General features: G+C 42.1%; 8 protein-coding genes, 1 long non-coding RNA gene and 1 pseudogene across 18 annotated transcripts; 8 read left to right on the forward strand and 2 right to left on the reverse strand.

Moving 5' to 3' along the window:
- Positions 1 to 12,551: 12,551 nt before the first annotated feature.
- Positions 12,552 to 284,912, forward strand: MCF2L (MCF.2 cell line derived transforming sequence like). 3 transcript variants are annotated; one of them, XM_074964021.1, is made up of 34 exons: positions 12,552 to 12,609; positions 27,363 to 27,561; positions 168,634 to 168,717; positions 181,034 to 181,148; positions 225,200 to 225,290; positions 239,793 to 239,912; positions 240,241 to 240,357; positions 240,894 to 241,043; positions 242,458 to 242,582; positions 247,995 to 248,109; positions 248,768 to 248,887; positions 249,667 to 249,858; positions 250,139 to 250,330; positions 256,321 to 256,480; positions 256,626 to 256,702; positions 257,198 to 257,274; positions 260,328 to 260,394; positions 261,228 to 261,343; positions 263,331 to 263,400; positions 266,325 to 266,417; positions 266,532 to 266,624; positions 268,280 to 268,405; positions 270,277 to 270,498; positions 271,255 to 271,347; positions 272,664 to 272,742; positions 272,899 to 272,965; positions 275,097 to 275,209; positions 275,693 to 275,785; positions 276,653 to 276,712; positions 277,074 to 277,148; positions 281,378 to 281,505; positions 282,202 to 282,314; positions 282,461 to 282,564; positions 282,685 to 284,912. In XM_074964021.1, the coding sequence occupies exons 2-34, from the start codon at positions 27,384 to 27,386 to the stop codon at positions 282,762 to 282,764; spliced, it is 3,705 nt and encodes a 1,234-aa protein (XP_074820122.1). In that variant the 5' UTR covers positions 12,552 to 12,609; positions 27,363 to 27,383; the 3' UTR covers positions 282,765 to 284,912. The 3 variants fall into 3 exon arrangements, with proteins under 3 accessions (XP_074820122.1, XP_074820131.1, XP_074820143.1); XM_074964030.1 differs by lacking the exon at positions 276,653 to 276,712; XM_074964042.1 differs by lacking the exons at positions 275,693 to 275,785; positions 276,653 to 276,712; positions 277,074 to 277,148 and having other exon boundaries at positions 12,553 to 12,609.
- On the forward strand, positions 251,529 to 253,629 carry LOC141994058 (uncharacterized). Of its 2 annotated transcripts, none has more exons than XM_074964062.1 (2): positions 251,529 to 252,155; positions 253,125 to 253,629. In XM_074964062.1, exons 1-2 carry the CDS (start codon positions 251,756 to 251,758, stop codon positions 253,472 to 253,474), a joined length of 750 nt encoding a protein of 249 aa, XP_074820163.1. In that variant the 5' UTR covers positions 251,529 to 251,755; the 3' UTR covers positions 253,475 to 253,629. The 2 variants fall into 2 exon arrangements, with proteins under 2 accessions (XP_074820163.1, XP_074820155.1); XM_074964054.1 differs by having other exon boundaries at positions 251,530 to 252,155; positions 253,122 to 253,629.
- An 8,691-nt stretch (positions 284,913 to 293,603) lies between the features above and the next one.
- On the forward strand, positions 293,604 to 296,986 carry LOC141977909 (E3 SUMO-protein ligase KIAA1586-like; annotated as a pseudogene).
- A 15,215-nt stretch (positions 296,987 to 312,201) lies between these two features.
- Positions 312,202 to 325,266, forward strand: F7 (coagulation factor VII). The gene is made up of 8 exons (XM_074944795.1): positions 312,202 to 312,304; positions 314,993 to 315,153; positions 315,528 to 315,552; positions 315,643 to 315,756; positions 318,330 to 318,470; positions 322,253 to 322,359; positions 323,484 to 323,604; positions 324,725 to 325,266. The coding sequence occupies exons 1-8, from the start codon at positions 312,202 to 312,204 to the stop codon at positions 325,264 to 325,266; spliced, it is 1,314 nt and encodes a 437-aa protein (XP_074800896.1).
- Positions 325,267 to 328,526: 3,260 nt separating this feature from the next.
- F10 (coagulation factor X) lies at positions 328,527 to 349,554 on the forward strand. Of its 2 annotated transcripts, XM_074963898.1 has the most exons (8): positions 328,527 to 328,664; positions 332,135 to 332,295; positions 334,618 to 334,642; positions 338,740 to 338,853; positions 340,961 to 341,092; positions 343,138 to 343,433; positions 344,675 to 344,792; positions 348,200 to 349,552. In XM_074963898.1, the coding sequence occupies exons 1-8, from the start codon at positions 328,586 to 328,588 to the stop codon at positions 348,745 to 348,747; spliced, it is 1,473 nt and encodes a 490-aa protein (XP_074819999.1). In that variant the 5' UTR covers positions 328,527 to 328,585; the 3' UTR covers positions 348,748 to 349,552. The 2 variants fall into 2 exon arrangements, with proteins under 2 accessions (XP_074819999.1, XP_074820008.1); XM_074963907.1 differs by lacking the exon at positions 340,961 to 341,092 and having other exon boundaries at positions 348,200 to 349,554.
- Positions 349,555 to 374,592: 25,038 nt separating this feature from the next.
- Positions 374,593 to 387,341, forward strand: PROZ (protein Z, vitamin K dependent plasma glycoprotein). Its single transcript, XM_074963922.1, has 8 exons — positions 374,593 to 374,662; positions 376,598 to 376,761; positions 378,535 to 378,559; positions 379,440 to 379,553; positions 382,460 to 382,591; positions 385,384 to 385,472; positions 386,194 to 386,317; positions 386,824 to 387,341. Exons 1-8 carry the CDS (start codon positions 374,593 to 374,595, stop codon positions 387,339 to 387,341), a joined length of 1,236 nt encoding a protein of 411 aa, XP_074820023.1.
- A 2,062-nt stretch (positions 387,342 to 389,403) lies between these two features.
- On the reverse strand, positions 389,404 to 413,550 carry PCID2 (PCI domain containing 2). The gene is made up of 15 exons (XM_074944800.1): positions 413,318 to 413,550; positions 412,998 to 413,084; positions 410,640 to 410,729; positions 407,625 to 407,698; positions 406,702 to 406,769; positions 406,105 to 406,144; positions 405,445 to 405,499; positions 402,153 to 402,256; positions 395,680 to 395,755; positions 395,423 to 395,564; positions 393,757 to 393,857; positions 391,974 to 392,047; positions 391,696 to 391,821; positions 391,350 to 391,473; positions 389,404 to 390,313 (listed from the first exon to the last, which is right to left on the reverse strand). Exons 2-15 carry the CDS (start codon positions 413,031 to 413,033, stop codon positions 390,224 to 390,226), a joined length of 1,200 nt encoding a protein of 399 aa, XP_074800901.1. The 5' UTR covers positions 413,034 to 413,084; positions 413,318 to 413,550; the 3' UTR covers positions 389,404 to 390,223.
- A 6,727-nt stretch (positions 413,551 to 420,277) lies between these two features.
- Positions 420,278 to 500,662, forward strand: CUL4A (cullin 4A). 4 transcript variants are annotated; one of them, XM_074963934.1, is made up of 20 exons: positions 420,278 to 420,458; positions 422,439 to 422,554; positions 436,229 to 436,332; positions 440,630 to 440,699; positions 442,584 to 442,657; positions 442,914 to 443,076; positions 447,064 to 447,153; positions 448,014 to 448,096; positions 450,162 to 450,229; positions 467,967 to 468,085; positions 470,446 to 470,638; positions 472,165 to 472,269; positions 476,265 to 476,375; positions 477,329 to 477,414; positions 478,425 to 478,532; positions 484,374 to 484,487; positions 486,003 to 486,108; positions 493,387 to 493,559; positions 494,405 to 494,557; positions 499,445 to 500,662. In XM_074963934.1, exons 1-20 carry the CDS (start codon positions 420,308 to 420,310, stop codon positions 499,538 to 499,540), a joined length of 2,283 nt encoding a protein of 760 aa, XP_074820035.1. In that variant the 5' UTR covers positions 420,278 to 420,307; the 3' UTR covers positions 499,541 to 500,662. The 4 variants fall into 4 exon arrangements, with proteins under 4 accessions (XP_074820035.1, XP_074820062.1, XP_074820053.1 ...); XM_074963952.1 differs by lacking the exon at positions 420,278 to 420,458 and adding an exon at positions 434,192 to 434,325 and having other exon boundaries at positions 422,441 to 422,554; positions 499,445 to 500,656; XM_074963943.1 differs by lacking the exons at positions 420,278 to 420,458; positions 422,439 to 422,554 and adding exons at positions 433,663 to 433,914; positions 434,192 to 434,325 and having other exon boundaries at positions 499,445 to 500,656.
- Positions 496,903 to 503,997, reverse strand: LOC141994022 (uncharacterized). Of its 3 annotated transcripts, none has more exons than XR_012640996.1 (3): positions 503,509 to 503,997; positions 498,056 to 498,163; positions 496,903 to 497,204 (listed from the first exon to the last, which is right to left on the reverse strand). It is a non-coding gene; the product is annotated as an uncharacterized LOC141994022 (long non-coding RNA). The 3 variants fall into 3 exon arrangements; XR_012641002.1 differs by having other exon boundaries at positions 498,056 to 498,166; XR_012641003.1 differs by having other exon boundaries at positions 498,056 to 498,166; positions 503,504 to 503,997.
- A 4,843-nt stretch (positions 503,998 to 508,840) lies between these two features.
- On the forward strand, positions 508,841 to 542,515 carry LAMP1 (lysosomal associated membrane protein 1). Its single transcript, XM_074963985.1, has 9 exons — positions 508,841 to 508,996; positions 525,676 to 525,794; positions 529,347 to 529,566; positions 529,693 to 529,851; positions 533,431 to 533,642; positions 535,925 to 536,047; positions 538,446 to 538,515; positions 538,720 to 538,890; positions 539,702 to 542,515. The coding sequence occupies exons 1-9, from the start codon at positions 508,951 to 508,953 to the stop codon at positions 539,839 to 539,841; spliced, it is 1,260 nt and encodes a 419-aa protein (XP_074820086.1). The 5' UTR covers positions 508,841 to 508,950; the 3' UTR covers positions 539,842 to 542,515.
- The last annotated feature ends 4,095 nt before the right edge of the window (positions 542,516 to 546,610 follow it).

Raw genomic sequence — 546,610 nt, forward strand, 5'->3', positions numbered from 1 at the left:
TCAATTAATCTCATACAAGTACTGTACTGCAATCTCTATTGTGAAAGTGTAACTTAAAAAAAAAAATCTACATTTGTGTTTGTTACATAACTGCACTCAAAAACAAAAATGTAAAACTTCAGTGTCTACAAATCCACTCAGGCCTACTGCTTGTTCAGCCAATCTCAAAAGACAAACAAGTTTCTTTAGATTTTCGGGAGATAATGTTGCCTGCTTCTTATTTACAATGTCACCTGAAAGTGAGAACAGGCATTTACATGGCACTTTTGTAGCCGTCGTTGCAAGGTATTTAAGTGCCAGATATGCTAAACATTCGTATGTCCCTTCATGTGTCAGCCACCATTCTGGAGGACATGCTTCCATGGTGGTGGTGATTGTTTAAAAATAAAATAATGCGTTACATTTCTCCCCCAAGTAGTTCAGTCACAAATTTAAGTATGTCCCCCTGCTCTGTTTTACCCACATTCTGCCATATATTTCATGTTACAACAGTCTCAGATGATGACCCAGCACATGTTCATTTTAAGAACACTCACTGCAGATTTGACAAAACACAAAGAAGGTACCAATGTGAGATTTCTAAAAATAGCTTCAGCAGTCCACCCAAGATTTAAGAATCTGAAGTGCCTTCCAAAATCTGAGAGGGACGAGGTGTGGAGCATGCTTTCAGAAGTCTTAAAAAAGCAACACTCTGATTCAGAAACTACAGAACCTGAACCACGAAAAGAGAAAATCAACTGTCTGCTGTTGGCATCTGACTCAGATGATGGAAATGAACATGCATTGGTCCACTCTGTTTTGGATCATGATTGAGCAGAACCTGTCATCGGCATGGATGCATGTCCTCTGGAATGGTGGTTGAAGCATGAAGGGACATAGGCATCTTTAGCACATCTGGCACATAAATATCTTGCAACGCTGGCTACAACAGTGCCATGAGAACACCTGTTCTCACTTTCAGGTGATATTGTAAACAAGAAGTAGGCAGCATTATCTCCTGCAAATGTAAACAAACTTATTTGTCTGAGTGATTGGCTGAACAAGAAGTAGGACTGATTTGACTTGCAGATTCTAAAATTTTACACTGTAAAAAAAAACAAAACAACCTTTTGTTTTTTAATGCATAATTCTACATTTGCAAGTTCAACTTTCATGATAAAGTGATTACACTACAGTAATTGTATTAGGTGAATTGAAATATACTATTTCTTTTGGGGGTTTTTTACAGTGCAAATACTTGTAATCAAAAATAAATATAAAGTGAGCACTGTACACTTTGTATTCTGTGTTGTAACTGAAATCAATATATTTGAAAATGTAGAAAACATCCAAAAAAATTAAATAAATGGTATTCTATTGTTTAACAGTGCAATTAATCATGATTAATTTTTTTAATCGCTTGACAGCCCCGATTTTTTTTATTTATATATATATATATATATATATATATATATATACACATACATACACACACACGTGTGTGTGCCTGTGCAGGGGTGTGTGTATATAATATATGCAACAGCACATATGCAGTAGTAGTAGCAGGCTGGCTGCAGCTTTCCATCTCCCAGAATAAAGCAAATAACCTCTCCGCATTCAGTTTCTGAAAGTGACAATCCAAACAAAGATTTGGAATGAAGTGAGAGCTATTGGGCCATGCAACTAAACTGATGTTTTACTGCATATCTGTTTTTAAAATTCATGCATGTATATTGCTTTTTGTTAGTGAAATGGGGTCAGGAAAGGCATTTAATGGCAGTTTTCACCACTAGGTTTTGTTCTTGAAACTAATCAGTTTATTGTAACCCACTGATACATTTGAGTGAATTGTTCATTTGATTCCTTCACCCACCAGTGCACTTCAATACAATCTGAGGTAACGTCTCTTGTTTCATTAGGGACTTGCATGGGCACCAAAGCAGTCTGGTGAAACACCAGGGTCGTCCATCTATAACAAGTTAAATCTTCAACAGCACCTTCTTGATGGAAACTAATTTACTGTAGGCTAGAATGTTTATAGGCTATTCTAGTTTCTCTGATTCATTCACCCTTGAATTACTCAGCTTTAGAGTAACCCTGAAATCAAGAGCCTCCATTATTAATGGAGAAACTGCAGCTATTTCCAGTGAATTCTCAGGATTCACATTCTGTTTCTTTGTAGCACCCAGTACAGAAGCTCAAAGGCTAATGTTTTCACCCCCCAGAAAGAAGGATTTCTAGTGCCTTCTAACCCTGAGTGTCATGTTTGTACAGCACTCTAGTACATTGTTGAATAAAAAGGCAGACTAGTGTCATGATGAAAATAAATGTTGTGCACATCTTGCTTAAACATAGAACATTATCGCCTGAGATCCCTATGAGCAGGATTGTCTGTGAGGTCACTTGTTTTTCCCCTCTCATTTTGCTGCCTTGCAGTGATTGTAGCTGCTAATGCATCTTTTGTCTAGTGCTGCATTATCCAGGTTTCTTTTGCTTTTATTTTGTTACTTTCAGCTTTTATTGTTTAATCAAAAATAATTTGACACCACTTAATCATTTCTTATAAAATCATATCACTACTCCAGATCAGTTCACAACTTAATGAAAAAGAAATTGACAATATTTTAAAACTATAAACATAGAACTGTAGGAGTGGAAGAGACCTTGAGGGGTCTTCTAGTCCAGTCTCCTGCACTCAAGGCAGGATTAAGTATTATCTAGACCATCCCTAACAAGTGGTTGTCTAACCTGCTCTTAAAAAATCTCCAATGACAGAGAGCACAACATCCATAGGCAATTTATTCCAGTGCTTAACCACCTTGATAGAAAGTTTTTTTGAATGTCTAACCTAAACTGCCCATTGCTTCTTGTCCTATCCTCAGAGGTTAAAGAACAACTTTTTAATATATTTGAGAACTTATGTCTTCTTCTCCAGACTAAACAAACCCAGTTCCCCCCCCCCCCATCTTCCCTCATAGATCATGTTTTCTAGACCTTTAATCATTTTTATTGCTCTTCTCTGAACTTTCTCCAATTTGTCCACATCTTTCCTGAAATGTGGTGCCCAGAACTGGACAGAGTACTCCAGTTGAGGCCTAATCAGTGCAGAGTAGAGCTGAAGAATTACTTCTTGTGTCTTGCTTACAAACACTCCTGCCAATATATCACTGTGGATGGTCATTAACATTGACCCTCACATCCTCAAGTGTTTCAACAAAACAAAGTCTTTCCCACAAACCTTGGTGCTTATTTCATGAAAAACTGATTGTTGCTTTTTGTTGCTTAATTTTCCTGTTACTCTTTTCTCCTGTGTACTATGAATTCTCTCTAGTATATTGGCTCTCCACTGGATAATAATTACAAGTTCCAATAGTAGTGTGATAATGCTGTACAGTTAAGGTTGTATGGCAGATGGGCAGTTTCTGGTTTTGGACAGGATGTAAATAATAAAAATTAGTTCTGCAGACTTCAGACATAGGACAAACATTTCTTATAATTTCCCTTGAAAACAAAACCTTGATATCACAAAATGTAAGCTGTTTTTTATTCCTGTCTTTCTGTTTTGTAGTCTATATGCTATCCATTCTTTACATGTTGGGCTAGGCCTACTGATTTCAGCAAGCATTGTTTACTTCAGGCTTACCTTGCAACCAGCCAAGTTTCACATGGAATGCAAGGACCTTGTCAAGGTTCCTTCCCCACTCTGAACTCTAGGGTACAGATGAGGGGACCTGCATGAAAACCCCGCTAAGTTTATTTTTACCAGCTTAGGTTAAAACTTCCCCAAAGGTACAAACTATTTTACCTTTTGTCCCTGGACTTTATTGCTACCACCACTCCAAGCGTCTAACAAATATAACCGGGAAAGAGCCAACTTGGCAACGTCTTTCCCCCCAGAATTCCCCCAAGCCCTACACCCCATTTCCTGGGGAAGGCTTGATAAAAATCCTCACCAATTTGTATAGGTGAATACAGACCCAAACCCTTGGATCTTAAGAACAATGAAAAAGCAAATCAGGATCTTAAAAGAAGAATTTTAATTACAGAAAAAGTAAAGAATCAGCTCTGTAAAATCAGGATGGTAAATACCTTACAAGGTAATCAGATTCAAAACAGAGAATCCCTCTAGGCTAAACCTTAAGTTACAAAAAGACACAAAAACAGGAATCTACATTCCATTCAGCACAACCTATTTTATCAGCCATTTAAACAAAACAGAATCTAAACGCATATCTAACTAATTGCTTATTAACCCCTTTACAGGAGTTCTGACCAGCATTCCTGCTCTGGTCCCAGCAAAAGCAACAACACAGTCAGAGAGAACCCTTGGTTCCTCCCCCCGCTTCCAACTTTTGAAAGTATCTTGTCTCCTCATTGGTCATTTTGAGTCAGGTGCCAGCGAGGTTATCCTAGCTTCTTAACCCTTTACAGGTGAAAGGGTTTTTCCTCTGGCCAGGAGGGATTTAAAGGTGGTTACCCTTCCCTTTATATTTATGACAGACTTACAACAAGACTTAACAGACACAGATCACACTAACAGAACTTCTTTCTTAGTTGTATAAGCACCTTATTAATATTACTAATTCCAGCATGCCTTTAAAATGTATGCTTTTGGAATTGTACCACCTGGACTGCCAAAAACATAAATATACTTTTAAAATGCATTATAACATTATAGACTATACTTCTAGAATATAGTTTCTTACTCCTTACCTGTGTAACTAAGCCTTATTTTTACATTTTTTTTTTCAGATGGAGGCATTCTCCAAACTTTTAATACATTTAATTGCTCTCTTCCATTTCCGCAATGTCCTTTTTGTGATAATAAAAAAAGGAGTACTTGTGGCACCTTAGAGACTAACAAATTTGAGCATAAGCTTTCGTGAGCTACAGCTCACTTCATCGGATGCATGCAGTGGAAAATACAATGGGGAGATTTATATACATAGAAAACATGAAACATGGGTGTTACCATACACACTGTAACGAGAGAGTGGTCACTTAAGGAGAGCTATTCCCAGCGGGGGGGGGGGGGGAGCCTTTTGTAGTGATAATCAAGGTAGGCCATTTCCAGCAGTTGACAAGAACGTCTGAGGAACAGTGGGGGGTGGGGGAAAAACATGGGGAAATAGTTTTACTTTGTGTAATGACCCATCCACTCCCAGTCTCTATTCAAGCCTAAGTTAAATTGTATCCAGTTTGCAAATTAATTCCAATTCAGCAGTCTCTCATTGGAGTCTGGTTTTGAAAGTTTTTTTGTTGAAGAATTGCCACTTTTAGGTCTGTAATCAAGTGACCAGAGAGATTGAAGTGTTCTCCAAATTGGTTTTTGAATGTTATAATTCTTGATGTCTGATTTGTGTCCATTTATTCTTTTACGTAGAGACTGTCCAGTTTGACCAATGTACACGGCAGAGGGGCATTGCTGGCACATGATGTCATATATCACATTGGTAGATGTGCAGGTGAACGAGTCTCTGACAGTGTGACAGATGTGATTAGGCCCTATGATGGTGTCCCCTGAATAGATGTGGGCACAGTTGGCAATGGGCTTTGTTGCAAGGATAGATTCCTAGGTTAGTGGTTCTGTTGTGTGGTTGCTGGTGAGTATTTGTTTCAGGTTGGGGGGCTGTCTGTAAGCAAGGACTGGCCTGTCTCCCAAGATCTGAGAGTGATGGGTCGTCCTTCAGGATAGGTTGTAGATCCTTGATGATGCGCTGGAGAGGTTTTAGTTTGGGGCTGAAGGCGATGGCTAGTGGCTTTCTGTTATTTTCTTTGTTGGGCCTGTCCTGTAGTAGGTGACTTCTGGGTACTCTTCTGGCTCTGTCAATCTGTTTCTTCACTTCAGCAGGTGGGTATTGTAGTTGTAAGAATGCTTGATAGAGATCTTGTAGGTGTTTGTCTCTGTCTGAGGGATTGGAGCAAATGCAGTTGTAGCATAGAGCTTGGCTATAGACAATGGATCATATGGTGTGGTCTGGATGAAAGCTGGAGGCGTGTAGGTGGTCTAAGGTGCCACAAGTACTCCTTTTCTTTTTGCAAATACAGACCAACATGGCTGCTACTCTGAAACTTGTCATTTTGTGATAATGTAATCATACTTTGTTAGGTGATGAAGATCCTGTCCCTTTTAAAGTCTACAGAATTGTTGCCATTGACTTCAGTGTTGTCTGGTTTACTCCATCCTCTTCTTATTGCAGCTTAACAGAGATTTTGGTGAGATTTTGACTTCTGTTTCACATGCTGCAGACATCTGCATTGAGATATCGGGCATATCTACAGTGACTGTCTGTTCACCTGAGAGATCACAGTTAATGCAGAAACCTCCTTGTACAGTTATTTTAAATTGCTTCTTCCTACATGATTTACCTTGCACTCTTCTCTGTCAAATTTCATCTGCTGTCTTGTTGCCTAATTTTTATTATTTATAGAGAGATTTATGATGCACCATTGGCACATAGGGTCTCTGGATACATTTATAATATAAAACAATACTTTCTCCCAAAGGCAGCTGCAATCATCAGCCACCTGCTGATTAGCCACTCTCCAGGCTTGAAAACATGGCACTCTAATCCAAACTCATGAAAATGCATGGGTAAACAGGCCAGCTTTGCATCAGGCTTTGGTGGATTAACAGAGGAAGTTAGTTCTAGATCTGAGGCCTCCCCACTGGAAAGACTGCTGCCTGTCCCCTATACCTCAAAGCTAAGGCCTGGCAGCAAGAGTACATCAGCTGCTTTCAAACAGTTGGATGGCAGATTGCATGCTCATAAACAGCCAAACAGGCTGCAGGTCACACCCTGAGTGTCTGTGTACAGCTGCAGGACTGGTCCAGCAACTCTGCTGTTGTTGACCAGTGAGTTATAAGTTTTCGAATGATACCTCACAAGCCATATTTTGTACATATATTATTACAATAGTGCATAAGGTGTGAATACAGACATGCATTTGGTCAAAATTGGGGAAAAATCATCTCCATAAAGATAGAAAACTAAGAAAAAAGGCATTTATCATTAAATAAGCCCCTTTTACAAATATTGCCACTAATGCTAATTATTCCATCTGTTCTTCCAAGTGAAGTTTTCAGTAGAAGTCCTGCTGAATCAAATAGTTTTCAGTCTTTGTATTGCTTTGTTGTTTATTACTCGTATTGGGGTAGTGCATAGAGGTTCCCATCAGGGCCTAAAGCCCCATTGTATCAGGCACTTTACTTGCATATAACAACGGACAATGCCTGCTGCAAAGAAGTGAAATAGCAAATATCTTATTAAAGTCCCTCTCACACTACAAAACCTTTTTTGATATCTGTCTTCTCTGCTATTTCATATCTTCTTTAACTGACCATCATTGGGGTAATAGAAGATCCACCTGCTTACTCATGAGGTTTTTGTGCTATACTGAAATATTTCTAAATTATTTGTTGACATCCTCGTTTCTTTTTGTTCGTTGATTCTGTTATTCTTATGCATCATCCATATCCAGTCTATGGATTTGAATTTCTTTTCCACTCAGCTTGTTTCAAATTAATTGCCTCATTTTCAAAAATCCCCCATCTTGTACTTGTCATAGTGCTACCCTTTTCTATAGGATAGCATAAGATGATAGTAGGTGTGAATTTATATTATGATTATGAATGCACACAGTGACTCCATCGCTCACTCCTGTCCCAGCTCCAGTTCAAGAGCTTTTGTCTTCCAGAACAAGCTTTTTCAAGAAGAAATAATTTGATAGTGAGAGATTTTCTGTAAACTATTCCCTGATAGCACATTGAGTCATTTCAGAGTAGGAGAGTGTATGGACAATTATGAAAACATCTGTAAATTCCATACCTGTGCCACTCAAATACTAAAACTGGTCCCTGGTGCCTCCTGCAACTAAGGAGTGGAGGGTGCAAAGAATGCCTGTGTAGCTGTTTACTAGCCAGAGGAGCAGCTTGAGTGAATACATGCTGTCCAGTCATAGAGGTTATATTTTTAGGCTCTAGAGACCTTAGTACATTCTGGAATGCTGTTACCATGAGGTTGGAAATTTTCAAAATGAACATGTAATCCAGTAATCAGACATTTAAAATAACACTATTGGGGAAGGGAGTAGGGAATAAGAAGCCTGGAATACAGGCTGTTGGGCAGGAAGACTGGTTTGAGAAGTATGCACTTTCTGAGCTACCCAGACATGCTCAGGGCCCCTCTGACACATTCAGTATGTAGTTTTCAAATATTCATAAACCAGTATGTTCAAGCTTATGAAAACATGTACTCTTTAATGAAGACTTTCACTTACATTCAGCAGAGTTGGAACCTTTAGAGCTACGGCATCGCCCTCTACCAGTTGAGCTAACAGAGTAACTGGTAGTAGGAGAAGGGTATCCTCTCTGTAGACCTGCCACTATGGGGAATGCAGTCACACATTTTCCAGCAGGTTTCATGGATATTTGCTAGACAGCAAGTGAATGGCGAGTCTCAATGTCTTAATGCTCCCCTCCAGAATCTGGAATTTATCTAGTGGTTACAGACCCTTCTGCTCCTATCCCTCCAGCCTCTCCTGCTCCGATCCCCAGGTCTTGCCCTGTCCCCTGCCACCTTCAGCTACCCCCCTGGGCTCCTGCCTGTTCCCTTCTCCAACTCCTGTCCCATCCTTTGCCCTGCCCCTATTCCCCACGGTTACCTGACTCCTGTCCATATTCCCCTCCTTTGCAGCTATCACCACCAATCCCTAGCTCCTTACCGGAATTTAGTTTCTGCCCCCCTCATCTCTCATCCCCCTCAGAATTCCATTTATCATGGCCTGCATCTCTCCCTCCTCTCCATCTGAGATCTTAATCTCTGCAGGTCTATCACTCCTCAGTGCCTGGGCACTAGCAGGAGGCACTGAGAGCAAAGGTGAAAATCTCCCTGTTCTCAGTTCTGGTGCCCAGTGCCATAGCAGCTCCAGTTCCCAGGTGAAGCAATTACAAGGAATTTCAGCCGTTTGTCCAGGATTGGACTATGGTCAGTAGCTGTATGAGGATGCCTTTTGGTTGCATGAAGGAGCTGTGAGGAGGTAGAGCTTGCTCAGTGCAGGTGGGACCTTCAGGGAATTTAGCTGGCAAACTCTAAGAATCCTCTGCTGAGCTTGTGCAAACAGATTTTTTGGAGGCTTGTAACTTTCCCAAATGTAGTGAATTTTCATGTGGAGGGCAAAAGGCTGACACTTGGATAAATATCAAATTTCAAGTCCCTGCTCCAAAGCTGGGAGGCACTAGAGCATCAACAAAAGTCATGGGCAGTAACATGGACAAAAAAATATTTTTCCCTAATCTCACTCCTGGAAAGGGCTACGCTATTTTAGCTGAAAGGTTCTTAAAATATTCAGCCTGAGGCAAACATCTGGCATGGAAAATATCAACCTGCACAGTTTAAGTTTGGCAAAGTTACAAGCAAGTGTAAGAAAGATAGGGTACAATAAACCTCCGTTAAACAGATTACTCATACCACCTTTCTTACGGTTCTTTGGATACCAATTGCTTAACCAAAGAAAAGACACTACAATTAGATTTGATTTTATAGAGTTTTATCATCTGCCCTTAACAATAATAATCGATAGTATAGGATAAAAGAAAGCAAAATAGCATTGGATTATTATTGGACTAATATATACTAGAAAAATTGGTAAACATGATAACCATCCAACTTTTAAGAATCACATCACACAGCCATAAAAGAATACAACATTACCATTCAACAATTATCCTGAGAAAGTGACTTTGTTTGGAATTTTGAGCGAGTGCCTCAGAACAGATCCTCACTTGTGCCAATTAGTTATAAACTCCAGTTATTTAACACAGCACAGGAAAACACCCAAAGCTAACGCATAAGTCAGTGTGGTCAATTACTCACATGCCACTTCACCTAGATTGCCTTCCCAATGGATCTATAGTCAACCCTTTTAACCTATACCCACCCATATCACATTAGCCCCAGGATATGGTTAACGCTCTTAAATATTTAACACTAACACCTATATTTTATTCACAGATTCTATAGACTGAGTACAATTCATGAGATTTTCTACACTTAATCTTATTTTGTATCCGTATTTACTGTGATAAAGCTCTGTCCTTGTCTCCGTGGATCCTGCATTTCCTGGCAGATTTTGCTAGCCTCAGAGGCTCACTGTGTCTCTCCACATAACTCTTCTCTCTCTAGGGACAAGGGTCATTCTACTGAGCCATTTGCATCCTAAGCCAATGAGGGAGATGAGGAGAAGCTATCCTCCCTTGCACAGTCTCGGTTGCCTCCCAGTCTCAGTAATTAATTGCGGGAGGGAGACAAAGGGGGGAACCCAAGCCTGCTCTCTACTCCAGGCTTTAGCCCAGGGATCCTAATAGTATCAGCTATGATAGCTGACCTTTTAGAAACATGACACATACACTTCCCTGGGCTACTTCCCTACAGCAGCCCCCCACTTTCTCAAGCTCTACTTCATCCTTACCTTAGGGCCTCCTTCCTTGTGCCTGATATAGTATGTACTGCTCAGTCTCTCTAACAGCACAACTTCCTCCCACAGCTCCTGACATGCATGCCAACCTGACTAACTGGGAGGCTTTTAACTAGTTTCAGCCAGTCCCTGATTGGCTTCAGGAGTCCCACTCAATCTAGAATTCTCCCTGCCTTCTGGAAAGTTCTTAATTGGCCCCATGTGTCTTAATTGACCTGGAGCAGCTGCCATTTAACTTATCCTGGTACTAAGGATTTGTTTAGCCTGGAGCTAATATATCTATCTCCCACTACTTTTCTATAGCCATCTGGCTTTGCCCCGTCACAATACCTAGAACTCAAAATGCAGTATCTAACCATTCATTTATAATTGACACATGGACAGTGTGTCACAATCCTAGTTAACAATAGTAACTGATTCAGTTTTAAACTTCCTCTATAACAGTCTTGCTTGAAACTTGTTACCAAACAAGAACAACACTGACAATCCTTAAAGCACCTTCACAAACATGTACACTTCTCTACTAATTAGGCACCTGATTTCAGGCAGTGCTCAATTGACTGATCTGGGTTGCCACCCAAGAGAAAGTCTGCATCAACCAAACTTTGATCAGCCATTCAGCAAAGAGAGATACTATTCACCAGGAGTTAATCCTGCAAACACACACTTGCAAGCTACCTAAACTGCTGGGAAAAAAAGACAGTTAACGTTACCTATTCAAGATAGGTACTTGGTAACCCCAGGAGGACTTCCAGATAGCCCAGGACCTCAGTCTTCTCCCTTTGCTTTCTGAAAGTAGAGGACCCAATGTGCTGAATGAAACAGGTCATTTTATCCTGTTCTGTTGGGCAGCATAACTTCTTCCTAGAGAAGTTGGTGTATCTCAGGGTGACCCATACTCTAATGTAGACTTGAAATGTCCAACCCAAATGAGTGTTGTCTCCCATCATCCAGCCAGAGAATGAGGCATCATTTTTGAGTTCTTACAACTGGCTTTTGAAAATTCCAGTCGTTTTGTGTAAAAGACCTTCTGTCATACCAGTTTGTGGAAGAACAGGCCTGAGAGCAGCTCTGATCATGGGAAGTATTAGGCAATCATAGCTACAGGTGGTGCTCCCTATAATTAATAACAGAAAACTTCAGCCCCAAAGCACACTCTTCAGAAAAGTTATGAGTGGCTGAGTGTGGGTTAGAATGGAAAACAAAAACTTATCACCATGTGTCCATTTGTTCAGCTATATAGAGAGAAATTTAAACAAAAAATCCAGAAGCCTTTCAACAATTTTAAGTTTTGGTTGGACTTTGAGTCAAAAAACCCCATGATTGTCTTCTCCCACTGAACATACTAGGTGAGTCCTGCTGGTTCAGTGGTTTCTCTGGCGCATTAAAGTGTGTTGTAACACAGCAGGTGCGGTCACAGGCCCAGCAGCAAAGCAAGGGGAAAGGAAGTTTGCACGGAACTAAGATCTTTTGTGTAACGAAGGAGAAACTACAGCGATTGTCAGCTCAGTGCAGCGCGGGTGGATGAAGTGGACAGACTCCTATTGCGAACAGCGCGGGGGAGCAGGGCTGCGAACAAGAGACTGGGACTTATTCCCCGCGTGCTCGGTCAGGGCTGGCTGCGTGACCTCAAGCAAGCGGTCGAGCTCTCCCGCGCCCCAGCCGCCGCCTGCCTGCCGGTCGGTCCCGCCCCCACGGCGGTGCGGGAAGGCAGCTTATGTTCCTGCCCATTGCTCGTATTCGTGTCACCGACGGAGCCCCCCACCCCCGCGACTGGAGGCGGCTGCATTAAAGGGCTGACCCAGGTGCGCCAGCTGCCGCGTCTCGCCGCAGAAGAGACCCGCTACCCCCGGCAAGTGCCTGAGCAACGGGCCGGCTGGAGAGCGCCCCGGCAGCGGCTGCGGGGCTGCGGCTCGCGGTTGCTCCCGCCAGCGAGGGGGCTGTACAGGGCGGAGTTGCTGCGCTCGGCCAGGCGCCTCCTGGTGTTCCCCCCCCACCACGCCCCGCCTGTGCTGGGCGGGTGCGGGCGGGAGCGGCGCTCATCTCTCCTCCCTCCCCCCCGCCGCCTGCAAAGGCCAATCATTGGCAGCGAGGCGTGGGCCGGCTTTGTGCGCGGCGCTCAGCCTCCGGCGGCAGCACTCGCAGCGCTCCCAGGTGAGTGTGCCCGGGGCGCGCCCCCTCCTCGTGCGCCGCACTTGTGGCTGGTCCCCTGGGGAGCAAACAGCGGAGCCTCCCCCGGCCCAGGTCTGCTTGTGGCTGCACAGAGCAGCCCGGGGGAGTTGAAGCCCCTCCCCTGGCTCTTCTCCGTGGGGCAGGATCAGCCGCTGCAGGGGGTCAGCGGGCCGGTCCCAGCGCCCGGCAGGCGCGCAGTGTGCGAGGCGCGGGCGAGGAGACGCGCGCCGAGGTCTCTTGCCTGAGTCCGGCCCATTCATTCCCCTGGCAGCGCGGCAGAAGCCTGCAAGTGCCCCAGCCCGGGCCGCGCTGCCCCTTTCGGGGCTAGGGCGCTCCGCCTTCAGCTGGGGCTGCCCGGGCTGAGCTGTAGCTTGGGACCAGGGCTGGGGCTGGCGCCACATCTCCGGTTGTGGTGTGGGTTAAAGCAGAGCTGTGGGGATAGTTCCGGGCTGCTGGGAAAAATCCGCTACGCGATTGTCAAACTCCGGGTAAATCTGATAGCTATTGCAGGGTGTCGTCTCTTCAGGCTGCATTAGAAATGAGTGAGAGTGCTAGGAAAAAAACAAACCTTGTATTGCTTTTTCCGTAGTTGAAAAGAACAAAGAATTTTTCACATCAGGAGGCACTTAAGTTAACATTTATATTTAAAAACCTCTCATTCGTTGTGTTGCTAATAATACCTGGTATTATTAAATGTGAAATAGTCTTTTTTTAATTACTTCTTGTGCTGTTTACATTTTATATTTCACTCAGTTTGTTTGGTCTCTCAAAATAGATTAGCCATCCTTTTATTTGTAGTCCTTTTCTAATGAGTAGTTCATTCTGGTTTCCATTTGGGAAAAGGGTTATTTACAATTCAAAGATTACAAGGAAAGATGTGTTTAAAAACATCTTTTACTGACATTTTAAAAAATAATGGGAACATTTCTTCCTTTAGGTTTTGTAAAAGATTTGCAAGCTCTACAGTTTGGGGCCGATATAGATCTAACAGTGTCTCTTTTAAGGCCCCAATCCTGCAAGTAATATGTAACTGAACGAAAGTTCTGTAGTGCCAGTGAGTTCAGTGGAATCAGCATTGCCAGCTCTTGCAACGTTTGGCTTGTGTCATAAAGCCCCAGTCCCTGAATTCATTAAGTTCATAAGGTTATGTAATAATCTCAGCTTTTATTTATTTTTTAAGTAAATTTCTAGCCCTTATTATTGCAAAGGAAAGGTTGAAAATGTGAACCATGAAGGCAAATAAATAGAACCCAAAGTTTATTATTTAAACACAATCTCATGGTTTTTAAGCCAATCTCATGAGGTTTTTGAATGGTTGGGGCTGACTACTGGAAGTACTTGAATACATAAGATTAATCACATGGCTGTTTGCAGAGTCAGAGTATGTGTTAGTACTGACTAAGCTTTTTTGATTACAAGTACAATGTGACTATTAAACAACCAGGAACAACTGTCATGACAGACGAAATATATTGCTAATGTCAAATACTGTATTAAAAGACAAAACCAGCTACTATTGATTTAGTTCACAACTCAGGAACACACTTGAGCACTGTCTTAAATCTTGTTTATTTCAATGGGATTTAACCTCATGTTTAACTTTAAGAATATGCTTGTGTTCTTCCTGAACTGGTATGCTTTGCTGACTCAAGAATCTACTGTACAAGAACAATTGAGCATTCATAGAAACTCTTTTATTGACTTCTGTATCTGTGGTGGAAGAAGGGCCCACCTGTGCAACACTGAAGAAAGTTGAATGTGTGAGTAGTTGGGGGAGGAGGGGGACCCACATGAGATACTAGGGCGGGCACGGCCAAACTGTGGCTTGTGAGCCGCATGCATCTTTTACAGTTAAAGTGCAGTTTGCGGCGCTCTCTTCTCCTCTCCCCCCGGCCCCAACCTCCTTTCTCCTCCCAGCAGACTGAGAGGGATTGGGCGGCAGGGCTTGTGGCTTCTGCCCTGTGGGGAGTATGGTCTTGGGGCTTTAGCACTGAAGGGGGGCATCAGGGCAGAAGCCCCATGCCCTGGCAGGTGCCACCCAGCAGCTCTCAAACTTCTGAAGCTTGTATGCAGCTCGGAGGGCCAGTAAGTTTGGCCACCCTGTACTACGCTGTAATACTGTAAACTTATTAATTTGAAATGTTAATTTTCCTAAACGCTTTTAAGTAATTTCTGTAGTTCTATTTTAATGCTGAAAAAATTATGTCCATTACCATCTGTTACAAGGTAATAGAACCTGCCTATTAAATCTATACAAGTTTCGTAAACAAAGCGTTCAACATCCCATTACTTTATTGAATTGAAAAAACAAACAGATCAGAAGTCCGTTAACTGATTTCTTCCTACAGGAGCTGAGTGCATGTTTTCCTCTGATCCTGCTACAGCAGTCGGATGCTGTCGAATGAACTTTATGCAGGGGAGAGTCCCTGACATTCAAACTTACTTTATCAAGATGATAAATTCTGATATCTCTGCAATAAGTAAAACACCAGTAATAAATCACGCAATATATATATTAATATTAAGGAAAGCAGAATACATTCTACATCAGGGGTATTGGATAGGCAGACCACAGGCCAAATCCAGACTGCCAGATGGTTTTGAATGGATCGCGAAATCCTTTTATTTACTTATTGTTATCGTTACTGCTGGTGTTCTGTTCTCTCTGGACTTGACCCTGACCAAGAAATTTGGACTTTGACAAAAAATAATTGATTACCCCTGTTCTACATTCTAAATTGAAGGAAATCTAGTCTGTTTTTTACGATTCACATACTTAGCCATTGGTGAGCCTGTGTTAAACAAATCTGTGTGTAGAATATTGGCAGCATCCTATTTGGGTATTTTTGTCATATCTTTCATATAAGAATAATGCGCTATTGGTCGAGGCGTTCTCATGGCAAATTATCATATCAGGAGACTTATCAGTGTTTCAAACGAGAGTCTCAAACATCCAACCCACTTGATTTACTTAATTGATCTACATAGCATATTCAAATTCTGCAGTATTAATGTTTACTATTTAAAATAAGAAGTAAATTTCTAAGCCTCCTGGTTGTCAAGATAATGTCCATTTTGTGAACTAAGTGTAATCTGATAGTGTTTATCTTCCTCAGTCTACAGACAGTCTTAAAGAAAGACTTGGAGAGGTTTAAACCAGTGGTGGACAACCTGTGGCCTGTGGGCCACACGTGGCCTGTCAGGGTAATCCGCTGGCTGGCTGCGAGATGGTTTATTTACATTGACTGTCCGCTAGCACGGCCGCCCACAGCTTCCATTTGCCGGGAACGGTGAGCCACAGTCACTGGGATCTGTGGGTGGCTGTGCCTGCGGACGGTCAGTGTAGACAAACTGATTACCCCGACAGGCCATATGCAGCCCGCAGGTTGTCTACCACTGGTTTAAACTGTGTCTTTCTCTTTAATCTCGTTGGGGTGTAGACTCTCAAATCTAATGATGTTATGTAAATGTCAGTGCAAACTATTTCATTGCTAATAGATTTTGTGGGTGAAAGGAGGTAGGAGTGAAGTCTGTGTGAGGTGGGAATTGGGCATAGTTGCAGAGAATAAAATACAGAGGGAAGAAAGGAGACAAAAATGGGAAGGGAGCAAAAAGGTGGATGGGGAATAAGGAGGAAACAGTGGGCAAAAAAAGCAGCCCTCCTAAAGGGGGAAAACTCATTTTTCCAATGAGTGAGGATGTTGTGATGCTTTGGGGGTTAACCCAGATCAGTAAGGGATTATGTCCCCACCTGCCAGGTAACCCTGGCTTCTTCTGTGCTGTACAGTTTTGGCTCAGAGCCCTATCACCAATAGCAAGCTCATGGCACAATGGCCTCATCCTGGTTTCCACAGCCTGGTTACTCCTTGCCACGTGGCCCCAACAGCCCTTCCAGACCCAAGTTTCCCCCAAACTGTTTTCCCTGCACTGTTCAGTCCCTCTCACTGGACTCATAGAAGTTATTCAATTTGCTGTCTCCAAAGAGAGACAGAGGCAGGAAGGCTTCAGAGGGAAGGGACTGAACAGAGCATTGAGTGATCCATCCCCTGTCATCCACTCCCAGCTTCTGGCAGTCAGAGTTTTGGGGACACCTGACACAGAGCATGCATTTGTGTTCCTGACCATCTTGGCTAATAGTTGTTGATGGACCTATCCTCCATGAACTTATCTAGTTCGTTTTTTTTTTTAACCCTGTTATACATTTGACCTTCACAACATCCCTGGCTAGGAGTTCCATAAGTTGACTGTGTGTTGCATGAAGAAGTACTTCCTTATGTTTGTGTTAAAGCTGCTAATTATTAATTTCATCGGGTGACCCCTGGCTCATGTGTTTATGTGAAAGGGTTAATCGTACTTCACTATTCACTTTCTCCACATAATTCATGGTTTCTTTTTTTAGACCTCTATCATATACCCCTTAGTTGTTTCCTCTTTTCTAAACTGAACAGCCCTGGTGTTTTTCATCTCTTCTCATATGGAAGCTGTTCCATACCCTTAACCATTTTTGTTGCCCTTCTCTGTACTTTTTCCAATTCTGATATCTTTTTTTCAGATAGGATAACCAGAACTGCATGCAGTATTCAAGATGTGGGCACACCATGAGTTTATATAGTGGCATTATGAGATTTTCTGTCTTACCTATCTCTTTCCTAATGGTTCCTAACACCTTGTTTAATTTACATTGGAGACACAGTCAAGCCTGAAAAAAATAAATTCCTTTGTCTAGGACCAGCTGGGCTTATGCACCAGTGTTAAAGATGGAATTTGGCCTTCTCCAAGAAATTAATTTGGCTCCCCTTCTCTAATGTTTTAGGGTGGCTGCAAGCTGCATACTCCACTCAGTGTATGCAGGTAACTTTCATTAATGTTACAAAATTACACAATAAAAACTTAGGGCTTGTCCTCACAGGAAAGTTGCGTGCTAAGGTGTGAATTTCAAACCAATATATTCGTACTAGTATAACCCCTATTTAGACACTCCTATTCCAGTGTAACTGCACTTTTGTCAATTTAGCTTATGCCATTTGGGAATGGATTTAAGTTAAGCTAAAATAGGGTACTCTTATACTGGACTAAGTGTCTTCATGGGGTGGATGGGAGAATTATACTGTTATAACTGATGCATGGCAGGACGCAACATGGTGGAATTCTAGTTTCTGTCAAGGCATTTCAGCATATTTCTTAGAGATCTATGCAAGCGAGGTCCGTGGAAATTGAACTGTTTTGGTAAAGTGATATGGAAGGAGACCGAGAGCACTGAGCAGTGGGGGCACAGCACATTAGGTTTATGTTAATAATGCTCAAAAGGTAAGTACAAATATTTGGTATACCCAATAATTTAATTGGTATACGCCAATCCTAGACCCAGCTGCTTCTGTGGTGCACTTGTGGCACTCGCACCACAAGACCCACATGGGCTCCCCAAGAATGAAAATTAACACAGATCTTGAGGGCAAGCTCTCTCCTTGAGCTGCCACCTCTCATTTACATGTCCGTGCAATCTCCTTTTTAACTAAGGGGCCCTGATTTTTCTTTCTGCTGGAGCCATGAAGAAAATATTTGCAAATCTAGGGATCAAGCTTGCGAGGGAGTTAGGGTCAAATTCATGTAAGGCTGCTTGGGAAGTGGGCAACTCCTTTACATAAATTCACTGTCACCTATGCAGGTAGGAGATGCAGAACTGCTCGACAATGCTGATTCCTTTTGTGTTCCCTTTGCTTTGCGCTCCAGGCGGACTGTCCTTAGTCAACACTGTGTGTAGTCAGTTTGTGACTGTGTAAAATGGGTGCATGATTTGATGTCGTATTTTCAGTTGTATACAAGCAAATTATTTTCCTAGCATACACACTGTACAAATGGGTTCCCCAAGTTCAGAGTGTGCACATCCATGCTCTTGTGTTGTGGATGTTGCATTAAAAAATTCTTCTCTCGAGTTTTGTAATACTTTGTCAGATGTCTTAAACTATGTCATATTTTGGATTAATTTGCAAAACATGTAATTCACTTGTGGAGCTGTCCTCACTGGGTAGGAGGAGAGACTGAGAGAAACCACTTTAATGTATAAATATTGTCGATTTTCATACTAAGAAGAGGCAAGGCTACTGAAAGATAAAAAGATTAACATGAGAGAAGCTTTTTATTACACACAATTACACTTGGTTATCTTAATCCCCTTTAAAGACTTGTGAGGTCTCAGTTTTACTCACACTGTAGCTGCAACTGCTCTGAGATTAACTTTCCCTTATTTAAATCATAATGGGAGGTTGATAATCCTCTACAGGGGATTTTTTTTTTTTTTTTTTAGAAAAAGTTTATCTTGGAGGAATAGGAATCTCTGGTAGTTTAGATTAAAGTGATGAACACAGTATGCTTCTGAAGTAGAAAAAGAGCTCTTCAATCTTTAAAGTATCCTACACCTTTTAAAATCAATTTAAATATACCTTGGAGATAAAATATGCTTTCTCTCTCTTCCCCCCCCTCCCCCCCCCCTGCTCAGAGCAAAAAGTAAAAGGGATGTGGGGTGGAAGGTGGGGAGGGGGAGACAGCATATTTATGAATTCAAATGTGAATATCCTTAGGAAGAAGGTTGCCTTGGTAAAACTTAAGAAATAAGACTTGCCAGTTGTTTAATTGGCATTGTTTTGCTAATAGCTTTAAAATGCATTATATTCCTTATTAGAATTTCATGGAAAAAAGTCAGTCATCTGTCAGTAGTATGTCATACTGCATTTAGGCAGATAGTTGCTATATTGTTTTGTGTACAGTGCAGCCTTCCTAACTGAGAATCATGATTTGTAGACCATTGCAAGGAAGCAAACAAATATGAATGTGAAGAATATTGCATCGTGTTCATTCACTTATTTTGACAAGTGTACTTCAGTTTTATTTATAATACTGCATAGTTTTAAATAACAGTGAATGTACTGGAATATATAATTTAAAATAATGAAATGGTGGTACTATGAAACCATGTTCCAGCAATGTGCTATTAAATCTTTGCCGAAAATTGGGTACAAACTCAAAATTATTTGAGAGAATTACTGGGTTTGCAGATTAATTATCACTTCATCGGTGAGGTTCCACTATATTTCCATTAGTATGGATATACTGAGCATGGTGAATTATTAAATCTCTAAGTATGGGGTTAGGTCAGGGATCGGCAACCTTTGGCACCCAGCCCACCAGGGTAAGCCCCCTGGTGGGCCTGGCTGGTTTGTTTACCTGCTGCGTCCGCAGGTTCGGCTAATCGCGGCTCCCACTGGCTGTGGTACACCGTTCCATGCTAATCGGGGCTGTGGGAAGTGCTGCGGGCCGAGGTATGTGCTGGCCGCCGCTTCCTGCAGCCACCATTGGCCTGGAGCATCGAACCGCAGCCAGTGAGAGCTGCGATCGGCTGAACCTGTGGATGCGGCAGGTAAACAAACTGGCCTGGCCCGCCAGGGGCCTTACCCTGGCGGGCCGCGTGCCAAAGGTTGCCGATCCCTGGGTTAGGTAATACATTATCCGATTTCTTCTTAAAGCGTTGGAATGAAAGGTGCATGTTTTCTATGTGGAAACTGAGGTGTGGAATGTTGAAGGGCTCTACATTGGGACCAGCACTACTGTTTTTATGCTTTTTTAATGATTTAGACAAAGTTACTGTCTAATATGTAAGATGATACTAAAATAGGTGAAGTGGTTAAAACCCAGAGTGGTGTAATTTACCTAGTAATCTGGATAGATCAGGCAAATAGGTGCAGAGGAGAATTAGACACATTAATACTTTTTAAGTATAAAGTGTTGCACTTTCCTAGAAATAATGCACAAAATTAAATGGTGATCAGTGAAATAGCTCATGCAATATAGATCAGTTCAACATGAAACAGCAAAGAAATCCAATAGTACATTGGCTTGTAATAGGAGGGATGTTATGGAGCATATACTTCCCTCCATAGCTTAGGCCTAATCCTTTGAACTTGTGTTTTCAGGAAGTGCTCCTATAGACCAAATTTTGCAGGATCTAGATCTAAGGTCGCAAGATACTTTCGAATCTAAGCTCCCCTCTCCCCGTTCCCCCATGTTTTTGGACAGATAATCCATCCAGCATGAGCCACCACTTAGCTTTCAAGGAAATAAATCTTCAAACAACTTTGTTTTGGAGTGACATTTCCCTTCCTTAGGCCTGAGGACTGTTTTGGGTAGAGAAGGTTGAAGTAAATCCAATAAATATTTGAGTTATTGACTCTAAAATATGATTTTCATTCTTATAAATTGTTCTTGGGTGGGGTTTTTATCACTTTGAATTTCAGGAAGAGTTTGTTCTGGAAAACTACAAATGGTCTTAAGTCTTAAAGTTAAAATTCCAGCTGTTCAGCGAGTTAAGAGAGCTCATAGCCAACATATTGTGTGTGACACTTTCAACAGACATCAGAATAGCTTGGGTAGGTATTTGTGGATAATCTAAGCACTATACCCAGATGTGTATACATTCTTTTCTTAACCTGTGTACTATGTTTTTTTTACCATTCACTTTAATAAAGTCACAGCCAATGAAAGGTTGGTGACAATAGAACAGTGAGCTATGTTAACATGCTGAAAGACCATACAGATTTCATGTACTGTCTGGGTAAAACAGACTGGACCAGCTTTACCTCTTTGGGTGAGAATAATGAATTCTCATGTGTCCTGTCCACAGTGTGCAAGTCTTTGAGCACAATCTTCATAACCCAAGGTGTGCACACCCACATTTTCTCTCCTCAAACCATACTGCATATAACTTCCATATGTCATATACTTCCTGCAATAAGCATCTGTTACATATGCCACCAAAATACTTGCATTCATTGCACACCTTGCTGTACAGCTATTATAAATGCTGCAGGCTGGCTTTATGGACAATGGGCTTGATTCACACATTTCCTGACACGGAGATGGAGGTGCAGTTTGCAGCTCTGCCTTCAGGGATGGATTCATCCCCTCAGGTTTGCACTAGGGATGTAAAAGATTAAACGGTTAACTGGTTAACCGGTAAGCATTAGGCTTACTATTAATTGGACCTAACTGTTAACACGGGCGGGCGGCTGCACCGAGCCAGCCGGCTGCAGGGGCCCCACTCCAGCACCCGGGCTGGGTGGAACCCTGGCCAGAGCCGCCCCCGTTAAAGGATATAATTTCAATCATTTAACCAGTAAACTTTTTTAACCAATATTTATATCCCTAGTTTGCACCCTTCTCCTGGGGTTCTGCCAGGGCAAAGCAGCCTTAACTTATGGTTAGGGCTCTATAGGAGCCCTACGAGCTGTGGTGGTGCACTGAGTCATTGCGTCTTCTGGAAGCCCTGGCTATGTCTCTTTCCCAGCCAACAGAATCCACTTACAATCTCTAGGCAACCTTTTCAGAAGTCATTTATATTCTGATTGTGTTGCTTCGTTGACACATTGACAGATGGTTCCTAATTCTGCCCTGACTTCTCCCCTTTGCAACAACACTGAAGTCAATGGGGTTGCTTGCAACAGAAGAAAAGTCAGGGCAGCATTTGTATGTAGGAGCTCAGAGGGCAGGCAAAACTTTGAGAAGTGGAAATGTTGTTTTCATTCTGTTACATTGGGTACATGAAACACAAATCGCATATCACAGCTGGTGAGTACTGAGCTGAAAATTTAGTTGGTTTTTTTCCAAAAGAGTAATCTAGTTTTATTCCACCTTTCTGGGTTTGACTAAATCCCAAGTTATGAACACTGCATGACGGGGGATACTTCTTCAGTATCTTTGGAATGACCCTCATGGACTCACATCTGTCAAGGGCACAGTGAATGATGCAGGCACATGATAATAGCTCTAACATCCCAAAGTAATTGCATGTCCTTTTTCCTCTTTTCTGCCCTTTCCACGCCACTCCAAATCTCTCTCCAGTATACTTGTGACCCTCCACCAGTGCTACTTATCCGTCCATGAACTACATCCACCTACACTGTTGATGCCCACACTTCCATCTCCTGTAGTCCCAGTGTTTACGCTTCCTTCCACTACAACTTCTCTGCCTCCTGAGTCACTGAGCCTTTGACCCCCAAATTAAGTTTACATATTTTATGTTGTTTAAAATGAAGAAATGAACTGGGCAAACAACTTCATTAAGGTGGAGTTAAGGTTATAAATATGTATTTCTTTAGAATTTTTTTTTTAAGGAAATCCAAAGTGAAGGTTAAACTAATATTCATGAAGTAATTTCTGACCACTGAGGTATAACTGTGATGCTCTGTACCTCGGGGGAACACCCCACACCCCTGTGTTCATCCTTATAATATGATTGTGTAGTATCTATTTCAAAGTATGTCATGTCGTGTGTCTTCGGAAGGTTTATGATGTACTGAGCATTGTTGTTCTAGTAATTGTTGTGTTGTAATTTCATGTATATAGTTATGAGTCTGATAATGTGTCCTCATGGCTTAAAGCAAGCCCAGGCAAAAACTCTCAAGAGCAGAGGGGCAGTTCACACCTCATCAGGGCATGTATGGGACAAGCACAGCCCAGCCTCACAGGCACAAAGGACACTGGCCTAGGCAGCAACACAGGATCTGTTGGACTCTTGAGTGAGTCACCCCACATTGCTTTGGTCGGTTTGGGACTGCGATGAGGTAATGCTCACCTGACTCTAAAGGGTTGAGGTGAGGGGGCAAAGCCAAGAGGGAAGAAAGAACATAATAAAAGGGAGAGACATTTGCCATGCTCTTCCTCTCTCTTCCACCTCCATCTGCAGACATCACCACCAAGTGACTGAAGCGCTGATCAAAGGGGAGAGCCTGGCTAAAGGGCAGCCAGCCAGCCTGTGGTGAGAAGAATCTAAGTTTGTAAGGGCACTAAAAGTGTTATGATCATCTTAGAATGCATTTTGCTTTTGTTTCATTTGACCAAATCTGACTTGTTGTGCTTTGACGTAGATTAAGTGATTATATCTCTGTAATTAGTAAGTTTGTTCTACCTGAAGCAGTGCATTTGGTTTGAAGCATGTCAGAGACTCCCCTTGGGATAACAAGCCTGGTACATATCAATTTTTAGTTAAATTGATGAACTCCTATAAGCTTGCAGTGCCCAGTGGGCATAACTGGACAATGCAAGACGGTGGTTCCTATGGTTGTGTCTGGGACCGGAGATATTGGCTGGTGTCATTCGGTTGCACAATCCAAGGAGCAGCTTACATGCCAGAGGCTGTGTGAGAACAGCCCAGGAGTGGGGGTTCTCACAGCAGAGCAGGGTAAGGCTGGCTCCCAGAGTCCAGGATTGGAGTGACTTAGCAGATCACTGGTCTAGATAACACCAGAGGGGAACGTCATGGTAACCCTACTGTATTTCACTTCACTCTTGAGAAGGAAAAATTACTCTGATGGTCTATGATGGTGTCCTCCTCAAGGGATATTTTTCTTTTTTTTTTCTTTTTTAAATTTCTCTTGATTAGAAAATTCCAAACATTAGCCAAGAAACTAGGGAGAAATATTTCCTTAAATATAGCATGTGAGATAATCAAGAGAAACAATGAATAGTGCCATATCAACAAATAAAGTACAAAATGCTGTTACACTTTGTAGTATTTATCTTCTGCTGAAATTCCAGTATCACATAGTTATCTCTGCATGTGTAGTCTCTCTTGTTTTCAATGTTGCCTGTGATGTGTTTAACTCTTTTCAGGTGTTCAAACCAAATTAATTTATCATAATAATATTCATTTTTGTGAATCTCACTCTTGTAATGCTGCACACACTCCAATAGAGGTCTCCTAGAGAGTAAGTTTGTTTACTTGTATTCTTTTACCACTGGGAATGGCTTATTGCTTTTAAAAAAAAAATATTTATTGCCCTAGGGGTACAAAGCACATGCAGCTTCCATTAAATCAGTGGGTGCTCTGGATGCTCAGCACCTTAGAAAATCAGGTACTCCTGCTTTTTATTTTAAAAGTAGACTTAAAAGTACAGCAAAGCCTGCAATATTTGGAAAGTTTGTCATGAGGTGGAGGCAGGAGAAGAGGGAAGTTGTGTCAGCAACATGTTACTGCAAATAAAACAAGTTATTTTTATACACTGAGAAAATACAGCTTATAACAGTGTTTAGAGCAGAAGGGCTTTGGTAGGAATGATGTGTAGTGTGTGTGGGAAGTACAGTAATTAACTCTAATTAGATAATACTTAATCCTTCTCAGACCATTCCTGAAGGATTCGTGGTTAAAACATTGCTAGTCTCATTCTTTATTTACAAACAATCATTTTATTCCAAGCTAAACTTGCTGAGTTAGTTTTCTTTAAATCCTAAGATTATCTGCATTATACTTGAAGGTGACAATCCTGAAGTATATCAGTATTACCATCTATACTCTTGGATAATATTTTTATTCTGAGGCAGTCAAAGTCAGCATCTGGAAATATGGAGAAGGTTAAAGGAAAAGAATCAGCTAATATTTTCTTGCTATTGTAATAAGTGGAGATACATAATCCTAGGTCACATCCTTGTCCAGTGCATGCTAAATGTGAGTGTAGGAGATGTCACATGTCCCTTCTTCCTTCTTGCTCGCTTACCCAGAGTGACTTAGCAAAGCTATTTTGGTCTCCAGCAGCTTTGTTCCCTGCCTTTCCTTTGCAGATTTAAGTCAAAAGATGGCCAAAGGTGTTTACTAGACTGCTAGGAAAAGTCAGGGTGCTTCGCTGATGTAATGTGATGGATGTTGACAACAGGGGGCACCACTACCCCTGAAATGGATCTTGACTGGCTCCTGTTGGATTACAGTCCATACCAGTGAAAAAGGCCCACAGTAATTCTCTGCAGTACACAGCAGTTTATTAAGAAGGAATTACACAAGCAGTAAAGGATTATATTAAGCATCTATCTCCTATGTTAGACATTAAGAGCTATACATTCCTCTTAATGAGTGTCTTTCACAAACATACACAAACAGGCCCTGCACTAGCCTCACGCAGTTCCTGCTTGGCAAACAGAGAAGGTGGTCTGTTCTTCTTAGCCCTCTGGTCTGTCTCAGGTTCCTCCTGAATCAAGCCTTGGTTGCCTTGAGACCCCTCTGGTTCACAGTCCTACTCACAGAGCAGAGTTTTGGCTACTGTTCTAGCAGTGTTGCTTCTTCAAGGGTCAGTTAAGGAATCCCAACCAAGAGTAATTTACTTTGCTTGATTCTTACACTTCTTTTTTCCCCCTCAAAGGAGTCACACGTCTTACAAGTATGCTCAGTGGGCGTGTGGCTACTAATTTTTACCTAACTAGTGTTTTTGAAGGGGGGTTGCAGGGAGTGCTACCAAACGCAGATCCCACATTTACTCACTCAGTCATTCACTCTGGCTCTCTGCGTGTTGTCCTTGCTGTAACGTAACTACAACCAGGTTGACCTGTGCTCCATGCTGGAACTTTATGCATGTGATATTTACTTTTGCATGGGCCCATATTTGCTGACCAATAGGTTCAATATCGATCGTACATGCAGACTTTGCCAGTTCTCTATCACATTTGCTTCTGCTTAAAGGAAACCTGCTCCCAAGATCCTCTGCAGCCATTCAGCCATGTTTAAGTCATGTCAAGTTATGCTCACACCATTCACTCAGTATGGCCACACCAATTTGACACCATCCCAACAATGGAGGGGAAACTCCCTCTTGCCAGAGCCTTTTTTCTTTCTAGATTTTTTTCTCAGTGAAGAGCTCTGCGGAGCTTGAGAACTAGTCTTTTTCACTAACGGAATTTGATCCAATAAAAGATATTAACTCACCCACCATGTCTCTCTCATATCCGGGGACCAACACTGCTACAACACTATAAACAAATATAACTTGGCAATTATAAGTATCAAGAACTAAGATCTCTCCCACAATGTGAAAAATAATATAGCTTTATTCCCCGGTTAATGATGATTTATCTTTGATTTCAAGAACAGGTGACTTTGAGGTCAAGATACATTATTTCCACCCATCTGTTTCTGTAAATGCACAAACCTGCAGGTCTCTCTCCCATCCATAAACAGTTAAATCTCTTACCTGTTGTCTAGACAACTAACTTTTACATCTCCCCCTTCCCTCCAATTCTTCCCTTCCAGGAATAGGGCAACCTCAAGAGGCTCAGACCCCGTGTTAAAAGCCAAAACAAGTTAGTAATATAATGCATTTCTTCTTCCCTGACCAGGTCCTCCTCCCACCACTAAAATGCCCTCCGAGTTAATTTGTTTCCTAACATGTACCTTTCAAATCTGTAACAGTCATTTTACCTCTTTTCATGTTGCAGGAAATAATTTAATATTTAAACATTTATATTGTTTTGCTTTTTGCAAATCTTGTATTCCTGGGACATTTTCTCTTTTATCCAAGCAACCTTGTTCGAGAGATTTGTTTTGTATAAGCATTGGTCTCTCACATTGAAAGTATATAGAAGTATCTTTGGCTTCCATGCACTTGTTTTTAAGGTTGTATATTGTTTTCCATTAGGAAGTTAAAGTTTGTAGTTAAATTGACTTAATCTGTGTCAAGGCCTCTGGTTCAAGACTACATGAAGAAAGGGCCTTTTTATACAAGGAAACCTGATGTTAGCTTTGGATGAAAGCTAGTTCCATTCATCTGATATCCCGGATATACACCTGTCCTCTTAAATAAGTATAAAGTAGCTTTATTCTCTTCCAAAAATCAAAGGTTCTGGTAATATGTGTGTAGCGATCACTGTTTTTAAACTTACCTTGAATAATGCTAACTAGTTTTAATTTGTCTCACTTTTGGCAGAAGTCAACATAAGACACTTTAATGTCTGTCTCTTGGCACTGGAGGGTGATCCTATGTAAGGAAACTGGCAGCTGCAGCTGTTTCGTAACAGACGGCCAGTCTAATGAGAGGAAAGAAGAAGATATTGAGCCACAAATTGTGGTATCTGACATCATCCAGCTTGTGCGAGAGAAGCAGCAGGTGCCAGCAATGCAAGCAGGTGAGAAAAATCTACCAAATGTTGCAAACGTTTCTTGCTGGTGCCAAGCTACAGAAAACCTTCATAACATAATATCCAAGTGTTGGCTGGTGGGATGGTTTTAATAAACTACTATTAATTTAAAATGTTTAAACTTCAATTTCTAGTAATTTAAGCAAGAATCTTATGCTCGGCTTACACAGAATACTTATGCTTTAAATATCTTGTTGTTAATTTCCTAAATTGAAACACTTCAGTGGCTTCAGGCATGGTGGGTTGGTTTTTGGCTTTTAAACGAGGCTTCAGCGATTTCTAATAGTTCCTTATCCTTTGGACACTGTGGATATCCACAATTGTGTATACCTATATCTGGATATCTCTGCTTGGGGTGTACTTAAGTCAGTAAGGAAAATAATGTACTGTGCGTTCAAGACTATGGTAATTTCAGTTGTTAACTTTGGTTCCAGTGCTGCTCTTAAGAATTTTGCATTAAACTTCACTACAGACTTCAGTGAAAGCAGGACTGGGCCATTCTTCATCAATATTGTCAGTTCAATACATAGCAGATTCTTCACCTGAGGACTACATCCATCCCAAGTTTGACACTTATGTTCCAAACCATTAATCACAGTGCAAAAATGCTCAAATAAACTGGTTAGTCTCTAAGGTGCCACAAGTACTCCTTTTCTTTTTTCTTTTTAAAATTCATAGTTGCTACAAAAATTGTTTTCATTCTAAAAAGTCAAGATATAGGAACATATTTTCTTGAAACTAGATGGCGGGCACAGCTGCTGAGAGCAAGCATAAGACATTTCAGCCATGAACGTGATTTTTTGGGGGGCGGAAGTTATAAGATTATAAAATTAAGAGCTCAGCATGAAAGCTCCTTCTCCATCATCACTAACAGTGTTGCTGGCAACACTAATCAGACTAAAAGAAATTGAATCGTGTTTGTGGTCATTCTTAATGAAGTTTTGATTTTAATAAATTAGCCTCATTGATAATACAGAGTTCTATGACTGTCAAGGGATTGCTTAAAAATCAATTCTAGAAAGAATTACAATTACAAAATGTTTTACATATTTAAAACTAACCGTTTATATAGTGGGTTGCGTAGGAGGTGGATGATGGATTAACAGTTTCAATGCTTGTTCAAATGATTTCTTCAGGACAAATTAACCTCACCCCTTTGTGAGTTCTGATTTAAGAAAACCCATGTGAGCATAGCCCATTGAAGCTGAACACTCTTTTTGTGGGGGAATACTGCTATTAAAATATTGCTATGGGGAATAAATTACAGAACTTGTAATGGAGTATTCTCTTTTCAGTGGCCATTTTTTGGCTCTCACAACATGTATTGGGTTTTTAAATCTCTCATGCAGCCTAGTAATCTGTGATAGATCGCATTAGAGAGCATTCTCACTGCCTTTATTTGTTTAACCATCTGCTGTTTTAACCTCTTGCCTCACTTTCAAAAGTCAACCTCCCTATTGTATTATTAGGCATTATTTATATTGGAATATCTCCCAGGAGACCCAGGCAGGATTGGGGCCCCATTGTTCTAGGCACTGCACAAATGTAGAGCAGGGTACAATTTCTGCCTCAAAGGGTTTAGAGTCTAGATTAAGATGTGACGTGGGGAAACAAACAGTGGAAAGAATAGAGGGCAAGGGTAACAAGGACAGAAGCGTAATGCTGTGAAGTTGCATCTATAATCTATTACTGTGAAGTTGCATCTATAATACTCACTCTTTCCTCGGTTGCCTGTAGAGCTGGTCTGGGGGGGAAAAAGTTCATGATTGTTTTGTCCCTGTGTGGTGGGTTTTTTTTGTGTGTGTTTGTTTTTTTTAATGGAAGAATTTCAAAAGCTTTCAACCGATTCTAGTCAACCTGCCTCCTTTCCCTTAGGGCACAATGTCTTTAAGATGGCACTGCCTCCTCTCACTGCAGCTCCACCTGAGTCAAGCTCCTTGAGTGCTGTGCTTGCAGGCCAGTGTCAAATGCTGCCACCTCCTGCAAATTGTGTTCCAGGGCATGCTCATGTAGCAATGGTGTCTTTTGACTAGTGGGCTGACCCAGCTCACTTCCACGCCTGCAGGCTTTCTGGAGCCTGGTCTTTCTGCAGTTTTTTGTTCCATTCTCCTCCCGTGGCTTAGAGTGAGGTCAGGGTGGCTCTAGAATTTGTAGAAAGGTAAATGTGCTAGTATGGCATACTGGTGAAAACCATTATAAAAACAGGTTTCAGAGTAACAGCCGTGTTAGTCTGTATTCGTAAAAAGAAAAAAGAAAAGGAGTACTTGTGGCACCTTAGAGACTAACCAACTGGTTAGTCTCTAAGGTGCCACAAGTACTCCTTTTATTATAAAAACAGCAAGTAGGACTGCTGTGACAAACAGCTTCCAAATGAGGGTGCTACAGACAAAGCTTTTACCAAAGTTAAGACCTAAGCACAGCTCAGCTCGGGGGTTTAAAGACTCAAAATAAGCAAAGATCTGGAACAGAAAATAAAGCTTGAAAAATCACTCTGGTGCAAAATTATGCAATAACATATATTTACCGAATAGAAAATACTTTTTAAAATGTAAAACTGAATAAATGGGCTTCTTTTCTGTTTAGTTTAGTTTTTATGTGGAAAAATTACAAGAGAACTGAAAAAGCAGCTGAAGGCACATGTGCATCAGCAATTCATATAGAAGCACAAAAACGTGTTACAAGAATAATTAAAAACCAATTTAACCATTGTAAAGCTGTAATTCAGACTCTCTTGAAATGCTTAGCTGTTACATTCATAAACTCTTTGAAGAATGTTCTTGGCCTCAACTAAAAATGTTAAATTACATAGCTTTCCGCAAAAAGAAAAGGAGTACTTACGGCACCTTAGAGACTAACAAATTTATTTGAGCATAAGCTTTCATGAGCTACAGCTCACTTCATTGGCATCTGATGAAGTGAGCTGTAGCGCGCGAAAGCTTACGCTCAAATAAATTTTTTAGTCTCTAAGGTGCCACAAGTACTCCTTTTTCTTTTTGCGGATACAGACTAACATGGTTGCTATTCTGAAACATAGCTTTCTGTGTACAGCAACCAATAGATTTTCAGCCTTAGATTGTTGAGGTTGCTTGTTTTGAGATGTTCTAGCAGGTCTAATTCAATAAATCGGAAACAGATTTTCAGCTAACATTCTATTACCAAGCCACTGGTATGTACTCCTCTTAATAACAGCCTAATGGAAGTACAAGCCAAAAAAGAAATAACATATTAAGCCTTTATAAATTCTGCTAAATCCACTTATGCATTGCACTCAAATGATTCACCGCCAGGAGCAAATCAGGATAAATGCAAGAAGTGGTAATGTATGTTTGTTGCTCACTAAATAGTGATATGCAACTGTTTTACCATATATTATCCAGAATTGACTGCCCTCTCAAAAAGGGATAGGAAGTAATGCATTTGGATTAAATCCATTCTACTTTTGAATGTCCTGAATGTAACTAATTTCCCCCACCACTTAAAAAAAAAAATTTTGGAATGCTGAGAGTGCAGGAAAGATAAACTAGCCAGTCTAGCTAATCCTTTATTTATTCTTGCACTTTATTGGAGAAAGTCTCCTAAGAAACTTTCGTGGAACAGGTGCTATTCCCCAAGAAGCTTTACCATACTTGGTATTTCGTTGGAATTAACCTTGGTTTTATTTGGAAGGCTGCAAGGGACAATCTGAAGAGATTTTTTTCAAAGGGTTTATCACAAGAAATACAACTGGCATGTGTACAGAGAAAATATTGATTAAAAACAATAACCAGAATGGATGACCAGGTTGCTTGATTATAGAAAGAATTGTAAAATTTGTATATTGTCCTCAACAGTTCTGAGTCCTATCTTGGCTTTGTTTTATATTAGAAATCACTATGGGATATGGCATAGCAGCAAAAGGATTGTTTTAACTCTGATGAGCAGAAAACTGAGAGAGTACCAATATATAGGGCTTTAATTTGGCCTTTCACGCTCATTTAAGAATGTTGGCATATCTTTTATATAACAAAACAGGTTCTTGTGTATGGAGTTGTGCAGATGAGAGCTTGTAAACCTAGGTCCAGCAGATGGAAAATATCCCATTCATGTGTGTTTTGTTTGTTTTTTTTAAAGACTAGAGATGTGTGCAAATATCTGTGGGTGAAAATCTCTCTTTCCTCTCCCCCACTCCACTCCACTCCACTCCACCTGTGTGCCAGTGATCTGTCCTTAACCTAGAGGTGGCTGAATTTCATTGGTGAAACTATATGTATGTACATTGAAAAGTGTGTTAATTTGCATTAATGACTGGAAGACCTACTATGGATAGCTGAATCTGGTAAGTGAACAATTTTTTGTAGATTTGGGATAATGGTGATTGACTAATCTGACCACTGGCATAACACAGGGCATAGGATTTCCCTGTGTTTCTTCCTGCAAGTCCAATAGCTGTGTTTGAACAAGAACATACCCCTGTGGTGTGGTTTGTGGGGGCTTTTTTGGTTGGTTTTTTTTTTTAAGAAGATGCCATCTTGATTTAAAAATGTCCCTGTGATAGAAAATGCACCATGTCCCTTAGTCAGCTGTGTTGGCGGGGAACCCCCCCCCCTTTTTTTTTCCAGTCTGAATTTGTCTAGCTTCAACTTCCAGTCACTTACTCCTGAAGGAATTCTGCACCAAATAATTCTGTGCACAATATTTTAAAATTCTGCAAATTTTATTTGTTAAATAAATGTGGAGGCTCTGGCATGGCAGTGGCGAGCACAGCCCATTAGCCGCATTCAGGTGGGCGATCACACTGCAGCCTCCACCTTGGGACACAGATTCAACAGTGAGACTGTGCCTGACACAACGCAAGGGCTGGGCCTGCCCCAGAAACACCCCAGGTCCCTCCCCCTCTGCGCCAGACACACTAGGTTTGGGCAGGCAGATTCAGTCTGACAGAATCCAAGTGTAGAGGGGTTTAGTGTGTGGGGGATCCAGGTGAGAAGTGATAGGGTTCTGTGTGTGGAAATCTGGGTCCAGGTGCCTGTGGGGGCAGGAATCTGGATGCACAGGGGCTCGTTTTGGGGGGGGATTCTGGGTGCAGGAACAATGAGATGCTGCAGGGGGGTCCAGCTAAAGGTGGTTAGGGATTAGTGGGGGGGGATCTGGGTGTGGGAGGCTCAGCAGGATGGGGGGGTCTGGGTGCTGGGGGAATGGGGTGGGGGTCTGGGTGCAACTGGCTGCAGCTCAGTGGGGTGGCAGTCTGGGTGCAGAGGGCTGGTTGGGGTGGTGCTCATAGGGATGGGGATTTGAATGTGGGGGTTCTGAATGCAGGGGGTGAAGCTCAGCAGGGGACTCTGGGAAGGGGGGTGTCTGAATACACAGGGGTTGGGCAGACAGGGGAGCAGCTCCCTTACAGTGACCCCCTACGGCTGAGGAGCAATGGGGGGCAGGAAGTGCCTGTTCCATGCAAAGGAAGTGCGCTTCCCCCCTCAGACCAGCCAGGACTAGCAGCTGAGCCTGGCGCAGGGTAGGAGTCACTGGGTAAGACTGGGGAGAGCCAGGTGCAAGGGGGTGAGGCTTGGTGGGGGTTGGGGGGCCCTCTGGGTATGGATGCATGGAAGTTGAGTCTGACCCAGCACAGCGGGGAATCCCCCAGCCTTCCCCCTCCCCTCCCTGGTAGTGATTTACCTCTCTTCCAGCTGCTCTGGGTGTCTGCAACAATGTGCCTGTGGTGCTGGGGAGAGGTGCATGGCCTCCCTTGTGGCTTCCCTTTGTTTCCCTGTCAGTCTTTTTTTCTTTTTTCTGCAGGGAAGCAAAGAAATCTGTGGTGGACATTAATTCTGCACGTATGCATTGGCTCAGAATTCCCCCACGAGTAAGTCCATTGGATCTTGTTACATCTTTCTCTGTTTAGATGATAAAATTTCCGTTTCCTGTGTAGGTGTTTCTAGACTGCAGTCCACTCATTCCTGAACCTTCTCTTTGATAATCTAAATGGATAAACTCAAGGAGCACAGTTGCTATAAGGCATGTTTTCCAGTCCTTTAATCATTCTTGAATTGTGGGTATCAAAACTGCACACCGTTTTCCAGTAGAGGTTGCATCATTAGGAGAAAAAAGAGGCAATGGAACTGCAATGGGGTGCACAAACCCCACACAGACTGGGAAAGGGTAATTGAACTGCTATGGACCCAGTAAGCCCTGTCCTGCAACACCTGCAGTAGGTGTCAGGCTTGGAGGGAGGAGTTAAAGGGGGGGCTGGCTAGGCGGGAGAGTAGACTTCAACCTCTCTCTCTGTAAGAGGGAGCCTGGCAGGGGCCAGGAACTAACTACAGACTGCTGCCTTCTAGAGCATCCGTGAGGAAAGATAGGCTTGACATGGGACACTTGTTTTGAATTTGCTACCAGCAACTTGTCTTGTGTTTTGTGTTGCTGAGTATGAGTGCTGCAGGTGCTGCCCTGCCTGAAGGGGGCGACACTTGAATAAACAACTTTTGCACCTGACTGGGGATCCAGCAGTGGGTTGTTTCAAACTCAGGACCAACCTTGTAACAATAACCTCTCTATTTCTACTCCATATTTCCCTGTTTTATGCATCCAAGAATCACATTAGCTCTTTTGGCCACAATGTTGCACTCAGAGCTCATGTTCAGCTGATTATCCACCATGGACTCCAAATCCTTTTCAGTGTCACTGCTTCTCAGGATAGAGTCCCCTATCCTGTAAGCATGGCCTGTTCCTAAATGTATGACCTTCCGTGTGGCAGGCAGTCCTCAACTTGATGTTCAACTTATGATGAACGGCTCTTACAATGCTTCTGAATTGATACCCTGATTTGACTTACGACAATTGGTTTAGACTTTACAGTGCTCGGTCCTGCAACGGAGAGGATTGCGGTTCTGAGTTACGACGTTTTGACTTAGGATGCAATTTTTAGGAACCAAGTATGTCGTAAGTCCGAGGACTGCCTGTATTGAAATGCATGGTAAGCTGGGCACAAGCAAACAAAGTGATCCAGATTACTCTGTATCACTGTTCTATCCTCTTCATTATTTACTAGTGCCCCAATCTTTGCGTCATCTGCAAACTTCTAGTAGCAATGATTGTTGCCCCTGTCCCCCCCACCCCAGAGCACTTGATAAAGTTACTAAACAGTGGCAGGGGCAAGAACTGACCCCTGATGGATCCTGCTAGAAACACAGCTGCTCAGCAGCGATTCACTGTTAAATTATCTCAATGTAATTATTTTACTAGTTTTAATCCATTTAATGTGAGCCATATTGATTTTGTATCATTCTCATTTATTAATCAAGATATATTTCATTTGATACTGTAAGACGTTACAGAAATCTATTCCATCAACACTATTACCTTTACAAACCAAAAGTACTTTTTTTTTAAATACCTTAATTTGACAAGACCTATTTTCCATAAACACACTTTGATTGGCATTAATTATATTATCCTCCTTTAATTCTTTGAGTCCCATATCAGCAGTGCTCTGTGTGGCATGTGCGCATGTAAGATCCGATATACAATATATGTACACACAATGTACAGGTGGAGTTGGTGGCTTTCTAGAATACTATGAAATATTACGTACAGTAGTGTGGTATCTTTATAGTAAAGTGATGAACTCTTAGTAGTATGAAATTAATTCTTGTCCTCTGCTAAATATTAACTGTGAAGTTGGGTGATAATGTTGGGTTTTTCTTGAATTTTAGCAGGTTTGCAGACTAGTACAATGACGACTGGCAGGTCACTTCTAACTAAGTACCGTATATACTTGATCATTAGCCAGTTTGTTTATAAGCCAACATCCCCCCCTTCCCCCCCCCCCAAGATGGATAAGTAAAAATGGAAAAAAATTATGACCCATTCATAAGCCGACCCCATAATTCAGGGGTCAGCAAACTTTGGCTCCCGGGCCATAAGGATAAGCTGCTGGCGGGTCAAGATGGTTTGTTTACCTTGAGCGTCCGCAGGCATGGAGGTAAACAAAGTGTCCCGGCGCACCAGCTGCTTACCCTGAGGGGCCAGGACAGCAACTGGTGGGGAAATTTTTTTGTGGGGGAGAAGCTGGGGGTCAGGGCAGTAACCCCTGTGATCACCCCCCACATGACCCTTCACTCTCCCCATCCCTTCTCACCTTTAGGATCCTTTAGGCATGAGAGATGCAGTTTTTAACTTCGTTATGCTCGTATAGCAAATAGTTATAATTATGTCCTGAATAATTACTAACACATTCAGTTTAAAGTAAGGAATATAATATTTCCTTAATAGGATGCAGGCATTTTGTTTACTAAGGTATTCTCATGAAGATGGTGAAAAGAAGTGCCAGTTGGCTAATTGTTTCTTTCAATATGTCTATAAAAGCTCTTCAAGTTGGATTGGAAGCATTCTTATTTGTCACTATTTATCTTGAGGAAGGTAGCAACACTTTCCTTTGAAAGGAGATCTCATGACACAGTGAAGAATTCTAAACTCTGCCACTAAGAGTGGTTTTGTACTGACATGTTTGCAGAGAAGCATAAGCGTGGTAGCAAAGTATTATGTTTTTAAGATTTAAAGTGGCTTAAGAATTGAATTTGGAAACTCATTACTATTTAAAAAGCTGTTTGTTAAAGTAGGACTACAAATGTCCTTTGTGCATCAGCCAGGGATGTGTCGCTCCCCACAAAACCCTGTCTTCACAAGATTAAAAATACATTATTACTTTATTGAATTGTGTAATTTGACAAATGATAAACTTTTATCTGGTAAAAGCTTTGTTCTACCAAATAGATGTATAGTAGAAGCTTATATCTTCAGTTAGAGAGATTGTTCCATTATATTAATAATGTATTTTTAAGCCATGAGTTGATTGTGGCTGAGATCTAAGAATTATACATAATTGTTTTTAATGTATTTTTGTCACACTGTTCAACATTATTCATATTTTTTCCTCTCGTATCTATAGAGCTTGTGTTTTTGTTTTGTTTTTTCCCTCCTGCATGGGTATTCTCCATCACAGAGATGGTAAGGTTTAAAAACAAAACTTGCTATACATGCTTAATTCTTGCTGAATAAAAATAGCCTCTTAACTAGCCTGTTCCTTTTTTGGTATCAATTTAGGGTGAAATTCACCCTGGTGAAGAGGGCCTCTTACAAGATCCTCCACAGTTCATACCACTCAGTCCCTCAAAGTGTGTTTCTGCAGAGGGATCAGCTATGCATATATCTGGCTTAAATGTAGGTAAAGTGAATTTCACCCTTAGGAAGGTGCACATATCGTAGTGGAGTATGTGTGATGCCAACTCCGCTTCTAATGAACTTAACTTCCAACAGATAAGGTGAATGGAAGAAATATTGGTTGTTTTTTTTTTTAAATTTCCATTCCTAGCTATCCATTTCAAGGCAACTGCACCTGTATACCTCTTCCATGGTCCACGAAGGGTACCCACTTCCAGATTTCTGGCTCCTTAGCCGTCACTCTCTTGGGCAGAGACTCACATCTCTTTCCCTCCTGACGGGGTTGTTAAGGCTGCATAGCTCCTTGATCATGCTGTAATATTCGTAGCAAGCTAGTTTACCTAAACAGGCCAGCATCTGCACTTTGCTTTCTCACCAGAGGTTATGAATAGCATAATTGCGGGCAGTTATGAATTTTCACACCGGTCTTTCTAAGCAAGCACATTTATTCTTAAGGTGAAAACATTACAGAGAAAACTGTTGAAAACAATAAAAGAATCTACACATGTTAAAAAGCTTTCCAAAGGTCACTCCAGCTCCAACCTTGGAATCTTACAGGTGTCAGTCCTTCAAATCTACAGCTCTTTTTTCCCCATGGTTACAAGTTTGACTGTCTTCAGATTCAGAACCAGAACCCAGACTGAGCAGATCAGCCTGTTTCTTTATATAGTTTAGGCCTTTGAACTCTAACTTCCGGGAACAGGTAGTTGGCAGACAGTCCCCCTCATCTCAGGACGTATCTTCAAAAGGCTTGGTTTTTGCATAACTGGAGAGGGGGAATTTGTATTAACCTCCCCCTAGATATTCCCCAGGAAAAACACTTTTTATTCTTATTATTCCAAAAGTGTATTCTTGTCTGGCACAATGTCAGTGTAGTCTTTTGAACTCCCAGGCTCACATCACATTTTCCCCCTAGAGGTTACATACAATCCCAGCCCACAATAATACTTAAACTTTGCATTTAACAGTCACATACCACGGTGCTATCTAGACCAGTGGAGGGCTGTGTCACCCCTGCCTTGCAACCTTGCATGCCTTACAATGCCTTGCTGAAGTAGCTTGCACCTGGCCGCTTACAAACAGCCTTCTGGCATGCAAGCTACACCCTGCGTGTCTGGGTAACTGCAACCTGCCAGCCACACTTGGATTACACTCTGGCTTTTACCAGCCTGGGTTATACTGCAGGGTGACACCAATGCACTCAGTCCCAGGTTCCCCCCCCCGTCCCCCCTCCCCCCAGAAATGTAAATCTTGCACTGCACAGCCCTCTCCTGGATGGTCCAAATATACTAAGTCCACTATTCCTGTAAGGAATAATACACAATGGTCACTTCAATTTGAACACACTGGTTTAAATAAAACAGTAAAACAAGTTTCTTAACTACAAAGAGAAATTTTAAGTGAATACAAGTAATGATCCATAAAAGACACGGTTACAAGAAAAATAAAGATAAAACACTTTCTAGTGCCTAACTTTTAACAAACTATGTTAGATTAAAGCAGTTTCTCAACACGTGCTTGTAGTAGCATTATTAACCCAACTCTTCAGGTCAGGACCCCTCCCCCAGAGTCCAATGGCTGTTTCCTTTGTCTTCTCAGGTACAGTGAATGAGATGGGCAGGGCGAGAGAAATGGTTGTCTTGGGGTGTTTCTCCCTCTTTTTTTTTATAGTTTTTATTTTTTTAAGTCCCTCTTTGTAAAGCATTTCCAGCTGAGAACCAGGAGACAGGCAGCCTGCCGGAAGGAGGAGACACCATGCTGTTTCTTTGCCAAGATGCAGATCTCTTTGCCCTGTCCCCACTTCTTTGCCAAAGAGTGGCCACTTTGTAGGTAATGGCCCATTAGCTTTGTTGACACTTAGCTGTTGTCAGCTTGCGTTTTGTCTTTGGAAAACTGGTTTAACCACTCCCCAGACTTATTTGTGAAACATGCTTCAGTCATGATTTCAGCTTGTGTTTATAACATTACATCTAATGTTGCTATATGCATTTTACCATGATATTGCTGATCAGCAAGTTGTGAATTTTCAAATGATACCTCACATGGCATACTTTGTACAAAGATTATTACAATAGTGTGTAGGGTGTGAACATGGATGTATTCTGTCACATTAATACAATAAGGTTTTTCGAGGATATTGCAGGAAATTGCCATAGCACACTAGGTACTCCTCTGAAGGACCATGGCTCCATTGTACTTGGCATTGTACAAAGAAGAAAGTCCCTTAATTACAGAGCTTGTAATCAGCGTCTGTGTTTTTGCACTGACGCTGTGTGTGTAAGGGGCATGCTCTCTTGTATATTCATCATAGATATGCTGACAGTCCTTAATTCTAGGTACTACTGATACTATTATAAAAAGATTATACAGTCAGTAGTAAAGGGACAGACTTTATAGATTTTTTTTTTTTTTTACAAGTGTGTTCCTTTACTGATTATAGAACTTTCCTGTAATGGTGTCAGTAGTGCCAATAGTTAAGGAGTCTGTCAACATGTCTCTAATGAGCCAGTCTTTTCAGAAATTTATCAGCTGATGTTTTTCTGCTGTTTAGTATAAAATAGTTTTAAGTTTTTGGTACATTTAGTACTCTATATCCTCAGGGTGAGACATGCTTAATGGCTAACTGGAGCTATGCATTTAATCACATGGAAATAGACCCACCATATGGCTAGTCTGTAATGTCTCATTGCTTCAAATAATAATAATAAAAAGGGTTGAAATCCTGAAGTCCGTGGAACTTTTTGCCAGGACTTCATCCAGGATGTTCAAGTTGTGCAGGTTAAATCACACCTTAAACCAGTGGTTTTCAAACTTTTTTTTTCTGGCGACCCAGTTAAAGAAAATTGTTGGTGCCCATGACCCAACGGAGCTGGGGATGAGGGGCTTGGGCGCGGCAGTGAGGGTTGTGGGGTAGGGCCAGGAATAAGGGATTCAGGGTGTCGGAGGGGGCTCTGGGCTGGGGCAGGAGGTTGGGGTGCGGGGGGGGCAGTGCAGGCTTTGGGTGGGGCAGGGATGAGGGGTTTGGAGGAAACTCAGGGCTGGGGTAGGGGGTTTAGGTGTGGGAGGGGGTCAGGGCTCTGGGCTGGGGATGAGGGGTTTGGGTGCAGGAAGGGGCTCAGGGCTGGGGCAGGGGATTGGGGTGCAGGCTTGGGGCACAGGCTTACCTCCGGCGGCTCCCAGTCAGTGGCCCAGTGGGGGTGCTAAGGCAGGCTTCCTGCCTGTCCTGGCTCCACGGACTGCGCTGTGCCCTGGAAGTGGCTGGCAGCAGGTACAGCTGCTAGTTGGAGGCATGCGGCTCTTGCCTGCAGGCACTGCCCGCGCCTCCCATGGGCCGGTTCCTGGCCAATGGGAATGCAGTGCCGGTGCTGGAGGTGGGGAGAGCATGCAGAGCCCTGTGGACCCCCTGCCTAGGAGCTGGACCTGCTGCTGGCCACGTCCAGGGTGCAGTGCAGTATTGGAACAGCTAGCAACTAGCCTGCCTTAGCCGGGCAGCACCGCCGACGGGTCTTTTAATGGTCCGGTCGGCGGTGCTGACCAGAGCCGCCGCAACCTAGTGCCTTACATTCTGCGACCCAGTACTGGGGTCGTGACCCACAGTTTGAAAAACCACTGCCTTAAACTAATAAAACAATGTCCATAGTTAATACTGAAACATCTTTCTTGAATCCCCTGTTTGGCTAGGTATTACAGCATGTATGGTATGTAAAATCAAATCTTATTTGGGTAGGAATATTAAAGTCAGGACATTTTTTTTAAAAGTGTAGCAAAAACTCAAGTCTTATTAGCTGAAAAGGGGACCATCTACCAGAAAAAAAAAATCACACTTCAGGTAAAATTTCAAGCTATTTTTTTTATCCTAGTAAACGTGTATGTTGAGTAGAACTATATCTGAAAAGCCACCTCATTTGTCCTCTTTCAAATCCCACTACCATGATGCCTACATAAACATAGACAATGATTAAGCAACTTTACTGCTGTGACCACTGTCTTGCATGCTGATCATTATGGTCTCATTTCTTCCGTGTGCTCCCTCTGTTTCTAGTCATACATACTGACCCAAAGTTCATCAGACTATACTTACTACCATCTGTTAGTTGCAAGGGCTGTATTTTTGTTGTTTCTCATCTGGTTCAGTGGACTGGAAGTTATATTTAAGGCAACGTTTCAAGTATTGCATGCTGCAGAAAATAGTTCTAATTGCACACTTGACACAACTTAAGTGTGAGAGATATCTGAAGTACTGCTGCAGTACTCTTTCTTGGTCTATTCACATATACATTGTTAAAAGGCAAAAAAAAACCTTTTTCAAGTAGGGTTTGCCTGCATCTTGTGGGGGGAAAAAATTTTTTTTACTCTTATAATAAATAACACATCAAAAGCAATGGGTTTTCACATTTGTTCCTTTCCTTCAAAAGTTTCCTGCAGAAACTATTTGCTCACCAAAACTAATATTAATGGGATGGCTTAAAACCTCCAAGATAATTTAGCAGTTATAGTTCAAATTCTGTGTTTTGACTCACCTGGTTTTGCTACTTAAGACCACACATTCCTCAGAGAGGAGCTCACAGAGCAGCAGGGGGTTATATAGAGTTATAAGCCTTCGCTCAAAACTTCCTTGCTTTTTGCACACTTAAAGGGAAGCTGCACCCATTTTGATCAGGATGGACTTCAGAGACTTCTCGTGGTAAAAGAAGCATCGTTACCAAATATAAATATAAATTGAAACTTTTAGAATATTTTTGAGGCCTCTACAGAAGGCAGCTGAATTGCTGAAAATCCCGTATTTTATACAGGACCAATAAAAGCAATAAATAAAAAATGAAGGCCTCTAGGGTTCTATCCAGTGTATCAGATGCTCTTAAATGTCATCTGAGCAATTTCTTGTCACTTTTTTCCTGAGTGGTAGATTAGCATTTATAGAAGAAGCTAATGAGGGGGAAGGTCCCCCATTATATCTACTTGCTCATTTCAAAGGCAATAGTTTAAAATGCTCTGTCATCACTGATTCAGAGAGGGGGTTAAACATTTCTGGTTTGCTTCAAAGTTGGCCTAGGAGAGAATTGATTGAAGGTTATCTGACTACTGTTTGAAATGAGTTCCTTGTCTCAAACCACTTCCTCATCACCTAAAAACCATCAGTACAATTGGAGTCCTTGTTAGAAGCATCAGTAGAAAGACACATACTGAATTGCCTCACTCCTACGGGGCAATTGGGAAGGTCACTGCCTTGGGTGTGGCCAGAGACCTCTGAGCTGTTAGAGCTATTAATCCAGCCACTGTCGCATGTGCTAAAATATTAAGAAATGCTAGTTTATTTTTAAAAAATCCTGTTATTTTATACCAATTTGTTAGACATAAAATTTTCTTTTTTAATCAAATTAGGTATAGCTTTCTTTAAGTTTCTTCATGTTAGAGAAGTGGGTGGTTCTTTTGTTACGTACTGTATAAAAGATATATTTTTAAATGTGGAAGGGGGAAAAATCAAGTAATTTTCTTATGTAAACTGATGTAGCTTTCATGGTAGCAAAAGCTTCTATAATTAAGATTGCAATGCAATTTCTGTTATAAACCTTCACTTTAATTCACTCATCAGTTCCTCAGATATTCACCTTATGTGCAGAAACTTTTGATGCTTGTTCAGAGCTGAAATAGGAATATTTCTGGAAGCTTTACCAAATCCATTTAGTCAGTTGGCCAGATTTTCAGAGGCATTTAGGTGCCTAGTGGGATTGATAAAAGGGCCTAAGCAGGTTAGGTGCCTTACTCCCATTGATTTTTCAAATCTGTAAATCTGGCCCACTGTCTACTTTAGAAGGCAGAGGAACCCATTATTTCTTGTTTTTAAAATTTTATTTTTGTGAATGGATAACATCTAGAACTTTTAAAACTTTATACCTCAGATGTGACTCATCTATAATGACAAGTAAGTACATGGTAAGTTTAGGATTGTTGTAATTTATTAAAATGAATTGATTTAAAAGTGGTTTCTTTGTATAGATAGTAAAAATCTTGTATTAGATTTTGAGTTTTATTATTGCTCATGGCACTTAGGAGTTGACACAGTATGTTTTTTTTGTAATTTTGTTTTTTAAAAACTCAGTGAAATAATACATATAGAAAATCTGTAATACTAAAGTTATGAACTTGGGCCCCAATCCTGTATCTATTTGCTGGAGTGGACCTGTGCAGCATTCCACTAACTGACATGAGTCAAACTATCACCACCTAAGGAGAGAAAATTCATAACAAAAATTGTGTGTACACACACAAGCTGTACTGTAAAGTTGTAATCTTGCATCTTAGTATGGCTAGAAGCAAGTGTCTCCTCCCAATGGAAAGAGTTGTGCGGAAAAACTATATTTTTATAGATGAAGATTGATAGTTCTTTTTATTTTTCATCCTGTTGGACAAACTCCAGACAAAATGCTTATCATTATTGAGTTCTTTGTCTCTTTAAAAAACCTATAGTATATTTTTTGAATTGCTTATAGTTTTAAAAATGGTGATATGTCAAATATACTTTTTGCTCGAGGAAAAGGTTTGTGTTTTTTGTTTTAATAGCTAGAGTTTAAAAGCAGGATATTTAATCTGCAGAGTCACTTAATGAATTGTATTTTCTCAGATCAGTTTATCAGATTGGTTTGAACATATTTGATTATAAGGTACATTAGAAAAATTGTGATTCTTTGAAATTAGTTTAAATTGTTCATAATTAAATTACTGTCTAATTTCTTAAAATGCAGGCTAAGCTAACCAGTGAACAAGTTATTCTTCAAAACCGATAAGTTTAGCAATTGCACATGGAAATATATTTCTTGTGTAGGAGATCCTGCTCAGGTTACATCTGTTGTTTTTGTTAAGTTTAATCTTGTCAAAAGTGTATGACCTGTTTTTGAAGAAGCTCACCTGGTGAGAAGTACTCTCACAAATTACTAAATGCATTGGAAGAAAAAATAACCATTGTAATAACCCTCTTGTGTGTGACTTTCAGTCAGGAAGCACCTCAGGGTAGAGTTGTTCCTAGCTATTACCATGGAGATGGTGATTCATTTCTGCTTCCTCTTGAGACCCTGCACTAATGGAAGATTTGTCCGTGCTGAACTGCTGCTGGATGACCCCTAACTCCAGTAATCCAGAGGGGATTGCTGGTGGTGAAGGCAGGCTAGGGTGGTGAAGGCACTCCTTCAGTGCTGCCAATGAGGTCTGTGGGAGGTGGAGTGTTGGTCCCTAAAAGACTGGGAAGTTGTGCTGGTAGAGGCTTCCCCAGTCGTGCCTCAACAACTGATATATGATTGGGCTGTGTGTGGAGGTTGTTTGGCTACCTTTGACAGATCCCAGTTTTGACATCTGAAGTATCCAGAGGCATACTGACCCATCTAACATAAGAACAGCCACGCTGGGTGAGACCAATGGCCCATCTTGCCCACTATCCTGTCTTCTGACAGTGGCCAATGCCAGGTGCTTCAGAGGGAATGAACAGGTAGTAATCAAAAAGAAAAGGAGTACTTGTGGCACCTTAGAGACTAACCAATTTATTTGAGCATAAGCTTTCGTGAGCTACAGCTCACTTCATCGGATGCATACTGTGGAAACTGCAGAAGACATTATATACACAGAGACCATGAAACAATACCTCCTCCCACCCCACTCTCCTGCTGGTAATAGCCCATCCAAAGTGACCACTCTCTTTACAATGTGTATGATAATCAAGTTGGACCATTTCCAGCACAAATCCAGGTTTTCTCACCCCCCGCCCCCTTTTCAAAAACCACACACACAAACTCACTCTCCTGCTGGTAATAGCTCATCCAAACTGACCACTCTCCTTACAATGTGTATGATAATCAAGGTGGGCCATTTCCAGGTGGGAGGAGGTATTGTTTCATGGTCTCTGTGTATATAATGTCTTCTGCAGTTTCTACAGTATGCATCCGATGAAGTGAGCTGTAGCTCACGAAAGCTTATGCTCAAATAAATTGGCTAGTCTCTAAGGTGCCACAAATACTCCTTTTCTTTTTGCGAATACAGACTAACACGGCTGTTACTCTGAAACCAGGTAGTAATCAAGTGATCCATCTTGTCGTCCTTCTGGCAGTCAGAGGCTAGGGACACTCAGAGCATGGGGTTGCATCCCCGACCTGGCTAATAGCCATTGATGGACTTAACCTCTGTGAACTTATCTCATTTTTCTTTGAACTCCATGATATTTTTGGCCTTCACTCCTGCCAGTGAGTTCCACAGGTTGTGTGAAGAAATACTTCCTTTTGTTTGTTTTAAATCTATTGCCTATTAATTTCATTGGGTGACCCAATTCTTATTATGTAGCGGAATAAATAACACATCCTTTTTCACCTTCTCGCCATTCATGATTTTATAGACCTCTGTCATATCGCCTCTTAGTCATCTCTTTTTCCAAGCTGAAAAGTTCCAGTCTTTTTTAATCTCTCTTTATATTGAAGTAGTTCTACACCCCTAATAGTTTTTGTTGCTCTTCTCTGTACCTTTTCCAATTCTAATATATCTTTTGAAATTGGGTGATGAAAACTGCATGCAGACATACCATGGATTTTTACAGTGGCAATAAGACAGAAAATATATCTATCCCTTTCCTAATGGTTCGTAAGATTGTTAACTTTTTTTTGACTGTTGCTTCACATTGAACAAATGTTTTTAGAGAACTATTCACAGTGACTCCAAGATCTTTTTTAAGTGGTAACCACTAATTTAGATTCCATCATTTGGAAAGTTTTTTTGTCTTTAGTCATCCTTATAAAGTGCCAGGGGTGACAGATTCTTCCTAAAAGTGGGGGGCCCTGCCCCCTCTGTTGCCATGCCTTTGCCCTTCCTCTTCACCCCCACCCCCACCCCCGCCCCGAGGTCCTGGCCAAACTGGAAGCTGGGGTCAAGCTGGGAAGCTTGCCCTCTCCCCCCCACCCTGGGCAGGTGGAGGGTCCGTGGCTCCGCACAGATTCCTGCATGGCTCTACCCTGACCTGGCTCCAGCTTCCGGCCTGGCCTGGGGCGGGGTCTCAGGGGTTGAAGAGCTGCAGCCTGGCCATGGGCCGCCCCACCCTGGGCAGATGGAGGGTCTGTGGCTTCTCACAGGTGGCTGGGCCTGGGACAGGTTCCAGCTTCTGGTCTGACCACGGGGTGGGGCCTCAGGGAAGAGGAGGGGCAGGGGGCGGGGCCTGTGGCGAAAAGTGAACAGGCTAGGCCTGTCCACTTTCAAAAGAATTATGAAAGTGAGGTTATAGAAAGCAGCATTTACACTAAATGAATGTATCCCACAGCTTTTAAATGTCGTCATACATGAATATTTTTCTGTCCCTTATTTTGGGGCTTTTTTCACACAGTATGGCCCATATTTGAGCCTTGGCATATGACATATGGCATGTGACATATGTTTGTCAGTTCACTTTCTACCCCCTTTAAGCAGTTAGCCCTTAATGGACCTGCACGTAGTCGACTTCCTCTCTGAGATGTTTAAGTGAACCTTTTCTTGATATGATAGCCTGTAGTTGAGGCTGGTGCTTTTTGTATCACCCATTTAATTAGCCTAGTTATGGGGAAATTGAACTAGAAAAGCTAAAGTAAAGCTCTTCATTGCATACATTGGAGGCTGTTCAAATTTTTCTATTTGTGCAAAGTTCACAGGTCCCGCTTAAGGACAATATTAAGGACCAATGGGGATAATCCATTGCACTCTTTGCATCTGGATATGGAGGGTCTGGCGCCTAACCATAATTCCTTCCCATTACTTGGAATGCAAATCTCATAGCCCTGCAAATCTATCTTCCTAAAAGGTCTGCACTGACCTTGAATCCTACTTCTGCTCAGCCAGCAGGTGCTGCTGTTGAATCAATAGGACTGAGGCAGTGTAAGGGTGAGAGGTTTTGAAATATTCTGGAGACTTGGATTTAACACAAGGGGAGGGGGAGAGAGAGAGACAAGGCATTACTATAAAACAGCAAATATAGTGTACATAATGGTTTCCAGTAAGGTATGAAAATATTGCAGATTGGGAATCTGTTATTTAAGAGATCTGCAAGTATATTTATAGAAATTAATTTATTGAGTTATGAGTTGAATGCCCCAACAGTAAGATATGGGGTTGGGGGAGAGAAGGAACTTTACATTTGCCTTTTTACTGTATAATACAGTTTTGCCAAATTTGTAAAATTATTTTTACTTGCATCCTAAGAGATAGAAATGTTTCATCACTGATGATGACTATAACCAATGAAACAACACAGCTTTGCAAAAACAGTCCAGGGAGATTACTGATTGACCTAGGAGGCTGAGTAGCACATACTCCCTCCTCAGCCGCCCCAGAACCTGCATGGCACATAACAAGCAAAAACTTTCCCATGCAAACCCTGAAACTGGCATCTGGTGTCAGCAGCTATGCCAGGGGAGGCTTAGCCTGCCCTGGCCTATTATACCTGCTGCCCATGGAGCTGAAGTTTTCAGAGAGCTATCCACATGGACTTCAAGATCTTTCCTGAGTGGTAATGAATCCATCATTATATATGTGTAGTTGGGATTATTTTTTCCAATGTGCATTACTTTGCATTTATCAATGTTGAATTTCATCTGCCATTTTGTCATATAGTCACCCAGTTTTGTGATAGCCCTTTGTAACTCTTTAAGTCAGGTTTGGATGTAACTATCCTGAATAATTTTGTATCCTCTGCAATCTTTGCCACTTCATTGCTATATTTCCTTTCCAAATCAGTAATGAATATATTGAACCACGCAGGTCCCAATACAGATCCTTGTGGGACTCCATTGTTCACATCTCTCCATTGTGCAAACTGACTCTTTTATTCCTACCCTTTGCTTCCTATTTCTTAGCCAGTTACTGATCCATGGGAGGACCTTCTCTCTTAACCCACAAGAGCACAGGAGCCACTACTGCTGTAGGTAGCAATGAACAGACACCAGTGTCTGTAAATTTTGTTTACAAATTAGTGTAGACCCCGAATGAAGAACTGTGATAGAACATGCATGTTGATTAATTCAGATTAGACATTTATTTTTTAATTCCCCCCAAAACTTCACTTCTATCAACTTTTACCTAAAATAAGAGAATAAGTTTTCTAAAAATACCATCTATCACACTGAAAATCACCAAGTTGCCATTCTGTATCATTACCTTTCTTTTTCTTGGCACAATTCAGGTCAAAAGAAACAAAGTATACTGATCCTAATTATAAGGTTTAAAAGTGAAGTGATGAATTTGGTGCTCGCAGCAATAAAAGGCATGCCTGTGATGTTTTATGTGCATGATGAGATTTCGTGCTGTGCCTTTAAGGGAGCTTAGCTCGGGGAGAGTGGGAGCTAAGGTGGCTTTATGGCTGGACAGTCCTGGCACAATTTTGACAGGCCTGGGGGATGTACGGGTTTGTTCATGCCGCAGGTTTATTATTGCGGCATAAAGCCCCAGAGCCTGGGCTAATTGATTTGAGCTCAAGAAGCTCAGGCTGCCTGGCAAAAAATAGCAGTGTAGATGTTTCGACTCAGGCTGGAGCCCAAGATCTGAGACCCCTCCCCTCCTTGTGGGGTCTCAAAGCCTGGGCTCCAGCCTGAGTCCAAACGTCTACATTACAATTTTATAGTCCCATGAGTCTGAGCCCCATGAGCCTGAATGAGCTGACCTGGGCCAGCAGCCACGGCTGTGCTGCAGGTCTTTTATTACAGTGTAGCCGTACTGTAAGGTACATCAGCCTCTTTAGGCTGTTCTATGTCTGCAACACTGCCTGCAATCTGCAGCTCTGCCCCTTTCAGGACCCATGTTTCAGGGTTTGTGAGGGGATCCTTCCAATGCCAGATGGAGTGGCATAAAGGGGCACCGCATGCCTTTTACCCAGAGTAAAGAAGTCGGAGTGAGGATGAAGATCTCTCCCTCAAGGATTTGGGTAAATGATGTTTGCAAAAAAAAAAAAAAAAATGTTGCGGAATTCTGTTTTGCAAGTCAGCAAGGCTCTCACTGCAGAAATGTCTTTCCCTATTGAATGGTAAAGCATCTGCAGCCATTGGTTTCCGTGGAAACCAATTTTGCTGGGAACACACTGCACTAAACTGAATATGTCAGTTTTTCTGAACTTGAGATTTATGTTATCTCTGGAGTTTAACACTTGTGCGTGGAGTGTCTTATTTCATTTGGCTCTCAAACGCTGTGTACTATACCCTTTTTTCAAATTTACAAAGTAAATGGTCAAAGGAAGAGATTAGGTACACGCTTGGAATTTGTGACAAGGCAACAAGAAAGGTTGGTATTTATGAAGCTAAAAGTTAGGGGTGTCTTGTTTTTGAGTGACTGTTGCAGAAAAATATTTTTGACTTAACTGCCAAGTCAAAAGTTGCTTCTGTTACAACATAAGTTATTTTTTTCTTTTTAGCAATATTAGTTTAATGTTGCCTTTTGTACATAGCTACAGCTGCTTTGCGGAGTATGGTATTGGAGAGCTGGTGGAAGAGTTACTAATGTGTTTGTTTCCTAATAAGATTTTGGCAGGAAGTTGGTCTTATTTGTAGCTTGTTCAGATTCATTCAGTGTGAACTGCGTGACGTACTCTGACAGAATGGTATTTTGGTGTTGGTTGTAAGGTAAGTTTGATTTCACATTTCAAATAATGCTTGTTGCAAAGACTTACTTTGGCTTGGAAATTTGAGACTGGTAATTTATAAACATTAAAATATGCTAAATGAATTAGTGTGGTGTATTTTGCTTGACACAATACCTCTGGCAGAAGCTAACAAAATGAATAAAAATTGTTTAACTGAGAAGAGCTTGAAGAGTGAGTAATTGTATTTATGTATGTATATTCATGTTTTGACTAGAACATTTAATGTAGCTTCATGTGAATTACTGAGTCACGGATATGTGAGGTAGAAGTCAGTTTTGCTAACAGGAGGACAGACACAAATCTGTTTCCCATATGTAATTGGAAAATAATGCACAGTACTGAGAAAAGTGTCCTCTCTATAGAAACACTTTTATAGGTATGTTGACAAAACGTTGGTTACAGCTTGGCAAATATTATGGAGGCACCTGGTCATGATTTCATAGCTGGGGTCGTATTCTAAAGTAGGCTTAAAATGGGGCTTACATTTCTGTTTTTCTCTTAAAGGAGGCAATCAGTCAGTGTGAAATTTCACAGAGGGTTAGGTTTTTGTGCCCTTTACGAAGGGAAAAAACAAACGTTCAGACTTTTAATAGGAAGCCTTTGAACTTTGGGCTCAGGCTGAAAATTCCCCTGACCATCCCCCCCTTTCATTGTTGATGATTGCTATCTCTCTTGAAGTGTTGTCTGTCTACAAAGGACTTGATAGAGAAGTTGAACTATTGCAATGGGGATGTGGTGTGTGTGGGTTTTTTTTTTTTTAATGTTTGGATTTAGGATTTTAGCAGTTAGTCATGTTGCAGCTGAAAGGTTGTGCTTTGTGGTTGTGTGGGTGACTGTAGTGGGGAGGATACACCTGAAATCTTTTCCATAAGGAGCTAGACTTTTCTGTTACTTGTTCCTATGACAGAGAAGGATTCATGGACAGCTGCTGACACATTTAAAAAACAAAAATTCTCCCACTGCTTTTCTACCCCAGTACTAGTCTGTTCCCACCTCATCCAATGCCCACTATCAATTAAACATTTAAAAAAAAAACCCTCAAAAATGTCATCGTGAAGCAAATAGTGTTGCTACACACACACCATGACTGACACAAATCCACAAAAGTAATGAAAGGCCAGATTAGCAGTATATATCTTCTATTCTTCCATCCACAAGGGCACACCTTACAATTACCATAGCTATCATATACTATAGACCCTAGGCCTCAACCATAGCTGTCCCCCAGCCTTATAACAACTTTCCATCACCTCCTTTAACTGCCCTTCTGCGTACAACCATTTGCCAGTCTACAGTACTTTGTCCCAGCAGAGCTAACTGCTATACCAGACACCCACAACTACTAGTGTGAGTGAGGGCAAATATTCTGGTGTACAGAGGGTGAAAACTGGGTGGAGTTCCTATGAGGAACAAACTATTGGACAAAGCTTTGGAATGGATATCAAAGCATCTGATCTCAGCTTTTAAAACTTTTAAGATCTTCCTTTCTAGGTTATTTACCTTTCTTTCCTTTCTAAAGTTTCTCTTTATGCCAGATTTAGAAGCAGTTAAGTGGTTTCTGAGGCAGATGTTAATGTAGATCTGTACCTAGAGACAAAGCAGGTGGCTGTCCTCTTAAATGATTTTATTGCCTCAGTACAAATTTTGTGCATTTGGGATCCTGAGTTGTACTTCCCAGTGCATTACAGTGCATCGTCAAGCCCATCGCTGAATGTTTTGCCTTGATGATCACAACTTTTTTAATAGATTTCACATGTTTGGAATATCTTGACAATAAAATATCTGTCCATGTTGTATTGTACACATTAACAATATCCAGTTCTGAAAATGCTCTTCCTCTTCCAAACCTGCAGCAGATTCATAGAGGAGCACACCCTGTGTCTTGTGTTCTGGTGCAGTAGACAGGAAGCACCCCAGGGAGAATGCCTGACCAGATAAACTTGACACATGTCAGCTTCTATCATAGCTCTGCAATAGTGGCACTTATTATGGATGAGGATGAGCAAAAGGGAGTCTGGGGGCATGCCCTCTGTTGGCCTCCTCCCACTAGTTCTTTTCTCTTTCTGCACACACTGTGGCCCACTCCTTGTACTATCACCTGATCTTCATTTTAAAGGATAGCCTGTATTTCATGACTAATGTAAAGTCAATGTAAGAGACATTTTTGCATGACTATTGCCATCAATCTAATGCATGGTTTGTACCATGAAACATCATATGTTTCATTTTGTCCTGTATTTTTCATACAGTTCTCCTTCATTTCCTTGGAATGTAGATGGTCTTCTGCATATTCTAGTAAATCGTACTTGATGAGAAAAGGAGCAAAATGAGCACTATAAATATGCTATTTGGGCATGACATAAATCCAGTGTCATGTTGGAAGGAAATCTTGGTGCAGCAGTAAAGTATGACATTTCATTCCTTAATCTGGTGAATTGCACAGAAGAAATATGACAGGACTATGAACTGTACTCAAAACTCTGGGGTAAATAGTTTAAAAATTAACAAAAATAGATGTCGTTTCAGCCTGTTTAAAACTGGGCACCTTGGGGGAAAAAAACTCTGTGGTAGCAAACCTTACAAAAAGAACAGAGACAGAGTTTAAATATCTATTTAAATAGAAAAAGAAGCTCCAGGATTGTGCTCTGGTAATGAAAACTTCATTGACTTACATCGATGGATTAAGTCTTGGTGGAAACACACTGCCAAACTTTGATCACAGTTGGACAACTAAGTTCAAAGGAGATTCCTCCACAGATATAGATATTATCATGTTTACAACAATATGATCTGAGACTGGAATATAGCCCAGGCAACATGTTGTTCATGGCAGCTAGCCTATCACAGAAATTGCTCTCTAACACAGGATCAAGGCAAAGAAAGGGAAAACAAAACAGTTCAATTAAGTCTAATTGACAGTGTTTGTTATATGATGAAAGAAAATATGCACCACAAAGATGAATTTGTTGGTGAAAGGAATTGAACCGTAATTCCATCTTTCTTAAGATAGGTTTTGCAGCATGGACAAGGACATAACAGTATAGGGAAAACTGAAAAGCATGTGTATCAACCTAGCTTAAACAAGAAGATACAGTAATACTACAAGAATAATTCAAAAAATTGGGGCGGGGGGGAGAGGGAGCAAAATTCTCTGCTCTTCCAACAGAGTTGTGGTAGCATGGGGAAATTTGGAGACCTGCATGCTTGTTAATTATGCAGTGGTTTTTGAATTTTCTTGAAGTAGCAACATTATCAGATACAAGCACAAAAACTCATTTTATAACCCGTGTTTGCAAGACATGGTATATCATAGTAATTGCTGATAATGGACCACTATTTGAAGATTCATAAGGAGTAGCTGACAAATGAGAATTCCAGCAGCTCATTTCAAATTAAAGCTGTCAGCAATCAAATGGATTGACAGTGTGTGGAATTAAAATAGTAAAACATCTCCTCAGAAAGTCTCTAGGTAGGTGGGGGAAGAGCCATACCTATGTTAAAGATTCAAAGCAACACTTTTTGAAAAACCAGTAAACCTTCAGAGCTGCTATTCTGAAAGAACTTTATAACAGTGAAGCCTGTTAAAACTCCCTGGGAGCAACAATCTGATGATTCTATTCAAAATACAAAGCACAAAGTAGTGGCCTTATACCAGGGGTAGTCAATTCCCCCCCCCCCCCGGTCCAAATTTCTTGGTCAAGGTATAGTCAAGGTCCAGAGTCCTGAGAAATTTTTCACACTGCAATAACTATAAAAAGTTTTCGTGGTCCATTCAAAAGCATCTGGTGGTACGGATTTGGCCTGCAATCCGCCTATTGACTACCGCTGCCTTATACTGTAAAAGAGGAGCAAAGAAATTTTCCTGACAGATCTACAGCTATAAAAAGAGAGAGAAACTGTAATGTGATGAGCAATTTCTGTCAGGGGCATTTAGTATACCCTAATTCCTAGGAAAGGTCTAGTTTTTTTGAATAGTTGAAAACTGACACTTTTTTTTTCCTCACAAAAAGTATCCAGTGAAACAAATTTCATTTCATATGAAAACTTTTACAGTCTGATTTTTTTAAAATCCGTTAAAATGAATTTTAATTCTGAATTGAACACCTTAATTTTGTTTTGACAAAAGATGGAAAAATTGGAATTTTCTTCAAAAACCATCATTCCCTTAAAGTGATTTTTTTTTTTAACCAAAAACCAAACAAACAAAACTTCTCCCTTCCTTCCCACTACCACAACCATACCTGTTTGGACCACATGACATCTAGGTTTTCTCTCATAAATAGCAACCAACTATAACCCACCTGGGAAATTAATGTTCCCTTATTTAATGAAGGTGTTGTACAAGAAAATAAATGGATGGAAACTCCTTACAACAGGTAAATGTCAAATGTTTTGTTATCAAAAACACAGATAGAAAATGAAAGAGCAGTTGGTGGTATAACCATTATTCTGGTCATGCTGTTGGCCATCTTTGAAGAGAGAACGTCGTGAAGTGATTCTTGTAATGCTGAGTGTTAATTTAATTAATATACTGCAGTAGGACTGAGACCTTGATCAGGATCTGGGCCCCATTATGCAAGAGGCTGTACAAGCACTAAAACATGGACCAGTTACTGACAAAGGGGTGTGTGTTTTCAGTTTCTTCTGGTCAAACAAATAGGAAGCACTCTAAAGAATGGCCACAACCAATGAGAGGTTGTATTTAAACCAGCTGATCCAGTGGTAGCAGTCAGAGACCAAGTACCTACACCTCCGTGGTGGTGGTCTGGGTGCTGCTTGATTAAAATGTTCTGTTTATAAACATTAGCAAAGCGCACGCTTTCAGAAAGGAAGAAGCTGTCATCTCATTAAACTGTGAAGGACCCTGATTTTTCAGACAATACTCAGCAACCCCCCCTCAAAAAATCAGCTCTTGTTTTGAGGCATCCAGAATTGGTAGAAAATTTTGGATATTAAATCAAAATGTTTCCAGACCATCTTGTGTAGACTTCAAGTAAAGCAAATATTTTTGTTGTTAGGCGTCCTTTTTATGTTAAAAGGAGTGAGGATCAGTGCCCCCTCTGTGTTGCATGTAATTTATCTAGTTGACTGATTCTCTCTTCAGTTAAGGGTCTTTGCCTATTTGCTGTTTGCTTGTGTAGAATTATATAATTATAGCAAATTATTTTAGCCAAAAGGTCTGGATTTTGTAACACTCATCACCTAAATAACTTATTTGCCATGCTTGTTCAATTATAATGTCTTGATTTTATGACTACTTGACCCAGAAGTCCTACTGAAGTATATTTTGACTGTTTCTATGAAGCCGTACTTGTAATGACCCCAATGTATAACCATTCAGAACTCTGAAACATAAATAAAATAGAAGCCATGGTTTTGCTAGTTTTCCTCATGTACGTTACATCAATCATAATTAAGAAAATAATAAAATAGATGCTAACTTTAATCTTTAAGGCCAAAGAAGCAGGCTGGGGAGCTGAGATCCATATATCCAATTACTTCCACTTTCCTACACTTCAGCTTGCTCTTCTGCTGAAGCACAAGACAGAGCTCAGACCTTTCAGGACAAAGATTTAGCATTATACAGGATTACACTTGTGAGAGAGTGATATACAATTTTTCTTTTCTCTTTTTTTTCTCTTTTCTGTTTTTATTAAATTAGAAAATCTACAAACAATATTTACATTGGTTGTGAATATGTCTCACAAATAACTCTGATGTGGTAGCCCTTTGGTGTTTCTCATCCAAATATCCACACTTGATGCTATTACAAAATATTGAAGAAATGTATACCTTGTACCCACTTATACATATGCTTCCCTCTAACTTTCTCCTGGGGGAGAGTCCTCAGCCCTTCTTGCAATGTGCGAAATTTAAAATGTATATATGTCCTTTCAGTTTCTTACAGGTTGAGTGGGTGGTAGTTCCGTTGTCGTCTTCTAACTCCACAGCATCCCTTCAGCAGCAGTCTTAAAGTCTCATAACCATTGGTGACTCTGTGTCTCCTCTGGCTCCTAGTAAGATAGGAAGAACACCATCTGGATCCAAATGGATGGGCACAGTTTTTTTGAGACCCTGACCTTGCAGGGGACATTTCAGTCTTATTTCTGCGTGGCTCAGCTGCTGAGTTACACCAGGCTGTCTCCAACTTCCCCTATTTATAGCCTCTTCCTCACTGAGCTCCAGTTGTCTCAGTTTCAGATGGTAATTAGGAGTGTCCCCTGCCTGTCTGTTTGTTTGCCCACAATGAAAGCTTCCTTGATAGTTTCATTGTTTGGTGGTTGCCATCCTTGTGGATGTTTCTGCCTCCTTTGACAGTCACTTTGCCCAGTTCTAGCAAGTCTGTACAAGGTATGTCTACACTATAGCTGGGCCTGTACCTCCAAGCCCGGGTAGACACACACACTAGCTCTGCTTGAGCTAGCATGCTGAAAATAGCAGTGTGGATGTTGCAACCGAGGCAGCAGCAAGGGCTAGCTGCCCAAGTACAAGCCTGCCCCAGCCCCTGGTTCCACACTCAGGTGGCTAGCCTGAGATGCCATCCATACAACAATGTGCACGCTGCAATTTTTAGCATGTGTCTGTCGACCCTGGCTGGGAGGCACATTCCCAGCTGCAGTGCAGACATACTCCTAGAGACCCCAAAACAAAAACTCTGTAATCTACCCACTGTTTCTTCCCTTATTTACACCACTAATGCAATGCAAGCATGTAGGTTACACTACACTGACTACTGTAACTTTCTTGTTGGCTGACCTATTTTTCTTTTACTTTAAAATACCAATGTATTGACTTATAGACTTTGAAGAAAACCAAACGAACTGAAAGACGCATACTAGAAAAGAAAGTTTAAAATTAACGGTGACATTTTGTGTGAGTGGAAGAAGGGAAAAAAAATCTTTTTTTTTTTTCCTATGGCATATAGTCAAGTTCTCTGCTGTGCAGTCAAATTGATGTGGTACCAGTAGTGTCGTCGTCTTCTCTTAGAAATTCTTTTAAAATGACTGTTGTATGTAAAATCAACTGTAAGTTAAGTCTCACATTTCATTAAAGGGTCATTTGTCAAGCTCGTTATAGAATTAGCCTGGCTCTTTAATATGCAGATCACTAGACTAGTGAACGGGCAGTATTAAAGCAAATGGTGTTCTTGAACTAGTATGTTTTACCATGAGATGTGCAGTAAAATAGACACTTTTCTCCTTCCATCCAAATTTAACTCCCCAGAAAAGACCGGTTTTAAAGTCCAGTATTTTTTAGGAATCCTTGAAAGGTTTGGCTTAAAAAACCCCCCAAAACAAACAACTTTCAAGGTTGGTTAATTTAAATGCCTAATAACCTTGGCTGTCTTCATTTAAAAATAAAACTATTATCAGTGAGGGCAAATGGCATGTTTTTTGGCTTAATTTAGTTATTTTAACTATAAAATGCTAAGTCAAGGGAGAATGGATGAAAAACTTGAATAAATAATCACTGTTTTTTGAGGTTATTGCTCAGATGATCTTTCAGCACATTTTATTAATGGAGACTATTCTTTTACACAAGAAGTTCTGTCTCCTGAAACTCTGTTACTTAAATCGTGGAGGAAGCAAGCATTATTTAGTGATTAGAGCACAATTTCCCTCCAGCACCCATTCCCCCAAGAACATTTCACCTTGTGAAGTTTTCGGGGCGGGGGGGGGAAATCAGTGTGATGGCAATTGATCTTCCATATTCTTCTGGGTATAGCTAGTCTCTTCCCCTGCCACACATGTGCTCCCCATCTTTGGGTTTCAAGGGAGGTATTGCTTTCCTAATATATATAAAGGCATCTTCAAGGAAGGAAGCACAGCTCCCACCTTAGTAAATTCACGGTTTGCTGTTAATTGAGCTAAGGGGCATTTTAAAAGCCTGTTCCTGTGACATTCTGTCCGCAGAAGACGAGGTGGGTGCCCAAAGTTACTTGTGCATTTATGGTTGGGCTCGCTGGAGAAATCCTTCCCCCTGATTGTGGGACTGCAGGCAAAGCTTCCTACCACTCCTCTCTCCACGATGAGAGGGAAGAGAAAGGTACAGTACTCTCATCACAACCCATCTCCAAAGACACAGGGGAATTATTGCAGTATTCTTGGAGAAAAGCATGTGTGTGGAACAGAAACTGAGCCTACTGTGACATGGAGTGGTGTTTTGTCTTTACAATCTGTGCCCGAGAGTTGCATACCTTTGTGGGTGTGAGAGAAAGATGGGGGGGTTGTCTCTCTGTGACCCAAGAACCTCTTAATGCCAACTATTAAGGAGACGCAGAGGGGTTACAGGAATGTCCTGATTCTGGTGTGTGCATTCTGGTTCTCCAAAGAATGTCATGTGGTCTCACATGAAAGCCAGAGTCACACTGGTCATCAATGTAACTGTGAAATGTATGCACAGCTACGATATAAGAAGGGGGTGTGTGTGTGTGTGTGTATTGAAAACCTATTCTTAAAATCTGTATCAAGTTATTAGTCACCAACAAAGGTGAAAAACAGGTTTTCTATCAGATAACTGACAGATGAATAATCATATCTTCACATATAAACTGAGTGTTGTCCCATTCGCAGTGGGACACCTCTCACCACTCTGACCTGAACGCAAAAGGAGGTTTGTGAGGACTTCAGAGAAAAAAATTCAACAGGAAGAGAGAAAAGCAGAGGGGGAACCCTATCTGGTGGCTGCGCTTCAAAGATTTGCTCTGCTATATTTGGGAGATTAAGTGAAAGGTGGTAGGGAGTTTTCTTTGAGATAAAAGGACAGAGCTTTTTGCTTCATGGAAAAAGGTGCCTCAACCAGGCTTGGTTGAAGAGGACTTTGGGTGATAAACTTTAGACAAGTGAATAACTTGTTTAGTCTCTTGTTTCTAGAGTAATTTTAGTCTCTAGAAACTGACTTATGATTTCATTTTATATGTAAACATTTGTTTCCAATATTCTTACTCATTATCACTTGATTCTTTAATCTTCGATAAATTTTATTCTTGTTTTCACTATAAATATATTTAAGAACAGTAGTGTTCAGCAAAGTGCTGGTCCTGAGTTGTATCGGACAAGCTGGTACGTTCTGTTCCTTTGAGAATATCAGGCCTGGTAATTCTGTGAGCATTCAGTGGATAAGGGACTGGACATTGCAGGGAACACTCCAAGGGGTTGAGGGGTGCCATGTGCCTATTGCCACCTGGGGAGAGAGCGCGAGGCCTGAGAGGGCCTGGAAGGTAGTGCTTCTGCTGTCCAGAGGCTGTTAGTTTCAGGGAACTGATCCATCACAGACGGAGGCAAGACTCGTTCATGATAAGGGCTGTTGGCTATCATAGAATACCAGGGTTGGAAGGGACCTCAGGAGGTCATCTAGTCCAACCCCCTGCTCAAAGCAGGACCAATCCCCAACTAAATCATCCCAGAAAGGGCTTTGTCAAGCCTGACCTTAAAAACTTCTAAGGAAGGAGATTCCACCACCTCCCTAGGTAACCCGTTCCAGCGCTTCACCATCCTCCTAGTGGAAAAAGGTTTTCCGAATATCCAACCTAAACCTCCCCCCATTACTCCTCGTTCTGTCATCTGCTACCACTGAGAACAGTCTAGATCCATCCTCTTTGGAACCCCCTTTCAGGTAGTTGAAAGCAGCTATCAAATCCCCCCTCACTCTTCTCTTCCACAGACTAAACAATCCCAGTTCCCTCAGCCTCTCCTCAGAAGTCATGTGTTCCAGTCCCCTAATCATTTTTGTTGCCCTCCGCTGGACGTTTTCCAATTTTTCCACATCCTTCTTGTAGTGTGGGGCCCAAAACTGGACACAGTACTCCAGATGAGGCCTCACCAATGTCGAATAGAGGGGAACGATCACGTCCCTCGATCTGCTGGCAATGCCCCTGCTTATACATCCCAAAATGCCATTGGCCTTCTTGGCAACAAGGGCACACTGTTGACTCATATCCACCTTCTCGTCCACTGTAACCCCTAGGTCCTTTTCTGCAGGACTACTGCCTAGCCATTCGGTCCCTAGTCTGTAGCGGTGCATGGGATTCTTCCATCCTAAGTGCAGGACTCTGCACTTGTCCTTGTTGAACCTCCTCAGATTTCTTTTGGCCCAATCCTCTAATTTGTCTAGATATCCTGGGGGAGCGTCACACTCTTCCACTTGTGATGTACAGCTCCTCTCCTGGGACATAATATGTGTTGAAGGAGATCTGAGGAGCAATGGTGATAGCATCTGTTTGTCCTGAGTCAGATGGGAATTTCATGGGAGTCCTCTTAGATTCCTATTTCCCTTTGAAATTGGTAGGGTGATAGTTAGACATTGAGGTCTCATTCCGTTCCCTCCTACCCCCCAATAACCAAGTTAATGGGTCCCCAGGCAGAGATCTCATTGTCCCAGTCTGGGTGTTGCATGGGATTTTGCTTCTTTTCCCCAGGGCTCTGGTTACCCGCCTGGAGTTCCTGCCTCTTCCTCCCATTGCTCATGGGGAAGAGAGTGAAGTGAGAGACTCCTCTGTGCATGCTTGCAGGGGAGAGGCCTCAGATGACATCAGAGGGGAAGCAAGCCTGCTGGGACCATCCTTGAAAATGCAGCTAGTAGGTGGATGGGCACATTTTCATAGTGGGCACTAGGAATTAATAAAACAGTGTATGGTTTGTGGGTATTTTCTATTGCACATATAAAATACTGTGATAAAAGTTAAAATACAACAGTGTAGTAAATGTTGGGTTTGTATTATTTGGGCAAATCTGGAGTCTTGTTTACTCTGTGCTCCTGTATTAATTTTGCTAATGCAGTGGTCTGCTGTTGGGTATTTGAAATGCAGAGCTGGGGTTTTTTAATAACTTTTAGTTTATTTCCTCTTAGTCCTAGAAGCAGGATAGCAACTTGTAAAATGTAAAAATCTCCCTATTCATCTAACCTGTGGATCCAGGGACACCTTTGTCTTTGTAAAGAGCTGGGGTATTGCCAAAACTAGAATATTGCCATCTCTGTTTATGATCCTTGTTTCAAAATAGCACCCCAGATTCTTTGCGTAATAAAGACAAACTGGGCTCAATGCCGAGAGAATTCAGTCATTCAGAAAAATCAAGGGGAAAAACCAGTTCCACAAAGGAAGAGCTGGTGCCTAAAGAAGGATAAAATGGTTAGAAATGTACCAAACCATATTATGCCACAAATGTAGTTTTAAAATATCTGGAAGCTTGTATCTTTCACGGTGTGATCTTTTCCCAACCTAGGGTTAGGGACAAATATTGATGTTGACTAAGGCGTGCTGGAGCTTGTGTTGTAAAACATGCTACAGGAAGAGCAAGGATAGTCCAGTGGTTCAGGCTCCAACATGGGACTCGCGAGATCCAGGTGCCATGGGACCACAGACTCCCATGTTACCATAGGCAAGTCAGTTGGTCAATTTGTGCCTCAGTTTCCCATCAGTAAAATGGGGATGGCAGTACTACTTTGTCCTCATGCGGGTGTTTTGAGGATAAATGTTAAAGATTGTGAAGCATTCAGATACCGTGTTAATGGGAACCATGTAAGTACCTATGATAGGGCTGCTCAAAGTAAATTTCAATCTAGACTTGAGCCTTTTATTTCTTTGAAAGCAGCTTATGCCTTATGTTACTTATATAATTTCATAGATTTTTTTTTTTTAAGGCCAGATTGAACCACTAAGTTCATCTACTCCTAACCTCCTGCATAACAAAGAGCAAAGAACCTTGCCCAGTAATTTCTGCATCAAGCTTGTAATTTCTGTTTAATATCATGAATATATGTTTTTAAAGGAGATCCTGTCTTGATTTAAAGACTTCAAGTGATGGAGAATCCACTAAGTCCCTAGATAGGTTATTCCATTGGATAATTAATGTCCCTGTTTACAAAATTGTACCTTATTTTAATTTATATGTGTTAAGACAAATGTAAATAATATTTTATATTAATCATAGCTTTGTCCATTGCTGCTGCTACTACTGACAGCTAATATAGGTTTGCCATTACATGCTGCAGCTTGATAAGTAGATCTGAGGGTCTCTTGTTCATTTTGCAGCAGGATGGATTCCTAGCACTTGGCAGTTTATTACATGTGTACAGAGCCTATTGTACAGAGTTCAGGGTAACTGCACCTGTATTCCTCCTCTATCTGGTCCACTATGGCCATTCACTCTCAGGTTTCTGGCTCTGCAGCCATCACCTCTCTTGACAGATGCATGTTTCTCCCCCTCCTGAGCAGGGCATTTCCAGGCTTCATAGTTGTTGTCTGTGTTGTGGATTCCCCAGCAAATCAGACTGCCTCAGCACGCCTGGTTTGCCTTCCTTTTTCAAAGGCTATAAACAACCTAAGTGCCTAAAGTTATAAGTTGCTACACAGCTTTTTCTAAGCAGGCACATTTAGTCTTAAGGTAAAAGTATTACAGAGAAAACCTACTAAAAACCATAAAAGAACCTACACACAAACTAATAGACTTACCAGAGATCACCCCAACTCCAACAAGGACTCTAGCAGGTGTAGGTTCTTCAAACACCAGCAAGGGTTTTTTCCCTGTGGTCATAAATGTATAGCTCGGAACGAGCACCCCTATGAGTCTAATATTCTCCTTCATACCATTTGGGTCCTTGATTCTTAGAGACCATGGGTTTCTCTTCAAGGCGTAGCTTCAAAATCTTGTGTCCAAGGTGAGGCATCTGCATTCCCTTCTCCAGGTATTTTCTAGGAAATCCACTTTACTTGAAAAGTTGACATTGTTTCAAAGAGTTCTTTGAAGCTCCTAACACTTCCCAAGGTTTAGATTAGTCAGGTCTCCTCCCTGGAGAATTTACATACAATCCCACAATAATACATCAACATTTGCATTTTAATACAATGAATTCCTAAAATACTTAATTCAATAAGTTTTGTCCAAGATATTGCAGGAAAATGCCATATCTGTCACACCTATCAGTGGGGCTATCAACTCTGACAGTTGCTTTTAGGTGTTACTGCAATTTATATACTGAATAATAATAATACCTAAACCCTGATTTCTGATTTGAATCCTTTTCATGAAGTCTGATGCAACTTAGTATTTACTGGAGAAAACATTATCACTTCTAAAGATAGGCATAAACTGGAGCACTTGAGTCCAGGCTACCTTGAACTCCGGGGAAATTAGGTTCTGGACTTGGACTCTAGTTAAACATCTTTGTTGTGATTTTTTTGAAGCTGAATACTTGGTTTAAGTGTGGGAAATACTTGATATTCTCTCTTGGAAGTAGATAGAAGCCTGTAAAGAGGACCTAAGCGCTGCTACTGCTGACAGATAATGGAGGTGGTTCCTCAGTTCAAGTGGTAGCAGTACAACTGTTGCATTTACGTTTGAGGGTCAGCAAATGTAGGTCCTGCAAGGATATTGCCCATACTTGGTCAGTGGCTTTTAAATAACGATTCATTTGTATTTATCTGCATTTCTACCTTTGCATATTTGAAGTTCCTGTAATTTAGGTGCTGTACAAAGATCATGCATAAAAACAAAACAAAGGAGATCTGTCCTTTTGATTTAATTTCTTTTGCGCTGGTTCTCTGGGGAATGCTGTGATGAAACAATGAGTCTTACAGCATGATATTAAGATAGTGAAGGGCTCTTTCTGATTTCCTTGGGAAAGTGTTCTAGAACCTTGGGCCTGTTGTTGATGGCTTCCTGGAGTCTACACCTGAGCTCTTTCAAACACAGTATGCTGGTAATTGCAGCTGCCGTGGTGGCCCTGGAACAAGAGGTTGTCACTGAGATAATGTGGGGATATCAAGGTAAGGGCTTGGCATATCCATATCAGAACTTAGAAGTGGATCTGGTAATGCACTGGCTCTCCATACAAGTTGTGACTGCCAAAGAAATATACTCTCTTCAGCTTGCTCCATTTAGAGGATGGACTGCTGTGTTGTGTACCAGCTGCAGTGTCCTTGTCTAGGCTGAGGAAGAGTGAGTTACAGACAGTCCAGCCTGGAGGAGATTAAAGCGTGAATTACTATGGCTAGGCCATGATACAAGTGGAAGAGGTGGAATTGTCTTGCTAACCATAGATGAAATCAGAGCTTTATGATGCAGGATCACTGAGTCCAGCAAAACCTGTGGAGAGCAGATGCCGCCCAGTTGAGGATAAGGTGTTGGCTCTTGTTGATTCCTCAAGTCAGTGTGAAGAGAGAAGCAAAACCTTGTGTAAAACCACAAAACTTGTCCATCCTATTGCTTAGCTGCTAGTGCTGTAGGGCATGCAACTGTTCCTATTCTTTATTCTCTATCTTTTTGTCAGTGAGAAATCTTGGTGACCTGAATGCAGAGCAAAAAAAATTGGTATTTCCTACGTTTCCTCAGACAATCCAAATATAAGGATGGGAACATGGGATTGTAGCTAAAAATCTTAGATTATGATTTAGGAAATCTGGTTTCTGTTCCCTGCTCTGCCATATTCTTCCTGCATGACCTGGGACAAGCCACCTATACTCTGTACCTCTATTCACCATCTGCAAAATGAGGATGATAGTACTTCCCTACCTCACAGAGATTTTGCTGCCTGTATAAATGAATGCTTGTGAAGAATCAAGATACTACTGTGATAGGGGTCATATAAGTACCTAGATACGGTCAGATGTGAGAGAGCTTACCTACAGAGCAGATGGAGGGTGAAATCCTGTCCTTACTAGAGTTAGGGCAAAACTCCTATTGACTTCATTGGCGCCAGGATTTTACTTAAGTCTTTAGATATATTGTGGTTATGATTTTATTCCTATTCAAAGCTCTTTATTCATGAACAGCTGGGTTCACAGTCATAGTACCTTGTGTGACCCGAGGTGCCTAGGGTAGCCCACGCTAAAAATGCCAAGGTCAGGGAAGGCTGCAAAAAGGAGAGCCGGTTTCCCCCAAAAACTGGTGGTTAACACTGTAGTTAGATTCACCAACCAGACACAAACTGTACTCCTGATCCCTCACGTTTGTTATCTAGAAGCTAAATTTAAAAAAGAAGAGAAAAGAAATCACACAGCCCCCTTATTGCATTCCAATCTCAGGCTCCCAATCAGCAAATAGGTCCAATAAAGTGAGAAGTTACTTAAAGCTCTATTTATTGTACAAAATGTTCTTCTGAACCCCAAAAGGCCAGCGCCATTACCAGATCAATACTAGTTTGGATTTTACCCGAAATACCACCCTGCCAGCCAATCCTTTAGTATCTAAAACCAAAGGTTTATAAGAAAAGAAAAGAATGAGAAGAGAATTGTTACATGGTCAAAACAATCCTGATATGTAACTTCAGAATCCATATATCAGGTTATTAACAGCATTGGTGAGTTTGCTGGCTTGTAAAAATCCCTCTGGAACACATCCGTAGCTTGAATGGGTCATCAGGCCCTTTGTTTAAAGCTTCAGTTTGTAGAGAAGTTGCTCCAGAGGTGAGAAGCAGGACTGAAGACAAAATGGAGGTGATGCCGCTGCCCTTTTATATTCAGTCATGTGGCTTGTACATCCTTTGTGCCAAGCACAAGCTCACAGCACATGCACATGGAAAATTATTTGGAGTCCCCTGTCCATAGGCATGTCACTACTTTGTCCTGCTGACTCAAGGGTAGCCCGTGGCTTCTCTCAAAGGGTTAATTATACAACTGATGGTCTTTGATGGGCCATCAAGCAGGCTGGATAGTGCTGATGCCAATATGCCTGGGGGTGTTATCGAGATGCACAGCACAAGTTTGAGAGATCAATATAACACATATATGTATAACTCATGGTACAAAGATGATAGATACATATACACAAGCTTATCATATTTAGCAGATCATAACTTTTCCACTGATACCTTACATGACCTATCTTGTATAAGATTCATTGTAATTTTGTAATATTGGTATTGATAATATAAATGGTCGCTCATACTCTATACAGTGTCACACCTTGCCTCCCACCAAGGAAGCATGGCTGTACAGTCTTTCTGAAACTGTTGATGCCATGCTGTGAATTATTTGGTAGGGGCCACCAAAAGATCAGTGTGTCTAGCACCATCAACATGGATGCCAAGGACATCTGCTACAGTGTATTCCAGGTTCATCAGCCCAAAGTGCTGGAATAGATTGTTTATTCTTCAGTGGTCTCCCAAAAAAACCAGAATCTGCTAAGTGACCAAGCTGATGTGCTTTTAAAGATAAAGATTGAAGTGTAAAACCTTTGAGGGATCCATATAATACAGCTATAGATGTTCTGATGTACATAATGGTGGCCAAACATTTTACAGGTTTTCCATGTTCTACCTGAATTCAGGTGAAGGCTTCTTACTAGTAGAAAACTTCAGGGATTCCTGATTGTGCAAGAGTCTTTGAAACAGATGTCACTCATTGCCTGGAACCATGTGAAAATTAGGAAGAGGTAACTGTCATAAAAATTAAGGGAAGGGTAACCACCTTTCTGTATACAGTGCTATAAAATCCGTCCTGGCCAGAGACAAAACCCTTTCACCTGTAAAGGGTTAAGAAGCTAAGATAACCTCGCTGGCACCTGACCAAAATGACCAATCAGGAGACAAGATACTTTCAAAGCTGGAAGGGGGGAAACAAAGGGTCTGTCTGTCTATGTGATGCTTTTGCTGGGAACAAATCAAGAATGCAGTCTCAGAAACTCTGTTAAGTTAGTAAGTAATCTAGCTAGAAAATGCGTTCGATTTCCTTTTGTTTAATGGCTGGTAAAATACGCTGTGCTGAATGGAATGTATATTCCTTTTTTTGTGTCTTTTTGTAACATAAGGTTTTGCCTAGAGGGATTCTCTGTTTTGACTCTAATTACCCTGTAAGGTATTTACCATCCTGATTTTACAGAGGTGATTCTTTTTTACTTTTTCTTCTATCAAAATTCTTCTTTTAAGAACCAGATTGATTTTTCATTGTTCTTAAGATCCAAGGGTTTGGGTCTGTGTTCACCTGTACCAATTGGTGAGGATTTTTATCAAGCCTTCCCCAGGAAAGGGGGTGTATAGGGCTTGGGGGGATATTTTGGGAGGAAGACGTCTCCAAGTGGGCTCTTTCCCTGTTCTTTGTTTAACACGCTTGGTGGTGGCAGCATAGGGTTCAAGGACAAGGCAAAGTTTGTACCTTGGGGAAATTTTTAACCTAAGCTGGTAAGAATAAGCTTAGGGGGTCTTTCATGTAGGTCTCCACATCTGTACCCTAGAGTTCAGAGTGGGGAAGGAACCTTGATAGTAACACGCCTGCATTTGCACATGATCTACAGACATGTAAGCAAAGCTATAATTACAAATTGAATTAAATAGGGTATGAATATAACAGGAAAGAACAGTAGTAAAGAAAAGTTTATACAACTAATCTATCGCTGACGGGGCTCTTGAAAATGTACCAATACTACTAAATTTCTATAAATATTGCAAGCTACTGTGCTGCTTCTTGAGTAAGCCAGTGCAAAGCCAGATGGAAAACTAGTTAACCAAACTGAATTGTTTTTTTCCCCTCAGCCCATTTTCAGCTCTAAGGAGTAAAACTGCATTATAATGGATGCCGAATCCTGTTTTTATAAACAAAATGTGAACCAAAATACAAAGTAGGTGGTGTTAGGAAAAACGAATTCTCTTGCTGCTTTGAAGCTCAACATAGCTCTAAGAAAAGTCAGTGTAGACCTGCAGAAATTGGGTCAGGTGTTGCATTCATGTAGCCCTCTAAGATGACTGATATCATTAAGATCAGCAATATTATTTTATTCCTTGCTTATTTTGTTTTCCCTGAGCGTGTAGGAAATGGGAATGTAGACTAGATAACAATGTTTTCTATCCACACTTACCAGCTAACAGCGAATGAAGGGCATATACTGCAGTGCACTTCATGTAACTGGCATTTTCTTGTGTAGCACAGCAGTTTGAGCTCAATCTCCCTGCTGTAATATAGTCTTGCATAGGAATTGTTGAACCTTTCTTACTCGTGATGATGCATAGGCTGGAAAGGATCCCGCTAAGCATTCATAGCCTGGGCCGAGTTTGCAAGGCTGTCCGTTTTTTAGAATAATAATTTTAAACTTGAAAACAGTACATTTGATCTGAAATCATTGAGAACGTGGAATCCCCCAATGCCACTTTTCAAAGTAGAACTGCTCATTAAGTTTTCCTACACAGACCCCCAAATTTTGATTTAAAATGAGACCCGCTGAAGAATGCGAGTAAAAAATGCTAATGAATCAATAATCTCTACTACTCATTTTGCACAAGTGGAAACAATTTCACAGGATGCATGGCAGCAGTGGAGCAGCAGGCCCATTATGTTTACTGACTCTGTAGAGAGTTAAAAAATAACTTGTAAGCTGAGGGCAGACAACATAAGAGAGCCACTGCTGAAACAGCGCACTCCGCTCCTCTCAATGATTGTGAAATGGTGTGTGTATCTTGCATTTCTTGCTGCCCAGGAAATGGTGTAATCTCTGGGTGGCCTTCACTGTTCAGTACAAACTATGATTTCTTATTCCTTTTTGTATTTTACTAGCAGGAGTCAACAAGTCCATCTGATCTCCTGAAATCTGGAAATCCTCACAGAGGATTTCTTGGACATGGTGTTCCATGGCACATCCTGTTTCAAAACAAACTTCAGATGTTAACAGACAAGCTGCGGGTGTGTTGTGTGCTCTAACTCATTACCCAATAAACTCAGAACTGTTACAGAATCATCCTATTACTATGGATCTTCTTTCCCTTGCCAGGGTACATTCTTAAATGGATGTCAGATATATGAAATATATATCATACGACAAGCTTTATACACACAGTATTTATAATATAAAATTAATCTTGCTACAAAAACTTGATAAAGGGAATAAAGTTCATCTGTTTGAGTAAATAAACCCAAAGAATACAAAACAAATTGAGATGTTGTAGGCCTATTTAAACGCGGAATTACTGTATGCTGTTAGAGAAGGAGTACTTGTGGCACCTTAGAGACTAACCAATTTATTTGAGCATAAGCTTTCGTGAGCTACAGCTCATCAGATGAAGTGAGCTGTAGCTCACGAAAGCTTATGCTCAAATAAATTGGTTAGTCTCTAAGGTGCCACAAGTACTCCTTTTATTTTTGCGAATACAGACTAACACGGCTGTTACTCTGAAACCTGTCTATATGCTGTTAAACTTTGCAGAAATTAATATCTAAATAAGGAAAAATCCATATGACTGCAGAGAAAGACCTGATACATTGAGGGGTATCTCTTTTCAATTCATTTTATTACTCCGTGCCCTACTCACCTTTGTATAATTAGTCACCACAGGGATCCATGTATTTTTCTGGAAAGGACCATTTTCTTTTAGCCAGCTACATGGTGGTGTAGAAATTAAGTTTATTTAGCACTTTGCTTGTGCTAAATAAAACAGTCCTTTACAAAAATGAATGTTTGTTCTTTACTTATTATTTTAGAAGCAGAAATTTGAGAGAAAACAAATCATTTAAAAAAAGTAGTTAAAATGACATGAAGGTTTTGAGATACAGCAAAAAGCTGGACATTTGCACTCTTGTGAGAATAAGGTCACTGTTTGTTCTACTTCTTACAGTTTATAGAGGATCACATGAATGGCAATATTTAGGCAGTCAGCTGAGTTCAAGGAGGATGCAGTAACAGCTTTAATTCTGGATGTCCTTGCTCTATGTATAGTTAAGCCAGATCTTTACCACTTTAATTATTGAAAGTCTTATATTTAATATTTCATGTTTTTACATACACAAATATTAGAATCTAATAATATTTTGCTCTTGCATAGCACTTTTGATCCATAGATATCAGACTTTATAAAAAGAAGGTGGTATTGTTTCCTTTTCCTAGGTGGGTAAACTAAGGCACAGGGCGGTGAAGTAACTCCCCCTAAGGTGTCACGTGTCAAAGTATGCCTAGGAACTAGACTAGTACAATGGGGCTGATCCTGGCCCAATGAAAAGCAAAGCTCCCTTTGACGTCAATAAAAGCAGGATTGGTTTCAGTGAAAAAAAATAATAATGGAAATGATATTCTATTATTTTTTTTATTTTTATATAAATCCATCCTAAAAAGTGGATATCCAGCTGAGAGTGCATTAAGCATGATGTATTAGTTCAAAAATGTGGTATGACAGTCACCTGCTTTTTCTTCAAGAACCAATACAGTTATATAGACTTTCTTTAAACTGCAAACATGTGTGAATGTGAAAGAAGCAACATAGCTCTGGTAAAGCACATCCTATTATTACAAAGCAAACTTCCATTGAAATGTATCAGAAAAATTGGGAGAAGTGCTAGTAGGTAATCTAGCATTTCTCATTGCCAATGCAGAATTGCTCACTTCAGGATATTCTCCAGCACTTTTGCCCCAGTTTTAAAAAGCTCAGGTGATCAGGCATCTCTCGCTTCCCTTGGGAGACTATTTCAGTTTAGTAGATTTCATCATAAGGACACCTAAAATAGGTGTTTGTAGACTGAAAAACTTGCTGTGCAGTATAAATTGTAATGTTGACTTGACGCACGCTAAGGGCCTTATTTTGCATTCCTTGTGCAACCCAAACTCCTATTAGCTTAAGAGGAAAGCTGCCAGAAGCTGAGAGCAGACAACTGGGGATGGATCCCTCGCCTGTTCTGTTCATTCCTTCTGAAGCACCTGGCATTGGCCACTGTCAGAAGACAGGATACTGGGCTGGATGGACCATTGGTCTGACCCAGTATGGCCATTCTTATGTTCTTAGGAGTCGGTGCTCTAAGAATGTGCTGTCTCATCCTTACGTTTTATAAAGTAAAGTAGTGGCTGCATATGCTCAATTGGTTTTTTTTTTTTTCTAAATAGTAGATTGAATCCCATTATACACAATCTAGTCTTTTCATAGTTAAGGTTGAAATCTTGTTATGTTATAAGCATTCGTTTTAGCTATTCCGTACCCAGCCAAATTACCTCGGTTAGCAATATTGTTTTTGACTGAAAAATGCCAGATTTGCTCCAACGGCTAAAGAGATCTCTGCACAATTTAAAAAAAAAAATCAAATTTTGGGTGTCTTCTGGGTAAGTAGACCTGACCTTCCCATACTATAAAGCTGTCCTCGCACCTTTGAATAGCATCAGGGTATGCTCTGGGCAAAATTTCAGAGGAGAAAGATGCCCCTTGATGGCATATTGGGGTTTAGAAGAAACAGGCTAATTTCATAATGATCAGAATTGGGGACGGTTTCTTACAGATCTACCTATCATTTCTAGAATAGATCAAAGATGATAAAGACCAGGGTAATACAGAAGTTTTATTGTAAAACCAGTACAGTATATTGTAACTTGAAATGAAATGTAATATCTTTTCTCTGTCCAGAAAATAAGTCTATAAACACAGTTTTGAGATATGTCATGATTGTAGTCTTATTGTCTGTAGCTCAAAAGTTGCTTATTACTATTCCTTCAAATTCTCCACACAGCTACATCTCCTTTTATAATTATTGTAGCTGCTTGTAGTTTAATCTTTTTAAAAAGCTTATTTTCCAAGTATCTAAAGTTTTAGGTCCCCCTACCCTTTAAAGAAATAAGCTTGATTGTAAAACTTCAAACTTTACATATTTTAAATAACATTAAAATCTAGGACATAAGTTAATTATTGTTTTTAAAATACTTATTTACGAAATTTGGTTATGATTTGGCACACTGACATATCTTAAGTATCCTTAGGGCTTTATATGCAGGGCAAGAAGAAGTGGAGGAGAAATGTTTATACTGCAACCTTTATGCAAGTCGATCTTTATCCGGCTAGCTGGAAGAAAAGGGGCATTGCCCCTTTAAGGGTTCCCTGACAGCTAGTAGGAGAAAATGCAAAGTTTATGGGGATGGACAGGAAGGGAGGAAGAATTTGGAGCCAGGTCAGGACAGGGTCACTGTATTGCCCTTCCTGTTGACCAGAAGAGTGGAGAGGTATTTATACCGTATGCAGCCACGAAGAGGCTCTCTTGAGGCACACTGACAGGTATCTTACAACACCCCAGGGCTTTATAATGCTTATGCAGGGCAAGGAGAAATGGGAGCCTTGCAAACAATTCCGATGTGTCAGAGCAGTGACAAGGCAATAGGAACTGGAGGGCCCAGGACTAGAGAGAAAGATCAAGCCAGGAACTCCCTGGAGATCTTAAGTTCTACATTGGGCCAGTAGTTTTAATAATAATTTATAAAAGGCAATAGACTGAAAAATATGAGTAAAAGTTAAGGTTGCTACAGTGTGTGTGCGCATATGCTGAGGAATGTACAATTTGGGGGTGGAAATAGCAGTTGGTTGGAAATGAACAGTTAAGAAAAGGCTGATAAATATTCAAATGCACCATTAGATCAGCAATCTCTTTAAGAAATGTACATATGTGAAATACTGTGCTGCACATTCCAAAAGCAACCTTGCTCTAGCCCTTTATAGCTACCCATTATCCATTTATTAAGTTCAGTTACATCATAACTGAACACATGTTGACGCCTTTCATCTTCCTCTGGTAAATAAGTAACTTGATTAGACAAGCACCAAAGAAAAGCATCAAATACTTGGTGTGGCACAAGGCAGTATAACTGCAATTAATAGGATGAAAGTAAGGAGCCAGTTTAGCTGAATATCAGCAAAAGCAAGCATCCTGACAGTGAGATTTATTAGACTGAGGAATAGTCTCCCAAGGGAAGTAGTGGAAGTCATTGCTTATGACTTTAAAAAGAAGACTGGATACAAGCACTGAAAATTAACTTCAGGGAACAACCATACGGAGATAGTGTAATGGACTAGGTGACTTAGATCTTGTCCATATCTAATGTCTATGAATCCAGTGCCATAAAGTCAGACATTTTGGATTCTTGAAAACAGAGATGTAGAGGATAAATGGGCTGTTAGTGGACAGGATTTTAACAGCTAAGCTCCTCCAAACTATCTTGAAAATGGTTCTGATATCATTGGGGATTTTTTTTAAAGCAAACACTGAGGATATCAGGCACAAATGCAAAAAGTAATGTGTTAAATATAACTAGAAGAATGTAAATCTATTGTGGAGGATAGTAAAATTTTATTGCCCCTCTGTCTGCAATGAGTGAATTTTCCTATGTAGCAGTTGAATTGGCAAGAGGGTAAAATGAAGACTAATGCTCTCTTAAGAAAGAGGATACTGCTTTGTTCAGGTTTGCTGAATTGCTTAAGCTCATAGGGCTTGCTGTTGCTGTTGCTTCAGTGCAGCTCTCCCCAGTGCTTGCTTCAGTCTGATACAGAGATTTGTGCTACTGTCTCATCAGTGCTTCATATTAATTTTGACATGTAATAGTGATGCTGCAGACAAACCAGTGCACAGAGGAGAGAAGTTTAAGTGATCCTGAGGTAATTAACATTCATGACTCTGGCTTGGAGCAGCATCCGCCAAGCCTATGCATTGCAGGGGGGGAATGTGCACTCACACCTCCTTTTGTGCTGATAGGGGATCTGTGTGGAGTAATTGAAATGCAGGGCTGTGAAGCACTGCTGTAGTTTTTTTATTTCTGGAGCAGAGGGAAACATGTTTGCTGTGGATCTTTTTTGTTTCACCAGAGAATATGTTTGCTGAGAATTGAAGAAATGGCCCTAGAAGAATTGGTGCAGCGATTAAATGAGGTTTTCCAGTGCACTGGTAGGAGGAGCTGCTGGTCTGAAATAATGTTTTGTTGATGCTGTCAATGAATTTATAGGTGTGGGGTTTTTTTGTGTGTGTGGGTTTTTTTAGTAAATTCCTGTGACTTGAATAGCTTTCTTTATGTTCAGCTGTGTTAATGAGAGAGAAAATCTTTTGTTATTCACATAAGAGTAACTCGTGTTTACATTGACACTCACTATTTTTGGTAACATTTCATTGTGTTTAGAAAAGTTTTAGTTATTGGAAATTAATGAAGCCAGGTTTAGAAAGATCCTGTTGAATTGATTCTTAAATAACTTATTTAAGTTATTCTTACATAACTGCTAGCACAGGCAATTAGTATAAACCAGTCTGGAGTCTTTTGTGGTTCAGACCCAGCTGCAGCTACAGAGTGGGGGGCGGGGGGGAGCTGTAAAGCAGGCTTTAAAAAAGCAGATATGTGAAATAATGAAAATCTAAGGCACAGCAACCTCTATTTTAGGTAGTTCTAAATTGCACTTCCAGGAGGATGAAGTCATGACTCCACTAGTCATAGGAAATTCAGTGGTGCATCTAAATAGGAATAAAACCTGCAGCAAATATCTGTAAATGGTTTTAGGATTATAAAAAGATTAGTATGATTTCTGACAATTGCTTAGTTTTTAAAGGTTTCTGAAAATTTAAATATTTTAGAACTGAGTAGCAGCATATAATGTTTTGATCTGTGGTTGGATTGAGGTCCAGGAGAACTTTCATGGGCAATTGTTTATGCAGAAATGTGAACACATTATAGAATCTACAGCATACACCTTTGCATAACGGATCTAATGGTTATCTTGACAGTGCAGGGAAATATTTTTTACATCCTTTGAAAATATTTTCTTTTGCTAGTTATTCTTAGGCAGATTTTGCAAGTTTTGCATCTCCTTGTCGTCCAAAGTGTACTGGTGGGTTCTTAATACAGAAATTTCAAAGTATCATTCCTTGCAGATATTGAAATTTGAAGGATTTATTTTCTTGGGATGAACAACGCTCTCATGCCCAAAGAATGAATATAGTATTTTTCGTTCTTGCATACTGTCCTTTTCATTTTTAATCTGATAGTAGGAGATAATTTTCAAGATGGCTGACGCCATTTTCCAATGAAGAGATTAAATACCAAATTTGAAACATACAGATGAGCTGCATCAATGTTGACTAGAGGGTGTGCTCGTTTAATAAAAGGTATTTTAAGGGAAAAAGAGTTTAAGATGAGCACAAAACATTACATTGTAAGAAAAGGTCACTGTACCCATTGTTTTCTACTTAGATTGCTTCTCACATGCCTGTTTCCACCAGATATCTTTATCATTTCTCTGTTCAGAAACATTGGGTTCTCTCTCAAATTCACAGGTATTTCTTTTTTAATGCCTCTCTTAATTTAGTGTTGTATTTTATAAAACACAAAGCTGGTGACCTTATTTTTGTGTACTAGTCATCTAATCGCATAAGATGCTATGCAGTAACCAAACTGTTAGCTTAAATAATTCCTATATTAAAAATGTTTCTTTCCCTCTCAGTTGTGGCTGTACTTTGTCTAGGGTATGACCAGCTATAAAGCACACCTTAGATTAGTGGTGCCCAATGTGTATCAATATAGGTAATAGACTTGTGACTTGTATGGGAGGTTTTTCTTCCTGAACTTTATTATGAGTCTGCAGGCTGGGTGCTGGGCAGCCTGGGCACATTGACCGGCACATCTCCCAACCATCCAGCTGTGTGCATCCTAACCCACAAGAGTGCAAACAGCTCCCAGCCCTAATTTCTCCCACTGGGGCAGGCACTGACTTGTATTGCTAATAATTTATGCAAATGTATATCTTTATCTCAAAATGGGGTGATACTTTAAATAGAATGAAACCTTCATGGTTATATGATTTAGCTGTACTTGTGTGCGCTGTCTGTCTTCTCTCTCGCTCCATTTCTAAAGTGTCAATCACTAGTATCTAGGAACAGTCTTAGCAAAAAATACCCCTGCGTCCTCTTTTCTGCCTTCCACGAGATTGCATTTATAGGTAACCTTACTTCAGTTGTAGTACTATTTAAACTGAGCTTTGATTTTTTTTCCATCCCCTTTTTATTTTTTTCCTTAAGACTGATTTATTATAGTCTTCTCAAAGGGCTCTGTTGGCCACCTCCTATTTTTGCATTGTGCTCCTTGAGTAAAGCCGTCTACTCACATGACTTCCACTACCACCTCTCTTCACTGACAAAAAAAACTTCATTACTGCAGAGTTAAGGTTGCACAGTGGTGTCTCACACCCTTTCAAGAAGTCAAGTTCAGCAAAACTCAAACTTCTGTAAACCAGGAAATCTAAAGTTATGGTGCACACCCAGGTAACTGTAACTCTGCCCCTTGGAGCTGGAAGTAGTCACTGGGAATTTGTGTGTCCACTCCAGCTGCATTCACCATGATAAGTGCAAGTGTATTGAATGGTGGAGGGATTAGCTGGAGCAGCTTGGAAGAGCTGTAACTGTGATATGAAGCAGTTGGCAGGGGGAATGTGAGGCCCTCTGTCTGACCCCCTATGTGTGTGATCAAAGGAAAGAGATGGAAGTGTGTCTTGAGAGATCCAGTATGCCTTATTTCAGCACTGCGTTGTGTAGGTTGTGTCAGTAGCAGGGCACAGGGGTCTTCTTTCCCTGGGGATTGTCAGCAGTGAGGTGGGAGATGAATGTAATCTGTGGGTTTAATGAAGGGCAAGTGAAAGTATTGTGTTAGATGGCATCATGTCCCAAAGGGTGAGGGAGTTGTGAAATTTTGCAGATATGGGGTGGTCTTTTTGTGGTGTAAGCTAGGGGAATGTCTACACTGCAAGCTGGAGGTGTAATTTCGAGCGTGGGGAGACGTACGACGCTAGCTTTGGTTGAGGTAAAATGCTAAAATGACTAGCGGCGTTGCAGTAGTGCAGGTGGTAGGATTGGCTAGCCACCCCGAGCGCAGTCCTGCCCAGGACCCTAGGTACTCACGCGGGTGGCTACCCCAGCCAGCTGCCTGCACCGCAACAGCTACACTTCTGTTTTTAGCAAGTTAGCTCTATCAAACCCAGTGCGCATACATTTATCCAAGCTGAAATTTATACCTCCAGCTCAGTGTTAGCAATACCTTAAGAATTGCTTGCACTTGTGGGGGTACCCTGCCAGGCATCCTGACCCTGGAGACTTCCACAGAGGCCAGGTCTTGACTTGCTGGGAATGCGGCCTGCATATCCCTGTCAATGAAAGCTAGGCAGGGGAAACCACCAGGTGTGAGAAGTGTCGGTTGGTGGAAGCAGGCAAGAGAGCTGCAGGAAGAGGCTCATCTATGTGGCATCTGGGAGCCCGAGGACTTCATAAACAGGACACACATGGAGACGTGGGATGGAGGGTACTAGCTGACTATGGATAACTACAGCAACACCAGAGGAGGAAGGAGAACTGTCTGCTTTGCGAGGAGGAAATCAGCTGCGGTTCACCTCAAGCAATAGACAGTTCTCCACCCCCACTCAGGTCCCCTCTCCATCAAGGTGAAGAACTGTATGCCATACTGGCAACAGGAGGTGAGTAGCAGACCCAGTAGCTGAGGAGGAGGAGACATTTGCCCCCATAACTGGGAGGCTGATGGCAGCTGCACCCAAGGGGAGAAGACAGAGTGCTGGTGATTGGTGACTCCTTCTGAGGAGAATGGAGGCATCCATCTGCCAGCCTAGATGTGATGTCCCAGGAAGTGCGCTGCATGCCTGGAGCCTGCATCCAAGACATTACAGAAAGGTTGCCATGGCTTATGATCCTTATGATCACTACCCCATGCTGCTCACCCATGTGGGCACTAATGGTACTGCCAGGTCTGACCCTGAGCAGATCAGCAGTGACTACTGGCTTCTGAGTGCAAGGGTGAAGGGGTCGGGGTGCAATTTGTGTTCTCATCCAGGCCCCCAGCAGAGGGTCGGGGCCCGGGCAGGGATGTGCTCATCCTGGAGATGAATGCCTGGCTGCACAGATGGTGTCTATGGGGGGGTTTCAGCTTCCTCAACCATGGGATGCTATTCCAGGAAGAAGGTCTGCTGAGAAGAAATGGGGTCACAAGACCAAGAGGGAAAAGAGCATCTTCATGCACAGACTTGCCAACCTAGTGAAGAGGGCTTTAAACCCTCTTTTAGCCCTTCAGATTGGGCAGGTGACAAAAGTCCACTGGTAAATATATAAAAAAGGCTACCTTAAGAGAGGAATCTGGTGATAAAGAGAATATGTATATCAGATAACAGAGAATATCTGTAGGAAAGTGTAATCTTCAAGCCCTGGGCAAAAAGTGTAAGTTATACTGGCAGCATTCTCTTAAAGGCGTCATTAGCTTAAGCTGACAAACCAAAGAGAGCTAAAAGTAGGAGGAGTTCAGAATGGGACATGTGACATAGTGCGATGGAATAGACACATACAATTTTGTTGCTGAATCAGACTGAAGACTTTTCTGTACAAGATTTTCAGGTATCTGAAACCAGACATTATAATGGGAGATTTGAGCCTGCTTCATAGAATCTGTCTGGCAAGTGTGTTTTTTATTTGTTCATGATTTCTTTTGTCTCATCCTACTGTGCCAATAAAATCTGCTTTTAAGACAACTTGGATACTGTTAACTGGATCCGTCATTGGTGGGTCTTGTGGAAAGTGACTGAATTTAGACTTTGGGAAAGACAGAATCAGAAATGAGTTTTGGCCTGAGTACAAAGTCAGGAACAAGGGTTTTGTGATATCCAACATCAAACTGTGTTGTTGTATATGGAGGCTGGCACTAGCCAGTGTGAGTATGGAGAGATCCGAATAATCCAAATAACCTAGGCCAGAGTGTAATATTTCTAAGGTGCAGGGAGAGATTGATAGACCGCTTCCTAGCAGAATGTCTTCCTCAAATAATTACATGATAACATTTAATGTAAGAGTACACACTTTTGAGGATCACTGTCTAACTCTTTTTTCTGTCAATAGCCTGATTTCTTATTTAAATGTTTTACCTGGAGTAAAATAAGATTTGAAGAGTACGAAAGTAAAACATGCTAAGATGATTGGTGTCACTGAACAGCATTGTTACCATAGAGCACCTAAACACGATCACCTTTTAGTTTTGGGGCTTTCACTGTGTTCCATTCTTGTTGCAGTCACTGTATTACAGCACTTCTGGTAGTGAGCCTTGCTTCCACACCTATTACTGACAGTGCAAGTTGGTGCCTTTTTATTCCTCACCCACCTCTCATCAGCAATTTGTTTTCTCCCCCTCCACCCAACAACTGTTCATATCCCGATTAATTTAAAGGGAGGATTATTTACACTAGAAATTAGAGAGAGAATCAAACTAAACTGAAATGAAGCAGAGTAATAAACTTGTCTGATTCTAGAAATAACACTCACCAAGCTAAATTCTTTGCATTTAAAAACATTAAATTACTGTAAACAGCCCTGTCTGACTTCCGGAGTGGGCGAAGTCCCTTATTTTGATTAGTATCTTATCCCAGCCAGTGTCATGTCTTCTCTTCTTCAATCCTTTAACCCATGCCACACACTCTCTCGCTGGCTGCTTTTCAAATGCAATTTCAAACCATATTCTGGGCAGTGTAACACTCTTGCAAAACCTGTTTGGTAGGTAACTCCTCTCTCTCTCTTTTCTTGGTATTTCTACTGTACTCAGCACTACGGTGCCTGAGCGCCCTGCTGCTATGGCGGGAAAGCTGTGCCAAACATAAGGCTCTTGTGTCTTGTCAGGAAGACAGCAAGTTTTAGTGACCCTTCTTAGCATTTACATGAGGGAGTTCCATAGCTAAGCAGAGACTGCTTCCATTAATCTTGTTGGTGTCATAGTCATTTCTCTCCTAACTCTCAACGCTTGTGCACCAGCAGCCTGGTCAACCATTTTCTGTTAATGTCAGTGTTGAGATTAGCAAGATAGAAAGGTATTTATGCTGCTTAAAATCCATTGACAATGTGTTTCCATTTTCCTTTGGAAGAATTATGGGTTTCCATTATTTCAGTCTGCTCAATCACAGGTTTTAAATAAAAAAAAAAATGTAAACCAACACATAATGATTCCTAAGAGCTTAATATCTGGGCCCATTGAATTAAATGTTCAGTGTTAAGCTTCAACTCTAGAATCTCCCTGTCCTTCCCCCCCAAATTATACAGTGCTTGATTTCCACTTTGATCTAAAAGATGATCCTATCTATTTCTCTGCTTCAGTAACATCATTTTCTCTTAAATCAGTTTATTTGAAAACACTAGACTTTGAGCTGCTCTGAGAACAGACAAGACAGGAAGCAAGATGGTTATTTTTAAGAATAGTTCCTATCGTGTGCTGCTGTGGGGGGGCGGGGGGAGAAAGGAAGAGTTGTCTCAATGTGATGGGTGAAGGTCTTTAAATATAGACTGATTTTTTTTTTTTATTTTTTTTGTTGAGCGGTATGACAGGAAAGTAAGAAGGTTGTGTAAGGAATGCAGCTCAAAGAAGAGCACCATTATTTTCACATTAGGGGAGTGGAAATGTTTACCAATTTCTATGTTGTTAATTTTGCACAGTGTGCTTTGCAGAGTTCCAATTTATTGTATCAGTGAGAGATCCCTTCCTGTTCTTAAGAACTGACTGGACAGGGAACAAACGTTTCCACATCCTCCTCCTCTGATCTAGTATTTGGACACACTGATTACTTTAGGCTTAGATTGACATATTTAACTTTCTCCTTTATTTTTCTTTTTAGTTAGCCATTATAAGGTGCTGATCTAGTGCTGAATTAAATACACACTCCAGCTGGCATGTGTGGATTTCTTTTATTTTTTTATTTTATTTTTTTTTAGGCCCTGAAAAATTGTTGCTGGGGGCTTATGTAAGCTCTGTGTTGTAGAACAGAATTCATTTAATCATAACTGTTAAGTTTTATGCAACTGCATGTGTCGCGTATTATGCAAGTTACTTAATTAGCTAATTTGCACGCTTAGTCAAATTTGACTATGACCACAAACATCAGTGTTGAAAACACTGGATTTAGTGGTGGTGAGAGGGTGTTCAAGACTACGGTTCCCTTACAGGGTTTCTCCCAAGTGATAGAAGCCGGTGTAGGGAGGCAGGACCTTTATTCCTTGCCCCCCTATGTTCGGGCAAGGATTTGTGGAGAGCCAGAAGCACTTTGCATAATGAATCCAAAGCTCGCTGTGCTACTGATATATATTGGAGTATGCGTTAGTAAGGAAAAAGTTATTAAAAGGGTCAAGGTTTGTTCTCTGACACCATTACTGCCAAAACAGAAGGCTGTGAACACGATCATTAAATCTATGACTTCCTAATTGAAACACCTTAGTTTTAACCCTAGGCATTTTTTTTTTAAAAAAAAAAAGGGAGTGATTAAAGGATGTTCTCAGGATAAAATCCTGTTTTAAAAAATATGAATGTGTCACAAATAACATTAAGTGAATTTTTTAAAAAATCTTAATTTGCTTTTCACTCTTTGCTTGCTGTTAGTTTGCATTTTGTGCAGACTGTAAACGAGGCTGACCTGTTTCTAATTATTTTTGCTTTGATTCTGTCAGTGCTAGATAATATGGGCATTGCCAGCATCGTTGCAATTGCCTAGCTTGCTGTTAACGTACCATGTGTCCACATGCTGGTGTATGCATTTGACTGAAGTGGAAGGAAGTGGTAGGGAGCAAATGATTGAATTCACGGAAGTAGTAATAATAAAAGATAATTGTTCTAAAATTAAATGTGCATATGATACGTAAGAGTGCCGGGACTAGAGCTTCCTGAGGCACAAGCTCTTTCTCTATCCCTCTCCCCTCAAAGAGGGTACATGGGAGGTGTGGGGCCATAGCTCTCCATCTCTCTCACACCAGCCAGTGGAGTTAATTACCATGGAGAGGACTGCTCACTGCATCCTTCTTTAAAGGTTGCACAGCAGGCATGAATTACGTGCTGGGGAGATTTGCAAGGCATTTGGACTAGAGCTGGTCAAAAAGTGGAAAAACTTCACACGAAAATGTTTTCCTTTTCATTTTTATTGTCAAAAAAATTCCAAATTAACTTATTTTATTTTGGACCAGCTGTAATTGTGATCTGAATGCAGATCAGAGCATACGTGGCACAATCCAGCTTGTAAATAAATCTTTAGTATAGGAAATGCTTGACTAACTTACTGAACATATGATATACTACCTGTCTTCCTCAATTTGTTAACTTTTCCCTACCATGACTGTCCATTATGACCTGGGCGCCTCAAGATAGATGTCCCTATTAGGTTAACAATTTAAATAATCAGGATTTTCAGGCAAAGTGAGAGACAAATAAAAAATAATGGTGTTATCATTCCATGTGGGGCAGAACTTTCATAATCACTCACTTGTGACATAACTCTGGTCCCACAGAAGTTACTGCGAGTTTCATCATTGAGAACAGAGTTACACAAAACTGGAGCACTTTGAAAATCTCATGCATTGTGTAAATAGTATGTTGTACATCATGTGTGTAATATTTACTCAGAAAACTTATCACTGCTGAGTGCAGTCATCCACAGCACATCCAAATCCACACAGATTGAGTATGGGGACTGTGTTTTTATATATAATATATAAAATAAACACACACACACACAGCCAGAAATGTGCATGGTACTTTGTAGAAGAGCCATACTTGACAGGAAGGAAACTGAAATCTAAATTAGACTCAACAAAAGATGAAAACATCAGACAAGGATGTACGGTCTGGAAACATAGGATAGTCATCACATAAAATCAAATGCCTGTGACCTTATTTTACATAATATGCACTGTGATTTTGGTTTTAGTGTTATATTTTTGTGAGGGTTGGAGATGGAAGGCTTCCTGAGTGAAGTGGGTTTCAAATAGGTATTTGAAAGACAAAAGAGAAACCAAGTGACACATGGGATTAGGGAGGTCTACAAATTGCAGTGGGCTACAGGGGATTAAATATAGCAGTACCTGAGGAAGGAGGACCCAAATGGACCATGAAAGAAAGGAGGCACGGTGAATGTGTGTGTCAAAAGATGGGAGGGGAAGGCGTTAAGGTAGCCCCACTTGACGTGTCGGAAGTGGGAAATATGAGGGACATCTGTCTAGAAGCACAGGATGGAGGGTTGGGAGAAGGATGGGGGGGAAAAAGAATTTGTCAGATAGTTTGTTCCCCATACCACCATAAAGGCAAGGTCTAGACTACTGTGGTAAATCAATCTGAGCTATGTTACTTCATTCTGTGAATAACACAACTAAAGTTGATGTAGCTAGATCCATTTACCATGGTGTCTACACCACGCTATGTTGATGGGAGACGCTCTCATGCCAACTTCCCTTACGCTTCTCAGGGAAGTGGAGTACAGAAATAGATGGGAGAGCGCTCTGCCATCAACTTAGTGGGTCTTCACCAGATCTGCTAAATCGATGCCACTGCATCGATTGCATTAGCGCCGATTTAGCTCCATAGTGAAGACCTGCCAAAAGAAGCTGACAAGCTTTTAGCCCAAGGAGGGGAGGGTACAAGTGAATGAATAGTTTCAGCATTTCATGCTTTTTGCAGTAGTTCCTTTTTGGCTCTGTATAAAGCTGAGTAAAATAAAATTCAAGAGTTTGTCAGTATTGTCACTGTTGTGTCATCTCCCTTTAGGTTCCTCTTTGTACCCTCATTAGTCTTTCCATGACACCATTTTGATGAAGATCACGTGTCACATGGATACCCAGGCAGTGGCCTAAACTATTCTCTGCCTCACTCAGGGTTAGCTTGGTCTTACTGTGACAGCTTTAATAAGTCATGAAATAGAACTTTTGTTCCAATATTGCTACACTATTCACCTTTGTGACACTTTTTTTTATAAAACTGAATGGAAAATGACATAAAATAACCTTTGAAATTGCTCATTGTGATTTTAGTACAATGTAGAACTGCAGGGTACAACATGCTTCTGAAGATCTGGCCACTTCATTTAGGTTTGTAAATGTGAACTGTGCTTTTTTGAAAGTCTGGGCCTTGTAATCTACTTGCGATAGTGTGCTTATGTGATGTACTGAATTTTCTTTATCTAGCAATTAGTAAACCTAGAGAACTTTGAGGGTGGTGGGGAAGAAACTTGTATTGCATTCAGTCTCTACGGTCTATAATGTTGCCTCTATAATCATAGAATCATAAAAATGTAGTCCGGCCTGCTGCTCTGAGACCGGGCCAAGTGAACCTAGACTGTCCCTGACAAGTGTTTGTCTGTGTTCTTAATAACCTCCAATTGTGGGGATTTCCCAGCCTCCCTTGGAAGCCTGTTCTTGTACTTAACTATCTTTATAGTTAGAAAGTTTTTTCTAATATCTAATCTAAATCTCTTTTGCTGTAGATTAAGCCTATTACTTCTTGTTCTACCTTTAGTGGACATGGAGAACAATTGATCACCATCCTCTTTAGAACAGCATTTAAGATACTTGTATACTATTGTCAGGTCCATCCTCAGTCATCTTTTCTCAAGACTAATCATGTCCACTTTTTTTTAACTTTTCCTCATAGGCCAGGTTTCCTAAACATTATATCACTTTTGTTGCTCTCTCCAATTTGTCCATGTCTTTCCTAAAGTGTGGAGCCCAAAACTGGACACACAATCCAACAGAGCCTCACTAGTATCAGGTAGAGTGGGACAGTTACCTCCTGTATCTTACATTCAACACTCCTGTTAATACACCCTAGAATTATATTACCCTTGTTTAGCAACGGCATCACATTGTTGACTCATAATCAATTTGTGATCCACTATAATCCCTTCCCACCCCCATCCTTCTCTGGAGTATTACTGGTTGTCCAGTTGTTCCCCATTTTGTAGTTGGGCATTTGATTTTTATTTTCTTCCAAAGTGTAGTACTTTGAACTTGTCTTTATTGAATTTCATCTTGGTCTACCTGGGACTGAGATTGCATGAAAGACTGTTATGTCAAAAGATGTACAATTAAAAGAAAAGACAATGTAGATGGTTCATTTTCTTAAGCACTTGGAGAGGAAGGTGATCAGGAACAGTAAGCATGGATTCACCAAGGGAAAGTCATGCCTGACCAACCTCATTGCCTTCTATGATGAGATAACTGGCTCTGTGGACACAGGCACCAACTTCTTCTGGCGCTAGTGGGTGCTTGACCCCTCTCTGCCCCTGGCCCCACCCCGATTGCACCCCTGCCCCGTCCCTTCCCGCCCCCATTCGACTTCTTCTCCAAATCCTTGCCCCATCCCCGCCTCTTCCCCACCTCCTCCCCTGAGCACGCCACGTTCCTGCTCCTCCCCCCTCCCTCCTAGCACTTGCTACAGCTGTTTGGCGGCATCAAGAGCTGGGAGGGAGGGAGGAGCAGAGATGTGGTGCGCTGGGAGGAGGGGGCGGGGCGGGGAGCTTGGCTGCCAGTAGGTGCAGAGCACCCGCGAACTTTTCTCCGTGGGTGCTCCAGCCCCGAAGCACCCACGGAGTTGGCGCCTATGTCTGTGGACATACGGAAAGTGGTGGACATGATATATCTTAACTTTAGCAAAGATTTTGATACAGTCTCCAACAGTATTCTTGCCAGCAAGTTTAAAGTATGGGCTGGATGAATGGACTATAAGGTGGATAGAGAGCTGGCTAGATTGTCAGGCTCAACGGGTAGTGATCAGCGGCTCAATGTCTAGTTGGCAGCCAGTATCAAACGGAGTACCCCAGGGGTCAGTCCTGGGGCCGGTTTTGTTCAACATCTTTATTAATGATCTGGATGATGAGATGAATTGCACCCTCAGCAAGTTTGCAGATGACACTAAACTGGGGGGAGAGGTAGACTGGGGGGAGAGGTAGATATGCTGGAGGGTAGGGATAGGGTCCAGAGTGACCTAGACAAATTGGAGGATTGGGCCAGAAGACATGTGATGAGGTTCAACAAGGACAAGTGCAGAGTCCTGCACTTACGACAGAAGAATCCCATGCACTGCTACAGGCTGGGGACCGACTGGCTAAGCAGCAGTTCTGCAGAAAAGGGCCTGGGGATTACAGTGGATGAGAAGCTGGATAAGAGTCAGCAGTGTGCCCTAGTTGCCAAGAAGGTTAATGGCATATTGGGCTGCATTAGTAGGAGCATTGCCAGTGGATGGAGGAAAGTGATGATTATTCCCCTCTATTTGGCACTGGTGAGGGCAAACCTGGAGTACTGCATCTAGTTTTGGGCCCCGCACTGCAGAAAGAATGTGGACAAATTGGAAAAAGTCCAGCGGAGGGCAACGAAAATGATCAGGGGGCTGGGGCACATGACTTATGAGGAGAGGCTGAGGGAACTGGGATTATTTAGTCTGCAGAAGAGAAGAGTGAGGGGGGATTTGATAGCAGCCTTCAACTACCTGGAGGGGGGTTCCAAAGAGGATGGAGCTCGGTGGTAGATGACAGAACAAGGAGCAATGGTCACAAGTTGCAGTGGGGGTGGTTTAGGTTGGATATTAGGAAAATTATTTCCCTAGGAGGGTGGTGAAGCACTGGAATGGGTTACCTAGGGAGGTGGTGGAATCTCCATTCTTAAGAGGTTTTAAGGCCTGGCTTGACAAAGCCCTGGATGGGATGATTTAGTTGGGGTTGGTCCTGCCTTGAGCAGGGGGTTGGACTAGATGACCTCCTGAGGTCTCTTCCAACCCTAATCTTCTATGATTCTATGAACCCTTCCCGTATTTAATTGGCAGGCTGAGTTGTTTGTATGGTTAACTGGATTTTTGTATGGCTTGTAATGTAGTTTTTATTTTCTATGGAAGCTGTTCAACTCTGGCTGTTTCAGAAGAGGCTTTTTTTTTTCTTGGTTCACATTAAAACCTACACATTGTTGTGTTGTGGTTTTTTTGTTTTTTAGAGCCTATCTCATTTTCTTATTGCATTTAATATAGTGATTTTAGATCCCAATACTGCAACAGGCTCCGTGCAAATGGACTCCTGTGCCCACATGAAGCCAGTTATGAGATCAGGGCCTTAGGCTTCTTTACAGTGCCAATCACTGGAAGGGTCCAATTCAACTCCCATTGAGGTCATTGAGTGTCTGATCAACTTTGTGGGGAGTTGGATCAGGTCCTAAGTGCTTCCCTGGAAAATAGTTCTGCAATATGTGGATTTTGTGTTGTCTTGTTCTCTGCCTAACCTTTACAATTGAAGGAGAATCTAATTTTATAAGATAAAAGAGGTCATTTATAAAATATAAAATCACAGTGCAAATTATTTTAAACAAGATTTAACTTTAGTGTTACTGTATAAATTAATAATAGCTTGTATTTTGTATAATACCATTTATCCAGCATCTTCCCAAAGTTCTTTACGTACCTTACACAAATATACAAGGTCAGTGCACCATTTAACATCTCTGGCAACACTCTAAAGGTGGCAGTGAAGGTGAGTAACTTAATTCAGTGAAATTACAGGGAGAATTTAAATAGAATGTGGTTATCCAATTTGGAATTTGTTTATTTCCAGATTTGTACTCTGTGTGAGTAAATAGTGTGTGGGTGTAATGAGCAAGCTGCCTAGTCTGGGTATTGTTCTTTAACATCAGTATTCTGACAATCACAAAGAATCTTAAATGACCTTCGATAAGGCACATATAAAATCTTGTCTGAAGGAATACGTCTGTGACAAGATGGTGATCCATGAAGACATGGCTGAAAGCTTATGTACAGTAAATGCTTTATTTTAGTAAGCATTTATTTTTGTTCCGAGCCAGTAAGTTTTGCCCTCATTCTCATGCAGTGGTGATATGGTATACGTCAACGATGGTTATACAGATAGTTACATTAATCCAAAACACAGATATTAAATGAGAGAGAGAAAGCATTAATGCCTAAAGAAACGGAGGTATAATTAAGAGTGGACATTAAAGTGTCTATATATTAATTAGATATAACTTTGAAATTTGTTTGTGGAGCGGGGCGGTTACCCCGCTCTTGGGATAGAAGGAGTGAGAGCAGCTGAGAGAGGCTGGGTGGAGAGCTGGCCCTGATAAGAGGGCTGTGAGTAAGAAGCCGGGAGAGTTTCACTTCAGCCCTGGAATGAGAAGGACCTAGCCACCTGGGAGAGTCAGGGTACCTTCGACAGAGCAGTGCTGGGGAAGGGGCAGGCTGAGCTGGGGAGCTCAGGCCTGGCCACCTCCCAGGCTGAGCCCTGGCAGGAAGGCCCAAAGAGGTAATGGGGCTGCAGGAAGACAGCTGGGGCTAGAAAGGCAGCAGGTCCAACCCCCTTGCCAATGATGAGTGACCATTACAGACTGCAGTTTGCCCCAGAGAAAGGGGGCTAGATGACGACTGGCAGTAGCCACAGAGGCAAGGTGGGCATAACGGGAGGGGGTTCCCCTGGGAGGGGAGAACCAGAGTGTGGGGGCGCTGATGTGGGGCAGCACCCCAAGATAAGGGGCACCAGGGTCCAGGAGGGACACGGAGCCTGAAGTACAGTGGTGGAGACGAGGAAGCAGGTACTGGTAAGGAGATACCAGCCAGCAGGAGGCGCTCCGAGGCATGACTGAGCTAATTCCCAGAGTGACCAGCAGGAGGTGCTGCGGTGGTGAGTGTGCGCTATGCTACAGTTTCAGCAAAAATGAACATTGTGGTTTGAGGTAAAATGAAGAGATATCATGTTATGGAGCAAGGTGGTGGTAGTTCTTGTTTCTATATGACTCTGGTGCAGTCACACCTGCCATCGCAATTCCAAAATGCACTGCTGTTCTGTCTGTCTCCGACATGGGTGCAGAGAAAAGGCTTTCTGCACCTTCTCTTGATTCCAACACCCTTGCACATCGGTGTCCAAGCAGCCACAATATAGCTCTAATTATCTTCTGTTTTACTTTGATAATTTGCTAACTATTTATATAGTTCCTTTATAAAGGTAGTTCCAATAACTGTTCTTTACGTGCAATATATGCAGTTTTCTGAGGTGTGCAAAATATTTTATTGCATTTTACTGGTGAGGGACCCTATTTTAGGTTTGAGCCATACATTGGCACCTATAGATGTCCTAGTTACAGGTTTACCATCTGTCCTGGTAGGACCAAGACAATCCTGATTATGTCGTGGTTGCATTAGAGTCCATCAGACACAGGCTGTGCTTTTTTTATTACCCTGCATAAAAAGCCATGGAGTTGGGGACAATTTTTTAAACTGTGAAATATTCTACACATACTGATTTGATTACTAATTGTCTTTTGGAACTGTAGTACACCTCTACCCTGATATAACGCAGTCCACGGGAGACAAAAAATCTCACCGGGTTATAGGTGAGATCGCATTATATCGAACTTGCTTTGGCCCCTGTGTTCCTTGTTCCCTGACCACCCCCTCCAGAGACCCCTGTCCCTAATCACCCCCAGGACCCCACCCTCTTCCCAATCCCCTTGCTCCCTGTCCTCTGACTGCTCCGACCCTTATCCACACCCCCTCCCCCTGACAGGCCCTCACTGGCAGTGGAGGGAAGCAGAGCAACACGGCCCCAGCCTGCTCCACTCCGCCGCCTCCCAGCCACGGTGCTCCGCTTCCCGCTGCTGGTGAGTGCGGGGAGGTTAGGGAAAGGACTCCCCCTGTACTCACCGGCGGCAGGAAGCGTAGAGCTGCGGCTGGGAGCTGGCGGAGTAGAGCGGGCTGGGGCCGGGCTGCTCCGCTTCTGCTGGTGAGTGCAGGGGGGATGGCTTCCCCCAAGCCCCCTCTCCCGAGCGACACAGCTGGGGCTAGGGAAGTGGAGCAGGTTGCTCCTGGCCCCGCGCTAATCCCCCAGGCCACTCTGGGACTGCGGGGCCCCAAAAGTGCCCACCCCCAGCTTCTGCTTCCCAGACCCTGGAGGTGGGGGAACCCCTGACCGCCCCCGAGACCCTCTGCCCCTTATCCAACGCCGCGGCCTGACCCAGCACCCTTAACACACTGCTCAGAGCAGCGTGTTGGAGCTTTACCGCATTGTATGCGAACCCACGTTATACTGGGTCGCGTTATATTGGGGTAGAGGTAACATGCACGGTTATTTCAATTTAAAAATTCTAAATCACATTATACTATGATTGGTCTACTGTTGATACCAAAATCCTTATAAGATCCAAGAATGTATTGTTTTGTATTTACTTCACAAATAACTTCTTGCTGTACAGTCATTGATATGCAGAATCTGTGTTGGGTCTGAAATACTAAACTCTTACGATAGAATGTAGCTTCAGCAAGAAGTATTTTAAAGGAATGCAGTCATGTATGTTAAACATAACATGTGACTTGTGTTAAGCTTACAGTTTGTTAGAAACCATTTTGGATTATCATCCTGATTCTACCCCCTCTCTGCCCCCTTTGTTTACAAAAATAAATCAATACATCTCCAACAGATTGAGGAGAAAATGCTCAGACCTTGCTCTCGCTGCAAGGTTTTGAATCTGGATTCCAAAAGAACTTTTTCAACATTTTGGGATGTTCAGGTCCAGAGTTCTACTTTGGGTCAGCCTTTTTAATTTTTTTTTTTAAATCTTCAAAAAGAACATAAAAATACTTCAATTTTGCAGAGCATCTTCCATCTGATTACTTTATAGCACTTCTAACCATTAATGAATTAATGGTACAGTAATTCACACCTTATGTATGCTTGGTTGGACATTAGCACGGTTGTGCAATATTTTGGAGCTGTGCTGTTGAGTAATATATCAATTACCTTTTAAAATATTTAATAATCTGACAAACAGTTTATGGCATTTCTGACAAGGCCGTTGTTTGCATTTCACTCAGATAGAAACTGCACGGATATTTTTATTAAATTGTGTCCTTAAATATTTTTTTTAAAGGTAAGACAGCACTGTTGCAGGTAAAACTCTGTCAAAGCTGTACTAAAGTATATGCTTTAGTTCAACCAGAAGTTATGGCCTCAATATAGGAATTACTGGGTGAAATTATTTGACCTGTGTTATGCAGGAGGTCAGACTACATGATCATAATGGCCCCTTCTGGCCTTAGCATTTATGAAAAGCCTTGATTGTTTATGACGGCCAGGGAATAGCTAAGAGCTAACATCATGTACATCAGACGTGTGGATGTTTGACAGCAAGACATGGAAATTAAAGGGGTTTTGTATCTTTATAGGTTTAATAGATTTTGCCACTGAGTTCCTAAGAATGAACGCTACTCTGATGCACTCTACTACAGAGGGGCTCACTTTAGAAGAGAAAGGGGAGCTTGTTCAGATGATCCTTTAATGGAAGTGGGGGTGGAGGCACTAGATAGCCAATGGATTGTTCACAGAAAGGCCTTTGTGTGGAGATTACAACAGTATATATTCTGAAGATGAACAGACTCTTAGGAAGAAACCTTTTTTTAAAGAAATTTTTAAGAAAATTTCAAGTTATAAACCAGCAAATTTATATTAAGGTTTATCTTGTTCTACACCAGAGTTATTTTATGTTTTCAAATAAGAATTCTTAACTGTTTCAGATCTGTTCCTGGTTCTTAACCTTATTTTTGGTTTAATTATATATGAGAAAAAGCTTGTTGAACTGCATGAATAAAAAAAGATTAGCTTCATAAAGCATTATAAGGGGCTGGTATTGAGGAAGTCTGTTCCCAGCACTTGTCTGCATCATTTGTAGAGGTTCTTTGACTTTGTATAGAAGTTCAGCAATTGCCTATTATTTCCTAAACTTTTGTTTCCAGAAAACTGAAAGAAGAATACATAATCTGATGTTTAAGCAAGCTGAATGGAGTTGGTAAATTTGAGAGTGAGAGAGCGGACTTCACGTCTGTTCAGTATTTTATAGCATTATCCATCCATTACAAATGAACTTAGAATTTACTCCATTTGTCTTTGATAACCTAATCAGCTGCTTGTGCTTGATAGTACTGAGCACCAGTGACTTGTTCAATTATGTTCCATGAAGATACTGGATAGAATCTTAATTGACTATAGTAGAAAATTCTTCCAATAGAATTGCAAAATCCCATTACTTTACTTCCAGCCAGAAGTGTATTTATAGACTAGTACTGTTGAAGTTGGCTGTATAGCTGCACTATCCTAAATGTATTTTTCCAGCTCTTGCTAATACAAATCTGAAGACCATTTTTGTGTCTTTTGAAGGAGTTTGGCTGCCATGCTTAGAACTTGCTTGTGACCAGCTGGTAAATTATTTCATGATATTTCTACAGTGTATGTAAATAATTTAAATATTTTTTCTCTACTCTTTCCCATCACATCACTCTCAAGTAAACAAGATATAATTTTATTAAATTGTTCAGGGAGAAACTGAAACAGCCAAATAGCTAAGGGCCAAAAGTTGCTCTCATCCTTCTCTGTGGATGCACAAAGCCCTGAATTCCGCTGGACCATAGTGGTACTTCTACATATGTGAGGCAGACTGCACACATGGACTCTACATCTTCTATCAGCTTAGGGTGTAGTGATCCACAGCAACTTTTTCCAAGGCAGTCTGATGGGGAAGCGGGTGTGACCAGTGGGCTGACCATTACACAGATCCACTGCCTGAAACCCCCATGCTGGGAAATTACAATAGCTTTTCATAGGTGTGTGCTCTTCTAAAGTCAGCAGAAAGTGGCAGAGCTAGTGCTCTGAATTCCAGGGTGGATTGATTGAAATCACCAAACCTCAATTGAAATAATCAGTTTTAATCAACTTTTCCAGTTTTACTTTATTTTCTAAAGAAAGATGCATTCTCATTGGCTGGTCTAACCATTAGAACATGTTGATTTACAAATAAATAGAACCTTTGCATTAGATTTAGTACATCTTACTGATACCTTAAAGGGTAAAACACTATATATACATTTATTAAATAAAGAATCTGAAAATATTAAGCAATATAATTGCTAATGGTACATTTTTGAGTATGTTAGAAAATGGTGAATTACATATTGCTTATTTACTAGATAATTTAACTTTTTGCTCATGATTTGTATCAAGCTGCATTAGGATGGTAACTGGAATTTAAAAACAAAACAATATATCAAATTTATTTTTCTTAAACAAAACAAGCCCTTAATACAGTACATAACTATTGTGCCATATTTATAACTAGGGCCCTACCAAATTTATGGCCATGAAAAAGGCTTCATGGACCGTGAAATCTGGTCTTCCGTGTACTTTTACCCTACTATACAGATTTCTTGGGGGAGCCAGCATTTCTCAAACTGATAGTCTTGACACAAAAGAGGGTCTCAGTGGGGGAGGTCACAAGGCTATTGTAGGGGGGTTGCAGTTTTGCCACCCTTACTTCTGCACTGCCTTCAGAGCTAGGTGCCCAGAGACCAATGGCTGCTGGCCAGGTGCCCAGCTCTGAAGGCAGCGCCCTGCCAGCAGCAGCGCAGACATAAGGGTGGCAGGGTATGGTACTGCCACCCTTACTTCTGCGCTGCTGCTGGTGGCGGCGCAGAAGTAAGGGTGTTAATACCGCAATCCCTCTACAATAACCTTGTGACCCACCCATCCCCTTTTGGGTCAGGACCCCTACAGTTAAACACCGTGAAATTTCAGATTTAAATATCTGAAATCATGAAATTTACTATTTTTTTAAATCCTAAAACTGTTAAATTGACCAAAAGGAACCATGAATTTGGTAGGGCCCTATTTATAAAACATGACCTCAGAAGTTAGATATTCCCCCCATCCTCCAATTCTTTCTTTATATAGAAAGCAGCCTTTAACTCAGTGTGTGATAGAGGCTCATGGATTCTGTGTGTGTAAGATACATACTTATAATCTCTTAAAACATTTAAATTTTATATATATAATTGTTTTAAGAGATTATAATAAGCTTAGTATTTGGTATTAAATTCAGATTTCATTTTAAACAAGTTTATTTTATTTTATATTTTTTAAACTTGTTGTTTTAAATAAAATCTGATTTAAATAAAAATCAATTTTTATTCACTCTGCTGAATTCTGGAGAAGGATTCTGTTCCTCTCCCTAGTGATGACCTTACCGATCTTCTAATCAAAGCACCTTTACACTGCCTTTATTCAAGGTTCCAGGACTTTGACTGTTTACAAAATAAGTTGATCTTTTCTTTTTGTTGCAGTCAGTTGTTTCTTTTCTTTTTTTGTTTTGTTTTTGTTTTTTATGTGGGTTTTTTAAAGCAGCGATTGTTTCTGCAATGTCCAAGTATTATGGATTTTAGCAATTTTCATCATCCTACTTCAAATGTTTGAAGAAGGGGAAAGACATAATTTGATTGTGGTAGAAGTTGCTACTATAAATCTTTAGAAATGTCCAGTACAGCAGCAGTGTCTGTGTAAACTGATAGTTAGAGCTAAAATTGGCCTGAACTGAACCCCCATTTCTTTGTACCTGGATTTTGGAAAAGTTTTTATCTAGATCTGCATTCTGCAGGCAAATTATCAATAAATCAGCATTCTGTGATTTTTCTCTGATTGTGTATTAGCCCCAAAACTTTTCCCAGAATGATTTTTGTTTGATTGGGTTCACTATACTGTATGTTCAAAACATACTCTGTGTGTGCGTGTGTGTGTGTCCGTGTGTGTGTGTATGCGCATGCGTGCATGCGCGCTTATGATTATTGGGTATCTGTCATGGGAATTGCAGCTTCTATGACTTTCCCATTTCCCTTCCCTGCTTGGATACATCCCTGAGGATGCATCAGGAAATCCAATCTAATTTTGTAATAGGGGCAGGTCAATAGGTGTTGTGCTCTCCATTTCTGTTTTCCCTCTCTAGGGGTATAGAGCAGAGGTATTCAATGCAGTAATGCTCAGAGCTAACAGAGGATCCCCATGGTCACTGTCTCCATTTGTTACAAATGGGAGCAGAGACAGCTGATATGGCCAAGTCTGACTTGGGCGTTCTGATTGCCCAATGCAGAGGAACACTATATTGGCCATCTCTACTTCTCACATGATGTTTACAGCACAGCAGGGATGGCTGAAACAGATGTAACTTTGACTTGCAAATGGGAAGCACCAGTTATAATATTGGAAAAACAGTCTGGACACAGCAAATGTGGCAACTCCCTTATAAGGCCTGATTTTTGCGGGCAGGGAGATATTCATTGGGATGGACCCTTAGTTTATGGAGATCTTGGGCATGGAGGTTCCCAATTTCCATACCATTTGTTTGAAGGCATTACTCTAATGTAAGATCTTTCATGTGAGTGTAGATGTAGAATATCTTAGATGTAGGATAAGGTGTGGGTTTTTTTGTTTTTTTTGTTTGTTTGGTAGGGATTCATTTGTTGTGCCCTTTCTTTATTGTTGCTCCCATCTTGTCTGCAAGGCTTCTTCCATAGTGAGGTCATGTCATTTCATATCTGTGCGTTAAGTGTGTGTAGTTTATTGGTGTGTTTCAACATCCTTTGACTGGCCATTGACTGACTGAGTAGTACAGCAAATCACTTATGTGCTCTGTACATTTGGGTTCTGGAAATGCCCTGGCACAGTCATAGACAGTGCTTAAACCTGATTCAGTAAATCTCTGAAGTCTCTCTCTAAAAAGAGTCAAAAATCCCAAAGCAAGAAGAATTACTGAATGCAAGAAAAAAGCACCACTGAATACAAGAAAAAATTATATATTCAACTATGGGAAATCAATAGGTCTCCTTTTGTATCAAAAAGCTTGGCATGTAACACATTTCAGTCAGCTTCAGTGTCATGTTTGCTTACTGAATTAAAAACAGCACATTCAGGCAAATAATCCACTAAGGATAGAATGAGCTGCTCACTTTCTCTAAGAACTGTAACCATGGTAACTGCATCATCATATCACATTTGTGCCAGGCTTTGAGAGATAGAAAGATGGCTATTGATTCCCAACTGCCAGAGAGGTTTTCCTTTTTACACCTTGACTCTTCTTAGTGACAATTCCAGATGACCTAAAAAGGCCTAGTCTCTTACTCTGTTCATTACCTGTGGTTTTTAAGAAGTGACTGTGATAGTTCTCTAACTGATAAGCAGGCTGCAAAAAGAATTCTGATCAGGCAGTTTAGAATTAAAGTTTGCGTTTCTGATTTGGAAACTGGCAGACCTCACACTGACAACTCCCTCCTTTCCAGTTTAATGTTTCTCACAATTTTGTTTAATTATATATGTTAATTTGCGTAAAGACCCTGTTGGAGGCTCACTTGGGTGATGTTTGAAATAAGCAGTTCAAAATGAGTTCTGTGTGTTCATTATATTATGAAAATCTCAGCCTTTATTCAGTGTTTTACATAGCCCTTTATCTGATTTGTCAATCTTGCATCCCTATAGGTTTTGTCCAATGGAAGGAAAACACACAGTGCTGCATTATAGCAGTGATCTAAGAAAAATTCTTTTGCCTTCTGACAGTTCAGGGATTTTCTTAGTATTTCTTAAAGATCACTAAAAGATATATTATTTATAACAACATGCCATCTTTATAAGATATTAGAAGTAATACTACTTCTGTGAAAATGAAATATAGCTAATATTACACATTTACAATCAATGTAATACTGCAAAAATATGAAGAATTTCTAAACATATACTTTAATCTAAAACAGTTGTACCTAACAATATGCCAGATGAAACAAGTAAAAAAGAGGATTATTAAATGCAGGAAAAGGATTAGGACAAATAGTGGAAGAGGTATGAATGGAATTCAGGCTCACTTGACTCCTAGGTCAGTGTATATTGTCCTACCCGTAACCAAGGGGAACATTTTTTTTCCTGAGGAAAGCAGTGGTAGCAGGAGAAGCATCCTTTTTAATACTCCCTGCATTTAGCTGTGAGTCCTGGCCTGATTGGAGTAATTCAGCTGACTGAGAGGGAGAAACTAAATCGACTATGTACATAGCCACAAAGCAGCCATCCTCCATGGCACACTTTATTTATGTAGATTTATATAAACAAAACCTATCCCCAGTAGGGTTGCCAGGCACCTGGCTTTCGACTGGAATGCCCGGTCAAAAAGGGACCCCGGCGGCTCCGGTCAGCATTGCTGACGGGCCGTTAAAAGTCCAATTGGCCATGCGGTGGGGCTAAGGCAGGCTCCCTGCAACTGCTGTAAGCAGCAGCATTTCCCCACTCTGGCTCCTAGGTCTAGGGGCAGCCAGGTGGCTCTGTGCGCTGCTACTGTCCCAAGCTCCCACTCCGCAGCTTCCATTGGCCAGGAACCGCGGCCAGTGGGAGCTGCGGGGGCAGCGCCTGTGGATGGGGTAGTGTGCAGAGCCACTTGGCCACACCTCCGCCTAAGAGCCGGAGTGGGGGACATGCCGCTGCTTCTGGGAGCCGCCTGAGGTAAGCACCACCTGGAGCCTGCTCCCCTCCTGCGCCCCAGCCCTGATCCCCCTCCCGCCCTCAAACCCCTCGGTCCAAGCCCAGAGCGCCCTCCTACACCCCAAACCCATCATCCCCAGCTCCACCCCAGAGTCTGCACCCCCAGCTGGACCCCTCCTGCCTCAGCCCAGAGCCCCCTCCAGTACTCAGACCCCTCATTTCTGGCCCCACCCCAGAGCCCATACCCCCTCCCGCACCCCAACCCCCTGCCTCAGCCCGGAGTCCCTTCCCATACTCCAAACCCCTCAGCTCTACCCCCCAGCTCAGAGCCCTCTCCTGCACCCCAAATCCTTCATCCCCAGCCTCACCCCAGAGCCTGCACCCCCAGCCAGAGCCCTCACCCACTGCCTCAGCCCCTTCCCGCCCCTGAACTCCTCATTTCTGGCCCCACCCCAGAGCCTGCACCGCATCCTGGACCCCAACGTGCTGAGTCAGCCCAATAAAAATGAGCGAATGAATGAGGGTGGGGAAGAGCAAGCGAGCGACAGAGGGAGGGGGGGATGGAGTAAGAGGGGGCAGGGCAAGGGTGTTCGGTTTTGTGTGAGTAGAAAGTTGGTAACCCTAATCCCAGGCTCTAGGAGCCCCTGCCAACTATTTAAAAGTACCGATCCAACAGCAATCTGCAGCATATACAACAATAAGTTAGAATCATAGAATATCAGGGTTGGAAGGGACCCCAGAAGGTCATCTAGTCCAATTCCCAGTTAAATCATCCCAGCCAGGGCTTTGTCAAGCCTGACCTTAAAAACCTCTAAGGAAGGAGATTCTACCACCTCCCTAGGTAACGCATTCCAGTGTTTCACCACCCTCTTAGTGAAAAAGTTTTTCCTAATATCCAATCTAAACCTCCCCCATTGCAACTTGAGACCATTATTCCTCGTTCTGTCATCTGCTACCACTGAGAACAGTCTAGAGCCATCCTCTTTGGAACCCCCTTTCAGGTAGTTGAAAGCAGCTATCAAATCCCCCCTCATTCTTCTCTTCTGCAGACTAAACAATCCCAGCTCCCTCAGCCTCTCCTCATAAGTCATGTGCTCTAGACCCCTAATCATTTTTGTTGCCCTTCGCTGGACTCTCTCCAATTTATCCACATCCTTCTTGTAGTGTGGGGCCCAAAACTGGACACAGTACTCCAGATGAGGCCTCATCAATGTCGAATAGAGGGGAACGATCACGTCCCTCGATCTGCTCGCTATGCCCCTACTTATACATCCCAAAATGCCATTGGCCTTCTTGGCAACAAGGGCACACTGCTGACTCATATCCAGCTTCTCGTCCACTGTCACCCCTAGGTCCTTTTCCGCAGAACTGCTGCCTAGCCATTCGGTCCCTAGTCTGTAGCGGTGCATTGGATTCTTCCATCCTAAGTGCAGGACCCTGCACTTATCCTTATTGAACCTCATCAGATTTCTTTTGGCCCAATCCTCCAATTTGCTAAACCTTACAGCAAAATAATTCTCTCCCTTCATAGTTTTTACTCTCAAGCAGCATTCCTCTCCTGAAACCCCCTCATATAATGATGGGCTTTGCAGCGTCCTTGAAGCCCATGAAGTTTAGGCCTTTTAGAATAACTGGGAAATGAATTCCAAACTTGCCCTCATGGAGAATGCTTCGCCTCTTTTTTTTTAAATGAAAGAAGTGCCAGCTTGACTTCCCTCACTAATCTCAGTTGTGACAGAACAGCATGAGGAGAGAGGCTTATCAGGTTTTAGGAGCTTAGCAACAAAACTCGCGAAAGATGTACTGTGCACCTGTTAAAAGCTTATAACTGGAACCTGTTTACTTCAGAACACTCAAAGCCCCTTCTCTCCTGCTGTTTCTGTGTCAAAATTTGGCTTTTTAAACCCATCTTGTCCTGCATAATGCTGTTTTGGGTGGGAATGGGGAGGGTTAGAGAGAGTTGTTAAACAAGCTTCTCTAGAGTGGCTTGTGACCAGTGCCCCCATTATAGTTTATGTGTAATAAATAATCCCCCTTCAGCCCATCTCATTACCTGTGTGACCAGTACAAACTGCTACCCATATGCCATCTCCAATCATAGCATTAGCACACAGGTCATAACTTTCTTTTTTTTAATCCAATACAATGCTAGAACTGGGAAGTTCAGACCTACAATATGGGACGACGTCCAAAAAAGGCACATTTTAGGCTTGACGGCCTTTACCTTTTAGGTATTATTTCAAGAAATATAAATATTGCCAAGTTTCTCTAGGATACTGGAATCCTTTTATGGATAGAAGGGAAGATACATGATGGAATTTCTTAAGTTGTGAAATGTTTTTTGCTTCGGTTTTAAACTGAAGTCATTAAACTAATCTTTACTGTTTAGCCATGCCCTAAAAATCACTAATGTGGTTAAAAAATAAAGTTACGTTTTTTGAGAGAGGTAACTATTTAAATGCCTGAGAGTGAGGGATTGGCAGCTGTGCTATAGTGACACAATATGCATATGTAAATAGACAAGTGTAGAAGTTGTCAAGTTACCTCAGTCCTGAACAGCTTATATTCACCTGCTATTACAGTCGTAGTCCACCTTTGGGGATAGGCTATCAGGACTAAGATTGGACAACTAACCTAATTTTCACATGCAAGCTAATTCAGGGTTTGTGTCTGGATTTCTAATGAATTAGGTTGTGCTTTAATAATATATTTGCTAACCTCCAATATTTACTGGCAATGTACTGGGGATTTGTGATAAATGAAGGGGTGGGGGGTAGCTCCCTTTTATGGAGCCAGCCAGCCAGTTAGCTATAAAATGCCTCTTAGTAGTTTTCTCTACTTGCTCTACCTGTAAATGGTTAAAATGTCTCCCTGCATAGGTAAAAGGAAGGGAGTGGGCACCTGACCAAAAGAGCCAATGGGAAGGCTAGAACGTCTTAAAATTGGGGAAAAACTTCCCCCTTTGTCTGTGTTGTTCTCCAGGAAAGAAGGGCCAGAGCAGCTATGCTGTAAGTTTGGGCCAGGTATGAAAAATCATCAAATCGTATCTAGAAGTTACTCATTTTAAAACCCCACATATGTAAGTAGATCAGGAAACATCTAGGAAAACACGATTAGCTTTATCTCTGTTTATTTCTTTATGGCTTGTGGACTCCTTTGTGCTAACCCCAAATGCTTTTGTTTTGCTTGTAACCTTTAAGCTAGACCTCAAGGTTATTCTTGATACTTAATTCTTGTAAGTGGGTTTTTTAAATCTAGCAATAGCCTAAGTTTTCAAATGTATTTTCTTCCTCTTTGTTTTTAATAAAATTTTACCTTTTTTAAGAACAAGATTGGATTTTGTGTCCTAAGAGGTTTGTGTGTGGTGGTGTTTAATTAGCTGGTGGCAACAGCTGATTTCCTTTGTTTTCTTTCTCAGCTCTTCCTTGGGGGGGCGGAGGTGAAAGGGCTTGAGGGTACCCCACAGGAAGGAATTCCCAAGTGTGCCTTTCTGGGTTCTCAAAGGGGTTTTTGCACTTGAGTGGTGGCAGCATCTACCCATCCAAGTTCAGAGAAAAGCTGCAACCTTGGAAGGCCTCACTCTCTCAGCTAATGCAAAGCCAATCTCTTTTGCCTAGGGTATGTCTTCATCTTGTGAGTTTATTTAAAATATATATATGTATGTACAATCACATCATCCTTTGAAAGAGCTATCACACGTGTTTATAAAACAAATACAGTACAGTGCAAGATAATATACAGGTTCTGTAGTTAGCATACCTCTGTTTAGACACCTGAAACAAGTAAAAATACAAAATAGGAATCACTTTATGCTAAATTTCATATCTACATGTAATGGAACCAATTTATTGGACAATATAATATAATTCCAGTTGAGATGATTTTGTTTGTATGTCGGTTTTTCAGCAAGATCAATCGTCATTTGTGTGCTGTGAGCTAATTAACAGCTTGAGCTTTTTTTAACAAACATCTCTCTTGTGCTTTCTCCTCCAGTTCACTGGATTCTTGATCTCATTGAGCATGTGCTGCTGTTGAAGGACACACACAGCACCTTAACTCCCCCCCCCACCAAATATACAAAATGTAAACTGGCGTACACCCTTTGATTTAGAGTGATTGCAAAGCTGTGCTTGCAGCTCTGTCTGCAGAAACAGCTGCAGGTTTAAGGTATCCCTTCTGCAGGAGGAGTGGGAGAGAAGATGGACTCCTCCACAGAGCAGCGGATCCTTCAGCCCACCCCACCACCTGTGTGCTGGGAGCTGGAGGGCATATAGGGTATGTTTGCCTCCTGCGTGCCTTGCATCCTCTTGTGCACCAGAACTGCACTGGTGCTGATACCAGAACTTTTTGCACTCATGGAAGAGGGTCATTTTGTGCTACATCTGAACTTTTCAGAGCTATATGGTTAATACAAGGTTGTAGGAAATAACTTACTCATCAGTGTTGGGAAAATGACATCAGGGATTTCAAGATGTTCAGCAAAGATAAGACACCTGTATACACAAAGGTGAAAGAAATAAAGAGAGTGTCAAACAGCAAATTAATTTCATGAGCTCAAAGAAAAACCAAAATTATTTTACTGTGAGGGTGGGGGGGGGGGAAATGTTTGGACAGTCATAAATTCTCAAAGGAAGAGTCAACGATAACTTATAAAATGCAAGTTAATGGAATGATATTCTTGTGTGCAGCTGAAATTAGAAATTATTCAAATAAGTAAGTGGAAAAATTAAACCTGCTCCATTTCATGGTTTTGCTGATTCCGCCACTCTGTTCATAATCATTAACTGTAGTCACAGCGGTGTTCCCCTGTGCATATTACTGTTTACAAAGCAGAAAGAGGGGATCAGGTGCAGTTTAGTTAGTAGTACCAATTAATGTTCAAAGAACATAGCTATCTTTTCAAAACTGCTAATTAGCCTGTTGATGCAGTATAGAGCACAGAAGAAATCCTGTCCATGTACTTTTTTGTTATAGTAACCAAACAGCAAGGAAAATACTCAGATTATTTTTTCTGGTGATATGAGGATGGCTGCTGTTTGGGAAATGCTGCATCACACCATCTGTTTCCTTCTGATTGTGCATTGCCATGGCCATTGTTGTGATTAATTTCTTTGCTGCGAAGAACAAATTTTGAATGCATGAACGAAAATTTAAAAGCTACTTGTAGCAACGTGATTGTGGCTTAATGCCCTGATTTGATTGGGATTTTGCGTCCTTGGTACTTTTGCAGTGTGAGTCATAAACCTTTAATCTTCAACAAGAAAGGGTACAATCCATCCTTTGTGGCACAGGGTACATAGGAGGTAGGTGGAGAGAGCATAGAGAAATTTTGCTCCTGTTTAAGCGTAATGATTCCCCACATGGGACCTCAGCAGAATTTGAACCAAGAGCCTTCAGTCCCACAGCGCAATCCAGTACCCTTTGAACTAAGAGTAATTTATTAGCTGGTAGCAGTAGACAGCTGTTGGTCTCCAGGGAGTCAGATGCTATGGGGGAACATTGACACACATGGTTTGGCAGTATTCCGCATAAGCATCCGGCAGCTCAGGAGAATGCTCAGCTAGCACGCACCAGCGAGCATACAGCCCAAAAACAAGCAGTGGACTGCCAGCTATGGGGAATGTCCAGTTGGCTGGCATATACTGTCTGCAGCAAGTGCTAGCTGATCATGCATAGTGCTTCTACTCAGAAGCTGAGTAGCAAGCTGTGAGGTGCACTTGCTCTCCCTAAGCCACCCTGCTGTGTAACTGCATGTGACCAGCAACATCTTACTGCCCCTTCTAAGTCATTTACACAAGAAAAGGTGGAACTTTGCCCAAAGTGTGATGTTTTTTTATCTGTCACAAAATTTAAATTCCATTCTCACGCTTTCTGATATTCCTTAGTGACAGGTTTCAGAGTAACAGCTGTGTTAGTCTGTATTCACAAAAAGAAAAGGAGTACTTGTGGCACCTTAGAGACTAACCAATTTATTTGAGCATAAGCTTTCGTGAGCTGCAGCTCACTTCATCGGATGCATACTGTGGAAAGTGTAGAAGATCTTTTTATATACACACAAAGCATGAAAAAATACCTCCTCCTACCCCACTCTCCTACTGGTAATAGCTTATCTAAAGTGATAACTCTCCTTACAATGTGTATGATAATCAAGGTGGGCCATTTCCAGCACAAATCCAGGGTTTAACGAGAACATCTGGGGGGGGGGTAGGAAAAAACAAGGGGAAATAGGTTACCTTGCATAATGACTTAGCCACTCCCAGTCTCTATTCAAGCCTAAGTTAATTGTATCCAATTTGCAAATGAATTCCAATTCAACAGTTTCTCGCTGGAGTCTGGATTTGAAGTTTTTTTGTTATAATATCGCAACTTTCATGTCTGTAATCGCGTGACCAGAGAGATTGAAGTGTTCTCCGACTGGTTTATGAATGTTATAATTCTTGACATCTGATTTGTGTCCATTTATTCTTTTACGTAGAGACTGTCCAGTTTGACCAATGTACATGGCAGAGGGGCATTGCTGGCACACGATGGCATATATCACATTGGTGGATGTGCAGGTGAACGAGCCTCTGATAGCGTGGCTGATGTTATTAGGCCCTGTGATGGTGTGCCCTGAATAGATATGTGGGCACAGTTGGCAACAGGCTCAACCCTCCCTCAACCCACCCAGCAATATTGTTAACCTATCCGACTATACTCTCAGCCCAGCAGAAGCAGCTGTCCTATCTCGGGGCCTCTCCTTTTGCCCCTCCACCCCCACGAACATGATACAGTTCTGTGGTGACCTAGAATCCTATTTTCGACGTCTCCGACTCAAGGAATATTTCCAACATACCTCAAACAACATACTAATCCACAGAGACCTCTCTACCAACACTACAAAAAGAAGGATTCTAGGTGGATTCCTCCTGAAGGTCGAAACAGCAGACTGGACTTCTACATAGAGTGCTTCCGCCGACGTGCACGGGCTGAAATTGTGGAAAAGCAGCATCACTTGCCCCATAACCTCAGCAGTGCGGAACACAATGCCATCCACAGCCTCAGAAACAACTCTAACATCATAATCAAAAAGGCTGACAAAGGAGGTGCTGTCATCATCATGAATAGGTCAGAATATGAAGAAGAGGCTGCTCGGCAGCTCTCCAACACCACTTTCTACAAGCCATTACCCTCTGATCCCACTGAGAGTTACCAAAAGAAACTACAGCATTTGCTCAAGAAACTCCCTGAAAAAGCACAAGATCAAATCCGCACAGACACACCCCTGGAACCCCGACCTGGGATATTCTATCTACTACCTAAGATCCATAAACCTGGAAATCCTGGATGCCCCATCATCTCAGGCATTGGCACCCTGACAGCAGGATTGTCTGGCTATGTAGACTCCCTCCTCAGGCCCTCCGCTACCAGCACTCCCAGCTACCTTCGAGACACCACTGACTTTCTGAGGAAACTACAATCCATCGGTGATCTTCCTGATAACACCATCCTGGCCACTATGGATGTAGAAGCCCTCTACACCAACGTTCCACACAAAGATGGACTACAAGCCGTCAAGAACACTATCCCCGATAATGTCACGGCTAACCTGGTGGCTGAACTTTGTGACTTTGTCCTTACCCATAACTACTTTACATTTGGGGACAATGTATACCTTCAGATCAGCGGCACTGCTATGGGTACCCACATGGCCCCACAGTTTGCCAACATTTTATGGCTGACTTAGAACAACGCTTCCTCAGCTCTCGTCCCCTAAGGCCCCTACTCTACTTGTGCTATATTGATGACATCTTCATCATCTGGACCCATGGAAAAGAAGCCCTTGAGGAATTCCACCATGATTTCAACAATTTCCATCCCACCATCAACCTCAGCCTGGTCCAGTCCACACAAGAGATCCACTTCCTGGACACTACAGTGCTAATAAACGATGGTCACATAAACACCACCCTATACCGGAAACCTACTGACCGCTATTCCTACCTACATGCCTCCAGCTTTCACCCTGACCACACCACACGATCCATCGTCTACAGCCAAGCTCTGCGATACAACCGCATTTGCTCCTACCCCTCAGACAGAGACAGACACCTACAAGACCTCTATCAAGCATTCTTACAACTACAGTACCCACCTGCGGAAGTGAAGAAACAAATTGATAGAGCCAGAAGAGTTCCCAGAGGTCACCTACTACAGGACAGGCCTAACAAAGAAAATAACAGAACGCCACTAGCCGTCACCTTCAGCCCCCAACTAAAACCCTTCCAATGCATTATTAGGGATCTACAACCTATCCTGAAGGATGACCCAACACTCTCACAAATCTTGGGAGATAGGCCAGTCCTTGCCGACAGACAGCCCCCCAACCTGAAGCAAATACTCACCAGCAACCACATACCACACAACAGAACCACTAACCCAGGAACCTATCCTTGCAACAAAGCCCGTTGCCAACTGTGCCCACATAATCTATTCAGGGCACACCATCACAGGGCCTAACAACATCAGCCACACTATCAGAGGCTCGTTCACCTGCACATCCACCAATGTGATATATGCCATCATGTGCCAGCAATGCCCCTCTGCCGTGTACATTGGTCAAACTGGACAGTCTCTACGTAAAAGAATAAATGGACACAAATCAGATGTCAAGAATTATAACATTCATAAACCAGTTGGAGAACACTTCAATCTCTCTGGTCACGCAATCAGAGACATGAAAGTTGCGATATTACAACAAAAAAAACTTCAAATCCAGACTCCAGCGAGAAACTGTTGAATTGGAATTCATTTGCAAATTGGATACAATTAACTTAGGTTACCTTGCATAATGACTTAGCCACTCCCAGTCTCTATTCAAGCCTATTTCCCCTTGTTTTTTCCTACCCCCCCCCCGCCCCCAAACGTTCTTGTTAAACCCTGGATTTGTGCTAGAAATGGCGCACCTTGATTATCATACACATTGTAAGGAGAGTGATCACTTTAGATAAGCTATTACCAGCAGGAGAGTGGGGTGGGAGGAGGTATTTTTTTCATGCTTTGTGTGTATATAAAAAGATCTTCTACACTTTCCACAGTATGCATCCGATGAAGTGAGCTGTAGCTCACGAAAGCTTATACTCAAATAAATTGGTTAGTCTCTAAGGTGCCACAAGTACTCCTTTTCTTTTTGATATTGCTTAGGCATTGAACAGCTAATACAATGAACATGTACAAAACAATTGTTTTGTACATGTTTAAACTGATTTTCCCCTTGCCCCATTTTCTGTTTGTGTGTAATGAGTCTTTGGTTGAGGGTGATTAACCTAGCCCCACCAGTTTTGTACTGGTCCAAGTATTGTAGCAAATTAATAATCAACATGGAAAGGAATGAAATTTGCATAAAGTAAATCAGTGTGTTAGTTTTTCTGTGTCTCTTCTTAATTACCAGATTTTGCAATTGTCATATTTGTCAGTGGTTTTTTTCAGTGAAAGTTTAGCATTCGACAGGCCACAACTGTAACAATTCATCTTTCTCAACGAGGCAGATTCAACCTGTGCTTTCTTTTGTGCAGCAAAGATGCAATAGGAAGTTTATGCACAGCACTTCATCTGTGGGGCTCCTGATTTCCCTGTGCAAGTGTGGGTTTGTCAGCACAAGTAATTTGATATGAATCCTTCTTGCTCTATTTCTTGCCACCCAGCCTTCAGCAGCTCTCAGGGCTCAAACTGCGACTACAGGTGAAAAGGATGTAACCATTAAGAATGCCCTTTTCAGCCACCCCTAAGAGTTCCATTGTGTCATAAATTTCATTTAAAGTAAGGATTGCAGAGAGGTTTTTATCACTAGTGAACAAGATTTTACTGCTTGTGACAGGGTCGGGCCAGATGGCTACAGGAGAGTGATGGAAGGCAGATATATTAGCCCCAGGTTAAGTAGGTCCCTTTTCCCTGGGTAAGGTAACAGGGAAGGTTCCAGAACAATCAGGAACTTTCTGGAAACAAGTTAGACAGGCTGATTAGAACACCTGCAGCCAATCAAGAAGCTGCTAAAATCAATTAAGACAGGCAGGCTAATCAGGGCACCCGAGTTTAAAAAGGAGCTCACTTGAGTTTGTGCGTGTGAGGAGCTAGGAGCAAGAAGCTGAGAGTGAGAAGGCGTACTACTGGAAGACTGAGAAGTACAAGCATTATCAGACATCAGGAGGAAGGCCCTGTGGTGAGAATAAAGGTGGTATTGGGAGGAGGCCATGGGGAAGTAGCCCAGGGAGTTGTAGCTGTCACGCAGCTGTTACAGGAGCCCCTGTAGGCAGCTGTAATCCACAGGGCCCTGGGCTGGAACCCAGAGTAGAGGGCGGGCCCGGGTTCCCTCCATGCCCCCCAACTCCCTACTTGATATCAGAGGAGTTGACCTGCACTGTGGGTTCCACCAGAGGGGAAGGTCTCTGTCCTGTTCCCCGATCCACTAGGTGGATCAGCAGAGACTGTGGGGATTGTTCTTCTTCCTTTTCCCCATGCTGGCCAGTGATGAGGCTAACTGAGTGATCGGCAGATTTGAGCCACGAAAGTGGCCAAACTGAGGGCTGCCGTGAACCTCTGAGGTGAGCAAATCTGCCAATAAGCGCAGGACCCACCAAGGCAGAGGAGGAACTTTGTCACATGGTCTATTAGTATATATGATAGAATTAAAATAATCCCCACCAAGAGCAGAAACAGGTTTGCTGAGAGGCTGCTGTAGGAGTGGAATAAACTTTCCAACAGAAATTGGTTTTAAAATAAAAATGCCTCACCTGCCTTGTATCTCTACAAATATTCTAGGAAGTTAGTGATATTCAGTATAATGGGACTTGAAACAAGGATTCAACCTTCAGTTCACTTACAAAATTTCATAGAGGGATTCCTTTTAAAAAAAGAGAGGTAGTTGATATGCTGTATCTCAGAATATTTTTTCTGATATATATAAAATGGGATTGTGGTAAATCTGTTACCACACAAGGTATAGTTAAACATAAGTCAGTGGAAAGAATTGACTGCCAAGTAAAGCGGTGTTATCAATTTCCTCTTTCTCCCACATTGAAAGAGACACAGGAGCGGACAGTGCAGAATTTCCTGGTATGTTTTAAGAAAGCAGGGATCCATTTCCCCCTTCCTTCCTTCCCATTGTTAGCTGTTGATTAAAGTCCCAGGAAGATTCAAGTTTCTTTTTTAAGACCTTTCAGCTTGCTTAGTACGAAAACTCACTTTGACTTTGAAAGGCTCAGGTGCGTTCTATGCAGATTTTCTGTGTTTTAGGGGGGATGGAAATCCCAATCAGACTAAACTGGTGAAAAAATACACCATTTCTAGTGTACAGCATTGTATCGTCGTCAATATTTTCTTCTGATTTGCTGATATCAGCACAGTGCTGGCCTCAGGGGCATACAGGCTGGTGCAGACGTGGGCACAGAAAGTGTAGTGAGTGTCAGCATTAGATTTCTGCCTGGCTGAATGCTGATTTGTGAATGCATGAAAAGGACCTCCAAGTGCCCTTCTTCACTGAAAACCTAAGATGTCACTTTGCAACAGTGGAACATTCCTGCACTTCAGCGAAAAGGATGCGAACATAGAGGTGGTGTTACTTGGAAATGGAAAAACAACTCTTTGATACTGTGGGACAGTGCATGCTGCGGTAAAGAATTATCTAACTGGATGTGTCTCTTGATTTAATCAAAAACAGCATGAAATTGTTTTAAAAAGTTGCAGCTCAATACCTCATTGAAAAATAGGTATTGTTGAACACTTTTTTTTCTGTTTGTTTTTCTGCTAGTCTCACCTGCATAAGTGAGAAACTTTTTTTTTATCTGCTGCCACTGAAGATGAGAAAGCTGTGAATGTGTTATGTATTTATTCTCTATCAAGATATCATATGTTCAGTATTAAGGTGTTAAACACACTTGAAAGAATCTTGAAGCTTCATCTAGAAATTATCTTGGCATTTTCTGTCAGTGAGAAACAACTGCAGTAGTTTATTATACTCGATTTGGTAAGGAACCTGCTTTGGTTTCTGAGGAACAGCATGAACAGTACAAATAATTAACCTGCATCTATTTCTAGTTAAAACCTCTGTCACTTTTTCACCCCCCCCCCCTTTCTGTAGCATTTGAATGCCTCCCCCCTCACACACACACACTGGGATTACTGGAGGAGAAATTTTTTGTGGTGCCACTGGCATAAAAAGCTTATTTTGGATGTGTCGTCAGAACACAGGTCTGAAGAGTTAACTTTTTCCCCTTGTTGAATAACTTTGTGAAAATAGAAGAATACATCCATGTCTCTACCCGGGTTTTTAAGGGAAGGACGAGAAGGTCATTACAGATTACTAACAAGAGTCAGCCAAACCCTTCGCAATGTCTCATCCACAGTACTTCGTTCCCTTCCAAAGAGACACTCGCGAAATAACACACGTCGAGCATGGTCTGGTGAGATGTGTTCATGTTTGGGGGTTTTTTAGTTAAAATATTATATCTCTTATGTCATTGAATATTGAATTCTAAACTCCTAGACCTAAATTATGGTGACAAGTTACTAGGTTTTGCATTTTCTTTTTCTTAAATATTTTAAAAAAATGCATTAAAAGTTGGAAGTCAGAATGAAGAAAAACATGTTTCTCTTCAGTCTGGAAGGACTGTCAAAATAAAGTTGCATTGAGACATCGCAAGTCAGACACTTGTTTAATTGTCTTGATAATACAAGAACCACCTTGTGAAAGAAAAGAGGGAAATTATCTTATTTTTATATTATGCCTATGCCAGTTAAGAAGTATGAAGTGACAAATGCAGCTGGATTTCTGGTGGGTTATTTTGCTTTTTGTTTTGTTTTTAAGATCAGTAAGTGGTATGATACAGTATTTTGGTTACGGTTTTCATAGCTACAGTGATTCCTTCATTACTGATGTTTTTTCTTAAATATCGGAATATTGAGGAATAGGTATTTTCTAAATTCAGAATATATACATCTGTTAGAATCCAACAGCTGTTCAGAAATTTGGGATTTCTAGTGTATTATTATATACTATTTATTGAACAGTGTTTTGCCTCATCTCTCCCCACTTCCCTTTTTTTTCTTTCACTTTTTAGTATTTACTGGGATTAGTCCATCTCTTCGGAGACATACAGGAACAAACACACTGGAACATATCTCTGATTTTGTTTTTCCTTAGAGTCCTGGGTGTATTATACAATTGATATCCAGATAACACAGCTTCTTAATAGGGCTGCTGATTGATCGCAGTTAACTCACGCGATTAACTCAAAAAAACTAATCGCAATTAAAAAAATTAATCATGATTAATTGCAACTTTAATTGCATTGTTAAATAATAGAATACCGATTGAAATTTATTAAATACTTTGGATGTTTTTCTACATTTTGAAATATATTTATTTCAGTTACAACACAGAATACAAAGTGTACACTGCTCACTTTATCATTTTTACAGTGCAAATATTTGTAATAAAAAATAATATAAACAAAAGAAACAATGTTTTTCAATTCACCTCCTACAAGTACTGTAGTGCAATCTCTTTATGGTGAAAGTACAACTTACAAATGTAGAGGGTTTTTTTGTTTTGTTTTTTGTTACAGAACTGCACTCAAAAACAAAACAACACAAAATTTTAGAGCCTACAAGTCCACTCAGTCCTACTTCTCATTCAGCCAATCCTAAAAGAAACAAGTTTGTTTACATTTACAGGAGATAATGCTGCCCACTTCTTATTTACAATGTCATCAGAAAGTGAAAACCGGTGTTAGCATGGGACTCTTGTAGCCGGCATTGCAAGGTATTTACGTGCCAGATATGCTAAACATGCATATGCCCCTTCATGCTTCGGCCACCATTCCAGAGGACATGCTTCCATGCTGATGACACTCGTTTAAAAAAAATGTGTTGATTAAATTTGTGACTGAACTCCTTGGGAGAGAATTATATGTCCCTAGCTCTATTTTATGTACATTGTGCCATATATTTCATGTTATAGTAGTCTCAGATGATGACTCAGCACATGTTGTTCATTTTAAGAACACTTTTTCACAACAGATTTAACAAAATGCAAAGACGTTACAATGTGAGATTTCTAAAGCTAGCTACAGCACTTGATCCAAGGTTTAAGAATCTGAAGTGCCTTCCAAAATCTGAGAGGGATGAGGTGTGGAGCATGCTTTCAGAAGTCTTAAAAGAGCAACACTCCAATGTGGAAACTACAGAACCCGCACCACCAAAAAAGAAAATCAACCTGCTGCTGGTGGCATCAGACTCAGATGGTGAAAATGAACGTGTCAGTCTGCCGTGCTTTGGATTGTCATCGGCATGGACGCATGTTCTCTGGAATGGTGGTTGCAGCATGAAGGGACATATGAATCTTTAGCGCACCTGGCATATAAATATCTTGCAACATCGGCTACAACAGTGCCATGAGAATACCTGTTCTCACTTTCAGGTGACACTGTGAACAAGAAGCGGGCAGCATTATCTCCTGCAAATGTAAACAAATTTGTTTGAGCAATGGGCTGAACAAGAAGTAGGACTGAGTGGACTTATAGGCTCTAAAGTTTTACATTATTTTGTTTTTTAATTCAGTTATATTTTTGATACATAATTCTACATTTTTAAGTTCAACTTTCATGATAAAGAGATTGCACTACAGTATTGTATTAGGTGAATTGAAAAATACTATTTCTTTTGTTTTTTACAGTGTTAACATTTGTTATATAAATAAATATAAAGTGAGCACTGTACATTTTGTATTCTGTTATAATTGTAATCCTGAGCCCTGAGGTAAGTAGGGAAGCGGGATACCGGGAGGAAGCACGAGCAGGAGCGTATGAGAGTGGAGGGCTCCTGCCTCATACGGAGAACGAGGGCCGATCAGTGGGTTATCTCAAGTGCCTGTATACAAATGCACAAAGCCTGGGAAACAAGCAGGGAGAACTGGAGGTCCTGGCATAGTCAGGGAATTATGATGTGATTGGAATAACAGAGACTTGGTGGGATAACTCGCATGACTGTAGTACTGTCATGGATGGGTATAAACTGTTCAGGAAGGACAGGGAGGCCAGAAAAGGTGGGGGAGTTGCACTGTATGTAAGAGAGCAGTATGACTGCTCAGAGCTCAAGTATGAAACTGCAGAAAAACCTGAGAGTCTCTGGATTAAGTTTAGAAGCGTGAGCAACAAGGGTGATATCGTGCTGGGAGTCTGCTATAGACCACCAGACTAGGGGATGAGGTGGACGAGGCTTTCTTCCGGCAAGTCACAGAAGCTACTAGATCTCACGCCCTGGTTCTCATGGGCGACTTCAATCACCCTGATATCTGCTGGGAGAGCACTACAGCGGTGCACAGACAATCCAGGAAGTTTTTGGAAAATGTAGGGGACAATTTCCTGGTGCAAGTGCTGGAGGAACCAACTAGGGGCGGAGCTCTTCTTGACCTGCTGCTCACAAACCGGGAAGAATTAGTAGGGGAAGCAAAAGTGGATAGGAACCTGGGAGGCAGTGACCATGAGATGGTCGAGTTCAGGATCCTGACACATGGAAGAAAGGAAAGCAGCAGAATACGGACCCTGGACTTCAGAAAAGCAGACTTTGACTCCCTCCGGGAACTGATGGGCAGGATCCCCTGGGAGAATAACATGAGAGGGAAAGGAGTCCAGGAGAGCCGGCTGTATTTTAAAGAATCCTTATTGTGGTTACAGGGACAAACCATTCCAATGTGCAGAAAAAATAGTAAATATGGCAGGCGACCAGCTTGGCTTAACACTGAAATCCTTGCTGATCTTAAACACAAAAAAGAGGCTTACAAGAAGTGGAAAATTGGACAAATGACCAGGGATGAGTATATAAATATTGCTCGGGCATGTAGGAATGAAATCAGGAAGGCTAAATCACACCTGGAGTTGCGGCTAGCGAGGGATGTTAAGAGTAACAAGAAGGGTTTCTTCAGGTATGTTGGCAACAAAAAGAAAGCCAAGGAAAGTGTGGGCCCCTTACTGAATGAGGAAGACAACCTAGTGACAGAGGATGTGGAAAAAGCTAATGTACTCAATGCTTTTTTTGCCTCCGTCTTCACGAACAAGGTCAGCTCCCAGACTACTGCACTGGGCAGCACAGCATGGGGAGGAGGTGGCCAGCCCTCTGTGAAGGAAGAAGTGGTTCGGGACTATTTAGAAAAACTGGACGTGCACAAATCCATGGGGCCGGATGCATTGCATCTGAGAGTGCTAAAGGAATTGGCGGATGTGATTGCAGAGCCATTAGCCATTATCTTTGAAAACTCATGGCGATCGGGGGAAGTCCTGGAAGACTGGAAAAAGGCTAATGTAGTGCCAATCTTTAAAAAAGGGAAGAAGGAGGATCCTGGGAACTACAGGCCGGTCAGTCTCACCTCAGTCCTCGGAAAAATCATGGCGCATGTCCTCAAGGAATCAATTCTGAAGTACTTAGTCGAGAGGAAAGTGATCAGGAACAGTCAGCATGGATTCACCAAGGGAAAGTCATGCCTGACTAGTCTAATTGCCTTCTATGATGAGATAACTGGCTCTGTGGATGAAGGGAAAGCAGTGGACGTGTTATTCCTCGACTTTAGCAAAGCTTTTGACACTGTCTCCCACAGTATCCTTGTCAGCAAGTTAAAGTAGTATGGGCTGGATGGATGCACTACAAGGTGGGTAGAAAGTTGGCTAGGTTGTCAGGCTCAACGGGTAGTGATCAATGGCTCCATGTCTAGTTGGCAGCCGGTATCTAGCGGAGTGCCCCACAGGTCGGTCCTGGGGCCGGTTTTGTTCAATACCTTCATTAATGATCTGGAGGATGGTGTGGATTGCACCCTCAGCAAGTTTGCGGATGACACTAAACTGGGAGGAGTGGTAGATACAGTGGAGGGTGGGGTTAGGATACAGAGGGACCTAGACAAATTGGAGGATTGGGCCAAAAGAAATCTGGTGAGGTTCAACAAGGACAAGTGCAGAGTCCTGCACTTAGGACGGAAGAATCCATGCACCGCTACAGACTAGGGACCGAATGGCCAGGCAGCAGTTCTGCAGAGAAGGACCTAGGGGTGACAGTGGACGAGAAGCTGGATATGAGTCAACAGTGTGCCCTTGTTGCCAAGAAGGCCAGTGGCATTTTGGGGTGTATAAGTAGGGGCATTGCCAGCAGATCGAGGGACGTGATTCCCCTCTATTCGACATTGGTGAGGCCTCATCTGAAGTACTGTGTCCAGTTTTGGGCCCCACACTACAAGAAGGATGTGGATAAATTGGAGAGAGTCCAGCGAAGGGCAACAAAAATGATTAGGGGTCTGGAACACATGACTTCTGAGGAGAGGCTGAGGGAACTGGGATTGTTTAGTCTATGGAAGAGAAGAATGAGGCGGGGATTTGATAGCTGCTTTTAACTACCTGAAAGGTGGATCCAAAGAGGATGGATCTAGACTATTCTCAGTGGTAGCAGATGACAGGACAAGGAGTAATGGTCTCAAGTAGCAGTGGGGGAGCTTTAGGTTGGGTATTAGGAAAAACTTTTTCACTAGGAGTGTGGTGAAACACTGGAATGCGTTACCTAGGGAGGTGGTGAAATCCCCTTCCTTAGAAGTTTTTAAGGTCAGGCTTGACAAAGCCCTGGCTGGGATGATTTAGTTGGGATTGGTCCTGCTCTGGGCAGGGGGTTGGACTAGATGACCTCCAGAGGTCCCTTCCAACCCTGATATTCTATGATTCTAATCAATATATTTGAAAATGTAGAAAACACCGAAAATATTTAAATAAATGGTATTCTATTGTTTGTTTAATAGCACAATTAATCACGATTACTTTTTTTAATCGCTTGACGAAGCCTAAGAAGTAGGGCTATGCCTGGTTTGCCTATAGAGCTCATTTTCTTAAAGACCTTCATTGATTGCTTCAGTCATAAAAATGCAACTAAAGCCACTAAGAAAAGTTTGTATAGAAGAATAATCTGAATAACAGAACGTGTGTGTGTGTGTGTGTGTTCACACAAAATGAAGGTTTTGTAGTATATGGAACATGCCGAATTTACGTGCTAGCCAGTAAATGACCTAGATTTAACTGTCAAACAACTCAGTTTAGCTCAGATTAAACAAGAGTTATGTTTATTGGCAATTTACAGCAATATAAGGAAAAGTCTAAAATCTCATTTAGCTACATTTTTAACATGTAAGATTGGACAGTTTGGATTAAAAAACAACAACCTTTCCTCAAATTTAGGTCTTGTCTGTACTTGGAATTCAGCCGTCAGTGGCCAGCAACTAGCATAGCTGTACTGGTGCAACCTGAAACATAGACAGAAAAGCAGCCATTTCCATCAGTCAACCTTCTTCCAGTTTCAAGTAGTTGTAAGCTCTGCTAGTATAGAAAGCTACACGTTCTAGGATAGTAAAGTTGTCTCTTGATTTTGGCTTGTCTGAATCTCAGATATTCATACTATCCCTGAGAGAAATTTTGTTACGTTGTATAATCCTCTTTTAGTTACAGAATCCTTTTGTTATATGACGTGCAGGAGTTGTCATCATGAAACATGTCAGTTTCCTTAACAGAGTGTCCCTCTGCTGTCCTACCCAAACGTTGTTGTTGTTGTTCCAAAATACTTTAGATTTTTGTTAGAGCAGTCTTTCTGTTTAAAGTCGTCCCTTGTACAAAAGTTTAGTTTCCTTTTCTTTTCCCCAATTTATGCTGACTGTGGAGCAACAATAATTCCTTTTTTTTATGTTATCTGTATGTATTTGAAAAGGTTTTATACCATTGCTCTTTGGTCAAACAAGCCATGTGTCTTGTTAAAGATTCCCATACCTTTCTCGTAACAGACGTGAATTAGAATGTTAGCCGCAATTCCAGAGGAAGACATCAGCTATGTATTGTAAAAGGAAAGTCTTGGATTATGGATTGAGAGAATATCAATCAAATCATATATATCTTGTAACTACGTCAGGTAAAATTCATATTGAACAAATGGGCGCTTGTCAGAGTAACAGACTTAACATGGTTTCAATGAAAACACCATGCCACTGTTCGTGAAATGCAGATGTCTGACAAGAAAGCCTCAGTTGCGTCTTAACAATAATTTTATATCAACTTTTACTTGTGGGCTCTAAGATTTAGAAGTTGGTTAGCTGCTTTCAACCTTTTCTTTGTCACAAAATTAAACCACTCTTTCCCATCCCAGAATCCTTTTGTGCTGCAGTACTTCAAAGAATTTGAAATGAAGGTAGGTATCCACTCACTTTCACTCCCATGTTGGCTACTGGGAATGGGGAACTCCACTCTTACTCCACACCCATTGAGGCAAACAGTCCAGAAATCTGGAGACTTTATGCTAGTGAGTTATGCCGTGGTTTGTATATTTGATCTGAATGTCTCAAATTATCTTCAATTCCTTTTCTATTCACATTAATAAAGAAGAGCAAGACCAGCTACCCCATCTCTTCTGTCCTCCCTGGAAGGTGGGTCTCTCCCCTTAGCCCGGGTCCTAGCTACTCCCTTCCCTCTGTCAGTGGTGGATTGGAAGAGTCATTCCCCGGGCCTTGACCATTTTTCCTTCTCCCCCTTGCCTTGGCGGGGGTCACACTGCTACTGGGTCGGTCCCCTGGAACGCAGAGACCCAGCCTTGAGTGCCATTCTGCCCTACACACAGCTCTTTTCCAACTGTAGAGCTAGGGCCTAGATCACTATCCCCAGCCGTTGTCTCAGATATACAGAGGTCACAAGTGTTGCCTTACATTGTACTCCTCTCTGTAATTCTGATTATGGGTGGGTGATGGCAGCTGTCAAAGTGAGGGTTCTGGAGGACTCCAGCCATGGAGATGTGTGGCCTAAAGCAACTCTCCACAGGTCTGTGGCTCTCCCATCTCTATGGCAAGCGTCCCCTGCACACTGACCTGCCTCAACCCTGATATGGGTGACTTCCTCAAGTGGTGCCAGGGGTAGATCAGTCTCCATGGCCCATGCAGTGTTCTCTGAACCTGGCAATAATGGAAAGCATGGTAGCAAGTTTGTGAAGGGGGAGCTGAATGGAGAACCTCAAAACCTCTCTCATATAGGGGCCCACAAACATCCACTGGATGGGAACAAGCATCAGTTCCTAATGAATTTTGCATATATTCAAGCTGAAAGACCATAGCTCATTAGCAATATTAACACTGCCTCCAAGCCACTTATTTATTAGTTTATTGATGATGATTGATACAACGGTGGTGCTTAGAGGCACCTATTGTGCTATGCAGTGTATAAACACATAATGAAGGCAGTCCGTGCCCTGACAAGCTTACGGTGAAAGTAAATAAGTGCTAACTTAACTTATAAATAAGCACTATTGTAATACAGATATTTATTAACAATAGTAATATACCTATATTAAAATAACACTAAATTTGCAAAGACAACCACTTAAAAGTTAGGAAAGGCCAGAATTAAGATTGTCCTTTCTGTCTATGTGCACATGCATTATACTAGTATTTAATTACATGATTCCTTTTTCTTTCCATCCCTCTGTGGATTGTAATCAGGATTTGAACTCAAGACCTTCAGGCCCACAATACAGGCCTCTGTCACTTGAGCTCAAGGAGTATAACTGACAGCAACAGAAAGCTGTTATAGCCTCTATTTAAACTGGCCACTAGATGGAGGTGTGACACATGCTTTGCCAGCAGGTTTACGCAGCTATTTGCTAGACAGCAGTAGAATGTTGGAAATGGACTGTGGCCTATTGTTTGCAAACGGAATAGCCAAATACTTAGATTTGGCAGCTTATTTCGGAAAGGCAGTGTGCTTGAGATTTGGGTCTGCCAGATTAGAGATCTGGGTTCTATTACCAGCTCTGCTAGAAGTGCCATAACTGTGTTACCTTACATGTAAAATAGTGGGAAAGTATAGAAAACCTTGCTCAATAAGGGTTATGAAGTGTACAAGAAACATTAACAGCTGTCAATGGACAAAATGAGACCTGAAGAAGAGCTCGGTGTTGCTTGCAATCTTCTCTCTTTCACAAACAGGTTGGTCTAATAAAAGATATTACCTTGTCACTTGAACTCATCTTCTGCAAGAGTACAAGATATTTTGTGGGTCTCACTTGCAGACTACCAGCATCTGCTCAGTCCTGTCAATGCTTAAAATAGTAAACAAAACCCAAACCCAAAATATTTTCCTGAAACAAATACTAAGACTTCAAGGCTTAAGTCTATTGCCAACATGTCAGATGTTGTGTATATCTACAGTATATCTAAATATCCGGGGTGGAGGTAGAGAATATTGTGATTAAAGAGATAATTACAAGAAGCAGTGGAATTATTGCAGGAAAATATATGAGTAAAGTCATCTTGTCCCTCCTCTTGCATTTAAGGAACAAAGTTCAGTCGATAAGGAAACTATGTGCACAGCAGGATAGTGTGATCGGAGCCCAAGCAGGGTAAAGTGGAGGTTTTTTCCCTTTATGATTTTGCATCATCCTAGAGATGAACGATCTAAGAATTTCTGTCGCTGAAATGAAGAGCTATTATTTTTTTTCCGAGTGGTGTTCTTTGTTGGGTGCTCTGGTTCAGGGTAAGTCATAATAACTATAAAATAAGTCCCTGATCTTGTAACAGTAAATGTACAATCTGTTTAGTAGGGCTGTTGGACGTATGTATTGTGTGTGTGTGCGCACAGGAAGAATTTTGAGGTAAACAGCCTGGTTTATATAAGCCATAAAAATACATGTTTAAATAATCCTTCCTATAGATTTTTCTAGTTCATTCTTTGAATCTTGAAAACACATCTCTTCATAGAATACGTTGTTTGAGGAATCTAGACAGCTTGTGGTACTGATCAGAGCTTTAAAAATCCACTCCTCTAGGAAGAGTAGCGACTCTTCCTGGGCAAGTACCATCAAATTTTGCAGGATCTAAACTTTTTTGTTTAAAAAAACCAAACCAAAAAAAAAAAAACCCCCACAAGTTTCTAACACTCGTATTTGGAAAAGACTAGCTAGGTTTCGCTGTTGCTATTTAGATTCTTGTGGGCAGCAGTAAACCTAACAAGAATCACAGCTTGAGAAAGCTATGAGCAACTGCAGAGGTAGGAGGAATTGGAACTAATCACTGATGAGGGGGACCAAAAATAAAGGCTGCAGGAGAGGTGGCGTACCAGAGACCCCTGGCCCCACCCACCCATCTCTGTGGTAGGAGTGTGGGGCACTCCCAGAGCTCCTTCTCCCGGTGATTGTGAAGGTCTTCACGTTTATCAGATCTATTAGCCAGAGGCTTCTGCAAAATATGAACCCCTAGAGCAAGGTCCAGGGACAGCACCCTGATAGAATCCCTCCCTTTCTGAACAGCTGTGAGAGGAGCTCGTGCATTCTTACCTGAGCATTGCTCTTGGACAGTGGAAGATACCTGGACTGGAGGATGTCTTCTCTGTCAATATGAAATTATTAGTGTTTGGTAAAATATCCAGGCTGTGAATGGATGCGTGGATTGGTGTGAGGGTAAGCATGTGATGGGAAGGGAGATACTGATGGGGTCAATTATTAAAGAGAAGCATAGCGAGAGATGTGAGGACACCAAAATTCTGTCATTTCCTGACTTCTGAGTGCTGGACTTTGTAACTCTTAACATTCTTTTAACGTAGATTTGTATATATAACTAAATTGAGAATTGATCAATAATATGCTTCAGTTAAACACAGTGTATAGTTAACTATTTTACTCATTTTTAATAGATGAGGCATGACTTTGGGGAGGCATGGGCTGCTGATGGAGGTACAGAACTTTCCTCATCTCTAGGTCACTAGAAGTGAGAAAAAAGTTGTTAGCGTTTTGGTAACTGAGTGTTTATGTGAAATGATACATCGGTCTCAGTCAAGTTCTTCGTCAGAAAGCAGATACATAAAACCAGCACCACAACTGGCATCCTTCTGGCAGTCAGCAAAGAGGCTAAGGGCCATGGATACTGATCTGTTCTCTCACCCAAAGTCAGCATTTAAGCATATTGACAGAATTTTCTCCGGCAGTTTAGCTTGCTGCAATCTGTTTAGTACTTTTTATGTGATAAACTGGCACCTTCGCTCTCCAGAGCTGCCAGTCCAGCAACTAACATGGGCAGCACCAACTCTGCATTAGATCTTTCCTTGTAAGTCTATACTGACTGACTTTGCAGTATTGGAGGGATCAGACTTAAAAGAAAAAATTGATTTTTTTCCAGGCTTTGTTGTAGATTTCACTTTTTTAAACATAAAAAGTATATAAAGATTTTGAATGAGAAAAACAGGTGATTTGGAGTTTTATGATACTTGAAAGACAATCTTAGGCTCATACTGTGATAGAAAATAGAAATATCTGGAATGGGTGAAGTAAACCATAGGTGGGTTTTGGGTTTTTGTTTTTTGTTTTTTTCCCCTGACTGGCCTTGCATATAATGAACAAACTTCTGACATTGCCTTTAATAAAATATAGGGGGCACTTAAAATGCATAAAATAGAAATTGTAATCTATGAAAGCATTTTGCATTGCTTTAGTAAATGTCTACCTTGAAAAGGTGGTGATGTAATTTTGTTTGCGCTTGCAGACTAATTCTAGATATGCACATTTTCAGTTGTGGGTCAAAAGATATGTGGTAAAATCCTCGCCCCTTGGAGGTCAGTGGCAGTTTTGCCATTTACTTACTTGGGGCCAGAATTTTACCCTAGGTCTTTGAAAACTAATTTTTATATGATGAGAAATTGGAAGTATGATGGCTTTAGTGGTTGGCAGCTTGGAGGGCTACCCAGAGTACTGAAAATTTAGGGGCTGGAATCTGAGTGATTGAGTATTTATCTCTAGTTGCTCACATTTTGTCTTGCCAAGCCACTTCTTGACAAATAACCAGCCTTGATTGGACATTTTTTCCACTGCTGACAATTCTGTTAAAATTATATGATTCATATACTCCTGTAATCTCCTTTTCTTAAACAATTAGTAAATTCCAGTTTGAATGGAGAGTTTATAAACTATTTCAGAAAAGTTAAAAGTTCTCTAGATAAACTATGCAAAAGAGATGTCATACAATATATGGTAAGTGACTGGGATTGATTTAACACATTATCAGTAGAAACAAGAGCCGAACCCTACTTATTCGGAACTGAAGACCTTTAAGAGGTTTGGTGCGTATATATGAACAGTTATCATGTGAAACTTAATTTCAGTTCACAATTAAAATATTCTTTTACCATAACAGTTATGATGTTTCATTAATTATTCAGTGTGCTTTAAATATTCCAAGAGTTTGTAAAATGGTTTGATATTGTCTTTTAAATGATAGAAATACAGCTTTTAGTGCTATAGCATTGTGTGTGATGTCGAAGTAATTGTAACTGTGTTTTGCAAAGCATGTATGGTATTTGTTTTGTAATTAAGTTGTAACCATTGAGATACTAACCTATGAGGCTATCATTTTTATCCAGTCTGCTGATGATCCATCCAAGAAAACTGATGGATTCAGTGGAGTGCTAGACCTGATGTTGCTTGTTCACTGAAATTTCTTTATAGTGATGGCTTAATGGGCTATTCTAAGAAGCTGTCATCTAAATGTTTTACTGTAGGAAACTGAAATCAGTTGCCATTTCCACTGAGAGTTTTCTCTACAGTGTAATGTTGAAATCTGAGGAAGCAGAAATCCATTGACTGTATCTGCATTCTGTGTACCAGGGCTTTCTTTAAATTTAAAAAAACCCCTAAACAACAACAAAAAAACACCACCACAACAAAACACTTTTTAAAACACCTTATTTAAAATTAACATTTAACTTAAAATATTTATTTACTTTTACTACAAACATTTTGAAAAATGTTTTGTTGTACACTTTTCAAATGCATCCTTGGTAAACAAAATCACACTGTACTTATATCTGGGTTTGTCCTGAAACTCTTGAAATTGAAGATAGAGACATCCTGTTTGAATCTGGATTACTGCACTTTTAAACTCTCATCCTAATGAATGGCAATAATGTACAGTGTCTAGCTAATTTAAGTAATAGGAAATTTGTTCTTGTACATTTAGTTACTGAAAAAATAGAGCCTCTGTGAAGAAGGGAAATGGAATTGCAGAAAATGACACTTTTATTCAATTACAAGAGAGAAGTTTTATTTCTTTAGAATGTAGAACAAAAGTGACTTTCCGATAATCTTTGAAAAGATTTTTTTTTCTCTTTGCCAACAAGCAAAATCACTATTTACATTGTGGGCAGGGCTATTCCCAGACCTGGAGTATAATTTTACTGGTACTCTTTATCTCTTGTTATTTTTACATGTTTGCAATCTTTTATGCTTGTTGCAAGCTGTTTAAGTTACTCTCCCTATCCTAAAGCAATGGTTTGCGTGGTGGCTGTACCTACTTCCTCCTACTATATATATACTTGTTATGCGTAACAAAACCCCATGTGTTCATGAAATACGTTGCACAGATCTCAAAAGGTTCTCAGGTTCAGTACACCCGCACCACCTTGTTTAGGGAAAGTGGGCTGGAAACAGTAATCTTTTCGGTGAGATTCCTAAAATTTTAACTGGCGAAATTACCACAAGAACAGCCTGTCTTCTATTTTAGTATTTCTACCTCTGTTCCAAGCCAAAATCAGGAAGTACAGAGCCACACAACTTTCATCAGTTTGTTTGGTTTTTATTAAGTGGCATTTGTAAAATCCCTAAAAATATTATGCTTTGGACAGTTTTGTGTATATATTATACACGACTTAAATTTCTTGCAGTCTGGTTTTTGAATTGGCTATGGCATGGAGGCTCCATTAGCCTTCTAGGCTGGCTAATATTTTTTCTAAAAGCAATAGACAAAGGTCTGTTGTCCATGGGGGACGTGGGGGGGAGGGGTGGTTTTGTGTAGTTTTTTTTTTTAACATCTGTTACCAATCGGGTTGCCAACTTTCTAATGGCACAAAACCGAACACCCTTGCCCCACCCCTTCTCCGAGGCCCTGCCCCCACTCCATTCTCCCTCCCTCTATCGCTCGCTCTCCACCAACCTACTCTCACGCTTATTTTCACGTGGCTGGGGCAGGGGTTGGGGTTCAGGAGGGGGTGAGGGCTCCAGAGTGGGGCCAGAAATTAGAGGTTCAGGGTACAGGAGGGGCTCCCGGCTGGGGCAGGGTGTTGGGTTGAGGGCTCTGGCACACGGAACATCCCTGGCCAGTCCTACGTCAACAAGACGAGGGACGTATCGCCGCTTCTGGGGAGCCACGCAGAGCCAGGTAGCGATCCTGCCAGCCATGCGCCAGCCAGACTTCAAACAGCCTGGTCAGCAGTGCTGACCAGAACTGCTAGGGTCCCTTTTCAACTGAGTGTTCCGGCTGAAAACTGGATGTGATGGGTTGGACCCCCTGTCGGGTATTCCATCTGATATTCTGGGGTCACACTGAGACCGCCCGTTCCACTAGCCTGTGCCAGATCCTCAAGCCTTCTCTAGCACACACACAGATAAAGCCATACCCAGCTCCAGACACAGACTGAAATCAGTTCTGTGTGGGAGGATTCAGATCAGGGATTTACCCAGCACTCACGTGCACACCTTCTTTGGGGTGTAAACTCAAAATTATATTGTCTTGCGCTGTTTAGAGAGATCTGTACAGCGCAAGCTCATAAAAATTGCCCCTTCCCTCAATATGGAGGGAGATATGCACAGTTTTTTGCCCCCCTCCCCCGGATATGAATTGTACAGACTGGTTTATAGAAAACAAATTGAGGTTTATTAAGTACAAAAGACAGATTCTAAGTGATTATAAGGGATAGCAAACCGATCAAAGCAGATTACCAAATAAATAAAACAAAACACGCAAACTAGGTTTAATACATTAAAGAAATTGGCTACCAATAGTAAGTTCTCACCCTAAATGTTGTTTTATGCAGGTTGCAGAGTTTCTTGAAAGTAAAGACTGCTTGCAGCTTAAATCTTCAGGTATACCCTTCACAGGCTGACCTTTCTCAACCTGGGTCCCAGTCCTTCTCCCCAGATCAGTCTTAGGTATTTTCAGCAGTCATTCTGAGCAGGGATTCAGTGAAGTGCCAGTGACCGTGATTAACACACTCTCCAGCCTTAAATAGAATTTACATATGGTGGGAATCTTTTGTTTCCCAGTCTGACTCCCCACCCCCTCTTAATTGAAAAACACTGAAAGCCCAAGATGGGGGTCTAGTTCCAGGTGACATGATCATCTGAGCCTGTAGTGTTAAAGCAGCAACCCAGGAAGCTTCTCAGGTAGGCGGGAGATTAGTATCTTCGAAGTCTAATTGTTCTTCCTAACGCATTCAGGCTGATTGCCTACTGTCTGGTGGGCATTTCCCAGATGCAAACACTTTTGCAATTGATACAGAGCTTATCTTCCTAACTTCAGATACAGCAATGATACATGCATACAAATAGGATTATCATATTCAGTAAATCATAACCTTTCCAATGATATGTCACGGGACTCATCTTGCATCAAATACAACTTAATTATGCCATATTCATATCATAAAAATATTTCCATGAAGAATATGGGCATGATGTGACACTGGACACCTCGCAACCCTCATTATCAACCTTTGATCTCATTGCCCACAAGGTTTTATTAACTTGCCTGCAGTCCTTAACTGGGTGAATGCTGTTGCTTTTGTGTGTTTCAGCTCTTTCCTTCTAAAGGGTGATTTTAGGCTGGTGATTACCTGCTTCTAGGAATCTATTATATGGAGTTCTACAAAGTTTTTATTCTCCTCCTTCTCCTTTACATGTGAGTGTGAGATTTATTTTGTTTTTGATCTGAGGTGTCATTAGCATGAAGTGACACTCATCTGTCTAACTTTTAAAATCAGATGCGGATTTGTCTGTGATTTCCTAGTGTTTGGCTGAGATTAGGATTTGAAGGAAGGTAAAATGACTGAATCTGAGTCCAGAGAGGATGGAAGTGATGCTAGGAAGGCAATGTCTACATGGCACACCTTACAATGGCGCAGCTGTGCTGCTGCAGCCATACCACTGTAAGTTGTGTTGTGTGGCCTCTCTTTATCACTGGGAGAGAGCTTTCCTGGCGACAAAATAAAACCATCTGCAATGAGGGGCGGTAGCTTCGTCACCGGGAAAGAATCTTCCACTGACAAAGCGCTGTCCACACCAGTTCTTTTGGGCGCTAAAACTTTTGTCTCTCAGCGGGGTGTTATTTCACATCTCTGAGTGACAAAAGTGACAGTGTCGACATAGCCTAAGTTAGGAAAGGAGTCTGGAGAATATAGTGTGAGTAATTATAATTTTCTGTTGAGTAATCTTGTACACCCTTTCTCTGAGATGTTCAGAATTTGCCATTGTTTTTTAGATTCCCGAATGTCCTTGCTAGAGGCCAAAATCACATTTAAAAAAATAAAAACAAATAACTGTGACTGGTAAGAGGATTGTGAGGATTTCTCTCCGAATTGGCCCTTGTCACAATAAGTGTTCCCTGTGGTACTTGTAGATCACATTGCAATATTTTAAGCTACTCTTGAAGGGTATTCAGAAGCTTCAGCTGGTATGTAAAATTGATGTGATCCAGCTTACTGGTGTTAGTCCCAAAGAATTCTCTAACAATTGCTCTAGCTTCAGATTTAATTCTGGCTATGTACAGTTAGGATTAGGAATTTCCCTACACCATCCCTGAACTCCCCCATCCTTCCGTAGTAGTCAATTAGTTACATGAAGTGTTGCCAATTTAGTCATTTTTCAACCATCCCTATAAATTTGACCACCCCCTCTAATTTCAGTTTCCGGGAAAGACTCTGATTATGGCTGGCTGAGAAATCACCCCCTGAAGTCTCCGCAACAGTTGAAACACACACCATGGAAATAAATATTAGAGGACTGGTTGAAGGGCTTGTGCTCTGAAATGTGCATCAGATGTTGGTCCATTACAGTCTGACTGTTGCCCCTTTTTGACCCAAGCAGCTAGCAAACTTCGGGACCCAGGAGATATTCCAGATGGAAGCAGAAATTAATGGATTATGGTATTTAATTTGAGGCAATCTTGTTTGTTTACAAGAAATGTACATAATTTTGCTTCTCCGAACACAGGAGCAACCAAGAACAGAAGAAGCAGTTTCTCAGCTTACAGCCCCAAGTCTCTTTAGCCAAAACCAGACTCAAAAGCGCTCTCCTTCTAGCTTTTTCTGTGGTCACACCATATTCACAAGCTGCTGCTTGGCTTTTTTGCTCCCACCTCCTTTTGTTCTTCTCTGTTCTTGGTTTCTGTGTGTTCCCCACCCCCACCCCCTCCCACACACACACACAGTGGAGTAACAAGAACATTACTCTGGTAATAAAAATGTTATATATTAACATTTCCATTATCACAAATTTTATTTATACCACATTTGTTATATCTAATAATTCTTCTTTGCCCTTTTTGGTCCCCTACCTTTTTTTTATTCTTTGAAGTACATTGCTTATTTTGGAAACAATGACATTTGTATTTTAGCCTCCCCTCAGAAGAGGATTCACATCCAGTAATACGGGGTTTAAGGAGAAGTTTTAGCTTTTTTGCAATTCCAGCAATTCATAAGCACACTTGGTACAGGGATTGGTACTTTTGAGCAAGCATCTGATGTTAAAATAAAATTGTAACAATAGTATGTTTTGGAGACTCTTCTATATGAATTTAGCTTAAAATATTCTTTTAAATATACTTTGAAAATCTCTTTTTCACATGATGAAAAAAGACACTGCAAAGCTTTTTAATGCTTTGTGTATGTTTAGAATAGATGGTTATTTCAAGATTGGAAAGTAAAATCCTATAACATTATGTAAGCAAAATCTTAAACTGTGTTTTCTCTTCAGAAATATAAAGTGATTTCTTTCCTGAATCAGATGCATGGACTGAATAATGATAAAGGACATTGTTCTATTATTTCATGCAAATGTAGTCAGTTCAACTAGATGAAATGTATATGTGTCTTTTTAATGAAATCTTGTCATGCTTCAGATTTAGACGGTTTGTAGGTACAACAGAATGCCTTGTGGCAGAAAAACAGTCAGTTGGAAGAGAACTTAGATCTAGTCATCTTCGTTTAACTCAACCAGTGAGACAGCACATTTTATCTTACAAATAGCCTAAGGGGCTGCCCCCCCACCCCCCACGATTTCAATCATAAGGGTGACATTGTCATGCTGAAAACAATTTCTTATTGCCATCAGAAAGGAGCTGGACTGGTTTGGTCAACACACCCAATGCCTTAGTCGTACAGTACTGTAAGTCACTAATTTACTACCTGAACTACTGGAATTTGTCTAGGGTATTGGGATTAAAACTCCATCTCCTGTGAATAGAGCCATGGAATCTTTAATACTCACAAGAGGTCAGGATCTTGGTTTTATATCTTCTCCATCAGAAGCACCTCTGATAACACAGCACCTATTCATGGCGTTCTGGACAATTGTGATGTAGGACTGACTCAGATAAAACAAGGACATTATCTGAATCACCAGTACTACTTCTACAGCATCCAGTGATATGTTTGGGGGTTTAGGATTTATTTTATTTATTTATTTATTTATTTTTTGGAAAGCAGTGGAGTCATGGAGGAGGCATTCCGAAACCCTTTGTTAAAATTCTGCCACCAAATGGAAGGCAGGGTTGGAGTGATTTCCTTGCCTAAAGTTCATCTGGTCTTTCTGTATAACACTAAAACATCCCTGCTGAAAATTACTTACCTTGGGGACATAAAAATGATTCTGAAAAGCCATAGTGTTGCTTTCTGGAATTCCAGAATACATTAACTGGCAGATAACTCTTTGAAAATATTTCCCTGGGGAGGATACTCCTGAAATCCCCAACATGGTTTTAATTATCTGCCCCCAGTTTCCAATTTCACAGGTTGAACCCTATGCTTTACCATTAATATATTCAGCATATTTTTCAGGAGGCAAGAGCTATAAACATTTCCACTAAAGTGAATGCAATATAAACTTTGTTGTTTTTCCTTGCCTCCCTCCTTGGTTATGAGTGAGTGTGTGTGTGAGTGTATGCATTTTTTTGCTATTTAAACAATCAGATTCCCCAGTCCACCCCTCCCCATGTGAGCATACTCGGACTTTATGCACAGTATTTATCACAAGCTAATGCAGTGAAGTTGATAGTACCTTACTGCTTTGAAGTGTCCCATACAAAAAGTGGCCATGCCCAATCTTGGTTAGTTTGAGGGGTTTTTTTGGCACAGTTCCCCTCCACGCTCCCCAAAATTGTATAGTTGTTACATGTTCTAAAAAAAGTAGTAGTGTTTGCTAGATTCAAATGGTTACTTATACCTAGGCTCCGTAGAACAAGAACTTTAAATACAGGCAGATGTACTTTATAATATTTTGGTATTGCCACCAGCTAAACAACTGGAGTAAAGACTTGTGATGGCAAATGAAGTAAAATGACTAAAACAAGAACAAAGCACACCTGAATTACAGTTTGCCAGGTTTTGGAGTACACCAGGAGTATATTGACTAGGTTCTGTTCTTGGTTACTGGTGCAAATTTAGGATAATTCCATTGAAGGCCAGGACTTCAGTGGAGTTGTCCTAGATTTGACCTTGTTTAACTTAGATCAGAATCTCTGTTCCTTGGTGTTTTAAGGTTCCAGTAGAACTCTCAGCAGTTGGTTTTACATCCTTTGGGGAATCTGCCTGAAGATCAGGGTTCTGCTGTAGAAGAGAATGCTGATATCCCTCATTACCTGCTAAATGACTATTCCTGCACCTGTGCCTCTTTAAATTAGTCACAGCTGGGCTGTCTGAAGCCTAAAGATAGTCAGTTGTCAGGAAGTAGATGACCGAATCAGACTTCTCTCTGGACAAGCTGAAGAGGGAACTACTACTGGGTTTTTTTTCCCCACTGCCTCCCCCTCAGGGATGGTAAGAGCTTCTACCTTCATGAGCTGAGGAAGCACAAGAGACACAAGCTAAATTAACAAAGGCTTTCTCTACATGAAAGGAGGTGTGCGTGGACACAGGGCTGCAGGAGAACATCTTCAGAATCTTAAGAGGGGAAAGAGTGGAATCCTCTTGGGCCTCTCCTACATCCTCTTCCCCCAATGCACGTTAGGAGCTCTGTTCTAGGGATTTCTTCATGAGAAACCCTGCAACTTGCCATGCAGTTCCTTGAGAAATCACCTTCCCTGGGCTCCAAATTAGTCAAAAGCAGAAAAAACACTCTTGAGGAGTCTGCTTTGCCACCTTTTTCCTTTCCCAATTTTTCTCTGCTCTACTCTCTGTGTCACACATTTTGGATCCTGGTTATGCTTTACAAATTAGGTACATGCAGCAGCAAGGAAATACAGTGAGCTCAAGAGTGATGGTGGTAGTCAGGTGAACCAGACACTACTGAATGCTTTGGAGGGTGGATTTTAGTCAATGATACTGTACACCTTCTCTTGGATTTTCACTGTCTGTGAAGAAGAGACAGGACTTTAGTTATCAAGGTCATGTCTGAGTGATCCAGGCACAGAACTGGAAAGAGTTCAGTTTTACTTATCTTCGTTGAATTAAAAGCTTCCATATTGGAAGGAGGTATGCTAGTACGAACACTGCCATATTTTGAACCCGTAGTTTCAAGGATTCTTTCATAGATGGCAAATCCATCCCTTTTTGTCTTCAATATAAATGTATTCAACCAAAGTGAACAAGCCTCAGCACCCTGATGACCATCACCACTGATGAATAGATGACTTATTTTCTATCTAACTAGGTTCTTTCTTTGGATCCATCACCAAAGTAAAGGAGAACCTTAACATTTTTTTTCAGTTCTAAAGCAAGACTATAACTATGCCACTATTCCCATACCCCATCCTCGATTGGCTTACCCAGTCTTTGTCTTACTGCAGATGCAGGAGTAGAAAGTGATTTAAATACACTGTAAGTGACCAGTGATGCACCCTATAAGTAAGTTTACATCTCTGTGAGGAGAGTTGTAGAAAACAGATTTTGCTGGTGGTGGGTGGAGTCTGTGGGACTGAGAAACTTCTGTAAATGGCTGGTGGTTCAAATGCAAATTCTGGTATAGGAAAGAAGATGCAGTATCAAAGGATTGTTTCTTTTACTTTTCTGCTAGCACACACTCTAAAGAAATAAAAATTCACCATAACTAGCAAAATAACTCTTCATAGAATTTAATTTTCCATTTTAATTTTCATTTGAACTTGAAAAAAAAATTAAGCACATGTGTCTGTTATCTTTCTGAGAGTCTGAAGCCCTGTGATAATGATCATGACACAAATAAAATGGAAGAAAAATGTGGTAGTGGTGGGAAACGGAGGATAGAAATAAAATATCCCCCCTTTACTAGCACCAATAAAGCATGTTAGGTTTTTCAGTTTGTTTAAAAAAAAAAAGTGGGAGGGGAGCCAGAAACAGGAAGAGATGGGTGCAAATGCTTAGAATCTTTGCAGAGTAAACAAAAAGAAGAAGGAAAAAGTGTGGGGGAGAGAGATTTGAGGGCTGTCATATTAGTCACGTGTATTGGCTCAACTGATGAGCATGTGTCAGAGCTCCTAGAATTCATTTTGGAAGCTTCAACTCATCCTGATTGTGGCAGTCAAACGTTTCTTTGCTTTCCATTCTAGAGAAACACAGCAACACAAAACCAATTCAGTGGACCTTTTGGTGGTGGGGAAGGAGTATTCAAAGTCTGAAAGGGGCAAACTGCCAGTTTTGCTTTATGTACAAAAAGTTTATTACAAATCTATGATCATGAGGTTAGGGGATTTTATGGTAGTTTGCAAAATCTTATTTCCTTCCTCCTCCATCCCAACAGATTTGCACTTTGATTTTTTTTTCCCTATTGGTAGTATGTTATACTAATTACTGCTTAGCTGGACAAGCTGAACTATAAGGACTTTGATGCATATGCTGGAATGTAGTGTTGTGAAATTAAAGCTTTTGACTAACTAGACTGCTCCTCAGCTGAGGTGGTTCTGCTGCCTGAATCAGAGCAAGAGTCCCACCCATTCTGTCACACCTAGTGTAAAAGTAAACAGTGTAACAGTGCAAATAGCAGTTCTTAAAGTCGTAAGTGATAGCTTGTGCTTCTGTGGAGAAAGCTTTTAGTCTCCATGCTTTTACCTTGGACTGGCCAGGAAACACCACAGGAAAAGAAAGAAAAATGACCATTGTTTTAGGGTAATTACATTTCATGGACTGGCTGCTTTTTCAATCAGGTAAAGGTATATGCTTCCTGTTTGCCTCACGGAGAATAGGCATGGGACGCAGCGACAGCTGCTGTGTGTCTTTGTTATAATGTCCATAAACAATCCAAACTCTTTGCAGGTTTTTTATTTTTTTAAATTGTATGCAGCAACCTATACTTGCAGGATTTTATAGCTTATTAAAGTGGTTCTTTACAAAGACGGTGTCTATAAAGAAGAAGAGGGGTAAGTATTGTAGCTGGGTTTTTAGCTGCCATAAGCAGCATCAGTTTGGTTTCTCCTTATACTAAATACATGTAATAACTGAGATGCAAATTGTGTTTCAAAAGCAGAAAAAAACATTTGGGACCAGGATTTTAATTAATTTGTTATATTGGGATTTTCCTTCCAAGGAAGAAACCTGAGCTTTGGCCTCAGAATCTGAAGAGAGTCATCCAAAAATCTTCTGGAGGACAGAATTATCTGTGCTCATTTGCCATTCCCTCCTCCACTTCCTGCTCCCTGGCAATACTGCTCCAAATGAGCCCTCCACTGGCCTTTCGCTGATTTTGGGCTCCCTCTCCCTCATTTGGGGACTGTGGAACCTACTGAAGCCCTGGAGAGGGAGGGCAGGGCAATGAGAGGAATTCAGACCTGGCTTTTGAAAATGTTAGCTGGTGCATGGTGAGTTTTGGGGGCTACGTGGGGCTTGTGGTGTCCTTTTCAGCCTTGTCTACTGCTGGACTGGTTAGGTGTGTGGTTCTGCCAGCCTCTAAGGTTCCAAATCGTGAGTCAGGCCCTAACATTATGGCGATTGGCTTAGGAGAAAGAAATGTGGGGTTCTTTTTATTTGCCTGCTGGTTTTTGAGCCTTTATTGCTCAGGTTTTTTCAAGCTTTTCTATGCAACTGAGAGCTAGAAACATCTTTTTTTTAATTTCTGAGATTCAGCAGGAGATGGAGCATTTAAGAAAAACTTCAGATATCATGAGTTGGTGATTAATGTTGACAACATAGCAGTGACCGTGGTGGGGAATCTTGGACTCTGGGTGCAGGGGTGAGTGGCCTCAGAGCAGCTCCACAGCTGAAAGGAAGCCCCCTGATCTGGATGTGACTAGCATATCATGGACAGGGAGCCTAGTAAGGCTGGAGAGCTCTGGCGGTACCCACTAAGTGACAGACTCAGAATTTGGCCCATGATCCCCATCTTACAGATGGACAGGTAACTGAGGCAGAGAAGTTTAATGGGCTGATTTTTCAGGTCCTTTTACCCCCTGACTACATAGTTATTCTGTAAACACTGTGAAGGGTGTAATCTTGCATCCCAAGGAAGGCTCCATTAGTCACAGGTTTGTTTCTGATTGATTTGATTCATTGAAGTGTGGGGGAGGGTGGGTAGAGAGAGAGGAGCTGCACTTCCTCTATTTTAACAGATCTGTGTTGTTTACTGTTGTACATGTCAAATACATACATAAATATTTTTGAAATCAACACATCTTTATTAACCCTCTTACAAAAACAAAACATGTCAACTGTTCTTTCTGTCTTAGGTTCCCTCCTGTTACCGTTCTGACCTAAGACCTTTCTCTCTCCCATTTCAGTTTCCATTCAACTTTCTTTCTACTGCAGATCCATGTCAAAGCCAAATCTTTTTCTGGTCCCTTTCAGTGGCTCCCAGCCTTTTGCCACTGTAATAAAGGATCCCATCTGTCTCCACTTTATTTGAACTTCTGGCTCCCACCTAAGACATTTGGTGACCCTGCTGCCATCCAGATTGCCTCCCTCTCATGAAAGTATCCAGTTCCTGCTATCACTTCTTCTCCTGCTCCTTCATGTTAAATGACCCATATAACCTTGCAAGACTGGCATCCTTTATCCTTGGGCGAGAGATGCATGCCAGAAGGATGTTGAGTGTACAAGTGGAGGAAGAATATTCGCTTAATGATCATCTCAAAGGAGTTTGGGCTTGAATCAAAATATTCAAAGATAAGTGAAGATTCAGATAACCAACTCAGCTTTTGTATGCTTAATCATACTGAACCTGTGAACCTATTAAGCTTCACACATCAATACTGATAATTTCAGCATAGCCCTAGGAGTCTTCTCATGTGATTTCTTCCAGTGGAGTTTCAATGGCCAACTTTGGTAGTAAACATTTCCTTATGCTGTTACTCGTAACCATGAAACATAATTCCGAGTAGTACAATATATGGACCAAATTAAGTTAGAAGTGTTAAAGGTAGGTTATCAATTTGGCTGCTGGGATGAAATAACTGTGACCAAATGTCACCTGATAACATGTCATATGACCAAATGTTGCATGATAAATTTGGAATGAAGAAATGTCCCATTCTGAGAGCTTTTTGTGGAAAAACCCACAGTGAAAATCCTGCAGCAAATAGAGGTAGAGGTAGATCTAGGCCTAATTATATATTGTTCTAGGCTTAAATACTTAATAACCTGTTCAGTGGGGGACATAAATAGGATCCTTTGACTCTCTCTTGCTTTTAATTTTAAGCATTTCTTCTTATCTAAAAATTAGAACTGGATTTGGAAATGTGCTTAATGAATCTTGAACCAACTATACCTTTTATATCATAAAAGCTAGAAACTGCTTGTGCTTTATTTTGTAGGGGAGAGGTAGTGGTGCAGTGTAATCCCTGAGGGTGGCTTTCTTCTTCTGTGAACCTGGAACAGGGAAGTCCAGTCCCTAAAATAGTGTCTTGCCTCATTCTTTAGTTATCTGCTAGCAATGATAGTTTGTGCCTTTTCTTGAGAAACACCTTTTTTACTGCTATAATCATTTGCAAGGACTTCTTGTTTTTATCCAGCAAAGTATCAACAGTCAAAATATGATTGCTTAGTAGCTTCCTCTGCAATGGTAGCCTGTCTCATTAGTGGGGTCTAGATTATTTCAGGATTCACCGTACTATTTTAACAGTGATCTTCATATTTTGAAGTGGTGAAATAAGTATTGATAAGATCAGCACCGTCGTGCAGTCTTCGCGTGATAACACTACTTTTCTGAGGTTTTTCTCCCTCACAGTTTTATCAAAATTTCTGACTGAATTAAAACTAGGTACAACAATCAACACTTTCAAACGTCAGTGCAGTGAAGGACTTTATTTAGCTGTTTAGCTTTAAACAACCCAGTTTGAAAATTGGTATTGCTGTGTCAAGGTCTGGCAAGCAGCTGATACAGGTTGGCAAATAATTATTTGGACAGTGGACTTGTATTAAAAGGAACATGAATGTAAAAACTGATTTTCTTAAAGTGCTTTGGGATCCCTTGTAAACCATATAAAGTAAATGCAAATTATTGTTTGGTGGTATGAAAAAGAATAAATACCTTTTCTAGTTTTCATTCTTTTAAATACCATCACAGAAGGTTTCAAATGTTTTAAAACCCCTATTAATTTTGTCTTTTTAAATCAACCATTGCATTCAATTACAGTTGGCAAGAGGTGGCACACTAAATCTTTTCATCACTTTAAGAATCAACCCTATTATATCTCCTCCTGAGACATTTATTGTCAGGGAGGTGTGCCGGAATGTATTTTGCTGATTTTTATACAGTCTGCCAAGAATACAGTATACTTCCTCCAATGTGTTCTATAAATGACTCTGTGGAGAGATGATGTGTCATGTCAAATCAGGAAATTAAACTGGTGGTTATTATTATTTTATTTTTTAGGTTAATTGCTCTTTTAACAGACGCCCGAAATTGGCTGATAGTTCTATACTTAAATTTCACCAACCAAGTATCAAGAGTAAATTCCTCAGGCACTGTAGCAGCCTAACCGTGGAGTCACAGACGGTCCCCTTGGGCACTCTGATCTGTCTTGTCACCTAGGCAAGCTTACCTTTGTGATTGATGGTCCCTTACACCAAAAAACATGATATTCAGGTTACTCCCAGTCCCCAAAAAACAGTTACTTACCCCAGGTCAATTGCATCTCAGATCTCACACCAAAGACAATGCTTGCAGCCAATCCTGTAATAATCTAAAGATTTATTAACTAACACAAGGAACTAAGAGTTATTTACCAGGTAAAATCAGGTAAACGCACACATACCGGTATGAGTTAGTATTAAGTTTCGAAAGGTAAGAGAAGCTTCTATACTAAGCAAGCTTTATACGTCCTTTAGGGCTCACCCAGGGCAAGCAGTGGGGATCTTTTGCTTATGCTTAGTAATCCTTGTTTTTCAGAGCCCAAGAAGCAAAAAAATACAGTTCCTCCTTGTTAGGGCTTTTTATTCCTTTCTCCCTCCTGCTTCCAGTTGCGAATTCAGTTGCAAGTCTCCTCTTCATGGTCGGAGGAAGGGGAGAGGGAAGAAATCCACAAAGCCTTTTGTCTTCTGATGTTCCACAATGGTTCATCTGCTATTGATGTAGCTGTAGATGTCTGTCTTTTGTTAGGCAAGAGATGATATCTCCTGTTGGAAAATGCTTCTCTCCTGTCTGGTGATTTTACAGTTACAGAGCAAACATTCACATATTTCCTTATAACATGGAGGTAATATAAGTGAGGTTAATGCATGCAGCAACTTACAAGCATTTCATCAAGTCTAAACATGAAACTGATTTTTGTATTTAATACCTATTTTAACAACATTAATATTACAAGTGAGTCTGACTAGTTCCAGCTATGTGTTTTGTCAGTGTTCAGTTGAGACCTCGGGGCCTTGGCATAAACTAGCACCTGGTCTGCCAGCATCACAACTTCTTTGGGCTTCTTGTTGGACTACTTTAAAAATAACAAAACTGCAAAACCTTCTCCCTCCCTTGACAGTTGACACATCTTTATTAAACCCCTTTTCCCTTTCTTCAGTAGTGTGACTGTGATGAACTTTGAACCCTTCACTTTCAGGACATGCCGAGGTGTCAGGGTGAGCTTTATCTGGGTTTTGCATCAATCTGCATTAGGTTTTGTTTCAGAGTAGCAGCTGTGTTTTATTTGAGCATAAAATTTGTTAGTCTCTAAGGTGCCACAAGTCCTCCTTTTCTTACTAGGTTTTGTATCAATCTGATCTTTTTTTTTCCTGAAGCACACAATAGGAAGCAGAGTCAAAAATAACATTTTCAAAGGTAACTGCTTCTCTTAGTGCCCTCTTATCTCTTGCTCTTGGCTGTCTCCCTCCCACAACAATTTTATATGTAACTGAAGACTTCTACAGAACTAAAGATTCTGAAATTTACAAGGAACCTAATTTACTATCATACTGATATTCTGCTTTCACCCAAGATATTGGTTAGCTCTACAACCTCCTCTGCATAGGAATCCCTGTGCTCTGAAATCCTTGTCTGTCAATGCTTTTTTTGCCTCTGTTTTCACTAACAAGGTCAGCTCCCAGACTGCTGCGCTGGGCATCACAGAATGGGGAAGAGATGGCCAGCCCTCTGTGGAGATAGAGGTGGTTAGGGACTATTTAGAAAAGCTGGACGTGCACAAGTCCATGGGGCCGGACGAGTTGCATCCGAGAGTGCTGAAGGAATTGGCGGCTGTGATTGCAGAGCCCTTGGCCATTATCTTTGAAAACTCGTGGCGAACGGGGGAAGTCCCGGATGACTGGAAAAAGGCTAATGTAGTGCCAATCTTTAAAAAAGGGAAGAAGGAGGATCCTGGGAACTACAGGCCAGTCAGCCTCACCTCAGTCCCTGGAAAAATCATGGAGCAAGTCCTCAAAGAATCAATCCTGAAGCACTTACATGAGAGGAAAGTGATCAGGAACAGTCAGCATGGGTTCACCAAGGGAAGGTCATGCCTGACTAATCTAATCGCCTTTTATGATGAGATTACTGGTTCTGTGGATGAAGGGAAAGCAGTGGATGTATTGTTTCTTGACTTTAGCAAAGCTTTTGACACGGTCTCCCACAGTATTCTTGTCAGCAAGTTAAGGAAGTATGGGCTGGATGAATGCACTATAAGGTGGGTAGAAAGCTGGCTAGATTGTCGGGCTCAACGGGTAGTGATCAATGGCTCCATGTCTAGTTGGCAGCCGGTGTCAAGTGGTGTGCCCCAGGGGTCGGTCCTGGGGCCGGTTTTGTTCAATATCTTCATAAATGATCTGGAGGATGGTGTGGATTGCACTCTCAGCAAATTTGCGGATGATACTAAACTGGGAGGAGTGGTAGATACGCTGGAGGGGAGGGATAGGATACAGAAGGACCTAGACAAATTGGAGGATTGGGCCAAAAGAAATCTGATGAGGTTCAGTAAGGATAAGTGCAGGGTCCTGCACTTAGGATGGAAGAATCCAATGCACCGCTACAGACTAGGGACCGAATGGCTAGGCAGCAGTTCTGCAGAAAAGGACCTAGGGGTGACAGTGGACGAGAAGCTGGATATGAGTCAACAGTGTGCCCTTGTTGCCAAGAAGGCCAATGGCATTTTGGGATGTATAAGTAGGGGCATAGCGAGCAGATCGAGGGACGTGAGCGTTCCCCTCTATTCGACACTGGTGAGGCCTCATCTGGAGTACTGTGTCCAGTTTTGGGCCCCACACTACAAGAAGGATGTGGATAAATTGGAGAGAGTCCAGCGAAGGGCAACAAAAATGATTAGGGGTCTAGAGCACATGACTTCTGAGGAGAGGCTGAGGGAGCTGGGATTGTTTAGTCTGCGGAAGAGAAGAATGAGGGGGGATTTGATAGCTGCTTTCAACTACCTGAAAGGGGGTTCCAAAGAGGATGGCTCTAGACTGTTCTCAATGGTAGCAGATGACAGAACGAGGAGTAATGGTCTCAAGTTGCAATGGGGGAGGTTTAGATTGGATATTAGGAAAAACTTTTTCACTAAGAGGGTGGTGAAACACTGGAATGCGTTACCTAGGGAGGTGGTAGAATCTCCTTCCTTAGAGGTTTTTAAGGTCAGGCTTGACAAAGCCCTGGCTGGGATGATTTAACTGGGAATTGGTCCTGCTTCGAGCAGGGGGTTGGACTAGATGACCTTCTGGGGTCCCTTCCAACCCTGATATTCTATGATTCTGTGATTCTATGATGAGGTTTGTGTCTGCCTTTCTCACAATCTGAAAGGATTCAGAAAAAAGCAGTTTTAATCTACACAAACGTTTACACTTCATCTTTGCTTTTAGTTTTACGGTCAAGGTAATCAACACCATGCAAGTTTGTTTTAAAAAAAAAAGAGACCCAGAGAGAGAGACAGACGCAGATTCAACTATGCCAAAGTGTCAGGTTATTGTGTATTTATAAATGTTTGTTTGTTGACAGGATACATATTTCTGTTTTTGTGACAGTGGTTTAGCCCCCTCTTTCACTTTACTTCTGCTGTTTTTCCACAGATGCCATTAAAGGCAGTCCGTGTCTTTCCTCCATGTAATCTAAAAGGAATGTCATCACTTCTGTGTAGTTAAATATATTTTATGAGGACTCAATTTTCAGCGTGCTATGCTGCAGGTTAGACCAGTGGTCCCCAAACTTTTCACATTGCACCCCCCCTTACCTCCGTCTGTCTGTGCCCACCCATGGGAGATGGGGCCAGGAGCAGGACCATGGCTCTGCGTGGGGAGTGTGTGGACAGGGTAAAGAGACAAAGGCTGGGGCTGCAGCTGGGTGGGGGTAGGCCTGGGACCAGGAGTGGAGCAGCCACCGGGGGCCAAATCTGGGAGCAGGGCTGGGAACGGAGCTGAGGCAGGGGGCAGGGCTGGAGCAGGGCCCCCGGCCGGGAGCCAGAAATTTTCTGTTGTGGATGGATCCACTGACTTTCTTGTTGAAAGGTCCAGTGTGGATAGCTTTGAGAAGGTCTCAGATGAAGTGAAAGCTGTTAAGAAAGTTACAGTCCTATAACCAAGTGACTGTGTTTGGCCAGCTTGTTGGGGAGACAATGTTGTTGAGAAAGGAATGTCTCTGTGCTAGTTCTGTAAGTGAACATTATGTGGCCCAGGTCGAGATGTGGGCTCTTAACCAAGAGAGCCCGAATTGAGCGCTGGGAGAAGACACGATCCCAGTTTGACCCCCGGGGGTTTTGGGGTGGCAAAAGGGCACGGGCTGCATAAACATACCCATATGCAGCATGCAAGTGCTATTGACCACCCCCGACCTAAGGGAGGGCGTGAAACTGGAAGGGTCTGGTGTAACTCCCACCAAGGAACGGGAGAGATGCTGGGGCATCCATGGGACGTTGGTGGCTTCGAACTTCCCCAGGTCACCGGCTAAAGTGACCCCACTCAGTTCAGTCTCGAAGGGGGGAGAGATGTGACGAAGCAGGACTGTTCTTAATGTTTCCTCTGAATATTGTGGGGGTGCCTCAGTTTCCCCTATGCAGTTCTTAAGTATCTAGGTGGTGGGATAAGGGTGTATGATCATTGCAGAGCCCTAGAGGGCAGGTGTGTGCAGGGGTCTGGACACAGAGAATGGCCAACACCCTGTTTCCTAGCAACTGATGGCCTGGGCCCTTCCCCCCCCCCCCGCAAGGTGAGAGCTAAAGGGTTGGAGAACAAAGGAATCAGGTGACCACCTGGCCTGGGAAAGGGACAAAGCCCAGAGGAGGAGGGGCGGGAGAGAGTTTCAGTTTGGGGCTGGCTGGGGACGAGGAGTGAAGTGCAGACGTGGTTGTCTGGCTCACTGCCCCCCCCAAAATGGACTCGGCTGAGGGATCCTGTTCTCTGCACCAACAAACTGTTTTAGACCATGTTCCTGTCGTCTAATAAACCTCTGTTTTACTGGCTGGCTGAGAGTCACATCTGACTGCGGAGTTGGGGTGCAGGACCCTCTGGCTTCCCCAGGACCCCACCTGGGCAGACTCACTGTGGGAAGCACACAGAGGGGCAGAGGATGCTGAATGCTCCGAGGTCAGACCCAGGAAGGTGTGTGCTGTGTGTCCTGAAGACAGTCTGCTCACAGAAAGGAGACTTCCCCAGAGTCCTGACTGGTTTCGTAGGGAGCAGTTCCAGAGCATCGCCCAGGGACTCGGTGACAACTGGTGGCAGAGGTGGGATGTACTGCACCCCGTGGATGGCACTTCCTGCAGTAAGTGACGGGGGAGCAGTAAAACGAAGGGGGATTGACGAGGACCAGGCGTGCTGAAGGCTCAGAGAGGAGTGGTTTCGGGGGGTGGTTAACCCCTGGGAGTGTGTGACCAGCGAGAAGGACTGTGCAGTAATGGGGTCCCCCTGGGGACTGCGGTGAGCAGTCTCAGGGGCGGAGGAGCCTGCGACTTGGCCCTTGGAGAGAGAAGGACTTTTACAGTAACAGGGTTCTCCTGGGGATTGCAGCGAGCAGTCCTGGGGTGGAGAAGTCTGCAGCTCGACCCTGGCAAAGAGGTGGTGACCTCGGGAAGGCTGGCACACTAGAGGTTCTCTCTGGAGACCGTGGGGAGCTGAGAGCACACAGGCCTGAGAGTCCACAACAACTTGGGAACAGCGGAGTGATGGCCTATCACCATCTCCTTAAGAAGGACATTGTAACACTGTGCAAAAAGAGAGGGTTGAGCATTGGAAAGTTCACCAAAGCACTGTTAATCGTGCAGCTGGAGGAGGATGACCGCTCTAAGGAACAGATTCCTGACCCCAATGGGGCTATAGCACCACCCTTTGTGAGGGCTGGCCCAGGCCCTGCCATGCCCTCCTGAACGTTCCCCTGTGCCTCCTTTGCCACAGTTTGGGGATCACTAGGTTAGACTGTTGACTCTCATAGCTGTTAGTAATTGTCTAATCAGCCAAATATAGTGCTGAGTTCACACTAGCTGTTGCATCTGAGTGACTTTGTGCTGCTAAATAAGAAAGAAACAGCAGCATGCGCCCATGCATATATTTTAAGATTAATAGAATTTCTGATTTCCAAAATACTGTGTTGATGATAATGCCCTAATAGGGAAGAGGAGTAGCTCTGCCTGGGACCACTTTGTACTGCAAAAACTATAAATAAGGTAATTTTAATTATAATTGCTGTCTGAGGATTGGAATTCAAGGTCTTGATCCAATGTACAGACTCCTCTCTACATGCCTTCCAGGTGGTATCAGGTGATAATCTGTGTGCCAATCTGTTAAACTTCAAGAGGGAATGGGCATGGGCAGCGCATAAACCGTTGGCTGGGGTAGGCTAGCCCCCCAGCCCCACCCCTTCTGTGCCCCCTGCTGGAGCTCAGAGCCCCCCCACCATGGCCACCAGCCCCCACCCCAGGCTAGAACCTGGAGCGCTGGGAGGGAGGGCGGCACGGCCCCAGTCCCCTCAGCCCCAGAGTGCTGGGGGGGGGAGGGGCGCGGCGCGGCATGGCTTGAGCCTGAGCCGGGGACCCTGTACAGGGGGAGACGCAGAGCAGGAAGCTGGGAGGGTCTGGGGGAGGAGAGTGGCTGGGACCATGCCTGGCTGTTAGGGGAGACTGTCCCGCCCCAAGCCTCTGATACTCACTGCCCATGGGAGTAGGGTCTTATGGTTGAGGCAGAGGACTGAGAGTCAAGAGATCTGGGTTCTGTTCCTGACTTTGTCATAGATGTATTGTGTGACATAGAACAACTCACTTTAATATCATTGGTTCAGCTTCCACATTTGTAAAATTGAGGTAGTATTTAACTATTTCACAGGTGTGATGTGAAAATTAATTCACTAATGTTTGTAAGACGCTGTCCTGGGGATTGCAGTGAGCGGTCCCGGGGCGGAGGAGTCTGCAGCTCGACCCTGGCAAAGAGGGGGTGACCTCGAGAAGGCTGGCACATTAGGGGTTCTCCCTGGAAACCGTGGGGAGCTGAGAGCACACAGGCCTGTGAGTCCACAACAACTTGGGAACAGTGGAGTGATGGCCTATCACCATCTCCTTAAGAAGGACCTGGTAACCCTGTGCAAAAAAGAGAGGGTTGCGCATTGGAACATTCACCAAGGCACAGGTAATCATGCAGCTGGAGGAGGATGATCTCTCTAAGGAGCAGATTCCTGATACAAATGGGGCTACAAGAGGATCTGGGAGCAGCTGGAGTGGTAGCCAGGCATCCCCAAGATTCCTGTCCCCAACCAGACAGGGGTCTTCACGATCGGGTTCCCCATCAGGGGATCAGAGACGGACGGGATTGGAGCTGAGTCCAAGTGAGCAAGAGGACTGTGAGAGACAGCGAGAGTCCAAGAAAGAGCTGCAGAAGCAGCAGCAGCAGCAGCATGAACTGGCGATGGTGGAGCGGAGAGGCATAGGGGACCTCCCAGAGGTGAGTGAAGATAGACCCCGGGGTGCCAGTTCCACAGGGAACCTCGATACTAAATTGCTGCCCCTGGTTAAGGGCGGAGGGGATGTGGATGCCCACCTCACTGCCTTTGAGCAGGCTGGAGATTTGAACGAGGGGGATCCTGCGGAAAAGCCCCGGTGTCTACCTCCCTTGCTGGGTCCCAAGGCCATAGACTCAGTCAGCCAGATGGGTGGGGTGGTGGACAGGCTCCAGCTCCTGACCCCAACCTATATGTCTGTGTGGAGTTTCCTGGGGTCAGGCCCCTCGGACCCCCAGTGGGAGTGGAAGGTGATGGTCAATGGGGAGACATTCCTGGGGTGGCGAGATCCTGGGACAGAGAAAACTGTTCTCAGGCCCTGGATGGTGCAGCCCCACCAGATGCTGAAGGGCTATGTGACCTGCGTGAAGGTCCCAGGGATGAAGCCCATCGCCCTGCCTATGGCCCAGATCCTTGTGCAGACACAGGAGGGGTCAGGCTGGCTGGTTGTTGGGGTTCTCCAGAATATCAGCTGTGAAGTCCTGTTGGGGGGTGATGGTGTCTCTTTGAGACAGGATCCAGGCCCTGCTCCTCTAATGGCTGAGGATTTGAATTTGAATCCAGGGAATCAATCGGCGGAGAGGGAAATGGTCAGTGAAAATGCAGATGACCTGGCTGGCAGGGGGGAGGAGCTGCTAGGCTTAGGCTACCTGCCTGTCTGTAACCAGACCCCTGGGGCTGGGTGGGACAAAGAGACGTTCCCGGCCCCCCTGCACACCGGAAAGGGGGCTCACGCTGGCTCTGATGCTGTAAGGAGAGCAGAGAGCTCGCTGCCTGCCCCCACTGGAACAGCAAGGGCAGCACTGAGCAAGGAGGGAGATAAGACCCCATCTGAATGGGAGGGACCCACAGGCAGGGCAGGACGGCTGCCAACCAGGTTTGCCTTGTCCAGTGGCGCTGCTGGGAAGTGAGTCCTCGGTAAGGATGGAGCTACCAGGGACAGGGCTCAGTGGGGCTGTGACCCCAGGCCCAGCCAGCGAGAGGGAAGACTGGGTAGCTGAGTCTGCAGAGCAGAACAGCTGGATAGTTAATCTCTTGAGAAATGCAGGGGATGGCAGGTCTACTTTCATCTCTAGACACTTTGGGTAGGACTTGTAGTTTCTCAGGAATTTAACATCTCATTCCTTGTGGAAGTAGAGGTTGGTAAGGGAAAGACAACAGAACTTTGAGAGTACAGCTTGTAAAAGTGAACCTGAGAAGGATAGTTAACCTCCTGCAGGGCAATTCACAAGTCTTCACAGACCTGAAGTTGTTTTTTAGCTAAGAGCAACTAGAGGGGTTTTCTGTCTATTTGCCTGGAGACAAAGGTGTTAGTTTTTTGTTTGTTTTTTTTTAAGGATTTTTCTGTAGGCTGACAATCACTATCAGAGAACATAGGTATCCGATTACAGCACAACCTATATATATATTTGACAAGCCAAGATTTTTGTTTGTTTGTTTTATTTCTAACTCTCGGGTGTAAAGTTAGTTAAAAACAGAGGCTAACGTGACAGAAACCCAGGCACAACACAAATTGGAGTTAACCAGACTGGAGGCAGTGAAAGAGGTAGAAAAAGCCCTAGAGGCTGCCCACAGGAGAGCTATGGAGGCAAAAAGTATAAAAGAATCACCTCTGTAAACTCAGGATGGCAAATACCTTACAGGGTTATCAGATTCAAAACATAGAGAATCCCTCTAGGCAAAACTTTAAGTTACAAAAAGACACAAAAACAGGAATATACATTCCATTCAGCACAACTTATTTTATCAGCCATTTAAACAAAACAGAATCTAACGCATATCTAACTAGATTGCTTATTAGCCCTTTACAGGAGTTCTGACCTGCATTCCTGCTCTGGTCCTGGCAAAAGCATCACACAGACCGAGAGAACCTTTGTTCCCGCCCCCCCCCCCCAGCCTTGAAAGTATCTTGTCTCCTCATTGGTCATTTTGAGTCAGGTGCCAGCGAGGTTATCCTAGCTTCTTAACCCTTTACAGGTGAAAGGGTTTTTCCTTTGGCCAGGAGGGATTTAAAGGTGTTTGCCCTTCCCTTTATATTTATGACAGATGCTTTGAGTTTTTCAGATGGAAGGCACTATGGAAGTTCAAAGAGTTATATGTAAGATCTGGAGCAGTTAAAATATTTTCTATGGGGTGGCTGGTTTTTTAGTCCAACTCTAATTTTTAAAAAAATTCTTTAGGATCCAGCCACATTTGTGATTCCTTACAGATCCTGGAAGCATAATAGTGAATGCTAAGAATGAAATACCTGAATTTCTTTAGTTGTGGTTTAGTTGCACTCTCAAGCTGTATTTTAATGCAGTGTACTGTAGCAGCTTGTTTGATACTTATATTTAAGGCCAATGGCATTTTGGGCTGTATAAGATGGGGCATTGCCAACAGATCGAGGGAAGTGTACTTAATCTTGTACTTAGGATGGAAGAATCCCATGCACTGCTACAGACTAGGGACCAGGTGGCTCGGCAGCAGTTCTGCAGAAAATGACCTGGGGTTACAGTGGATGAGAAGCTGGATATGAGTCAACAGTGTGCCCTTGTTGCCAAGAAGGCTAATGTCATTTCGGGCTGTATAAGTAGAAGCATTGCTAGCAGATTGAGGGACGTGATCATTCCCCTCTATTCGGCATTGGTGAGGCCTCATCTGGAGTACTGTGTCCAGTTTTGGGTCCCACACTACAAGAAGGATGTGGAAAAATTGGAAAGAGTCCCGCGGAGGGCAACAAAAATTATTAGGGGGCTGGAGCACATGATTTATGAGGAGAGGCTGAGGGAACTGGGATTAATTAGTCTGCAGAAGAGAAGAATGAGGGGGATTTGATAGCTGCTTTCAACTACCTGAAAGGGAGTTCCAAAGAGGATGGATCTAGACTGTTCTCAGTGGTAGCAGATGACAGAACGAGGAGTAATGGTCTCAAGTTGCAGTGGGGGAGGTTTAGGTTGGATATTAGGAAAAACTTTTTCACTAGGAGGGTGGTGAAGCACTGGAATGGGTTACCTAGGGAGGTGGTGGAATCTCCTTCCTTTGAGGTTTTTAAGGTCAGGCTTGACAAAATGTTAAGTGGGTTTGAGATTATAGGCATTTCTGCCTCACTGAGGATGGATGTGTGGAAGGCAGACTAGTAAAACTTTTGTAGGTAAGCAGTTAAAATATTCCGTGCACTCCATTGGTCACTTGTTTTCTGCTGGTTCTGCGTGTATAGAATTGGTTGATAGCCTGGATTGCTGAATATAGAACTGAACTTTTTCCCCATGTAAATGGATTGTTGTGAACAGATATAAGCATCAATCAAATCTGTTTATTGCTGCTATTCTATTTTCTTGGCCTCTCTTGTTGGAAAAGAGCTCTTATAACAACTAAGGGGAAGGGAACCCAGGAATTTTCATAGAGGATATCTAATTGCTGCTGCTGCCATTCTCATTTATCTTCATACTCTTCATATTAGTGAGTCTGGATTGCTGCTAAATAATCTTGAGACCATTAATTAACAGATAATCTATCCTTCAGCAATTACTTTAAAGGATCAAGTAAAGCAAGACTGCTAAATATTAGTGTGTGAAAGGTCATACAAAAATAATTGGTCATAATGGATTTTCTAAAGGTTGCCTTTTTTTTTTTTTTTTTTTTTTTTTTGAAAGCCTGATGTAGGTTTTCACCAATGTGACTTTGTAAGTAAAATAGGGTTCTTTTCTGGAGAAGGGAGCTGTCTGTAGCACATTCGGTAGATTTATACATCTTCATAAGGAACAGATGCTTTATGGATTTACTACAAGGCAAAATATTCTGATCTATTTCAGTCGAAGATGCAAGGGTGAGATTTCCCTACTAAATATGAAATGCCCAGTTAAATTCCAAGGGATTTGCTAATCAGAATGGTCTTTGGGGAAGACAGCTGTCTGTTGGACAATATATTTCATTGTGTTGGGAGGAAAAAAAGATAGTTTTACTTGAGAGGTTACCATTTGTTAAATGTAGGGCTCCTAAAGGAAGGTTTGTGACATGCAACATTGAGAGCTTTAATTAATTTTTTAACACATTCTTGTTCTGACAGTATTTGAACAGTGAATGTGTTCACACTCTAAGTAAATAAACTGAGTGTAATACATGCCAGTTCTTTATACAATAAGACTGAAACTGATAAATATTCAGTAAACAGCTAACCCTGTGCCAGACCTCTGATCATGTTGAAAGGCACACTTGCTTTGCATGTAATTTGAGGAAAGGTATTGTATCCCGCAGAGCTTGGCTTTGACTGAACGATGGAATTTTGTGCTTGCTTTGTGTTCTGAAGGCAGGCTTACAGATAAATAGGTCACTGTCTATGGAACTGCTTTTCACTAAATTGATTTGTGGCAATATGACCTTAAGTCTGATCTCTTTGCTGTACAAGGATATTGCAGAATTGTGGCTCCTTCTGAAGAAAAGCACAGGTGTGTCCAGCTTTATATTTGTTTTCCGCTTTTTCCTAGTGACTTAATTGCACTGAAATTGCGTGTTACCTGCTAACTCTGGCAAATAACACTATCCTCTTGAGGAATATGTGAGGTGGGGTAAAGTGTAAGGGCACAAGAAATTGAACTCTTATGTTTTCAGCATTTGCAATATTGTATATACTGTCAGGGGTGGGGAGGGGGTTATGTATATGTAAATCTGCAGTGTATCCTTCTATTCTTAGATGTATTACATAGTATATCACACTTATCAACTATATTGCTTTGCAGTTGTTGCAAGAAACCAGTTTTGTTAGAGGTACTGTACATTAGTAAATCATTATAAAAATTAGAACCACTGTTACAGCTAGTGGGAAGAGGGTGCTATCTTGGAGAGCTACTCTGCTCTCCTTAGACTACGCTGCTTGAGCTGTAATTCTCACTCTGACAAATATTTATTTTTGTACTGATCTCCGTGAGAAGCCCTGTGCAAGAAGAGAAGCATGGGGAAGACAGTTGCTTTTTCAGGGCGCATTTGTCATTCTAACACTGTTAGCATCGGAGGCACAAACAAAAATAAATTATTTTTTAAATTCCTTAATTAAAGATTTCCACAGAAATCTTGTTTCACTTGGGAGGGAAATGAAACATTGAGATATTACTTGCTATAAATAGTGCAGCTACAGTCCATTCAAAACTGAAAAGCATGTTTTGTGGCAATAGTGACATCCAAAAATTACTTCCTTATTCTCCTTCCTCAATTCACATTTCCAGTTCTGTTTTCTATTATTTGGTATGCATGATTGTTGGTGAGGAATACCAGAGGAAGGACTGTAACTTGCTGGGATGGCATTTTACATTCCAAAGTTGCTGCTTTTCAAACGTCATATTTAAATGAAACTGGTATGCGTAAGGAGTGGCTTTTCTGTTTAGAATAATTAATTAAATTATCTGTGTGTGAGCCTTTACTGCACTCTGTGTTCATCAGTAGCCATTCCTATTACTGCACTTGGTATGGAGGAGCATACTACAAGGCATGCTGCATATGAATGAATAAAGGAATAATTAAAGGTAAGGCTAGAAAGATTAGAAGGCTGGGAGGATTAATCATTAGATGAAACTTTTAGTGTTTGTGTGTGTTGGGGGGAGGTGTCTATATTTAAGAACATGCTGTATATTTAGAATATATTTTATCTTGTAGGATCAGTGAATATTCTAGGTAGAATAAGATCATTTTATGAACTGTAGCTATCCAGCCTAGCAGTGACAGTGGTGTAGAATTTAAATGTATAGGTCTGAGTTAAGTGCTAAACAATGGTGAGAGTTTCTGCATATCATCACTGAGCTCCCTCTTTCAGTAAGGTTTGATTAAAGTTGGACAACATGTAAACACATTAGGAGGCAGCTTTGACTAGCAACTTCCAGGGCTCAGTTCTGATCTCAGATATGTAGCTACATATTGTGATCTTGTTCATTGTGGCCCAGATCATCCCTCCCTGGGATGCATGTATGATAGGGGTCATTCCAGAGACAGATGGAAGGGTCAGCTGTCTTCATGGCACTGTTACCCCCCTCCTCCAGACCCCATGAGAGGAGCTATAGGGTCCATGAAAGGGAGAGAATGAAGACTAGCAGGCTGGGGCAGGACTGGGGAAAGGAGCGGAGAGAGACACTGTCCTCTTTCACCTTATGAGGATTCTCCGGAAAGTAAAATATAGAGGTGGGGCCATGTTATTTTCCCTGCTGAGCTTCCCTGGCGGGGGCAGCCTGGTACCAAGGCTCCAGTGGAGCGGGCAGAATGATCGGGGCAAACAGAGGTGAAGGATTGTCTGGAGGATAGGGCACTATTGCTGGGACTCAGGAAAGTGGGGTGTAATTCTCTGCAGCTTTCTTGTGTGGCTTTGGGTAAGTCTCTGTTCCTCAGTCCCCACTCTGTAAAATAGAGCAGTAATAGTTCAGTATTTCAGGGGGGATGTTGTGAGGACAACAGTACAGATTGTGAAGTGCTCAGATACTACAATAATGGGAGCCATTATCAGCCCCTTCGATAGGACCAAGGGGCAGGCTGCCTGGGATTACAGTTGGTGCCTCCTGCATCTCCCAGGGGAGCCAGGCAGATAACTGGCTATGGAGGAGGGCCCCCTAATGGGACCGTGTGAAGGGATCCTTCTGCAGGTTTTCTCCCCAATGGTGGGGATCTAGGCCAGGAGAGAGGCTACATTCCTGAGTATTTGAAATCAGTATAAAGCCCTACAAACTGTAGGTAAGGGCAAAGCCAATGGCAAGGGCTCATTTGGAATAAAAATAGGTATGTTCCAGTTACTGATACATGCCACAGAACACAGGAAGGTCACATGTTTGGGAGCAGAGTGGAGGCTGAATCATCCACTTCTGCTGTAGCTCAGCATTTGGAGTGAACTAAGGCCCTTCTCGTAAAGGAAGAAAACAAAACGGAGCCATTTCTCTGTCTTAGAGGGAGAGATTCAGTGGAGTGTGGGGTGGCCTGGCCATGGTCAGAGCCCTCCTCCTGTAGCTATGTGGGATCTGCCATCCCTCCGGGAGGGGCTGCATCCTGCTAAGCCATGAGTTCTTAATGTGAGGACACAACCCCAGAGAGTCATGAGCAGGCTTCAGAAAGCAATCTGTTTCCAAGCTTTCTTTCAGAAATACTTTCCGAAGTTGCCTGATTGTGGCATTTGAATATTTTTCTCTTTCCTTGCTTTTTGGAAATATCAAATCTTCATTTGTTTTGTCTTTTTATCCCAGGCCTATACCCGACCCTTCAGTTTTTGTTGCAGTTGTCATATGGATTTTGTTAATCTTTAAGGTAATTAAGGCAGATGGACCTAGATAACTGAATTTTCTGTATCCTATTTTGAATGGATTTTTACATTATTTTCACAGTTTTGCAGGCCAAACACCTGTAGTTTAGGTTGCACATGTTTCATGTCAGTTGCTTGGTATTTATCATAAGACTGCTTTTGCATGTTTTTTCTCAACCCAAGAACATGAGTGATGGTGTGTTTGTTTTAATGAGTTAAAATGGTTTAGCCATTTTCAGTAAGGAAAGAGAATAGAAAACAAATACGTCTGCTGTCGTAAATAAATGTTTACGTCCTTTTTTGAATCTCTTGTACCTGAGCTTGGAGGCCATTGGAGCTTGACATCTGGCAGGGAACTAGTCCCTAGGGAGCAAATATGCCTTTTGATGATCCAGTGAGTCTAATAATCCTATTTAATTACAAATATAGCTCAGACAAAATCCCAAATCTGAACACCCTTTAACAACTGAGGAAGTTCAAATCTAAAGTTTGCTGTTACACCTCTTTACTGCATTTGATCTATTAAAGGTTCTGCCTCTCATCATGTAATGTTATCTGGAAAGAAGGGGACTCCTGGATAATGCTGTCTCTTTTTAAATGAGTTTTTCAGGGAGCTCTGAGATGGGCCTTTGGAATGTTGAAGTTGTCATCTTTTGGTCTCTGACACTTTTTTAAATTTGAACTGGTTTGAGCAACCTACATGATCTTCTGGGAGCATTTCCTCTTCAAAGCGCGGTCCCAGTGCAGTGTCTTGGGTGTTCTGTTCTGTGCAGAGAGCCAGGAGCCTTTGAAACTTAGGGTATGTCTCCACAGCAGCTAGACACCTACAGCTGGAATAATAATAATATAATAATAATCTGCTATTGGTTTGTTTTCAAGCTTTGCTCTTTAGGTTTCTCTCACACACACATGCTTGGAATAATCAAATGTAATTTCAACTTTCTTCCTATTACATGTGGAAGGAAGACTTTGCATCTTTCCGATCCTGGGTGAAGAGGAGAGTCAGAGAGAACTGAGAAAAATTTTCACTGTTAATTTGCTTTTCACAGTCAGCCTTCAACAAAAATAACTTAGAATCCTTGCTCAGAAGTGTGGAGTTTATGGCTGAATTCCATACAATACAGTGTACCTTCCATACAATTTTTTTTTAAAGTTTCATAAAAGGCCATATGCCAGATCAGACACTGAGCAGGTGCTCATCTTGGAACTCAAGGGAAGGGGGAGAAAAGATAAATCCTGCCGTGCCTAATGTGCCAGCCCATCTCCAACATGCCATCTGTGCTGAAGAACAGGGAAAACTTGGAGTATGTGAGATAGAGCCAGCATGGTTGGTTACTTCAGCCCCTGGGAATTCTCTTACATCGGGAATCCTTAGGTGCTTCATTAGAGAAGCTAGACTAGGGATCCTGTATCTGCCTCTATTTCTTTAACCTATAACTGTCAAACATGGGCAGTACTTTACAAATGCATTCAGATGGGTCAGGTAGAGCTCATAGTATTTATATTTTACTTGGATTTTCACAGGCTCAGAAATGCCAGAAAAGCTTGCCGTACTAACTATAGCAAGTAAATGCTAAGGAATGACTAAGTTACTTAGTAACTGCTTAGTAAATGTTTCTCTTCTTTCACACATCCACGCTGCTCTTTATAAATGAATCGGCTATTCAGCTGGACAATTTATAGTGGTGTTTTTGTAGATAGGCGCACTCTGAAGCGCAAGTACCACAAAATATATTGATCAGCAGGGTTGTTTTCATCCATTGATTGAAATTGCTATGCTTGTGAGTGTACAGGAACGTACCCTGTGATCAGCTTTCAGTGAGGTGAATACCCCACATCTGCCTCCCCGAATGGAATACAGCACAAGTTCATACTGGGGCAGTGTATGAAAATTAGCTCAAATCGTAGTGAAAAAAATATAGCAATTTTGCACTTTGGCTCAATGTGTTTTTGTAACCACGTAAGATTAAAAGTTTAAGGCAGACTGCCAGGTGGAGAACTAGGTGGCTGTGGTGCCAGGGCTTCCAGGCTGCAGGGGAGCCTGAAAGTACTGGAAACCCCCCAACTCTGAGACAGTCCTCCTGGCGGACTATCTGGGAACCAGCAAGCCTGTAAGCCTGGGCTCCCCAGCAGCCTGTCAGATGGCCTGCCAAAGAGCAGGGGATCCCCAGAGCTGGGAATGATTTTCCAAATAATCAAACATCACAATTTTCAAGTAAAACTGAAATTTTCCTCCAGAAAGTGCCTTTTCTATCAAGAAATCATTCCAACAGAAAATTGGAACTGATCAGGAATTATCTGTGCTGTCACTGATGTACAGTGTTTAGCTTCTGTGGCCACCTTGATGGTACATGATACCATGATACATTGCAGCTGAGATCCTCTTAGGCTCCCAACCCAGCCGTTTCCTTGAGGAAACTGGAGAAGGAATTTTGGAACTTGCTCCCCCAGCTGGTCCCGCAAAGCCTGATGCTGTCTCTCAGGGTATGCTGCAAGGAATGTGCTTTCCCATTGTTTTTCTCAGGGGGAGGACTGTTGATGGAGGATGGATTTAATGAGGAAATAGTGTTAGGGTATTAGGCTGGAAAAGACCGTTATGAACATATTTTTAATGTAATTGTGCAGTTGCCTCAAGTTTTAAAGGAAGATGTATTTTTTTTAAAAATCCTGGTAAAAACGACCCCCTATCATTTTGATAGGGCTCTTATCACTTTTTCTTAATACAGTAGGTCTCGCCAAAATCAGTAGCTGAGGTACTAAGAATTTTCTTTCTTCTTAATTCTCATTTTAGACTTTAATATTCAGAAAACTGTATTAACTTTGAGTCTTAAATCTGACTACAGCCAGTCAGTTAGAAAAGTGTAATATTCCATTCGATCCACAGAGGCCTGTTTGATAAAGTACTAAATTAGACACATTTGGGTCGAGTTCCATTTTTGTTCCATTAGCAAGTGCTTAAATGAGAATCTTATGTTCAGTCTATCATGCTTTTTTTGTGAACGTGTTTTCTCTTGCTTCTTCAGAAATATCTGTCATATGTGATTGTCATATGCAATTATAAAAACACTCATGTATTTAGAATAAGCTGAAATAGCGAAAATTAAAAAATGAACATTCCAGAAATGATTTTATTATACACTGTGTGCGCACATATACACAATAGTAATTGTTTAAAATATTGTCTATTTCAGACATGTTCCAGCTTATATTAACTTTAATTTTGTGGTGGAGGTCCTGAGGAATCTGAAGTTGTAGTACTGATGTAGATAACCGACTTTGAGATACACACAATCAGTGCTCCCTCTTCTCCAACTGCTCAAGGAGAATGAATTAATTATTTCTGAATTATTTCTAATCTCTTGATATGCAGTTTCTCTTTGCTTCAAACCTGGGTCTTCCATGCATCAGCATCACTATGCTGGGTCATAGTGAAGGTCTTGAGCACAGGTCTGTCTGCTGCTGACGACATACTGTAGCTACCATACATGATAATGTATATGTGACTTAGTTCATGATAGTCTATGAAGTAATCAAGAATTCCTGCTGTCATCTCACATTGGCAGTAACTACCATTACTTGGAACAGCACAGGGCATCTAAAAGTGCCATCAAGACAGTGTTGGGACACTTGAGAGCAGGATAAAAACCAAAGAGCATTGAAGCACATTATGATTCAAACCAAGATGACTAGACTCTGTATATATGAAAACTGGAAATCTTGAGGTGGTTCTGACACATCTGCAATTCTGTGAAAAGAATTCCCTTTTTTCCCCTCATTTTCTATCTTTTTTTTTTCCCTTTTTATCTTAACACAAAACAAAAAAGTATCTTAAAAGTGTTTGGGATAGTAGAAGCCATGCTGAATTTCCTCAGTACAGGGAAAAACAATAAAGGAGTTTTGTTTCTGATCTCTAAATTGATGTGTACTTATTTCTTCGAGACTTTCCTTAAACTAGAGATGATTAGTGTTTGAACATGTCCGCTTGAATGACCCCATTTTAAGTTTGTTCTGAATTACTCAAGAACTTCAGCTTGTTCTGCTGGGTGGACATGGGTGAAGTAGTAGAACTGACATGGTTTCTTCTGCCAGGATATGTGGTGTGCTGTTACATGCGGAGTATCTTGCAAGTACAGTTAAGCTAGACTGTAGATCCTAAGGAAAGGAGCAACCCTGAATCAAAAAGTGCCTCAAAGATGCAAAGCCCACATCTGCCTGGAGATGGAAGTACTTAGACAAGGTGAGGCTATGCACCAGTATCTGGGGCTTGGTATCGCAAAGAAAAATAGTAAAACATAGACAAGCATTTCTAAAATGATTTTAATACTGATTTTAGGTGTTTGGATTAGAGGTCCTTAGAGTAGCATTTGGAAGAATCCAAAAACCGAGTTGGCTACTGACACTATCAAAACATACATGTAAGTGACTATTTCATCACTGGAAATATCGGAACAGTGAGTGTCTCACGTTCTGCATTGGGTCCTGCTGTACTAGCACGCCGCTATCAATATGCACTTCAGCAAATTGTTTGCAAGAATGATCAGTAAGTAATCTCCATGTACGAAAGATGACCGTGATCATGCTGTGAATGATTCCTTGCCGAAGCCTCAATTTATGATTTTAATGAAGAACCAGATGGAGACTTTTTTTTAAAAAATGCCTTGTGCTCATGGTAACAGGAAGCCCTAGTTAGTGTGAGCAGAGCAGGTGGTAATCTGCATCTGTGCACTGTCTTTTTTTTTTTTTTTTTTTTCATCACATGCATTGCAAGTGCCTGCCCTGGAATGTATTTTTATTGCTGGTACAGTTGTCTCTAGGAATTAAGCTATGTGTTTTAACATATAGTCTCAACAAGTTCTCCTGCTCTTCTCTCAGTGAGAACAAATTAACAAGAATTTAAAACTCGCATTTGATGGGAATTGTTTAAATGATAGCACTGAAGCTTAGTGTCTCCACATTGGCTGCTGAGTCTGTAATGGAAGGGTAACTGTTTGGTTCATTTTAGTTTCTATTCACTTATAGCATTAACATTTACCTTTTAATCTTCATATCCTCCTTGCTTGAGCGGTGTGCTGAAGTTACTGCTAGTGCTGCTCAGCATAACTGCTGACAGTGCTTTCAAAATGAGCCTTCAGCAGGCGTTCCATGATCAGAATCCTCAGTTAGCAAAAATATCTGTCTTGTTAGAGTTGAGCCCACTACAAGGTTCTTCACCATGCCTGCCATTAATCTCTTTCCACTGTTTAACCACACCAAAAATACTCTATTTTTAATAGAACACTGGTGTCAAGCAATGCAAGATACATTTTTACTGTGGGATTGTTCATGTGTGCTCTTTGAACATTCAAAGTGCTGTGTAAGTGCTAAGAGTGAGTGAGGAAAAAAGTGGTGGGGTTCTACTCACGACACCACATGCTTTCCCCACTCCCCGGATGACTGCTCCCTTTTTCCTTCTTGGGTCAGCTGCGCTATTTCGCAGATGGTTGCTATTTACTTCCCCTTTCACCATTAGCTGCTGACTCTCTTCCACACTACCCCCCAGGCTCCAGCCTACCACCTTCTCTTCCCTAAGGACTCTCTTCCTGCCCTCAAACACTGGGGACCTCCATAGCTAAAAACATGAACTGCTACATCTTTAGCTAAAGAGCTGAGCTCCATTTAAAAAAAACAAAAATTAGAAGTACATGTAAGGGAAGGGAATCTCACAGGTGCAGCCTCTATGCTGATCTGCAGGGGATATGATCCTGTTGAAGCCTCATTTATAAACTATATCAAAACAAACATGAATAAATTATAACTTTATTAATATTGATCTTACATGGATTCAAAATGATCTTGAATACCATAAATAACATACATGTATCATTATTTAAAACATCTCACTAATCCTTTCACCACCCTCATTGAAATGCAGACATCTCTAAAGGGAAGACTGAATAACTGCACATAGCAATAGCAACAGTATGTCGCAGTTTCAGAAATGAAGATAATGAGAATTCCATATCCCGTTGACAATGGGAACTCAGAACTTAAGAGGCCAGAAGGTAGTTGCCCAAATTAGAACTCCTCCAAGATGCAAAGACTAGCTCCTCTCTTCTTGAGAAGTGTCATGGAACCTTTTAATGACCAAAAGTGGTCATGTAAAACCTGTTCAAGCAATAAAGTGCCTCATATCAGCATGCTCTGGCTTATAAGGGAAGGAATGCCACTTACTGAATTCCCAGGACTACTTCCTCTAGCAACCTGGGTTTACTTTCTTTCCGAGTATTGACAAGGCAAGACCTTGATTAGCTTGTACAATTTTACATTACTACCCTAGGTAGCATGGCAGCAGGCTGTTTCAGCCCTTCATAAAGTACATCCTTCCCTCCTGTGATGAGGCCCTTAACTGTATACTTCCCATCACTTCAAGTGGCTAAAGCAGGGGTAGGACCTGCTGCTGGGGGTTGGGAGGTCTGTGAGCTCATCCTGCAGTGGCGGCTCCTGTCCCAGAAGGCTGGCTGGGCTTGGCTTCCTGCTCTGGGTGTTGCGACCTGACCTCTGGCACACAGTTGCAGCACTGCTCAAGTTTGAATGAGTGCTGCTGTGACCCTGTGCATCAGGTTGCAATGCCACTCACTTGTATTTGGCTCTGCCTCCCTGCATTAGGAGCCAAGTTGTAACGCCCAGAGCAGGGAGCCGAGCCCAGCCAGCTCCTTGGGACATGATCTGCTTCAACCACAATGGGATTTGGGGGGTCAAAGCAGGACAGTCCTGTGAACCCTAGACTGTTGGGAGGTATGAAATCATGATGTTTCTTAATGAGAAGTAAATTAGAAGCTATGTATCAAATAAACTGATATTGGTAGGATTAATACCATGGAAGTGGAGTTTCTATAGAACATCATTCTATTTAAAAAACTCGGAATGTGAAGTTCTGTTTTATTCGTTGTGGCTCTAAAGAGAAACCTGTCTCTCCTGAATGGGTGGAGAAATATGAGCTGTCTCCTAACTGTAAGCGTCAATCAATTGTCTAGTTTTAAAAATAAGACTTTAAATATTTAAATGATTCAGCTATGCATCAGACACCTAATGCTGAATTTGAACTGACAGTGCTATTTGTTTTCCTTAGTAGCTGGAGTTTAAAGATACTTCTTTTCAGGTATATAACCTTGCTAATTTGATGGAATGTTGAGGAAGATGAAGCTTTAGTGTTTTTAAGTTTACATGCCCTAGCCTGACTTCAGTGTAGCAGAAACAAGCTATTTCTGATGGAGCTGTTTTATATAACTTACAGCTTTCCTTCTCATGGCACTTCATAAATTACTTTAAATGGAAAGAGTCCTATTGTGGGTAAAAATCTTGGGGGGTTGGTCACTTAGTTTCTGATCCAACAATAGAAATTTAGGTTGCAGTGGAGCTAGAGTTGGGTGAATAATTGATTTTGTTGGTTCGGTGGCAGTTCTGAAAAATTGGGTGGGGGAAGTGGTTTGTGTTGAACCCGATCCAAAATATTTAGCAGTTTTTGTTGAACCAGAAAAGTTAATTTTGGGTCTCTTCCAGAGCGGGGGTTTGAACATGGGTCTCCCATATCCTCAATGTGTGCCCTAACCACTGGGCTAAATGTTATAATATAAGGGGTTTGGGAAGTGGCAGTGTCACCACTCCTCCTCTGGCCATTTGGGAATGACCAAAACTATTTATGTCAAATGCAAAGTTAGCTTTGGGTCAACCAAAATGGCATTTTTCATCAGATAAAATATTCATCCTAAAAGTTTTGCCCAGCTCTAACTGTAGCTGAACGTTAATTCTAGAAAAGTTCATTTCCATTGAATAAATTGTGGCCTGCCGGTCAGGCTAATACTTAACTGTGAAACAATTCAACATGGTTACAAACAGCACACAAATCAACCAGGATAATGCACTACACGGTCAGGGATTGAAGAGAGAAACTCCTGTTGCATACTGGCCTAATGGTTCAAAACAACTTCTTAACTTGCTTTATTTGTGGAGCTAACAAATATCAAGACCGCTACAAGCAGCATTTCTAAAAAGAACTACAGTCCCTGTTTCAGTAAACAAGAGCTTTTAGGAGAGAGTTCCCTCAGTGTCTTAACTGGTTAATTGGACCCAGTCCCCCACTTTCAGGGCTACACAAAGAAATTGACTGTTGGTGATGGGAGAAGCGGAGATGAAGAAAGAATGGAAAATGAAAGGTTTTCCACCGGGCTTATTTTCCCACCTGAGGGAGTTGAAGGGAATGCTCTGCAAGTCATTCTGTTGAATATATAATCACAAGACTGGATGGTGCTTTAATGAAGATTTTCTGTTGTAGACTTTCCTAGTACAGTACTGTTTGTGTAACTTGGTCCGGAGGGGACACAACAAAAGTGTCCTTTTCCTGACCACATTGGTCCAATTTTGTGTTCTGAGAAGAAAAAAATTTTTTTTGTTTAATTTTCTAGTCAGACCATCAAAAGTATCTTATGGGCTAAGCAGCAAAGTTTGGGGGTTTTTTTAAAGAGAGAAAACAATCAACCCCAAACTATTTACAGTTTGTTTTCAATCATGTTGGACTTGGTTCAGAAGGACCATAATAGTTTCCAAGAGTTGTACAAAAGAACCTGCCTTGAAAGCCAACCTGTTTCTCCCTTTTTTTATTTAAAGTCTGTGTAAAGTAAAATACCACTGCATATATGAAACTGACTCCAAAGAGTCTGATCCAATTCCCATTGATTAAATGGGAATAGGATCTGACCCTAAACAAGGGAAAACAGATTATAAAATAGGATTATCTACAGATCCACCTAAATATTATTTTCAGCCTCTCCTCCTTGTTCAGCTGTGTTGTAAGAAAAGATTCTGCTTTCTCATATTAGAAAGCTGAACTTTCTCTTACCTGCAAAGAATTTGAGCTTGAGATGAAAAAGCACAGAGGCATTTGTACCAATAGATATAAATTCTAATGTAAGCACCTTCAATCCTTTCTTCAAATTTTTATTGTTCTAGCTAAAGGTTTTGGCCTTCACAACATCCCCTGGCAATGAGTTCCACAGGTTGACTGTGCATTGTTGAAGTACTTCCTTTTGTCTGTGTTTTGTCAGAACTACACCACTCGGGTGTGGATTTTTCACACTCTGAGCAATGCAGTTAAGCCAATTAGATTTCCTAGTGTAGACCTGGCCTTAGGCTCCAAGCCCCAGATCCTACAGACTTCTGCATAGGGCCTCCGTTCTGGTGCAGGGATCTGCACTATTATGTCTTCTGGCAGGACTGGTGCTCAAGGCACTCTGCATATATGCAGCATGGTTTATTTCACCTGAAATAGAATATTACTGATTTTAAGAAGAGTTCACTCTGTTTATGTGAGAGGACTTTTGGCACTGTTAGGTAATTTGATTCACCCTTTAAGATGACATCAGATAAAGATGAAGAGCTTTCCAGATGGCAAGCAGTTGTAAATTGCTAGCCATTAATGGGACCCATGGTCAGGACAAACTGAACAAAAGAACCATGCTGATGGAGTTGAAAAAAAAAAGTGTGAAGAGAGATACCTTCCCTTGGCAGAGCTTTATCTCCCCAGTCTTTTTCAGTGTACTCGGCCTCTCCAGAGAGGGTTGAGATTTGCTTCTTTTCTTTTCTTCCTCTTTTTCTTATACTGTGGCATGAGAAATAAAAGAAAAAAAAACATAAATTGATTAGTGGCTGGTCCCTTATCTCCTGGAGATATATCTTGACCTTTCCAGGTCTCTAACTGATCTGAGGGAAGAGAATTATTTATATATCCAGCTACAATCCCAGAAGGCCCTGCCAGAAACCCAGATTATAGTCCTAGCTGCCCTGGAGACAACTCCTGGCCTACCTTGCTGTTCTGGTCCTCTGTGTGAGGGAGGCAGCTGGAAGAGACATTTTGATCCACCCCATTGTGGGGGAGGGAGTTTTCAACTCCCCCCCACCCCACCTTTGGAATATTGGTCCCCAGCCCTAAACCAGAGTCAACAGTAGGATCACTCTCCTTACAATGTATATTTTTTCATGGTCTGTGTGTATATATAAAATCTGCTCACTGTACTTTCCACTTTATGCATCCGATGAAGTGAGCTGTAGCTCACGAAAGCTTATGCTCAAATAAATTGGTTAGTCTCTAAGGTGCCACAAGTACTCCTTTTCTTTTTACACACTGTAAACTGAGACTACAGCATCCTTCCCCTCAGTGACTGCATCTTCTGTCCCAAAGGCATTGTTATTAGAATGGCTTGGGAGGGAGTGGCCTAGAAGTCCCCTCTCAAACCTTCAAAGGCCAACACACCCCAAGACAGGACTTCTGGCAGTTACTGTAGACCCCCTACTTTGTGGTAACCAAATGAGGCTTCCCAGAGTCTGAGGGAGACACCTGTCTCTAGAATTTCTGGAGTAAAGCTTATAGTTAAAAGGGGGGTGGGGGAGGGGGGTTTATAGCATTACGTTCCCTCTCCAGCACATATAGTCTAACTCGGCGACCTGTGACAAATAAATGCTTGCTTCTCAGTTGGCTCCAGAATTTTTTCTCTGTGTTGACATACCGTAAGTTTCGTTGAAAGATTCCTAAGTCTCTTGTGTACTTTTGAGAAGTTTTTTTAAACATCTTTTAACTTTCTTGCTTTACCTTAAGTCAGAACTTGAACATATTGATCACCGATTGTTTTAATGTCCTCTTTTTAATGACAGGCCTAAACACCTAGGGCCAGATTTCCAAATGTGTGCTTAGCAGCTGAAGTGGGGGCTCGATTTTTTTCAAGAGGTCAGATCTTGCTTAGGCATCTACTTGAAGTGGTCAGACTTTCAAATGAGCTCCGCACACAACAGGTCCCATTGTACTCAACGTCTGAGTGCCATGGGATCTGTTGGTTGCTTCGCTTATTTGAAACTCTGGTCTCTACCTCACTACCCCTACCTACCTTTTTCTCAGTGTGGGAAAGACAGGCTGGCCAGAAATCCCTCCTGTGATGTAATTCTCCACTTCCTGCTCCCGTTGCTAAATTTATGTTTATCTAAAGTTAAGCTTTGCGGGGCATTATGGTTTTGAAAATCAGTGGCCACTATTAGAAAGGGCCGTGCTATGACCGAGGCGAGTGCAGTCAGCACTTTAATTCTGTTCAGTCACCGAGTCCCTTATGTATTTATTACATTTAGTACCTTTTCAAATATGGGGTTAGCAGATAAATATCCAGAACTGGGAATCTGATCTACAGCCCAAGGCTACTCTAAAGCTGATTTGTTTTTGGCAATCTCGATCATCATTTTTGTTTCGAGAATTGAACTTTCTTCTAGCTACAATAACTGCATCCCGGAGAGTCCTCCCTGATTGCTGTAAAAATCTGTTAGCTGAACCACAGGATTTGTTTTTAGAATTAAAATCCCATCCCATTTTAATTGATTATAAAAATAAGACACAAGACCTGGGACTTCCCTTTCAGGGCTAGGGTTGATGCTGTATTTGTGGGGGAAAGTACCTGGCCATCTGGATGAGATCTGCCTCTCCTAAGGTGGAATCCTGAACCCATTGATATCTGTGGGAGTTCCCAATGACTTACGTACATCCAGGTTTTTACCCCAAGCGTTTTGTCATTTTTATTGTGTTTGGTCTCCTGCTGGACTACATTACGGAGCTGAGATTTTGTGCTGCTGGGTGAAAAAAATGGATGTTACCAAACAGTACCATAATCTGATTCCTACTCTAATATAGCACAGACTTGATTGTGTTGCTGTACCGAAAACCTGAGGCAGCTTGTGGAGGTAGGATTCTGGCATGTGATGATGTTAGTTATTTTATTTTGCACTGCTGAATGTCCTCACTTCAGTTACCATGTTAATACAGCCAGAGGAGCGTCTGATTTTTGTGGGAAGAAAGTGCTGCAGCATCATTTATTTGGTGTGCTTCTGTTGTGAACTGAGCCAGTTAGCCTGAGATTTTCAGGTTGTTTTGTCCTCTGGTACTTTTTAAAAGTAATTTTACCGCTGTTTGATTCTGACTCTGGGCTGAAGAACTGTGCAACAGGACTATACTTTCGGATGGCAAATAGAAATCGCAGCTCTTTCTATATTTGTTTTCTTTTCCAATGTCACAAATGACATTTTCTATTTTTTTACTCTCATAATTTTTGTATAATCTTCTCTGGTGGTCCTCTGATCTATAAGATACTTTGAACCATTCAGCATAGGTTTCTGTCGAGCTTTGTCTTTGCTTTTTACTGCTTTTTGACCTTTGTTCTGGTGGTTCATTGCAGCATTTTCATGGGAGGGTATGAACACATCAGGAAGATCTGACATAAAACATTTAAAATAACTTCTGTTTACCCATTCAAACAATTGTCTAAACCAGTGGCTGTCAGCTTTTTCCATATTAGGATACCCGTTCCATTCATCAATATGGAATGGACAGGGGTGGTCATAACCCCACGTGTCAAACTTAAAAAAAAAAATTCTTGTTTTAGAAATTTTCTCTTTTTGACAACTAATTAGGCTTATGTTGGTAATTCAGAGAACTGTACTCTAGCACATTTGTACAACACTTGATCGATTTTTTTTTAGCCTTATATTTCATTCCATTTGAAGATCTCAATGTGCTTTACAAACATTAATTCCTTTGCATAACATCCATAAGAAGTACAATAGGCAAGTATTATAATCGTTTAACGGATGAGGATACTGCGATACAAAGATGTGTGACCTTGGGAAATTCACAGCACTTATGTAGCAGAGGCAAGAATAGAAACTGAACATGCTCGTGCAGTCCTATGATTTAACCACAAGACCATCCTTCCTCATATGTCATGGTGGTTCTTGATTCTAAATTGATTGTTTATGATGATCACTGTTCCTCTTTATTCTGTATTTGGGCGTCTGTATTTGTCTCTTATGTTTCTTTCTTAAGATGGTCTTCTATTTTAAAGGGACTTTTTTCTTCTTGCTTAATTCATTTGTCACTGAGAATGGCTTCAGTATCCACTGTGAGGCTTCTAAATATTGACTTTGGTGAGTTACTAAAAATTGTCTCCATTTATTAACCTTGTTACTAATGAAATAACTTTTTAAACATTTCATCCTTGCCTTACAAATACTGGTCCCAATCCAGCAACCTCTATTCCTGCCTATAGTCCTATTGATGTCAATAGGGCTACTGGCATGAGGATGAACAGAGATGAAGGATTATGCCTACAGTGGCTATTCTATCTATCCTGTATTCTGTGTAACTTGACAGCATCTTTCTAGTGCAGGAGAACCAGAAAAGGAAACTGACTAGACACAAAACTGAACTTGATTAAAATAAAAACGATAGTATTTTATCTTACTGTCTGACTTCAGTGAAATGCAAAGCTTAGTGTATATTAAATTAAAAAAAAAATCTTTCGAATAGTCTTAGGTTCAGATTCCGCAAGCCACGTCATGCAGCTGGGCCACTACACCCTCACTGACATCCTTGCCAGATTGGGGTCGAAGATGTTGTTTGTTACCCTCTAAACAACGTGCTTTTAAATTAAGCAATCTTGATAGTGTCCCTGTTACTTAGCAGTTTGTCCCATCATTTTAAGCCATATATTCACCACAGTCAGTCTTTGATCTGCTTGCTTTCTTTGTCAACTCTTTCATTCTGATTTACTAACTGCAGTTCACATGTCATATTTTGACGTATTGGACCATTCATTCAATCACATCTTAAGCACTCTAGAAGTGAGAACTCCCTCGTGCTTCCCTGGTATACAAGACAAAGATGAGGTGACTTTGGATATGTCTACACTGGAGCGGGAAGTGTAATTTCAAGCTTGAATAGACGTACCTGCACTAGCTCTGATTGAGCAAGCATGTTAAAAATACAAGGGCGGCTGTGGCGGTGTGAGCAGTGGGACGGTCTAGCCGCCCCGAGTACAATCCCATCTGAAATCCCAGGCACATACTCAGTTGAGGCCAGTTAGGCTGCCTGTGCATCATTAGAAGCATAAACCCCACATATTCCAGAGATGAGTTGAGCAAAGAGGTACTTCTCCCTCCCCCAGCATTTCTCATTTAATTCCTCTACAAACAGAATTCCCCCTCAGATCTGTTCGGAAGTATTGAATAATTTACATTCAATGTCATAAATCTATAATGTGATGTCATGAGTTTCGTTGTTACTTCAGATAAAATTAGTCTGAGGCAATTTTGATGACCAGTGATTTGCCTTTGCAGTTTTGATGTTCCCATCCTTGTTTTCTCCTAGCAACCTTATAAAGAGTGATATTTTATTACATTCTGAAGTATATTCACATGATAAAGTGCATGCAGGAAATCATTTTGTAAACCAGGTAGTTATACAAATTATGCATTACTTAAAATATGCTTTGTGCACTGAGTATGTTACTTTAGACCATACTTTTTGAAATTCAGGAACAATAGTAAGAAAAAGAGAGACGTATAGGAAGAAGAGGAGGAGGAGGGAGAAGGAAGAACTACCAGAGTCCAAACTAACATACCTGAGAGAGTTAACCAGCTAACGTATATACAGGTCAGATTGTTCTAAGCAGAGTTGGCTGAAACTTATGTCCATGCTGTGGAAAATTCCAATATTTCACAGCAGTTTTGTGTTCTGATTTGGAATGAGAACTTGAAATTTCCCACAGAAAGAACATTCCAAAATTTTGGAATTTGGAAAAATCTAATAGTTTTGGGTTGTATTCTTCCCCCACTCCCCCCAAAAAGGAAATGGAACAGCTGGCTGCCCTAAGTCCAGGGGAATCCTCAAGCTGCCCCTGAATCCATGGGGGTCAGAGGAGTGCCCTGCCATGGAGCAGAAAGTCTAGAAGCCCTGAAAGCCCCATCTTGAGCTTGTGCTTCCAGGGTGGCCAGGCTCCTGGCTGTGAAAGTCCTACTTCGAGCCTCTGCTTTTATGGTAGGGAGCCTGGAAGCCTTGGGGTCCCCAATCCTGGGGCAGTCAGCATGGCGGGTCTGCTCCAGAGCCACAGACCCTGCATATGTTTCCATAAAACGTTTTGGGTTGTTTGAATCTGCATTTTCTGACACAAATTCCCAACCAGCTTCAGTTATAAGTCTTGTGGTATGCATGACTTAAATGATTAATATATCAATTTGATGATGAAACTGGCCAATCTCATGGTTGTAGGCAGTGGTGTTTGTAGTCGTGTCAGTTCCGGGATATTAGAGAGACCAGATGGGTAATGTAATGGCTTTTATTGGACCACACCTGGGGAAGAGCTTGGTGTAGCTCAGAAGATTCTCTCTCACCAACAGAAGTTGGTCCAATAAAAAATATTACCTACTGCACCTTGTCTCTCCAATTTTACAATGTAATCTGTTGGTCTGTCTGTCTGTTGTCTCTAGGTATGTGTGTTTGCATGTATACATATACATGCACACACAACAGGTGACATGACAAAGCAGAGAACAAGATTTGTCACTCCTAAATATTTGCCTGGACACCAGGATTTACAGGGCTGATGGTCAGAAGAGCAGGCAATAGGAGAAAGCCATGGAGTGATTTATTTCCGCAATGTTCCTATGGAAAGGCTTTTTTGAAAAGATATGCAAAATAGTTTTAGAAGACCTTCATATATCCTCATCCTCACCCTGTGTGTTTGGGGTTGTGGGGGGAGAAGGAGGAATAAGCAAGGAAAGAAGAGCTTCATCTGCTGGTTAAGTAGGATGCAATGGGAAACTGTTTTGAATGTTTTCGGAGTATGTAATTTGGTGGTATTGGTTTAACCAACTAAGGCTCTAATTCAGTGATGGGATTCAACATAGGCACTGATGTTTTGGTCTTGGCATCAGTGAAATTAGGCTGTCTTCTATTTTTTCTTAGGCTTCAAAGGCTGTTTGGATGAAATTAAGAACGAGCAATCAAACTCCTTTATCTAATGCAAACAAGGACACTAACAGGATTGTTCACATGTGGTGATCAATGTGCAATTGGGGGCATAAAAATGTTTCCCTGAATTTTATGAAAAATGATACCTTGGATGCTCAGTTGCATGCCTGACTGCTCAATTTGTCAAAAATTGGGCATGCAGAATCTTATATTCAGTTTTACTAGGAGCTTAAATTTCTGTTATGAAAATATTTGTTTGTTCCTGCAGATGTTGGATACCTTACTGTGTTTGTGTATATTTTTGGAAAATGTAGGCTTTGAACCTGTAATTAGATCTGTATGGGCAAATTGGTTCACCTGTGCACATCTGTTTGTAGGGCCAGAATCCTAGGTTTTAAAATACGTGTAACACTGCAGATGGAATCTTCATTATGTTTCTGTTGTCCAGCAGTAAACTCCCCCTGCTTTTGTTAGACTGGATTTTTCTTCTCTGTGGGAGGGCTGATCATCCCAGACAGATCTTTCAAAAGAAATTAAAGAACTTAATTCAGTTATCTCCTGTACATATCAGACACTTGCATAACAGGAGGCCCCATAGCTAAATCATAGTTAACTGTTAAACATATCTTCTTGTGGATTTGAAAGTAAAATATGCAGAGGTCTTTTGGCCAACTAGAGGTTCACCAGTTACAGAAAGATTGTTTCAATCGCTGTGTGACCTTGAAAGAAGTTATCAGTGCTTCTTCTGCTAAGCTGCCAGAAAGAGAACAGTAAAGTTCTGTTTAATAAAATAAATTGCTACTTATCAGGAAGAAATGAAACTGATAATTCTTTGGCTACTCTTAAAAATAGCACTTCTCAGAATTCTGCTCGAGTGAGGTTCACTGAATTAAAAAATATTGCGTGCGTGCGCTTGCTCGCGCGCGCGCTCTCTCTCTCTCTGTTTTAGTCTTCCACAGATTTCAGTCAGTCTGTTGTTGCTGTTTTGCCACTTTACTAGTCTTTAGGTCCACTTCTTAAGCATTTTTCTTTGGTGGCTGAGATAATTGTAATTTTCTACTCCACACTGTGCATGATCCAATTGTAAGAAGTAAATTCCAATGATCTATACAGGGTTTACTCTTCTGAAGAGAAATAACAAAAAAGATCTCAAACGCTTACACATTTAACCAAAGGGAAATGCCAAGTTAGAACTGAAACTCCATCCTTACTTTGATTGATTAATCTAAGTATTAGGTATAATTAGAAACATGTGCTTTAATAAGGCACAAAGAAGTGCATTTTTGATTAAGTTCTTTAACTTTTTATTATTTCTGTAGGTTTCAAATCTGCAAAAAGCATAGAAATTAATTGAAGGTTTTATGTTTTTGATCCCTTGGAATGATATTTTTAAATGTTCTCTTATGTTGGCATCAGTGCTATTTGAGCTCCAAAAACATCCAGGTGGTTAGCACTCTGTTAATTATGAATAGACAGAAGACAATGAGCCATAGCTTTAAAATTTTAAATCAAAATTCCAAGTGTGTTTGGACTGGGATTTTGGTTTGAACCATTTATATAACGATAAGGGTTAGCTGTGAATTTTGATGCAGCTCAAAACTTGATAAAGGTTGCAGATTCTTCAGTTTTGGGGTGTTGGTACAGGCCCATTTCTCAATTCAGATCATAAATCAAAAGAATGTTTAGAAAATCGGATCACTAATTTACATAAGCAGTTATCTCTAAAGTTACACTTAAATACCATCCAATCCACAACAGATGACAGAATAGATGCATACTCAACATGTCTTTTAATTACCAGACTACTTGCAGTATATATTGCTCTTGTGAAAAATACTTCTCATTGTCCTATAGTTTTGCAGTGGTAGACTATGCGCCTTTCTCCATTAATGTTAGCTAAATACACCTCTACCCCGGTATAACGCAACCCGATATAACACAAATTCAGATATAATGCGGTAAAGCAGCGCTCTGGGGGGTGGGGCTTCGCGCTCCAGCAGATCAGCATGTCTGGCTCCGACATGCTGCTCTGAGTGGCGTGTTAAGGGTGCTGGCCTGGGGCCGAGGGGTTGGATAAGGGGCAGAGGGTCTTGGTGGGCAGTCAGGGGACAGGGAGCAGGGGGGGTTGGATGGTTTGGAGGTTCTGGGGGAAGGGCAGTCGGGATGGGAAATGGGGGGCATTGGATAGGGCGTGGGAGTCCCGAGGGTCCTGTCAGGGGGCGGGGGTGTGGATAGGGGTCGGGGCAGTCAGGGGACAGGGAGCAGGGGGGTTGGGTAGGAGGTGGGGTCCTGGGGAGGGGGTTGGATGGGTCAGGAGTTCTGAGGGGTCAGTCAGGGGGCGGGAAGTAGGTGGGGGTCAGATGGGGCAGGGCCAGGCTGTTCGGGGAGGCACAGCCTTCCCTACCCAGCAAGTTCGATATAACGCGGTTTCACCTATAACACGGTAAGATTTTTTGGCTCCCGAGGACTGTGTTCTATCGGGGTAGAGGTGTATGCCCAAATGTTATTTACGTAGCAAAAGCATACTCCAGGACTGGAAGCAGAAACAACAGGATAGTCTGAGTATAACTGTTTTTATCCCCGTTCAACTCTTCTCTCCTGGCTTAGACATATCAGGAACCAAACATATTTGTGGACCCTGTCACAGTGAGCTTTTAATAACCGCAGGTAGTACTAGACTGGCACTATTCTATTTGATCAGATCTACATTTTAAAATGGATATTATCTATAATATTATTTAGGGATTTTAATTGACAATTCACTGTCACACATTCTCAGTTCTGTCTGTCAGACTCAATCATGTGCTGGCACTAGTATTTCAATGCATATTAATGTGAGGGCAAAATGAAATATAAAAGACCAAGTGGGTGTCAGACACATTTAAAAACAGGTGGATGAAAATGAGAAATGGTGGCACGATGGTCCACAACAAAACAAGAACAATGCAGAGAAATACTTTCCTACAATCACAGGAGCAACAATATTTAATTTTTAGATTACCTGAGAGAATGAGACCACAGCAGGAAGAAAGAAACCACAAATCTAAAACTGGCACAGCCACACTTCCTTGTCTGACAACCATATTTGAAGTTTTAGCTGTGGCAGGAAATTAAAGAATTGGTAAAGCTTGGTTATATTTGTCATTAAGCAAGCTAAAATAGTAGGTATTAAAATCCCATGCTTCCAGGAATAATTTGATCACTGAAGGTATCAGGAAATATATTCTTCCACGTTTACTATAGCTCAGTTAACCCAGGTGCATTACCTGTGGGGAAGGCTCCTTACTCTGAAGTGTGTCTTACCCATCCGATATAAGTGCCAATCATTGCCCTGCTATTTAGACACCGGACACCAGGCTAGATGGACCAATGGTCTGATTTGGTATAGTAAATTTTATGTTCCTATCTTAAAGAATATACATTGTAAAACCTTTTATTATTCTTAAAAATATTCATTCAATTACATTTGGATTTAATGGCTAGTGTAGTGAGTGCAATTCTGAATGTACATGTTGCTTCTTCATGAAAACTTTTAGACATATTGAGAAGTCTGGAGATGCCTGCATAATTTTATCCAACATTCTGACAAGGTTACTCTGTGTACATTACAGCAGGGTTTCAGGGAGAGTTGACTACATATGAATAGCACCATTTTCTGCTTTTAAAAAAATTATCTGAGCAGGTTGTAATGAAATTTGAGTTTGAACTTCAAGTGCAAAATCAGATTTACCTCTATCCCATAGTATAATCACATCAAAAAATATTGGACTCAACAGCCATCCTATCCTCCTTACTCTCAGCAAAACTGTTACTTATAATCATTTGTGAATGTATCAGTCCTGCTCCACATGGAAAACCAAATGATTGCTCTTGCCAGAAGACTGAATGACTTTCTTCAAACATGTGACAGGTGTTTCAAAATTTGAATAGCTCTATGTGTCACTGCTCTAGAACTGAGAGTTTGTGTGGACCGTGATTCTCTGTAAAATGACATAGCATTGTTTTTTGTTTCAGAAGAAATCATGCATCAGGATATCATTCCCCTCTGTGCTGCAGATATTGAAGACCAGTTAAAGAAGCAATTTGCCTATCTGTCAGGTAAAGACTGGAAAGTTCCTACTGTATCGATTGTTCAAATGTGCGGTTTCAACTGTTGTTTCTCTCCATACTTTCACATAGTCACTGAACACTATTATCAGGGCATCCATCATTTTGCGATCTGTATTTAGAATTATTCATAAAGATATGCAATTCTGGAATTTATCAAAAAAAATTGAATATGATTGACACTTGAATTATTTATATCATCTCTAGTAGTGCTAGCTGGTTGGCTTAGTGGGCAACACCACAATGCTCTATAGATCTGTAGATAAGGAGACTCAGGTCTGAGGCTAACCTCAGATAATCACACGTGGGTCAGCAGGAGATGATAAAGTTATAAAAAACTGAAGGAGAACATCAGGATTTAGCCTACTGTATAGGGAACTTTGTGAACTGAGACTTGAAAAACTCTGTATTTGATTAGTCTTAACCCAGTTACTAAAAGAGCTTTTAAAAAAAAAAAACCCCTAAATATATATTAGATTATGTTGCAAACTTACTCACCTAGCGTGGGTCAAGAAACAAGAAAAAATTAGATTTCTTACCCTTTGACATGCAGAGAATGTAATCGTAAGTATACATGTCCCCAACAGATTACACTGAAAAAAATGCCCCATTAGTTTCTCCTTGCCCCACCCAGCTGCTCCCCCAACAGAACTAGACTTCTTCCGCCTTTCTACCCATCTCTCAAACCACCCACACAATGTTGAAAACTAGTGATTCCTTTCCCTCAAAAAAGGCCAATTCATTCCTAATCCCATCCTGTCCCCAAATCTCCCACCTTGTTGTTAGCCAGCCATATGATTCTGCTTTCTCTTTGTCCATGAGGGTTTATTCCTAGACACTGCCTTCCCATCCTCCAACTATAAGAACATAAGAATGGCCGTACTGGGTCAAACCAATGGTTCATCTAGCCCAGTATCCTGTCTTCCAGCAGTGGCCACTGCCAGGTGCTTAAGAGGGAATGAACAGAACATGTTTTGCTGAAGCCACGCCATATCAAGTAAGCCTGACCCCTTACTGAAACCACTGAGCAGGTCTCTACACAGAACTGAAATACAAAAGAGCGATGACAATAGTCAGGACTCTGTTTCTGAGAAACTACTGACAGTGCAGTAAAATCATACCATAAATGTGCCATAATGCTTACTGAAAAACATAATTTCAACTACACATACAAAATGATGGGTCTAAATTAGCTGTTACCACTCAAGAAATAGATCTGGGAGTCGTCATCAGACAGTTCTGTGAAAATATCCACTCAGTGTGCAACGGCAGTCAAAAAAGCAAACACTGTTAGGAAACATTAGGAAAGGGATAAGATAACAAGACAGTAAATATAATGCCACTATATAAATCCATGGTATACCCATACCTTTAATACTGTGTGCAGTTCTGGTCACCCCATCTCAAAAAAAGATATGTTAGAAACCAAAAAGGTACAGAGAAGGGCAGCAAAAATGATTAGGGGTATGGAACAGCTTCCACATGAAAGATTAAAAAGACTGGGATTTTTCAGCAGAGAAGAGACGACTGTTTACGCCTTCTCATAACACAAGAACCAGGGGGTCACTCAATGAAATTAAGAGGCAGCAGGTTTAGAACAAACTAGTGGAAGTACTCCTTCACACAACACACCGTCAATGGAACTTGTTGCCAGGGGATGTTGTGAAGGCCACAACTATAGCGGGATTCAAAAAAGAATTAGATCAGTTCCGGGAGGATGGTCAGGAACACTCCGCCTACCCCATGCTCTGGGTAGCCCTAGCCTCTGATTGCCAGAAGCTGGGAGTGGATGACAGGGGGTGGTTCACTATCTGATTGCCTGTTCTGCTCATTCCCTCTGGGGCACAAGGCATTGGCCCCTGTTGAAAGACAAGGTACTGAGCTAGATGGACCATTGGTCTGACCCAATATGGCCATTCTTACGTTCTTATGCCTATCCCAGTCTCTGTGGGAGTGAAGTTAGATTGGACTGGCAGCGGGTAGATAGACCCTGAGGTCGTTGGAAGGGGAGGTGCAGGCTCAACTGCTCCAGACCCTTCCCCCACTAGCCCAGCGCACATGGAGTTTTTGCCGAGGAGGAAAGGGGGACAGGAGAGGCGAGATTTCTCCATCAGTGCCTGCTTCCCAATGGCCAGATTGTGGGGGAAAGGAAAGCTGATTGGCTCCCCGAGTTTCCCCCATCCCCTTTCTGTACATAAAGCCCTTGTTGGTGTGCAGCAGCCATCTTGCTGGAGTTGCTGCCCTGCCTAATAATGGAGGTATAGTTTGAACTGCAGTTAGCACCTCCTCTCCATTAAAATGAATAAAGTTGTGGCCTTTCTCTGCAGAAACAGAGATGGATATGTTTCATTCTCCTGTGTGTCCTGATCTATGCAGTGCGTTGCTCAGTACAGGAGCATTAAATCTCATTGTGTTCATCGTTGCTCATTAGTTATAATGACTGTTTCCTTTCTATTGTACGGGCTGAACTTGAGGTTTATTTCTTCTGTGATGCTGATCATTTTTTTTAGGCTTTATCTACACTACGCACCTTTTAGCAACCCGGCTCTGCCGCTACAGCCATGCCACTAAAAGTTGTGCAGTGTAGCCGCTGTTTGTGGGCAGGAGAGAGCTCTTCCACTGACCAAAAAACTTCCATCCCCAACGAGCAGCGGTAGCTTTGTTGGCAGGAGAGTGATCCTGCCAACAAAGCGCTGTTCACACCGGCGCTTTTCGTCACCAAAACTTTTGTCTTTCGGGGGGGTGGTTTTTTTTTTTTTAAACACCTCTGAATGACAAAAGTTTTGTCGTTCATTTGCCAGCGTAGAGAAAGCCTTAATGTCTGGGGAAAAATAAGCGGAGGTATTTTGTCTTAAAGTAAAGACGTACTCGATATTGGAGGGGCAGGTTGGAAGTGAAGGACCCTCTGGTATTTAATGTAAAATTCTCTTGTCACATGTGAGGTCTGTGATGCTCCAAGGGCTTGTCCTACACTTAAAACTAAACTACAGTGTCACCGCTGCGCCATTGTGGTGGTGCTGCTGTAGCACTTCAGCATAGACCATACCTACGCTGATGGGAGAGGTTCTCCCATTGCTGTAGTTAGTCCATCTCCCCGAGGGGCAGTAGCTCGGACTATAGACGAATTCTTCCATCAGCTTAGTGCTGTCTGTGCGGGGACTTAGGTCTTCTTAATAATACTACTCCGGGTGTGGATTTTTCATACCCCTTAGCAGCATAGTTAGGGCCCTACCAAATTCATGGTCCATTTTGGTCAATTTCACGGACATAAGATTTTAAAAATTAATAATTTCATGATTTCAGCTATTTAAATCTGAAATTTCATGGTAGTGTAATTGTAGGGGTTATGACCCATAAAGGAGTTGTGGGAGGGCCACAAGGTTATTGTGGGGGTAGTTGTGGTACTGCCACCCTTACCTCTTTGCTGCTGCTGGAGGCGGTACTGCCTTCAGAGCTGGGATCTCTGCTCTGAAGGCAGCCCCACCAGCAGCAGCACCCAAGTAAGGGTGGCATGGTATGGTATTACCACCCTTATTTCTTCACTGCCGCTGGCAGGGCGCTGCCTTCAGATCCGGGTGCCCGGCCAACAGCCACTGCTCTCCAGCCGCCCAGCTCTGAAGGCAGCACAGAAGTAAGGGTGACGATACCACGACTCCCCTAAAATAACCTTGTGACCCCCCCCCTGCAACTCCCTTTTGGGTCAGGACCCCCAATTTGAGAAATGCTGGTCTCCCCCTGTGAAATCTGTACAGTATTGGGTAAAAGCACACACAAGACCAGATTTCACAGGGGGAGACCAGATTTCACTGTCTGTGACACGTTCTTCATGGCCGTGAATTTGGTAGGGTCCTAAACATATTTATGCCGACCTAATTTTCGAGTGTAGACCCAGCCTAAGTTTCTGTTTCCTAACTAGGGGCAAAAAAAAATGCTCGTGATCATGTTATGTAAGAAACAGTCTTACTAGATAACTGCAAGAAGGATTTACTACTTTTTTCCAACTGCCATGAGTTAAACCTATTATGAATAGAATAGATGCAATCCAATTGAATGCAATTTAAGATTCCTTAGCGCCCTCCCCTCCCCCCCCCAAGATTACTTTTCACACAGCCACAAGCATCTTCAGCACTCATTATGTCCACGGTGCAGTGGAGCTGAATAAGAGCAGCCATTTCTCATTCCAGTTTATTGAATTTGTACTTAACCCCTCGATCTGTTATGAGTAGATGTTGTTTTTGTTTTAAAAGCTAGTGCAGCTGTTTAATGATGGGTTGTGAGCATTATTTACCTTTTTTATTGCAGTTTATCCTTCTAGTGCAATTTGACTTTTTAATGCATTGTGTCTATTTTTGCACTCCACATTTATCCTAGTGTTCATATTAGTGTGCTAATAGTTAACTTTCAGTGCTTTCCGATACAGTGTTGCTATGGGTTCTGGGAACACAAGAGCACTGTTTAATATTCTGTCACTGACGTTATGTAACAGCTTACTCACACCTGCATTGTGACTTTGCTGCTATGCTGTTTAGGATATTTATTTTTGTCTTGGGAGTGCTGGGATTTTTTTTAATACTTGTTTGATCTTGTAATATAAAATAAATTACAACTGAGGAAAGTTATATAGATTTAAGAATATTTTTATTAAATAATTTCCCTTTAAGAGCTTTTAGGCTCTTATTTATTATTTATTGCCTTATTTATTTATTTATTGCCTTAGGTAGATACACTTAAAATGTAGCAAAAAAAGCAGTGCTGCATATAGTTGAATATGCAGTATTTTCTCTAATAAAATATATTATTTATTTAGCTCTGTGAAATACTTGTCCAAATGTAGGACTGTAACAGGAAGTCACTGAACCTCAGCACAAAGCCTTATCCACCCCTTCTGAGTAGAGACCACGGCCTTTTCCAAACCTCCTCTTGTGATCGTGGATACCTCTGGATCAGTTAACTCTGTTGCCTCTTTTTCCCTTAAGGGTAACAATTCTTTCATTTCCTGGGGTGGGCAGACAGCATTTCTCTCCCTATGTCAATAGCCCCAGCCAAGTTATACTTGAAATTAAACAAAATACTTTGTATTTAAGAAATAGAGAAATGAAATAGTAAAACTAAGAGAAGCTTTTAAACGTAACCCTATTTAGTCACAAGCTTTGAAAAATCATACTAGTACAGAGTGAGTTTAAAGACTGTAGCTGTTGCTCTTAGTATGCAGACATTCGTTCCACCTAATCTATGAGTAGCAGTCCGTCCAAACTCCAGTTTAGCTCCAGACGGGTCCAAGTGATCCATTTATGTAGCAAGTTCATGCCCACATCCTCCTTCCCCACAATTAAAATGTTGTTCCTTGACATGTCCCTTTATTTTTCCGTTTACTCATTGTTCTCTCTACAGAAGAACTTTTCTTGTTTTGGAAAGCATGTAACATTTTCATTAGAATGTTCAGACATTCGGCCAGCTGTTCCTCTCAGACATCAGTTTGAATAACTCACTCCCTATAGCGGTATTTTTCTTTTACTTCACTGTCTCTTCTATTTTACTTGGTATTTTACTCTATTTTTTTATCTTTGTTACTCTTTGATACACAATCTTCTAATTTCCTTCTGTGCTTCAAAGAGTTCTCTCGAGCCTTTGTTACCTTTTCCAAGGACATTCTCTCCCTCTGTGGGTGCTAAACACCTTGCTAGGGCTTTGTTCACTAGGGCTTTGTTCATTAGCACTTCATGTTATTTTCTCACTCAGATACTTGCTCAGATTTTTTTTTCTCCCCTGAGTGAGAAGCTGCCATATTTCCTTTATATTCACACTTAAACTTCCTGCAGTTGTTTATGCACAGGTACGTTATAATAGAATATAGATGAGTAAGAATAGACAGACAAGTGTATCTTATCAAAATATTATCTGCACAAATTAATTGTCACAAGCACCTTGAATATCATAAAACATGATAAAATACAAATGACTTCTGGCCACCACAAATAGTGAACCACTCATTCCAGCTGCCTTTTCTATGTCTCGTTCTCCGGTACAACATATAATGTCAAACAAAATGTAGATTAGATAATAATGGTAAGAGATTCACTATCTCCTTTAACATAACTGTTTTATAATACACACTTACACCTTTGTTTGTAATTCCCATATTACCTGCCTTTTCTGATAATTATGAATACTTATTGCAATTACAACTTGAAAATTCACCAGCAGAAATTGTAATAAAAGATATTACTTCCCCACCTTGTCCCGCTAATATCCTGGGACCAACACAGCTACAACAACACTGAGCAGATCTCACCGGTTGGGGATTCCCTTACCATGGTGGAGTCCTGAGCAGATGTACAGCTATGCCACCCCCATTGCAGCCCCAGGATAAGGAGGGGGTGTAAAACTCTGCTGTGCTCTGGCAGTTCTTGGCTGGTGGACAGTCCCTCGTGGGGCCCTATCCAGCCAGCATAAATTAGTCCTCATAGAACTGGCCACCAGATCAGCAACTGGCTCCTTTGCCCCAACTAGCTGAAGACAGAAGGTGCACTGTAGAGAACCTGTGCCCTTATTTTCATGTTCTTTGTAGTCTCTTATGACTCCCCTGAACAGAAGGAAAAGGTGCTTTACAAATTAAAGGAAATGACCCCAAACTACTTATTAAGCCTCTACCTGGTGGGAGGCATAACTGATTTATAGCTGTAGGGTTCTCTACATTTGATTCTCTTTGATTTTGTTCTTCTTTTGTCTGTTAAAGTAGACAAAACCCCCATTGAACGTGTAGCCGTGTTGAACCTGTTTTATAGTATATGCTTTCAACAAAATAAAAAATATAGTATGTTAAACCCTCAGCAAAAGAGAGACTAGAAACTACATGTGTGCAGACTAGCCAGAGCAAGCTTAAATTTTGGAATTTTGTGCTTTGATTTAACAGTTTTAATATTGTATTAATGCTAGTGCTTTGTATTAAATTAATCTTGTTTTCGAGGGGGGAACAGAATGAATCTAAAACTTAGAGGTCATCTTGGATATCTTACAGCTTCTGGTGGTTTTCAGAAACCAGACAGGTGTATAAGTTATTAAGATGAAATTTTGATGAGCAAAGTCAGGAATTAAACAAATCTATCGATAGATAGATAGATATAGTATACCAGGTTCTCAGGTGGCGTAAATTGGTATAATTCCTTTGACCAAAATGGAGCTGAAATGCCCAAACTGAGGATCTTAATCAATATGTTGTGGGGCGGGAGGAGGGGGAGGTTAAATCCACATTGTCAGTGGGACAGCTGTTACCACTTTCCTTGCATTGTTCCAGCTGCAGATTAGAGTTTTAAAATTTTAAAATAAAAAGTTAAAGTACTAAACTTACTTTTGGTGCCATACCCAATTTTTTTAAATGGATTATTTGGCCAAAAAGCATTAGATTTCAAATACATTCACAAATTTGGCTAAATTCTAATCCAGTATAGTTTGTAACTACAGATACTTTTGAATCCCTTTGGATTAAATGCAACCTAAGAAGAAACACCAATATGTGTAAAACTTCTTTCTTGTTCCAAAACAAATGTTTCAACATGTTTTTCTTCTCTGATCTTTTTGCTGTATAAGGAAAGCAATATAGTGAATAAGAATAATGAAGATTTTAATCAACTCATACAGTTAAAATTGTTCACGAGTATGTTAAGTACTTCTGTTAATAAGTCAATTTTTTTCATTATAGAAAATGGAAATTCCAAATCAGGAGGAGGCTTATTTCCAAACACTAGGTCTTCAGGCTTGCATTGACTTAGGAGTTAATTACATGAGTCCCAAGTGCTTGATTCTTCCATTCCTCTGTATGGAGTGATGCCAATACAGCCAAATTAGGGCTTTAAACTACTGCTCTAGATTTGGGCCGCTTAAGCATGCTAATATTTTTGGGTTTTGTCTACTTATATCAATCAATGGAAAGACACTATCCATTTTTTGAAAATCTGAATATCAGTTACAACTTCCCACCATGGATTTAGATCTGTGGAGCCCTGTCCTTACTCCTTTTAACTAATATCATTTGCTTTCTAATTACCCCCTTGCCATATCATGTCCATTACCCTTCCTGACCAAAAGGACTGGAAAAAGTGCTTTTGAGAATCCATCAGTACCATCCCTTACTCAAGTGGAATGGTCACTACTGAACGTTGCACAGCTGCCCTCCATCTTTCTCCTGTCATTTCACCAAAAAATCTGAGAAATCTTCGCTATTCCCAAACACTTCTAGCCCTAAGAAGAAGAATCTGTGTGCAGCTTATCTGTTTGGGGGCTTTTTTCTTTCTGTAAAATGATTTTTGATGCTAGCCTATGCTGCTCGTCTGCTATGACTGAATCGACGAGTGTATTAATCAACAATTTAAGCAGAGAATTCTTCTTTACTTGAAGTCTTTTATTCATTTTACTGGAGTGCAAGTAATTCCGTCACTTTGTGATTTCACGTTAGCACCATACTGAGATGAAAATGTTATTAATCATTTCTTGTTTGAGATTGTACATCAGATAATTGATGGCAACACGCTTGGATACCATTGTATAAGAACCTGAATAGAGCAGAGCGTCATGAAGTCTTAGTTTGCTATGTCTATATCCACCCTACAAGTCCTTCTGTAACCACGCTTCTCCCATGACATTTGCAAACCCTCATCCTCCTTTCATGAAGTGTTACATTACAGAAAATAAAATAAAAGTAGAACTTCAGTATGTGTAGAAAACACCACCACTTTGTCACCCATATGTTGTCTGTTTGGATTTTAAATTTTTCAAGGAAAGGACCTTGTCTTTACACTTATCTGAAAGGTGCTCAGCATGATTTTCGGTAGTATATCAACAATGAGAGAGACTGGGATTTTCAAATGAGTCCAAAGGAATTAGGCACCAAACTCCCATTGGATTTGGGTGTTTAGCTCTTGTGGCCTCTGTTAAAATTCCCTGCCCTGGTGTACCGTAGTTCTCTAGTGAAACAGTTATCTATTTATTTTTATTTAAATAATTAAAACATGCCTATACAAAGCTCATGGTGCTTTTGTGCATAATTAATATTAAAACTTAACTCCCCAGTATTATTAAAATGGTCAAACAGGAACTCTGCCTGACAGCCACCTACAAAAAAAAAATCCTTTCTACCCCTTTGTTGCTGCAGGAAATATAACCTCAATTTTCTCTAAAAAACCTATCAGATGTTGTATGCAGCCGGCCTAGAAGATTATCAAATTCAAGCCACTTCAGACTGAGGAGGAAGAGCAGGGTCCCGAGTCCCAGAGCCCTCGCAGAGAACGCTCTGCCGGCAGACCCCTCTCTTTTAAAACAAGAGGGATCCGACTCAAGCACCACAGCTGGCTGCAGCTGGGTCAGTGTGTCACAAAGAGAGAGGCTGTCCCTCAGATAGGCAGGTCCAGGCAGGCTCGATTAGCAATTGAGGAATTGGTTCCCATTAAAAATTGTTAATAGTTGAAAGAAGAGGAGTACTTGTGGCACCTTAGAGACTAACCAATTTATTTGAGCATAAGCTTTCGTGAGCTACAGCTCACTTCATCGGATGTATAGCTTATGAAAGCTTATGCTCAAATAAATTGGTTAGTCTCTAAGGTGCCACAAGTACTCCTTTTCTTTTTGCGAATACAGACTAGCACAGCTGCTCCTCTGAAACCTGTTAATAGTTGAGAAATCTAGGACTTTCAGGCTTATAAATGGAAGGGGGACAAATGTATTCTTATCTTTTTGACATTTTGCTTTTATCCTTCATACACATCAGAAATGAAAAAAATCTCACAAGTCAGCTGCCTGAAAATGTGAGGCTACTTCTACAGAATATTCCTCTGTTGTTTTTTCCCAGTCTGTTAATCCCTTGGGAAACTGTTGTAACATCTCATAGATTTTAGGGAGTTACACTGGCATAAAACTGGAGTTATGCAGCAGTGAATCAGGCCCCAAAGATCTAAATTGTAACTAGCTTCAATAGAATGCGCTGTTTTTTATGAATCAAGATTGTTCATGAGAGTAATAACTCTTGCAGATTCAAATCCCAGTGTTGGGAGTTACCTATAGGTAAATTGAAAAGGTCCGGGAAATGTTATCTGCCTTTCCTTCATATACATAAGATCATGATGTTCTGTACTCACCTAACCTAAATAGGAGTTGGTTCATGAGGATGCTTTCAGGCACGTGCAATTAACAAAATATTCATAAACACAAGTTAAGACTTATTAAAAGGTAGATGAATTTATGCCTCATTCATAAGCAGCTTCGCACAAAGAATCAAGATTTATGGAACATCAACATTTAAAAAAAAAAACAGATTACCCCAGAAAAATATATGGCGTACAAATAATAATTAGTACTTCAAGTCAAATGACTCCAAAATTGTTTCCTGCAGGAGGGCCCTGAAGCAGAATATCATTTAATCACATGCCTAGCTTTAAGCATGTGGTGATGTGTTGCTAGATAAATATTAGTGTTACAGTAAACTGATAGTTTTAAACTTTAAAACATATATTGCAACCACATTACTCTTTTTTTATGTTTGTTGTTTGCTTGTTTGCTTATGTTCCAGGTTTCTGGCTTTCTGATTTGTAGAAATTAATTGAGGCAAAGCAAACAGCCAAGAGGAATACAACAGGCTATTTATAGTGGATATCTGTTTAAAACTGCTACATTTCAGACTTTGGAAAGAAGACCCTCCTATAGTGAAAAAATATACTCTAGAGAAACCCAAACACTTACAGAGTTTAGGATTCTCTGAGATGTAGAAATAAAAATTATTTTGAATAGGAAGAATATTTTTACTAAAACTAATAGAGGAAAATATTTGCTCACTGGGAAGGGAAAAAGGAAAAGAGATTAAGATCATCAAAACTGACCTTGACTTATGTTTGTTTTGAATATTTATATGGTTAAAATTAACTTTCATATGCTAATGCTTGGCTGTGTCATAAAGGGTATGCTGCGAAGCCATGCTATTTGCACAGTAGTTATCATTTTTCCTCTTGGAATGCATCCTGGATGATTCATTTTTAATACAATTTACATTCAGGAGTTTTACAGAGATATCACGGTGTTGCATGAAAGTAAGCTGACCATAGTAACACAAAGTAATCAGAGTAACACACAGAGTAGTGATATATATGCTTTACTGATTACGGATGTTTTGGAGCGAAAAGTTTATTTTTTATCAAAATAACTCTATGAATGTAGATATTTCTTTCTGAGTTAGTCAGGTGCACGTAAATTGTTTCTTGTATAATCCTAAATTTACAGCCATGTTATAATTGTTGTTGTTATTATTGTTTATATTAATAATGTTTAGAAATAATATTATAGCTAATTTATTCACAGTTGTCAGCTGTGAGGTTGAGACAGAATTTCCCCAGGATATTGGCAGGGACCTTATTGATTGTTTTGTTCTCTACTCCTTTTGTAGCATTGAGCAGGGATAATCTTTTAGGATTAGGTGGGTCTGTCCCACACTTAACTTTGTGCAGTTGCAGGGGGTTAGAGAGCCTTGGCCCTTCTTTTATATATTAATTAATCATATTTGTAACTGCATATAGTGACATTTAAAAATACTTATCTATAAAACCTGTGGGAAATACATTTTAAACTATTTCACTTCCCCTTTTCTTAATTTAGATTCTTTGTAGTACTGGACAAATCACAAAAGGTTCAAATAAACACTCAGAAGCTCAGATGTTTAATTATGCTTTATCTCTTCCACCTCGGTCTGCAGAATTGGACAGGAAATCTCACCAGAAACAGACTCTTGTTGTTCTGCCACTTCTTCCAGACAAGAGTGGAAACTGGAAGTGTAGAAGCCTTGCAAAAATAAAACGCGGCAGGGGGAATTACATGAGCATTTTCAACCCTGTGAAAGGTTTGGCTCAGCTCTGAGTGAAGGTTCCGACTGACTTTAGTTTGGGTGGTTTTGTTTTGAATTGATAGGTTTTATTTTAAATAATTTGTCCATTTCTCATCTTATGTGGAGTATCTTTGCATTCAGGTAAAGTAAATTGTATGCAAGGCGCAGAGCCATCTGGTGTTAAAACCAGTTCACAAAGGGAACAAAGACACTTTACCCTTTTATTTAAAAAAAAAAAACCAAAACAACAAGTTGGAAGTACTGGATATGGTGGATTATATTTCCTAAATTGTACTTGAAAACTAGATTACTCAGAGTAAATATTCCCATTTCTGAGGACTACATAACAATTATTTTAAAAAAATTAATCAATAATTGGTTTGCGAGGAAATCTTAACTACATAAGGTGATTAATTACATATCAATACTTTTGCTTATGCTTTTTAGGTGGTAGAGGGGAAGATGGTTGCCCTGTTATCACATTCCCAGACTACCCAGCTTTCAGCGAGATCCCAGAGAAAGAGTTTCAGAATGTCCTGACATATCTAACTAGCATTCCAAGGTAGGTGCTTGTTGTGCCAGAGAAAACAGCAATGGTTATCAAATATGTTTACGTTCAATCACCTGTGTCATACAGGTTGCAAATTTCAGACTCTGTGACCAATTATATGGAGAAAAGAAACAATACAATTTGTCTTATGATGAATTATAGTCATTAAGAGTTTTTATTGGTAATATAGCTCGATACGAGAGTTAAGAGGTAGTATTTATACTTCACCGGCACGTCAGAGAAAATAATTCTCTGCTGCAAGCAAATGCAGTTTTTGAGCTATGCCCCTCTATTCTGTGAAAAGAATTGGCTGTGTCCTGTTGTTTCACTGCATTCTCAGTTTCATTAAAAATGTACACATGCTTGGGGCAACATCTCATTCTTGTTAACAAAACCAAACCTGGAAAAGCCTGCATTATTCTGTGGGATCATCTGTCTCCCTTCTGGACTTTTGAGGATTCCCTGTTGCACCAGTCACTATTTTACACCCTGTTACCTTGTTGAGGCCCCACAATGGAACGGCAGCCTTCCAGCCAAGGAAACTCTGGGCAGGACACCCCTCAGAGCATGAGAATACTACTTAGTTATTCCCAACTTCTTCTACTGATCAATGTGCATATTCTCTTTTTTCCCCCAGCAGCTGAGCACACTATCTTTGCAGAACTTTCATCTCCTTCTGGTTGTGGTGCACAAAAACTGGCCAAGCAATTTACCATGGTTCTTTTACATAGCAGTGTGGTGCATTTTATTAAGCCAGTGGGCCAGCCCACAGAAACCATGTTTTACTGTAAGCTTATTGTGAAATCAAGATTATTCCAATTTTTCTGACCTCCAGAATGAGAGAGACGCATTTTATTTTTATTATTCTTTTAAATTCTAAAATCATCTTTGTTGCCAAATATATCCCCCTATTCTCAACCATTGGTTTTGCAAGGGTCAGATGTAGGAATTGACTCTTTACTTGATCAACCTGAGGTTTCTTAATAATGGATAGGTTCTTTGTGTGCAGAGACTACTGCCTATCATGTTGACCAACATTTGTCGTATTGTTGACTTGTACTCCTCCATCCGTCTATGTCCATCTTTCATCTTTTTTCCTATACTTAGATGGCCCCTGTCTGAAGGGGCTTACGATCTTTTTGCTCTATGTTTGCAAAGCACATAACACAGTGGGGTCATGGTCTATGACAACGTCCCTAGGCACTACAATAATACAAATTATAAAAAACAATAAATCAATAATAGGGTAGAATGCATTTGTCATAAATATAAAGGGAAGGGTAAACACCTTTAAAATCCCTCCTGGCCAGAGGAAAAACCCTTCATCTGTAAAGGGTTAAGAAGCTAGGATAACCTCGCTGGCACCTGACCAAAATGACCAATGAGGAGACAAGATACTTTCAAAAGCTGGGGGGAGGGAGAAACAAAGCCTCTCTCTCTCTCCATCTGTGTGATGCTTTTGCCGGGAACAGAACAGGAATAGAGTCTTTGAACTTAGTAAGTAATCTAGCTAGATATGCGTTAGATTCTGTTTTGTTTAAATGGCTGAGAAAATAAGCTGTGCTGAATGGAATGTAGATTCCTGTTTTTGTGTCTTTTTGTAACTTAAGGTTTTGCCTAGGGGGATTCTCTATGTTCTGAATCTAATTACCCTGTAAGGTATTTACCATCCCGATTTTACAGAGGTGATTCTTTTACTATTTCTTCAATTAGAATTCTTCTTTTAAGAATCTGATTGCTTTTTCATTGTTCTTAAGATCCAAGGGTTTGGGTTTGTGTTCACCTGTACTAGTTGGTGAGGATTCTTATCAAGCCTTCCCCAGGAAAGGGCGTGTAGGGCTTGGGAGGATTTTGGGGGGAAAGACATTTCCAAATGGGCTCTTTCCCAGTTATATATCTGTTAGATGTTTGGTGGTGGCAGCAATAAAGTCCAAGGGCAAAAAGTAAAATAGTTTGTACCTTGGGGAAGTTTTAACCTAAGCTGGTAAAAAATAAGCTTAGGAGGTTTTCATGCAGGTCCCCACATCTGTACCCTAGAGTTCAGAGTGGGGAAGGAACCTTGACAGCATTACAAATATTTGGTCAACATACTGTACTACCCCAAGGTGTGTTGTTTTGTTGCATTATATCAACAATGTAAGAGAAATGTAATTATACTATACATAGCTTTCTGAGTTAGAAACAGCTCACTTATAAAAACATGATTATCTAGCACTGTCCCTTGAGCAGTGTTCTTTCCTCTGTGCATCACAATAATAGCAGTATGTGAGCAGGGGAGACCAAAGTAAATTGTGTATCTGCAGCTACTAGACTATTTTTGAAATAACTGGTGGTGGTAAGTGGCTTCTGTATAAACTGTTTTATTTACCCTGTACTCTTTTTAAGAGAAACATTTGTTTTTGCATATTGTTTAACTTTAGTCTCACCTTTTTTCATACCTTGCTTGCTACTCTGTAAAGAGACACCATAACTGTTATACACACCACAGTGTTACTGGCAGTGGTCTGAGCTGTACTTGGTGACTCTGCAGTGTACCAAACCGTGGGTAGGCCAAGTAAGTTGCCAGAGTTGAGAAATAGGTCTGACCAAGTGTGTCTGTAGGGGGCTGGTGCTGTGAAGAGAGAAGAAAATACTAAACAGGATGGAGATGTAAGGAACAGAGCAGGGAGTTAAGGAGGACTCACAGGGAAACACAGGAAGAAGGCTTTTTGGAGGAATGGGAAGCTTTGGGGAAGAGACAAGCATGAGAGGGGAATAGTTGGGCATGCTTTCATAGTGGGAAGGGACATGACTGAGCTGTGGGATCAAACAAGGTTAAAGCAAACTGACCTGGAGAGAGAGAGAGGGGCACTTCCTGGTTCAAAAGACAAACCATGTGCTGCAGGAGAACAATCCTGGATGTCCTTGGAGGACCCTGGCCCCATCCCAAAGCGTGCTCCATAGTGGTGAGGAAATGGAGGCAGGGAAATGCATGTGTAGGGTTTACTATTCTGTGCATATCTTGTGTTAGTGTCCTATGCAAAGTGTGTGTGTGCATGCGCATGGGAGACCGACCACATACCCCCGAGGAGGTAAACTCTAAAGCCATAGTGCCCACACAACTGGAGTTCTGACAGAGGGTGTAATTAAGCTACTGGAGGTCTAATGAGTGGGAGGGCAGCACTACTCCTAGGGGCCAGACTGTTGGACCAGGGGTCCCAGCTCTTAGGGAGGGGGTGCTAGACAGAGGGTCTGCACCCTGAGCATGTACCTAGAGACTCCAAGCTTTGGACAGTGCCTGAACTCTGTTCAGACTCTGAAGGCTTAAGGCCCGCTGGATCTGGAGAGTGCCCAGCTAGAAGGAGCTTTACCAGGGCTGTGTGCACGACAGTCCTCTTCATCACAACCCACAAGTCCTGCCTGCCCAAATAGTGGATACAAACCTGGGCCTCCAAGGGAAGGGAATGGTGAAGATGAGTGAGCCGGCATGATGCTGCATGTGTAGGTTTATATGTATAGATATTGCAAGCTAACAAAGGAAATGGGTTGGGGGGAGGTCCTCAATCCCTTAGCAGTTTGAAATATTATCTTAATTTTTTAAAACTAAAGAGACTACATTGAGTATTTTATTTAATGCAATGCAACTCCCTCAAGCGGATATGGCTGGAATTACAAGGTGTATTCATATTTTATAGATACAAGGATGTAATACAGTGAACAAAATCCTCTTGAGAGCATCATCTAATGTGCTTTGTAATCTTTGTAAATGTTAAATACAAAGCTCTTTTGTGACCAGATTTATCAACCGTATAAGTTTAATTCTTCCTGCTATAGCAGTGCAACTCATGGATTAAGGATGAGTGCTATAGATCAGTGGTTTTCAACCAGGGGTACGTTACCCCTGGGGGGTACACAGAGCTTTTCCAGGAGGTACATCAGTTCATCTAGATATTTGCCTAGTTTTGCAACAGGCTACATAAAAAGCACTAGCAAAGTCAGTACAAACTAAAATTTCATACACACAAAATGAGAACGTAAGCAATTTGTCAGTAATAGTGTGGCTGTGACGCTTTTGTATTTTTATGTCTGATTTTGTAAGCAAGTAGTTTTTAAGTGAGGTGAAACTTGGGAGTATGCAAGACAAATCAGATTTCTGAAATGGGTACAGCAGTTTGGAAAGGCTGAGAACCACTGCTGTAGAGTGTAGACTATGAATGATTGGTAGCTAATCCCTTTACTGCTCCTGTTTTGATAATGAGAGGTGGTGTGGGTGCGTATCTGTGTTTTAAGTTTGTCTGTTTAAAGAAGACCTTTAAAACCATTGTCTTCATTGTAGCTACTGATATTTTTGATAGATGATACTGAATAAAGTAGGATTTTATCTTATGTAAAGGGTGGAGTTTCATGTTTTTGTTTTGCTTTGCTTTTCTTGTAAAGAAAACTAAATTTAATCAAGCCACATCAAGTTGCTTTTTAAAAGTTTTTACAGTAGTGTAATCCCTCAGCAACAATTCAAGCAACAATGCATGGATGGCAACCTAAGCAACAATGTATGGCAGTATGGAACTTACTAGGGAGATGCGTCCTAACAAGAATATTTAAAAACTAAGGGCTTGACACTGCAAACATTTATACAGATGAATAACTTTAGTCACAGGAGTTAGTGCCATTTGAAATTAATGGCACTGTCATTTTAATAAAGTTATGCACATGCTTATGTTTTTGCAGGAGTTCGGTTTGATGTTAATAAAGTACTAGGAACCAGTACAGAGCAGTGACCCTACAGGCTTGTCTTCACAAACAGCGCTACAGCAGTGCTGTTGCACTGATACAGTTGCGTCACTGTAGCGCTTTAGTGAAGATGCTCCTCTGCCGACGGAAGAGCTTCTGCCATCAGCATAGTAAACCCACCTCCCCGAGAGGCGGTAGCTATGTCAAAAGGAGAATCCCTCCCATCAGCGTAGCGCTGTCAACAAAGGGGGTTAGGTCAGTATAACTACATAGCTCAGGAGTGTGGATTTTTTTTCACACCCCTGAATGACATAGTTATACAGACATAAGACTGTAGTGTAAACCTGACCTTAATCTTATAGCAGTTAGAAATATTCTTGGGTCTTAAAAAGAATTCCCTCCAGGGCTAATCTCCTCGTCTGGTGGAGAAAGCAGAGGAGACTGTTTCTTGCTGTCTCACCTCCTTACAGGGTGGGTACTGTGATCATAGCTGCTGCTGAGCTGTAGAGAGGAAGATGAGGTAGTACAGCACAGTGATAGTTCATAATTAATAAGTGGGTGAATGCCAGAGGACCCCAATTTACATTGTCCAATGTCAAGTATCAGTACCTTGAAGTGGTACAGGCACCCTTGGGATGTACTCTTAGGATATGTCTACACTGCAAGTAAAAACCCACAGTGGGCTCATGGGGCTGGGCTAAGGAGCTGTTCCATTGCAGTGTAGACCTTTGGGTTTGAGCTGCAGTCTGAGCTCTGGGACCCTCCTACCTTGCAGGGTCCTACAGCACGAGCCCAAACATCTACACCGCAATTAACTGCCCCTTAGCCCAACTCCCAGGAGCACAAGTCAGCTGGCACAGGCCAGCCCTAGGTTTTTAATTGCAGTGTAGACAAACCCTTCATAAGTTTCATCAAGGTGGGGCAGAGTACAAAGAAAGAGGCTTCAAAACACTCAAGGAAGTAATTTCAGAAGGACATACATTATTCTCTCCTCTCTTTCACTCTCACTCTTTTCAAAACATTTTTTTTCTTTACTGTAAAATGTGCTCTTTTTATCTCAGTAAGTTGACTTTTAAGGTGTGGGATACACCCAGAGGCAAATGCTATGTGTATTTATTCTGATCCAACACAGCTGTCATTTAAACATATGTTTTGTTAAATTATTAATGTGGACACATTCTCGGAATATACATTTTAAAAAGATATGGTGTAGCACAAGTCCTTAGTCCAAAGATATGAATAAATTACCCGTTGTATAGAATTGACAGGAGGTCTCAAACATATGGCTTTGCTTCTGGGTCCTTAGCAGTTTCTGCTGCCGCCAGACTATTAACAATGGTCAGTATATTCTGTGTGAGAAAAAGTGTGCTTTTTTGTTACTATTTTATGTTCACCTCTTTTTTAACAAATAAATAAATAAAGCTAAAATTTCTATTGATCCAAGAAACTTTAAGATTAAAACCCTAAATACCTAAGGTGGATCCTCCTGGAAACAGGCAGTTTCAAAGTTTGTATCATTCAAGAGAAATGGAAAAACTACAGTACAAAAAATCTACCAAATATGGGAGCCCACCCTGACCTCTACACTAACTATAAATACAATACACAAGATTTTTTATCTGCACGCAGAAGAAATGATCTTGCACAGCATCTTACTTTTCATAATTAACTTGCTTAGCCATGCACAGGGGTTAGTCCCATTTTTCTTTTCCTTTTCTGTCCTTTTAATTTTTATTTCATTGAGATAGATAACAAAATAATAAGCAATGAATAAGTTTCAGTTGACTCTACTTTTTCATATGCGGTAGCTACAGCACAGAGAGTCGCTGACTTTTCTGCGGGACCCTATGGCCTAGGAGCTTAGGCATTGGCTTCTAGTGTTAAGTCTGATGCTTAACTTGATATAATTTCTTCTTTGAGGGCTTGCTCATGTCCATTCTTCTTAGGTGAGTGCACGCTGTGTGCAGCATTATCAGAGATTATTCCCTCAGTGGTATCCAGAGGGCTGGCTCTAGCACCCTCTGAAGCCACTCACTTATGCACTGGCCTTGCATAAGTTCCTTCTTACAGCCCATGATGGTTGCTGGAAAGACCCTTCTTGCGGTGGCAAGACTTCTTCCCAGAGGTTTTTGGACTCCCTCCTTCATTCGTAGTTATCCTAGTTTAGTGTATATAGTTTTTACAAGTAGTTTTAGTGTATTTAGTTAGTGTAAATACATAGTTCCTATCGTTGAGGGACTTCTTTGCCCCAGGGGCCAGGCATGCCCTGGTCCCTGAGCTTCAAGCCTTACACCTCCTGTGGCAAACCTGTGTGTGACCCGAACTCCAGTTGCTTAAAGTGCCTGGGGGAAACCCAGGTGAGGCACAAGTGCCAGATCTGTTGGGACTTCAGACCCCACACTGAAAAGGTCAGGGACATGAGGCTGAAGGCTATTCTCATGGAAGCTGCACTCAGACCAATTTCAGAACCGAGCTGCTCCACTTCGGTGCCAAGTACTTCAGCATCGGTGCTAAGTGCTCTCCTGGCACCGAGCTCTTCCTGGCACTGTTCACCATCTCCGGTGCTGAGGAAGAAGCAGCGAACCAACAGAGGGTGCTTGCCAACACAGAAGAGAGACAAGGGGGGGGAAGGCAGCATAGTGAGATCCATGTGGGCCACTCGTCTGCTCCTGGGCCCGTGTCGGCACTGTTGATGCCTAGGGCATTGAGTCTGGTGTGGGACCCTCTGCATTGGTGGTGGGTGAACCCCCTCTTCGGGAACGCTATCGCACCAGCCCCGCCCCTTCTGCTCAAGACTCCCCTGTCCCCCGGCTAAAGGAGCCCTGGCCCTCGGGTGCCAGGCTGGTCCAGCCCCAGTGCCGCGCTTGGCTGCCAGTGGGCCCGAGCTCCAGGCTACCAGGTGGAGCTGAGCCCCCATCGGCTTCAGGGTAGAGGGGGAGTGAGAGCGAGGCCTCGGAGCAGAACATGGGGCGGCGGGGAACCAGCATCCAGAAGCAAGAGGGAACACCAGAGTGTTGGGTGCCTTCCCAGCACCGGGCCCCCCGGCACCTTCTAGAGGTAAACCTTCCCTGCTCCCAGTGTCCCACTCTCTGATGCGTTGCTGGTCTCCGGAAACCCACTGAATGGAGGCAGAAGCTGCACCACTCCACCATGCTCGCTGACAAAACGCTTTTTCTTTTGAGTCTGAAGGGGAACCTTATGTGCTACTGAAAGCCCACCACCCGTACCCAGTGTATGCACCACTGGACTTCAGTGCCAAGCCCCCGACTGGCACCTGGTCAACAGGTCACTGGTGGATGCAATGGCCTTTATTGGAACTTCTGGGGTTTTCTCCCAATACAGGGTCCTCCCTCCCAGTGTTCCAACTCACTGGTTTCAGAGAGATGGGCTACTGCTCCTGCCTGCTTGGGACTTGACCCTGACTCTGGTACTAACCTCAGTCCCAATGTCCACCGGAGCCATCTCCAGGATGTAGTTGAGGAAAACGAAGGAGCCCCTCCTCTGGTGGAAGCCGCCTCCTCCTCCTCCCTAGATGAGGCCATCATGGGTCTCAGTAGCTTGCTTCCACAGGATGATTTCAGGGCCTATCAGGACCTTTTGAAGCAGGTTGTTGCAAACCTGGGCCTGGAAATTCAGGAGCTCAAAGTGACATTGCACAGCCTTGTTGATATCCTGGCTGCAGCAGCTCCATCCAAGATGGCCCTGCCCATCAATAAGAAGGTGATGGGACCAGTCAAGGCCCTGTGGCAAACTCCTTCTCTGCCCTATTTGAGATGGGGGGTAGAAAAGAAGTATGTGCTGGCAGGCGAGTTTGAATACCTGTACTTGCACCCCCTCAGGTCTCTGGTGGTATCTGCAGCTAACGAAAGGGGCAGGCAGGGCCAGTCGAGCACTACCCCAAAACAGAAGGATGTGGAGAGATTAGACCTTTTCAGAAGAAAGGTTTATTTGATGGGTAGCCTCCAACTACATACCTCCAATCAGCAAGCTTTGCTGGTAACATAGGATTTTAATTTATGGGATTCCTTGACTAAATTCAGAGACTCCCTGCCCCAGGAGTCAAGGGGATGGATGACTTGATGATTATCTGTTCTGTTCATTCCCTCTGGGGCACCTGGCATTGGCCACTGTCAGAAGACAGGATATTGGGCTAGATGGACATTTGGTCTGACCCAGTATGGCCGTTCTTATGTTCTTAGGAGTTTGTGAACCTTTTGGAAGAGCCTAAGAACATAGCCAGGACCTCTCTCCAGGTGGTTCTGGATACTGCCAACTTGGCAGCCAGGATTATGTCCTCTGCGGTCACCATGAGGGGCAATTCTTGGATCCAGTCCCCTCCAGACGTGGCTAGTGTCAGTTTAGTCCCTGAGCAGACACCACTTGGACACAGTGCTCACATTTCCTTTTCTGGTCCTCGCCCCACTGGGCTGGTCGAAAGGCTAGAGATTGGTGATGAGGGCATGCCCATTGGTAACCTTAATCTCAGACATGTCTGACCTAGGGTAGAATGCCCACCTCAACAATCTCAGTACTTGGGACCTCTGGTCCAAGAACTCTCCGTGAACATAAAGGTCAGGGAACTCAGGGCAGTACGCTTAGCATGCCAAGTGTTCCTCCCCCAGATCTCAGGCAAGGTGGTGCAAGTCCTGACAGACAAAACTATGGCCATGTTTTACATCAACAAGTAGGGAGGGCTCAATCTTCAGCCTTGTGTCAGGAGGCCATCCGTCTGTGGGACCTCTGCATGAATTACTTCATCACTTCTCCTGGGAGCCTGGAATGGAGGATCACCTCAGCAGATCCTTCTCCTCTTACCACAAGTGGTCGCTTCTTCGAGAGTCACCAGATTCATCTTCCAAAGATGGGGGCCTCCACAGGTGGACCTGTTCACCACCAGGGAGAACAGAAAATGCAATCGGTTTTGTTCTCTGCCCAGACACAGCCTGGGCTTCCTTTCTGACATCATCTTGCTCTCATGGGGAGACCACCTACTTTATGCCTTTCCCCCAATCCCCTTGGTTCGCAAGATCCTCCTAAAAATCAAATGGGACAAGGCAAGAGTTATTCTGACAGAACCAGTGTGGCCACACCAACATTGGTTCGGCACACTCCTGGATTTCTCGGTGTCAGCTCCCACTCTGGCTCCTGCTCCCGCTCTGCCTCCCTCTTTGTTCAGACCTGATTTCACAAGACCACGGCCAATTACTTCACCTGAACCTCGTCTCCCTGAACCTAACCACATGGATGCTGCATGGGTGAACCCTGAAGAACAAGCCTGCTCAGAACAAGTTCGGCAGATCTTGCTAGGCAGTAGAAAGCCTTCCACCAGGGCTATCTACTTGGCCAAGTGGAAGTGTCTCTCTTGTTCCGCTTCTGAATGTGCTCTCTTTCCATCTCAATCTTCCTTTCAGTCTCTCTCCAACTATTTGCTCCACCTAAAACAGCAGTCGCCTGGTCCTCTGCTGCCAAACATACTTTAATGGACGAATCTCAGCCTTCTGCCTTCCAGTTAACAGCAGGTCAGTGTTCTCCCACAAGATGATGGTTTGGTTTCTCAAGGGGTTGGAAAGACTGTACCCTCAGGTCCACAAGCCGACTCCTCCTTGGGACTTGAACCTGGTTCTGTCGAAGCTTACAGGCTCCTCCTTAGAGCTGTTAGCATCATGCTCCCTGACACGTCTGTCCTGGAAGGTCGCCTTCCTGGTAGCGATCACCTTGTCCAGAAGGGTCCCTAAGATCAAGGCCCTTACGTCAGAGACATCCTACATGCTGTTCTTCCAGGATTCGGTCCAACTGCCAAAGGTGGTGTCACAATTCCATAACAACCAGGTCATTTTATTATCAGTTGTCTTCCCAAAACCTCACAAAAACATCAAAGAACAATGGCTTCACTCGTTAGACAGGCCCTTGCCTCTTATATTGAGAGGATTAAATGCTGCCACAAATCCACACAATTCTTTGTAGCAATAGCAGAAAGAATGAGAGGGCTACCTGTGTCAACCCAAAATATCTTGTCCTGGATAACTGCCTGTATTTGAGCTCGCTGCAAGCAGGCGAATGTCCCGCTTCCACCCATCTTAACCTCTGCATTCCACAAGAGCCCAGGCTTCGTAAGCAGCGTTCCTTGTGCAGGTCCCAATGCAGGACCCCTGCAGAGCTGCGACCTGGTCATCGGTGCATACCTTTGCATCCCACTTCGCCATCACCCAACAGGCCTGAGATGACGCCAGTTTCTTTGGCAGTCAGCATGTCCATGAACTTAAGCCCACCTACTGCTTGTGAGTCACCTAATGGGGAATGAACATGAGCAAGCACTTGAAGGAAAAATGGTTAAAATCTAGCTATGTATCTACTTACGTGGACCTTATCTCCATAGTTTGAGCACCTAATGTGTAAATAAATATATCTTAATTTACCTATGCATGGAAATGATAGCTGTTTTTTAAAAAAAAATCCAACTACCAAACTTATTTCAAAAGCTAGTTAAGGTTGTTAAGTAACAACTTATTCTTCATTTCTACCGCACTTGCATAAACTTTTATGTTAACTTGGTATGTTCTGCTCTTGCCTCTCTTGTAGACCATCCCTTTGGTCTCCAATTTGGGAGAAGGTCATTGTCCCTGGGTCCCAATTGCTTTAACTCTAGAACTCCACTCTTTATTTCAAGAAGCTCTCTTGAGTTCCAGGAACCTCCACTGTCTGTTACATTTTTAAACCAGATATTAGGGAACAACCCTGCACTGGATCTTTTGCATTTCATAGGTTCTGAGGTTCTGTTACTTCAGTTCTCCCAAACTTCAGGGAAACCCTGCTTTATTATTTATTATCTTTTTATATAGCACCACAGGTGTACATTGCTGTATGGTGAGTCAATGGCACCAAAAAGCGCACAGACTAACAGCTCAAGTTGATGCAATATGCAACAATTTTGCAGCTTCAGTGTCCACTTCCTTCTGCTATATTTTGGCTGCACTCACTCCCCTCCATCAGTTTACAACCCAAGGTAAAGATGCAGAACCAGCATCGTTCTGTTACACTCACAATCCCTTTCCCAGAGTCATTGGCTAAAGTGTCCCAGGGCTTCCAGTTAAATCTATTGTGCTTTGTATCCTATTCCTTTCACATGGCACAGCTGCTGAGCTGTTGGAAATATCATATGTTCCCTATGAAAGAGAAAATAATCAAATTTGAAATTTATGTTTCAAATGATTGCATTCAATCATAAAGCTGAATAGAATTCAAAAGTTTTTTGTACCATCCATGTGCCAGTTGTTCAGATGTGATGACATTTTGACAAACATTATTTAGAGCAGTGGCTCTCAACCTTTCCAGATGAATATACCCCTTTCAGGAGTCTGATTTGTCTTGCGTACCCCCAAGTTTCACCTCACTTAAAAACTACTTGCTTACAAAATAAGACATAAAAAAATACAGAAGGTGTCGCAGCCACACTATTACTGAAAAAATTGCTGACTTTCTCATTTTTACCATATAATTATAAAATAAATCAATTGCAATGTTAACATTGTACTTACATTTCAGTGTATAGAACAGTATAAATAAGTCATTATACATATGAAATTTTAGTTTGTACTTACTTCACTAGTACTTTTTATGTAGCCTGTTATAAAACTAGGCAAATATCTAGATGAGTTGATGTCCCCCTGGAAGACCTCTGTGTACCCCCAAGGTTGAGAACCACTGACTTAGAGAATGTCTCAGTTTAACTAGGTTTGGAATTGTTTTGAGCTTGGTTTGAGTGGGTGAAATTCACTTCTGTGCAGACAAAACCTATGTATTGATTAAATCCCACTTTTATATCCTCAGAGTTTGAGTGATTTAAGCAGTAAATGGCTTTTATAAAGGCCCATTGCCCACAGGTAAATTTTTTCACTCATTGAAAACAAAGGGCAAAGTGAGCATTGTAAAATGGTGAAAGTTAATTATTAAAAATATCAGACATGGTACAGGAACTCTGTCAACCACCATTGTTTCTCTTGTTTGAATCACTCAAGAATTTAACAAATGTTTATTTCCCTTCTTATCCTTGTCCTTTTCCATTTGACACATGGTGATTGGCTATTTTTCCTCCTCTGTTTCTAATGAAACTTTAACGTAACTTTGTCTTTTGGACTGGCGACACTTATTATTGGATAGATGTAAATATTTCTCGGGTTTTTTGTTTCATTTGTTTGATGTGGGTGCCACACAAGTCACATTCCAAGATTTGTGGATTTTTTTGAATTACAAAACTAGGAATTTAAAATCTGAACGTAAAATAGGGATTTAGAATCTGATTGCTATTACTTGCTTATGACTTTTAAAAAAAATTGTCACATTTTGAACCAAAGTATTAGTTAGTGTCTCCATAAACAGAAACTTTTTTGTTTGTGTAAAAGATTCACAATAAGACATTTGTTTTTAATTCCCTTTGGTTTCTAGGCTTTTTAAGCAAAGATAGGTATAGAAATTCTCCCTAAAACTCCTGGCTGTACATTTCAGTAGGAACAGTACTTGATCCCTGAGTAGTTGCTGTTATGATTGTTTGTTTTGCCGCACCTAGGAGTAATCTCAAGGAATTCCCTAACATATCCTGTATGTTCAGCTGGAAGATCCTGTGCTTACAGCTTTATTGTTTTGATACACTCTTTACTATGAAAGACAGCTGGATGTCAAAGCCAACTCCTTGCCTTTAGTAAACATTCTGTATTGTAAATCAGACTTTGTAAGGGGTGTGGTGCACCAATGAAGCAGCCCCATGCTAAGCCTAACCCCATAAATGCAGGCATTTCTTAAAATCCAGAAACATAAGAGAAACAAGCAAAGGGAGTTCCTCACAGCTTTGGAACTATAATAAATGCTACAACCTGAGCAACTCCAGCAGAAGATGAAGAGAAGCAGAATAGAACTACTCATTACTAGTGTAAGGGGACTGTTGGCCCGTTACTAAAACTCAGTGGGGGTGTTTTGGTTGGCTAGCTCCCAGTAGCAAGAGGAAGGGGAAGGGTCAATGGGAAATCAGGACCCTGAGACTGACAGTACCCAGGAGCAGTGGGGAGAGACCAATGCTCCAGGTCAGCGTGATTGTCAGGGTGGGCAGGCTAATGAGGGAGTCAGGAGGCCGGGGGGGTCTACTCCTCTGTGTGAGCTGGAATTGCCTGGAACAGAGTGGGGCCAAGCTAAGGACAGAGCAGAAGCCCAAGCTGAGCTGGGGAGCCGAGCCACAGTGGCCAGAGAGAATGCAAGAAGCAGCCCAGGAAGCAACTCCACGCTGGGAGCAGGGCCACAGCAACAAAAGCCAGAGAAGCCCAGGGAGCGGGTCAGTTGCTTCTGTGACTCTGCTCCCAGAACTCACAGAGCAGACCTGTGCTGGGAGGAGAGCTGTAGCAACCAGAGCCAGAGAGGCCAGAAAAGCAGCCCAAGGAGTTGTGCTGGAGGCAGAGCAGTAGCAGTGCTGAGGCAGAGTGGAGCTGGGGCTGGAGGAGTCCAGAGAGCAGTGAGCAGCTGGGAAGAGCGAGGAGGGACCCTGGGCAGCGGACCCAGCACAGGGAGACGCCCCTGTCCAAGAGGCATTGCAGGCCAGACTTGAAGGGGGATCATAACCCCAGTGGGTGGAGGGGTGGGAGCAGCTGATGCTGGGAAGAAGGGTCCTGTCACCAAGAGCCTGAGAGCATGTGGCCACCACTAGAGCAAGTGTCTGACCCGCAGCATCCCTGCAGCACAGCCAGGGCCTGAGAAGGAGGCCTGGGACATGTGAGGAACAGACTGTGAACTGCCCTGGTTGTGATGTCCCAGTGCCACAGAGTGGGGTTACGTGTTTTCCTTTAACCTTTCCCATTTTTCCTTATTTTTTTTAATTGGTTGGTGTTAGTGTATTTACCTGAAGTACATGCAATGATCAGTGGGTTACAGCAGTGTCCAGTGCAGAGAGAGCACCCTGGAGTGGGACACCCTAGCCCAGGGGTGGCCAACCTCTGGCTCTGGAGCCACATGCGGCTCTTCAGATGTTAATATGCGGCTCCTTGTATAGGCACCAACTCCGGGGCTGGAGCTACAGGCGCCAACTTTCCAGTGTACCGGGGAGGGGGCTCACTGCTCAACCCCTGGTTCTGCCACAGGCCCTGCCCCGACTCCACCCCTTCCTGTTCCCTCCTCTGAGCCAGCTGTGCCTTCGCTCCCCCTGCTCCCCCACCCACACCCCCAGAGCTTCCTGCACGCCAGGAAACAGCTGATTGGGAGGTGCAGGGAGGGAGGGGGAGGTGCTGATTGGCGGGGCTGCCAGTGGGCAGGAGGCCCTGGGAGTCGGGGGGCAGGGAGAGCTGATTGAGGGGCTGCTGATGTATTACTGTGCCTCTTTGGCAATGTACATTGGTAAATTCTAGCTCCTTCTCAGGCTCAGGTCAGCCACCCCTGCCCTAGCCCCTGTCCTAAGTGACCACAACAGGGTTGGGGGTCAAGCCCCCCAGGAATCCTGGGCCCAGCCTTGTTGGGGTTACCAAGACTCTGCCACACAGGAGAGTGGAAGGGGAGCCCTTGAGGTCAGGCAGGCCTCTGGGTAAAGGAAGTGGGAGTGAGGTCTCAGATTCTTTTACTAGCCCATTTCACCAGGGTCATATATAAGCCAGAAAAGTTCCCCAAAATAGCGGGACCATTCCCCCGCTTACACTAAGAAGCTTCACTGCTCCCTCTGACAGGGTTAACGAGGGTTTTTTTCCCCCTCTGCACATTTCTTTTCATGGTATGCCAATCTTAATCCTAAACAGGTTAGTCCCAGAAAATCACATAACTTTCCAGCTGAATTAGAGCCCTTTAATATCCAAGGTGTACTCCATTTGGGGGCAGGAAAAATATTGCTAAAGAAGTTTATAGTATCATTGTTTTTATGGATATACTTTCGAAGACTGTCAGTCATATTTACAGTAGCATTTAAGAGGTGCGACAGCTTTGGAGCCGCTCTCTAATTCATTAATTCTGTGTGCTGGCCTACTTATTGGGATGTTTGATTGTTCTCTCCTCTCCACAGAAGAGTTAATAATTCGGTACAGGAGAATAATACCAGTTGGTGTAGGGTAAGAAAATTAACACGGGTCAAATATCATGAAGTCTGGGGGAGGGGGCACAAAACCCACAACAATCACCGCAACCACCTTGGTCAAAGTGTTATCTGAGAAAGTGCTGCAAAGCACTACAACCCATATGGCATAGAAGTTCTTTCCTTTTTTTTTTTTCCTCAAATACTGTGGCAAAACAAGGCAAGGTCTGGAAAACCCCAAATGTGTACTGCTGTTTCTACTTGGGGAACACACTTACATGTGCAGGTGTAACATCTTACAGGCAGAGTTGCCAGCATGTGGGTTCACTGTGGGGGGAACAGTCTCTAAATTGCACAGTTCTGTTGCGATGCTGGGACACTGGTAAAATAAAAATAGTCTCTGGTGGTGACAAGTATGGGGTGGTAGCTGAAGAGGACCACTCCTGGCATGGACCTAGGGAGTGTTATTTTGATTGGCCTATGTTCTGTTAACCTAAATTTCCTGTGGCAATAAATACTTTATATTTTGTACAAGTTTTTTTTAATGATGTAATTAAAATAAAAGCAAAGTTAAAATTAGAGAAGGATGCTTTAAAGGCAGAGCCATCTTATACTGTAGAATTATACCTTGGTAGATTGTACCATAGAGGGTGAGCTTGCACCCCCAGTTCATACTTTAAGCATAGTATTAATGGTGGTTCAAATAATTACAACTACTATGGTCTTGGAAATGTGTTACTGTGTAATGAACTTTAAAAAAATACACAAAAAGACAGAAATATAATGCAAATAAACACATGCTAATGTAGAAAAGAAAAACAAAAGCAGTGGCATGCAGGCCTGGCTTGGCATGAGTGAGGCCTCATTTCTTGGGAGACAGAATTAAGAAGGAAAATGGGTCTGCAGGCTGGAGACAGAATGTCTGTAATAGCTAAGATAAGCGGGAACACCCAGGGAACCATTTGCAATGGACAAGATAAGTTGGGAACATAAAGGTGAGGTAAAGAGTAAGTCGTACATGGGCAGTGTGTGGGCAGAGCATGCTGTACGGGGATTGGTTCGTAAAGAATAACCAAGCCAATCCCAAAATGAGTAATGCAATGTTTAGTAAATGCAATATAACTAATAAATGTATATAAAGGAAGAGGTTTGGTTTGTAACTTTTGGTACATCCGATACCCGCTCCCTACGCTTGAGTCTGATCAACTCAATGTAGCTTTGCTGTATGCCAAATAAAGGAACCTAAGTGATGAGACTAGTTGAACTGAGTTCTTTGGGAACTGAGCGGAAGAGGTCTCGGGGGAATCCCAACACTGTATTGATTTGACATAAGAGTTTGTCTGGGTAAACAAGCAGGAAGGAAAAGAATGACTCTAGATAGCCCCACCTTGCAAATACTGATTGTTGTTAAGGGACAATGCCAGAACCATTGGCACTAAGGACTCGGCTCAGACTCCTGTTTTGATCAGAAGGGTCAAAGCCTGGGAACGCTGAAGAACAAAACTGTAGCAGTGTTGGAAAGGGGCAGCAGCTGTTTGTGGGAACCAGACTGAGACAGGACCCTCTGGGGTGGATTGAAGAAGTTAGGTCTGCCTAAGTTACCATTCAGGGATGGTAAAACTTTCGGTAGGATAGACGTGTGTAGACCGTTTTTAAAAATCCTTTCTCTAATGTTTATTACAACTGATAAAATAAACTTTGGTGGTAAGAAGGCTGTCTGATCACTGTATACTGCTGGTCACGGACTTCTGAAGAACAGAAGTGCTGGAACTCAAGCTGAATCTGCAGCTTAGGAGTGGTTGATGTGCAGAGTACAGTAGCCCGAGGCCCAGTCTAACAGTGGGAGAATTTCTACATTCCACCCCAGGATCGGTAAAGGCACCAGATCTGACATCTTGGGACAGAAGTGCAGCTAGCTCTGGAACCATGACATGGTGTGTCAACTTAAAGGATCACCCTTACACCTGACAATTGTGTGCCTATTATTGTTAAACTAACACCTAAGATCATTATAATTGAAAGATGAGAAAAGAAGCATCTATAGATATATTTTCGGTTGGCTTGCTCTTTACATTTTGACAGTAGTTTGTGCACAATCAATTTCACTGTTTCCATGTATTAGTCAGTAATCTCTTTCTTTGTGTACTTTTTACATATCTACAAGGGACATATCTTTCCTATCTGTCGCTGGAAAAATCTTTGCTCATGTCCTCCTAAACCAACTGATTTCATCTGTCTCAGAAGCTAATCTGCCTGAGACTCAGTGCGGACTCAGACCTGGAAGTAGCGCCATAGACATGATTTTCAGTATCAGGCAAATACAAGAAAAATATATTGACCAAAATATGAATCTTCAGTTTTTATTGATCTGACAAAAGCATTTGATATCGTCATTAGAGAAGGATTAAGGATGATCCTCAGCAAACTTGGTTGCCCAAAACTGGTAAAGATCATTCATTTATTTCCTGAGGGGATGCAAGGTCAGGTACTTTTTAATGGAGATCTCACTGACTCCTTTCCCATTTCAAATGGAGTCAAACAAGGCTGTGTCCCTGCCCCTGTACTGTTCAACCTCTTCTTCGCCCAAGTTCTCAACCATGCTACAGATGGGCTTAACAGAGGCATATACATCAGATGCAGATACGACAGCTCAGTCTTCAATCTTACAAGGTTTAAAGCAAAAACAAAAGTAACAGAACTACTAATAAAAGCAGCACTCTTTGCGGATGATTGTGCCCACCTAGCACGGGGAGATCTCCTGTGCATCATAGATCACTTCGCTCAAGCATCAAAATTGTTTGGCCTCACAATCAGCCTGGAAAAAACTCTGGTATTGCATCAATCATCTTCATCGCTCTGTGCGATATCCCCTAGCATATCCATTAGTGAAAGCCAAGTAAAGCAAGTTGACAGTTTTACCTATCTCAGCAGCAACATCTCCAGTGATGGATCTCTTTACAGAGATCACGAACACGATACAGAAAATTTCTCCGTCATTAGGAAAGCTGAAATTCCACAACATAACCCTCTCAACAAAAATAAAACTTTACAATGCTTTTGTACTCACATCTCTCCTCTACGGCTGTGCAACATGGACACCATACAAATGGCATATCAAACAGAGGCCTTCCATATGCAGTCTCTGAGCTCCATTATGGGGATCAAAATTACCAACCTGGAGGTTCTCCAAAAGTCAAATGCCACAAGCATCGAGGCCACGGTGATAAAAGGCCAACTACGCTGGGTTGGACACATCATTAGGATGCCTGAATATCGACTCCCCAGAAAAATTTTCCATGGAGAATTGGCACAAGGACATAGGAATCAAGGCCACCCCAGAAAGCGCTATAAGGACAGCATCGAGAACAGCATACACTTTGGTGCAGTAGAACCAGATTATCTCAAGACGGCTGTATTAAATAGATCAGCATGGCAACACACAACACTCAGAGCTTTCCAAGCCTTTGAAGAGGACAGATACAATGTTAGCTGCAAGGGAAAAGCATCATACTACTGCTATAGCTACCAAGACGCTCACCAATGACTTTGTCTGTCTGATCTGTTCGCGAGTCATGCTTTGGACTTCAGAGTCACTCCAGAATCCACAAAAAGAGCATGAAAACATCATCATCGAACCAATGGACTAAACACAGAAGGAAAGATTTTTTTTTAAAAAAAAAAGATAATGTAATTCTAAAAGCACAAAAATGGCAGGGAGACTATAGGACATTTGTAGTACTTGAAACAACTTGTAATTTTTTTTTAAATTGATTAAATTTCAGACTGATCGTGACTAACAAAAATGTGGTAAACTTTTCAAGTTTGACATATTTGAATAATTATAAAAATGAAGTCTGTGAGTTAACCACTCTAAAAAAGTGTTGCTTCAGCTCTCTGCAGCTCCTGTTTACATAAGCTTAACCAACATGGAGCACTTTTGACTATAGTGACCTATATATTTTTAGTTCTCCAGAAAATAGCCCCTCAAGGATAGTATGTCCTGCTTCAACCATCTGTACGTAAGACAAGTCTGTTTCTACTCTTCAAAAACACTGCAGTTCTTGGAATAGTTCTAATAAAGACAAGTTAATTTATGGTCTGAAGAATTTATCAATTTTTCGTGTACAATATGGAAACATTTTTAATTCCTTTTTTTTAAAGGATTCAGTCCACCAAAAAAACAGCCACAGTTTAAGTATGTAATTTTTTAAAAGATGCAAGGTCTGTTAAGCATGAACTCTTTTAATAGCTATTATTTGTTTGTGCAAACACCTGCTTAAATTTAGGCATGTAAGAAATCCTATTGAAAACAATTAAACTATTCACTCATGTACATGCTTGCAAGTTTGCAAGCTGTCTAAAAGGACAGAACTAGATAGTGTGGGAAGAAAATCAATATGCACAATACAAGCAGAATGGTGAGGGGAATGCCTGGTCATGTTAGTTCTTTATTTATAATGTTAGCTTTATATCCTCCACTTCATGGCACCACTGTAAGCTTTTGAGAATGGAAACCATCCCTACATATATGATGGGAAAGCATCTAGTGCTACTGTATTATAACTAATCAATAATAACAAAGTGAATATTTAGGAAGGATTTGAAAGTGGTTTGGCGAACAAGTTGATAAAGGGTGTTCCAGAATAAAGAGCAACATGGAAGATGTCAGAGACCAGTGAAAGAAAGACATACAGGATGCTGATACTGTTGGTGTAGCAGAGGGAGCGAAGGGAACAAACAAAAGAGAAGGTCAGGTCAGAGGTATAGGCAGAGGTTGTGCACTGTTGTGTGTTGCTGATGAATGATATAAGGGATTTATCAGTTAGATTTGAGATAAGGGAAGGCAGTATGTGGTGTGGAATAAGGTTCAGGTATGAGGGCACGGGGAGAGGATGACATGGATTAAGGTTCTTGTTCAAACTCATCCCTAAGACAAAAATCTTTCAATGCCAGGTACTTACATCATTTAAAAAGAATGTAAAACTACTCATCAAACCTAAAATAAATGCCATGTTAAGTAGTTACAGGCATTTAGGAATAAAGCAGCTTGCAAGAATATTAACCATGTGACACCTAGTACAATCCATGGAAACCATATGCCTAAAATGCTGCCTAGCTATTTTGAAAATGTATCCCTTAAATGTTGTTGCCATCAATATGAGTGCATTGCTTTATTCAGTTGGATAATATTTAATCAATGAGAAACTTTTTCTCGATCTAGAACAATGTTACTCCTTTGGCTAATTAAGCCAGGTGGTTGGGTGGAAGTGCATCACACAGTGATGTTGTCAAAATCAATCAATACCAATTTGTGTTGTGGAGCAGTCCGGAGGAGCCTATTGCCCAGCTTAATAAAGAATTTGATCTCTCTACAGGGATTAAGAATAGCCATCCTCCTTCTCAGGTGTCCTTGCCTTCTGATCTGCAAAATATTGATAATAACCTGTCCTAGTTGTATGTTATCGCTGGGGTGGCAAATACAATAAGCTGTTGCTGCTATTGTGGCTGGTACAATAATTAGATGGGGTTCAAAAGGCAAAAAAGGTGGAGACAAATGAACGAACATTAGGTATGTCCAGGGATGGAGTACCGATGGACAAATTTCAAGAGTCTGAAAGATCTGGATACGTCCCTACAAAGTTTTGCTTTAATTTTTCTTTGCCTCTGTCATATCTGACCTCTAAATTGTCCTGCCACAACACAATCCCAGACTTAGCTAGCCTATCTATAGCTGTCCCATGATCACCTTCCCAAGAACAGTTCTGCCACATTGTTCTTCTTTTCTTCCCATGTCATCACAGCTGTGTGACCTCCCTATTCCTGCTTCCCACTGAGGCAAATTACAGCCTCATCCTTTTCTATGCTACACACAATGCAATATTGATGAAAATTCCTCTGTTCTTGTATGCTACTCACACCTATGCTTTGAATGCCTGAACTATAACCGTACACATCCTAATTCAAAGAGATCCTGGAATACTTTGTGTGACTCTGAAAAGTACTTATGCAGCATGAGATCACAATGCAGGAGACCAATAGCAAGCACAACAGCAAATGGAGCAGATGACAGTTTTCATCAATGGTGCAATCAGGATAGAATCTAGGAATGGGAGAAGGGGCAGGGAGAAGGAGGAAGGAAATAGTGTTTTAAAGTGTATATGTAACTTCTTATCTGAACCAATGAGAACCTTAAAACAGGTTCCTTTTCCTTTAGATAAACAGGAAGGCCAAGGTTAGGGCTGGTTCAGATTTTTTCTGTGCTGCTTCATCCATGACTAGTAAGGGAAGGGAGTAGCTACCAAAAACAAAGCAAAGATAAGGCCCCGCAAGGCATATATTTTTAATGCACATTTCTAAAATATACTGATACTTACATGTACAGGATTCTAGTGTAGCATGAAAACAGGAAATTATAGCATGCACACTGCTGTCATAATACTATTCACTCAGACTGATTTTCTCCAATAGACTACTTTTATAACTTTGATTTTTAATATGACTGGTTCTGAGTTATGTGGATATTATGCTTTCCCTGTTGGCTGCTAGTTCATTAGTTGTTATGGATGAAGTTTAGCATTTATTGCCAGGAGTAGTCACAGAATTTTTTTTACTCTGTATTCAGTTTTTAGCACAAACCACTAGAGGCCGCTATTGGACATACAATGCCCTGAATGATATAGTTTTAAATTTCTTTAACAAACTGGAATCTCTTCTCCCCTTTTTCTCTCTCTCTCCTGTATATTCATTCTAATGGGAGTTCCTCCTTTATTAAGGAGCGCAGATCTCCAGAACTGTTATGTGACCATCATAAATATGCTTTTACCACAAGTTCATTGTAGATCATTTTTTAGATGGAACATTGCATGCGCATATATTGGCAACTTTAGGCTCGAATAATGCTCTAGCTGTGGTTGTAGGTACGTCTACACCTCAAGCTGGGCGTATAATTCCCAGCTCGAGGAGAAATAATAGCTCTAGCTCTGATTGAGCTTGCGTGCTAGAAGGAGTATAGCAGAGGCAACAGCAGGGGTTAGCTGCCCTGAGTATGGTCCCATCTGAGATGCTATGCATGTAGAAAGGGCAGCTGGACACTCGCACCATTTTGCTGCTCTGGCTACACTCTATATCTCTCCAAGCTGGGAATCATACACCCAGCTCATTGTAGACACACTCTGTGCAATGTGAGCTAATTTTTTCTTCTTCCTCCTTCCTTTGATGATCTAAAGTGCTGCAGAAAGTTCTGAGCTGACAATGAGAGAGAATTCAAATGATCTAAGACCCAATAAGTGATTAATTATCATTAACTCACATTTGTATAGTGGTCTACTTGTTCAAAACACTCTATAGGCACTAACTAGTTAAACCTTACAACATACCTATGAGAAAGGTGGATAAGTATTTGTCACAGATTGTCTCAGTTCAGGGATGCAAATCCAGACCATTAAGGGGTTGTCGTCTCAATTCCTGCAACCCTGGGTGCCTCAGAATGCTTTGCTGCTGTAGCTCCCAACCTTGGCTGCTCACAGACAGCCTACCAGCATGCGGGCCACATCCTGAGTGTCTGTGTGCTGCTCTGGGCCAACTGCTGTGACCTCAGCAGCCTGGCTGCAGCCCCACTGCCCCACTCTGGCTTCTGCCAGCCGTGGTTACAATCAGTAGGGTGACCCGAACACACACCGCAGTTCCAAATTTCCCCAGAACTATGTGCCCTGAAGTGTCCAGCCCTCTCTTGGACAGCTCAGAGATATAAGGTTTGTTTGTTTGTTCTAAAGATGCAAAAGTACATCACAGGTAAACCTAACTGGGGTGAATACATCCTTCCCTTTAAACGCAGCACTGAGTTGGTTTATAGTAAAATAAAACAAATGTATTAACAATAGGACCTAGGTTAAGTGATGCCAAGTAAAAGGAATAAAGTTAAAAGGGTTTACAAACAAATAAAAGTGAAAACTTGCATCTAAAAGTCAAAACCTTAATTTAGCAAGGTACTGGCTTTGTTCAAGATGGTTTCTCTCACCAGTTGTTGTTCTTCCCAGCCATGGCTGGCTTTTCCTGAGTCAGGACCTTCCACAAAAGTACAAGACACTGGCTTCCCTTGTCATCTTAGGTGAAGATCTTTACCTAAGCAGGCTTCTCACCTATATTCAGTTCCAGGGACTTCAACCCCCCTGTCCTGGGTTGAGGACCCATCTTTTTCATCTTGCAAAACCTGTGGCCTCTTGTGTCTGCCTAGTAATGGATGTCAAAGGGGGCTTTTGTCCTTGCTTATATCTCCCAGAGTTCAATGACTTTGTTTCAAGAGGTAGGATGATCTTATTCTGTTCTTCCGTTCCTGTGGGCTTTGCATCCCCTACATGATTTCTTTGTAAATGGGGCTTGCAATGTTTCTGATTCCACCATGCTTAATTTACATAGGAGACAGGTAGGTAGCTGTGGCATTCTCTCTTGCCTGGGCAGACTGTAAAACCTAATATCAATGAGTATGCATCATTCCTCATGTGTTTTAATACGTACATTTCACAATGATATTAATCACCAGCATGTCATTAGCTTTCAGGAAAGACCTCACTCCATACACTTTTATAATCTAGTAATGTAGTATACAGTCGATGCAGCTGCTTAACACTTGAGGTTCATTTCCCCACCCCCCATCTCTCCCCCCCCCCTTTTTATAGACCAATAAACCTTTGAAAGGGATTCTTCTGAAAAGTAAAACCCAGACCAAGCTTCTTGTGCTGGGTGTAGACTCCATGCTGTCTTCTCCCCCACTCGTTACTGTGATGGGCCTTTGTTTACGATACACCCACCCCTTTAACATCTCCCCCTGACACACCTGGGTTGAACACATTTTAGTTATCATTCCAGCATATCTCTATAACTCTTAATACCCATCATGACACGTAAATACATGATGCAAGAATATTAATGATCAGTAAGTTATTCGTTTTCAAATGATACCTCATAAGCATGGCCCTACCAAATTCACAGCTTATTTTAGTAAATTTCACAGTCATGACATTTTTAAAAACTTGAATTACACGGTTTCAGATATTTAAATCTTAAATTGCATGGTATTGTAACAATTCATGAATATGTATTTTAAGATGGCAAAATATAAACGAGTAAAGCCATCAGTTTAACAAAAGTAGGTGGGGAAAAAAAGTGCTGGTTTCAAGTGTCATTATTTGAATGTGAGCATGGAACATCCTGAAACTGTCTTTCTTCATTCCCTGTCTCTGCACTGAAAACACCTATCCGTGTTTAGGCATAGCTCTCTGCATCCATGAGTTTGTTGGAATTGTCAGACAGCGCCGAGCTATCCTTGCAAGATGGGAGATACTGCTTCCACTGAGTTCCAAAACTGCAGCACAGACGAAGTACAGTCCACTTCCTTCGTGATATTTTTGTAAGCAGGAATCTCCAGGCTACAATTCTCCCCAAAGCCAGGAATTGCCTTAAGCGAGGTTAAACTGCAAGCCTCAGGCAGGCAGCGTTGATGTGCAAGAGAGGAGACAGGAGACTGCTCCCAGCTTGTGCCCCTGAGGCAGGGAGTCAGAATTTTGTTTATAAACAGAGTGATTAACAGGTGATTAAGATAAGAAAGGTCTGTTAGAATGTTTCCTAAAGCTTATGCTCAAATAAATTGGCTAGTCTCTAAGGTGCCACAAGTACTCCTTTTCTTTTTCCTAAAGTTAAATCATCTGTTCCAAGCTTGGTGAACTGCAAAAAGTAAGTAGCCTAAATGATCTAAAGTAATTGTAGATTTTTCTACAGTTGTTTCAATTGTTGTATTCAAGAGGTAGAAACAAAAAGTTACTCAGGGATCCTCGGGGATTGGTCTTGGGACCAATCTTATTTAACATTTTTATTACTGATCTTGGCACCAGAAGTGGACGTCTGCTAATAAAATTTGCAGATGACACAAAGTTGGGAGATATTCCCAACACGGAGGAAAACTGGAATACCATACAAGAAGATCTAGATTACCTTGTAAACTGGAGTAATAGAAATGGGATGACATTTAATAGTGCAAAGTGCAAGGTCCATGCATTTAGGGACTAACAACAAGAATTTTTGCTGTAAACTGGGGACTTATCAATTGGAAGTGACAGAGGAAGAGAAAGACCTGGGTATATCGGTTGATCACAGGATGATTGAGCCCTCAATGTGATGCATACATGAAAAAGGCTAAAATGGTCCTGGAATGCATCAGGTGAAGTATTTGCATTAGAGACAGGGAAGCGTTAGTACCATTATACAAGGCACTGGTGAAACCTCATCTACAGTACTGTGTGCAATTTTGGTCTCCCATGTTTAAGAAAGATGAATTCAAACTGGAACAGGTGCAGAGAAGGGCTACTAGGATGATCTGAGGAATGGAAAACCTACCTTATGAGAGGAGACTCAGAGCTTGGCTTGTTTAGCCTAACCAAAAGAAGGCTGAGGGGAGATATGGTTGCTCTCTATAAGTACATCAGAGGGATAAATAGGAGAGGGAGAGGAGATATTAAAGTTAAGCACCAATGTGGACCCCAGAACAAATGGCTATAAACTGGCCATCAACAAGTTTAGATTTGAAATTAGGCGAAGGTGTCTAACCATCAGAGGAGTGAAGTTCTGGAGCAGCCTCCCAAGAGAAGCAGTGGGGGCAAAACACCTAACTGGCTTCAGAACACCACTTGATAAGTTCATCAAGGAGATGGTATGATAGGACTGCCTACAATGGTGTGTGGCCCATCGCTGTTTGCCTGTAGCAAAAAATCCCCAACAGCAGGAGACAGGACACTAGATGGGGCGATCTCTGAGTTACTACAGAGAATTCTTTCCCAGGTATCTTCCTGGTGGGTCTTGTTCACTTGCTCAGGGTCTAACTGATCACCACATTTGGGGTCAGGAAGAAATTTTCCCTCAGGTCAGATTGGCAGGGACCCTGGGGGTTTTGCCTTCCTCTGCAGCATGGGGCACAGGTCACTTGCAGGTTTAAACTAATGTAAATGATGAATTCGCTGTAACTTGCAGACTTTAAACCATGATTTGAGGACTTCAGTAACTCAGAGCATAGGGGTCTTTACAGGAGTGAATGGGTGAGATTCTGTGGCCTGCAAGGTGCAGAAGATCAGACTAGATTATCATGATGGTCACTTATGACTTCAGTAAACATATCTGAGTAAGAATATATATTACAATTTCAAACCTAACCAGTGTCCCTTAAATAACTTGCCACAAGATGTCAGAACATGTTAGTATTACAGCTGAGTTGTTTAATATTGAATTTTCTTTCTTGATATAGGAATTAGATACAGTGCTCCTGTCAGATAATTTCTAAGTTATTATCTGCAAAACAAACCATAGAGTTTTCAGTTGCCTAAATATCCCCTGGAATCATGGTTAAAGTCTCCCCTTCCCTCCCCTGCCCACAAAAATCTGAAATGGCGCCCTGGGCAGGCATGGAAGTTTGCGCGCACACACGTGGCTCCGTTGGCCTGACTGAAGCCTCCCTCTTCCACCTCCCCTTCCCCCTGAATATAGAAGTCAAACTACATCTATGGTTAAATCCACCATCAACAGGTGCATTTGTGCAGGATCAAAAATATGCACAGCTTTTAGGATCCCTGCTGCAGGTTGTTGAAACTTTAGAGACATTTTTTCTACATCACTTGACTCTTCCCCATAGCAGTAATATTGTCTGAGCTTCTTTGCCATGAAAGAAAACATCTGCTGAGCACTACATTTAACTCAGCAATGTCAGTGATTTTTTGCTTAACTGCACTTCAGCCCAGAATAGTATATCCATTTCTTTGTTGTAAGCTTGGTGGATTGTGACATGTTGAGATTTGAACCAAGTGATTAAGTCCACTAATCCTGTGGCATTCTTGGCAACAAACTGAACTTCCTCATTCAGCTGAGCATCGTTTAGAAGGATTGAAAGTTGTTTTAAAACCTGCATCTTCGGTGTCAGTGTCAGTTCTTCTGAGATGAACTCTGAGTAGTTCTTCAGGTGAGCTGCATGGTATTGTACAGCCTGAAACCAGGAATTCCAACAAGTAATTACTAGCTTTGGGGGAAGTGCCATGTTTTGTTCCCCGATTTCAGTTATGTTTGCAATGTACTGCCTGGGTTGAAGATTGTGGCTAGGGCGGTATTTAAAGATCTTTTTAATGTAGCTGACCAGTTTATCAACTTTACCAAAGAGACCTACAAAAAGTAGAAACTATGTCAAATTACAAAGGATGAATATAAACAACTAACTCAAGTATGTAGGGACAAAATTAGAAAGGCCAAGGCACAAAACGAGATCAAACTAGCTCAAGACATAAAGGGTAAAGAGAAAACATTCTACAAATACATTAGAAACAACAGGAAGACCAAGGACAGGGTAGACCTGTTATTCAATGAGGGGGGGAAATAATAATAGAAAATGGGGAAATGGCAGAGGTGCATAATTACTTTTGTTTCGGTTTTCACCAAGGAGGTTGGTGGTGATTGGATGTCTAACGTAGTGAATGCCTGTGAAAATGAGGTAGGATCAGAAGAGGTTAAAATAGGGAAAGAACAAGTTAAAAATTACTTGGACAAATTAGATGTCTTCAAGTCACCAGGGCCTGATGAAATGCATCCCAGAATACTCAAGGAGCTGACTGAGGAGATATCTGAGTCATTAGCGATTATCTTTGAGAAGTCATGGAACACGGGAGAGATTCCGGAAGACTGGAAAAGGGCAAATATAGTGCCAATCTATAAAAAGAGAAATAAGGACAATCCAGGGAATTACAGACCAGTCATCTTAACTTCTGTATAATGGAGCAAATAATTAAGCAATCAGTTTGCAAACATCTATAAGATAATAAGGTGATAAGTAACAATCAGCATGGATTTGTCAAAAACAAACTATGTCAAACCTTGTGGATAGGTAGACGTGGTATATCTTGACTTTAGTAAAGCTTTTGATACTGTCCTCGCATGACCTTCTCATAAACAAAATAGGGAAATGCAATCTAGTCTGACCTCCTGCACAAGGCAGGCCACAGAATCTCACCCACCCACTCCTGCGAAAAACCTCTCACCTATGTCTGAGCTATTGAAGTCCTCAAATCGTGGTTTAAAGACTTCAAGGAGCAGAGAATCCTCCAGCAAGTGACCCGTGCCCCGTGCTACAGAGAAAGGCGAAAAACCTCCAGGGCCTCTTCCAATCTGCCCTGGAGGAAAATTCCTTCTTGACCCCAAATAATGGCAGTCAGCTAAACCCTGAGCATATGGGCAAGAGTCACTGTATTAGACAACTAAGTCTAATACAGTGAGTGATTTACTGAAAACCTGATTCACCATATATAAGGTTCACCAATCCCAAAGGACCAGACACTTGTGCCCCGGTCAATATGAATCTCAGATCTTACCCAAATATCACACTGTCAGCCAATCCTTAACTACAGTAGAACCTCAGAGTTACAAACACCTTGGTAATGGAGGTTATTCATAACTCTAAAATGTTTGTAAACCTGAACGAAATGTTATGGTTCTTTCAAAAGTTTACAACTGAACATTGACTTAATACAGCTTTGAAACTTTACTGTACAGAATAAAAATGCTGCTTTCCCTTTATTTTTTTAGGAGTTTGTTTAGCACAGTACTGTACTGTATTTGCTTTTTTTATATTTTGGTCTCTGCTGCTCCTTATTTGCGTAATTCCAGTTCCAGATGAGGTGTGTGGTTGACTGGTCGTTTCATAACTCTGAGGTTCTACTGTAAATCTAAGGTTTATTAATAAAAGGAAAAAGAAAGAAGAGAGTTATAAATGGTTAAGAGATCAATGGACATACAAATGTATGTAAAGTCCTTAGGTCAGTTTCCTAGAAAAGATAGTGAGGCTGCTGATTTGTAAAAGTTTTTCTGGAATCAATTCAAAGGGTTATAGTCCAATAGATAGTTCATGTGTAGAGTCTGTTAGTTTTCCCATGAGAATTCCAGGGTAATCCAGGTATCTACCTGGAACCCTCGGTTGTATAGTTTAGACCTTTCCTGTTAAAGTTTAAGGAGGCCTGACATGAAAGTATCAGGCCTGAGGTTTGTCTTTTATAGCTCTTCTAGCAAGCTGACAAGCCTCCTCACAGAAATAGTCACAGCAGGGCTTTCCCCAGAGGAAGAATAGGCCATGTAGATAGTTTATGGACCATTTCTTTGAAGTTAATCTTCTATTTCCTATGCATATACAGGTAAACTAGTTACATTTATTTACATAAGGTAATTAACCAGTCCTCCATTATAACAGAGATAGTTAAGCTGAAGGCCATGTAGTTGATATTATTAGTTTCCTGCAGTATCTCACATCTTTGATTTTAAGGTTAACTGGACATAGATACATATATAATATAAGGCAATTAAGACACAAAAGGGAATTAGCATCTAAAAGCTAATTGGGTTAGATTGGTAAAATTCTAACAAGATACAGGTAAACACAGACCAATACACGTAACAACTATTCTTTGCCCTGGTCTACACTACGTGGGGGGAGTTGATGTAAGGTACGCAACTACAGCTACGAGAATAGCGTAGCTGAAGTCGATGTACCTAGATCGACTTACCGCGGTGACTTCATGGTGATGAGTTGACTGCCACCGCTCCCCCGTTGACTCCGCTTACGCCTCGCGTGGAGCTGGAGTTCAAGTTGATGGGAGCATGCTCGGGGGTCGATTTATTGCATCTAGACTAGATGTGATAAATCGACCGCTGATATATCGATCGCTACCTGCCGATCCGGCCGGTAGTGTACACCTACTCTTTGATTCTCATCAATACAAAGTGAATGAGTTGTGGATTACTAGCCTAATTAATGTTTCTTTGATACCCATACATAAGTGGATTGTCTTGATTACAGGTGCAAAGCCTCTTGTTAAGTTGTTGTGGGTCACATTCTGGTTGGCTGGTCTGCCAATGTCACAAATGCGCTATCTGCAGCCCTTCCTGCTTCGATGATTTTCCAAGTCTAAGTGGCGCTGAGCTGTTGGCTGCCCTGTGTGATCCTACAAAACAATTTGTCACCATTGACATATAGAAAATTTGGCTTCCAAATTCTTTCACGTGATTTGCTGCAATAATGATAGTAGGTTTTTTTTTATTTACTTTGGACACTCATTTTACAATAATTTCACTTGTCTCATGGTAGGCTACCAATTGAGACCCCTATGCTACAAAACCGCCCCAGATGCCCATATCTACCAATCAGTGAGTTGAATCCTAAGTGGTGTTTGCTGTCTTAAAGTATCAGTCAATAAATCCTGACGAGTTTATGACCTTTCTTTTTTTTATATTGAAACAAGATAGTAATCGTACCTGTAACGGTATGTATAACTGCACTGGATTTTACTATAGGGTAAAAGTATACAAAAGACCAGATTTCACAGTTTGCGATGCGTTTTTCACGACCATGAATTTGGTAGGGCCCTATTCATAAGGCATAGTTTGTACAAAGGTTATTAAAATAGTGTGTAAGGTGTGAATACAGGGGTGCTTAGTGTCAAAGTATTATTCCCATTTTATAGATGGGGAAGCTGGCAGAAAGGTGAGATGACCTGCCTGTTACTAGAAACAGCAAGCCAGTGGCAGATAAAGATTAGACTTTAGCAAGACGTGAATCCTATATTGCACTTGCCCCTCCACATCACATTCTCTTCTTTTGATGGCTTTCTAGCCTCCAACCAGAGCAGGTACAACTGAGCAAGACCTGCATATGCCAATTCCCATAATTTTGTGCAACATCATCCTTGAACGTATCAAACAAACAGTCCTTCTACTTAGAGAAGAACAAGTAGGTTTTAGACCACTGAGCTCATGTGCAGACCATATTATTGTTCGCAGACATTATAGAACAAAGTGAGGAGTGGTAAGCACCTCTTGTGATAGATTGACTCTTCTGTCTACATGAACATATTGCTGAATGGATGCAAGGTACAGTTATTAAATAAAAATCTATTTTATTTTCACCTAAAACAGATTATTATTTCAGTCATTTTTCAGGCAAAATTTGACTTGTATGTGTAACATGTGCCAGAACCTAAAATTAAAATGGAGTTGGCTGTCCTTGTACCTTGCTTCAAGATAACAAACACCCAGAATAGAGATCTGAGAATACTGAAAGTCTCATGAAATTGTAATTTAGGAATCCTTCATTTGCCAGCTGGTAGTGAGAGCAGGCCTCCAAAAGTTAATGTTCAAGGTTATTTAAATCACTTAATGTGAAATTAGATCTGAAACTAGACATTGCTATCAAAAGGATTTTCCATGTCTCTCTGTAGTGGCATCCTTCAATCTTCCCAGTGAAAGAGTTTTTCTCAAATTCGGGATCATAATCTTTTAAAAATACCCTATTGTTCTTCACTCAGGGTTTTTTTCTTTGCAGTGAGGGGCAGGGTGGAGGGACTTAAACATCTTGCAAGCTGAAAGAATTAACACAAAACTTTTAAAGAAATATTTCTGTTTTTGGGCTTCTCACATTCTGCATACATTTGCCATATTCAGTATGAAATTATGATGGATTATATACAGTTAAATTCGGGGTGATTCACCAAAAGATTAAATTTCTGTTCAAAGATCAGGATGATGCTATACATTTTTTGGATTGTAGAGTTCGAGGTGACGGGTCACCAACATGAATCAGATTTAAAATGTGAGGATATAGTTTGCTTAAGGAGACAGCTATGTACATAGCTCTGTGGACCTGCCAGATATTTAAAGAATTTATCTGGATCTTTTAATTTTATGCTGCAGTGACTTATTATTTATTGTTAGAAACAGTTTTGCCCTCAGATGTGTGACCTCGCTGAGAGTCTCATACACGCATCCATGGAAAGAATTTGGCCCTAAGTTATTTTCTGTCTAAACAGTTAAGTGTCATGATGATATCATACAGTTGTATTTATAGCTATCACTGGGGAAATGGTTTCATTATATTTGCTTTCTACCTATATTATTTCTTTGCTAGAAATATTCTGAGATGTATACCAACCTAAAATTCTTGTGTGCCATAAAAACAGTAAGACTGGGGTGGGGGGGAGGAATTAAAAAGAGAAGTAAATGTTTAAAGTGGGTTCAGTAGTATGTCAACATTAGAGTTTTGGAGGCCAGCAGCAAAATTACCTGTCCAAAAGGATGGATAACTTTCTGCTTTTGTTCTGAGGATTAAGATAGTGTACCACCCTTAATATATAACACCCCCCCCCCAAAAAAAAGGAGTGCTAGAAAATATAAGAGAGTCTATATTGATAGAAAATGTCCAGAGGCTGAAGATGCTAGCCAAAGAAGTGATCTTATAACCTTGTACAAAACAATCAAACAGCTCACGGGAAACTTTAGCTGTACTAGAGGCCCTGTTAAGGATGCAAATGGAAAGACTCTTAGTACAGAAGAATAGCAAAGGAAAAGATGGACAGAACATTTTCTGGCTATTTTAAATAGACTAAGCCCAAGCAAACTATTAGAAATATGTGATGAAGACCTACCACTCTAGACCTTGATGCGGATTTGGGAGATATTAAAATGGAAGAAGTTAGAAAAGACATCAGTAAGCTCAAAAATGGGGAAGCAGCTAGAAAGGATAACATTACTGCAGAGATGCTCAAAGCAAGTGATGAAACAGCCCCCCTGTCTCTTTGGGTAGAATGTGGAATGAAGAAAAGAACCCGACCTAGTGGAAGAGAGGCCTTATAGTAAAATTGCCAAAGAAGGGTGACCTTACCACCTGCAGTCACTGGAAATGAATCACATTACTGTTAGTCCTTCTTAGAGAAGAACAATTAGGTTTTAGACCAGTGAGCTCACGTTCAGACCATATTATTGTTCTCAGATATATTATAGAACAAAGAGAGGAGTGGTAAGCACCTCTTGTGATAAATTTTATAGATTTCCATAAGGCTTGTGACAGTGTACACAGAGGCAGTCTTTAGAAAATTAAGGCATACTATGGAATCCCCAGCAACAATAATTAGAATAATCAAGGATCTATATGATAATGCCAAATGTGCAGTCAGAGATGGTGACCATATCAACCAATGGTTTTCAGTGACATCTGCAGTATGGCAAGGGTGTATTATGTCCCCATTATTGTTTGCACTGGTCATTGACTATTCTTGAGGAAAGTAACCATAGAAATCAACCAAGAAATTGTATGGACAAATGATAAAGCAGAATTGGATGACCTCCTTTTTGCTGATGGCATTGTCCTGCTTAGTTCAGCACATCACTTAGTGGAAGAAAAGACCCACCTTCTGGCTGATACAGCAGAACAAGTTGGTGTGTTCATCAACAACAGAAAGACAAGATATATGGCTATCAAAGATTTGGAAAAGTAGTATGATTGGCACCTCTGTATGACACAAAATTACGGATTTTTAACATCAGCATTGTCTGCCCTCCTTTATAGAGCAGAGTCATGGAAATCTATTAACAAATTCATTTAAAAGTAAATCCCTGTGGAAGAACTTCACAGTCCATTAGAACTTTTAGAACATTAGAACAAAGTTTCTTTTAACATCAGACATTCTGAGTAGACCAAACCAATCTAAAGCATCAAATATGGTAAGACAACAGACATATTTAGGACATGGTTTAAGGATCCCACCAATTTGACTTCCATGGCAAGTGAAAAGGTGGACACTACCTAGAAAGAGAAGCTACAGTTTTTAGAGAGATATTATACAGAACAATAGGCAAAGAAGCCAAATCCATGAATATGGTACTTGGAAGCCTGAGAAAACCAGCACAAGACTGAAATATAGGGAAGAAACTATTGGATGTCCTATGCACCTGTGTGTGTGGGAGGATAAAGAAAAAAGAAAAAGATAATTGAAGGGAGCCACTTCATCAGAAGATTGCAAGGCCAGTCCTACACTTTCTCCTGCTCGTGGTAGATGACAGAGAAAGAATACTGTATTTTGCTTTTAAATAATTTCATCATTTAGGTATTATTAAAAATTGAGATGGGATTTCTTTTGTATACTTCTGACATAAAGAAATTTTAATGTAGTTATCGAAACTATTCTAATATTTTGTGTCACGGCCTATTCCTTAAGAAAACTGCTTAAAAACGTTCAATTAATACAGTTTTTACAAGGTAAAGTGTCTAAAATATGTGTACAGCATTACAAAGTTCAGTGCTCAATTTAGACTTCATGTTTTAAAACATGCATAACATATCATCTTAGTAACTGTTGACTCTAGAAAGTTTATGCCTTACCCAGGTGAAAGACCAAACAACATACATCTTCACCGAATAACATTACTTCTTAGTGCTTATTATTTCTAAAGTGAACCGAACTAGATGGTTTCCACGGTGAAGCCAGAACTAGTATTATGAGTTACAGAACTATTTCCAAAGTCTAAGTCCTGAAGCATTCAAAGTAGAGCTTTATGGAGAATGGAGAATTATTCCATCATTTATAGAAGAAGGTGCAAGACAATTTCACTCTTTTGAAGCAATAATTTTCCAAGTTAACTGCCCTTGACCTTTGCCTGTTTTAGATGGTTAGCAATCCTCCTTCATTGGATCAAAACATAAAAAACTCCCAACAGAATGGGGAGGTAAAGAGCTAGATAGAAGACATCTTATGGAGTTCACGTCAGGAAGTTTTTTTAGGCACTCAAATACCACAGTGGTGGATGCAGTATAAGAACCTAAACAGATTTTTAAAAAGCCAATTCTGAAGTGGTGGTAATCTTTGATGGAGAACAAATTAATAGTGAGACCTCTTCAGATACAGTTGTTCAGTGTCTAGCTAGTGGTCTTGATCTTGCAATTTGGGTTGTATAGTGTATTACCTTAAGCTATGAATTTCTTCTAATATTTTTAGTATGCTACATAGCACCCTAATATTTTCAAGTAAGTTACATAATACCCTAATGTTTTGCCTCTGACCTATTTTCTTTAAGCTGAAGTTGCTGTAGAGGAGAGTTCTGTTTTACCTAATTTATACCATAGTCATCTCCATGTTTTCGAGTGCTTTATAAAGCTTACATAGAGTGGATGAGTAGATTCTTGCTTCTCTTCTAGTTATTACTAGGACATATTAAAGGATTTATTGTAGTGTTGTGGAGCAGCTGTGACAAAAATATGGGGTTTACGTTTTGTCCTGGAAGTAGCCATTCTCATCAGCAGTAAAAGGAGAGTTCTAGAGTCACAAGCTGACTGGTGAGAGAAGGTTTTTCCACTGCTCCCGGGAGTCTCACACTTGTAGCCAATGCTTCCATTGTCTGAGGAATGCAGACATTTTAGCAGATCTTTGAGGTAGCTCAGGTCCTGCCCATTGAAACTTTTAAAGATCAGGACTCTTCATTCCTCCTGGAAACAAATCTTGCCAGTTGTTATCTGGTTTCTAAACACCCATTCCTAAACAAGGTAACTGAGAGTGATGATGTTGGTTACCATTCCCAGTCTTCTAATAAGCAAATGAAGAATCATCTCTGACTTCAGGTGGCCACATCTGCTGGAAATGCCTTTTACCATCGAAGGTGCCAGGAGACTCTCTGGTGTCTCTTGACACATGAAGATCTGCCTTGGCAATCTGTTTATCCGTTACCTCCAGGCTTGACCTCTGCAGGGCATTCTGTCTGGGAATGAAACCAGGGGTCCTGAGAGAGCTCTAGCTGGCTCAGAATACAACTACTCACCTGCTGAGGAACACAGATTGCTGTAAACATGTCACCCTGGTGCTCTGGTCACAGTGCTGGTTTCTCACTGAATACCGCGATTATTTATTATTTGTATAACTGTTGCTCCTAAGCACCTATTCAATGACTAGGACCCCATTGTGCTAGGTGCTGGTGAAGCAGAACAAAAGGATGGTCCTCGTTCACTTAAGTCTTACTGCCAAAATATTAGTTCAAGTGTTGAAAGTTTTAAATACCTAGCCCATTAGTATAACCAGGGAGAGACTGTAAGGGCAGGGAACAACTGACGTGGATTATCAATTAACTTCCATTTGTTTTTAATAAAAAAAAAATAAGCAACTTGTTAATATTGAAATAGACTTTATTAAATCCACATCATTTAGTTAGTTATTTAGGTCAAAAATGATGTAATCCTGTCCTCTGTTTGAAATGTCTGATCTCTGCTTTAGTGAGTTACTGTAGCAAGGCAATCTCTGTGTTGTTGTCAGTGTGGAGAGCAATATATGTAAGCAGTATTCATGCAACAGTATAAAAGCAGCAGAAACTTTTGACATCTCATATATATACCAGTTATTACCACCCATACCTTGGAGAAATGTAAGGATCTTTCAAATGATGAATACAGAATTGCTTCCACACACCATCTGGGAAAGTTGCTTTCTGAAACAGCATGTGCTATAAGCTCTCCCACCCTTTCCCCTGGTACATGAGATCATAAATCTTACAACAGAAGACAAAGGCAGGAGATGTCCCCTTAGCATAAAGCAGAAGGTTCACTGAATGAAAACTTCATCCATTGCTCTACACTGTCTGAGATATGTGCTTGCAGGGAAGGGAGTAAGGGGCTGTTTCAGTACCCCTCAGCCATCTGGCACTGCATTATGGGATACTGGCCTTGGAAAGGTGAGACCCAGCCTATGATATATATATTTTTTTTTGTCCCATTTACTTTCTTCTCCCTCTCTTCACCCTTCCTTCCGCCCTTTCCTGCCTGTAGTCTGGGAGCACTACTAATATAGCTGATTCAGTGCCTTTTTAGCTACTCTTTTTTTTTTCTTGGTCCTGTTCTGTTTTGTCTGCTTACAGTTGTGCAGAGGATAGAGAATGACGCTCACCCGTGGTGTGTTCTTCTTTATTTTGGGAAGGGTGGGAGATGGAGGCAGCACATTGTCTGCTCGGTGGTTTTTTTGAGTTTTACACATTTATAAATTGCCTTTCAGAATACAAATAAAATACATAAAAGAAACCTGTATAAACAAATATCAGGGTATATGTGTATTCACTGAAAACAGGGTCTGACCCGCTCTGCTGCTATTAAGGTTGCCCATAACTTTCTATTCTAATACCAGTTTCCAGTAGCTTATAATTTTCACACATGTTAATTATTTTGGCTGAAATTTCCCATGCTTGCTGTCCAGTCTGTTTGGAAAATTTCAACCCAAATGGTTCTGCAGTTTGAGACCTAGATGAAGGGAAAATCAGTTGTTCGGTCAACCTTTTATTTGAAAACTCTAGCACCCCCAAGTTTCGGAGCAGTGACTTGGAATCTGGCAGATGGGTGGCCTTTGCCATCCCTGTAAAAATCCATTCAAATCTGGCCACTTTTAAAAAATTGCAGTTCATATCTGCTCAGCGTAGATTTGCTACAGCTTCTCAGCCAATAACTCTGAATATTCTCTGCACTGAGCATTTTCCAGGCTAGGGCTGATTAATTTGTAGGTCTGGTCTGCTACGGGCTGGGGCCAGGCACCAGAAATGAGAGCAAGACTTCTCTCTCTTGTGCTGTCAGTGCCTCTCCAGCTTCCTCCTCCAGCCAGTGAGGAGGAAGCGGCCCGATTCAAATGCATAAGGGACAAGATCCAAATGGGGGGACAGGAGTAGAAGACTGGGACACAGAGTTGTGTGGGGAGACTGGGACTGGAGACTGACAGGCGGGGGAAAGAGAGAGGAATTGGGATGAGGGGAGCCTGGGGTTAGCTGGCCAACGAGACTGGGAGCCAAAGGGGGTGGGGACTGGCTGGGGAAGAAGATGGGACTGCCTAGGTGAAGAGAATGGGACTGGGATGATGGGGGAAGAGACAGGACTGGTACAAGGACAAGTTAGTGGGGACAGGATAGAAGGGATCAAGTCTGTGCCCACTGGAACACTCTCCTCGCCTGAGCCTGGAATGGAACCCAACATTCCAGTGTCTCACCATTCCTTTGAGGTTAGCAAATACAGGCAAGCTCATGAAGAAATTAATAATTCTGTATTCAGAGCAGGGATTGAATAGTATGCAGCAAATAAATCCTGGTCCACACATTGAGCAATGAGAAGGAAACAGCATATTGAATAGCCTCTCCTTAATTGATCGCCATCCACCCTGTGCACTGAATGAGGCAGGGATGTTGTGGAAAAAATAGCATATGATCATGTAATTAGACTGTAGCATAATGCATATGTATAGGGAGGTGAACAGGAAAAGGTGTGTAGGAAAAGACAGTGCTGCAGAGATTGCTAGTCCCTCTCTCCACAATTTGCTGAGTCTCTCTTTCTCTCTATCCAGATAGGTATTTGAGGGAACAATTAAAATCTTAAGAGCAGATCTGCACGCAATAGGGCCTTAACAGTATGTTCCCAGTATTACTTGGTAATGAGACTTGAATTTTGACAGCAATTTTCCCTTAACTTTCACTTTTTTTTTTTTTTTGCACTCTAGCTAACCATACAGCACTAACTTTGTTATCCAGATAGGCATTGTGTGTATTAACGCAAGTATTTTTCCTGAGGTTTGCCATTTACTTCATTATTATTTTTTATTAATTATATGTATTACTGTAGTGCCTAGGACCCCTGGGTCACAGACCAGGACTCCTTTGTACTAGGTGCTGTGCAAACCCAGAACAAAACAATGGTCCCTGTCCCAAGAATTAAATCGCTGGAGTAGCATACAAAACCATATAGAGAGGCAAGGATAGCAGCAAAAAGAAAAGGAGTACTTGTGGCACCTTAGAGACTAACAAAATAAATTTTTTAGTCTCTAAGGTGCCACAAGTACTCCTTTTCTTTTTGCGGATACAGACTAAGACGGCTACTACTCTGAAAAGGATAGTGGCAGAGTACTTTATAGATAAGTTGCATCAAAAAACTATGTTAAGAGAATGTTAAAGTTGCAAAGCTAAGTGCTCAAAATTAAGAAACCCCTGAATTAAAGTTCCCCTTGCAGCAACTACTGGTCCAGTGCATATTTTGCCAGGAACTTACGTAAAAATTTTCTGGACAGCCAAGGAATTTTGGAAATAGAGAATCCTGTATTCCGATTTTGACAGTGCAAAGGTGTAGACAACAGAGCCAAGCACATAGATTTGTCCATTCATTCTGAAAGACGAATTGGCTAAGTATACTTGGGTGTTCTATGTTAACAGAGCTGCTTTCTATTATCAGCTCTGCAAGATGTGGCTGTGTGCAACTTTTCCACTACCCTATCTGAGAAATGGAGGAAAGATATTTGCCTTCTTCCTGAGATAGGGTTATGAGGTCTTGCTCAGTCATAAGAGCTGTGAAATGCACAGAAGTATTAACACATGTCTGTGGAAGAGCTGGAACTAGAACTCCTCCTGGCTCCCAGCCTACCTCATCTTCCCCTATGCCTCAAGATGGGGCTATGCTGGCATCATGCCAGATGCTCTAGTTCTGTGCCTGTGATGCAGGAAGCTATGCAGAGCCTGGGAGCATGCTAAGTGAAGATGGCACATGGGGAGCTCTGTGTGGGACTTGGCACCATGCTTAATGCAGATGGAATGTTCAGAAATTTTAGAAGCAAGTTTCTGATAAACTCTACTGAACCTGTGGAAATGGCAATTTTCAGAGGTTTAAAACTTTGTCAAATCTGAATGATTTTTCCTGGGGACAGCAAAGGGGACACCTCAGTCCAGGAACATCCCCATTCCAAATTACAAGTCTCTGGAGGCACCCGAGCTCTACAAAGAATCAATAAAAAGGCATTTTAACATGGTCAAAAACTACTTATTTTCCTATATACTTCCCCCTTTCTTTTTTCTGAAACATTCAAATAAATTTCAACATGAGGAAGGGAGCAAGCATGGAAAATTTCAGCCTGAATGCTTCGTGTGGCAAAATTACAATCAACTGAAACAGGGAATTCTGAGTGGAAGGTGTTATACAACCTTAACCATAAGGTTCACTACCAGTTTCACCTATAATAAAATCCATGTGGTGGTAGTATTTATTTATTTATGTTATTTGTACTGCTGTCATGCCTAGCAGCCCTAGTCCTGGATCAGGACTCCACTGCACAAACACAGAACAAAAAAACTGTCCCTGGCCCAAAGTGTTTATAATCGAAGTACAAGACAAATGACAACAGATGGAGTACTACAACGAAACAGTATTGGTCAGTATGAGGGGTTGTGGTCTTAGCACACCAGTGAAACTTGACAGCGGTTGGACCACTAGTGTGCTAAGACCACAGCGAAGGAGAGTTTGAAGGCAGATTTTGAAGGAGGATAATCAGGTGGCTTTGGAGTTGTTTACGGGGAGCTCCTCCCAAGCATGAGAGGAAGCACACAGGTTTCTGCTTGTTTTGAAAACTTAACAAGTAGGTGATGGAGGCTGGCATGGTTGGCTGATAGGAGGCAGAAATTGACTTCCTGATAGTGAATGGGAGCTGCTAGGCTGGATAGGAATGGGTTCTGTAGTCATGTGGTAATGCATAGAACTAGATGAAAACTTGTATTATCATGTACTTTTGACCATCTTACCTGCCCTCTGCCTATTGATCCATCTTTCACTGGACTTAGTCTAACTTCCAAACCTCTGAGCCATTTCAAACAGCTGCCATTTTTAAAATAAAATTGCTTAAGAAATGCATGTATTTTTCCAGACTATGTGGAATTTCCTCCTCAAAATCACACTGGTAGTATTGAGTCTTGGACCAGTGACATGTGTAAGGTCTGATATCTTGAAAATCTTTAGAGCCATTAGGAGGAACATGGTTATGATTATTAGTAGTATTTCCAATTATTGTTTGTTTTGGTTTTAGTGCCCACATATGCTTTCCAAGAAAAAATGGTAAATTTTACACAGCCCTAGCTACTACAGTAATAGACAGTTAATGAAAATTCTCTTATAGGTCAAGTATTAAACCCCGCTACAGTGTTTTGTATTTGAAAGTCTGCAGCTGAATGTTCAGCAAAAATAGATGCCCTGCCTGGTGTATTGTGGGTAGAATTTTAAGACAAGAAGTTTGATTTCAATAGAAATGTTATTGCTTTGAAAAGCAGGGAAAGTGGGTTTCCTCCAAAATAGAAAAAGAAACAAACTCCAACTGTTACAATACAAAATTGTAAACTGATAGTGGTTTGGAGCCATACTGTTGAGATGGCCAATCTGAAAGCTATGTATGAATGGTCCCTGTGGCTCCATACAGGCACATGGATTTGCCTGTGCAGAACAGCTTGCAGAATCAGGGCCTTAGAATGGATGCAGGAGCAACCCTGAGGTTCCTTAACTCTGAGCTACTGGCACGTGTTGTGGAGATGACTCCCTTGATCTGCAGCAATGGAGTGCATCCTGTCATTAGGACACACAGGGATCAGTGTGCGAGTTAGCCATGTGTGGGGTCTAGCGAACCACATGGCCTCAGGCATTAACGTTTCCTTATCCATTTAATAATTAAATGATTTAACAATTCGAATCTGACCTAATTGGATATCAGCATTCCCTAGGTGGAGCATATAGGTTAAAAAAGTAAGAAGACTGATCAAAAATATAAAGACATAAAGCATCATGAATCCCAAAATAAGCTATAGCTCACTATTTGAATATTTGCATATTTTGCATAGGTTCATGTACTGGTAAATTTACAGGGCTAGAATCCACCCCAGATGGAGTGGATTGGTTAAGCTTATGAGTTAAATGCTCAAAAGCTGTATGTATCAATGATACAGACGCTCCCCGGGTTACGCAAGACCCGACTCTTATGCAAATTCACACTTACGGAAAAAGTTCCATAAGCCAGAAATAGGATTTTTGACTTTTGGAAATCTTTGCGTAATGTATGGGGGTGTACATTTCCAACTTGCACAAAATTTGACTTATGCAGGACTTTCCAAAACGGAACGATTGCGTAAGTCGGGGGGCGTCTGTACAGTTATCCTAAACCAGAGGTATGAGTTAAAGGCTGCATGTCTTGGGTCTGAGAAGCTCAGGGGCAGTTGAAGCCTTTCTGTGGTAAAAGAAAATAAATGTTCCGTTGATACATATGTTGTGTAGATTTTTTTTTTTTATTGTTAGTATTGTTTCTTTCCTTTCTCATTACTTTTGGAAGCCTAGTTTCACTTTTTTGTTCCTATAAATATTTAGCCCATGCTTTTGGCCAGTTTGCAGTGAGGAAAAAAAGGAGGGGGGTACTAAGACCTATAATGGTAAATATTAATTCAGGAGACCACAGTTGGATGCCTGGAATTTTCATCCACCATAACACACAATAGTTATCTCTATTGAATGTAGCTAACAATATGTAACTCATTTATGATAAACCATCAGTGCTAAATAAGCAAGAAATATTTCCATACCATTTTACAAACCTGGAATAAAAAAGCACCATCATTACAATGACAATAAGCAAACCACGATCATATGTAATATTTACAAGCACAGCATACAGAGCTCCCTACAAACTATATAGTTCTGCATCAATTTATATTTGTTTTTTTAAATTAATGATTGCTGTGTTCAGCTACAGTATATATTCTAGCATATACAAGTTGCCAAATATACCAAAAAATTAGCAATTCAAGTCAGTCTATCTTGTACTTGCCTGTCATTTTTCATTTCTGTTGTGATTGGCTGGCAGTCAAGTGCTGGCTTTACACAATTGGTTTTGATAGGAAATTACAAAAAACGGAGCCGATCTCTTTATTTGTACTCCGTGACTGTAGCACATGAAGCTGAACAGAGCAGAGAAACAAAGCTTATCTTTACACAAGGATTCAAGTGTGATCTTTCTCACAGATGTTTCCATTTCAAAGAAGTGCATCTTATCTTACCTTTCTAGTGTGTGACTTTGAACTCTTAGATGCCTTTGGGATTTTTTGTCTGGGTGAATATAACAATTGCCCTAAGAGAAGATTTCTAACATGGACGACTATGAGAATTTCAGATGGAAGGACTAATGTAATGCATGGATCACAAAAGCTTGAGTTTTTGAAGGGATTAAGACACGAGTAAAATAAGAAGCCAGTCCAAAAAAGGAATAAGAAAACAGATGGAAAAGGAAAATGATTTTGTTCTTATCCAGGAAAAGTGATACAGAAAACTATATGAAAGATGGATTATACTGGCAACAAAAATCCTGAATAATCAAAGGGGTTTATATTCCACTGAAATAATAATTGTTCAGGGTATGTGAAACCTTGCCTCCTGTGGATAAGCGCAATTTACGGCTTAACTGACTGACAAGCTGCATAGAATTCTTTTGGGAGTGCTGCATACTCCTAATGGTATATCAGAGATATTCATGTGTATATTTTAAATAAATAACTTGAGGCTCAGCACAAGAAAGGTTAACCTACTATTTTTTTTAACTGTGAAATATTACTAGAGAATATCAGACCGTTTCATCTGTATGTTTAACTACAGGTTTTTTTGCTCCCCCAAACTTAGTTTACAAGATGCTGGAATTGGATTTATCCTTGTCATAGATCGAAGACAAGACAAATGGACCTCTGTGAAAGCCTCCATACTGCGAATAGCGGTGAGTTCTTTTTTCAGTTAAGGCCTTTATGGCAGCTCCTTCCAGGTTGAACCTATCTCATATATAAAATGCAGTAAACATTTTTTCTTTTACCAAAGTGTTACAATATAATTTTTTGTTAGAGATACATTCGAACTGTTGTTACTTCTGTTCTGATTTAACCCATCAACACCCAGTGGTATGGCATACAGTATGCTTGTAATGTGGTCTGCAAAGTAGCTTCACCCCTACCTAGGTTCAAATGGAAAATAGCTTTTGCATTGGTAACCCAAAGCTAATAGAGCTGAGCCATGATCATTTCACTGATCAAATAAGCTTTGCTGATTTTAGGAGGAGGAGGATTTTTTTTTAAAATGCCAGTTTTGGTTTAAATTGAAACCGCCTCAGTATTTGTTTAAATATATGAAACTCCATTTACAAAAGTACATTTATAGGAGAAGTTCTGTGGTTTAATATTTCAAAAGGTAGATGCTACGTACATTTAAAATCTGCTAATTCTGGTAACAGTTTTTAAACAGGTTTCAAAGAAAACTCAGTAGCAGGTGTTTTAGGTTGTTTCAGCATGCGTTTCATAACTTTAAAAAAAAGTTACCAGAGTTTAACTAACATACTGTTCAGTTATTAATTTTTAAAAATTAAATATAAACAGAATTGTTAAACAATGCAAGTTTTTATTACATAAGCTGCAAAAGAGAGGCATATCTAATAATAAAAAATGAATATTCACTTGTATGCTGATCGGGTACTAATCATAACCCTTTCTTATATTTTTTGTCTCTTTCAATCTTGTCATGCTGGCATTAATTACCAGTATTTCAGAATGTTTACCAGTAAGTGCAAAAGCATAGAGCTGTAACCAGTTTCTGTGTAAGGGGTTCTCCTCGTGGGAGGTAAAAGCAAGTCAGAATCAAAGCTGCAAATTATTTGTCATCTTAGCATTGCTTCCTTGTTCCTGTGGCACTGCCACCAGGCTTCTTGTCTATTGCAGCTTTGCAATTTGTTTAAATAGGCTTGACAATATGATATTCCCATAATAGGACTTGTAATTTTCTGGATGTTAAAATATGTTTAATAAATCATCAAAAAATGCTGCAAAAATGAATCCTGATAGTACTTCATGAAAGTTTGAGATCCAGCATTAAGATTCCAGTACTGAGACCTGAAAAGAGTTGAGATCGGAGTGGTTGGGGGTGATTAAAGAAATGGGATTCACTCTCACAAAAATCCAGCTTTTCTGCTTGATGTTATAAAATCACAGTTGGTTGCAAAACTGCCTTTGATGTTTTTTTTTAGCAGCCATGATAAAGTTTAGAGCTTACACTAAGCTCTAATGTTGTGGTTTTAAGCACCAAGTACATATACAGTGCTCCATGTATTGAAGAAATGGGAGATTTTTGTCTTTCACAGAACATAGAACCTGAATACCTACTCACTACGATACATGAGAGACCTGTCTTTGCAATGGTTGCTGGAGTCTTTGCTTGAAGAAGGAAGTTAAGTTTTAAAGGCAGAACCTGGCAAATATGCGTAGGCTGTTGCAATGGAATCATAAATGTTTCCTTCTCTCGTTCTGTACTGTTCTGTGTGCTATTTTTAAAAAAAATTTTAAAAAAATCAATGATTCCTTAGCTGAAGTTGCACACGTGCTCAGCTTTGGCCTAATGCTGCTTCCATTGATGTCCGTGACAAAACTCTCTTTGTCTTCAGTGCTGAGCCCTTTTAAAAATTCCATTCTACAATCCCAAATAAAAATGTCATGGCTAGATAGCGATGACATTGTGACTAGACTGGATGTGTATCATGGGAGACATTTATGAACGTTTTAGCAACTGCTAACTAGAAATTCACTTTGCTAACAAGAAATGCACTCACTTATATTTGTTTGTTGGGACTGCTCCTGTATACAAGTTTTGTCTGCGGCCCATAGATTCATTTAATCATGAAACAAAAGTAACTTAATGACATGTTGAAATTTTGTTTCAGGTGCAGAGACTCTGCATTAGCAGTGGCAAACAAAGAGCTAATGCCCTTATAACAGGGCACACTCCCCGCTAGGGTGTCCTTTCATGGCTGCGTATGGGGATTAGTTCTGCCCAATGTGATGCCCCCTTCCTTCTCTCAGCTCATGATGTAGCCCCTCATGCTCTCTAGAAGTTGCAGTGTTTCCTCTTCATGGCTTGGCCCTCTGACCAGGCCACTATACAGTTTTCCCCTTCCAGGGTAACAAAGTCTCACCAGACCAGCTGTCCATTGCCATTCCAGATAGTGTTCTGATTCAAGACTGTGCCACTTTCCTACTGGCTGGTAGGAGAACTTGAGTCCACTTGCTACTCTGGGTTCCAACCCAGGGACCCTACTATAAGTAGCCAAGGTCTGTACCGTCTCAACTTTTGCTGCCATTTCCCTGGGCCTGTTCCTACTCTGCCCTCCACAGGCTTTCTTCTACACCACCCCTCTAGGTAAACCCTTCACTCAAGGTCAGGATGCCAAGGCTTCTGGTCCACCTCTGGGTTTCCTCCTTTTCTCCTCACTAGGCCCAGAGAGTGACTGCAGACCTCCCCACTACAGCCGCCTTCTGCTCTCACTTCCTGGCTTTATACAAGCCCTCTCCTACTTCTGTCCAAATGGCCTCCATCTCCAATTAGGGCTTGTCAGTCAAGCCTAAATCTCTCCCCAGGTGAAATTAGCAACTCTGGTTAAGTAGCAACTCTGAGCCACCTTAACCCCTTCAGGGTAGTGTGGGGTGAACACCCCCATCACAGCCCTGTTTAACTATACTGCTTTCACAACCTGAGAAGGTGGATAGGATTGTGCAAACGAGGCAAGACTTCTGCCTGAGGATTCAGTTAGGAGCAAAATATTTCAGCTGTGGAGTTTTATGTAACACCCCTTGATGGTCAGTGTTGAGAGACGAGATTATCAATGAATCTCAGAAAAGAGAGGCCCTCACACCAGAGTTGAAAAGTGGATCTTTCTTTCCCTATCATATTTTAGGGTTTTATACTGCCATCCATAAGCAGCGTATCTGAGGTGTCTTCCTCCAAAAGTCTGTTAGCAGTGGTGAAGTCCCTGATGGACTTTTCAGTGCCTCTGGCTCTCTTTCAGTTTATAAGAATATAACTTGGGGTAGGTTTTTTTAATTTTTGTTGTTTAATGGGTTGGAGGGAGTGACTGATGATGTGTGTGCCCTCTGTTTGATAGAAAAGCTTTATCAAATAGTAAAGCTCTGCAGCATTTCCTAAAGGTGACCAGACTCTTGATTCATCTAATCTGCTCTGGAAGTTTGTTCCATGGCTGGTTCCCCTTGACTAAGAATGCTTTGTCCCCACTTCTTATGCCCTTCATATCGGGGTTTGTGAGCTGCATTGTCCTGTAGGAGTGCAGCTCCGTTAGTGGTTCGTGGCTCAGTCTCTCATGTAACTGGGGCTTGATCTATTAATTGCTTTGAGGACTAGGACCCAGGCCTTGGACTGGTGACCAGTGGAGGGACTAGAGCATGGATCCAATGTGCTGACCACAGCCTAAAAAACCATTGAAGAGCCAGGCAGTCACATTTTGTACTATCTAGAATCTTTGCATTTTTTTTACAGTCGGCTTCAGGGGAATTAGGTAATCTAGACACTGATCTCTGCGGCCAAGGCCTGGGAGTGAAATTTCCTATTGAGCTGGAGATAAAAGAATATGTTATTAGTAACTGATGTTACAGTCATACAAGCTTAGTGATGAGTCAAGCAAACTCGTCCTGTTGAACCATTTTGATGAGTGGGAGCTGTATGACTTCATGGGACTGGGAGCTGGGGGGAAGTGTTCCAGCTAGTTCTTCACAGCATGCCCCCAGTCAACCACCATCACTTTGGGCTTGCATGGATTGAGTTTATACAAGCTGCTCTCCATTCAGAAGCTGATATTTTATAGGTATTGTGGTATCTTAGGAGTGGTAGTGATTGTGTCAGCAAAGAAGAATACGATTATGTTAGTTTTCTCTCTGTATATTTTGTTTCTGATTGTGTAAAACTTAGGTTTTTTAAAAGATAAAGCTGTTTTATTACACTTGTCTCAATTTAACTATTATTTCCTTGTTTTGTTTGTTTACATTGTGTATTTAACAGCACTTTGTGTATAGACATTTTCACTATTTCCCTGATATAGTCAGTCAGTTTTCCCTTTTATTACATGGGTTTTTAACACACAAAAAGAGGAGAGAAAAATACTTTTTAAATGGGGTTGTAAAGCCACACGCATTATCAGGGAAACTTGAGAACGGACCTAGTGCATAGAACTACTTTTAATTATGTTTTTTAAGCTGACTAGAATTTCAAATTAAAGATATCCCTCTAACTCATCTAACTCAAGCTTCCTGACAATAAGCCCATATAAGAGAGAATCATAGAATCATAGAATATCAGGGTTGGAAGGGACCCCAGAAGGTCATCTAGTCCAACCCCCTGCTCGAAGCAGGACCAATTCCCAGTTAAATCATCCCAGCCAGGGCTTTGTCAAGCCTGACCTTAAAAACCTCTAAGGAAGGAGATTCTACCACCTCCCTAGGTAACGCATTCCAGTGTTTCACCACCCTCTTAGTGAAAAAGTTTTTCCTAATATCCAATCTAAACCTCCCCCATTGCAACTTGAGACCATTACTCCTCGTTCTGTCATCTGCTACCATTGAGAACAGTCTAGAGCCATCCTCTTTGGAACCCCCTTTCAGGTAGTTGAAAGCAGCTATCAAATCCCCCCTCATTCTTCTCTTCTGCAGACTAAACAATCCCAGCTCCCTCAGCCTCTCCTCATAAGTCATGTGCTCTAGACCCCTAATCATTTTTGTTGCCCTTCGCTGGACTCTCTCCAATTTATCCACATCCTTCTTGTAGTGTGGGGCCCAAAACTGGACACAGTACTCCAGATGAGGCCTCACCAGTGTCGAATAGAGGGGAACGATCACATCCCTCGATCTGCTGGCTATGCCCCTACTTATACATCCCAAAATGCCATTGGCCTTCTTGGCAACAAGGGCACACTGTTGACTCATATCCAGCTTCTCGTCCACTGTCACCCCTAGGTCCTTTTCCGCAGAACTGCTGCCTAGCCATTCGGTCCCTAGTCTGTAGCGGGTAAATTGGATTCTTCCATCCTAAGTGCAGGACCCTGCACTTATCCTTATTGAACCTCATCAGATTTCTTTTGGCCCAATCCTCCAATTTGTCTAGGTCCTTCTGTATCCTATCCCTCCCCTCCAGCGTATCTACCACTCCTCCCAGTTTAGTATCATCTGCAAATTTGCTGAGAGTGCAATCCACACCATCCTCCAGATCATTTATGAAGATATTGAACAAAACCGGCCCCAGGACCGACCCCTGGGGCACTCCACTTGACACCGGCTGCCAACTAGACATGGAGCCATTTATCACTACCCGTTGAGCCCGACAATCTAGCCAGCTTTCTACCCACCTTATAGTGCATTCATCCAGCCCATACTTCTTTAACTTGCTGACAAGAATACTGTGGGAGACCGTGTCAAAAGCTTTGCTAAAGTCAAGAAACAATACATCCACTGCTTTCCCTTCATCCACAGAACCAGTAATCTCATCATAAAAGGCGATTAGATTAGTCAGGCATGACCTTCCCTTGGTGAATCCATGCTGACTGTTCCTGATCACTTTCCTCTCATGTAAGTGCTTCAGGATTGATTCTTTGAGGACCTGCTCCATGATTTTTCCAGGGACTGAGGTGAGGCTGACCGGCCTGTAGTTCCCAGGATCCTCCTCCTTCCCTTTTTTAAAGATTGGCACTACATTAGCCTTTTTCCAGTCATCCGGGACTTCCCCCGTTCGCCACGAGTTTTCAAAGATAATGGCCAAGGGCTCTGCAATCACAGCCGCCAATTCCTTCAGCACTCTCGGATGTAACTCGTCCGGCCCCATGGACTTGTGCACGTCCAGCTTTTCTAAATAGTCCCTAACCACCTCTATCTCCACAGAGGGCTGGCCATCTCTTCCCCATTCTGTGATGCCCAGCGCAGCAGTCTGGGAGCTGACCTTGTTAGTGAAAACAGAGGCAAAAAAAGCATTGAGTACATTAGCTTTTTCCACATCCTCTGTCACTAGGTTGCCTCCCTCATTCAGTAAGGGGCCCACACTTTCCTTGGCTTTCTTCTTGTTGCCAACATACCTGAAGAAACCCTTCTTGTTACTCTTGACATCTCTTGCTAGCTGCAGCTCCAGGTGCGATTTGGCCCTCCTTATATCTTTCCTACATGCCCGAGCAATATTTTTATACTCTTCCCTGGTCATATGTCCAACCTTCCACTTCTTGTAAGCTTCTTTTTTATGTTTAAGATCCGCTAGGATTTCACCATTAAGCCAAGCTGGTCGCTTGCCATGTTTACTATTCTTTCGACTCATCGGGATGGTTTGTCCCTGTAACCTCAACAGGGATTCCTTGAAATACAGCCAGCTCTCCTGGACTCCCTTCCCCTTCATGATAGTCCCCCAGGGGATCCTACCCATCCGTTCCCTGAGGGAGTCGAAGTCTGCTTTCCTGAAGTCCAGGGTCCGTATCCTGCTGCTTACCTTTCTTCCCTGCGTCAGGATCCTGAACTCAACCAACTCATGGTCACTGCCTCCCAGATTCCCATCCACTTTTGGTTCCCCCACTAATTCTACCCGGTTTGTGAGCAGCAGGTCAAGAAAAGCGCCCCCCCTAGTTGGCTCCCCTAGCACTTGCGCCAGAAAATTGTCCCCTACGCTTTCCAAAAACTTCCTGGATTGTCTATGCACCGCTGTATTGCTCTCCCAGCAGATATCAGGAAAATTAAAGTCACCCATGAGAATCAGGGCATGCGATCTAGTAGCTTCCGTGAGTTGCCGGAAGAAAGCCTCATCCACCTCATCCCCCTGGTCCGGTGGTCTATAGCAGACTCCCACCACTACATCACTCTTGTTGCACACACTTCTAAACTTAATCCAGAGACACTCAGGTTTTTCCACAGTTTCGTACCGGAGCTCTGAGCTCTGAGCAGTCATCAGAGCTCATCTTGTGCAGGATTCTGCCATTAAACCATGTTGGGTGATTCTGGCAATTTACACTGTTAATGTAGTTTCAACAGATATACCTGTCTGCTGCTTTATATACAGGAATTCTGACATACAGTGTCTTCTGACTTGCTATATACAAGTGAGTGTAGAAGGAATAAAATTGCATAACATTTTCTATTATTACAGGGAAATGTAGATATATTGAGTACTGTACATAAAATGAGATTTCACGACTACTCGTTGTAGTCCAAGTACTGTAAATAACTAAAATATGGATCTGACCTTGTCATGTGAAATGCGTGATACTAGTCCGTTTCTAGCCTTCTCTGTCATTTTGATGGTTCACATATTTGTCACGTATCATCTCTGAATGCAGTTATTTATTCAGCTGAAAAGAAGGAAGTCTTAAAAACTGTCTTTTTGGATTAGCCAATTGTCAGTCAGAATAGAACAAAGTCTCACGATGCCACTGCTTTTCTTTCTGACCTCTTGGGCAGAAGATCGAGTTGTACTGTAGTTCCTTGGGGAAAACATGGATTGATGAACTGTGAACTGTCATCTATAGAAAGTGGAAATTCTGCTCTTCCCAGGTGATGTTTACTATGCTTTTACCCATGTGTTTACCCATTCTACAGTTGCTCATCATCTTAGTATCCAGCATAGTAATGAAGCATGGAATGCTTCTTTATCAATCCTCCGCAAGAGCTTCTTAATCCTAGGGTGAGTTTTGGTGCCATAGGAAGCTTCCATTTCAATAACCTTCCAAGCTATCATTAAGATAATATATAAATTTATCCACTTTAAACTCTGCTTTAAACATAGCTGGATTTTGTTTTTGTTTGTAGGTACTTTCACTTTCCACAAATTGGAGCATAGTGGGAAGCTTCCCGTCACTTAAGAGGAAGGGAGCAGCTCAAAGGCTGCTTCCTCAAGTCTGGCCAGCTGGAGAGGAGCAGCCTACTTCCCAGCACTTAACAGAAGCCTTGGGGAAGCCAGTAAGTGGGCTGCTCCTCTTTCATTCAGCCAGCTGGCAGCTCTTTAGTGCTCCAGGTATGGGACACCCAGAGGACAATAGAAAGCACAGTACAATTCCTGGGGACGTAACTGATCTTCATTTACTGGAAGGCTCCGACTTAGTGAATGCACTGTATGTAAAGAAATTTCCACAAATCTGAAAGGCCATGCTGTTCTCCACGGGACTGGACATGGATGGTGTCAAAGCCAGGAATCTATATGTGTTTAAATGAACAAATGGAATAGATTACCCACTGGGACTAAGAGTAGTGTCAAGGGCTGTGCTGACCCCTGAATCCCTCGGCCAGTTTGTGTGGTTTTGCAATATTTTTTCCCCCTCCCATGCGATATGAAAAGCTCATACAAACACAAGCTGAAAGTGAGTAAGGCTCCAATGCGCCATGTGGATGACCCCACCATTGAAGCCAATGGACTCCATAAGGGCCCACCGCAGCCACCTGCATGGAATCTGCTTGCAAGATTGAGACCCACCTAACTGGCTCTGTACAAAGTGCAGTCAAACAACAATAAAGAAAGTATTTTTTTCTCTGCTCTCTTTCAGTTCTAATCATCTTAGAGGTTATTTCTGACAATAATAGATGAACATTTCAGCTGGAAGTATGATTTTTTTTTAAAAGGATTTTACATAATCTGAAAAACTGATGACCATTGAGGTTATCCAAAGGTGACGTGTGGGTCTTATGAGACCTCTGTATAATTGAGCTTTAACTTGCATGCATGCGCGCGTGTGTACATGTTTACATTCTGCAAGTGTCTCTAACTTGTTTATATTGATTCAGTGACCAAATTGCCACTTCTTTAACAACTGTGGCAGGATCTACAAACATTGACTCAGGCATACAAGAGGAGATTCCCTTCATTTTTTACTTATCAAGAAAATTGGCATCCTTTTCAGTATGAATTCCATTCAGAACCTTCTTTTTGGCTTCACTGTGCATTGTGACAAAGTTCCTGCTCTACCTTGGTGGGTCTCGCGCTAATTGGCGGATTTGCTCGTCTTGGAGCTTCACGGCAGCCCTCAGCTTGGCCATTTTTCTGAAATCACAGTCCAGGTCGACTCCTCCTGTGTCTGACCAGGAGTTGGGAGGATTTGGGGGGAACCCGGGCCCACCCTCTACTCCGGGTTCCAGCCCAGGGCCCTGTGGAATGTAGCTGTCTAGAGTGCCTCCTGGAACAGCTGTGCGACAGCTACAACTCCCTGGGCTACTTCCCCATGGCCTCCTCCCAACACCTTCTGTATCCTCACCATAGGACCTTCCCCCTGGTGTCTGATAATGCTTGTACACCTCAGTCCTCCAACAGTCTGCATTCTCACTCTCAGCTCCTAGTACCTCTTGCCCCTAGCTCCTCACACGCACACTACAAACTGAAGTGAGCTCCTTTTTAAAACCCAGGTGCCCTGATTAGCCTGCCTTAATTGATTCTAGCAGCTTCTTGATTGGGTCCAGGTGTTCTAATCAGCCTGTCTTAATTGTCTCTAGAAGGTTCCTGATTGTTCTGGAACTTTCCCTGTTACTTTACCCAAGGAAAAGGGACCTACTTAGCCTGGGGCTAATATATCTGCCTTCTATTACTCTCCTATAGCCATCTTGCCCGACCCTGTCACAGCATATAAATACTACAGGGAGTGGGCTGGTCCAGCAGTGTAGCAGCTATTTACTGTGGTAATAGAGAATGTAAGTCATGGAATGGATTCAGGATTCTCCTAGGCCGCTATAAGCTGTTTTATTGTAGCCTGTAGGGGTACATCTATACTGCAGCTGGGAGTGAGCCTTCCTGCTCTGTTAGACAGACCCACGCTAGCGGGGTTTGAGCTAGCATGCTAAGAATAGCAGTATGGATGTTGCAGCTTGGGCTGGAGCCCCCCTGACCCCCTAAGCTTGAAAGCACAAGCCCCAACATCTACACTGCTATTTTTAGCATGCTAGCTCAAGCCCTGCTAGCACAAATGTGTCTGCCTTGGCTGGGAGGCTTGGTTCTAGCTGCCATGTAGGCAGACATACCCAAGATAAGATCCACTCAGAAATTTCATTGTTAGCCTACACAATGTAAAGCACAAACATGGATTTTGGAGAAGGAGTCTTAAACAGCATTGCCTTCCTAGACAGAAGTGAGGCACCACTGTGTAAAGATGGTGAATGTTAAACATAAGAGATTCTGTCATGATTTAGTCATAGAGCAAGGTAATATCTTTTATTCGACCAGCTTCTGTTGGCGAGAGAGACAAGCTTTCAAGCTACTCAGAGCTTTTCCTCATAGGTATTTTATAATGTTAACTTTATACAGAACAGATTATTAAAGAGAAATAATTTAAAATAGGTATCTTTCTTTTCATGTTATGCTATTTGTTTAAGTATTTCACTCTGCTTGGACAATAAAATTAGTCTGGTCATTACCACTCATGTTTGTAGGTACTTTCAACTTTTGGTTCGCCTATTCGAGCATAATGGTTCACAACAGTGCAGGGCATGTTTTTAAATTTTAAAAACAAAAACTGTTTTTACTCTGAATTATTTTTAATTTAATGAAATAAAATCAATTATTTGGTTCTGTAATGCACTTCAGAAATTACAAACGCTGAATTTTGATTCTAAACTGAATTGTGTCCCTCTAAAAGGGCTGTGGAGTATACTTCCTGAAATAACGTTTTAGGGGAAAGTGTTAAACAGGTTAATTCAAGATTTTAGACTTGGAAGATACTGTTTGTGGAAATTATTCCTGGTTATTTAGGGTTTCTTTTTATTTTTCTTATTGATATCTGTGGGTAATAGGTGTGAGAATACCTTACAAGAAATTGCAAATTCCCATGGACACTGAAACTGTACTACCTTCAAGAAACAGAACTCGGATCAATAGAACCATCTAATAAAAAAGCCCTGTTCCTATGAGAAGGCCACTGTAGTGTGGGTTAAGCAAAGAGACTATTAGTAATAGTATACATTAGTTACAGAACATTAAGTATCTAATTCAACTGTTTGAAATACTATTCAGTGCATCCTCATTTCATGGTTTGTAGCATCCTGCTTGAGCGCCACAAAAATGGATATCATAGAGTCGGAATACCGTATTGCCTTCTGTGATGTTGAGAAGCTCATATAGTAAATTCTTGTACATTCTGTATATTAACTTGTTTTTACTGCTGCAGAGGTTTGCTTAATGGTTAGGCATCAGGAGTCAATCCTGCTTCCACTGAAGTCAGTAGTAAAACTCCAGTTGACTTTCAGTCTGATTCTGCTCCCACTGACCTCCAAGGGAGCTTTGCCATTGACCTGAATGGAAACACAATGGGATGGGGTCAGGCCCTAGGTTTGGGATACCTATGCTCGCTGGAATTGCTAGTTAAATTCTTAGCAGGTCGAGTCAGCTTTTCAGACATACAAGACAGATAAACTGGGTACCATGCATTTTACTGTGTTTCAAATGAGACCTTGAAAGCAGTGTTCCTGTCCATTTTGTGCAGGCACTAAATATCCCATGACACTTTTTGTAAGAGTAGAGGTTTGCTCTATTGTCACGTGCCAAAATGTCCTCTCCTATTATTGATGTGCAAAGTTGTATGCCCTGAACAAATCTGTAAGGTCACTACGCTCTCTTCATTCAAATCCCTCCATCAGACCCACTTCTGTTGTAATATCCACAACATATCAGTGATGACTAGGTTGTTCAGCAGGTAATAGCTGATTTTATTTTTATTTATAACTATGGGTAGAAGATACGTTAGGTGTTGCTCTGTTTGAACTCTGTGTAGCCACATAATCTTATGTTCATTGCCTTTGTCCTCCTTCCTTCCGTGGTTTATAAGACTTCTTGGTTTCATATTATTTCATATTAGATGGTACATTTTCAGGGCAGGACCTACATCTTCCTATGTATTTGTACAGCACCCCACATAATGGGCCTCCAATTCTGATTGGGGCCTTTGAGCTGTACCATAATTTAAATAATAAGAATAGCTGGCTGCTATCTTCCACTCCACAGGTGGCTACATTTCAGATGATGTATATGGTTTGGGAAGCATGGTAGTAGATGCACTATATAAATTATTATTACTATTACACAAATATTTCTTAACACCATTGTAAATAGTGTGTACGCATAAAAGATGGTTTCAATCACCTGCTCATCGAAGGGGTTCTGGTCATGGAATATACTGTATGTGGAGGAAGTATTACATCAGTTGCACATGGATGTGAATATTTAGGTCCTCTGGTGAGGTCAAAAGTTTATATATTGTGAATGCTGACTTGTTTGGCAATGTTTACCTTCCATTAGTGCTCTGATATTGACAGCACATCTTGGCTGCAGTAATTTCACTGCATCAATTGCCAAAAAGAGACATGGTGCCGGGAAATAATGTATCTTCCTAAATGACAGAACTGATGGAAATGTTGAACTGGTGAAGTTTCAGGAACCTTCTTTTGACACTTAGTGATGGACAGCAGAGGAAGATATGAGATCTTTCTTTCACACGCCTGGCTATCCTACAAATATCCAACCTATCTATGGGAGGGTAACACTATTCCTGGAATGACTCGCTTCATGGATCAGTACTGCCTGTAAGGATGTTAATACGTGATGCTGCTGTTTACTGGTATTGCAGCGAATTGATTGATATGTCTGTGTACCATTGCCATCTACTGGGTGGCATTTGAAATGTTCCACTGTGTCAGTTCCTTTACTGCTAACAACTAATGGCGATTCAGTCGATAGTGAGGTGTGCTTTTAGAGTCAGGTACTCCAAGGTCTGTCCATGGTGCTGATGTGACGTTCCAAATGGCCACAGCGTGCACCATAGTGATAACAGTGAAGTCCTAGACTGTGAGCTGTTTGGGACACAGACTCTGTCTTAATGTGTGTGGAGAGGACGTACCATGTTGCGGGTACTATCACAACATGAATAATAATAGCTTGGGTGACCAAGGATTTGTTAGTGTTGTATGAAAAAGAACGTACAGTAATTTTTTTCCTGCATATTGTAGGAATCTTTCTACCAATTTTCTCATTTCCTGACCTGGAAATCCATAGCAGTGTCCTCTGAGTATAAAATGTTAACTTTTTAAGTAAAATTGTTCTATATTTTTGCTCCCCTGTCTCGTACATTGTGAAGAATTTGACACTTATACAATAAATGAACATTAACCCATAAAAGTATGACATTAGTAACCACACCTTAAATTAATCCATGGTTTATCTTTGTTCTTAATAAGTTGGCATGGAGCACTATTAAGAAAGCACTGTGTGGTTTGTTATGTCTGCTTACTACACATTGGGCTTCATAACATATATGTTGCTGGATTAGAATGACATGGGGTTTTTTCTGTCCTTTCGTCTTTGCTCGTTCTAAAGTTGGCTAGTTCACAAAGTTAAAATGTGTTCTAGGAATGTCTCTTATGTCATGTCCTTGTCTCTGCAAGTCTCCAGGACTTTCTGAAAAAGGCATAAAAAGAATGCAGTTATCTAGATAGTGATGATATGAGCTCAGATAAAGAGGAACAGCAGGCACCTGCCCAACATGGTTTACAGTAGCAGTTCTCCAATGTTACCACTTCACATAGAAAGCTTTACATATTCCTTCAACTACTACCTCTCGACTGATGCCCTCCCTGCTACGCAGAGTGTCAGTTACAGGTGGGAAAGGGAGTGTGCAGATAGAAATGGAGGCAAGTGGAGATGAGAGCAAATATGTAGGCAAAAGTAGAGTTGTACAGAGCTTGCATTTAATGCAGAAGGAGAGGGGAAACTACTGGACGTTTTGAGTATGGAGTGACTTAGTCTAAGCAGCAGGAGACAAAAATGATCTTGATAGCATTGTTTCAGATAGACCAGCTGGGGTGTAGAATAAGTTTATACGTCTTTCCTGTATTTCCCTTTGATCAATAATGATAAAAAAAGATGAAAAAAACCCTCACTTGATTCAGATTAATGACTACTTAGTTTGACATTTTAAGCTAATGCCTGAGAGAGAGTCAATTATGGTGGTAATAGTTCACATGGCTAGCGATAGGCAAGGTGTGCAAACAGACCAGAAAAGATAATCACAATGCGTTCAAATGGCAATGGGAAAAGATAACTGTAAAAGAACTACAGCTGTAAGTTTTAATGAGCCTCCTTTTTAATCAATCTACTGTCCTCGAACTAGAACATTTATTTCAACTACACAGCAGTAATAATTGCTCTGGATGGTATAATTCATCATTCAAACGCTTCATAGTCCAGGGTGGAAAATAGTTAAATCCTAATTCCCATAGATGAGTGGGTTTTAAAATGTTCTGATTACAGGCCTTGTTGAGTTTTTATTCAGTGAAGCATTTACATAGGCCTTTGGTACACTCAGGACGTGGTTTAGCATGGGTTTCATATAGTCTAAAGATACATTTATAGACCCCAGTGATACAGAAATTAATGGCACAAACCTGTTTAATGATACTTACAGGCATCTTTCCCAGGAAACCTGCAGCTGGTCCTTGTTCTGCGTCCAACAGGATTTATCCACCGAACTCTCTCAGACCTCACTTTCAAATTCAACAGAGATGAATTTAAAATGAAGGTACCTGTAAGTATTTCTTTGCCTCAACTATACTAGCAGTGAACTGTTAAAGTACTTAATCTGGACAATGTGCACATCAGCAAATGGAAAAAAATGCTTACATGTTACTTTAACAATTTGTCTGTGTTGTTCCATGTTACATTTGTAACATCTTCCAGCATAAACTACTATTGAGTTGATGTGATGTTGTATACACGAAGGGAATAAATCCACCCTATGCTTTTTCCCTTGATTTCAATCTCCTGAGTAAAGACTGCAGGATTTGCCCCAAAATTCCTAATATGAGTCTTGTCATTTATTTGGCCATATTAATTCTACTCCTTTATGGTTGCAGATCATAATGCTGGGCTCGGTAACAGAATTGCATGGTTATATTGACAAAACACAGCTAACAGAAGACCTTGGTGGCACTCTGGATTATTGCCATAACAGATGGCTCTCTCACCGCACTGTAAGTCTTAGTTGTTTTTATTTTTCGCAGTTTAATGGGCCCTTCTGTGTTATACTCTGTCATTTATAAAACACATTCTAATTAATGCAAGCTGACATCAACTGAGTGAGGAGATGATCTCAGTGGAACTTAATCATTTTAGAGAAATAACATAAGTAGTAACTTTGGGAGTGGTTTTCTTAGGGTTTTGGAGCAAAGGAATATTGTTGTTTGGGAGCTGGGGGGCAGGGCCTGGGTGGGTGGTGGTGTTACAAGAGCGGGGGAAAAGCTCAAGTTAAAAAATTATTCCAGGTTATAAAAATGTTCGGAGAATGCATCCGATGTAAGCATAGAGAAAATATGCAGTTAAGAAGCTAATGGTGAAGGTGTTTTATTTACAACTTTTGCTAGCAAAATATTTTTTAAAACAAACTTTTAAGCCAAACTTTTTAGTTGTAATCTAAAGTTTGCATTTTACGGTGGGGGGGGGGCGGTGTGTGTGTGTGTGTGTGTGTATTCAGAGCATCAAATGTCTTTAATGGTTTTATATTCCAAAGGCCATAGAAAGTTTTGCCCTAATGGTTAAGCAAACAGCTCAAATGCTTCAGTCCTTTGGGACCGAATTGGCTGAAACAGAACTACCAAATGATGTGCAATCAACCAGCTCCCTTCTTGCAGCACATAGTGAAAAGAAGGACAAAATGAAGGTAGGTATGTCATAGGAAAATACCCTGCTTTTAGTTAGCACATTATTTTAATTATAACTAGCAATAAAAATACAATTGAAAAATTGGAGAGCTTTTGAAAATATTTGGATAATATTAAGAATGTGAGACCTTTGAAATCTTCTTAAAGCTGCCTGGCTATTATTTGAAGTTTAATAAGGATCTTTATTCCTTGCAAAAATAATCCTGGAGGCTAAGAAGATATAGCACGTACAAATTATGATGTTATGTTTCTGTAATGGAAATTGTTGTACAACCAAAGATGTAGTAATGGGGATGTTCATTTTTTTTATTTGTAGTAATGTGTGTGCATATATATGAAATTCTGATTAGGAATGGACAGACCAGTTCAGATAACATTTTTTTTTAAACATTAATAATTTGAACCAAAACTAGTTTGCCAGCAGTTTCAGAATACAGCAGCAAAAATTCTCTAGGTAGTTGTGGCACAACCAGAAGCACTGGAAATCTTGAGAAAGTGTCTGTCTGTTATCATGAAACTTCCAAAACAGGTTTGAGAGGTTGGAACAAGCTTGGAAAATGTTGAGGTTTAACCTTCAGTACCTTTAATTCATTACTTTTAATCATAGAAGATTAGGGTTGGAAGAGACCTCAGGAGGTCATCTAGTCCAACCCCCTGCTCAAACCAGGACCAACCCCAACTAAATCATCCCAGCCAGGGCTTTGTCAAGCCAGGCCTTAAAAACCCCTAAGGATGGAGATTCCACCACCTCCCTAGGTAACCCATTCCAGTGCTTCACCACCCTCCTAGTAAAATAGTATTTCCTAATAGCCAACCTAGACCTCCCACACTGCAACTTGAGACCATTGCTCCTTGTTCTGTCATCTGCCAACCCTTACAATAGCCTAGCTCCATCCTCTTTGGAACCCCCCTTCAGGTAGTTGAAGGCTGCTATCAAGTCCCCCCTCACTCTTCTCTTCTGCAGACTAAACAATCCCAGTTCCCTCAGCCTCTCCTCGTAAGTCATGAGCCCCAGCCCCCTAATCATTTTCTTTGCCCTCCGCTGGACTCTCTCCAGTTTGTCCACATCCTTTCTGTGGTGGGGGTCCCAAAACTGGACGCAGTACTCCAGACGTGGCCTCACCAGTGCCAAATAGAGGGGAATAATCACTTCCCTCGATCTGCCGGCAATGCTCATACTAATGCAGCCCAATATGCCGTTGGCCTTCTTGGCAACAAGTGCACACTGCTGACTCATATCCAGCTTCTCATCCACTGTAATCCCCAGGCCCCTTTCTGCAGAACTGCTGCTTAGCCAAATTACTTTATTAAATTGTTCTTGCTATTGTTCCTATAAAGAACACTTTATCTGTGGTACTTTGCAAGATTTCTTTAGAAAGACCACTAAAATGTGTTGTTTTTTGTTTTCTGCAGGAGGATTTGAGGTTAGCATTAAAACAGGGACGTGATATTCTTGAAAGTAATAGAAAGCCAGTTACTGAGAACCCAGACTACAAACTCAACCAAGATCAGCTTGACAATCAAACCACTGTGGAAAGGTGAGGTGAATGAAATATGGAGCTTACATTAGTTTTTATTTTACACATTTTTAATTATCTAGTATTTAATTTTTATACATGTAATTGGCAAAGTGATTTAAGGTGGTAAATATTTAGAAGGTGTTAGTGGGCAGTACCTCGTCTGCTCCAAATCCTCTGAGCAAAGTGCTGCAGGGTTCTATTTTGTCTCCTTGGCTGCTCAGTCTGCATGTGAGGGAGATAAGGCTTCAGTTTGGGTTTCAGTACCATCAGAATACTGATGACACTTGGCTCTCCATTCCATCTGGCTCAGATGATGCAGCTGATCAGCCGTCCCACTGTCTGGAGAAGATTGCTACTTGTATGAGAGATGGCTGGCTGAAATTCAGTCCAGATTAGATGGGTGATATTGTTTTGGGGGAAGCAGTAAGAGGGAGATAGCAGAAGTGATATCTTCTTTTGGGTGTGTCTGTTTACCTTTTATGACTAAGAACCTAGGAGTTGTGTTAGGTCACCAGCTGTTTCTGCATGTCCATATAGCAACTGTAGCAGTGTGTGCTTTTCTTCCATCATCATCTGGTAGAAGGTTGTAGTCTTTCAGATACAGACTTCATCAGACAGATTCATGTCCTTGATACTGCTAAATCAGTGGTTCTCAACCAAGGGTACGTGTGCCCCTGGGAGTACGCAGAGGTCTTCCAGGGCACATCAACTCAACCAGACTTTTCCGTGGTTATGCAACAGGCTACATAAAAAGCAGTAGAGAAGTCAGTACAAACTAAAATTTCATCCTGATAATGACTTGTTTATACTGCTGTATATATTATACACTGAAATGTAAGTACAATATTTATATTCCAATTGATTGATTTATTTTATAATTATATAGTAAAAATGAGAGAGTCATAAATTTGTCAGTAATAGTGTGGCTGTGACACTCTCTTGTATTTTTATGTCTGATTTTGTAAGGAAGTACTTTTTAAGTGAGGTGAAACCTGGGGGTACGCAAGACAAATCAGACTCCTGAAAGGGGTACAGTAGACTGGAAAGTTTGAGAGCCACTGCTCCAGACTGAGTAGTGCAATGTGGTCTGCTTGGGATAAGTTAAAAGGCCACCCAGAAACTTCAGCTAAAGCAGAACAGAATGTGGTTGTTCCTTGCTTAATAATGTGTGATGCAGGGCACATAACATTGTTCTATAGTCTACTGTGACTGGCAATGCAGTGTGTAGGTTTTGACCATTAAGCCGTTTATTATTTGATTCCTGGCTAGTTTAGAGACTTCTTCAGACTCATACCAGACAGTTGAGATTGGCTGGGACTATCCAGCTGACAACTGGCAGAGGCAAGAGGGTCTCAATGGAGGGCTCTTGACTCTGGAACTCTCACCCTTTGGGCTTAAGGGACCCACTTAGCTGACCTTGGGGACGTAGAGAGAGCGCTATATATTTACTCAGACCTTGCCTGAGAAGGTGATTGAAATGGAGAGAGTTCTTTTCCCTTAATTACTCCTGGGGGAATTCTGTGCCACTGCGCAATGCAGAATTTTGCAGAATTTAATGTTGTGTATGCAGAATTTCCTTTCTCCCACAAAAATTGACTGCAGTGCTTCTGGCCGCCAGTGGGGGCCACTGGATCCGGCAGAGTCCAGCTTGCACACAGAAGACACTACTGGGGGGAGAGCGAGCTAGAGGGTTCCTATCAGCTGTGGTTCCCCACACACCGTGAGGGAAGGAGACAGCAGTGTGCAGGAAACTCCACAAAGTCTGGGTCCCAGCATCAGGCTGTTTTTCCCTGAGCTCTGAGGTGCAGAGGGTGTCTAGTTGGGGCGGGACGCACCGCTGGGCTCTGGGGGTAGGAGGGTGGGTGTGTGGGCTGGGCCATGGGTGGGCTTTGGTGGGGAGGGGGTGTGGGTATCTGGGAAAGGGAGGGGCGGTGGCTGGGCTCTAGGGGGAGGGTGGGTGGGTATCTGGGTTAGGCGTTCCCTGCAGCTGGGGTCTGGGGAAGAGGGGGTGCGGGTATCTGGGCTGGGGAGGCCCCATGGCTGGGCTCTGGGTGCTGGGGGCGTATCTGGGCTCTGGGGGGAGGGGGAGGAGTCCTGGTGTCTGACGTCCTGGCTGAGCTCTGGAGAGGGAGGGGCAGAGAAACAGAAACTGGGTTGTCATAGGGGGTTCTTTAGCTCTCTACATCTGGGGGAATTTTTTGTGTGTGGATATATATATTGTTACAGACATACTTGCTGACAGGTATTTTGAAATAAATTACCAAAATAATTAGGGCTGTCGATTAATCACAGTTAACTCTCGTGATTAACTCAAAAACATTAATTGTGATTTAAAAAATTAATCTCAATTAATGGCAGTTTTAATCGCACTGTTAAACAATAGAATACCAATTGAAATGTATTAAATATTTTGGATGTTTTTCTACATTTTCATATATATTATATTCTGTGTTGTAACTGAAATCAAAGTGTGTATTTTTTATTACAAATATTTGCAGTGTAAAAATGATAAAGAAATAGCATTTTTCAATTCACCTCATACAAGTATTGTAGTGCAATCTCTTTGTCGTGAGAGTGCAACTTTCAAATGCAGATTTTTTTTGGTTACATAATTGCACTCAGAAACAAAACAATGTAAAACTACAGAGCCTGCAAGTCCACTCAGGCCTACTTCTTGTTCAGCCAATTGCTAAGACAAACAAGTTTGTTTACATTTACAGGAGATAACGCTGCCCTCTTCTTACTTACAATGTCACCAGAAAGTGAGAACAGGCATTTGCATGGCACTTTTGTAGCTAGCATTGCAAGGTATTTACATGCCAGATATGCTAAACATTCATATGCCCCTCCATGGTTCGACCACCATTCCAGAGGACATGCTTCCATGCTGATGATGCTTGTTAAAAAAATGTGTTAATTAAATTTGTGATTGAACTACTTGGGGGAGAAATGCATGTCCCCTGCTCTGTTTTACCCACATTCTGCCATATATTTCATGTTATAACAGTCTCGGATGATGACCCAGAACATGTTGTTCATTTTAAGAACACTTTCACTGCAGATTTGACAAAACGCAAACAAGGTACCAATGTGCGATTTCTAAAGATAGCTACAGCATTTGACCCAAGGTTTAAGAATCTGAAGTGCCTTCCAAAATCTGGAGGTGTGAAGCATGCTTTCAGATGTCTTAAAAAAGCAGCAGTCCGATGCAGAAACTACAGAATCCAAACTACCAAAAAAAAAATCAACCTTCCGGTGGTGGTATCTGACTCAGAAAATGAAAATGAACATGCATTGGTCTGCGCTGCTTCGGATGGTTATCAAGCAGAACCTGTCATCAGCATGGACGCATGTCCACTGGAATGGTGGTTGAAGCATGAAGGGACATATCAATCTTTAGCACATCTGGCATGTAAATATCTTGCGATGCCGGCTACAGCAGTGCCATGAGAATGCTTGTTCTCACTTTCAGGTGGCATTGTAAACAAGAAGCATTATTTCCTGCAAATGTAAACAATTTGTTTGTCTGAGCAATTGGCTAAACAAGAAGTAGGATTGAGTGGACTTCCAGGCTCTAAAAATTTACATTGTTTTATTTTTCAATGCGGTTTTTTTGTACATAATTCTACATTTGTAAGTTCAACTTTCATGATAAAGAGATTGCACTAAAAAAAGAAAAGGAGTACTTGTGGCACCTTAGAGACTAACAAATTTATTTGAGCTGTAGCTCACGAAAGCTTATGCTCAAATAAATTTGTTAGTCTCTAAGGTGCCACAAGTACTCCTTTTCTTTTTGCAGATACAGACTAACACGGCTGCTACTCTGAAAGATTGCACTACAGTACTTGTATTAGGTGAATTGAAAAATACTATTTCTTTTGGGGGTTTTTTACAGTGCAAATACTTGTAATCAAAAATAAATATAAAGTGAGCCCTCGAAACTTCGTATTCTGTGTTGTAATTGAAATCAATATATTTGAAAGTTGTAGTAAACATCCAAAAATATTTAAATAAATGGTATTCTATTTTTGTTTAACAATGCAATTAATTGCGATTAATTTTTTTTAATCGCTTGACAGCCCTAAAAATTATTGAAACTGGCGTGATCATGTAGTGTTGTTTTGACAAATAAAATTTGCAGAATTTTTAAAATATAGTGCACAGAATTTTTAATTTTTTGGCAGAGAATGTTTGATTTTTTGATGCAGAATTCTACCAGGAGTACCTTATGCATGGGTGAGGGCAGAGCTTTTGGTGTATCGCTGGCCTTTTTACATAGGCTTAAGGTTTTTTTTAAAACAATTGCTAGGTGCCTGATTTAAAAAAAAAATAGAATCAAACCTATAGAATTAAGTGTTAGATATTAAGGCTTTTCCTCTGTGTTTTGTCTTAATTTACTGCCAAATTTTAAGCCCTTATATGACCATAACACAGAGATACAAATTTGAACAGTATTATCAAAACATAGATAATTTCCACAAGATGGTATTTTAAGTTGTTTCTGTGTGTCATTTTGTGTTTCTATATATTTGCTTTAGTTCCAACATTTTCCATGCAGTTTCATTTTGAAGAGCTTGGCATTCCAACTAACAGTTTGGCAGAAGCAACTTCATTTCTCCCATCACTGCAATTAGTTATCTACAAGCCATCTGTTCATTGTTTTGAGTAGTTTATCCAAAATGTCCCGTGTAGCTGTGATATCAGAGGAAAGCTGGAGTGAACTACAGAATCCATATAAACTCCTCTTCTGAATTAATTTTAATTCAACTCCTAAATGCATTAAAATCTTTTTCAGAATTCTGGTGAATTTTTGTGATGCTGTAAGTGAGGCAAAATACACCTCAGACCTGATCTGCAGCCATCCTGTTATACCCTAATTACAGTAATGTACATTGTGAGGATAAGCACTCAGATACCATAGTGCTAAGTGCAATATTCATGTCATATACATAGGTAGACTGAACAGTAAAATAGGCATAAAACACAGGTTCAAACCTATCTTAAATTACAAGTGAAACAAGTTCTTATTTATGACAGCCACTACTACACACCTTGTATATAGCATAAAACTGCAGACTGATCGTCTCTGCGCAGGAGAGAGAAGTATAAAGGGTATCACAGACCAGAACTTAGACGTGGGTATGTGCTGCATCTAGATCTAGACATTGCTATCGGTTTTTCATAAATGCTAACATTCATGGTGGATTTCTGTTTTACGTCAATATTATTCAAGAAACCACTTACATGCAATATCAAAAATGAGGAAAAGCTACCTAGTAGTATAGGAACACCTGGCTGCTGTACTGCTAGCATTAGTCCATCTGATTGCTTAGAAAAAGATTACTTAAAGGGAGGCTTTGAGTTTTCCACTAAAAGATGCTATTGTCTCTTAGACTGTAACCATCACTTTAATCCTGAACTTTCTTTTAGGCTTCTGGCTCAATTAGATGAAACAGAGATTGCCTTTGATGAATTTTGGGCTAAACATCAACAAAAGCTTGAGCAGTGTATACAGCTTCGGAATTTTGAACAAACTTTTAGAGAGGTAAGGGTTTCTTGATGGTGTTCTAATATTTTACATTTATGTGACCTCCTTCATTCCCAAAGGATCCAAAAACCCTTCCCAGATTATTTACATTCAACACTCTCTAATCCTTAAGGCAATGTATTTTTTCCCTTACCTATTTATGCATCTCTCACATGCAATTGAAAGTTTTCTTCCAAACTTTTCTCTTATACTTGCCTTGGTCTTACATTCCACTATCACAGTATGTACCCTCTGGGCAGTCAATTACTGTCAGTGATACTTCAGGGATTACCATTAGGGTATGATGTTTGCAGTGTTGTTGCAGCCATGTTGGTCCCAGGGTTTGAGAGAGGCAAGGTGGGTGCGGTAGTACCTTTTATTGGACCAATGTCTGTTGGTGAAAAAAACAAGCTTTTGAGATGCACAGAGCTCTTCTTCAGATCACTAGGGAATGATATAAGTAGGAGCCTCCTTGGCTTGAATGCTTCTCTCTAAAGATAAAATGTATTCTCCTTACAGTGTTCTGATCTCCACTGACCAATGGGCACAGGTGTTCAGTGGTTCCTTCCAAACCAGTTCTCATGTAGCAGCATATTATGCTGGCTGTCTAGCACTGGTCTTATTACTGAGGCAGGTGAAATCACCTTCTTGGATATACAGTTGTCTCTCATTTCAGGTCAAAGCAGCTTTAAGTCTTGTGTCCGAGAGGTTATCTGCTTTCACTGATGTGGGAAACAGCTGTTCACATGTGGAGCACATTCTGAAGGATCTTGCCAACTTTGAAGAAAAATCATGTGTAAGTTCTTGTAATTTCTCCATATTTCTTAGTCTACAGTATATTTTTGCTTTTTGGAGAGAGAAGAGAAAAAGCAGGAATTAGTTACTGAATATGTTTTATGACCCAGAGCCAAAACTCAGAATTGGGTAGAATGAGTGTCTTTTCCTCCCAATGATTAAAACAACCAATGTCATTAAAATTTGGAACTGATGATAATATCAGAAAAATTAAAAATGTGACTGGCAAACATTTCTAGTGTGGACACACGAACGGAGAACATTTTTTTTCAGTTTTTCTATGTATATTTTGTAGTGGAATAGTTATAGAGTTATGTCCATATAGTTAACCATTGTAAGGTCTTGTGGTTAAGGCACTGGTCTGGGATTCAGGAGATGTGGGTTTGATTCCTGGCTGTTCCACAGCTTTCATGTGTGACTTTGAACAAGTCCTTTCATCTGTCTGTGCCTCAGCTCCCCATCTGTAAAATAATAATGATGGTACTTCCCACTGCACAGGTGTTGTGAGATTAAATCCATTAATGTTTGTGAATCGCACAGATACTACATTGAAGAAGAGCACGGAAGTATTTGGATATCTGGAAAGACAGGAAAACACCTTTTATTTATTGGACAATGCAACAGTTAGCAATTTAATAAATAAAATTATTTGCATGGCAAATAAATGCACTTTTCCATAACAGAATACATGTTTGAGCTTTATTTTGGGAGCTTTTTAAAGAATGTTAACCCCAACATTCTAACTAAATCTAGTATTTTTAAAATGTTTTGCTTTCTTAGGAATCCTTAGAAAAAGCTAGGGTGCTAGCTTCTCAAGGTGACCAGCTTGTTCAAAACAACCACTATGCTGTGGACTCCATTCTTCCAAAGTGCAATGAGCTCCATCATCTCTGTGATGCATTTGCTACAGAGACAGAAAAGAGGAGAGGTCGTCTTAACAAATCTCTGGAATTGCACAGTCTATTAGAGAAGGTAAATTTTTATGAAATAGTTCTGCTTCCCATCTCACTTGCTAATAATATTGCAAACATGTGATGACCCCATGTGTTGAGAAGTAAATAATGACCAGTAGAGGAAGAATGTTTCCAGTGTAAAATGGGCATTTGCTAATAGGGAGAAAAAAAAATCAGAAATCTGACTTCCCCCCTCACCTAGCTGAACATTTTGTAAATGTGTGAAGTATATTCTGCAAACCATTCAGTTAAGTGTTTCCACTGATGTATGTTCTTTCCTGTTTTTGTTGTGTTTCCAGTCCATGAGGTGGTGTGATGAAGGCATTTACCTGCTAGCATCACAGCCTGTAGACAAATGCCAGTCCCAGGATGGAGCAGAATCAGCTTTACAGGAGATTGAGAAATTCCTGGACATGGGGGGAAACAATAAAATCAAGGAACCGAATAAAGTTTACCAACTATATGAACCCATTCTCAACCAGGACCTAATGGTACCCTTAGGATTTATGCATGTGCACATACATTTACAGTCGCTGTTAATTTGAGATTTGGTTTCTTGCAGGGCTGATGTTAATGGTGAGCCACACAGCTGGCCTCCGAGGGCACTGAATTTTTATTGGCACTTTGAGCCTGATTGTTCATTCTACTCTCCAACTCCAACTGCAGTAGCCAGCAGCAGCACTGGGGGCCCGCTGGGAACTGCAGCACCAGTATTGCTCTAGCCCAGCCCTACTTTTGTGTGGACCCAGGACTGCTTTTATTTTTTGGGATATGGAGGAGGAAGGGATGTTCTTCCCCTTTACAGACTTCCCCTGCAGCAGCCAAGACCACCCACTAGGACAGCTTTAATGTAGGATAGTTAGCAGTTCTACCTCTTCCAAGGCACCGTGCACCAGTGGATGTGACTGAGAGTCACAAAACAAACATGCCTCCAACTTGATTGTGTGTCTCCCCCAATTCCTGCCTCTGGTTTGCTGCCAAAGATATCAGGATATGTAGCATTGCCCTAGTTTCTTGGATAATAGTGTTCGAAAGATATTCTATCAAATGAGTTCTTGTAGTGTGTTACATGTTAGCAAATAGTGATTCTAAGAAATGTGTACACTCTTTAGAAAAATGAATTGTTCTAAATGCCATGTCACTTTCATGTGTGACTCTTACGATTCTTAGCTATTCTATTATGTAATGTAATTAAGTTGTCCTAAATCCTTACGTGACGTAAGAGTTTAGGTCCCATTTTCAAAAGTGGCTCTAGCACTTAAGTCAGTGGAACTTAAATTTTTTCCATGATGATTAGGCTCCTAAGTGCTGAAGTCAGTTTTAAAAATAGGAACTTAGACTCATATGTCACTTACGTACTTTTGAAACATTTACCTTTAACGTGGAAGTTTGAATCAATCATTATTTATTTCATTTCCCTAAATTTACAACGTGGTCAGCAGTGAAATGTTTTGATGGTGATGTACACTAATGTAATTGGAACTGGTCTACACTACGATTTTATGTCGGATTTAGCAGCGTTACATCGAATTATCCCTGCTCCCATCCATGCAAAGAAGCCATTTTTTTCGACATAAAGGGCTCTTAAAACCGATTTCTGTACTCCTCCCCAATGAGGGGATTAGTGCTGAAATTGACATCGCCGTTTAGAATTAGGGTGCTATCCCACAGTGCACCGTTGTGACTGCTCTGGACAGCACTCTGAACTCGGATGCACTGGCCAGGTGTACAGGAAAAGCCCCGGGGAACTTTTGAATCTCATTTCGTATTTGGCCAGGCGAGCTCATCAGCACAGGTGACCATGCAGTCTCAGAATCAAAAAAGAGCTCCAGCATGGACCGAATGGGAGGTACTGGATCTCATCGCTGTATGGGGAGAGGAATCCGTGCTATCAGAACTATGTTCCAAAAGACGAAATGCCAAAACGTTTCAAAAAAATCTCTGAGGGCATGAAGGACAGAGGCTACAGCAGGGATGCAACACAGTGCCGCGTGAAACTTAAGGAGCTCAGACAAGTGTACCAGAAAACCAAAGAATCAAATGGACGCTCTGGGACAGAGCCCCAAACATTCTGCTTCTACGCTGAGCTGCATGCAATTCTAGAGGGGGCCGCCACCACTACCCTACCCCTGTCCGTGGACTCCGATGATGGAGTACTCTCCGCCATGCCTGAGGATTTTGCGGATGGGGAAGATGAGGAGGAGGACGAGCTTGAGGAGAGCACACAGCATACCATTCTTTCCGACAGCCAGGATCTTTTTCTCACCCTGACTGAAATACCCTCCCAACCGAACGAAGCCGGAAAAGGAACCTCTGGTGAGTGTACCTTTTTAAATATAATACACATTATAAAAGCAAGTGTTTTTTAATGATTAAGTAGCCCTGAGGACTTGGGATGCATTCGTGGCCAGTACAGCTACTGGAAAAGTCTGTTAACTTTTCTGGGGATGGAGCAGAAATCCTCCAGGGACATCTCAATGAAGCTCTCCTGGAGGTACTCTAAAAGCCTTTGCAGAAGGTTTCTGGGAGAGTAGCCTTATTCCGTCCTCCATGGTAGGACACTTTACCACGCCATGCTAGTAGCAAGTAATCTGGTATCATTGCATGACAAAGCCTGGCAGCATATGGTCCAGGTGTTTGCTGGCATTCAAGCAACATCCCTTCTTTATCTCTCTGGGTTATCCTCAGGAGAGTGATATCATTCATGGTAACCTGGTTGAAATAAGGGAATTTAATTAAGGGGACATTCAGAGGTGGCCGTTCCTACTGGGCTGTTTGCCTGTGCCTGAAAAGAAATCCTCCCCGCAGTCAGCCACGTGGTGAGGGGCGGGATTGGCGCTGAGCTGTTAGTGTTTGGCTAGCAGGGATCTTCCCTGATACCAGCCAGGCGGTGGGGGGAGGGGTAAATCGATCATCCCAGAGAATTGGATGCGGGGCAGGGTTAGTTTGATTGCTGCTGCTGCAGTTTAACAGGAAAACCACAGCACTAAATGGCCAACTCAACGTGCTCTACTTGGTATGGGAAAGGAGGGGGCTGCTGTTACGAAGTTTGCAGAAGCCGAAAGACAATGGCTTACCATGGCCGCCTGCAAGCCGAATTCTGTTGCTCGGCACTGCGTGTGTGATCTCTAACACCAAAGCCGCAGGCACTCAATATAAGATGCAAAATGCGACCTTGTACTTAAATCACATGTGCTGTGTAATGTGAATAGTGTTGTTCACCGTGAAAGAGTATAGCCATTGTTCTGTAAAATATATCTTCACTCCCTTTTTTCCCTCCAGCAGCTGCAAATGTTTCAAACCTCCCTCCTCCATCCCAAAGGCTATCTCAGATAAGGCGGCGAAAAAAACGCACGCGCGACGAAATCTTCTCTGAGCTCATGCAGTCGTCCGGCACTGACAGAGCTCAGCAGAATGTGTGGAGGGACACAATAGCGGAGTATCGGAAAGTGGCCGATGAACGTGAGGAGAGGTGGCGGCAGGAAGATCAGAGGAGGCATGAGGCAACGCTGGGGCTACTGCGGGATCAAATGGACATGCTCTGGCGTCTGGTGGAGGTTCATGAACGGCAGCAGGATCACAACTGCCGCTGCAGCCCCTGTTTAACCGCCCTCCCTCCTCCCCAAGTTCCATAGCCTCCTCACCCAGATGCCCAAGAACACGGGGCTGGAGGCTCCGGGCACCCAACCACTCCACCCCAGTGGACAGCCCAAGCAACAGAAGGCTGTCATTCAAGAAGTTCTAAAGTGGCCTTTTCCTTCCCTCCTACCTTCCTCCCGCACCCCACCCAGGCTACGTTGTGAGTTTTCTCCGTATTTTTATAATTAATTAATAAAGAATACATGTTTTTAAAATGATAGTGACTTTATTTCCTTTGCAAGCAAGCTGTGATCAAAGGGGGAGGGCAGGAGGCTTACAGGGAATTTAGAGGCAACCAAGGGGGCAGGTTTTCATCAAGGAGAAACAAACAGAAGTGTCACACAGTACCCTGGTCAGTCATGAAACTGGTTTTCAAAGCTTCTCTGATGTGCAGCGCTTCCTGCTGTGCTCTTCTAACTGCCCTGGTGTCTGGCTGCGTGTATTCAGTGGCCAGGTGATTTGCATCAACCTCCCACCCCACCATAAACGTCTCCCCCTTACTGTCACAGAGATTGTGGAGCACAGAACAAGCAGCAGTAACAATGGGAATATTGGTTTCGCTGATGTCTGACCGAGTCAGTAAACTGCACCAGCGACCCTTTAAACGTCCAAATGCACACTCTACCACCATTCTGCGCTTGCTCAGCTGATAGTTGAACAGCTCCTGACTACTGTCTGGGGTGCCTGTGTACGGCTTCATGAGCCAGGGCATTAAGGGGTAGGCTGGGTCCCCAAGGATACCTATAGGCATTTCAACATCCCCAACGGTTATTTTCTGGTCTGGGAAGTAAATCCCTTCCTGCAGCCATTTAAACAGACCAGAGTTCCTGAAGACGCGAGCGTCATGAACCTTTCCCGGCCATCCCACGTTGATGTTGATGAAACGTCCCTTGTGATCCACCAGTGCTTGCAGCACCATTGAAAAGTACCCCTTGCAATTTATGTACTGGCTGCCCTGGTGGTCCGGTCCCAAGATAGGGATATGCGTTCCATCTATAGCCCCACCACAGTTAGGGAATCCCATTGCAGCAAAGCCATCTAGTATGACCTGCACATTTCCCAGAGTCGCTACCTTTGATAGCAGCAGCTCAATGATTGTTTTGGCTCCTTGCATCACAGAAACCCCCACAGTAGATTTGCCCACTCCAAATTGATTTCCTGACTTACCGGTAGCTGTCTGGCATTGCAAGCTTCCACAGGGCTATTGCCACTCGCTTGTGAACTGTGAGGTCTGCTCTCATCTTGGTATTCTTGCGCTTCAGAGCAGGGGAAAGCAAGTCACAAAGTTCCATAAAAGTGCCCTTACGCATGCGAAAGTTTCAGAGCCACTGGGAATCCTCCCAAACCTGCAACACTATGCAGTCCCAGCACTCTGTGCTTGTTTCCCGGGCCCAAAGTCAGCGTTCCAAGGCATGAGCCTGCCCCATTAACACCATGATCTCCAAATTGCTGGGGACCGTGGTTTTAGAGAAATCTGTGTTCATATCCTCATCACCGCTCTGCCATCGTCTCCTCGCCTGGTTTCTCAGGTGCTGGTTCTGCATAAACTGCACTATAATGCGCAAGGTGTTTACAATGGTCATAACTGCTGCGGTGAGCTGAACGGGCTCCATGCTTGCTGTGCTATGGCATCTGCTCAGGCAATCCAGGGAAAAGGGCGCAAAACAATTGTCTTCTGTTCCTCTGACGGAGGGAGGGGCGACTGACCACATGGCTTACAGGGAATTAAAATCAACAAAGGGGGTGGCTTTGCATCAAGGAGAAACAGAATGGCCCCCTCAAGGATAGAACTCAAAACCCTTGGTTTAGCAGGCTGTTGATTTCACAGAGGGAGGGAAGAGAAAATGAATACAAAATAAATGTAGTCTATTTCTTGTTTTGATCCACTTCATCTATCTTTATACATCTTGCTGGGAGCAGACTGTGCAGTACGACTGCTGGCCATCATTGTCTCCTGGCTGCTCATTAAAAGACAGTGCAGTAGGACTGTCGGCAGGACTGAATCGCCATGAGACAAAACTTAAAAGGGTAATGACCTGGCTGAATCACTCCCATGTTTGCCCAGGCGCCCCAGACCTCACCAAGGTCAGTTAAAAGAGCACCCTGGAGTACGTTGACGGTGGCTACCAGTCATACTGCACTGTCTGCTGCCAAAAGACAATGAGCGGCTGCTGTGCAGCAATGCAGTACCGCGGCTGCCAACACCCAGGAGACATACGGTGACGGTGAGCTGAGCGGACTTCATGCTTGCCATGGTATGGAGTCTGATCGGGTAACTCGGGGAAAAAAGGCACAAAACAATTGTCGGCCGTTGCTTTCACGGCGGGAGGGAGGGAAGGAAGGGGGGCCTGATTTATATGTACCCAGAACCACCCGCAACAATGTTTTAGCCCCATCAGGCATTGGGATTTCTACCCAGAATTCAAATGGGCAGCAGAGACTGCGGGAACTGTGGGATAGCTACCCACAGTGCAACGCTCTGGAAATCGACGGTTGCCTCAGTACTGTGGATGCACTCCGCTGACTAAATGCACTTAGATTATTTGTGTGGGGACGCACACAATCGACTGTATAAAAACGCTTTCTACAAAACTGAATTCTATAAATTCGACCTAATTTCGTAGTGTAGACATGACCTAAATGTCTCAGTCTGGCATTATAAATTATATTTTAGTTAGAATGAGGGAAGAATTTTTCTTTTTAAAGTTTAGAACATTATTTCTACATGCTCCTTTTTATATGCTGTATAAAAGCTTCACATATTGGAGGTTATTGTACCATAAATGACAGTATGACTTGTAGGTTTATTCAGAATTGTGATAATTTTATGCTATTTCTACAGGAACATGTGCAAAAAGTTTTTCAAAAGCAGGAAAGCATGGAAGAAATGTTTCAAAAGAGACAAGTGAGCCTTAAAAAACTGGCAGCTAAGCAGATGCGTCCAGTTCAGCCAGTGGCACCAAGACCTGAAGTCTTTGTAAAATCTCCTTCTGTGTCTCCAGGTAAATTGCTGCAAAAAGCTATTAAATCAGGTTCCTGCACTATGCCAACGAACTTGAAGAGAATTTAAGCTGTTGTCTGTGGTTATACAAATGACCTGTGTCAAACCTGTTCCAGTTTAACAGCTGCTGTTTGATTCTAAACCAGGTCTTCGAAGAGGCTCGAACTATGTGTCCAACACAGAAGATAACATGCTCCGGAGAATGAACTACAGAAGACTAAAAGTAATTCTGAATTTGTTGTTTCATCTTGATCATTCTCTCCAGCATGCGTGCACGCAAATGCACAGAGAACTAGAGGAAGTCATAATGCTTTGTGAAGTCACAGAACTCAAAGAAATAAGAGAGCCCCAGACAAGAGCTCTGGTAACAAGTTTTGGTTAAAACAGAGTTCCATTTTGTCCTCTAGGGTTGTACGATTGCCCTGAGATCCTTTTTGCTGGAAAGAAAAGCAAAAGCAGAACCTTTCTAAGCTGGTGGGCTGGCTTCCTCTTTTGTGGGACACCCCATTTATCCAAATGTTCTGATGTTCCCCAAGATCATCTGATAAACTTTCATTCTTTTGCCTTTGAATTTGCCTCCTAGGTTACTTCATTGTTAATAGTTGCAGCATTTCTTGTAAATAAAGGGACAGTTCCGTATGTCAATGGTATAGCAAATAGACTGGGAAGTACATTTTCCTGTTTTCCTTCTGACATACTGTTTCATATTGTGTTCCAGAGTGAAATGAGTGAAATCCGTCAAAGCAGAGGTGGATCTGTGATGGATGATGAAGAAAACCTAGCTGTGTTACGAAGGTGGGTACAGCTTCGTATACAACAGCCAGTGTGTTATTCTGATTGGACTGATCAAGGTCTACCATTACTATTTGGTTCAGCAGATTCACATGGCTATGATGTAGCCATGATGGTGCGTAAAATGGACTTCCATCTTGCATGGTCCCTTACAAATCTTCTTCCTTCAGCAAAGAGTGATATGGGGGGATTTAGGTTTCTTAAACTCCTCAAAATTGCATCTTCCAGCCTCATTTGTGGTTGGTTTTGTCCTCTGCTTCCTTCAACCAGCTGCATAAACCTTCTGTAAAAGCATACCTTCTACTGCACATGGAGCATGACCCCACCATTGTAGTCGTCGTCTTCTCCACTGGCACAAGACTGCAACTTGCTGGGATTGTCTAAGTATCCCCTTGTTTGTGACCAGATTAAATCCGCAGATATTAAGACGAAGCTGTAACTTTTGAAAAGTGAATCTTAAGAAAACGGTTTAGTTTTACATTTGGTTACAGTTCAGAGAAGGGTCTGAGCTTTCATATGTTTCTCTGAATCAAGCCTCCAAACTTTGAGGTGTACTTATCATGGAAGCTACTCTAAACTAGTGGAAGTGAATCACTTGTGTTCTGTGGTATACATTGAACGATATTTTCCCATTTTCAGTCTGCAGATTGTATTCTGTTTGGACCATGTACCTATTTCACATCTTCCAGGCCAACTTTCCATGATAAATGCATTAGTGAAAGGGGATTTTTAAGGACTCAGTTCAGATAGGTATTAGAGGTTTGAATAGTTATCCAGCCTTAAATAAACTATCAAAGGTTTTGGTCACCATACTTCAAAATATTTTATATCACTTTACTTGAAATTTGTGTGGTTGGTTGATCTGTGTTTAAGCTGAAGGACAGTGTTGGCACAAGGAAAAATGCATATAAACTGGCCATCAATACATTTAGGCTGGAAATTAGAAGAAGGTTTCTAAGCATGAGGAGTGTTTCTGAACAGCCTCCTGATAGGAGTTGTGGGCAGCAAACAACTTAATCAGTTTTAGGAGTGCGATTGACAAATTTATGAGTGGGACTGTGTGATGGGGTTGCTAGTGGCACTAGGGGTCAGGGCTCAGCAGACCTGGGGGTCACTTCCAGTTCATGTTGTTTGTTGCTAAAATCTAAGTCTTCAGGACTTCAGCTAGTCTCCTGCAGGGGTCAGGAAAGGTTCCCCTTGCCCCAGTGTATTCTGGTTGGGGTTTTTTCTCCTTCCTCTGAAGCATTAGAGGTGGCCACTGCTGGAGATGGGACACTGGATTGGGTGGGCCGGTGCTTTGAGGTGGTACTGAGAATTCTCTCAGGGGCTTGCTAGCTAGTCCTTGCTCACATGCTGAGCATATGTGGGATCACGAAATAATTTCTTCACATTTTCTGCCTGTAGGACCTAATGGTTTGGTCTCCTACGGGCTGTGGTGCTTTGTTCTAGTTTTGGTTGTTGGGTGTGATGTTAGTGGCCCGTGATATACAGAAGGTCGGACTATACGATCTGTTAGTCCCTTCTGGCCTTAAACTCTGTTAGGGAAATCTCAAGGAAGTCCCTAGTATTCCTTTGTCCACATCACAGAACCACCATATGAATTCCAAAATTAGTAATCTTGGTCCAGTACAGATCTGGGATTGGCATAGCAGGGTTTGCAGGCTGAAGTGTATTGGCTCACCTATCTGAAAAACCCTTCACTATTGCTGACTGTAACCATCACTGTTACTTTCATGTGTTCATGAGCGTGTGAAACTTCCCCCACCCAAAAGCGTAGTGAGGAAAAAAAATCCATGTTAACTGTGGAAAACAAATGTGACAGACATATGGCAGGACATTTCTTCATTATATGCTGTCATAAATATAAAGAGAACGGTAACCACCTTTCTGTATACAGTGCTATAAAATCCCTCCTGGCCAGAAGCAAAACCCTTTCACCTGTAAAGGGTTAAAAAGCTTAGGTAACCTCGCTGGCACCTGACCCAAAATGACCAATGAGGGGACAGGATACTTTCAAATCTGGAGGGGGGGAACAAAGGGTCTGTCTGTCTGTGTGATGCTTTTGCTGGGAACAGATCAGAAATGCAAGCCTTCCAACTCCTGTTAAGTTAGTAAGTAATCTAGCTAGAAAATGCGTTAGATTTTCTTTTGTTTAATGGCTGGTAAAATAAGCTGTGCTGGAGGGAATGTATATTCCCGTTTTTGTGTCTTTTTGTAACTTAAGGTTTTGCCTAGAGGGATTCTCTATGTTTTGAATCTGATTACCCTGTAAGGTATTTACCATCCTGATTTTACAGAGGTGATTCTTTTACCTTTTCTTTAATTAAAATTCTTCTTTTAAGAACCTGATTGATTTTTCATTGTTTTTAAAATCCAAGGGTTTGGGTCTGTGTTCACCTGTACCAATTGGTGAGGATTCTTATCAAGCCTTCCCCAGGAAAGGGGGTGTAGGGCTTGCGGGGATATTTTGGGGGAAGACATCTCCAAGTGATCTCTTTCCCTGTTCTTTATTTAAACACTTGGTGGTGGCAGCATACTGTTCAAGGACAAGGCAAAGTTTGTACCTTGGGGAAGTTTTTAACCTAAGCTGATAAGAATAAGCTTAGGGGGTCTTTCATGCGGGTCCCCACATCTGTACCCTAGAGTTCAGAGTGGGGAAGGAACCTTGACATATGCTATAAATACTGATGCATAAAATGGCTCGAATATCAAATGACCAACTGAATTTAAAATGTAAAAATCTATCTTCAGTAACATATTGCAGCTCTAACCTCCAGCTCCTGCAGCACTTGCAAATGAAGTAGAACCCGGGCTTAGAGCATTTGATGTCACAATCTGCTGCATCAGTATATAATCTTCTGATTTAAACGGCATCCACCACCCCTCTATTTTTAGGAAAGACAGTTTGACATAAAATATGGATATGCAAATATACATATTATATTTATATTCAGCATTAATTATTTGTGTATGTAAAATAGGCTAAAGAATTTTAAATGGAGATTCATTGGTCTGGGAAATTAACAGGCCTTTCTTAATTATCTCTCTGTTAACAGCCATGTAATTAATGAACTTATTGAAACTGAACGAGCATATGTGGAAGAACTTCTGTGTGTTCTTGAGGTAAGTCTATTTATCCATATATCTGCTGGTGGAGCTACTCATCTGAGGAGCTGACACCTGCAGTAGTTTATCCTTAAATTAATAAATTCTAGCAAATGTACAATACAAAAAAAAATTGTTTGCCCTATGTATTATCTATCTGGAAATCACTTTTGGGCAGACTGCCCCAGTATCCCCAGGGCTTAAGGAATAGCAGTGATGGTCTAAAGCCACCTTTGCATTCTCCCCTCCTGACCTATGCTAGGTGATCAGACCAGAGAATCTGGCTCATCAGGCCCAGTGGATAATGTCTACATTTGAAAGTCAGACTTAAAACAACTTTGCATGCATTTCTTGATGTGTTAAAATGCTAACAGACAGGACCTGCAATGATTTTTGTTACCTGCGGTAGCATTATAAATGTGGATGAGTAAGAACAGTAATCTGAAATATCGGTGTTTAAGATTGCATAGTCACTATCGCTAGCTTTGAAACTATCAGTTGAAATGTATAAAGAGTTACCAAAAACTCTTGCAAATTACACAGGAATAAATGATGTGGAAATATGCTAGCTTTGCCTTGAATGCGGTGATTGTGTAAACTTCACTGCATTCTTATTTAACAAGAACATTCAGTAATTCTTCAAAATAACTCTTTAGAGATTTTTGAATGTATGTGTACAATCCTTCTGAACATTCATTTTGATGGCAGCAAGAGAAGAGCAATGTTGCAAGTGTTAACATTGCATAATTGAAGCAGAAATCTTCTGTGCTGTTTATCAGCTGCTAGTAGACTTATTTGTGGAAGGGAGACAGGTGTTGGAGCTAATTAATCTGCCTCTCTCCATGTCACAGGGGTATGCAGCAGAGATGGAGAACCCTTTAATGATGCATCTCATTTCACCAGGGCTCCTAAATAAGAAGGATATTTTGTTTGGGAATATGGAAGAAATTTATCATTTTCATAACAGGTTAGTGTTTGAGTTCAATCAAAAAAGCCTTGAGTGGATGGGTAAAGGGTAAGAGAATGAATGTTTTCAGTTGTATGTTATACCATTTTACATAGTACTGCTTGGGGGAGGGAGGGGTCTCGTAGTTTTTTTTAATCGTATTAAAGGACCCTGATGGTCCTTCCTCAGTATCTGATGGATTTAAATCCATATTGCATAGGAGAAAGAAGGCAAAGTATCTAAGGGAGACAAGGAACCTTGCATAGAGTTGTGTGAAGCTATCTAATATCTTGAAAAAGCATAAAACAACCAATGTTTTTCTGTGTGCAGTCTGTCCTTTCACTCACCCAATTAATGGAGGAAGTTAAACAGTTTCAAATACAAAAAGAAAAGGAGTACTTGTGGCACCTTAAAGACTAACCAGTTTATTTGAGCGTAAGCTTTCGTGAGCTACAGCCGATGAAGTGAGCTGTAGCTCACGAAAGCTTATGCTCAAATAAATTGGTTAGTCTCTAAGGTGCCACAAGTACTCCTTTTCTTCTTGCGAATACAGACTAACACGGCTGCTACTCCTGAAAAGTTTCAAATACAGTATTATAGAAACTGTCTTACAACCATTACAAAGTTACTGTCGTCACTCCATAATAACATGACCGATCCCTGAATATGGGGCGGGGAGTTTCCTGCCCCTAAGTATTAACTTCTTGCGTCAGCCACTAACCATTTTATCCCACCCTTGATACTCTTCTGTATGGTGATGGCTGCTGAATTTACACACTGTTATGTAAATTGAACTTTCACAGGAGTTTGAATTAATGGTTACTGTTTAGCAGATCTTCCCCCCCTTGGGCAGAATTGGAACAGATAGGAAAGATAAAAGTATAATTTCAAAAAGTTAAGTATAAAAGACAATTGCTACATTCCTTATACCATCATGTAGGATTTGGCGAACGATTTTTAAGGCAAAATTGCCAACGTGTGATCCAGTTAGATTTTTTTTTTAAGTTAAAAGTAGTTTCACATACACTGGCCCAGGGGCAAGTACAGTATGTGGTTTTACAGTCCCATTTTTTATTTCTTTAAATGTTTTTCTCACTCTTTTTGGGTGAAAAGCCCACACAAACAAAATGTGAAACTATCTAGAGGAAATAGCACAAAATGCTTCCAGATGCACGAAGTAAACAAACAGGAAAACATTTTTCTCCAATCCCGTTCAGTTATAGTAATCTTCTTTACCATTTCTAACAAGAAAAGGTTAAACAAAAGATTCAGAAATGTAATTTTTTAATTGGTGTCCCTTTCAAATAATGATTTGGGTGGATGTGTTTAGTTTTGTAGTATAGGTTGAACCTCTCTAGTCTGGCACCCTGGCACCTGACTGGTACTGAACCAGAGAATTTGCCGAACCACGGGAGGTCAAGGCAGCGTGCCAGCAGGTCTCCATAGGTGGGAGAAGTAGGGCTGTGGGGGCGCTGCACCACCCCCAGGCTTTGTGCCCAGCATGGCCCCCCGCCTGGTGACCCTGCTGCCAGCTGGGGTCCTGGACTCCAGCCCCTTGCCCGGGGGCTCAGATGCTGACCCCAGGTCCCAGCCACTGGCCCCAGGTTCTCCCCCTCCCTCCTGGAGCTTGAACGCTGTGAATCAGCTGTTCGCAGTGCTCCGGAAGTGCTGGGAGGGAGGAAGAGGAGATGGAAAGCGCGGCACGGGGGGAGGGAGACAGAGGGGGGAGCTTTTCGCCAGTGGATGCTCCACACGCACTAATTTTTCCCCGGGGGTGCTCCAGCCCCAGAGCTCCCACGGAATCGGCACCTATGCCGGACCCGGATGTTGCCAGACCAGGGAGTGCCGGAATAGAGAGGTTAATCCTGTACGATGTTACAGCTCTGATGTTTCCTAAAGTTTAGAAAATGAATTCTATGGAAAAAGTCTAAGGCAGTCTAAGTTATTACAACTGTTTTTTATTTAGGATATTTTGTCATATGACCTAACAAAGTTATCTTCTTTGTAGAATATTCTTGAAAGAACTAGAAAATTACATAGAATACCCAGAGCTGGTGGGAAGGTGTTTTCTGGAAAGGGTATGTATCTTATATCCAGTGTATTTTACTGCATGTTCTTGTGTCTCACCCAGCGCTGATGACTGCTTGAATTAGAAGCCCAACATACTAGTTATAGACCAATGTATTACTACAAAAGATGTGGGAGATTTTCACATGGCCATTGTTATTAAATCCTTTTCATTTAATTTGAGTGAGTAGCAGAGGAACCAAAAGGGTAGACATTAATTTGATTTATTTTATTTTCAGCTGCGGGTGGGGAGGCCGCGGGTAGGAGGAATTGTTTACTCTTGAATCAGTTCCCTTTTTTTTCCATCAGCTCCCAATGAACCACAGGTATGGTAAAAAGTAAAGTAGAGTTTTATTAAGCTCATGGTTAAAAAAACACATTGAAGATGAGTTCAGGATCAAGTCAGTAAAAATGACTGACTTGTTAGATCAGGTCTCTTCTGTGCAGAAAAATTAACTTTTTTCAGTTTCCTAAGGAACACATCTCAACATAATACATTGTAACCTTCAGTCATTGCACTAAATTAATACTTTGTACTTAAACTAATTAGTTTGAGATTAAATACAAATGAACCCCATATTATTGTACTTGAAGCATTCCTTTATGGCATCTAGATACAACAGTGAAGCGTGCGTTAAAAGTACTGAAATAGATATAAATCTCTTGATACTCATCTCCACTAGAGTTTTGGAAATTCCTAGGAAGAAACCTCACTCTTCTAAGGGCCACATCACACAAGCATGGTGTACCTAGATGGTCACAGGAACAATGTATCTGCTACCCTTACTGATTTTTCCCTCTGATAAATCAACACAGTCATGGCAGTAGTTGCACCCTAACCTAAACTTCCCTCTACTTACTACAGATTACTGCACAGGTGGAGGTGATGTTTAGTTACCTAACGCATTATCTAAAGGAATAGGAAAATGTAAAGGTGACTAATTTAGCTTTCACTGTTGGAATCAATAACAGAAGTTTGGATGAAATGAAAAGGAATTCCTTGTGGTCTTTTAATGCCATTTATCATTCTGGAACTAAGACTGTGATGCTACTCCCTCGGAGGGAAGTCATAGGGCCAAATTCAGGCCTCGTAAATGTAACCCTCTGAGGTCTGGCTGCAGCCTTCTCCATTTTCTGTTCAGCGTTCTTGGTTCACCTATAAGGGCGCCACTCAAGGAAACCCCTCATAGTAAAGAGTACATAAATGGGCTTTAGATGCAGTAGTCAATGAGCCAGTCCGCTAGAGGCCCATTGTGGTATTTCATGAGCATTCCCCTCTAAAGGGGTGACATAAAAATAGGCTCAGTGCCATTGTAATTTACTGAGTGTACCTGTTCATGCCAAGACTAAAATTGGGCCATTGTTTGCTGCAGCCATTAATACTTTATAATGCATTTGTGAGGGTTTTTTACAATACTGTTTTTCTTTGTAAATAAGGACAAATATCCATTTTTAAAATCGATGCAAATCCTTCAACTCGGAGGTTAGAATTGAATGACCCATTAACTGTTCCGCTGAATGAGCCAACATACCTTTTAAAGCATTGAAATGTTAGCTAACCGAGTGAACCATGTGGATGAATATTTTCAACGCTATTATAGTTATAAACGTGACTTGAAGCAGTTGTTTAACACCAGCGTTGGCTCCTAAAATCGTGGGCTAGACTCCATAAGTGTTGCTTTTAAAAAAAAATGAATAGGTTTGCTTGATTTAAAAACTAGCTTCTTCCCAAAGTTAAACTCAAACATGATATTCAAGATGCTTGCCACAAAGAAACTGGGCTTGGGATGAACTCAGCAAGGAAATTGAGCTATCTTCACAGAGGAAATAGAAAAGAAACAGAAAATAGAGTAGAGCTGGGTAAATACTACTACAAAAAAAAAACCCTAATCACAAATATTCATTAAAATAAAAACTTGCATTTGCTTTCCTAATATTCACAATCTGTAGCACTTTTGGTCAGAAAATGAAACTCACTACTCTGCAGAGGGCCAGCATAAAGCCTATGTAACATGTAAGCCCCATTTAAACTCTATGTAGAGGGCTGAAGAAGAAGTTATGTATTGCATAAGCTTTGTCTTGGCCCTCTGTACAGGGGCAAATTTGATCCAGAAGATGATAGGTTTATAAATACCTATGTGAATATAGGACAAACATTTCTCTACTTTAAAAAGTTTCAGTCATACAGTCAGGGAGCAGAAATAATACCACATGGCTTACATGATAACAAAAAGTAAAACCCTTGAAGACATTGAATAATGCACAACCAGATGGGTGATATGTTAGTGCAAAGTGTTTGAACACTTTGCAATAATGAATAAATTCATCAAATTCAAATCTGTACGCAGATAACTCACAAACAGAAAAACTGCAGAAGTATTTGAATAAATTATGTGCTACAAAGACTTTGCCCCACTCCACAAGAGTATACCACATGATTCTGTTGATGGTAGTAGCACTTATCATTTCTGATAAGCAAGGTTTGTTATGGATTAGTCATCAGCAACATTTACCACCTGGATGCAGCTGGTGACATAGCAACCTACCACTAAAGAGCACCTCTCTCTATTTTATTACTGTTCGCTTATAGTTACGGTTACTATTATAATGCTACATAGACTTATTTCTTTTTCAGATATTAGTTTAAATAAGGGATTTATATATATGGCTTGTACATATTTAACAGACATTTAATGTTAAACTGAAGCAAGAATTAACAAGAAAATGTTCTCTTGAAATTCTGCAATACAATGTGCAAATTAATATCCTTTAAAATGATAGTGAATATTTTAACAATATTTTTTGCCAATAAGGTTCCAGGGAATTATACTGTTGTTTGTCCTGGTTTTTCTTAGTCTCATAAGTAGACATTCCTAAGAATTTTAAGTAAAAGTTCAGTACTCGAATTCACAACAACCTTTTCCCCCAAATTCAGATGGAAGATTTCCAGATTTATGAAAAATACTGCCAAAATAAGCCCCGATCTGAAAGCTTATGGAGGCAGTTTTCAGACTCTGCATTTTTTCAGGTATACTTATTTGTCTCTCCAAAATATTTGTATTTGTAAATTGATATATTTTCTCAATGTTTCTAAGGCTGAAAGAAGAAAGACTTCATTAATAAAGTGCTAAATTCATTTTAGGAATGTCAGAGGAAACTTGATCACAAGCTGAGTTTGGATTCCTACTTACTGAAACCTGTTCAGAGAATAACCAAATATCAGTTACTGCTGAAGGTAGGGGATACAGAGTGGTATGCATGCTTATGCTTTTGAAAGTTTCACATTTTTTTAAAATTACTTTATTTTGTAATTGTGTGTCACTACTTGTCTCATCCTACCCAGAGAAAAGCCTAAAAGACATTAGAAATAAGAACATGAAGGCTGATGGACAGATCCCAGTCTGCTATCTTCTTGTTCCCTTGTCTTGTTTTTCTGATTCTAAAAGCAGGAAGTGGGCAAACTAGTGTTTCTGTCTATAGGCTTTGCTTAACAGTTGTTTTTGCCTTTATTCTCCCTCTGGGTAGACAGAAGGAGGACTAGGACAAATAAACTTGTAAGGAATACTTCCCATTTGCTTAAAACTTGTGACCATTGGAGGAATTTGCACCATGGCCTCCAAAATGTGCTCAGAAAAATGCCTCTGTAGTTAAATGGAAACTCTGCAAGATAATGCAGAGGGATACATTTCAGGTATCAAGTACTTTTTAATTGACACCCACTGTATGTTTTTAGAAAATACATGATAATGTTGAATTTTATGGTTTTATATTAGAAGCCTGAAATTTTTGAAAATGCTACACCAAATTTCCAAACATTTAAGACATGTCTGATTTTTCCATCATAAATTATTTAATGGACATTCAAAACATAACGTTTGCCATGCATGTAGATTACTTGTTTTAACAACTTGCTTGTGTGCGAAGTATTTAAGATTCCAAAATTAGCTTTTAAAATTATAGTACACTAATTAATTTATTTTAAAATAACATTGGATCAAATTTGCCCTGGTCACAAATCCATTGAAGTTTATCGAGCTATAACAGGGATGAATTTTGCTGACTATGTTTAAAATATGAAGAGTGGAATAATCGAATGATTTCAGAAGTCCCTCTTAAAATATTCTTAGTTCCTGCAATTTGACCTGCCTGAGTGAACCCTAATTCCTTTGTGATCTCCACCTGAAGTTAGTGGAGCTCCACATTGGCTACATGGATCAAACTGCAGGACTGGTGCCATAGAAGATGAAAAGAGCATCTTCACTTCAATGAAAAGTCTTTGGTGAAGGACTGCCTCTTTGTTATGTTTTTGGGCAGTGCCTAGCACAATGGGGCTTCAATCCGTGACCAGGACTCCAGGCCGCAATATAAATAATAACAGCAGCTTAAAATGAGCATGACCTATACTTCAGTTTTAGAGCTAGATAACAATAGATAGATTTTCCACAAAAATTTATGCCAATTTTTCCACCATTTTAATAGTAACTGTTTGCAAGATTGGGCTGCATAAGCCTTATTTACAGATATTTACCTAATTTATAATTTACTAATGTTTGTAAAGTGCTCTAAGTGTGAATTGTTAAGTCCTGTCAGTGGTAGAGGTGAGAAGTAGAATTTAGAACCTTCTGACTCCCAGACTTATATTTAATCCACTGGTTTTTAGAGATTCCCACCTTCTTCTCCTCAGGCTTTTTTCAAATGTGGCAAGTGGGAATTTTTGGTTGAAAATGTCACAAAGGACAAGATTTTTGTTTTGGTTTTTTTGCACAAAATTTAGTCAGATAATTTTGAAAATTTGTCTGAAATTCAGTGTTGAAAGTACACTCATCTTGATTATTAATAATTATCTATTTACAAAACTGAATGAGCATCACATCATTGTTTTTTCCACAGGAAATGCTGAAATACAGTAAAAACTGTGAAGGAGCTGAAGATCTGCAGGAGGCATTAACCTCTATACTCGGTATTCTCAAAGCAGTCAATGATTCCATGCACCAGATTGCCATTACTGGCTATGATGTAAGTGACAGCATTTTTTAATTATTTTTATACAGATACAAAAAGAAATGAGGTGTGTGTATAATAATGCAAATAGGATTGTGCAACTGTTTCCTTTTAACTAATATCTCAACTGTGTTGTCAAAAATAATGGGAAAATGAATTTCTTACATATTTCTCACCAATCTCATTATTAATACATACTTTTAACATGTTTTATTACAAGTCCAAATCCCACTTTGCAGATCCCAATTTTCCTCTTTAAATTTTCCTCTTCAAATACATACAAAGTGAGGTATAAAGTCTGTTTTATTCAGCAGTGTACCTCAGAAAGAAGAGAATAAGAATTGTCATGTCAGTTGTCCATTTCTAGTGTTGCACACTGCCTGACAGTAGACAGTGCCACACGTTTCAGAAGGAGGCATTGTTAACCCATGTGTAATACTTTATCCTTGGAGGGAAATTTCCTCTAGAGATGAACTGATGGGGGAGTTGTGTTGTAAAACCAGCCCCAGTAATGATAGCATCCTGTATCTTGGAAAGCAGTGACTCGGAAAAAGATTTGGGGGTCATGGTGGATAATCATGAACATGAGCTCCCCATGTGACTCTGTGGCCAAAACAGCTAATGCGATCCTGGGCTGCATAAACAGGGGAATCTTGAGTAGGAGTAGAGAGATTATTTCACCTCTGTACTTGGCACTGGTGTGACCTCTCTGAAATACTGTGTCCAGTTCTGGTGTCCACTATTCAAGGAGGATGTTGATAAATTGGAGATGGTTCAGAGAAGAGCCATGAGAATGATTAAAGGATTAGAAGACATGCCTTATAGTAATAGACTCAAAGAGCTCAATCTATTTATTTTAATAAAGGGAAGGTTAAGGGGTGAACTGGTTACAGTCCATAAGTACCTATTTGGGGAACATATATTTAATAATTGGCTCTTCAGTCTAGCAGAGAGAGGTATAATACAATCCAGCAGCTGGTAGTTGAAGCTAGGCAAATTAAGACTGGAAAATAGGTGTAAATTTTTAACAGTGAGGGTACTGAAACATTGGAACAATTTACCAAGTGTCATGGTGGGTTCTCCATCACGGACAAGTTTTAAATCAAGATTGGATGTTTTTCTAAAAGATTTGCTCTAGGAATTATTTGGGGGAAGTTCTGTGGCCTGCATTATACAAGAGGTCAGACTAGATGATCACAATGGTTCCTTCTTGCCTTAGAATCTATGATTCTGGAGAGTTCCCATTGATTTCAATAGGGTCAGGATTTCACCCCCAAGTTCCATTTTGTCTGAACCATCAAAATAAAGAGGTTCAGATAAGACTTTTTTTGTCTTTGGCTAATCTCACATCATTCTCTATCATATTTCTCTTCGGTATTTGATGTGCTGTTGGATATGTATAATGATGTTACGTGTGATTTGTTGATATGAATGTACACGTAATGGTGGATTCCTCATCCTTTCTTTGTTGAGAATGGTTAAACTCTAAATAAGAAACAGCATTGCTGCTCTGGTATGCTGCTTTTGTTCTCTTTAGGCTAATTTGGACCACCTTGCATCACATAACTTTGTGTAAATTCTTCCACTTTCAAGATTAGTAAACCAAACAAATTATGTATAAAGGATCAATGTCAACCATTTTTATTATTTAAAAAAAGCATTTTACACACACACACACACACACACACACACACAAAAATTACAAGGGATTTTCTGCTCTTCTATCTAATGCTATCAAACATTCTTGGGTCCACCCTCCCTTACTGATCGTGGGAGTTTCTGGCAACAACAACAGTATTGCCAGAACAACATTTTCAGATGGAAATGTGTTTTCAAGTTGATAGTGTCTCTTCAAAATGTAAACAACTTCACTGTTCTTGTTTCAGGGAAACCTGAATGAACTAGGCAAGCTTTTAATGCAAGGATCCTTCAGTGTATGGACTGATCATAAAAAGGGCCACTCCAAAGTGAAGGATTTGGCACGTTTCAAGCCAATGCAAAGGCACCTGTTCCTCCATGAGAAAGCAGTGTTGTTCTGTAAAAAGAGAGAAGAAAATGGAGAGGGATATGAAAAAGCACCTTCCTACAGTTATAAGCATTCCTTAAACGTAAGATATGTAGCAATCATATTAAGAATAAGACAAAAGTAGTACCTTAGCCTTTGAGCTGCTTTAATACAGTATATTACGTTCACCCACTGAAGACATTTTATACCTATAACTTTATTCGTAAACACATTATGTGCCCAATATAGTTTGCTATCTTAAACTCCTTAACAATTTTTTGCAGTATGGAATTTGCACTTTGAAGCAACTCTGGCCAATATTGTTATAATTTCTGCCTTTTATGCTATTTACTGTGTCTTTCCTGTCATCCCCATCTCTCCATAGCCTCCCTTTTTTAACTCCAATATCTTCTGTTTTGAGATTACAAAACCATATTAGCCTAATGTAGTCCAGATTGTGATCCCCTTATCCATATTAAATTGGTAATTGGGACTGCTGGGGGAATAAGGTCATCCAAAATGTAAGGGTGTCCAAATCTGGCCCTTAAATATGAGATAATTTATGGGTCTGCCGTGATTAATTTACAGAATCTCCCCTTTCATCCTGGCACATCGGTGACAGCTGAGAGTAAAGCCCTAAATCTCTCCTGCTTCAGCTGCATAATGCCCGAGTTGTACATGATCAATATATTCTTTTGTCTTGAGTGCAAAACCTCAGTTCAGTGCTGAAAAGATTACTCTGCTAAATAGGTTTAAACAGTTCAGTGTATTGGGATAAAAGGAGATGACTAATGGGCTTCTGTTACCATTATTTTAATTGATATTAAGCATGTCAACTTCAGTTTGTTGTGTTTGCCAGATGACAGCTGTTGGAATAACAGAGAACGCTAAAGGTGACTCAAAGAAATTTGAAATCTGGTATAATGCGAGGGAAGAAGTTTATATCATTCAGGTAATGGTGCTTCTCTTCAGTTTAAATGAACTCATTGGCTTTTATTTCTGTTTTATGTACTAATCATTTTTAATTTCTGAGCCATGCACTTACACAGAATAAATGGTGAGGTGCTTTCTATACCTACTGTATGTTTGGAAGTATTGCTCCTATTCACAGAAATTATTATTTCAGTCTTAGCAATGTCACTTGGACAAGGAGCCTAAGTAGAGACTTGCAGCAAGTCTTGTGTAGCCTGAAGAGGATTAAAACCTGTGAGACTCTTTTCTGGTTTGGGTATGAACCAGTAATGCTTTCCGACGTCCAATAAGAGAAGTAAATGGAGCCTATATACATCACTATACAATCCAGATTCAATTCACAAAAAAAGTGCCTGGTGAAGCATTTTTCATGTTCGTGCATAAAGGTCTGTGAATGTGTGTAAGGTTCATGAAACCAGATCCTCAATATGTGCAAATCACTACTGCTTAGTTGAAGTCAATGGAGCTACAATAGTTTACACCAGCTGAGGGTGTGGCCCACTGACCATAATAGGAGCCATTCAGCAGAAAGACAGGAAAGAGGAAAAATATAATTCTTAGTTTCTCTCTTCTTCTGATAAATTATGAAGGTAAAAAGTATTCAACGCTATAAAGCTTTTTGGGACACAATATGTAAGATGTTACAAGGTGTAATGGGTTTTTACTGTATTACTGTGTACTGGTATAATGAGAGGAGACTAGAACCCACACACAGAGGTGAATGCAGAATGTACTTTAAACAGAAGAGGCACTCCTTTTAAAAAAAAAAAAGAGAGAGAGAGAGAAAATAAGCGTTGTCTCATTTGATAACCTACTAATCTACAGCTTGCAACCCAATTGTTTTGTGACACAGTTCCGATGTCATTGACCGAAAAGTGGAGTAAAACTGTGTGAACTTATTCCCTGATCCTGCAAGAACTTACAAATGTGCTTAACTTTACACACCTGAGCTACCCATTGACTTCAGTGACACTGCTCAGGCATGTGTGTGTTTGCAGAATCCAGGCCTTTATGATGAAAAATATAAGATTCCCAACATTTCACAAAAACAATTAGCATTAAAAAAAAAAAGTCTTGTTAATTTTCTCATTAGAGAAATGAAGTTTCTGTGACCGTGACAAAAGCTCCAGTCCCCGCCCCCCAGCGAAAAACTTAAAATAACTCCCCTTCCCCCAAGGCCCTGAGAGAAAGTTCTGTTTATCTTTTCTTTAGGGCTCTTCCTAGGTGTGTTTTTGCATGCATTGTTTAGTGAAACTAGCTTTCAATATTTGATCACTGGTTTCTTTTTTGTGATAGGCACCAACCCCTGAAATTAAAGCTACCTGGGTAAATGAAATTAGAAAAGTGTTAACTAGCCAACTGCAGGCATGCAGAGGTAAAACATTCTCTTTATCTCTTTCCTTCTCCATTCTACACAGTGCAGTTTTGTACTGGAAACCCCATTCTATACATCTGGTTTGTAAGAAAATTCTGAATACAAAGGCTCCAAGTACAAATAAATTATTTTGATAGATACTTTTCTTCCTTGCAGAAGCTAGTCAGCACAGAACACTAGAACAGACACACAGTTTACCTGTACCTGCCTCAACTTGTACAAGGTAAGTAAATACATCATCGAATCAATTTGGTGGCCTAAGACCTAGCAGATAGTTACAAAATACATTAGGCTTACCGGTGAGGTTCATCTGTAGTTCTTTTGTCCACTTGGCCTCCTACTATACATTTTACTTCTTAATTTTTCTTTGGTGCTGCTGCTTTTCTACCACTGTAGAAGTACAGACCTGGGGTTTAAATAGCTTTTGAACTTTTACATATTGTTTTAAATGAAGAGCAAATAGCAGTGGCATGAACCTGAAAATAGCTCAGTCTGGTACACCTATACATGCCAAAGCAGACCAGATTGCATGCGCCCAGAATATAGCATTATTTATTATATTTTATTGTAAAAATTTGTATATTAAACTCCAAGAAACCAAGAAAAAAGTGCTATTCATCTTTGATTTGGACACAGCAGTGAAATGACAACTAACGTGGATTTTAAACAGCAGGCCACAACTTTTATTACACTGACACAGAGGAGGGGCACTACCCACCCATCACCCACGCTATCATTCACGAGGCATTTAATTGGTTCTAGTGCAGGGTTTATGGGCTCTACCATATAACCCATAACTCAGTCTTGGGATTCATCAGGAGAGGTATTTCCAGTAGGGGTAAGGAGGTTTTAGTACCGTTATACAAGGCACTGGTGAGACCTCGCCTGGAATACTGTGTGCAGTTCTGGTCTCCCATGTTTAAGAAGGACGAATTCAAACTGGAACAGGTACAGAGAAGGGCTACTAGGATGATCCGAGGAATGGAAAACTTGCCTTATGAAAGGAGACTCAAGGAGCTTGGCTTGTTTAGCCTAACTAAAAGAAGGTTGAGGGGAGATATGATTGCTCTCTATAAATATATCAGAGGGATAAATACCGGAGAGGGAGAGGAATTATTTAAGCTCAGTACCAATGTGGACACAAGAACAAATGGATATAAACTGGCCACTAGGAAATTTAGATTAGAAATTAGATGAAGGTTTCTAACCATCAGAGGAGTGAAGTTTTGGAATAGCCTTCCAAGGGGAGCAGTGGGGGCAAAAGATCTATCTGGCTTTAAGATTAAACTCGATAAGTTTATGGAGGAGATGGTATGATGGGATAACATGGTTTTGGTAGTTAAATATTCATGGTAAATATGCCCAATGGCCTGTGATGGGATATTAGATGGGGTGGGATCTGAGTTACCCAGGAAAGAATTTTCTGTAGTATCTGGCTGGTGAATCTTGCCCATATGCTCAGGGTTTAGCTGATCGCCATATTTGGGGTCGGGAAGGAATTTTCCTCCAGGGCAGATTGGAAGAGGCCCTGGAGGTTTTTCGCCTTCCTCTGTAGCATGGGGCACGGGTCACTTGCTGGAGGATTCTCTGCTCCTTGAAATCTTTAAACCACGATTTGAGGACTTCAATAGCTCAGACATAGGTGAGAGGTTTTTCACAGGAGTGGGTGGGTAAGATTCTGTGGCCTGTGTTGTGCAGGAGGTCAGACTAGATGATCATAATGGTCCCTTCTGACCAAAATATCTATGAATCAGTGACAGGCTCTCTTCAGCCTACTCCCCAGGACTCAGCTCGCTCTGAGTCCTAGCCCCTTCCTCTCCGCAAGTGGAACAGAGGGTGCAGAAAGATGGGGACCTTGGCCCACAAGGAAAATGTGCCAGCTGTACAGGGTTCTAGAGACAGCCCTCTCCTCCCCATCCTGGAATCTAACATTGAGATGGGAACCCCTTCTGGCTCCACAACTCCATTTGTGTTTCCTCCTTCATCACTTGCCTGTCTGCCCAGTGGAGTCAGCTAGCAAGCTGACTCCTCTCCATCATTCTTAGCAGACGGGATGTTCAGGGCTCTGCTAAGGCAGAGATCACCAGATTAGGGGCATGTGGAGGAGGAGTCCTGAATCCTTTCTCAGCCACAGCAGCAACCATAACACACATGGCTGCAATCATTGGGTGACAGTCCCCATCCTAGCTTTCCAGGGAGCGGAAGCTGTGGTCCATGCACAGTCTTCAGCATGCATGTCTGCAGGAAGGAGTAAAAGCAGTCTTGTGGCCTGCAGAAGGGACAGATATCTGCCATCCCTGTTCAGACTTAGAACTACAGGAGGTTTATTGTCTTAATTTTCTTCTGATAAACAGTCCTTCAAGGAATCAGGGAAGAACTGTCAAACTAGAAGAGAGAAAAACTGATCCCACAAGTCCAGAAGATTGTGTCACCTCAGTAGCACCAAAGTACCCTGAGAAAGGCAAAGGTGAGTCTCAGTTACAATTAAATTATCCATGGACGTATAGTACCTTACCAAGGGGGAATGGAGAGTGTCCAATGTAAAGCGAGAGCTAGGAGTATGCTTTTGGGGGTTTTTTGTTGCAGGGCCAGCATTGTAGATAGACCCTGCAGATTTGATTTGTTTCCCAGATTTCTCTTTTACAGGACAAATGTCTTGATACTACCTCAAAACTCTCTTAAAACCCTGCCGAGAGTGTTCTGATGAAGAGCCCTTTATTCCTCTGTGATTTGGTTCCCATCACTGAGTTCAGCTGCTAGACCACTTTTAAATGTAAAGGTCTGCACAGTGGTGATAAACTGTTGCTTGGATTCTTTTGCAATGCATGAACTTCCTGTCTTTTATTTCTCCCTCAAAATGCTAGTTCCCTGGCATAGTGTTGGATGATTTTGCCTTGACCTTTTCATGTGTCTCCCCTTTCTCTCTTTCCATCTCTTTCTTCATTTGTAGATGATACAGTAATTAGTTCTACCTCAGAATGCTCTGCACTGTCAAAAAAGCGCTTTACACTTCAGGGCTTTACTAACCTGAAAAGTCAGAAAGGTAATTTTTTAACAAGCTAGATCCTGTTTTCCAAGCAAGGCTGTAGTTGGTCTATCATGGGTGTGTTTCTGTGTGAATATATACACGCAGATAGGGATATATAGCTTAGTTCCTCTCCTAAGTTTAAGTTGGTTTTTGCTATCATAGACCCTGGCCAAAGGGCCCTGAGGTAGAAAGTCCACTGGGGGAGGTAGACCGTACCAAGAGCCTATAATCTGCATTGCACTTGGTGACGGGGTGTTTTAGGGCATGGTGCTAGCCAGGACGGTGGAGTGGTCAGAGTGACATGGGGGGAGTGCTGAATCCATTTTATGTACACATCAGTCCCCAGAAAGAGTTTAAGCTGCTCATCTCCAGTGGGAACACTGAAGGAGGGTAGCAGTGGAAACCTCCTTTGCCTACCCTCAGAGTGAATGAGCAGCACCATGCTCCACCTTCAGTGAATCTGATCTGGTTATTATAACCAGTAGGGAACCAATGTTTTGTTAGAAGTGTTTTCTTCTTAACTTCTTATTAATCAAATTTTCTGTCCTTAATGCAAGGCTGTAAAGGGTGTTGCTATTTTCAAGGATATAAGGAAATAAGAATTCAGTTCTTTTCGAAAGAGGTCTTCAGTTTTTGCTTCCTGCTGCCAAATAAATGCATTTGTAGAATTGTAAAGTCCTTCTTGCTTTGATTGACTCCCTTTAAATAGTCTGCATTGCACTAATATGACAACACATAGTAGAACACATGATTTTCAAGCACCCTCTTAACATGTCTTTTTAAACCCTGATTACCTTTGAGTTCTTTCTGGAGACTGTATCAGCATAGTATGTCTAAAGCACATATAAGGTAAGCACTAATATTCCATGCTTGCCTTGACAGAAACTCCATCTCCTACTGCTAAAAACCAGACATTGCCAATGATCCTTCTGACAGGACCAGGTACTGATGTAGAATTAGTTTTGCCAAAATAAAATGATCATGTTCATATAATGTTTGCACCTAAAATGCAGATTAACTGTATTCTGTTGATGTACAGTTTTTAGAAAAAAAAATCATATATTTGTATCCTTAATTGTAAAAATGTCTTGCCAATTTAGCACATAATGGATGTAATACCCAAAAATTAATTCCTTTTGTTATAATCAGTCAATGGCAACTAAAATAAATTAGATTAATCAGGAACCATTTACTATATTCCAGTGTAAACTCAAAGGTACTTAGCATGCAATCTACCTATTCTGTTTTTTCCAGTTCTTCAATATCTCTCTTCTGTGTTTTTTGCCTATTCATCCTACTGCAGCTTCTCCTACCAGCCCTGACAAAAAAGCTAAACGACATGAAGTAAAGAGTGATCCAACTCCTTTTGGTTTAAGAGGTAGAGTGATATTATCACCTTTTGTACTCCACAATAAGCCATAGATATCTAATGTAATATTAATATCAAATAAGTGTGGGTGTGCATATGATAGTGTATGCACAACAGTATTGTCATCAGCTGTTTTTTCCATGATACTGGTTCCACACCCTTCTTGTACACTCAGGCAATATTTCCCCTACAGCCACACTCTTCTTCCAAACCCCACTTTCCAAGGTTTCTTCAACCTTTGTCTTTAACCATGCCACCTGTGAAAGCCCAGCTGGTGTTGCAGGCTTTTGGGTGTGGCATTATCCAACAGCATTCACTTTGCCTATACTGTGGGATGTTCAATGCACTCTGAGTGTGTACGCCACCTCTATGCATGTGGAATCTGAAGGTCTGTGACATCTGAGCTCTGTAGGAAACCAGCCAAACCTGCTAGACTTCCCAGCTAATATGAAAGGTCTGGACTTCGAGGATATTAAAAGGAAGAAAAGTTTTGCTCAGGAGTCTTTGCAAGGAAATGGGAACTCTAAGAGGGGGGTTCCCTGAGAAGATGCAGGGAGATGTGAAGACAATCCTGTGGGAATCTGTTGCAGAGTCAGAAGGGAAAATGGATGTCCAGTCCAGTACCTTATGCTCTGTAGAACTCTATCTGGGTTTGGAGAGAAAATGATTTTGTCCTGGTGGCTCAGATAATCCAAATCCAGTTCACTTGACAGCTTCTGCTTTTTGATGAAAAAGAAATGTTTAATTCATATATTTGGGTGTGAGTTAGATCCTACAGCCATGTTTTTAGAAAGCATGTACCTTAGAAAACACTCAGACAATGATACTGTTATATCATTGAGATTCTCTGTCCTATGAAGAAATTAAGTGTGTTCATTTCCATTTGTACCATTATAATACAAGCTGCATACCCTGAGCTCCCAACAAAGATTTCATATACAATCCTTGAATAGACTGTTGATTTGAGAAAGAAAATAACCAAGAAACTAAATTAAATTTAAAACATCCTGCCATCCCCCCTGTCACGCACCTCTGTCCCCATTTTTTCCTTTCCACCACTTCGCCTTCCCTCTGCCCACCAAAGCCTTGGGAGGATAGATGGGCTGTGCCACTCAGTTGAAATGACTGGTGTAAAACTGGTGCAAGTTCAATCAAAATCAGGCCCTGTAACTGAATTATATCCTCCTCCTGATTTCTTTGCTAGCAATCTCTTTTCTCATAGGTTCTCTGCCTTTTTCTTTTGCTTCCTTTCTAAGGTTCCTCAGGTAGAAAGTTCTTCGGGGAGAAAAGGGCATTTTTTTTCTCGTTTGGTGTTTTGTCAGCATTGGGCTAGTGCTGCCTGAAAGTAATAGGAAATCACTCTTGGAAATTCTGTGAGCTTTTGTGTTTTTCCCCAATATGGATGCAGAATCACTTTTGACTGTTTCTTATTTTTTAAATTGAATGCTACCCTTCATGAATAGTAACACTACTGTTACCTGAATTCCTGCAGTGTCTAGCACCCCAGCCAAGATGTGGGGCCCAGTAGCGCTGGGCACTGTATGAACACATGATAAGAAGTAGTCCATGCCCCCCAAAGAATTTAGCATCTAAAACAGACAGGATAAAGAATGGGAGAAACAGGATGCAACATATGAGCAGAGTGATAATTGGCAAACATCAAGTTTAGTCCCCTGTTTTTTTGTGTGTATTTTTTTTGTTCTGTTTTTATAAATGATAGCCAGGCAGAATTGAGGACCAGGGACAGACAGCAAAATTACTTTCCTCTATTATATTGTGGGGTTTTTTTATTTAAAAAGAATGAAAAGGGTTCTAGTTGCATCTCCACAAGCCCAGCAATAAAGGTAACTTTTAAGCTAAAAATGAAATTTGAGTGGAATGAAGCAGGAACTTATTATTCAGTTCTTTCACAGATGCAAGTTCAGTATTAGCATTGGCCAGGGCCAAATGGGTCAGTACTTCTAATCTTCTACCAACAGCCCAGCGCAGGCAAGGTAAAGTATCAGTCCTGGGCCACATGAACCTATGTTTTTGGTGTGCTGTGGATTAGAGATTGGTCTGGCTTTACTCTGCTAGTACTAGAACACGTTTTGTAACATGTATCGTCCAGTGCCTCAGTCAAGGTTCCTCCCCCGCTCTGAACTCTAGGGTACAGCTGTGGGGACCTGCATGAAAACCTCCTAAGCTTACTTTCACCAGCTTAGGTTAAAACTTCCCCAAGGTACAAATTAATTTTATCCTTTGTCCTTGGAATAACCACTGCCACCACCAAACTCTAACTGGGTTTACTGGGAAACGTAGTTTGGACACGTCTTTCCCCCCCAAATCCTCCCAACCCTTGCACCCCACTTCCTGGGAAAGGTTTGGTAAAAATCCTCACCAATTTGCATAGGTGACCACAGGCCCAAACCCTTGGATCTGAGAACAATGAAAAAGCATTCAGTTTTCTTACAAGAAGACTTTTAATAGAAATAGAAGTAAATAGGAGTAAAGGAATCACCCCTGTAAAATTAGGATGGTAGGTACCTTACAGGGTAATTAGATTCAAAACATAGAGAATCCCTCTAGGCAAAACCTTAAGTTACAAAAAAGACACACAGACAGAAATAGTCATTCTATTCAGCACAATTCTTTTCTCAGCCATTTAAAGAAATCATCATCTAACACATACCTAGCTAGATTACTTACTAAAAGTTCTAAGACTCCATTCCTGTTCTATCCCCGGCAAAAGCAGCATACCAACAGACACACAGACCCTTTGTTTCTCTCCCTGCTCCCAGCTTTTGAAAGTATCTTGTCTCCTCGTTGGTCATTTTGGTCAGGTGCCAGCGAGATTACCTTTAGCTTATTAACCCTTTACAGGTGAGAGGATCTTTCCTCTAGCCAGGAGGGATTTTAAAGGGGTTTACCCTTCCATTTATATTTATGACAGCCTCACAGATTCCATGGAAAGCAAAAATTCTGGGTTCCCCACCTCCCCCCCAAGTATAAGTGATTATTATCGTGCTTTTATATTTAGAGTTGGCTTGGGGAGTGTTCCTCCTGTCATTCTTTTCACTGGGTATTAATGCTGTAACTGTTTGTCCTGAACAGAAATTTATCATAAAAGACGAATTCTGAAACTTTCCTAATCTGTTTTATCATGATTTGCTTTTATGATTAAGAACCACATGCATATGTTTGTGGTTACTTCGGGTTTTTTTAAGGACCTGCTGACCTCAGTGAAAAGCAACCTTAGTTTGATTTTTATTTGGAACGGTGAGTTGTGCACCCTGGATGTGATTCAGCATTGTAAATAAATGAAATGGGTTAGCCTGCATTACTCGTCATGGGAAAAATAGTAACACTTTACAATGTGATAAATACGTCTTTGTTCCTGGGGTGGTCACTGCAACAGTTTTAATCATGATTAATTCTCTTAGTATTACTGTGCAGTTTGTCACCCCAGTTTGGCTTTGAACAATAGCAACCTGATCTGATGACAGGTTTCAGAGTAGCAGCCGTGTTAGTCTGTATCCACAAAAAGAAAAGGGGTACTTGTGGCACCTTAAACACTAACACATTTATTTGAGCATAAGCTTTCATGAGCTACAGCTCAATTCATCGGATGCGATGCAAGCTGTAGCTCATGAAAGCTGATGCTCAAATAAATGTGTTAGTCTCTAAGGTGCCACAAGTACTCCTTTTCTTTTTGAGGATCTGATGAGGTGCTGAAGTCAGTGACTTCAATGGGAATGGCAAGTGCTCAGCAATTTGGAAAATCAGACCACTATTGCCATCTTCTGATTATCCAGTTAAGCTTCTTTGATGATGTCACACCTACCCACCAGCCCTCAGCAACACGAATTGAAGTAATTTCTGTTTCTACTGCCTCCCAAGAAAAACAGCCATACACCTATTGTGTGTGTGTGTGTGTGTGTATATATATATATGTAAAAAACAGAGGGACTTTTTCTTTTCTGCTTATTTTCTTTTTAAAAACATTAAGGCCCAAATTCACCACTGCCATAAAATAGCACAACTTCATAGGAATTGTGCCAGCTTATGCCAGCAATGAATTTGGCCCCAAGGGTATAAATATTTCCCCACCTAACATTTTCCTCCTATTTCTACTTGATATGTAAGTAACTATTACAGACTTTGGGTGGTATCCTGGTCTCACTGAAGTCAGTGGGAGTTTTTCTTGTTTCTGGGATATTTTCACAAAGTTAATAACTATAGGCTATTTGTTTCCCCAGGTTGGGCTAAAACATCTCATTCACTTGATGCCTCTGAAGAAAATGATGGTTGGTCTAGTGCTGAGGACCCACTTAATTCATCAGATGCAGAGGAAGATGAAGGAGAAGGGGGAGGAGAGATGAAGCTGGTAACCAGAAATATTTTCCGACCAATTTAGTGAAATTTGTATCTCTAATTAATATAGTAAAAGTATCTAGTACATGGGAATTTTGCTGGAACTTGCAGCAATAAATAAATAAATAAATAACCCCAGGCTTGAAGTCCTTAATCAGGCAAAATTTCAATTTAAGGTTGCACTTGCATAAGTACCTTGTGAAAGTTTTTTGTCATTTGGACTCATAGCATCTGCAGTTGTTTATATTACACACCAAAGAACTGTGAAAAGTAACACAGGTGTCTATTGTTTACTGCCTCAGTAATGAATAACAGTGAGTTAGAAAGCAATATTTTCCAATGAAATCGCATATATAAATCTCTGGTTCACCTAAGCTTTTTCTGGACTTTAAATTTTATCTCCTGTTTAGAACCTGAATGAGGGTTGGGGGTGTTTTTTTGGGGGGGTTTTTTGGTTTTTTTAAATTAATTGACATAATGAGAGAGGTACAGATGTTTCTCAGGAAGTCATTCAGGCTGTTTGGGAGAATACATATACTGACTTCACATTTTGGGTGAATAGCAAGGTTTATTGTCCCTCAAAGTAAATGTTCACCTCGGCTTCACTGTGGTTTAAAAAAAAAACAAATTACCCCAGAAGTACAAAAGTTAATATCTATTATTTTTACTGTACAGTTTAATTTGTTTGTTTTTCCTTCTGTGCATTTAGACTCCTGGTAAATACACTGTTGTGACTGATTATGACAAAGGAGGTTCTGAAGATCTTTCAGTGAAAAGTGGAGACCGTGTTCAGCTGATCCGTGAAGGGGAGGACAGACTTTGGTATGGAAAATTGCACGTAGCTGCTTGAAAATGCACACAAGTATCTCATCAATTTTGATGTCATATACTCTGAAGAATTTCTGTGTGTGTATAAAGAGCATATTTTTAAAAATGTAAACAGTTTGACAGTAAAATTCTTTTCTTAGGTATGTGAAGAATCTGAGCACCGGGAAAGAAGGTTTGGTGCCAGCCAACAATTTATTGATGCTCATTGGCAACTCAAAATCAGCTCAGTCTTTAAGCAGCTCTGGTAAGAGAGTAACTGTAAATGTGGCAATGGTCAGTTTAGCTAAACATTTATATAGTAAGCATTTTGAAAGAACAAATGACATAGCATGTTTCTTGTGATTTGTTTTCCCTCCTACTCCAGAATCAGGCACTGGATGCAGTACTTTGAGTTCATCATCAAGTTACAATGAAAGTTGCAATGCTGGCAGCACCAGCTTCTGAGACATCAAGGGCTAATGCTAATGTTTCCCCAAGTCACCTGTGAACTTCCAGCATCTTCTGCAGACTTTTGAACGTTGGACTGAAATGGAGATCCAGCATGTGTGTGTTGCCTGTCTCATGTTTTAAATGGTGATTTACAGAGCCAACCCTAGGAAGAGGTCAGTGAAAAGTATGTGGAGTCTGAGATTATAAAGAAAAGTAAATTATCTGAAATGGGATCTTCTAGAAGCTTCTGATCTGAAGTCTGAATCTCAACATAAGTTTTCCCATGGGTATTGCCATCAAATTTCTACAGACACATCATTTAACCACAACCAGAAGAAGAACAGGACGAGACAGGAATGTGTTCCTCTGTGGTAAATCCTATTGTAAAATAATGAAATAAAAAATAATTGTATAATATAGAAATAAGGATAAGAAATCTGAGTTTACAGTTCACTCTTCAAAAACCTTCCTGTAAGGATACTTCTGGGTTAATGCAGTATATGGAGTCTCTTTTACAATAACCGGGAATTAATTGTAGGTCCAGCCATTATCTTGTCTTGAATTTTTAGCACTGTGCTTTCTGCAGTAAAATGCGTCTTCACAGGCTGTGGTGCAAAAGAAATGGACAATTCACTGACCACAATAGCATCAAAAGAAAAGACTATTTTATCTTTTCCAGCATTTTTTACTGTGTGTCCAATGGCCATTTTTGAGGTATTTTGGCCTCTGAACCAAGTTCTTTACCAAGAATCACTGTGTTTACATAACACTGGCAATTTAATAGCATCTTTGATACAAAATTATTTTTCATTACTAAGGTACACATTGAAACACAAAATGTTTGTATTACTTAAGTGATTTCTTAATGATTTGTAATACAGTGTGGTTATCTTCAGCTCTAACAGTTAGAAAATGGTTACAGGCAAATGAAACTATGCCTGCTACACTATGTAGCTCAAGAGCTTTCCTAATGCTGAAGATTTATTGTGAGGATTAGAAACCTGAACCTTTTAGCTAAGGATGTATGTTTGTAGATTTACTCAAAAGGATGGAAAAATCTAAACAATTTTATATTTTTTCTATAAAATGGGAGGGTGAGGGCAATTACTTTATTTTAAAAAAATCTGGACTACATTGCGGACAAATATTTTAAATCCTTTTTTTAAAGGGAGGGAAATCATAAACATACAGTTTTTCAGGGTATAATGTAAATGCTGTAAATTATCACCTCCTCAGATATTCTTTGCAGTTCAGCCTTACCAATGCAAACAGTGCATCAATTTTGATTTTTTTTTTTTGCTTATACTGGAATATCATTTTTTCCTGGTCTGTGTACTGTATTACTTAAAATAATCTGGAGTGTTGAGGGCTTAATTTTCAGAAGCACTGAGCGCAGTGAGCTGCTATTGCAGTCAATGGGAGCTGCTGGTGCTCCGCACCTAGAAGTCTAACTGAATATAAGAAATCTTGATTTTTACTCTCTATCATGCGAACAGCTAAAAGAGAAATGCCTCAAAAGAATTATCTTACTTTTCTAGTTTCCAGAAGTGATTTCTGTCCCAGTTACAATCAAAATGCAGCTGGCTGTGGCCAGTGCATAAATGTATATATAAATATGTATGTGTCTGTGTGTGTGTGTGTGTATATATACATATATATATATATATATATCAGTGTAAAAGATGTATTTATAGTCTTCATGCTGCTGAAAATGTGTCACTTTACAATTCATAAATACTTCGGTTTCTTGCAATACTGCAGTATGAAGGCTGGTCAGGGTTTTTACTTTATGCATCATTTCCAAAAAAGGATTCATCTGTTCCTTCTTAAATATCCTATACTAAACTGTGCTGGCCAGGACCGTTTAGCCTGATATGTGATAATGAAATAGCAATGTGCAGAGATATTGGTTTGCCTTCTTATTTGTAAGTTATTTTGTAAATGATCTGTAACATAATTTACTGAAATATATTGCTCTCAAACAGTCCTATAATGAGACTGTGTTCTTTCAGCTGTCTCATTGCAGCATCCTTTCCATTATTTTTGTGATCTTATATACATCATTGCACTTTAATACAGCACATTTCACAGTTTCCTTTTCTACAGCTGTTGTAAATTATACGTACCAAATCAGAGGTCTTTATTGGATGTATGAAAGTTTGATGAATAAATTTCAGCATTTCTTGCTGGATGTCCTCAATATGGAGGTGCTGTTTGCTTTATTGTCTCAAGGTGCTCAGACACTATTGTGCTGTGCGTCATATAAGAGCATAAATACCTCAGTAGGACCCAACAGGGCTGTAATGGCTGGCTCCAAAAGCCAAGTTAACACCTTCTGAGTAGCCCTGACAATTCCACCAGAATGAGGCTTTTGAAAGATCACCTTTGTGTGTCCAAACCTTTTGCTCCCTTCTTTTAATCCACCTTTCAGAATTCCATTCCTACTTCTCCCCCGGTTTGCTCTTCCAACTCTCCGTTGCTTCCACAGGGCTGGGGAGATGGGACCAGCCTGATGATTGGATAATAAATTTAAGATGCTGCCAGATTGGCTTGACAGCAGCCAGATTTCTTGGCTGTTTGTTGCAAATGTTTGGTTTGGTTTGGTTTAATTTGGGGAGTGGAAGGGGTGTCTTTCACAGATCTGGTTGAGTTCCCCCTGCTGGACACTCACCAGACTGGTATGACTGGCAGGGGGGACAGTGAAGCCCAGTTGCCTAGTTCCTGGACGCATTGTCATCTTCCCCTAGCTTCCCCCGCATCCAGTGCGTATTCCCCAGGATCCCACCAAAGGTGTGAGCTTTCGGGTTTACAGTTTACTTCTTCAGGGATACACAGTAGTGAAAACCTACAGACAGACTTTGCACAGTCTCTATTACTCTTTACTTAGTAGCATGAGAAATACACAGAGCTATACAAAATAACAAATATACCTCAGTGCATTTCCCTGGCTCAGATTCTTCACCACTCTGCAGAGTTCTTTGGACTTGGGCAGAGTCCTCTTCTTCACATGGACAGAGCCAGATTCCCTCTCCTGCACATGGCTTCTCTTCATAATCTTGCCACCCCTCTGTCTCCTGTAGCTAGCTCTTTCTGATCTTGGCTCATCCTGTGGTTAATCCAGAACGCCCTGTTGCTATGAAAGCCTGCTTATCTCTTGTCCGAATGCTTCCTGTGTCTCCAAAAGTCTTTTCCCTTTCTTCTTCCCATGGGTCCTTTTTAAAGCCCTGCTCTGTCATCTTTGTACTGTTTGGGAATTTTCCAGTCTGTCCACTTCCCTCTCCCTGCAGACTAGTTGCAAAAACTAGCTTCAGCCAATCTCCTTAGCACACCCATTGTTCGGTCAGCACACAGTTGTTAATGATTCTACTTTGTCCTGGTCTGGGAGGTACTGTACTGCAACCCATGTCAGCAAATGATGAATTCCACAACCACACAGAGACATTCCCAGATACAATAAATTCATAACAACCAGAATTCATGAGTTGTACATAGACAAATTCCCGAAATCGTCATGGAGGGGCACCATTGAGAAGTTTATCTTGAGGAAGGTGGAGGTCCCATGCCGCCACCTCCTTATGCCTGTCATGATAGCAGCCAAGGTAGGAGAGATTGGGTGCTAAACTCTAATTTACAGCATCTGAAGAGGAGTATACTTTAGTGCTCTAAGAGTTAATGGTATCTTCAGGGCACCCCACTGTGTCTAGGTATTGGAAGGCAGGATGTGATTTTACACTAAAATGAGATATTCTGGGCTAGACCTGTGGCCAACCGCTGCCATGTGACAAAGCCAGGTTTAATTTCTTGCCCTCTCTCTCTCCCGCATCCACACTGGATGTGCTGCCAAGGCAACACTTCGATCCATTGGATCAAAGAGCGTATCTTGTGTACTCAATAGTGGCCTCTGTGTAACCAATTAGAGAGCCCCAGTAATGGGCTCCAAGAGAGTCCAATGCTCCTGAGCTACAGAATGGCAGCCACAACATGGATTCTACGGCATTAAAGAAACATGTTCCTAGGCCAGTTTTAGTCCAGTGGAATGTGGGAAAAAGTCATGTTTTTATACAGAACTTTAAATAATGACAGAGACAACTATTTAACTCGTTTCCCACTGTAAACACCGTCATTTCTTTTCATGTTTCCTGTATTCTAGATAACTGGCTCAAAGTAGAAGCATTCTCCTCTAGTGGGTACAAAGCTGGGATCCCAGGGAAGACTTCAGGATCAGTTTATTGTACTGTGTAGAACTATATTCACTGAATTAAACTAACCTTTCAGATAATCAATCTCCAATTCTTCAAAGACTACACTGGCTTTCAGCCTTCTTCTAGGTGCTATCTAAGGGGTTTATTTTGAAATATGGTGTAAAGTCCTATCTGATATGCATCAGGGCTACCTGAGAACACTACCTCCCTCCATAAATGTAGACACAAAAATTAAGATTAGATTTGTGTAGATGAGGCCAAATGCTTTCAGATCTGGAATTTGCTTCTCCCACTCACTATAACAAAGCGGAGTTTGTTGACCTTCAAGACTTTGGTGTCAGTCCCATCTAGAGACTGTACTACCTAAATGCAATCGATGGGTGCACTAGAAATACCTAAGATGTTGAAATAGCTCCATTTGTTCAGGCTTTCATCTGTGGGAGACAAGTGGGGTGGAAGGTTGGATACAGCTCAAACTAAGGAGGAATCATAGAATATCAGGGTTGGAAGGGACCCCAGAAGGTCATCTAGTCCAACCCCCTGCTTGAAGCAGGACCAATTCCCAGTTAAATCATCCCAGCCAGGGCTTTGTCAAGCCTGACCTTAAAAACCTCTAAGGAAGGAGATTCTACCACCTCCCTAGGTAACGCATTCCAGTGTTTCACCACCCTCTTAGTGAAAAAGTTTTTCCTAATATCCAATCTAAACCTCCCCCATTGCAACTTGAGACCATTACTCCTCGTTCTGTCATCTGTTACCATTGAGAACAGTCTAGAGCCATCCTCTTTGGAACCCCCTTTCAGGTAGTTGAAAGCAGCTATCAAATCCCCCCTCATTCTTCTCTTCTGCAGACTAAACAATCCCAGCTCCCTCAGCCTCTCTTCATAAGTCATGTACTCTAGACCCCTAATCATTTTTGTTGCCCTTCGCTGGACTCTCTCCAATTTATCCACATCCTTCTTGTAGTGTGGGGCCCAAAACTGGACACAGTACTCCAGATGAGGCCTCACCAGTGTCAAATAGAGGGGAACGATCACGTCCCTCGATCTGCTCGCTATGCCCCTACTTATACATCCCAAAATGCCATTGGCCTTCTTGGCAACAAGGGCACACTGTTGACTCATATCCAGCTTCTCGTCCACTGTCACCCCTAGGTCCTTTTCCGCAGAACTGCTGCCTAGCCATTCGGTCCCTAGTCTGTAGCGGTGCATTGGATTCTTCCATCCTAAGTGCAGGACCCTGCACTTATCCTTATTGAACCTCATCAGATTTCTTTTGGCCCAATCCTCCAATTTGTCTAGGTCCTTCTGTATCCTATCCCTCCCCTCCAGCGTATCTACCACTCCTCCCAGTTTAGTATCATCTGCAAATTTGCTGAGAGTGCAATCCACACCATCCTCCAGATCATTTATGAAGATATTGAACAAAACCGGCCCCAGGACCGACCCCTGGGGCACTCCACTTGACACCGGCTGCCAACTAGACATGGAGCCATTTATCACTACCCGTTGAGCCCGACAATCTAGCCAGCTTTCTACCCACCTTATAGTGCATTCATCCAGCCCATACTTCCTTAACTTGCTGACAAGAATACTGTGGGAGACCGTGTCAAAAGCTTTGCTAAAGTCAAGAAACAATACATCCACTGCTTTCCCTTCATCCACAGAACCAGTAATCTCATCATAAAAGGCGATTAGATTAGTCAGGCATGACCTTCCCTTGGTGAATCCATGCTGACTGTTCCTGATCACTTTCCTCTCATGTAAGTGCTTCAGGATTGATTCTTTGAGGACCTGCTCCATGATTTTTCCAGGGACTGAGGTGAGGCTGACTGGCCTGTAGTTCCCAGGATCCTCCTTCTTCCCTTTTTTAAAGATTGGCACTACATTAGCCTTTTTCCAGTCATCCGGGACTTCCCCCGTTCGCCACGAGTTTTCAAAGATAATGGCCAAGGGCTCTGCAATCACAGCCGCCAATTCCTTCAGCACTCTCGGATGTAACTCGTCCGGCCCCATGGACTTGTGCACGTCCAGCTTTTCTAAATAGTCCCTAACCACCTCTATCTCCACAGAGGGCTGGCCATCTCTTCCCCATTCTGTGATGCCCAGCGCAGCAGTCTGGGAGCTGACCTTGTTAGTGAAAACAGAGGCAAAAAAAGCATTGAGTACATTAGCTTTTTCCACATCCTCTGTCACTAGGTTGCCTCCCTCATTCAGTAAGGGGCCCACACTTTCCTTGGCTTTCTTCTTGTTGCCAACATACCTGAAGAAACCCTTCTTGTTACTCTTGACATCTCTTGCTAGCTGCAGCTCCAGGTGCGATTTGGCCCTCCTGATATCTTTCCTACATGCCCGAGCAATATTTTTATACTCTTCCCTGGTCATATGTCCAACCTTCCACTTCTTGTAAGCTTCTTTTTTATGTTTAAGATCCGCTAGGATTTCACCATTAAGCCAAGCTGGTCGCCTGCCATATTTACTATTCTTTCGACTCATCGGGATGGTTTGTCCCTGTAACCTCAACAGGGATTCCTTGAAATACAGCCAGCTCTCCTGGACTCCCTTCCCCTTCATGTTAGTCCCCCAGGGGATCCTGGCCATCTGTTCCCTGAGGGAGTCGAAGTCTGCTTTCCTGAAGTCCAGGGTCCGTATCCTGCTGCTTACCTTTCTTCCCTGCGTCAGGATCCTGAACTCAACCAACTCATGGTCACTGCCTCCCAGATTCCCATCCACTTTTGCTTCCCCCACTAATTCTACCCGGTTTGTGAGCAGCAGGTCAAGAAAAGCACCCCCCCTAGTTGGCTCCCCTAGCACTTGCACCAGGAAATTGTCCCCTACGCTTTCCAAAAACTTCCTGGATTGTCTATGCACTGCTGTATTGCTCTCCCAGCAGATATCAGGAAAATTAAAGTCACCCATGAGAATCAGGGCATGCGATCTAGTAGCTTCCGTGAGTTGCCGGAAGAAAGCCTCATCCACCTCATCCCCCTGGTCCGGTGGTCTATAGCAGACTCCCACCACTACATCACTCTTGTTGCACACACTTCTAAACTTAATCCAGAGACACTCAGGTTTTTCCACAGTTTCGTACCGGAGCTCTGAGCAGTCATACTGCTCCCTTACATACAGTGCTACTCCCCCACCTTTTCTGCCCTGCCTGTCCTTCCTGAACAGTTTATAACCATCCATGACTGTACTCCAGTCACGTGAGTTATCCCACCAAGTCTCTGTTATTCCAATCACGTCATAGTTCCTTGACATCACCAGGACCTCCAGTTCTCCCTGCTTGTTTCCAAGGCTTTGTGCATTTGTATATAAGCACTTGAGATAACCTGTTGATCGCCCCTCATTCCCAGTATGAGGCAGGAGCCCTCCCCTCGCAGACATTCCTGCCTGTGCTTCCTCCCAGTATCCCGCTTTCCCACTTACCTCAGGGCTTTGGTCTCCTTCCCCCGGTGAACCTAGTTTAAAGCCCTCCTCACTAGGTTAGCCAGCCTGCTGGCAAAGATGCTCTTCCCTCTCTTCGTAAGAGAATCCATTTATGTTGACAATAGTCAATATGTTTATTATTTAGCATGTGATGATTGTGTCAATATTGTGCATAGAGAAAAAGGCCTTTTCTGTCAGGATAAGGAGACCAAGATGCTCTCTTGGGGATCCATAAACAAGGAATAGAAAGGCCATGTTATGGCTTCCAATGGAGAAGCAATTTTCAGAGCTGTTATAGTAGAGTGCTTGGTAAGTGATCTCTGCCCTTCACAAACAGCTTGAAAGGATAAGGGACAGCTGCTGCATGAGACTAACCTAAGGCCTTTTGCCAGAGATATTAACTTCGCTCTATTTGTTTTGTTCTAGGGAACTTTCAGAAACCTGCTTTTAATTCAATTTTTATCTAATTATTTTTAGAATTTATCACTGACCAGTCAATTTCAGAAAAAAAGTTAGGACCTTTCAGACCTTTTAAAAGCATCTTATTGTAATATTATGTGTAAAATTACATTCAGTTAGAAACAGGGCCCGAGATATGCTGTTCACTTTATTCGGAAGCGTTGTGTTTGACTTTTTTAAATGGCATCAAAATCTCTCAATCACTTCTCACACGACTTTGATTGACAGTAGTTGGAAATCTGGTCAAATTGTTCTCTCAAGATTTCTACCATCCTAAGAATTTGGCCTGATCCAAGCCAGAAGCAAATGCATACATATGCCTAGAAGTTTAGGATCTTTTCCAGAAAAAAAACTAACAAGGTGGATTCAGAACAGAGCATTGAATATGTAAAATTGAAACTCAAGGATTGGCCAAAATTTTTATTAATGTGTAGATCACATCTGTGATGGGCTTAAACCAAATCCCAGATTTGAACACCCCCTCTCCCCCTCAAACCCCCAATTTTGGAGTGTTCATAGTCCAGATCTATATTTTTCAGCTTGAGCCCACTTCTTATACAAATACTAGACCAGTTAAGTACTAACAGTAAAAGGGCGGGGGGTAAAAGGGAGAGACCCAGTACAAGTAAGAAATTCTGGTACCTCTCACTAATACCCCTTTCATCAGGAGAGTCCTAACGTTATCTGTAAAATGTCTCTAAAAGGGCTGCCATTGAGTTAATTTAGCAACAAAAGCATTACAGTGAGAGAAGGTCAAGGATTAACAGGACATGACAGCTGCGAGGGGAAGTAGATTGTGTTTCAAAACAGTTTAACAGCAAATGTTTTTTGGCAACAAAAAGCTTTATTAAGATCAAGTTTTGTGGAGTTGTGACATTATCCAGGACTATGATGTATCTCAGAAGGTGGCAGTGCTCCGGTGATACAGCTCAACCCACTGTTAGTATATGTTTGAATATGTCTGCCCTAAAGTCTCTAAACATACAGTGTCTATTTGCAAAATTAATGTAACCTATATTGGCTCTCTGCTCTATATGGTTGTCATAAATATAAAGGGAAGGCTAACCACCTTTAAATCCCTCCTGGCCAGAGGAAAAACTCTTTCACCTGTAAAGGGTTAAGAAGCTAAGGTAACCTCACTGGCACCTGACCAAAATGACCAATGCAGAGACAAGATACTTTCAAAGCTGGAGGGAGGGTGGGGAACAAAGGGTCCTCTCTGTGTGATGCTTTTGCCGGGACCAGAGCAGGAATGCAGGTCAGAACTCCTGTAAAGAGTTAGTAAGCAATCTAGTTAGGTATGTGTTAGATTCTGTTTTGTTTAAATGGCTGATAAAATAAGTTGTGCTGAATGGAATGTATATTCCTGTTTTGAGTCTTTTTGTAACTTAAGGTTTTGCCTAGCGGGATTCTCTATGTTTTGAATCTAATTACCCTCTAAGGTATTTACCATCCTGATTTTACAGAGGTGATTCTTTTACTTTTTCTTTAATTAAAATTCTTCTTTTAAGAACCTGATTGCTTTTTCATTGTTCTTAAGATCCAAGGGTTTGGGTCTGTGTTCACCTATGCAAATTGGTGAAGATTTTTATAAAGCCTTCCCCGGGAAAGGGGGTGTAGTGCTTGGGGGGATATTTTCGGGGGGAGACGTTTCCAAGTGGGCACTTCCCCTGTTATTTTTGTTAGACACTTTGGTGGTGGCAGCATAAGGTCCAGGGACAAAAGGTAAAATAGTTTGTACCTTGGGGAAGTTTTAACTTAAGCTGGTAACAATAAGCTTAGGGGGTCTTCCATGCAGGTCCCTACATCTGTACCCTAGAGTTCAGAGTGGGGAAGGAACCTTGACAATGGTTCTTTAAAAACAAGTTGCTAGCAGCTCCTTTGTCCTCGTAACAAGATGGGGAGCATACCCATGAGGGGGAAAAACTGAACACAAAATAAGATTTCAGTTCCAAGAAGCCAGAGTGAGTCTTTTTTTTTTAAGTGTTTAGTAAAACAATGTCATTTTAATGGAACTGGAGCTCGATGGCAGTCTCTTTAGGCCACACTCCAGACTAACAAAAATCCACTGGGGGAATCCAGTAGCACTGTGAGCCAAGACCTGTTTGATTTTCTGGCCAGTCCTACAGTCCAGGGTGGGCGAGGCTGATACAGAGGAAGGAACCTCTGGCAAGTATGCAGTTTGCTTTGATATTGCAGGGACACATCTGTTCATTTACTCTTTTATAATCATGCTAGAAGCAGCAGTGAAATAACCAATAGAGGAAGAGTTACTATCTGCTTCTCACTCCCCTGGCTATACAGTTAGGCAGAGGGGCCCTGCAGAACAGTTTATGGGCACTCGGATGTCCTGTGAATCCTCCGTAGAGATCTAGAGGAAACTTTCCTGGAGATAAGTCTGCAATCTTCTGCCAAAGGTTTCTGGGGAGGGCTCAGTTAGTTCTTCCACCATGGTAGGACACTTTCCCATGGCACTCAGCAATTACTTCAACAGTCACCAATGCAGCACACAGACTAGCAGCGTACGGACCCAGTCTGCAGCCAGATGCATGCACGAGCTGTTTCCTTTCAGCATCCGTTACCCTCAGGAGTAAGATATCAGCTAACATCACCACTGCCTGTGGAAAACTGTGTTTTCCAGTATTCAGTTCAATTGTCCTATCCACATGTACTCTTGCCCGTGAGGTATCACCCCACCTTATTGTCCCCATTCACCCACTTCCCCTAGGCCGTACTCACCATAGCTGGGACTGCCACTATGCTCTATGAACCCCAAGGAGAAATGCGAATGTAATGCTTTGAACTTGCATGCTGAACTCAAGGGGAGTGAGTTCAGGATAGCAAGTTTCCATTTATCTTGTGAATACACTCACAAGAGGACGTCTGTGCATCTTTGCAGCTGGAAATGTGGCCCTGAGGGTCTCTCCATCTACACCAGTGGAGCAGCTCAGCCAGATGAGGAGGAGGAGAGGAGGCAGGATGACTTGTTCCACGAGATCCTGCAAGCCTCTGGTGCTTCAGATGCCAAACACAGGGCTTGTAGGATCACCCAGTGGTGAGCTGGAGCTGGTATGCAGTGGTTCCCGGGAACCGGTTGCTAAATTTTGAAGCAGTTTTAGAACTGGATGCTAAAAATTGTTAGGAAAACAAATGTTATAAAACGAATAATCTTAATCTTATAAAATGGTGTAGAAAATAATAGGGGAGAGGTTGGCAACCTGTGGCACGCCTGCCAAAGGCGGCAGGCGAGCTGATTTTTACCAGCAAGCTGCTGCCAGCCAGGGTCTGCTGGCCCCACTCAGCCCGCTGCCTTCCTGGATGAACGGAACTGAGCAGGGAGCCAGCGGCCGGAACCCCAGACCGGCGGCGGGTGAGCCGGTGCCGGTCTGGGGTTCTGTCCACCACCCCACTCAGCCCACTGCCAGACTGAAGTTCCGGCCACCGGGCCCTTGCCAGCTGGGGTCCCGGCCATCGGCCCTGCTTAGCCCGCTGTCATTCTGGGGTTCCGTGGGGGGCTCATGTAAATGTAAAATTTATAACTGGCATGGGAAACCTTAAATTAATGAAGACTTGTAATATGGTGTACAAAATAAACTTCAAATGTAGAGGGACGTGGAATTCTAGCAGTTAAAGAGCCGTTTCTACAACAGATAGGTCAAGATTTATGTTGCTACGCGCGTGCGCATGTAATGTCGTTGCAGGCTGCGACTCGGTCGCATCCAAGTTCGTCCTGATGCGAGACAAACGTCTCATTTATTATGTTATTAACAGGGGTTGCACTTGCCTCGTTCGTGCACTTGCTCGACTGTTTTCTATACATTTCAACACGACCAGTGAGTCATAGTCGGTCTGTTTGTTTCTAGTAAATTGCGTGTGATATTTCGGTGTGTAATACTAACTGGACTGTTATTCGAAGATTAAAGTTTTCTATTCAATATTATTTACCCTTCATAATGAGATGCCAGAAGAGCATTAGTGACCGGTTTTCCACTAAAATGACAGAATCATCGGTCAGTAGTTCTAGTAGTGAAAATAATGATTTAAATACTGAAAACGCCAATGACAATACTTTTGGTGATGAAAATATCTTAAATGTTGAATCATCTGAAAATGTGTCGCAATGGAAGAGGATTTACATGACTGTGCAAATGTAGTACCCGATTGTTGGACTTCCGAGCAGGCACAATATTTTTTAAAGAAATATAATGGCTTGATCATTGAAGGCAAAAACCTTGGCTGTTTCCACTGTACAAATATGTCACATTTGGGGGTCCTTGGAGGAAAATCTTGACACATTTCTTCGGAATGGCAAAAGTGTACTATTAAAGCCCCTGGAACTGATAAAAAAGTTCAGCAAGCTTCATGAAGAAAAAAAATGAACATTTCGAATCAAGCTCTCATTTGAGAGTTATAAATATTTTAAATGAATCTAAAGATTCACTACAGTGATTGATAAAGTTACTGAAAAAAAAATGCAATAACCAGCAAAATTTTCAACATAGTTTACAACTTAGTAAAAAGAAACCAACCAATGTCAGATATGGAGGATGAAGTAGAGCTACAAATTTAGAATGAAACCAATTTAGGGAACTGCCTACATTCTCGATTTTCGGCCATCAGAATCAGAGCATATTGCTGAATTAATAAGAAAAATTTTTAGTAAAATCATTTAAAACAATTCAAAGATTTGTATTATTATTGATAAAGCTTCTACAATTTCAAGTAAAACTGTGCTTGTAATTCACATTTTATAAGAATTACAAGATTCTTCACCAACAATTTTTCTCGATTTAGTGGAATTAGAATCAACAAAAGCAGAAAATATTTATAATGCTTTGAGAAATACATTAACCGATACAGGATTTCACACAGAATAGTTAGAGAAAAATTTAATCGGATTTTGTTCTGATGGCTCGAGCACCATGCTTGGACATAAATCTGGAGTTGCTACAAGACTCATTCAAGGTTTTCCAAACATTATAATTTGGCATTGTTTGAATCATCAGCTACAACTGGCTTTAGATGATGCTATAAATGATATCAATGAAATAAGCCATTTCAAGATTTTTTTGGACAAGATTTATGCAATTTTTCATCAGTCAAATAAGTCAGTTTTAACTTAAACAAGTTTCTGAAGAACTATATATTGAAATCATCAAAATAGGCCGTGTCTTTGGTCCACGATGGGCTTCTTGTAACCTTAGAGCTGTCAATACGGTCTGGAGAGCTTATCCAGCTCTTTATATTTATTTTTCCAAAAATAAGAAATTTTCTGGCATGGAAAAAAGATTGAAAAACAAAGAATTTTTAAAAGACTTGGCATTAATGATTGACATTTTGGATGAACTTGCATTATCATCAAATGCACTGCAAGCGAGACAATTGAGTTTAACAAAGGCAGATAAGCTAATCAAATGAACGATTGATTTTTTTCATACAATTAAAAGATAGGTTTGGTACACATGAAAATAAAATTAATGAAATGATAGAAAGTGATGCTTTTAAATGCACAGAGTTTGAAGATAATGTGAGGTTTAAATCACTGCCACGAGACAAAGTAATAGAATATATTATTGAAAAAATGAAGGCAAGATTATTAAACAAAAATCACATTAAATATAAAGAAGATAATTTAGGTCATTCTAGTAATACACCTAAAATAGTTGAATTATTCAATGTTATGGATCTCACTTCTTGGAATATTGAAGAAGTCAGGTTACCTTGGAAATCAGGAGAAGAAAAAGTGCATGAATTAAACAAATTCATAAAATTTGTAGTCGATTTAAATGATTTTCGTGACTATGTAGAGAATAACATTCAATCAAAACATCTTCCTGATCCGGAAACAATAAGGAAAGCAAAGCAAATTATGAACATAATTGCAATTAGTTCTGCAGAAGCAGAAAGAGCTTTTTCGTTGATGAATATTATTTGTAGTGATAAAAGGGCGAATTTAACAATTACACATATTTCAAGCTTTATGACCATCAATTTGTTGGGAAAACCACTAAGTTCCTGGAACCCAATACCATATGTTAAAGCATGGATGAGAAGTCATCGATCCGCATTAGATACCAGAGTTCGTATATCCAACACCAAAGATTACGGAGAAGATGACGAAGCCATTTGGAAATTACTACCTATTTAGTAATAAATAATGTACTTAAATATTCTTTAAAATATTGCTTGTTGCATTGTATACTTCAACATGAATATATTACACTTTTTATTTTTAATAACTTAAGTAGTTCACATGTAATATTTTAAAATACAAGAATAATAGGCATTTCATTCTTAAATATTATCTTTGCTTACTCATACATCTTCTTTATATTTTCTTTTCAAACGTATTTTAAATTCATTTAAAAAAGCAATAAAATACTTTGTTTCTATTGTAATAAACATGTAAAAATGTTTGTTTTTTATTGTTAAGTATGTCTCCCAGTGACTCAATGCAGTGCCACTTCTTATGGAAAAAGGTACAAAAAATACATACTGTGGCACATCCCTTAAATCAGAACTTTTGATAGTGAACCGGTTGTTAAGATTTTGGCAGCTTATCACCGGGATCACCCTCACAGACGGCATGGACGGGGATCGAGCAGAGAGGAGAAAGGCACAGGAAAAGGAGAGAGATGTGCAGCAGGAGATGCTAGCACTTCTCAAGTGTCAGACAGAAATGCTGGAGACTCTTGTTGACCTTCAGATTCAACAGTCCCGTGCTCGCCTCCCTCTGCAGCCCATCAAGAACTGCATGCTGGGACCTCCCTACACACCCCTGCCACACATTCTACCTGCTGTCCGGGGCTGCTGCACAATCCCTATCACTCCATCCCAGGGGAGAGGACAGGCAATCACAGCCACACATACACTGACCTGTGAGAGACAAGGCTGATGTATGTGTTTGTGAAATGGAAATGACTGTTCTTTCCCTTTCAAAGGTTCTTTTCCCTGTATTTATGAAGTTTCATTCAGTTATAAATGTCTGTTTGTCTGGGTTTGGAATAAAACTTATGGAAGCTTAAGTCATCTATATTAGTTCACAATATATGCTGGCTTGGGCTGAAATAATTCACAGATAGTAGCAATAGGTGCATTTGCAATGTTATATTACTACCCACAGAGCACTCATTACAACAGGAATGGGCAAACTTTTTGGCCCAAGGGACACATCTGGGAATAGAAATTGTACGGCGGGCCATGAGTGCTCACAAAATTGGGTTTTGGGTGTGTGGGGGAGGGGGTGAGGGCTCTGGGGTGGGGCCAGAAATAAGGAGTTCAGGGTGCGGGAGGGGGCTCCGGGTTGGGGCAGGGGAGTGGGGTGGGGAGAGAGGCTCTGCGGTGGGGCTGGGAATGAGCAGTTTGGGGTGTAGGAAGATGCTCTGGGCTGGGACCAAGGGGTTCGGAGGGCAGGAGGAGGATCAGGGTTGGGGCAGAGGGTTGGGAAGGGGTGCAGGCTCTGGGGTGGGGTTGGGGATGAGGGGCTTGGAGTGTAGGAGGGTGCTCTGGGCTGGGATCAAGGGGTTCGGAGGACAGGAGGGGGTTCGGGGCAGGGGGTTGGGACGTGGGGACGTGGCTCAGGGGTGCAGGGTCTGGGCGGCGCTTATCTCAAGTAGCTCCTGGAAGCAGTGGCCATGTCCCCTCTCCGGCTCTGACACAAAGACATGCCCAGGCGGCTCTGTGCACTGCCCCGTCTGCAGGTGCCACCCCTGCAGCTCCCATTGGCCACAGTTCCTGGCCAATGGGAGCTGCGGCGGCATCGTGCAGAGCAGAGCCCCCTGTCTGCCCCTACGCATAGGAGCTGGAGCGGGGCCATGCTGCTGCTTCCGGGAGCCACAAGGAGCGGCCCCGACCCTGCTCTCCAGCTAGAGCACTGGAGTGGGGCAAGCCCCAGACCCCAGTCCCCAGCAGGAGCTCAAGGGCTGGATTAAAATGGCTGGTGGGCTGGATCTGGCCCGTGGGCCCTAGTTTGCCCGCCCCTGCATTACAAAGTACATACTGGGGTGCAAAAAAAAAATTCCAGGTAGAATACACTACAGCAAAATAAATACTGTGGCTCACTATTAAAATGGTCTTTCAAAGCCTCCCTGAGCTGTATAGCAATAAAAATATTGCTCAAGCATGCAGGGGTGTAATCAGGAAGGCCAAAGCACAATTGGACTTGCAGCTAGCAAGGGATGTGAAGGATACCAAGAAGGGGTTCTTCTGGTATGTTAGCAATAAGAAGGAGGTCAGGAAAGTGTGGGACCCTTACTTATTAGGGGAAGCAACTCAGTGACAGACGATGTGGAAAAAGCTGAAGTACTCAATGCTTTTTTCCTCGGTCTCCACAGACAAGGTCAGCTCCCAGACTGCTGCACTGGGCAGCACAGTATGGGGAGGAGGTGAGCACCTCTCAGTGGTGAGAGAACAGGTTAAGGACTATTTAGAAAAGCTGGACATGCACAAGACCCTGGGGCTGGATGCACTGCATCTGAGGGTGCTGAGGGAGTTGACTGTTGTGATTGCAGAGCCATTGGCCATTATCTTTGAAAACTCGTGACGATTGGGGGAGGTCCCAGACAACTGGAAAAAGGCAAATATAGTGCCCATCTTTAAAAAAAGGGAAGAAGGAGAATCTGGGGAACTTCAGACCGGTCAGCCTCACCTCAGTCCCCAAAAAAATCATGGAGCAGGTCCTCAAGGAATCCATTTTGAAGCACTTGGAGGAGAGGAAGGTGATCAGGAACAGTCAAATGGATTCACCAAGGGAAAGTCATGCCTGACCAACCTGATTGCCTTCTATGATGAGATAACTGGCTCTGTGGATATGGGGAAAGTGGTGGACATAGTATACCTTGACTTTAGCAAAGCTTTTGATACGGTCTCCCACAGTATTCTTGCCAGCAAGTTAAAGTAGTATGGATTGGACTCCTGGCCTATAAGGTGGATAGAAAGCTGGCTAGATTGTCAGTCTCAATGGGTAGTGAAAAATGGTGCGATGTCTAGTTGGCAGCTGGTATCAAGCAGAGCACCTCAGGGGTTGGTCCTGGGGCCAGTTTTGTTCAACATCTTCATTAATTATCTGGATGATGGGATAGATTGCACCCTCAGCAAGTTTGCAGGTGACGCTAGGCTGGGGGGAGAGGTAGATATGCTGGAGGGAGGGATAGGGTCCAGAGTGACCTAGACAAATTGGAGGATTGGGCCAAAAGAAATCTGATGAGGTTCAACAAGGACAAGTGCAGAGTCCTGCACTTAGGATGGAAGAATCCCATGCACCGCTACAGGCTGGGGACCAACTGGCTAAGCGGCAGTTCTACAGCAAAGGACCTGGGGTTTACAGTGGATGAGAAGCTGGATCTGAGTCAACAGTGTGCCCTTGTTACCAAGAAGTTGGTGCTGGTCCTGCTTTGAGCAGGGGGTTGGACTAGATGATCTGCTGAGGTCTCTTCCAACCCTAATCTTCTATGATTCTATGTCCTGCCCACTGCCCAGAGTCACAGTCCTTCATAGCAAGACATGATTAATGGCCCGTCACACTTGCATCACAGCAACCCCCACTGTGGATTTCCCAGCTCCAAACTGATTCGTGACTGATCAGTAGCAATCTGGCATTGCATGTTTCCATACAGCAATTGCCACTTACTTCTCCACTGTCAGTGTAGATCTCATTTTGGTGTTGCTACACTGGAGGGCTGGGACGAGCTCCATACACACATCCAGAAATGTGGCCTTACACATCTGAAAGTTCTGCAGCCATTGCTCCTCATCCCATACCCGCATAATGATGTGATCCCACCATCAGTGCTTGTTTCTTGGGCCCAGAACTGGTGCTCCACCATTTGCAGCTGCTCTCTGAATGACGCCAACAACTTTGAATTGTTTCTTTATATGTCCCATAGCAATCTAGCCTCCAAGGAATTGTCATGTTACCCCTGGCTCTGCAAATACTGCAGGATGAGGCGTGCCATGCTCGCAACGCTCATCACAATAGTGCAGAGCTGTGTGGGATCCATGCTGCTCACACAGATGGCAGATGTGCAGGTTTGCGGGGCTTTTGAAAAGAGGCATGAAACATGGGATGGAGAAAACTGCACTATGGGATGTTGAAATCATGTTCCCAACCACCCCTGCATGATCCGTTTGCTCCCATGAGGCATTACAAACCCTTCCCTAAACACCCTGCAGTAGATGGCCGTGTAACCCACACACCTTCTGGGTGTGGCATTCTGTCCCATCTAGTGGCACTGAGACCACTTAAACGGAGAGATAAAATGAGTCTACTCTACAGCCTTAGCTAACAGCCAGTTGGCTTTTAGCTCATGCCATAGAGGATCATGCATTCAGCTCCAGAGGTCCCCAGTTCAATCCTGCCTGCCAGCGACTGGGTCCTGTTGGTGATAGTGGCACATTGGTGTAGCGACCCATGGTGCACCGCTCTCTGCATTGATGCAAGTGATGATAGTTAGGACACGCACCATTGACACAAGGAGCGTAACATGGACATGCAAAAGTGATTTAATTACTGTGATGGCTGTACACTGGTGTAACTCAGGTTGACATAATTTTGTAGTCTAGATGTACCCTGAATCTGGACTGCACTGACTATTTAAATATGTGGTTCATATTTACAGGGAAAATGATTAATATTACTTGACAAATCCACGAGTAGTTGATCGAAGATACAGAACAGGGACTCTCATAGTTTGAATGTTAAAGTATACAGATCCCAGAGAGAGAGAGATCATAGTCTCCACCATCTTTCATAATGATGTAACTCATTTGTAGTTTAGTAATTTGCCTCAATCCCGTGCCCACTGTAAAAGCTCAAACCCTAACTCTGGTGAACGACCCTCCTCTATAGTAGCCTGAGTTTCCCCCAGAACATCAGTGTGTGAAATTTGTCCAACTTCTCCAGATTGCAGCATTGTCCCCTCCAGCCATGGAAGTTGCCAATCCAAGCTGTTTGCTCTGTGAGAAACTTGAAAAATTCAGCATGGTGAGAAATATTTGACTCTGCCTCTGGGCAATGGCAGCCTGGCTTCAGCAAGCCGTTCCACGATAGTTCAGCTAGAGCAGCTTTGGCAGGTGCTGTCAGAAAGGCAAAAAACCCTTTTTGCTTCTGCGAGAACATAAGATTTTAAATGCTCTCTTGTAGTCTGACCTAGAAGGTGGCAACTGCTGTCGGTGCTCTAACCTCTGTCTTATCTAGTTAAATGGTCACAGGTCAACTGCATACCACAGTGACCTATAAGAATAGCTGGGAGATCTCAGTGGTCATGGGAAAGAAATGCTCATGATAATCCACTGGGCAGTCAATGGAATGGTCCACTGAGCTGTGCAGTGGGACTAGTGTAATAAGTGTTTATGTGAAAAGCTATGTGATACCTTGCTTTGACTGTTCTGAGCCATAGAATAGCCCTGCCTGTCTCAGTCTCCATGGCATTCTCAGACTTTGGTCCATAGATATGTCCCTAGGCTGGGCGCTGGCTAGCCATGACATTAGCTCACCCTACCTAATTCTGTCTACTGAACTGCAATATCCCCCTATATCTCCCCAGTCTGAAGTAAATCAAAAGCTATTCACTCTCCTCAGATCCACTCTGGCTCAAGCGCTGACTTATCTTGCAGCACTAATTCCTCCCTATCTGTCTTGGGCTTCCATCTGGATCATTCATCTGCTGTTTCCAAACCTGATGATGGGCTCTGCCAACAGTTGCCCTTCCTCAAGGGCTTTGAAAAAAATCAGGGGGAGGGCTTTCTGTTTCAAAGCTGGCACAGCTCAGAAATGGGTTTCAGAAATACCGTTTTGCTGAGCTGTCTTAAAGCAGAATTGAAGGTAAAACCATTTATTTAATAGAAATGCTGACCGGTGCTCCTATCGTTTGTCAGATGGATACAAATACGATCATCAGGAATGTTCTAAAACATTAGTTTCCTTACATGTATTTTAAGTTATCTGACATGTTTACAAGGAACAATTTTTGACTAGCCTTCAGTTGAAGGTATGGGCTACGTTTAAGTGGACTGCTCTAATGGGTGCTAATAGCTCGCTAAATTCTGCCTTTAAATCGGTGGATGTTTTTAAAGAATTTATTTTACAGATCTAGTATGAAGAGGTGCCCTGCGTCTCTCTCCATTTTCCTTGGTTGTCCTGTGCTGCTCTATTAGTGTACTTCTCCAGCAGTAGCCTGCTGGGAGTCATTAATCTGGTCTGGTATGCCCCTCTACTGTTGTCACTGATTCCATGCTTCTTGATAACTTCCTCTGCAGTCTCATTGGTGGTTTCTTTTAGAGTGTAGTTCTACTGTAAAAAGCATGGCTCCCTAAAACGGCAGGTAGGGTTCCATGCTGTTTCTGTCTCAATGATTCAAGATCAAATGTTCTAGCTGCCTGGCCTGACAGTGCAACCAGGGCTCTGAAAGTCAAGCTGGGTTTTCTGGTGTGTGCATCACCACCAATAATGGCTTGTACTCTGCTGAGCTGGTGGGGGCTGGCGTGTGGCGGGGGGAGGAATAGGCAGTGGAAGAGAGTCTCAGATTTTATTTAAAATAAATAAAGCAAAGTTGCCATTTTCAAACCTGGATGCCCAAAGTGAGGTGTCTAAATCCATATTTAGGCAGCTAAATAGAACTGGCCTTATTTTCATACCTGATCAGTTCTCAGTCAATTTCTCATTGATTTCAATGGGAGCTGGGTTTGCTCTGTGCCTTTGAATACCAGGCCCACTTACATTTAGGCATCAAATACTGATTTAGGCACCTAGCCAAAGGAGACTTACTCACTTCAAGAAGCTGGGGAGACTCCTTCACAAACTAGCCATCTAGCCCATGACCAGAGAAGAGCTGCTTCCACCAACACCCTCCTGCCCCCAGCCAGCCACCCTTGAGCCAACTCACCCTGTCACCACTTCTTTATTGTGAGGAGCAGTTGCCAGATAGAGGAGCCACCTCGCGGTACACCCATGAGTTACTGGGGTAAGGAAACATGGTGGGTCTAACGGTGTGGGGCCCAAGATTGGGAGGTGGAAGAATTGATGTATTTGGGAAGGACATCATGGAATTAAGGGATATTTCTCGAGGGGAGAACGTTAAATTGATGGATTGGGGTGGGGTGAGGGGAGGCACCAAAGTTTTTTACCCAGAAAATGTCTTGTACCGTTGATTGAGATGGGAAGATTTTAGAGGGAGCCCATTGTTTACATTTTTGTAGCACATTACTGTCATTTTAGTAATAAAAAGAACATCTGCAAGCCAAATCCTAGCCTCAATCACACCTGTGCAAACCCAGTGGGGAGGGAACCAAGGGCAGAATCTGGTTCTGCAGTTGGAACAACAGGCAGGTTGACCCATGAGCCAGAACAGAATCCAGCTCACTCTTCTACAACTGAAATATCACTAAAGTCAGTGGATCATACTCAGATTGTGCACGGTGAGACTAATAACTCATTTACAATTAAGTAATAAGGTGCCTTTTTTACAGACATGCTTCTCTTGAGGTCGTTCAGTAAGGTTTGTACTATTGTTTACCTGTACATTTATTCACCTGCCCATTCACGCCTGCTAGCGCACAATTAGCTGAACATGCTTGGTCACGTCATGGCTACCTTTATGTGAAAACAAAAAACTCTGCATGAACTAGCGATGGACTCAGACTGACATGACAGCAGAAACAAACCTTTGTCCTTAATTGCAGGAATTATTTTCTTCCAAAGGCTACACATATTTAAATGAATGTTGATATACATAAATGTACTAAAAACTTTGTGTGTAAAAGACCCACCCTCAGCAAAAAAGAAGAGTGATTTCTGCAAAGAGCAGGGTAAAAAATGGAGAGTGAAAAACAGCTTCTTGTTCTTTCTCTTACACCTCTGTACAAACAAAATTAAATCAACAGAAATCAATGGCATTATTACGGATTTAATTCAGTGTAACTGGAACCAAAATCTGATCTTGATTGTCTGCTCTTTAAGAATGATTTATATAACAGAGTTAGAACCTTGAAACCATTTCAGAAGCAGGAACTTCTTTATCCACAATGTAGTGCAGCTGAATGATCAGACCTCTGGAGTCTTAAAGTGATGGGATGGAGTCACATATAGAAAACAGACTACACTTTGCTGGATAGAAACATAGGACTGGAAAGGACCTACTGGATCATCAAGGCCACTTCTCAGGCAACCCTGTCACGTAATCCCCATGTGTGGATGTGAGACCAAAAAGAGGACATGAGGAGAACGCCAAACTCTTCAGTTTCCTTAGCTTGTAGTCTGCAGGAAGACAGACCATTGTCCACACCCTACATGAAGTCCCTAGTATAACAAGAGGCATGTGTAGCTCTTCTGTCAGGTGCTGCAGGCAGCAACAAGGGGCAGGGTCCATATCCAGGGGTTCCACTTAACATTACCAAACAGAACCATCTTGAGCGCCCCCCCCGCCACCCAGAAATCTGGAAAAATGAAACCTCACCCTGGCTGCATCTGCGAGGCAGTGCTCAACCCCCCGTGCAAGCGCCATGCCTGTGTATAACCAAAGAAAACGTTTATTAAAAGGAGAAGGAACACAGCATTAATTTGGAAAAACTCTGCAACAGTGATTCAAAAGTAGGTAAACACCTTCCCCACAGTATAGGGGCAGCAGTCCTATGCCTCAGTTTCCCACCTTGCTCTGTGAAAGTCTCTGATGGACGAATGTCCCTTTAACATGCCACGCTCCTTTGCCCTCCGCTGCACCCCACTCAGAGTTGGTTGTCTGAGGTCAGTGAAGTCCCAGAATCCAGGGGAGTGTTCGAGTGGGATCATCTTCTGCCTTGGGGCAGCAGTCAAGCGATGTCTCCACAGCTGCTTGCTGCTGCTACCTCCTGCCACTGCCCACCCGTGTCACTTCCACCACTTCTTAGTGAGTTCAGCTCTTCGTGATGTCACTGGCTAGTAGGGAACCTCACAGCTGCTGCATCCTCTTCATTGCTTTTCTCTGTAATGCCATCCCCTGCACTCAATTCCACCAGCCTCCAGGTGTTGCTAGAGCATCGGGAACATTCATGATAATTTGAAGGGTTTAACTATTCGAGGCAGTAGCTAGTTTGACATTGATTATAGATTTGAACCAATTAACTGCTTGTCAGCTGTCCCTGTTTGTCCCTCATGTTCATCTTATCTTTCCTTTTTATGCAGAATTTGATTGGATAGTGGGGACCCCAGTAGAGTTTAAAAGAACACTTCTTTACTTTTTTTCACGTCTGTTTTTGCTGTTTTTCCCATGCTGCTTGTTTCCTACATGAACTGTGTACCTTAAAAAACAAAACAAAACATCTGCACTCAGGTTTAAAAAAAAATCAATAACTCAGATTTAGAGCTGGTCAAAAAATTTTGCACAGAACATTTCTTTGTGTAAAAACAATAACTTGAATGGGAATACAGACTGTGGGGTTTTTTTAAGAAATATATTTTAAGTAGGTTTCATCTTGGTAGGCTTTAAAGTAACTTTTTCTCTTTCAGGCTGAAGATTCCGGAAGACAGGCTGTTTGAGCCATACCTAGCTCCAGAAAGCTCATTTGTCTGTTTTTAGATTAGCGGAGAAGAAACTTGAAATGATTAAATTGATCATAAAAGTATGAACTTAGTTTTAATTTTGTTGATGAAAGAATGTTCAGTGACTGCTAGGGTTCTTTTTAAGCAACCAATCAGCTTTTATAGTCAGTGTGACAAAGTTCCTCCTCTACCTTGGTGGGTCTTGCGCTTATTGGCAGATTTCCTCACCTTGGAGCTTCATGGCAGCCCTCAGTTTGGCCGTTTTCGTGAACCTACAGTCCAGGTCAACTCCTCCTGTGTCTGACCAGGAGTTGGGAGGTTTGGGGGGAACCCGGGCCTGCCCTCTACTCGGGGTTCCAGCCCAGGGCCCTGTGGAATGCAGCTGTTTAGCGTGCCTCCTTGAACAGCTGTGCAACAGCAACTCCTCCCTGGGCTACTTCCCCATGGCCTCCTCCTAACGCCTCCTTTATCCTCACCATAGGACCTTCCTCCTGGTGCCTGATAACGCTTGTACTCCTCAGTCCTCCAGCAGCACATCCTCTCACTTCCAGCTCCTTACACACCTCTCCCTAACTGAAGTGAGGTCCTTTTTTAAACCCAGGTGCCCTGATTAGCCTGCCTTAATTGATTCTAGCAGCTTCTTGATTAGAATACCTGCAGCCAATCAGCCTGTCTGTCTTAATTGTCTCCAGAAGGTTCCTGATTGTTCTGGAACCTTCCCTGTTACCTTATCCAGGAAAAAGGGACCTACTTAGCCTGGGGCTAATATATCTGCCTTCTATTACTCTCCTATAGCCATCTGGCCCGACCCTGTCACAGTAGACAGACAGAGTTCTGTAAACTGATGATATAATGTCATCTCAAGACCTTTTCAGCCAGATATGACCATCAATGAACAATGTTACAAGGAGGATAGCACTAATTTGAAAGTGAGAAAGGATGGTGACGTTGCATTGGCTCTTAGTAATATTTCTAAAGCACAAGAAAGACAACAAATACATTATGCTAGAAGAAAGGCTAGTAAATATGGGAAAACAACATTCAAGGCTGGGGACTGTGTCACATAAATGGTGGAGTCTCTGTAACTTGAAGTCTTTAAACCATGATTTAAGAAGTTCAATAACTCAGCCAGAGGTTAGGGGTCTATTACAGGAGTGGGTGGGCGAGGCTCTGTGGCCTGCAATGTGCAGGAGGTCAGCCTAGATGATCATGATCGTCCTTTGAAGTCTGAGTCTATGCCAGCTTCCTCAGAAGTGGTCTTGTGTCTGGATTTTTAATTTGCGGGGTGGGTGTCTGTGATCACAGACGTAAAGTCTGTGGTATGTAAAACACTGAATATTTTTCAAGTATTGATTTAAGCTGGACTTTTCCAGCTAATGCTTGCAAGTGAGGACTTAAGTCTGACTTGATTGGATTGAGCTGTGTGGCTCCAAGGCAGGCCTCACACCTGATTTGTCTGAAGACCTTGGAGGGAAGTGCTGCAGGGCTGAACAAGTGAAGGTCTCAAACTATAAGAGTCGAGAGTAAGGCTGCAACGAGCCCCCAGAGGAAAGACTGCCTTTCCAGAAGCCCCAGAAATGATCGCCTTGATCAGAGGAAGTCACATCATCCACAAACACGCCACCCCAGCCTTTGACCAGTATCTCCCAGTTCCCAAAAGAGGCCCACAAGTGAGAAGCACTGTGCCTGCAGAATATCATTGTCTGGCTCCTTGACTGCAGGTCCAACTCCTATTCCTCAATAGGCTAGAAAACTGGGAGAGCTGAAGTGTTTTCAAACCTTGTTATCTTAAGTATCTTTTCCCCCTTTTTCTATTTTTGTCATTTATTTTTATTAGCTGGGCAACATCCCAGCTGTAGTTTCAGGCCATGAAACTGAGACTGTGTGAGAGAGAACCCAGGTAGCCCACATGAGGAAGGCACCACAAAGAAAATTCCTCCGCTTTAAACAACCCTAAGTATTGCCTCATAAAGCTATTCATTGACGTGTGTTTCTTTGGTTTGTATTCAAAAGTCCTAAGAGAACTGCCGTGGTCATCCATAATTTCTGAGACAAGGTAGGTGAGGTAATATCTTTTATTGGACTGACTTCTGCTGGTGAGAGAGACAAGCTTTCGAGCCATACAGAGCTCTTCTTCAGGTCACATCTATAATTTCTGGTAGATAAGAGTTGTCAAACTTTTGATTATCAAAAGTGTTTTGTTCTATCATCTCAAAACGGGAGTGGGATGGGCAGCCACCACACAAGAAATGAAATCCAAGGAGGAAGCTCTGTAAGTGGGTCTGAGGTCGTGGGTCAGACATTAAGTAATTTGGTTTTAATATTTATTAAAAGCGGCGCTTTTACAGATCCAGACTAACATGGCTACCCCTCTAATATTTATTAAGACATCTAACCAGCTCCAAGTTATAGATTTGATTGACTTTGGTAAAATTCCTTTGTTGGAATTCATAATCACATGAACAGCCGCTTTTTCTTTAGAATGCTCTTTAAAATTTGTAAGGATTGATTATTTTTTGCATTCTTTTGGTGGTTTTACTCCAGTCCAATATTGAGATGAGCTTGTTGATTTGATTTAGTTTTGATATTGATTTATTAGTTGTATTGTTTCATTCTTAGTGTGACTTTGGTGATACATTTTCTTGATCTTATTTTTGTTTGTCTTTTAATGAAACTTATTAAAAGATATACTGAGTCACATTTCTTTCAATAAGCAAAGAGGGTCCAGAACAGTTGAGGTCCTGAGTGGATTCCAGTTAGTCAACCTAAAAGCCTGACTAGCTCCCCATAATTAGTTTTTGATTCTCTGACCTGGGAAAATGTGGCGGTGAAATGTCAATGTCGGCTAAAGTTTTTTATTTTTCTGACTGCGAGAATTGAAACAAAAACATTTTTTGTTTTAAAATGTTGATTGGAAAGGAAAATACAATTTCAACAGGTTGAATCATTTTGTTTCAATAAAAAATGTCAATTTTCCAATTCAGCATTTCCAATTTGAATCTTTTTGGAATTTCTTTTTTATGAATGGTTTCAGAGTGGTCGCCGTGTTAGTCTGTATCAGCAAAAAGAACAAGGAGTACTTGTAGCACCTTAGAGACTAACCAATTTATTTGGGCATAAGCTTTTGTGGGCTAAAACCCACTTCATCGGATGCATGCAGTGGAAAATACAGTAGGAAGATATATACACGCACACACAGAGAACATGAAAAAATGGGGGTTGCCATACCAACTCTAACCCACCCTAATTGATTAGTCTTGTTAGAGTTGGTACGGCAACCCTCATTTTTTCATGTTCTCTGTGTGTGTGTGTGTGTATATATATATATATCTTCCTACTGTATTTTCCACTGCATGCATCTGATGAAGTGGGTTTTAGTCCACAAACGCTTATGCCCAAATAAATTGGTTAGTCTCTAAGGTGCTACAAGTACTCCTTGTTCTTTTTGCTGATACAGACTAACACGGCGACCACTCTGAAACCATTCATAAAAAAGAAATTCCAAAAAGATTCAAATTGGAAATGCTGAATTGGAAAATTTTGATCTTTTTGGAATTTCTGTTTTGTGAATCTATAAATCTAATTTAGAAGCAAGTCAAATAAAGTAGATGAGAATCCATATAGTCTTAGTACACAGAAGTACATAGAAATGCTGGTTTGTGAAGCCAGCTTCTTTTTTTACATAAAAGTGTTGAGGGAGCTATGTACCCAAACATCTATCTTTTCTTCCAACTGGCCCATTACAGAGGGTTAGCAACAAGACTAAAGGTGGCACCAAGCAAATGCTCCAGCTAATACCTAGTAATAAATTCCTACCCTATGGTTTTTTTGTGTAAGTGCCACCATTTTTACAGGGTGAGTCAAAGCAGTCAAAAACAAATGCCATTGCACATGGTGCTAGATCTAGAAATGTCAGATACGCAGCCCTACACGCTCACTTGCATGACAGGAGGAGAATCGCTCAGACAGGACAAATGGCTTTTCTGCTCTAAGAAGATAAGATAAAGGAAATTGCAAAGTGGCTCTGGCAAACTTATTCTTATCTTAACTCTTGGAAAACTGAGGCTAAGAATATGGTCTTGCTGCTCCACACCGAGAGCTGCAAACAAGTAAACACAGCTTCAGTCGCTCCTCCTATCCCCTGCCCCACCCTCAGTGGACACAGATTTCCTTCCCAGTTTGTCCTCCTTTTTCTGTCCCCTCCTCTCTTTCCCTGAACACAAGGCCCCTCCCACCTTGTCTACCCACCTCAAGAGCTCCCAGTAACCTCCCCACTAAGTAGCAGACCCTCCCCCCCTCCAGCTCACCTCATCTCTTACTCTCACTTGCCTTGCTTCTGCCAGCAGCCCCAATTCCCTGCTGATCAGCACTTCTCCAGGTGGTTTTTCCTCTGAATGCCTATCATGATTTTCTCCCCCTCTCCAGCTAGTGCCAGTCCAAAGGAGAGGTTGGGAACTGGAAAGACAGGGAGGGGATTATATTCAGGGAGGGGAGGCTGGGGAATGACGGGGATTTCCAATAGTGGAGAGGTGGAGTATTTTGGGACTCATTCTATGTTATAACTTCTCATGTCTTCCAGCAGTCAAACTCCCTCCCCCTTCCCTGGAACAGCACCTACCATTAGCCTCCCCGAAAATCCCAGGAAAGCTTTCCAGGAATTAGCCAGATTCCAATAAACAAAAGATGCCCTAAAAGGCCAGTTTTTTCTATGTTGTAAACCAGATGTCCAAAAGGGATGTACCTCACTGTACATAAAGGCTAAGTTACAGGCACAGTATAAATAATATGCAAATAGATGGGCTGGGATCTTAGACTTCTCAGTTGAGCGAGATTTCTTCTTTGCTAATCATTCATGACTTCTTCAGGGAGATGATGATGAGAGCTGGCAATAGTGTAAAAACTGCCCTTCCCTTCATTGCTCTGACGGCACAGAGGGGCTGCTTTCCTTTATCTTAATAAAGTGAAGGATCGACTGGAAAATACACCAGGCCCTATGAAATGCTCCAATCCCCACTGACAAACATGCTCCAAACCTTGCTGATATCTTAGTCAAATCTTTACTTAAGAATTTTGTAAACTCTGTGTTCTGATACCATTAGTCCTTGATATACATGAATTCATAGGAATGCTTATTTTTCCAAATACAACTTTATCTGTTGATTCAGTCAAACTACTACAATTATTAATGAAATGGAATTCTGCTCCTCTCCTCTTCTTTTCTTTCCAATATAACTTAAGTCCTTTGTGTAGTAGTACGTGGTGATAAGGTACACAGCTCCTTCACTGAAACAAAAAGAGAGCAAAGCAGAACCTGGTATTTCTTGTTAGTTGATTAGTGTCACAATATAAAATCAGTAAGCGATTCAGGGTTTTCACTGGGAACCAAGAAGAAAAAGAACGTGTACATTTTAAAGCATCAACAATGTGACCACATTCAAAGATACTGCAAATCTTTACCTTGACCCCAATCAGCCTACTCTTGGCTTTCTGATTCACCTGCAAACTTCTCGGATGGCTATATACAAAATGTAATGTTGTGCTATTCAGGCTGAGGCCTGTAATTTGGCACTTATATTTCACATTTAATAGCATTCTGGATTGTTAATAAGAACACGCTGCAACATTCACAATAATCAGCATGGCCTTTACACACTGTGAATGGGAATTCTTCTCAACCAAGATCTTTGCCTATTTTTAAAGAGAATGTATTAAGGGATTTTGTTTGTTAGTTTCTTCATGAATGGAATTATTTGCACGAGTTTCAGCTCTCTCTGTTTAGTGACTCCCCTCCTCCAGGTCAAAGCCTTTGAAACAGAGATCTTTCACCATGCAGTTCTTGCTGAAATGTCAACATGATATTGGGACACTGGCATTTCAGTGTCATCATGGTTTCCAACCACTACTTGGTTTTGCTTCTCTGCTTTTTGCTGCTGCTTCCTCTTTCGCCAGCTGCAGGTATGTCCCAGAAACTGTTGTAATGATGATTATTATTATATTGTTAGCCAAACGATTTTCTTGTGAAGAGTGTTGGATCATCCACAGCAATGGCAGTACATAAAGATTACTAATGAATGTGTCCAAGTCTGCACAGTGTTCTAATGTGCTTGTAGTTTTGGGTGGCGATTGTGTTCACGCACTTATTGTGTCAACTGGGAAAAATTGTTTCTAGGCTCATATGTGTAAGTTATCTCACCATATAGCAAGCTACAAACCATCAACTACCTGCCTACTAGATGAAACCAGCAGGAATTCAAGCCTATATGTGGTATTTTAAAAGCAGAGAATCAATTATCAGTCCTTCTCATTCAATCCACAAGAATTTACAAAGGGGATATTACAAAAAATGTAGTGTAATATGAGGATGAACCACGACAACTGAAAGTCGGGTGCCTGGTGTTTAATATGTGCCTCAAAATCAGCTCCCAGGGAACCAAAGGGCATTAGTGATCACAGAGCTCAGGCTATCCACAGACTAACACTCTTCAGCAATGGTGGTCAAACATTTTAGAAAAAATACAAAAAAGAAAATTCTCAGATGATTCCAATACATCTCCATAGTATAGAGAAGTGTGTGTGTGTGTGTGTGTGTGTGTGTGCGCGCCCATAGATAGATAGGTATTCCTTTACTTCAATAATTTAACAAGGACAAATGCAGTAAGAAAACAATGGCAAATAATTAAAAATAACAATACTCAACATACTGCAAGGATAAAACCTGACATGAACATAAGCAAAAGACATTGTGCTATGTGCAGTGCAGCAAATACTATACAGCCGGTAATTATTGTTTCAGGGGGATCTATAGTAATCACGTCTGTCTTTTTAAATGAATATATATTTTAGTGATGTTAATGCTGATGTGGAGGCTGGTAGACCAGGAGACTGAAGTCCTCTATTATAAGTATCCTGATCAGTGCAAACTTCCCCACCCCTATCCCATCAGCGTGGCTCGGCACCGCCCTGCAGAGATACCTCCAAGTGCAAGACAGTTCGTTCTCCATTAGGAATGATCTTGGAGAGGGAATGGATTGGAAGTACTCTGCTCAAGCTCCATCCTCTATCCCCAACTTTGCCCACCATCCCAGAGTAGTTGCATGTTTCTGCCAAAATGCTCAGAAGAGGAATAGTGAGCAATATTATCATTTAAATTGTCATCACTAGGCTTCAGAATTAACGTTTAATATGTGGTAGAACACTGTATACCTCACAGACTGATAGTTTTTACAGTCTACTGTGTAGAGATTCAGAAATACACTGGGTCGCATTATTTATTATCAGTTATCATTATATATCAATTTAGCATTTGTTTCACAATAGCGTCTAAAGACACCAGTCAGGACTGGGTCTCCACTACAGCACAACCATAACTCTTTTTTTAAAAGAAAGTTCACATTATTCACAAACTGGTGTAGACAAGAGATGTGCCATCTTTCATACCACTCCAGTCTGACTTCTGCTCTCCTTGCCCATTAACCCTGGCTCAGACTGCCAGGAAGAGTGCCACGTGGTACCAGTTTGCTGAGTTTAGAAGCCACATACAAGCTCCTCTAGCTGGTGCAAAGGCATGGTGATGACTGGCTCAGAATGGAAACTCATCCTGCTCTCCTTTGCCAGCAAAGGTATTGCCATGGCCCAGAGTCTTTTCAGAAGAAAAGTAAGTGGGAATAAATTAGAGCAGTTGTTCTCAAGCTTTGCTTTATGGACCATCAGTGGCCTATGGACTCCATCCTGCTGGTCCAAAGAAGGTAAGAGTAGATGAAAGCAGTGGGGGAAAAGGAGTGTGTGAGTGGAGGGGGTTGGGAGCCTGGAAAAGTTGTGATCCATCCAAAGATCTTTATCTTACCAAGTGAGTTTATATGGAAAATATAGTAAAACACAAGGGTCGGCAGATGAATTGGGTAAATATGAGAGGCTACGTGCCACTTGTCTAATTGTTGTTTGGCTGCCAGAACTAAAGGAAATCCTGTCCTACTTTTTTGAAACCTACCACATGGTGCATGGTAAGTCTTCCTGAATTATTTGGATGCAGAACTGCTATAATTCTAGAATCACTACCATTTTCTCGAAAGCTTTGGCCTACATAAAAATCTAGGATCTGTCACTTTACCGCATGTGCAGAAGGGTAGGTAAATAATGTCTCTACAAGATTGTGCAATGTTGCACAATGGGAATGTGCTTGGCGTGGCCTGGCCTGCTTTAAACATTGTTGCAAACAGCCCAGATTTAAAAAGTAAAGGAAGCTGAAATCTCATTGGCTTACAGAAGAACTTCAGTGTTACAAACACCTCAGGAATGGAGGTTATTTGTAACTCTGAACAAAACGTTATCGTGGTTCTTTCAAACGTTTACAACTGAACATTGACTTACAACAGCTTTGAAACTCTACCATGCAGAAGAAAAATGTTTTCCCTTTATTTTTTGAGTAGCTTACATTTAACACAGTGCTGTACTGTATTTGCTTTTTGTTTTGTTTTGTTTTGTTCTCTGCTGCTGCCTGATTGCGTGCTGCCGGCTCCAAACAAGGTGTGTGTGGCTGACTGGTCAGTTCGTAACTCTGGTGTTCGTAACTCTGAAGTTCTACTGTACTTTGTTTCTGGAGAGAGAAAATGTGCCTGTAGAGTTCCAATTATTTCAATTTTTCAGTCTTCTTAAAGCAGGAGCAGGCAAACAGCTTGTTGAAAAGACAAAGAAGAGCGAATAGCTTCTTTGAAGAGTTAAAACTTGGGTCGCTACAACGGGAGTGCTTTGAGGAAACGTGTTCATATGAGGAAGCCAGAGAAATCTTTCAAGATGATAAAAGGACAGTAAGTAAGGGGGGGGGAGGTCCGGGGGTCTTCTGTTGGCCTGATTTTTATCTTGCATCTTCCCATCTTATTAATAGAAACATAAATGGATTTTGACCCTTAAACCTTGGAAGCTGAAAAGTGTCTAATATAGTACCTTTGTCTTATATTACCTGTGTCTTAAAATATACAGAGAGCTGCAAATTAATATTGTGTTAACTTTTAGGCATGTTCTCTAAGTAGGCACAACTTTATTCACCCTTCAACTACCATGTGCTATACCTCTATAATTTGTTTGTTATGGTTATGACAACATACTTATCCTTTGTACATGAAATGATGCATAATATTGTCTGGATAATTCCTTATGCTCTTTTTTCCTCTCTTTCTTCCAGATGGAATTCTGGCAGAATTATGTTGGTATGAGAATTTCATGTGTTCTAATAATTACTGAAATTGCACCATTGTAATCCTTCCTGTGAGCCTTACTGATACTGTGTGTTTTTACAGATGCCAACCAGTGTGACTCTGACCCCTGTCAGAATGGTGGGACATGTGTTGACCAATTTCAGGCTTACGTTTGCCTTTGCCCTGAGGACTATAAGGGCAAAAACTGTGAAAAAGGTCAGGTATTAAATTTTTAAAAAACAAAACACTATGCAAATGCAAGTTGCTCTGATAAATACATTGTTATTTTTAAAAAGGACTGGTAGCAAACATTATTATTGGGCATTGTTCTAGCAGAGAAGAGATTGCTGCCACAGTTAACACTGCTATGTTTGATAAAGCATTCAGTAAATGGGTATTGCAGTCACTCTACATAGCAGCCACATAATTGTTACACAGTGTAGATCTTCTAAATTTACCTTCTCAACCACCTGAGGGAAAAGGGGCATTTTTCTAACTGGATTATGGTAACCCTCTGGCTTAGAAATGGAAATATTGTATGGTGTGCGTGACATGCCCCCGGGTGCAATCTGGACTGCGTAACCACTGTGCCCCCTTTAACTCTTCTCCCCAGACTGTCTCCTACACTGCTATGCGAGTGTACAGCAAACCCCTCAGGCTCTGTTCACTTAGCCATCAGTGTGCAGAGGCACACCCAGCAAAGTTACATGAATGCTCTCCCAAGCCACTCATGAACTGCACACAGGAAGACCCCAGCGAATTTCCCCAGCCTTGCACCCCAGAAATGTGTGTCTTACACTGCTCAAGACCTTCTTGATTAATGCAAGCTCACCAGTTAGTTCCCCACTCCCTCAAAGGACAGTGCACATACTCCAGCCTCTGTAATCTGAGCACTTGAGACAAACTCATTGGTTTAGATTAAACATCAAAATAAGTTTACTAACAAAAGAAAGGTAGATTTTCAGTGATTATACGTGGTAGGCATAAAGGTCAGACTTGGTTACATAAGAAACAAAAACTAAACACACATTCTAAATCCTACATTTTATCAGGCTGAGCAAGATTTGAATCCAACAGTTTTTCTTGGCCTACTGGACATTGCAGGCAGTTTTCAGTTCACAGTTCACACTAACTAGTTAAAAGCATCCTTTCCTCCCAATTCAAGGAGACTTCTCTTTGTCTTCTAAATGATCTTGCTTCCAGGTGTTGAGATGGGGAGGAGAGCGAGACCCTGTAGTGATGCCACTGTCCCTCATTTATACTTTTCCCCACGTGCTGGAAAAATCCATGCTGTGTCATGGGATTAGGTAGCCCTCATGGTGTACGTGCGCTGCTGACCATCCTTCATTATGAATTGCAAATTTTTGTTTGCACCTTTTGGCTACCTGAGGTTTGGCATGTAAGACCTCTGTGTTTGCAGTTTCTTTGTCCTCTCTGAGGGGCTAGTCTGTGGACATTTCCCAGACTCTCAACATGTTTCAGTAGCAAATATGTAGCAAAATCTCATAACATCATATACAATGATGATGCATACAGTTCAACAGGACAGTAATGGTCAGCAGATTATGACTTTCCAGTGATACCTCACAAGGCATACTTTGCACAAGATTTATCATAATTGTAAAAGGGGTGACCATATTATAGATTGTCACAGTGTGTAAATACATGCACATGAAAAAGGTCCTTGCCTACACTTTCATTAAAAGAACAATGGGCCAGATCCAATGCCCAGTGACATCAGTGGGAGTCTTTTAATTGATTTCAATGAGCATTGGATCTAGCTCTATATACTGACTATTAAATTTAGTACATAAGTACAGTGTAGGCCCAAAGGAGGAGCAGGAGCTTGTCCGATCTAAATGGGTTGCCTAACTAGTGGCTTTAACTACTGTTAAGCATCTGTAATAAGGCATCGATGATCCCAGTCCAGCCTATATTACTCTCACCTCCTACAACCCTTCCCATTTCCTGCTCATGCTTCTCTCCTGACCACTAGCTCTGTCTTCTTTGCCCAGTCCTAACTTTTTTTGTCACCTTTTCATGCTGTCCCACACTAGAACAGCCTCTTAATCAATATCTGCAAGGTTCCTTCTCCCCCCCCTTTAAAAAAAAACTTGTGAAAACCAACCTATTTGCTAGTGTTTCCCATCTGGATTATTACATGACCCTCCATACTTACTTATTCTGTTTGTTTGTCCCACATGGTAGCAGCTTCTGTCTCTGGGGCAGGTACTGGATAAATTATTATTATTATTATTAAGCACCCATAAATGTTCAGCCATTCAGATGGCTTGAATTACTGACCATTCAGACATATCTTTTCTCCAGAAGAGAGGTCTTCTGCTGCAGTGGATTATCCTGTGGCCTTCCCAGTGCACTGCTGTGGGTGAAAGGAATACAGTGGTTCCAATTTTTAAATAGACATATTTGACAACAGTTACCATACAGTGACAACAGTGATATCCTATTCTAATTATTGTGAGGATTGCTGTATCTCAGATACCATACTGTGGTAACTGATGACAAATGCTAATTATTTTGAATGGCAATCACTGTATGATTTTTGGTGCATTTTCTGATCTCTTTAATTTGTGCTGGAGTACAAATTAGTTCCCAGTTCTGTACAGCTCTGTCATTAATGTTTGCCTACCAGAAGCAGCTTTTTCTATCAATATATCAACATTAGTGAGTTGCAGGTCACTCTTGGTCAAAATTTACAAACATAATTGACTCGAGTTAAACATAAGACACCACATTCAGGAACTAATGTGTTCTTTTCATGTATTTAGGTCTGAATGACACACTGAAGTGCATTCATGAAAATGGTCACTGTGAACATTATTGCATTGACAGTCCAACCACGATACGACAATGCTTTTGCTCAGATGGCTACATGCTAGCAAGTGATGAAGTGTCCTGTACTCCCCAAGGTAAGGTTATGCAAACCAAGTCACTACAGCAACATATTTTATGGGTAACTTCTTTTTACAGTTGTCTCCAGGAGATGTCAATTCTTATCCAATGAATAGAATGCTTCATAACTGTATTTATTTCAACATACGAGTCAAGACCGGAATAACCCTAATAAAACCAGTGAGAAATCAGCGCTCTTTTTTACTACTGAATAAGACCAACAAACTCGGATACTCTTCTCTAGGGAATAGCAAGATGATATTCTCGCTCATCTGAAGAGATAACAAACTACAGCTGGGTTTTTAAAGGGGGGGAATTAATGGGTGCCAAACTCCCTTGGAAAATCCCTACCTAAATTATTTTCCACTGTATTTTCCACTGAATGCATCCGATGAAGTGAGCTGTAGCTCACGAAAGCTTATGCTCAAATAAATTGGTTAGTCTCTAAGGTGCCACAAGTACTCCTTTTCTTTTTGCGAATACAGACTAACATGGCTGCTACTCTGAACACTACCTAAATTATTTCATTAGTGGAGCAAGGGATTAAATGCCTCAAATTGCCCCTTCAAGCACAGGCCTGGTACTATGTGATTATGTGGCCACATGAATAACTGCATCTATGTTCTTTTTTTTCAAGTTGCGATATAATTATGCTCCAAAACATCAGCTTTTATTTTCAAAATATTAAGGAGGAGATTTTCAAAGCTGAAATGGGAGCCAGGCACCTAACTCCCATTTACTTTCACAAGGAGTTGGGAGTCTAGCTGCCCTTTATGCATGGGTAAATTTCCCCCTGTAGCTCTTAATGACTGCAATGAAAACCTTTAGAGTGTGAACTGAGTGTAAACTGCTGCCGTGGTGCACGACTGAGTTTGCAGAATGCCTGGACCAGTGGTTCTGAGCGGAGTTACTTGCTCCCATTCATCTCACCGGGGTATTGACATTGAAGACTAATGGTAACAGTTGAACAATTGGGGTGTCAACACTGGAAATGATTTCACTAAGGAACATCAATCCAATAACGTGTTTCTCCATTCTTGGCGGTTGCAGCAGATATTGGAGTGGGGCAGTTGATTTCTGTTTAGGGTTGTTGGGATGAGGACCAAGGAATTCCAGACTCACCACAAACCTCTGACCCTGCCAAAATGGGGAAGAAAATAAGATGTTTCCCTTCCTCAGTGCCCAAATCATCAGTTGTCTCCTTGATTCCAAAAAATCAACACCGCCTTCCATGCCTTCCCGTGTAGCAAGTGTTCCTACCCAGCTGTCAGACCTCCAACTCACTCTGACAACTTCTACAATGCCATTATGCATTTTCAATACCAAAATCCACATCACATTTTATTGTTTATAAACTTCATATGCCCCTCAGTATATCTGAGGGTATGTCTATATTGCAATTAAACAACTGCGGCTGGCCTGGATCAGCTGACTTGGGTGGGGCTCTGGCTCCATGGTGTAGCCATTCAGGGTAGGGCTGGAGTCCCAGAGCCTCGTCTGCAGCCCAATCCCGAACAACTCCACAGCAATTTTATAGCCCAGCAGCCTGATCCCTGGTGAGTCTGAGTCAGCTGACTCAGACCAGCCCCAGGTGTTTAATTGCTGTGTAAATGAGCCCTGGGTGACATCACCCTGCCTGAATGATTAGAGTTAGATGAAAAGGGGTTGTTAACGGAAGTAGGCTGGAAAGGTAAAAGGTAAAACAACGGCCTAGAAGATGCATCCCAGTAAACGCTCAAATACAAGAGCCAGGTTTATGGCCTATCCCGGCTACAGAGATGTTTTACAAAGGCTAAGAATCTGGAGATCAAAAGACACCAATCTGTTAACAGATCTACCCTACAGAAAGGGATGGGGAGAAAGAGTTGTCAGCTGCTGCAGGAAGACACAGGCAGACTGAGAGTCAGGGATCTGCAGCAGGCATGCTTTAACAGCCCCCAGATACAATGGGGAGCACCATGGCTGACTCATGTGTACTCACGGCCTTGAGAGGAAGACCAAGTATAGGTGAGGCAGTTGGGGTGCAGGCCTCTGTTGTTGTAAATCCATTTTTCTGAGTACTGTGCCCCTATGGGCAAAATAAATCGTACTTCTTTTGGGGAAGCTGCTTCTGTGGCCCTACTTACAGGTGCCCAAAGGGAAACTCATGCAGATGCCAAGCCCATTGGATGTGCTAGGTGTCATGGTTGGCAACCAGAGGGATGCCACCTGGAGACCCAGTCTGGGAGTGATTGGATCACAGCGTCCCACCCCAAAGAGAAGTGGAGGTACAGGCCTGTCACTTAAAAGGGGAAGTGATGAAGCTACTAGTCGGGGGACATCTCTCCTTCCACCCCCAGCTGCCTTTAGGTGTGTGTAAGTGTGGTGCCTTTTCAAGCTTATTATGCAATTGGCAAAAAGAAGTGTATGACCCAAATTTTCATATGGGGCTGGGGAATGAGCCGACCTCCTGCTCACCTGTCAGTGGCAGCTCCCGTGCTGCAAGGCTGGGCCTGGCTCCCTGCTCCGGTCATTGCAACATGGCACAAAGGGTTACATAATGTGGTGACCCCATACACCATGTTACAACACCACTCACTCAAATTTGTCCTGGCTGCTCCTCCATCATGATGGAGGGGTGGCTGGGCCAAACCTGAATGGCGCTGTGACCCTGTACGCCAGGTTGCAACTCCCATAGTGAGGAGCTGGGCCCCACCCTGTGGGCCAGGACCCATCACTGCAGGGTGAGTGCAGTGCGGGCTTGCTCTCCAGCCTCCTCCCCACACTGTCCCCTGTGGCCTTCCTTCTGCTCCAAGCCGGGTTTAGGGTTGCAGTGCGGGGGCAGAGAGTGCAGCAGGCATGGCAATGTGTGAAATTAGCAAGCCACTGGGTATACCTGAAGGTGGTAACACCAATGACCCGTCACATACACCCCACCCTAGCTGCAAAACCTGGCTCTGCCAGTGGAAAGGAGTAGACCAGGGGGGACTGGAAAAGGTCTCAGCTGGGTCACCCTACCCAGGGACTGTGACAACACTCAACACTGATCATGTGGGGGCAGCACAAATTATATTGAATTTAATGTCCAAATAAATCAATGAGATACTAATTGTGTTATTTATATTCCCATTTAACTCACTAACAACCTAATTTACCTGAGTCTGTCGTGGAATTTCCTGTCTGCTGCTTCAGGGGCCAGAATTGACTTCAGTAGGGTCAGGATTTCCTCCTCAGAGTGCTGCAGAATCCTGCAGATTTTAGCTGCCGCTTGTCATAGAAGACATGGGGTCTTGCTTCCTAAGTGGGTAGGAGACGGGACCTCTCCACGTGCACCTCAGGAGGTCAGCAGCTTTTTTGGGGTTTTTTGGGGGGGAGGGGGGGGAGAACGACAGGAAGTCTAGTAGCAGCAGATCAGGTGTGACGGAGGATTCAAAGGGAGCCAGTTGTCCTGCCCGCTTTAAAAGATCATCATGAAAACCCTGGAGGAATTAAAGAGGCACTAAACACACTATATCAAAGCCTTTTTCGGAGACTCCTGTGGTACCTGAGTGCAACTTCTTAACCAAAGGGTCTATATTGTAAAGTAACACCACTTGTGGGCAGCGTCCAGTCAGAAAAAAAACATTTACTCACTGGGCGATTTAAAATACTAGGTGATTAGCAACACCATTAGACTACTGGCTGAATTCTCTGCTGGCATGACTCATGGAGGGAGTTTTCTGGAGTAACCCTAGCAGAGAATTTGGCCCTCTGTGTTTTCCAGTGGGTTCATTGTATTTAATCACACTTAGTACTGTGATTTATTTATTATTTTTCACAGTGGATTACCCATGTGGAAAAATACCTGTTCTGGCAAAGCAAAGTGCAAGTCAGCGGGGGAGAATTGTAGGTGGTTCTGTCTGTCCTCCAGGCGAGTGTCCGTGGCAGGTAAGTCTTCTATTTCATTTTCTGTCATCAACTGAGTCCTTGGGAAAGGAGTTGGATGCACAGTGCTGGATAACAGACACCTCTCTGCAGCCACAGAATAGCTAGGGCACATCTAAAGGTAATACAAGCTCCCCACCCACCGCCACTGCCTCCCTGATAATATACCTTATCCCTCTGCTGGAGTGACTGCTTTTCCAGGCATGAAATGGCAATTCAGCCTCCTCCATGCTCTGCCCATCCAGTCTTTGGCCTTATTGGTGAGATTGCCCACAAGCGTGTCAGCTGTAGTTACTGGGATGTGAACTCTTGGGCAAAATAGGCAGAATCAATAACATATGCTAGCAAAATTATCCAAGGGAAGATTTTTTTTCCCCTCCCATTTGCCATGCAATTGGTGTGAATGGTGGGTTCAAGCATGAGGGAATAAAAAAAGAGAGAGAGTAGCAATGCAAAACTCTTCCCTAAATTCTGTGTGTATAGTAGCCAAGTTGTCAATTGTCTACTTTGGGGCCAGGCACGAAGTTTCTCTTTGAGCAAATAGGAAAATAAAACCCTTTATTTCAGGACTAATAATTTTAGTAATTTAGATCCAAACACATTCCTGTGTAAGATTTAAATTCTGAAAAGGCAAAGCACAAGACATAGAAACATTGCCAAGATCTCAAATGCTGATACCTTTACTCTCACTGTGTACCTTCTTCCATGAGTAGTCCTAACATGATACCTTTGCTTGTAGATTAAGGAGCTACTCAGCATGAGCATTTACAGCCTACTTATAAATGTGTTTGCATCTGAGGCTGGGATTTTCAAAGAGCCCAAGGGAGTTAAGTGCTCAACTCCTATTGACTTTCAAAGGAAGTTGGATGCCTAGTTCCAATAAACCCCTGAATTACTTTAAGCCTGAGTTACTAAAATGATTCGTCTAAAAACCTAGGTCCACCTGGGCTATGCACCATAGTCCCTTCCTTGAAGATCTAATGGTAACTTCACCAATCAGCAGTTAGGAAAATGATGACTACACATGGTCCTTGCAGGCTAAATAAGATGAATGTTCTCTGTAAATTCTATAGAATTTCAGGTCAAACAAATTGGTATAACGTAAAAGTTTCTTTTGCATATTTCAGGCTCTGCTAATAGAGAATGAGAAACAAAAGTGTGGGGGTTCCCTGCTGGCGCCGAGCTGGGTGGTTACTGCCGCTCACTGCTTAGAGAACACACATCCCAAACAGCTCCGAGTAAAACTGGGTAAGTCTTTCACTTGCCTCACTTTTTCAAACTTTGTGGCCCAAAATTTGTTGTCAGCTTTGCTTGTGTAAATCCACAGTGATTCCTCCCAAGTCAGTGGAGTTATGCCACTTTTACACGGTGCAACTCTGCAAACATTTGGAAGGGTTAAATACAACCAATATCTGTCAAAAACTGATTACAAATACAATGGCTATCTGTTTGCTTATGACGGAAGCAGTTAGCGATTCCTAAATGACCTCTCGGCCATAATGTAAGTCTCAAAAAACAGAAGTCTTACAAAATGACAATTCCACGGCTGGGATCAAAGTGGCTCTACACTTGCTGAATTACCCCCATTGTAATGGGGATGGGCGAACAGATTAATTACAGTGCAGAGTGCAAAGGTGTGAATGGTGTCTGCCTCTGCACCAGGGAACTCAGCCTTGAGAAGGGTTTGGGGCAGTGGCAGACAGGGCCAGTTAGCAGCATGACTCCAGGAGGAACTCTGCTGTCACGGAGTGGCAGAGGAAAAGTTTTCCCCATGGACAATCAGGGAGAGCCCGGTCAACCCCTCAGTCCCTCCTGTTCTTGGCCCACTCCCTGATTGGCTCATGGACCCTTCAGAGTGTGGGGGAAAGTGGGGTACATGCTGTGGAGATGGCACTCTGATTTCTTCTCCCCCACTGCTGGGAAATGCAGATGCCAGTGAGGTTACACTCAGGATGAATTTGGCTCCTAGTGTCTGGTACTTAGGTGTGTATATATATAAAACCTTGTCATGGAACCTAGTCTAGTCTTTTCTGTGCTAGAATTTAGTCCTGGAATAGCCAAGCTGGGTAGTTCTAATGCAGTAATAGGCCCTCTTGAAGCTGCATCCTTATTTTGCTTGTTTCTGCTGTAATTCTGTCACTGAACCCTATTCCACGTCTTCTGTCAAGGGAGAAAGCTGGAATGAAGGAAGAGGTACTGTCTCTGTTGAACCAAAGGAAAGAATGAATAATGCAGGATTCAGTGGTGGCCATGGAAATGTAGTAAGAAGAGAAGAAATGTCAGCTTAGTGATCTCTTTCCATAAGAGCTGTGTGGAGTTAAGGAGCTTACGATTTATGTGAACCTGACGGGTTTAATTCCTTTTCTAGGTGAACACCGAATAGATCATGAGGATGAAGGGGAGCAAGAAAGGAAGGTTTCTGAAATCATAATGCATGAAAAATACATTCCAGGAACAACTGACCATGACATTGCCCTGCTGCGCCTGGAGGCACCTGTTAACTTCAGTGATTATGTGGTACCGATATGTTTGCCTGAGAAACAGTTTGCAACATCTGAGCTGTCCTCCATTAGATTCTCCACAGTGAGTGGATGGGGGCGTCTACTAGAAGGAGGTGCTACCGCTGCTGTTCTGATGAGAATTGATCTGCCACGTGTAAAGACACAAGAGTGTATGCAGAAGACCAACTTAAATATTACAAAGAACATGTTCTGTGCAGGAGACTTCAGTGGGACTAAAGACGCCTGCAAGGGGGACAGTGGCGGACCTCATGCCACAAAGTACAAAAACACCTGGTTTCTGACAGGGATTGTCAGCTGGGGGAAGGGTTGTGCTACCGAAGGCACTTACGGGGTTTACACAAGGGTGTCTAAATATCTCGAATGGTTAAACAGTCACATGGATTCATAAGCTGCCAGGCTTCCTCTAGTCAGAATGTTTCCAAACTGCAGAGTTGTCTTTCAGTCCCACCTGGGACACTTCCTTGTTTGGCATTCTTTCAGGATCTTAAATAAATTACCCACACACTGAAATAATGATTTGAAACCAATCTCTTTCCCGTTCAGTCACATTAAACTCATTCACCTAGCTGCATTGTTTGTACATTATGTTAAAAGAGAAATTACTCTGCAGCAACCTTATTGAAGGTTGTAACATTTGTAAATTATATTTCCACAACCTTACCTTACATCACACCTGCAAATGCAAAAGGTAAACCTTTATATGAGTGATCTGTCCTAAGATCTGTCCAAAACGAAAGAAGTAGGAAAAGACTCTTTCCAGGTTTCTAAGTCTTTACTGAGGGCTTTGTTTCATTTTTCTTAAATCAAATAATAATATAATATTGGTAACAATTATAATATTGACCCATATTTGTGACTGATACGTCTGACTTTAAGGTAACTTTGCTCTGGTATAACATTATTACATTATGAGAACAAAGGGAATTTGAATGCTTATTATGCAGCCCTGTACAGCATCAGTGTTCAAACTGTGGCTTTTGTCATGTCTGTGTGTAGAATGATACATTTTAAGGCCAGAACCATTATGTTCTGACCTCCTGCATAGCACAGGCTATTGCTGGTTGCACATGCCAATAATTGTTTTCACATGCAATTGATAGTATATGAAAAAGTGGGAATGCACAATGAGAGGCTGCACTGTGGTCTCTTTGAAAATGTGTCTCCAAATGTCGTCATGAAGGCAACATAATATATTAAGGGAGAAAGGTAGATATAATAGATCTGAATTTTAGAAAATCATTTACTCTCCAAATTAATTCAAATCTGTCTGAATAGCAGCACTGTCACAAGGACTGGCTGAAGAACAGTAAACTAATGATACATGGTAATTCACTGAGGTGGGACGATATTTAGGGGGGTTCTGCAGAGATCCATGTTGGGTCTCATTTTAGTTAACATCTTCATTAATGATACAACGGTGGCAGTATACGGATCATATTCAAAGCTGCAGATGCCATTGAATTGGGAAGAGCAACAAATTCCAGTGAAGACAACGAGATAATGCAAAGGGACCTAGAAAGATTTTTAAAAATGGAAGAAAATAATGAAGGAAGATCCAGCTTGGAAAAATGAAAACTAATACATCTGGGGGGGAAGATAATCCAGATCACAGATATTTAGTGTTGGGTGAGAAATCTGGTAAGTAATAGTGCAGAACAGGCCTATAGGTTATAGTGACCAGCAAATAAAGCATAACCTTTCAATGAGGCAATTAAAAAAACAAACAATCCAGTTCATTTTGAGATTCTTGAGGCAGGACGTCTTGGAGCAGAGAGTTAATAGTTCCTCTATGTAGGGCTCCATTGTGAATGTTATATTAACTTCTGGTCCACTCATTTACAGAAAGATACTGACAAACTGGAGGGTATTCAGAAAAAAACAAGAAAAATGATGAGGTGGCTAGATGGACTGCTTTACAAAGGACGTTTTAACTACAATTTTAATACGTGTATCTTGGCTAAAAAAATAATTGAGGCAGAGAGTGAAAGTGAGCTCCTAAGGTATCAAAGGTGTGAACTCAAAGGAAGCAATTGTTTAATGGGGTGAATGGGGCGCTACCTAGGTGCAATGGGGTGAAAAGATAAAAAGGAAGATTGAGGCAAAATATCCTGACAAATTTCCTGACAACGGGATTTGTTCAATTGAGAAATAGTCCCCAAAATATGTAGTGGAAACCCCATCCCTTGTGATATTTTAAGCTTGACTGGACAAAAGTCTACAAAATAAGTGAGGAAGCATAAGAAACAATCCTGCCACAGCCGAGAGTAGGGACTTCCTTGAGGACCAACACGCTCTGGGGGATCTATAGCACTTCCGCTCCTGATGCTGGAAAACAGAAGAAAGGGTTCAGCTTTAAAAGATCCTTCCTGGCCTGGGGGGTGGGGCAACAGGTCTACCTGCCACTCCCCTGGCCCCAAATACTGAAGTTGTTCAAAATGGGTCAGCTGGGTCCAGTCCTTCACCCTGAAGATGTTGGAAGAGAAGGGTGTAGAAAGCAACTGAAAACTACTAAAGGTAACTGGGTGGATACCTCGGGGGTCTGATTCAGGAGCAGGTCAATTCCTAGACTCCACAGGAGTCAGGGAATTACTGAGCTCTTCAACCTTCCTCCCCACTGGACCAAGAGAAGGGAGAGGGCACTCTTATCACCTGCCAAATGGTCCAGGCAGTGGGAGCGTTGAACCCAATGTAGACAACCCTAGCTCTGAGCACCTCTTGCAACTAGCATGGATGACAACAGTGGCCTATTAAACAAAACCATCTAATCATGAATATTAGCTGTAAATTTCCATCTTATTTAGACAGCCAAATATGGCCTATTTGTTGCCATCCCGGTCATTTTTATTCAGTTTGCTTATTAATATATCCTTTCCATCTCTAGGCTATTTATAGCCTATCTATAAAAGCTTTGTCGTCTTATACTGAAAAATCACAACGTACCCAATTAGATTTCTTTCAAAAATATTTTGCTTTTATTACACATAGAAAAGGTTTTCAAGAAGTTTTCTGACTAAAATAGCCAGCTTCCAAAACCTCACCTTCTCCAGCATCCCCAGCTCTTCTTCTGCACAACTCTCTCCAGAGCATATAATGAAGCAGACGTGCAGATTAGAGAATTAGTTGCAACAGCATTTCCTCTTCAGTCTGTGCTCAGACCCCGTCTAACCAATAGAAATGCAACAGCTCACATGGATCCTAGGCTTTTGTGCACGTACTTTGGAATAATTAACACGTTAATTAGTGAATGAGCACCCTGCAACACACACTGCTAAGACCCTGCAGGACATGTTTTCAATTTAGATTCAAAATGTAACATTTCCTAGAAAAGTACTTCAGGAAAGGACTTCCTTCCCTTTAGTGTTCCTTGCATGGAAATCTATAGGTGATTAGTCCCATAAATACAGATCAGCTTTCCCGCTTCCTGTATGACAGTGCCAGAGGTAAGTAGAAGAACATTTTATTTTTCCTGGGGTTAGGACTCCAGATTTCTTTAATTCAGTTCTGGCTGTGACATCGCCAAGAAAGGCCCAGCCATCCAATCAGCATGTTAAGTTGGACAATCCACGTCCAAACATGCATAAACACTATTTGTTGTGATAAGAAGTACAGCACAGCAAAGCACATAACAGGAAGTCTGGTACTGATTAAACCTTGGTCAGTGACAGCCCTGCAGTGTGGGAAGAGAGAGAGAAAACTGTTTTCTACAGATGAGTGTCATGGCTGGCCAGTTGCTCCTCATACTGCTTTCCACTTCCATAGCAGGTCGCCTGCAAGCTGAAGGAAATGGTAAGAGAATCTTGACTTTTTGCCTCTGAGGCTGGTTTGGGGTTTTACATGAGGAATGAGCTCTTATGTGGCAGGACAGGAGCAGAGTAAGCCCAGGGGAGTCCCCCCCATGCTTGAGTGTCTCAGACATCTTACATGTTGGCGTTTCATACCTGCAGTGTGTGTGTGATCAGTTTCAGCACCAGGTACTGTCGCTATGAACTGGTTTGCCTAGAGTTTTAATGTCATGGCCACACTTTCAGTTTTCCCAGTCAAGGTGTGGGGCAGATAAGCGTGGGGCAGAGGCAGTACCTGGAGATAAAACCCTGTCTGTGGCGAAGAGAAAAAAGAGAGGAAATGTTTCTTCCCACAGAGATGAGGGAGGCAGAAAACAACACCTCCCACCTTGGAGAAAAACTACCCTTCAACCCAGAAGCTAGTGAGAGGGAGGGTAGTCCCCTTCCACCCAGCAGACTTGAGGAGGGGGAATGGAGACATAAAAGGGAAGGGGGAAATCCCCTCCATCCCAGGAGAGGGGGAGATGTATGGGGGAGTGGAGAAGGGAAACCAACAATAAGAAGAAATGAGATGTGGCTCCAGACAATAGGAAGGGAAGTCTCTGCCCCTGTGCCTCCCCGACTTCTTCAAAGCATGTGAAAAGGAGTCTGAGGAGAGGCAGATAAGCTTGTGAGAGAACACTACGGGGAAAGGAGAGACAAAAACCAAAATGGGGGAGGGGGAAGGAAAAGGAATAAAGATCTGTATGAGAGGGGAGAGCAAGAAGACAGACATTTTAGGGTTTAGTGTTTGCTGTTGTTGATATTTTAATTTAAAAAGGGCTAGTGTCAAACTGCGTATGCCCCCAAAGCTACAATACCATCTTGTAAGGAATGTACATCCTCTGCAGCTTCCTGGGAATGAGATGCCAGGTAGGTGGATAATTTCCTAAATCAAATGAGACCAGAGGGAGCTAGCGTGGGACTCCAGAAGCCAGGGGTTCAATTCCCTGGTCCGTCACAGACTCCCTGTGTGACCTTGTGTCAGTCACTCTGTGCCATAGCTCCCCATCTGTAAAATGGGCAAAATAGCACTGCCCTACTGCAGAGGGCACTTGTGAGGATAAATACATTAAAGACTTTGAGGTGCTCAGATCCTATGGAAAGGGGGCCATCCTGGGGACCTTAAATAGACCAGAAGATTTGCTTTTCCTTTATCCATTCTTTAAGCTCTCAGTGCTATTGTGCTGCAGTTGCCAACAAGCCAAACACTGCTTAAAACAAACAACTACCCAATAGTTCTTAAGTACAAAATCAGCCTCCAAGGATTCTGCCCTGGGCGATTTCTTTGCCAGCCTGCTTAGATTCCAAAAAGACCCTCTTTGCATGTGTCTCAACTGTTCTGCTTTACCAGGCAAACAGCCTACTATGTTTTGAGGTAGGAATATTTAGGGACGCAAGAGACCAGCCTCACAGACAGAACAGACTGGGTCATAAATACGCCATTCCTAGCTGTAATAATCGGCAGTGGCGGCAACATTTAGCGATTAAAACCACACTAGTACACAGCTGCCTCCTGTCACTTCCTCACAACTACAGAGCAGGAAAACTAATTTAAGGTTAAGCAAGATAATGAGTGAACTATGGGCTGTAAATCATTTAGCCAGACACCCACAGCTACACTGACAAAGAGTTAGACCTCATCCTGGCTGTAGTTCTATTGAAATCAATGGGCATCCATGCGGCAGTAAGGTACTACCCAATGTGGGTAACGCTGGCAGAATCTGGCCTGCTGAGGCTGATCCAGCCGTTCCCCCTGAAAACAAAACACCAACTGTCTCAAATCTAATTAATAGAATCATAGGCCTGGATGGGCCCTTGAGAGGTCATCTAGTCCAGTCCCCTGGACCCATGGCAGGACTAAGTACTATCTAAACCATCCCTGACAAGTGTTTGTCTAACCTGCTCTTAAAAATCTCCAGTGACAGAGATTCTATAACCTCCCTGGACAATTTATTCCAGTGCTTAACCACCCTGACAGGAAGTTTTTCCTAATGTCCAACCTAAACGGCCCTTGCTGCAATTTAAGCCCATTGCTTCTTGTCCTATCCTGAGAGGTTAAGGAGAACAATTTTTCTCCCTCCTTGTAACAACCCTTTATTTCCCTTAGTGATCATTAAAGTGCATAGTTAATAAAAATAATCAATTAATTAATAATAATCAGGTGTAAAACAAAACAGTCCAGGAACTGCATGTTCTATGCCAAGGGAGGCCGCATGATCCACTGGATAGGGCATGAGGCCATAAGACTTGCATTCTAGCCCCAACTCTGCCACTGACCTGCAGTGTGAAAAACACTCTTTCTGAGTTCAGTATGTTTATCAAAACCCACCAGCATGTCAGCGTTTACAGCACAGTAACTGATGACGATTAGTACACTCAATAGTTGACTCTGGTAATAATATAATGATTTACGTGCATGTATTCCTGCCCCCTTCTGGAAGTAACAGCACTGTTCATGCATTCAAGTGGCTGAGATGGACCTGCGGGAACGGCTTCTCCAGTTTAATAAAATAGCAGCTGCCCTTTTAACCTCTGGGGCAGCCATTCTCAAATATTTACCATCATGCCCTGCTCTTATTAAAACAAATGAGCTCAGACCCCACCTGCACTAGACACAATGTTCACATGTAGCCACTGTTAGTTAAATACCAGAATGCAATTATAATCACCTTACCCTGATGTTTCAATTAGATGGGGATATTATTGAGGGCAACCTGGGGTGTTATTGGGTCTGAAAGGAGAGCCTGGGACAGCACAGGAGCATTTGGGAAGATGCGGGCGGGGAAAGCCTGGAGTCTTGGGGATTGTGTTGGCTGGGGCAGGGCTCCTGGAACAGTCTCACCCGTGAGCTCCTTGAATCCCTGTCTTACCATTTCATTCCTCCTGGAGTCTCTGTTCCATCCACCTCCTGGCCAATGAGCCCCTGAAGCAGCCACTGTTGCTGCTTGCTCACCAGCTTTCAGAACAAAGCAGGTGGACATGGTCTTCCTACCTGTCAGTGCCACAGCAACCTCCGGCAGCCAGGAGGAATTGCTGTGTGGGAAACCTGGCTTGGGCTGTGCAGCCCTGGTGGGTGTGTGAGAGACTTTATTTGGTGCTAGAGCAGGGAATCAAAAAGCAAAACTTAAGCAGAAATTTGCATTTTCTTATTTTCAAGATTAAGTGAAGTAAGACAGAATTTCAGGGTCCATCCACACCCTGTCAAGGGGCAACTGTTTGAACAGGCTTTTCGGAGGGATACTGGGATATACCTTGCTGGCATAAGGAGTTGATACATATGGGCCAGAATCCTTTATTCTGCTTTGGGTAATGCTGCCTAGAAAGAGATTTGGGTTTGTTATGTGGTTTTTTTACTCAACTTATTGACTCCTTTCTAATGGAGTTCTTTGGCATCAGTTTTAAAATGATAAATGTCATTTCCTTTCCATTTAGTGTTTTTACAGGAAGAAAATGCAAACAAGTTTTTGGGAAGAACAAAGCGTGCTAATTCCTTTTTCGAGGAGCTGAAGAAAGGGAACATTGAAAGAGAATGTTATGAGGAACGCTGCTCAAAAGAAGAAGCCAGAGAAGCCTTCGAAGACACAGAGAAAACTGTAAGGACAAATCAACATGAAACAAGTAGGCCTTCAAGTGAAAGGCCCCTAATATCACTAGTTACTGATAACATTAAACCCACAGAGTGATTTCAAGCACTTTCTGTTTTAAATATTAGAAGTGGGCTGAATGGCAAAGTTTGGTTTTTTAACATCAGAGGAGCAGAGCGAAACATACAACATCTAAAAAGGCATCCAGTCCTAGTTCAGGTCTTGCCAGATCAGATCATGTTAAAGTCACCTGTTCACTTTTACCTGCTTCTGATCTGTTTAGTTTAGACAGTGACCTACTTAGAGCATCTCTAACACTGTTAGTATAAAATATTGAAAGGATGGATTCTCAACCCCTCCTGAGCTCTGCGTGTGTTCAGTGGAGCCCCTTTCTGCATTAAGAAATACAGGCCAGGCAGAACAGATGTTTTCAGATGAGATTTGAAATGAGATGGAGAGAGTACAAGAAGGCTGATTGAGATGGCAACCACTGCCGAGGAGAAAGTTCTCGTAAGATATTAACCAAGCTTATCTCAAATGCCTGGTACTTCTCAGACATTTAAGGGCTGGATTCGCTATTCCACATGGAACTTGTCTCTGTGGTGTAAGATAAAGCTGCTGCTGTGCAGCTCTAATTTATGCTGAGGCTCATCAGCTGAGGATCAGGGACCTTGTAGCAGGCTGGACTCGATGATCTGATGTCTTTTCACGGGCTCAAACTGAGGTCGTCTGTGCTACTGGCAGTTCTTGTCAGCCTGGCTTACTGACTATACTGGATGATGACCTCCTTTCAGTGTCCTCATGTGATAATCTGACTCTCCAGCTGGCTTTCTGCCTGTGCAAAACCAAAGTGTCCCCTTAGGTCTTGGAGAGGGAGAGTGACTCCTTTGGGCAGCAGGAAGGTTATCTACTAGGCTGGCCTTGAAGAGTCCATGTCCCCTTCCTCACCAGAGAGGAAGCTTATCCCAATGCTAGTTTTAGAGCCTATGTTCTGAGTCCCAGCCTTGCCCTGACTCTTGGCAGCAGGAAGAAGGCTGAGCCAGCCAGAGAAGAAATAGGAGGCCACAAGGGAAACCAGGAATGAGAAAGGCAAAGGACCAGGAAAGAGATGTGGGAGTTAAGGGGAGGGATGGAGAGATGGGGACCAGAGAGACTTCAGGGGATTGGGGTGACTAGAGAAGGGAACACAAAATGTTTGGAAGGCAAAGAGTGAAATTTGGTGAGGAGACGTATTTCAAAAGGTGGGTGAGGCATTGGGGGAAGAGCACAAAGAAACTAGGGGGAGGGCAGAGGCAAGATGGAACAGAAAGTGAGAGAAAAATCAAGAAAGCAGAGCCACATAGCCTGAAGGTTAGTAACTTGGATGTAACATTTATATTCCCACGTTTTCGATGAAGTGAGCTGTAGCTCACGAAAGCTTATGCTCAAATAAATTTGTTAGTCTCTAAGGTGCCATAAGTACTCCTTTTCTTTTTTCCACATTTTATACTGTATCCCTGGCAGAAAACAGGGAGTCTGCTCTGAGCCATAGGGCATAGGAGGATTTTAAGGGAAGATTGTGGTTCAGGTTATGGATTGTAAATGGAGTGTAGGGGAGAATCTTCAGGCTGACTGTGACCTGAACATGGGTTGTTGTCACTTTTCTCTTTATAATTGAGCATTATGGCCCTATTCTTCCACCACAGGATTCAAATAACTTCCATGAAGTCAAACAAGTTCACTTCTTATAACTATTCTTCTCCTAAGGCAACAAGGTCTGTTAAAGCATTGTTTGGGTTGCACTATGAAATTCACAAAATATTAGGAAGTGGACTAATTAAGAAATGTTAGCTCAGCTGTGGCGAACATCTACAAGAAGCAATATATGATGATAAGCTATATATTTAACCAGGAAAACTGAAAGAAAAGAGGCCACGAGAGAGAGAGGAAAAAAATATCACTTTGCCTTCTTTCAGTGTTAACTTTATATAGGATCATAGCTAATTGAGATACAAAACATCACCAGGGCCATATTCTCCCACCATAGATTGCAGTGTTGCCAATTCTCCCTGTATCTGGTGGGTTTTTTTCTTAAAACCCCCCCTGGGATCAGGTTATTAGCTGAGTAGCTCAACTTTCACTGATACAAAAATGTCTAGACTTCATGGTTTTGTTTAAAGACTCAGTTAAAGTAGAACACTGCACTACAAGGGCCTGTATTTACATCCAACTTAAGAAGTTCCACTTTAACTGTGTCTTTAAACAAAACTATTTTTAGTATATTTCTATGAAAGCTTCTGTGTTAGAGTCTGATTCACTAATCTCTGCCTATCTGTTGTTTTTCCCCATTAGGATGAGTTCTGGAATAAATATATAGGTAAGGAATACTTTAATTGCACTTTGTTCTTAAACCTTAGAGAATATATATTACAACATTTTGGACACTGAGGCCTTGTCTACACTACAGGGAAAAGTCGATCTAAGCTATGCAATTTGAGTTATGTGAATAGCGTAACTCAAGACAACGTAGCTTAGATCTACTTACTGCGGGGTCCACACTATGCGACGTCAACAGGAGATGCTCTCCCGTCGACTCCCCCTACTCTTCTCGGTCAGATGGAGTACAGGAGTCAACGGGCGAGCGATCTGTGGTCAATTTAGTGGGTCTTCACTAGCCCGCTAAATTGACTGCTGATGCATCGATCACCACAGTGCCAGTCCTCTGGTAAGTGTAGACAAGCCCTGAGAGAAACACACTTTATAAAAAAAAAAAAAAAAGAAAAGATTTGTTGACTGATAAGTAAACAACGCAGCTGTGTGACCCCTAGAAGCTTCAGTTTGCAATGGTGTTTGCATGGTGACCATTACTGATTTAGTAATTTATTAAACCGGGACCGTGGAGTCCAGTACACAGGGATTTCACAGCAAATTAGCCCTTTCGCTGATGTCTGGACTTTCAAGTTCCCCAGACTCAAACCTAAAGGACACATCTCACACTCACACCACTCCCAAGCCCTGGGACACCACTACTTACCATTTTCTGATTTTAAAAGGAGCCCGTTGGCTTCCTCTACCCGTACCCCATCACGCCTCTCCTTTGTTCACTAAGTCAAATCTTCCCCTACCCAATTCCAAGGGTCTTCTTCATGATGGCAAAGAAGCAGCTGGCCTTCCTCATCACTCCTAACTAGGGTTACCACCTGGCCAGCATTTGACCAGCCTGGCCAGGTTTTATTTAATGGATTTGCCAGTTGCCAGAAAAATAACTTAATCTGCTGGGGGTTTTTTTTACGTGGGTCTAAAGATTTACATTATTATCATAATACACTGGGATATCTAATTTTAAAGGTTTCTGTGTCCAGCTAAAGATGCTGCAGTGTTCCCGCTTGCGCAGTTTAAGCAATAACAGATCAAAACAGTTGGAAAATATGGCAGCTGTCTGGCCACCAACACGCAAGCGCACCGCACGTGTGAGAGAGAGGGTATGAGTCATGTGAGAGCAAGGAGATGTGCAATATGATCAATCTTATCTATGTGTGTTATCTCTCTAGATACTGTAAGTGACTGTAGAAGTGGGGGTTGTGGAGTTGCCTTGTGTTTGAGGCGGACTTGCCTTGGAGGGGGGTTGCCTTTTTTTGCATTTCAAAGGTAGTAACCCTACCTCCAACACACACAGGACAGCACGTATGTCTTCACTGCAGAGTTAACCCAAGCTAGCCTAGCCCAGGTAGAGCATCCCCAGTGCAAAGCACCAACTGTGCCAGACCCATGTGCTGGGACGGGTTTCTGGTGGGATATTCCATGGTTCTTAGCAGTGCATTAAACTGAGCTGCTCTATGAATTCATTCACAGGGTGAGCATGCTCTCTCTCTGCCCCTGGCATAGAGCTGCTGTCTGGCAGTGACATGAGAACAATACTGTATGCAAATTACTTCCAATCAGAGCTATTCATTAATACAGACAGTTCTGAAAGGGAAATCAAACAGCATGTGGCAGCAGGCACTTTTAACAAGAATGTCATTACGGAATTCACTCTGCAAACCACAACGTGATTTGTAGTATACCAGGCTGACTTCTCTGCTCCTCTGGTTCTTTCCTGTCCGCTAGACATAAAAGTGTCATTTGGGGTACATTTCCCCAAACGAGGGGTCTTACTGTTATCACATCTTTACCAGAAAGCCAGTGTCCGCTTCTGGCCAACTGGCAGCGCAGGAAGAGGATTTCTTGAACTGCATCTCAGTTCAAACGCAGTGGAAATTCAGCAAAAATGGAGCAGACTAATGTAGGGTTAATACGCTGAGCCAGTGTAGGTGATTTACAGTGCAGAAAGAGCGGGGAGGCAGAAGAGAAAGTACAGTCCAGGTAGAATTGTGGATAAACTTAGAGGTCCAGCAGCACCTGGGTTTGATTAGCCTGCATTCTCACTGCAAAGTAGGTTGGTTGCCAGCCCAGGCTGAAGCAAAACCCAAGCTCAAGCCTATATACTCAATCATGCCTGCTAGCGCAGGCTAAAGCACCTTCAGGACCAAGTTAGAGGTTTTTCTGTGTAGACAGAACAGGGGTTGGGGCAATACCCAAGCCATAGCCCAGGCTAAGTCTTCAGTGAAGATATACCCTAACAATGGGAAACGAGTTAACTGTGGTTATGACCCTGTGGCAGATAAGCCGGAAAGTCACCTGGTTTCCTGATTATCCTGTAAAGAGGCAGCCCAAGGAGAGGAAGACAGGGGATAATGGTGGCAGCCCAAGTTCAAAGAGGCACAGAGGGGAGGTAATTTAGTAATAAAGCACTGTAGCTATACCACTCTACTCCCATGTTCGTGGTTGTCCTTGCCTCCCTGCTGCAGGGGTGTCAACTGTCACAATATTTGGTGTTTTTCTTAAAACCGCAGATTAGGTAAGAATCTCAGTTATCATTTAAAAAAAAACATCATGGCTATGGAGAAGAGATTGAAAATGTGACCCCTAAAGGCTCAATGGCTGCAAGACAAATAATAGGAACACCAAATTTATTAATTTTTTTTAAATCTCATGAATTTTAAGCCAATCACATGATTTTGTAGGGGCCTGACTCACGATTTTGATTGCTTGGGGACTGCAATACCACAGCTAGGTAATACAAGGAAAAATACCAGCAGAATAGGGGACACTCCTGAGCCATCTCTCCTGTTATCTGAAGATTTTGGGTGTCCCCTAAGATCTTTGGGGTTATCTGGCCTTCACAACCCTCAGCACAAATGTTGCACTCTCTGACAATGAAGTAGTATCGAAGCCTTTTCTGTAGGAGGCAGAGTTATGCTTCATAATACATGAGTAGAGTTGGTCAGGAGTTTCTAGCAGCCTTTTGTCAGAAAATACCAATTCTTGGAACCCAAAATGTTTTGTGGAAACTTATCAGGTTTGATGAACTTTCAATGAACCACTTGTTTGAACCACAGCTCACCTGGGGGCTCTTGGGGAGCCCAGGGCTTTCAGGCTCCTTGCCATGAAATGTAAGCCTGGCTCGGCTCCCAGCTCTGCATCAGGGAGCCTGGAAGCTCTGAGAGGCTTGGCTTGAGCCAGGGTTCTCAGGGACTCCAGGCTTTCTGCTGGGGAGCCTGGAAACCCTAGGAGTCCAGGCTCCAGCCAGGGGATCTCAATCTAGGTTCCTGAGTCTAAGTAGGGATCCTGGAACGCCTGGGAGCCCCATCTCAAGATGGGGTTCTCAAGGCTTCCAGACTCCATGCTGCAGAGCTAATAGCCTGAAAATCCTGGGACATGTTTCAGGAGCTGCACCTCTGGGGCAGCCCTGGCATGTGGTTTATCCCTGGGTTGGGGGCCCCAGTGCTTCCAAAGTTCCAGGCCAGCCGGCTCGCTGGACTGCCCAACTCCCACAACCTAGTGATCCAGCTGTCCTGACAGCTGGGTTGTCCAGGGAGCCAGCTGGCCTGAGACCCTGGAAGCCCTGGGGTGCCCAGCCTGGGGCAATCTGTGTGGTGGGCTTGCATGGGAATTCTGTCACTTTCGCAACCGCTGTTCAGTGCTAGGCATCTGTGAAACTGGCAATTATCATGTAAATTTCAGTCAGCGGCTGCCAGGATCCACGGGGAGCATATTTCATTTCGATACACCATGTGGTGGTGGTTCCAAAATGAAAATTTTCGGGAATTTCCAGTTTATGGGAAGTTTTGAACATTTTGGTTCTGTTTGGAACATGATCCATTACATACAAATGTCAAAGCAGCACAAAATGTACGTGTATGATAAGGCTAGTGCATGATATTAAACTGTATGTATTCCAGGTGTCATTGTTTACTGTTGCTCTAGGACCCTTTGGGAAATGCAGTTTTAAATCTCATAGGGTTATCTTGAGATAACATTTTAAATACAAATAATAAAAAGGACAGTAACAAAATTCATCATCCAGGAATACTTCAAATCTTAATGAAAATGTTTATGCTGTATCTTAAAAGCTGCTGTGGCCTCTTTTTGTAGATGGGGACCAGTGCAAACTCAATCCTTGTCAGTATGGTGCAACGTGTAAAGATGGAATTGGCACATACACTTGTACATGCTTGGATGGATATCAGGGCAAAAACTGTGAATCTGGTAGGTTTTTGTTTTTACTGTAGGATGGTGATGAAATATTCAAAGAACCAATGGGTAGACAATATTTCTCATTTCCTTAGAGTTAAGGAATAAATGATAGAATATGGGTTGGAAAGTTTTGACAGGTCTGAAACTAACAATACCTGTTGTAATAGACCCAGGCCAGATGGGTACAGCAGAGTAGCCTTATTGGGATCCAGGAAGTGGGCGGGCGAAGCCTACGCAGAGTAGCAGAAGGCAGATATACTGGCCACTGGATTAACAGTTTTCTGTTCTCTGACTGACCAGAGCAGGGGCTGCTCCAGGCTAATAAGAACACCTGACTCCAATTAACCTGCAAAGAGTCAGGTGAGGCCATTAAGCTAATGTGACCACCTGACTCTAATTAAGGCCCCTCTGATAATATAAAAGGGCTCACTCCAGTCAGGCAGGGAGGAGCCAGGGGAAAGGAAGTGTGGTTGAAGGGCTGGTTAATGAAGACACCCTCAAGTCATTGGTAAGGGAGCCCTAAGGTAAGGGTAAAGAAGGAAGAAGCAGGAGAGCTGTGGGGAGTGGCCCAGGGAAATGTAGCAACTCTGGCAGTAAAAGGTTGGCTGCCAACAGCTGCTATCATTAGGGTCCCTGGGCCGGAACCTGGAGTAGAGGGCAGGTTTGCCCCCGCCCCCAACCCGCCACTACAGAAACACTTCCTGGGAGGGGAAAACAGGTCCCTGTCAGGACAGGAGGCTAAACTGTTTTGGCATGAGGCCATAGTAGCAACAGAGACTGTGGGAATTTTCTCACCGACCTCCATTGCTGGCTTATGATGAAAAGGGCACAGTAGACTGTATCCCTGGTCCTAGAGAGAAAAGGGCTACGTGGAGGGTTGCAGTGAGCCTCTGAAGCTAGTATAAACTGCCTGGAAGCGCGGGACCCACGGGGACAAGGTCAGAGCTCTGCCACACTGGCTTAGGACCTAGGCCAGTGCAGTAAGCCATTAAACTACCATGTCTTTGCAAATAGATAAGGTTAAAAAATGCTCAAAAACTTCTGTTACTGTTGCAAAGCAGGTGCCCAGTCCTACAACCCTTATTGATGTGGGTAATACTTACCTCACAATCAGGCTGAACTCAGTAAGAATGCTCAGATGAGTAAGGGTTGCAGGACCTAACTAATATAAAAGCACCTTATTTGCGCTCCCAGATACAATTCATCTGGTATTACACCACTTATTGTCTAGCAAGAGGAGGAAGAGGCAAACCAGGGGAGAATGATTTACAGAAGATAATGCAGTGACTCTCTACCCTCCTGGGCACCCCATTCTCCTTGAGGTTCCCTCTCTTCATCTAAATCCTTCCTGAGTACTCACTTCTACTGGGAAAGCTACAAGAAACTAACAATATCTCTATATGTACAGTGCTTCAGCAGCGCAGGTGTACCGATATAGCTGAACTGCTGCAGCATATCTGGTAAAGACGCTCTCCCGTTGGCATAAAAAAAACCATCTTCACGAGTGGCATAAGCTATGTCAGCAGGAGAATTTCTGCAGTGCACACAAATGCTTATGTCGGTGTAACTTATGTCACTCAAGGGGGTGGAATATTCACACCCCTGAGCGACATAAGTTTTGCCAACTTAGGCTGTAGTGTAGACATAACCAAATGGAAAAAGTCATCCACTTATTTATTTATCTTGTGAGTGAATGGGTAATGTTTCTCAAATGCTGGGAGAGAAGGGTGAAGGTTATCGGAATTGAGGCCTGGAATTGGTTTGGGGAGAACAATGAGGGATATGAAGTATGGAGGGAGGAATAACATGCCTACCAGCACCCTGATCTCTTTGCTTGTATGTTATACTCCTTTCCCCCACCACTTGCTTGTCTTTGTCTTTTTAAACTATCCATTCTTTGGGGCAGAGACTGTGTCTTCATCTGTGGTTTGAAAGTGTCTAGCACGTTTTGGGCACTATCGCAACATGAGGAATAATGCATCTGCCAGAGGCATGTTTGAAACATTGCAAAGAAAAAGACAAAGGCTCTGGCCCAAATTTACAAGAATTATCAACTGCATATGTCTTTATAAAGTCACCATTTCTTTGTCATTTTCACACAAATGTGTCTTTTATGTAGTTACACCAAAATACTGCAAGCTGAACAATGGCGATTGTGGCCACTTCTGCAGACCCAACAGAAACGGTGTTGTATGCTTCTGTGCCACTGGCTATATTCTGGGACCAGATGAAAAATCTTGTATTCCGACAGGTACGAAGTAATGCAAATGCATCATTAATGCACCACACTTCCTTTCCCCTGGCTCCTCCCTGCCTGACTGGAGTGAGCCCTTTTATATTATCAGAGGGGCCTTAATTAGAGTCAGGTGGTCACATTAGCTTAATGGCCTCACCTGACTCTTTGCAGGTTAATGATGCATTTGCAGGTTGATGATGATGGATACTCCCTTTGCTTTGATGGATGAGAGTTCAGCTAGTATTGACTTGAGTTCTGGGTTGGTTTGGTTTTTATTGCTTCTCACATGGGAAACAAGTCCAATCAGGGAGTTGCAAATGTGGTTGCATGTCTTGCAAGGGTAGTCGCCACTGGGGGGAGGGTTTGAGGTGCTGGCTTTACGACATGCTCTTGTCTTCTGCAGAGACCTCACACACCACTCCTCAAAAGTGGACGTGGCCTCATGGCACAGACCCTTCCATCAGGGTCTGCCCAGTGCAAAGAGTTCCCAGGTTTTAATGTCTATCTTGCACACTATGAAATTGGCCCTCAAGGTGTCTTTATATCTGAGGATGGGTTGACCCTTAGAGCAGGTTCCTGTGCTCAGTTGGCAGAAGAGCGCCGCTGTCAGTATACGGGAAACCTCCATGTGGACCATATGTCTGACCCAGCAAAGTTGAGCTCTGATGAGCATGCTTTCGATCCCAGGGATTTGGCACTTTGCAAGGACTTCAGTGTTGGGGATCCTGTCCTGCCACTTGATGTTGCAGATGGTGATGAGATTTCTAGTATATTGAAAACCAGCCTTTTGATGGTCTAGGATACTTTGGTGGCATGAACAATTTGGATTTGGCACTGGTGATGCCTAGTTCGCATTTTTAAGGCCTCCTGCCTGTGATCCTGGAAGGGGCTGAGCACCTTCAAATCCAACTGAATGGGAGTCAGACACTCATCCTTCTGCAAGATATGGCCCATAGTGATTATCTGAATGCACAGAGAGCACTGGTGACAGAAAACTATACTTGCAATTGTTTCTCATTTAAACAGTTTTCCCTCAAGTAGAGCTTGGTCCATTTAAAAAAAAACTGAACACAAAATACTACATTTATAAACTGCTTGGGTCATACTAATATAGATTAACCTTATAAATTAATATACACTGACATTATTTATAAAACAACCAAGCTCTACTTACATAACAATGATGGTATTCAGTTCCTCACATATTATTAATCTTAAATTAAAAAATAATTTATTTAATCAGGATAAATGATTGAGCTTATGACATCCTTTATAAGTTTTTTTAAAAAAACTATGTTTAAAGGAGTCATATGAGTCCTAAAATATAGCACTTTGCCCAAATACTCATTTTTTGTAAGAGTGGATGCATAATCATAACAATTTGAATAATTGAAAATATTTCATTTTAAAGATTTTGAAAGCATACTTTCAGTGAAATTGTTTGCTCAGCATTGTCTCTATAGAAATTGAGCACTGTGCATAAAACTTAGTACTGTGGACATGCCTTAGGACAACAGAAATGCGATTGGTTTTGGTCCAATCTGGTCTTAGGCTCTGTGCTGTCTGCCAAGCCCCTGCTGGTGTCTTGAAAAATTTCATGGAATCTGCTGTTCTAAAGATAACCTGGTCAATGATTCAGCTTTTAAAGGACATGGTTACACTATTTTTTTTTGTCATTTATAGAGTATGTTTTCTCTTCTTTCTATTATTTATACAAACATTTGAAACCCTGAAAGTGATACCTATTTACGTACAAATCATTTTCCTCCCTCCTAGGCACACATTTGTTTACTGTAGGGCTTCTTATGAATGCTGAGCTTCTGGAAGTTTAAAAAAAAGTGCACTGAAATTGTTTGTTCAGGATAAAAAACAAACATCAATAAATGTACTTGGACATTACAAATGAATAGAAGAACAAGAAAGGTCACATATTGAGCTTTCTAACCATGAAACTCTCCACTCAACTTAGCTGTCCTGAAGGGACTAGTGTACATTTAAATGTCTAAAGTTACCGTATTGTTAGGACATCAAATCCTAACTTTTCATCGTTGTCCTTACAGAGCCTTTCCCATGTGGGAAAGTTTATGTGAAGAGAAAAAAGAGGTCAGTGATTTCATTTGGTAACAGTAGCAGTGTTACTAGTGAACAAGATGGCAACCCCAATGAACTGTATAGCAACAATGGGACAAGCCACAGAAACATCACCAGTATTGCAGACAGCCCAGATCATCTTCTTCAGAATGAAACAAAAGCTCCCAATAGAACAGAGAATGATCCTAAAACTAACGTGTCTCCAAACCCTCATACGAGGATAGTAGGTGGTAATGACTGCTTGCCTGGTGAATGTCCGTGGCAGGTAAATATGTATGTTTTATATCTTACACATAGAGAGATACGCAGTAATGTTGTAGCTGTGTTGGTCCCAGGATGTTAGAAAGACAAAGTGGGGGAGGTAATATCTTTTATCGCATCAATTTCTGTTGGTGAGAGACAAGCTTTCAAACGTACGCAGAGCTCTTCCTCAGGTCTGGGAAATGTACTCAGATGAACAAATTGTTTAGTATAAGTAGTTAACACACATTGTGAGGGACCATTCATGGTGAGGTGACCTATTACCAGCTCTCCAGTCATGGGGGGGGGGGACAAAAAATGCTGGGCTGAAGGCAGGAGGGGCGGGGGGAGAGACTGGGGGTTAATGGGTTACAAATTGTTACAGCGAGCCATAAATCTAGCGTCTCTGTTCAGTCCATGATTTTTAGTCTCTAAGACAGTTATGAATTTAAGTCCTCAGGCTCATCTTTTGAAGGTGTTGTGCACGTTTCCTTTGAGCATGAGGACTGATAGGTCAGATATAGAGTGATCCCTTTGTGAAAAGTGTTCACCCTCAGCTGATGTGGTATTTTTGTCTTTTATCATTTTTCTGTGTGTTAATTCGAAGAGTAGTGACTGTCGGATTTCACCCACATAGTTGTTGGGGCATTTAGTGCACTGGATGAGGTACACCACGTGTTGTAATAGGCACGTGTCGGACCCATGGATCTTGAAAGGTGTGTTGTGGGAGATAGTGATCATTGTAGCAGTGGGGATACATCTGCAGGTTTTGCATCATCTGTTCTGGCAGGGTCTGATGCCAGTTTGAGTTGGTGTGTCCTGGCTTGTAGGGAGCTTGCTTCTGATGATGGCTTGGAGAAGTTGGGGGGGTTGTTTGAAGGACAGTATATATACTGTTGCTGGGCAGATACAAATACAGGCAGTCCTCGACTTTATGATGTTCGAGTTATGACGGAACAGCACTTACGACGTTTGTAAATTGACATCCCGTTCCAACTGTACAATGTCGGTTCCGACTTTGATGCTCGATCCCACCGTGTTCCTATGGGATTTGAGTTACAACGTTTTCAACTTACGATGCGATTCTCAAGAACGAATTTGTCATAAGTCCAAGGACTGCCTGTATATACACACACCGGGTGTATGTATGTACAGTATGTAAAAACCTATTACCTATGAAGGAAAGGTTGCTTTAATTTTAACCAGCTATTTATGAATTCTTATGTTTTTCTATCCTCTGGAGTCATCCATTTTATCTCCTTGCAGGCTCTTCTAATAAATGAAGACAAGGAAGGGTTTTGTGGAGGGACAATTTTGAACCAGTTCTATATACTTACTGCAGCTCACTGCATAAACCAATCTAAAATCATTAAAGTTGTTGTCGGTAAGTGACTGTTATTATTTTATTCCTTTAGTACAAGAACAGGTATTAATGACTAACAATCTGTCCTCTAATCTCCATATGCAGGATGCTTTCTGTCTCTTTCCTCATAGATTTTCATTTTGTCTTGTCAGCTATCATGAGTGCCTCAATTTGTCCCTGGACTGGTACGGAAATGAGTGATTCACTTTGTAGCTGGCATCAGTGGAAATTCTTTTTCCTCTTGGTGAACTATGTGGACATGATAAAGAACAATAGTTCTAGCAATTTTACCCCTCCTTTCTCTCCTCAAGATCCTAAGAATATTGCCTTTTCCAAAATCTCACCCTCTTTACCAGCCAGAAACTCTGAAATCTCAGGCTTTAGCTACACTGGGACACTCGGGAAAGTTAAGATGAATTAACTGAAACAGGTTTAAGTTAAAGGAAACTTAAGCTATGGCTACACTAGAGAGCTTACAATGGCACATCTGCGCCGCTGTATGGTCTCCCATGTAGCTGCTCTAAGCCGATGGGAGAGTTCTGAAACTGCACTGGTGAGACTGACAGGGGATCTCCTGGTGGTGATGGACAGAGGTTAAATTACTCTGATGATAGAATAATATCCGCCATTTTTGGCACCATGAACCATTGGGCACTGCTGCTGTGACCATGAATCCTGGCAGAAATCAATGCAATCACACTGAAGATGTACTCAAGAGTACCACTTCAGCAACTATCCTTGTGCATTTCAAAAAGCCAGCATAGCAATATCTAATCTCTAGTTCACATACAAAATCACCTCCAAGACCTTGGAACACTCTCCAAAAGAAAGCAAGAAAGAGCCCTTGCCTCACTATCTTTAGATCACACTCTAAAACCTCATATTGATTCTTCAATACGAAAGTCTTCAAAGGAGCAAAGAAAAAGAAGCAGCCCATTCCGAAACAATAGCTACAAATTAAACCAAAGCCAGAATGGAGGAGTTGTCTGTCCTGTCTGAACAGACCCCATTTTTCCTGCAAGCCATATATAGTACATTAGTGACAAGCCAGTGGTCTGCTCCAACCCAGCTCTTTCAGAGATTACCTCATCCCTTGTGGACTTCTGCAGCAGCTGCAATCAGTAGAGGTGTGTTGACCCAAAGCTCCCTGGTAACAGAGAATATGCCTACATAGCAACTGGGAGGTGCGACTCCCAGCTCAGGTAGACATATATGCAGTAGCTCTGCTCAAGCTAGGGCAACCAGATGTCCCAATATTAGGGGCTTTGTCTTATATAGACAAGTATTACTCCCCCCCTCCAAAAAACAAACAAACCAGTGTCCTGATTTTTTACACTTGCTGTCTGGTCACCCTAAAGCTAGCACAGTAAAAATAGCAGTGTAGCTGTGGTAGCACGAGCGATGGCTTGAGTACATACCCAAGGGGTTAGGCAGGATTGCAGTCAAGCAGCTAGCTAACTCATGCTGCCGCAGCCATGATATTACTTCTAATATGCTAACTTAAGCAGAGCTAGTATGTCTATCTCTATCCAAGCCAGGAATCACACCTCCCTCCCAGCTGCTGCGCAGACATGCTCTGAGAGTGATAGGGGCTAGGCAGTCTCAATAGAGACCTCAGCTATGAAATTCACTCCTGACAGAGATAAGCCAGGGTCCAAGTCCCATCGTCTTCAGGTTGTGATGCAGGACACACAATGCTCTTTTTGTAAGCTTGCTCCACCCTGTAAGTATTGGTTACCCTCTGGTGACTGACTCCTGTTTGGTCTACCGGGCCCTGTGCAGTTCGTAGATTTGGAGGAAGCTGGGGAGAAGGGTATTCCAAAATCTGAGAAATGTTGATTTCTGTTAAATAAATAAGAGCCCACAAATACTATGGCAAAAGGTGCTTTAGAAATACACACAAAAACGTGAAAAGTACAAAGGTGGTCAGTTCAGAATTAGGTTATTTGCATTATTATCAATCTTTGGTTTTGGTTTTTATGGGGGCTTTTTTCTGTTTGGGTCTTTAATTTTGTTCATAGGATCTTTATTATATATAAACAATGGATCATATCTGTTTATCTATAAATTATTAAAATCATATTTCAGGTTCCCATAGCATTACATAAATATCAGCTCTCCATCTGCTTCTGCCTCAAACTCAGAATCCTAATGCCAGTCTACAAACCCCTCAACAGAGTAGGAGTTGATTATCTTGGAGAATTTTTGCAGCCAGCTAAGACAGTCATATTTCCCAGGAATGCTGCAGCTGGGGAAGCCCAGACCAGACTTACAGACAGTGGGCCAGAGGGTCTTGGCAGAAAGACCAAAAGCTGTAGAACCCCTTTCTAGAGTACTTCATATGGAGTCAAGGTCTGACAGACATACCTTCTTAGATGTAGAAGTGGCGGCTTGACTGTGGGTAAACCCCTCTCTCTTGGGAGTTGCCTACATACAAAGGTACACCAAAAGGTGTGATGTTAAACCAGTTTGGCTAAACTAATACAACTTTGCGTGTGGACAGTATTACATTGGTTTAGACTTAACTTAAACTAGTTTAGTTTACATCCGATATAAATTACGTTTAAACCTGAGCATACATGCACAATAATGCACTAGTTTAGCTAAATCAGTTTAATATCACACCTTTACTTCAACTGATGTAACTGTGTGTGTAGACCAAACCTTGGAGAATTCATCAAATAGCATCAAGGTGGTAATAATATATGTATTTGACAACATTTAGATATTGATCTGAAATATGCTGCAAATTTGGAAAGGCCTAAAAATGACCTGTTCAATAGTTGTTGTTGTTTTAATTTATCAAAAAGAACTCATCGCAAGCTTTAGGCTCCCAAAAATACAGTTCGTAGTTATACAACAAAAGCAAATGATACCCTTTGTACAACAGCAAGCCAGAAAATTTACAAACATTATCAAACCCAAAGTCCCAACCCATCCAGTTCCCAAAGAAACCCCATGCAACAACACTAAAATATGTGGGACACTGTTATTTTTTGCTGATAGCGAGAATGTTAAAGAATTTTGAAACACAAAGAAGCTGTGTTTCCAAATTATTTTGTATGTTGCCAAATAAAGGGCCAAATCCCATTTACACTTGTGAGAATGCCTATCCTCTATGGCCCAAGTGGTAGGCAATGGCGAACAAAACATTGTATTACATTCCTAAATAAAATCACCATTTTAACACTAAGGTCCTAACTCGCCACTTGTTTAGCACTTTCTGTAGTCATCTATTCCTGTGCAAAGTGCAAGTAAAATGCTCCCAAATCAGGATGGGAGGATTGTCCATCTGATTTGCCCAGTAGAAAAGACTACAAAAAGTGCAAGGCCATGGAGTATTGGTCCCTTAGTTTTTCTAGGAAGTGTTTTCTTTTATTTGTTGTACTGTGTCTCATAATAATTATATTTTTAATGATTTCACACAGGGGAAGTGGACAGAGATAAGGAAGAAAACACGGAAATGATGATCTCTGTGGAAAAAATATTTGTACATGGTAAATTTGTTTTGGCAACTTATGATTATGACATAGCCCTTATAAAATTAAAGGAACCTATAAAGTTTTCTCGGTATGTTATCCCGGCATGCCTTCCTGATGTGGAATTTGCTAACGAAATTCTGATGAATCAAAAATCTGGAACTGTTAGTGGTTTTGGACGTCTTTTTGAACATGGACGGGTATCCAACAAACTACAAGTGCTTGAAGTCCCCTATATTGATAGAAATTCATGCAAGCAAACTACTAACTTTGCGATCACAGAAAACATGTTCTGTGCTGGCTATGACAATGTAACTAAAGATGCATGTCAGGGAGACAGTGGGGGTCCACACGTTACTAAATACAAGGACACCTATTTTGTTACTGGTATAGTCAGCTGGGGAGAAGGATGTGCAAGGAAAGGCAAATATGGAGTGTATACAAAAGTGTCAAAGTTCCAAGGCTGGCTAAAAAGGACATTAAGACATAACCCTTAATTATATGAAATTAATTTAGCATTATGTTTCGGACACTCAGCTGATCCATAAATAAGAGTTCCGTCTTTTTTAGCACTTCTGCTGAAATTCTTTCCTGACAGCTTACTATTTCCTTTAGAGAGTTACAACACTGTTTCTTCATGAGTTAACACATGGTTTTCAGCATGCGTACTTGCACTTAAAACAATGCTCTGTTTGATTTAAGGACTTTCATGAAACAAGATTGTTTTTTGTTTTTTTAGATTCCACTTTGGGTTCCTGATTTACAGTTTTCCAAATTGATCTGTAGGAAACGTAGGGTTGTTGTGGGTTTGTTCGTTTGTTTGGATGAACACACTCTAGTTATAATGAAATTCGGAGCTGACAGTACTTGAGTGGGAGAGACAAGACAAATGTACAAATAGCATTTATCTAAAAATAGGTGTGGGACATTGCTGAAATTAAACAGAGCATTTCCAAAGCCTTATGGCCTCAGGGCAAACTGTCTAATCTTCCAAATGACTCTTACACACACAGATACATATATACACACACATTAAAAAGCTAAAGAAGGCAGAGAGGTTACTCATTGCTAAAACTGTGCAGCAAATAAATCTTAGACAATTGATACTAAATAACTGGGTATTTCATAGAAACAAAATGTCTATGTTTCAATTAAACATAGAGTACAGTCAATAGAAGAAAAAACTTGATTCTTATCCAGAAATCATATATATTCATCATATATCTGTTTGTTTCTCTTTTTAAAATACTATATCACTCTTGTTTCTTTTGTGGACAATAATTAATTAATTTAGTATTAATGTGGATGTTGTAGGTACTTCTATAGAAATGCAATATTGTTGTACATCTGCATTTACCAACAAAATAAAGTGTTATCTATATTTATTTAGTAAATAGGCGTTTGCAAATATATATGAACAAAATCTCTTTGAAGACTAGAAAAAGCCTGTGTCCTCCCAAACAGCTTAGTCTGACACACCGCATCTGCTTTATGTCAAGTTGGAGAATAAATATGGGCCTTTTCCCACAGCTTAAAAATAAGTCATTACATAACAAGATGACGGGCTCCTTATAAAGAAGTGAAACTCTGTTATGGCCTTTGATTAATTTGTAAATCCCATAGTTCTGGGGGTTCAATACTTTTTTCATTCCCTCTCTTCAAAATGTCAAATTTTCTAGCATTTTGTCCAGCAAACATTTTGAGCTGTAAGTTGCTCCATTTGAGATAAAACCTGCAGCAGAGGTCTTCATGGAGTTCCCACCAAATTGTTCCACCTGAGGTAGGGTTTGACCCACACACATAATGCGCCATGGGATCCAACCCCCTACTTGACAAATGCTAGGGGATCCCTGGGAGCATTAGGGTCTCTGCACTAGCTCCTCCGCGCCCCCCCCCCCACACATTGGCCTGCTCTCTGCTTCCTGGCACTATGGCTCTTAAGGATGACCCCTGGTTGGCTGCCCTGAGGATCTCACTTAAAAGGACCTACACAGGGGCCTTCATGGGAAAGGTAATACTCTAGGTAAAGCCCTAAACTGTATAAACTTATTGCTGTAACTTCAGTGGGGGTGATGTGCAGGCAATGCTGTTCCCACCCAGCCCTGTCCCCACTCAATGTGGGGTGCTGGTCATACAGTCCCCACCCTAGGCACCGACTCTGTGGGTGTTCTGGGGCTCAAGCACCCACTGAAAAAAAATAGGGGGTGCTCAGCACCCTCAGGGCTGAATTAATCTTTTCTGGGCCCCAGCACCTGGACCAAGGCCCCGCCCGCTGCTCCACCCCAAGGTCCTGCTTCTCAGCCTCTTCTCCTCCAAGGCCCTGCCCACCGCTTTGCCACAAGGCCCTGCCCCTGGTCGGCCTCTTTCCCCCCCCCCTCCCCCCTCCCCAACACCCTGCCCAACGCTCTCATGGGAGGGGAGGGGGCGGCGAAGAGCATCCACCAGCAAAAACGAAAGTCAGCGCCTGTGGTCCCCACCACTTCTGCATAGATCCCAGCCCTGAAGAGAGCCCTCTCTGCTGGGTCCAGAGAAGGTGGTGGAGTGGGAAGAGTTCTGCAGAGTGCTGATCCCTAGTCTCCAGGCAGGAAGGGTGAGACTCAGCAGCATCTAGCTCTGAGTCACGGGGCTGACTGGCAAATGAATTCAAACCTAGTCCACGTTAAGGGGGTTTTATTTTCAATATAGAAATGGATTGCTTCATAGCGATGGAGTTCAAATTAGACTTTTGAATGATTTGCCCAGCTGTGGTACCAACAATAACCAAACTGAATGTGGACCATGGGAACTGGGCTGATCGCTAGAGATTCATTCTAACATGCACAACACCTCCTCTTCTCTCCCATCTGCAGCCTCTGTTAAAAAGTGTGGACCAAAACCTCTTTTTCCCTGTTAGGCCCATGTTGAGTTGGTGCAGAGCTATATTCAAAAAAAGAAAACCCTCCTTCTGAAGCCACGAGACCTTTGTGGTGGGGTCAGTTAGAAAATAAAATGAGCACGGTTCTTTGTTGAAGACATGATCATAGAAGGGTCTCAAGCTATCAGAAAATGGGAGATTATGTGAGAATTGCAGGTGATTGGGGGATCAGAGAGAGTTCAGATAAATAAGGGAAAAATAATAAAATGGATCCATTGTAGTGACAGTCACAGGGATGCAAAGAAAGAATACCAAAAGAACATGTAAGTGCACAAAATTAATGTGCTTGGAACGGAAATGTCAGCCTTCTATGGATGTGTTTAAGTGAATTTATTATCTCTTGTGTTCAGAGCTAGATTATCTTTAAAAATCCAAACATAGTTCTCAGGGTCAGCTTTCATCCTGCTCAGCGGAGTCAAAATAGTTTCTTGTCTCAAGCAGTTTCCCCACCCTGCAGCAGCTACACACTGCAGTTGTGCGGCCCCATCACTGCAAAAGTACTAAATTACTTGTATAAGTCTGCCTCCCACCCATCTTATTTCATATAATATCCTGCAAAACCTACAACCAGCTCTAGTGGTACAAGGATAACAGAGAAACGAGGAAAGAGTTACGATAAAAACACATGTTTATGTAAGTTAATGTTTTGTACAATCTCGTTTAGCAAAGTTTAAGCAGTTCAAGACCAAAGCCAATCAATAAGCACACACTAGCTATGTAAGCTGGCAGATTTTAAAATACTGACAATGATCAAGGTGAACAAATGTACGTGGTCTGAGAACTAACATTAAGCAAACACTGGATGGACTTAAAGCTCAATCCCTAGATGGATTTAGAACCCACAGAAGCTAATAAGAAAACTCCTCTGACTTTAATGGGTGCAGGATTTTTTTTAACGTTGTTTTTAAAATGTAGACTCCAGAACTGGATGCAGTATTCCAGTATCTGTCTCACCAATGCCATATACAGAGGTATAATCACCATCCTACTCACTACTCTACTGTTTATACAGCCAAAGATCACACTGATCTTTTTTCCATAGCATCATCCTCGGAGTTCATGATCACTTGTTTGTCCACTACCACCCCTATATCCTTTTCAGAATGACCGCTTTTCAGGACGTGATCCCCCGCATTCTGTAGGTCTGGCCTGAATTCTTTGGTCCTAGATGTATAATTTTCCATTTGGCTGTTTGAATGGACCCAGTTTACCAAGGCATCCAGGTCACACTCTTTGACTGCCTTGTCTTCACTCTGCCAATCTTTGTGTCATCTGCAAATATTAACAGCAGTCAATTAACATTTACTTCCAGATCATTGATGAAAATATTGAATAACGTTAGGCCTAGTACCAATCCCTGCAGAATCCCACTAGAAATACCCCCAGTGATGATTCTTCAATGACAACTTTTTTTTTTTAAGATCTGTCAGCGAGCCAGTTTTTACTCCGCTTAAAATGTGCTCGATTGATACTGTATAGTGCTAATTTTTAACAGTACCGCACAACATTCTAAGTCAAACACCTTACAAAAGCCTAGGTATATTACATCTATGCAGTTACCTTTATCTCGTTATTTTTAAAATGTGAGGGGTTTTAATTTTTAATGGCAAATCCTACACTAAGGTGTAGTCAAAGGTGTACCCTGAGCTAAATCTGGACCTCCAGATGCTTTTGAATGGATTCTGAAATCTTTTTATTTACTTATTATCATCATTACTGTGACTTATTTATTATTTTCTCTGGAGTCCAGAGCTTGACTATACCTTGACCAAGAAATTTGGACCTTGACAAAAAGTAATTGACGACCCCGTCCTACACCTACCCCACCCTGCCACTTTTGTGACCACAGTGTGGTTTCACTGTGTAGGAGGAGGAAGGGTTTGGGGAACTTGTGCACGGAGTTTGAAATCAGCCAGAGAGCCCAGCTTTCATGGAAAACCAAGTTTTGGATGGGCAGGATGGGTTGAGCTGGGAGATGAACTGGCTTTGGGGTAAGTAAATCTACAGCTCTAGAGCTCTGCTGACCATTTCCCCCTGCCAAGCAAGCTGCTGAAGTGGCAGGGTGTATTACATTCACAAGGCTTCACTGCTGCTCTGTTTTCTGTGGTGGATTCCTTCCATCCAAGCCTGGTGCCAAGGCTTGCTGATCAGTTCTTGGTGCGCAGGGGAGGGGAAACTGTTCCAGGTGTATGGACTAGCATGGGAAAATACACTGTCATGAATGCAAGGCTCCAAAGAGAATGGTAAGGTGAGAGAAGAGGACAGAGCAAAGGGTACAAGATGGGGAATAGGTGGATCAAGAATTGAGATGTAAACAAGACAGAACTGTGAAGACCCTTGAGGTTGATGGCAAACAATTTAAACTCCATTGTAAACTATTGCTTCTTGTTGCAAAAATTGTTGACAGAACTTCAAAACTTTATGATAAATATTTTTAGAACCTTTAAGTGGCTTTGGTAAAATAATAATCAGACCATCAAAATAAAACCCCACTAGTATCCAGTATTTGGGTTTTAGATGGTGGCAATCTTTTTAGGCTCAGACCACTAGCAGACTTAAATGCAGCTTTAACATTTTATTAAAAGTAAAGACCTAGCAGCTGATTACTTCCAGCACCACTAGTAGTCTACCCCAAATTCACCAAATGGTCAGCATCTACTGCTTCTCATGAAAAACCTGGGATAGGTTATTTGAGGGTGTCTCTACATAATTTCTTCCAAAGTTCAGGCCAGGAACACAGAGAAGACTTTTTCCAGGGCATTGCACAACCCTAGATCAAACAGACTTAACCAGCAAACAGAATTTTTTGGGCTTGAAGCAATGACCTTTGCTTATGCACACAGATTGATGCACCCCTGTGTTGAAATTTACCACTGTGCACAAGGCCTGCACAAGACCCTATGCACCACTTAACCCTCATGTTAATGGTTTCAAAGGTACATAATTCCTTGTGCAGGCTTGATTTAATCAGGTGAATATTGCCCATAAGGCCCAGTCCTCTGAAGTTGTTTTGAAGTTGCTCAGCACTTCATTGGACCAGACCCAGCAAAAGGGATTAGATACAAATGTTCTTAAGTAAGGATAAGCTTATTCAGTGGAATTACGGGTCTATGTGCTTTTCCAAACTTTTCTGAAATTTTTTCAGACTTACCCAACACATTTGAGTTTTGTGAATCCTTTTGTCCCCGTAAAGGAAATTCATGTTGTTGTCAACAGCGAATCAATTAAAAAACACATTTTTTTTATCAAGGGACTATGGTATGCAAAACATGTATATAATCATAAAAGATAATTGTATGCTACTGTATTTCTCTACAGGCCTGACTAGCCACCAGGCGTTCTACAGATCAGATAATGTAATGGTTTACACTGGAAATCAATTTGCCATACAAAGAATGTGAAATAAATAAATAAATAAAAGGCTGGCAACAGGGCTATTATCTTGTTGTCTGCACCAGTCATTGCCTTGCTGGTATATGACACTTAAAGAATATTTCTGCCCCAAAGCTTCTCTGTGTGCAATATGATTAAATAGACATATACACCTTCTGATAGGCACCAAGAAATTTCCATTGCTCCTAAGCAGTAGTCTGTAAATGATATTTTCTTCCCTGATGTGGAAAAACTAGAATACTTTCCTTTGTTTCTGACTCTCCTGCTTCCATTTTCACTTCATCTGCACAAACAATGGCAGGCAACTACACAGCAAAATGGTTCTATAGATTCACTAACAAAAAACTTCATTAATGCAGAGTTAAGGTTGCCCTGTGTTATCTCATGCCCTTCCAGAACACTGAGGTCAGCAAAACTCAAATCGCTGACAACCAGGCCATAAAGAATGAAGGTTAGTAAACTTAAACTTCTAAAAAACACAAAATACAGAGTTGAGGTACACACCCACTGTGACATTATGAGTGTAATATAATATCTCACTGAAAGGTGACAGGGCCAGAAAGAGTTAATTAACTCAGACTGACCTGACCCATGGCCAAACTTTAGGGTATGTCTACACTACGAAATTAGGTTGAATTTATAGAAGTTGGTTTTTTAGAAATTGTTTTTATATAGTTGATTGTGTGTGTCCCCACACAAAATGCTCTAAGTGCATTAACTCGGTGGATTGCTTCCACATTACCGAGGCTAGTGTCAACTTCCAGAGCGCTGCACTGTGAGTAGCTTTCCCATAGTTCCCACAGTCTCCGCCACCGATTGGAATTCTGGGTTGAGATCCCAATGCCTAATGGGGCAAAAACATTGTCGCGGGTGGTTCTGGGTGCATGTTGTCAGGCCCTCCTCCCTCCCTCCCTCCGTGAAAGCAACAGCAGACAATCGTTTCACGCCTTTTCTCTGGGGTTACCTGTGCAGACACCATACCCTGGCAAGCATGGAGTCCGCTCAGCTCACTGTCACCGTACATCTCCTGGGTGCTGGCAGAAACGGTACTGCATTGCTACACAGCAGCAGTTCATTGCCTTGTGGCTGCAGACAGTGCAATAGGCCTGATAACCATCGTCATCATGTCCTAGCTGCTCTTGGCCGCCTCGGTAAGGTCGGTCAGGAGCTCCTGGGCAGACATAGGCGCAGGGACTGAAATTGGAGTGACTCGACCAGGTCATTTTCTTTAGTCTTGCCGGCAGTCATATTGCACTGTCTTCTGGCGAGCAGCCAGGAGATGAGGATGGCTAGTAGTCCTATTGCACCGTCTTCTGGCGAGCAGCCAGGAGATGAGGATGGCTAGTAGTCCTATTGCACCGTCTTCTGCCGAGTAGCCAGGAGATGAGGATGGCTAGCAGTCCTACTGCACCATCCGCTGCCAGCCGAAGATGTAAAAGATAGATGGAGTGGATCAAAACAAGAAATAGACCAGATTTGTTTTGTATTCATTTGCTCCCCCCTCCCTCCCTCCGTGAAATCAATGGCCGACAATTGTTTCGGTGGAGTCTGTCAGGGGAACCTTGAAAAGTTTAATGGAGATTCAGTCCTGCCTGGAATACTGGGGGGAGGGATAGCTCAGTGGGTTGAGCATTGGCTTGCTAAACCCAGGGTTTTGAGCCCAATCCTTGAGGGGGCCATTCTGTGTGACAGTTGTTTTTGTTTTTCCTTGATGTAAAGCCATCGCCTTTGTTGATTTTAATTCCCTGTAAGCCAACCCTGTAAGCCATGTCGTCAGTCGCCCCTCCCTCCGTCAGAGCAACAGCAGACAATCGTTCCGCGCCTTTTTTCTGTGCAGACGCCATACCACGGCAAGCATGGAGCCCGCTTAGATCACTTTGGCAGTTAGGAGCACATTAAACACCACACACATTATCCAGCAGTATATGCAGCACCAGAACCTGGCAAAGCAAAACTGGGCTAGTTGGTGACGTCAGCGCAGTGACGAGAGTGATCAGGACATGGACACAGACTTCTCTCAAAGCACGGGCCCTGGCAATGTGGGCATCATGGTGCTAATGGAGCAGGTTCATGCCATGGAACGCCAATTCTGGGCCCGGGAAACAAGGACAGACTGGTGGGACTGCATAGTGTTGCAGGTCTGGGATGATTCCCAGTGGCTGCGAAACGTTCGCATACATAAGGGCACTTTCATGGAACTTTGTGACTCGCTTTCCCCTGCCCTGAAGCGCCAGAATACCAAGATGAGAGCAGCCCTCACAGTTGAGAAGTGAGTGGCAATAGCCCTGTGGAAGCTTGCAATGCCAGACAGCTACCGGTCAGTCGGGAATCAATTTGGAGTGGGCAAATCTACTGTGGGGGCTGCTGTGATGCAAGTAGCGAACGCAATCAAAGATCTGCTGATATCAAGGGTAGTGAGTCTGGGAAATGGCAGGTCATAGTGGATGGCTTTGCTGCAATGGGATTCCCTAACTGTGGTGGGGCCATAGACGGAACCCATATCCCTATCTTGGCACCGGAGCACCAAGCCGGCGAGTACATAAACCGCAAGGGGTACTTTTCAATGGTGCTGCAAGCACTGGTGGATCACAAGGGACATTTCACCAACATCAACGTGGGTTGGCCGGGAAAGGTACATGGCGCTCGCATCTTCAGGAACTCTGGTCTGTTTCAAAAGCTGCAGGAAGGGACTTTCTTCCCAGACCAGAAAATAACCGTTGGGGATGTTGAAATGCCTATAGTTATCCTTGGGGACCCAGCCTACCCCTTAATGCCATGGCTCATGAAGCCATACACAGGCAGCCTGGGCAGTAGTCAGGAGCTGTTCAACTACAGAAAGTGCAGAATGATGGTATAATATGCATTTGGATGTTTAAAAGCACGCTGGCGCAGTTTACTGACTCGCTTAGACCTCAGCGAAACCAGTATTCCCATTGTTATTACTGCTTGCTGTGCACTCCACGATATCTGTGAGAGTAAGGGGGAGACGTTTATGGCGGGGTGGGAGGTTGAGGCAAATCGCCTGGCCACTGGTTATGCGCAGCAAGACACCAGGGCGGTTAGAAGAGCACAGGAGGGCGCGGTACGCATCAGAGAAGCTTCAAAAACCAGTTTCATGACTGGCCAGGCTATGGTGTGAAAGTTCTGTTTGTTTCTCCTCGATGAAACCCACTCTACTTCCCTGTAAGCTAACCACCCTCCCCTCCCCCTTCGATCACTGCTTGCAGAGGCAATAAAGTCATTGTTGCTTCACATTCATGTATTCTTTATTAATTCATCACACGAATAGGGGGATAACTGCCAAAGTAGCCCGGGAGGCGTGGTGGAGGAGGGAAGCACTGGGTGGGGTGGTGGAGGAGGGAAGGACAAGGCCACACAGCACTTTAAAAGTTTAAAACTTTAAAACTTATTGAATGCCAGCCTTCTGTTGCTTGGGCAATCCTCTGGGGTGGAGTGGCCGGGTGGCCGGAGGCCCGCGCACCGCGTTCTTGGGCGTCTGGGTGAGGAGGCTATGGAAGTTGGGGAGGAGGGCAGTTGGTTACATGGGGCTGTAGCAGCGGTCTGTGCTCCAGCTGCCTTTCCTGCAGCTCAACCATACACTGGAGCATATTAGTTTGATCCTCCAGCAGCCTCAGCATTGAATCCTGCCTCCTCTCATCACGCTGCCACCACCTATCATCTTCAGCCCGCCACTTCTCCTCGCATTCATTTTGTGCTTTCCTGCACTCTGACATTGTCTGCCTCCATGCATTTGTCTGTGCTCTGTCAGTGTGGGAAGACAGCATGAGGTCAGAGAACATTTCATCACAAGTGCGGTTTTTTTCGCCTTCTAATCTTTGCTAACCTCTGGGAAGGAGAAGATCCTGTGATCCTTGAAACACATGCAGCTGGTGGAGAAAAAAAAAAGGGACAGTGGTATTTAAAAAGACACATTTTATAGAACAATGGGTACTCTCTTTCACGGTAAACCTTCCTGTTAACGTTACATACATAGCACATGTGCTTTCGTTACAAGGTCGCATTTTGCCTCCCCCCACCATGTGGTTAACCCCTCCCCTCTCCCCCCACTGCATGGCTAACAGCGAGGAACATTTCTGTTCAGCCACAGGCAAACAGCCCAGCTGGAACGGGCACCTCTGAATGTCCCCTTAAGAAAAGCACCCTATTTCAACCAGGTGACCATGAATGATATCACTCTCCTGAGGATAACACAGAGAGATAAAGAACGGATGTTGTTTGAACGCCAGCAAACATACACTGCAATGCTTTGTTCTGCAATGATTCCCGACTACGTGCTACTGGCCTGGCGTGGTAAAGTGTCCTACCATGATGGATGGAATAAGGCTGCCCTCCCCAGAAACCTTTTGCAAAGGCTTTGGGAGTACATCCAGGAGAGCTTTATGGAGATGTCCCTGGAGGATTTCCGCTCCATCCCCAGACACGTTAACAGACTTTTCCAGTAGCTGTACTGGCCGCGAATGCCAGGGCAAATTAATCATTAAACATGCCTGCTTTTAAACCATGTATACTATTTAAAAAGGTACACTCACCAGAGGTCCCTTCTCCACCTGGAGGGTCTGGGAGGCAGCCTTGGGTGGGTTTGGGGGGTACTGGCTCTCCAGGTCCAGGGTGAGAAACCGTTCCTGGCTGTCGGGAAAACCGGCTTCTCCGCTTGCTTGCTGTGAGCTATCTACAACCTCATCATCTTCCTGGTCCCCAAAACCTGCTTCTGTGTTGCCTCCCTCTCCATTGATGGAGTCAAAGCACACGGTTGGGGTAGTGGTGGCTGAATCCCCTAAGATGGCATGCAGCTCATCATAGAAGTGGCATGTTTGGGGCTCTGACCTGGAGCAGCCGTTTGCCTCTCTGGTAGGCTTGCCTCAGCTTCTTAAGTTTCACGTGGCACTGCTTCGGGTCCCTGTTATGGCCTCTGTCCTTCTTGCCCTGGGAGATTTTGACAAATGTTTTGGCATTTCGAAAACTGGAACAGAGTTCTGATAGCACGGATTCCTCTCCCCATACAGTGATCAGATCCCATACCTCCTGTTTGGTCCATGCTGGAGCTCTTTTGCAATTCTGGGACTCCATCATGGTCACCTCTGCTGATGAGCTCTGCATGGTCACCTCTGCTGATGAGCTCTGCACTCTCCTGCAGCTTGCTACGCTGGCCAAACAGGAAATGAAATTCAAAAGTTCGCGGGCTTTTTCCTGTCTACCTGGCCAGTGCATCTGAGTTGAGAGTGCTGTCCAAAGCGGTCACAATGGAGCACTCTGGGATAGCTCCTGGAGGCCAATACCATCGAATTGCTTCCACAGTACCCCAAATTCGACCAGGCAAGGCCAATTTCAGTGCTGATCCCGTTGTCGGGGGTGGAGTAAATAAATCGATTTTAAGAGTCCTTTAAGTCAAAAAAAAGGGTTTCGTCGTGTGGACGGGTGCAGGGTTAAATCGATTTAATCCTGCTAAATTCGACCTCAACTCCTAGTGTAGACCAGGGTTTAGAGACTGGTGAGGAAGAGATGTAAATGAATAGAGCTTTGAAATACAAGTCTGCATTGTGAGAGATAGAAGAGTAGATGTTTGTTCAGGTCTTGTGATGTAAGCAAACAAGTCTTGTCTATTGCTATAGCTTTGATTCAAAGATCAAAAAAGGAATATTAACATTTAGGAAGACACTTGAGTGAAACAGTATGATTGTCTATATGTCTCTTTGAAGGTTGTGGTAACCTGTATCTGAACTGTTTAATGGATAAATTACCTTGTGCTAATTGACATGATGTTTGGGAGAAGGAAAGATAAGCCTATTGTTTTCTCAGGCCAAAAGGCTGCTGGAAATGTATAAAAACCTTGGGACACGATCCTTCTTCATCTCAGATCTGCTTTGGGTTTCAAGAAGGGGAAGCCTTGAGCCAGAAGGATTGAGATCCCCAGTCACTGACTGGAGTCACCCTGAACATGGACATTTGACTTTCATCCATGGACTATTTCTAAAAGGACGTTTGGCAACTACAACCTCATCTCTGCTGTGTATCTGAGCCTCAAGAATTGAACTCAAGTCTGTATGTATATTGATCTTTTAACCAACACACTCTCTCTTTTTTCTTTTTTAATAAATTTTAGTTTAGTTAATAAGAATTGACTATAAGTGTATATTTTGGGTAAGATCTGAGTTATCATTTGGCCTGGGTCTGGGGCTTGGTCCTTTGGGATCAGGAGAACCTTTTATTTTATATGATGAAATAAGATTTTCAGAATTTGTCGTCATATGTTTGATGTGTGTCTGGATGGAGGCCTGAGGCTGGGTACTTTAAGGGAACTGCATTATTTGGACTTTTGAGTAACTAGTGAGGTACTATAGAAGCTGTTTTGTGCTGGCTTGATAAATCTAAGTATTGGAATATCCACCAGTGTTTGGGGTTTGTTTGCCCCGTTCTGTTTGCAGTTCACCCTGGTTGAGTGACCTCAGCTGACTCCCACAGGCAGCACCGTCACACCCACACAACCTTAACTCCGCCGCCAGGAGCTGGCAATAGCCACTCGGAATTAGCTGCATGCGTTTCAACTGCATACACTGTGTTGTGTGTAGCTGTACAGAAGGGTGGACGGATTTAGTTGGAGTGGTTTGGAAAAGCTGTGATTGTGATATTAAGTGATCTGGGAGGCCCTACCTTTCTGGGTCCTGTTCCCTGTCTCTTCTCTCCTTCCGTTTCCCCTCCACCATATGTGTGATCAAAGGAAAGAGGTGCATGTTTACCTTGAGGGATCCAGTGTGTCTCATATTGCTGCTGAGTTAGGTATGTAGATTGTGTCAGTAGTAACACACAAGGATCTTCTTGCCATGGGGATTGTCAGCAGTGAGGTGGGAGATAAGAGTGGTCTGTGCATCAAATGAGGGGGAAGTGAAAGTATACAATTAGATGAAATTGTGTGTGTAAGGGTGAGGGGGCTGTGAAATGTAGCAGGTGTGGGGTTATTGCTGTGGAGTAGGCTAAATATTTGAGTGTAGGGCAGATGTAGGTATCTCCTGTTCAGTCCAGCTCACCTAAACACAAGTTTTGTGAGCAATGATAAGGCATTAGACTCTGCCCTACAGCAGTCACATGACCTATCCCATGAATGTTCTGGCCTATCTGTAAAGACAGTGTGTGAATATGTGTGCTATGGGCATATTGGGTCATTGCTGAAAGAGGGCAAAGTTAAGCTTGCATGGTTGTACCTTAATTCTGTATTTCTTGCTTTTCAAAGGTTTGAGTTTTGCTGAACTCTACATTCTAGAATGGCACGGGATCCTACCAGGCAATCTTAACTCTGCATTTACTATGGTTTTGGTCAGTGAATTTCCTTGTTTTCTGAACAGAAAGAGAAATGTTTTTTGTAGGCATTAGTGGTCATTTAGGCAGTTGTAGTTATCACATAATTTTGCAGTGGAGGCACTACTGTGGCCAGCTAAATGTAAAGGATACCATGTGATTGCTAAGTGCTCCTCCCACCTCCTGTACAGTTTGTAATAATAGAATGGGGATAATGTTTGTGCTTTGTAATCTTTAGAGGGTGGAACTGCCCAGTACCAGGTTTACCATGGAGCCAGTGGCACCATGGCTTCGGGCCCAGAGTCAGAAGAGGCCCCAGCCAGCTGAGCTGGCCAGGAAAACTGCCCCAGCCCCTGCTCCGCCCCTGCCCTGCCTCTTCCTGCCTCTGCTCTGCCCCAGTCCAGCCCCCACTCCACCCCTTCCCCTGAGGACTGTAGCAGGGGTAGGGCCTGCCCTGAACTCACTGGGCGGCTGTAAGTGCAGCGACCCAGACCCAGCCTGCTCTGCTGGCTCCCAGCCGCACCACCGGTGAGTGCTGGTGGGGCGGTTCCCCTCTGTCCCCCAAGTTCCAAGGCTGGGAGCAGAGTGGAGTGGGCTATGGCTGGGTCACTCCACTTCCCACCGCCCTGTGAGTGCGGGGTCAGGCCCAACCTGCAATCACCGGGCAGCAGGAAGTGGAGCGATCCGGCCCCAACCCGCTCCGCTCTGCCGGCTCATGCTGGGGGGTGGGGAAGCCTGGAGAGGAGATGGAGCAGTGGGAAGGGGCATGGGATGGGGAAGAGAAGGGGCAGGGGAAGCGGGGGCTGGGGGAAAGAGGCAGTGGGGACAAAGGGGGTGGCGTGGGAAGGAGATGGGGCAGTGCGGAAGGGGCATGGGATGGGGAAGAGAGGGAGATGGGCAAAGCGGGGCAGGGGGAAAGCTGGAGCCCAGCATGCGGCCTCCCCTTGGCAGAAGCTGGGGCTCCCCTGTTAAGCAGGTCCATCGAACTCTCACCCTGACAAGCTCCACCTCCCCTGCATCTGTACCACCCCGATGAGCCCCCCCAAACACCCTCCCCACTGAGCCCCAACCACCTGCACCTGGACCCCCACCTCCCCTGCGCCTAGACCCCCCCGTTGAGCCCCAAACACCTTCACCTGGATCCCCTGAAGAGTCCCATTGCCCCTGCACCTGGAACCCCCCCAATGAGCTTCTGTGCATCCAGATCTCCCACTGAGCCGCCCGCATCCAGACTGCCCCAAGAGAACTCTCTTACCCCCACCTGGATCCCCCCACACTAAGTCCCTCTGCACTTGGATCCTGCTGCCAGGCTGAGCCTTCTCATCCACACTTGGTGCACCTGGCACAGGGGGGCAGGGCCCCAGGGTGTTTCTGGAGCAGGCCTGGCCCTTGCACTGTGTCAGGGTGAGGTGCAGCCACACTGCCGAGTCCCTGTCCCGGAGTGGGGTGGTGGGGTGCTGTAGGGTAATCTCCCACCTCCATGCAACCAGTGACCTGTGCTCCCCTCTGCCATGTTGGAGCCTCCACATTTATTTATTGACAAATAAAATTTGCAGAATTTTAAAATATTGTGTGCAAAATTTTTAATTTTTTGGTGCAGAATCCCCTCAGGAATATGGGGTGTTGTGCAGCTGTGATGGTGGGACTGTGAGGAAGGTGGTGGGCAGTGGGGAGGTCTATGGGCGGGGGGTGCTGGGCAAGCAGTGTGGTGTGCAGGGTGCTGTGCAGTTGTGGTGGGAGGCCAGCAGGGGAGGTCTCTGGGAGGGGTGGGGGCTGGCCATAGATGTGGCCTCCACCACATCTGCATGAAGTGCCACCTGTGGTGGAGGACTCTGGATGAGGGGGTGCTGGGCGTAAGGGTGGGGCCCTGGGAAGGGGGGCAGTGTGGTGTAGGCCCACCCTCTAGGGGAAGGGCCAGGCTGGCAGCACAGGGCTGGGCAGGCCAGTGTGCGTCTGGCAGCTGCAGGTTCGTAAACAGTGCCCTCCTTCTGGGCTGCGCAGAGTGGGGCAGCTCCCACCGCACTGTGCCTCATTGCCCCCTGCCCTCCCTTCACTCTGGAGGCTGACCATCCCGACCCCCTGCTCCTTGCCCCATGCTGGCCCACAAATATGTTTGGCACCGGGCCCACAAAAAGTTAATCTGGCCCTGCTTCTCGCGCCCCACAGAGAGGCAAACCTTAACATAGGACTCACTGGTTAAGGAGCTGGGGAGTTGATACAGGAACAGTGCCAAGACTAGCATGGAGTCAGTGGGGACATATTTTTAAGGGGAGTGGGAGAGAAGGTAGCCAGCCAGTCAGGCAGCAGCATAGACAGCTGCAGCGGCACAGGAGCCAGCAAACAGAGCTGTAAACAGGGGAGTTTGAGTTTGAGTGGGAGTGGGAGTTTGCAAGGGGAGTTTCAGGGGAAGACTAAGAGACCCAGGCAGAGGAACAGACAGGCTTGTGAAGGGAGTGTGTGGTGGTCTGGCAGTGTTGTGGTGCTCGTTGGGGGTTTGTTTTGGTTTGGTTCGTGTTTCCCCGACTAACAGGATTTAGGTGGGAAGGCTATGACTGACACAGAGGCAGCAGTGGTAGTTACCCAAGTAATGGAAGACACTATGAAGATGACTGGATGTGGAAGCTGCGGCATGTACATGATCCTGGAGGGGGTACCTGAAAAGAGTTTCATCTGCATGAAGTGCCACCTGATAGAGCTGATGGAAGAAAAGATCCAAGGATTGGAGATGCAGGTGGAAACTCTGGTGGAGGTTTAGAAGGGGGTTCGAGCGGATGATGGAGCAAAGACATGAGGAGGCTGAAGGGAAAAGCTCAGACTTGCAGATGGAAGCAGGACCAAAGAACTCTGAGGGGAGACTGCTGGGTGAGGAAAGTGGACAGTGGAAGCATGTGACTAAGAGAAACAGGCAGAGGAAAAGACGGGCTAGTGAAGGAGAAACAGTGCTCAGGAACAGGTTTGGAAAATGAAGAAGGGGCAGAGCAGGTGGTCACTGAAGGTGAGAGGGCAAGGAAGAAAAGAGCAGCTAGTCCTATAGGAAGAAGGGAAGAGTCAATGGAGATAACACCAAATATGAGCCCGAGGAGGATACAGGATGGATTGCAGAGGATTGCAAGGGAGAATAGGAATCGAGAGGACTTGCAACCAGAGGGAACAGGGGATAGACCGGAGAATCGCACCATCACCAGGAAAAGGCAGGTCTACATGATTGGGGACTCCTTACTGAGAAGAACAGACAGGCCTGTAACCAGAGCTGATCCAAAGAACAGAAGGGTATGCTGTCTGCCAGGTGCTAAGATATGGGATGTGGACCTGAGGCTGAAGAGGATCCTAATGGGAGCCGGAAAGAATCCACTGATTGCCCTTCATGTGGGAACAAATGATACGGCTAGATTCTCGCTGGAACGTATCATGGGAAACTATGCCAGACTGGGAAAGACGCTTAAGGAAATTGTGGCTCAGGTGATCTTCAGTGGGATTCTGCCTGTTCCTAGAGAAGGGCAACAAAGGTGTGACAAGATTATGATGATCAAACAGATGGCTCAGGCAGGGGTGCTACAAGGAAGGCTTTGGGATGTATGGCCACTGGGAAGCATTCATAGACAGAGGACTGTTCTCTCGGGATGGACTTCACCTGAGCAGGTAGGGAAATAGACTTCTAGGATGGAGGCTGGCACAACTGATTAAGAGAGCTTTAAACTAGGAATTTGGGGGAAATGGTTGGGAGATGTCCAGGTAATCTCCACGCCGGATTTGAGAGGGAAGAAAACGAAGTAAAAAAGGATACAGTCATCGGTAGGAGAATGGACGTAAGGAGGAAGGGTAGTGTAGATACCACTCTAATAGGTGATACTGGCGGCAGAAAGTTTGTGCCTAATCGGGTAAAGAATCTGAGAGAAGCCAAACAGCAACAATTAAGATGTTTGTACACTAATGCGAGGAGCCTAGGTAACAAAATGGAGGCACTAGAGCTATTGGTGCAGGAAGCGAAACCAGATATTATAGGGATAACAGAAACATGGTGGAATAGTAGTCATGACTGGACTACAGGTATTTAAGGGTATGTGCTGTTTAGGAAAGACAGAAATAAAGGCAAAGGTGGTGGAGTAGCATTGTATATCAATGATGAGGTAGACTGTAAAGAAATAAGAAGTGATGGAATGGATAAGACAGAGTCTGTCTGGGCAAAAATCACATTGGGGAAGAAAGCTACTACAGCCTCCCCTGGAATAGTGCTTGGGGTGTGCTATAGACCACCGGGATCCAATCTGGATATGGATAGAGACCTCTTTAAAGTTTTTAATGAAGTAAATACTAATGGGAATTGTGTGATCATGGGAGACTTTAACTTTCCAGATATAGACTGAGGAAAAGTGCTAGTAATAATAATAGGGCTCAGATTTTCCTGGATACGATGGCTGATGGATTCCTTCACCTAGTAGTTCACCAACAAGAGGGGATGCCATTTTAGATTTGGTTTTGGTGAGTCGTGAGGACCTCATAGAAGAAATGGTTGTAGGGGACAACCTTGTTTCGAGTGATCATGAGCTAATCCAGTTCAAACTAAATGGAAGGATAAACAAAAATAGATCTGTGACTAGGGTTTTTGATTTCAAAAGGGCTAACTTAAAAAAATTAAGGAAATTAGTTAGGGAAGTGGATTGGACTGAAGAACTTGTGGATCTAAAGGCAGAGGAGGCCTGGAATTACTTCAAGTCAACGTTGCAGAAACTATCAGAAGCCTGCATCCCAAGTAAGGAGAAAAAACTCATAGGCAGGAGTTGTAGACCAAGCTGGATGAGCAAGCATCTCAGAGAGGTGATTAAGAAAAAGCAGAAAGCCTACAAGGAGTGGAAGATGAGAGGGATCAGCAAGGAAAGTTACCTTATTGAGGTCAGAACATGTAGGGATAAAGTGAGAAAGGCCAAAAGCCATATAGAGTTGGACCTTGTGAAGAGAATTAAACCCAATAGTAAAAGTTCCATAGCCATATAAATAAGAAGAAAACAAAGAAAGAAGTGGGACCGCTAAACACTGAGGTTGGAGTGGAGGTTAAGGATAATCTAGACATGGCCCAATATCTAAACAAATACTTTGCCTCAGTCTTTAAGGAGGAGCTGTCAAGGTTCCTTCCCCACTCTGAACTCTAGGGTACAAATGTGGGGACCTGCATGAAAAACCCACTAAGCTTATTTTTACCAGCTTAGGTTAAAACTTCCCCAAGTACAAACTATTTTACTTTTTGCCCTTGGACTTTATTGCTGTTAGACACCAAGTGTCTAACAAATATATAACAGGGAAAGAGCCCTCTTGGAAACGTCTTTCCCCCCAGAATCCTCCCGAACGCCACAGCCCCTTTCCTGGGGAAGGCTTGATAAAAATCCTCACCAATTTGCATAGGTGAACACAGACCCAAACCCTTGGATCTTAAGAACAATGAAAAAGCAATCAGGTTCTTAAAAGAAGAATTTTAATTGAAGAAAAAGTAAAAGAATCACCTCTGTAAAATCAGGATGGTAAATACCTTACAGGGTAATCAGATTCAAAACATAGAGAAGCCCTCTAGGCAAAACCTTAAGTTACAAAACACAAAAACAGGAATATACATTCCATTCAGCACAACTTATTTTATCAGCCATTTAAACAAAACAGAATCTAACGCATATCTAACTAGATTGCTTATTAGCCCTTCACAGGAGTTCTGACCTGCATTCCTGCTCTGGTCCCAGCAAAAGCAACACACAGACCGAGAGAACCTTTGTTTCTCCCCCACTCCAGCTTTGAAAGTATCTTGTCTCCTCATTGGTCATTTTGGTCAGGTGCCAGCGAGGTTATCCTAGCTTCTTAACCCTTTACAGGTGAAAGGGTTTTTCCTCTGGCCAGGAGGGATTTTAAAGGTGTTTACCCTTCCCTTTATATTTATGACAGGAGCTTAGGGATAATGGTAGGATGACAAATGGGAATGAGGATATGGAGGTAGATATTACCACATCCGAGGTAGAAGCCAAACTCAAACAGTTTAATGGGACTAAATCAGGGGGCCTAGATAATCTTCATCCAAGAATATTAAAGGAACTGGCACATGAAATTGCAAGCCCATTAGCAAAAATTTTTAATGAATCTGTAAACTCAGGGGTTGTACCGTATGATTGGAGAATTGCTAACACAGTTCCTATTTTTAAGAAAGGGAAAATAAAGTGATCCGGCCTGTTAGTTTGACATCTGTAGTATGCAAGGTCTTGGAAAAAATTTTGAAGGAGAAAGTAGTTAAGGACATTGAGGTTAATGGTAATTGGAACAAAATACAACATGGTTTTACAAAAGGTAGATCATGTCAAACCAACCTGATCTCCTTCTTTGAGAAAGTAACAGATTTTTTAGACAAAGGAAATGGAGTGGATCTAATTTACCTTGATTTCAGTAAGGCATTTTATACAGTTCCACATAAGGAATTATTAGCTAATTTGGAAAAGATGGGGATCAATATGAAAACTGAAAGGTGGATAAAGAACAGGTTAAAGGGGAGACTTCAACAGGTCATACTGAAAGGTGAACTATCAGGCTGGAAGGAGGTTACTAGTGGAGTTCCTCAGGGATCGGTTTTGGGACCAATCTTATTTAATCTTTTTATTACTGACCTTGGCACAGAAAGTGGGAATGTGCTAATAAAGTTTGCAGATGACATGAAGCTGGGAGGTATTGCCAATACAGAAAGTGACCGGGATATCATACAGGAAGATCTGGATGACCTTGTAAACTGGAGTAATAGTAATAGGATGAAATTTAATAGTGAAAAGTGCAAGGTCATGCATTTAGGGATTAATAACAAGAATTTTTGTTATAAACTGGGGATGCATCACTTGGAAGTAACAGAGGAGGAGAAGGACCTCGGAGTATTGGTTGATCACAGGATGACAATGAGCTGCCAATGTGATATGGCCGTGAAAAAAGCTAATGAGGTCTTGGGATGCATCAGGCGAGGTATTTCCAGTAGAGATAAGGAGGTGTTAATACCGTTATACAAGGCACTGGTGAGACCTCATCTGGAATACTGTGTGCAGTTCCGGTCTCCCATGTTTAAGAAGGATTAAGTCAAATTGGAACAGGTACAGAGAAGGGCTACTAGGATGATCCAAGGAATGGAAAACCTGTCTTATGAAAGGAGACTTAAAGAGCTTGGCTTGTTTAGCCTAACCAAAAGAAGGCTGAGAGAAGATATGACTGCTCTCTATAAATATATCAGAGGGTTAAATACCAGGGAGGGAGAAGAATTATTTAAGCTCAGTACCAATGTGGACACAAGAACAAATGGATATAAACTGGCCACCAGGAAGTTTAGACTTGACATTAGATGAAGGTTTCTAACCATCAGAGGAGTGAAGTTCTCGAATAGCCTTCCAAGGGGAGCAGTGGGGGCAAAAGACATATCTGGCTTCAAGACTAAGCTTGATAAGTTTATGGAGGGGATGGTATGATGGGATAGCCTAATTTTGGCAATTAATTGATCTTTAACTATTAGCGGTAAATACGCCCAATGGCCTGTGATGGGATATTAGATGGGGGTGGGATCTGAGTTACTACAGAGAATTCTTTCCTCGGTGTCTGGCTGGTGAGTCTTGCCCACATGCACAGGGTTTAGCTGATTGCCATATTTGGGGTCGGGGAGGAATTTCCCCCCAGGGCAGATTGGAAGAGGCTCTGGGGGTTTTTCGCCTTCCTCTGCAGCGTGGGGCACAGGTCACTTGTTGGAGGATTCTCTGCACCTCAAAGTCTTTAAACCACGAATTGAGGACTTCAATAGCTCAGACATAGGTTAGAGGTTTGTTACAGGAGTGGGTGGGTGAGATTCTGTGGCCTGCGTCGTGCAGGAGGTCAGACTAGATGATCATAATGGTCCCTTCTGACATTAAAGTCTATGAGTCTATGATGGCAGAGCACAGGGCACGAGAGGAAAGCTGGTCCAGTGGTTAGGACCTGGAACTTGGGAGGCATGGGCTGAATTTAATTCCCTGCTTCATGACAGACCTCCTGTGTGACCTCAGTCTCTCTGTGCCTTAGTTCCCCATCTGTCAAACAGGGATAATAGCACTGCCCTGTCACACAGGGGGGTTGTGAGAATAAATACATTAAAGACTGAGGGGTTCAGATATTATAGAGATTGCATCCCTATAAGTACCTTTGATTGATTGATTGATGTATATGGGGACTTGAGGGGCACAGAGCTGAAGCTTCCCCCAACATTCCTCACTGCACAACCCTGACCCCTCCTTTCCACCTCATTCTTCCTTGCACCAACACTCCTCTCACTGCTCTGACCCACATATTCACCCACAACTGCTCAGACTCACATACCACTGCTCCATCTCCTCCAAAGTTCCCTCAGTTGTGCCCATTGCTTCAAGACTCTCCCACACCACCACCCCCCCAGCCACTTCATACCCTTGGTAAGCTCAGAGGGCCATGGGGAGGTGGGAACATACTGGGGCTGTGAGGACTGCACATACTAGGTGGAGGCAGGAAGGAGCAGAAAAGTAGAGGTGCAAAGTCCTAACCCCAGATCTGGGCCTTGTTTGTGAGGAAGGGACATTATACATCCATCTGTAGCACAAGGGGCTCAGACAGCAGTGCAGTGGCTCAGTTATCTCAATGAAATGTTTTCAACTGAATGAGAACAACTTGTGGATGTGAATACAGCCTGAAATAATAGCTCTGAAATGTGTGAACTGCTCCATTCATGTCAGTGGGTCATCCCCTCCCCAGTGGAGTACTTGTGAGCCTGTGACATGCACCAAGCATGCTTGTTCTCACCTCCTCACCATCGTCACAGCAACCTGTTTCTGGTGCCTGCTTCAAGTGTTTCTGTACTCAGCTTCCCCAGATGGGAATTCACATGGGGGACAGGGAGAGAGGCTCAGAGGGATCCAGAGAAGCAGGCCCTCCCAGACCCTGGCTAATGGGGGAGGGAGGGAAGAGGGGGGCTTAGATGTACTCCAGAAGGGCAAGAAGCCCCTAGATCTGGGCTTACATGGAGGGATACAGAGAGAGAGCTCCCACATGGGAGGGGAGAAGGTGGGGCTGACAGTTCCTCAGCTCCTAATCCACCTGATTCCCCCTGCCACCCATCACCATGTTCCTCCTCCCAGTGTCCTGTCCCCTCCATTCCCCGCCCCACTCTCCTCTAGTCCCATCCATATTTACCCCCTCTCCTTCCGAAAATTCCCCCTTCCTCTCAGTCCCAAACCCCGTTCCTCCAGTTGCTTTTCACTCCTGTGTCCCCTTCTCCCCCATCCCTCTCAAACACACCCACTCTTCCCCCCCCCCCATCAACTGCTCTGCCCTCTACCCCTATTCCTTTAGCTTTAAGGCTATGTCTACACCAGCACTTTTGTTGATCAGACTGTGAAAAAAACCACACACCCTGACCAGCATAAGTTACACCAACAGAAGTGCCAATGTAGACAGTGCTATGTTGGCAGGAGACGCTCTCCTGCTGACACAGCTACCACCACTTGTTGGGAGTGGTTTAATTATGCCAGCAGGAGAGCTTTCTCACATCATCATAGAGTGGCTACAGGGGGAGACCTTGCAGTGGTGCAACTGGATCGGTACAGCTGTGCTGCTGTAGATCTCCAGTGTAGACATGGCCTAAACATCTAAACCGTTTATGAGCACATCATGTTAATGGGCTAGTTAGGATAAACTCCTGGACCTTAAGCACACTAAGGTCTGTTATTGAGGAAACATGATTACATTAGCCATACTGTCTTTCCTCTTCCCTCTAGTTAATCAATGCTAATTGATTAATTAAGGCTGGCACTCTGCTATACTAATCCCCCAGGTGGAAAATTAGCACCATGCCCAACAATCCTTCTCACATATCTGCATAAAATGTGTGTAATACATTATCGTTCAGAAAACAGTTAGTGCCCCTTCTAAATTAGCTGTGCAAATAAGTAGGGCACATTTCCCAAAAGGAAACAAAAACTCTTAACAGAGGCAGATGGTAGCAACATGCCTACAGATCATTTCTGCCAATGGTAGGCTTTGAATTTACTGTGCATGGGTCTAGCTCAAGTTCAATGACCATAGCATGTCCCTTGGAGCCATCCAGTTACTGTAACAATGGACTGTCTGCAAACCCTCTGGCCTAAGCTTGCTGCACATTCACATTTCAATCTCTTTGACTTGTGAATGTTTGGCACGTACCATACTAGCAAGCCAAACCTTTTCAGGGACAGTGGGTGCCATGCACTAGCTGAGATAAATATCAAGTGACTGAGATCAGTAGGAGAATGGGGGAAAGGTGAGCATTTGTTTGTTTTGGGGATTGGACTGGGAGGGGGGTTGTATCTTGAGCTATTCCTTGCTCAAATGACCCCAAATTTGGATCACTAACACCACCCAGCATCCCCACAAGGCACAACGGATTTCAAGATGATCTGAGAAAGCCTGTGGATTTTAGAGCACATAGAAGAGTCCTTCTAAAGAGAAAGCACTTCTTAACCTTCACAACAGCAGAGCTGGTTATCTGCCCAAATGAAAAAGGGAAATAGCCTTTGGAAGGGGGGGTTATCAATAATGGGGTCTCTAGGTCCACATTAATGTGCCATCTCTCTGAGTGCTCACAATGTTATTTACAAAAAAGAAATCCAAGTGAACAAGAATAAAGAAGGCTGCTACTCTGAAACCTGTCAAGAATAAAGAAGTGCCATATGGGGAGACACTAGAAGAGTGACTTTTTTAAAAGCTTTCTTGAATTTTCTATAATAATATGAAAATACAAAGTACAGATTGCTGCCTTGATATTACTGCAAAGGCAGTGCTATATGTGAGTGGATCCATTTTGATTTATGTCCAGTGAAATAAAGGCATAGGACAACTACTCAGTAGATTGAGTTTTCTTTAAAAAAAACAAACCCAAACAATAACATAAGGAAAGCCCAACATGTAACCTAAACTGCAAATAATGTAGCTTCTGACACACTGTTTTGTTATTAACTGGATTGGACTAATTATCTTTGTATCCAGAGTAGATTCTTCATTGACCCTAATGTTCAGAAAGAATCAACTTGTAAAAAACATATTTACAATTTCTCTTTAGTTTCACCGGTGAGTCCTGTGACTATGGTGACATCAAGTGGTGACATGTTTTTAAGCTAACTCCATTAAGCAAAAAGAAAAGGAGTACTTGTGGCACTTCATCGGATGAAGTGAGCTGTAGCTCACGAAAGCTTATGCTCAAATAAATTGGTTAGTCTCTAAGGTGCCACAAGTACTCCTTTTCTTTTTGCGAATACAGACTAACACGGCTGCTACTCTGAAACCCATCCATTAAGCAAGCCAAACTTGCTGCGCTGTATTACTAATTACACACACCACACCCAGTACTGTGAGAGAGCGAAGAGGAACAAAGCAAACCCTGAAGACTCTGAGCATTTTTATTGTCATAAAGTCAAATATTGTGTGGGTTTTTAACCATGAAAATTTACACCAGTTTAGCTCAGTTTAGATGAATCAGAAAAAAGTCTGTCAAATGATAGTAATTGGGAATGCAGTACACCACAGAACTATGAAATGTTGTAGGACTCTAACCAGACAAAAGCCTGATGGTTTCCCTTTTTTATGCTGACTATGCACATGCTTTTGTTAGTCTCTAAGGTGCCACAAGTCCTCCTTTTCTTTTTAAGGTGTCTGTGTAGTCTGGGAGCCAACCTTTCTCAGACTATCAGCCAATCCTCAGATGAACTGAGCTCAATGGGCACAGGTGGGTGGGAGTCAAAGGCCCTAAACTACCTTTATGCTTCCCTTGATCCTTCACCAGGCAGGGACCAGACTTGTCCATGGTACATGTAAGAGTAGCCACAGGGATGCTCTAACTTGTGCTAACTAATTGTTTACGGTACTAGTGTTTGTACAGATATGTACATGTGTTTGCGTATGTCTGAGAGCAATTGGAGAAGCTACTGTAGATTATACAAAGATATCCCATGTCCCAGTTCCCACTCTGCATGAAACAGAAAGTGGAGAGCTGTTAAAGTGGGTTCTTCCTTCATCCCGTCTGAGGGTGTAGTACTGCCGCTGGCAGCCGAAAGCGAGAGGGGAGGTGTCATGAAAATATAGCCTTACAGAACAAATCCTGCTCCTGGTTATTCAATGTAACCCCAATAGTCAATGGAGTTTTACTGGGGTACAATGGAGTTGAGAACATTTTCAGAGATTCGGAAAGGCAATGTAAGGAATTTCCTTAACCTGTTATTGCCCTGGTAAATAGTTTATGGGAACAGTCTTTTTACTAAATCCTAAAACAGTCTTACTGTGTACTCTTCTCCGACCAGTTATCCTCCAACTTGTACCTGTACTGCACTGATGTATGGTACTAGCGGTCAGCTTTTTAGCAGCTCTCCCCTTTTCGTGTCATGCGAAGTGGGGACTGGGTTATGGGATGGATGTTCAAAATGTGGTGCTGCCCAGCAGTTTTCAGGGTAGCTGGCAAATCTGCTCCACCCTATCTGTCCAAAAGATAAGGGGTTGCCTCTTTCCTCGAATGGGAGCATTGTTGTACCACTAAAAAAAAATTTTTTTTAGGTTGTCATTTGTTGACACTGAACCCAGGCATTGCCCTTAGAGTTACTGAACTTTAAACTTGAACATTTCTCGTTTAGTGACTTCCCTGAAAGCTCTGCAGGAATGCAGGCAAGCTACAGTTAACTATTACAGTGGATCAAAAATGGCAACTCACTTTTGGACAATATGCTTTCTTCTTTTTGTCCTCTTTTTCCTTCAGACAGAACAGACAGGTATGGCATTTGCTTTGTTGTTGTTTTAATTTGGCTTTGTGGTGATCTTCCTAAAACACAAAAATATTATTTGCCTGGTTTTGTTTTAACTTTGTAGTACAGGCTGTCATTGAAGCTGGCAGCTCCTCATTTTCACCCACATTTCTCTTGCTTTTCTGATGCACTTTAGCAAAAACTACAATACAGTTACTGATGCAAAAACCTTGCTTTATTTCACAGTATGTCATTCTATTAACATCAGCAGAATGCTTTTTCTGTACTCTGTACTTATCATCCATAAAGAGTGCCCATATGTGCAATAAAGTGCCTTCTCACTTGGTCTTCCTAATCATCATTCTGATGAAAATTGAGTTTATGGTAGAAGGCCAAAAGACATGGCTTTTACGTGATTTGCACAGATGCACTTTTCTGCATTAATGCTCTAGAGTATGTCAGATGGATGGGAGAAGGAGAAAGACGCTCTGCATTTTATGCATTACACTCACAGTGATAATAGTAATGATTTTCTTTGAATTTCTTCAATCATGTACCACAATATGATTTTTAAAAGATATTTTAAATGCACCAGAAATCAAACTAGTGACAAAAATGCACGATCAATCATGCAAGAAAAATGAGAGAGACACATTTTTTAAAAAATATATTGTGGCACTAGATAGCTTTTTTTTTTTTTTTAATAGTGGAACTGATTTTTTTAAAACAGCATAAACAGTGCTAAATTAGTCTGTTCTCTTGTCACTTGTTTTTTTTTAAAGGTTTAACTAAGAAATTACATACAATTTCACAATATTGTTCTGTTACTAAGTATCATGGCCCCCAATTCCTTGATCCCTCATCAGATCCACATGGTTCTAGCCTCTGCCACCCAAGGAACTGGTCTTTTTTTCTGGCCATTGTACATTATATTTGCTTTCCCTAAACACGTAAATTAAAAGCCAAATTTGGCCATCTTTATTCAGCCAAGACTGTTGGTGGAGTCAGTCTGAGTAAGGAGTGGAGGATTGGGCCCTTAAATAACAATTGAGGTACAAATCGTTCCCTCCATCTTTGCAGAAGGATTTAAAAACCCCATATATCCTCTCCCAATGGCTATAAAGTGGGGAGTGTTCCCTTTATGGTAACATTTCTCCTCCCTTCCTTGCCCTGTAGAAGCCCCTTCCACACGTTTTGTGAATTTGTTTTGGAGGGGTGGCATGAAGCCAGGGTGAGAGAAGAGGTTGTTAGATGGACTTACCTAATTCTCCCTCCAAGAAGAATTCTGCCGGCAATTAAATATGGAGTCAGCACTCACTTTACCATGCAACCTGTCTGTACTGCAGAACTCCAGTTGAAGAAGAGGGTTCTGGATAAGTGTGCTTGTTACAGAGACCCTGGTATCATGACTCCATCTGAACCAGATTGTCATGGAGTCCAGGACAGAGCCAGGGGCAATGGAGGCAGGGTAGGAATACAGGACTGCCATGTGGATGGCCCTGCCTCTGGTGGACTCCCTGAGATCTGGGGATTGGCAAGGTTGAACTAACTTCCTATTCTACAGGGTTCAAATCCTCCACTTCCCCATGGAAAATAAAGACAAAACTTAATTTGTGTCAGAGCTTTCCAAGGCTGAGCCCCGGCACCTCTAGGCTTGGCAGTTCAGAGCCCTGGCACCTCTGGGCTTGCTGCATCAGTTACGAAAGTAAAAAAATTGCACCTCTTTCATTACAAATTAAGCACTGGGACAAAATTCCATGATTTCCCAGCCCAATCTGGGCTAAGAAAGTAGTGCTGGTGCAGTATATGCACTTATACAACTTCAACGTTGATGCAATTCCTTCATATTTCTCTTCATATTAAAAACTGCCTGCTTCCTGACCTATTTTAAGAAGAGACAGAAGTAGATAACAAAAACGTCTATATAGTTACATTAGTGCCTCTTGTTATCCAACTTTTCAGTCTTTCTATCAGCCAACAATGCGAATCAAGTTATCTCAAGACATAAGCGTGGGTCTTTCCTAATTATTGAGGAGTTCTTTCAAGGCAATTTGGAAAGAGAGTGCCTAGAAGAAAGATGCACATATGAAGAGGCACGAGAAGTATTTGAAGACAATGAAGAGACTGTAGGTATTTTTTTATTGTTTGTTTTTCTAAGAATTGCAACACTTGCTGCTTCTTAGCCGATCAGAACCTGTCTACGCTGCAGCAATGTTTGATTCTTTGCGACCTATCAGTATTGCCTAGATTTCTCTGCAATGTGAAATCAATCTTCCATTGCACCGCAACACTTTTTTTGCTCCAGTGTTCCAATAAGGGATTGATGGTGGGAGAAGGGGCCAAGAAAGAGGCGGTGACTCCCTGGTAGGGCCAATCAGCAGCAGCTACGAGGGGAGGCCCCCTGTCCTGACCAGCGGGCAGATGCCTCCGAGTACAGCATTGTGTAGCGTGCTACCTCCCTGCAGTGCATGGGGTGCATTTTAAGGGAACCTTGCCAGGGGCCCTATCTGCAGTGAGAGTGAGGGAAGCAGCTGGGGGAGGGGGGTGCCAAGGCCAGCAATATGGGTAGTGGGGCTTCAGGGGGAGTTTGGGAGGGGTTGGTGATGTTGAGAGGCTGGTGCCGCTGGCGTGTGTGTTGGGGGGTGAATCCAAGAGCAGTGTTACACACACACACACACACCTCTGCTCCCAGCTGCATCTTTCCTGGCTGGGATCCAGCAGGGGAAGCAGCAGGAAAGAGGCTTGCTCAGCAGGCGCCACAGCACACACCAGTGGCCAGGAAGAGCGACAGCATGGAAAAGTCCACTGCCTGCTGTGAGATTCCAGTGGGACTAAGGGACCAGATTCAGGCCTGAGTGACCGGATGGTGTGAGACGTGTGACCAGGGGGCAGGAACAATGCATGTGGTGGGGGTGCTGAGAGCCAGTGAACTAAACTGTAAACCCTGTATAGAGTGGAAGCCACTTCAAGCCAGGGGGGTGCATTAGCACCCCCCGAGCCTCTCGTTCCAACACCTATGGGTGTGACACTTGGCATCCTTGTATTTTAATGCTTGCTCCAACTCCGTTAATGTTAAGGGGAGTGGTCCAAAGCCTCAGAGTCCTAGTCGTCTCTCCAATTAACCAGCACGATCAGTATTGCCAATTCTGGGAGAGCAAACATCATGAGAGGGACCAAATAAATCAATCATGAAATTGGCATAAATATCATGAGATGTTTTTTAAGTTATATAAATCTTTTTCATCTGTTCTGATGCTTGAAATGTTAGGATGGTTTATGCCTGCACTTCAGGAAACTCAGCCTGAAATGTACAAAAATACACACACACCCTGGGGGAACTCCGCTCTTTCACACATCCTTTAAAACAGATTTTATATTTTAAAAAATTAACATCTGTCACTGATGGTACAATATACAACAAATCACACACTTCTCAACTTTCTGCCACTTGGGGCCCAGGTGACAGAGCTTGGGGCTCCCTTCCTAAGCTGATGGTGTTGGTGGGGGAGGATTTCAAGTGGTGATCACTGCCAGACTTGGGGACAATGGGGTTAGGTATTGTAATTGATGCATTGTCACATCATTGTCCAGATGTTTCTTACATGCCACACATATTTCTTCTTCCCTCCCTAACATTTTTTCATAAGAAATATTTATTTTGGAATAAAGCAATAGGTTCTGATCCTGTGCTCCTGACTCAAGGAAAAGTCTGATTGCGTTCAGTGGGAAGTTTCCCTGAGTAAAGAGGGTAGGACCAGGACCAAAGTTTGTATGACTGTTTAACTTTTAAGCATAGACTATAAGATTTATTCTCTTGCACATTTTTTGTTATGACAAAGTATCTGTGGGAAAAGGTATTAGCCAAGAGATGTAACAAGATTTCTTTTTAATTTTTTCAGAACAAGTTTTGGGCTCGCTATTTCGGTAAGTTGACTGTTCAATCTCTTTTTCTAAAATGATTTTATGAAGTGATCATTACAGTTAGGATTATGGAATTTAAAAGACTCTCAAGCAGTTTATTCAATTTGCACTTTATTTTAAGTATCCTACTACTGTTTATCAAGCATCTGGTGAAGTGAGGGGAGAAGAGATACACAAAAAAAGAGCAGGAGTGGAGTCATTAAAAGCAAGCCATCTGAGAAATAATTAACAGTCAAGGCTTTAAATCAAAAAAATAGTGTTAGAATACTTGGCTAGATGCAATGACATTAAATAGGCTGTTTCTTTTATTGTTTTCCCTATGCAAGCTGGGCTAAGTTAATCTGGGGCTCTGGGCACTCCACAACATGGAGCTTTGTGTGGCTCCACTCACCCAGCACCATCCTATACCATTACCTTGTTCCTTGCCTTGGAATGGCAGTGGTAAGGGGCCTCTTCTTTCCCCCAGGAGCAACAGCAAGAGCCCTTATTCTCTCAAGAAGAGCCAGGGTTGTAGTAGGGGTCCACCTCCCCCCGCTTCCCGAGATGTAGGGATGGCAGCAAGGGGGTGCAGGCAGTACTCAGCACAGCACCCAGGATATATCTGCATGGGTGGGTAGTTGGGCCAGCCCTGCATGCACCCTCCCCGCCCGCTTCAGACACACACAGGCAGGGCATTCCCAGAGCAAGGGTCTTAGACCAGATCTACACTACAAACTTTTGCGGGCATTTCTGGGTTGGTCAGAGGTGTGAGGAAATGTGATTTGTGACTGACCAACAGCTGTGCTGGTAAAAGATTCCATGCTGGGAAGAAAGCTCTGTCATTAATAGGCGTTTGTCACTGTTGGTAACTCCTATTGCTCTTACTGATGCGATGTTCATTCAGGTGGCAGACAGTGCTCCTCAAACCCATGCCAGCACAATGGTGTGTGTCAGGACAGCATTCGCAGCTACACCTGCACCTGCACAGATGCCTATGAAGGACAGAACTGTAATTTCGGTAAGGCAACATTTCCTCTAGAGGCTACAGTGGAAACTATATGGACCTCATGCAGACAGTCTATATTGTTTGTTTTATGTTAAAACATGATTCCTAGCAGAGGATGCATGACAGTGACACATGGGAAGAGGGGATATGAATTGTTCATCTCAACAACCTGGGGTAAATCCGTTAAAATGTTAATGCCGCATGCGGCTGCATTAACTTTGCTGTGCCCTGTCACCTTCCTTCTATCCTGGAGAGATTGAGGAGGTGGCAAAGGGCACGAGAAACCCTGGCAGCATGACACCAGTGAAGCCACAATGGAGGCAGGATTGAGAGCCTGGAGCCAGGGCAGAGGGCCTCTGCGTGGATGGCCCTCTGCTCATCATCCAAAGGTTCTCAAAGCGTGGTCTGCAGATCACTTGTTAGGTGGTCACATGGTTCTCTCTCTACTCCTTGTTTCCAGATGCTATTGCATTGAATAATCTAAAACTACCTTAAATATGTTCCTGATATTACTTCTCCAGGTTATTTTGGCTGTAGTTGCCAAAGGGAAACTGTATGATTGCAAATAGTGGGGAAGATTGTCCCCACCATCATGAATGAGAGGTCAGCAGGTGCCCCCACAGGACAATCCAACTTCTGAAAATGTTTGGCAACCCTGCTGTAGTGGATCCCTCTCAAGGGACCCAGGGAGCGTGTATGGGAGCTAAACTACTGCCCATCTGATCAAATGGTCTGGGGGAAACTCAATGGGTGAACTTTGTGGAGGTTTCCTTCGTGGTTCCCAGGATGCTTTTTCTTTGGGTTTTTTTGTTAGAGGGGGAAATCCACCTCAGTTTTACTCTGTCCTGACTCAGGCAAATATCCACTGACTTCAGTGGGAGTTTGCCACAGTAAGAACTGAGTAAGGACAAAGGAAGACTATCCTAAAAAGTGAATTTCTCCATGTCGATGTTATCCTTTAGAAAAGACTGAAAGATTCAAAGCTGAAATTTTCTTGGAGCCAGAATTAGGAGTCCCAGCAAGGCCTCTTCCAATGTGAACAGGCTAATTAGTCACGAAGATCTGACTCGTTAGAAAGTATTTTGTTGGGATTCAGACTCACGGACCCCCATTTTCCACATCAGATACGCAGCTTTTTGATGAATAAAGATAACGTAAATAATACTTGTGCTCTTCTTAGGTCTACTCTGCATTTTACAAGCGCTTTTGAGCAATTTGCTCAGAACATGAGCGCATCCTTTATAATTAGTCAGTTGTTACTATTTACTGTTTTATTTACATGACAAATTGGAGGACAGAGGCAGTCTCATTCACATGGAGCTGACTACTTTTTTTAGAATTCTCTGTTATAGAAAGTCCTTTACACCGATAAACTGACTAATGACAAAGCTTAACTGTTTTTCTGGTCCACTTAAGAATGTGAATGGATATAAATCTAACTAGACAAGGACAGAAAAAGTAATAGTACTTAAAAACCCGTTGGGCCAGGTCCTTGAATCCGCTGCTTAGTGCTACTTCACCAGCCTTAAAACCAGTGGAACTGGTTATTTGGAGGTTTGCCCTGGTATGGAGGAATCCCTGGGTGCTGTGAGCCAGTGTAGCCCCTCTGGCATAGGTGGTGTAGCTGGAAAAAGGGGCAATGGCAGGGTGATGGGTCTCATCTGCTGGGGGAGGTTGTGCCTCCGCAAACAGCCTGGTGTGGCCCCACCATGCTCCTCCCCTAGGAGGCTCCCTCCTGCAGTGCCTGGTGCTCTGCCTTGGCCCAGGCTGACTGGGGCTGAGGCTGGGCAGCCTACCATGGGGACTCGGGGCGGCTGGGGCTGCGCTGCCTGCCGGGTGCTTGGACCGTGCTGTCCGGCACTCCGGGGGTGAGGGTGCTGTTGCCACACCGTGAGGTGCTCCAGGGCTGAGGGTGCTGCTGCCGTGCCACCCAGCACTGGGGCCGGGGGCCACAGTGGGGGTGCTCTGGGCTCCTGTGGGGGAAGGGGGCACAAGAGGAGGGGAAGGGGCAGAGCCTCAGGCAGAAGGGGAGGGGCTGGGGGCTAGCCTCCCGCAATGGCCAGGTCACCGGCCGCTCATTGGCAATGGCCACAGTCATCTTTAGCTCTGGCAGTCCCCAACCATGGAACGTCTCCTTGGGGACCATTGCCACTGACACAACTTAGCTCAGCCCTTGCAGCTGGACCTGTACAGCCCAAGCCTCACAGAAGCAAAAAAAATGGCTTAAAGGCAGCTTTGGTGCCTCCTCATCCCTGAGCTGTGCCAGGTACCAAATGTCCAGTCCTGGGGATCTTCCCATTATTTTTAATATTGTTTAGTGCCAAAGCAACTCTCAAGAGTTTGCCCAGCAATGGGAAGCTGAAGAGAATATTGGCACTGTTTCAGAGGCAATACGTGCTTCTTTTATTTTCTGTTCTCTTTTACATTGGTTGCTATTAAGTTTAAATTTTCTTGGCATGAGCATAAGAAGAGCCAAAAAAGAACAGCTTAAGTCCTTTATCTTTTAAGCAACTCCTGCTTCCATAAAAAGTACAATCATTCTCTTCTTTCAAAGACACCTGGCACTCAGTGCCAATACCTACAAATATATGTCATGGCATTTTCCATGTGGAGAAGAGTCAGTGTTACTTTAGCTAGTATAACCTACAAATGCAATCCTGAAATACATCCAGCCTGATCCAGTGGCATAGGGAGCAATTCACTTTACAATGACTTCATGGGAGTTGCCGGGGCTCAGTACCTCTCCAAGAAGTTAAAAAGAGGGAGTAGCAAGAATTGCTTAAATGATGAGCTCAGAAGAGCATGAAAAGTGAGCAAACGTCATTGCTTAGCAAAATAGGGCCCATGATGTGCAAGAAAATCCCAGTTTATTGCTCAATTATTGTTTCTTCGTGCTTTGTTTTTGTTATTCTCTTTAGCTAAAAATGAGTGTCAACACAAAACTAGAGAGGGATGTCAACACTTCTGCTATCCAGGATCTGAGTCCTACCGCTGCTCATGTGCAAAAGGCTATGAACTTGGGGAAGATAAAAAATCATGCATTCCAAGAGGTAAGTATAAAAAGAAGACAGAAGAGAGCATGCTTAGTCCCAGGGTAGGCAGGCTGGAGGAACGGCATCAATAGGAGCTATTATTACTGCACCGAGACCATTAGAGTGAACCAAAAGGAGGTTTCCTGAGGGTTCCAGTAATGACGACTTTCCAGAGGAAAAATAAATACAACGTTGATCAAACACAGCTTCAGAGCAAAGCAAATCCTAAAATTCATTCACTGGCCCAGATTTTCCAAACACTTCCAGTGTAAAGAGCGTCTCCTCTGAAGTCAATTGAGTTACGTCTTTAAAACAGGTTTCAGAGTAACAGCCGTGTTAGTCTGTATTCACAAAAAGAAAAGGAGTACTTGTGGCACCTTAGAGACTAACCAATTTATTTGAGCATAAGCTTTCGTGAGCTACAGCTCACTTCATCGGATGCATACTGTGGAAAGTACAGAAGATCTTTTTATACACACAAACCATGAAAAAATGGGTGTTTACCACTACAAAAGGTTTTCTCTCCCCCCACCCCACTCTCATTATGCAAGGTAACCTATTTCCCCTTGTTTTTTCCTACCCCCCCCCCCAAGACGTTCTTGTTAAACCCTGGCTTTGTGCTGGAAATGGCCCACCTTGATTATCATACACATTGTAAGGAGAGTGATCACTTTAGATAAGCTATTACCAGCAGGAGAGTGGGGTGGGGGGAGAGAAAACCTTTTGTAGTGGTAAACACCCATTTTTTCATGGTTTGTGTGTATAAAAAGATCTTCTGTACTTTCCACAGTATGCATCCAGTGAAGTGAGCTGTAGCTCACAAAAGCTTATGCTCAAATAAATTGGTTAGTCTTTAAAACAGGTGTGAGAGGAGAATCAGGCCCATTGTTTGTATTTTGCCTGTGTCTTTTTTTGTGGTTGCTGCCATGAGATCAACTCTTCCTGCTGCAGTCAGGGTAGCACATGCCTTTGCAGTGAATAGCTGTGAGAGCAGCACTGATCCTCCTACATCAGTGGGGCAGTGCTCTGACCTCTGTGTACAGGCTGGCATGAGACTATATCCACTCTCAGAGTGGGAAGCCCAGTATCAAGCGGAAGAGTCCTACCTCTCTGTTCCCAACTACCATGAGGAGAATACCCTAGCCTATGCAAAGAGGGCTTTGCTGGGTCCAGCTGAGGGAAGGGACAATATCTCAAAGGCAGCTGAGCTCCCTTCCAGGTGTGGAGGCCCCTCTACACATGTATGAATGGGGTTATGGTCTGGCACCAAGGTTTTAGGAGGCACTGCTCCTTGGCAGCTAGGCCACTTTTTTTCTCCCTTCCACCAGCTGACACACCCACACTGCTCAGTATCAAATAGCCCTCTGATCCCTCTGATTTAGGGTGACCATATGTCCTGTTTTGGCTGGCACAATTCCATTTTAAAGCCCTGTCTCAGATATCTTGATTTTTGGGGGGGGCAAAACTGGGTATTTGTCCCAGTTGCTCTTGCCAACTGATCATCACGTGGCAAAAGCAAATGGGATAAGTGCCCAGTTTTGCCAAGAAAGTGGGGCGTGCCCCACGAGTGAGGTGCAGAGGAATGTTGGGCAGTGGCGGGGGGGCGGGGCAAAGGGCACCGCCAGCCGTGCACGACCGCAGTGATGCCAGGTGGCTTGAGCCAGCCCCACACGGGGGATGGCTCAGTCAAGCCCCATGCGGTGTCCCAGTTTCCCTTTGGGAAATATGGTCACTCTGTTCCTACTTCCATCCCTCTCCTCTCCCCAATGGTAATTCGTCACACACAGTAGCCTCTAGACATGTCTGTCTGACGGCTGTTGAATCACAGCATAGCTCCAAACTGACATTTATAGCCATACCACAGAAACGACACACTTAGGCACAACTGGCAAATTATCTCATCGGCAGACAAGCTGGGAAAGCAAGAAAGACACTTCTGTGGTGATATAGCAGCGCTACTTTGTGGGGGTGGAGGAACAGGGAGGATGGGGCCTACACAGCACCTGCTTGCTCTTTGGAAGTCATGAATAATTTGACTCAGTGGTTGGAAAGGGTGGGGTCCTCTTAGGCCATGTCATCATTTTTCCAACTGGAGAAGGTCTCATGTTCAGCCTCCCTATATAGGCTAGAAGAGCAGGGCCACATTGCTTATGAAAGGGACTTTTGCTCCCCCAATCCAGAAGATGGCTGGAGTCCCTTGGGAAGTGAGGTGGATGTTTCACCAATTCAGTATATATAAGCCCAATCCCTGCCTCCTATTAGGCAGTTAAATATTTGACAGGGTAAGGGAAGCACCTGGTGTAACGTATTGCAAATGTTCACTTGTTGGAAGTGATGTTACTGGTTTAAATCTTGTAGTAGAGGAGCGACCTTTTCTCCAAAACTGTACCTCCCAGCAGCACATGGTAGTATATTCATAATTAGTGTTTTCAATTGCTTTGACCATAGCAATAAGAGAGAATATTATTTTGTCCAGCCAAATAGTGAAACAAGGTCCCTACCCCCAAGAGCTCACAAACTGAAAAGATAAGTTTCAAAGGGTTGGATTTTGTTTGATATAAATATCAAGCACTTGTTGCAATGGGAAATTATGAAAGAAGCAAACAATGAACCATTGATCTTCCAAAGTCATTAGCAAGTTACTAGAAACTGAGGATCTGGCCCTCTATTTTGGGGGGTTGGCAGGGGAGGGGAAGAACCAGTGATCTTAAAGCGTTAATGTGGGAACACCACAATATGTTCAGGGTAATGGTTATCTTCAAACATCGCCACAAAAATTTTGCACGTCTTTTTCTTTTAACCATTCCTAGATCAGTGTGCATGTGGCAGACTTGATGACGCTAAAATAATGAGGCTGAAGGAAATTAAGACGACTTGCCACAGAGGATTCCCTTGGCAGGTATTAATAGAGATCTTTGGAAGTACTGTTATTGTAGAAACGTCTATAGTAAAGCTGTGTTCTCAGATGCAACACACCTTATCTTAAAAAAACAACATTTTAAGTTTTAACTAAACAAGAGGTCAGATAAGTAGAAGCAAAAAGGTGATAGAAGACAGCAAGACCCATTATTACAAACTTTTGTAGTCAACCTCCTTGAAAAATAAAAAACTTACTGTATTTAAATGTCACAATTTATAAATTACCCTTGGCAGCATCTCATTCCTTGCACTTACCTTTGCCCTACTAGAAAACTTACTAGTGCATCAAGTATCAATATAGCAGGATTCTACCATTTTTCAATATAATTTGGAAGTCATATGACTCAGTACTTATGTAAGGGGAGCCCCTTCTGAACTGTCAGTTTCATAATACCTGGTATATTATTCGATATTTAGTGCTAGGTTCTTCTCCCTTCACTACTACAACCCTATTTGATTTCTTTGCAACTGCAGCTGTTGATAGGTCCTATCCAACTCCCATTTAAATCAGTGGGAGGTTTTCTGCAGCCTTAAATAGGAATAGGATCCCTGGGGCTAACAGGGCAGATTCTGGACATTTCATTTTAAAGATAATTAAATTACAAATCTTAGCTGCTTATAATAATTCAATATTTTGCTCTTATCCCATAATACTACCAAGTTAAAGACTACAGCAGAATTTACTGTTTTTTGTTTTATAGGTCATGTTGCTAAATTTGGAAGGAAAAGGATTCTGTGGAGGTGTTCTTTTGAAGAGCAACTTCGTGTTGACTACAGCTGAGTGTGCCCTTCTGCACAATCATTCTGGTATCAGGGTTAGGACTGGTAGGTGATCACGCTTCTTTTCCTCCTCATTGTCAATCTACGTTTTTGTGTTGTCAAAGCGTACTTTCAAAGAGTTTACATATAAAAATTGCCATTTCAGAACATTTGGTCTATCCTAGGAAACAAAGTGTCCGCATTTAAAAATATTTTGCTTATAGGGAACAATTGGCAATGTTCATTCATCATCATTCACCCCCATTTTTGTTGTATATTTTACTTTGTCATCCTGAAATTATAGTTTCTTCCTATTCACTCACACCTATATGCTCTTGAAGAGTTAAAAAGCATCTTCAAAATTTGTATAACCAGGATCTGATATGCTTAATTGCTGTAAAATCAACACCTACTACTAGCCTCTGTCTTTACTGTGAAATAAGGGTATAATCATGGTAGTAGCTATGTTGGCAGAATAACTCCCTTAACTATTAGCAATTAATCTGTGTTCAACTTTGGTGACAGATGCTAAAACTATTTCTAAGAGCAGTGACCATGTCATAACTTCACAGGGAATAAGAGAATGCATGGAGCTGGACAGGTAATAGATGTGACTGAGAAACACATACATATGCGGTACGACGAAGCTACTGGGGAGAATAACCTTGCATTGCTACAACTTCGAGAGCACATTGAGTGCAACAACTATCAGCATTTTATATGTCTTCCTGACAAAGACTTTGCAGAACATGTTTTGATTCCACAGCTGGCAGGCACTGTCAGTGGCTGGAAACAGGAAGAAAGTGAGGTGAGAGGTTCACTAGTTGAGTTGCAGGTCTCCTACCTTCCTGAAAGGGAATGTGAACAAATACTCAATACAAGTCTTACGAACAGACAGTATTGCGGACATCACCCAGAGCCTGTGGATGGGCAGCTGGCAGGAGGAAACTTTATCGCCCATGACTACAAAGGCACTTGGTTTCTAACAGGTATTTTTGGAGCTTGGCCAACTAATGTAAGTAACTGGGAACCATTTATTTTCACAAAGACTTCAAGATATATGATGTGGTTCAAACAAAAAACGGAATAAAAGAAAAAAGTCCTGACAGCACCAAATCCATAACTGCAATTACAAAGACCACTTGGATGCAGCAACTTGGTTTCAGCAAGGTCAACCTGCATTGTGTTGTAATGTTAATACTGTAAATATTTAACTGTAGTTCATCCCTCAAAACAAATCTATTGTCCAATCTGTCTTTTCTCTCCCTTTCCAAAGACAGGATTGAGGACTGTTGTAGTAGACATATGGCTACTTCACTTTGAAAATAATTAGGAGTTTGAATTTGTACAGCACTGTTCATCTACGCTGATCCTAAGAGACCTTAACTGATTGTGTATTACAAATAAATGAATCACTTTCCCCTCTCACTGAAGTGTCCCCATTGCTAGGGGGAAATGCAGTTATTGTTTCAGAGACCAGTGGTATATGGCCAAATCCTGCACAACTTTATTCATGTAAGTACTTGCAAAGCATCCCCCTGACTTTGCTAGGATTACTTGAGTAAAGATTTGCTGAATCAAACCCTAGAATAGGAATAGTCTAAATCAGACATAGGTGAAGTGATTCCTCAAGTCACAATCACCCAGGTAGGCTGCTCCAGGGGCAGCAACAGACTGGCCCTTGCTCTGGCCTCGATTGCCAATTGATAACCTTGCCCCATTTGAGCAAAATAAAAAGTGAATGCATCACTACCACGTGCTTTGTTCATCTGACAAGCGTAATTTAGTTTTAATTATTGCTGATGCTTCATTGTATGTTTTGTAAAAGTAATGAAATCTCTGTAAGAGAAGAGCTCACTGCAGTGCTCTGCTTCTACATTCTTGCTATTGAGTAGGGACAGTCAAGTCAGAACAAGACAGTTGAAACAAAGTACTCCATTTTGATTCAAATCCTTCTGCCCCAGAGAACTGACATGCTAAAGACAAGACAAACAAGTAAATGAGACAAGTGGGCTGAGGTGGAGGCCAGGGGAGATGGAGTTACAGAAAGAATAGGCTGTATGCTACTCTTAGCCAATCAGGAGCAGTGATCACAACCCAGTCCCTGCCTCAGTTTTCTTTGTGCCCTACAGAAGAGGGGCATTCTGAATAGAGCACATCTATTTTCCTCACTGATCTTGCAGCACTGATGTCAATGGGAATGGGATTCAAAAATAAAGAGGCTTGGATCCTTTTTCCAGTACTGCATGTTTTAATTATCCACTCTCAAAACACTCATTAAATATATACTCTTCACTTTCCCAACACCCTTAACAGGACACTTTCAGAAGTTAGATCTATGAATCTACACTACTATAAGAATGACTTAGGGCAGGTCTACACTTAGAGTGACGTGTAGTGGACAGATACTCTATGGCCAGCTAGCCCTGGTATAAATAGCAATGTAGCTGGTGAGGCATGGCTTAGGCAAATAGAGAAGAGGCAAGCCAGAACCCAAAGTTATGTATCTACACGCCTCTCTACACACCCAAACAGTGCCTCCCTGTCTACACTGCTACTTTTAGCAGTGTAAGGTCCCCTGTTCTGGAGCCTTTCTCTGCCAAAGACTCTAGCAGCAGGGAAAGGGACTTCATATTTGAACTGATAATGAAATATCTCTCACCACTAGAGTCATGTTATTGTTGAAGTATGCAAAATCATTTTCAGCAGAAACAAAATAAAGCGAATGACTTTCTCACATGTCAAAACTAAGTCACTTAAACACCATTAGAAGCACATTGCACAGAAATCAGAAGTACTGTTCTGTTTTCAAGTGCTACTGAAGTATGTTTGTTGTATGCAGGTGGCAAAACAACCTGGTTTTGTAACTTTTAGTTCTTGTACTGTACAGAAAAAGTTAGAACTTAACAGAACAATGAAAGCAGCCTGAATATCCCATTAAAATAATGTCAATCTAGGAAACTACTTACCTCACAAGTGTGTTAGTATTTTTTTTTTTAAACCTATAATAATTTTATTGAAACTTTCATTATAAAGACTGTTAAATGTCTTAGATGGTGTGTGCTGGTGCTAAAACAGTCTGGAATAAAATCATCACTGTTACTACCAAGAGAAAAATATCACATTTGTTTTATTATTTTTACAAAACCACCAGCATGAACAACAGGTATGCTGTGCAAAAATAAAGAACACTTAAAAGAATGGACCTACTGGCAGAAATATTCCACAAAATCAGAATTAAAATGGAGTTGGACTACATTACCTAAATAAAGTCTTATGCCTCAAGGGGAAACTCAAACAAGTGTTAAGTACAGTTACTAAAGGCCCACTTCTGAGCAGCAGTAGGTAACCACACCTCACACCCTGCTGTACACTCATAAATCCTATTGAAATTGAAGTGAAGTTCCAGGGGTTCAGCACCAATCAGGCACGGGTCCTTAATGTTTCGAGAGGCTTTGAAGAATGTCGTATCCAACCAAGATTACTAAAAAAAACCAAAGTCTCACATAACTGGGAGTTAGGTCAAGGACAGGTGAAATAAAAGCATTGTTTCTGCCCACAAAGAATGATTAAGTGCCACCGATGGACACTTCCTTCTGACAGATAAGGACAAATAGTTACAGGAACATAAAGGGGTGTCAGTACACATGACATCTGAGATAGTTGAGGCAGGCTTTTTAAAGATTGTTGCTGAAATTTTGCAAATGTTTCAACATGAATTGGGAATGTTCTTGTTTCTTTTCCAGCCACAATACTTCAGAGTTTGTAGAAACTAACTTTAAAAAGGAAGCATTTTGTTCTCTGTGCTTGCAGGCCCTGTCCCACTGGGAAAGGAGTCATGAACAGTTTTTTTTGTATTCCAGTACTGAACATAACCAGGTCATTAACAGTTTCCACTGAACGATTTAAGAAACAGTTCCATTGACAAGTAGAGTCTTTTATAAATACTCCTCCATCTAAGGTGCAGTAAATTCAACACACTGTAGAAAGTGGAGGGAATGGGTTCTGCTTACTGACCACAAGCTTCTGATGTTGATGAGATATATAGCCTTTAATATGACCCTGACAGAATTAAAAAGAAAGAAGTTTTAGTACTGGAAATTGGCAAGAAGTTTTTTTGCTACCTTCAGTCTTGATCCAGTAAAACGTGTGCGCATGCACTTAACTTTAAATTCGTGCGTAGTCCCATTGACTTCAAATAATATAAATAAAAGATAACTTAAGTGTGTGATTGACTTAATAAAAGTATAAAAGTACTTTGCTACATAGGGACTTTAAACACGCCCATGAACTCTGAATTTGCTGTTTCTGACAAGTTTCAGAGTAGCAGCCGTGTTAGTCTGTATTTGCAAAAAGAAAAGGAGTACTTGTGGCACCTTAGAGACTAACATGCTCAAATAAATTTGTTAGTCTCTAAAGTGCCACAAGTACTCCTTTTCTTTTTGTTTCTGACAAGCCTTCCTTGTAGTTCCCAATTTACATTTTGAGCTCTCACTACAAAAAAAAGGACTATAAATTTCAAATCTATTCCTGGATTAAGATTTTAAGACCAAAGTTTTAATAACCTTTACAGATAGAGCTTAACTAACTCATCTTTGTTCATGTGCACTAGACCCTTACAAGAGTCCAGTAAAATAATTTGTGTCTCTCCTTTTTACATCTTTTCCCTATAATTCAGCTTGTGAACTCTTATGCGTGCCTCTATTTTTAGGATGTCAAATCAGGAATCCCATGTCCAACTGAACTCAAATTTAGTATAAATATACTACCTCAGCCCTAGTCATAATTTACCAGTTTTGTAACTGTGTTTGTGGATTTTAGCAAAAGGGCAAAGATTGGCTTTATAGTGGAAACTCAATTGTAATCCTTACTGTTTTGCATATAAAAGGCAAGAATTAGAGCATAAGAACCTTCACTGTAGTGAGATACATGAGAGGCACAAATGAGTACAAGTATAACACACAAGCAACTCCACAAAAACCTAAACCCAATACACTTCCTATTATTATTACCCTTCTGTAATTAACCTTCCTGCTGTGTGTAGTCATTTCTAACAACTATAGTTTCCAAGGCAAGCTAATGAATGATGAACACATACCATGTATATAAGATTAGCCAAAATACACTGGACTTCATCAATATCAACATCTTCCACCTGCATGAATTTCAGGGCAACCAGAAAGGCATCTAGAGATAGCTGATGGGTTTTAAGTAGCAAATATCTGAAAGATGCAAACAAATATATTTCAGTTATTTCAGCACAATTACCTCAAAATTCTGCTTCTCTGAGCAAAAGGGCCCTTCTACCATAATTCACTTTGCTTAAGCTCTGGTCTCTAAGGGACAAATAGGGAACTAGGGACCCTGGATGTTTTAAACTGAATTCTGTGGTGAAACCAAATGAAGATTTCCCTTCCACAAAATAGGATTTCTACTTTGCTTACACTTTCTTAAACAGGTTCCTGTAGGTGATGATTTTCAGCTTCTCAAGTATCAGGAAGATACCACAACGAATGAAGAAGGTCTCGTGTTTTGTCAGAGCATCATTCAATAGCAGAAGATTTCCTTCACTAAAATGACAGAAAATATGCAAGTATCATGAGAAGGTATGACTCTGGGAAGATGAAATATCTAATTCAATGGGTATTTTTCACATACTATAAAAACCTTTCACTTAATATTATTTTTAACAAAAATACGTGATCCAATAAATACACTGTACCTCACAGCCTTAGTTACTTCAGCAAACTGCATAAGCTCATACTTTTTCAAAAGCTGAATTGTTGGCATATGGCCCTGAAAAGCAAGCACAGTTAAAATTTTTCAGGATAAATTTAAATACATTTCCAAATCGATCATCTATAAAAACAAAAATCCAAATACAAATATTTATCTACTTTACTTTTACAGAAAAAAATAAAGGAGGTGAATGAAGGTATTTTTAGGCCCCCAATACACTACATCACTAATCATGCCAACAAACATTTGTCTGGCATAGTTACAGGAGTGTGGGTTTTAAAAGCTTTAAAAATATGGTAGTGTGATCAATTACAAAACTTGTATTACAGAGTAGGTCATGCTTCACATGATCTAGACTGTTACAAATTTTATACTTGTGTTGCACTCCACTCTGCAAACAGAAAACTGTTTTAGAACACACCACTAATCATGACAGGTGTGTGTCAGCACAGTTAAGATTATTGATTGTCTAACCAGACATATTTTCCTTAATTTCTCTTTGTGGATTTTTAATGTCCTTTTATTAAAAAAAAAAAAAAAAAAAAAAAAGTTAGTTTGGAGAGAGAAAACTCGTTCTCATTGTATCAGGTCTGATGAGACTTTGAACCACAGACAGTACCAAAAAGGAACTCCTTTTTAATTTACATGGCAGAGATCAGATTGCACACCAACCCAGTCAGCACTGAAATATAGCTACTTGGCTACTATGCCAGTGGTAGCCCCTTTTACTGGTTGAAGAATCAGATGAGATGTGAAACAGAACTCTATGTTGCATGTTTCTAGCTAACTCTCAGTGAACAAAGAGCCACTTGTGCTATTTTAGTACATTTTTAAATAAGTGTAAAGTTTGGAAGCTGATAATGATCTTGCCAAGTTGGGCTTTCTTTATGGCAAAACTGCTCTAGAAGAGAGAAGACAGTAATTTAAGGTACTAAATGATTTGGTTATCAGAAGCCTTGCATTGCTGTTTCAGGCCACTAATAATGGGTTTAGCATTCCCATCCTAGTCCCCATTTCACAAGACTGCCTCATTTAATGTAATTAGTCATAACTGCTCAAAAGAGCTCCAAGACTGGGGAAAAAAAAGAAAGGAATGAATTTATCAAACATCAAAATTGAAGTTCTCTACCTGGAAATTCCTCTAGCACCTTCAGAGGGTATATACACACCAGGTAAGGGAGGGGCATGACGGAAGGAATCTTCCTCTTCAGGCTGTGGACCTGCTCAGGTAGACTATGCAGGCCTTTATATACACTCTTTCTCTTGTGGGGTGAGAAAATGGAAGGATCTGCTGTGATGGACCTGCGCGTGCACACAGACACAGTCCACACTTACACAGGGGACTCCTATGGAGCTATAATCCTGCACTCCTCTTACACACTGAAATGGCACCATTTACACTGCTATGGGTGCCTTTGTTGCTATGAAGCTAGGAGCAGAATTTGGAATTAAGAGGTGTGTGGAGAATCATGCTTATTAATTATTTAAGGGGGTAATTTACAAGTTCAAATTTTTTTAGGGTTGTAATTTTATTCCCCCTTTTCTGCAATTACAGAAATTACAATTCAACAGTTTCAAGTAAGTGCCTGACAAACCGTATTCCTCGGCCTTGACTATACAAGGTCTGCATGAGCTGACTCCTGCATCTGGATGGGGCTCCAGACAGCTTCTGAATAAAAATCAGGGGAAGTCATGCCATAGCGTGTGTCAGCTTGGTCATTTGTCCCACAGTGACTGATTTGAAAGTAAAGAGCTAAACCACTCACCAATAACATTTTTACTGGCAAAAGGTAAATCAAAATCATCCTTTTGTTTTTCTGACTTGAACGGTGACAATGCTCAAAGGCGAATGATAGATACTCTTCAGCTGTAGACACAGAAAGAGGATCAGCACTGCTGTTGGTAACAGAGACCAACAGCAAAAATGGGTTAAACATACAAATAGTCAAACAATAATATGTTTAACTGAGCCTGTCGGAATATTTTCTCCCATATTTAGAATAACCTAGAAGTATTCACACAAGAACTAAGTCAATCTAAATTGCACACTAACTAAAAGGGTAATATAAACATAAATGCCTTAAGAATTGTTAGATTCACTGAAAATGGGACATCATCATAAAAACTATTTCCTTTTTAAAAGATATGCTGACACTCTACATTTCGGATGGAGCAGTTGCACAATCAAACTACGTTATGAAAACAATTCCAGCTCAATATAGCAAGGTTATTGTGTTACTGTTACAGGAGAGGGAGAATTTCAGGATATTTACGTTTCTACATGCTATGACATCTTCCAAAATGATGTGTTAGGACTCTTCTTCAGGGGAGTTAGATGGCATATAATGTGTAAACGTATGCCCAAGTTGTGCAAGTGACTATAAAAGACTGACGAGCAAAGGATTAGAAATGTTCTTACCTGCAAAGGGCTATATTGTGCAACCTTACTCATGGGGCACTCAAGCAAGTAGCCCCAGCACTCACCAACATGAGTGAAGGCTGCACAGTCTAGCCCTAAAGCAGTGGTTCTCAACCAGGGATGCGTGTCCCCCTTGGGGTACTCAGAGGTCTTCCTGAGGGTACATCAACTCATCTAGATATTTGCCTAGTTTTACAACAGGCTATATAAAAAGCACTAGCAAAATCAGTACAAACTAAAATTTCATACAACTTGTTTTTACTGCTCTATATACTATACGCTGAAATTTAAGTACAATATTTATATTCCAATTTATTTATTTTATAATAATATGGTAAAAATGAGAAAGTAAGCAATTTTTCAGTAATAGTGTGCTGTGACATTTTTATGTCTGATTTTGTAAGCAAGTAGTTTTTAAGTGAGGTGAAACTTGGGGTAAGCAAGACAAATCAGACTCCTGAAAGAGGGACAGTAGTCTGGAAAGTTTGAGAGCCACAGCCCTAAAGTATCATATAATGTTATTACTGAGAAAGGTTAAATAAAGCTACAATGTGCCTTCAAAATCAGTGCATCAAGAAGCTAAATTGTATGGCAAAGTTTGTTGAAAGTCTGCTGAACAAGCAACATACGAAAGGGCAAGAAAGCTGTAAAGTTCTACAAACATCTCTCATATACATAAATCACAAGGTATCTTGCTGGACACTCACCCAGAAAACACATTTTAGTAACGTGTGTACTAAATGTATAAAGTGTACGCTAAAGAAGAGTTTGGAGAAGTAAATAGTTCAAGACTGAGTGTATGTTGAAATGAGAATTGTAATGTAATCCATACTCTAATCTGGTTGAGCCTGCAGCAAATCCCTTTGGATCTTGTCTTTGCACTGACGGAATGAAAGTCACGCTTCACAACAACTGTGCTTTCCACAACAGGTTTTGAGTCACACATAGAACACGTCAGCTGGAGGTCACTCCCAGCAGTGAGAATATAAATCTGTTCTTCTGGCATATAGTACCTTGCTTAAAATCACTGTCAAACATGGCCTTGCGTCCAACGTAGTATTTGTATGTAACTCTCTGTGCCATGCTGTAGTCATCTTTCAAATTTGAGCTGTCAATAGCTCTAATTAATGGTTTACACAGATGAAGTTTGTTAATCTGAGAAGAAAGTCACATGATTGAAAGGTATATCAATGTAGCACTATGTGAGGAACAGGACTTGATTTAGAACATGAAATACAAAGAAAACAAGCTTAGTAGACTTGGATCATACCTTAAAATAGATTTTGAACAGCTGATTCACCAGAAACAACATGCCCCACTTTTTGGAGTCATCAATGCCAGCTCGACTGTTACAAAAGATAAAACATTAGAAATGAATGTTTTAGGAAAATACATATTTTGCTTTTAGAATGAAATCCCCTCACACGCCTTTGATCCATATTTTTTAAAACAAGTGGTCTTATATTACTACCAAACAAAAACAAGCCAAAAATTCCTTGTAAATTTTAGACCATGCAATCTTCATCAAAATAGAGCGCCCAATCTCATTTCTGTCCTATAATCCTTGTTAATTTTAAGATTGCTCAACTGTGTTCCCCCATCAATGCAATCACTTCAAATCAAGAAAGTCACCTAGGAAGACAAGGGTATCCACCCCAATCTCAAGTCACCTGTCTTACCATTCACACACTTCCAAAATAAGCCATCAACAATGTACACGTCCACCTCCTCAGAATTTCACTCAATGCACAACCTTAACTCCAATCACAGCAAGATGAAAGATATCTTAGAGAGAGACATGATTTTACTCTGAAATTCTACATAGTGTTTATTTCTTCTTAAATACTCAGACTGGAATTAAGTTTGTATACTTGGCCCTGGTCTACACTAGGAGTTGAGGTCGAATTTAGCAGCGTTAAATCGATTTAACCCTGCACCCGTCCACATGACGAAGCCCCCCCGCCCCTTTTTTGACTTAAAGGGCTCTTAAAATCAATTTCCTTACTCCACCCCCGACAAGGGGATTAGCGCTTAAATTGGCCTTGCTGGGTCGAATTTGGGGTACTGTGGACGCAATTAGACAGTATTGGCCTCCGGGAGATATCCCAGAGTGCTCTATTGTGACCGCTCTGGACAGCACTCTCAACTCAGATGCACTGGCCAGGTAGACAGGAAAAGGCCCGCAAACTTTTGAATTTCAATTTCCTGTTTGCATGGTCACGTGCAGCTTGCCACGCTGGCCAGAGCTCGTCAGCAGAGGTGACCATGCAGAGCTCATCAGCAGAGGTGACCATGATGGAGTCCCAGAACCGCAAAAGAGCTCCAGCATGGACCGAACGGGAGGTACGGGATCTGATCGCTGTATGGGGAGAGGAATCCGTGCTATCAGAACTCCGTTCCAGTTTTTGAAATGCCAAAACATTTGTCAAAATCTCCCAGGGCATGAAGGACAGAGGCCATAACAGGGACCCGAAGCAATGCTGCGTGAAACGTAAGGAGCTGAGGCAAGCCTACCAGAAAACCAGAGAGGCAAACGGCCGCTCTGGGTCAGAGCCCCAAACATGCCGCTTCTATGATGAGCTGCATGCCATTTTAGGGGGTTCAGCCACCACTACCCCAGCCGTTGTTTGACCCTTTCAATGGAGATGGAGGCAACACAGAAGCAGGTTTTGGGGACTAGGAAGATGATGATGATGATGAAGTTGTAGATAGCTCACAGCAAGCAAGCAAGCGGAGAAACCGGTTTTCTCGACAGCCAGGAACTGTTTCTCACCCTGGACCTGGAGCCAGTACCCACCCAAGGCTGCCTCCCGGACCCACCAGGCAGAGAAGGGACCTCTGGTGAGTGTACCTTTTAAAATACTATACATGGTTTAAAAGCAAGCATGTTTAATGATTAATTTGCCCTGGCATTCGCGGCTCTCCTGGATGTACTCCCAAAGCCTTTGCAAAAGGTTTCTGGGGAGGGCAGCCTTATTCCATCCATCATGGTAGGACACTTTACCACACCAGGCCAGTAGCACGTACTCGGGAATCATTGCAGAACAAAGCATTGCAGTGTATGTTTGCTGGCATTCAAACAACATCCGTTCTTTATCTCTCTGTGTTATCCTCAGGAGTGTGATATCATTCATGGTCACCTGGTTGAAACAGGGCGCTTTTCTTAAGGGGACATTCAGCCCGTTCCAGCTGGGCTGTTTGCTGCGGCTGAACAGAAATGTTCCCTGCTGTTAGCCACGGGGAGGGGTGAGGGGCTAGCCACGTGGTGGGGGGAAGCAAAATGCGACCTTGGAACGAAAGCACATGTGCTGTGTATGTAATGTTAACAGCAAGGTTTACCGTGAAAGAGTGTACCCATTGTTCTATAAAATGTGTCTTTTTAAATACCACTGTCCCTTTTTTTTTCCTCCACCAGCTGCATGTGTTTCAAGGATCACAGAATCTTCTCCTTCCCAGAGGCTAGTGAAAATTAGAAGGCGAAAAAAAATGCACTTGTGATGAAATGTTCTCTGAGCTTATGCTGTCCTCCCACACTGACAGAGCACAGACGAATGCGTGGAGGCAGACAATATCAGAGTGCAGGAAAGCACAAATTGACCAGGAGGAGAGGTGGCGGGCTGAAGAGAGGGCTGAAGCTGAAAGGTGGCGGCAGTGTGATGAGAGGAGGCAGGATTCAATACTGAGGCTGCTGGAGGATCAAACCAATATGCTCCAGCGTATGGTTGAGCTGCAGCAAAGGCAGCAGGAGCACAGACTGCTGCTACAGCCCCTGTGTAACCAACCGCCCTCCTCCCCAAGTTCCATAGCCTCCTCACCCAGACGCCCAAGAACGCGGTGCGGGGCCTCCGGCCACCCAGCCACTCCACCCCAGAGGATTGCCCAAGCAACAGAAGGCTGGCATTCAATAAGTTTTAAAGTTTTAAACTTTTAAAGTGCTGTGTGGCCTTGTCCTTCCCTCCTCCACCACCCCTCCTGGTGCTTCTCTCCTCCACCACCCCTCCTGGTGCTACCTTGGTAGTTATCCCCCTATTTGTTTATGTACTCGCTGGCTTGGTGCTCCGGTCCCATGATAGGGATTTGGGTTCCATCTATGGCCCCACCACAGTTAGGGAATCCCATTGCAGCAAAGCCATCCACTATGGCTTGCAATTTCCCAGGGTCACTACCCTTGATATCAGCAGATCTTTGATTGCGTTGGCTACTTGCATCACAGCAGCCCCCACAGTAGATCCGCCCACTCCAAATTGATTCCCGACTGACCGGTAGCTGTCTGGCTTTGCAAGCTTCCACAGGGCTATTGCCACTCGCTTCTCAACTGTGAGGGCTGCTCTCATCTTGGTATTCTTGCGCCTCAGGGCAGGGGAAAGCAAGTCACAAAGTTCCATGAAAGTGCCCTTACGCATGCGAAAGTTTCGCAACCACTGGGAATCGTCCCAGACCTGCAACACTATGCGGTCCCACCAGTCTGTGCTTGTTTCCCGAGCCCAGAATTGGCGTTCCACCGCATGAAGCTGCCCCATTAACACCACGATGCCCACATTGCCAGAGCCCGTGCTTTGAGAGAACTCTGTGTCCATGTCCTCATCACTCACGTCACCGCGCTGACGTCACCTACTCACCCGGTTTCGCTTTGCCAGGTTCTGGTGCTGCATATACTGCTGGATAATGCGTGTGGTGTTTAATGTGCTCCTAATTGCCAAAGTGATCTGAGCAGGCTCCATGCTTGCCATGGTATGGCGTCTGCACAGAAAAAAGGCGCGGAACGATTGTCTGCCGTTGCCCTGACGGAGGGAGGGGCGACTGATGACATGGCTTACAGGGAATTAAAATCAACAAAGGGGGTGGCTTTGCGAGAAACTGAATGGTCCCCTCAAGGATAGAACTCAAAACTGGGTTTAGCAGGCCGTTGATTTCACAGAGGGAGGGAGAAAATGAATACAAAACAAATCTGGTCTATTTCTTGTTTTGAGCCACTTCATCTATCTTTATACATCTTGCTGGCATCAGACTGTGCAGTACGACCACTAGCCATCGTCATCTCCTGGGTGCTCGGCAGAAGACGGTGCAGTATGATGACTACCCATCATCTTCTGCTAGCTGCAGGTTAAAAAAGACAGTGCACTGCTGGTAGGACTCAATCGCCACGAGACGAAACAAGGGAAATGACCTGGCTGAGTCACTCCCATGTTTGCCCAGGCGCCCGGCTAAAAGAGCACCCAGGACTATGTCAACGATGGCTACCAGTCATACTGCACTGTCTGCTGCCAAAAGGCAATAAACTGTTGCTGTGTAGCAATGCAGTACCGCGTCTGCCAGCACCCAGGAGACATACGGTGACGGTTAGCTGAGCGGGCTCCATGCTTGCCGTGGTATGGCGTCTGCACAGGTAACTCAAGAAAAAAGGCGAAAAACGATTGTCTGCCCTTGCTTTCACGGAGGGAGGGAGGGAATGGGGGCCTGACGATATGTACCCAGAACCACCCGCGACAATGTTTTAGCCCCATCAGGCACTGGGATTTCTACCCAGAATTCAAAAGGGCGGCGGAGATTGCGGGAACTGTGGGATAGCTACCCACAGTGCAACGCTCCGGAAGTCGACGGTTGCCTTGGTACTGTGGACACACTCCGCCAACTACATGCACTTAGAGCATTTGTGGGGGGGCACACACAATCGACTGTATAAAAACGCTTTCTACAAAACTGACTTCTATAAATTCGACCTAATTTCTTAGTGTAGACATACCCTGGGATGAGATTTTGAAGAACATGATGTGTGCATCTGAAAGGGAGCTTGTTGTAGAGCAGAGAAATCTAAGTGTACTTTGGTATTATGGTATCTGGGAGGTATGAAGAGTAACTTTAGACTTTTGTGGATGCTAATACTACTTAGCTGGAGATTTCCTGGGTTTCTAGTGATTGTGTTGATAGGAAATATCTGAGTGATCTTAAGGGTTTTTTTTTTGTTTTTTCAAAGGAGTTTCCCTGGATTTTAAGCTAATAACAGAAGTTTAAATAACTTTGGTGCATAAAGTCTGGAGGAGGACAGCCTTGTTATGATAGAGGCTACAAGATCATCCAGACCACATCACACAATCTATTGTCTACAGCCAAACTCTAAGATACAACCACATTTGCTCCGATCCCTCAGACAGACACAAACACCTACAGGATCTCTATCAAGCATTCTTAAAACTACAATACCCACCTGGTGAAGTGAAGAAACAGATTGAGCACCTGAGATCACCTACTACAAGACAGGCCCAACAAAGAAAGTAACAGAATGCCACTAGGTGTCACCTACAGCCCCCAACTAAAACCTCTCCAGCGCATCATCAAGGATCTACAACCTATCCTGAATGATGATCCCTCACTCTCACAGACCTTGGGGGACAGGCCAGTCCTCTCTTACAGACAGCCCCCAAACCTGAAGCAAATACTCACCAGCAACTACACACCACACAACAAAAACACCAACCCAGGAATCAAACCCTGCAACAAACCCCGGTGCCAACTCTGTCCGCATATCTATTCAAGGGACACCATCATAGGACCTAACCACATTAGCCACACCATCAGGGGCTCGTTCACCTGGACATCTAACAATGTGATATATGCCATCATGTGCCACCAATGCCTCTCTGCCATGTACATTGACCCAACTGGACAGTCTCTACGCAAAAGAATAAACGGACACAAATCTGACATCAGGAATCCTAACATTCAAAAACCAGTAGGAGAGCACTTCAATCTCCCTGGTCACTCAATAACAGACCTAAAAGTGGCAATTCTTCAACAAAAAAACTTCAAAAACAGACTCCAATGTGAAACTGCGGAACTGGAATTAATTTGCAAACTGGACACCATCAGATTAGGCCTGAATAAAGACTGGGAGTGGCTGGGTCATTATAAAACCTAAACCTAGTTTCCCTGTACTGTTACTCACACCTTCTTATCAACTGTCTGAAATGGGTCACTCTCATTACCACTTCAAAAGTTATTTTTCCACCCTTGCTATCCTGCTGTCAATTGAATTGTCTCATTAGACTAACCTCACACCTGGTAAGGCAATTCACATCTTTTCATGTATTTATACCTGCTCCTGTATTTTCCACTCCATGCATCTGATGAAGTGGATTCTAGCCCACGAAAGCTTATGCCCAAATAAATTTGTTAGTCTATAAAATGCCACAAGGACTCCTTGTTATTTTTACAAGATATACTGTAATAGAGAGAGACTGGGGTTCCCTACAGTGGAATTCCCCTTCTATGGCCTTCTGCACACCTGTATGTAGCATGCGCCTGAGAATTACAGCTGTTTGCAATACTGGAAGGGGAGAAAGAGTGAAGAAGCCTTTTCTCCATGTTGAGAACATTAAACCTGTTAAGAATGGAAGATTGAAGTAAAACTCCCTCTCTCCCAGTCCCACTGTGATGGCATGTACAAACTCCACACTGGAACAGGAAAGAATTAATTGTTTGCCTTGAGAGACCAGGATGTAAATTAGTCTCTTCTGCAACACCTGCTAAGACTATCAAGCCTAAAGAGAAGCCTCTCCAGCTGTAGTTGATACTCAGGAGAGAACACGGCACAGAGAGAAGGAGACAGGCAACAAAAGTGACTACCTTGACCCAGATATGGTCTTGGCTAGTGCAGAGAATTAGTTCTTATGCTTTACAAATGGGTAAAGTTATTTACATTTCTTAATGATTCAACACAAGATCTAGAAAGGATCTTTCACTTACGTGTCACTGGCACAGACACGAAAACAGCTCATCAGCAATTCTGCTGCTTTTTCCAACATATCACCAACTTTGCTTTTCCCTTTCTTCACCAGCTGTTGATCAGCCTAGCATGCAAGGTGAGAGACACAGCATGTATTCCTATGTCCAGGCTCATCTTTTAAAAGCAATAAGTAGACTAGTTCTGTAAATACAGTATCTTGTAAAGTAAAGTAAGAGGTAAGTTCCTTATACCTGTCACCGCAACATACTGTACGTATTAAAATATCTCTTTGGAGGTTCTGAACACCCCCCGCTCATTAACCTCAGGCTGAGCCCGCATGAACAGGAGGCAGGGAGGGCTCAGGCTGGCACAAGTGTGGGGAGGCGAGGGTGGCCACCGGCAGCCCAGCACATGGGGAGGCTGGGGGACCTCAGAAAGGCTTGGGCCGGCCCCGTGCTGGGGCGGGGGGGCTCGGGCTGGCCCACGGGTGTCCTGTTTTCCCGTTGGGAAAATATGGTCACCCTAAGTATTGCCAACCACAAGCCTTCAAAAAAATCATGATTTAGGCCACCCCCAAAAAAGTTATTTAAAAATAAATTTGGGTTCTTTTAAGTTGCCTTCTGGTGTATGAGCCTTCAGGGTTCGCTTTTTCAACCTCTCTCTGCAACTATGAAGGCCAGCAATTTTTCCTGGGAATGAAAGCTGAGATTCTCAGGCATTCACAGGACTCCAGGTGCTGGAACTTGAAGAAAAACACCAAATATTGCTAAGCTCACGATAAATCATGATCTGACAACATAACATGTAAAACTGGAGAGATCTGAAAGGTGGATTAACTAATGTACAACTTTATCTCCGAGTAAGGATAACAAAAGACAAACCAATGGCCTTAACATGCACTGGAATTTGCCTCGTGAATTAAGTGTTGTTTTAATTTTGACTTTTGTTTACATTCTCCCCCACTTTTAACTACCCTGAAAACAAATGCAAACAGGCCAAAAAAAAAGAAATGGAGACTCATCCTTGCTATTGAAGATATATCTATTAAAATGCCCCATCAGCTCTCATACAGTGCCAATCTAGTTAGTATACAAACTTCTCCAAACCGATAAACCAAAAACTCCCATGCAGACCCTCCGATTCAGGTTTCTCACAGGTAATATATGCGCCCAAATACATAAATGGCCTTATCAAGATTGGATCCTCAGGCTGGATGTGGTCATAAATGTAGAATCTACTTACTACTCTGTTCAGACCATTTCCTACTCCAGGCAGAAATAAAGTTTTTCCCCATTGCAACACAAACTACCACCATGGTCCACCACAGAGAATTTTTAAACCCTATCTAATTAAAAAAAAAAGTTTCTTGGAGAAAATTCTACCCAATCATGAAGCCAGGGAGTAAAAGCATTATTGATGCAATTAAGGCATGCCCCACAGAGCCTTTCTGAACCATAAATAACTTCAGAAACCCAGATTGACATCAGTGAGACTTGCAAGTTCTCAGCACCTCCCAGGATAAGGGCCAAAAATAACAGGTAGGTAGAATAAGCAACTTATATTATTGCAAGCATAAGATGAACTTAGCAATGGGCGAAACTCTGAGTATATATCATTTTTAGGGCTGTTGATTAATTGCAGTTAACTCACGCTATTAACTCAAAAAATTAATCGTGATTAATCGCAGTTTTAATCGCACTGTTAACAGAATACCAATTGAAATTAAATATTTTTAAATGTTTTTCTATATTTTCAAATATATTGATTTCAACTACAACACAGAATACAAAGTGTACCGTGAGTACCGTGCTCACTTTATATTTTTTATTACAAATATTTGCACTGTAAAAATGACAAACAAAAGAAATAGTATTTTTCAATTAATCTCATACAAGTACTGTAGTGCAATCTGTATGGTGAAAGTGCAATTTACAAATGTAGATTTTTTTTTTGTTACATAACTGCACTCAAAAACAAAACAATGTAAAAAAAACTTTGGCTGAACAAGGACCCTTGTAGGCTCTAATCACTAAGACAAACGTCCTCTTGAAAGATGGTTGAAGCATGAAAGGGACATATGATTCTTTAGCGCATCTGGCACATAAATATCTTAAGATGCTGGCTACAACAGTGCCATGTGAACGCCTGTTCTCACTTTCAGATGACATTGTAAAGAAGAAGCGGGCAGCATTATCTCCTGCAAATGTAAACAAACTTGTATGTCTGAGAAATTGGCTGAACAAGGAATAGGACTGAGTGGACATGTAGGCTCTACATGTGGAGTTCTGCGCCACTGTGCAATGCAGAATTTTGCAGAAATTAGTGTTGTGCATGCAGAATTTCCTTCCCCCACCCTCTAAAATGGGCTGCAGAGATGTTGGCTGTCATTAGGGGTGGCTGGACCCAGCAGAGCCCAGCTTGCAAATAGAAAACAATACCAGGGGGCGGGAACTGGAGGGTTCCCAGCAGTTGCAGTTCCCAGCATACCCTTTAGGAAGGAGGCGGCGGCGCACAGGAAACTCCGTGCAAGCCCAGGACCTAGCATCAGACTTTTTTTGCCTCTGTATCCCTGGACTCTAGGAGGATAGGGGATGTGAGTGTCTCAGCCAGGGAGGGCCCCGCAGCCGGGCTCTTAGAGGCAAGAGTGGATGGGAGTGGCCCCCCGGCTGGGCTCGAGAAACAGGAACGGGGTTGTCATAGGGGTTTCTTTAATTCTCTACTCCTGGGGGAAATTTTTGTATGTCTGTATTGTTACATACTTGCTGACAGGTATTTTGAAATAAATTATCTATATAATCACACCAGCTTCAATTATTTTGTGTTATTTTGACAAAAAAAATTTGCAGAATTTTGTGCACATAATTTTTAATTTTTTGGAGCAGAATCCCCCCCTGGAGTAACATCTGCAAGTTCAGCTTTTATGATAAAGAGACTGCACTACATTACCTGTATTAGGTGAACTGAAAAATACTATTTATTTTCTTTTTTACAGTGCAAATATTTGTAATAAAAAATAAAGTGAACAGTGTACACTTGGTATTCTGTGTTGTAATTGAAATCAATATATTTGAAAATGTAGAAAACATCTACAAATATTTAAATAAATGGTATTCTATTATTGTTTAACAGCACAATTAAGCGAGATTAATTTTTTAATCACTTGACAACCCTAATTATTTTGTAACACGTCCTTATATAAAAGAGAGAAGATTAAGCGAAGGATGAAAGTTTAAGACACTTCAGTCACATAAATTCCTTATTGACAGATAGAGTACATGAAATTGTTAAACTGCAAGTTTCCTGTCTACTTACATTATTAGCAAAAATTCGAAGGTCAAGTGCTACAGCATACATAATAGGCAAAGCCCTACAAAAACAAACAAACAAAAAATCAATAAATTTATTATGCATGAGTAACTAAACCCATATTGCAGGTTAAGCCACACAAGTTACTTTTTAGTCCATATGGACGTTAAGTGTTGCTGGTGGCTATACAATTCCCTATATATCCAGTTTTCCTTTCCTTAAACCTTACAAAAAAAAAAATCACATTTTATAGGAAAATGTCTTTAAAAGGTCAGTGTTTCACACATCATTACTTGAAGTAAATGAATAATGCAGTTAATTAATCTCCAGGTGACAAACTGTCAAGCAGAATATCATTCTGCAATCAATGCTTTACTTAAAGGGAAACAAAGTACGTTTGCTAAACAATTTGAATCGACAAATGAACAGATTTTGGGCTTGAGTCCCTTATACAAATTCGAAAGAGCAGAGTGACATAACAGTTTTAATTAGTAAATACCTGGTGTACACAACTGAAACAAATCATTATAGATAATGGAAGTTATTTTTATGGTGGTATCTTAATTGAACTACGGTTGCATTTTGGGATGAAAGGTAGCAGTAACAATCATCTAGATCTATTCACCTGCCTAGTTACTAACATAACGACATTTATAAAGTACTTACCAGTTTTCTTCTTTATGTGCTTGAAATGCTCGCAGGAATGATGTGTTATATTTAGGAGAACACAGCACACAATTTACAAAGTGACCCAGGAAGTAAAATGGGATAGGTGTAAGAGGCTATATAGTATGCCCTATTTCTGAGTGTAGAAGACTGCAAAAAAAGGCAACAGATCAGGAATCGGAGTGTAGGGGCACATGAGGGATGAGTCCAGCTCTACTGCATGCTACCTCCTTTACCCTGACTGAGGGAGCACGGTGCCCTGCACATGGGAGTGGGAGAGGCCCAAGGAAGGGAACAGGATAGTGGCTCTTTGCAATATCATTATCCTCTCTACATTATGTGGGGGACTGCAGAAGACAAATTCTCTGGCTTGGGGGCAAGTGTACTTTTCTTTGACCCCAAGGAGAAGCGGGAAATTTTACTTGGATTTCATTGGTTACAAGTCTAAATAGCTAAAATTTTAGACACACACATACACCAAACCACATTTATATTTTGTAATCCCATCACATTTGAAAGAATTTCGCCCTCCTCAAACATGAAGTTATCCCAGATACACACATTTATGAGCTCTCAAATGAACTGATGGAAAAGGATATTGTACTATAACGGTCTGGCATTTGTAAGCTTCAATAAAGTCATGGTTTCCAACAGCGTAAGTACATCTGTCAAAAAAAAAAAAAAAAAAAAAGGCAGTAAGGAGGAAACTGAAAAGTGTTTTATATTTAAAGAGTAGCTTAATATATTAGTCTCTCTTTCTCTCTAGCTAAATTAAAGCTTTGCAGTTTATTTTAGTAACAGGCTTATCAGAAGTATTCTTAAACAGCAATAAATATGGGAATTGAATACTGAGTGACAATGTAAATAAACTGGCAATTTCACACAATACATTATGCAGCAAAAGATCTGAACACATCAGTTTTAAATGACCTCTCTACAATTGTCATTCAACATAACCTAGACAGATAAATTTTCAAGATTCTTGAAATGAGAGAAAATTAAAAAAAGACGTCAACTTGACCTCTATTTAACTGTAAAAAAGCAGTAAAGAAATATTTTGCATACTAAAGATACATGAGAGAGCTCTGCCAGTTTTCATAGGTCTAGAATCACTTTTTCCTATTTAAGAAATGTCTCTTTCCCCTGTTGTTGTTTGTTCACTTTTGTGTCTGTTATTGCTATTAAAAGCAATAGCACTTTTGCAACGCCTGGAAAGGGCATTCATTATCAATAAGATGGTGACATGGACTATACATAAAGTGCTATCAAAATCCACGCAGTAAACTCAAAAAAGAAAAAAAAAAAGCAATCAGTAAATGTTTTCTGTATCATTTATTTATAGCAATTTTAGGGATTATTTATAACAGTAGCAGGTACACAATTTTCAGATGAAGGTGTGATCCCCCCCACCCCCAATTTGACAGTGACCTTTCAAATAAATCAGATCAATTCATGGAGTCCCTTCCTCTTTCTACCTGGATACATCAAAATTCAAACTCTCATTCTTAATCCATCTTTACCTTAAGTGAGCGGCAAACATTTCATCATATGGTGGCTCCAGAACTTGTTGACATTTGTCTTCTGGAGATGGAAGCTAATTATAGAACAAATCAATGGAACATTAAATGTATAAAATTGCACAAAAAACATATGCGTTTTTTAATCAAGCTAGTATTTTTATACATACACGCCTTCGCTATATATTAGAACATTAACAGTCACTCATTGCAGAGGAAAAATGGAAAATTAAGGAGAATCAATGTTAAGGATAGGAGGAGGGGAGGGAAAGAGCATACCGTGGAGCGAGATCAAGAGATAAACAAGGGAAAGAGAGAGAAACCAAACCAGAAAGGTGTGCTGCTCTGGCTTATTACTGAAAAAATTGTTTAAAAGAGCCATATGACAGAGCAAAAAGAAACAGTACACACAAAAAGGGAAGGGGAAAGAACAAGTGACAGATTAGTGACAATGACAGAGTTTGCTTCTCAGATACTACAGTGAAGTATAAAAACCTGAACAGAATAGAATTTCCATGTTTCATTGTATTTCTCTGGACAGCATCCTACAATTGTGTTAAGTTGTATTGTGGCAGGAAAGAGAAGAGATGGATGCTAATAGCAATAGTCACTAATGGAATAACATCATATTGCTGCTTCAGTTGACCCTGGGTTAAGTGCAGTTTTTTAAAATTGCATACAACACCATTAAGTCTTATAGAATTTTAAAAGACATTTTAAACCAACCAAAGGAATTTTATAATAAGGATGTCATTCTCTGTTGAGGTCTATAGCTAATTTAAACATTCTATAAATAAAATATAACTTGATTAAACTCTAATATTTTGAAGAGTTATTTTCTATAGACCTGCTGCTCACTTTTATATTTTGTAAGATTTTGTTTTTCTCTGTAAGAGCAGTGGCAGAAAATTGTTTTTCCCTAACTAGTCCTAACTAGGCTCCCCTTTCTGCAGCAAGAGAGTTTGGGTTTGTTTTGTGGGGGATTTTTTGCTTACATGTTTGTTATGCACACTATTCCTTTCTGTGTTAATTTCTTCAGAACTACCTGAATATTTCCATCTAAGCCCCCAGAAATTTCATGCAAATGAGCAAATTCCTGGACCTTTCAGAGGCTCTTTGAAGTTAACAGAGGTCTGCCTGTGCACCTCACCTTGCAGCATAGGTGCTGACTTTTGGTTTTGCTGGTGGATACCCCATCCTGGCCCCTCCCCCTTCCCCATGCCCCCCCACGCCCACACCACTTAGATCCCCTCCCCTGAGCACCTCCCACTCACTCCTTTCTGCCCCCTCCTGCCGTAAGGGCGAGGTATATATGTTTGGGGGGGCCCAGCCTCCCCCCCCGAAACTGGCAATTTTCAGCATATTTATACACTTCTTTCATATTCTAGTCATTGAATGTGTGTCTATCGTTGGTATCTCTATGTAATCATTATTAAAATAGTAATGAACTACATAATTACATCATCATGAACTACAGTATAATTAAAATCATTACACTCAGCTACAAGCTGTCTTCACTAACATCCCAGTTTAAAGACATTACATTGGCTCTGTGCTTCACACCTACTTAGGGCCAGTTTGGGATCTGAGGGCCACTGATGGCTGTGGGAAGGAGGCAGATGGGAGGGACAAGCAGTAGGGAGTCTTTCCCCTCTTCCTTCCTGTCACTCTCTCTCTCTCTCCCTCTCCTTTCTTCTCTTCTTGTCCCCTTCCTGATGTTCCCTCTTCTTGCTTCCCACCCCGTGTCCCTTTTCCCATCTCTCTCTCTCTGTTCCCCACCTCCTGGTGGCTCTGTCTAGTGCCTGCCCCACCCACACACTGAAAGCAGCAGAGGAGGCTCCCCCTCCTTGGGGTAGGAAGGGTTGCCTTGTGGTTAAAGCACATGCCTGGGGCTCAGGTGTTCTGGGTTTCGTTCTCTGCTCTGCCACAGACTCCTTGCTTAGCCTTGGGAAAGCCACTTCACCTCTTTGTGCCCTAATCCCACCTGCCAAATGCGGTTAATACTGACCCTGTCTCCTAGGGTAAATCCATTCATGGCTCTGTGATGACGGGGGAAATGGAGATACCAAGGTGGGTAGATCTGGGCTGAATTTCTCCACAACCTGAGAGTGAGAGCCAGCTCCTCGCAGGGCGGATGGGAAAGAGAGGGGCTCAGGCCACCTCTGCACAGAGGCGGGTCGGGGCTTTAGCCCTGAAGCTTCTCTCACTAGGGTAGCTGGGGCTCCCAAGCTGGGGTCTTCAGCACCACACCTTCTGCCAGGGTCTGGGGCTTCTCCCACCTCCACCCAGTGCAGCTCCTGCTGGGGTCAGGGGGGCGCTTCTACTCTCTCCCCTACCCAATGCGGCTCCTGCTGGGGTTGGGGCTTCTTCTCCTTCCCCCACCCAGAGCAGCTCCTGACGGGGTCTGAGCTTTTCCTCCCCTGTCCTCCTCAGTGCAGCTCCTGCCGGGGTCCAGGGCTTTTCCTCCCCTTAATCCGCCGCTGCACCCATCAGCCCTAGCCTAGCTGGGCTCCCTTGGGTCACCTAATGCCTGCTGTGGCCAGAGTTGAACCTGGCAGGGAGGGAGAAACCATACAGGTGGACACCATGGCCACCAGCCCAAGAGGTGTGTGCGGCGTGGCCCCAGGTGAGCAGGGGCTGGCTGCACCGCTGCTGATAGCCCGGCACTCTCACCCACCTCTAACCCTAAGGCTTTTTTTTTTTTTTTTGGGGGGGGGGGGGGGTTTGAGGCTCACTCAGCCCCTGCTGGAGCAGGGAGGTGTGAAACAGCTGATCTGAGCCTGCCTGCCAAACAGCTGACTGCAGCGGTGCCCAGGCAACCCATACCAAACAGCACATCTGCAGAGGCACCCGCTCAACAGCTGCTACCTGGCTGCCTACAACTGGTCATCCTGGTGGGTGGTGAGCACCCCCAATTTTTTTTTGAATGGGTGCTCCAGCCAAGGAGCACCTACAGAGTTGGCGCCTATGCCTTGCAGGATTGGGGCCTTGGTTTGTTAGTGTAACTGATTCTTGTACCTGAAGCCTGGGGTTTGCAACATGAGGATGCTTAAATGACACCAATTCTGCACAGAACAATCCATCTCTGGAATCAATGGCTTCTAGAACCTATCAAAAAAAAAATTACACACCTTAAGGAACAAGATCTAGCCTTAGCTATGTAACACACATTGCCACATAACTATTAAAAATCATCCTCTTGTGATGACATTTGCATTCTTGTCAATGACTCTGTGAATATTAATTTCTCATATGTTATTCCCAAGAAGTTTTAGTTTGGAAGATACATTAAAATTCTTCAACAGGAAAAAGCCATACACTTTTATTTTTCCTTAGTTGTACAAAGTGGCTCAGATCAGTGACCTCACAAGGTCACTGGGGGGAGGGATAGCTCAGTGGTTTGAGCACTAGCCTGCTAAACCCAGGGTTGTGAGTTCAATCCTTGAGGGGGCCATTTAGGGATCTGGGCCAAAAATTGGGGATTGGTCCTGCTTTGAGCAGGGGGTTGGACTAGATGACCTCCTGAGGTCCCTTCCAACCCTGATGTTCTATGAACTCTATGAACAAGGCAATTATATGGGTCCACTGTCTTTCATTGGCAGTAGACAGACAGAATTAGAAACTTTATTTAACAACTATAGACAGACTTTAATGAATAAAAAGTATACTTGCAGCCATAAATCAAGTTTTGAATATTTTACACTGGAGTTGCTGAAAGGAAGGATAGTTTGGATTTCATTAATAAGGACCTTTAAATGTATTTCACATACATATTAGTATTTAATAACACAGCCTAATCATAAAAAGATTAATCCTGCCTTCCCTACTAAGAAAAACTTCCCCTTTAATTAAAGGGGAAGATTTTCTTAAGTAGGAATTATAGGACTGGACCCAGAGCATCTTTGTGAACTCCCTTAAATCGGAGTTTTGGGTATCGATGGGATACAGGATTGGGCACATGGCATTATTCTTGTCTACACTATTCAGGAAAAGGTATTCCCACTTCTAAATCAGCAGCAGAAACCAAATTAGTACTAAGGTCAGCTAAGAATTTCAGTGAAGAAATAAAGCATTATTAAACAGTTAAGTATAGTCCACATACAATCAATTAGTTTAGTTCCATGTTAACTTTATCTTCAGAGTTTACTTTGTAAAAAACCAAACAAACAAACAAAAAAAACCCACGTTTGATGCAAAATTCTCAAGAATTAGAAAAATCTAAAAATATGAACATGTGGTCAATAATCTGAAAAGAATTTGGACAATAAAATAGCTTATCTTTGTTATTGCAGTTAAAAAGCCTGATGACAGACCTAGAGATTTAAGTTTCAATAATGTCCTATCATGATCAAATATACTGCAATGTAAGGATTATTTAAAGGGACATGATCAATTTAAAAATCATAGTGTTTTGCCTCATATTTCCATGAATGACATTTTAAATAACAACAGATTAAAAAAGGAAGTATTTACAGTTTTACTTCTTACATTTGACAACATGTTGTAAACAGTCATTTCACAGATTCTTTTATTATATTAAATTTCCTATGGTTTTGTGGGTCTGTCACTCAGCAACAGATCAGGGAAAAACCTTTTCTAAAGATATAAAAACATGACTGATAAACCACAGAAATTGGGAAAGGGGCCTGGGCAGCTAATATTTAACTTTTGGCTCCTTTTGCGGAACTGACCAAGTTTGACATGTCTCATTAAGGTGCTTAAATAAGGCTGTGTATTACATTTGACAAGGAAGGAACCTTTATAGCAAGTATATTTGGGCCTTGATACTACAGTCGTATCTATTAACGCAGACCCCAGTATCTGTGCAAAGCCTCACTGGGTATGTTTACACTGCAGCTGGGCGCAAACCTCCCAGCTGGAGTAGACAGACTCATGCTAGCAGAGCTTGAGGTAACATACTAAAAAGAGCAGTATGAAAGTTGTGGGTCCAGCGGAGACTTGGGCTAGCCCCCAGTCTCAGAAGCAGGGAGGCAGGTGGGCTTGAGAGCCTGAGCTACCCTTCTGTGCTGGACCATCCACGCTGGTGTTTTTAACGTGCTAGCTTGAGCTGAGCTAGTGCGTCTGTCTACTGGGGCTGGGAGGCTTGCTCTCAGCTGCAGTAGAGACATGCCCACTTCCTAAAGATGCCAGAGCCCACACTAACAGATCTTATCACACGATTGGGGGCTCCATATTTATATAGGCCCCGCATTTTTTAAGCGCCATACGAATGTTACTTTGTTTTCACAACAGCCTTAGGAGACGCTTCCTTAATTATCACTTCCCATACTCTCGGTTGCCTTTTCTTGAACAGGGTAACTTATCTGTAGCATGGAGAAAAACAGGGAATGGCACCGGCAAATAAAACCCACTTACCTGCTGCAAGTACTGGTTGATGGTGATGTGCGCCATGGACGGACCAGCGGGCCAGGCAAGTGCTGGAGATCAAGCGTGGGGCGTGTCCTGTGCGGCCAAGGAAACAGAAGCGTCACCGCGAAACGGAGTTAGCACGACTGTCCCCCCCCCCCCGCGTTTCCACCTCCCCGCGGGGCCAGCGTGGGGCTTCCACCAACTCACTCAGCCGGGAGCAGCCCCCGCAGACCAACCCCCCAGGAGCGGAGCCGGGCACAGCAACGGGGCGGGGGGTTTCCCAGGGCGCGCGTCACTCCCCCCGGGGCTCCCCCGCACCCACTGACCAGGCTCCCAGCGCCGCGCCCGCCTCACTCCATCACACCACGTGGGTGGGGCAACCGCCCGGCGCTTCCGTCTCCCGCCCAGCGCGCCAGCCCGGCGCGAGTCACGTGACGAGGGCCAAGCAAGCCGCTCACGTGACGACCTGTCCTAGCGCCCCGCCCCGCGCGCCCGGCTTGGGTTAAAGCGGAGTTGTTACTGTTCGTCCCGCAGCGTGGGGCGGGGCCTGATTCTTCTCGCGCAGAGCGGGCGGGACTGGGAGACGGGCGGCGCGCGCTGCAGCTGAACGTAGCGTTCCGCCTGCTGCGGGGTGGCCGGGCTGAGAGGGAGCCTAGTGACCGCTGTGCGTGCCGGTGCTTCTGTCCGGGCGCTGCTCCCGCACGCGTCGGTCCCTGAGGTGCCTCTGGCTGCGGCGAGCTGGGAGGGCAGCTGGCTCCGGGTGCTGGCTGTCCTCTCCCTCTGTTATATGGCGTTTGGGAGCGTGGGCCCAAAGCCTTGTCGTGAGCCAGTGACACTTCTGTTTTAAACACAAAATGCATAGTGTTGCTTTGTAGACCATCTCACTGTGCATGCGTGGCAAAAAGAAAAAAGCATTGTAATACATTTGAATCCTCTGTGACGCTCTCTTAATGGTTGTGTGCAGTCGGGGGGCTGGAACTGAGGGTACAGGAGTACCTTGTCTTGAAGTAGTAATAACCAAATACCTCGTTTCCATCATAGTCAGGGTTCACAGTTCTGTACAATGGCTTTCAGCACCCACGCTATAATAGCTGTTCTAACATCCCTGCATGCAGGGTTGTAGCCATATTGGTCCCAGGACATTAACGAGAGAAGGTGAGTTAAGACAGTGGCTATCAACCTTTCCAGACTATTGTACCCCTTTCAGGAGTCTGATTCGTCTTACGTACTCCCAAGTTTCATGGTGCTTAAAAACTACTTGCTTACAAAATCAGACATAGAAATACAAAAGTTTCATGATGCACTATTACTGAAAAATGGCTTACTGTCTCATTTTTACCATAAAATTACAAAATAAATCAATTGGAATATAAATATTGTACTTAATGTATAATCTATAGTGTAGTATAAAGAAGTAATCATATGAAATTTAGTTTGTACTGATGTCACTTGTACTTTTTATATAGCCTGTTGTAAAACTAGGTAAATAGCTAGATGAGTTGATGTACCCTCTGGAAGACCATTGTGTACCCCACAGGGGTATGTTTTACCCCTGGTTGAGAACCACTGGGTTAAGTAATAGCTCTTTTTGGTGAGACAGACAAGCTTTTCAGCTGCACAGAGCACTTTTTCGGGTCTGGAAATGTACTCAGTGTCCCAGCTATATACAAGGTGGAACAGATTGTATAGCATAAATTGTTAGCACATATTTCAAGGGACCATGCAAGGTGAAATGGCCTATTAACACCCTTCCAGTCCTAGGGAGGAAAGTTGGGGGAAGGGAGTGGCAGCTGGAGTGCATTAGTGGGTTACAGATTGTTGTAATAAGTAGGGTTGTTGATTAATCGCAGTTAACGCACACAACTCAAAAAAATTAATCACGATTAATCACAGTTTTAATCCATTAATTGTTAAACAATAGAATACCAATTGAAGTTTATTAAATATTCTGCATGTTTTTCTACATTTTCATATATACTGTATTGTTGTAATTGAAATCAAAGTGTACATTATTTTTATTACAAATATTTGCAGTGTAAAAATGATAAAATAGTGTTTTTCAATTCACCTCATACAAATACTGTCGTGCAATCTCTTTGTCATGAAAGTGCAACTTACGAATGTAGATTTTTTTGTTACATAACTGCACTCAAAAACAAAACAATGTAAAACTTCAGAGCCTACAAGTCCACTCAGTCCTACTTTGTTCAGCCAATCGCTCAGACAAACAAGTTTGTTTACATTTACAGGAGATAATGCTGCCCTCTTCATATTTACAATGTCACCAGAAAGTGAGAACAGGCATTTGCATGGCACTTTTGTAGCTGGCATTGCAAGGTATTTACGTGCCAGATATGCTAAACATTTGTATGTCCTTCATGCTTCGGCCACCATTCCAGAGGACATGCTTCCCTGCTGATGACGCTCGTTAAAAAAATAATGCATTAATTAAATTTGTGACTGAACTCCTTGGGGGAGACTTGTATGTCCCCTGCTCTGTTTTACCCACATTCTGCCACATATTTCATGTTATAGGAGTCTCGGACGATGACCCAGCACGTTCGTTTTAAGAACACATTCACTGCAGATTTGACAAAACACAAAGAAGGTACCAATGTGAGATTTCTAAAGATAGCTACAGCACTCGTCCCAAGATTTAAGAATCTGAAGTGCCTTCCAAAATCTGAGAGGGATGAGTGTGGCACATGCTTTCAGAAGTCTTAAAAGAGCAACACTTCAATGCAGAAACTACAGAATCCAAACCACCAAAAAAGGAAAATCAACCTTCTGCTGGTGGTATCTGACTCAGATAATGAAAATGAACATGCGTCAATCCACACTACTGTGAATTTTTATTGAGTAGAATCAGTCATCAGTATGGAAGCATGTCCTCTGGAATGGTGTTTGCAGCATGATGGGACATATGAATCTTTAGAGCATCTGGCACGTAAATATCTTGCGATGCCAGCTACAACAGTGCCATGAGAACGCCTGTTCTCACTTTCAGGTAACATTGTAAACAAGAAGCAGGCAGCATTATCTCCTGCAAATGTAAACAAACTTGTTTGTCTGAGTGATTGGCTGAACAAGAAGTAGGACTGAGTGGACTTGCAGGCTCTAAAATTTTACGTTTTTTATTTTTGAATGCAGTTTTTTGTACTTAATTCTACATTTGTAAGTTCAACGTTCGTGATAAAGCGATTGCATTACAGTACTTGTATTAGGTGAATTGAAAAATACTATTTCTTTTGTTTTTTACAGTGCAAATACTTGTAATGAAAAATAAAAAGCGAGCACTGTACACTTTGTATTCTGTGTTGTAACTGAAATCAATATATTTGAAAATGTAGAAAACACCCAAAAATAGTTAAATAAATGGTATTGTTATTGTTTAACAGTGTGATTAATCGTGATTGATTTTTTTTAATCACCCAATTAATCACGATTCATTTTTTTAATTGCTTGACAGCCCTAGTAATAAGCCATAAATGTAGTGTCTCCATGAGGGTGGATTTGATTTAAATCACTAGTCAGGAAGACTCAATTTAATCACTGATTTCTACATAAAAGTGTATTCTTGTTGGTTGTAATAATTTTAATACATATTCTTCAACTCAGATGTAGGTTTCATTTTTAGAAGGCACACACTATACATTTTTAAAGTGCTTTATTTTGAAAACTTTTCAGATTAGTTTTACAGCTAAATGAGAAAATGAATGATTGTTTGTTTGGTTATTTCATTTACCAAAGGTAATTGAAGCAGATATTTATGAAGTCATTGGGAGGTGAACTATCTCCAGTTCAACAGGTTAATCATTAATATTTGGAGGATTTTCTTGCCATGCTGTTTTAGGAGGAGAACATCCTCAGACAGACATTTAAATTGTTTTATTGAAGCAAAACAACAAAGGTATGCATTCTGTATTTTTTCTTCAACAGCAAACATATAATATTGTAACAAAGCAAGCGCATGAATTTTTGAATTCAGTTAAACATCCAGTTTTTTTAAAATCAGGTTTGTTTTTGTTAAAATTGTTTTTAACTAGAATAGTTAAATGAAATATTAAAAAACAAAAACAAAAATTAAATCGACTACATCAGCCAGGTCAACATGAGAAATTTAAAATATTGGCTTCTGCAGCTAATTCAGTTGTCTTCACCTTCATTTTCCTGTTTGTTCATAATCTGCTTTTGCAGGTCCTAAATAATTTATCAATTTGGAATGAATTAGTCCAAAGGAAGAAAATATTCCTTCTATATGGGCAGAAGAAGCTAGTGCTGTTAAAAGTGAGATTATCACTTCAACAGTCTCTGAATCCAAGTGCTTAAGTGACTTTCACCAGTTCACTGTTGTGACTTTCTTTAAAACATCATCAGCAAACATGTATTTCTTGAATGGTTCTTTTTCCCAAACGGGCCATTATAGGTTTTCCTTTCTAGTGAGAGAATGGTATAGTAGATCTCAAAGCAATGAAGGATACACTCAGAAAAACCTCAAGCCTTCTGGAATATGCTGCTCAAACGGTTTCACTTATGTTTTGACTGCCTGTACCTCCCTTCTCACATTTATCTCCAGACTTCTTCTCCTTGTCCAGATCTATTCTGCCCCCAACAATCTTCTTCTATTCACTGAACTTTTTGAAACTTTGCACTTTTAGAGAGAGGTAAGGGATTGACTTTGTGTACACAAATTTGCAGAGGGACAATAGGATTGAGTTCTGTTATTTCTCACCTCTATATATTATTTATTTATTTAACAACATTTTTGCTGTTAACAAGCATGTTATCTCTGGAGACACAAATCCACAGTTTGAGAACTGCAAAACTAAGGATCTCTGATGGTGTCTTCTAGACTTAGCACTGAGTCCCATTGGATAGACAGAAAGATTAACCTAAATAATCTATACAGAAGCCCCGGAGCCCTGTAAAATTCGTCCCTAATCCATGAACTATTGGAACTCATTTACAAAACTTTTCTTAAACATTACAGGAATATACTGTCTCATACTATAGAATTAGAATTTATAATCCCTATTCCATGATGAGATATCTTTGAGATATAATGTATCTTAATTAAAACTATCGTTAGTTTTTTCCCTCAAAAAGCATTTTATCAAAAAAATCTGATTTAAATAAAAAAATCTGATTAATTTTTTTTTTTAAAAACCATTGATTTTTATCCACCCTGGTCACCATTCAGTCCAAGATTTTTAGTCTCTAACATAATTATGAATTTAAGCTCCCAGGCTTGTTTTTTGAAAGTGTTGTACAGGTTTCCTTTGAGGGTGAGGACTGATAGGTCAGACATAGAGTGATTGCCTTGTGAAAAGAGTTCACCCACAGCTGATGTGATGTTTATGTCTGTCTTTTATCATTTTCCTGTGTGAGTTCATTTGAGATCTTAGCGATTGTCTGGTTTCACCCACATAGTTGCTATTGGGCAACTTATCTCTCACAAACAGAAGCTGGGCCAATACAAGATATTACCTAATCATCCACCTTTTCTCCCCCTAAGTTCTTAATGACACATTTGGGTCAAAAATTTCACAAGTGATCATTAACATGAAAAAAGACTTACGTCCAATTCTCTACTGTTGTTACTACTGGTACAGTGTCTTCTATGGTAGGAGTACTGAGCTGTAACTCATGAAAGCTTCTGCTCAAATAAATTTGTTAGTCTCTAAGGTGCCACAGGTACTCCTTTTCTTTTTGCGGATACAGACTAACACAGGCGCTACTCTGAAACATGATTTTAAACAGTGTGCTGTCTAGATCTGCTCTGAGTAGATGTAGAATTTTTAGATGACATGATGGTTAAAACATGGGCTGGTCTACACCTGTGCTCCTATGACATTTACCACCTTTGGAGCTGCTGCAACAATAGCAAGAGTGGGAAGTTAAGAAAAACAGCTAGTGAAGCCCTCGGCCCTTCTTGTCAGAGGCACCATTTAATTAAGTGGTTAACGTCCATCTCTCTGAAAATAAGGATGCGATTTGGGCTGGGAAGAGGAAACTAGGAAAACCAGGAAATGTTGGGCTTTGTGTTTAGGAAGGTGAAAGGTATAAACTTTTACTGTCTTGGCCTGTTTTCGTCCTAAGAAGATGTGTGATGTTACGTAGTTACCGAGATATCTATCTTGACGTAAAAGCTGAGTAGAAACAAGCCACTGGTAGATTCCACCTTGATTGTAGCTCTTCAAGGGCAGCACTATTCCCCCCGCCCCCCGGGTTGACCTCAGCTACAGACAGTGGCAGATTAGTCACTGGGCTAATGGAGTCTGTGTCCAGGGGCCCCAGCCGGTGCTCCTGCCAGGGAGCAGGGTTGGGGTACTGGGGCTTGCCCTGCTCTGCCCGGTGCTCCTGTCCCCATGCCCTGACCCTGCTCCCCAGCAGGATCACCGGGGTGGTGGAGGGGGGAGGCTAGTGGGAGGACAGCAGGCGGAAGGGCCTCACTTGCTCTGGCCTAGAGCTCCAGAAAACTGTAATCCACCTCCGGCTACAGAGAGGTACAAAATTAGTGTTTGGTCTCCACTCGAATTTTGTACCTAGGTAGGTGCCTATCTCAGTGTGAAAACTACAGACTTTTGCCGAGAAGACAAAGCCTTGATGGGCAAAAGTTGGGATTTCCAGTCGCGTTAGTGTAAACAGAATAGCAAAATAATTGGATCGGCTGAAACACGTGGTCGGCTAAGGCCATGGAGCTCCTCAGTTAGGTGACGTTAACGTGACTGAACTCGCGCGGCTGGAAACCAGCCCCGCTTCGGTCCGGGGAGAAGGGGCGGAGGGCGACGCGCCGCTCACGGGGGATCCGCCGCTGCTCACCCTCTGCGTCTCGGGACCCTGGCCCGGGCTGAGGCCGCTTCGCTTTCTTGCGCGGCCTCTGGGGGAGCCGAGCGGCGCCTCCTGCCGGTTGCGCCCGCGGGCCGAGGAGCGGAGCCGCCGCTCTCCCCACCCCAGGGAGGGGCCCGAGTCCGGCCGGGGCGCCTCGCCGGCGCTTTAACCCCCCGCGTCCGGCGCGAGGGCGGCAGCAGCAGCAGCGGCGGCGGCCGCCTCAGCACCGGTCTCGGGAGCCATCTTGTGAGCGAGGCCGCGCTGCTTACGCGGCGGAGCCGGCGGCAGCCTTGGCCGGCCTGTCCCCCGCCCCCTCTCCGCGGGGCGGGGTTGATGGGGCCCCCGGAGCCGGGGCGCCGCGGGGGGAGGCCGGGCTGGCGGTGACTCTCCGCCCGCCGGACAGAGCAGCAGCAGCAGCCGCGGCTCCCAGCCGGCGGCCGGGCCCGGGGGGGCGGGAGCCGCGCTCCGGCACGAAGGGGGCGGCCATGGCCGGCGAGCCGCAGAAGAAGCCGCACCTGTCGGCCCTGGTGGGACACACCAACGGGCTCACCAAGCCCGCCTCGCTGGCGGCGGCCGCGGGAGCCCGGGCCGGGGGCGCCGCCACCTCCAAGAAGCTCGTGATCAAGAACTTCAGAGGTGGGCCGGGGGTTTGGGGGTCGGGAGCGGGCGAGTCCCCAGCGCCCGGCGGCGGCTCGAAGCGTCCCGAGTTTCTCCCGCACGGCCGGGCTCGGCCGCGACCCCGGGCTCATCCTGTCGGCCGCAGCCAATGGACCCCGCGGCCCTTTCCTGACCTGAGTTTACTCAACTCCTGGCCCTGCTGCCCCCGCCCCTTCCCCGGAGAGGGAGGCGGCTGGGAGGGGCCCTGACTGCGGGCTGCTGCGAACAGTGACAGGCAGGGCAGGGTCAAGAGCGGCCGCCTGAGGACCCTGCCCTGTGGTTTGGGGGGGCGGGGAGGCGGTGTGTGTAGCCTCCGGACCGCTCTCCAGCCCGAGCTCAAGGGGCCTGTGGTGCACCCTGCGCCCCATGGAGGGCAGCAGCCGCCGCCGCCAGAGCCGCTCCTCTGGTCATGTGGTGTGGGGTCTGCTCCAGCTCCTTCCTCACCAACAGATAGGTGCCAGGCTGGGTTTGCTCTGGAAACGGACTGTGAAAAGGTCTTAACTTGGCTAACTTGCGCGCGGTGCCTCCCTCCACAGCTACAAGGGCCCTTAGTCAGCCAGCCTGTTCACTGTGTATAGCCAGTCACTTTTTTGGCAAACAAGGGCCTGATCCTCAAGGAAGTTAGGTTTCAGAGTAGCAGCCGTGTTAGTCTGTATTTGCAAAAAGAAAAGGAGTACTAGTGGCACCGTCTCTAAGGTGCCACTCGTACTCCTTTTCTTTTTTCAAGGAAGTTAATTCAGCTTACTTACATATATGAAGTTCTGAGCACAGGGGCCCTAGTGTAGCTCTCATCTTTAGGTCTCAAAGACAGGTCAATATTACTGGGGTGCTGGAACAGTTTTTCTACTGGGGGTGCTGATGATGGAAACCATGTATTTGGTGTTTGTTATTACTTCAAGCGAGGGGGTGCAGCGGCACCCCCAGCACCTTAAGTTCCAGCACCACTGAATATTACCATCACTGTTTTACAGAGAGGGGAAATAAGGCATAAAAAAGTGATTTGTCCATGATCATGCAGCGCATCAGTGGTGTAGTTGGCAGCAGAACCCAACTCCCCTGTCTAACCAGTCCTGTGTCTGGCATCTGTACTGTCTTAGTATTCCCTTTCCTCATCTCAACTAAGTGATGCAGTTTATATATAGACAACAGTTTTTGTTGCAGTCTTTTCCACTGAATGCATCCGATGAAGTCAGCTGTAGCTCACGAAAGCTTATGCTCAAATAAATTTGTTAGTCTCTAAGGTGCCACAAGTCCTCCTTTTCTTTTTGCGGATACAGACTAACATGGCTGGTACTCTGAAACCAGTCTTTCTGATGTTTCAGTTAACATATATTTTATTACAGAACATGCTGTTATGTGTAGAAAGTTCTGTTACACACAGTGTAGTTAGAGATAATGTATATCAATGGTTTGGTGGTCAGTTACTCTTTAAAGAATATATAGAAAATAAATTTAGTATAGAGAGTGTTGAAACTAGAGTGGTGTCAAAGATGTTGCAGTAGACCCACATTAGTGTGCTAGTGTTTGGAATGTAAGTTTAAGCTTTATTAAATAAAAAACCTTAAATTGCAACACGTACTTCTTGTGTGCATTCTGAGATAGTATCCTTGGATGTTTTACAAATTTTGTCCAGAATCATGCAAGCTGCTCTAGCTGGGCAGATGTATTTTAGTAGGGACCTATGCATGTGAAGAGGGGCAGCCCCTGTGAAGCTTCTTACAGGAGCAGAGCCTTTGTATGCCACCATTCAGAGATAAAAATGGCACTTAGTGGCTTTTGCCGTATTATATGGTATTACAAATATTCCTTTATTTTAAAAAAATATTTCAAGCTTAAAGTGTGAAGTGAAATCCAATATGTCTTTCATTTTATTAAATTATTCCAAAAGTATTTTAAAAGATATAGCTTTAAGTAAGCTTGTATTGTGGGTTCAGTTTCTGCTTGTATCTGGTTTTACAGAAAGACCTAAATTGCCTGATAATTACACACAGGACACGTGGCAGAAGCTTGATGAAGCAGTGAGAGCGATACAAAGTAGCACCTCCATTAAATACAACCTTGAAGAGCTCTACCAGGTAAGAGTCAAGGTTTTGTGGGGTTTTATTTTTGTTTTGAACTAGGAAAGTGTTAGAGCATAATACTGATTGTCATAAATGGGATTTTTGTGTTTGCAATGTATATCATCTGGCTACTGATAAGGTCAATATTCTGCTCCTAACGTATGTTTGCCATTTTCTAGATCAGTGTCTCCCCAAATGTTGTCCTTGGAACTTTCTGGTGGTCCATGGAGAGCCAGCAGGATTGGGGCCTGTGATAAATTAAAGTTGGGGGAGGGAGAAGCTTCGTTTTATGGACACCCAGCCAGCCAGTTAGCTATAAAATCCCTCTTAGTAGCTGTTCTCTACTTGCCTTACATGTAAAGGGTTAAAAAGTCTCTCTGGGTTACATAGGTAAAAGGAAGGGAATGGGCACTTGACCAAAAGAGCCAATGGAAAGACTAGAACTTTTTAAAATTGGGGAAAAAAACTTCCCCTTGGTCTGTCTGCTGTTGTTCTCTGGAGAGAGGGAACAGAGCAACTATGGTGTAAGAAGCTTTGGGCCAGGTATGAAAAATCACCTGAATCATACCTAGAAACTACTCACTTGAAACCCCCAGATACGTAAGTAGGTCAGGAAATGTTTAGGAAGACGTGATTAGGTTTATCTCTTTTTATTTCTTTATGGCTTGTGAACTCCTCTGTGCTAACCACAAATGCTTTTGTTTTGCTTGTAACCCTTAAGCTGGACCTCAAGGTTATTCTTGATGCTTAATTCTTGTAAGTGTTTTTTTTTTAACTCTAGCAATAGCCTAAGTTTCCAAATGTATTTTCTTTCTTTTTGTTTTTAATAAATTTTATCTTTTTAAAAAACAGGATTGGATTTTGTCCTAAGAGGTTTGTGCACATGTTGTTTAATTAGCTGGTGACAACAGCTGATTTCCTTTGTTTTCTTTCTCAGCTCTTCCCCGGATTGTGTGTGTGTGTGAAAGGGCTTGAGGATACCCCACAGGAAGGAATTCCTGGGTTCTCAGAGGGGTTTTGCACTTGGGTGGTGGCAGCATCTACCATCCAAGGTCAGAGAAAAGCTGTAACCTTGGAAGTTTAATATAAGCCTGGAGTGGCAAGAATTAATTTTTAGAGTCCTTGTTGGCCCCCACCTTCTGCTCTGAAAGTGCCAGAGTGGAGAATCAGCCTTGCCGGGGCCCATCTAACTAGCTAGTCATATTGAGGGCTGTGGAAGGATACATTTTGGCAGGGGTCAGAATGGGGAAAAGAGAGGGGAATAAGTGGTCATACTCTCCCAAACTCTGCTGGTTCTGGATGTTGAAATGAGATGTTACTCTCACTAGATTATGCAGATACTCATAGTAATAATTGGTTCTCTACCTTGCATGCTTTGGTCTGCAGTGAAATAGTTAACAAAATTACAATATTCATTATCACAATTAAGCTTCAGAGTCAACACCCCTGGTTCAGACCTGGGTGGGCAACAACACATTTTGACTATTATATTTACATGACAATTAGAGACTTTAAAACTCTTGTTTAAAATAATGAAACAACATTGCATGAAGGGGTAAATGACATATCCATTACTTATTTCCTTCTTTACTCCCTTTCTGTTTTGTTTTTAAATATGGACAGTTTTCAGTTGTTTTCCTCAATATTCTTTTTTACAGCTTGTGTGTTTTATGGCACATAAAATAAGAATATTTATAAATTTCAGTAACTGCGGCATTGCAGAACCAAGGCCCTCGTCCTGCAAGATGCACCACCTCTTTGTGCAACTGAAATGAGTGAGTTTCTACGTGGGCATGCATGGAACTCATTGCTAGAGCCCTGTGGGGATACAAAACTTGTATCCAAATCCAATTTACAAACATGATCTGCAGATATCTGCATCCACATGTGTTGATATAAAGCAGATATCCTCATTTTTGCAGGGCTCTATTCATTGCAGTATTGGGGCCTAAGAAATTGTATATCACCAGAAGTGGTCTACAGGTTTCATTGGAGTTCTGTGGTGGTTTTGGGGTCATTAGCAGAAAGCATGCTGGGAGCTAGCAGTCTGCATTGGGTGTGAATGTTAAAGACCTAGAAATAATAATTATTGGTAAAGGCTTGATTGCCCTTTCCTTCCTGATCCTGTGGGGGCATTTAACATATAGTTCTAAAAATACTTACTTTCTTTTTTTATTCAGTACTACCTTTAGAATAAATGGATGTAAATTGTTCTTTTAAATAGACAACTTGACTTGTAGTATTTACATTCTGGACATTGTAAGACAGCAACATTTCAATTGAATAACATTGATCCATATTTAAGGGTTTTAAGCTCGAGGCTGAAAAATCGTAACTGTTTTTTGTGCATTCTTATTTGAAAAAAGTCCAGATGTTTGTCATTTTGTTTGAATTGCTTTCAAAAGCTGAGAGGAGATTATAGTAGCACGGGCATGAAATCATCAAGTCCTGGACAAGAATTTTGGTGGGTGGGAAGGAAGGGAAGGGATGGGGTGGATTTTTGGATACGTCATAAAAGAAAAAGCAAGGAGATTGCTGTTTTACCTGTTTGCACACTAATTTGCAAAACTTAATTCATAATGGCAATTCATTAATTCATAATGGATCTTCCAGTCATCAGTGCTAATTAACAAGGTTCCACTTTGTGTTTCTGTGCACGCTTCTTCGTTCACCTAGAGAAGGAGAGAGAAGATAATTCAGGCTTGAGTAGAAATGTGATTACAGATCATTTTAAGTATCTGATGTTGGATATGAAATCATGCACAGGGAGGAATTTGTGTGTATAGGTTCTCTTTATCCTCTGATCTTTGTGGTCTTTACTCATCATTATGAAAGGAGACCAGCATGCCTGCAGAAACCCATGTGTTAAGTAGGTTGGTCTGCCACATAAACAAAAGCTATAATCATCTGTCATTTCCCATGTTGTTGTTGATTACTGCAAATAATTACTGGTGAGTAAAGTCTAATTAAAATCAGTCACTGAGTTTTGAAATTTGGGAAGAATTTGCAATAATGATGCCTAAGCCTACAGTGCTTGCTAAAATATTTAGCTTGGAGATTTTTGGAAAAAGTAGTGATTTTGTACAAATAATAGTTGTGCCATATCTGAAGTCTCACTCTTCTTCGCCGATCTGAGCCTTCAGCTAAGCTAAAAGTAAAATAAACAGAGCAATGCTTTTCAAATGCTTTGTAATTCCTTTACTCCAGGGTTGGTGATTTCCTAATATAGAATCATAGATATGTAGGGCTGGAGGGAACTTGAGTCATCTAGTCCATTTCCTCCTCTCCTCTCTTTCTCCTACCCCCGCCCCATGCTGAGGCAGGGTCAAGTATACCTATACCATCCCTGACAGGTGTTTTTCTAACCTGTTCTTAAAAACCCATCATTGGTTCGGTCTATGGGGGTTTGAATAGCAGTGCTCACCAAAGTGCTGTGCTGTAAATCCCGTGTGGATGCCGTGGGCACAAACTAAAAGGTCCCTAGTTCGTATTAACATAGTCCAAATTGCGTGGTAATGTAGATAAGTACTATAATTCTATAATAGAAAATCACCAGTCCTAGGGTGATGGCGTTACAAAGCATTTGATAAAACATAGCTTTGTTTGTTTTTATATATGGTGCACTAGAGAGGAAATGCACTGCTACTTCCACTGGTGGTGATTTATGTTCTGGCTCCAGTGGATTAATTGTATTTCCTTTTCCCTTTGTGACATACTCAGGGTACAATCTAGACTAATGACTAGCTGTGTCACTCCTGTCTTCTTAGGTGGGGTGCCTTTTTACACTGCATTGCTATTGTAGCCTCCAGTCTGGACTGCTCACAGCATCCAGCATGTAAGTTACTCCCAGCTGTGTCTGTGTGTGAGCTGTAGCTAGACAGACACACTGTGGCTCTGACCACCAGGGTGACCTCAACTCACTCGCAGTCTTAGACTTTCCCTCAGAAATATATGTCCTGTACTGTTCAGCCCTCTCTGGGACAATACAAGTAAGTAGAAGTCCATTATTCCTTTAAGATAGTAATAGAGCCAGCTTATTATTTCAAATAGTTCTTCAGACACTGCAATTTAAACACTGGATTAGATAAAACAGTAAAACAAATTTATTAACTACAAAGAGAGATTTTAAGTGAGTACAAGTAGTGAGGCATAATAGTCAGAAATGGTTACAAGAAAATTAAAGATAAAACACAACTAATGCCTAACTTAGCAAATTGTTAAATTCAAAGCAAAGTTTTTCTCCGCACATGTTTTCAATAGTCTTACTGGTCAAACTTCTTAGGCCAGGACCACTTTTTCTGCTTAGTGGCTGCTTTCTTTGTCCTTTTTTTGTGCGGTACATCAATGGATAGAGAGGGAGCAAGAGGGAAGAGTGGGTGCCTTGGGCGTTTATTCCCTCTTTTTATAGTGTCAATCTCCCTCTTGGAAAACATTTCCATCTGTGAGTCAGGAGAAAGAGTGTCTATATGTAAGGATATTCCCTACTGTTTTTAACACCTGTTTGAACTCCCTTTGTCTCCCTTCCTGCTTGATGACTCTGTTCACTGCTTAAATGCAAATTAAGCAGAGCACAGATTCCTTTGTTTGAGATAGACCTGTTTGCCCACCTTAGTTTGGAACGTGTGTTAGTAACATCATATGGGGAAGTCTTATAACTTCACATACAATATTGCCACACATTTTATCAGGACAATATTGACCAGCAAATTGAGTCTTCAAATTATACCTTACAAGACATACCTTATTACAATAGTGATAGGGTGTGGCCACAGGGGTACATTCTGTTACACATACCCAGGGTACAATCTGGGCTAATGAGTAGTTGTGTCATCCTGCCCTCTAACCTGGAGTGCCCTTTACACTGCTTTGCTGCTGTAGCCTCCAGTCTAGATTTCTCACAAACAGCTTCCAGCATGCATGTCACTCCCAGGTAGAGGTGTGTGTGTGCGTGCGTGCTGCAGCCCGCCCGCCAGCCAGCCAGCCACAACTTGGCTCTCTCCAGCCCCGGTTATATTTCATGATGACCCCAACACACCCGCAATCTTAGACTTTCCCCCAGAAATGTATGTCTTGTACTGTCCAGCCCTCTCCTGGATCTCTCCTGTGGCCACTAGATGGTGCTGCAGCATCGCATTTTCCCATTCTCCAAGTTATCTGGGGTTTTGATTATCTGATCTGGTCCCGGTCTCAATTAAACTGGATAAACAGGGGTCTGCTGTATATATGTGAGGCAGCGTGGATTGCAGTACCTTTATTGTGCAAGTGACACCCAATTATATATCTCTGTTCCATCATTTCTAGAGGATAACTAAGCAGCAGTCTGTCTACAGAATGTCTAATGCAGAAAACATGTTTGTTGGAGGAAATAAAAGTAATTCTTTTTCCTCTTGATGGAAATAATTAGTGTGCCATTTGTCACTCATGCTTGTTACTTGGTGCTCTTGTCAGACCCGTGGTTGCTTCTGAATGTTCACGTATCAGCTGTGGTCCAACATATTTTTCCTTGAAACCATACTTGGCAAGGAGATTGTGATCATTCTTGAATATGACGCTCCCCTTGGTTATCCACCACAATGTCACCTCCAGATTGCAGAGAACTCTACTTATGTCTAAACAAGCCTGTTCAGAATATGGCTGCTGAGGTGGAGTGCTTCATTTGGGGAGCATAATGCACTTGTGCTTCACATACTGCACTGAAACTCTATTTCACTCTATTTATTTGAGTGAAACTCTAAGGCTAGTTTTGCTGAGTTCCCAAACAGTATAGTTAGTTAGCAAACGGTTAAGGTTGACAAGTAGTACTCCAAACAAAACTTACTATTATAGCCTCGTTATTAAAAACTATGGTTATGTTCAGTTAAGTGCATAATTCTGCAGCAAGGTTCGTACCACTCATTAACATACACACAGAATTTCTGTCTGAGTAACGACAACACTAATTCTTCCTCTTAGAGACACCACCCTCCAGTCTTTACTTTTTTTGCCTGACCCTGAGAACCCTTAATTGTGTGAGGAACTCTCTCTCTAAAGGCTTTAGGAAAGTCTCTCTAGATGGTTGTAGGCATATGAAATTTTAAAATAGTACCAGTATAGTTACTGTATCCGCGTAATTCTATTTTTCCTTCATTGTACTTGTCATAAGGGGTTTACATAGTCTGTAGTGTCTGTAAGATGAAACCTTAAACTTCAAGAGTGATCTAGACCTAGGAGGCATACACGTTTGGATACACTAGATCTTTATTTAATGATGCTTGCATGCTTGTTATATCACTTGGTAACAGAGTAAATAACAGTGTGCTTTTTGTGTCTAGGTATGTTGAGGTTATAATAGTATTAAAGAATGGAAAATAATGGCTTTCTCTGTGCTGTTGGTCCAATTAGAAATTTATAAAATATACTTTTTTTTTTCCAGAGGACTGTGTGTGGAAGTAAAGTAGTTGCTGGGCAGCAATGGGGCAATCAGTTACTTCGGAGGGAATTCTGCTCCAAAAAATTAAAAATTCTGCGCCCAGTATTTTAAAATTCTGCATATTTTATTTGTCAAAATAACACAATATAATCACACCACTTTCAATTATGTTGGTAATTTATTTCAAAATACTTGTCAGAAAATAATTGAAAGTGGTGTGATTATATTGTGTTATTTTGACAATTAAAATATGCAGAATTTTAAATTTTTTTTTTTTTTTTTTTTTTTTTTTTTTGGTGCAGAGTTCCCTCAAGTACCAGGGTTCTGTGTGGTGCAATCTGAGTGCGGGCAGCTCAGTGTGGGGGTCTGGATGCGGCGGAAAATCTGGATGCACAGGGGCTGGACGCAGGGTTCTGGGTGGAAGGGGAATGGGGAAGGGGAGTCCAGGTGAAGGTGGTAAGGGTTCAGTGGGGGAGGGGTGGGGGGTCAGGGTGCAGCTGGTTGGGGCTCAGTGTGGTAGTGGTCTGGGTGTGGGGGGCTCCCGATGCAGGGGGTGAGGCTCAGTTGGGTGGGAGTTTCATTGCAATCAATGCTCAGTACTACAAAGAAGGAAAAGATAAAGCTGGGTTAAAAACCTTGGACATAATTGACACTGAAGGGCGTCGCAAGTCTTCGTACGTGAAAAATCAAGTAAAAGCTATTTTAGAAAAATTTGGGATCAGTGAAATGATTCCAAACTCTGAGTGGTTTAAACCATTTGATGCTCTCTTCAATGATTATTCTTAAGGTGAAAATCTGGTTGACAATCTTCTGGGTCAAAAACCAGCTTGCTCCTCCCTTAACTTACCCTCAGTCACTTTCTTTATTCTCCTTAAGGCAATACTGCAGAAGACTTTACCAAGAAAGGAGTGTAACACCTTACCAATTGCTTAGGTCACCTTTCCCTGGTAATCTGATTATAATGTCATTTCCCACTGTTCTGGAGGCTTTTCCTGGTCCCATACTTTGAAGACAAATTTGTTGATTTTATCAGTGGACTCACCTCAAGCTTTCAACATTTCCCTGGTGTCTTGGTCTTCACATGCCTCTATCCCAAGCTTTAACCTTTTTTATTGTTGTTTGCAGTGTTGTAGCCACGTTGGTCCCAAGATGTTAGAGACATAAATTAGGGGAGGTAATATCTTTTATAGGACCAACTTCTGTTGGTGAAAATGAAGCTGTGTATGCTTGTCTCTTTCATCAACAAAAACTGATCCAATAAAAGATATTCCCCCACTCATCTTGCCTATCTTTCTTTATTATGTCTTTCACTTTGAAATGTGAGATGTTACAATGTCTAGTTCTGGGTATTTTTCCTTTGTCAAAGTCCAGTAGTTTTTTGTATTCTTGATATGTTTAGCATCCCTGGAAAGTGATCTGCCACTTGCTTTTTTTGTTCTTTTTATGTTGTTATTTCCTGGTTTATCTTTGACAGGCCCTCCTGATGGTGTAAATTTACCAGTTAGGAACTTGTTGAGTCAATGAAAAAGTGTTTTTATAATCACCTCTTTCAGCAGTAACTGGTAACATTAGTCATGGACTTCCTCTTGTTTCTCTCACACTGCTTTTCACTGCTCCATCCTTTTTAAAAAAAATTTTTTTTTGCTGCTCTTTTTTCTGGAGTTGTTTATGTTTGCTTTGACTTGTTTCCTTTCTTTCACACAGTTCCACATATCTTTACTTATCCAGATTTTAGGTTACTTTGTCTGGAAACCAGTTGTTGTGGCATTATTTTTAAACAGCTGCCATCTTGACAGATGGATGTTGACTTCTTATGGTATCTAACTCTTGTAGCACCGGAAATCGGTTCTTCAGTTCAGTTTGAAATTGCTGCTGCAATATCTTGTCTATTAGCTTTTTACTGTCAATTTTCTTAATGCTTTTGGGTGGTTTGTTTTTCTTGAGTGGATCACTGGTCTTTACACACACAAATTGTGGCCACCTCGGACATCAGCTCCTCTGTATGCTTTGACAACCTGTGCAGGTTCAACAATCTCTAAGTAGCGATCACAGTGCTGTCTCATATATGTGTATATAATTAGAAGTCCACACAAACTGCGTATGAAATACTTTCCAATTTATTCGTAAAATGCATAGAAGGTTATTATGCTCCTAAAATATTTAAGATTAAGAGTAATGGGACTAACTGAAGACACAAAAGTAGTGAGTTAGATTGCTAGTTAACATAAGTATGAACATATGATTAAATTTTTGCTACGTTTTTCGTGAGGAAAAAGACTAAGGTTCATATAGTGCCTTTAATATATTTAAAAATCATATTGACCCCCATGAAACAGGACTGCCAGAAATAATTCTGAATGTAACAAGATGTTAGATTAAACAGACTACGGAAGGACATAGGGCAAAGATGGTTCTAGATTTTTTTCTTAAGTATTTACTAGTAGAAAATTCTTGGAATAATATTGATAAAAATGACAAGGGGCAGAGCATGATTAGCTATCAGAACAGTATTATATGCATTGACAGACAATGGGAATGTGTAAAATAAATGTAAACAATCTCAACTAATGGCATAATTAAAAGATCACATCACAAACTCACTCAGTTTTCTATCATATGTCATTTTCATGAAGGTTTGGTGGCATAAAATCACCCCTTAATTAGCAACACATACTGTATATTTGGAGTCTTCAGATCATTCTTCTCAGCTCCTCTTCCCTACAACATAACCCAAAATGTGTAATAAAGACCCAATACAAGATAAAAAGAAAATAGTAGCAGAAGCTTGAAATGATGTGGGGTTAACAAGTATATAGTGTTTCATTAACCTCAGTTTCAAAATACGTGACAGTTTTATTAAACAGGGAGACAACGCAATGTTTCTGTGGAATAGAAGGAAATTTAGATATAAAATTCATGTAATGAAGTAGTTGAGAAGTATCTTTTATTGGACCAACATATGTTGGTGAGAGACACAAGCTTTCAAACTCTGTGTAAGTTTGGAAGCTGGTCTCTCTCACCATCAACTGAACTTGGTCCAATAAAAGAAATTACCTCACCCACCTCCTCTCTCCAAATTTAGTTTTGACAATTTTAAGTAAGGTCTGTAGTAAGTTGTTTAGATTTTTTTTAAATTCACTTATACAAAATTATAGGTGTATATGAAAGGAAAAATTTTGAAGGAGAATGATTTATAACTCTTTCGGACTATAGTAATGGAGACTAGAAAGGGGTCATGCTAGATAAACCAGTTTTATTATCCTGGGAAATACCCAACAGGAACGTGGAGCAAAATGGGGAGAGAAGGTGAATAGTAGAGAGAGGAACACAAGGGTAGGAAAGGGAAGACAATGGTAAAAGTGAATAGAGGGAAGATGAGGAGTAGAGAGTTTAACAAGAAGTGAAAAATTAAGTAGAAACTAATAGAACTAAAACAAAGATATTAAAATGGAAAATATAGTGGGAAGTAAAAGAAAAGGAAAAAACTAAGGTTAGAAAATTGAGACTAAGAACAGAAAAATCTGTAAAAGGTTATAAATGACAGTGTGGAATACCGAGAGGGAAAAAATAAGTTTAAAAGATTTCCTACAATAATATAAAGTCAAAATGTGTGAAGTGGAAGAAAGGACAGGTGAACATGAAAGCAAGCACAAAACAAGGATGAAAGTAAGTTTTAAAATGTGATTTCAATGGAAAACACATTAGTGCTGAAGATCACAGTATTTCAGATACAGATGCATGGGTAGCTGAGATCAACAGAGATGAAATATGGAGATCAAGCATCTGCTTTCATATATTTAACTGATAAATGTTGAAACTAAAGGACAGGGTAGGAAGGATATGGAAGAATGGGAGGAGAATAAGTTAGGGGTATATGAAGAGCAGCAACACTGATTACTCCTGAGGAAATTCTATGCCACCGCTGCACAGCAGAAAATGTCACACCCACAGAAATTCCTCTGATTAAAACTGACCATGTAGATCACTGTTGCTACCACAGTTATATAATTACAACAAAACTTGTACAAATTATATCAAGCAAGGTGTCTATGCAAAGGTTATGATTTGCTGAATATGATTTTGCTATTTGCATGTAGGTATCATTTTTGTATTTGAAGTTATGAGTATTGGTTCTATCAGGGATTTGGAGCAATCAAATTTTTGAATTGCTCTGCTCCAGCACCAATAGTGACTGCTCCAGCTCCGCTCCAACTCCGCTCCTCGCTCAGAGTCAAATTAATTTTTAACTAAATAAAAAAGTGCATACTGTAATTTTGAAAAAACATTTTTATTCAGACTTTTAAAACAAATGTCATCAACAATGATACAAACTAGAATCCTTCATAATTCAGTCTGTAAAAAATTATTGCAGTAATCAAGTCGTCTTTCATAGCCTGCCGCAAATCATTTAAAATTAACTTTAAAGCCAAAAACAGTCGCTCTACACTAGCTTGAGTTGTTGGCATACTCGAAGCAATTCTACAGGCAGCCTGAATGTGGTGTGGGTAGCTGTGAATGGCCTCAAAAACAGACTTAACTTTTAGCCTACCAATAGACTATTGCCTCACAATCTTCCCAAAAGTTTCTCTCAAATAATACGTCATTACAATTATGAATCGCAGAAACTCGCCAGTGTCTTTCTTGTTTATCTGATTCCGTTTCGAAGGCGTCATCTTCTGAAGAATTGGTGCTTGAATTATCTCCATTTCTCTGTGATGGTTGAAGACATCTCAGGGATGGACGCTCAAACAAGTTCAGAGTGGAGACGGAAGTTTGAGAACAACCTGCTACTTCTGAAGGAAGTGAACTTTCCGAAACTGCAAATTCGATTGTTGATGACTCCTTTTGTTGTTTCGTTTTCTTCAACCTCTTTCGCCGAGTTCATGAATGTAGCAATAGATCTTGTTTTTCGAGTCATCGAGCAATATCAAGGAGCCCTTCCTTTGCCTTTGGTATTTCCCTTGAGGTAAGAAGAATCCGATACTGTGGGTCAACAAAATCCAGCAAGGAAATGAATATTGTCAAACAGCTTCTCTTTGCATTTCTGCATGGAGGATAGAATTCCTTCTGCAATTTGTCCACCATTTTCTTGCAAGAATTTTGACAGTTTTCGCCATTCGTTCATTAAAACTCCTGGGGTTACATCGACAGCTTGAAGATTCATGGTTGTTTGGTTTGGCTTTGCCAAGAGGTCTCACAGGTTCATTCAGCTTTTGTTAACTTGAGTTTTCTTGTTCCAGCAGCAGCCACTTGTTCACAGTAAGATTGAAAAATGAGAAGCCGATCAATCATCGCAAATGTTGAACCCCAGAGAGTCACAGTATCCAGTGATTGAGCTACCTGATGTAGATCAAGCAGAACACTTCGAATACTTGGGGTTCGTAGTTTGACAATGACTTGTCAAATTTTTTCCAGAAATTTCTTCGCATGTTCTTTGTTCAGTCCATCCCAGATTGCCAACTGAAGAGTGTGAATACCACACCTCATCAGTCGGACTTTTGAATTGTCCTCATGAAGCCATGTTTGAAGTATGAAGCTAGGGTCATTAACCCATTGCGCAGCAGCATCCATGTTGAGTTCGATTTCATCCATTCCTTTTGTTCCTTCATCAGGCAAAATAGCTTCAGTTCTGTCCACATCCCTGTTCTCAGAGGTAGAAATGGTTTCACTGTCCTCGCTGAAATTTTTGACAGCACACATGTCATGTTTGCTGCATTGTCAACACAAATGCTCAGCACTTGCATTTCACTGATAGAGCATTTCACACGATTCACTTTGGAACATCTTGTGGTATTATGGCATGCCAATAAAAATGATCATCCTCAAGGCTTTCTATTGTGGTCCAGTGTGCACAATTTAAATAAATGCAGGCTTGAGCGAATGGTTCAGCATAGACATAGGTGTCAAACTATGTCTTCTAAATGACAGCTCAACCAACATGCATATGAAGACCAAAAGACTGTCCAGCATTTCAAAAACTTTCCAGTTATGAAAAAATAAATTTAATGAGAACCCTAGCAACTCCCAACTCAAGCATTAGAAGGCAAAGGAATGCAAGAAGTGAGTCAAAATACAGAAGAACCTCAGAGTTACACACTGACCAGACAACCACACACCTTGTTCAGAATTGGAAATATGCAATCAGGCAGCAGCAGAGACCACCTTCTCCTCCCCCCCGTCGAAAAAAAAGCAAATATTGTACAGTACTTTGTTAAACCTAAACTACTAAAAAAATTTGATAAAGTAAGGAAACTGTTTCTGTGCTTGTTTCATTTAAATTAAGATGGTTTAAAAACTGCATTTTTCTTCTGCATAGCAAAGCTTCAAAGCTGTATTAAGTCAGGGTTCACTTGTAAACTTTTGAAAACAACCATAGCGTTTTGTTCAGAGTTACAAACATTTCAAAGTTACGAACAACCTCCATTCCTGAGGTGTTCGTAACTCTGAGGTTCTACTGTACAAACCTTCACAGTAATGTGCAAGCCAGTGGGGATATCCAGGAGGAATTAATGTCACAAACTGGCAATGTGGTAGATGCATTCACCAGCTTAAACCATATTTGGTCACTGCCAATGTACAACTTAAAGACCAAACTAAGAATCTTCAACTCCAAATATTAGTTCTGTCAACATATGGATATGAAAACCAGAAATCCACCAGTTACACACATGTTTTTATGCTTTTGAAAGCAAATGCCTCAGGATTACCTAATACTAGGTATTAAATTGAATTAATTTATAACAAATGCTGAGATTTTTTTCAGAGTTGAAAAAACCCTTATCTTTAACGTTATCCAGAAGAGGAGATGGAAATATCTGGAACATGTTAAGAATGAAGACATAGCATCGGCCATGGCAGGCATGCCGTTGGGCAGCTGGAGGAAAGCAAACAAGAGGCCGACAATCTCTCTGAATACTCCTTAGCAAGGGAAAACTTATGGAACTCAACAATATTGAGGACGTTCACATTGTGGCTCGGGATAGATGGGTGTCAGAATCTAGTTTGTGCCCTAAGTGACGTGATGGTGTGAGAAGGATTCAGATTTAGAAATGAAAAATTCCATGAAATGTTGATTTCTCCCCCTTCCCTCGTAATTTGATTATAAACACATTTTAACAATAGTTCTTTTTTAGTTTAGATGGATAAATTTGATTTTTTTTCTTTCATCTGTGATGTTTTTTCCTTTAGCATCCTTCATTATGTTAATTATGCTGGAACATGCATTCTGTACAGGATATCGTTTGCTTGCTTGTTTATTTGTAACTTCCTTTGTTTTTTAGGCTGTTGAAAACCTCTGTTCTTATAAAGTGTCCCCTACACTGTACAAACAGCTCCGACAAGTCTGTGAAGATCATGTGAAAGCACAAATTCTTCAGTTCAGAGAATATCCTTTTCTTGTGCACAGTACAGTCCCATAATACTCTTAAAATTTTATATGGTAACACAACAGCAATTAATAATACAAATGTAAATAAAAGTGTAGATGTTATATAAGCATTCAATATAGATCTTTAAATCAGTCTCACAAAATGCTAGTTACCTGCTTGCCTTAGTTGAATAATTTCTGTGGACCAATAAAATATGAATAGCATTTTCATTGTCATGGTAAAAGTGACTGTCAGCAATGCTTTGTTAACCTCTTTTTAAACAGCTCTTACATAAGGAGGAGAGTGGTTGCAGGGGGAAAGTTGTACAGCAGTCCAGCTCCCTGGCTTTGAGATAGGGTGTTGGGTATTTTTCCCTTCCAAACTCTGTACATGCTACTTAATCCTGGTTTACACTACAGAGTTAGGTTGATGTAAGCCATCTTGCGTCGTCCTTGATGCGCATGTGTCTACACTTAAATTTGTCTTCCACTGAGGTAAGCACCCTGTTACAGTGATGTAGTAACACCACCTCCCCAGGTGGTGTTGAGCCATGGTCAATGTTCTGAGGTCAACGCAGCATGAGTGTAAACACTGAGGGCTTGTCTTCACTACCGGGATAAGTTGACCTAAATTATGCTACTCCAGCTACTTAGCTTAGGTTGACTTTACCCCGGTGTCCTCACTGCGCTGCGTCAATAGGAGATGCTTTCCAGTCGACTTACCTTTCTCTTCTCAGAGAGCTGGAGAACCAGCGTTGACCAGAGAGCACTCTGCCGTCGATTTAGCGGTTTTCACTAGACCCGCTAAATTGACACACGCTGCATTGATTGCAGCAGCATCAGTCTTCCTGGTAGTGAAGACAAGCCCTGAATTACCTATGTCAGCCCTAATAGTCCTACAGCAGCTGTGTCCCATAATGTCCAACACTGACTGCTCTGGTCACAGTTGTGAACCCCACTGCCTAGGGATTACAGAGACTGGAATGCCCCCCTTTCCCTCTTTAAAGAGCTATACATTTTTGAAATGCCTGCTCCTGATTATCCAGCTTGGCAAGCACATCCAGCAGCTCTTCTTTGTTGTGTGCAACTGTCCAGCCGACTGTGCCAGCTACATGCTCCAGATGCACTCCAGCTTGGAGTAGACAGGAGGTATAGGATTTCCTGGGCCTGTGAGGAGAAGAGGCTGTGCAGCTACAGTTGTGGACCAGCTGTGGAAATGTGGACATCTATGAGCAGATTGCCTGGAGGATGCAGGAGAGAGGGCCATGATACGGATCACCAGCAGTGCCGGGTGAAAGTGAAGGAACTGCGGCAGGCATATCAGAAGACTAGGATGCCAACAGTCGATCCAGTTTAGAGCGTGCAGACCTGCCATTTTTACAAAGAGCTGCATGCCATACTCGATGGAGACCCCACTGCCACCCTGCACATCATTGTGGATACCTACGAGGAACCTGAGTCACAGACCCCTGCTGTGAACAGTGAGGGCGAGAAGGAGGGACATGCAATTGGCGGGGGTCCACCTGTGTCGCAAGCCAGTACCTGTCCGAGAATCTACCACAGTCCAGTCAGTCCCAGCAGTTGAGCATGGGAAAGCCTGATACAGGGGAAGAAACTTCATGTAAGTGTGTGATTGCATTTCCCATTCAATGATGTACTGATAGCTTTGTTCTGTTAAGCTGGGGGTACTATAGACCTTTCATTAATTTACTCCTACTAGAAGAGGTAGGGTTACAACAGAGAGAGAGCTGTCCCCTCTACAATTAGGTGTGGGGACGGACACGCAGAGCAGTTTATGTTCAGAGGGATGTCCCTTCAATCCTCCTGCGAGATCTCAGTGAAACTTCCATGGAGGTACTCTGCAATCCTCTCTCGAAGGTTTTTAGGGATCGCAGTCTTATTTCTTTCTGTGCAGTAGGACGCTTTCCCATGTCTGTTGGCAATATCTTTGGCAGGCATCATTGCAGTAAACTGGCTAGCAGCATGTGGGCTTTCGTGGCATCAGGACGCCAGTGCTCTCTGTGCCTTTGTCACCCTCGAGCAAGATATCAGCTAAAATCACCACTGCCAATGGGAAAAATGGTGCCAGCATTTAGTGCCATTGCCCTATATGCATAATTTCATGCAACCGAACAATTCCCTCACCTCTGGTGGGTCATACTTGTCACAGCTGGTGCTCTGAGTGGTGCTGTGCACAAGCACTCTGAAGAAGTAGTGTCAATAAGGGTGTTTTTAAAACTTTAGGGGAGCAAGGAAAGGGAGTTCTGAATCTTAATTTTCACTTACCATTATGACTATTCTGGCAATGGTACCTCTGTGTATTTTATTTGTAGTTGCTGCCATTATAGCCTTGAGGGGTTCCCCCTCTGCACTTGCAGGATGTTTGAGCCAGATCAGGAAGAAAAAAAGAGGACCCGGGAGGACATGTTCAATGAGGTCCTGCAAGCCAGTGCTACATCAGACCATGAGCAAAGGGCCTGGAGGGTGAATAATGCAGACAGCCTGGAGAAAGAAAGAGAGTGGATAGGGGAAAGGCCTAGGAGTCCTAGCAGGAAAAGAAGAGGGAGATACACCAGGACATAATGGGGCTTCTCTGGCAGCAAATACCGATGCTGCAGACCCTTATGGACCTAGAGGTTCAATAATCATGGGCTCACTTCCCTATGCAGTCCCTGGAGAACTTCATTACAGCAACTTGCTACATCTTCCTTCAACATTTTTCATGACATCAGACGCTGCATCCCTTCCCCTACCACTCTATCCCATGGGACATTAAGAACAACCACAGCTTCACATACACTGACTGTGAAAGCCACAGTTGGTATGTGTTTAGCTAAAATGGACATAAATGTTCTTTCTGTTCCATAACTTAAGTTTTTAACATATTTGCTTTTAAATAGCAGAAATTTTTCTTTGCACTGGTTTTGTTACTGAATAAAATTCTAATCTTTTGGCAAATATTTCATCTTTATTAGTTCACATCATATGCTGCAGAGTGCCTAGCAGTACTAAAAGCACCCACTTGTTATTGCACAGTGTGACACAACTCATAGGATCAGTGACACAGTATAATAATCATAAATGTACAGCAAACACCACAAAATTACATCAAGCACCACACAATTCCTAACAGGTCCCAAAAAGAACAAGGCCAGGTGGAGCACAGTACACCCCAAAGCACTAGTGTGGCTCACTGTTAAAATATTCTTTCAAAGCCTTCCTGATCCATATAGCTCCATGTTGAGCTCTTCTCGTAGCACTTGTGTCTGGCTGTTCAAACTCAGCAGACAGACACTCCACCTCTGCCTTCCACCCTGGCAGCATCTTTTCCCCCCTTTGCTTCACAGATATTACACAGGACAGAGCAGGCAGCTATAACTATTGGGATATTTTTTTCACTGAGATCCAGTCTGGTGAGTGAAGGGATGCTGGTGTCCCTTCAGTCTACCAAAAGCACATTCATTCAGCACCTGCTGAGCCGGTAGTTGAATCTTACCTTGGTGCTGTCAAGGTGGCCAGTGTACAGCTTCATGAGCAAGGATTAAACTGTGTCCCCCAGAATCACTATGGTATTTCAACATCGCCAGTGGTAATCTGCTGGTTGGGAAAGATAGTCCCTGCTTATAGCTTTCTGAACAGTCCTGTGATCCATGCACCTTCCGTGACCAGCCAACACTGATGGCTTAGGGAGACGTGAGTTGCTATTGTATTTGAAGGGAAGAGTAGCCACATTTGGATTTCTTCATAAATGGTTTAATGGAACTCCAGAAAGCTTGAATCACCACTAGAGTCTGCTGTTGTGTGAAGTAGCCTCCACAGTAAATTCATGAAGATCTGGGATTTTAGGTGAACCCTGTGTGGGTTTAGTGAGGATTATTTAAGCCCTTGAAAGATTTTTAAAAGAATACAGCTGTTTGAACTATGTCTGCTGTAAACCAGTTTAATGGACAAAATTGATTTTTAGACACTTCCTCTCACCTCTCCTCAATGGGAAGGAGAGTTGCGTTTGATATAAGGGGGACTCCTTCTTTAACCTGTCAAAGTTATGTAGTGCAGATGGAAGCTCAGGAGAGCAACGTGAGGTATTCACTCAAAAACTGAGTCATGCCTTTGGAAGAGTTCCCAGCCCTCTGGTGGTCCAGCACTTTTTAGCAGCTGAACTCTGATCTCTAACTTCCAGCACAATTTCATTTGTGTCCAGAGAGCATCTTTACTTAATAACTTGCTGTACAAAAATGTACTGAATAAAGATAATCACTAGTATCTGGACTCAAAAAGGTGTTGATGAACTAGTTTTCCTTAGCAGGTGCTGCACAGATTCTCTGGACAGTCTTTTATTTTTAAAGAAGGTAAATAAATGCTGGCAAGATCACTGCAGACAAATGGTAAGTTGACTATTTGTTCAAAATGCAAGTCCCTGAGACATCAAAGAAATCTGGTAAATTCTGAGGGCATTGTAAAAAATCAGAAGTGGAGAGGGAGTTCAAACAGTCCTTCAGCCTTGACTGAAAGGGAATTTTCTTAAAAAAAAATCCAACCCCCCTCCCCCCCAATTTTTTATTTATTCATTTCACTCCAAACAGTAAGGGGGTCTGCACTTATCCTCCACTTGCAGTTTTTTTTCTGGGTACTTCCTGGTTGCTTATAAGCAGCATTCAACAGCTCTTGGGTGCTTCCCCAACCTATAAAATCAGAAGGGTTCAAAGTTAACATTGAAAGAACAGACAAAACATTAAACTCACAAACACATGGATAATTTCCCTCAAATTGGTTTTGATATCTTCACAGGCAGAAATGTGATATAGGACATTGGGGCATGAATCGCTAATAAAATATTCTTAATTCTCCATATCACTCGTAATGTTTAAACAATAAGATAACGGCACTTTGCAGGGATGGCAGACGGGCAGTTACGAAGATGAAGGAACAAACTGGTTGGCAACGCCAATCTCTGCACTCCTGCCACCCCAAATTAAAAATGCTGCAGGAAAAATTACCGTTCAAAGGTTTTCATGGGAATTTTCTAAACAAAACAAAAGTATTTAATTTAGTTTTCACATAGTATTCTGAAATGAAAATTTTTATTTCCTCTTAAAATGACATTTTGCTTTGGTTTATGAAAACTAAAAATGTTTGGATATTCATTTTTTAATTTTTTTTTTATTTGGAGGTTTTATTCTCCTTTCTCTTTTACTTTTCCCTGTTTTCCACTGGTTTAGAAAAAGAAAAGGTAGGAGAGGAAGACCCCCAACTTATTTACTGCTTTCCTCTGAGAAAACATTAAGAAAATATGTTTCTATTCAACAGAATTAAAAAAAAAAAATCCATTCAGAAAATTGAAAAATTTTGTTGAAATTGGAGCTTTCCTGTGAAAAGATATTTAGACTAAACCACATTTTTCCAGTGGGAAGATTTTTCAGTCAAAACATATTAACTACACATATCAGAAAGTGAAGAGAAGAGAAGGTGGCAGTATTAAACTTCTATCTCTTCCCTTCCCCCTCCACCCCCAAGAGTGCCAAGTTTCAGTGTGTGGCTTCTTTAGCCACTTCTAATGTAGGTTCTAGCATGAAATCTAAGCTGGGAAGAGGTCAGTTTTCCATATTTAATTTTTTTATAAAAGTTAAAATTGGTTGCTGGATGTGAAACTGTTGCTCAGCTAATGGGGGGTGGAAGGGGTCTTAAATAACCTACAGAATCTCTTTCTTAAAAAGAGAAGAGAGATATGGAAAAATTAAGACAACAGATATATTCATATTGATAATGAGAAGTATTTATAACCTTCCCCTATCTTCTCATCACTTTACTGGGAACTGATTTTCATAGGCAAAGGATATGTTGCATAACCCACTTTCTTCCCATCATAAAACTGCTTTTTAAAAATACATTTTTAATGTTCAATTAATAGCAGTACACCACTGCATAGTGTGCATTGGAAGTGTATTGGTGCACTTTTTGGGTGGTTGAAGAGTAGAAATAATGCAAAATATTATACCATCTTAATAGCTCTTAAAATTGACTACAGGGTTTGGAATTATTTGTGATGCATCTTACAATACAGTTTGTGCTTAGGTAGTATTGGTATCAAGGTCTACAATTTTAAAAAACTTTTACCTTTTACAAATAATCTGATTTAATACATGCAAGAATTACAATGTGTAATTAAGATGTCTTACAAGTCAATTAACTAACACGGATTCTAATATAAAATACAATCCTGTGTGCTTGTAAACAGGCAAATTGATTCAATCAGTGTTTTACATTTGCAGATCATGATTAGAAGCATTTTCTTATTTTTGGATCGTACATACGTGCTTCAGAATTCATTGCTTCCTTCTATATGGTAGGTATCTGTGTAAGTACACTGCTAACATAATTGTTGAACGTGAACTTATTGTTTTTGTAAAGATTAAACTTTACTTTCCCCCCCACGATTATTTTGTTTTGTGTATGTAACACATGTAACATCTTTCATTTCTGTAAAATTCCCTGTAAATGTATGGAGTTAAATCATGTGTGAGATCAGTTTTTGTCTGGGAATATTATATAAATCAAGTTATATTTCTGATTTTTTTTATTAATTTTCAATATTTATACAGGGATCTGGGGCTAGAGCTTTTTAGAAAGCACATTATTAGTGATAAACTAGTTCAAAACAAGACCATTGATGGAATCCTCCTCCTGATTGAACGGGAACGGAATGGTGAAACTGTGGACAGAAGCCTGTTACGAAGTCTGTTAAGCATGCTGTCTGATCTACAGGTAAGTATAGCAAACCTTACTAATAGCTACCATGCTTAAAGGCAGACACAAACTGTGGACCTTTCTAATTCTTCTGGTCCTACAGGAATAACTTTTTTCTAATTAACATGTGCTTTGGAATTAAAACCATATTTACCATTTTTTAGGATCATGATTAAGTTTAGTAGCTATACATATAACTGTTCAGTGTCTGTCTATAGCTTAATTAATTTTCCACTAAAAATCTATTGTAGGTAAATTATTCAGTAAAATAAAACTGAACATGTCATTTATTCTTTAATACCAGCGGCTAGATTGAAGTTTTAGTTTAGTGAGATTTTTTCCAAAGAAAGTTAATTCCATCCTGTAGTAAGTCTCTAATAATACACTTAAAAATACTGTATCTGCATTAATGTGTCTGTATCTTTGTTGGCTACTCCTTGTATTCATCACATATACCTCTAGCAATACTGTGTTTATTAGGTATGAACTAATTTGGATGGCTTGACACACATTTATAAAAGAAGCTTAAATAGGGATGCTCCTTCGGGTGGTACAAGTAAGTGGCCGTATTAGCTGTAACACCTATGCCTGTTGCTCCCCTCCAACCAAAAAAAATCTGGGAAACCTCATTTGAATCCATATTAAAATGATTAAAGAATAGAAGTCTAGTACTGATTTCCTTTCAAAAAAATGAGTTGCATTGTATTGAAATGCTCCTTTTTGTTTTTCAGTGTGTCAACAGCAAATCTAAACTTGTCAGTTGAAAGTATTTGAGAACTCATTATTACGATAGACAAAAAGTTATCTCCTTGAGACACATGTGACTGTGTCCTGCTTATCGCTTACTCCATCATTCTCTTCTCCTTTTGTCCTCTAAATGAGGCAATTTTGCTTTCCCTTTTTTCCCAGCTATAGGCAATGACTAACATAGGTCAGCAGAGGTTTGATATCATAATTCTTAAATCATGGGTATGCAGCTCCCAAACAATATATGTCCACTGTAAATTGCTATAAATGAGACCAAATCCTTCTCATGGAGCATGTACCCAAAGGCAAGTCTCAGTCCTGGTAGTGAGAAAATTGACTTTGCTTCCAGACTTGAGTTTCTAGCATGAGACAACGTTGCAATGTTCTCCAGCTACTGGATTGACTTCAGAGTTGTATTTTTAAACAGTGTAATTCTGTATTAAAATATGTGGCCTTTAATTGATTCAAAAGTCTTTTTTTCCATTTAATCTTGACACAGATTAAATGTAATAACAAAAATATATACCATTGGCATATGTAAAATAATTTGGGCTTAGTCCAGATCCCAGTGGAAAAAGGTTTTGTGATGTAGACCCATCACTGCATTCTGGCCTCTCTAAGAGATAACCAAAAAAGATTGGCCATGAAGTCAAAGCATTCTCTATGTGGACACAGTCAAGATGTAATTTCATGGATTTTCATTTAGATTATACTTGAACAGGCGTGAGTGACCAAGTGGACTAATAATTTTTGCACCTTTTATTCAGGTAAACTAGAGCCTCCTGTCAGCATTCCAGTCATGCTGTCCGTTCTGTGTTTGGTACAACAAAGATCATGAGCCTCCTTTCATCCTTCCAGGAAATTCTTTAGCTTGGATCTCCTTAGTTTAGTTAGGTATTCCCTGTTCACGGGGTGTTTAAATATGTCTGAGATATTAGGGGAAGGGGAAGAAAAAAACCAATAACTATTCCATTTTCTGATAAGGCACTGCAAAGCCAATCTGGCTCAGTTTGTGCCTTTCATGCTAAGCCTCCTAACCGTCATCCATAACGGGCTCTGGTATATCTGGAAAATAAATGCGTAATATTCCTTCTTTGAGTTAGTTACAATGGGTGAAGATAAGCTTCTGTCAGTCATTGACTTTAGACCATGTAATGCTCCATGAATGTCCATGTGGGAAGATGTGGAGCTGGCTTGTGTGTTCTCTTTTGCCAGAGCTTTCCCCTTTATTAGCCCAGGTATTCATAGCTGCATCACCTTTTTCATGTCTGTCAGATTTTTAAGAGGCTAGGGTTTAGTAGTAGTTTTTTTGATCTTTACTAAAGGTAAATATACCCCCTTTCTTGGTTCCTTCCGATCATGTCATGATCATGTGCGTTTAGATACGATTTTCTCCTTTGAATTATTTCAGACTGATACTTTTAGTTCTACTCTAGATAGCCTCTAATCTAGGTATTTTTACCATGGCTGCTGCTATAGCAGGTGAAATCCTTATAGATTCTCCAGTAAATAAACATGGATTGCTGTTTCTCCCTCCACATCCCCACAGAAAGAGGTTGGTTATTAAGTGAAGGCCAAGTTAATAAAATGAGTTGTACAATTGGTTTGAAAGCTGTGAGGCTGCTATTCATCCTGATTTCCTTAGATATCAGTTCTGTAGTTGAAGGCCGGCTGCTGAGAAGGTTCTGTCTTCTGCTCACATGGCTCTCATTCTTTTGGCTGACTGTTCCAAGGCAGTGTGACTGCATGAGGTCATAATCCCAGAAGGTGGGGGTGTCCCTTCATATATTTTGGGCCAGTTCCCCTGGAGGGTCTTGAACATAAGGAATGAAACCTAGAATGTGAGTCGGTCTTCAACACAGAGCCAGTGTAAAGAACCAGGGCTGGGATGATGAATTGGTGGGCTGCTGCACTCTCAAATGTTTGTAAGTAGTCATTTTGCAGTAGTCAAACTTAAAGCTTACCAAAGAATGGATTCCTGTGACCAAGTCTGAATTTGATCAGAGTGGGCTTCAATCTGTCTGGTTATCTATAGATATAAAGAGTATTTTTCACAGCTGTGGCTACTTCAGCATACGTAATAGAGGAGTCTGACAGTCCGAGGGCAGATGCCCTCCATGGTGGGTTGATGTTACAGTAGCAGCAAGTTTTCAAAGTGCTTTTCTGTCCCAACTGACATTGCCCTGTCTTGCCTGGGCCTAGTTTCAGCCAGTGGCTCTTCATCCAGGTGCTGATATCTCCCAGGCATTACGATTACTAAACTCTGAAGCATGACATTTAATTTCACTTCAACAAAATATATCATTAATTATCATAACTAGATATTTTTGATATCCATACAAATCTTGTTAAGCTTCTGCAACTTCTTGTGGCAGCGAGTTCCATGGTTTAATTGCACATTATATGAAAAAAATATTTCCTTCCATTGGTTTTGAATTTCTCACCTTTTTTAATTCCAGTGAATGCCCCCTGGTCTTGTTATGAAACAGGGAGAACAGAAGCTCCTGGTCTACCTTGTCCAGGCCATGAATAATTGTGTATACTTTTATCCTGTTGTCTCTACTAGTCTCCTTTCTAAAGTAAACAATCCCAGTCTTTTCAATTGTGTTTAATATGATAGTGTTTCATTGCCCTTGATCATTCCTGTTACTCTTCTTTGAATCCCCTCTAGTTCAGCAGTAGACATTGACGAGGGAAAGGATAGTCCAGTTCGTCTGCACCTCACTTATCTCAGTGAGCTAGAGCAAGATGACAGACCCCAGATTTCTTGGATGAAGATTATTTTGGAGACGGTGTTCCTAATTAGTCCAAGCATTTCACCGAAAAGGAGTTACAGGTTCTGTGCTGTGATTTCACTAATTTGGAGCTGTTGTATTTAGTGCAAGAATGCTGGCAGGAGGATCAAACTCAACTGGACTAAGGACCCATAATTGTGTTATGTTGGTTACTGGTGTCTTTGTGATTTAAACAGAATCCCATTGATTTAGACAAATAAGACACTGAATCCCTGATTGAAGCACGCTTACGATATATATGGTGTGGGAAAGTTCCCATTGCATTTGGTCATTCTGTACCTATTATACAAATAAACCAAGAACTTCATTATCCAGTAGTGTCACTGGCACTTTTCTTGAGGACAGACAATTTTGTGTCGTGGGATATTTTGTTTGTCTTTCATCTTGACAACTAAAAATGAAAAAGCCAGCCTTAAGCATGAGGTTAATAAGTAACTAAATTAATAATTTCATTTTTACCTAGGTTTACAAAGAATCATTTGAACAAAAGTTTTTGGAGGAGACAAATTGTTTATATGCGGCAGAGGGCCAAAGGTTAATGCAAGAAAGAGAGGTAACTACAGTGTGAATGAGCACTAGGAATTAATTAAAAGACAGTGGGGCCCAGTTCTGCACTGAGGTTACACATGTACGCCTCCATGTACTTCAGTGTGAACTGCATTTGTGTGAGAGAGAGAGAGAGAGAATTGAATCTAGTGTGTTGAAGTATCTTTAAGTCAGTGGTCCACAGATGTCTAAGATTTCCAAAAGGGTCCATACCTCTATTTGAAATTTTTTAGGGATCTGCAAATGAAAAAAGTTTGAAAACCACTGCTTTAAGTGCATGACTAGAAGTGAGATAACCCAGTGAAATTTGGTCTACCTAAATCATGATGTTGGAGAGCGCAATAGTAAGAGCTATGGACGGTATTGTCAACATTACTTCACCCAAGAAATTGTAATGTGCTTCTACTGTCATTCCAGTCTTTCTTTGATTAATACCTAAGTAAGCAGTTGAGTTTTAAAAAAGGCTTATTTACTCAATAGACTACGACAGTTTTGTTTTCTGTTCTTTCGGGTTAAAGCGATACTGTCCTGTGAACAGGCCACAAATTTAGACACTTCCCAAAATGTAAAACAAATAAGTGTCCCCTAGTTAATATAAATGTATTGGCTCTCCCAGACAAGGGCTGTGAAAGTTAACTGACTCACCACAAATATTCTGAAAGCAAGTGTCTACATGACACTGATGTAAATTGCCATGTCATACCTGTGTCTCTTAGCATTAGAGAATAAATTGAGGATGGAATAATCCTATCTTGTCAGTACTCTGCTAATGTATAGTTAAGATAATTGTCATGATAAAAAGGTTATGCATATGTCATACTCCTTTGTGTTCAATAATTAAATCATTGCATTCTTTTCTTTTGCTAGGTCCCAGAATATCTTCACCACGTTAACAAACGTTTAGAAGAAGAAGGAGACCGAGTAATAACATATTTAGACCATAGCACGCAGTGAGTACAATTTTTCTTCCATTTTCAGTATAGGCCAAACCTGCTTGCTATCCATTCATAAAGTAATGTGATTATCCTTGGTTCAAAAGAAGGCAGGATTATTTCAATAGTATCTAAAAGGGTAATAATATTGAGCTTACCTATAACAAACTTTGTTTTACGAAGACTATGTATCTTGATTAAAATTAAAATACACAATAAAAAGAAAAAATGGGAGAGAAACTCATCTGGAAAGATCTAGCAATATGAGTTTGAGGTTTTTGAAATCTTTGGGTTATTATATAATGTATCATTTGGACTTTCAAAATAGTAGTTCGGTTAACCATTCATGCTCTCATCATGACATTTAGCTCAAACTGCCTGAGGGAAGGGAATGTGCTTTTTGCCTAATGCAACTGTTAGGTATCATCACTCATGAGCTCTATTTAAAATGGCAGTCCACTTTTATTAACAGTGTTCTAGGCTATATTTGGCATTTGATCATGTTACAATGCTGACTTTATTAAAGTATATCTGCTATTTCTCATTACTTGAAATTATCTACTGCAATCTATGCTCTAGTGTATGTATAATGCAAACTAAAATATTTTTTAGACAGCTGCTATATATTATAAAATTCTAATGGGGGCCCTGAACCTGCAAATACTTACTTACTTGCTGGTTGATTAATTTTTACTCCACAGTTAGTCTTATCAAAGTCAATGGAACTACTCACATGTATGAATTTAAGAACATGCATAAGTATTTGCAGAATCATGGCTTTAAAGTGCAGCTCAAATAAAGAGTAGCCTGGAATTCTAACAAGGCCAATCTGTGCAGAGACTTATTGTGGGTCCTGGCTTCGGTCTCAGCTCAGGATGAAAGTCTGGGCCCACTGGGGGCCAGAGAGCTCTGTGAAGGCAAAATGAGAAAGCCTTGCATAAATCATCACTGATTTCCTTTGATCCTTTTAAGAAGCAGCATTTACAGGATCTGAAGTGAACCTCATACCTTTAGTGAACCTCATACCTCAGAGTTTACCACCCTTCTAGATGTGTGAAGGGGGCAGCAAGAACATTAAAAAAAGTAATGTATTAGATTTGTACTTTGGAATAGATATGATCCTTCAGGGACAAAAATAACATCAGAAATAATGGAGGACAAGATAGGTGAAGTGCTGATAGAGTACTCTCTTAATATCCTGGGACCAGCATGACTACAACAACGCTGCATATCAAGAATAATGTCAGGTTAATTTAAACCCTTAAATTAGGTTTTGTAAAAAACATATTTTCTAAAATTTAAGACCAATACAGTTGTTCTGTGATTTGTTGGCTTACAATATATTAGTGTAAAGCCAGGATTTGGGTGTTTTGTTTTGCTTTAGGGTGTTTTTTTGTTGAAAAAATTGCTGAATATTGCTTTGCAATATTTTCAGCCTAAGCATTGCACCACTTTACTAGTACATAAAAGACAGAAAAGGAAACTGACCAGTCTTAGTCAAATACAGTAAGTAAGTAATCTGCATTATAGGTGGAAAGTAGAGATGAGCCTACATTGCAAACTTCAGAACCAAGTTTAATATCTTCTCCCAGAGTTTGGTGGTTTGATATGCGGTTCTAATTCAGTTCACAAGTGTGCTTCTTTAACCATGAAACCTTAGTTCAGAATTTGGGTTTGAATTTTGAACCACACTAATCTGGGTTGTTCAGTTTTGAGGTTCCAGTTGAGAACCATCTCTTTCTCTATAAAAAGAAGTAGTAAATAAGAATCTTTAAAACTGTTCTAATTTTTAATATCTAATTTTAAGGTGTTATGAATAATAGTAAGAGCTTGTTTTTTAAAATAACATTTTAATTAGAATCTCCATTTCTTAATTCCATATATTTTTGCAGTATTTTATGTTGTTTATCCCTGTTAGAATTTTTTTGTATATGTAAAATACAGACTGCAAAATTAGAATAAACTGAAAATTTTCAATGTTTTGTCATGTAATAGTGGGAGTTATTCACAAAGCATCCTGATAAGAGAGTAATCGCCTTAAACTGTGCAGTATTTCTTATGTGCTTTTTCTTGCCTTACACAGGAAACTACTAATTGCTTGTGTGGAGAAGCAACTACTAGGAGAACACTTAACAGCTATTTTACAAAAAGGTATATCTTTCTTAGTTCTTGTAACCTGCACTGAAGGGCAGATTCTCATACTCTGCAATTATGGTAGATTGTACAACTATTACGTTAGTAAAGAATGTGGGCCATAGCAGCGACTTCCATGCATACTGAAAGCCAGCGCCGAATAAAGTTATGTCAGCCACCAGTGCAAGAAGATTGTGTGTGTGAGAATATAAGAAGATTCTGATTAGTTTTGTAAAACTGTTTAAAGGTGGTTAAACCCTTCACCCCTACTTAGAGTGCCACTAGTCATTTCCAAAATAAAAGGTGCTAATGGCACAGGATTATATAAACTTCCAAAACAAGCACTTAAATTACTGCAGTAATTCTGTATAAATTACACAGCACAGGTGGAATTAACTTCCAGTTTGATTGTCACTATATAATTTAAAGGATCTTTGTACAGTCAAATACAGCTGAGTCCCAGTGAGGAAACCTGTTAAGCCAGTACAATATATATTCTCTCTTTGCATCCTTTGGTGCATCTCTGGAAATCTCAGATTTGTCCTACAGTCTTCTTCAGAAGTACTTGTTGAGTGATCAGTGCCTCTGATATCCATGTGTTTTTTTTTTAAAAATTAACAGGAACAATCATGTCAGTCTTCTTCTTTCACTGGATTTTTAGGCTTGATTGATGTTTCCTGATCTAGTATACGTTTTGATTTAAAATATCTTCTCTGTTCTTAGCTCTGGGTGATCTTTAGGTTCTGGGTCTTCTGGCAACTTAGCCTCACCCCTCTTTGTTTCCTTCATGTTTCAATAAATGTTCCTCCCCTTTTCCCCCACTTATTCTTCCTTTGTTTTCCATAAAATACTTGGGATACTTTTCTCAGAACTTCTGACATTGACTTCTTTTAGTTCTCTGCCTAATCAGATGGAAAATTATCTGATTTGGTCTATTTTACCAGTCTGCCTCTTTCGCTAACTGTCTCACATGTCAGTAACTTACCCTCAGAACCCATGAGTATTGCTGACTAGAGGTGAGTGAATAATTGATTTTTATTTTTTTTTTGGTTCGAGGATGAATCAAAATATTCGGGGGAAAAAATTCAGTTTGGTTTGAAGCAAAACTATTTTTTTTCTTTTTCTTTTTCTTTGCTGAAACAAAAAAAGAAAAATATTTTTTTTTGGGTCAAACAAAATTATATGTTCAATCCAAAACACTTTTCACGCGGTATTTTATTTCAGATGTTTTTCACCCATATTTTTGTGGGTTTTTTTTAAATACAAAATTTCCAAATGAAATGCTATTTTGAAATGAAAAGTCAAAATATTTAATTTCAAAATAGGCAAAACAAACTGTTTTTTGACATTTTTCCATTCTGTGGACCAAAATTCAACCTGAATTCATAAATAGTTTCAGTAACCCCCAAAAAATCAATGTATAGCCCAGCTCTGTTACTTGCTGTCAAGCTATCTGTAACTGACTAGCTGCCATCCTCTTCTAGAACCTACTTCTTACTGTATCTATCTTGCTCTCTGTCAGAGGGCTTCTAGCACCAGACTATTATTTTTTTTTAAAGCCCTAAACTGTTTTCTAACCTCCGTCAGTGTGTGAGTCTATCAAGGTGGTTTGTATAATTGACCTTTCTCATTTGCTGTGCAACAACCAAACCATTATAATGTTTATATGCTGAATTAGACATCTTACTACTTCTCTTCCTCTTTCTTTGCTCCTATTTTAATGATATAAATATACTTGTACAATCTTCGGCCTTCACTGGAGTGCTTCATTTTATTTTAACTGTTTTATTCCATCTTAAACTTATTTTGAAATACAGGGGTTTAGATAGTTAGTTCTCTTGTTGATATAGGAACTGATGTCATTTGTCAAAGTGTTACTTTAAAAGGTTTTCACAGTGACTTTTTTATGTAGCAGACATCTGAATAAGAAATGGTATGCAGTCGTGTTTTAATTCTGAACTCTTTCCTAGTTTATAATATATATTGTCCCTATCTATGTGGAGATATATGTGCAATTTTCAGAATAGAATTGGTTTTTATATTTACATTTTGAGATTGTGATATCTGTAAATTTAAATTAGTTCAGCTTTCACATTCTGTATCTGCACTTAGACTTACCCAAATTTAAATTTTTTAACACCTATTGACTTACATGACTTTTTGCATTCATTTGATCTAGCAGCACATTATAATCCCCTTAACATCCAAGCCTGCAAATAGAAGAAGACATTATCTTTTGTAGGTTTTGTTCCTTAGGAGAAGGCATGTGGTGTAGTCAGTCTGATACAGGAAAATAAAAGCTTAAAAATGCTTAAGAAACTTTTCTTGTATTAGTACAGCTGCCACTGACCAGATGTTGGGTTTTTGTCTTGTGAGCGTAATAAGGCATTCCAAGGCTATGGCAGTACTTTCAAGAAGTTGGGTGCCGCCTTCCTGTTAGAGTAATTTCACATATATTTTCCTTGCCTATCAAATGCGTGATATAACACAAGTTGTGTGATATGGTCCAAGCACATGAGATGGAAAGAAAAAGCGAAGTATTACTATATTGGCTTGAGGGAGCAGGGAAGGTTGTCACCATATTTGACTTTCCTTTTAACTGACAAATATTGAGGAAGAGAGCACTATGAGATGAAATCGGTTGTTCATGTGCTGAACAAAACTAATAGATGGGTGTGAGACTTCCCTGTACTGTTTAGTTGCTGCTATCTCTGACTTAGGAGGAGGCTACCCTCTGATGTGGTGGAGTATAATTTTCTTCATCGCCCGCTACTCACCAAAGAAAACTTACCATATATTTTCAAGACATTTGTAATCTATCTATTTTAGATGTTTTTATGGTGTATATTGCTGCAATAACTAAAGACTAAGCAAGCTAGTTTTATTTGCATTTTCTAATCCAGCATCATCCTTGAATTGCTTCTCTTGTTTATTTATAAAAGTAGAATAAGTTCCTGGCCTTTGTAAAAGTAGACTAAGTTACAGCACAAAATGACAGTGCTAGTAAGAATTGGATGATTTGGGTTTTCAGGAATTGATCTGAACATGAGATAATTCAGCAGTATTTGGAATCATTACCAATTTGGAGTCATTACGAGACATCCAATTAAATTTCAAAATTCATAAATAGAAGTGTATGAGTAATACGTTAGAACATGACACAAAACCTGAGTGTAACATCAGCTTAATTGGTGACATGAATTCTGTTCTAATTTGGGAGGGGATGCATTAGTAAAGGCAAAAGTTGAGCCTTGAAAGAATTTGTGGTAATTTGTGTTGATACTTGTCAGGGTTCCTTCCCCACTCTGAACTCTGGGGTATAGATGTGGGGACCTGCATGAAAGACCTCCTAAGTTTATTTTTACCAGCTTAGGTTAAAAACTTTCCCAAGGCACAAATTCTGCCTTGTCCTTGAATAGTATGCTGCCGCCACCAAGTGATTTAGACAAAGAGCCAAGGAAAGGACCACTTGGAGTCCTATTCCCCCAAGCCCTACATCCCCTTTCCTGGGGAAGGCTTGAGAATAATATCCTCACCAATTGGTACAGGTGAACCCAAACCCTTGGATCTTAAGAACAATGAAAAATCAATTAGGTTCTTAAAAGAAGAATTTTATTTAAAGAAAAGGTAAAAGCATCACCTCTGTAAAATCAGGATGGTAAATACTTTACAGGGTTATCAGATTCAAAACACAGGATTCCCCTCTAGGCAAAACCTGAAAGTTACAAAAAACTGGGATAAACCTCCCTCTAGCAAAGGGAAAATTCACAAGTTGAAAACAAAAGATAATCTAACGCGCCTTGCCTTATTTACTTACTCGTTTTGTAGTATCAGAGACTTGTACAGGATGGTTTATAGGAGGAGGAGTTTTTTGACCTGATGCGTCTCTGCTTTCCCCAGAGAACACACCAACAAAGCCTTCCCCACCCCCCCAAGATTTGAAAGTATCTTTTTGTCCCCTTTGGTTCCTTTGGTCAGGTGCCAACCAGGTTATTTGAGCTTCTTAACCCTTACAGGTAAGGAGGAATTTTAGGCTACTGTTATGGTTATGACAATACTATTTTAACAGAGTTTATGCTGATACTTAACACAGGAAACATGAATCACCACAGCACCCCGAAAAGAAACTCTCACAGGATATATATTTTTACTGCTCTAGAGGTGGGGCAGTTTTTTTAGTTTACTTACTGATCTTCTGTTTAGTTGTGTTAGATCTCCCTATGAAAAGTGCTGTATAAAAGCTAGGTATTATTATTACTTTACAGCAAGCTCTCAGTAGGCAGCAGCTGGTAGGAAAATGTAAATAGTTTAGTTCAAATCAGTTGTTTCTTTCAAAAATATTTTACCACAAACTGCTTAAGCCTGTATAAATACAGACCTAGATCCATAAAGGGGACTTAGGCTCAGCTTTGGAATGCCTGACTTGAGGCTGTTGGTTTCCCCAAGTGGCAGGGCACGTAAAGTTAGGTACCTAGGCTCCCTATACAGTGCACGGGGAGAATTAGTTACCTAAGGATGGAGTTCCCAAAAGCCAGGATTCTTATCAAGGAGCCACCGCAGCTAGTCAAGAACAGAGCAGTAGCCTAAGCCCCAATCCAGAGAGACTTAGGCATCTTTCTCTACTTGGAATTCACAGACATGTACCCTCTCCTGGAGTTAGAGCTGATCTTTCTTGCAAAAAAAGAGGTGGTAGGGTGCCCTCTTTAGGCCCTATAATGTACTGATTAGAGCACTCACCTAGGATGTGAGAGACCTGGGTTCAAACCCACACTTTGCCTGATTTGGAATAGGGATTTGAACCCAGGTCTCCCATATCCCAGGGGAATACCCTAATCATTGGGCTTTGGAGGATTCTGTGGTGGGCTCAGCCCAGTCTTTCCTGTTGAAGCTGTTCCACTTCGTATAAAATAATTAAATGTTTTTCGAGGAGTGTCCCTGCGCATGTAATGGGAGATTTGTAGTAGCAGTGCCTGGTTGGGTCGCACATGCATTGTCCCCGTCTTGCGCCATCTTAGGTAGTAACATAGTGCCATACGATCAACACCCCCTCAGTCTCTTCTCTGCCACCCTCAGTTTCAGACAAGGCCTCTGTACTTTAGCTTCTTTAGTCTAACTTAGATTTCTAGTTGTTTAGTTAATAGTTAGTTATTAGCTCATTTAATACTTCCCTTTCACAGCTTATTTATTTTTTCTTTCTATAAAAAACTAACTTTCTTCTCTTATATTAGGAAATTAAAATTCAGTTGTTAGATACCCCTTAGAATAGCATTGTTACCCTCCCTTATGGGAGAAAACCCTTCTCTGAGGGGTATGCCCAGCTCCCCAGGTTTTAAACGCTTCCTTACGTGCAGACTCTCTGTACTGGTCCCTGATGGGCATTCACAGTGTGTTCGCTGCCTTGGCGATACACACATCTTGCAGGAGTGCTCACGTTGCCACAACTTGAAAGCTCAGGCTAGGAAGGTGAGAAACCTGCATTTGAAGCACCTCATGATAGAGAATTCTCTGCACCCGGCTTCTGAGCCCAGATCAAGGATCATCTCATCTACCCCCTCCCCCCCGGCGCGGACACTGGTCTTCTGACAGAGGTTCCCCATCACCCACTCAGGCAAAAAAGTACTCCGCCAGGAAGACGACTAAAAAGTGGGCTCCAAACTCTCCTCCTCAGCCAAGAAGTGTTATTCTCCAACTCGGCAGACCCCATCAGTACCAACTGCACCAGGACCTTCCACCTCCAAGGGACATAAGAACAGCCACACTGGGTCAGACCAAAGGTCAATCTAGCCCCCCAGTATCCTGTCTTCCGACAGTGACCAGTGAAGGAGTAAATAACACTTCCTTATTTACTTTCTCCACACCAGTCATGATTTTATAGACCTCTATCATATGCCCCTTTAGTCATCTCTTTTCCAAGCTGAAAAGTCCCAGTCTTATTAATTGCGCCTCATATAAAAGCCGTTCTATATCCCTAATCATTTTTGTTGCCCTTTTTCTGAACCTTTTCCAATTCCAATATATCTTTTTTGAGATGGGGCGACCACATCTGCACACAGTATTCAAGGTGTGGGCATATCATAGATTTATACAGAGGCAATATGATATTTTCTGTCTTATTATCTATCCCTTTCTTAATGATTTCCAACATTCTGTTCACTTTTTTGACTGCCATTGCACATTGATTGGATGTTTTCAGAGAACTATCTACAATGACTCAAAGATCTCTTTCTTGAGTGGACACAGCTAATTTAGACTCCATCATTTTATATGTATAGTTGGGATTATGTTTTCCAATGTGCATTACTTTGCATTTATCAGCATTGAATTTCATCTGCCATTCTGTTGCCCAGTCACCCAGTTTTGTGAGATCCTTTTGTAGCTCTTCGCAATCTGCTTGGGACTTAACTATCTTGAGTAGTTTTGTATCATCTGCAAATTTTCCTGTCTGTTTACCAGATAATTTATGAATATGTTGACTAGGACTGGTCCCAGTATAGACCCCTGGGGGACACTACTATTTACCTCTCTCCATTCTGAAAACTGACCATTTATTCCTCCCCTTTGTTTCCTATCTTTTAACCAATTCCCAATCCATGAGAGGACCTTCCCTCTTATCCCATGACAGCTTACTTTGCTTAAGAGCCTTTGGTGAGGGACCTTGTCAAAGGCTTTCTGAAAATCTAAGTACACTATATCCACTGGATCCCCCTTGTCCACATGCTTGTTGACCCTCTCAAAGAATTCTAGTAGATTGGTGAGGCATGATTTCACTTTTCAAAAACCATGTTGACCCTTCCCCCCAAAATTATGTTCATCTATGTGTCTGACAATGTTGTTCTTTACTGTAGTTTCAACCAGTTTGCCTAGTATTCAAATCAGGCCTGTAATTGCCGGGATCACCTCTGGAACCCTTTTTAAAAATTGGCATCGTATTAGCTACCCTCCAGTCATTTGGTACAGAAGCTGATTTAAATGATAGGTTACAAACAACAAAAAAAACTTCAAAAATAGACTCCAACGAGAGACTGCTGAATTGGAATTAATTTGCAAACTGGACACCACTACAGCAGGCTTGAATAAAGACTGGGAGTGGATGTGTCATTACACAAAGTAAAACTATTTCCCCATGTTTATTCTCTCCCCCCCCCCCACATGTTCCTCACATGTTTTGTAAACTGCCCATGTTGATTATCACTACAAAAGGTTTTTTGTTTTTTTTTTTCTCTCTCTCTCTCCTGCTGGTAATAGCTCACCTTACCATATACACTGTAATGAGAGTTACCAGGTAACACACATTGTTTCATGTTCTCTGTGTATATAAAATCTCCCCACTGTATTTTCCACTGCATGCATCCAGTGAAGTGAGCTGTAGCTCACGAAAGCTTATGCTCAGATAAATTTGTTAGTCTCTAAGGTGCCACAAGTCCTCCTTTTCTTTTTGCAAACTACAGTTAGTAGTTCTGCAGTTTCACATTTCAGTTCCTTCAGAACTCTTGGGTGAATACCATCTGATCCTGGTGACTTCCTACTGTTTAGTTTATCAATTTCTTCCAAAACCTCCTCTAATGACACCTCAATCTGGGACAGTTCCTCAGATTTGTCACCTAAAAAAAATGGCTCAGTTTGGGAATCTCCCTCACATCCTCAGCTGTTAAGACTGATGCAAAGAATTCATTTAGTTTCTCCGCAATGGCCTTATCGTCCTTTTGTGCTCTAGCATCTCAATTGTCCAGTGGCCCCACTGGTTGTTTAGCTTCCTGCTTCTGATGTACTTAAAAAAATGTTTGCTATTACTTTTTGAGTCTTTGGCTAACTTTTCTTCAAATTCTTTTTTGGCCTTCCTAATTATATTTTTACACTTCATTTGCCAGAATTTATGCTCTTTTCTATTTTCCATTTAACTTCCACTTTTTAAAGGATCCTTTTTGTCTCACTGCTTTTTTTTACTTTGTTTAGTCACAGTGGCACTTTTTGGGTTCTCTTACTATGCTGTTTAATTTGGGGTATACATTTAAGTTGAGCCTCTATTATGGTGTCTTTAAAAAGTTTCCATGCATCTTGCAGGTATTTCACTTTTGGCACTGTACCCTTTAATTTCTGTTTAACCTCCTAATTTTTGTGTAGTTCCCCTTTCTGAAATTAAATGCTACAGTGTTGGACTGCTGTGTGTTTTCCCTGCCACAGGGATGTTAAATTTAATTATATTATGGTCACTGTTACCACGTGATCCAGCTATTCACCTCTTGGACCAGATCCTATCCCGCAAGGTAGCAGGACCATCTGGTACCGTGGGTACTGCACGAGCAAAAGACCTTAAGCTGGCTAGCTCGGACAAGGCGGCAAAGAGAAACCATAACCCCTGCCTCGATACCATCAGAGCCGATAAGGCATATGGCGCTGAGTAGCTTGGCACCACTACAGGCTGTGGCGCTACCTTCTGCCTTTACAACGCACAGTGCACCATACTCAGCACTGACAACCACAGCACATACATCCGTACTGTCGATAACACCTTCTTCGTTCCTGATGCTCTTGGTACTGCAACAGTTCCTCCACTACAAGGATCTTCTGGTCTCCTCAGGCGCCAGAATCTTCTTGGTACCGACCTCCGTCTAGCACACCCAGTACCGAGCTAACTCACCACACCGCCCAGCTCAGATCTTCCCCTGTTGAGCGATGAGGATGAAGGGGGAATCTACTCCTCCCATCACTCCTTCCCTGTTTATGTATCTACTAGACCAGGTCCACTGCAACAGTGGGATTATCGCCCAGGACCTGAAACTCAGCGCTGGTACAGACACTCATGGATGCCACCACCCATGCCATTTCCACCACAGTGGCCTTAATGGGACCCAGGCGCAGTGTACCGCCCACGATACTACAAGCCTCCCAATTCACCCAGAGTGAGGCCAAGGCATTCTCCTTCATCCTTTGTACCGGGACCCTCTGAAGCCCCAGGAGAGGCAATTGAAGAACTAGAGGATGCTTCAGACCAGGAAGCTGCACCAACAGTCATCATCTCATCCCCCTCTCCGGATGAAGCCATCATATCCCCATCCCCCACCACAAGGGATGATTTCAAACAGTTCCAGGAACTCTCTAAGAGGATGTCAGATTCCCTGGACATACCATTAGAAGTAGTGGCTAAATCCCAGCATCTGTTTCTGGACATCCTGCAGACTTCAACTTCTTCCAAAATTGCCCTACCAATTAATGGCGCTGTCATGGACCAGGCCAAAATCATCCGGCAGACACCAGCAACGGTCCCACCCACCTGCAAAAGGGCGGATACAAATATTATGGTTCTTCTAAGGGAATGCAATTTTTGTTTTTGCATCCCACACCTCACTCCCTTGTGGTGAAGGCCATGAATGAAAGGGGCAGACAGCATCATTCCAGTACTACCCCATACAATAGAGACAGGAAGAAACTAGATCTTTTTGGCAGTAAGGCCTACTCGTTGGTGACCCTACAATTTAGGATTGCCAACTACGAGGCGCTAATGACCAAATATAATTATACAAAGTATTCAAAATTATTCAAGTTTGTTTATTTTCTGAGGAAGCGATGATCACTACTTCCCACTGGCTCAGAGAGAGGCTCAACTTCAATGAAAAGGTGGAGAAGAAAATGTTACAAATGGCAATTCAGAGACAGCAGCTGAAAATATTTGACGAGGCAATCCTGAAAGCGAACATTTCCAAGGAAGACTGGAGTCTCATAGACAACTGCGACTAGGACAATAAAAACTTTGCTGATAAGCTGAAGCAATGTGTGAAATTAGGCGAGAAAGAGAGACCGAAAAGAGCAAAGGGAAGAATCTTGGAGGAAATGAGGAACGTGCTAGAGAAGTGGAGGAATATGAAGTGAAATGACAGTGACAAACTCAAGTATTCCCTCCTCTGCAAGCTGATAAGACTAAAGGACTTTACATACCGAAATGAAAGGCTCTTAAGTATGGCTGAAGATTGCAGAAGCCTAAAAAAATGCAAACGGAAACTGATGCTAGCTGTACGGGTCAACGACAATGATGCTGAAGAACAAGGACCGAAAAGCAGTAATTGACAGAATAGGGATGGAAATGGTCTGAAAAGATTTCTACACCAAACTGTTCATGTCTCAAATAAATGTCCCACTCCCAGTAATTCAACAGACCAACGAGTATGCTGATGAGGACCGGGGGTACAAAGTTTGACATGCAGCTTACCAAATGAAGGACGGAAAAGCTTCAGGAAAAGTCAGATTGATAACCGAAATAAGAGCTGGAGACCAAGGACTCTGGGAAACCCTTGCTCAGAAATTTAGTCATTATTTGGAAATGCAGAAGATACCACCTAGCTGGAAGGAATCCAACACCATTTTTCTGTACAAGAAGGGCGATTGTGAAGATCTAAAGAACTATCGTCAAATATGACTGCGCTCACATGTCGACAAGCCAGTCACCAAAATAATAACAAACCTACTCTGAGTCTGGATGCGCAGCAGCCGAGAGATCAGGCAGATTTTTGAAGGAATTTCAGCACAGTGGACCCATCTTCACTATAAACCAGCTATTGGAGCACTCAAGGGAATACTTCGTCAACTATAAAAAAGCATTCGATGGCGTAGAGATCAGTGCTGTGATGAAAGCTCTTGCAGAGCAGGTCATCAACACAAACTACATCAAACTACTAAAGGAAGCAAACTCTGACTGCACTGAAGATATAACTGTTCGACACTGCCTTTCGCATCCCAGTCAAAAAAGATGTGAAGCAAGGAGACGTGTGATGGGTTGGACACCCCTTTCATGGTGCCACCTGATGTGCTGGGGTCCCACTGGTTCCGCCTTTTTCATTAGCCAGGGTTTCCTCACCCGGTCCTAGCTGTGCCAGGCCCTCAAGCCTTCTCTAGCACACACAGAGGTAAGGCCACACTCAGCTGCAGACACAGACTGAAATCAGCTCTGTGTGGGAAGATTCAGCTCGGAGATTTACTCAGCAGTCACGTGCACATCTCCTTTGGAGTGTAAACCCAAATTAATATTGTCTTGGCTGTATAGAGAGATCTGCACAGAGCAAGCTCATAAAAATTCATCCTCTCCCTCAATGTGGAGAGAGAGATGCACAGCTTTTTGCCTCGCTCTCCCGGGTATGAATTGTACAAACTGGGATTTGTAATAAACAAAAAGAAATTTATTAACTACGAAAGGTAAATTTTAAGTAATTAAAGGAATAGTAAACAGAACAAAGCCGATTACTGAGCAAATAAAACAAAACACACAAACTAAACTTAATGCACTCAAACAGGTTACAAAATGTAATTTCTCACCCTAAATTTTGTTTTAGGCAGGTTGCAGAGTTTCTGTAGCTTAGAGTTCCAGTTATTTATCTTTACAGATTGGACCTCTGTCTCAGCCTGGACTCAGCCCCTGCCTTTCCCTTCAGGTCTTTTTAGCAATCTTCCTTCTTGGGGAGGCAATGGAGGAGAATTTTGATTCCCGCATTATGTAAATTCTATTTAAGGCTGGGAAGTAAGGCAGTCTTTTATTTCCCAATCTGACACCCCCCCTACCTCCGGCTCCCTCTTAATGGTAAAACACTGAAAGCCCAAGATTGGGGGGGGGGTCTAGTAGCAAGTGACACGATCACCTGACCCTGTAGTGTCAAAGTAGCAACGCTGAGAGCTTCTCAGGAAGGCGGGAGATTAGTATGTTTCAAGTCTTATTGTTCTTCCTAATGTTTACCTACTGTCTGGTGGACGTGCCCCCAAATAGACACACACTTGTAATTGTTACATAGTCAATATTCCTAACTTCAGATACAGAAATGATACATGTATACAAATTGGATAATCACATTCAGCAAATCATAAACTTTCCAGTGATACCTTACATGTCCCATCTTGCATAAAACATATCTTAGTTATGCCATATTCATATCACAACAATATTTCTATGAAGAATATCATAGAATCATAGAAGGTTAGGGTTGGAAGGGACCTCGGGAGGTCATCTAGTCCAACCCCCTGCTCAAAGCAGGACCAATCCCCAATTTTTGGCCCAGATCCCTAAATGGTCCCCTCAAGGATTGAACTCAAAACCCTGGGTCTAGCAGGCCAAGGCTCAAACCACTGAGCTATCCCTCTCCCCATGGGGTGTAATGTAATATGGGGTGTAATGTCACACACAATTTCACCAAAACTCTTCACATCCTGCCTCGAAATGGTAAGATTTGTGGATGATATTGTGTTGATTGCCAAAAACACTGTCAAACTACAGAAAATGCTACGAGAAGTCAACACAAAAAGCAGCCAAGTTGAACTGAAAATGAACCGCTCTAAAACAAAATTTATGCAGTCTGATGCCTTGCCAAAAGCTCAAATAATAGTCAAGGGAGAACAAATAGAAGAAGTTGAGTAATACATCTGTTTGGGGTCAAGAAATTAACATGCACCATGATCAGGAAGCCGAACTCTCACAAAGAAAGAAAGCTGACTGGCGTTCATTCAGTTCTGTCAAGGGTGTCCTCCAAGGAAATATCAATAAGGCAACACACGCCAACCTCTTCAACTCAACAATACTGCCGCAATGTTGTATGGCAGTAAAACACGGGCTCTGACAAAGATAGAGGAGCAACAACTGGCTGTCACAGAGAGGGTGATGGAAAGAAGGATTCTGGGGATTTCAATCCACAACAGAGTCCCCAATGAAGTGATCAGACAGCAGAGTGGGGTGCAAGACGTTACTATTGAAAGCAAGTGTGGTAAAATGAAATGGGCCGGGCATATAGCTAAGTTCACTGACAATCGGTGGACTGTAGCAGTCCCATGGGAACTGAAACTACCACTCGGCTGACCTCCAAAGAGGTGGGAAGATTTTATTGTGAAAAGGCATGGCTGCACAAAGAGAAGAAAGACCAGGATAAAAGAAGAATGCAAGACGTGTCGTGATCAGTGCAATCTATATGAGGGCTGAAGGACCAATTCGTCAAGGTGATTTCGAACAGCCTTGCTACCCTGATACTTATTTACAACTTTTTATTAATTCTAATCTCCACGACACTAAGCAGTCCCCAGACATTGGCCAGGACTTGCCTCCAACTGTTAGGCCACATGTTTGCAACAATGTTTATCATCAAATATACCAGACTGCACATGCGATGCCTGCAAGGCTGACGCCGAACTGTGTATGTTCCACACAAACACAGTATAAACATTTGTCTCATGATGCCAACCAAAGTGTAAAAAAAAACAAAAAAAACTCTACATTGGTGGACACAACCAAACAATGTTTGCGCAGGAGTCCCCTTTGCACAGAACCTTCCAGCAATGATAATCACAACGGATGCTTCCCTGCTAGTTTGGGGGCACACCTGCGCAATCACAGGGTCCAAGGCCGCTGGTCCCCAGTGGAATCCACTCTACACATAAACCTACTGGAACTACGGGTGGTTCACAGTGCATGCTCTCACTTCCTACCCATGATCAAGGACAGAGCCATAAACATTCTCTCAGAAATATTGCTTGCATATTTTATATAAACCGACAAGAGGGGGCACGGTCATACTCCTTATGCACAGAAGCCATAGAAGTATGGAATTGGTGCATTAGCCACAACATCATTATCTCTGCCTCCTACCTACCAGGATGCCAAAACACCATTGTAGATGCACTAAGCAGAAAATTTTCCCAGAACCATGAGTAAGAAATGAATGCCGGAGTACTACAGAGCATGTTCAAACAATGGGGGTTCCCAACTATAGACCTTTTTGCGACAACCGAAAATGCCAAGTGCCTACACTACTACTCCAGAGCGAGATTGGGACCCTCTTCTCTGGGTGATGCTTTTCTCCTCAAATGGGATGCACCTCTATTATACATCTTTTCTCTGACACTTCTTCTATCCTGGGTCATACACGAGATCAGGACAGACAACTCCAGAGTTGTCTTCGTAGCCCCCATGTGGCCCAGACAAACGTGGTTTCCTTACCTTCTAAAGACGGCTGTGTGCCCACCCACGCACTCTTCCTTTTCTGCCTCATCTCCTTTCTCAGGATGCAGTTCAAGTCCACTGCCCAAACCTGGCAAGACTTCACCTCAAGGTGTGGCTACTCCATGGCTCTGAGAAACCAAAGTGACCTGTTCAGATGAAAGAAAAGGAGGACTTGTGGCACCTTTAGAGACTAACAAATTTATTTGAGCTTAAGCTTTCATGAGCTACAGCTCACTTCGTCAGATGCATTCAGTGCAATCACAGCATTTCACCACAAGGTGGATGAGTTCTCGATCTTCGCTCACCCGACCATCATGCATTTTTCTCAAGGGCCTTTGTAAACTTTTTTCCACTGAATGCATCCGATGACATGAGCTGTAGTTCACGAAAGCTTATGCTCAAATAAATTTGTTAGTTTCTAAGGTGCCACAAGTCCTCCTCTTCTTTTTGCGGATACAGACTAACATGGCTGCTACTCTGAAACCTGTTCAGGTGAAGTAAGTTAAACAGTTATAGACCAGCTACACGACATATATACCTGCAGAAATGGAGGCAATTCAATACATGGGGCCAAAATAGACAAATCATGGCAGTTTCCTCTCGTCTACCACTGGTACTGGACTGGGTATTGGAACTTAAGAAATCGGGTCTTTCCATGAGCTCAGTCAGAGTACACCTTGCAGGAATCACAGCATTTCACCACAAGGTGGATGAGTTCTCGATCTTCGCTCACCCGACCACCATGCATTTTCTCAAGGGCCTTTGTAAACTTTACCCCGAAATATGAGCCTCTACTCCCATCATAGGACCACAATCTGATATTACGAACCCTTACTGGGACCCCCTTTGAACCACTAGCGACATGTTCACTTCTCTGCTTCTTGATGAAGGTGGCCTTCCTTGTCGCTGTCACATCTGCCAGAAAAGTGGGGAAGCAGGGGGCTCTCATGGCACACCCTGCCCCACACAACATTTTTCAAAAACAAATTTACTTTACTTTAAGACCACATCCCAAGTTCTTACCAAAAGTTGCATCCTCATTCAATCTGAATCAGCCCATTCATCTCCAAAACCCCAGGAGAATAAATGAGAAACAGTGCTCCCCACTCTGAATGTCCAAAGAGTACTAGCTTTTTATATTGAAAGAACTAAGGCTTTCAGAAAATCACCAAAATTATTTCTTTCCGTCACAGAACAATATAAGGGAGACGCCATATCTAAACAGAGACTGTCTACGTGGATCTCCAGCTGCATTGACTTTTGTGCTCAACAACAGCTGCAACCCCCACAGGGGACCCGTACACATTTGACTAGAGCACTATCTGCCTCGATAGCCTTCTTCAACAATGTCCCCATTATGGACATCTGCAAAGCAGCAACATGGGCACCTGCCCATATATTCACACAACATTATGCCATAGAACAGCATTCATCATTAGATGCTTTATTCGGACTTAATTTTATCATCTGCCACGACTACAACTCCAAAGGCCCTCCCTTCCACTGAGGGGCACTGCTCTACAGTCCCCTAAAGTTGAGTACCCATGGGGACACTCGTTATGCCATAGAACAGCATTCATCATTAGACGCTTCGAAGAAGAAGAGGTTACTCACTCTTTTCAATAACTGAGGTTTTTCAAGATGGTTGTCCCTGTGGGTGCTCCACTACCCTCCCTCCTCCCCTCTAGTCTGGAGTTTTTTCACACCAGAGACTCTGTGGTAGAAAGGGAACTGAGGGGGGTTGATCGCACGGCACTATGTAACCACCTGAGGTGGCACTGCTATTACCAATCTCCAATTTTACAAGTGCAGGGGCATGCACTCAGCTAAAGTGGAGCATCCCCAGGGACAGCCATCTTCAAGAACCTCAGTTAGTGCACAGGGTGAGTAACCTTCTCTTCACTGAAGCAGGGATTGGAACCTGAATTTCCCATATCCCAGGACACTGCCCTCCCCACTAGGCTACAGAGCCAGTCTCTCTCTCTCACCTAATGAATATTTAATTATATGAAGTAGAACAGCTTCAACAGGAGAGGGAGACATGGTAGCCTAATCTATATGTTATGCATTAATTATATGGATTGCTTAAGAACTCCCAGTTATCACTTTGAGGGTTGACAGGTTCTTATCCAAAGATCAGGCCCAGTATTATTCAAATTATTATATAGTTGGCAACCCCGACGTGTACAGTTGCAACACTCTCACTATAGGAACTTTTCTGTATTTTTACAAATGGTTTATTAATACATTTAGCACGGTCACAAACACTGCAACTCAGTAAGGTAGATGAGACACTATAGAATGTACATCTGCACATCCATATACTCACACCATCCCTTGCAGAACAATCTGAAATGTTAGCCATCATCTTCCTCATCACGGTCACCTTCCCCCTCATCACGAGTGGCCATCATTCTGGCACATCCCAAAGGCTACAGCTTTCTCCTACTACCCATAGGCTGGGATGCAACTTTTGTAATATATTACGCTGATGCCGCTGTCTGATGCATATTTAGTAGGGGTTTCTCCCCTGTTCCTTTTTTGTATTTCCTTACCTTACTAATATTGGATTGTCCTTCTCCTACATGTTAGTATATTAATGATCTCAACTTACTATCATATAGGTCAATTCGTTGCCATGGGCCTCTTGTGGTTAGGTATCTGCAGATGTAGCTCATTTACCTGCTGCTGCTGCTGCTATGTACATCAGTTTGTCTCTTTGACATTCTTGTGGTTGGACCCATGTTCCTGTGGTTGGACATTCCCCTTAAACACTATATTTTCAGCTTCCCTATATTTGGGATTTTGCATTCGGCCTTTTATCTATGCCTAAGTTCATAGGCCTCAAGCCTTATTTATGCTAACTATGCTCACTGCTGTGTCTTACAGGATACAGGCCTATGGGCAAAAGTTCTGGAACTACGGGTACTGGGAGTGCTGCCATACCCCCTGGCTTGAAGTGGTTTCCATTATATACAGGGTTTACAATTTGGTTCAATAACTCTCAGCACCCCCACTATACAAATTGTTCCAGCACCCCTGCCTGTTAGGTTCCTTGCATTACTGCTGAATCTAATAAAGGTGACTATAATGAAGGCAAGACAGTGATTTATAATAAATTCAAGCTAGCCCTATGGGCTACCATCCCCACCCACCCAATACTCCTTAGCTCAGTGATCAGGACACTCACCTGGGAAGTGGGTGACCATCATTCAAGTCCCTGCTCCAAATCAGACAAAGTGGGGTTTTGAATCCTGGTGTCCCACATCCTGGCTGAGTGCTTTACCCACTGGGCTACAGGGCATAAGGGGGGCACCAACACCTCTCCCTCTCTTCCCCTGCAGTGTTGGACCTCACAGGTGAGATAGGCAGGGGAATGCCTATATTATTAATCCTGCTGGGACTTAGGTGTGAGCTAGTTCTGGGCATCAGGACTTAGCTCTGTTGATGTCCATCTGCAGAAATTTAGGCCCTATGGGGACTTTATCGGTGGAAACATAGGTGCCTAGGGCATTTAGATGTGTGCAGGGTTAGGTGTCAACTGAATGGGGTGTTCTGAGAATCTAGATTTTGGACTTTGCTGCCTAAAGTGGCAGGTGCCTAAATCCCTTTGTGGATCTAGTCCATAGACACTTGTCAGTACTGAGCATAATTCTTCTTTACAAAAGAAATTGTAGCTGCCATAATGTTATAATTGTATTGATTATTTCATAGAGCCCCACATACCCTCTATTCTGTCTTTAACTGCATATATATCACTACATTAAAGTTGGTTTATTTTTATTTTAGGACTTGATAATCTGCTTGATGAAAACAGAATATCAGATCTCACCCAGACATACCAGCTCTTCAGCCGGGTAAAAGGTGGGCAGCAGATCCTGTTGCAAAACTGGAGTGAATACATCAAGGTATTTCAAACTTTATTGCATCTTACTGTCCTCATATTTATGCTGTCCACAGTGGAGTGACTGCTTGGCTTTTAAAAACAAGTAATGAGAAGCAATAAAACACTCAACTGTGTTCATGAAAATTATATTTTAAGCAGGTATGTGGGTTTTTTATTTGTTTTGTTACGGCACCCATTTTGTTCAGCAATATTCTGAAAGCTCATGTGATGAGAAACCACAGTGAGTACACATTTCGATTTAAAATCATATTTAGGAACTGTTTACTTTACAGGACTGAACAGTGCAAACAGGTTTTTTAAAATCAGAACTGCATGTGATTTGAGAAGATGTTGGGCAGGAAAGTTGGCTACGTTTGGTTCAAAATAAATAGTTCTCATTTCCTCCTGGCACTCCAGTCACACTCCTTTGAAACTACTGGAACATCAGATCTCGGCTGATACTTCTATCAGCACTGCAGATTTGTTATGCTACAAATAACTGCTGCTTGTTATAACAGTTAACAGGCTAAAGGTTTTTTTTTTTAATTATTATTTTGAAAGTGAGAAGAATTCTCTCTCAAAAATCTATTCTGGTGGCACTTAGAGGTCTCATCTCCATTGTGCTAGACATTGTACAAACATACAACAGCTTACTCATCCTGAAGAACTTGCAGTCTAGCACACATGGAGATGCTTTCAAATTGTAACCCTAAGCGTGGGCTGACTGTATGATGATAAAACATTGCAGTGAAACTCCTGGAATCATGTGTCTTATGTTGTGAGGTAGTATTACGGAAGGCACATCAGAAACATTATACGCTTGGTTTCCCAAATTCTAGTCATATTATTGGTTGTAACCACTCAACTACTGCTTCCGAGATAAAAGAGAGACTGATGGGCATTTGAGACTGTGTACTCCAAGATATAGTGAGAGAAAATCCTATGTAAATAGGATGACCTGATGCCCCTGAAAAGTTGATACATCCCAGATTTTAGGACTAGACTCCCCTTTCTGGTCAAGTTTTAATTAACTTGTGTATTTCCCAGTTTTGAGGACTCCTGGAGGTGGAGTTCAGGGAGCCACGAACACCAGGAGGAAACTGGTCAGAAGCGCTGGTGAATAGATGGGGGAGGGGTCAGGTCACTGGGAAGGTTTGACAACTTTGGAGAGGGTGAGTCCTTGGGGTATCAGAGCATATAGGGCAAATTAAGGCACCTGGGATCAAATCCCTGCTCTGCCATAGACCCTCTCTGACCTTGGGCAAGTTACTTAGCCTCTCTGTGTCTCAGATCCCCATCTATAAAATGGAGATGGTACTTCTCTGCCACTTTGGGTGTTGTGCAGATAAGTACATTAAGGATTGTAAATTGCTCAGATACTATAGTAATGGGGGCCATATGAGTATGGAGATATGGAGTATGTAGACATTAGGAGCCAGGGGTTGGATTCAGGCAGGATCCAGGCAGTGCATCAAGTATCATATCTATGAATTATTGCTATGGCTAGTTAAATGTTAAGAGGGAAGTCTGAGTTGTCTTGCCTTTTTTGGTTTTTCAGCTGTTACAGTGGCTAAGATAGAAGCGAATGGAAAAATATGGATCTGCCTTCCTGCTGCCTCTGTGCGGTTGTCCCAGTTTTTCACTATGGAAATCTGGTCACTCTCCTTGTAACAAATATCGGATACTAATATTCTTAAGCCGTCTTAAATAGCAGGTCAATCAAACACTGTTGTGTAGACTGTCTGATTCAGTAGACAAATAGTGTTACAATTCCATTGGAGAGCTGGGCATAAGTAGAAACAAGATAAGATTAAAAGATGATAAAGCAAGAATTTTGTCCTTACAAGTCAATAGATTCCCCCCCACAACCAAACCTGGTGATGGCTGTTTTTCCATTTTTGTAGCCCTTGTTGACATTAGAATCCTGAAGTGACCAGAAGCAGCTAAATCATATCCAGTTATTTCTGCAAATAAACAGTTCAGTGGGTTTAAAAAAAAAGTCATGCAAAGTTTTTCTTTATGCTGAACATTCTTGCTACACTTTTCCACAGACTCTTTTATATAAATCGTATATTTAACTGTAAACTTGTGTGTGTACAACCATGTCTAATACGTAATTTTTGTTTAGCTTCTGTTTTAAATGTAAGTGATCTCTCAAACATTGCTGTTTGAAATCCATTAATGTGTGTTTGGATTTTTTTGGTTTTGTGTTTAAATTTCAATGCATCTCATCATTTTTGAACAGCTTTAAGATTTCAATTATTGTTAAGCACCTCTATGATAAATTTTTCCAATTGCTAAATTTCATAAGGGTGTATGTGTCTGTGGGGGGAGATAGGTAGCAATGAAGTATTTGATTATCAAAAGTGTTTGTTTTTACAGAACTTTGGGACAACTATAGTGGTTAATCCTGAAAAGGACAAGGATATGGTGCAAGAGCTACTAGATTTTAAGGATAAAGTGGACCATATCATAGAAGCGTGCTTTCAGAAAAATGAGAAATTTATAAACTTGATGAAGGAATCCTTTGAAACATTTATCAACAAGAGACCAAATAAGCCTGCAGAATTGATAGGTACAAAATACTTTTCTGTAAAATATTTTTAAAACCTCTAGAAAGCATAATAATATAAAGCATACTGAGTATGCTAGTATAATTGCAATGCAATGCATAGCCCACTGGAAGAATTGCTTTTGGGATACCAGGCAAAAATTAGTCTGGATATGTCATGGGATCCAGGTAAAAGTCTGGATGTGTTTGTCAGGTGTGTGCTCAGTCACGTGAAGGAGCATGTTAATTCCTGCTATTGCTGCACCCCTATTTGCTTACACGGTGACTGATGAGGACAGTTGCTTAAAAACCCATATGGCTAACTTCCTAAAAGCAGAGTAAGTTGCTAAGGGGGAAGAGTAGCTATTAGAAAAAGAAATGTAACTATTTCTTCAGAATAGAATAGTGGGTATGTCTTATGGATGAGGCTTATACTGGTGTTAAAACCTCAATTTTCCATACAGTCTGACGGTCAATGCTAAGAAAAATATGCCTAAGAAGGAAGAAGTAGTGGGGTTTTTTGGTTGGCTCGTTGTTTTTCCCCTAAACTAAACTCAGGAGAACACCCCATTTTAATAGCATTCAGTTATAGGAAGACTGAATTGTAAAGAAGAAAATTGTTCAGGACCTCAGAAGTCAGGAAAGGAAAACTTAATCATTGAGTGTACATTACACGAAGAATATTTAAAATGTTTCAGAATAAGTAATATGGGGACAGATCCACAGGTGGTGTAAATTATCATAGCTCGGAGTTTGAAGTCAGTGGAGCTACTACAATTTACATTAGCTGAGGATCTGCCTCTTAGTTTCTGTCTATATCATATTCTTTTGCTTTTGCCTGCTAACTTGAAAAATGGCTTTCTAAAAAATACCCTTTCGTAGGAAAGGTGACTGAATACTATTTGACATGTGCAAAGCAGTGATATGGGCTTATTGCCACTTGTGGGTACTGTATCCTCAGCTGTTACAATGGCTTCCTTCTCATCCCACTGACACGTAACCTAGTAAAACCCAGAGTAGGGATATTCATACGGCTTTCTATCCCTTTAATTAAAATTCATGGCATAATTGTATTTTTTTCTATCATTATCAAACTACTAACTTGAAAGCATCACTTCTGTTTAAGTTTTGGTGAGAGCCAGAGGGCATGGTAAAGGTCTACAAAAATAGTCATCTGTGTGTTTATTTTTGTTTTTCATATAATACATTCATATGCATTGCATAATTCCAAAACATTGTCTATCAACAAGTAATGTTCTTGTAGTGAACATAACATGAAGATTCTAGTGTTTTAGTACATTAATTTTAAAGCTTATTTGTTGTATTAATCTTTATCTTGGTCAGTTCCTTTGTGGCATAAATTTTTCCACTAATAACATAATACTTGAGTATAATTCCACTGACTTTGGAGGAGGGAAAACTGATTACAAAACAGAATGTTTTGCATTTCACCAATGTTTTAATATCTAGTAATATTAGAAATGGAAACATTACAGTAATTTTAGAGGGATTTTTATTTTAAGTGCCTCAATTTTTTTATTTATTTGTAGCAAAACATGTGGATTCAAAGTTAAGAGCTGGAAATAAAGAAGCAACAGATGAAGAGCTGGAAAGAATCCTTGACAAAATCATGATAATATTCAGATTCATTCATGGTAAGAAATGTTTAAGGTGTAAGAAGGGTTTAAAATTGATGTGATTTAAAATATGATCTTCAGTGCTACTGCTAGAATTGCTAATTGATTTAATACAGCAGTGACAAACTTGTTACATGTTTGAGTCTATAAACTGGGACTACAAAAGTAGAGACTGATGTCAGTGGGAGTCCTGCACAAAGACCAAAGGATAAATGTGGCCTCTGATCAGGAAGCTGGGAGGATCACTCATAGCATTTTTCTCTCCTTGTGGTTTTCCTCCCGGATAGAGTATGTGGGAGCCCAGCGAATAGTGGCTAATCCTTTTCCTTTTCCTCAATCCCTGAGTGACCCTCCAGTCGTTGGGGGTTTACACCCCAGTAACAAAGAGGAAACCATTTAAACCTCAGTCATACTACAGGACCTCTTAGCAGATGTCTCGGGATACTTTCAAAGGAAGTGTGATGGGGCAAGGCCAGATGGCTATAGAAAAGTAGTGGGAGACAGATATATTAGTCCCAGGCTAAACAAATCCCTGTTACCAGGATAAGTAAACGGCAGCTGCTCCAGGTCAATTCAGACACCTGGGGCCAATTAAGATCTTTCCAGAAGGCAGGGAGAATACTAGGTTGATTGGGACACCTGAAGCCAATTAGGGGCTGGCTGAAACTAGTTAAAAGCCTCCCAGTTAGTCAGTTGGGTGCATGTGTCAGAAGCTGTAGGAGGAAGCCACGCTGTTGGAGGAACTAAGCAGTACAAACTCTATCAGGTGCAAGGAAGGAAGCCCTGAGGTAACGGTGAAGGGCATATTGAGTGGGGGCTGCTGTGGGGAAGTGGCCCAGGGAATTGTACACATTCTATTTCCAAAAAGTCAGCTACCATAGCTGCTACTATTAGGGTCCCTAGGCAGCAGCCCGGAGTAGAGGGTGGGCCCAGGCTCCCCCCTCTCCTCCCCTCCCCAATTAATCACTGAGGCTGGGAGACCACAAAGACTGTGCGAGGGAGGGTGGCTTCTCCTCACCTCCCTTGCTGGTCTATGATGAAGTGTGACCCTTGCCTCTAGAGAGAGAAGGGCTACGTGGAGGGTCACAGTGAGCCTCTGAGGCTAGCGAAATCTGCCAGGAAATGCGGGACCCACTGAGACAAGGGCAGAGCTTTGTCACAGAAGGTTTAAACCTCCTAGAAATGTCATCAGTTCCATTCATCAATGACAGGCCTTTCTCACCAGACCACTGCAGCTTTGAAGCAGTTGTTTTGACTACTCCATTGAGGACAGTACACCGACCATCTCTCTCCTCCCTCCCTTTGGATACCACCCCTCTCTCTCTCTCTCTCTCAGTGCTTGGAAGCAGATCACATCATACAAGTGGGTGTACAGCTGTAAAAGAGGAATACTTCACCCAGTTCAGCTCCTTCCTCTTCCCTAGTCCACCTTCCCTGTTGTTTTTTAAGGACCCATTTCACAAGACTCTATTGATTCTGGAAGTGCAGTCTTTTTGGAGCTGGGAGCAGAGAGGAAGTTCCTTACCAGTATCAGGTTTCTATTTCCAGTACTTCCCAATTCCCCCCAAATCTTGTGGTCTTTGTCCCATTCTAGACCTCAGAAAGCTAAACCGCTTCATCAGTAAGATCAAGTTCAGGATGGTCACCCTTGCTTCTGTTATCCCTTCCCTAGAGATTGGTATACTGCCCTTGATTTGCATGATGCTTACTTTCATGTGGCAATACATCCTGGCCACAGAAAGATTCTTCGGTTCATAGCAAGCAACAACAACTACCTTTACACGTCGCTTCCCTTTGGGTTATCTTCGACCCCAAGAATCTTTGCCAAGTGCATGATAGTGGTGGTAGCCCCCCTGCACTGCGTAGGTGTTCAGATATTTCCTTACCTGGACAATTGGCTAGTTCGGGGAAGATCAAGTACCCATGTCCAACACAGTATCTTTGTCATCAGACCACTGCTCTCTGGTCCAGGCCTGAAATTTAATATAGACAAATTGAAGTTATAACCACACAGTGAATAACTTTTCATAGGGGCAGTACTTGACACCATAACCACTGTGGGTTACCTTCCTGAGGACAGGATTCAGTCCATAGTTTTTGGTCCTAAAATCTCACATCCAACTCAAAGACAAGTTTATTTCTGCTTACAACTATTGGGGTATGTGGCCTCATGCACATATGTGATTCTGCATTGCCAGATCTCACCTCCACTGTCTGCAAGTCTGGCTTTCCTCAGCATACTGACTGAGTGGCATTCACTTGTTGATTTGCGTACCTGCATAAGAGCTTCAGTCCCTGGACTACTGGATGGACCCTCTGAACGTCTTAAATGGGGTTCTCTTTTTGCCACCAGAACAGACTATGACTCTGGTAACAGATGCATCCACCAAAGGCTGGGAGGGTCATCTCGGTCAACTCCAGGCACAAGTTCTTTGGTAACCTCAGGAGGTCTCACTCCACATAAAAGTGTTAGCTCTGTGCTATTCATCAAGCCTGCAAGACGTTTGTATCCACCATCAGGAACCAGTTGGTTTAAGTTCTGATGGACAATACCGCTACTATGTTTTATCTGAACAAGCAAGGGGGCTGCAGGGTTATCTCAGTTGCTCTAACAAGCAAATTGCATGTGGAATCTCTGTATAAGAAACACGGTCTTGCTAAATGCTTTACATTCCAGGGGTGAGGAACACTATTGTGGATTCCCTCAGTAGGAACTTGAGCAACACAAGTGGTCAGTCAGGAAGGATGTTCTTCTCCAGATCTTCCAATAGTGTGGGTACCTAGTAATAAACTTATTTGTGACCAACCTCAACAACAGATGCAGGGGATTTTGCTTCAGAGTGGGCTGCAGCCCAAGTTCCTTGCTGGATGCCTTTCTTCTTCCCTGGTTCAGTCATCTGCTCTAAGCATTCCCCTCAGTTCCTCATATTCCAAGAGTACTCCAGGAAGATGAAAAGAGACCAGGCAACATAAATCCTCGTGGCACCAGCTTGGCCGTGACTATATTGGTTCATGGACCTACATCAGCTATCTATCAGGCCACTGATAATTTTACCCTGGTCCAGGATCTCCTATGTCAAAACTTGGACAAGTCTCTGAATCCTAACCGTAAATCTCTCCACCCAACTGCATGGATAATTTCTGGTTGAATATGTGTGAGAGATTATGGTCCTGAGAAGTCCAAGCCATCTTGGTGAGTAGCAGAAAGCACTCCACCAGGGCCACATATGCCGCAAAATGGAAGAAGTTTTTGATCTGAGTGCCATCCCACCATTATTTCCTCATTAAATAAAGATTACATACATACTGGACTACCTACTGCATCTGAAATCATCTGGCCTTTTAGTTAGTACAGTAAGAATCCACTTCACTTCTTCTCAGCAATACAGAATGACTTTTCTATCTTCTTACCTTTTGATTACCTTCCTGAGCAATATTCCTAGACATCTGCAAGGCAGCAATGTGGTCATCTTTACATACCTTCTCCACGTACGACTCTCTTTCTCAAGCTTCGTGAGATTACGCCAACTTTGGTAAATCAGTGTTGTGATCTCTTGTTCAGATAATCCAAAGTGGAATGTATATGCACACAATCACTCGAAGGAGAGAAAATATGTACTTTACTTCAATGGTAATTGTTATTCTTTGAGATGCGCTGTGCACATATACCTTCCATAATCTCTCCTACTTTCCCCACTGCTTCGGATGTTAGACTGTGGTATGCAGGAACAGAGAGGGAGATGGCAATAACCCTCGGCTAGGTGCATGAGGAGAGCAGGGGGCATGTGAGCAGCCTAGTGCAGGCAAAAATCTACAACTCAAGTGCATTGGGAGCACTGACAACTCTAGTGAAACATATGTGCACAGCACATCTTGAACAGTTACTGTACAGATATGTAACTGTTTTCCACTTTTCAGCAAGTCAAGAGAAAGGGCACTTCTGTATAATTGAAGATAAGTAGTAAAGGTGTAATGTTTGATTTCTCAGGTTTTTTTGTTTTCTCTCCGTACAGGTAAAGATGTGTTTGAGGCGTTTTATAAGAAAGATTTGGCCAAAAGACTGCTGGTTGGAAAAAGTGCATCCGTAGATGCTGAGAAGTCAATGCTGTCAAAGCTTAAACATGGTGAGCAGCTGCAAATGTTGAATTTTTTGCTTCTTTTAGTTTTTAAACCTGAACCTTTATTTTTATTTGTTAAAGTGGGCCAGATTTTCAAAAGAGCTGAGCACCCTACGGCTCCCACTGTTCAGAGTAGGAACTGCTGATTGCTATGTACTCGAGGAAATGTGCAAGTTTAATTTAGGTGAATAAATGGGAGCGGAGTTCTTTTTGGAAATCTCTGACATTTAAGCTGTGCTGTGCTTTTGGGACTTTAGAGAACAGACTAACCTTATAATTTCTCTGATCTGTCCAGGAGAGGGCTGGACATTACAGAGCACATAGTTTGGGGAAAATTTGGGACTGGCAGTGTGTTGGGGTCACCCTGAAAGTGTCATAACCAAAGCTGGTGGAAGCCAGAGTTGGGCTGTGGGGCAATAGATGGGCTGCTGGAGTCAGAGCTGCTGAATCAGGGCTGTCTTAGCACACACGCACTCAGGGTGTGACCTGCATGCTGATAGGCTGGCTCTGAGTGTCCCTGGTTGGGAGCTACAGCAGCAAAGCATTGTGAGGCACCCAGGTTTGCAGGGCAAATGGTGACACAACCCCTCACTGGTCTGGGTTTGCAGCTGAACCCTGTCACAATGGTATAGTTATGCTGGGTTTGCACACAGCTTGCTATTTTAACTGAGGTTTACACTTCAAGCACTGGTAAAATAGTTTGAAGTGATTTTCAAGTGAAAAGGCTGCGAACAATTAAAGAACGTTTACAATTTTATTATTTTCTGTTTGTTTCGGGTAAAGGAAGTGGAACAAAGGAAAGTGTAAAGATGAATAAGAAGCTGAAAAGGCAGGAGCCTCGGCTTATCTGGATTTACATCCCAAGGACCGTCACACTAGCCCAACATTAGGCTTAAGCTTTTATTACTTGTTTTATGTTTATTGCAATCATGGAAACTTTGCTTTAATTTATGTGACAGAATGTGGTGCTGCTTTCACCAGTAAACTGGAGGGAATGTTCAAGGATATGGAACTTTCAAAAGATGTCATGATTCAATTTAAGCAGGTAAATTTAACTTCTTATACTTATGCATGGTATATTTACACTAGCTAGGATGATGTCACATAATTGTATTAAATTAAACCGTGACAAAACAGATTTTCCACAGATCGTTTATAGTTCAGCGAATCTGCTGGGACGTTATTTGACCCTATAGTTTCATTTGATTTTCTTTTTGACTCTTAATAATAAAGCCTGAATGTAGTGTTGCCACTAAATTTATTGTTAGACCCATCTCTAATATTGATTTTAAGACTCCATTTTATCATGTGAGAATTATTGCCAGGCTGTGACTAGTTCAGAATGAATGATCTGGTGATGAATGTTCTTGTGCCATACAGACTGGATTGTTGCTGTGATGTACTCTGGATGCCCAGCCCAAGTGCTGTCTAGACTGCATTTCTTTCAAAATGTACCACCGTGTATCTTCTTAACATCCCTTAAATGTTTTTTATGGAATCTTTAAAATTCTTTTGACTTTGAAGTCCTTTAGAAGAACAGATCTAATAGACCTAATTGATAATCATCTTGTCTGTTTTGTTCCCAACCATTCACTATGTTCCGAATTGCCTAGGTATGTAGTGTGCCTTTGCATGACTTTTAGACAGTGGGAGCCAAGAGCATTTTCCAAATGTGGACATCACCTCTAGAAAACTTCCTGACTCTGTCCATAATTTCCAACTGGAATCAGTATTTTAAAAAAATTAAGAGCGCCTATATTAGCTGTAGGAGTTAATTGTTTTTGATCAGATTTTTATATTGCGCAGTGCTCCAATGAGAAATGCTTTATAAATTCAACTTTGGTTTATAGTCAGCTCTTCGGGTGTTTTAATGAATTGCCAGAATTCATTGTGCCAAACTAATTCACTGTTTCTTTGCTTTTTAAAAAAAACAGTATTCCAGATAGTAATTTGCAGAAACCATTTATTGATTTACTTTTCTAAGTTTATTTTTAATTTATTGTGTTAGCAGGATTTTTAACAGGTTTGGGTTTTTTTAATTTTATTTTATTTTAGTATATGCAGAACCAAAGTGATCCAGGCAATATAGACCTGACGGTAAATATACTTACTATGGGATATTGGCCAACGTACACACCCGTGGAAGTCCACTTAACTCCAGAGGTGAGTCTTTTAGAACTAGAATTTGCAGTCTATCATGGTGGAGGGGTAGGAATCTCAATATTTAGGTTGCCTAACGCATCCAATTTTAACTGTTTTTAATTACTTATAACTAGACTAGTACTCCTGAGAGAATTCTGCACAAAAAAAATTAAAAATTCTGCACCAAAAAAAAAAAAAATTCTGCACACAGTATTTTAAAATTCTGCAAATTTTGTCAATAAATAAATCTGGAGGCTCCAGCATGGCGATGGGGAGCACAGGCCACGGACTGCACGGCTTCCCTTTGCTTCCCTGTCAGAAAGTCATTTTTCTTCAGGGAAGCAAATAATTCTGCGCACATGCAGTGGCGCAGAATTCCCCCAGGAGTAAACTAGAATAGGTCAAAACTTCTCAAATTACAAAGGTGGGTGGGGGAGAGGAAGTGATTGAAAATTCACAAAATGGTTAACCAGCCAGCCTTCAGAACATAAAATATTGTGAAAAAACCATTTTGAAAACAACAATAAACAGCTTATAGACATGCCTATTTTACAATATAATCAAGTAATCAGAAGTTAGACAGTGCCAACATTATGGCTGCATATGCAATCATAATTCTGCCACATGGTGCATTTTGATATAGTCTCTAAGGCCACGTCTACACTACCCGCTGGATCGGCGGGTAGTGATCGATCTATCGGGGATCAATTTATTGCGTCTAGTGTAAATCGATCCCCGATCGCTCTGCTGTTGACTCCGGAACTCCACCATGGCGAGAGGTGGCAATGCAGTTGACGGGGGAGCGGCGGCCTTTGATCCCGCGCCGTGAGGACACGAAGTAAGTGATTCTAAGTTGATCTAAGATAAGTGAACTTCGGCTATGCTTTTCTCGTAGCTGAAGTTGCATATCTTAGATCGATTCCCCCCTTCCCCCTCCCCAGTGTAAACCAGGCCTAATAGGGTGACCAGATGTCCCGATTTTATCTTATATATGTGCCTGTTACTCCCAACCCTGGTCCTCATTTTTCACACTGGCTATCTGGTCACCTTAGTCTTTAATTCCACAAGACCCTTCCTCTTTCAAAAAAGCAACCGCTTTATTTACTTGAAATGATCCTGAAAACAAATATTCTTCAAGTGATTGCTCATGTGCATTTCAATAGGTGTGTGCATGCGCTGCATGCACGATCATCGGAGGGTTTTTGCCCTAGTGGTACCCGTCGGTCGGCTGCGGAGACCCCTGGAGTGGTGCCCCATTGCAGTGTATATAGGTCCCTGCCAACCTGCCGCCTGCTCAGTTCCTTCTTACCGCCAGTGATAGTCATTGGAGCAGCTGTCTCTTGCATTCGCAAGTGCCTGCCTAGTGGTTCCCTTTTCGAAGTTGTACATAGTTGTGAGTTCGTTAGATAGTAGTTTGTAGTTAGTTGGACTTACTTCAGAGGGCTTCCCCCCTGCCCTAGTTTCCCCAGGCATGGGGGCATGCCTCGGTCGCAGGGGTTTAAGGTGTGCGAGAAGTGTGCAAAACCTATGCCCACAGGCGATCCGCACGCTTCCCGTCTCAAGTGTTTAGGAGAGGGCCATCAGACAGAGAAGTGCCCAATTTGCAGGAGCTTTAGACCTAGGACTAAGAGAGCGGGACTATCATTTGAAGCTCCTCCTGATGGAGTCGGCCCTCCGCCCACAGCTGGTACTGGAAGAGACACTGGCATCTTTGGTGTACAGCGCCCCGGCCTCGGTGTGGGATGTCCCAGCACCGAGGAAGGACTCCTCTAAGGAGTACCGGCCCTGCTTCCCAACTCATAAGGCCAGTGCCACCAGGCGGCACCGCTCACAGTCCCCGGTGCCGCATAAGAAAAAGAAAGCGGACAGAGGTCATTCATGGCAGAAAGATCCGTCAAGAAGCCATGAGGGGACTCCAGTGGGGTGCGTCCTCCGGCAGGACACCCATGGGCCTCAAGACCCGGCACCGTTGACTCCGGCCCCAACAGGATGCCCATCGAGTCTGGTGCTGGTGGACTCCTTCACTCGTGAGGATTTGGAAGAAGAGCTCGATCTTTCTGCCATGACGGTGCAGTCCCTGGTACTGCAAGCCCAGGCACCGGCGGTAGCCCCAGCTGCAGCGTCTATCCCTACATCGCATGTGGCTCCGGCACCCTTTGCAGCACCGATGGCGGCACTGCCTCTGGTTCATCATTGTGGCAAACCTATCATGTTACAGCGCTGCTCACCGTCTCCCCGTGACCCCCCCCATAACAATGTTGCTGGCTCGCCACACCCACAGGGCTCCTGAAGATCCCATACGAGACAGGGACTCTGGCCCTGAACTCCTGAGGCGTGGAAACTCCATGGCTGAATCCACTTGAGCTTTAGTGTTCAGACCCAGTGAGGGAGGTCTTGCTGGGGAGTAGGAAACCCTCCACTTGTGCCACATACCTGGCAAAGTGGAAGTGTTTTTCCGTTTGGGCTCGGCCAAGGGGAACCAAACTGCAGCTAGCGCCAATTCCCCTTATTTTGGACTACCTGTTATACCTTAAGCAGCAGGGATTAGCAATATCATCTCTCCGGGTACACCTTGCTGCCATTTCGGCCTTTCACCTGAGGGCAGCGCGTGGGTCAGTTTTCAGTAATCCCATGGGGGGCAGGTTTCTCGAAGGCTTAAACAGACTTTATCCCCAGGTACGATGGCCCATTCTCCAGGTACGATGGCCCATTCCCCAGTGGGACCTCAACCTGGTCCTGTCTGCACTCATGGGGTCTCTTTTCAAGCCCATGGCAACCTGTCCTCTGTCCTACCTTTCCTGGAATGTGGCTTTTCTGGTGTCCATGACATCAGCCAGAAGGGTATCTGAGCTCAGAGTCCTGACTTCCGAGCCCCTCTATATGGTATTTTATAAAGACATGGTGCAGCTACGCCCTTACCCTGCATTTCTGCCAAAGGTAGTCTCCCAGTTTCATGTGAATCAAGACATATTTTTACCTGTGTTCTTCCCTAAGCTGCATGCCAGTAACAGAGAGTGCATGTTCCATTCCCTGGACATTAGACATGCCCTAGCATTCTACATGGAGCACACAAAGCCATTCCGTAAGTCACCACAGCTCTTTATAGCAATCACAGAAAGGATGAGGGGGCTCCTGATCTCATTCCAGCGCATTTCATTATGGATCACATCCTGTATCAGGACTTGCTATGACCTAGCTGAAATTCCAGCCCCTCCGCTTACGCCGCACTCCACAAGAGCGCAGGCATCGTCCGCAGCATTCCTGGTGCAGGTCCCTATCCAGGACACATGCAAGGCAGCAACATGGTCTTCTATCCACACCTTCACGTCACACTACGCCATTACCCAACAGGTGAGGGACGATGCAGCCTTTGGCAGGGCAGTCTTGCACTCAGCAACGAGGTGAACTCCGACCCCTCCCCCAGGGAAACTGCTTGGACGTCACCTATTGGAATGAACATGAGCAATCACTCGAAGAAGAAAAAACGGTTACCTACCTTTCGTAACTGTTGTTCTTCAAGATGTGTTGCTCATGTCCATTCCAAATCCTGCCCGATTCCCCTCTGTCAGAGTATTCCGGCAAGAAGGAACTGAGCAGGTGGCCGGTCGGAAGGGACCTATATACACCACCGTAAAGGCGCCACTCCAGGGGACTCCACAGCCAACCCGACGGTTCCACTAGGGGAAAAACCTTCCGATGATTGTGCACGCGGCGCACGCACACACCTATTGGAATGGACATGAGCAACACATCTCGAAGAACAACAGTTATGAGAGGTAGGTATCCGTTTTATTTATGTTACCAGATATTGCAAAGCCTATTTTGATAGTAATTAACATAATTAAGTTGTAATGTCAAATATATACACAAACACCTTTTTTTTTTTTTTTTTTTTTTTATTTAACCCCTCACCTTCACTGAAGGGAGGCAGGCTGAGTGTTGGGACCCAACAGTGGTTGTAGCCGTGATACTGGATTTACAGGCAGGGGAAGCTTTTGCCCTTTCACTCCCCTAGCATCTTCGCTAGAGGAGGGGGCTACTCTGCCAGGGTTCAGCCATGGCAGACAGTTGATGGAGATGGGAGGCCTTAAACTCTCCACTGACTGCTCCTAATGGGGGTGGAACAGGATAGTGGGGGAACGGGACATAAAGTGCTGACAACAGCCTTGGCTGCAGTTAGGAGGACGAACCAAAGGCAGGAGTTTCAGAGAGTTCTTTCCCAGGTGTCTGGCTGGTGGGTTTTGCCAACATGCTCTGGGTTCAACAGATCATCATATTTGGGATTGAGAAAGAATTTCCCCCAAAGTGAGATTGGCAGAGACCCTGGGAGGTTTTTATCTTACTCTGCAGCATGGGGCCTGGGTCACTTGGTTGGTTTAAACAAGTAAATGGTGGATTCTCTGTAACTGAAGTCCTCAAATTATGATTTAAAGACTTCAAGTAATTCAGCCAGCAGTTATAGGTCTGTTATGGGAAGGGGTTGGTGAGGTTCTGTGGCCTGCAATGTGCAGGAATTCAGACTAGGTCAGGGTTGGGCAAACTTTTTGCCCCGAGGGTCACATCTGGGAATAGAAATTGTATGGTGGGCCGTGAATGCTCACAAAATTGGGGTTAGGGTGTGGGACGGGGTGAGGGCTCTGGTTGGGGGTGCAGGCTCCAGGGTGCTGCCAGAAATGAGTTCAGGGTGCAAGAGGGGGCTCCAGGCTAAGGTGGGGGAGTAGGGTGTGAGGTGGGGTGAGGGCTCTGGGGTGGGGCTGGGGATGAGGAGTTTGGGGTGTAGGAGAATGCGCTGGGCTGGGACCGAGGGGTTCAGCAGGTAGGAGGGAGATGAGGGGTGGGGCAGAGGGTTGGGGTGTGGGAAGGGATGCAGGTTCCAGCTGTGGGTGTGGGTTCTGGGATGGGGCTGAGGATGAGAGGTTTGGGGTGCAGGAGGGTGCTCTGGGCTGGGATCGAGGGGTTCAGAGGGTGGGAGGGGGATCAGGGTTGGGGTGTGGGGAGAGGCTCAGGGGTGCAGGCTCCGGGCAGCGCTTACCTTCAGCGGCTCCCAGAAGCAGCGGCTATGTCACGGCCCCGGCCAGGCAGCTCTGCGCGCCGCCCCGTCCACAGGCGCGCTGCCCCTGCAGCTCCCATTGACTGCAGTTCCCGGCCAATGGGAGCTGCGGGGGCAGCGCTTGGGGCGGGGGCAGCATGCGGAGTGGAGGCCCCTGGCTGCCCCTACACGTAGGAACCGGAGTGGGGCCATGCCGCTGCTTCCAGGAGCGCTTGGCACAGCCCTTGACCCTGCTCCTTGGCTGGAGCAGTGGAGCGGGGCAAATGCCAGACCATGCTCCCCAACGGGAGCTCGAGGGTCAGTTTAAAACGGCTGGCGGGCCAGATTTGGTCCGCGGGCCATAGTTTGCCCTCCACTGGACTAGATGATCACTATGATCCCTTCTGGTCTTCAAGTCTGTGAGGACTTGGCAGCAGAGTGCAAAATGGGAGTGGGGCTTTTCAGAACCTTCTCTCCTCCTCCTCCTCTAACTACATCACATGTGGGGAACAGATGTTGGTAGGCCCAGGATGAAATCACCACTTTGGTATATGTTCTTATTCTTTTAATGGGAATTTGGTTTTATCTTAACTAAAATTTATTTTGTTTCAAGAAAATTATATTAAATGAATGTCTGGCATCAATTTTTGCTCTGTTTAAGCTGGAACCAATGTAAATGAGGGCAGATTTGGCCCTTGAACTTTACTTTTGTGTAAACTTTGATTTAAAATATTAAGATGAGCCTAACACACTACTGTGAAAATCAGTCTGTTTGGTTACATTTGGTACAAGATAAGTAACTTTTTTCCCTCTTTTTCTTCTTTTGTTTACAGATGGTTAAGCTTCAAGAGGTATTTAAGACCTTTTATCTTGGAAAACACAGTGGTCGAAAGCTTCAATGGCAGACCACTTTAGGGCATGCTGTCTTGAAAGCAGAATTTAAGGAAGTATGTTTGCTTATTTAATGTTTAATCATCTGCTTTTAAATAAAATAACTTATTTGGCATCTCTTTCCTTTTTAAGCAGTACATTAATAAAACAATTTTTTGCACAGAAGAATCTAACAATATTCTATATTAACTATTTAGAAAAGTGTTTTCTTTGCCATTTATTTAGAATGTGGTATTTTAGTTAAACGTGTCAAAACTCCAGAGTGAAACATCTTTCAGCATTGACTGCTGTGGGTCAATAAGTCTCATTCATTGATGAAAAGAAGCCTGTAGCAGGCAGGAAACTAAAAGAATGGGGTGGACATTTTTTTAAATAGTAGTTTGAAGGAACCTAGTGATTTGAATATTAGCCTAGCTATTACAAAGCCATGCTGAAAAGTATCAGTGGTATAATTTAATGAATGTGGTTAAATTTAAATGCTTGTTGAATTATTAAACAATTGAAATGTTTCTTAACATAGCTTTTGTTCTGTCTGATGAGATATCTTCATCAGTAACGCAACCTCATTGTACCAGAGCACAGATAAAAATTTTATTCTGATGTTAATGATGATTAGTTATAAATACAAAATTTAGAGCCCTGGGATCATGTGAAGTTAAGATGACTGACAGGTTTGTAATAGACTTAAAATGTTGTTTGTGCATGGAGATCCTGAGTTATTAATCTCCTTCCCATTGCCTAATTTTACAAACACCATACTTCTGTTAAGGCTATTGCTGCAGAATTGCATGAATTAGAGAATTTGTGTTCCGTCAAGTTTTATGACACTGATATCTTTCATGTTTGTTTGCTTATCTCTATTAAATAACTCATTGGGTGAAATTCTAGCTTCATTTAAGTCAATGAGAGTTTTGCTATTGACTTGATTGAAGTCAGGATTTCACCCATTGTATGTACCTAGAAGAAAATGCTGTTAAGTGAATACTGGGCTATTCAGGTAATCTGATGGTGTGCTACGCTACCAATATAATGTCCAGGGTTGTTGGGTTTTGGTTGGTTGGGTTGGTTTTTTCTTTTTTTGTTTTTGTCTTTTTGTAATTTGTCTTGCTATTGTTACATTTCCTTGGCACCACATACTAGGATACATAATCAGGCTGCAGAATCCTTTTAAATACACATTTCTCTTCATCTAGAACAGGGGTTCTCAAACTGGGGGTCAGGACCCCTCGGGGTCACGAGGTTATTACCTGGGGGGTCATGAGCTGTCAGCCTCCACCCTAAACCCTGCTTTGTATCCAGCATTTATAATAGTGTTAAATATATAAAAGTGTTTTTAATTTATTGGGGGGTCACACTCAGAGGCTTGCTATGTGAAAGGGGTCATCAGTACAAAAGTTTGGGAACCACTGATCTAGAAGCTATTTGTTAAATAATCTATAGATTGTACAACTTGTCATCAGAGTTGTTTTTGAAGTTTTGCACTATATAGAATACAGTTGATACTCTAAATGTTGTACACAGCTTTAGAAATCATTTATAGTTACTTGTGGGGTTTTTTGTTTCCTTTGTAGGGAAAGAAAGAGTTTCATGTGTCACTCTTCCAGACATTAGTGCTGCTTATGTTTAATGAAGGAGATGAATTTATTTTTGAAGAAATTAAAATGGCTACTGGTGTAGGTATGAAAAATTAGTTCATACATTGATTATTTTCTTTCATTTGAATAGCTTCTAAATAGGACTTTGGATGTAAAAGTCTAATTTTAAGTACAGCAGAATGTTGCTAATTTCAGTGACTTGCAATGGCTATTTTTGTGAATCAGCGAGTACGTAAATACCAAAAAGATAAGCCAAATATACTTCTACTACTTTGTGGATAACACTGATACTTCATAAATTTATTAGTAAATGATCTGTAGTATATTTTGTAAAAACTGATGCATTCTTACTAACAAGACCTCACTACAGCTTTTTTTTAGTTCTTTGAGAAGTCGAGAGACTCCATTTTTTTCTGTGCAGATTATAAAATGTGCAGATTATTAAGGTTCTATCGTAGTTTCAAGTATCATACTTTAAAATGACCTTTTTAGAACAATTGCATTAGTTTTGGTTTGGAGAAGGGGTTTTGAATTAATAATGTCTTTGCTTGATTGTCCATGTGTATTCTGCTTCTGGTGCACATGCACCCCATGGGCACAAGATCAAATTTTTTTATTTTTTTTTTTAATACCAGTGCCTGTTGAGACTGTGCCTGTGGCCCACATGCCTTCTGGCACTCCACAGCTGAGGGCATAAAGGGCGGAGCAGCTGCAACCCCCTTCCAGTTACTTTTTACTACCCAAGGCAGCAAGATGGAACCTCTACACTGTCCACATCTCTGCACACTGTGCACTTGTTTTCTCTAGTTTTTAGTTAGTGTTTCTTAGTATATTTCTCTTATAGTTAAGCCTGTTGGCATTTTTTTTTAAAGGAGGGAAAAAATGAGAAGAAAAGCTCTTCAACTTCCCAGATATTCCCAGTACCAGATCCCCTGGATATGGTGCCGTTGAAATCCCAAGGATTCAAATCCTATCCCTCTTGTGTGGTAGCCATTCCTATCGATCCTGACACTCCATGTGCTGCTTCTGCCTCTGTGAAGCATATACACAAGATAAAATGCTTGATATGTTTCTCTTTTTCAAAGAGGACACACAAAGAAAGGGAATCCTGCCAAAACTCTTTCTCTTGGAGAGATCTGTAAGGGCATTATCTGAGCCTGAGGAGAAGACAACAGCCAAACTAGACCAGTCTCTGTGAGTGCTCCAGTAAGTCCCAGGTCTACCTTGAACTTCAGGGCTCACTTGTTGACTAGACAGAGCTTCTAACTCAGCCTCAGTTCAATCTTCTGAGGAGAGAGGGAGGAAAGAATACTGGTCTCATTGGAGACACCGATTTCCCTCATCAGCATTGACTAAGTCCAAACCAGGGGGCAGTTCAAGGCTCAGATTTAATACTGCTGATGTCTCTGCACCATTTTGTCACCAGATAACCTCAGCGCTGCTTTTGGAGTCTGTTCCTGACTCTACCAATACTGATCAATTGGCCACAAAACACCCAGCATTGATACACCTGGCACTGGCATCCAAACACCTTGCCTTGGCACTAGAGTGCTCCATAGCATAGCACCCACCATGCTACCAGCTGATCTGGAGGACAAGCTCTCAGTCCTGATGAGATTCGCAGTACTGATTGACTTGACAGTAGCCAACCCGCTGGAGTCACCATTGCGGACAACTACTAGGAAGCTCCTAGCCCTGGTGCCATCTGGATCCACCATCTCAATTCCTGCACAGGATACCCTTGGGCCTTGTAGAACTTCTGAGAAAATTGTTCAACTTATGGAGAAGATATGCTCCTTCTCCACATCTGAGCGAAGTGAAGATATGTCACCCACCTACTTGCCATGCTCGCCTCTCTATGGGTATGTCTACACTACCCGCCGGCTCCGCAGACAGCGATCGATCCAGCGGGGATTGATTTATCGCATCTCGTCTAGATGCGATAAATCGACCCTCGAGCACTCTCCCATAGACTCCTGTACTTCACCGCCGCGAGAGGTGCAGACAGAGTTGATGGGGGAGCAGCAGCAGTCGACTCACCGTAGTGAAGACACCACGATGAGTAGATCTAAATACGTCGACTTCAGCTACAATATTCACGTAGCTGAAGTTGCGTAACTTAGATCAATTTCCCCCCCCCCACCCCCACCCCACAGTGTAGACCAGGGCTATGATGACCCAAGCTATTCCAACGGGGAGTCCAGAGGACATCCCAGAACCCATTGTGGTATCTTCCTTCTTTCCAGACCCCTAGTTTAAGCAATAATGGCCATGCTGAGCCTGTTTGGGGATGCCACCCAGTAGAAAGACTTCATTGGTTCTCCTGCCTCCAAAGCCAGGTCTGTGTTCCCTCTTAATCCATTTCAGGAAGGTCAGCTGGTCCACTGTACATCTCAACATCAGTACCAGGACACAGAGCAGGTTGATCTACAAGAGACAGATGTCTAGCCTATCTCAACAGTGATATTATCATCTTTGCCTGATGAGTCTGTCCCCCTTACGTCTGGCAGTGCTGAAACAAACTATCTGATCTTCCAGGAGCTTCTCCAGCAAATGTCAGTTACCCTGGAAATTGCAGTAGAGAGAATGCAGGAAAAGTCACACTAACTTCTGCATCCTGTGCTCCTTGGGCTCTGGTAGATTGGCAATGCCAATAAATGGAGGCTTGTTGGAACCAGCAAGAGACCTATGATAGACCACAACTTCAGTGGAACCCACTTCAAATAAGGCAGATAGGTGCTACCAAGTCCCCTCAAAGTAGTTTGAGTACTTTTATAATGACCATACACCTGGGTCCTTGGTGGTTGCAGCCATCCATGAGAGGTCCAAACAGCAGGGACCACCCAAAATGACACCATGGCATAAGGACCCCAGCAGACACCTAATAGATATGATGGTCATGGTCTCACAAGAAGCCCTCTCCTTGTTAGATTAGTGGAAGGATCCTCTATATGTGCACAGCAGAGTGCCATTCTTACTGCCTCTGTCCACTAAACAGCTGGTGACTAGACGCATCCACTCTTGGATGGGGAGCTCATCTGGACCATTTTAAGATGCAGGGACTATGATCTGTCCCCCACAAGGAGTAAATCTCCACATAATATCCTAGGGCTAAGAGCTGTTAGCCAAGTCTGCATGGCATTCCTACCCACCGTATTCTGAGGAACCACAATCCAAGTACTGAAGGACAATACTACAGCAATGTACTACATCGATAAGCAGGGAGGGGCACACTTATTACCTCTCTGCCAGGAAGCAATCCATCTCTGAGACTGGTGTATCCCCCTCCAAGTAACACTTTTAGCCCTACATCTTTCATGCTTGCAGAACACCCTAGCAGATCAATTCTGCACACAATACACAAGCGTTCAGTCAAGAACACATTTCTGCAAGACATCTACATCTACAAATGGGGATGCCCAAGGATAGATCTGTTTGCCATAGACTAGAACAAGCAATGCCAAGTATTTTGCTCTAGAGGAGGATCTGGCCTTCTGCATCCCCTGGATTTTGGGACTCGTGTTTACCCACTCATTGCACTGATACAGAGGATCCTGAAAAAGCTCAAACAGGATGATAATGACAACACCAGCATGGCCCAGACAGTTCTGGTAGTCTGAGCTGATGAGCCTGTCAACACAGCCCCCAATCACACTTATGGTTCAGCCAGATGTAATCATACAAACTGAGGGCCAGATCCTACACCCAAACCCAGCATCGCTGCACCTTGCAGGCTGATGCTGGCTGGCTAACAGCCACAGACAGAATCTGCTCCATGGAAGTCCAGAACGTTCTGGCTTGTAGCAGAAATGATTCCATTCGAGTAACTTATTCAGCTAAATTGAAGAGATTCTTTTTTGGGCAATGCAGAAGCACCTACTCCCACTAGAAAACCCAGTAGCAACTATTACTTGCTGGCCCTAATGCATTTGGGACTCTCAATTACTTGTATGGAAGTCCATCTGATGGCAGTTTCTGCTCATCCTCCAACTGAAGATCTGTCTTCACACCAAACAGTTGCTAGGTTCCTCAAGAGCTTCATGTCTTTCCTCTAGTCCGAGAGACCCTGTCCCTCTGGAACCTCACTGTTGTATTATCAGGGTTAATGAGGCCTCCCCCTGAAACTTTTATTTACTTGCTCTTTATACTACCTGTCTATGAAGACCATCTTCTTAGTGGTTAAAACCTCATCCAGAAAAATAGGACAGATCCAAGCCCTCATAGCAGCACCCCTGTATACATTATTCCATAAGGGCAAAGTGACATTAGGACCTCACCCAAAGTTCTTTCCTAAAGTTGTCTCAGATTTTCACCTGAATCAGGTGATTCACCTGCCAGTTTTCTTTCCCAATCCTTGTGCTAATCTGGGGGAAGTTAAATTTCACGTTAGATGTTGTTGGGACTCTCTCATTTGGACAGAATAAGACCATTCGGGAGCTTGCCTAGACTGTTTCTGGCCTTTGCTGAGGGGATGAAAAGTCAGCCTATATCCACCTAAAGACTATCTAAATGAAACTCAGACTGTCTTGCTCTATGAGTGTGTGTTTGGACCCACCTATGCAGATAGGAACCATTCCACCAGAGCTCCAGCAACCTCTGCTGCTTCTCTAAGAGGCATCCCAATATCTGAGATTTGCAGAGCAGCTACCTGGAATTCTGTCCACACCTTTGCCCAGCACTACTACTTCGTATAGGGCTCTAGGTCTGACGCACACTTTGACAGAGCTGTCTTACAGATATCCTTTCAGTAGACTGTGATCACCCACTTTCAGAATGTGATATCACTGCTTGTGAGTCACCAGAAGTAGACATATGGACATCACTTGAAGAAGAGTAGAGTGGTTACTTATGCTGTAGTAACTGGTTCTTCAAGGTATGTTGTCCACATGTATGCCATGATCCGCATGCCTTATCTGCTAGTTTGCAGCCCTAGATCAGGTGGATTCTGTTTTAGTGAAGAGTGGTTGCTGCCACTCCCCCTTTTCATCCTCTTCTATGCAGCACCAGAGAGGCTATGTCTAGACAGCATTGTAAACCTAAGGTTAGTGGGACTCAAGTCAGCTGACGTGTGTCAGAGAACCTTGGGCTTTAACATCTATCCTGCATTTTAACCCTAGATTAAGAATTTTCTGACCCATGCTCAAACCTAGGGCTTTGAAGTCCACACTGTAGAGCACAAACCCAAGTCAAAGTAACCCTATCTCCAGTAACCCTATACCTAGCGTCCTCAACCCCCACGTCGATACTCTAGTCCTTCTGCTGTATAGCACTGTGGACAAACTCTCTTGCCCACCCTGTTTCCTAACTGCAGTGGTGCTATTAATGGGACTCGGGTGCCCATAAGGAACACGAGTACATAAATGGCATAAGTAGCTCCTTTGGTGGCTGTCTCAGTAGAACGACTGCAGTTTGAGAAGGCTTGCTAGTCAACTACCAACTAATGTGAGAATTGGGCTCTCCAGCTCTAAGCTGAGTCATATTGGCAGGAAAATGCCCATGTGCATCTATTCTGAGGATAATTAGAACATCAATCTCTCCAGGACTGTCAAACTATTAAATGAAATGTTGCCATTCTTAATTTTTAAAGTGGGAAGTTCAATGAAGGTGTCTGTCTGTTTTGAAATTTGACATAAAATGAAGGTATCAGAGGAAAAAACACACACACACACCAGTCTGGCCGCTGCCGGCTGCAGAGTGATGAAGTGCATGCCCAAGGCTTGGGGTGCAGTGTGCTCCAGCACCGCCTGAGGCTCCCCTATCCCTGCTCCTGCTGCACCCTGGGAGGCAGGGATAATGGATCCTCAGGAGGCTGCGGGGAAGTTTTGGGGTTGGCTCCCACTTATCACCCTCACAGTGCACACTGCCTGGCCGTTCCTGTCCCACAGCCGCAGGTAGGCAGGGGGGACCCAGGAGCAAGAGCCACTGCGCTGGCTGCCTGAAGCGCTGCTCCTCTGCTGCCAGGAACTTTGGGATATATCTGGAGGACATCTAGGACCTAAGTCAAGCTGGGACCACATACCCACAGGAAACCAGTAGGGCTCGGACCGTAGGTCCCAGAGGCTTGGACCCTCCAGCCTGGCAGGTCCTGGGACCTTGGGTCTGAGCCCTAGATTAGCACAATTGCAGTATAGACACAAGGGGTGTTTGGCTTGAGCCTGGGTTCAGACCTGGGCTTAAACTGCTGTATAAACATACCCGCAGTTTACAGGGCACAGTTGTGGCCTCAACTGCTATTCAAAAACAATCCAATTTTCTGTGCTTGGGATGCATGCACACCAGAAGTGGAATGTGGACAATACATCTTGAAGAACCACAGTTAATGGAGAGTAACCATTCTTTATAGTACTTCAGATATAGTGCTTCAAAAATATAAAGCATATAGGTGATTGTTTAATTATTGCAATCTAATATTTTTGTAAATTTAATATCTTTATAAATAATTGTCCGTCCACTCCCTTACATCAAAAGAAGGAATAAAAAGGGTTTTCTTAATGGTGGTGTTGCAGGAATGTGAAAGTTAAACTATTCTCTAACTAAAAGGGCTAATTTTAAACCTAATGATGTTATCATTTTACTCAACTCTTCCAATGCACTTCAGCTCTAGCTTGCAAAATCTTTGCTATTTCAGTTCACAGGTCTACACACAGTGCTATCCTAACCCATTTTATTATGGTTTTTATATTGCAGGTAATGGTATTCAAGAGACTAGGCAGAGAACAACAAAATGCATATTCACTTAGAAATTTTCAGGGCTTTAACAAAAGTCTTCACGAAGTTTAATGTTTAGTGTATTCATGTTTGTTTTGCCTAACACCAAAGTTGCTTTTGACTTTGCGTTTTACATATTAAGATTTATTATGTCATTCCTTGGTTTCTAGTTCTTCCGTATCGTATTGTTTTTAGTGCATAAATGTTTTCTTGGTAGCATGAACAGTTGTCCACTTTTTTCTGTTAGCATAATATTCATGTTAAAACATACTCATATCACAGTACCCACTGATGAAGCACAGGGTAACACAATTTACCCCCTTTTTTTCTTTTTTTAAATCTCTAAGTCTCCTAGTACATTCTTGTCTGATCTTTGGTTTTTTTGGATTGTAAACTCCTTGAGGCTGGGGCCACATCTTTGTTCATGTCTTGTACAGTGTTGAAATACTGTTAGTTCTTAGGTATAAGTAAGATCTGCAGGATTGGGCCTTTAAAGTTGTGAATTACATTGCATAATTAGGAATGAGTTAGAAGAAATTATTAGCAATATACTTCAGAAAAGGAGGAGTGTTTTAACTTGTATTTATAAATTAACAATTTAATATTTCAAAGTTACAGTCAGCTTTTTATTGTATTTTTAACCTGTTTACAGAGGACAGTGAATTGCGAAGAACCTTGCAGAGTTTGGCCTGTGGGAAAGCACGGGTATTGATTAAAAATCCAAAAGGCAAGGATGTAGAAGATGGAGACAAATTCATCTTTAATGGTGACTTCAAGCATAAATTGTTTAGAATAAAGATCAACCAAATACAGATGAAAGAAACAGTATGTATTAAAATACTCTTACTCTTTGCATTTATTTTGATTAAACTGATATTGTGCCTTGCTTACCTATATGTCCTGGCTGAGTTGACACGGTCTCTGCATTTCCAGCAATATTTTTCTCATCCTGGGAGGGGAGAAATATTTCTGGTCTCATTGGTAGTCCGTTTGTGTCCTAAATTGTTATGATCTCACATTCCTTTCAATACATCTTAACTGTTTGGACAATGTCGTTGAAGTATTGACATTACATTGATTGAACAGAACAAAAGTAATGCTGTTAACACATCAACTGTTTTTATTTGGAGATAAGAGAGTTATTGAAATAATTATCATCCCCTCTGTTGCTGTGAATGTCTTTGGGAATGGATCCCAATTCCTGGGGTCAGCATGAGTGACGTGTTTAATTAGCATGTCCAGTTGTTTTCCTTGTCTTTAGCATACAGAACTCCTTGAAGCGTACAGTCCTGGAATTATTCTCTATTTCAGAAGGCCCGTATACATTAAGGTTTAGTAGAAACCTCATCTGTATTGATGTATTTCTTAATTAAATAAATACTGTTGTTTTTTTAATTGTAGTTTGGTTTATCAAGTTTACTTTTTATAAGAACTATGTGAATTTGCTTTGCATGTGCTTCATTTGTATCCTTAGTTTCCTTTAACAGCATCAGAACATCCGAGAGCCCAGGTTTTAGGTGTGCGTGCTTGTCTGTCAGAAAGAGAAGAATAAATGAATATTGTTCCCTTCCACATATTAACTGTATATTTCCCTAAAGCTTAACCAAACATTCAGAGACAGAAAAATTGGCAATGAAAGAGTGCTTGATGCATGTTGTCTTGTCCTTTAGGTTGAAGAACAGGTTAGCACAACTGAAAGAGTGTTTCAAGATAGACAATATCAGATTGATGCTGCTATTGTACGAATAATGAAGATGAGAAAGACACTCTGCCATAACCTTCTTGTTTCTGAATTGTATAATCAGCTGAAATTTCCAGTAAAGGTAAGTGAACTCAATTTCCTTTCAATCCATACTAGAATTTTTTTTAAATGTCTGGTTCGAGTGCTCACTCATGTCCATTCCATATTAGGTGTGTGTGCTCGCCACATGCACTGGTACCGGCAGTTTTTCCCTCAGTGGTATCCGTAGGGGAGCGGCTCTGGCGCCCCCTGGAGTGGCGCACACATGCTGCAGTATAAGGGGCGCTGCCGGCTCCCCCATCTCCAGTTCCTTCTTGCCACCAGTGACAGTGCTGGAACATCTGCTGCTTTGGCTATCATTTTGTTTCGTTCAGTGTTTCTTCCGAACGTTTCCTGTAAAATAGTTGTAAAATAGTTAATAGTTCCCTTAGTGCTAATTCTAGCCTGGTCCCCAGGCTTTAAGCCCTGCGATCATTGTAAGCGGCCTATGCCTATCAGCGACCCGCACGCTAATTGTTTGAGGTATCTAGGCAAAGGACACACAAGCGACAAGTGTCGCATCTGTAAATCCTTCAAACCCAAACATAAAAGGACAGAGACACATCCGTCTGAGGGCGCTCCTGATGGAGTCAGACCTGGAGTCGCTCCTGCTGGAGTCCCTGACCCCAGCACCCAGGTCCAACTTGGCCTCAAGCACTACAGCGTCCGTGCAGAGCACCCCGCCAGCACCGTCTTTGAGCCAGCACCGATTTCCCCCCCCCCCCCCGGCTCCGGTCAAGAAGCCAAAGAGAACCACAAGGGGAAGATCCCTCATTTCCCGTAAGGGAAAGGACAGGCCCAGAGGAGAACAAAGACCCGTGGTGGGTGGCTTGATGCCTCCATCAGGGAGTCGGGCCCCAGCTCAAGTTCAGTGGTCCAGCCCATTGGGCACTATGCCTGCCACCTGAAACAGTGACGAGGGCCTCCGTCATCTAGATGTCCCGTCGACACCAGAGACCCTGCAGGCAGTGTAGGAGATCCTGTCGTTATCGGTGCCGCCCACACCGGCTTCGGCGGTAGCCCAGTCCAAGGGTAAACCTGCCTGGGGACCTTACCGTGTGTCTGCATCTCAGTGACACCGCTCCCCATCATGGAGTCCCACCAGCGCTCGCCTGCTCTGAGCTGTCATGCCTCGGAGGCAGGCTCAACGAAGTCCTTTTTGGTCTCCAGACCCTGGGCACTGACAGCGGGATTCGAGATGCGGCTCGCTGGTAACATGGTGCAGGCCTACCAAGGCATGTGCCCCCTGGCAAGAGCATAGAGACCAGCCTTTCATGTCCCCAAGGCCTCGGCACCGGTCATGCGAACCATCATTTGGACGCGGCCACCGGTCACCAACCCACCAATGCCAGTTGCTGACACACGGATCCCTGCAGTCGGGGAGATCCTCCCAGTGACCGGCCCTCTTCAGCTCCCGTTCCCGTTCCAGGTCCTGGTACCTATCGAGCAGCGTGAGGTGCAGGTCACCCGTTGACCGACGCAGAGTGCCAGTGGTCCCCAAGTTCGCATGCGAGGGACTCTTCTCGATCAGTCAGGTCAGTGTCGAGGTGTAGCAGCCGGCACCGCACGGAGAAGGAATGCTCGTCCACTCGATCATGGTCACCTGCCAGTGACCACTCTGCCTCCGGCTGCAGAACTGAGCAGGAGTCCTTGACGGCGGGACAAGCACTGGCGGTACCGTCCACATAGTCAGCACTGCAACTGACCCCTTGGGCCCAAAGCCAGTGGCATCCTGGTACCCCTGGAACCTTTGGGGGTTTCCCCAGCCATCGCAGACAGTCCGCTCGGTGGTGGGAGCCTCAGATAGGCCATCGGCCTCAGCATCCCACTCTCCACCAGAGGTGTAGGCCCCAGAAGGCAGAACCCACTAGGCCCATGAGCAGACAGGGGAACAGCCTGCTGGACCACCAGGGGACGTTGTAACGCCCAGTGTCGTCTTCATTGTTGCTGGACGAAGCCATCATGGGTCCCCTTTACCCGGTTTCTCAAGATGATGCTAAGGCTCATCAGAAACTACTGAAGAGGATCACCTCCAACCTGGGGCTCCAGGTGGAGGAGCTAGAGGAGCTATCGGACTCCCTATTTGACGTCCTATGCTACACAGCACCTACTCCACAGCATCTGCCCCTACACGAAGGGATATCAAAAATTATTAATGCCCTATGGCAAACCCCCTCCTCCCTGCCCCCCATTTCGAAAAGGGCTGAATGTAAGTACTTCATGCCAGCTAAAGGCCACGAGTATCTCTACACCCACCCGGCCCCAAACTCTCTTGTAGTTGAGGCAGTTGATCAAAGGGAGAGGCAGGGGCAACCCAAACCTACGCCCAAAAATAAAGAATCCAAGAGACGGGATCTGTTTGGGTGAAAGATTTATTCATCTTCCAGCCTTCAGTTGAGAGTGGCCTACCACCAAGCCCTCCTTGACCGCTACGATTACAACATGTGGCAAGCCATGGCCCAGTTCGAGGTTTTGCTTCCCGAAGGGTCCAGGAAGGAATTCCTGGCGATCCTTGAGGAGGGCACCACAGTGGCCAGGGCAGCTCTCCAGGCAGCTTCGAATGTGGCTGACTCTGCGGCTTGTACTATGGCCTTGGCCATCTCCATGCAGTGGGCATCCTGGCTGCTCCTCTTGGGTCTGTCAACAGAGGCTCAGCAGTCAATGCAGGACCTTCCCTTCGACAGCCAGGCCTGTTTGCAGAAAAGACATCTTAAGGTCATGCAGCTTACTGACTCCCGCACTACCCTGAAAACTCTAGGGCTGTACATCCCCGGTCCAGTCTGTAAGCAGTTGAAACCACAGCCAGCTCATGGCCAAGGGAGCCAACCCCGGCAGGAGCCGCCCCACAAAAAGAACGGGCTACAAACGCCGCTCAAGCCACCCACCCGCTCCCTGCACCCAATCAGGCTCGACCCGCAATAAGCAGGGGAGCAAGCAGGCGTTTTTAGGGTGCACTCAGACCTACCAGACTATACCCCAGATCTATCTATCCCGCCTTTTTCCAACTGCCTTTCTTTTTTTCTCCTGGCATGGACCACCATAACCTCAGACCATTGGGTCCTCAGTACAGTGGCACAGGGTTATATCCTACAGTTTCTGTCTACCCCCCACCCCGCTTCACCATCCCTCTTCAGGGACCCCCTCTCACGAGAGTCTCCTCGCACAGAAGGTAGAAGGATTGATGCAGCTGGGTGCGGTGGAATAGGTTCCCCGTGAGTACTGGAACAAGGGGGTCTATTCCCAGTACTACTTAATCCCAAAAGCCAAGGGTAATCTACGGCCCATCCTGGACCTACGAGACCTCAACAAATACCTAAAGAAGTTGAGGTTCCGCATGGTCTCCGTCATCCCCTCCCTGGATCCAGGAGACTGGTATGCCACCCTCAACTTGAAGTACTTTCATATAGCGTTCTTCCAAGGACACAGGCGCTTCCTATGCTTCATGATGAGATCGGACCACTACCAGTTTGTGGTCCTCCCTTTCAGCTTCGCGACAGCACCAAGGGTGTTTATCAAGTGCACGTCAGTGGTAGCAGCTTACCTCAGGCATCAGGGTATCCAGATCTACCCGTACTTTGACGACTGGCTGATCAAATGTCAATCCAGGTCCCAAGTCAAAAGGGATGTTGGCCACGTGCAGATCCTGGGCCTGCTGGTAAACGACAAAAGTCGACGTTAGTTCCAGTGCAGAGGATAGAGTTCATCTGAGCGGTGCTCGACTCCACCTGCACCAGAGCGTTGCTGCTGCAGGAGAGGTTCCAAGCGTTGGTGGACCTCTGCATGGTAGTCTCCATGTTCCCCCCAGCCATGGCCAGGGTTTGTCTGCCCTTGCTGGGACACATGGCAGCATGTACGTATGTCGTCTGCCATGCCAGGCTCTGGATGCGACCCTTACAGCAGTGGCTCGTGACGGTCTATTCCCAGTCCAGAGATCACCTGGAAAAGGGCCTTCCAGTGTCCTCGCAGAGGGTTTCCAACTAGATCACCTCCTGCATCTGGACCTGTTATGAACTGGCACAGGTCCCGCTGCCACTGATTGTGAGTGCCCACTCAGAGTTCAGGTGTCTTCGGCAGCCTTCCTGGCGCACATCCCTATTCAGAACATTTGCAGAGCTGCGACGTGGTCTTCAGTTCACACGTTCACGGCGCACTACGCCATCACTCAGCAGGCCAGAGATGACGCTGAGTTCGGCAGAGCTGTGTTGCAATCTACGCGTTGGTGAACTCCTACCTGCCTCCATTGGCACTGCTTGGGAGTCACCTAATATGGAATGTACATGAGCAAGCACTCGAAGAAAAAAGAATGTTACCGTTTCCGTAACTGGTGTTCTTTAAGATGTGTTGCTCATGTCCATTCCACAACCCGTCCTCCTTCCCCACTGTCAGAGTTTCTAGCAAGAAGGAACTGAGGGTGGGAGGAGCTGGCAGCGCCCCTTATAGCGCATGTGTGTGCCGCTGCAGGGGGCACCAGAGCCAATCCCCTACAGATACCACTGAGGGAAAACCTTCCCGCAAGCGCACATACCTAATATGGCATGGACATGAGCAACACATATCAAAGAACACCAGTTACGGGAAAGGTAACTGTCTTTTTTATTAATTTTTTTTCTATTCTTTTCTATCCTTCTAAAAGATGAAAAAATAAGTAGTGTAGGATTTAATGGTTGAATCAAAATCAAAGATTCAAATGTTAAAATGTTTTCTTTAACAATGAGAGGGGGAAGTCAGCAGGTTTTACCAGGAGTTTATATATTTTTATATTTAGAAATGCATTTTTAATTTGATGTATTTTGTTATACAATTTATAGAGCCAATTTTTAAAATAAAGATTACTGTCCTCATTTTACTATAGTGGGATTGAAAATAAAAAATGCTTTTTATATTTCATTTATATTACTAAACAGAATACCAATTTGATCTTTTCTTATAGCCTGGAGACTTGAAAAAAAGGATTGAATCTCTCATAGATAGAGACTACATGGAGAGAGACAAAGACAACCCCAATCAATACCACTACGTTGCATAACGGAGAGAACTTTTTTTTTCTAAAAAACACCAGAATAATGTATTCAGGACATTGAATACCTATGCTATTTCCAGACTTTACTTTTAGTAGATCTCAAGTTGATGTATACTATTCAACCAGCTGCATGCACTGGTGTGGATGAGAAGCAAAGGAAAGGTCTCTTGGATCATCCTTGTCAAGACTCCTTAGTGATTTTTAAATGGCACATCTTTTATTTTTTAGTTCTTCCATTTGTTCTTTTGAGTTCTTCAAGATATGTTTGTTCTCCTTTGTTTAAAATTAACTTTTTGAAGTTGGAAGGGAAGGTAAAAAAAATATTCTATTTTTCTGTGACAGAGATGCAAGTCTGGCTTATTTATGTATGTGTTCATGACAGCACATCCATAAAGACCCTTAATGCTGCATTCTTTAGCTACAAAAATCACTCTGGTATCTTTTAAAACCCCTTTTAATTGATTAACCCTTTATGTACCAACACTCAGTGAATTTTTGAAATTATGCACCTTGATACTGTTTTCATGTTTGTTTAATTTTCTTTCAAAATAGTTCTAAACTTCAGTCTGGTTTGGATAAATCAGGTTTTGAAGTGAAATCTTCAAAGTGCCAAGAGGACAACTGTGTTAAAATGTCTGTAGTGAGCTGTCTGATTACTTAGCTAAGGTATTCATTTGTGGAATTTTTTGCTCTAAGGCAAGTGATTTGCATTACTGTTTATGTAAAACTTCAGTAAAATTTAGTTTTGCCTTTAGAGACAAATATAAGATAATTACTGTACAGTGTACTCAACACAGGAAGAGAAGATTTCAAAGGCTTTACAGTTTTGATGTGAAGTAATAGATTTTTGTCTTGAGAGACTAAGGATTTTGTGAGTTCCCTGTTACATATTGTATATATGTAAGTTGATTTGAATTAAAGAATGAAGAACATGTAGATCTGTTAGATAATTGTAACTATAAGGAAGATACTTTTTTGTGGTAAAATTTACAAGCCTCTGTTTTATTTCACAGGATTTGCATAATGGTGTTTCATTCTGATTAAAAGCTACCAAAGGAGTTTTGATCATGGTCTAATGAGAATTTAACTAAGCAATATTTTCTTGAAAAAAAAAAAAAAAAAACCTTACTAAATTTATATAATATGATTTTTGTGCATAAATTATAAGTCCACGACCCTTTCTTAAGTATCCATTGCTAAAAGCTGACATCTTGTGGGTTTCTATATTAAAGTCCTCATTCTGTCATCTGGTCTCATTAATTGTATTGCATTCTTTGAATTATTTTTATTCCCTTTCCTGTGTGTTAGAAACCAAACTCCCTATCATATGTTTAGTACAATAAAAGTATTTAAAAGCTATTTAATATTGTAATTTAATGTAGACTTATATTTTAACTTGCTTTAATATTTAAATCTTTAGTTAATTCAAATAAAATCTCATTGATATATATTAAATATTAATTTCTTAGCCACCATGTGAATTTGACACTTTATCTCAGTCTGTCATTGAATATTAATTAACAGACCCTAACTTTTAACTAATTTATTTATTCCCTATTCACATCACAATCTGCCAAAGTCAGTTTGCTAAAACATACTGCTGTTTTTGGTGATTTAAAATAAAAAGCTTTATGTAATAAACACACAAGTGTAATGGGGCAGAGGTTTCATCAGACTAAAGACTTGTGAGTGATGGGCAGTAATCCAGTAACCTATGCTATTTGAACAATGCTCTCTACCTCAGGGGTTCTTAACCTTTTTCTTTCTGAGCCCCCTCTGCCCCCAACATGCTATAAAAATTCCACCGCCCACCTTGTCACAACAACTGTTTTTCTTCATATAAAAGCCAGGGCCGGCAGTGGGGGTACCAAGCAGGGCAACTGCCCATGGCCCCAAGCCACAGGGAGCCCCCCGCAAAGCTACATTGCTCGGACTTTGGCGTCCGCCCTGGGTGTCAGGGCTCAGGGACCCAGGCTTCAGCCCCATGCAGTGGGGGACCTAGCAAGTCTAATGCTGGCCCTGCTTGGTGGACCCCCTGAAACCTCCTTGTGCCCCCCCCCGGACTCCTGATTGAGAACCACTGCTCTACCTTATCTTTGCTGCCCTCCACCCAAAAAATAAACTCTTAACTTTCTGACTAGTGTTTGATTAAAAACAAATTGTTAAAAAACATTGATGCTATTACGATAAGATATATTTTCATCAACAAGTGAAATGGCTCTCCCTGTGGAAGCAAGGTAATTGACAGACAAGAATTCTGAGCTATGTAATTAAAAAAAAAACATACCTAGAGAGTGGTATTTGTTAGCCAAATTACTCTCACTCGTATAGCAACAAGATTTTTTAGAATCTTTTTTTGTTAGAATTTTTGCAGCCCAAACAAATGAGTAAGCATTTTAAAACTAATACATTTGCATCCAAGTCACTAGTGACTGGACGTTTAGTGGCTTATGTGAAATGAGTTGATCTTAGTACAGTTCCTTGTGTTTACATCACAATGAGGACTTTTGTTGCAGTGACCGAGACTGAAGGTTTTGCAGTCTCTGTGCCACTATAATAAAAATGGCATATGCTAATAATATTGTACAGTAATACTGTAATTGTCTGATTATGGTACCAGATATACACGTCTAGTATTAGAGGCCAAACATTCTTTATTCACGCCTGATATGGCAGTAGTATATCATGTAAATTAAAGCCAACCTATTATCTAAATTAGCACAAACAGTAATTGCCACTCAAGCCCCAATTCCTCTGCTCCTGATTCATACTCAGACGCTACTGAAAGTGTTCCTTAGATGCTTGTTTAAAAAATTGGTGAATTCTGTGGTACAGATGTGGGGACCCGCATGAAAGATCCCCATAGCTTATATTTTACCAGCTTAGGTTAAAAACTTCCCCAAGGCACAAATTCTTTTCTTTGTCCTTGGATGGTATTGCTGCCACCACCAAGTGATTCACACAAAAATTCAGGAAAGGGTCACCTGGAGTCCCTATTCCCCCAAAATATCCCCCCAAGCCCCTTCACCCCCTTTCCTGGGGAGGCTTGAAAACAATATACTAACCAATTGGTTACAATGTGAGCAAAGACCAAACCCTTTGGTTTTTAGGACACTGAAAATCAAGCAGATTCTTAAAAGAATAATTTTATTTATTAAAAAAAAAAGAATCATACCTGCAAAATCAGGATGGAAGGTAACTTTACAGTTATATAAATAAAAAGACTTAAAACACAGAGGATTCCCCTCTGACTCTGCTTCCCAGTTACAAAATAGGAATGAAACTACCTCTTAGCATAAGGTGCCTCTTGAGGACTACAACAGTTAAATACCATATCTGGGCTCTGGGTTTTTTTGGAGAGGGAGAGTTTTGTGGGGTTTGGTTTTGTGGGGTTGTTGTGCCTTTTTATTTTTTTTGTGGGGAGGGGAGGAAAAAGAGGTGTAACTATTTTTTTGTGTACTAGGAAGAGGTTATGTTGAAGCATGCTGCCTGTAGCCTATCTAATAGGCCTCAAGTAAGACTACAGGAAAAGTAGCTCAGGACATAAAGGTTTCTCTCCCAGGATTGATTAACTTAGTGGGGGCACCCATGATGAGGAGAGTAACCAAGTGATTTACCTTCCTGATGAAGAGCTGACCCTCCTTCATTCTCTGCACCATGAAACTTACCAGAAACAGAATTTCAGGGGTAAGACAAATAGTTCTAAAGCATGAGAGAGAGGATATCCTTTAACCAAGCTGGGCAAGCGAAATAATCATATTACAATGTCCTGTGCTCCATATCTTCTTTTCCACCACAGCATCTAACCATCTTTATGACAACACAATTTTATAGTCTAAAAGGTATAGCCAATTAATTGATTATGCTTACCCTTTGAGATTAAGAATATTCAAGAGACTACATAACCAAGCTCAGCCAAATTTATTATCTAAAGACAAAACACACTACGGTACATGAAAAAGTTAATACATCACCAATCCTGCCCAGGAACTGAAGTCTCGCAGTGTGTTCAGTTCATCTTGTACAGAAAAAGTGCTTCCTAAGTGCCCCCTTAAACTGGCCATCTTTTATAGCATAGCTGTTTACAAGTAACAGAGTACTTAAAGTTTAACAAGCCAGCTTTGTCTTTGGTGCCTCCTTGTACTTTCCCATTTTTCGTTTGAATATTAAATACCAAATGTTAAGGGGCATGAAGATACTCCCTAATACAAAGCGTTCATACATCTTTCATTATTTCCTTGTACTACATTCTACCTTTGTTTCATAATGCTCATACATCTAGTTTTTGACAGTTTTTGTATTCGCTTAAGCCAAGTGCTGAGCTATACGTCTCCCAGGGCATCATGGAATATATGCCGAAGCATAAATGAGCAAAAATAAGTAGTGTACAACTTAGCATAATTACCCAGCACACACACATGTATATGGTATTTATATAATAAATAGCTATTCATGTGGTGTATGTAAACATAACCTAAATGCACTGACTGACACTACCTTGCTGCTTTTTTGCACTGGGTTAGCCAAAGAAGTCTTAATAGAATTTTCTAGTTTTTTTCAAAACACAAGAATTTTAGAAAAATCTATAAATCCTAAACTATGATTCTACTTTACAACACCTTCTCCCCTTTTTTTTAAAGTATGCAAAAGTGCAGTTAACTTCACACAAACAGCCTCAACTAGGCTCCCTTAACCTAGAACTATGAAGCATATCTATCCATTATATGGTCATCTTCAGTGTCTACTGAAACTTTCAATACCTTTTAATCATACAGTGATTGTGTAGACTTGACCTTCCTTAGGATTATCTTTTAACAATTTCTGATTTGGCAAAAGCAGACTGAGGCATTTCCCATAGTTCCAGATGGAGGAGGTAATCTCTTTTATTGAACCAACATCTGTTGGTGACAGAGACAAGCTTTTGAGCTTTCACTAAGGTTGGTCCAATAAAATGTATTACCTCACCCACCTTCTCTCTAATATCCTGGGACCAACATGGCTATAATAACACTGCATACAAAGATTCCATGGGTCGTACAAAGAGTTACTGCAGTGGTCCCCACATAAATGCCCCATGGTGCCCGCCAGGGCATTTATGCACGCCCACCTAGTGCCTAGCAGGGGAGAGAAGCCGCGGCCTGGTGCCTGCTGGGGACAGAGAACTCCGGGGCTGCAGGCTGCAGTCACCGGTGTTCTCTGTCCCTGTCAGTTGCAGGGCCGCAGCTTCTCTCTGGCTTCTCTCCACGCTGCCCAGAACTGCCCCCACCAAAAAAAAACCCCGCTCGGACTCTGCTGCCCCAAGAATGGATGGAATGCCACCCCGTCGCATATGCTGCCCCAGGCACATGCTTGCTCTGCCGGTACCTGGAGCTGGCCATGTATGTGAGTATTCTTCCACTGCACTGATACTTCTGTTTTCTTGTGCTTTGCGATTTATTATTTTTTGAACATTTTGCCCCAAAATGAGTGGTTCAAATAAAAGACACGGTACGAATTATTTCAACACAGAGTGGGAAGAATCCTATTGTTTTATTGAAAATAAAGGAAAATGTGTTTGCTTATTGTGCAGTGGTACTGTTGCAGTGCTGAAAAACCTTAATGTCGAATGCCATTTCCAAACTAATCATGGCTCTTTTGACATTAGCCATCCACTTAAATCTGAGTTGAGAGAGAAGAAAATTAATCAACTCTAATCAAACCTATCTGCCCAGCAATCTGTTTTCACTAGACAAGTGGTAAAGTCTAAAAGTGCTACTATTGCTTCCTTTAAAATTGCGCATCTGCTCGCAAAGAAGAAAAAACCCTTTCAAGATATTGAATCGTTGAAGGAAGCATTTTTGACTGGTGCTGATAGCCTGTTTCAAGGATTTCCTAACAAGCGTGAGATTTTGTCGGCAATACAAGACTTGCAATTATCAAACACAGTTACGAGGAGGACACATGCAATTTCAAGCGACATGCAAACTCAGCTAAAGGATGACTTGGAAATATGTGACTGGTTTTCACTGCAGTTCGATGAGTCGACAGATATATTGGATACAGCGCAGTTGGCAGTTATGGTGAGGATGGTATTTAGTGACTTCACCGTAAAAGAAGAGTTACTAAAAGTATTGCCTATGAAAGGGTGAACAAAGGGTGAGGACATCTATAATTTATTAAAATCATACGCAACGTCAATTAGAATGCCACTACACAAGCTGTCTGCGATCACCACTGATGGGGCACCAGCAATGATGGGCAGCGCCAATGGATTCATTGCATTCTGCAAGAAGAATAAATCCTTTCTGAACTTTGTCTTATCATTGCATTATCCACCAAGAAGCTTTGTGTGTCAAAGTTCTTTCTTTTCAACACATCATGAATGCCATTATTAAAATAATTAACTCTATTCGAGCGAAACCTTTGCAACACCGACTTTTTAAGGCCCCGTTCGAAGATGTTGATGATAAACAATCTGATCTTATCTTGCACACAGAAGTATGAAGGCTGAGCAAAGGTAAAGTTCTTGCACGTTTTGTAAGCCTAACTGAAGAGATCTGAAGTCCACAAATCAGAACTTCAAGCAACTAGAAGACTCCAGCTGGTTAATGGACTTGGCTTTTCTTGCCGACATCACTGACAAATTGAACATTTTAAATCTTGAGCTCCAGGGAAAAGACAAACATGTGGCTCAAATGACAGGTTCTGTAAAACCATTCAAAGCAAAACTGATCCTGTGGATGTCACATATGAAGACGAAGTCTCTCTACATTTCCCAAGTATGAAGAAAATGGTATGCGACAGTGATTTTAACCCATTACCATTTGTTATCCAAATTCAAACACTTCTGGAACAATTTGAAAAGAGATTTCAACAGTTCACCATCACTGAGCCTGTAGTTTCCTTTCTTGTGAATCCTTTTACTTGCCAAATAGAGGTAACAGAAATGGCTACATCAATTGTGAGTCTCATTCAAGTAAGAACTGAAGATGTGGAACTGGAGATTTTGGACCTTCAAAATGATACTGTTCTAAAATTCTGCGCAACCGATGAAAACTTTTGGAATCTGGTTGACAGAAAAAAGTTTCCTGCCTTAAAAAATTTAGCATACAAAATAAAATCTTATTTCGGTTCCACTTATCTATGCAAAGTTCTGTTTTCAACAATGAACATCATAAAATCAAAATACAGATCTCCGCTTACAGATGCCCATCTTGACAATTGCTTATGAACGGAAATATCATCCTACTCTCCTAACTACGAAAAATTGGCTGTAGAAATGCAGTGCCAAAAATCACACTGACTTTATTAGAAAAACCACATGAATTAATTATACCTATTTTCCATTAAGTGCTGATGAGCGTGTATGATTAACTTGTGTTTAACTTTTTTTCATATTTGTTTGTTACTTGTATCTGGATTTCAATAAACAATACAAAGAATATTTTTTAATTAACCATTACTGGCTATCGATGTTAAAATAAAAATAATAAATGTTGAACTGCTGGTCCAAATGTAATGTTTTACTTTTTAAAAATAAATAAGATGAAAACTGTTTGTTTATTTTGTAAAAACGCCTTATTTTTCTTACAGGTAGATTAAAAAAGAGCAAATTCACATGGTAAGGTGAAAGAGTAATTGCAGAATAATTTAATTAATACCTTTTCCATGTAAAATTACCTTTTCTATCATGGATTCATATATTATGTAATATTAAATTTTATTTTTGTACTATTTAATGTACAATTACAAAATAAGCTTAGAAAAATTGTTGGCCCCCGCCACAGTCTTCTGAAAACATGAATGTGCTATTGGCTACAAAAGGGTTGGGGACCACTGAGTTAGTGTGTCTCTATATCCAAACAGCTGGGTCATGTAAAATTAAATTATGGTACTATATGGAAAGTTCAAAGGTTATGTTGATGGAATATTGAGATATCAGAAATGTATGAAATGAACTATAATATGAACGCTCTGTAGCTCACATTTCTAATATGCCACCTGTGACTATAAGTATTGTGTCTTTAAATGTAAAGCTAGAAGGGAAAATGAAAGGCAGACAGAACTAAGGGGGCTTAGTTAAAAATTGTGATTTTTTCCATAGTTTCTAATCTGTGGTGGTTTTGTTTTTATAAAGCGGAATCAATTTTTAAAATAAACCTTGGCTTTCTCCTGACTTTTGGGAGCTGAGGGAAACCTTCGCTTAAGGGAGCTTTCTGGCTGAGGATGGGGCAGATAGTTTCAGCTTTAACTTCAGGTTAAATATTAGTTTTTCCCTTCTAAGCCCTAGGATTAGTCAATAATCAGGACCTTGCACGTTGTTTCCCATAAGAAGAGACACCTTTGAAGTCCACTACTCTTGCGATAGCACCTGGTTTACCTACAAGGAATGTAGCTAAGAGCCTGTCTCCCCAGGCCCCAAACAGGAGCCTACGTCCTCGCGCCAAGTGCCCCAGGCGCCCCTCCAGCCAGCGCGCCTCCCAACGCGCTCTCGCCTCGCTGTCGCCCAGCCTCGCGCACGTGGTTTTCCAACCGACGTCTTCGCTCCCTGCTGCTCCGAGGCATGTATAACCCGCCCCGCCCCCCGCTGGCACCCTCACCGCGCGCGCGCGCGCGGGCCGGGGCCCCCTATTGTTTCAACTGCCTGACTCCACCGAGGAGCTGAACTGCGCCCTGAGGGCGCCCGCGGCCTCACTCCCGGCCCCGAGAAGCCGGCTGGGCTGGGTTATGTTCTAGCCACCTGCGACCGGAGCTGGGAGCCCGGGGCGGTTTTCGTCCGCCCGCGGCAAGGGCTGCACGGGCCCGGGCGGAACTTAGCTGGCGGGGCGGGCGGGGGGCGCTGGATGTGTCGGTCCCACCCTTCCAGCAACGCCCGCCCCGCGGCCCCGGCCCCGGCCCCAGCCCGGGAGCGCTACAGAGCGGCCCAGGCTCGCTGTCCCTGGGGCTCGGGGGTGGGCGCACCCGTTCGCACCCCCCACCCCGACAGGGACTCTGACGTCACCGGGCGGCCGCTGCAGCCGCTGGTCCCTTCCTCGCGCCCAACATGCGCCGCGGCTGCACTGACGGAACCACGTGCAGGCGCCGAGTTCACTGCACGCGCTGCCCTTGGGAGGGCTGAGCGAGGTGGAACACGGGACGACACAGAGGCACTGAAGGGGGCGGCTTGTACCACGAGGGTTCTGCAGAGGTCCCTGGCCAGCCTAGGAAGCAGGCCAAGACCGAAGGGGAGGAGGAGGGCCTCTTCCCCACCATCTCGTATCCTCTCGCGATAGTCTCCCCGCCCCCTCTCTTTGGCGGCCGAATCACGTGACGCCATGGGCGGTTACGTCAGCAGTCATATGACCGGGCGAAGTTCGGCGGGGGGAGGGGGTGTCTCTCGTGCCCGGTAGCAGCAGTAGCTCTAGTGCGGAGCCTCTCCTGCCCGACGCGGCTCCCTCATGGCGCGGATCGGCCGCGGGCTGCCCCTGGCCGCTGTGCTGCTCGGTAAGAGGCGTCGAGCCCGGCCGCGCCGCTTCACCCCTCGGCAGGGGCCCCGATCTTCGGGCCTCGGCGGAGGCGGTCGCGGTTCGCCGGCGGGGCCTTGTCCCGGCTGCGCAGGCCGGCGCTGGCAGCTGGTGGCTAGGCCGGGGGCTCCGGGCCCGCCCCGCGCTGGGGCCGCGGCCTGGGGCTGGCCTATGACAGGTGGGCGCGTCGGGCCGCGGCGCTGTGTCCTCGCCAGCGGCTGCCCAGAGCGGGGCTGGGCTGTGACAAGCGGCGGCGCAGGCAGCGAGTAGCGCAGCCTGCCTGGGGGGGGGGTCAGCGCCTTGTCCAAACCCGTCCCGTTTCCTTCAGCCCCCGTGGAGCCCTGAGCGAGCAAATCCGCCCTCCGGCGCTGCCGTGGGGGCTGGAGAGGGGCTTGTGGCGTCAGGCCAGAGGAGTTTGGGCTGGATGCGGGGCTCTCTTCCTGCTCCGCACTGAAAATCTCCCTTGCTCTGATCTTGCTTCCCTCTGCTGTGTTCTATTTTAATGTTGTAACTTTAAACTTGTTCGGGTTCAGGTTTCTTGGAAAGATGCTCAACCTTGTGTGTTGTTCTTGGATTTGCCAGATAAACGTACACTACAGTTTAAGGGCAAGCTTCTTTCCTAAGGGGGAGTGGGGGGTGAGTCCTCAATGGACCCTGTCCCTGGAGGCTAGGCGTACCAGGTGGAACCCCTGATACCCTCTCTCATCTCCTTTGTGTTCCCTGGGCCAGGAAATGAGAGGCTGAGGTGCAAACTTGGAAGTGATGTAGCAATACCCAGCAGAGCTCCCCTGCATGAGAGAAATTCTTTGGTCATACACAGTCAGATTACAGCCTTTTATGTTGTTTGGCCCTTAGATGTCTTAAAAGCAAATATCTAGGGAACTTGACTGCACTACAAAGTTCTACTGCCTGAATATGGTTGTGAACCATTAAGTTAAATGACATGGTGTTGGTCAGTGTAGATAGGACACACATAGTCAATGTTGTGTTTGTAACACATTCAGAGCGTCACCAGTGCATTGATATCTGGCTGATTCTGCAGACCGATGAAACAGTAGCTCTCAGGTGTAGTGAACTTTCCCATTCATTTTAGGGGCTTGTTGTCTAATGTGACTATTTCAAATGACAACATTAGCTCCCTGCTGAGTATGTTCAGCAGAAACAGGGGAGGGTGCAGTGGGAATGGAACTAAACTTCCATCCCTCAAATGTAGCTGCTACTGCTGAAATGTAGAGGGAAAACTTGCAGGGAGAGTAAAACTGAAATCAGTATCACTAAGTAAAGGATCCTGTATTGGATTTGGGGAAGCAGTGAAAGGAATGGGTTTGTGAGGGCAATGTGGCCTAATTTTGGCTTTCCTGATGCACCTTAGACTGGAATTAGGTGAAAGGAGGACCTACAACATGCAACTTTGAACCTTGCCAGTGATGTATTGGCTCTCAGTTCTTGCATTGGATGTGCTGATTAAACATAGTAATCTACCAGTTACTTGCTGGAAAGCACTAACTCGCAAGGGCAATTGAGGAGATGTGCATAATCCAGATTAAAAGGCCAGTAAATACTTTTCAGACACAATAGATGCAAGAACGATGTCATTAATCTATTTGTTTTTCTTTATAATGTGCATTGGTCATACTGGGGGACAAGACAGGGATTCAGAGTGGTAATTGTGTTAATCTGTATCAGCAAAAATAACAAGGAGTCCTTGTGGCACCTTAGAGACTAATAAATTTATTTGGGCATAAGTTTTCGTGGGTTAGAACCCACTTCATCAGATGCATGGAGTGAAAATACAGGAGCAGGTATAAATACATGAAAGGATGGGGGTTGCTTTACCAAGTGTGAGGTCAGTCTAACGAGAAATCAATTAACAGCAGGACACCAAGGGAGGAAAAATAACTTTTGAGGTGTTAAGAGAGTGGCCCATTACAGACAGTTGACAAGAAGGTGTGAGTAACAGTAGGGAAAAGTTAGTATTGGGGAAATTAAGTTTAGGTTTTGTAATGACCCAACCACTCCCAGTCTCTATTCAGGCCTAATCTGATGGTATCCAGTTTGTTAGGCTAGAAAACTATTGTCATAGGTTCATAACTGTACAGATGGGCTGGATACCAACACTGTAGAAGTCTGGTGTTTGAAAACCCATATCTGAATCTTGCAGCTTTGGGGTTTTTTGAAAACTTAAGTTGCGGGGAACTTGTATGTGAATGTTTCAGATCAACTTTGTACTGTTGTTAATCTTATCTTCACTGGTGGCTTGTTGAAGCATGCTGTTCTTGACATACAGATCCTGTATAGTTTACAATGTCCCCTAATATATCAAATCCTGATGAGCCATTCAGAATGGACTTCTATAGTTTTTCTGGCTTCTGAAGAAACAGGGTTCTGGGACAATGCACAGTGAAAACTCTTGAAGGTGTAATAAAGTGCAAATGCTAAGTGGATCCTGTAATCCTCCTCGTCCAACTGAGATGTGCTTCCTAGATTTCTGTTCAAAGGCATGTGAGTTGTGGAGTTAAGGGTTTGGCCTTTGACCAAATGGCCTTACTAAATTTTCATGGGATGCATGGCATTGGTTACAAGTAGCACTACATGGTCTGCTGGTGAGCTAACTTGGTAAAAACTGTTTGATTGAGATGCTAATGCCAGGAGCTGAAACTAAACCACTGAGGGCATGTCTACCTGGCATGTTGGAGTAAGCCATCCAACCCAGGTCAACAGACCAGTGTTAATGGGGCTTGCTCTAGAGCTTTACACTACGTCTCTTGCTCTGAAGCTTAGGGGTAGGGTTGGGCTTAAGAGCCTCAGCCCCAGCCCAAGCTGCAACTTGAAAGTACTGTCTATGTGGCTGGTTTTAGAGCGCTAGCCTGATCTCTTGACCCAGGTATGACCCGAGATGCCTCAGATAGCCCACAATGAAAATGCCAAGGTCAGGGCACGCTGCTAAAAGGAGAGCAGATTCTGCCAAAACTGGTGGTTAACACTGTAGCTAGTCACCAACCAGCCACAAACTGCTCCTGACCCCCCACGCTGTATTATCAAGAAACAAAGCAAAATAAATCACACAGCCCCCTTTATTGCATTCCAGTTATCTGGCTCCCAATCAGCAAGTAACACCAAAGACTGGCCGTACAGGGTCAGACCAGAGGTCCATCTAGCTCAATATCCAGTCTTCCAACAGTGGCCAATGCCAGGTGCCCCAGAGGAAATGAACAGAACAGGTAATCATCAAATGATCCATCCCCTGTCACCCATTCCCAACTTCTGGCAAACAGAGGCTAGGGACACATCCCTTCCCATCCTGGCTAATAGCCATTGATGGACCTATCCTCCATGAATTTATCTAGTTCTTTTTTGAACCCTGTTATAGTCTTGGCCTTCACAACATCATAATAGATGTCCAGTAAGGTGAGGAGTTATTTAAAACTCTACTTACTACACAAAATGTTCTTCTTATCCCCAAAGGGCCATCCACATTACCAGATCAGTACTAGTCTGGATCTTACCCAAAATATGCTGCCAGCCAATCCTTTGGTATCTAAAATTAAAGGTTTTATTATAAAACAAAGAGAAGAGAGTTGTTAAATGGTCAAAACAACAGGGTGGATTTGATTTAAATCACTAGTCAGGAAGACTCGATTTAATCATGGATTTCTACATAAAAGTGCATTCTTGTTGGTTGTTATAACCTTAATACACATTCTTCACAACTCAGATGTAGGTTTAATTTTTAGAAGGTACACTATAAATTTTTTAAGTGATTTATTTTGACAACTTTTTAGATGAGTTTTACAGCTATATCAGAAAATGAATGATTGGTTATTTCATTTATCAGAGGTAATTGGAGCAGATATTTATGAAGTCATTGGGAGGTGAACTATCTCCAATTCAACAGGTTAATCATTAATATTTGGAGGATTTTCTTGCCATCCTATATGAGGAGGAGAACATCACCAGACAGACATTTAAATTTTTATTTAACTAAAACAACATTCTGTATTGTGGATTTTTTTCTTCAACAGCAAACATATAATTTAATAAAGCAAGCATATGAATTTCTTAATTTAGTTAAACATTCAGGTTTTTTAAAATCAGGTTTGTTTTTGTAAAAATTGTTTTAACTAAAAAAATGAAATATTAACACCCCCCCCCCCCATTTAACTTGACTATGTCAGCCACATCAACACGAGAAACTTAAAATATTGGCTTCTGCAGCTAACTCAGTCGTCTTCACCTTCATTTTCCTGTTTGTTCATAATCTGGAAAAGAAAAGCAAGCTTTCCTGCTTTTTCAGGTCCCACATGATTTCTCAATTTGGAATGAATTAGTCCAAAGGAAGAAGATATTCTTTCTACACCGGCAGAAGAAGCTACTGCAGTTAAGAGTGAGATTATCACTTCAACAGTCTCTGAATCCAAGTGCTTAAGTGACTTCCACCAGTTCACTGGTGTTGCCTTTCTTTAAAACATCATCAGCAAACATATATTTCTTGAATGGTTCTTATTCCCAAACTGGGTCTCTTTTACGGTCTCCTGCCATTATAGGTTTTCCCTTCTAGCGAACGAATCGTATGGTAGATCTCAAATCAATAAAGGCAACACTCAGAAAGACCTCAGGACTTCTGGAAAATGCTGCTCAAACAGTTTCACTTCTGTTTCTACTGCCTGTCCTTCCCTTCTCACATTTATTGCCAGACTTCTTCTCCTTGTCCAGATCTATTCCACCCCCAACAATCTTCTGTTCATTGAACTTTTGGAAACTTTGCACTTTTAGAGAGAGATAAGGGATTGACTCTGTGTACACAAATTTGCAGAGGGACAATAGGGCGAGGTCTCTTATTTCTCATCTCTATATATTTATTTTAAAAACATTTTTGATGTTAACTGTGATATCTCTGAAGACACAAATCCACAGTTTGAGAACTGCAAAACCAAGCACTTCTGATGGTATCTTCTAGACTGAGCACTGAGTCCCATTTGGTAGATAGATTAACCTAAATCTATACAGAAGCCCCTGGAATCCCATAAGATTTGGATACCTAATTCATGAACTATTAGGTTTTGTAAATGTGTTCTTTCTTAAACATTACATAAATATATTCTCTTACTATAGAATCAGAATTTGTAATCCCTATTTCATGATGAGATAGTTTTAATTAAGATACATTATAGCTCAAAGATATCTTTAGATCAGTTTTTTCCTCAAAGCATTTTATCTAAAAAAAATCCAATTGACATTTTTTTTTAATCATTGATTTTTATCCACCCTGCAAAGCAGTCATACGTACATATGACATCAGAGTTCGTAGCAGCACTGGTGAGTTTGCTGGCTCTTTGAAACACATCCACATGGATGGGTCTGTCAGTCCTTTGTTAAAGCTTCAGTTTGTAGAGAAGTTACTCCAGAGGTGAGAAGCAGGATAGAACACACAATGGAGAAGATGCAGCTGCTTGTTTTTTATATCCTTGCCATGTGGCTTATACATTGTCCCAAACACAAGCTCACATGGGCATGGAAAAGCATTTGGAGTCCATGTCTACAGACATGTCCCTACATGTTGTCCTGCTGACGCATAGGTGTAACCCCTGCCTTTTTTCAATGAGCTCATTGTACAGCTGACTGTCCTTCATGGGCCATTAAGCAGGCTAGATACTGCTGATGTCAATCTGTCTGGGAGCATCCCCCAGAAACACAGCACAAGTTTGATATACAAATATACCACACAATCAGTTTATATGTATTGAGTTATGAATATCCTATTTAGCCAATCATAACTTTTCCAGTGATGCCTTACATGGCATATCTTGTAAGATTCATTGCAATTTCATTGCAATTTTGTAATACTGATAGCAGTAATATTATAAATGGTCACCTATGTTCCATACTGTGTCTCACTGGGCTTGGAGGCTTGCTGTAAAATGCTGCATAGTAGATGTACCCTGAAAAGACACAATGCATAAAATTGTAGAAAAGTTACCTTGCTAGAGAGGCAACTAGCATTTTTTTCAGCTAAGCTATATGCCCATATTTTGATGGGATTATGGCTTTCTGGTACTAAAGATGCACACTTTTCCAGTAGCTATTTTCATTTTAACTAGTCAGCTGTATTTTTTCCTACCAGGTCACATATAATTATTTTTAAATGATCAGTAGATTCAGAGATGGGTGTCGTGACCAATTCTGCTTAAGCATGTAAAAGAGTCCACTGCCAACCATAAAACCACAAGGCTTAGTACCACTTTTAAAACCTATCTGAATGCTTCATTGCACTATCTTTATACTGATTTGTACATGTATTTCAAACTACTCTTTTATTCATTTGGTGAGACTTTGGTGTGCCAAACATGATATTTATACCATACATTTTTTGTGCTTTTGCTTAGTACCTTGGAGGCATGTCTATAGTTGAAATAGCCTTGGTTGTGGTGTGGCTCACAAGCTGAGGATAATTGTATTTTTATTTTTTTTCTCCTTTGCTCAGCTTTTCTACCCTTCATTGGCAATGAATAACGTAGTACCAGGTAGTACGGACAGCCTAATTTTTAATGAAAATGTAACAAGTGTAGTAGCACTCCTTCCCTTTGATCCTAGAACATATATCATATTTGCAGCTGAAACATTCCACAGTCTGTTTCAGAGTAGCAGCCTGGACAAGAGTATCCGCAAAAAGAAAAGGAGGACTTGTGGCACCTTAAAGACTAACAAACTTATTTGTGCCACAAGTACTCCTTTTCTTATTCCACAATCGGTAATGCATAAGAAACAGACAATCTTTGGCATTCAGGCTTGGGCATGGCAATCTGCATTTTCATCAAGTGGAAGAAAAATAATTAAGGGTATTAAAATTCAGTTCATTTCTAGGTTGGTCAGATGGCCCTTTCTAAACAGCCATCTTGAAAAGAGCACTTACATGGGAAGCGAACTGCAAATATGTTCTGTGTGGGAAGGCATGCACAACTTCTGTATGAAGGCTGAAGGTGCACCAGATTGTTTTGTTTAGATTAGAATGTGAAGATGGTTCACTGAACCAGTTTGGTCTGCACCTCTTCTGTTATCTGTTTTTTCTGAGAAGATGTTTCTGTTGAGTTCACTGTGAGCCCTGAGTCTGAGGGTATTCCCCCACCCCATCCCAAAGAAACAATGTTATTGTGGGCTATCAACCGGACAAACATTTTTAATTATTTTTCTGCTCTTTTAGAGAGAGAATCCTGGTTTAAACTCTTGAATCGAAACTTTTTAAGTTTCTGATACCAAATGGAACTTGATGTAACTTCACAATGACTTGTCAAACCACACAGGCAGCTGCTAAATGGCCTTTTTCTTGTTTTATTTAAGCTGGAAATGTTGAGTGAGACATTGTAGCAGACTTTGACCTTGTCTTTATAGTGAACTTGAGAGCTAAGAATCTATGTAAATATTTTCCCCCATAACTGATCTGAAACATTTATTACACTAACATGCTTGAAAATCACGAGTCAAAATTAAAAATGGAATCCTTTGTAAAACTTGCGCTGTATGTTGCTATTCCGCATGAATGCTGCCCTGCCTCTGTGGCGAGACTACATTTCTTTAGCTCTATATGGAATATGATGTAGCCCTTTCTGCTTTTTTATCTTTTGGCTAATAGTTTGGTTACCTTAGGGTAAAACACTTTTTTGGAGAGTATTTACGTTAGTCTTTACAAAGCTGTTAACTACCGAGAGCTAATTGGCTATCAGTTAACTCATGGTGGAAGTCTAATATAGACTGCTAATTATTGGTATCTTTATCTAACACGACTGTGAAAAGTATAGCATAAAAAAACCCTACATTCAATATTCTGTTCACATTTAATATATGCTGTATCACTTCAAATTGAGTTTGGAAGACCAAATACCTATTCGCATCAGTATACCACTTAGGATTTCACAGTTACTCATCCTTCCTCAGGAGGGAAGCCTGACCAGGCTGGGTGCTGCAGCAAATTCTCTTGTCCTCCTGGAATAAGGGGAGTCTTTCAGAGTGGGGTTTTTTAAAAATTCCTCTGACTCTTTAGGTTCATCTACAGCAGAGAGGAAAAAAGATGTTGCCGCAGCTGCAATGACTGCAAACTACTTCTGTGTCTGAACAAAGCTTGCACCTGCACTGGCCCACTGCATTCACTGTAATGCCAGTGTGGACTGGAACAGGTGTTGCAGCTGCACCGGTGCAGCTGGTCTCTCCCTCCCACTCCCTGTTCTAATTGGGTCCGAAGGCAGTTGATGTGGGTCTACTCTTGGCTCTACCGTTGCTGTTCCCTGCTGTCCTTCTTGTGTTCTCCCCCTCCCCCCCCCAAAAAAAAAAAAAAAGGTGGAGAGAGTTAGACTCATAACTTCATGTATACTTGTATTGATTCTAACTTACATGTCAGAAAACATCAAACCTAACCGGGAACTGTGCTGTTCTCAGCTCCTGAGAAACAGGAGAGTTAACAAATGCACATTAAACACCTGCTTAAAATAAACCTTGCTGTTTGATGTCCCATGATCCAGGTACTGCTGTTCTCTCACATAGCTCTCTTCTCTCTCCTCAATCCTCTAACAAAGGGCTTGTACTGGATGTGCCCCTGGGATGCTATTACGGGGGAGGGATTTGGAGGACCTGGAATGAATTCCTCTAGGGGGAGCTCTTCTCTCAACTCTGGTCTGGACCACTCCCCTGTCTGGATGTAGGAGGGAACGTTAAAGAAGCTGTTAATTCAGCTGTAAAACAGGGCCCTAGGCTGCAGGCTCTAGTCAGCCATTGAAGTGACTGTGGGTTGCAGGCTCTAACCCACAACTGGAAGTACAATAAGACAGACAAACACCTGAAATATTTAGACAAAAATCAAACCAAATTCCTTATCTCCTTGGAGCACTGTTCTACCAGTAAGCACCACACCACTTGGGGATATGCCAATGGACCACAGTCTGTCTGGCAGAAGGTGCAGGGTACTTCCTGCTATGCTCAAGCCATAGTATCTGCATACACAGCTCTTGCATGGTGGAAAACAAATGTTAACAGATCAAAATAACATACTGCCAATTATCCACCAGCTCCAGAGAGCTGTACAGAAGTTATAGGACAGGCACCAACTTGCACAGGTTGTGTTGTGGCAAATATTGTGTGTGCAGTGCCTTCATTTGCACATAGACTGGGTTTATGGTTATGGCATGCTGAACCATTGCAAGGTCATAGTATTCTGGCAATGTTTAGCTACGCTACTCTGAAATAGTGCCTTTTTCCATAGCATAAAGACCTTAAGTGACACCTGTAACAGGACTTTCATACTGTAGTGAAACAGATTACAATGTGAGTTTTGAGTTGAGGTGGATTCTGGTGGCTAATCCCCTTCCTCCCCCACCAAAAGCATAAAACTACTAGGGGGAAACCTCAGCTGCGCAGACTATGTGAATTCAAGATAAACAAAACTACATTTCATTAACTCTAGTTCTTTTTTTTAAAAACTAATCTGCTGGCTTGAGATCTCTAGAATCATGGAACAACCTTAATAATGAAACTGCAGCAGCACAGTAAATCATTAACTCCTGCAGGCAGCAATCTGGACAGTTTTCTTTGGGAACAGATACACGATCCAGACCTCAAGATACTTTTGAACTGACCCTGGAATTTTTTTATTTAATTATTTTCTCCGGAGTCCGATCCTTGACCGTCTGGAGTCCGGACCATGACAAAAAATAATCGACTACCTATGGCATACACTGTAAACAACTGAAAACATGTTTCAACAAACATTTCAGTTTCAGTAAGCGCTAAACACTAGTTTTTTTTTTCTCACTTAAAAAAACCTGTTCTCTGTCAGAGGCAGGATATTGAATTTAGTGCACCCAATCTGGAAGGGTAAATCCTGTGTTACTTACATCTATAAAAGGTTGTAATATTTGAAGCTTTCTCTGAGGGTGGAGAAAAGGGCAATCCTGACATTCTGTTGTAGCATCAAGGGAAAGATACTTAGCAGTGAGAAGTTACACAACTAATATTGTTTCTCCTAGTGAATTGCCTGGTAGTCTGTGTGTCTCCACGTGATTATTTTGTATTTAACAGGGAACTGAAATGGTAACTAGTAACATAATACTCCACCATTGTGTTAACTTGGAGTCATAGCATAACAAAGGCAGTTCTGGAAATAAAGGCTCCTTTAGTAAGAGATTCAACATACACATGGAAACAAAGACTTCAGGTAGAAATATAAGTTGTACTGCTTTATTCAGATAGGCAACTGTTCAACAGGTAAAGATTCACAACTGGGCCTTCAGAAAATCATTCATATTTATCACTTGCATGTTTACCTGCATTAAGTTACAATTTCTTGAGTATTGTATTTATCTAGCTGTGGTGTAAGCCAGTCTTTAAAATTACAATGTCTTTGAATTCATTTTACATTTCTCAAAGCTGTTATCCACCTTGCTCTGTACAGTAGTAGCGGTGCAATGAAAAAATATTTCCCATGGAAATCATTGGCCTCTCTTTGCTTTCTGTGATAGTGATAAGGTTTCTCTTAAACACTAGTCTCTAGAGCTATTTAATTATATACCCTGAAAGTAACCACCAACTTTATGGAACCAATGCTCTATTAGTTACAAATTGCAGCAGTCTTATTTGGAGGTGTCAGCTATTAAACTGACAGTCAGAAGGTCACATCACCAATTGCTTAAAGTAAACAGGAAAAAATAAAGGTCTGCTGAATTAGCCTGTACTACAGTAAGCACAAGCAGTGCTGTAATTGTATAGTATTCCTTAATGAGATACGTTAAGTAGGGCTCAGTTCTATAATAGAACTTCTTCCTAGCACTGACTCATTGTAGTACATTGGTGTGGATGTATGGTCCCTTCTTTGGCATTCTGACAGTTTATAAATTCTCTTACATCTTGTAGATGGGCTGAGACTGTCTCATGTTCGAAGCCGTTACAATCTGTACTGAAACTGTCCCCAGAAAATCCACAAACAGCTTCTTCCTTGCAGACTCACGGGGCTTGAGGCTGCCTTATTTTGGTTTCCTTGACTGTTTGTTTTTTCCTAACTCCCCTCCTTTCTGACTTGTCCTTTTGGCATGTTTTGTGTTCCCCTGCCACTGCTCATCTTATACATCACTCTGCCCCTTCAATGACCTAATCAGCTCCCATAGTCTTGAGCTTACACTGTCTACCCTCAACCTACTTCTGACTTCTTCCCCATGTCTATGCTTGCATATCCTTCTGGATGTCCTGTTAATTCCCTAAATTAAACCCAACAAAAGCTGAACTGTACTTTCCCTCCTAAATTAGCTTGCCTCCTCACTTCATCGATAACTCCACTGTCTTCTGTCAGTCTCGTAATGCTGGAGTTACTCTTTCCCTCTCAGTAAATCTAGTTACTTCCTAACACTTCCTGTGGGTTCTCACTGGTTAAAATGCTGATTCATGCCATGGCATGAACTCTTACAGGGGCTACAGTAAACTGCTCTTCTCCTGCAACTTTCTCCTCCTACCTTGACATCACCTAGCAACTAAAACAATCCTCTTGCCACTTTTTAGCAGTTGAGCCTCCTCCTTTTGGCCTCTCATTCCTCTTTGCTTAAAGATCAGTATCCTCATCTTTGCTAAGGTTCCACTCCTGTCTCATTTTCCACTCTTGGTTCTGAACTTTCACCTTTTGGGGCGCTCTCCTTTCATTGTTGCTTCCTTCATCTCCAACTCTGACATTCATGCCTGTCTTCACATTGCTCTCCTTTGGCCTGGAATGACATCCTTCCAGTGTGCCAAGCCTTCTCTCTCCCTGCAATCTCATATCAAACCCCATTGCTTTCCACTGCTGGCTTCTGTTTCTGTGCCACCTGATCTTAATTCTAATAGCATCATGTTTGTTTAAAGGCTAGAATTCCAGCAGTCGGACTGTGCATCTCAGTGGCACCTAAATATACTGTAGATTGTCAACCCATAATTCTTCACTCTTTTCATTTGTAGCTCTCAAAGCCCTTTCCAAGTATGGGCAAACCCCAGTATCCCTGTTTTACAGATGGGCAACCTGAGGCATAATTTAAATATAGTGCTGGATCCTCGGCTAATGTAAACCTGAGCTGTTTCAGAGCGTTCAATGGAGCCACATAGAATTGGTCAACTTCTTCCCCAAAAATGCAGCTTTTTGACTAAAACTTTCATGGAAAAGCCTCTAGTTTGGTCAAATCTTCCTGATTTTATTGAAAAACTGAATGTTCATTGGTTTAAAAACTCCTAGTTTTTGGGAGCCAAAAAAAATGTTTATGAAAATCAAGTAGTCCCTGGTTATGGCTTTCATTGGAAAAATGTTTCTCCCCCAAAGTTCCCTGTAAAGACACACACAATCCTATGGAAAAATTGGCACTTCTCAACCAGCTGCAGAGCTGCCCTGAATTCTACCAGCTAAGGATCTGGCTTTTAATATTATAAAACCCTGGGTACTCTCTGGCAAGCTGGACCTAAATCCTGTGGCAAGACTCCTTGCTCTCTTTTAGCACTCCCATGTAGAAAACTGAAATATCTGACAGATTCCAATTTTTTTTTTTTAATGGAAGCTTTTTAATTCAAGCGTGGAAACAATCTAGTATTCCTGGTTTTTAGTCAGCTTATTTGAAGCAGCCCCTAGCTTTTCAACACGTTTAACTACGAGGAGAAAAAAATCTGGTGCACAAACCTGCATCCTGGCTATTAGGGAAAGCTGGATTTGGATAGCTGGCTCTTTTGGTATTTAGGAAAGTGGGGAAGCAGTCTAGTTTTTTGGTACCCAGGAAGCTTTTGATACTGGGGGAGGGAATGGATTCCATGTTGACTGGGTCAGAAGTGACTAAAACTCTGAAGCGGAATTCATATGCCTCACTCTGACTTCTTTCATAGAAACATCTGGCCACACCCCAAAATTATGAACAAGCCCACTAGCTGGATGTTTCTGCTACAATCAGCAGTTGACTAGTTAATTGGTCGTCTGGCTTCAGTGTTAAGGGCTGCATCCATTCCCATTTCAGAATATCTGCAATGTTGGGGAGATAATGTTGCAAATGTTACTCCTGAGGAAATTCTGTGCCACTGTGCATACAGAATTTGCGCAGAAATTAATATTGTGGATGCAGAATTTCCTTTTTCTCCCACCGAAAAGGGCTACAGAGCTGCTGGCCGCCACTAGGGGCTGCTGGACCCAGCCTGCAAATAGAAGACACAGCTGGAGGGTTCCTGGGAGCTGCAGTTCCTTGCATGCCCTGAAGGAAGGAGGCAGCATGCAGGAAACTTAGTACAAACCCAGGACACAGCATCAGGCTGTTTCTCCCTGTGGATCCCTGGGGGTTAGGAGGTGTGGGTGACTGGGCTGAGGGAGGCCCTGTGGATGGGCTCTGGGGGATATGGGGTGCAGGTTTCTGGGCAGGGGGAGGCCTGGTGGCAGTGCTTTGGGGGAGGAAGGGGCATGGGGGGGTGATCCCCACAGTTGGGCTGTGGTGGGGGCGGGGGTGTGGGTGTCTAGGCTCTGGGGGGTACAGGGTGTGAGTATCTAGGCTGTGGTGGGCCCTGCAGCTGAGCTCTGGGGTAGGAGGAGGTACAAGTGTCTGGGCTGGGGGTTAGGGGGTACAGGTATGTGGGTCCCCCCCCATGGGGCTCTGAGGGGGAGGAGGCAGAGAAACAGATTTCTTTAATGCTCTACTCCTGGAGGAATTTTTTTGTCTATATTGTTAGACATAGTTGCTGACAGATATTTTGAAATTATGTAATCGTGCCAGTTTCAATTATTTTGGTAGTGTTTTGACAAAATATGCAGAATTTTAAAACATGCACAGAATTTTTAAATTTTTTAGGTTCAGAATTCCCCCAGGAGTAAAATGTGAGCCCAGTGCAGTGCTACTGTCAAAATCACAAGGGTTTAGGTACTACCTCAAAGTGTGTTTTGTGATGAACCCTGATTGTGGAATCATGGAATAATGGAGATCCTGAAATATAAACACAGCTTACAAAATCCTACAAAAACTATCAATATTCGGTGTGATCAAAAAGCAACTAAACAGTGTCCTTCACCCTGCTAATCCTGACTGTGTGCCAAGTCATGTTGATGACACTTGCAAAATAGTCATACTGGTGAGATGGAATCAGATTGCTGCTTGGCTGTGTGTGGGTGCCTGGCTTTATCCCCACAACTCTTTCCCATCATGTATGGGGAAGGGAAGGAGAGTGACAGATTGGTTTTTTTTTGTTTGTTTGTTTTTTGTCAAGGGCTGCTGGGTTGGGAAATTGAGAATGAGGGGATTCTTCACGAGTAGTGTGAGGGAAGGGAGGTGTCATTCCTATCCTCCTGCCCTTTTACTAACTAACCAGCAACTCTTACCCATTTTAGCACTGACTTTTGTGTGTGTCAGCTGCTCCAGTGCTCCAGGTGAGGGCCAGATTGACATGTATTGGGAAAAATATTTGTTTCCACTACTAAAGACAATGGAATGGGAAACTGACCATTGGTAGCTTAAAAAGGCATTCTGTGCTAAGATAATGGGAGAGATGGCTTCCACATGGAAGATTTAAAGTAGGGCTGTCAAGTGATTAAAAAAATTAATCGTCATTAATTATGCGATTAATCGCACAGTTAAACAATAGAATACCATTTATTTAAAGAAATGTATGTTTTCTACATTTTCAAATATATTGATTTCAGTTACAACACAGAATACCAAGTGTACAGTGCTCACTTTATATTTTTGATTATAAGTATTTGCACTGTAAAACAGCAAAATAAATATTATTTTTCAATTCACCTAATACAAGTACTGTAGTGTAATCTCTTTATCATGAAAGCTGAACTTACAAATGTAGAATTGTATAAAACAAAACACTGTTTTATTTTTGAATTCAATATAAAACTTTAGAGCCTGCAAGTCCGCCCAGTCCTATTTCTTGTTCAGCCAATCGCTCAGACAAATAATTTGTTTTGCATTTGCAGGAGATAATGCTTCTGAAAGTGAAAACAGGCATTTGTATGACACTGTTGTAGCCTGTATTGCAAGATATTTACATGCCAGATGCGCTAAAGAGTCATATGTCCCTTCATGCTTCAACCACCATTTCTGAGGACATGCATCCATGCTGATGACAGGTTCTGCTGAACAACGATCCAAAGCAGAGCGGACGGATGCATGTTCATTTTCACCATCTGAGTCAGATGCCACCAGCAGATGGTTGATTTTCTTTTTTGGCGGTTCGGGTTCTGTAGTTTCCGCATCAGAGTGTTGCTCTTTTAAGACTTCTGAAAGCTCCACACTCATCCCTCTCAGATTTTGGAAGGCACTTCAGATTCTTAAACCTTGGGTTGAGTGCTGTAGCCAGCTTTAGAAATCTGATATTCAAGCTGCCTTTGTGTTTTGTCAAATCTGCTGTGAAAGTGTTCTTAAATCAAACGTGCTGGGTCCTCATCCTAGACTACCATAACACACACTACATGGCAGAATGCAGGTAAAACCATAGAGCAGGAGACGTGCAATTCTCGTCCAAGGAGCTGAGACACAAATTTAATTAACGCATGTTTTTAAACAAGCATCATCAGCATGGAAGCATGTCCTCTGGAATGGTGGTTGAAGCGGCATATAAATGTTTAGCGGCATAGCATATCTGGCACGTAAATACCTTGCAATGCTGGCTACAAAAGTGCCCTGTGAATACCTGTTCTCGCTTTCAGGTGACGTAAATAAGAAGAGGGCAGCATTATCTCTCATAAATGTAAAGAAACTTGTTAAGCCATTTGCTAAGAAAAACAAGAAGTAGGACTGTGTGGACTTGTAGTCTCTAAAGTTTTACATTGTTTTGTTATTGATTGCAGTTATGTAACAAAAAAAAAATCTACATTTGTAAGTTGGACTTTCACGATAAAGAGATTGCAACTCAGTATTTGTATGAGGTTAATTGAAAAATACTATTTCTTTTGTCATTTTTACAATGCAAATATTTGTAATCAAAAGTAATATAAAGTGAGCACTGTACACTTTGTATTCTGTGTTGTAATTGAAATCAATATATTTCAAAATGTAGAAAAACATCCAAAAACATTTAATTTCAATTGGTATTCTATTAACAGCACAATTAAAATTGCAATTTATCATGATTAATTTTTTTGAGTTAATCGCGTGAGTTAACTGCGATTAATCAACGGCCCTAATTTAAAGTATTTTCTTCCCCTGAAAGTACAGAAGTACTAACTAGTGTCTTCAGGACACACCCACAGATCTCTCTGCAGATAGAGATTAAACTGTTTCCATCATAGACTCTCCGGACTGTACCTTGTCACTTCAAGACTTTTATCTAAAGCTTTTCTTGCACCAGCTGGAGATTGTATGTGCTGGCCCTTCTCTTGGGGTCTAAAGTGAGCACTGTATGGGTATGTCTATACGTACAGTGCTGCAGTTGCGCAGCCAATACAGCTGTGCTGTTGAAGCATGTGGTGAAGGTGCTCTATGCTGACGGGCCCGTCAGCCTAAAAATACCACCTCCGCAAGCGGCAGGAGCCGTGTCTGCGGGAGGAGCTCTCCCACTGATGTAGCGATGTGCACAGGAGCGACATTGTTGGTGTAACTTTCAAAACCTTGAGTGACACAAGTTTTGTTGACATAGCCTATGTTTCTTCAAGTAGCACTTTGTTTGAAACTAACTTGCCACTCTTAACAGTGTTTTTACAGGTGTCCTCTTCAGCATTTGAAGTGAAAGATCAGAGTGGTAAAGTCTGCATAATAGCTAATCTGTCAGTGTCCTTCTCAGTGGAATACACCACCAAGAGCAGTCAACAGGTAGGAGCAGTAGCTCAATGTTTACTTCTAATTTGCATTTTAAACAGGCAGACTGATGTTGGTGCAGGTGGGTTCTGTTAGGAGTTAGATCAGACATTAAGCCAGAAAAGCTGTTTGCGCAAACAATGCTCTTTAAATCTTTTATTTCTCCTGGCTTCTGGAATAATGGCTCTCTGACACTTTATTTCCTGAGTAGACTTTGGGAAGAACTAATAGTATGAAGACTGCCAGATGCTGCATGAACTTGGGTGATTTAATTTGTCAATTTGGGGTCCTAACATCAATACTAGAAACTGTTGCATTTTGCTGCTGCTGAAGGGTGCATTTAATACTTCAGATTACATCATACATTAGACCAGTGGTCCCCAAACTGTGGGGCATGCCCCTCTAGGGGCGTGGAGGAATGTTCAGGGGAGGGGGGGAATGCAGCAGGGCCCAGGCTAGACCCCACCGGCACTGCCCAGCTCTGGTCCCAGCCCCGGCTTCTGGGCGGGGGCATGGACAGGGATAAGGGGGGGGTGGGGGTGCAGTGTGAAAAGTTGGGGGACCACTGCACTAACCATGAGCAGCAACGCTTAGTTTGCCTTACCTCTGTGTAGAGAGTCTCTCAAATCCTGCAGATATGGCTGCTGGCTCCTTTTTTAAATTGTGACCTTCAGTTCAGTGGACAGCATGCCCTTCATACTGTGATTCTCCTGCTTTGTGTATGCACTTAATCCACTTTTATGCCAAGAAAAATTTTAGATCCTATGGACCGCTTCAGGAGAATTCTCTAGATGTCTGTCTGCCAGTTGTATAGCTGGACTCTCCTTGAGTCTGTCTGTTTCTTTTTTTTTTATGAGAGCTCCAGTGTATTGGGACAATTGCTGAAGCTGTTGGGTTTGCTTGTCCAGTTTGTAGCTCAGTTATTAGGTCAACAAATGATATGTGCTCATTAAATACCCATTTGAATATTTTAATTTCCACTGCTTTTAATGTTCAGATGTGGTGGTCTTCCTTTGGAGACAGCATGATACAGCTAGAGTTGCCACCTAGCCAGGTTTTCCCAGCATTGTCCCTTTTTTGGTATCCGTCCCAGGAAATCTGTAAAGGTGCTTAGTGTACACTGCAAGCTGTCTAGTCTTAAGGGCTCAGGATCATCCCAGATGTCTGTTTTTTGTATCTCAGAGGTGACAGCCCTAGGTCCAGTGGACAGGGCACTGGGTGGGGAGTTCAGACCTGGGTTCTATTGGCTCTTCTCTGCTACTGATCTGCTGTGGCCTTCAAATAATTTTTGCCTCTGTGCCTTAGTGTCCTCATCCGTAAAATGAGGATGATACTTACTTTAGCCCTTATATCTTAAGAGCTCTCAAAGCATTTTACAGAGGAAAGGAACTATTGCCCAAGCCAGTTTTTTCCATATATAAAGCAACATCTATAACTCTGCATTGTGCCAGTTTCAGTACAGCACTGCCAATTGAATCTGCTTATTTCAGTTGAAATGAAGAGCTCTTCAGAAGCAGCAGCAAACTGTGTTTCTGTAAGATTGTTTTGCTTCCCTTCTTCTGAAACTTGGAACACTCACCTTCGAGCATACTATACCTTAGCTTAGTTCATATCTGTCTCATAAATATACTATCCCTAAAGCTGAGAGTAGGTAGCTTTAACAATTTAAAACCTTTTTGCATGACTTCTACAAAAAAGTCTTCAGCAGTCTCAGTGAGGAGTTTGTTGGTTCAAAGTGTGTTGTCCACGTTCTTCATACATTCCAGTGTACTTTATTTGAAATGTTGCTTTAGTTCTAGAATTGAAAGATAGTTAACTTGTCTGCAGATGAACTGCTGTTAGTTACTTTGTGCTTCACTTGACTTGATCCAGATTTTACACTAGCAAATTAATTATTCCTAAGGTGCTGCAATGATCATGGCAGATAAAGTGATATATAGAAGTTCAGATCTTGAATTATTTAATTTTTATAGAGAAAACAGTCTAATAAAATCTCCATAGCAATAAATAGTCCATTAAATCCAAGTCCATTTTAAACACAACGTCTTTTAAAACCACGGCAGTTAAAGTTGTAATCCTTGGTACTGCTGTTGCAAGTTGTAGGGGTGTATAATGGGTAAGATCTTGTCTACCCTACTCTACCTGCCTTCCAGGATATCGCCCCAAATTCACTGCATATCCTAAGGCTAGGAATCATGCTAAAAATCTTTCTCAATCATTCAATTGAATAAATTGCACCTGCCACAGGTGAAGAGAACTGGGAAGTGCTGTATACTTCAGCACTGAAAACTAAAAGGGAATCCTTATGCTGATTGGCAGGATGTCTGTGTTTGGGCTGCCTGTTGGTTGCCACTTAATCAGTCTGGAAAAGAGTTAAAAGGTGAGAGTAGATAAATCTCTAGGCATACACTTTGAGGAGGAATGCAAAATGACATCCCTAGTAAGGGGGGAGAGAACTGCACAATGGGCAGAAATTACTGGATTGTGCGATATGGTTGAAAGAAGCAGAAGAGAGAATGAAAGTAAAACTGGAGAGGACTTCCTGTTGTGTGAATGCTCTTCCTCAGTCTCTTACAAGTTTCATTATATTCTAGGGAAGTGGTGAGCACAGACAAGATGGAGCCAAATGTCTGCTTATACATGTGTATAAGTGCCCTTTTGAGCAGCTAGCTTCCCTATCAATCTGTAATCTCTCGAGCTTCATGCCTTATTAGTAGACAGTACTTTCGAATGTCAGGCTCTGGCCTAGCAAGATTCCCTTTTATGGCATGTATGAGGAGTGAGCTGTGGAGGGCCCTAACATTCTGAACTATTTCAAAATTGCACCCGGGTTAAGTTTGGCATACACTAACATTCAAAGGAAGCTGCTTTCTTAACTCAAGCCAACTGGCCCTTATAAAAGATCAACTACACAGTGTTTCTCAGTGACTGGGCCATGGATTGGCACTAGGCCCTGAGATCTCCCTGACCGTTTAAGAAGGCAGCAAGCCGGCCCCTGGTATCAAAAAAGGTTGAGAAATATTAGTACAGCTTGTTAACTTCCCAGTGTTTGCTTTTGCCTTCAGTGCCGATGTAAAACCTTGTCATAGCTCCTCCTATTGCTCCTTTTCAGAAGTTAAGTAAAATAAGATTAGTAAGAATCATAGACCAGCAAGAGTTGTGCAAGCTGTACTGCTTAATTTAGTCCTTGTTACCCAGATGTCTTAAAACACCAGAGAACAAAGCTTAAATTCTCCAAACTTCCACTGAGTTCCTGTACCTCCGCTTCTTTAGTTCAGGATGTTGGGTACAATCCGTCTCATGGTGCTAGTGTGGAGGAGATTGGGGGGCAAGGAGGGGGTTGTTTCCTTAATTGTTCATGGAGCAAAATGCTATTCAAAAAATTTTAAACCTCAAACACTAAAGTATTTTTTGAGGGTTAAGTACTTTAATGCTGAGAATGTTCACCCTGTGGTAATGGACTCTGGCTGTGAGCGCTGGAGTAATTGCATAGGATAGTTGGAAAGTAACAGTAGGGAAGGCATTTACTAATCCCATTTAAAACTCTCTTGATTTTACCCACTTTAGTTGGCAGCAAATTTCACACTTACACAAAATGCTGAAGTACTGGCAAACAAAAGCAGTTGTGGTAAAGAGAATGTATCAGCTCCTGTACTGGCGATTGGATTTGGAGCAGGACATTTGTTACAAATGAATTTCACAAAGGCCTCAAAGCTGTACAGCGTTGACAAGCTAATGTTCCTTTACAATTTGTCCGATACAACGGTGTTCCCCAACTCAACTGGAGGTGAAGTAAAAATTTTCTTGGCTTTCTGTTGTTGTTATACATGTGGAATAGCACTTTTTTATTTTTCTGTACCGTGTTGTCTGGAGACATACTAATCTTTGCATAACTGTAAATTTTTTGTTCCAGAAACAAAGGAGGTTTCGCAAAAACCTAATATTCGGGCAGACTTGGACACAAGATATAGATGTTTCAGTACCAACCAGATTAATATGTTGAATGTGATCATAACTCTTAGCAATGTTACGCTTCAAGCATATCTTGTGAATCATACCTTAAGCGGAAATGGTAAGTATCTCTGGTTTATTGAGAGAATATACTGAGACAAGCAAACCTCCTTTGTTGTTTCCACTAGGTCTGTGGAGGCCTGCGTGAGTAGGTAATCAGAAATAGAAATATCCTTTCACCTCGAGATGACGTCTGTTCAGTGCCAGCATAGGCTGGACATGAAAGCCACCATCTGACAGCTGTACAGTGAACTCATGTGGCTTCAGTTCAGGCACACATTGGCAGCCTTGGTACAAGCCAAGGATTGTATCTGCCTGGACATCGTAAGTATTACAGAAGGGTCGCTGAAGCGCATTAGTGGTGCGATATAGGAGGCAGTGGCGGCGGCTGCTGCCTGTTCTGCACCTGATAAACAGGACCAGCCATCAAGAGGGTGAATCCCACTCCCACTCATGTTGATAGCAAAACTCTCTCTCTTCAGTCGGGTCTGGATTTCACTCTAGCTGTCGAGTACGTTCCATGAACATTACATTTAAAAAGTTACTGTTGCTTTCAGTATGAATGCTCCCTATCCGGACATCGTCAGCTGGGTCCAGCATAGTCCATGGAAAACTGGGAAGGAATTTAGAGGGGAGATGACTGTACTTCCCCATACAGCAGCATCTTTCTAGTGCAGGAGACTAGTCTGCAGTGACATGGCTGGCGAATGTCTGTCTCCAAAGCCCTCTTTGGTCAATGGGAATTTCTGAACGGGTGCTGAATGAGGCTCGTCCTTGTGCAAATACAAGTGTAGACTGTTCTTCACTGGTTCAGCTACGCCTGTATTCATTCTTGTCAGTGTGCAATTCTGATCATGTAGTCACAAGTTAGACCGGAGATTCTCACTGTGTTGGTCCCCTCCCAAGAGTATCTTGGGATTTACTTAGTTATATATTCCTGGCTCTTCTTTCAGATGGGGAAGTGGGAGCTGCTACTGCTGCAGAAAGGGAGACCTGACTCTTACCTGCTGGTGGCAAATTGCCTACTTTCCTGAAGATAGGTGTGCAGGAAGTTTACCTGTTCAGTTTTTGCCTTGGCCTAAGATGATACTGAAGGATCCAAGCTCATATTCAATATTGGCCTCTGGTGACCAGACAACTTGGCATCCTTGCTTTAAAAAGGTGGCTAGTTGTTATGGGAAACCATCTTTTATAAATCGCTGAAAATAACACATCTGTACTGTATTTGGGACTTATTCCCACTTGCAAATGGGATCCTTCCTTCTACTGCGATACACAAGCTAATCAATTTCCCCAAACATACTAAAGGCCTCAATATATAGGGCTGTGTAGCTGCAGTAACTATAGGAAGATCTTCTGTGTGGCACCATGTAAACCTACTGAATAGTACTCTGGCTTGTCCTTAAGCTCAGACGGGGGAATGATCTCATAGGCCAGGGTGTTAGCTCAGAGAGCAGAGCCAAACAGGGCTTCCATGCAGCATCTACACCAAGTCCACTGTGGACTGGAAAGGCAGGCTGGTCCGGTCTCCCACTGGGATGTAAGCTCCTTGGCACACCTTACCCTGAAATGGGCAGGAGATGCCAAAGAACATATGGGGATCTGTGTTACTGTGTGTGCTTTGAGGGTTTAATTAGCTTGAAGTTTAAGTACAACCCTTCTTGACCTGCAGCCCACAGTAAAACTTCTGGAGACTGGAATTGTGCAGCATGTTTATTTAAAACCACTGCTAAGGAGTTAAGTAACCAAAAACTACATACATAGCATGGAGACTAAACTCTACGAGTGGTTCCTCAGACACAGCAGCCAGATCTGCACTACAGTGTTTGCTGCATGGTCTCTTTTAGCCACATTAAAGTGTCACGTTTACTATTTTTAAGGGTAGTGTTCTTGGAGTGGGACATAATCATGGCTCAAAGCTTAGGGTCCTATCCCACAGGGATTTCCTTTCCCTGACTTGCGTGGCTGGTTTAGAAAAGGAGCAGAATGCAAGGGCCTTGGGTGAAGAGTTGCTAAAACAAGTCAGGAACTTGTGTTAGGAGACCCCTGGCATCTCTTGGCAAACAATAGGGATGGGGAGGCTGCGGGGTCACTGCTCCCCTATGACAGCTTTTCCTTCCCATTTACCACCTGGATTCTGGCTTTGAACTGGACAAGAACAGAAGCGAGGCCGGCAAGCTGAAAGTGCATAAAACAAAAATTGTTCCCTTCAGAGAAGTGGCGGGGGGGTGGCTACTAATGCAAGCAGGTCTGATTAGGAATTGACCGAGGGAATGAACCTCACAGGCTGTGCCTGTGCTAGGGGGCCAAGGTGTATTTTGGACAACCATTAGAAAGAGCAATGCAGAGCAGCCTGTGAACAAGCTCCGTAAGAAGCTAGATCGGGGTGGGCAAACTTTTTGGCCCGAGGTCCACCTCGGGGAATAGAAATTGCATGGTGGACCATGAATGCTCACAAAATTGGGTTTGGGGTGTGGGCTCTAGGGTGGGGCTGGGGATGAGAGGTTTGGGGTGGGGGAGGGTGCTCTGGGCTGGGATTGAGGGGTTTGGAGAGTGGGTGGGGGATCAAGGCTGGAGTAGGGGGTTGGGGCGTGCGGAGAGGCTCAGGGATGCAGGCTCTGAGCTGCACTTACCTCAAGCGGCTCCTGGAAGCAGTGGTATGTCCCTTCTCTGGTTCCTATGTGGAGGTGCGGCCAGGCAGCTCTGCATGCTGCCCCATCCGCAGGCACAGCTCCTGCAGCTCTCATTGGAGCTCCCAGGGGGCCACTGGTGCACATAGGAGCCGGAGCGGGGCCATGCTGTGGCTTCCAGGAGCCATGTGGAGCAGCCCCTGACCCTGCGCCCAGGCTGGAGTGGGGCCGAGCCACGTGGTGCGGCCCCAGACCTCTCTCCCTGGTGGGGGCTCACAAAACGGCTCGCGGGCTAGATGCAGGCCGTCGTTTGCCCACCTTTGAGCTAGATACCAGTAGTGATGCCATGGAAGTGCTCGGGAACGCCACTGGTGCTAAGCAAGTCCCCAGCTGCCAGCCATTCAGTAAGACCCTCAGTCCCAGACTTGTACTATACTAGAAAATGGCTTTCAAGGAGAACACAAGGACCAGCTTCTGCTTTCCAGTGTGCTGGCTGCTAACAGACTAGGGTTGCAACATGAGCCTAGCTATGTATATGCCAGCAGAGGGAGCTAGCTGCATCATGATAAATCAGGGATATGTGTAAATACTCTTGATTTGATGAAAATAAGTAAATGTCAAACTAATGGATGGATAGCTTCTATTTCACCATAAACTGCTGTTCTGCTAAAACTAATAGAGTAGGGATGTGTCATCTTGATACCTGAAATAGAATGGGTTTTGAGAAACCTCCTTTTGTGCTAGGCACAAGGCATTATGGAAGAAAGTGAATCTGACCAGTTCTGTATTGAATCTGACCAGTTCTGTATTGAATCTAACCAGTAAAAGATTCTTGAATTTTTTAGTTGGTGGTAATAGGTACTAAGACTGAAACTCCTTAAAATAAGGGGATGTTCATTCTCTCCTCTCCCTCAAAGATAAATTAGTCTTAAAATCTTTCTGTTGTGTGAATGACTTCCTTGTAATTTTGTGCCGTTGTACTTGATCACCTTGTACTCCTTTCGTTCCAGAAACTGTGTGTGATGCAGATAAGACACCCACTACTCCTGCAGTCACTACAACAACAACAAGCCAGGCACCTACAACAACAAGCCAGGCACCAACCTCACCTCCACAAAATCCAGGGACTGGGAAATATAATGTGACTGGTACAAATGGGACCTGTGTACTTGCTCATATGGGGCTGCAGCTTAATGTCACGTATCTAAGAAAAGATGGAAAGGTATATCTTGTTTGATTTGTACACTAAAACCTTACACAGAGAACTAGTGAATATTGCTTCCCTATGCTTCATAGACTGGACTGAATGTTAATAGTACTCAATTATGGTTCTCCAGTTGAATTGTTTAACGTTTTAACTTGATAGAGTGAATATTCAGACAATACAGAATTAGTGTAAACTTGCTATAAATAGTGTGTTCCTGATGTACTGGGAGCTGCCCTGGATAAGACACTTAAATATGTCTCCATTACATAGCAGGACTCTACAACCTGAATATTGAAATCCAACTAAAATATATTTGTTCAAGCCATAGAAACAGTTGAAAACATCAGAAGGAGAATCTGGAAAATGAAGATGTTACTTAAATGTGTTTGCCTCATTTAGACACACAAATTAGTGTTTGAAAATGAGGCATCTGAATCTGAACAAACTTTCAAATTCTGTGCAGACAATTGACAGTCCTTTGATACTATGCTCTTGCAATTTGCTGAGTTTCACAGTCTGTAATTTCCAGTTTCACACAGTTTCAGCCAGTGTCAAAGGCCAATACACGTGAATTTTGAGGGCGCAGAACTGGTTCATAGACAAACTTAGTAGTCTTCCCTGTAACTGTATTTTTGCAACAGAATCTATTGGCTCTTTTCAGTCTGCCTCCTGCCTACTCTTGCTTCCTGGCTCCCTTGGCTCTATACTTTTGCTGCAAAGCTCAGCTCACCAGCTTTGGTGTCAAGCCTGTACCTTCCTACACACATACTTAGTTCATTAACAGGTCTGCTGGAGGGGAATAATTGGGAATCCCACTCTGGTAGATTGGGCTCTTCCCTGGCAAACCACAGTAAGGCTTACTCGACAGACCAAAAGCTCCCATCCTTAGGGGACTTTGGTTGCAAGATCCCTTTTGCTGGTCCATGATTTTGATGCAAGTCAAAGGAGATGATTGCAGTCAAACTTTGGATACTGTGAGGTCCAGAAGGTAAGAAAGGTGAACTGCTTTGTGGATGTTAACGTTGCCGGTGACTTGCTTGACCCCTAATGATTGTATTAATGGGAAATGCATTTCACAACCTTAGCTGTAAGTTACAGGTCACCTGTATGGAATCTGGTAAGCCATTTCCTGCAACATGAACTTCTAGCTCCACTGAAATGGTTCACTTGTCCCCTAATGCAGTGGCTCTCAACCATTCCAGACTACTGTACCCCTTTCAAGAGTCTTGCATACCCCCAAGTTACACCTCACTTAACAACTACTTGCTTACAAAATCAGACCTAAAAATACAAAAATGTCACAGCACACTTACTGACAAATTGCTTGCGTTCTCATTTTTACCGTATAATTATGAATCAATTGGAATATAAATGATGTACTTACATTTCAGTATGAAATTCTAGTTCGTACTGACTTCGCTAGTGCTTTTTATGTAACCTGTTGTAAGACTACGCAAATATCTAGATGAGTTGATGTACCCTCTGGGGTATGAATACCCCTGTTTGAGAATCATTGCCCTAAAGAGTAGTTGGAGTTTATAAAAGGTCTCTTGTAGGGCCAGCCAACCAGTAAAATTCTACTCCCAAAACCTGGTTCTCAAGAGTTCTAAGTATTGCTGAGACAGTTTGGTGATTCCTCCTTACCCCTAGGTTGGGTATTTTGCCCTACATCAGTCAAGACACAGGTGTTTAATCTTGCCAAATTACTCTTGTAAGAAGAAAATTGTTGTTTTATCAGAGCTTGTATGCGCACATTTCTGATTCAGTCCAACAGGCTTAAAACCTTTACCTCCTAGCACTCTGCAAACAGGATTGTCTGAAATGCTGAGGTGTTACTGTTGTGTAATTAACCCTTTCAAACTGTCTTGCCTTTACATGAGTCAGTAATCAGCAAGATAATCCCTTATGGCCTTTGTCAGTTTTCCCTCATGTGGAAGCAGAAGAGCGTTCATATGGTTGCTTTAATCTGATTTAATAAGCCTTAGTGCATTGGTGGTGATGGCTGATGTTTCCATCAGGCTCCTTCAATGCAGTACTAGCTTCCTTAGCTGCAACATGTTTTAGCTGGAAAATACAGTTTCAGACTGTAGCCAAGGGTCTGGGCCTTAAGGAGAGCACGGCGAGGCTTGAATGGTGGTGTAAGCACAAGGAACCTGTGGCCACATAACCAGCACTTTTACACACACATGCAATTTTTCATGCATCTGAGGGGAAGCCAGGTAGAAATGAGCTGAAAACTGAGGCAGGGTTCACCTCTTGCTGTAAAATGTAATAACAAGCCCTTCTCTCCTCCATAGACTGGATTGGATGTGCTGAATATTGTTCCAGTGAATACATCTTTCTCTGGGAGCTGTGACCATTCCTCTGCCTTTCTGAACCTGACTTTTGGGAAAACCAGACTTTTATTCCATTTTCTACTGGTAAGGGTGTTTAAATGTAATATCGTGCACAGCTCTGGCATGCTTTTTAGATGTGACTAAATTGTTCTGGACTCAAGATAGGTTTAATTTTGTTTTGTTTTTGTTTGTGACAGTCTTTTTTTATTCCAAAAAAGTTTGTTACATCCCCTACAGAATGTATAACAAAGGAGGAGGGGGAGGATTTTTTTTAAGTAGAAGAAATGTTGGGAAATAAAGGAGTACTCTGATGGACAATTGCACAATGTATTAGTAACAATGAGACTGTTGGTAGCTCTGTTACTTGAAAAAACCTTTAGTGGAACAGACTGCTGTAAAAAGGTGTTTCATCTAATTATATATGACCAGCTTGCAGAAGGAATTGGATTCCAGGCCTCTTAGTAATACTGTTTACAACGCATGACCGGTGTACCTGCTGCTTCGCTGTCTTCTGCAGTGATTTGTTAGGTACAATGTTTCCTTTGTTGCATCAGCAGCACATGTGACAGAAGGGTTGATCGCTCTTTTATTTCCCAGGTGGGGGTGTTTGTATTTGCTCACTGACTTGAGCAATTACGATCAACCTGAAATTTCTAATTGTCAGCCTTTAAAGGGACAAATTGACTTTGGCTTGAGTTAAAGCCATTCATGTAGGTCCTGGCTCTCTAGCCCACGGGTGGCCAGCCTGTGGCTCCGGAGCCACATGCAGCTCTTCAGAAGTTAATATGAGGCTCCTTGGATAGGCACCAACTCCAGGGCTGGAGCTACAGGCGCCAACTTTCCAGTGTACTGGGGGGTGCTCACTGCTCAACCCCTGGCTCTGCCACAGGCTCTGCCCCCACTCCACCCCTTCCCACCCCCTCCCCTGAGCCTGCCGTGCCTTTGCTCCTCTCCCCCCAGAGCCTCCTGCATGCCACGAAACAGCTGATAATCTGTGATCGGCAGGGTGCTGAGAGCTGAGGGGGAGCTGATGGGAGACTGCTGACGAATTACTGTGGCTCTTTGGCAATGTACATTGGTAAATTCTGGCTCCTTCTCAGGCTCAGGTCAGCCACCCCTGCTCTAAGGCCTTCCATTGAGCACTTGTGCTGTGTCCTTGGCTGTATTTCACAGTAATTCCTCACTTAACGTTGTAGTTCTGTTCCTGAAAAATGCAACTTTACGCGAAACAATGTTAAGCGAATTCAATTTCCGCATAAGAATTAATGTAAATGGGGGGGGGGGGGTTAGGTTCCAGGGAGAGGGAGGGAGAGATTTTTTTTGTCTGGCAAAAAAAAAAAATATAGATATTTAAAAAACACACACGGTAAGTTTTAAACAAATAATTTAATACTGTACGCAGCAATGATGATTGTGAAGCTTGGTTGAGGTGGTGGAGTCAGAGGGTGGGATGTTTCCCAGGGAATGCCTTCGTGCTAAATGATGAACTAGCAATTGGCTGAGCCCTCAAGGGTTAACTTGTTGTTAATGTAGCCTCACACTCCACAAGGCAGCATGAATGGAGGGAGGGGACACAGCATGGCAGACAGAGAGATGTGCATTTCCCCTTTAAGTAGGCTGACACTACTCCTTAAGTGCACTACCTTGTTAAGTTAATCAGCAAGCTGAGACCCAGCAGCTGCTGCCAGGAAGCTCCCTCTGTTCTCAGCCCTGTCATGTGTCCCCCATGCGCTATGGAGATGGGGTGAGCAGGGGGAAGGGGGACACCGACATTAGCCCTCCTCCCCAAGCAAGCAGGAGGCTCGGGGAGCAGCTCCAAGGCAGAGGGCAGGAGCAGCACATGGCAGTGGAGGGGGGACAGCTGAACTGCCAGCAATTGATAGCTTGCTGAGCAGCTGCTGCACAGGGAACTTAGGGGAGTAGGGGGGCGGTGGCTGCTGGTCCACCCTGGTTCCAAGCCCCCACCCGCTAGCTGCAATGGGATGCTCTTCCTGCAAGCAGTGGACAAAGCAGGCAGCTGCCATATGGTGTTAAAGGGAGCACTGCACAACTTTAAATGAGCATGTTCCCTAATTGATCAACATAATGTTAACCAGGATGACTTTAAGTGAGGAGTTACTGTACAGATTCCCATGCTGACCCAGGATGGTGGGTTGTGCTTTTGATGTGGTGTTGAGAGTGTCTGTCCTGTTTACCATGTTCAAATGCAACTTGGTAGCTCTTTAAAAAGTCTCAGGGCATTTTCAGCCTGACCACCACTGACCACTTTACCCTGGCATATTCTTCCCTAAGTTGGATCCCTCTCCAGGGTTTTTGCTAAAACTGTAGTTGGTATCACATTCTAGAATGTCTTGGGTTTTTGTTTTTTTAGTGAACTTGGCAGTTCTAATGAGGGTGCATTAAACTCTTCAATTGTAGAACTACATTGTACTTTGACTGTTTAAAATGTTATGTATGGATGCCAACTTTTTTTTTTTTTTAGAATACAAGTACTGATAAGTTTTTCCTGCAAGGTGTCAGTGTGACCACAACTTTGCCTTCTGAAGCTAAAGGTAAAAAGATTTTTGTTAAATAAAGTCATAGACTAGCTCTGTAAATATTAAGGGAGCCTCGACATGTGCACACAAATACTGAGGGCGAAGTGTGGGGGTAGGGGGGAATGTGTGTTCTGTTTTAACTACTTGAATTTTCTTAAGCCTTTGCAGCTTCGGTTTTTCAAATGTATTTTGTGATTTATGCTGCTTTTTGTTGCACAGAACCAAAGTTTGAAGCTGTTAACAACAGCATGAGTGAGCTGAGAGCTACAGTGGGGAACTCCTATAAGTGTAATGCAGAGGAGAAACTTTGGGTCTCAGCCGGTGCCTTTGTCAACTTATTCGATGTTTGGGTCCAAGTTTTCAAGATCGATGGAAACCAATTTGGAGCAGGTAAAAAACTGCATACATCTACACTTTAAAGTGTTAAAGGTTTTACTGAACTTGCATGTTTTACTGATTTAAGCATATTTTTTTCAGAATCTAGTCTTTAGAGTTAGTAGCCAGTTGAGTAAATTCAGCTTGGTCTAAGCTCCTATTCACAGCATGACTCATTACAACTGTGATTCAGACCAACAAGTACAGCTAGCTGAGTGTCTGGATTAAGGCTAGTGCATTACGTGTAAATAAATGCAAAGTTTTCTTGAAATAGCGCATATAAAGATAGAAGCACACAATTGTGCACAGAAAAGTTTGTTTAGAGGATCTATAATTAGACTTCCACACCAGTGTTCTCTTGGGCAATCGTACCAAAGGAACAAAGATCTGAAGCTGAGTTCCCAACTGGTTAAATCATCTCTATGGTTAGTCACAAGGGAAGGTGTTAGGGGAGAGTTGTTTTGGGTAGCTAGGAAGGAGAGGCTACTTGTCGCCTCGTGTAGTATTGGCTGTATTAATTGTGGGGAACTTGTACATATAAATCCACTATTACACTGTGTACAACATGTGATTTACTGCACAGTCAGTACTGTTTATCAAAAGGGTACACAACAAGCTGTTCATTACTGAGCTTGAAAAGCAAGCTGACTTAGTGGCTATGGTAAGGGAGCTCCTTCCATTGTTGCTGGCAGGCTAGAAGTTAACTGGCTCAAGTTTAGGATTTATCTATATGCTAGGAGTAGAATCTTCCAACATGAAATCAACAGAGTTTGGTACCTTTCCTGTCAATGGACCAGTGCCTAATGTGAATTTTTTTCCTCTACAGTGGAAGAATGTCAGCTGGATGAAAACAACATGGTGATCCCTATAATTGTTGGCGCAGCCCTTGCTGGACTTGTCCTGATTGTCTTGATTGCTTATTTGATTGGCAGAAAGAGAAGCCATGCTGGATATCAAACAATCTAATGACTTACACTTAAATGAATCCAGGGGTTGATAAAAAGCAGTTGCAAGAAGTGGATAAATTAATTTCCCCTAAACTGAGATTCCTTATTATAAGGGAGCACAGTCTTTCTTACAAAATGCTTCTTGTTAAATTCTGCTTCATTAAATGTGAATCCATCTTGCAGCATTTAATTATGCATGAAGGAATAACCTCTCAAATTCTGGTGTTTAATTTTGCTAACTGGTTAAATATTTAACTCCCTAAGAGTGCTTTTCTGAATTGGCATGAATTTAATGTCAGTTAGAAATATTCCAGACTGGGGTGTAGCTAATTCATTCACTCAGATTTAAGTCTAACAAAGGGAAGCTTTCACTGTTGGTACTATTACCCTCCTGTGATGAAGTTAGTAATTCTACTGATACCTTTTAAAGTAAGTAATGACTGACCAATCAAAATCTAAAAATTAATTCCCCTGCCCACCTCCTCCCATCTGTGTTTTACTAAGCTTTAAACACAGCATATGTGGCATCTGCAGGGTATGAACAATGCAATACTCAAATGTTCTAGGAACTCGTATTTACAATTGGACAATTCCATATTTGATGCTCTGCCAGCTTAAGAGCTGGCTCTTTTTAAAATATAAAATGGGTTTGGTTTTTTTTGTAAAGTGATTTTCAGTCTCTTCTGGTGGATGTTCCAGTGCAATCCTGTTACTGCAGACTCTCTTGCTTAAACTTGGCTGGGGTTGTACACTTTAAGGATTTGTTATGTATGCATTGCCTATAACAATGCTAATAAAGACACGTTTTTCTGTAGAGTGTCCAGTACCTTTCTACGTAACATTGCTCTTGCTTTTTTTTAAAAAATATTTCTGATCAAATAATGAAGCTGCATACACCCCTTCCTCCTCACTTTAAAATAATCAGGGTAGGTGTACTCCTCCTTTTAATCAGAGATATACACCATTGGTTGGCATGGGCTTCTGCACAGGTTAGATATGTTTGTACATATCCAAGGTCACTGCCAGGCTTGTGATGCCATATCTTCACTGACACTTCTAGCTGCGCTAGCTAGAACAAAACTATGGCAGGTATACCTACTCATGCTGTAGTCCCACTTCTGTCTGCAGTGTACCCATCAGGTTTACACTAACTAAACTGTTCTAAGTAACATTGAAAGGACTGGATTACTATTTCAAGGAGTATAGAGCATTATAGGGAGTCTGGGAATACTTGACTTTCTACATTTTTCTCTGGCAGGAAGATGGCCAGACCTATTTAAGAGGAGATGCATCCACTGGGTGGGGGAATCCTTTGCCATTTTGGAAGGGCTGGTCATTTGTGGCAACTTGCTACATTCAAGCAGATCAGAGCTAGTTTTATCACAGACCTGCCAAAACTTTCCATGTCTTCTCCTACTGAGGGGCATAAAATCCTCTAATTGTGCAGGCCCATCCCTCTTTAAGTGGAGTCTGACTCCTGCAGCAGTTGCTGAGGTCTTGAGAACACAATTCTCCCTTGTTCCTTTTCTTTTTAAATAGGAGTTAGAAGCTGGCTGTTCTTCCCCAGTTCAAGGGTGTGTTGGGACAAATTAACACTTTTATAAATGAATTCTGAAAGATATGGTCTGGGCTACTGAGGCAGTGTGGGCATAGACTTCACAGTTCAGCAAAATAGTTGGAAGAAGCAGAAATCTGACAGTCTCTACTGCACCAGTGGTCACAGACCTAAGTGGCAATTCAACAAAAAAAACTTCAAAAACAGACTAGTGAGAGACTGCTGAATTGGAATTAATTTGCAAACTGGATACAATTAATTTAGGCTTGAAGAAAGACTGGGAGTGGATGTGTCATTACACAAAGTAAAACTATTTCCCCATGTTTATTCCCCATTTCTCACATGTCATCAACTGCTGGAAATGGCCCACCTTCATTATCAGTACAAAAGGTTTTTTCTGCCCCCTGCTGGTAATAGCTCACCTTACCTGATCAGTCTTGTTAGTGTGTATGGTAACACCCATTGTTTCATGTTCTGTGTATATAAAATCTCCCCATTGTATTTTCCACTACATGCAGCCAATGAAGTGAGCTGTAGCTCACAAGCGCTTATACTCAAATACATGTGTTTAGTCTCTAAGGTGCCACAAGTACTCTTTTCTTTTTGTGGATACAGACTAGCACAGCTGCTACTCTGAAGCCTGTGTTTTATATGCTTTACCCACTAACATTGCTCTTATATTTAATAGGTAAAGCAGATTGATTGACCCCTCTTAAGCATTACCACTCAGTGTTCCCTAGGGCAGGGCCAAGGCAGAATACTGAAGACTCAAACCTGCCAGCATGTGGTTGATAGAGGCTTTCCCTCATACAGCCATTTCATGGTCACTTCAGAATATATTCACTGTATACATTGTCATGAACAGACAGAGCTAAAAGTCAAAGCAATACTGTAAGAGAAACAGGCAAAGTAATTGGAGAACTGTTCCAAGTAAGCATTACAGTTAAAGAGAAAAAAGAAAAGGAGTACTTGTGGCACCTTAGAGACTAACCACACACACACACCCCCCCTCCAAAAACCACACTGGGGGGGGGGGGGTGAGAAAACCTGGATTAGTGCTGGAAATGACCCACCTTGATTATCATGCGCATTATAAAGAGAGGTTTCAAAGAGGGATGGGCTATTACCAGCAGGAGAGTGAGTTTGTATGTGTGTCGGGGGGGGGGGGGGGGTGAGAACCTGGATTTGTGCTGGAAATGGCCCTCCCTGATGATCACTTTAGATAAGCTGTTACCAGCAGGACAGTGGGGTGGGAGGAAGTTTTGTTTCATGGTCTCTGTGTGTATATAATGTCTTCTGCAGTTTCCACGATATGCTATGCATCCAATGAAGTGAGCTGTAGCTCACGCTCAAATAAACTGGTTAGTCTCTAAGGTGCCACAAGTACTCCTTTTCTTTTTACAAATACAGACTAACACGGCTGTTACTCTGAAACCTGTCATTACAGTTAATGCAGTGGCAAATGACAATCTGGAAAAGACTCAGCCCAGAAAAACATCCTTCAGTTCAGAGCAGAGGGATCAATGAGTAACACTGTCTAGGTAGGGGAAGCAAGGACAAGCCTACACCTTCTTGAAAAGGGCATAAGCACTCCCAGGGAAGAAAAGGTAAGTAACATCAAAAGGAAAAGTATCAAGAAAATAAGATTTTTGCAGCTCTGGCATAGGTTCAAAAGCAGCAGTGAGGCCTGTTGCTTAGGAAATACACATTTAGCTCTAGCCTGAGAAAGTACTGTCAATGCATCTAGGAAGGAAGGAAACTTGCTATTTAGTACATCCTGTTAATTACTGGGTAGAACACAAAGCTTGAAGTCCACTGAGCCACCAATCACCTGCTGAGAATACAATGGGACCTGTATTGTTTTAGAAGAGTTAGCAAGGTGGGCAGGGGAGACTCCTCTAAGTTGCCTACACTGCTCTGATGCCAAGCCTTACAAACAGCCCACAATAACAACCTCTCCTACTTTGCTCCCTAGCATCAGTTCATCTGAAACCTGAGATGTTTGAGCTCACACTAACCACATACAACTCTGAAGTACTTACACCTTATATATGGTAATTACACTGCTGCTTCACACCTAATGAGCTGATCCATAATCTGTCAAATACAGTAAAAGGAAGTTCTTCAAGTGATGGTCCCTCTATGTAATCCAATCACCAGTGTGTCCTGGACCAGAGGTAGAAGGCTTTCCTAGCAGTGTCCATTGACCCAGCCATGCCTCTTCTGTTCCCTCTTACCACTGCAAGGCCTGAGTCAGAACTCCGGTGCCTTCATGCTCTTAGCCTTTTCACTAAGGGCATGTCTATGCTACAAGCTCGAGTCAATTATGTTAGGTCAACTTACAGCCACTGCAGTAATTACTGGGGTGGTTCATGTCCACACTAAGCTCCTGTCAGTGCTGCACTTCCACTGACTTAAGAAGGGCAGCATGTGAGAGGGGACTGAGGACCTGAGCTCGCTGTCCCACAGGCTCCAAGCTTAGGAGTCAGTGCAGCCAGGGTCCCAGTAGGAACCAGAGCCTGGGCAGCAGCCTGGCTCCAATCAGAGCACCTGGGGGCAGTTGAGCTCTGTCTAGAACCTCCCACCTTCCCCAGGATGACAGCTCAACCTGTGACATTGACAAGAATGACAACCAATGGAAGCCACCTTGAGCGTCTACACAGACACTGCATCACCCTAACTACACCACCATAAGCCCTATGCCTCTGGACGTGGAGTTATTATGGCACTGTAATAGGGAACTTACACCCGCAGGAGCAAGGCTTGAGATAAGCTGCCTTAGGTGGACTTGACTCAATAGTGTAGACCAGGCCTAAGAGAGTAATCTATTCCCTTGTGTCTAGTTTCTTGTTTGGGATTTTTTCAGCATAGTTAGTGTATATAGTACATGGAGTTAGTTGCTAATCAGAGATAGTTTGTCCCAATTGGGACTATGCCCCACATTCCAGAGTTTAAAACCTGTGTTTTGTGCCTGTGCTCATTCTCCATGAGCAATGAGCCCCAGAGCTGCCAGTATTGCCTCAGGGAAGCTCATATCACCAGTTACTGTGCAATATGTACATCTTTCCTGCCCCAGATGTGGGGGGCACAGGAACGTCATCTCAGGATATCTCCTAGAGGAAGCCACAGGATCACATGCACACACTGACCTGGGACCGTGAGAATCACCACTGCAGCATCAGTCACTGCCAGTAAGGTTCCTCCCACACCCTGGATTTGGCCCCACTGGCACTCCCAGACAAGCCTGCTTTGCAACACGGGGCCACAGTGACGGACCTACGCCACAACCCTTGCAGCGCGATCTGCTGTTCTCTCCCTCCTCAGGTGTATGGCGGCCTGCACCTACCTGACACTGCACTGCCTCCAACCGTGATTCCTCTCCCTTTACAGACACCACATGGACCATGTGGAAGCAAGTTGTCATCACCCAAACAATTCTGGCTTCCCTCACATGGTGAACTGACCCCTCCAAAGTTATGGTCAGCACCCCATTCACCTCTCCCATCCTGCAAGGGAAGTGTCTGTTGTGATGGCCTGCAGGATGGGGGAGCTACCCAGACCATCACACAGCACAGGGCATCTGTACACTGTGAGAGGCTGAAATCCACATAAATGTCCTAGAAGTGTGGGCAGTTCATTTAGCATGCCAGGCTTTTCTTCCTCTGATCCAATCTCAGCACTGTCAGCTACTCTCAGACACTATCGCAGCGATCGTCCACACGAAGCCATCCTTTGAGACACTGGCAACATGCTCCCTCTCCCATCTAAAGGTAAAGTTCTTAGTAGCCATACCTCGGCTGGACAGGCCAGTAAACTAGCAGCCATGATGGTTGCCCCCCCCCACACACACACACCGTATTCCACAAGGATAAAGTTTCCTTATGGCTTCACTCTAAGTTCCTCCCAAAGTTGGTGTCAGAGTTCCACCTCAGTCAGTCTGTTCACCTCCCTGTGTTCTGTCCCAAACCGCACACCTCCCATGTGCACAGGAGCCTTCACTCCCTCACCGTCCCTCGTGCACTAGCATTCTACCTCCACAGGACCCGTGCCTTTCGAGCATCCATGAAACTCCTTGTAGCCATTGCCAACTGGTCCAAGGGCCAAGCCCTCTCTTCCCAATGAATCTCCAAATGGGTCTCCAGGTGCATCCAGCAATGCTACACGCTATCCAATATGCCACCGCCTGAGTTACAACATACACTACGCGATGGCAAGCAGCCACATCTGCATGCCTAGCAGACATCTCATGGCAAAAGATCTGTCATGCAGCAACATGGAGCTCAGTTCACACCTTCACATCCCACTACACCATCGCCCAAAGGGCGGCTGAGGACCCTACAGTGGGCCGTGCCGTACTGCATCTCCTCTTGCATCCTCACATCCACCTCCATGCTGATTACCGCTCACTACTCACCCATGATTGGAATACATATAGGGACCAACACTCAAAGGAGGAGGAAATTACTTACCTTTAACTGAAAGTTCTTCAAGAGGTGTGGTCCCTATTTGTATGCCAATACCCACCCACCCTCCATCCCCTCTGCTGCGGACTGCACTACTCAGTGGTAAGAGGGTCACTGGAGAGGCATCAGCCTGCACGGCCTATTATAACCTCATCTAGGAGCACAAGGATATGCACGATGCATGTTCAGGTCAATGGGCACTGCTAGGAAAGGACACCTACGACTGGAATACAGACAGGGGCCACACATCTCAAAGAACCTCCAGTTACAGGTAAGTAACCTCCTCTTCTATCCTGAGGGCAGAGGGGAGTAGGCTGAGCAGAGGCTGCAGCAGGAAAGCGGAGAGCCAGGCATATAGGACTGACCAGGAACCAGCAGTTACCACATCAGGAAGTGTGGGCTAACTGCACATGTGGAGGGCAGGATTCGACTGCAGATGGACTGGCAGGCTAGAGGACTGATGACTGGCGGGCACTAAGTCTGAGGAACCCCATGTGCTATGGTTACTTTTCTGCCCCTCTCCTGGACTGGCCCCAGGGGATGGCTTAGGAACAGTCAGGCTGATCTTTTATAATAGTGTTTAAAGAAAGGTGCATGTAGCTTAATGGCAGCCCTGCTATAACACTCCTGTTGCTTCCTCAGAGCATTGACAGAGATGCACCCAGGCCCAAAGTTCATTGCTTAAAACAGCTGCAGCACTTGTCTCCAAGCTTGCGGCTGACAGCACCATACCACACACTGAGGGGGTGACCATTGTAACAGCTCAGTTA

This window comes from Natator depressus, chromosome 1 (genome assembly GCF_965152275.1).
Source record: "Natator depressus isolate rNatDep1 chromosome 1, rNatDep2.hap1, whole genome shotgun sequence".
Lineage (NCBI taxonomy): Eukaryota > Metazoa > Chordata > Testudines > Cheloniidae > Natator > Natator depressus.

Excerpts from the sequence above, each read along its gene's own strand:
- PROZ (XM_074963922.1), top strand. The coding sequence starts at position 374,593 with ATGGCAACTCACTTTTGGACAATATGCTTTCTTCTTTTTGTCCTCTTT. Across the intron at positions 376,762-378,534 it reads TTGAAGACAATGAAGAGACT|AACAAGTTTTGGGCTCGCTA; the intron begins GTAGGTATTTTT and ends TAATTTTTTCAG. Across the intron at positions 382,592-385,383 it reads AAAATCATGCATTCCAAGAG|ATCAGTGTGCATGTGGCAGA; the intron begins GTAAGTATAAAA and ends AACCATTCCTAG.
- PCID2 (XM_074944800.1), bottom strand. The coding sequence starts at position 413,033 with ATGGCGCACATCACCATCAACCAGTACTTGCAGCAG. Across the intron at positions 393,858-395,422 it reads TGACAGTGATTTTAAGCAAG|CTGAAGAGTATCTATCATTC; the intron begins GTACTATATGCC and ends CTGTGTCTACAG. Across the intron at positions 391,474-391,695 it reads AGGAACCTGTTTAAGAAAGT|ATATTTGCTACTTAAAACCC; the intron begins GTAAGCAAAGTA and ends TGCATCTTTCAG.
- LAMP1 (XM_074963985.1), top strand. The coding sequence starts at position 508,951 with ATGGCGCGGATCGGCCGCGGGCTGCCCCTGGCCGCTGTGCTGCTCG. Across the intron at positions 525,795-529,346 it reads CCACCAAGAGCAGTCAACAG|TTGGCAGCAAATTTCACACT; the intron begins GTAGGAGCAGTA and ends TACCCACTTTAG. Across the intron at positions 529,567-529,692 it reads GTTCCCCAACTCAACTGGAG|AAACAAAGGAGGTTTCGCAA; the intron begins GTGAAGTAAAAA and ends TTTTTGTTCCAG.
- F10 (XM_074963898.1), top strand. The coding sequence starts at position 328,586 with ATGAGTGTCATGGCTGGCCAGTTGCTCCTCATACTGCTTTCCACTTCC. Across the intron at positions 341,093-343,137 it reads AAAATCTTGTATTCCGACAG|AGCCTTTCCCATGTGGGAAA; the intron begins GTACGAAGTAAT and ends TTGTCCTTACAG. Across the intron at positions 344,793-348,199 it reads AATCATTAAAGTTGTTGTCG|GGGAAGTGGACAGAGATAAG; the intron begins GTAAGTGACTGT and ends GATTTCACACAG.
- F7 (XM_074944795.1), top strand. The coding sequence starts at position 312,202 with ATGATATTGGGACACTGGCATTTCAGTGTCATCATGGTTTCCAACCAC. Across the intron at positions 312,305-314,992 it reads TCCTCTTTCGCCAGCTGCAG|TCTTCTTAAAGCAGGAGCAG; the intron begins GTATGTCCCAGA and ends TCAATTTTTCAG. Across the intron at positions 318,471-322,252 it reads AGTGTCCTGTACTCCCCAAG|TGGATTACCCATGTGGAAAA; the intron begins GTAAGGTTATGC and ends TATTTTTCACAG.
- MCF2L (XM_074964021.1), top strand. The coding sequence starts at position 27,384 with ATGTCTGTCTCTTGGCACTGGAGGGTGATCCTATGTAAGGAAACTGGC. Across the intron at positions 249,859-250,138 it reads TGCACAGTCTATTAGAGAAG|TCCATGAGGTGGTGTGATGA; the intron begins GTAAATTTTTAT and ends TTGTGTTTCCAG. Across the intron at positions 275,786-276,652 it reads TAACCTGAAAAGTCAGAAAG|AAACTCCATCTCCTACTGCT; the intron begins GTAATTTTTTAA and ends TTGCCTTGACAG.
- CUL4A (XM_074963934.1), top strand. The coding sequence starts at position 420,308 with ATGGCCGGCGAGCCGCAGAAGAAGCCGCACCTGTCGGCCCTGGTGGGA. Across the intron at positions 472,270-476,264 it reads AATATTCAGATTCATTCATG|GTAAAGATGTGTTTGAGGCG; the intron begins GTAAGAAATGTT and ends CTCTCCGTACAG. Across the intron at positions 484,488-486,002 it reads TGAAAGCAGAATTTAAGGAA|GGAAAGAAAGAGTTTCATGT; the intron begins GTATGTTTGCTT and ends TTTCCTTTGTAG.
- LOC141994058 (XM_074964054.1), top strand. The coding sequence starts at position 251,756 with ATGCCAAAACGTTTCAAAAAAATCTCTGAGGGCATGAAGGACAGAGGC. Across the intron at positions 252,156-253,121 it reads AGCCGGAAAAGGAACCTCTG|CAGCTGCAAATGTTTCAAAC; the intron begins GTGAGTGTACCT and ends TTTTCCCTCCAG.